Below are 480,340 nucleotides of genomic sequence, written 5' to 3'. Positions count from 1 at the left end.
GCTTCCCACTAGCTATCTAATTTACATTTGGTAGTATATTATGTCAATGCTGCTCTCTCACTTAGTCCCAGCTTCCCCTTCACGCCCTACCCCATGTCCTCAAGTCCATTCTCTACATCTGCATCTTTATTCTTGCCCTGTCACTTGGTTCATCAGTACCATTTCTTTTTAGATTCCATATATATGAATTAGCATACAGTATTTGTTTTTCTCTAAGTTACTTCACTCTGTATGACAGACTCTAGATCCATCCACCTTCTGCATCTGTTGAGAGTACCATGTGGTTTTTATCCTTCATTTTGTTAATGTGGTGTATCATATTGATTGATTTGCAGATATTGAACCATCCTTGCATCCCTAGGATAAATCCCACTTCATTGTGTTGTATGATCGGTTTTATATATTGTTGAATTTGGGTTGCTAATATTTTGTTGAGGATTTTTACATCTATATTCACCAGAGATATTGACCTACAATTTTCCTTCTTTCTTTCTTTTTCTTTTTTCTTTCTTTTTTTTTTTTTTTTGTAGTGTCTTTTTCTGGTTTTGGTATCCGGGTAACTGTGGCCTTGTGAAATGAGTTTGACAGTGTTTGCTCCTCTTCAATTTGGGGGGATAGTTTGGGAAGGAAAGGGATTAACTCTTCATTATATGTTTGGTAGAATTTCCCTGTGAAGCCATCTGGTCCTGGACTTTTGTTTCTGGTGAGTTTTTTGATTATTGATTCAATTTCACTACTAGTGATCAGTCTGTTCAGATTATTTCTTTCTGAATCAGTATTGGAAGAGTGTATGTTTCTAGGAATTTTTCTGTTTCTTCTAGGTTGTCCAATTTTCTGGCATATAACTGTTTGTAGTGTTCTCTTATGATTGTATCTATGTGATATCAGTTGTAATTTCTCCTCTTTCGTTTCTTATTTTGTTAGTTTGGGTCCTCTCTCTTTCTTAATGAGCCTGGATACGTGCTTATCAATTTTGCTTATCTTTTCAAAAAACCCCAGCTCCTGTTTTCATTGAGCTTTTCTATTGCTTCTTTGTCTCTGTTTTATTTATTTCTGCTCTGATTTTTTATTATTTCCTTTCTTCTGCTGACTTTAAGGTTTGTTCTTCTTTTTCTAATTCCTTTAGATGGTGGGTTAGGTCATTTATTTGAGATGTTTCTTTTTTCTTGAGGTAAGCCTGTATCACTCTAAACTTCCCTCTTAGAACTGCTTTGTACTGTGTCCCATAGATTTTGGGAAGTTGTGTTTTTATTTTCACTTGTCTCAGGTATTTTACGATTTTCTCTCTCTTTTTTTTTTAAGCTCTATCTTGGAGTATAATTGCGTTACACTGTTGTGCCAGTTTCTGCTGTACAACAAAGTGAATCAGCTGTATTTATACATATATCCCCATATCCCCTCCCTCCTGCCACTCCTTCCCACCCTCCCTATCTCACCCCTCTAAGTCATCACCCATTATCGAGTTGATCTCCCTGTGTAATGCAGCAGCTTCCCACTAGCTATCTACTTTACATATGGTAGTGTATATATGTCAGTGCTACTCTCTCACTTCGTCCCAGCTTCCCCTTTGCCCCACCCTCTCCATGTCCTCAAGTCCGTTCTCTGCATCTGCATCTTTATTCTTGCCCTGCCACTGGGTTCATAAGTACTATTTTTTAGATTCCATATATATGCATTAGCATACAGTATTTGTTTTTCTCTTTCTGGCTTACTTTGCTCTGTATAACAGACTCTAGGTCCATCCACCTCACTCCAAATAACTCAATTTCATTACCTTTTATGGCTGAGTAATATTCCACTGTATATATATGCCACATTTTCTTTATCTATTCATCTGTTGATGGGCATTTAGGTTGCTTCTGTGTCCTGGCTAGTGTAAATATATGATTTTCCCTTTGATTTCTTTGTTGACCCATTGGTATTTTTAGTAACATGTTGTTTAGTCTCCATGTGTCTATATTTCTTTCCATTTTTCTTCTGTAATTGATTCTGGTTTTATACCATTGTAGCAGAAAGGTGCTTGATATAATTTCTATCCTCTTAAATTTGTTCTGACATGTTTTGTGGCCTATCCTAGAGAACGTTCCATGTACACTTGAAAAAAAAGTGTATTCTGCTGCTTTTGGATAAATGTCCTGTACATATCTATTAAACCTAACTGGTCTAATGTGTCATTTAAGGCTACTGTTTTCTTATTGATTTTCTGTCTGGGTAATCTGTTCATCAGTGCAAGTGGATTGTTAAAGTCCCCTACTTTTATTGTGTTATTGTCAATTTCTCTCTTTATGTCTGTTAATATTTACTTTATATATTTAGGTGCTCCTATGCTAGGTTCACATATGTTTATGAATGTTATATCCTCTTTTTGTATTGATCCCTTTATCATTATATAATCCCTTTCTTTGTCTTTTGTTATAGATTTTGGTTCAAAGTCTACATTGTCTGATATGAGTGTTCTACTCTTCTTTCTTTCTGTTTCCATTTGCATAGAATACTTTTTTCCCACCATCCCCCCTTTCAGTCTTTTTGCATCTTTAGCTCTGAAGTGAGTCTCTTTTAGGCAGCATATAGATGGGATTTTTTTTAATCCAATCAGCCAACCTATGCCTTTTGATTGGAACATTTAGTCCATTGATATTTAAGTGATTATTTATAGGTATGTACTTACTGTTATTTTGTTACTTGTTTTCTGGTTGTTTTTAAAGTTCCTCTCTCTTCTTTTCTTCTTCTTTTAATCTTTTCCTCTCTGATTTTATGATTTCCATTAGCATTGTGATTGTGTTCCCTTTTCTCTAGCTTTTGTATATCTATCATAGGTTTTGGATTTGTGGTTACCATGAAGTTCATATATGTTGACCTATATCTACTTGTTTTAAACTGATAGTCATTTAAGTTCAAACACATTCTAAAAAATCTACATTTTTTTACTTCCCCTGCCACATGTATTTTTGATGTCATATTTTACATCTTCTTGCCTTTCCCTTATCTGCTTATTGTAATTATAGTTGATTTTACAATTTTTGTCTTTTAACCTTCATACTAGCTTATTTAAGTGGTTCATCTACAGCCTTTATGATGTATTTGCCTGCCAATGCAGGGGACACCTGTTCGAGCCCTGGTCATGGAGCTTCCCACATGCCGTGAAGCAGCTAAACCTGTGCGCCACAACTACTGAGCCTGTGCTCTAGAGCCCATGAGCCACAACTACTGAGCCCATGTGTCACAACTACTGAAGCCCACCCGCCTAGAGCCCATGCTTCACAACAAGAGAAGCCACCTCAATGAGAAGCCCGTGCACTGAAATGAAGACTAGCCCCTGCTCAATACAACTAGAGAAAGCCCGCGTGCAGCAATGAAGACCCAACACAGCCAATAAATAAATAAATGTATTTTTTTTTTAATGAGAAAAAGAAGCATTTGACAAGTGATGCTGAGAAGCCAATCCTGGAAAATGAAATGTGCAGATGGCCTGAGGCAGGACGGGGCTCACACTGCCGCGGTCTCGTGTGCGGCCTCACTTTCCTCACCCGTCTCTCCAGCAGCCGAATCTGCAGCCTAAACATCCTCTGCTGGGGCTTTGCTGCCTTCCCTGAGATAAGAAGAATAATGCCAAGGCTTTTACTCTCGAAAGGAACAATTACACTTTTCATTATTTCCCCAGTTTAGATGAGAATTTTAACTTGTCCCCTCTCATCTACCCCGCATCCTTGTGGAAAATCTCATCCTCCTCAGAAGACTCCTGGTCGTGTAACTTCTGTGCCATGTTTTTCTTGTGTGTGGTGTTGAGAGGTCTATACATATCCCTAAGCCAAAGTGGCCGCCTTCTCCAGTGAAAGCCCTCCTAGAACACAGAAAGGGAAATATTAACTCTGCATCCCCCTGCTTTCTCCGGCCACCGTACGTTACCCTCCTTAAAGTTACCTGACTCTCGCCTTCCCTTGAGCTTCTCTTTCACAGAAGAAAGGGAAAAAAGCCCCTTGGAGGAAAACACACACAGTTAGTGTTACATTTCCCACCTCTCTCACCTGTGTTACCTCTGGGCTTTTCAGGACTAAATGGGCGCCTGAGTCCAGGATCACAACGAGCAAAATCACCACAGACCTGGGAGCTTGAAAAGTATCCCCTGCGTGCTGGCCTCACAGACGTTCTCGGTGTCTGGCCCCCAGGGTCTCGGGGGACCTTTGCATGTGGCTTAGCGTGGAGGACAGGCAGGATGTTCAGCCCCACTCACCTTTTGTGGCCCTTGGGCAGTTGCCCTGTTTCTTCATCTCCCTGTGCTGCTGCTGCTGCTGCTACCCTGTGAGCATGAATCTGTTGTGAAAGAAAACATGACCGTGATTGTCCATTACAACTATTTCCACAGCCTCATTCACTCCTTTTTATTTTAAATCCTATCGACCCAGTGAGATGATAACTTCTGTAAGCACAGGAATTCTATCCTGTTTAGTAATCCTTTGACTCTCCCACAGTACCTTACTCCGGGTCTTGCATGCAGATGCCAATACATTTTATGGACTGTTTTAGATAACGTTCAACAGATAATTCCTAAGAAAAACTCTTAGAAGCAGGAAAAGAAAATAAAAGTATGTACCAGAAACCCAAGCTTTGTTTTAAAGTCAAGAACAAGAGTAGGACGCCTATCATTCCTGCTCTTACTCATCACTGTGGAGGAGGCCCTAATCAGTAGTATAAGAAAATTGAAGTATTGGAAAGGAAGAGACAAACAGATTTGCATATGAAATGATGGATCTGAAAAGACCAAAAGAATGAAGTGAAGTTTTATGGGAAGTAATATGAGAGTTCAGTAAGATGGCTGCATACAAAATCAAGAGATCAACATATAAGCCTCAACAGCTTTCCCGTATAACACAAATAAGTAACTAAAAAATAGAAGAACGATCCCATTTACTCTATGAATAAAAATGCATAAAGTGCCTAGGAAGCAACTTAACCTATGTTAAGCCCTATGTGATGACAACATTAAAACTTTTCTGTTTTAATGTGTAAGGCCTATGTGATGAAACATTCAAACCTTTCTGAAGGACATTAAGAAGAAATACATACATGGCATGAGACATCATCTTCCTAGAATGTTATAAAGAGGTCAGTTCTCCTCCAATTAACCTACAAATTCAATGCAATCCATTTATATCCAAGATAATTTTAAAACAAAACCTGGCCAGCTGACATTTGGTAGAGTATATATGCAAGCCCAGTTATGATACGGATGAGAGAGAAGACCAAAGAGCAGGACCTTTCCCCACCGGATACAAAATATGTTACAAAGCAACTGGAGTTAAGCAGTGCGATATTGGTACTGGTCCAGGAAAAGATAACTGCATCAGCAGAATAGAGTCCAGATAAAGACAGTAGTTTAGACCAGGGAAGAAGGAATGAACCATTCAGTGAAAGATTTGAAAACAACTGGATCTTCCTGTAGAGGGAGAGAGATCCCCTCTCTCAACCACACTAAAAATCAAATACAATGAATGCTAGACAGATTACAAAAGATCTTGAAGAAAATAACAGAGATTATGTTTATGTCATGAGGTGTCACCGGCCTGGCTGACAAAACCTGTGCCATGTGAGCCATGAGGAGAGGACGGGCAGCTATGGTGGCAGACTCAACACACCTCCTCTTCTTCTTCACAGCCCTTGCCCCCGTCTCCCCTGGACTGTGTGTCCTCTTCCTGTTGATTTTTGAAACTCGTAGGAGTTCCCTGGCGGTCCAGTGGCTAGAACTCAGCGTTTTCACTGCTGTGGCCCGGGTTCAGTCCCTGATCAGGGAACTAAGATCCCACAATCTGTGCAGTGTGGCCCCAAATCCCCTCATGAACAAAGCAACAAAACCCAAAAAATCTCTTTATAGTAAATAAATATTGGCTTTCATTGAATTTCAATGTTTCAAATCCTTCCAGTGTTTTTGTCTCTAAGGAGACAGAAGAGCAGAGTAGGGAGCACAGGCTTTGCAGTCAGGTGAAACTGGCTTCTGCTCTTGGTTTGGCCACTGGGGCCTTACATTGATCTCCTTCATCAATGAAAGAGGGAAAGTAACACCATCCTCACAGGACTGTGGGGATTAAATCAGACAATATATGCAAAATTCTTCATCTTACTCTTGACATGAATCAGCGCTACTTTGGTGTCACAGACAAGGTGGTCAATCTATCAAAGGTTCTGCTCCTGCCATCAGGGTCCGAAGGCTTTTCCCCACCATAATATTATAAAAATATTGTGTTTATTTTCTTCTAATACTTTTTTTTTTTGCTACTTTGGGTCTTCACTGATGTGAGCAGGCTTTCTCTAGTTGCAGTGAGCAGGGGCTACTCTTCGCTACTTTGTGCTGGCTTCTCATTGTGGAGGCTTCTCTCTGTGGAGCACAGGCTCTAGGCATATGAGCTTCAGTAGCTGCAGCACGTGGGCGCAGTAGTTGCGGAATGCGGGCCTTAGACCATTCAGGCTTCAGTTGTTGCGTTGTGTGGGCTCAGTAGTTGTGGCTCACAGGCTCTAGAGCGCAGGCTCAGTAGTTGTGGCACACGGGGTTACTTGCTCTGCGGCATGCGGAATCTTCCTGGCCCAGGGATCCAACCCGTGTCCCCTGCATTGGCAGGTGGATTCCTATCCACTGCGGCACCAGGGAAGTCCCTCTTTTAATACTTTTGTTTTTCCTACATCTGCATCTTTATTCCTGCCCTGCCACTGGGTTCACCAGTACCATTTTTTTTTTTTTTTTTTTTTTGGCACACGGGCTTAGCTGCTCCGCGGCATGTGGTATCCTCCCGGAGCTGGGATCGAACCCGTGACCTCTGCATTGGCAGGCGGATTCTTAACCACTGCGCCACCTAGGAAGCCCCACCAGTACCATTTTTTAAGATTCCATATATATGAGTTAGCATACGGTATTTATTTTTCTCTTTCTGGCTTACTTCACTCTGTATGACAGAGTCTAGGTCCATCCACCTCACTACAAATAACTCAGTCTCATTCCTTTTTATGGCTGAGTCGTATTCTATTGTATATATGTGCCACATCTTCTTTATCCATTCATCTTGTTGAAGGGCATTTATGTTGCTTCCATGTCCTGGGCTGTTGTAAATAGTGCTGCCATGAACCCTGTGGCACTCTTCTAATACTGTTATGTGGTCTTCTCTCACATTTATGGAAATATGTTAATTTAAGGTGAGAAATAGGGATCTGCTATTATTTCCCACCCCCCCACCCCCCAACGAGGTAGGCAGCTACTCTATTACCATTTGTTCGTTTTCTTCCACTCATTTGAATATTGAAACATGACATTTCAAAAGTCTTCACAACACATGGGTCTATTGCTGGACTCTCTATGCTACTTCAAATAAATATTTGGTTGCATTGTTCCTCACTGTGGAACTGACATAACGCCTCAAATCTCTTCCATTGAACTTCCATAGGAAAAACACTGCATGGCCCCTGTCCTCAAAAAGTTTATTGTGTATGTGGGGAGAGGAAGTCATGGTTAGGACTCCTCACTTTCACTGCTGAGAGTGCAGGTTCAATCCTTAGTTGGGGAACTGAGATCCCACAAGCCAAAAAACAAAAAAAACAAAAACAAAAACAAAACAAATGCAAGGTTAAACTACACAGAAGCTAAAAAGAATAAAAAGGGGACTTTATACAAATTCTAAAAAAGCAAAAGTCCATATGCCACCTGGAGATGTAGAGGGTAGTCTGGGCCATGGCCAATGACTAGGAAGCTGACCCCATGCTAGTCCCCCCAGCCTGGGGTAGCTGGATCCGTCCATCTCCTCAACTGGCACAGCCTGGCGACTGGGCCGGACTCTCCAGTTACGCTGCCTAAGGTGCCATCTCTACTCTCGGGCAATGTGAGGATGGGCACCGCCCGTGTTGGGCTCTCCTCACCTTTTCTGTGCTTTCACTGCTGACCAACCCTCCTGCAGACAGACACGATTCTCTTTAGCAGTTCATACATCATGTCAGGTTTTATTCAAGTCTGACAGGCTAGGGAGCCATTGGTCCTCACACACCTCTGCTCTGTCCATGCTGTGCTGACCCTGGTGTTTCTCTCTGGGGGAGCCACCTTTTAAAAACCTGTTTACCACCTGTGTGAGTTCTGAGGGGAAGGGACTGCTTTGCTATGGCCCCTAAGAAGTGGTGACAAACCTCACAGGACTAGGGTCAGGAGGGCTGGAGTATTCAGGGAAGGCTGTACGAGGAAAGACGAACTTGAGCTGGCTTTTGAGAGCTTCATAGGACTTCCACAGGCAAAGCAAAATAAAGGATTTTCGATGGGCAGAGGCACAGACAAACGTAGGAATGGGTATGGCGTAACTAGCATATAGTGGGGGGCTGCTTAGGTTGGAATGGAGGGCAGCCACGACAGTAGAAAAGGCAAATGAAGTAGGTTGGATTGGTAGGGCAGAATCAAGAATGACAGCTGTTGAAAATCACTCTTTTGATGCGGTTAGCAAGTGCCTGTTGGGAAAAGTAATAACTCATTACGTAACTGAACAGAAGGTAAGCAGGCTGGCTCCAGGGATAGGCTACCATAAATAGGACATACTTTAGGGAGCCTGCTGCTGGACGTTCCTTGCACTGTTGTAATGGAACCCAGCTACACAAGCCTAACACACCAGAGAAGAAAGCTGCTAAGTAAATGTAAGGAGTTGACAAGATCACACTTTTATCTTTTAACCATGTGCTTTCAGCCCTGCCAGGGGGACCGATAGCTCCCTGAGGGTGGAGATTATATATCTCTCATCACTTCAGCCAACAAGGAAAGAAAGCAATGGTAGAATGAGAGTGACTGGGGAGGACATCAAATCAACATAGCTTTTTGAGTTGAAGGAATTTTACTATCATGTCAACTCTGGCCTTCTTATCATTCAACTTGTCAAAATAGTCTAATGGCTTGTTATTAGGATCCAATTCCAGAAAGATCTCTCGGGAGAGGAGTTCCTTTAAAGATCCTGGGGGAGCTTCCCTGGTGGCCCAGTGAAGAAGAACCTGCCTGATACTGCAGGGGACACGGGTTCATTCCCTCGTTCCCTGCTCCAGGAAGATCCCACATGCTGCGGAGCAACTATGCACGTGCGACACAACTAATGAGCCGGTGCGCCTAGAGCCCAGGCTCTGCAACAAAAGAAGCCTGTGCAACGAGAAGCCTGCGCACCACAGTGAAGATGCAACGCAGATGCCCCACCCCCTGCAAGAAGAAAAATCCTGGGAATATACTTTTAAGTAAAACAACAAATTGTATCTCAATCCTAGTGACTGAAGAGAACGATCAAGTTAGAATCAGGTGGAAAGGCGGCTTTGATTTTCAGTTTGTGGGTTCTGAATATGAAATTTTTTTTTTTGTAACTTTCTGAAATGGTTTAGGAAAACTATTTACTGCTTCTACATACCCACAGAGATACAGAGGGAAAGAGAGAGGATATAAAGAACATGGACAAAATATTAAAAATTCGGGACTTCCTAGGTGGCGCAATGGTTAAGAATCCACCTGCCAATGCAGGAGACACGGGTTTGATGCCTACTCCAGGAAGATGCCACGTGCTATGGAGCAACTAAGCCCATGCCCCACAAGTATTGAGCCCATGTGCCACAACTGCTGAAGCCCACATGCCTAGAGCCTGTGCTCTGTAACAAGAGAAGCCACCACAATGAGCAGCCTGCGCACCACAATGAAGTGTAGTCCACACTCACCACAACTAGAGAAAGCCCGTGTGCAGCAACGAATGCATAACACAGCCAATAAATAGATAAATAAATAAATAAATGAAAAAATTGGTGAGTCTGGGCAAAGGATATGCAGGAATCTGAATCTGAATTAATTACTGTCCTTACCTCAATGAGACAGAAAATGATAATGAAAGTCATCACTACTCCAGTTACAGATATTGCCAAGATGAGTTTCTTGTTATAGCCGTATCCTGGAACTTCTTTTGTGAGCTAAAATAATAAATAACATTTTTTTAAAACAAGGAGATTGAAAAGATGAAAGCGAACTATCCTTAAATTACTATAAAACTCAATCCTTTCAGGCCAGAAGCTTCTAGAAGAACAAGCCAAATTTAATGGTATTACTCTTCTCATTAGCATTTTCTTCTACAATTTACTTATCTGTGTGTTATGTCCTCTTGTCGTCTACCCTAGGAGTAGTGGCACATTCTCTAAATGAGCCAAGTGGGAGATCACTGTCTAAGCCAGGTTCATGGCTGAGATAAGATACACACTAGGAGGCCCTGGGATTCCTGCTTGGGCACTTTAATGGCACGTCCTACACTGAGTACACGTGCAGCTCCCGTGTTTCAGGGCTCATCCTCACCTCAATGGGCTCCTGCTCCTTCTGTTCACCCTGGGCTCCTGCGCTCTCACTGATATAGTTCTCGGTTTTCCACGGGTCCGTATCCCATTCTGCCTTCGATGCCTTTAATTCTTGCTGCTCACTGAGGAGCTTCATCAGGAGGCCTGTTCTGGAGATGAGCTTGGCACAGGCCAGCTGCACGTGGGTCTCCGAGCAGTCCATTTTCAAAGTCCGGATAACATGAGAAATGAGCCTTCTCACGTCATTGCTGGGGATGAGGGACCATAGCTGCTGGTTTAGCTGAGCTTCAAATTGATCACCCAGGGATGTGAGTGCTGGGAAAGTGGAGCCTGGGGGCTTAGAGGATAATTCAGTGCCCACGCTGTGGTCCTCCCACTGTGCTTCGTTGGTGTGTTGAACAGTTGGGATAAAGTTGTCTGCAGCAACAGCAGAAGGTGCCGTGGGGACACTCCTATGGGCAGTGACTCCAGGGCCAGTTCCTCCTGGCAGAATAGAGTTTGTAATTTCTTCAAAGACATTTTGTGCAGTATTGCTTTCTGGAGTAGGATTTTCTGTAGAAGGGTCTGCAAGAGAAAATAATTCTGGAAAAGGATTTTCTTGAGAAGTCAGTTCTCCTGAAGATGAAAAAGCCTCTCTTGGAGGGGAATTTATGAGGCTCCTCACTGCAGAGAAAGGACGCCTCACAAGCATCATTCTACTGGGAGAACCTTTCTCTGTGAACTTTCCACGCAATTCGGCTTTGGGTCTTCTGTGGACCAGACCAGACCGAATTTTTTGGAAGATGTATTTTTTCCCGGAATGTGAGATTAATTCAGAAGCCGTCAGATTTATAACTCTAGCATATGCATCTTCTAAAACAGCAATAGTGGAGGGTAAGTCTTTTGATTTCTTTTTAACCTGAGATGGGGAGTTTGGAGGGATGGAGCCAGAAAGCCTACCCCTTGAATACTGTTTCAGGAAAGAAGAGACTGCTGCCTTATCTTCCTTTATGAATGCAGGCTCTGTGTTGAAGGAGTTTCCCACTAACTTCTGGGGCCTCTGCACCATGTGAAGCTGTTCCAGCTCTATTGGGGATGGCCTCGTGAGACTGGCAGTGTTCTCCACAAATGGCTGGGCATTCTGTTTCCTCCTGACGCTCTCATCTCCCACTGCTTTGAAGTGCCTTTTCTTTATGCCCCTTGGGCCCTTGAGGACGCTGTTCCCTCCCAGCAGCCTTTCCCCTACACTCTCAGTCTTTGCTAGACTGTTTTCCTGTGGTTCGGCAGTTTCCAATTTCTTTTGAAAGATTTGGTGCTTAAATTTGGGACCTAAAAGTTTGGAATGTATGAGCATGGCAGTTTTTTCTTTCTTTTTAATCTCATCAATTGGTTCTTGAATTTCTGCATCTAACAAATTTTCCTCAATTTATTTTTATAAGGTGAATTGTTGGGTATAGGGTTGATGGAAGGGTTCCTTATATTGTTTTCCAAACGGCCCAGGAGCATATCTGCATCTTGTACATTTGAAAAAAGAAGCTGAATGACTGGTAATAATGTTGATTTCACATCTCGTAGATTTCCCTCTGAGAAATAAGGCAGTATGTAATTTAGTGCACCGATAACATCACTTTCAGCATTCGAGTCCAGCTGCTCATTCATGAAGGTTGACAAGCTGACAGCACTTTGGTCTGAGGATGCCCTCTCTGGCTCAATAGTCAGCTCAGTGCTGTTGTTCTTCTTCCGGGCTTGTAACACCTTCATGAATGATCCTTCTGCATTCCCTAGAGATGCTTCTTCATCTGTCAAAAAAGAAGAGACTGGTTTTGATAATTGAAGACGGATGGGACAGCTTTTTGTCAGTCCACAGACATGTATCCCATCAAATAGATTAGGAATCAGTCAACATCTGAGGGCCACTTAGGAGAAAAGGAAACCCAAACTTAAGCCTATGATTGGCAACCACAAAAGGTGAAAAAAGTATCTTTTGAAGAAGTGGCTATCTACTGGGAAAATTCTGTAGCATGAAATATAGTAACTCTATTTAGGATTACTCCACTGGTTGCCAGAGGCCAAGTGCCCAGGACTCAAGAAAAGCCAAGTCTGGAAGACAAATATTCCCCTACTCAGCTGGATGCTCTGCAGATCTGCTGTGACTCTCTACGTTCACATATCCCATCCTGTCCTGCCTGAGATGCAGAGGAGTGCGAGGTTCCTCTCTCCACCTCTTCAGTGTGCTTGTGTTCCTGCTGCTTTCACAGATGACTGTGACAACAGCTGCTGCTAACAGGTCTTCATCATGACAAGCCCTTTTCCACCCACCCACTGAAGCCTTTGCTCAGTCCCTGCTTCTGTATATCCCAGCCCCCATAACAGAAGGCTCTATATAGAAAAATACACTATGTCCACCCTGGCTCTGTGCTAAAATTTGGGCAGGGACCTGAGATATAAGTTAAGAGATTTTCCAGATTCTATGCCAATGTGGAATGGTCAACAAATCGATGCAGTAAAACTTGAGATCCTAAAATGCAGAAGGGAAAAAGCAACTTCTGTCAGATGCCTACTTTGCTTTCATTTCATTTCACTACTAATATTGCCAGCTTTACTTGGGAACCATCCAAAGCTTCTGACTGTGTGAAGGTAATGTGTACCATCGTGTAGCTGGGCTTCTCATCCAAAAGGATTAAAAATATATTTGGTGGTGATGGTGAGGGTTAAAGAAGGAGGGAAGAGTCATGAGAAAGGAGGAGCATGGGCTTGCAGAGAGCCCCAAACTGGGGACAGGAGATCTGGGAACAAGGGTCATAGCACTTAACACCTCTGCTCTCATTGTTCCTCACCTGTAAAAGGAGATTAAAAATGCCTCTTCTGCCCACTTTGGGCGAGAAGGGAGTAATATAATAGGTAAAAAAAAAAGTTGTTTGGGGGAGTTCCCTGGTTGTCTAATGGTTAGGACCTGGCACTTTCACTGCTGTGGCCCGGGTTCAATCCCTGGTAGGGGAACTAACATCCTGCAAGCTGTGTAGTGTGGCCGCCCCAAAAAAACCTGTCTTGAAAAATCAGCGATATAATCTTTACATAAGTAGCAAAGTGTTATTACTTATGATGTGCTCTAGATCATTGAAAGAGAGCTGTATTCAAGGTATCTGGACATGCAAGCACATTTTGGAAGTCATCAAGTTAGTGCCAATAAATCTAATACATAGAAAAATAACTGAAAGCACCCGAGTGTTTTGTGGATAGAAAAGCTTGAGATTCAGAGCTAGTCGAGAGCTGGACCGTCTAAGCATAAATTCAAAGCTGGACAGCTCTCCCATCCATTAGGAGGGCTAGGTAGCTGCTTCTGCTTATGGAACCAGAATCTCTCAGGCTCCACATAGGACATAAAACAGCATCACTTACACTCTTTCATGAAACTGCAAAAACAAACCAAATAAACAAAAATATATTTACACCTCACTTATAAGACAAAGGGTACTCGAGATCTAATGTATATAAAATCAGTTTACAAACTGTGATGCACTATATATGCATAAGTTCTCATTGGCAGAGAGCACAGTTTATGATATGTGGCCATTAATGTTAATTCCTTTCCCCCTTCCATTCCTTTTTCTTGTTCCTGTATGTACACAAATCACTTACATTCTTAAACTAACAGTGTAACTGAGCTATTATTAGCTTAATAATGTAACCAAGAATACGATTTTTAGCAAGGAAGTAGTTCTCAGAATCTTAGGGAGCTGGAACTCTGAATTACTGAATAAAAATAATGTAATTCCATCATTAATTTTAAAATGTATCCTCATTTAGTAAAAATAAAATTTTAAAAATTAAATTAAATTAAAAATAGAAAATTTATTATCAGGCAATTGAGGCTCACCACAAGGTGTGGCATTTGTCAGGCATTCACCATCGCAACGCAGCTTGACTGTCTTACAGACAACTTCAATTGTATTTTTAAATTGGCAGAGGCAGCAGGCCATGCGGCTGGGTAAGATCCTATACATGGAAACACAGATAATTAAATTTGTGGTAAAGCAGTTACTTGAGTAGGTAGGAGAGGCAGGCCAAGGCCACCACAGACCAGTGCCAAAAGGAGTTCTTGGGGCATATGGACTGGAGAATTGGAGAGGGACTGGTTGTCCAATTGCTGCTCTTGACTATTGCAAAGAAATATAGAGGAGGAAAGAGGTGCCCAACAGAAGGATTAGGATGGCAGTAAGTATGGTATGCCTAGAAAAAAGGGAAAAGGGATTAGAATTGGGTGACATTGATCTGTAGTTTAATTCAGAAGTATCTCCTTCCATCCTGAAAGCCTCACTTTGGGTTGAGAGTACACAGGAAGAAGGCAGACTTCTAAGAAGAGTCTGAATGAGTCCCCACCTTCTGGAGTCCCTTTCTCAATTCCTATTTGTGAGTAGTAAATATATTAGAAAGTATTCTAGGAACAAAAAATCATTGTGTGGTTAAACGATAACAGAGATCACATTGGCCAAATCTGGACAACTGGAACATTCTAAAGAATAACATTATCATTACAATAAGGTATAATGCAATTAATTTAAAGAAGAGCACGAGTCCATAATGACACTCAAAAGGAGAAGAAGGGGAGCTCTTCTTTATAGAAGAATGTCAGCTAATAAATGCAGAAGGAATGACAGAATTAGGAAAGTGTCATTTTGCAACTACCAGTGTAATAATTGATTCAGAGAAGGATTACCACTGATGCCCAGCTGGGTGAAGTTGTTTGAAAGCAGGATCTTCACTGATCCCAAAGTATCACCCCACATATTATTTATCAATTACCAAGAGGAAAAATAACTTTACAATGGAGAGATATGGAAGATACCACCTGAACCAAGTGATCAAACTTAGCAGTGGGCCACCCGAAGTGTTGAAGTAGGAAGGACACATCGCCTATGTAGTATTCTTTCCCAAAATGTTTCCTTTGGATCTAATGAGGAAACATAAATTCAGATTGTGGGGCAATTTACAAGACAAGTGGCTTAGACTCTTCAAAAATGCCAATGTCATAAAAGACCAAAAAGAAGAAATAGTAGGGAAATATTGAGAGTAATGGAAACAGAGACATGACCTGCAATGCCTAATCTTTGATTGGACCCTGTATCAAAACCAAACAGACTTAAAGAATGTTATTGGCTTCGGCCAAGATGAAGTAACAAGCACCAGTTTAACCTCCCACCTGAAAGTGTGAAAACATGGCACAAAATATAGGAAACAAGTTTTCAAGAACCTGGACCTCAGGCAATAAAGTTCCGTGATCTCCAAGAGATGGGAAATAAAGTGATCCTTAAGACTGCCCTGGCTTACTTCTTTTACTTTTATTTATTTTTATTTACTTTGTATTTGGGGCTGCATTTAGGTCTTTGTTGCTGTGCGGGCTATTCTCTAGTTGTGGTGAGGACGGGCTACTCGTTGTTGCAGTGCGGGGCTTCTCATTATGGTGGCTTTTCTTGTTGTGGAACGTGGGTTCTAGGTGCACAGGATTCAGTAGTGGTGGAGCAGAGGTTCAGTTGCTCCACGGCAAGTAGGATCTTCCCTGATCAGGGCTCAAACCTGTGTCCCCTGCATTGGCAGGCAGATTCTTAACCACTGCGCCACCGGGGAAGTCCCAGCCTAGCTTCCTTCTTTAAGAGAGTTTCCAAGTCATGGTACAGGGGAAAGAAACCCAGGCAAAGGGTGATGGACTCCCTGACCGAGGAAATGGAGCTGAGAGTCTGGGAAAACAAAGGTGACTAGAGTCCACAAAGCAAAGTACTAGAGACAAAAGAAGTGCACAGACAAAGAACTCTCGAGATAGGCAGAGGGATCTCTTGAGTACTCAACAAAGTATTCGTCAGTGCAATCATGTGAGGAATTCCTTGATGCCAGGAGAAGAACCACATGAAAGGATTAATAATAAGAATAACTGGATATCACACCAGGTTGGGAATAGTATCTGTTCCTACAAGTCAGACTGGAAAACCTCATGATACTCAGAAAGGACTTGCCTCAGTAGCTGCAAATAATGAGCGCTACACTAAAGGCTACTTGGAGCCCTGCCCAACAAATCTTAAAAGCTAGACCTAAAAGAATAAAATTGTTTTGAATAACCTAATTTTGCCCAAAACAAAGTCCAAGCATTTTATAGGAATATAAAAATATACAGCACACAATCAACTAAAATTCACAATATCTGGGATCATATGAAAAATTACCAAGCACGCAAAGAAGCAGGAAAATATGACCCATGTTGAGGAGAAAAGGCAATCAATCAAAACTAACCCATAATCTCTACAGATGTTACATTTCACAGAAAAGAACATTTAAAAAGTTACTATCTATGAAAAACAGTTACTACAACTGTACTTCATATGTTAAAAAACCCAGACTAAAGAGACATGGAAGATGTAAAGCAGACCGAAATTGAGCTTCTAGAGATTAAAAACAATGTCTAAATGCAAAAGACACTGCATGAGGTTAATGGCAGATTAGACACTGCAGAAGACAGGGTTAGTGAACATTAAGGCATAGCAATAGGAAGTATCCAAAATGACACACAGAGAGTAATGAAACAAAACAACAACAAAAATGAATAGAGCATCAGTGAGTTGTGCAACAATTTCAGGTGGTCTAATATATGTGTACTTAGAGTCCATGAAGGAGAGGAGAAATACAAAAATTTGAAGAAATAATAGGCAAAAATTTCCCATATTGGTAAACAGTATAAACCCACAAAGTCAAGAAGATCAATGGACTTTAAGCATAAGAAACATGGACAAAACTACACCAAGGTACAAATAATAATCAAATTACTCAAAACCAGCAAGAAAGAAAAAACTTTAAAAGCAGACAGAGGAAAAATCTATACACTACATACAGAGGAACAAAGATAACAATGACAGCAGACTTCTTGTTGGAAACAATGTAAATGAGAACTCAGTGGAATAACATCTTTAAAGCAGTGAATTGAATTCTATCAAGCTAGAATTCTATACCCAGATCTTTCAAAACAAAAGCAAAATAAAGACTATCTCAGACATACAAAAGCTGAAAGAATTAATCACTAGTAGACTTCCACTCTAAGAAATGCTCAAAGAAGTATTTTTAAGCAGAAGGAAAAATAATAACATTGAAATATGGATCTACACAAAAGAATAAGAGCACTGGAATTGGGATTTCCCTGGTGGCACAGTCCTTAAGAATCCACCTGCCAATGCAGAGGACACGAGTTTGATCCATGGTCCAGGAAGATGTCACATGCTGTGGAGCAACTAAGCCCATGTGCCATAACTACTAAGCCTGCTCTCTAGTGCTTGCAGGGCACAACTAATGAGGCTGCATGCCACAACTACTGAAGCCTGTGCACCTAGAGCCTGTGCTGCACAACAAGAGAAACCACTGCAGTTAGAAACCTGCCCACTGCAATGAAGAGCATTCTCCACTGGCCACAACTAGAGAAAGCCCATGTGCAGCAATGAAGACCCACTGCAACAAATAAAAATAAAAAATAAACTAACTAAGTAAATAAAGTTTTTTAAAAAGAACCCTGGAATTGGTAATGACATAGGTAAATATATGTCTTTTCTTTATCTTCTTTTTTCTTTTGAGACTTGAACCCATTGTCTTTTCTTTTTTTTAAAGAGAACTTTATTATTTTTTGGCTGTATTGGGTCTTTGTTGGCAGTGCGAGGCCTTCTCAGTGTGGTGCCTTCTCTTGTTGCAGAGCACAGGCTCTAGGGCGTGGGCCTCAGTGTTTGCGGCCCACGGGCTCTAGAGCACAGACTCAGTAGTCGTGGCACATAGGCATAGTTCCTCCACGGCATGTGGGATCTTCCTGGAGCAGGGATGGAACCTGTGTGCCCTGCATTGGCAGCCAAATTCTTAACCACTGCATCACCAGGGAAGTCCCTATAAGTTTTTTCTTATTATTTAAATCTCTTTAAAAGATACTTCATCATTTAAACAAAAAATAATAATATAGTGTGCTGTTTATGACATAAGTAAAAGCAAAAGATATGACAAAAATAGCACAAAGTCCCGGAGGGGAGAAATGGAAGTACACTATTGTAAGGCTCCTATATTACTCAGAAACTGTATATCATTTGAGGATAGACTGTGATAAGTTAAAGATGGACACTATAAACCATAAAGCAGCCACTAAAATAACAAAATCTGAGTTATAACCAATTAGCAAAGGAAATAAAATAAAATAATAAAATGTACTCAATCCAAAAGCAGGAAGAAACGGGAAAAAAGGAATAAGGCATAGATGAGACAAATAGAAAACAAATGGCAAGACAGTAGATTTAAATGTAATCATATCAAAAATTGCATTCAATATAAATGGTCTAATCACCCTAATTAGAAGAGCTGTCACACTAGATAAAAAAGCAAAAGCCAAATATATATCTTCAATAGAAAAATAACAGGTTAAAAGGATAGAAAAAACTATTCTATGCTAACACTAATCAAAAGAAAGCTGGAGTGGATATATTAGTTTAAGACAAATCAATGTCAAAGCAAAGAATATTACCAAGGATAGCGAGTGTTATTTCATGATGATAGAAAGGTCAATTAATGAAGAAGACATAATCTAAAAAATTATCCACCTGATAATGCAGCTTCAAAATATATGAAGGAAAAGAGTGGCATGGAGAAACAAAAAAATCTACAGTTATTTTTAGGGAGTTCAATATTCCTCTCTCAACAACTGATAGAACAAGCAGGTAAAATATCAGTAAGGATGAGAAGACTTGAACAACACTATCAACCCACTTGACCTAATTGACATTTATAGAACACTCCACTCAAATCAGCAGTATACATATTTTGTATTAAGTGAACACATAACATTTACCAAAATAGATCATATTCTTGTCTATTCCCAGAATTTATTGGCTATAAAACAAGTCTCAATGAATTTAAAAGGATTTTAGTCATTCAGTATATGTCCCTGACCACAAAGGAATAAAATTAGAAATTAACAAATCCAAAAAATCTCCAAATATTTGGAAACCAAACAACACACTTCTAAGTAACTTTATGGTCAAAGAAGAAATCAAGATGGAAATCAGAAACTATTTTGAACTGATTGAAACTGAAAACATAATATGTCAACATGTGGGATGTTGCTAATGCCATCCTCAGCTTCCTCACCTTCCACCTTCAACAAGAAAAAGGAGAGCGAATTAATCACAGAGTAAGAGAAGAAAGAACACAATAAAGATCAAAGTAGAAATGAGAAAAATGGCAAAGAAAAAAATACTACAGATATTAAGAGGATAATAAGAGAATATTACAGAATTCCTTATACCAATAAATTCAAGATGAAATGGACAAATTCTTTGAAAGACATGCACTGCTGAAGTTTCCTCAAAAATAAAGATGTGACTTAAACAGCACTGTTAATGAAATTGGATGTGCAGTTTAAAACCTTCGGACAAAGAAAGCTTCAAGTCCATGTGGCTTAACTGATGAATTCTACCGGACATTTAAGGAATAAAATAATGCCAATTCTACACAACCTCTACCAGAAAGTTGAAGAGAAGAGAATACTTCCCAACTCACTTATAAGGCCAACTTTCACCATATCAAAATTAGATAATGACATTATAAGAACACAAAAGTATACACCAATATCTCTCATGAACACAGAGGCGAACATTCCTAACAAAATTTTAGCATATCAAATCCAATAATATATACAAAGATAATATATCATGACCAAGTGGGGTTTAGCTCAAGAACGTAAGGTTGGTTTAATATTTGAAAATCAATTTACCCAAGTTAATACACTAAACAAGAAAAATCACATAATCGTTGCAACAGATATAGGAAAAATATGACAAAATCTAACATCCATTCCTGATTAAAGCAAAAAACAGCCCTCAGTAGACTAGCAATGGAAGGAGACTTCCTCAACTTGATAAATGACTTCTACAAAAAACCCAACAACATATTTAATGGTGAAAGACAAAGCACTTTCTCTCCAAGACCAGGACAAAGGCAAGGATGACTACTCTCATTACTTCGATTTGATATTGCACTGAAGGTTCTAGCCACTGCAACAGGGCAACAAAAAGAAAAGAGATATTCAGAATGGAAAGGAAGAAGTAAAACTATCTTTATTTGCAGATAACATGATTATGTAGAAAACCTGACAGAATCTACAAAATTGCTATGGGAACTAATAAATGAGTTTATCAAGTCTGCAGGGTACAAGATCAACATACAAAAAGATTAATTTGTCTCAACAAACAATCAGAGATTAAAGTTTTAAAACACTACTTATAATAGCACCACACATATATAATACTTAGGGTAAATCTGACAAAAGATGTAAAAGACTTGCACGCTGGAAACTAGAAAATATTGCCGGGGGCAATTAAGGAAGACCTAGTTAAATGGAGACATATGATGTATTTATGGATCTGAAGATTCAATATTGTTAAGACATCAATTCTCCCCAAATTGATTTATAGACCAAAATTCCAGTAGGCTTTTCTACAGAAATTGAAAAGCTAATTCTAAAATTCATATGGAAATAAAATTTAGAATAACGAAAACAACTTTGAAAAAGAACAAACTTGAAGAACTAATACTACCTGATTTCAAGGCTTATGAAGCTACACTTTCAAGACACTGTGGTATTACTGTAAAGATAGACAAAAAGATTAAAGGAACACAATAGAAAGATCAGAAGTAGAGCAATGTGGACAACTAACTTTCAGGTTCAAAGGCATTTAAGTGTAGAAATGACAGTCTTTTCAACACATGATGGTGGAACAACTGAATATCCACAAGGGAAAAAAAAAATGAACTTCAATCCACACCATGTACAGAAATGAACTCAAGATCTAAATGTAAAGCCTAAAACTATAAAATTTCTAGAAGAAAACAGGAGAAAAATTTTATGACTTGGAGTTAGGCAAGATTTCTTAGATATAAGGCCAAATGCATAATCCATAAATGAAAAAAATAGATAAATTAGACATCATCAAAATAGAGAATTTCTGCCCTGCAAAAGACTCTCCTGAGACAAAGAAAAGATGAGTCACAGAATGGGAGAAAATACCAACTGACATACTGGATAAAGGACTAGTTTCAAGAATATATAAAGACCCCTCAAAACTCCAGAAAAATATAGACAAAAGATTTAAAGATATACAGATGGAAAATAAGCATATGAAAAAATCTCTGACATGATGAATCATCAGGGATGCGACAGTGAGATACCACCACACACCTATTAAACTGCCTAAAATCAAAAATACTGAGCATAGCAAGAACTGGCCAAAATGTGAAGAAAATGCATACACTCTCATATACTGCTGGTAGAGGTGTAAAATGATCAAACCACTGTGGAAAATAGGTTTCTTTAAAAGTTTCTTTAAAAACTTAAGCATAGGGCTTCCCAGTGCCACAGTGGTTAAGAATCCACCTGCCAATGCAGGGGACACAGGATACATCCCTGGGCCAGGAAGATCCCACATGCCACAGAGCAACTAAGCCCATGCACTACAACGACTGAGCCTGCACGCCACAACTATTGAAGCCCACGCACCTACAGCCTGGGCTGCACAACAAGAGAAGCCACCGCACTGAGAAGTCCTCGCACTGCAAAGACGAGTAACCCCCATTCAACGCAACTAGGGAAAGCCCATGCACAGGAACAAAGACCCAACACAACCAAAAAAATAAAGAACAAAACAAACAAACAAACAAAAAGACTTAAGCATACTCCTACCAATGATCCAGCCATTCTACTGGCAGGTATTTACCCAAGAGAAATGGAAGTATACATCCATACAAAGACTTGTACACAAACATTCATAGCAACTTTATCTATAACAGACAAAAACTGAAACAACTCAAATGTCCATCCATGGTGAATAGATAAATTGTGGTATAGTATCCCTATAATGGAATACTATTCAGCAAGAAAAAGAAATGAATATTGACATATAGAACAATAGGGATGAACCTTAAAATAATCATGCTGAGTTAGAAGCCAGTTAGAAAGAGTATTCACTGTATGATTCCATTTATATAGAATTCTAGAAAATGCCAACAGAAAGCAGATCAATGGTTGCATGGGGGTTGGGAAGGGCAAGGAACGATGGGAAAGAAGAATTCCAAAGAGATATCAAGAAACATTTTGAGGTGATGAACATTTTGACTTTGGTGATGCCTTCATGGTGTGTGTGTGTGTGTGTGTGTGTGTGTCTGTGTGTGTGTCAACACAGATTACTGTATGTCAATTACACCTCAAAGAGCTGTTAAAATAAATATTATATAATAGAGACAATTGGGGAAATCTTAATAGCAACTCTTTATGAGGTAATATTATTGTGTAGGAATTTAATTTCTTCACTACTGTGTTTTAACAGTAGTGTAGCTATATAGGGAAATACTTTTGAATACCCAGAGAGGAAGGCATCGAGCTGACAAGAGAGGGATCGAGATTGTGGCAGGTGCTGTGGGAGGCTGAGGAAGATGAGGCTAGAGCAGTGACCAACAGATTTGACAGTGTGGTGAAGACAGTCACTTGTCAGCTGACCTGACAAAGATGGTTGGAACAGGCTGCTAAATGCAGGGCCCTTTCCCCATACTAATCTCATGCAATCCCCTCAACTAGTCTTGCCATAACAGGAAGTTTCTATTAGCTTGCCATATTGGAGGGGGGATGGCACAATTTAAGGTGCTGTCGGTTGTGTAATAAATTGTCACAATAGGGCCCTACAAAAATAGATTTTTAAAATGTAAAAAAATGAAATTTGACCCTTCCCACACACCATGTATGAAAATTAACTCAAAATGAATCATAGGCCTAAATGTAACTATACAACTTCTGGAAGAAAACAGGAGAAAATCTTTGTGATTCTGGATTAGACAATGGGTCTCAGACACAGGTTTCTTAGATAAGACACAGAAAAGCACAAACCATATAAGAAAAATTGCTAAGGGACTTCCCTGGTGGTGCAGTGGTTAAGACTCTAACCTCCCAATGCAGGGGGCCCGGATTTGATCCCTGATCATGGAACTAGATCCCACATACATGCGACGACTAAGAATTCACAGGCCCCAACTAAGAAGCCCGTGACCCACAGCTAGGATTCCCCGAGCTGCGACTAAGGAGCCCACCTGCCACCACTAAGACCCAGTAAAACCAAATAAATAAATAAATATTAAAAAAAAAAGAAAAATTGCTAACTTAGAATTCATCAAAATTTTAAAACTTCTGGTCTTCGGAGACACATTAATACAATGAAGATAAGTTACAATCTGGGAGAAGAAATTTACTAAACACGTATCTTAAAGGACCTTTTCCATTGCTTTATATATAAAGCACACTTAAAACAAAATAAATAGCCAATTAAAAATGGAGTTCAATAGACACTTCACTTAAAAAGATATTTGCACATGAATAGACATTCAACATCATCAGCTATTAGAGAAAAGCAAGTGAAAACCACAATGAGATGCAACTACACACCTCCTAGAAAGGCTAAAATTTGTTTAAAAACAAATACAAGGATCAGAGGAAGATGTGGAGCAACTGCAACTCTCACAGACGGCTGGTGGGAAAGCAAAATGGCACAGCCACTTTAGAAAACACTGTAGCAGTTTCTAAAGAAGTTAAATATGCACTTAGCATGTGATGAAGCAACCCACCCTTAGGGATTTTACACCAAAGAAATGAAAACATGTTCACACACACGTGAGTGTTTTTAGAGGCTTTGTTCATAACAGCCAAAAAAACTAGAAAAACTCAAATGTTCATGAAATGATGAATGTGTAAACAACTTGTATATCCACACAACTAGACTACTACTCAGCAATAGAAAGGAATGAACTACTGATAGCTGCAACAACATAGATGACTCTCCAAAGAGACTGGCTACGTGAAAGGAGCCAAAAAGAAAAGGCTACATACCACATGATTTCATTAATAAGATATTCTGGAAAAGACAAAGCTACATGGACAGAAATCAGACTGGTGGTTGCCAGGGGCTGGTAGTGGGAGGAGGTTGGATTGACTGCAAAGGGACATGAGGGATCTTTGGGAGTGCACAAGTTTTCTATATCTCAGATGTGGTGGTGGCTACAGAACTATACGTTTGTCAAAACACATCAAACTGTATATTTAGAAACAGTGAATTTCATTCAATGAAAATTATATGAGGGTGAGTCAAAATTTATCCACACGCCTCTGGTTGTGTTAAAACTTCTCTAAATTCTACAGCCAGAGTACGGATAATTTTTGACTCACACTCGTACGTAAAGAAATCTGACTTAAGAAAATAATGAAAAAAAACCTATAAAAACAATTGAGTGAAAATAAATGTAAGAAAATCAACTTACAGTTTCTCCAATTCAAGGGTCATCATCAGGATGCTTTCAACTGTTGTAAGTGACACGTGTGTTCTTCCCATGTCTCTGAAGGAGAAGCCCAAACATGCAGTGATATAAACCCAAAGACAAAAATTCTAAACTCAAAAAGATACTTAACATGTGAATCCTTCAATTCTGGCTTCTTACTTGCCATAGCTGGTAATTCCAAACAGCTCTTAGGGAAGAAATTTAAGTTTGCATCATCATATTAATGACCTTGGTGCTGAACAGTACAATTGTTTTTTTATTATCCTAATTTTTTGTTTTCAATTGCATCTACCTCTTTTGATCACTCTTTTCTTGCTTTCTGGGATAAACAACAGTCCTGCATGCATCTACATGTTCCATATCTATATGTGCTCTTCAACACTGTTCGCTTCCTCTGCTGGCTGTCTTATGCATATATATTCCTTCTTAATCCTTTTCTTTGCCAATAACTCTTCTTTCAATAACCCAGTTAAAATTTAAATTACGGCTTTTTAGCCAAAATACTCAATCTTTGACGAAAGTAAAAAAGAACAGAAATTACCTCATGAGCCATGAAACTGCAATACTTACAAATATTTTAATGCCGGCAATTTAAAAAGGTAAGAATCTTCAACTGTTGTCAAAGGATTACGATTGAGAATTCTGGAAAATGGGATGGAATTAAAATTATTGGCATTTCAATTACTTCCATGAAAGCTTACATTCATATTTTTTTTGGTATGGAACTTGAAGGTAAAAACAAAAATCATTTTCTGTCTTTACCTATGAATCACCCTTAGAATCCGTAAAGCATCCTTGCTTTGGGAACTACCCAGGTCTCTAGATGATAAAGTGCAGAAGAGAAACAGAAAAAAACAATAGGAAAAAAGTGCATAGCAAAGAACAAATATGCCAAGGAACTTTTCAGGTCAAAAATCCTAGCAGTGACTGTGCTGCTAGGAAGCCCTTGCTCTGTAAGAAATACTATTTCTAGTGTCTTCTATAATTCAAGGTGTTTTTCTTTCATATCTAGACATTTTTTAAAATTTCATGGTTTAAACTACCCAGTTAAAGACAAAAAGAGGACCAATTCCTTCATTCTGGAGCCAAAGAAGAAGACATAAATCCAAGAGGAACTGGTGAAAGCCATACTCCCATCATGGAGTCCCATGTGTATCCTTGTATCAGAGCCTTTGTTCCTGTGTATGTAATCACCTGCTTACTTGTCAGTCTCCTAGGTTATCAGCATCTTGAGAGCAGGGACCACACTTCATTTTCATTGTTATCCCTGTGCCTGACATAGTGCCTATTCTTTACTAGGTATTTAATAAATGGTTGTTGAATAAATAAATAACATTTTGTTTATACATCAATAAATGAACAAATTCATTTTGGGGAACAAATTTTTATTCCAAAATGCTGCAATAGATTTTCTAATACAAATACGGGGGGAAAAAAAGAAGCAAAAGAAACAGGAAGAAAGAAAACAAAATCTGCCTTTAGGTTAATTCTACTCAAGAAATATTAGCACATTTTGGTAGAATATTATAAAGATAATTATCACAACTAATATCTTTTGGGTTGCCAGACATCTCTGATCAGCATTTCACATTTAATTTTCACAGTAACCTTATGTGATAGATATATTACCCCATTTAACAATTAAGGAAACTGAGGGACTGAGAAATATAACTTGTCCTAAGTCATCAAGCGAAGAAGCAGAGCTGGAATTTGAACTCAGTTCTGACTCTAAAGCCTGTGTTTAACCTGTATTAAAAAAAAGAGCAGGGGGGGGTTAAAATATCTGTTATTTTAACCTTAATTTTGAGAGCAATAAATACAGAAATACATTTTCAAACTTCATCTGCCCATCTGGGAGAGCCTCTATGAGAATTATATTTTCTCTTTTTATTTCTTTTCCTCAATCATCTCCCATGATAAATATTTAATTAGCCTATGCTCACTGAGACTTTAGAGATTTTTTTAAATGTTGCAGGCAAATAAGTAAAAATGATGGAGTAAGGACATCGGAAAATTCATCCCTCCCTAAAAGCAACAACGACAACAAAACTGGCAAAAATGGGTCAGAGTCAACTTTTTCTGAACTCGGGCAATTTAACCAATGGGCTTGCAGCAAACAGCAAGGGGAAATGAATGAATTTCTATAAGAACAATGAGATCTGTGTTGCTTTAATTTGTCCTTGACCTTTGCTCTCCATGCCAGTGGTAGCCTTGAAAAATAGCCCACATCCCTGGTACCAGAGGGGGCAGAATGGACTGGGAGGTCCTTCAAAGCCTCATTCCCAAAGAACTGCCATTGTTTTACATGTCTGGTGGTTCCCTGGAAGACCTCACTTGAAAGCCTTGCCTTTGACCTGACTGAGAGCTGCCTAGAGCGAAAAGCCTCTCCTCAGGTGGCAGTTTTGGAACACATTTTCAAGTAAATACTTTAACATGGCAGTTGCATGAGGCAATGGATGATACTTTGGGGCAAAAAACAGCCTAACCAAAACGCTTAAAAAGAAGAGCTGAGGAATGAGATGTCCACAGAGACTTTGAAATGTCCCCACATATTGCTGGGAAGCTGGAAGACCACAAGACAGATTCCTGGGAATCTATGGAAATAACTGCTAGCATTAATAAAGGAGTTCAGCAAGGTTGCAGGATAGAAGATCAATATGCAAAAACTAGCTGTATTTTTTATACACCAGCAATGAGTAATCCAAAAATGAAATTAAGAAAACAATTCCATGTGTAACAGCATCAAAGAAATAAAATGCTCAGGAAAACATTTAACCAAATAAGTGCAAGAGTCACACTGAAAATTACAAAGCTGTTGAAAGAATTGAAGAAGATCTAAATAAATGTAAAGACACGCTGTGTTCACGGATCGGAAGAGAATATTATTAAAATTTCACTACTTCCCATTGGCGTATGGTTTCAGTGCAATTCCTTTCAAAATCCCAGCTGACTTCTTTCCAGAAATTGCCAAGTGAATTCTAAAATTCATATGGCCGTTCAAGGAAACAGCATAACCAAAACAATGTTGGTAAAGAACAAAGTGGGAGGATTCACACATCCTGCTTTCAAAACTCAGTTCAGAGCTACTGCAGTCAGAGTGTGGTACTGGCATAAGAATAGACATGTAAATCGATGGAACAGAATTGACGGTACAGAAGTCAACCCTCACATTTATAGTCTATTGATTTTCAACAAGGGAGCCAAAACAACTCAATACGGAAACAACAGTCTTTTCAAATGATGCTGGGACAAGTGTACATCCACACACAAAATAAGCAAGCTGGACTCCTCCACATCACACCATATATGAAAATTAACTCCAAATGGATCAAATATCCAAATGTAAGAGCTAAAGCTGTAAAACTCTTAGAAGAAAACACAAGAATAAATCTTTATGACCTTGCATTAGGCAGCAGTTTCTTAGATATGATACCAAAGCACAACCAACCAAAGGAAACATAGATGAAATGGACTTTATAAAAATTAAAAATGCTTCTGCTTCAAAGGACACTATCAAGAAAGTGAAAAAACACATAGAATGGGAGAAAATATTTGCCACTCATATATCTGATAAAGGTCTAGTATTCAGAACATCCAGAAAATATAAAGAACTCTTACAACTCAATAAAAAGATAAGTAATTTTAAAATTGCTCCATAGAAGATATACAAATGGCCAATAAGCACATGAAAAGATGCCCAATGTCTTAAATCATTACGGAAGTACAAATCAAAGCCACAATGAGATACTATTGATACTTAATACTAACATGGCTATAATCAAACAGACAATAACAAATGCTGGCGAGTATATGGAGAAACTGGAAACCTCATACATTGCTGGTGGGAATAGTGCAGCCACTGCAAGAAACAGTCTGGCAGGTCCTTGAGAAAGTTCAGCTTACACTTATCCTGTGACCCAGTAATTCCACTCCTAGGTATACACCCAAGAAAGATTTTAAAAACTATGTCCAAACAAAAACTTATGAATGTTCAAAGCAGCATTCTTCATAACAGCCAAAAAGTGGAAACAACACAAATGTCTATTAACTGATGGATGGAAGAATAACCGTGGCATATCTACACAATGGAATATTATTCAGCCTTAAAAAGGAGTGAAGTACTGGTGTATGCTACAACATGGATGAACCTTGGAAATAACGCTACGTCACAGAAGCCAGATACACAAAAAAGCCACATGTTGCATATTTTGTTTGTATGAAGTGTGCAGGATTGGCAAATCTGTAGAAACAGAAAGCAAATTCGTAGTTGCCAGGGCCTGGGAGGAGGAAGAAATGGAGAGTGATAGCTCATGGGTGTAGTATCTCTTTTTGGAACTGATGAAACTGTCTGTCTATTGAATCGTTTACTTTAAAATGTCCCATTTCATATTATGTGGATTATATCTCAAGAAAAAGAAAGTATCTTGTAAAATACAGAACACCAGTTGGCTGCAGACCAAACATGTTGGCAGATGGAGAAAGCAGGAGTGAAGGCTCAGACTGCTCCGTGACCAAGGTCAGAGGCGGTCAGTGGTGAGGCTGGGAGCCATGCAGCTTGTTCTTGCCTTGGGAAGTCCCCTGTGCTTCTTACTGTAGCCCATTCTTCTAGATTTCCTTAGTACAATTAAACTTGTTTGATTTGTAACACTCAGTTAACAGCCAGTATGATAACGTTAGAAAGAATGTGAGTGTCACATGTCTGGTTAAGCACAGTTCCTCAAACTTTGAGGCTTTGAGAAAAAAAATTGGCATTAAATCCTGCCAGATCACCGGTGCGCTCCTGTGCAAGTAAATTCCTTCACCTCTGCATCTTCCTTTGCCCACTTTTCCCCAGTCATCAAGAATGACTATAAAGCAATATGAGTCAAAACAATTTAGCAGTGTGTTATCCTTCCTCCAAAATTATTGCAGTCCTCTAACCCTTCACTTTTCTTTAGAGGTCCACGGCCTTGGTCCCATAAGCTCAGTGTTTCTTCTCAACCAAGCAGCCCTTCTCTAACAGATTAATATCCTTGTGTTTATCCCTAATGAAATCAAACTATGGGGCCAAATTATCCTATTTCCTCCTGTCTTTAGTGCCATCTTTTATTCACTAAGTTTGTGCCTGGGCAACGGGGAGAATGAGTGAGAACGGAGTCAACAGCTCAATTTGGGGACCGTACAGCAACTGATTTCCCACAAACCACAGCACAGATGGCTTTAGATTCACAGTGGACACTGCACTAGAGCTTATTTCCATTTTGGTTCAACTTCCTCATTTTACAGACAGCAGGTATGCTGACTCCTAGTCCATTGCCTTTTTGATATTCATGAGCTTATCTTTACAGAAGTAAAACGTGGCAACAGTGTTTATCAGCCTCAAAAGACCATCTCAGAGTCAAAGTTTAAAAAATGTTCTAAATGGTTCTTAAAAATATATCTTATTTGAAGAAGAAAATTCAGACGTTTCTGCATAAGCCTTTTGCTGTAGAACAATGGGACAGATTAAAGGAAGCTCACAAAATAAGGGAACACTTCTTCCCGGCTATTTTTTTTTCTCCACATTCTTCTATACAGGTGCAGACAGACGGACTAATTTCCTTTTTATTAACTGAGGAGACACAGAAGAACTGAGGACTGAAGCATGTCATCACTGTCCTGAATGTACGGAAATCCTAAGAGCTTTAACTGAAAAAATGTCCAAAGCAGGCAGTGAAAATGAATTTAAAATAAGACAACTCTAAAATCTCTATGCTAGAATCCCAAGGCAGGGGGCAGGCAGTCAAAGAAATAAGCAGAGTGACCTAGACCCTGTTCCAACATGTGTGAAGTATTTTGGGATGGAGTAAGGCTCTTCCGTTATTCATCTACATAGGTCCATGAGAACACGACTCCCCATGAGAGGCTCTGCAATACAGGACGTCCAACTGCATCATGTAAACCCTTTCTCAGGAGGAAAAGCCGAAAGAATCTGAAATGGTGAATCTGTACCTTAAGCCAAGTTCTGAGAATAGCCTTGACGTAGAGTCCCTGGCAGTGAGGAACAGAGGAAGATGCAAGGGCTGTGGAATCAGGCAGACCTGGGTTTGAATTCTGGCTGTCACTGTCTGGTACAGTGACTTGAGCAATGAACATCTCTGAGTCTTACTTAGTACCATTTACCTCATAAGGCAATTTGAGGATGAAATGAAAAGAGTGTATGCAAAGCACCTAGCATAGGCTGGGCACAGAGTAGGTGCTCAGAAGTAATGATGTTGGGACTCCCCGGGTGGTGGAGGGGTTGAGAATCTGCCTGCCAATGCAGGGGAAACCAGTTTGATCTCTGGTCCCGGAATATCCCACATGATGCAGAGCAACTAAGCCCGTCCACGAGAACTACTGAGCCTGAACCTAGAGCTCGCAAGCCAGAACTACTAAGCCCATGTCCCACAACTAATGAAGCCCGTGCACCTAGAGCCCATGCACCACAACAAAGAATAGCCCCTGCCCACCACAACTAGAGAAAGCCCTCGCGCAGCAACAAAGACACAACACAGCCAATAAATACATAAATAAATAAATAAATAAATGTATGAAAAAAACCAAACAGAAGTAATGATGTCATATCTCCACTGGCCAGTGGCAGAAACTCTGGGGATGCCCAGAGGTCGCACGGCCAGGAGCTCCAGAGCCGTTAAATTCTCACAGGGAAAAAGCTCTCTGCTCTAAAGGGCCTATTCAAGTTAGAAGCCAACTTCAAGATACAATGCAGAGAAAGCCAAGTGGTCATTATTTAGCTCCTATTACAAGGAAATGAAGAGCTGCGGAGACAATTGCTTGCAAAGCTCGAAAGTGGTTCCGCCACTTATTAAGAGTGTGAATCTAGCAAGTTATCCAACGTCTCTGAGTTTCAGTTTCCTCATCCCCAAAATGGGGATAATAAGCACTGCTGGGAAAATAGAATTGTGAGGTCATATGTATTCAGCACTTACCACGTACCAAGCACTATGCTAAAAGCCTTAGGCACACTATCTTACCTGTGTAATAAGCACGAGTACTTAGTATAGTGCCTGGAACAAAATAGGCACCTAAGAAGTGTTACAGGGCACGGGAGAATTACCATGCTTCTGAGAAAAAGAAGATACCTTGTTATACAGGTGGGAAGAACAAGATGTAGTTGGAGAAGAAAAGTATAGTAGTTGCTAGGTGTGACAATCTCAACATTTGGAACTCTTACAAATAAAACAGCCACCTTAAATCACCCCAAAGGCCAGACCCAAGTTATTTTCATTTTTAATGTGTATGCCTTTCTGAATCTGAGAAGCTGCCAGGATGCCAGTACATACTAAACAGTGATGACAACACCCTGAACAGTGTAAACTTTTGTGTGCACACAGCTTCTAAAGGAAACCAATGCTAGCTGACTGGGGGAGCATTAGGGCGGCTCTGGGACCCCAGCTCAATTTGCCTTCACAGTGTGACCACACCTATCTCATTAATATTCTCAACCGAGGGGTAAATAATAGGGATAAGGCTTGGAGTTTCCTCTTAATCTCGCTCAGTGCTCATGTGCTTGGTACAATAGCGATGTACCACAGACAAGCCAGCATGTGAATGTACTCTGTCTGGATGAGTTATATTGCCTTCAGACACTGTAGAGTCCTTCAGTTTCTAAAACTCATGGAGTTTGTGTTGTTAGAACCAATGACGTGACTAAAAAAATGTTTAAAAATAAGCCATCCGTCTGGACCTGTGTAGGTGAATGAAGGAGAAGCACTTTAATCTCAGAAAAGAAAGTATACTTAACATTTAGGATTACCAACCACTGCTGGTTCTCCAAAATACATTTCATTCCTGATTTCATCTGAAAGAGATGTGATTATTACCACCATTCAAAGAGTGGTACTTTATTAATTAATAAGCTCTTGGCTCATCTGTGAGGTAGATTTCAGATTCAAACAGGACTGCCGCACTGCTAACTAGTTCCCCCGGTGTTTGTCAATAACCTAGAGGCTTCATTCAAGAAACCTACTGAGTTATAATCACCTGAAACCTGGCGAGGAATCAAGGTTTTGTGAGGCCTACACCTCATCTACTTTAGGAAATCCTATCTAATAAAGAAAGATATGCAAAGTTATGAATATGAAAATCGCTAGGACCCCCTCCCAGGACAGTGGAGGGGACCTATGCAAGTGAGGAGCCCTGAAGTGGAAGCTTCATTCAATTCATGATAAATCCATCTCAGCTGGGGCCCTTTTCCAAACTTATTTAAGCAGGGGAAAACTCTGCTTCAACTTATAAACATCCCAGTAATGTGTCCTTATAGGTAATAAAATGACAACGCGAGGGTGGCATCTTCCCTTGGCAGCTTGCCTTTGGAAGAGATGCGATAACGTTCATATCTCAGCATGGCAAATGTTTCCTGGAGCAAATTAGTTTGTCTATTAGAAAGACCTGACCCAAAACAAAGAAAGAGGTCTACCCCCAATACACACTTACTATATTGTGACAATCTTTTGAAAGTAACGGCGAGTGAGTTTTAGGAGTATAGTATTAATTTCTTTCCAACACCAGATAGCTCTGATTCCTGCGTTACCTTTTTCTGTCTTTTAAGATGAACACAGACCTTCCAAAGGGAGACGTTGCTGCCTCTTCCATTAGGAATCTCTTCTAACCCACCACCCATTTTCTACTTTGTTGTCGGTCTTGTTACCCTGCTGCACAGGTGCTAGAATGGCTCTCATATGTTTTCCTATCAACGTCCATCTTCCTCCTTCCAGTTTCTTGGGGACAAAGTCCCTGTCCTAGTCTTGTTTGTATCCCCAGCACTTAGTACAGTGCTGATACACAGTGGGCATGGCACTTGGTGAATGTTTTTGAATGAATTCATTAATTTTTATCAACTGTGATGCCTTTATTTATTTACTTATTTATTTCCCACTGTTTATTTTCCTGTGTTGCCTACATAACCATAGTGAAACTCCGATTCTTATAAGAGATGCCTGGTCTCATAAAATGTTCAGAAAAGGCGGTGAGTGTAAGACATTGTACTGACGCTACTGAAACCTCCTGGTGGAGGGACCTCAGGAGCCTGCTCTCTGGTGCGCTGGGTGCTCTCTCCCCAAGGTAGGCATCAGCAAACTAATGAGGGGAAGAAGGAGGCCGCCACAGATTGGCATCTGCAGGAACTGTTACTCCAGCTCCAGAGACACCCTCGGCACCTCCATTAACCTAAAATGAACTGTGTGACAGTGGGTTTCTGAACCACAAGGCAGGTAAGAGTCTTTTGCAAAGCCAGGTGGAGAGGAGGCTCTTTACCTCTTCTGGCCATTGAACATACCCACTATGATTTGCTTGTGTCACAGAGAAATCACAGAATTTTTCACCTGAAGGGGTATAAAACCCACATTTCTTATTGAAGACTAGTCAGGAAAGAACATATCTAGAATCAGGCTACAGCAGTGTATTTTCTTTATACTTTTCACACTACAGCTGAACACATACAACAACTTATTCCATACCTCAAAGCTTCCTATTGGCCACAGATGATTCACTTCAGAGGTACATGCTCTTTGAAAAATAATGTTCTGGGAGGCTGGGGAGAGTCCTGTGGTGGGTGTTCAGGAATTCTTTCTGCTTCACCATTTAAAAGAAGCTAATAATGATTGAGGAAGCAGCCACACCTTTTGCTCCCTGAAGAATTCTGTGCTAAACTTAGTTCTTTGCAGCTCTGTGTTGCATACACTTGAAGCAGTGTGGAACTCTGCACATGACCAGGAAATCAGTGTAAATTCAAACGTGGCATTTCACGGACCATTCGCGTATTGGAGCAGCAGCACTGGGATTCCGTGACAATGCTAATCTGAGTGTTTTCGCTTGGTGCTTTTGATTGCCTGTGCGAAAGGTCAGTACTACGGAAAGCAGAGCATTTCATACGTATGAGTTAGACAAGTCTTTTGCCCTCTTTGTACCTTCGTTTCCTCATTCGAAAAAAAACAAATGGATCTGAAGACATACTTTCCAGAATTCCTACTGGGCTTACACCCAGCTAACCAATAAGTGTATGATGTTCTCACACAGAATTTTTTACATGTATTCATCTTCTACTTTACTTACACCTTATGTAAAAACTGCATTCCATGCCAGGCCTGAAACGTTCCAAAGCTCAGTTCTGTGAGTAAATTGCAACCTAGATTTCTACAAAGAAAAGACAAGCAGCAGAAGAAGAAAAATATACATTCTTTCAGAACATTTATCCTTTGGTAATAATTCTAATTTCTATGTGAAGAAACATAACATCACTACTCCCTTCATACACTTAAAGAAATCTCACTGTGGAAGATATCATGATTTATACTTTCAGGATTATATATGTGGTGCATTAGATACAAAACAGTAAATACTGCGTGACACGATCTTTATTTCTCTAGAAAAGCAGCACTATTGACGTCTTGGGCTGGATAATTCTTTGTTGTGGGGGCTCTCCTGTACACTGTTGGATGTTTCCCAGCATCTCTGGCCTCTGTCCACTAGGTGGCAGCAGCATATAGAGGTCTGACAGGCAAAACCACCTCCAGACATTGCCAAATGTCACCTGCCTGCAAAATCACCCTGCTTGAGAACCATTGCTCTGTAATGATTCACTCTGATCTGTGTAATACTTCTCACACTAATCTTTGCTAGAGACAAAAAGGATTTGCTACATAATTTTAGTAGTAATTGTAATCATATTTCAAAATGAGTAATAAATTAATTTTATAAAAAATTAAGTTTTATAAAAATTCCAAATATAATGAAGTTACATTTGTTACTTACATAAACTGCAAAAAAGGTAGCGGTTCAAATGTACATCTTTCAATAGACTGTATTTTATTGCAGGATAAATCTCTAGGAAAAGGAAAAGGAAAAGGAAAATATTGCCTCAATTAGCTACTAGGTATCTAATTAGTAGCAATCACTAGTAGAGGTTAGAATGATAATAATAAATAAGTAGCTCTGGTCTAAACTCCAAATCTTGAGAAATGTTATTTGAACCTTCCAGAGCCCCTAACCCTGCCTTCACCTCTCTTAAGAGTCTCACCCTCATGACCTTCATAAATTAAATATACAGGTTTAGGTCTAGATAGACTTTGGAGGTAATCTTTCCTGAGAGCAGAACAATTGATTAGATTCCACCTTTTGTGGGCTCATCATAGACTAGGTTATGAACTCAAAGTTTTTATCTCCAAGTGTCATTGTAATTTCTAATATTAAAAGGAATATGCTTATATTTACACGCTTCCCATTTAATTCTGTTTTTCTAGGCCAATTCAATACCAGGAGAAAGAAAAGATATCTTTTCATACAACTTGAAAGGAAGTTACTCCTCTCATTAATATGCAATTTTAATTAATTCAATATTATACCTTCTATCACATTGACTTTTATTTGAAAATATTCACTCTTGACTATAGCTATCTTATTTCCATTGATTCCAGCTTAGTCTCTCATTTCACCTGGATGGGTGGAACTGTCTTCTGACTGCTGTTTCCATCTCCACTCTCTCCCTTTCTAAGCCACCCTCCACGCAATCTACCAATTAACTCTCCAAAGGTGATTCCAAACACCAGCATCACTTGTGAACTTACCGAGGACACAAATACTCAGCCCTACTCTGGACCGACTGAATCAGTAACTATGGGGGTGGAGCTTGTGTTTTAACAAGTCCTCCAAGTGACTGTTTCAGAGCACTGCTGTGGTAACATGGTGGCTTGGCATCTTAGCCTCGGCTTGGCCTGCAAAGCCCTAGATAATCTGGCTCTAATCTCCTGCTCTCCCTGCTTGTACTCTACAGGTTCTCAAAGTATTCTTCCTGTGTTTTGCCTTTCTCCCACCTTCCTTTTGCAAGCTTATTCTTCCTCAGATGTCTGTCTGATGATACCCAACGGCCCTTCCAGGTCCCATCTAAACAGCGTTGTGCTAGTAACATCTTCCCTGATCCAATTTGAAGTCTTTCTTTCCCTCTTCTGTGCCGCAACACCAACTTACAGCTCTCATTGCCCATATCCATTTCTTTTCTAAAATGTAGCTCCTTTTGTATCCCATTTATCCCATTTCCTCTGAGCATTAGCTCCTTGGAAGTATGGACTAGGTCTTGCTCATGCACATTGTCTATCATGGTTAAAGCCAATGCATGGACATAAAGCAAACTCAAATATTTATAAAATCAACAAATATCTGAGGAGGGAACAGAAGGAGGAAAATGTTTGAAAAGAAATGCAGTTTTATTACTTCATGGTTCCCTCTTCTGTGTCTCTACAGCACTTTGTCATTATGGTTTGAGCTTATGTGTTTCTTTTCCGTGTGGGATCATGAGTTGCTAAAAGGAATCCTGTCTTACCCATCTTTGTGTTCACAACACTAGGCATAGTACATATTAGCATATTCTTTTTAAGCTTTTTTATTGATTGGCATTGCTTTTTAAAGAATGAGAATACCCATGCTAACATGAAGTAATCAGCTTAAAAAGTATTTCATAGTAGAAGGAATGACGGGCCTAATCCACTGAGCAGTTATCTTGTTTTTCTCCAAACTGTGTTTGTAAGGTTTGCAGCCCAGATAGCAGAGAAGGAGGCTAATACAAAAGTGGTTGTGGGACGTCCTGGGTGGCACAGTGCTTAAGAACCTGCCTGCCAATGCAGGGCACACAGGTTTGATCCCTGGTCTGGGAAGACCCCACATGCCATGGAGCAACTAAGCCTGTGTGACACAACTACTAAGCCTGTACTCTAGGGGAAGTGGCTTCAGTAGTCGCAGCATGTGGGCTCAGTAGTTACAGCACATGTGCTGTAGAGCCCGCAAGACACAACTACGGAGCCCACATGCCGCAACTACTGAAGCCCACATGCCTATAGCAAGTGCTCTGCAACAACAGAAGCCACCGCAATGAAAAGCCCCCACTCACCACAACTAGAGAAAGCCCTAGAGCAGCAACGAAGACCCAATGCTGCCAGTAAATAAATAAATAAATAAATAAATAAATAAATAAATCTATCTAAACAAAAGTGGTTGCCCCTTAAGGCTTTGAAAGTTTGATAATTAAAATAACTATTTTTAAAAGGCGGCATGTGAGGCTCTTTATACTCACTTCCCTAAGCCTTTTAAATTTGCAAGAAGAATCTGTTTCCCTAGAGGATCATTACTTGGCTTGAAAAGGATTAATGACATACACAGCTTTGGATGCCATGAACAAAGGACAAAAACTGAGCTTTTATAGCAATGGACACAGTATCTACTTATCCCTAAAAAAACAGAACTACTATGCAAGCATTTCTTCCTTGATAAAGAAGCTGGAGAGCGAATTCCCTGGAGGCCCAGTGGACTCAGCACTTCTACTTCTGGGGGCCTAGGTCAAATTCCTGCTTGGGGGAACTAAGATCCTGAAAGCTGTGGAGCACAACCTAAAAAACCAAAACAAAACAAACGAAGAAACAAAAAAACAGGAACAAAAGAAGAGGCTGGAGAGATTTTTGTTAGGTACATTTCTGATATGCTTGTTTAGTGTCAACATTTCTAAATATACCACTTAACCATCATCTTAAACATTTTTAATATCGGTATAACGATTCCTGCATCACAATTCTTAACAATAGTCTGTTTATTTTAGTAACAATGTATTCTGGACAATACTGTTTATATAATTCATCTGCTTATTTCACATTGAAATATTAATTTAATTTCGATTAAATGATGAAAATTATGAGTTAATGGCATTCATATGAATGTTAGTGTTCTATATTTTTTTGTCCTGTAGGTGACAATTTGAGGTTAACTTTTTTTTTTTTTAATTGGCCGCACTGGGGCTTTGTTGCTACATGTGGGCTTTCTCTAGTTGTGGCGAGCGGGGGCTACTGTTCATTGTGGTGCGCAGGCTTCTCATTCAGGTGGCTTCTCTTGTTTTGGAGTACAGGCTCCAGGCACGCAGGCTTCAGTACTTGTGGCACACAGGCTCAGTAGTTGTGGCAATGGGCTGAGTAGATCCGTGGTATGTGAGATCTTCCTGGACCAGGGAACGAACCCATGACCCATGCATGGCAGGTGGATTCTTAACCATTGTGTCACTAGGGAAGTCCTGAGGTTAATTTTAATTCCTTTCATTTTACTCAGCAACTTTTTCAAACCTATTCTGTAAAGGGCAGATAGTAAATATTTTAGGTTTTGCTGGCCACATATAGTCTCTGTCACATACTTTTCTTTCTTTTTTTTTTTCTTTGACAGCCCTTTAAAAACCATTTTTAACTTATGTGCTGTATAGAAACAGACTGTGGGCCAGATTTCACTGTAGGTCATACACAAAATATAAACAGAGAGTATATGAACACATACAATAAGGTTCATAGGGGAGTCTATTATTGCTCAAACCTCATCACCACTTTTCCTCTACAAATAAAGGGTTTTTTTTTAATGTATATCTTGTCTACATGATTAAAAAATTGAAAAAGAATAGGAGGTATTTAATGCTAGAGATGGGCTGGGGTCCTACCCAGACTTACAGAATTGCAGGATTTTATTGCTGGAAGAAAATTGAAGAGATTATCTAACTTGAATCCCTTAAGTACTTTATAGATAATCCACTTTATAGATAAGAACTCATAAACAAATATGATTAATTAACTTACAAATACCGGAGGGATAGCAAGCCTTTAAAGGAGTCCTTATGTAATTCAGTCAAATGATTGTCACTGAGAATCCTGAAAAATGAAACGGTTATTTCTGGATCAAAATGCAAAAGAAGTACAACTATTTACTACATAGGACTAACTCCTATATGTGGAGGAAAGCTGGGTAATGGTGCCACCCAAACATCCTATTTCTTATTTAATTTAGGGATGGTGATTTCTGCTCTGTTTTCATTTAAACCTTTCTTTTCACATCCTCCTTTGTGTCCACCTCTTTCTATCTCTCTCTCTCTCTCACACACACACACAACCCCCGCATCCATTCTTCCACCAAGTCATATAGTTAATGCCTACTCTCTAGATCACCAAGTCTCTGTTAGAACCCAGCTCTGGGTTTTAACCCAGTGTTGCAGAGCTGTCCTTCCCTCCCATCTTTCCCCAAACCTTATCGGGAAGTCCCATACACAACTCTGTCAACGCTGCAAATGAAGCCATCTGATTCTTCCCCCATTAAAAAGTTTTCTATAAAGATACATAATGTAATTGTTCAGGTTAATAATTATAACACAAATCCCCATGTAACACCATTCATGTCAAGAAAGAATCCTGCCAACATCCCAGAAGGCCCCTGTGTACCCCTTTCCAATCACAACCCTCTCTGACTTCCTAGAGGGAACCACTATCCTGACTTTCATAAGAATTTCCTTGCTTTTTAAGTGTAGTTTTGTCTTTTCTGTATCAGCCATAAACAACACACTTTACTCTTGCTTCTTCTTCAACTTTATCTAAGTGGAATCCTACTACATGTATTATTTCCTACATTGCTTCTTTCATTCAACATTATTTTGTAAAATAATGTTATTTTTGCCTGTAGCATGCAGTGTTGCATGTCCAGCTATATGAGGCTTCTGGGTACGTGAAAGTGGCTAATGTGACAGAGTTGAATTTTTAATTTAATTCATTTCAATTATTTTAAAATTGAAATTTAAAAAACCAACAATGTAATTACGGCAAAATGTTTAAGTAGGTTTGCAACAATTTGTGTATGTGATACTACTTTTTCAACTATAAATTTTATGAAATCTAAATACACATCAAGTATTTGTGGTAAAATTTTGCAACTAAATTGTAATTACAAAGAATTAGCATGGAAAAAAATGTAGAGTCTCTCATTAACATTTTTTTAATTCTAACTTTTTTTCTCTACCTTTTTAAAAAATATTTATTTATTTATTTAGGCTGTGCTGGGTCTTTATTGTGGCATGAGAGATCTTTTTGCAGCAGCATGTGAGCTTCTTAGTTGTGACACGCAAACACTTTGTTGAAAAATGTAGAATATCTTACTAATAATGTATACAATGATTACATATTAAAATGATATTTTGGATATAAGGGTTAAGTAAAAGATATTTATTTTTTCTGTTTCTTTCTACTTTTATTTTAAAGTGGCTACCACAAAATTTAAGATTACCTGTGTGGTCTGCATTATGTTTCTGATGAAGTGTATGCCTTCTAACTCTATCTCTATACCACACTTTATTTATTCATTCAACTCTTGGTGCACACTGAGACTTTTCTAGTTTTTAGTTATTAAAAACAATACTGCTTTGAACATGCTTGTATTTGTATCCTGATACATATTTGCCTGAGTTTCTCTAGGATGTAACAGGGATACAAAATTGTTTTCCTAAGTTGTGCTATTTCAAGTTGGCAGACTGAAACATATCTAGTCTCCACCCATTCAACTTCCACCAAAATCTCCAGGAATGCTAGAAAAGATATAACGTAAAAATTACCACCTTAGCTCAATGCGTGGGAACAGCTCCACAGATGCTCCCCTACCAGAAATGTCCTGGAACTGCCTACAGGGTGAACGGTTGTAACCGTGTGGTAGGAGCAGCCTACAGCACACATCAACCCCACATCTTTCCTTGTAGATCCAGGCAGCAAAAGTGTCCTCCTCCAGGTAGCAGCAATTGGTGTCAGGAAGGAGGCAAGGTCCCAGGACCCTGGAAGAAAGCTTTGCACTCCCTGACTAGCCACCAGAAGGCACCTTCCACCTCTGCCTTATTCTCAGGGGAACCCATTGGGAGTAACAAGCCCCAGCAGCTCATTTCACTTCTCCCCTAAAGCTGGGAAACAAAAGCAGTAGAATCTCAACTACAAAGATGAACTGCACTCAGGAATGACCAAACAATGTGAGAAAGCCAACTCCATCAAGGACAGAAAACAAAAGCAAACATAAGAGCTTATAGCCACTCCCTCTTGCACCAGAGCACCAGAATTACAACTAAATGCTGACCAATCATCGACAGAAAGACACTGGAACTCACCAAAAAAGACACCCCACATCCAGAGACAAAGGAGAAGCTGCAATGAGACAGTAGGAGGGGGTGCAATCGCCTTGAAATCAAATCCCACAAATGCTGGATGGGTGTCCCACAAACTGGAGGACAGTTATACTGCACAAGCCCACCCACGAAAGTGAGGGTTCTGAGCCCCATGTCAGGCTTCCCCACATGGGAGTCCAGCAACAGGAGGAGGAATCCCCAGACAACCAGACTTTGAAAGCCAGTGGGATTTGGTTGCAGGACCTCCACAGGACTGGGGAAAACAGAGACTCCACTCTTGGAGGGCACACAAAGAAGTGTGCTCACCAGGACCCAGGGGGAAGGAGCCAGTGACCTCATAGGACACTGAACCAGACCTACCTGCTGGTGTTGGAGGGTTGCCTGCAGAGGTGGGGGGCAGCAGTGGCTCACTGAGGAGACAGGGGCACTGGCAGCAGGGATTCTGGGAAGTGCTCATTGGCATGAACTCTCACAGAGTCCAACATTAGCAACACCAAAGAGCCTGTAAGCTCCAGTGCTAAGTAGCCTCCGGCCAAGGAACCCACAAGGTGTGAACACAGCCCCACCCATTAGCAGACAAGCAGATTAAAGTTTTACTGAGCTCTGCCCACCAAATCAGATTAAAGTCTTACTGAGCTCTGCCCACCTAGCCCTATCCACCATCAGTCCCTCCCATCAGGAAGCACCCACGAGCCTCCTAGATAGCTTCCTTCAGAAGAGGGCAGACAGCAGTATCAAGCAGTATCAGCAGTATTTCATCTTGTGGAACTGAAAACCACAGCCACAGAAAGATAGAGAAAATGAAAAAGCAGAGGACTTTGTACCAGATGAAGGGACAGGATAAAAACCCAGGAAAACAACTAAATGAAGAGGAGATAGGCACCCTTACAGAAAAGGATTCAGAATAATGATGGTGAAGATGATTCAGGACTTTGAAAAAAGACTGGATGCAAAGATTGAAAAGTTTACCAAAGACCTAGAAGAATTAAAGAACAAACAAACAGACGTATGCAACACAATAACTGAAATGAAAAATACGCTAGAAGGAACCAACAGCAGATTAACTGAGGCAAAAGGGCAAATAAGTGACCTGGAAGACAGAATGGTGAAAATCACTGATGTGGAAAAGAATAAGGAAAAAGGAATGAGAAGTGCTGAAGACAGCCTAAGAGACCTCTGGGACAATGTTAAACACACCAACATTCGCATCGTAGGGGTCCCAGAAGGAGAAGAGAGAGAGAAAGCACCCGAGAAAATACTGGAAGAGATTATAGTTGAAAACTTCCCTAACATGGGAAAGGAAATAGCTACCCAAGTCCAGGAAGCGCAGAGTCCCAGGCAGGATAAACACAAGGAGAAACACGCCAAGACACATAGAAGTCAAACTGACAAACATTAAAGACAGAGAAATGTTATTAAAAGCAACAAGGGAAAAACGACAAATAACATACAAGGGAACTCCCATAAGGGTAACAGCTGATTTCTCAGCAGAAACTCTGTAAGTCAGAAGGGAGTGGCACAGTATATTTCAAGTGATAAAAGGGAAGAACCTGCAACCAAGAATACTCTACCCAGCAAGGATCTCATTCAGATTCGATGGAGAAATCAAAAGCTTTACAGACAAGCAACAGCTAAGAGAATTCAGCACCACCAAACCAGCCCTACAACAAATGCTAAAGGAACTTCTGTAAGTGGGAAACATAAGAGAAGAAAAGGACCTACAAAAACACAAACAAAACAATTAAGAAAATGGTAATAGGAACATACATCTCGATAATTACCTTCAATGGAAATGGACTAAATGCACCAACCAAAAGACACAGACTAGCTGAATGGATACAAAAACAGGATCCGTATATATGCTGTCTGCAAGAGACCCACTTCAGACCTAGGGACACATACAGATGGAAAGTGAGGGGATGGAAAACGATATTCCATGCAAATGAAAATCAAAAGAAAGCTGGAGTAGCAAGAGTCACATCAGAGAAAATAGACTTTAAAATAAAAAATGTTACAAGAGACAAGAAAGGACATTACATAAAGATCAAGGGATCCATCCAAGAATAGGAGATAACAATTATAAATATATATACACCTAATATAGGAGCACCTCAATACATAAGGCAAATGCTAACAACTCTGAAAGAGGAAATGCAAGGCAGAAATAGAGACACAGATGTAGAGAACAAACACATGGACACCAAGTGGGGAAAGCGGGAAGGTTTGAGGGGGGATGAATTGGGAGATTGGGATACCAAATTGTACACTCTAAATATATGCTTTTTATTGTCTGTTAACTGTACCTCAATAAAAGTTCTTTAAAAAAAAAGAGCTTATAGCCAATGAATCAGAGTTAACACAGCACAAGAGGACGTTAGCATAGCATAATTATTACCCTCAGACAGAGGGAAGCACATAGCATATCCATTAAAAAGAATCAACTCAAGAATATACGAATCAAAAGTGTTAGCAGTCATAAAAACTCAGTATATGAGCAGCAGAAATGACAGTTAAAGAGTAAATTAGAAAACTCAGAGATCCAGCCAATGACCTGTCCAGAGTGCAGAATGAAGGGCTCCGGGATGACTCACAGTCAAGCCTGACACCTGGGTCTGCCCGAGGACTGTAAGGCCTGCTCTCACAATAAAGACTAGGAGCATGCTGGGGGGAGGATGGGGTGCTATTTTGCACCTGTTTCTTATACCTAATGAGCAGGAAGGCACATAACCAGTATCCCAAGAGTGGCGTGACAGTTCAGTAGAGAGCCAGCACAGGAGAAACTCTGTAAGATGTCAAAGAATCCCCTTCCTTGCAGGTACTATTAACGGTGGTACATCCTTCAGGAGCCTTGGGGATCTGAGCACATGCTGTGTTGCCTTGTGAAACTATTTCCATTGAGTCCTGCATTTAAAACATTCTGCTCTTCACTCAGGGTCTCTTGCTCACATATTTATGTTAATTCCATCTCATAGCTTAATTCCATCTCATAAATTAACTCTTTACTAATAGCTTATGAGAATTAAAATATTACTACCTGAAAACTCTGCAACTCTCAGTTATTAAAGTGGTTCCTATTATAGAGAATACAATCACACACATTTTTAAAAAGATCACTAAAACAAAAACACAGACTTTACTTCCCACAAAGAACACTTGGAGCCCTGACAATGCTTCAAAGACCCTGACCTCCATTTGAAATTCACCACGTTAGAAGGAGCAGCAGTGATGGTCAGAATCCATGTTAGGCGGGATGGTCAATAGATGGTGCTAAGATGGATTGTCTTCTCACCTCTGTTAAGTGGTGGCTTCATATCTCCATGGAAATGATCCAAAAAGACAAAACCAATCAATGTGTCCAACGATGTTTACACTAACCCTTTTCATAACTTCAAAAGTTGGAAAAAACTCTCCCTCCCCATGTCATGTAACAAAATTGTATGTGTATACCATGAATGACACACAGAGGTCACAGGAAATGACGATATATGAAAAAACTCAAGAGAAAAGTGAAACTCATATATGCTAATTATAACTTTGAACGCTGACAAGGAGTCAATAAGGACGGCGAAGAGAAGGGGCTGATCCTCAACTCTTCATGGCACTGTGCTCTCTGACTGGCTGAGGCCCACATCACACTGGTTAGAGTCTGAATATCATGTGGGACAGGGAGTAAACAAAGACTACATGTTTTCAATTAATGCGGTTTCTTTCGGTGAAGTTGTCTGCATGACAGGACAGTAAAACAGTTTTAAATAACAATAACAAATTCAACCTAGAAGTAAAGTTGAAACTGAGAATGAGTCAGTCACAAAAAATTTCCAAAGAAAGAGCTTCAAATACGCAATAACTGAATAACTGAAATCAAATACACTGATGTATAGAACTCCAAATATTCATTATGACTAAAGCAAAAATTTTAAAACTATGGGGAATCAGAGTTAAAGCCAGATCTCAAACTTTCTCAACCATGAAAATATCAAAACCAGGCATGAAGTAACAGTTAAGAAACATCCATGTTTAACTTCTGACCAGGGTTCTGGTCTAAGGCAATCTTCTGAATTTCACATTCATTCTTGATTCTATATTATTGACAGTTATCCTTCCCTCCACCTCAGTAACTTCTAGGAAACTGAGAGGCCTCAGGGTTGGTCTGCTGGTTGGTTTGACTTAAGTATGTATATAATACAAACAGTAGGCCATTCTGGAATTGATTTCCTCTCCTTCCCCTACTTTCCTTCTCTCCAAAGTATTTATCAATACTTGAAATTATATCTATCTATTTATTATACTTACATACTTATTTTTATATATTTGTAAACCCCCTGAGAACTGGGATACTTAGGCTGGTTTATTCCTGGGCCTGTATCCCTAGCATGTAAAACAGTTGCTGGCATGTACTAGATACTCCAAAAATATCTATTGAATGAATTCAGAAAGTGACAGGTACTTTCATTTAACTATCAGATACTTTTATTTAAAACAAGTCAACCACTTAGCATCACTCATGAAGATAAGAATAGGAAAAGAAATGTCATTCTTCTCCCCTACATTTGTGACTCAATCTTCTGAGACAAGAATCCTTTGAGAATTTCATAAAAGCAATGGTTCTTGTCCCTAGAAAACTGCACTCTCTTGAACACATGCCAAAGTGCATGCAATTTCCATCTGTGGATGATCCTTTTAGGGCAGAAGTCTATGAACAGAGTGGACTGAATCCAGAGGGCAGAACTTGGATGAGAAACAAAATTACATCTCAATTTTCACAAATCTCTATCTAAAATCAGCATTTCCTTCCATTTTGAATGTGGGCAACACACCACACCAGATCAGCAGTATAGTTAATTTGGTCCCCAATGGAAATCACAGATCATCTGCTACCACGTATATGTTACAGATATCTCGAAACACCATTTATTCTCATCACTACCTTGGAGCTATGATATTTATAAGACCTACCACCATATCCTGTTATTTAATGTGTTAAGAGCATATTTATTAGTATATCACAAACTTTAAAAATATTCTGAAAACTATTTCAATATAATTAGTTTGCCTTGTTTTTCTATATATTTTAACTTATTATACATTTCAAAACAAGATCCCAAGAACATAAGCTTCTTCAGGTCAGCAGAGAGATGTACATGGGGGAGCAGGAGGGAAGGCTAAGAAATTCTGCCTTGGGGAATCATTGAACCCAAGTTAGGAACCTCTGCTTACAAGGTATAGACCTCAAACTGACTTAGAAATCTTCAAACCTTACCAGACTCATGTTATAGTGTATCACCTCCCAAACACATGCTTTTTAGAAAATTAATTTTTAATTTCAATTTATTTTTAAAAAATATGTAATATATATTCACATGGCTCAAAATTCCAAAAACATATAGCACACGATCCAAACTTTTTGTCTTACCTCTGTCCCTCAGTCTACCACCCCACCTCCACTCCCCAGAGGAAACTAAGTTATCTATTTCTTGTGCCAAATGACTTTCATTTTTCTTACAACTTTGGGAAATAAAATCTCCAACTTAGATGCTATCATGGGAAATATAAACTACATATAGTATTTAGGAAATCTGTAAATTAAAAAAATTGTCTGCTAGTATCATTTTTTTCCTCTAATATCCAATAAGATATCAGATAAGGGGGCACCTCTTTAAGAGCTGTCATAAACCCTATTCTTAGGTTGACTGTTATGTCTTTTATTATTAATTCAGAAGTCATGTATGACTTGTCTATTCAAGTTGAACTAATGATAGGACCACAAACTGTCATGAAAAATTACTTTGAATGTGTTTTTCCAAATTCACTTGTGTATCTAAACTGGCTTTTTCTACAAATGGATATAAAAAATAGTAACAGAAAAAAGGGCAAAGGACAAACAATTCAGGGATAAAATACAAATGTTCAGTAAACATATAAAATATTTAAATGCACAAGTAATCAGAAAAATTCAAATTCAGATGGGACCCTTTTTAGTCACCCACCAGATCAGCAAAAAAAAAAAAAAAAAAGAAAGAAAGAAAGAAAGAAAAAAAGGAGAGACTATCAGTGGTGAAAGGGTGTGGGGAAATGAAAGTCATCACAGAATGTTGACTGGCGCTTAAGCTGACTCAACCTTTTTGAGGGCAATGAAAATTTTATATCTGCAGAGTCTTCACACCAACCATCCCAGTTTTAGATAACGATTCTGCAGAAATATTTGACCAGGTTCACAAAGATGCAGGTACAAGGACAGTAACTGCATCGATGCAGTAACAAGAAAACTGGACATGATCTAAACATCCTTCAAGGGGGGCAGTATTAAACTGTGATACATTCACACTATGGAATACCATGCAGGAGTTTAAATGAATGGGGTAACCACCTATGTACCAGGAAGGAAAGACATCTACCAAGGTGAGTCAAAAATTATCTGCACTTTGGCTGTAGAAATTCTATCGCCAGAGAATGGATAATTTTTGACTCCCCCTCCTAAGACATAGCATGAAGTGAAAGTCAAGTTGCAGGAGATTATCATTTATGTAAAAAATAAAATAAAATCACATGGCAAACCTATGTTCTTACCTTAAATATGCATTTACTCAAATATATGGAAGAGTCTGCAAGGATATATACTAAACTCAAAGTCGCATGGGTGGGGGATTAGGGCACAAGGAGGGTTTTCACTATACCTGTTATTTCATTTTTACATATTGAGAATATAATGTGTTACGTGTATAATGGAAAAGGACGTTAAATTGGCTTTTACTGATTTTAAAGAAGGCCTGCCAAATTTAATTTTCTAAATAAACACAGAATTTCAATCAGTAGGTTGCTTTGGGATACAGAGGGGGAAATACCTTTTCTCACAGCTATTGACCTCAAAATTCTGGACCAAGAAGGGTCTTACAATGCAGTTAGCTCTTTGTATTCATATCTGGACAGAATATACTCACAGTGTCTCAGTCCAACGGTATGCCTTCCACACATTTTCATCAATGTGAGAAATAGAGTTTCCTTGGAAATTTCTGTGAAGAAACACAGTTCACACCCTTGAGTCGGCAGGAAAAGAATGAGGAGAATAAGTAAAAGAATCATGGCCACCTTGCGGGGAATATTCAAGTGCAGAAGAGACCAGTTTTCTCATTCCCACAGCTTCTCAGCTGCCCAGTGTGCACAATTAATAAAGACCTAACGTTAGGCCCCTGGCACAAACAATGCGGCCTCTCCTCAGAACCTGAACTTCCTCTCTGTCCAATTTCTTGGATACATAATGCCAGTTGCTTTGAATGTAAGTCTTTTTTTCCCCAAAATCACTTATGTGTCTAAAATGACTCCTACCAATCAATGAGAAAAATGGCAAACACTGATCAATATCAGCAGATAAATATAAAGAAATCCTATGCCAGGCAATAGCAAAGATTTGCTTAGTGGCCTCAGACTCACTCCACGTGTTGGAAGGATAAGGGCAGTTAGAACTTAGAAGGACTAATATGAAAACATCTCTTAGACATATTGCATAGAGAAAAGCACAAAGCACTGAGCAAGGAGTAAAACTATCACCTCATCAGGGGAACAAACGCAAAGGAAAGAGGTTGGAAGGAAGGACACCATCAAAATAGTAACAGGAGTTACCTTATTGGTGGTGGGAAGATGGGGTACAATTTGCACATCTCATCCTATATACTTCTGTGACTTTTTTTTTTTTTAAGAGAATGTACCTGAGAATTAGACATGTTCAAGAGAAGCTGTTAAAATGTCAGAGGTTCAGTTTCAACCACTCATTCAGTGGATGGCTTTGAATCTTTACCTTTAGCTTTGCCCTCTTCCCTCAGCAACAATGAAACTATTCAGTCTATATGCACATTATTCAGGGGGCTCAGAAAGAAATCAAAACAGATACCTCTCTGCCCATCGGCCTAAGGGACATTTCCACTCAAACAGAGCCTTCTGGGTGCTTTCTCCTCACCAGTAACAGATGCCTAAAACTGAACTCATCTCCCTCAAACTGACTCTCATTCCCCACTGCTGTATTTCCACTGTTACACCACCATCATTCTGCCCATCAACACATGTGATTTTCCTCTTTCCTGTATACCCAATCCTCCAACTCTAGTCAGTTACTACATCTTGTCAGTTCTTCCCCTGTAGTGCTCTCAGAATTTTTTTTCTACTCCCATCTCAACCATTCTAATTCAGCCCCTTCTCACTTTACTCCTAGATTTTGCTAGAGCATGTTATTTGGTCTCCCTGAATCAAGCTTTCCCCTCTACATCACTCTACATACGGAATCTAAAATCATCCTCTCGTTCTAATCATTTGTCTCTCTGGCTTGAAAACTTTCAGTGGCCCCCCATATCTTAGAGCATAACTTTCAAACCCCCATTGCGGAGAGCCAAGGTTTTTCATAATCATATCTTTCACTGCTGCCTAACCCAATTCTTTACAGCCAGACGGATCTACTGAATCCTGATCATCCCTGCACTCACACCTTTGCCTGCACTGTACTCCCTGTTTTTTCTCTAAAAAATCATACCCAATCTTCACGTCCCAGCTAAAGTTTTAGGCTATCCATGCAGATTTCTGTGACCCCCACACCTCAGTGATTACAGGTTCTGGTGAATTACAGCACCTATCTGTATCTCTTTTAATACTTTAGTATATATTACCTCCCTTTTAAGGCACATCCCCTTTCTTCCCACTTGGCATTGTCATGTTCTGGAGACAATGCTGGACTTCTGTGGCTCCAACAGTACTTGGCCCTGGGGTGGGCACAAAATGGGTGCTATAAATAGAAAGCTGGGGATGAATATGACTTCAAGATATAACTGAGAGATTCAACAAGAAGAATAGCTAACACTAACATATATGCTAGGCACGGATATAAGAGCTTTACCTGCATTAACGCACCTAAATCTCACGGCAATGCTATGAGATGATGACCGCCACAGTCCCCACTTTACAGATGAGGACATGGAGTCACAAAGCTAATCAACGACAGACCTGGGTTCAAACCCAGGCGGCCTGGCTCCGGAATCTCACTCTTAACCACTCTGTGGTATTACCACCAACGAGGTGGGGAGAGGCACATGTTGCTGTAAAGAGGATGCAGCAAAGATGGGAGAAGAGTCGATGTTAAGGAGTTAAATACTGGAGTAAAAAATGGAGAAGGCAAAAGAATAAGGGCAATGATAAGTAGAAACCTGGAGAAGAGGGAACAATAGCAAGAAGGAGAATGAAGATAAGCAACATTGACAAACAAAAGGTAGAAACGGAAAGTCAGCCAGCATGGGTTGGGAAGATCAGGAAGACCCAGGAAGACCTCGAAGAAAGGCTGCCATGTCAGGCAGGATGCAGAGAACAAATGAGAAAAGGGATTCTTACATGGTGGTGAAGATGCCCTTGTAGGTGTTGGGCTGTGGCTCAGGCACTCTGTGGAGCTTCTGCTTTGGGCTGAGACCCACACAGGACAGCATCTCATCTTTGCAGGTATAGAGCTCACATATGTTGATGTCCATGGTGGCATTCTGTTCTGCTTGCTTCTTTTGGGGGGTATAGTTTATACCAGGAAGACCTGTGGATACTGAAACCTGAGATGAAGGAAAAAGAACTGTCTCAGGTGGACTTGGTTGCTGAGAAATGGTACCTCCCAGGTCCACAGGTGGAACTGTGACTTGAGTCAGGGTTGGCTGTGCAAGCGTCACCTCAGGGTGTTTGGGAGGTGGGGCTGGAGTTTGCGGCAGGGCTGTAGAATATCCAGACTCCATAGCAGGCTCTGAAGTTATGGTAAGTCCCAGGTCCAAAGGTTTCACTGTGACCCTGGGTGATGTTGGAGGCTCAGCATGAGCCTGATCTGGTGCTGGAACCGGCACCTCGGGATGCGATGGAGACTGAGCTACAACTTCCTCTGGAGGCTGAGCTTGGGGCTGCTGCACGGTTGGAGAAGGTTCAGCCTCCATACTGGATTCTGGAGTTAACGTAGTTTCCAGGTCCAAAGGTTGAACTGTGACCTCAGTCAAGGTTGGATGTGGAAGCTGAACCTGCTCTGGACTTGGAATTGTCACTTCGGGATATGCTGCTGGAACTGCACTCTGCTGCAGGACTGTGGAATGTTCAGCCTCTGTGGTAGGCTGGACTGGCAATGGTTCCACCTCTGTAGGGGGCTCTGATGACTGAGCCTGAAGCTCCTGTTGTGTGGCAGAAGGTACCACCTCCTTAGGGGGCTCGGGAGGTATATTCGAGCCCCCCTGGGGAACCAGAGACTGAGCTGGGGCCTCCTGCTGCACTGGAGGATGTTGCACCTCTTCAGTGGGCTCTAGAGTTAAAACAACCGCCAGATCCAAGGGTTTACCTGTGATATTAGGCAACACTGGATGTTGAGCTTCACCAGGACTTAGAGGTGAGACTGTCACTTCATTAGGTAGTGAAGGTGGAGCTGCAACATCTGTAGAGGCCTCTGGAGGCTGAGTTGGGGGCTCCTGCTGGACTGGAGAAGGTTCAACATTTTCAGAGGCAGTTGGATGCTGATCTGAAACCTCTTGCTGGACTGACAAAGGTTTCACCTGCGCAGGGGACACTGTGAACTGGGCTGAGGCTTCTTGTTGGGATGGAGAACTTTCAACCTCATTAGTGAATGCTGGAGTTAAGGCAAGTGCAAGATCCACAGGTTTAACAGTGACAGTGGGCTGCTGCAGAAGCTGAGCTTGATCCTGACCTAGAGGAGGAACCGTTGTCACGTGATGCTCTGGGGAGAGAACTACAATCGCATTAGAGAGCTCTGGAGTCTGAGCTGTGGTCTCCTCTTGTGCTGAAAGTTTATTAGGTGTAACAGCATCTATAGATTGGGCTGGCAAAGGTTCAACCTCCTCAGGTGGCTGTGGAGGCAGTGTGGGGGCCTCGTGCTGGGCTGTAGACAGTTCTGCACTACTAAGGGGCACTGAGGGCTGAGCTGAAGGCTTGTGCTGAGTTGGAGAAGGTCTCACCTCTGGAGTGGGTTCTGCTGCTATGCTAAGCTCCACATCTGCAGGTTTAATGGTGATATTGGATATGTTTGAATGCTGAGCCTGATGGTGACTTGGAGGTGAAACGGTCATTTCATGAGGCTCTGGAGACTGATCTGGCTGTACCTGTTGAGTTGGAGAAGGTTCCACCTCCCCTGCAGAAGGCTCTGGAGGCTGAGCTGGTTGCTCCTGCAGCGTTGCAAAAGGTTCTGTCTCTGCTGGAAACTGAGCTGAGGCTTCCTCCTGAGTTGGAGAAGTTTCAGCTTCTCCAACAGACTCTGCAGGCTGAGCTGGGGTCTCATGCTGGGTTGGAAAGGGTTCAGCTTCCTCACTAAGCTCAGAAGGCTGAGTTGGTGGCTCCTGTTCACTTGGAGAAGGCTCAGCTTCTGCAAGAGGCTCTAGAGGCTGACCTGGGGTCTCCTGCTGGGTTGGAGAAGATTCTGTCTCCCCAGGATGCTCAGGAGGTGGAGCCAGGGCATCCTGCTGAGCTGTAGGAAATTCAGCTTCCGTAGTGGCCTCTGGAGTGATGGTCAGTTCCAAATCCAGAGGTTTAAGTGTGACACTGGGAACGTTTGAATGAGCATGATGCTGAATGCCAGGTAGGGATGCTCCCTCCTCACTCACTGGACTTTCAAGTACATACTTGGTAGGGTATCCTGGAGCTTGAGTTGGGGCCTCTTGATGGAGTAGGGAAGGTTCAAACTCCCGAGGGAGCTCTAGAGGCTGAGACAGAGGCTCCTGCTGGAGTGGAGGTGGTTCTACCTCTTCAGTGGGCTCTGCAGTTTCATCCTGGATCTCTGCCTGGGGTGAAAAAGATTCAACCTCCTCAGGGGTCTCTGGATGATGAAGCTGGGCCTCTTGCTGGGATACAGAAATTTCAGCCTCCTCAGGGGGCTCCGTAGGTTGCTCTGAGTTCCCCAGAAAATCCGTAGGCAGGCTCTCCTCAGGATAAATGGTATCCATACCGGAAGCTACATAATCACCCTGCAACTGCTGTTCTAGACCCTGAGTTTCATTTTCTATCTGGCCTGTAGTTCCAGCAACAACTTTAGCAAGCTGTCGAGGCTGAACGAGATCCTTCTTCAGGTTTGGGGCTGAAACAATAAACTTTGTTGGTTTTGAGCTCTTACTACCTAGAGGAGGAACAAGTATTTCAAATGATTGGTGACCTTCAGCCTGATCTAGACCTGTGGTTTTAGTCTTACTTTTGTGTTGAAAAGGCAGAACCAAGGCCTGATTCTGTTCCCAGTCCAGCACTGGAGCTGCTGCTGGGAGCTTTTGCTGCTGGGTTACCTTGTCACTCAGATCCTGACGTGGAACAGCAAACTGATCTGGCCCTGCGAGCAGCTCTGCAGCTGAATCCGGGTTTGGGTGTGGAACCAAAGTCTCAGTCAACTCGTGATGAGGCAGTGCCAGCATCTGCTCTGGAGAGGAGGACAAGTCATTAAAGCCCCCGGACTCTGCTGGGGGTGTAATCACATAGGGCGATTCGGGAGGGGGGTCTGAGGAGTGTGGAGACCAAGGTTCAGTCAGCCCCAGGGGGTTGGAGGTCCACTGGACAGGGTCCAGGGCCCACTGCAGAGGCTGAGCTGCCTGGGCCAGAAGCCACAATGGTTGCCACATGAAGACACGCCATGGGAACCAGAGGCGCAGTGGGGACATGCTATGCGGAGGCTCCCGGGCACAGCGACCCAGGCCAGCGGGGCACGGGCACTGCACTCTGAGCAGAAGCCAAAGCATTATGAGAGTCCCGAGACACACAGGCGCCCCTCTCCCGCCTCACGACCCACCCTTTATTTATGACACCTTTAGTTCCACCACCTTCACTAGGTTCCGGCGGAGATCCAATCTGAGCAACCAAAGGAAGCCTTTTTCCCAGAGTCACCAGGGTGCAAACCATCCTTCCTCTAGCAAAGGCAACAATTCCCTCCTGCTGGGTCATCTCCCCAACCCCCCTCACCAGCCCTGCACCATGAGGCAGGATTTGGGCAGCCCAGGGGTGGGGGGAGGGGTTGGGAAGGATGTGGAGCTTCCCAAGGAAGCCACAGGGCCTGGCATTCTGGGAAATTCAAAAGTGCGAGTCCAGTTCTGGCAATTTGAACGCTTCCTCCTCAAAGCTCCAGTCTGAGAGACATTCTTCCTCCCCTTGGCCACATCGCTGACAAGAAAAGTAGCTGACCCGCAAAATGAGCACCAGTTAGGGTGGCGGGAGGGCAACATACCTTACAGTTAGAGACTCTAAAATTTTGCCATTTCCTTGAAACTCTCAGTATCTATGTCGGATTATTAATTCACCACTCTATTATTAGCGGTTACCACTGAATCAGTGATGACTCCACCATTTCTGTAGGAGGGGTATGGAGCAGGTGAGCAATTCATCCTGGGAAAGAGAGTCAAAAACCAAGCAAATGGCCCTTTACATTAGCATGGACTCCCCCCATCCCACCTTGTCTCAACACAGCCATTAGTCGAGAAAACCTGACAGTGTCACTTTTCAGAAGTCTGCCCTGTGTGCACACATGGAGACGACACTGAGGATGTTAAAGTTAGCATGTTAAAAAATTTCGAGAAAATTACTAGCACCCAGTTGATTTTCTTGTCCTTTTAATAATCTATTTAAGTTTAGTCCTTTTTAACTGTCTGTCACAACCTCTAACATCTACACTCCAAGACACAAAGAGCTTCATCTTATTCCCAGTGTCTAGCACATAATGGTTTTTAAGTGGAATTGATTCCAACATGGGCCTCATGTAGGAACGGGTCTGTTGTTATAAGCAGGTTCTGAAACCTTTAGCGTCAATACTGAATCCTTTCTTCTCATGTTTCACAGGAAGCTGCATTTCTTAAAGCCCAAACATGGATACGTTTGAAGTTTCCTTGACTGATTTGATTTAAACTGAATTAAAATAAGCATTTTGCACAGGAAAGTTTTACGTTTTTCAGAATATAACCACCTTTTCTTTCTCTACTCTCTTCCCTTCAAAACAAACTTTGCAACATTCGGGTGAGTTACATAATCACAAATTTACTGCCAAATTAAGTTCTCAAGGGCATGAAAGACGTTTTTTGCTCCTTTTTCATGAAAATCCTACATGCAGTACATTAATGTTTTCTTTTACAAACTACATTGACAACTGAATCCCTAATTCGAGGCTTCCATATAATTGGATTACAGAAAGGTTCTTCTGCAAAATATTTCACACATGATATATATGAGATGCTAAGATCTGGGTAATACACCTTACTTGAAAGGCATTAATAGCTTTCAAACACTGTAGCATAGTTACTTAAGACCATAGTTCCTTTGTTCCAAAATCCCTGCAATTCTGTTTGAGGGGAGTTCTAAAAGGCCTGTACTTCTCTGTCCACAACTGTAGAAGTACACTAATGGCTCTCAATCTGCTCTCCGAGTTTCAAATAAGTCATCAGATACAAGGCTCAGGACTTCAGGAAAAGTCCTAGAAACTCCCTGCCTCAAAAGCACTTTCAGAGTTTCAAATGTTCCTAAGGATGATAGAGCTGAGTAGACATGCCAAAGTCTTCCAAATCCTGCTGGTTGTTTTGAATTATGGCTACACTGTACCCCTTGAGCTTTTATCTCCACACATTTGAATTAAATCCTGTAGTTCCTCTTCAGTTCTAGCATCTGTGTTCTCTTCACAGGGTGTATATGCCACAGCTATTTTACCGCTTTCCGAAATAAAGTTAACAAGGATCAATTCAGAAATGTTCTTGTTCTAAAACTTCCTGTATACAGTGGTAGCACCCAAGAACTAGACATTCTTTTGATTTCTAAAAGCCAAAAATAAGAGCATTTTCCTAGAAGTTCCCATATCTGACACTTCAGTTTTTAATCATAATTATTTGTGAAAAAATATATAAGGTGTACCAACTTTGTTTCAAAAACCTTTATGATCTTAGAAATAAGAACAAAGGAATAATGACATAGGAAGTAAAAGCTGTGGAAACAGAAATGTTCAGTCACAATATGATTAAACAGGAAGGCATTAGGTGGGGGACAAAGTGAGTTCAAACCTGGGATAGATACCACTGGACTATAATAGATACTTCATGTTAAAAGCAAGGCAAGTGTCTACTACTTGGGACCAAAATTCGATCAGATGCAATGAACAAAGCTTTGGAGAGAGACAGCATGCGCACTTGAACACTCTACTGGAGGAAACTGGCCCATGTACCCTTTGGACAATATAGCTTCCCTCAAGGCAAACTACAGCCACCAGGCTTTTTGGTCTAAGGAGGTTTGAGTGCATATAAGGAATAGCTTTGCGTACTAGGGACAGCCAAACAACCCAAACATTTAGTTTGGTTCTCAAAGGCTGTTACGTGGAGTTGACAGCTGATGGAGATTCTGCCTGATGACCAGGGAAGTCAAACTTCCCTGGAAGGACTGTCCAGGCTGGAAGGCTAAGACCAATCCAGGGTCAGCTCTTACAAGCAAGTAAGTCTCTGACACCTTAGCTAGGATTTCTCAGTCTCTCAGCCTGCAGGGCTGTGAAGCAGGGGAGCAATTCTATTCTGGGAGTCTGCTAATCATAAAGTGTCCTTTGGGCACAGCCTGTGACATTCTCACCACTGTATAACTCAATAGGGAACACAATCAATGCTATTCAATAGCATGACCAATTTCAAGGCTCACAAAAATGCAGCTGATTATTATGTGAGAATCATATTCACCCAATATATCACAAATGAAAACTGAAATTAAACTGATTCCAAAAACATAATCAAATATACCCTGCAACAAGAAAACAGGGACTTCCCTGGTGGCGCTTTGGTTAAGAATCTGCCTGCCAGATTTTTTTGGAAACACAAAAGACCCTGAATAGCCACAGCAGTCTTGAGAAGGAAATACAGAGCTGGAGGAATCAGGCTCCCTGACTTCAGACTACACTACAAGGCTACAGTGGTCAAGACAGTATGGTACTGACACAAAAACAGAAATATACATCAATGGAACAGAACAGAGAACCCAGAGAAAAGCCATGCACATATGGGCACGTCTCATTGACAAAGGAGGCAAGAATATACAATGGAGAAAAGACAGCCTCTTCAATAAGTTCTGCTGGGAAAATTGGACAGCTACATGTAAAAGAATGAAATTAGAACACTTCCTAACACTGTACACAAAAGTAAACTCAAAATGGACTAAAGATCTAAATGTAGGGCCAGACACTATATAACTTTTAGAGGAAAACACAGGCAGAACACTCTATGACATAAATCAAAACAAGATCCTTGTTGACCCACCACCTAGAATAATGGAAATAAAAACAAAAATAAACAAATGGGACCTAATGAAACTTAAAAGCTTTTGCACGGCAAAGGAAACCATAAACAAGACAAGAAGACAACCCTCAGGATAGGAGAAAATATTTGCCAATGAAGCAACTGACAAAGGATTATTCTCCAAAATATATAAGCAGCTCATTCAGCTCAATATGAAAAAAGCAAACACCCCAATCCACAAATGGGCGGAAGACCTAAATAGACATTTCTCCAAAGAAGACATGCAGATGGCTAACAAACACATGAAAAGATGCTCAACATCACTCATCATCAGAGAAATGCAAGTCAAAGCCACAAGGAGGTATCACCTCACAACAATCAGAATGGCCATCATCACAAAATCTGGAAACAACAAATGTTGGAGAGGGTGTGGAGAAAAGGGAACTCTCCTGCACTGTTGGTGGGAATGTAAGTTGGTACAGCCATTACGGGAAACAATTTGGAGGTTCCTTAAAAAACGACAAATAGAACTACCGTATGATCCAGTCATCCCACTCATGGGCATATACACAAAGAAAACCATAATCCCAAAAGAAACTTGTACCATAAAGTTTATTGCAGCACTATTTACAATAGCCAGGACATGGAAGCAACCGAAATGCCCATCAACAAATGAATGGATAAAGATGTGGCATATATATACAATGGAATATTACTCAGCTATAAAAAGGGATGAGATGGAGCTATATGTAATGAGGTGGATAGAACTACAGTCTGTCATACAGAGTGAAGTAAGTCAGAAAGAGAAAGACAAATATTGTATGCTAACTCACATGTACGGAATCTAAAAATGGTACTGGTGAACTCAGTGACAAGAACAAGGACGCAGATACAGAGAATGGACTAGAGAACTCAAGGTTTGGGAGGAGGCGGGGGGTGAAGGGGAAGCTGAGACGAAGCTAGAGAGTAGCACAGACATATATATACTACCAACTGTAAAATAGATAGTCAGTGGGAAGTTGTTGTATAACAAAGGGAATCCAACTCGAGGATGGAAGATGCCTTAGAGGACTGGGGCGGGGAGGGTGGGGGGGAATCGGGGGGGGGAGCCAAGGAAGGGAGGGAATACGGGGATATGTGTATAAAAACAGATGATTGAACTTGGTGTACCCCCCCCAAAATAATAAATAAATAAAAAAAATAAAAAAAATGAAAAATAGAACTACCACATGATCCAGTAATCCCACTACTGGGCATACGCCGTGAGAAAACCATAATCCAAAAAGATACATGTACCACAATGTTCACTGCAGCACTATTTACAATAGCCAGGACATGGAAGCAACCTAAATGCCCATCAACAGATGAATGGATAAAGAAGATGTGGCACACATATACAATGGACTATTACTCAGCCATAAAAAGGAACAAGATTGAGTTATTTGTAGTGAGGTGGATGGACCTAGAGTCTGTTGTACAGGGTGAGGTAAGTCAGAAAGAGAAAAACAAATACCTGCTAATGCATATATATGGAATCTAAAAAACGGTACTGATGAACCCAGTGGCAGAACAAGAATAAAGATGCAGATGTAGAGAACAGACTTGAGGATGCGGGGAAGCCGGGACCAAGTGAGAAGGTAGCATTGACATATACACACTACCAAATGTAAAACAGATAACTAGTGGGAGGCTGCAGCATACCACAGGGAGACAAACTCGATGACTGGTGATGACTTAGAGGGGTGGGATAGGGACGGTAGGAGGAGTCTTGGGAAGGAGGGGATATGGGGATATATCACTTTGGTGTACAGCAGAAACTGGCACAACAGTGTAAAGCAATTATACTCCAATAAAGAGGTAAAAAAAGAAAAACAAAAGGGGATCCGCCTGCCAATGTAGGGGACACGGGTTCTATACCCAGTCCAGGAAGATCTCACATGCCACGGAACAGCTAAGCCTGTGTGCCACAACTATTAAGCCTGCGCGCCTAGAGCCCGTGCTCTGCAGCAAGAGAAGCCACTAGAATGAAGAGTCACGTACCACAATGAAGAGTAGCCCCACTCACAGCAAGTAGAGAAAGCCCATGTGCATCAACGAAGACCCAATGCAGCCCATACATACATACATACATAAATAAAATGCACCTGTGATTCTTAGATCCTTATCTTAGCGATTAAGAGCAGGCACAACACAACAGGATGGTTGAATGGCTCTGCTGGAGGTATATCCCGGCAGGGCACATTTTTATTGCTCAGATCTATTCTGGAAGTTCCTGAAATGCTAGATTGGAGACGCAAGTCAACAACATGGCACACAGCTCACATTACTCACAGATTTCAAATGGACAAGCTGAAGCTATACTCCTACAGACCCTGCTCTCCTGTGCATAAAGGGCTGGACTCACACAGTGAGGCAGATTGTGTGGTAGTGCAGATGATCTGCCCTCATCACCCACTCAGGTAGATGGTGGAGCCTCCTCCACTCCATTTGCTAAAAGCCCTGCCTCTGACTTAAAGCCCTTAGCCCAAGTGCCATGAATTCTAGGAAAACATTCAGTACCACTTGGAAACCACTTTCTAGGGACCTACATTTGACTTTTTCCACTCAAGCCCTTCTACACGAGACATTGGATTGAACATTTATACAAGAGTTTATTTAAATCTTTAGACAATGATTTTGTTGGGATAACTGGAGACCACAAGACATCTGCATTTGAAGGACTATTTTAGCACAAAACAAATTATTAACCAAATCAAAACAAAACCCCTAATTTTCCCTCCTCCTAAGTTTCTTGGCAGACAATCAGTTCTAAGATTCTAAAGTTTAAGGTGCTGTCAGGTATTGCCTAAGATAAAGATCTATATTGCCAGGCAGAAAAACTCTGCCCAGGGCTTTAGTTGCTTAGCAAAGGTGATGATGTGCCGGAAAAGGGGAGTTTCAGAAAGGAAAAAAGAGAAATATCACCCCCTCACACCCCCACAGACAGATACTGGAACAGACCTTCCTCCAACGTATCCAAAGTTTCCTCAGCCATGCCAACTCCAGGACTCCTGCACTCACAGGGTGGCAACACCACCTCTAAAGCACAGGAGAACTTCAGGCTTTGCTTCCGAAGTGGTCCCACAGGATCTTCATCTTTCCTTTCTTCAAGGTCAGAAAGATCCTGAAGCTGTTAGGATTTTGAATTAAAGAAAAGACTTCAAAATATTCTGTTGTTACAAATAAAAACTACACTCAAGCAATCCCCAGTTGAGGTGTCCTATAGCTTCAAAATCCAGTGAGACCTGCAAATGAATGACCAGATATGGACAACTATTTTTTTAGTATATACCATAAAAATACTGGAGAAAATGATGGACACCCACCACCCAAGTCGTGGAGATTATCTCTAATTCTAGGTGGCAGGCCAATGCTCAGATACTTCCATGTGGAAGCCTCTCACATCTCTCCCCACAGCCCAGTTCTATTCTAGCTAAAGCCTGGGAGCTCAATGGTGAAAGGAGTCTCGTTAGCCACAGAAAATCTACAGAGTTTACCCTGATGATCCTTTTTGACCACCCACTGAAACCAAAGTAGTAATTGGCCAATTCTTGGCATCTGGAGCTGTTCAGGGCAAGGGCACTGTGTTGAACCACTTTATGTCTGGTGCTGAGACATGAACATTATGGTACATGTTTCTTTTTAGATTATGGTTTTCTCTGGGTATATGCCCAGGAGTGGGATTACTTGGTCATATGGCAGTTTCATTTTGAGTTTTTTAAGGAACTTCCAAACTGTTTTCCACAGTGGCTGTACCAGCTTACATTCCCACCAACAGTGCAGGAGAGTTCCCTTTTCTCCACACCCTCTCCAACATTTGTTGTTTCTAGATTTTTTGATGATGGCCATTCTGATCGGTGTGAGGTGATACCTCGTGGCTTTGACTTGCATTTCTCTAATGATTAGTGATGTTGAGCATCTTTTCATGTGCTTGTTAGCCATCTGCATGTCTCCTTTGGAGAAATGTCTATTTAGGTCTTCTGCCCATTTGTGGATTGGGTTATTTGCTTTTTTGGTATTACACTGCATGAGCTGCTTATATATTTTGGAGATTAATCCTTTGTCAGTTGCTTCGTTGGCAAGTATTTTCTCCCATTCTGAGGGTTGTCTTCTTGTCTTGTTTATGGTTTCTTTCGCTGTACAAAAGCTTTTAAATTTCATTAGGTCCCATCTGTTTATTCTTGATTTTATTTCCATGATTCTAGGAGGTGGGTCAAAAAGGACCTTGCTTTGATATATGTCATAAAGTGTTCTGCAGGGCCCCTGATTAATCGGAAGGTTTCCCTGACCTCTGGTGGTGAAAGTGATGATGAAAGCAACCAAGGAAGCCAGCGGAAGCCTATTACGGGGCCGTGGGTAAGCAAAGGCAGGAAACTGTCTTAGGCATCTCATCCCACAGCTTGTGCATGAGAATATGACCTGAAAAGGAGATAAGATGGACCTGCCACTGAAGTAGGACCTTAATCTGTAGCTCCCCGCCCCAAGTCGCTGACCCCAGTTAGAAGAGGGAATACACATACCTCTATAAAGTTTAATATAAACAACCAAAAGAATTAGAGGTTCCCCTGCATTAACAAGCTTCTTTTTTTTAATCTTCAAATTAATTTTTAGGGTGTATGGTGGCTGTACAATATTGTGTTAGCCTCCACTGCACAACAAAATAACTCAGCCATACACACACAGATATCCCCTCCCTTGTGGAATTCCCTCCATTAAGTTACCTAGTGCATTAGGTAGAGTTCCCTGTGCTATACAGCATGTGCCCATCGGTTGTCTATTTTATACACAGTATCAACAAGCTTCTTTGAGAGTGCCAATATTTCCAGTGTTAATTCTCTTAATAACTTACCCATTACTGTGAATATTTTACAATCAGTAGTTCTTTTTAAATGTCTATTTCCACTTTAAACAGGGTGCAGCATATAAATATATTCATAACAATTCAAATAATATAAAGTCAAAGCATTATTAATTTTTTATTGATTTGTGTGTGCATCTTCCTCTATCACTAGTTTATGAGCTCGTTAGGTGCTTGAAGGAACCATATCTTCTTCTTTCCTTGTTACCAGAAACAAGCATTGTTCTTGGCACTGATGGTCTGTTGACTCGGTTGATCAATGAATGAGTAAAGAAGAAAATGAAAAGACTTTCTCCAGTTGAAGCTGCCTGCTGGGAGGGAAAAATGAAGACTAATTTTTAAATGTTGAGTGTCACACGGGAGGCTAGGCCCTGTACAGTGAGTTATAATGGAGCTGTCCTGGATATTAGGAAGCTTCACGAGGGCTCTGAGTCCCTGGGTAGTAGAGACAGTTGACATCGAGGATATAACCTTGCCACAGTTGTTGCTGGCAAACATTTCCCTTTGGTGCTACTAAGAAAAACTGATACATTAGGCCTTTTCTTCATTTTAAGATGTCATTCTCTGTTCTGTATTTATAAAAAACACAGGGGAAAAAGATAAGAACTATGTATCCTTGCCAATGGATAAAAGAACACATAATTAAACAAGGTAACAATTTCAGGGGAGGGGTAGTAACCTAAGGCTCTGCATTAAACAAAGAAATCTAATACGAATGCCCTTTCCTCTCAACTATATAGTAACTTGTAGAACATTTCCTTCATTACTCTATCAAGGAGAGGCTTTATGCTGTGAAAATCTCAAAACCTAAGCTTACACAATGGTTTAATGTCCAATAGAAGAAAAACAACTCACTCCTCACTACTGATACCAAGTAACTGTTTCACAGTCTCTCCAGTACCATCTGTAATATCCGAGTGGTTATGTGAAATGGTTGCAGACTAGAAGCAGGCAGATCATAGTTTGCAAATTAAAGAATGTCTGACAGCAAATCACTTGAATCACAGGGAGTAGAGCCAGGACTGAAGAGTGTTAAACAGGTACAGAAGCAGGAGGTAAGTGTACCTGGAGTCACAGCGGAGGAGAGTTCTCTGATTCAATCAAGGTTAAATCAGGGAGTGAAGAAATACGGGTAAGACTAGGCAGCAAGGTCAGGACGCAGTAGCCAGACCAAGAAGCCAATCAGAGAAGACATACAATTATAAAGTGAAAGTCTGGGGAAATCTAAGCCTCACTTACTTATTCAGAGGAATCAAAAAGGTCCTTGAAAAAGGAATGGGGGGACTTCCTCGGTGGCACAGTGGTTAAGAATCTGCCTGCCAGTGCAGGCGTCATGGGTTGGATGCCCGGGCCCGGAAGAGCCCACATGCCGAGGAGCAACTAAGCCTGTGAGCCACAACTACTGAGCCTGTGCTCTAGAGTCCAGGAGCCACAAGTATTAAGCCCACGAGCCACAACTACTGAAGCCTGCGCACGTAGAGCACATGCTCTGCAACAAGAGAAGCCACCGCAAGGACACGCCCACACACCGCAATGGAGAGGAGCCCCCTGCTCACCGCAACTAGAGAAAGCCCATGCGCAGCAACAAAGACCCAATGCAGCCAATAAATAAATACATACATAAATAAATAAATAAATAAATAAATATTTAAAATATACAAAAATATTAAAAAAAAAAAAAAAAAGAAAGAAATACGGGTAAGACTAGGCAGCAAGGTCAGTAGGCAGTAGCCAGGCCAAGAAGCCAACCGGAGAAGACATACAATTACAACGTGAAAGGCTGGGGAAATCTAAGCCACACTCACGGATTCAGAGGAATCCAAAAGGTCCTTGAAAAAGGAATGGTGGCTGAGTGGAGGCACATAATGAAACGTCAATTCTGGGGCTCCGGGGAAGTAAAATGGGATGTCATGTTCATATGGAATAAGGTTTCTACAATGCATGAAAGAACATTTTAGCCATTTTCTGGGAAGTGAAAGGAGTTCTGAACAGGCAGTTTGAGAGCGATGAAGATAATGAAGACGCCTCCTCCATGTTGCAACTGACAAGAGTCTGTCAAGTGCACACATTTAAAGTCGATATAAAAGTAAATATAAGGAAGATTGTTGTGAAGATGTCTTAAATTAAGGGGCAGCATAAAATGACACAGGGTTTAACATCAGTTAAGTTTGGATTTGGCCTCTAGTCTCGACAGTTATTGTCATGAACCTTAAGTAAGTCAGCTAACCATCCTGACATCGAGTTTCTTCATCTTAAGGGAAAAAGAAAAAAGAAAAAAGAAAGAAAGAAGGAAAGAAAGAAATGGGGAACTGGGGTATCAGTGGAGCAGTGCATCTGAAAGCATTCTGTTGACCACGGTGCTGTATAAATGCTGCCCCTTTCTTTCCTTCCTTCCTTCTCTCTCTCTCTTTTTCTTGTGGGATCTTAGTTCCCCCACCAGGGATTAAACGCAGTCCCTCAGCAGTGAAAGCACAGAGTCCTAACTGCTGGACTGCCAGGGAATTCCAGATGGCCTATTATTTCTAAATTCAGCACTCATCCCAGTAGAGCGAGGAATTCCACATTTGGACCCACCTTCACTGGAGATGTCTGAAAAAGCTGCTTCTGGTCGCATGCCTTTTGGGCTTTGTGGGTATCCCTTGCCAAATAAAACTGGATGATGGCACAGAACCCAGGACCAGCCACTGCAGCATTTGGGAAGACTCGGACCGAATACAGGAGGCCAAACTGGGAGAAGGCTGTGAACAGAGGATGCTGTGGGGGGTCCCACGCTAAGTAAGTGCAGGAAATTTCCCGCCCAGGAAACCAAACTGCCCATTCCCTTATCCTCCTCCAGCCCTTTGCCATCGCGACTGTGGTGACCTGCAACTCCAAACCCTTCTCATTTCTTGAACACGTTTTCCTCTGAAATCCGAACCTGCGAGAAGCATTTGCATGCAATGTGCCGCCTGTTGGGAGCTCTCTCTCAAAAATGCGTGGGGACGAGTGGACGGCTCAGGTCGCCTCTAGAACTAAGATTCCTCTCAGCGGAGCCCAGAGCGGGTGAGGTGCTGAGGCAGGACCCGGGGCTCCCAGTAACTGGGGCGCGGGCCGGCTTTCTCCACCCCTCCCTCCACCCCGCCCGGCTCACTTGCAAGGCCTCGGCTGCGGGTCCAGAGCTCAGCTCCCACACCAGCGAGACTTTGTCACTCCTGGTGGGAACCGCAAAAGGTACCAGCTTCGCCATCTAACCGTCACCGCGCGTGCGCGCTCGTTTTTTTAAAACGGGAGCGTGAGCCGGCGGGGCCGCTCCCTGGGAGTGGGAGGGGGCCGGCGCCCGGGCCTCTCCTTCGCCCCTCCCACGCCGGGCACATCTTTGCCTCTAGTTCCCCTCCCGCAGCCCCATCGCCTGGAGGACTTGCAGTTTAATGCTTCTATTCAAGTGTATTTTGGGGGTAGAGTCCACAGGGTGAAGTTTACAGGATCACATGGTGCAGATATCTTTATAGCAGCTGGCTTCATCTTCAACCTCGCAGAGAAGACTAGAGTACTAAGTAGTTAGCTCTAGCCATCCACTGAACTTTAAAAGTTTAGATTTCCCAACTGGTGTGAGAAATGATCACCAAAGATGCCATCCTTCGACTTAAGAGTGTTTTCATGAGTCTTAAATATGCAAATAGACGTATAACTCGTTAAAGCCACAGTCTAGTATGACATCCTTAAAAAGCTGGTTCCTAGCCCATTTTCCTAAAGTACCCCCAAATCACCTAGCACATTTCTCCACCCCAACCACGATTTTCTCCACCTCAATATATCAGGCCCTTAGCCCTACCCATTACCTACTTCTGAGCTCTCTTACTTCAAAAATTGTTGACTTTGGAGGAATTGCTTGGATCCTGATACTCTTTCAAACCAACAAGTACAGATTTATTATCCGTTTCATGATCCATTGCGTTCACTGTATGCATCCATTTCTTCGCTGTATCCATTATTCCTGATGTCTCTGCTTCTCCGGCTAGATTCTGACCCCTCATGAACAATAGTTGCAGATTTATCATCCTTTTTCTGGTACCTAGCACACCCGTACTCTATTAGGCACTCAAATATACGTGGAATTAATCATGACTCAGTTCACACATTCTTTGTACAAGGAATCCTTTAATAATTCCCAAAATATGGAATCTTCTTTCACCATGGTCTTCCTGGTTTGCAAATGACCGTCAGGAACCAGGGGCCTAGGCCTGGATAGGAACAAGGAGGAAAATCATTTATTCCTGGGGCTCTGGTCAGTGTTATTTGTAAATGGGAAAGGAAGAAAATAACATGAAGCGGAAGCAAGGGGAAGAGGAAATGAAGAATTCCCAAGTGAGGAGGGAGTTCGGGAATGACCCTACCACAGGCCTGCTCCGTGTCTCATGCCAGGTGGCATCCTGTCATCCAGTAGGAGAGTGGCCGGCCCGCACAGTGCAACCTCCAGTTTACCCTGTGGAGGGAAAGAAGGTTGGTTCTTGCTTCCTACTTAGCAGCTGCTTCTTCACACACTGACCCAGCTCTTCATGAGGCTTCATTCCCAGCTCTCTAATCGTCCCCCTGTGGCCCCTCCGGTTCTTCCTTTCACTTTCCCTCATCCATAGTGTTTACCCACTTCCCCCATTCAGTATGCTTCCACATTTTCAAATCCTCTCCTCCTTCTGAAGGCGGAAAGCACTGTTTTACAAGGCTGAGTTACTTTAAAAATAAAAAAATAAAAATCCCAGGTGTAGCCACTGACTTTCCCTCCAGGCAGGGTCAGCCCTAACAGTCATCTGGGATCCTTCTTTTGCGTGGTGTTTTCCGAGTATACACGGCACTTAACGCCTTCCATCCTCAGTTTCTTGTAGAGGCAGCCATTTATATTATTATACATTCTGTTTGAAGCTCAGAAAAGTTAAATAACCATCCCAACATCCAGTGTCGGTAAGCTGACAGCTGGAGTGTCTGCCCAGCTGATGAGCAGCATGCTTTCTACGGAAAATGTAGCTGCCACTGATGGAGAGAGGGCCCCAGGGCAGCCATGTTTATGTTGCTTCATTGCTTCTATGCCTACAGCTGAATGAATGGTGCCGGGACACTGGGTCCAAGCTGAACCTATCAGATGCTCAGTCCCAGGCACTTGGACTGGGAATGAGCCTAGCCAGTCTCTGTGGTTGCCTAGGACTTTAGCCCAGAGGTTCAGGGCCGACGGTGAGTGGGTCTGTCTGGTGGACTATAGAGCAGAGAAAGCTGGTCTGCAGTGGGTGTAGTGAAGCCAGCACACTGAGGGAAGCAGAAACCTGCCAGGCAAAGTTTCCAGCCCTGCTTCCCTCCTCTTCCTGACCCAACTGCACCCCACGTGTGGGCTCAATAAGGCACCTTGTCTTCTCAGAATAAATTTCCCCCAGCTAGATCAAGTTGCTCTGTTACTGCAGCCCAAAGAGTTTTCTTTAATACAATGTCAGAGGAAGAGCCAGATCTCAGGTTTTCCAAGCCCTGCCCCATCCCACATTTTTCTACACTGTAGAAAAGCTCAGGTCCTGGCCTGCTGTCCCTTTCTCCATCACCACATCTTTCTTAAGGCCCCACCCACTAACTTAAGGCTCTGCCCACTATGTGCTCCTCACCAGTTCTTCATCCCCCCTGCTCCGGACACAATCTTTTTCGCATAGTTGATGACTGCGAGAAGACTGGGGCTCAGCAGTTCTGAAAAGGAGAAAGAGATTAGCCGTGAGAGCACACGGGACAGTCCCAAAGACTGGCTCTCCCTGCAAGGCACATGCCATCCAGAGGCTGAGTAATTCCAGACGAGGCAAGGCCTCCCTCTCTCAGGCCCATCTGGACATCCGTACAATGGCTGCTGGAGGTTGAGGGTGGCTGGGGGGTGGGGCGGGGTGGGGGGCAGGAGGGGCAGGAGGACTGAGATTTGGGCCTGTTTACTGCCATACTTCCTAGTGCTTGGTGGTTCACCCCAAGTGTGGAGGTTTCTAAGGAAAGGAAATGCCAAAACAGGCAGCACAGAGACCAAGGTAAAGTCCTGCCTAAGGATGGAGGCTCTTCAGATGAAGATGCCAGGGCCCTTAATCAGAGTCCAAAGGAGGAGATGGGGGACAGAGTCATGGACCTGTGGAGCCTCCTGGACTAGCCCTGAGCGGGGGACTTTGCACCAGGCCTTTGGTCAGACCTTTAGCCAAAGACAGCACTACTTGGTGGTGATAGCTGAGCTTTCAGGGCCACCAGTCTGGCATTCAGCACTAGGTCTGTGAGCCTCAGTTTGCTCATCTATAAAGTGGGAATCATACTAGTTTCTATCGCATGGCAAGTTGGATGAAATGAGCTACGTGTGCAAAGTACTGAATGTATAATATGCTCTCAATAAATGTTGGCTGCTGCACTGCTCCACTGCTACTGGCTGTGCAGAGCCTTTCTAGATCCTTCAAGCATACTGTAGAACCTCCTAAGGGCATTTAGGGACATGAGTCAAACCCTCTGCTGGGTAAAGGGATTCCCTGATTCCTTGCACCATCCCTCTGGGGGCATTTCCAGGCTGGGTGTGGGAAGGGAAGTCCCATGAGTAGAGTCTGGTTATCGCTCTCACCTCTCCCACCCTGGGGCCCTGGCCAGACCTTGACAGTCCACTTGGCAAATGTTTTCCATATGACTCTGGTAATCATTGCACCAGTAGTGGCTGTTGATCTGGAAGATGCCATAGTCAAAGCTGCCATCTGTATTTTCATTTACCCTTGTTATGTTGAAGGCACTTTCCACGAAAGCCAGGCACACCCCTTAGAACAGGGAGAAGAGGGGTTTTAAAGGGAACCAAGCTAAGGGAGAAGGCAGACAGAGGAATCAAAAGAAAAGAACATGAGGCTAGAAGGGGCTAGCTTGCCAGAAACACCCTTTAGCTTCTCCTCCTCTCCTCCTTCAGTCCATCTACCCATCCACCCATCAGTACAACCACCCATCCATCCATTGGTCCATCCATGCTTTCTGCACTTAATGATCACCTAGTGTATGCCAGAAACTGTGCAAACCCCAGTGAGGGACATTTAGCTTGGTCAAATGCAGATGCTGCCTTCAAAGCACCTATAGAATATGAATGAAAATATATATCTAAAAAACCCACAAAGGGGGACTTCCCTGGTGGTGCAGTGGTAAAGGATCCACCTGCCAATGCAGGGGGACACCAGGTTCGATCCCTGGTCCAGAAAGATCCCACATGCCCCAGAGCAACTAAGCCCATGAGTCACAACTACTGAGCCCACGTGCTGCAACCACTGAAGCCCACACGCCTAGAGCTGGTGCTCTGCAACAAGAGAAACCACTGCATTGAGAAGCACCTGCACCACAACATAGAGTAGCCCCTGCTCACTGCAACTAGAGAAATCTTGGGCATAGCAATGGAGACCCAACACAGCCAATAAATAAATAAATAAGTAAATACATAAATAAGTAAATAAATAAATAAATAAATAAATTTATTTTTTTAAAAACCCCACAAAGCAAGATGAAAGGAGAGAGTGTTGTAAGGCAGATGTGCACACATTCTGGGCAGAAGGGAGCTATCTCTACCATGGAGTAGGATGAAGCCTTTGTAGTGGCTGTTCCCTCCACCTGGAATGCTCTTCCCCCAGACGGTTGGGGGCCCAGGTCCTTTATTCCATTCAGCACTGCTCAATGTCACCTCCTCAGAGAGGCCTTCCTTGACTTCTCCCTCTGGAACAGTGTCACCCATCACTCCCCCTGCTTTATTCTTCTGCATAGAATTTATCACCACCAGGAAGCACTTCATATATTTGTGTGCTTATTTCCTTCTCTCTCTTTCCCTAGAACGTGAACATTATGAGGGAAGGGGCTCTGTTGATGTCTGTATCCCCAGCGCCTAAAATAGTTCCTGGGACATAATAAGTGCTCAGTTAAGAATCGTTGAACAACTAGGGAATGTTGGGAAAGGCTTCTTGCAGGGGGCTGCTTTTTGAACTTGACTTTGAGAAACAAATGAGAGAAAAAGAAAGATGGCCATGGGGGGCATGACGGCGAGAGCAGGAGCAAGGGGGTGGGAGTGTGAGGGAATAGCACTCACAGTCACTCAGGGAGTAGCCCTCAAACCCATCCAAGTCCTCCTGGTGCAGCACCTTGGCCAAGTCACAGCGGTTGATGAGGCTGGCTTGATGCACAGCAAGGAGGCAGCTGACCAAGGAGATGAGCTGCGGGTTCATCATCCTCGGAGGGGAGGAGGCACAGCAGAGGGCGAACAGGGCCTGCGGGTCCTAGGGTTTCACAGACGCCTGCTGGCCTTCTCCTGGGGAATCTGGAGAGAGCAGCCAAACATCCGCGCTTATTCACTGCCCCCCACCTGGCTGTTTCTCCTTCCTCTCATGTATTATTTTATAAATACTTTTTTTTGAGGGGGGGGTCTCTTGCTTTTATTTTTACCCTAGTCTAAAATTAACAATGCTGGGGCATGTCAAACAGACATGAGAGCCAGCTCAAAGGGGTACCCACTGACCAAATCTGGAACAGCATTTTTTGGCTAACAGCTTTATTGAGATATAATTCACAATATATAATTCACATACCATACACTTAATTCACTTAAAGTGTGCAATTCAATCATTTTTCACAGAAGTATGCAACTATCACCACAGTCAAGTTTAGAATATTTTCATCCACCCAAAAAGAAACCCCAAATCCATCAGCAGTCACTCCCCGTTCCACTTCCTTCCAGCCTCTGGCAACCAATAATCTACTTTCTATCTTTATAGGTTTGCCTGTTCTGAACATTTTATATAAATGAAGCCATATAATATCTGGTCTTTTGTGTTTGACTTCTTTCTCTTACAATGTCTTTAAGGTTCACCTATGTTGTAGCATGTACCAGTATTTCATGCCTTTTCACGGCTGAATAATATGCCATTGGATGGATATATCACAATTTGTTTATGTATTCATCAGTTTGTGGACATCTGAGTTGTTTCTACTTTTTGGCTATTATGAAAAATGCTGCTATGAACATCCATGTACAAGTTTGTGTGTGGACAAATGTTTCCACGCCTTTGGATATACACCAAAGGGCAGAATTGCCGGGTCACACGGTGACTTAAAGTTTAAACTTTTGAGGAATTGCTGGACTTCCAAAGTGGCTGTACCATTTCACATTGCCATCAGCAATGTATGAAGGTTCCAGTTTCTCCACATCCTCACCAACAGAGCTATTAACTGTCTTTTTGATCAAAGCCATCCTAAGGCTGTCAAGTGGTATCACATGGTAGTTTTGATTTGCATTTGCCTCACAGCTAATAACGTTGATCATCTTTTCACGTGCTCATTGGTCGTCTGTATAACTTTGGGAAAATGTCTTTTCAGACCATTTGCCCATTTTTTCAGCTAGGTTGCTTGTCTTTTCATTATTGAGTTGTACATGTTCTTTATATATTCTGGGTATTAGAACCTTATCAGATACATGATTTGCAAATATCTCCTCACATTCTATGGGTTGCACTTCCCTTTCTTGGTGGTGTTCTTTGAAACATTAAAGTTTTAAATTTTGATGAGGACTGCTTTTTTTCTTTCGTTGCATGCGCTTTTGGTATCATATCTGTGAAACCAATGCATACATGGTTTCCAGGGTAATCCGGAACAATCTGACCATCAAAATAAATGATGATAGTGACAGATTATAACCCATTGGATGAGACAGGAATCCATGAGCTCATAAGAGTAATAGACTAATAAATACATAATGGGGATGAGTGGGGAGCTCTTCCTGACAAGAAAATGCTGAGTGATAAACGTGGAGATAGTCACGCAGTTGGAAAATCACCATCCTGAAAGCATCATAGATTGGTCTGAGCAAGAAGGACTCATCAACAGATACTAAACCTGAGGGGGTGGGAAGCTTGGTGAAGAGCCGAGAGTGTTCATGGTCCTAAAGCATCTCCCCACAGATTGCATCTTCGTTGCATAAGAAAAACAGTAACAATACAGTGGAGAAACCAGACCGTATTTTGACCTTGTGATCAACATTCACAGCACCAGTGAGGGAAAGAGTGAGATCACGTGCCTCCAGATGTGATACTCGAGGACACACCTCACTCACGCAGCATTCCGGCCAGGGATGCAGAACCTGTAGCTAATCCTGAGGAAACGTCAGACAAAGCCAAACGGAGGGGAAAATCTATAAAATAACTGGCCCACATTCTTCAGAATGGTCAGTGCCATGAAGCAAAGAATGAGGCTGTTTCTATCACTAGGGGTGTGTGTGCGTGTGTATTTTTCCCCTTAAACTAGGGGTATGTTCCCGAGGGTCCCTCCATCCACGGGCTTTATGAGTCAGGCAGCTTCTTGGACAAGTGGCGACCCTGATGGCCTGTCTCCTCACAGATGTTTTATTCTGTCTCCTAAGACTCACTCCATTGCAGCCTGATCTTGCGACCATTCTTTTGCCTCTCTCTTCCACCCTACAGTTGTCAGATTTAGCAAATAAAATTACAGGATGCCCTGTCACATTAGAATCCAGACAAACAACAAATGATTTTTTTAGTGTAAGTGTGTCTCACGCAACCTCATTCTGCCCTGACTCAGTAGCGTCCTTCAGAGGCAGGTATCACTGAGGCTCGGAAAGCAGGGAGCTCCACCTCTGCCCATGGAGGCCCCTCTTGGGGTTCCCTGGGGAAGGCAGGGGTTTGGGCAGGTGCACTCCCACCGGTCCTCCCGAAGCTTACCTCTCTCCTCTCCCTCTCTGACCTCAGGTCCCAGCCGGCCCAGGGCTGTCGGTGAGAATCTGCGGAACAAAGCCGTTTGCGTAGGAGGCTCCTCTTCCTCAGGGACTATCGTTTGGCCCCGCCCAGCTCACCCCTCTCCATGTTCTAAAGCAGATGTGAGCGCGGAGCCACCCCACCTTCTGGCACCCCAGTTCTGTGACGTTATCACTCTCCTGGAAATACTCTGGTCTTAACCATGCACATTGGCTCAGTCTTGAGGCCAAACTTCAGGCAGAAATGGCAGATGGGCCTGGAGGGATTGGTGAGAACTGTGGGACGGGGTAGAGAGGGCTGGCTGTTCTGTCTGCCCACCTCCCTGCCCTTCTGGGAACAGCACCACCTTGGAGGAAACTCCTTCCCCCGTGGGGCTTTCGTGGGGCTGCCAGTCACAGGGCCCTGCCTTCCAGGTGACAGGGTGTGCCCATGCCCCAACCCGTATAGCTCACATTGAAATGAAGCAGAAGATCTCAGCTTCTCACAGGAAGACTTTGGCTGTGGGGCCAGAGGCCGACAGTTTAGAATCACGTGCATACAGCCCATCTGAGAGAATCAGCCTCCTGGAACAGGATGCAGAGTCCAGACAGGATCCCAGCCCCAGGGTCCACCCTCTCTGCAACCTAAACACATTCTTGCCCTTACTGCTACCCTGTGACTCAATAAATGCCCCTTCCTGTGTAAGCACATTCGAGTTGAGTTTCTGTCACTTACAACCAAAAGAGACCTGCCTAGTAGAGGAAGGATGGGGTTCACCAGCCATGGCATGGTGACCTGACAACCTGTCACCTCCCCACGAAGGCCACACATCTTAGTATCATTTGTCACCAAGGAAGTCTGAGAGACATTTCCACCAACTATAGCAAAAAGGAGGCAAGAGAAAGTTTTGTTACTGATGCTCGCTCCATCCTCTGAAACAGGGTGATAAGGTCTCACAGAAAGGAAGCAGGAAGAGCTTTCTAACTGGGCAGTGATGCCCCATACCCTTTGCCTGGGGACTTCCCTCCCTGGTGGGGCAGCAGCGCATTGCATCTTGGGATGTGAAGCCAGCAGGAGCTCGGGTGGAGGTTGAACCCTGAGAGGAGGCCATTCTCTGGGTACCACTTTACGAGGTACCATTTGTGGCCAAAAATATACAGATGTCTCGGATGACCCAAACAACCATGTCTGTGTAGAACTAGAGCCCTGGATGGGAGGAGAGGCTTCCATAGCCCAGGACCACATGCTGCACATTGGGCCAGGGAAGGGTCTCCCTGCGGCTAAAATCTTAGAGGGGGTGATGGCAGCACTCAAAGGGGTACCAGAGGGACCCCCCCCACCCCCAACTGTGACAGACATGAGCTCTGAATGGATTCCTACCCATTCAAGGAACTGGAAAACCCATCCTGGGACCCAAGAATAAATTCTGGATGTTGTAAGCTGGGGCAAGAAGACATGGAGGCCACAGACCATCTGTCTAAATAAACATTTACAAGTTATGAATCAAACTAAAACTAACAAGCTGTTAAATAAAATATTTTCTATCCTCATATTCTGACAAACATTCCTTCAAAAGGATAAAATTTTTAAATGTGTCTGAAGCTATGGTTTATCTATGACTGAAAGTTAGCAAAATGTCAAAGATGAATGAATTTATTTTTTATTCCACATGTCTAGAAGCTCTGTTAATGGGCTGAAAATGTTGGGATGGATAATAAACTTATACATAATTCATACAGGATTATAGCTAGTCCACGAAATTCATTTTTGTTATATTTCAATACAATCACTAATTATATTACTATTATCAAGATTTTTCAATATAGTTAAGAATTAAAAACATAATTATATTCAAAGTACACAATTTTAAGTATATTTTCATCAAAAATATAAATTTATGTGAAAATATATTTTTTTCTGTTTTCCAAAAGTTAGCTTTTTTAAAATACTGAAAGGTATCTAATAACTCAAAAGGCAAAATACAAATTAGAATGAATGAATATTAAATTTTTATATCAAAATTATTTACATACATCCAAACGCTTTATTTTATTTACGCTTTGAAAGCTTAGTTAAATCTTATTAAGCAACTTTTAATTTTAAAATTTAACTTAAATTTTATTAAATTATAAATTTAATTTAAAACTTAAGTAACTTTTACAATTAAATGTTAAAATCATAAGCATTCAATGTCCATCTTGTTGCCAATGTAAAGAATTAGTATCATGTTATGTCTGAAGCCTAGACATATATAAAAATTTAGGAGTAATGTGTAATGTGATTTATGCAATACTACAAAAATTTCCTCAGCTTTTTACGACTGAGGCAAATACTGTACTAATTCCTGTGTACTTCCAGAACCATGAGTAGAAACATGAAAAAAAGAACTTGTACACTCGGCACTACTAGAAAATGATATTTCATTGTGTTCAAATCTATTGCATTCAGGCTACCTGAGAGGAAAGCTTGGACAAGTTAATTAATTTGTCTTTTCTCTTTCCTAAATGTTTTTCTGCTCAAAGCCCCTCTGGGGTCTGAAATTGTACCTAGCAGGAGTCATTAAGCTTTCACCAAACCTTTAGATGCAGTTGCATTTTCCCCCACGAACACAGGCTAAGATGTAAAGAAGCATCTTCCTGGAGCCTAAACATTTTAGTCAAGAGCATGGCTGTTTAGGGTTGAGTCGTGCTGTGCCAGTGCTGAGGGCCAGGTCCGGAGTCACAGAGGCATCCTGTGGTTTAATTTCATTATCTTGTCTGCAGGTGCGCTAAAGCCCAGGCCTGGCTAGGGGCTCCACTGGTCATTTTTAAGGGCAATACTGGAAAAGTATGCTCTGGAAATAAATTGCTATAGAAAACGGAGGCAAATTTAAGGAAGGGTCTGCTATGAGTTTTCAATAAAATATGAGAAAACCCCCAAATGACGCTGCTGGCTGAAATGCAGGGTACAAGGAACTAAAATCCAGTGATAGAAATGAAACCTGTATTGAAGGCAGAAAGAGTAGAAGCCACACTGCAGAAGAGTCAGCCAGGGCTGTAGTCACACACTTGGGAAGTTCTCCAAATGCAGAGCAGAAAGACGTGTGGAAAACGACGAGATGAAAAGAGGATGGATGTGCATGACAAAGATGAGAGCCTTGAACTGGGACAAACACCAGAGCTGAAAAAGGTGAGTCTGCAGATCCGACAGGTAACCTGTGTTCCAGGAACAACGCGTGAAAAACAGTCACCACTGAGACATATTCAAACCATGTATTCATAAGGCTGAGTTTTTGACTTTCTTTTTAGGCTTGTACTTTGCCCCACAGAATATATACCTTCTCAAGTTACTTCAGGAATAGGGACAAAATTGATTATAAAGCTACAAATAATACTTCAAGTTGTCCCCAAAGGAGGAATTACTCTGGCTACAATTTCAAAAACCTCAATTTCTTATAACTTTAAAAGACACACACACACACACACACACACACACACACACACACACACACACATTTTCCCCCTCATTGGGTCAAAGGCAAATTAAAATCTGGAATAATAGGTTTCCAAAACAATGAAAATGACACTAATATATTAAGTGTCCGAAGTTTATTTAGAAGTAAGTTCATAGTCTTGGGCTTTCCTGGTGGTGCAGTGGTTAAGAGTCTGCCTGCCAATGCAGGGGGCACGGGTTCGATCCCTGGGCTGGGAAGATTGCACATGCCGGGGAGCAACTAAGCTCATGCCACAACTACTGAGCCTGTGCTCTAGAACCTGTGAGCCACAGCTATTGAGCCCAGGCACCAGAATGCCTGAGGCCCATGCGACTAGACCCCACGCTCCCCAACAATAGAAGCCACTGCAATGAGAAGCCTACGTACCGCAACGAAGAGTAGCCCCTGCTCTCCACAACTAGAGAAATCCTGCGGGCAGCAACAAAGGCCCAATGCAGCCAGTAAATAAGTTAATTAAAAAACAAAACAAAGCCAAAAACAAAAAAAACAAAAAACAACACACCCCACAGTGGGTAGATTATCCAAGAAGGTAAATATAAACGAAGGTTCTAAAGCCTTGATACCTCAAAAGCATTGCTAAACATTTTCTCCCATAAAATCATATTCTGCCCAGAGAGGGGCCCCTGGCAGGACTGAGAAGTACCATTGCCTGCTGCTGGCCCTGGGAGCATGGGGCAAGGAAGGAGACTTACATCTATGCTTAGGAAAGTGCAATGGAAGCTCCTAGATTGTGCTGTGAAATGCGAGAAGAGTCAAATACAAACACGCCTTTGAAAAATCAGATATGGACCCAAGCAGGTCCATAAGTCTTAGTAATTAATAGACTGGAGAAATTCCATTGTGGTCCAGTCCAAACACACCACTAACACAGTTCAAAAAGCAGCATGCCACCATGATGGTCAGCCTTTCGAGAAAGGAATCTTTCCACTGAGCTAAAATCTGCCTGTGTCCACTGTCTCTGCTCAGTCTCAGTCCCCACACACCATCCACACAGCATCATATCCCCCTGCGTGGGGTGGCCAACCACTGGCCTTTGGAGCCAAACCAAAGTTTCTGGCAAAGAACTGCATTCATGGAACTGCATGTATAGGTAAAGCAGGTGACTACATCACTATGCCTTTTACTGTAATCATGCCTGAACATCTACATAGAACTTACTTATTATTTTTATTCCCCCGCAGTTTCTCTTATATATTATAGTTAGGGCATTATGCTGATTTTTAAATTTACCTTCATTCTGAATGGATTAAATCAATAAAAAGGAATGAACTACTGGTGCACACAACAACATGGATAAATTTCAAAACAATTATGCTGAGTGAAAGAGGCCAGACCAAAAAACAAAACAAGAGTGTCTACTGTATGATTCCATTTATAGAAAACTCTAGAAAGTGCAAACTAATCTATCATGACAGAAAACAGATCAGTAGTTTTTGGGGGGGGTTGGGGAGTATAAAGGGGCACAAGGAAATTTTGGGGGGTGATGGTTCACTTTCTTGATGTGATGATGGCTTCGTGAGAATTTACATAAATCAAGAATTAGCAAATTGTGCACTCTAAATGTGTCATTTATTATATGTCAATACCTCAACGAAGTGCTTAAAATCTTTAAAAAGTATTATCATTACACAGCATATACTTTATGAAAAGGGAGTTATAGGTCTGTCATGGTTGAGAATCCCAGTATCAGGAAAATTCTGAAGTTGGGGAAAAGTTTCTCCCACATCTGGGTTCGAAAGCCAACTCTGTGCAATTTATCCAGTGGCCACTAGAGGCCAGCAGCGGCCCATGTACAGGAAGTGGGGGCTGCAAGGGCACCAACACTTAAAAGAATTCCCTCCTCTATGGCACTAGCCTGGGAGCTGGGGATGAATAGCCCCGATTTACACAGCAGTAGAGGTGGGATTTGGGTTGTGGTCTCTTTGGCTCCCAATTCCACTGTGTTGGTCCCTCAACATCCAGAGCTCTCCCTGCTGCTTTGATGCTCTTATGGACACATGGTAGGGGTGATACAGGCACTGAGTAAAGGCTCCAGGGCTGCACAGGTGAGGACAAAGCAAAAGGAGGCCAGAGGTAAACAGGTCCTCGCGGACCCACTGGGTCCACTTGCTTCATTTCATAGATGGAAAAACCGAGAGCTGGGAGGGGAAAGGACTGGACCAAGGCCACACACAGGGTGAGCTAGTGGCTGAGCTGGGGGTAGGACTCCCAGCACAGTCTCTTTCTCCCACACTCCCCAGCCTTAGTTAATGATAGGTCTTTGTTGCTGGGCACTTCTTTGTACTTTGTCCATTGTTACTCACTCATTATCTCGCTGTGTCTTTCTGAAAACAATAATTCTTTCATATCATTACATATTCAGTTGGTGTTCAAATTTCCAATTATGTCAAGAAAGCATGTTTTAGCAACTGGATTAAATCAAGATCCAAATAAGAGGCACTCAGTTGTGATTGGTTGATGTCTCTTAAATCACTTTTGATCCATAAGCTTCTCTCTCCTCTTTCACTTTTTCTTTGTAATTTCTTATTGAAGAAGGTGGGTCCTATACCCTGTAGATGGGCCACAGTCTGGGTTTTGATGATTGCAAGCCCATGATGTAGTTTAACATACTGCTCTGTCTTCTATAATTCCTGTAACTTGACAGTGGAGTCTGGAAGTTTGATCAGATTAAGATCAAAGCAGGTGTTGCGTTCTTTCATCAAAGGGACATAATGTCTTCCTTTTTGTGACATTAGCAGCTGTTGATGCCCAATGGCTGGACCCATTCATTCCCTGAGGTTAAACATGGTGCTATTCTAATTCTATCTTTCCTTCTTCACTTAGTAGCTGGATTATTTCGATAAGGAGAAACTTCCCTCCTCTACTATCAGTTACTCAGGCTATTATCTCGTGAATTCTGTGAGGATTCTGGGTCGGTACAAGCGATTACCCCTATTTCTATATGAGCACAGAGGTCAGAGGGGTAAAGGGAACTGTCACCAGGAGAACTGTCCAGCTGAGCCCCCATCAATCCATAGAATCATCGTAAATAATTAAAAGGAAATTGTCTTAAGGCCCTAAATTAGGCAGCAGCCTGTGGGTGGCAAACCTGGGCTGAAGGACTCCTGGGCCCTCTGCTCCCTTTGTAGGAGGACAGAGCTGCACAGAATCTTAAACATCATCCAGTTCAGCCTTGTCATGGTCAGATGGTGAAGCTGAGGACTGGAGAGGTGCAGTGACTCACACAGACTTGCACATGTAACCAAGGTCATGGACGTATCCTTAAAGGAAACCCCTGGAACTTCCTGTGGTCAGTTCCAGGGTCTTTGATGGCTGTGTCTGCCGTTCTCAGTCTACAGCCTGTGCTTGTACCCACTGCACCATCTCTCGACCTTGTCCTACTGTTGTGTCCCCAGCGCCCGATAGACACAGTTGAATGAATATGTGAATGTAGGTGCCATTGTTTTTACCTGTCCGGAACTGGCTGCTCGTGGACCTGCCCACTGCAGGTAGGTAGGGAAGGTACTGCAGGCATCGGTCCTGCTGCAGATGTCCAGAGAACGGCCAGCCTGTCAGGCACAGGGCAGGAGCCACGGGTAAGAAGATGAGAGGGAAGAGGGAAGCAGCAGGGCTCACTCCAGGAAAGCAACTGGAGCGGCAGGCTGTACTCCACCCTGGCAAGACACAAATGCAGCAACACACAATCCTGCAGAGAGCATGGATAGGGAGCACCAGTAGGTGGCAGGGTCCAGCCACTGAGATGGGGCGGGGACGTAACTCCAGTGCACAGGAGGAGCAAGGCAGGACCCTCAGCCTCAAAGTGGGCAGGTGACCAAAGCTGCAACTCAGGCCAAGAATCTAGTCAGAAGCCATGAGTATTAGTTAGGATTGAGCTGAGAGGAATGGAAAACCTCAACTGTCACTGACTCAAACAGGGTAGAAGTTCATTTCCTTCTCATGTGAAGACACCCCGAGGTAGTCAGTCTGCCACCAACAGGGTGCCCTATGGTGCAAAGGAGATGAAAGAGAGAGAGGACCCACGCTCCCCTGTCCTGTTGTTCTCCTATCTTCAATCATGACTTTGCTCCTTGGTCCAAAATGGCTGCTGAGACTCAGCCTTTCCTTGTCACATTCCAGGCAGCAAGAAAAAGTAGGGGAAGGAGAAGAGGAGGCTCCTTCTTTAGGGTACTTCCTAGAATTGTGCAGACTACTTCACTTACATTCTATTGGCCAGAACTGAGACACATAACTAGACCTAGTTGCAAATGACAATGAGAAATACAGTCTGAATTTCACACATTCATGGGCCCAGCCAAAAATCAGAGATCAGAGAACATGTGTCGAGTGACTCAAATTATGACAGAAGGCAGAAGTCAGCAGGGGACTCACAGCTTAGGCCAGGTGCTGGGCTATAGCCGTTTCCATCCCTGCTGCCCTACCCAAGGCTTGGGCAGAATGGGGTCCTGTGAGTCCAGCTGTGGGGAGGGAGGAGGTGTTGAGCCCAGCCACAGGGCCTGACTGTCCCTGAGTACCTGCTACTGCAGCAACAGTGGACCTTTTACAGCCGAGCATAGCATCAGCCCTGGAAGACGTGTCTGCTCATTGTCAAGGACAGGCACAGACTCAAAGGCCAACAGCTGCCTGATGATGTGAAAAGCATCCTCAAGATGACAAGTCCAGGGCCATAGACTGCCTTTTCCCAGGAAGTGGAGACACGGCTCAGGACAACTGCTTTTTTCTTTACTTAAAAAAATAATTTAAAAAATGTTTACTATAAAATAACACGCACATAGAAAAGTACACAAATCATAAGTGTACAGCTCAATGATTTTCACAAAAAATGAATACACCCACATACTCAGCACCCAGATCAAGAAGCAGAGGGACTTTCCTGGTGGTCCAGTGGTTAAGACTCTGCACTTCCACTGCAGGGCGCATGGGTTCAATCCTTGGTTGGGGAACTAAGATCCTGCATGCTGCACAGCGCAGCCAAAAAATAGGGAAAAAAAAGGAGAACGTTACCACAACTGCAGAAGGCAATTCCATAACTGCTTTTGTAAGAACAGTTCTCTAACTTGGCTGCACATTAGAATCCACTGGGATGAGAAAAGCGAACAGAGACACCTAGCAGGCAGGGTGGTACAGTGGAGAAAGCTGGAGGCCAGACACGCCTGCCAGTTATCAGCTGTGTGACCTGGACTGAGTCCCTTCACCTCTCTGAGCCTCACCTGTGAAATGGAAATAGGATCATCCCATGCGTGGCAGAGTTGAGGCTGAGAGACCGAGGGTGTAAGCCCAGGCACAGGTAGGGTCCATATACGGCAGCTACAATTGTCATTTTTATTAAAGGTGAGCAGCCCCCAGGAAGACCAAAAGCCCTTCTTTCGTTATGCAGATATGGACCCAGTCTGGGGATGGTGGGTACAGGCAACGTTGATAAGAGGGTCAACAGGTTGTGTTAATGGGAAGCCGGGGTCTTTCTAAGGAGCCCAGGAAAATTTCATGGGCAGCAGAGATTCAAAGCCAAGGCCGGTGAGAGGTGGCTGCCGGCTAGCACAGCTGCAACAGCACCAGGGACCGGCAGCTGTGGATGAACTTGGGCAAAACCAATCCTTCTCCTTCAGCAAGAGGAGCAAGGAGCTGACTGGCTACAGGCTCTGACTCTGAGATTTACTTATGGAGAAAGAAGCAACCATCGTCCAGCACATAATTTGTGCCAGACGCTGTACATTCATGCCTTTAATCCCGTGAGGTGGGCAAACTCATCCCAATTTAACCCTTGAGGAGCCTGAGGCTTAGAGGCAGCAGCACCTGCCAAACTCACAGAACCCACGTGTCACCAAGAGGCTGGGACCCGCCTTTCTGTTGGGCTGCAGTGGCAGCACCCCTACGGATGTGCTAGGTTTGCAACTGACCTGCAGACACCTTGTTTGATGAGATGCTTTTTTTCCTGAAACGAAAAGTAGGACTTTTTAAGCTGATGACTTTATCTTTTTTTGTACTAATTACAAGATATAATGTTCACTTTAGAACATATAGGAAATATAATCAAGAGAAAAATATCAGAGTATCTCATAGCCCCATGCTACAGAGATGAGCATATCAATGTTTCACACCTATCGTTCGTCTATGTGAGTCTGTGGGTGGGCGTGCACGTGTGTGTATGTGTGTGCAGGTAGAAATTTACAAAAAGAGGAGTCATATGGTATACTGTGTTAGATAATTTGCTTCTCTTCACTTAACAATACAATTGACCTTGAACCACACAGGATTCAACTGTGCGGGTCCACTTCTAGCAGATTTTTTTTCAATACAAGGCAGGTTCCATGTTCATAGATATGGAAACTTTAGCACCTGGGGATTTTGGTATCCACGGCAGGTCCTGGAACACAAATTCCCTTTGGATATTGAGGGATGACTGCATATAGTGATCGTATTTCTATGTCGTTGAATATTCTTCTACAACAGTGGCTCTCGTTAGAGCCCCCAGGAAAGCCGAACAAATATTCGTGTCTGGATTCCACCCCCAGGTTTAATTGGCCTGGGATGGGGTTGGTCTGTGGGACTTTTAGGTCTCCCCAGGTGACTCCAGTACGCAGCCAAGCTGGAGGGCCCCTGTGCCACAGCACCACTTCCCCATGGTGCCCTTGCATACTCCTTGCTGAAGGGATGTGCTGTAATTTGACTAACCCCCTTTTCTTGGACATTTAGTTTGGTTCCATTTTTTTCATCATTATAAACCAGGAATTAGCAAACTTTTCTGTAAAGGACCAAATAATATATGTTTTAGCCTTTATGGGCTGTAAGATGCTTATTTTACCCTGCCTCAGCTGTACAAAAGCAGCCACAGACAATGCATACATGAATGAGCATGGCTGGGTTCCAATAAAACTTTATTCACAAAAACAAGCGGTGGCCAGATTCAGCTCCTGGGCCATAGTTTGCTGTCTGCTGCTATAGGCAGTGCTGTAGTGAGTATCCTTGAAGCTAAAATGATCATTTTCTTGAAACAGCAGTTTTTACACTACTTTTAAAATAAGACCCTTTCCAAATAAAAGTTTAAATAGAATTCATATAAACAACAGGTAAGAGAGGCATCTTGATAGTTACATACATCTTATGAATTCAAATGTACATTTTCTTTTTAAAAAGTCAAGGGACTTCCCTGGTGGCACAGTGGTTAAGAATCTGCCTGCAAATGCGGGGGACATGGGTTCGATCCCTGGTCTGGGAAAATTTCACATGCCATGGAGCAACTAAGCCCATGGACACAACTAATGAGCCTGTGCTTTAGAGCCCACAAGCCACAACTACTGAACCTGTGTGCCCCAACTACTGAAGCCTGTGCACCTAGAGCCTGTGCTCCCCAACAAGAGAAGCCACCACACTGAAAAGCCACACCATAACAAAGAGTAGCCCCTGGTCGCCACAACTAGGGAAAGTCCAAGTGCAGCAACAAAGACCCAATGCAGTCAAAAATAAATTTTAAAAAATACTTAGGAAAAAACAAATCAGTTAGGGTTTGTAGACGATGGTTCTTTTTGTTTTTGTCTTTGATCAGCCTCAGCAACTGTGGCATTCAAATCAGGGTTTTTCAGAACCAACAAAATGTCTCTATGAAACCCTTGTGTTCCACAAGGGTCACAGTTTGAAAACTATTGCAATAAGATAAATTCCTGGAAAGGTAGGTGGTGGAGGGCTTGAACCATTTGAAAGTAGCTTATGTGTGCTGTCAAATGGCCCTGAAGAGAGAAGAAGACATGTTTCTAATATTCAAACAAGTGTGAACACCTTCCTGTGGTCCACATGGCCTTGATGGGTGAGTGCTTTGGACACTGGTCCCTTGTGTGGTGTGAACCATTTCCTTCCCTTGTCTCATCCCTTTCCATGACTTGTAGAAGGTTCTCCAAGGCCTCCCATTGCACGTGTTCACTACAGCTTCCAGAAACATCCGCAGTACGATCATTTTATTCTCTTTTTTTTTCAGTCTTCTTGAGATATGCTTGACACACAGCACTGTACAAGCGTAAGGTGTACGGCCTAAGGATGTGACTTGCATACAACATAAAATGGTTATCACAGTAAGTTTAGTGACCATCCATTATCTCATACAGATACAAAATAAAAGAAGAAAACAATATTTTTCCTTGTGATGAGAGCTCTTAGACTTTACCCCCTTAACAACTTTCATATATAACCTACAACAGTGTTAATTATATTTATTATGTTGTACATTACATCCTTAGTCCTTTATCTTCTAACTGGACGTTTGTCCCTTTTCACCACCTTCGTCCAATTCCTCCTTCCCCCACCCCGCCTTAGGTGACTTTATTCTTTTTTTTCTTTTCAAATATTTATTTATATACTTGGCTGCACCGGGTCTTAGTGGCGGCATGCAGGATCTTCATTGCCACGTGTGGGACCTTAGCTGCGGCATACGAACTCTTAGTTGTGGCACATGAGATCTAGTTCCCTGACCAGGGATCGAACCTGAGCCCCCTGCATTGGGAGCTCAGAGTCTTAGCCACTGGACCACCAGGGAAGTCCCTGGTGATTTTATTCTTGATTCAAGAACTTTGGCGAACAGGCTTATGGGATAGTATCAGGTGAATTAGATAGGACTCTTCCGTGTAAGTGACAAAAAGTCAGCTCAAGGGAGCTTAAGCTATAAAGAGGGCTTGTTACCAAACTATGGGTGAGTTCTGGGTTCCGACTGCTGGGACTTTCTCTCATACCCTTTAAGCAGTTGCTCCTCACCCCTTCTCCCCCAGCTCCTGGCAACCACTAATATGCATTATTGTTCCTGTAGATTTACCTCTTCTGGATATTTCATATAAATGAAATCATACAACATGTGACCTTCTGTGTCCAGCTTCTTGTACTTAGCCGAAAGCTGTTGAGGTTTATCCGGTTGTAGCACGTATCAGTCCTTCGTGCCTTTTTATGAATAGTATCCCCCTTGAATGGCTATACCACCTGTAGATGGACATTTGGCCGTTTCCACCTTTCAGCTATTATGAATAGTGCTGCTGTGAACACGCATGTACGTGTATTTGTATGTTTCCAGTTCTTCGGGGACATACACCTGCGAGTGGAATTGCTCATCATCACCTTTTGTCTGGTCAATAGCAGTAGCCTCCAAAGTGGTCTCCACGTGGTTGCAAAGGTGATCATTTTCCTTTTTCAAAAATATTATTTTTCTTCTTATAAGAGCTATTACATGTTCACTGACAATTTTTTTAAAAATACAGAGGAGAGCTGTTTTTTTTTAAATGCAGGGGAACGTAAACGCTTCCCCGCCGAGTTCCCCGCCCACTCTTTAGCCTTCTCTTTTGACACTCCCCCCCACTGCCGCCCTGGCCCTGGGTCCCTGCGGCTACAGGCCTGTGCTGCCCCAGGCTGCACAGCCACAGCAGACGCTGTTGCCTCTGTGGATTGCTCTTCCTGCCCTTCTCGTCTGAATTTTCCTATTTAATTTTTCTGACTCAGCTCTCCTTTCACTGCACCCCAGCACATCATAGAGACCTGTCTTAAGAGGCCAAGATCACTGTGCCCCAGACAGTGGGAAAGGGAGACACGTGGGATGCTGCGGGGTTCTTCTGCTTAACTCCAAAGCAGCACCAGTCCTAGTCCTCTCCTCTCTGCAGTCTCTGATATTCCCCACAGCATCTGAGCCAAACAGGGAACCACTGACTCCCCCCAGCCTTCTCATCCGGGGTTGGCATTTTGCTCCATTCCCGTTGTGGCGACTGGCAGTGAGGCTGGTGCCAAATGGGCAACCCAGAAGGATCTTTCTCTTCCTTTTTCCTTCCTCCAGGCTTGTTCTTTCGACTCGAGAAGCCAGATGCTTTGGGGTTTAATTACATGCTGCTGTTGGAAGCACAGAATGTCGGAGCTGGAAAGGAAGAAGCTTATTATAAATAATCACTGCCAGCATTTATTGAACACTTACTCTGTGCCAGGCCCTGGGCCAGGCCTGTTTCCAGGCATTACCTCATTTACCCTTCCCAACAATTCTAGGAGGCAGAAACCCTCATGGCCCCTGTTCTGCAGGGAAGGAAACAGGCTTCAGGGAGGTTACAGGGCATTTCCCTAACTGTGCTGAGTGGTACACAGTGGCAAAATACATTAGTTGGCGGTCAGGAAAAAGGAATCCAGTTGTTACACACTGCATCCCGCATGCCCCCTGGGAAATTCACAATGCACATCAACACACTAAAGGCCCTGAGAAATCTTGCAGTAAAGGAATCTGTGGAGGTCAGTCCACTCCTGGGCAGCCCTCACGGGACAGCTGATCCAGCAAGTGCAGTCTGGGGAATGAAGATAGTGACCACGCTGCTCATCTTTTAAATGGGGGAAGGGAGGCCGGGTAGTGCCTTAGGTGAAGACCAGGCACAGATCTTGGGCCCCCTGCTCTCTGCACATCCCCTCTCCCGCCCCCGCCACTTTCAGGAAACAGGGAGTGGAGGAAGGCAAACCATGACCCATCTGGCCCACGCCCTGTTTTCATAAATAAAGTTTCATTGAAGATGATCTGAGTCAACTCCCTTGATTTACAGATGAGCCAATCAAGGCCCAGAGAGTTTGACTTTGACTTGTCAAAGGTCACACAGCCAATTAGGGTCAGAGGCAGAAACAGATTCCAGATCTCCCAAATCTAGGTATTCTCTGAAACACAAATCAGACAGGTGACAGGAGGTGGCGTGTGAAGTTCCTGGTATCTGTGATACCTGCTCACAAGTTCTTCACTGCACGGCACTTACACAAATCCTGCCCGCTTTCTGGTATGGCACAGGCACCCCGTAGGCATTTCTCCTGGTGCTTTGGGCCAAGCCACCGTGGCGTGAACTGCTGGAGCTCCTCTGCTCTCCACCTTGTGTGGGTGAACAGAGCAGGAGCTAACCCTGAAGTCTCTAGAGAGGCAAAGGCTGAACAGGGCAATCCGTTTATTTAAACTCTGTACCAGATGCAGGAAATCTATTAACTTCCTGTCTGCCAATGTGAAACGTGAGATCATTTGGACAGGACCTGGGCAGAAGGCAACCTTTGCCCACTCCAGGAAGAGTTTGAAACCATTGAAATAAATTCCTTTCAAAGGCTCTTGGACCTCCCTGCAATGCACTCTTGTACAATGGTCGTATATTCATATTTTGTGTGTGTGTGTGCACAGTGAATACGCAAATACATTCTTACCTCTTCATTAAAATGGTTCATTCATAGAGCACTTTATTAACCATTTTCAAAATGTGAACAATTGAAAATACCTTCAGATTTAAACATTTCTGTTTGGATAGGTCCATCGGACAACTGATGCTAACTGGGGAGATTTTATTTATCTGCGAATCTAGGGGTGGCGGCGTCTTACTGACCCCGGATGGCCAAGGTATGCCAGACAGCTAAAGGTTCATCTAAAAACAGCTGCGGGGACAATGGTGGCCTCCGGGGTGGAGGTTCTTCCTGGGGCAGCCAGACTGCCCACATGGCCTTTCCAGAGCTGGGACATGCAGGCTTGTCACTGAGGTGGAGGGGAAAAATAGTCCTGTGTGGGTGGCAGCTGGGCCCAGAGGCACTGGCTTCCTCGTTCTAGGGCGCGAAGGCAGCCCAGTTGACAGGCACCTTCTCAGGCTCCTGAGGCCCCTCCCAACCCCTGGGGCCTGGTGGGGGGGGCTGGTCTTTCTCTAACAGCAAAGCACACTCCCCCACCCCACCCCACCCATGCGCAAACAATGTGCTGGAAGGAACCTGGGCTGGGTTAGGAGGCAGCTAAGGGCTGAAATTCTGGCTGTGCCCGTTACCAGCCCTGTGCCCTCAGGCAAGATTTTTCTCCTTTCTGAGCCTCCATTTTCTCATCTGTCAAATGGGGCTCACGACTTCTCTCAGTAAGGTTCGCTGTGAAGATTCAGTAACGATGGCAGCTACGTGTTCCACTCTGCAGCTGCACTCTTCTGGCCCTCACCCTTCCACCCGTTGCTCCCCTTGCAGCACATTCTCCAAGAGTGGCTTAGAGGCAAGCCGGCTGCCTGTCATGAGGACGCTCAAGCAGCCCTACGGGAAGGTCTACAGGGCCAGGAACTGAGGCTTCCAGACAACAGCTATGTTGGGGAGTCACATTAGAAGCTGATCCTCTACCCCCAGTGGAGCCTTTATGTGACTGTAGCCCTGGCCAACCCCTTGACGACAACCTCATGAGAGACCCCGAGCCAGAAGCACCCAGCTAAGCTGCTTCTGGTTTCCTGGCCCTCAGAAGCTATGTGAGATAATCAGTATTTGCTAAATTTGGGGGGGGTGGGGTGGGGTGGGAATTTGTGATGCAGAGATAAGCAATGTACTTTCAGGGTTATTATAGGAATTAAGAGTTAATGCAGACGGGGAGGGTGGGGGGGGAGTTGAGGGAGGGAGGGAATATGGGGATATGTGTATAAAAACAGATAATTGAACTTGGTGTACCCCCCCCTCAAAAAAAAAGAGTTAATGCAGGGAATTCCCTTTGAAGTCCAGTGGTTAGGGCTCCACACTTTCACTGCCGAGGGTATGGGTTCAATCCCTTGTTAGGGAACTAAAACCCTAAGCCTCACTGTGTGGCCAAAAAAAAAAAAAAAAAAAGAGAGAGAGAATGCAATCAAAAAGCAACCAGACTTACTGGGACCAGTGACTCCAGAAAGGGCAGAAGGGAAAAGCAGAAAGAGGGAGCACTGGAGAGGGAGCTCCTGGCTGAATCCAAGCCAGGCAGGTCCCCACTCCTGAACTCTGCGGAGGAGTCTGAGCGACTGAATATGTAGACAATGGCCAGACCATTGTCTATAAAATACAAAAATAGTGCTTTGACCCACTACCTATAGCAACAGCCTGGGAAGCCAAACCACAACCCCTGTAGCAACCAGGCCCAAACAGTCAGGCCTTGATCAATAACAAGCTTCCCTAATTTTGCCCCTGCTTTCAACATAGTGCAAGTTAGAGAAAGTTAAATATGCTCCCCTAACCAATCACATGGGATGCCCCTCCTCTAGTTAACCCACCTATGGCTTTTCTATGCCAGCAGCCTCCAATCAGAGCATACCTGAAGACTCCCATTTTTTTGCTACAAAGCTTTCCCACTCCTCTGCCTGCCTTTCTCTGACAAACTCAAGTAATGGTGGCTGACTCCCTTGCAGTAGAAAGCTCTGAATAAATAACCTTTGTTTGGACTTCCTAGGTAGCACAGTGGTTAAGAATCTGCCTGCCAAGGCAGGGGACACAGATCTGAGCCCTGCTCTGGGAAGATTCCACATGCCACGGAGCAACTAAGCCTGTGCGCCACAACTAGAGCCCGTGTGCCACAACTATTGAGCCCGTGTGCTGCAACTATTGAAGTCCACATGCCTAGAGCCTGTGCTCCACAAGAGAAGCCACTACAATGAGGAGCCTGTGCACCACAACGAAGAGCAGCCCCTGCTCACTGCAACTAGAGAAAGTCCACGTGCAGCAACGAAGACCCAACACAGCCAATAAATAAAATAATTTTTAAAAAAATAATAAATAAATAATATTTATATATATATATAAAAAAATAACCTTTGCTTGTTCACTTGGGTCATCTTTATTTATTTCTACAAGCCCAAGTTCTCTGTCTCCCTTCCTGCTCCCAGGTCACAAACAAAATCTTCCTCTCCTGCCAGGAATCCAGAGAAAGCTGCTCAGGGATGATGGGAGAGAGGGGGACAGTTATATTTAAGAGTATAGCTTTGGATATACTATATATACACAATGGAATATTAGCCAGCCATCAAAAAGAATGAAGTCATGACATTTGCAGCAACATGGATGGATGGATGGCCTTAGAGATTATCATACTAAGCAAAGTAAGTCAGAAAGAGAAAGACAAATACCATATGATATCACTTATATGTGGACTCTAAAGTATGATACAAACCAACATATCTCCAAAACAAAAAACAGACTCACAGATGTAGAGACCAGACTCGTGGTTGCCAAGGGACAGTGGGGTCGGGGACGGGGGGAGGGGAAAGGAGAGTAGGAGAGGGAAGCAATGGGAGTTTGGGATTAGCAGATGCAAACTATTATATGTAGGACGAATAACAAGGTCCTACTGTATAGCACAGGGATCTATATTCAACATTCTGTGACAAACCATAATGGAAAAGAATATGAAGAAGAATATATATGTGGATAACTGAATCACTTTGCAGTACAACACAAATTAACACAACACTGTAAATCAACTATATCTCAATAACATTTAAAAAAGAGTGTAGTTTTGGAATAGGACAGATCTGGGCTCAAATTCTGACTCTGATGCTTAACTAGCTGTGTGGTCTGAAGTAAGTCAGTTAACCACTCTGAGCCTCTGTTTCCTCATGCCGAGGGAACATCCACTGTAAGAATTCAGTGAGGTAACACATTTAAGGCGCTGAGCATATAATAGTGCTTCATAAAGAAAGGCCAGCCATCAGCCTTCTCACAGCCTCTTGCTGGAGTAGGAAGCCCCTGTGGCCCATCTTTATTCATACCCCCTCCTTTCTGTGCAGCAGAGAGCTTGACTGACCTCAGCTGGATGGACTCAAAGCCATGGGCTCCAAGTCCAGGGTGTATCAAAGGGCAGGGGTTGGTCTCAGGAGAAGGCTGGACAAAGGGCTTAAAAGCATTCTCTAAAGAAATCCAACTGGTCAAAAGCAGGGGACAAAGTGTCCAAGGCCAGATACCTGTTCTCATCCAGTTTTATCCTGGCTCTGAGGAGTGCTCAGGATAGGGTAATTCCTGCCCCGAAAAGTCTGAGTGCCCTTGTGCCAAGTGCTTTCCTAAGACTGAGGAGGTGAGCTGGGTCTTCCCCTGTTCTCTCCTGTGTGTGTCTGTGTGTGTGTTTGCTTGCTTACATGTTAGTTTCTACAGTTTTTAAAATAAATAATTTATTTATTTACTTATTGGCTGTGTTGGGTCTTCATTGCTGCACATGAGCTTTCTCTAGTTGCAGTGAGTAGGGGCTACTCTTCGTTGTGGTGCGCAGGCTTCTCATTGCGGTGGCTTCCCTTGTTGCGGAGCACGGACTCTAGGAGCATGGGTTTCTGTAGTTGTGACACATGGGCTCAACAGTTGTGGCTCGTGGGTTCTAGAGCACAGGCTCAGCAGTTGTGGCACACAGGCTTAGGTGCTCCACAGCATGTGGGATCTTCCTGGCCCAGGGATTGAAACCGTGTACTCTGCATTGACAGGCAGATTCTTAACCATTGTGCCACCAGGGAAGCCCTCTTCATCTTTAAAATGAGAAATTTAATAGCTTTCCAGGACACACACACACACACACACACAGGCAAAATAGTGTTCTGCTAATAGTGAGGGGATAGCTTTGAGATGCTCACGTGCTAGAAGCATCCTGAATCCTCCACCTCCAATCTGCCAAGCTCTTTCTTTCCACCCAGCTGTCTCTCCTTCCACCGCCACCACTGGAATCCAAGCCTCCGGCCGGCCATCTTTTGCCTGGATTATTGCAAAAAGTCCTAAATGCTTTCCTTTGGTTCAACAATCAAAGAATACAAGGGTTAGAAACCATCCCCTAGCCCCTAAATTCACCCAATGATTTTTAAAATATTGACAATAACCAGGTCTGGGGGCAATGCACTCTTTCTCCACAGGGCTAGAGTGGAAACTGCCCTACATTTCTGGAAGGCAGTTTGTTCAGATGTGACATACTGATTTTGCAGGTCCATTTTTCAAAACAGTATAGAAATAAAAAAAATTACAGTTGCTGTTCAAAAACTCGTTACAAGGTTCTTTGTGGTAATATTGTTTCTGATGAAAGAAAAGGAAGGAAGGAAAGAAAGGAAGGAAGGAGGGAAGGAAAAGAAAGAAAGGAGGGAAGGATGGGAGAAAAAAGAAAGAAAGAGAAAGAAAAGAAAGGAAGGAAGGAAGGAAGGAAGGAAGGAAGGAAGGAAGGAAGGAAGGAAGGAAGAAGGAAGGAAGGAAGGAAGGAAAGAAAGAGTCAAATATCCAAAAGTAGAGACTTTGGTTAAACAAACTGTAACAGTCTATACTTTGACTACAATATACAATTCCTTCAACAAAAATGACATTACAGAGCAGTAATTTTCAAAGTGCGTCTAGGAAGAGCAGAAAGAGCATTTGTTTGAAATGCACACGCTTACTGATTCAGAAACTCTGGGCTGGGCCCAGTAATCTGCGTTTTAACAAGCCCGCTGGACAATTCACAACCACTTTTGCAGATGAATATTTATCACTACAAAACGATAAACGGTTAAATAACAAAGGGTTACAAAACGGCATGTACAAAACAGCAGGTACAGTCTATGTGCAAAGGGTCTCAAAGGCTTGGGGTGGGTGCCTGAGAGGGAGACATTCTTCCCTTATCTGATCACTCTTAGTAATTCATTTTACTGTTTAACTGAGAGTGGCGAGCAGGCCTTTGCAAGATAGAGGAGAGTAAGCAATTACAAGTATGGAAGTTTCAACTTCCTCATCAAGAGATTTAGAGCCGACTTGAGGAAGAACTTAACTGCTAAGAGCACCAAATCCCAGAAGGGGCTCCTTGGCGACATTTTTCCCAGATGGAACAGACCAAGGCTGCCCCGAGGGTGTCCAGCTTCGCTGACCGAGGGCGGGCCTGACCTGATGTCCCGACCCCTTCCAGCCTTGGGACGCGGGGGGAGCTGCGAGCGCTGCAGGACTCCCGCCCCCGACGGACGCGGCAGGGCCCGGGGGTTTGGGTGGGGAAGGAAGGAGAGGCAGCGGGGCCGTTGCTAGGGGAAGGGCGGCGGGGCTGGCTAGGAACGCAGGCGGCGCCACCAGGCGTTGTTGGGCTCTGCGGCTCCAGCTCCCGCAAACCTGTTGCTCCCTTCTCCCGGCCCAGGTCCCAGCGCCGCCCTCATCCCACTCCCACCGAGCGGCCCCGCCCCCTCACGCTCCCGTTTTAAAGAAACGAGCGCGCACGCGCGGTGACGGTAAGATGGCGAAGAGGCTACCTTTTGCGGTTCCCACCGGGAGTGACAAAGTCTCGCTGGTGTGGGAGCTGAGCTCTGGACCCACGGCCGAGGCCTTGCAAGTGAGCCGGGCGGGGTGGAGGGAGGGGTGGAGAAAGCCGGCCCGCGCCCCAGTTACTGGGAGCCCCGGGTCCTGCCTCAGCACCTCACCCGCTCTGGGCTCCGCTGACAGGAATCTTAGTTCTAGAGGCGACCTGAGCCGTCCACTCGTCCCCACGCATTTTTGAGAGAGAGCTCCCAACAGGCGGCACACTGCCTCCGAATGCTTCTCGAAGGTTCGGATTTCAGAGGAAAACGTGTTCAAGAAATGAGAAGGGTTTGGAGTTGCAGGTCGCGATGGTGAAGGGCTGGGGGAGGATAAGGGAATGGGCAGTTTGGTTTCCTGGGCGGGAAATTTCCTGCACTTACTTAGCGTGGGACCCCCCTACAGCATTCTCCGTTCACAGCCTTCTCCCAGTTTGGCCTCCTGTATTCGGTCCGAGTCTTCCCAAACGCTGCAGTGGCCGGTCCTGGGTTCTATGCCATCAAACAGTTTCATTTGGCAAGGGATGCCCACAGAGCCCAAAAGGCATGTGACGAAAAGCAGCTTTTTCAGACATCTCCAGTGAAGGTGGGTCCAAATGTGGAATTCCTCGCTCTACTGGGATGAGTGCTGAATTTAGAAATAATAGGCCATGGGAGATATTGTGAAATATTTTTCATCTTACTACATATTTACTCCATATCTATGAGGATCCACCATAAAAATTTTATTATCAGAAACAGCTGGCTTTATGTGAGCATTTTTTTTTCATGTTAATATTAGTACAATTAAAAAACAAACACAGTGGTGGGGACAAGCAAAAGCTATGGCAGGCATAATTTCCATTATTTACATTTGAAGTGACAGAAACAATTTTGTTTTTTAAAAAATTAAAAGTAAAAATCTAAATGTTTATTTAGCTATATGCTGAAATAAACTATACTTGTGAGTTACAAATTTATGCGGCCAAAAGAGCAACCAGCTTTGTGCCTCCTACTATATAACCAGAGGCTATGATGATGATAACCTTCTTTTACATTTAGATAAACTCCTCTAAGGTAACAGCAGTTAAATAAACTTAGATTCTCTCCAAAATTGCCTTTAACAGGTTGGAGTTTTAAATGAATTTATTTCATCAATACCAAATCTGTATTTTACATGGAAAATACCTTTTTTGAAGGGGCTCCGTGGATGGCACATCAATTACAGAAGATGTATTAGTGTAGTTTTGTAAATAGGATGCATCTCCAGGACTTGGGGTTTCTAATGGCAAAATCCAAAACTGAGAAGAGGTTGAAATCAAGGTGTCAAAAAGTCATCAAGGCATATATAAAGCAGCACTATACTTAAATTAGAAGGTCTAAAAGGAAGAGAATGGCATATCAGTCTTGGGGGCACTGAGGATCTAAGGGGCAGATTAAAAAGAAACTGAATGTAGACTATTCCACCCACCATAACTAAATTAAAAAAAAAAATCAAACAAGAAACTAAATTGAGCAGCAACTACTGATCTCAGGAGATTTACCAGAAATAAAGAAGAATGGCTTTGTAAAAGCTAAGATTCAAATTATCAAATTACTTCAAATTCTTGGCATTTATGGGATTTAGACCCTATGATAGAGAAAATGTCTCCAGAGACCAATGAATACATCTGTGGATTCAATGAGTTTTGTAATCTCATGGTCATACTACACGGGTGAGTCAAAAATTATCTGCACTCTGGCTGTAGAATTTATAGAAGTTTTAATATAACTGGAGTGCGGATAATTTTTGACTCACCCTCATATTTCAGTAGCTCCCTGGCCCCAGGACCCAATTCACAGTCTGTTCTAGCATATGATTTTTTATTTTGATTCTTTTGGACATGCATCCTCTGGGCTGGGTTCCTGTATTTATACATACACATATTTCTGACAATTTTGACAAAATATTTCATATTGATAGGTGTCAATCCTTCCTTCCCATTTTGGAATACAGCACTTTAACAATAACCAGTGCTGTCACTCTGATTATATCACAAGCATTCCAACATTTTAAGAGGTTCACTGCTATTCATTGATGCACAGCCATAAACACGATATCTTTTAATGCATACACCAGCTGAATAACGCATGTTTGTTTTAAAATTTTCTCCAATATTTAATATGAAATTTTTTTATCACAGATGCTGTATTTCTATCCCGTCATTTCCTGAAAATGGAACAGGTTCATTGACTTATTAAATACCTCTATTTCCATAATGATTTAGACGTTGCTGTTCATATTAATTTATATTACTAATACAGGAATTACTATAGGATCATTTAATATTACAGCACATTTTAAGGTATCTTTTTAGTCTTACCTTGGGGTTAATGGGCTAAGAGCAGCTGGTCCTCCCAATAAACTTCGACCAGTTTTTGGTTTATTTTGAACCTGTTTAGATAATATGGAAGTTGCTGTTCCAAGAGGGGCAGTATCTGGTGAAATTACAGCTGAATCAATATAAGACACTGAAGAATCTGTATTCAATGAGTACTTTGCATTGGAAGATTCTAAATTCAGTCTGTTTAATTCCTGAAACAGAAAATTTCTACCATGTCATTTACAGTACATTATTTAGTTCAGACCACTGTTTTTCATTTTCACAATATTTTGAACATTAGTATATAATACACTCACAATTGTGTCCTGGGGTGTTTAAGAACTGTCTCAGGCTGTCTGTGAGATAAACTATGATTAGATACTAGTGTTGTGCAAGAGTTGGGCAGATAGCTGCTAAAGTTCTGTAAAGATGTTAATTTAAATGTTTGGTCAGGATCTGGCTTTTCACCTGTGAAGGGGGAAAAAAAAAGTTTGCCTCTGAGGAAATGAAGGTTAAATTTTTTTCAAGCATGTGTAAATCAGCCGAATTAAGGCCTTATCCAGAGTTTTAAAGTTCTTCTGTCTGTTTCAGTGAATCAAGATTTATCTCCCAAAAGCCCATTCATCAATTTACTGTAAAAGTAAAGATAAAAGTAAAGATACCCCTAAGATAAAGCTGTAAATTTAGGAAATAAACTGCAGTGACACTGACTTTAAATACAGTAAATCACAGGAAAATGCAGATTTCTGTGTTCATTTTAAAGCAGAAAGCAACCTGATCTCATTTTGCTCAAGGTAAGGAGTAAGGGTGGAGAGGTGAAACCCTGTAGAAATCATAGTAAAGTTTTAAGCACTTCCATATATATAGACACAACAATGTTTTAAAAATGATTCTTCGTGCATCCTAGTGCATATATACTGAGACACTCTCCCCCCATGTTATCCAGGTCTTATTTATAGAAGAGTTTCTGCTCTGGGCATTCTATTAATTTCTTTCCTACCCAGAATGCTATTTGGCTAGTGTTTTACTCACAATACAACTCATTCTAGAGGACATAAGAAAGGCCACATTATTCCTGAAACATATAATTCTACCTGATTTTTTGTTCTCAATTTTAAAAGCCCTTAGCTTTGAAAAATATTTTTCTTGTAGACAGATAATTTGTATCACTCTCCAAAAATTAAGCAGGGGGGAAAAAAAGAGGAAGAAGAAATGGGAGAACCCTCCCACAGCCACCTCTACAAACCTACCTATTTCACATAATGACTCAAAGGGGCACCAGAGGAAAGGATTTAAACTAAGCCTCTTTTGGTAACATTCTGATCCTTTGGCAAGCCAATCTGTCTTGCTGTAAAGACAAACAAATAGATTAGACAAGCTATAAAACCTAAAACATCTATTACAAAGAAACTTTTGATATAGAAAATTAGGTAAATCGGAAAGTACTCTTCTAGATTCTTCCTTAAATAATCAGTTCCTCCTTCTTACCATCCTCCAATCTCTATTACTTAGGGCAGTTCAAGTCAAAAGTCAGGTGAAAGCAAACAGAACATGAATTGAAAGGAATGTTAACAAAATGAACAAGCTATCATTGCCTTCTTAAATACTATAATTGCTTTTAATTTCCTGTTGGATATTAGAATTACTGAGGAGATATGGAAAATGCCCAAATATTGCAGTCTTATTCTTGATTTTAAATATAAATCTCAGTGGTAATTTTGAAAGTGACAAACACTTTAAATATGGCATATTTAAATGATCAGATTTTTTAACAAAATAGAGGTGGTAGCTCTTAATGAAAAGGAAAATTCATGTTTCTAAACTGGGTGTATAAAGGCTTACATTTAGAATGGAGACAACATTTTGGGACTCTATATACTTGAAACAATCTGGAAATTATTAGAACAGCATTGTTGCCTCCCCAGCTTTTAAATGGGAAGGAAGATGGGATTGAGGGTTAATGAAACTTGTTGGAACTTTCAGATTAAAAGATACTGTTCACCTGGTCTAAGGCTGAACTTCTTCATTATCTAATGGAAAAAAATTAAGATACAGCAATTTTTCCAAAACCCTAAGGTTTTAAAAAGGACCAGATGGCATCTAACCAAGATTTTCAAAACAGCCCTCAAATGAAACTATTAGTTAAAACATATACTCTGTTTATATGCTGTCAGTGTATCTCAGAGAACTGAAAAGAAGACCCCCTTGGGGAACTATATAGGCATGTGGGACCTCAGCTCCCCAACCAGAGGTTGAACCTGCACTCCCTGCATTGGAAGGTGAAGTCTTAGCCACTGGACCTCCAGGGAAGTCCCCTATTTATTTATCTTTCATGTGTGCTCTCCTGCAATTGATTATAAGCTTTCTGAAGACAGGAAATTAAATTGCTCATTTTTATATTACCTCTTTCCTGTTTTCAATAGCCTTGCCCCCTTGCTTTGCTTGTATCAATACAACATAAAATAGATACTTTTACTAATAATTTTTAAAGTTGCACTGTATGAATTACTGAAATGACCAGAAAAGTGGTGGACAAACTGATTAAGCATAAAATAATCTATTCAAGAAAAAATATTATGAAAATGTAAGAGGTGTTCATTTATGATGAAGATCTTCTCCAGTATTATGTAAATTATCTTTTCTTTTTACATTAGCAAAAGGTAAATTCTCTTAAACCTTTGATAAGTTGGCAAGGCTGATTTTTATAATAAGCCATGATCTGATTAATAGACCATAAAATACATGTAAAACAAAATGTCTGCTAAGAAGAGATTAGATACACACACACATACATGGATAAATACTGGTATGTATAATACTGGCTTAGCTAAAAAGTTCATTCGGGATGTTACGGAAATACCCAAACGAACTTATGGCCAACCCAATAATATAAAAGTTAACTGGGGAAGGAGCCAGATGTGGAGTTATAATAATCAAATCTGGGAGACAGATCTCTAATTATTCAATAGAGAGATAAAAAGGGGAAAAGACTTAATAAAATTAACCTGGCCCAACTTTAGATGGATTTTTTTAAAAACTAAAACTCCAAAAGAAGTTTCCCAAAGAATTGGGGTAAAAAAAACTACTTAAATAGCACTGGGAAGAACAGGTTAATCTAACAACCAAACTTAGTATCAGTTGTGTCCTAAAGATGCAAAGTGTCATAAGATATTGTAGACAAAAAGACCAACAAAGTGTCTATATCAAAATACCTGGAGATAAAAGATAACCCAACAAGCTGTAGCTGCAAATCTATAACAGGTAGCTTTCTAGATTACTGGGTGCAACTGTGGTCACAAGATAGGCATATGATGGCTGAAATGAAAAGCCAGTTTTTGGAGCAGGGATGTGTCCCATTGGATACTTAACCTTTTAATATTTATGATGAATAAAAATAACCCATCTTTATTTCTCTGAAGAAGGGGAAAAACCTTCCTTCTTCATGGTTAGGAATTGATATAATCACACCATCAAAAACTTTTAAACAACTAATCTTATTTTAAAAATAGTAAATACATATGTAGCATTTTTGTGATTTAACACCTTCCCTTACTTTGTTTCATTAAATAATGTTATATAAATGATATCATAGAGTATGTAAATTTTTGAAATTGGCCTTTTTCATTTGCCACAACGCCCTTGAAATTCATCCAAGTTATTATGTTTTACAATAGTTTGTTCCTCTTTATTGCTGAGTAGTAGTTCATTGTATGGAAGTAGTTTTTTTGTTTTTTTTTTTTCATTCACCCACCATATTTGAGTTGATTCTATTTTTGAGCTTTTACAAATAAAGTTGCTATGAACATTCATGTATGAGTATCATTTTACATTCTCATCAGCAATGTATGAGAAATCCCAATGCTCTGCATCCCCATCAGCACTTGGTATTGTCGATATTTTTAATTTTAGCCATTTTAATGGGCATGTAGTGGCTTCTAATGGTAGTTTTTATTTGCCTTTCCTTAATGGCTAATGATCTGCTATCTTTTCATGTGCTTATTTAGCATCCACATACCCCCTCTGGTGAAGTGCCCATTCAAGTATTTTGCCCCTTTTCTAATTCCTAAGTTTCTTATTATTGAGAAGTTAAAAGAAACAAAAAAGACTCTTGTATCAAGTCTTTCCTAGTTACTATCTTACCTCTCTTCTTAACTGGGAGGAACTGATCATTCCCACATTTAAACAGAATACTGCTCATGTTTTATCACAGCACTTAAATTGTGATGATAAAAACTTATAAACTTTTGTTTACTGCTTCTTTCCTCCTACACTTTATTATAAACCTTTGGGGGAGGGAGAAGAGGACTGTGAGTTATTTATCTTTACATTCCTATGCCAAGTATGATGTCTAGCCATAATAGGGGATGGATCTCAAAGTTTTTTGAATAAATGACAAGAATCATAGTTGCATGAACTAAATCCATTACTCCAAGTTCTTCTATTAAGATAAATGAAGATATTGGTATTATATCTTTCTTTACTCCTGTTCTCAAAAGAGTGGTGCCATCTGAAAATGAGCCCCAAATTTCAGCCAAATAATTTATTCTGTTCAAAAAGATATTTTCAAGGTTTTTTTTTTTTAAAAAACTACTATTCAGACTACCCTCAATATATCTTAAAACAGATGCTAACCTAATTCTTAGACAAGCAATCCTCAGTCATTTCTCCCACATGCAACAGATGACATTATCACGAGATGCCCTCCCATGGGCAGCCGAACAACTCCTGTTACTTAATTTCTCCCCAAATCAGAGTATTTCAAAATAAAAATCAGAACAATATTATCATAGTGATAACTCTGAATTCATTCTACTTGCTTTTTAAGACTTAATTTAAAATAAATATAAATAAAATTTAAGTAAATTTTAAGATTATTTGCAAAATCACTATTATTTCAACTACCATCACAAGAAATTTCTCAAATTGATCATGACATGCCAGATGGGAACTGCTATTCTTTATTACTGAAATGTGACTTCAAACCTCTTTCTAAGGAGCAGTGGTGATATTTAATATTATAGAAAAAACTTCACTCTGCTTCTTTTTCCTCAGTGGACCACATGAAGGTATTCTCTTCACCCAAAGTAAAAAAAAACAAAAAAAACCACCCACATGTGTACTCACTTGTTAGGCAGTGCTGCTGTAGCTATTTATCATTAAGGCAAAGTGGACAGTCATAGACGGGATCAACATCTCTACCATTTTACATGTGTAACGAGGTCATGAAACTACAAGACTGTGTACTACTCAACCAAATGCTATTTGATAAACACAGATCAACAGTTTTCTTTCTTTTTTTTTTTCGTCCAAGCACAAAGCATTCTAGTACTGGAAACAGATTTCTGGTAATCTGAATCATTCTTACTTACCAATATACATGTCCCAACAATGAAAGAGTAAAGCAAGCTGAATCACCAAACTCAGTAACAATATCATCATGGCTTTTCTGCTTATTAAACACTCCACCAGATAAGATCTGCTCCCCTTCTGCAAGTCTTTAAAAACACAAATTTATAGATTAAAGAAAAAGTCAATATAAAAAGCATTGTGTGTAAAGACATTTTTCATGACCAATGTACCTCTTACTATGGAGACAAAGTAAAAAGTTCATGGTACCTTTAGGATAGCAATAAACGTGTTTATAATCATTTGGAAGACTGGGAATTTAAGATCTTAAAATTTCAGTCTTACCTTTAAAAATAGAAACAGTTGCCTTTAGTGTATGTACAAATCTAGTCTGAGCAATATACACATTACTCATGTCTAAAGAAACGGACGACCATTATACTGGGGAAAAGTATGAAAGGTTCTTCATTAACAGATGTGGTGCTCCTTCTCAGCTCTATAATTCCTTGAAGTAGGAATTTGTAAGCAGGTTAAACAAGACTAACATTTTAATTAAAAATTGCATACTTCATGGCCTCAGTTATTTCTAGGTTTACAAATGAAACTTGAATAGTACTTCATCTCTTTTTATCAATTATGTTTTCTTGATATAGAAAATTACAAATGTTCCCCAAAGGGAAAAAAATTTGCCTGATTTCACTACATATTTTTAGCATATCAGAGTTTGTAATGGTTTGTGCTTCAAAATGTTTTTCCAAATTGAGGGACGTCCAAAAGGGGAGGGATATCTGTATAAGTATGGCTGATTCATGTTGTTGTGTGGTGGAGGCTAACACAACATTGTAAAGCAACCATACGCCAAAAATAATTAATAAAAAAATAAAGTTTTTTCCAAATCATCATGTGGAAAACTCTCAAGTAAGTTTACACAGTATACCCTAAACATAAAATGTAATATCCAAAGTTCTTTTACTATCAGTGGGACTTTTTAAAAACTATAAATATTTATAAATGGGATAAGAATGTCTAATGTAAGAACTGGCTTAAGAAGCTGGCAAATTAAATAAGTAGATTTTAAAGAACTTAACATCAGAATTTTTGGAGTAGAAATAATTCAATAACAAATGTCTCAGAAATTTTATGTATATTTTAGCTAGCTTTAATTTAAAAGTCATCAACTAGACACTGGACAAATAAAATATGTACCAGACGATGGAGACTTTATGAGGCTTATTTGTATTCTTTCACTGTAAACCTACAAGCTAAATACACAGGCTTTTACAATTGTTTAGTCACCTCTACCATTGTTCCATTTCTCACAGCGCAGAAAAAGCTTTGACAGAACATAGCTACCTAAATCTCTAGCTGCCTCCAGATTCAGAATATGGACATCTGACTTTGCTGAACTGTAATATGCAAAAGAAGTGTTCCTGAATCTGCCCTGTTGCTTCAAAGGAATAATGGTTCCCAAACAGAATGATTTTGAAAGGCCAATAATTACACACCTATCTGGACACCAGGGAGTATTAATCTCAGGTGAACTGGTAAGTTAGGTTTTCAGGCTTATTCTAACTGGGCTAGCAATGAAAGCAAAGGAAAAGAAACAACACTTAGGATCATTTTAGAAAATGGTAGGAATTAGTTATAACTTAGTTTTCTCCAGAGTTATATTCTATTATTTATACCATAATAATGAAATCTCTCCATAACAAAATAATAATGCCATAGGCAGCCGTGTAAACATTTCAAAAGTTACTGAAGTAGAATATCTCTACTATCAAAAGAGGGGAGAAAGGGAGTCAATCAGAGTTAATTCATCAAAAGAATTTTATCCAGAATTCTACAGTGTAAGTAGAACAAAATTAGATAAAAAAGATTTAGAAACTTACTTGCTGAGATCAACACATTTTGCAAGCAGGTATTTACATTGTGGTATAGTACAACTGTGTCCTTTCAAGAGTCTATATGCTTTATATGCCTTTCCTGAGCAGTAATAACAGGCTGCCAGTAAAAACAAGGCTTCTTCTGAGTATACTAAGAACACAAATGAAAAAAAAATTGACTATTATTCAGTATGTTAAATGGGAATCATCGTTCATCTAGCAATACGTAAACAAGTTGAGCAACAACAAAACAACCAGGCATGTTATTTAATACAAAAATCAATTTATTAATTCAAATTTGAATTAAGGAGAAGCACTTTTCTGATAGAAAAGTTAGTTCTCCAAGTCCTGATGACCTTCTTCCTACAAGGAATCAAGGAAATAATACAATGAAGATAACCATAGCATTCTCTGTAAATTCTTAAGAAAAGCAAACACATACACACAACTACCCTTAAACAGACTACCAGAAAAGCATCTTGTTTTTATGTAATATTTTTCTAATGGACTCTTTGAGAGGACAGAAGTCAAATTTCATGACAGGGGAACTCAGGGGATTTGAAGCAAGGGGGCAGATTCAGGAGAACACTTCTTTTGCATATTACAGTTTCCCTCTCATGAAATTGATAAACCTAATTATCAATCTGAAAGTTTCTACGTTAAAAAGACCAGATTGGAAAACAAAGAAACAAAAAAACCCCCACTTATATCGAACACCAAATATACACTAGGTTATATTCAAGATAATTTAAGATAAAGGAAAACATTTCTAACGTGTGAATACCCATACTATTTAAACATTCAAATGACAGACTTGACACTTGTCCAGTAACAAAGGTTAAACTGTTCTTTAACGGCAAGAGTTGAATTATTTATCAGCCTCTTTCCTTTACATTAGAAAATGCCTTAGGTAATGAAATGCGGCACTTTCCCCCTTATTTACTCTCTTCCAAACTGACCAGCACCTGACTTCTATCCTTACAACCTCTCAACCAATCCAGATGAGAGTCTGTTTTTTTCTTTTTGGCTGCACCCCCATGGCATGTGGGATCTTAGTTGCCCAACCAGGGATGGAACCTACGCCCCCTGCAGTAGAAGCACAGAGTCTTAACTGCTGGACCACTAGAGAATCCTCAGATGAGAGTCTATAGAGGGAACAATACAGGGGATAGTAGGAAAGAGGGAAAATTCCTAAGTTCTGTGCTTCTAAAAATAGGTTATGTAATAATATCAGGGGGCTGAGGGATCATCTAAGCCAGTGGTTCCCAAAGTGTGGTCCCTATCCCACTACCAGTATGACTTTGAAGCTTGTTAGAAATGGAAGTTCTTGGGCCCCATCTCAGCTCAGACCCACTAAAATCAGTAATTCTGGGAGTGGGGACCAACAATTTGTGTTATAATAAACCCTTCAGGTGATTTTGATGCATGCTAAACTTTGAGAATCACTGTTTTAAATCTGGTCCATCTTATGATTTTTCAAGAAACCCTAGTATAAAAAGCAGTGTACAATAAATGACACATAGTAAATGATAAGAAATTTTAGCATACATGTATTAGGATCTACAGCAGCATTTGTGATTCAGAAGCAAAAAAATGAATGAGGAGTTCTGCAGTGGGAACAAATTGTTTATTTCACTGAATTATAAGGGCTAACTCACATCAGTTAAAAAATGTGATTTCTTCTAGATTTTGCAAAGGCCTAGTTTCTTGTCATCTAATAAATTAAGCTTTTAAAAACTAGTTATTATACCAATAAAACAATGGCTCCCAAAAACTAGTTCAACTTTCAGCCATAAAAATGCTTTATCAAATGTTTGTTTACAAACACTTGATTATGTTTAAGGTCAATTTTTCACTGTAGTAAAATTCCCTAATACCATAAAGATACCAAATATTACATGTGTGATTTTGATGCAATTACTGTTTTGAAGTGTGATGGCTTAAAAACTATGAAGGTGAGTCAAAAATTATCCACACTCTGGCCGTAGAATTTAGTTTAGTTAACTTTTAGAAAAGACAAATACATCATTTTTCAACATAACCTCCTTGCTTTTCAATACACTTTGTCCATCTGTCAACAAGCTTTTGTATTCCCTCATTAAAAAATTATTTAGGCTGAACTGCGAGCCACGAATGTACCGCTGTCTTCACTCCTTCATCAGAAATGAATCTTCATCCTCGTAGGGCTGCTTTCAGGGGACCAAACAGGTGAAAGTCTGATGGAGCAAGATCAGGACTATAGGGAGAATGCTTTAACACCTCAAAATGAAGTTTTTACAGAGTGTCGACAGTGTGGGCAGAAGTGTAAGGACGTGCATTGTCATGCAAGATCACAACGCCCTTGGATAGCAGTCCCGAAGTTTAGGCTTCAGCTCTTCAATAAGCATCTCACTGTAACAAGCACTGTTGATTGTTGAACCTTTGAGCCATGGTTGATTTGCAAATGATTTGCCACATAATCCACTGTCACACATCTATTCGAAAGAATCATTTCACGTGTATGCTCAGTGTTGTCATCAGACATGGATGGGCATCTGGCTCCTTTTTTTTTTTTAACTTATTTATTTATTTTATTGACTGTGTTGGGTCTTTTTTGCTGTGTGCGGGCTTTCTTTTAGTTGCAGTGAGTGGGGGCTCCTCTTCGTTGTGGTGCGTGGGCTCCTCATTGCCGTGGCTTCTCTTGTTGAGGAGCACAGGCTCTAGGCACATGGGCTTCAGTAGTTGCAGCACATGGGCTCAATAGCTGTGGCTCACGGGCTCTAAAACGCAGGCTGAATAGTTGTGGCGCACAGGCTTAGTTGCTCCGTGGCACGTGGGATCTTCCTGGAGCAGGGATCGAATCCATGTCCCCTGCACTGGCAGACGGATTCTTAACCACTGTGCCACCTAGGAAGCCCATCTGGCTCCTTCTTGATGGCTAACAACCTTCTTTGAAATTCTCTATCCATTCATTCCCACACTTCTTTGTGACAAAACACTTTCTCCATACAGCGCAAAGTCTTTGATAAATAACAGCACGAGGTACATCCTCAGACCACAAAAAATGAATCACTGCATGCTGCTCTTCTTTTGTGCAAATCACAAAACTGCTCACACTGCAGTTGCAAATGAAACTGATGTAACACGTTCACACCTGCACAGCAGTAACTGGGGAGACAATAGCCTTGAATGGAAAGTGCTGATAAGACGGTGCGGGCAAAAGAAGTTTTAATATAACCGGAGTGTGGATAATTTTTGACTCACCCTCATACATGTTTAAATGAGACTATAGATTGGAGTTTTAAACAAACCTTAAGCTTAATGAAACTATAAGACAGTGAAGTAAATCCAGAACAACTTGAAGGGTTGTGAAACACATGGAGAGACATGAGTGGTTTTTGAGGCTTCCCAGAAACAACCTGACAGCCCCAAACATAGTGAACCAGTAGTCAGTGGCTATAATAAATCTCAAAAAGGCAGTGTTGACAAGTAGATTTCATCTGGAACAGTAACTCCCACTGACTGACAGTGGCTGCCTCAAGTGCTAAACTCAGGAAAATTCTAAGGCTGATCATGGCTTTGCTAGTAAGTGTGCAGAGATCAAAACAACAGGATCTGGAAATAGTTATAGATGTCTGCATGACATTTATTTGCCATCCTCTATGAAGAGCCTTAATTAAAACACCTGATTGGGAAATATGTGGTTTGTAATACGCAATCGGCCCTCTGTAACTGTGGGTTCCGCATCTGGCAGCTTCTTGAATCTGTAGATGCAGAACCCATGGGAGGTCCTGAGATGGCTACGTTTTATAATCAGGAATAAAGTAAACACTGAGTCCACCAAGTCACTCTTCAAGTAATACTGATAAATCAATCATGTACGAGTTAAATTTAAGGTACATCCATATGATTAAACACTCTATAGCTGTCAAAAACATAAACAAAAACAAACCTGACAAAGATTTCCAGAATGTATTGTTAGGTGAAAAAACAAACAAAAAGTTACAGAACAATACTGAAACTCCTCTTCTTACAAACAGGCTAGGCTTCAAATATAGGCTGTCATTTAATAATTAAGAGGAGCTTAAGCTTGCATCCTTCAGATACATTTCCATCAAATGGGAAGATGAATTAGTCCCTCAGTGCTTTTAACTGGACAGACACCTCTTCTTCACGTTGACTTACAATCTAAATGAGCAGCCTTTTCCCAAATGGACCAGTTTTGGTAAGACTTAAAAGTTTCTTGAGGTGTGTTCTCTATCTAGCCTTGATAAATTCTACAAATACCCCAGAGAACTCCTTAGAGGTTAGAGTACTCTGCTTGCTACCCTGTCAAAAACTCTGATGTTATAAGTATTCAAAGGGCATAAAACCTATGGAATCATCTATGATTTGTGATACCAATTTCATCTTTTTTTAAGATTTTTTTTTTTTTGATGTGGACCAATAAAGTCTTCATTGAATTCTGTTACAATATTCCATCTGGTTTTTTTTTTTCCTTTCTTTTTTTAAAAAAGTGTTTTGTTTTTTTGGCCTCAAGGCATGTGGGATCTTTGCTCCCTGAACAGGGATCAAACCCACACTCCCTACGTTGGAAGGTGAAGTCTTAACTACTGAACCACCAGGGAAGTCCCTACACATTCCATCTTGATTATCTTTTAAGTTCTCACATCACCTACAGACAGTACAGCACATGGATAAGTGTAATGGCTCTAGAGCCAAACTGCTTGAGTTCGGATTTCTGCAATACCACTCATTAGCTATGTGACTCAGGGCAAGGTAACTTCTCTGACCCTCAGTTGTTTCATCTGTAAAATAAGGACATAGTGATACCTGTCTCTACGTAGTTAGTTCTGTTAGAATTAAATGAGTTGATATATAAGTGCTTCAGATAATGCCTGACACAAAGTAAGAGCTCTATGTGTTATTATTAAATTATTACTGACCTCCTAAATTTACAATACCTGAATAGTCATCTGATATTAACGTGGGGTACACATCCATGACATTGAGCCACAAACTCAAGTAAATCCATTTTATCACTTTTTTTGCTGTTTCCAAATGCCTGGATGCTGTACTTTACATATCAGGTATGATTCGTTCCACCCTTTAGAGTCATTTCTGTTGTTGAACAGTTCATCTACATATACAACTTCAGTATTTTAATACTATTCTTAATTTTTATTTTCTCCATATTTGTTCACATCCTAAATTTCAGTACTAACTGGCTTTATACTTGTTGTATATGATGGGGGTTAATAATACTTTTAAATACTTTGAAAACATATTTGGAGTAAATACACCACAGATAAGAGGGCTGGAGGAAATTTTAAAAGGCTCCCTAGTGTTTGAGGGGGAAATGGCAATACATAAGGAGAAAGCAGACAGCCAGATCGTGCAGGGCTTAGCAAGCTGTGTAAAGATTTAGGGATAAGTTATTATAGCTATTATACACCTCTAAAGGGTTTTAAGAAGGAAAGTAAAGAGAATGGGTTGATTTGGGACGGGGAAGGGAAGCCACAGGAAAGAGTAAATATGGGAAAATCAGTTAGGAAGCTTTTCTACTAAGACACAGTGGTGTCTTAGAATAGGGTGGGAACAGTATGAATCCAGTTTTGCCTGAATTGCGTTTGATGTACGAGGGAGAGTCAAAAATTATCCACACTTTGGCTGTAGAATCTACATAAGTTTTAACATAACCGGGAGTGCGGATAATTTTTGACTCACCTGCGTATGTGGTATTTGTGTGAAACATCTAAGTTAATGCATTGAAATAGTTGAGTCTTGGATTAAAAAAGTTCGTTGGGAAGACCAGAGTCTTAATGCACTAACACATAATGAAAATGAAAACTGTGATGATTAAAAACATTAGCATGGGAGTTCCCTAGTGCTTAGGATTCTAGGCTTCCTCTGCTGTGGGTCCAGATTCAATCTCTGGTCAGGGAACTGAGATCCCGCAAGCTGCATGGCACAGCCAAAAAATAAACAAATAAACAACCAAATAAATAAATGAGAATATTAAAAAAAATAGCATCATCTTTTTCATTGGTAAGAATTTAACTATTGACAGTAAAAGAATAGGCCAATAGGCCAGATATCCTTTCTCTCCCCCATGTGACAAAGTGACTTGAATTTTTAGCAACAAGATAATATTTATCAAATTTTCCACAAGTAATGGCCTAAAAATGACACAATATGCCATATCTTTAGTAGTATTTGGACAATTTCCCTCAATGATGACCTTAACATAACTGTGTAAATAAATTTTTAAAAAAGTTGCCACTTGCAGTCACATAATTCTGTGAGTTTGGGCTGTCAATATCATGGCTAAGACAGAGCAGAGAATCAGATGCTGAACCTTTTACTCTGATTCAGTTCTCTTCAACTAAGCCCAATTTATGGAAATCACTATACTCAATGCAGTTTCTACATTTGTCCCGTTAATCATTAAGACAGGTAGAAACCTGGTGAACAATGGTCTTGGTGTCTTTATTTCTAAAATGTTAATAGCAATGAACTACTTCCCAAGTGTTAAGCACTATATCAGGCACAGATAGAAAGTGGATTAAATAGCTTTATGTGGATTAATGTGGAATCCTGCCGCAATTCTATGGGAAAACCCAATCAACTAAATTTGAAACCACTAATTTGGACCTCCTAGGTGGCGCAGTGGTTAAGAATCTGCCTGCCAATGCAGGGGACACGGGTTCGAGCCCTGCTCTGGGAAGATTCCACATGCCGTGGAGCAACTAAGCCCGTGCGCCACAACTATTGAATCCATGTGCCGCAACTATTGAAGCCCACGTGCCTAGAGCCTGTGCTCTACAACAAGAGAAGCCACTACAATGAGGAGCCCTAGAGCCCATGCTCTGCAACAAGACAAGCCACTACAATGAGGAGCCCGCACACCACAATGAAGAGTAGCCCCCGCTCCCATCAACTAGAGAAAGCCCGTGTGCAGCAACAAAGACCCAACGCAGCCAATAAATAAAAGAAATAAATAAAAAAAAAGAAAAAAGAAACCACTAATTTGCAATCTTTTGGAATCTAACTATAATAAACTAGAAACTGCCTACCCTTTAACAAACAAATTAAAAAAAAGAAAGAAGTATATGTCAGCAAAACATGGGGGCTGCCTAAGCATCAATGAAAATATATGTAAGTAGATTACCCACAACAAACTTTGCTTTCACATAATTGAGCAGAATAAGGCAATCTATTGTATCACCTTCTTTCCAAGCCTCTCCCTCTTCTAAACCTTTTCCTTTGGACCTAAGACTTCTGGTCCACAGATCTTCCCTCACTTTTCTCATTGAGCTCCTGTTCTCCCCTGAGGACCTGACAGCACTCTCAAAGGGATGCTAATTCCCTCCTATCGTAAGTAAGGTTGGTTTCTTCCTTGCTTCTCACAACTATTTCCAAGTATTATGCTTTGCCCTTTTGTGAAAACCCCTGCTCCTGAGATTCATACCTTCTCCTTATAACTCTCAAGTTACTAAATTTAAGACACACTGCTTCATTAATGAAAGAATTCTGCACTTCACTTCTGGTCTTCCTCTTGTATGTTACTGCCATACATCTCCCAATTCAACTTCACCTGGACTTCCAGTACCTCTCTAAATCGTTTTATTCATCAATCCCTTTCTGTTTTTACTTTCCTACGTAGTTTACATTTCCTCGTCCACATCTTGTCTGTATTTTTAATGTTCTTATCCCTTTTCCCTTTTTGACACACGTTCAGCAAACCCCTAATGTCTACCTTCTATGCCTGCAGTTGAGTTACTAAGCACTTGATTAGAGTAAAATCATATAACTGAGCAGAAAGGTTTCACTACTAGTTCATGCAGACAGACAAAAATAAAACTTACCTACAATCATAAAAAAAAATAAAATTTTTTGGTAATTCAATGGGAGGTTACTCAGAAGTAGGAAAATTGAGTTAAACACCGGAGTAAAAAGAAGGCAGCACTCTCTCTGGTTAAGAAGGCTATAAGATAGTAAGATATCAATACTTCCTAAATTAATTCATAGACTTACATGGTGACAGGTCAGCACTGATCAAAATAGCTGTGAAATTTCCAAGCAGTAATAAAATACACACACACAAAATGAAAGAATTAAAAAAGGGTAAAGGGCTTCCCTGGTAGCACAGTGGTCAAGAATCTGCCTGCCAAAGCAGGGGACACAGGTTCAATCCCTGGGCCGGGAAGATCCCACATGCTGCGGAGCAACTAAGCCCGTGTGCCACAACTACTGAGCCTACGCTCTAGAGCCTACACTCTGCAAGTACCGAAGCCCATGCGCCTAGAGCCTGTGCTCTGCAACAAGACAAGCCACCGAAACGAGAAGCCCACGTACCACTATGAATAGTAGCCCCTGCTCTCCGCATCTACAGAAAGCCTGTGTGTAGCAATGAAGACCAAATGCAGCCAAAAAATAAAAATAAATTTTAAAAAAAAGGGTAAAGACTTCTTACCAAAGACTTAAGGAAAAAAAAAAAAAATGATGGGAGGTAGGCCTTATTAGATATTAAAAGACAATATAAAGTGTTAATAATAAAACAGTATGATATTGAGTTAAAAATAGAAAATTATGTAATGAAACAGAGGAGAGGTTCTGGGGACAGAGCAAAACATTTTTTAAAAGTTTAATACAAAACCAAGTAAAATACCATATGGGAAGGAGAAAATTATTTAATAAATAACACTGACTAGATTAAGTAATAATACTATGATAAATTTTTTAAAACTTTTTTAAACTATTAAGAACTATATATTTATTACCTCACAATTTTCCAGTAAGCAAAAATACATTACAATGGTAAATCTGATACTGACAGGACTATGAAGGAAGTCTCACACCATTGGTGACACCTTGATTATCACACCTCTCTCTGCTGGGTTATCAACTGGGCAAAAAATAATTTGTTGTAGAATTGATCACACCTTCTGACTTGTAAATTCCATTTTAGAGGATATAACCCAAGGAAATGACTTAAAAGAAAAGCTGTACATAATAATCTATCTTAGCATCTTAGAAAGAGGATTATAATAATTAATGACAGAAACAAAACACACACTACCAGCTGATATTTACTGAGCATTCATTACCATGCCAGAAGGCTGTGCCAAGTGCTTTAAATATCTCATTCTTCCATTCTATGAGACAAATATTATTTTTATTTTATAGATGAGAAATTGGAAATACTCAGACATTAAGTAGCTTGCCCAAGGTATACTACTGCATGTTCAAGTGACAGGGTCAGGGTTTGTACTAAGGCTGTAGCCTCAAAATCCATGCTCTAAGACACAGAATATAGACTCTAATAAGAAACCCGGGAAAAAATACCTAAAGATTGGAACATTAAGTAAACCATAGCATAAAACCGAAAGCAACTCTACAAAGTTATTAAAAGTAGCATATAAGGAGCTACACAGGTACTGGGAAAAATTTTTATGAACTAGTGTCAATCATAAAGATAAAACAAAAGTGATACCCAGGGGACTTCCCTGGCAGCCAAGTGGTTAAGACTCTGTGCTTCCAATGCAGGGGGCGCAGGTTTGATCCCTGGTCAGGGAACTAAGATCCCATATGCCGCAGTGTGGCAGGCAGGAGAAAAAAAAAAAAAAAAAAAAAGTGATACCCAGAATCTTGCTACAGTTACAAAAAGTTATACAATTCCATATATTTCACTCTTTTACAGTTCTATAGAAATGAACAGATTACAAACCTTCCGCACAGTCGCTCTGCGAGGAAAACTGCATCTCTGTAAGCATAGTGGTTTAGTGCTTGCCATACAGCAGCCTGCAGGTGGAGGAAAAAGCACATAAATATACGGTCATAGAGAGTTTCAAGGTAACTCATAGCACAGAGCCTTGCATATGATACTCAAATCAACATGCCTAATTTAAGCAATAAAACCTCAATGCTCACAGTGCAAACTCTGTAACATATTAGATAAGGCTCTTCACAGTATGGCTCCTAACACATCTGAATTTACTCACTCAACTCTCCATGAACTTTTAGACCTCTGTGTCTTTGTAATTTCTTTTCCTTCACTGGAGAATATGAGCTCCTTCACCTACCTCCCCTTATAAATTGTTCATCCCTATAGACCTAGCTTAAATAATATCTACTTCACAAAGCTTTCTCAACTGGAGGGCTCTAATATTCATTCATTCAATAAATATTTACTGAGTGCCTACTATATGCCAGGCACTTTCTAGACTTTAGGACCAATAAATAACAAATAGTTTCTGTTCTCATGGAGTGCGCTTTAGTGTTATTCCTGTGTAGATCAGTGGCTATCAACTCTTTCTTGTGGTGCTCTACCTCAAATCTACTGAATCACAATCCCTGGAAGCTGGGATTGAGTTTAGATATCCTTATTTTTAAACCTTTTCACTGGTAAGCATTCAGGGTTCAGAACAATTCTTATACTTTCTAGGTAAGTAGTTCTCTTTCCTTTTATAGCATACTCTTTTGAAAAACTTATGAAAGCTATGGACCTCCTCCCCAGAAAAAAACACAGGGACATATATACAGAAAATCTGTATACAGTGTTAGGGGTTCACAAATATCAGTTCATTAAGAATCACTGGTCTAGCTGATGGGAGACAGTATTAGAGCCCAATACATAAAAGGTGTTCAGTAAATATTTATGGAATTCAATTTAGATACTCAAAAGAAAGGGGAAGAGACAAGTTATTGACCTAGAAAGGTGCTTTCTCTTGCATATTAGAGACTGTAGCGGTACGAGTACCTAAGGAGCACTGCTGTTTCCAGGACTAGGAGAGGTATTTCTTGTTTGAAACTCAAAAAGTCTTTCATCATACAAGGTCACAAATGTTGGGTAAGTAATACATGAAATAATGACTGTATTGGTAATTCAACTTGGGTACATTATGGATTTAAAAGATTTTAATAGGCTAGTTAGTAAACCTAACCATCATTTACAAAATTTTAAGAGAAGTACCTAGGGGTTATCCCCTCTTTTCTAGTCCCAGTCTGTAACAGAAGCTTCTTTCCTTTAAACTTTTAGTTCAAGTGGTCTTCCTGCCTATAGGCTATAATGTAATCCATCCTGTCCCAGAATTCCTCAAACAAAAACATCATCACTGCTAAACAGAAGACAACAGTGAGAGGCTTGGGTTCAAATTCATGTTCCAAGACTGACTAATTCTGTGTCTTAGGCAAGTAACAATGTCTCTTAAGTCTTAGTCTCTTCATTTAAAACATAAGACTCGAATAAAGTACACAATGGTTCCCAGCACATACCTAATAATTATTCAATAAATTTTAGCTGATGCCATCATCATTATCACTCTCATGTCTTCTTCCCTGATCAAAACTTTCTAATGATTTCTCTGGGACAGCCGCACAAAGGTTACATAATAAACCTCTACAGAATAAAGTACAAACTCCTTAGTAAACCATTCACATCCTTTGGGCTTTAATCATCCCTTTTCAGCTCTGTTTTTCACATCTCACCAAAGCTTCCTATGGTCTAAAACCATAAAAAGCCTCCATTGGTCCCTAAACATTAGCTGTATTTTCATATCTCAGTCTCCTTTGTCTTTAACTTCTACCTCCTGAAATTTGTCATCCTTTTTTCAAAATTCAGTTTACATGGTCTCTTCCTTTCACGAAGCCTTCACTGATCTATCCCATGAAATATTAATTACTCCATTCTATGAGGTCCTAAACAATTTTGTTTATACTTTTTTTTTTAATGTGAGCCTGTTTATTAGACTTGGTTATATTATTTGGTTAACTAGGTTGCAACTTCTTGCGGGCAAAAGCCAGATTCTATTTTTCTCTATAATTCCCTGGATATCCTACTTAGCTAGTTATTTCCCTAGTTATCCTAGATAACTGTCTTTAAACATAGTAAATGCTCAATAAATGTTTGTTGAATGAATGTTTTAAAACTCTGAATCTATTTTCCACTTACTGATGTACAAACTTTTAGTAACCCAATCCAGAGGTAAAATATAAGATATTTCTACTATAATTAAATTTACTAACATGATTAAAACATTAACGCTAGCAATATAAAGAAATAACATCTAGTTGTTTCTTCCTTGATACAATAAGCAAAACATTATAAAGGAACCAAGAATCTGGTAAGGAGACAAGGGTTGCTCTGACCCAGGGGTTGGAATACATCAGGTTTTGAGGCAATGAAATCTCTTAGTGGTGTGATCTATAAATACCTGGAAGATAACCAGATTTTTCTGGTTAATAGCAGTCTTAGAGCATACTACTTAGAGCATTTTCCTTATCATCTTATTCAATATGCCTACCACTTTTGAAACACATCATTCATCTATTTGGTAAATATTTATTGAGTGTCTACTTTGCTATACGACGCTGATTGCAGTAAAAAACAAATAACATAAAAAACTTAACCAATTTGAGAAATTCAAGTTCTTCAGGTGGGCTGCACAAAACCTTAACATTTTGAATTTTCAGGTCTCTATTGACAATGAGAAATTATGAATAAGTCGAGTGTTATTCTATAGGCACCTATCTGGGCACTGTCATTGTGTTCACTGTGCTTTTGTTTTCTTATCAAACAGTCAGGAAGCTGAACCTTTGAACAGAAATATGTGGTGTTAACAAGGAGTGAATATAAGAACAGGTTTTAAATATACTGAAGAATCACTGCTATCTAATCTACATTTCCTCTATACTACAACATACCAAAGAGATAGAAAGGTAATGCAATAAAGTCTGAGTGTTTTCCTCAGAGAATTTCAATATTTGCATAGAATAATAACTCAAAAAAAGTCATTCAGAAAACCACAGCTAAAGGGTATTCAAATCTAATCTGACTCAATTATTTCTTGAATGCTTAATATGATCCCCACACCTCAATCCAAGGCAGATAAAGATCCCTCTGACACTAATCTAGATGATCAAGTCAATTCTCTGAGCTTTAGCTTTAATCTGTAAAATAGGAATAAAAATACTTACCTCTGAGATAAGCCTAGTACAGTGCCTGGCTAAATTCTAAATCCCCAAAAGACCTGATCTGGCCTTCTGGTGTTCTACCAGACCATACATGACCTAGGGTTCTGGAACTATGCGTATAGGTATCTTTTAAAATGATACTCATTTAAATTAGGCAACTGCAGTAATAACGAGAAGAAAACACTCAATAAACATTTACTTTTGAAGGCAGACCATTCTGTCCCTGGATTACTTTCATAGTGTCTTACTTAGCCTCTCTGAATTCTTTTCTACCATATGATCCACTCTCTCCCTATGGGCTTTTCACAAGTTAGATCTGATCACATTACCCCTTTGCTTAAAATCCTTCAGTGGCTTCTCATTGTTCTTAACAATAAAAGCCAAAGCCACCAAACTAGGCAGTGTGGTATAGTCTATATGTACCCCTTTTGTTCGTCTTGTTTTCTCATGCTCGCACAACGACCTTCTTTCAGCTCCTCAAATCTGCCATGCTATCCTTCTGCCACAGGTCCTTTAAACATAGTTCATACTGCCTGGCACACTCCCTCCTTTCCTTGAAACTATGCAAATTCTAGTCATTCTTTGGACTTCTTTCCCAGGGAAGACTTCTTTAGGACACCCAAATGAGGTTAGGCATCCTTATACACTCTGATAACACCAAGTACCTTTCCTCTGCAGTAATTCTCACTGTTGTAATTTTACACATATTTAGGAGAGTATGTGAGTAACGTCTTCCTCACTATAATATAAACTCTAGAAAGGTAGGGACTACATATGTTTTTGCTCACTATATACTCCCAGCATTATTATGTACTTTTTAAGTAGCTGCTTAACTAATGTATGGTGAATGAATAAACACATGATTTTTGACTTCTGGCAGTCCTCTCACTGTTAGCATTTTATGTTAGTCTTAGCCTCAAGTTTTTCTGTATTATTATGTCTAACAGTTAAGGATCTCGGGAAATCTCGAAAGAAACTGTGATACATAGAATTATTATTGTGATGCAAATAATTATCACCTAATTACTCCTTTATAAAATATGGGGATTTCCTAAGACTCTACTGAAAGAACATGGTGAGTAGAAAGAATATACCCAGGATTTGATGTTGGAGACCTGTGTTCAAATTTGTGTAGCAGCACTTTCAGCCGTGTGACTTTGGGGAATTATTTAACTTTCCTCAGCCTCAATTTCCTCATTTGAAAAATGGAATTCTATTTTTGGACTTGTGTGGATTAAATGAAATGATACGTATATGGTGCTCCAAGTATACTGACTGGTACACATTAGGCACTTAAAACCTTTTGCTTTTCCAGCTCTTCATATAAACAAATTCAATACATATAATTTATAGCTTATATAACATCTCCCATCATATCTGCCACAATTGTTTATTTTGTAACATATGAGCCACAACTGACCCAATGGTTGATTCGCCAGCTACAGTAGTGATACTGATCACCAGGAAAGTTTGGCACATAAAGACTATGGCCAAGAAGTCCTAGAACTTTGAATTTCTTTCTGTCTTTCTAAAATGAAAGAAATCAAAGAAAAAATATCATATTCAAGAGTTTTATCCATTTCTGATTTAAAACCAAGTTTTGCTCAGAACAACATTATTCTTTTATTACCAATACTTAAGAAGGTCAGAAAGGGATAGTAAAGGCAGGCAACAAAAACTCCCATACATCCCAGAAGTAAAGCCTGCCACATATAGCTTCCATCACCACTCTGCTCAAGCATATGAGTGACGGTATGTATCTCTTCTGGGGGAATGGAGTGGGGAATGAACTATTCTCAAAAGCATTACAAATTAATAGCTGATGACAGGCAGGGCTAAGATCAGCCCTTGTCATTCATCTACTGCTCAAATGCTGGTGTAAACCTGCCCCCAAAAGAATATCACTCAGTGCATCACTTCAGGAGTTCTACAAATGAAAGCCAGATGGATGACATGCGGCTAAAGGTTATGAAGCCAAACAGAGCAACACCACCACTGATCCAAAAAAGGTTTAAAAGAGAAATGCCACTGATTAAATTAATGGGTCAGTCCTAGGCTACACTGATTTTTAAAAGATAATTAAATCAACACCATAGTAATTAATAGCAAAGTTCCTTACTTGGTTGCTCTTCTTAAATATGAAATGTGACCACACAGACTGTTTTGTGTTGTTCCTGTTTTTAGCAAAAAAGAAAATAGCTGCCTTCTTTTAGATGGTAAAAGAAATGGACAATATAAGAAGGTATGAAGAAAAAAAATCACTGTGGGATTTTTCTATCATACATTACAATCTAATTTCTGGAACTCTAATTTAGTTCAGCTCTACATCAGTCGTTCTCAGTCTGGGCAATTTTGCCCCCCAAAAGGACATGCAGTAATGCCTGCGGGGCATTTCTGGTTGTCACAAATGGAGGGGGCATCCAGTGGGTAGAGGCCAAGGATGCTGCAAAAGTCTACAATACACAGGACAGTGCCCCTACAACAAAAAATTAGCTTGCTCCAAACATCAACAGTGCCAAGGTTGAGAAACCCTGATGTATATTACCATTTAATTGCATTATTCTACTCGCCTGTATGTCTCCCTAAATCTTGTCTCGTCCCTCCTTCCCAACAGCACCAGATTAATTTTTACAAAGCAGTGCTTTCATTACATAATTTTCCTGTTCAAAAACCTATAATGGCTATTTATTACCAACAAATTAAATCTAAACTCCTCAGCCTGGATGTTAAGTCCCCTCTACTGATTCTACCTGGCTGGCAAAACCTTATCTTTTCCTTCTCTCAATTCCCATTCTAGCCAAGGTTATAATTTTATTGTTTTCTTGTTCCTAAACACCATTCTCAACTTTGGGCTTTTGCTCATGCCATTCCACGCCAAGAATATTCTCTCTTTCTACAAATTCAAACCCTTTCCACCTTCTAAAGCTTTAAGTTCTACTCCTTCAAGAAACCTTTCCCATTTTTCCAGTCTACAGGGATCTCTTTCCTAAGTTTATTGCTATCTGTACAATCAAATACATACTGACTTGTAACATTATCCAGCTGTTCCTGTTAAACATACTTATCTTCCCAACAAGACCAGACCCCTCAAAAGATCAGAGGTTATAATCCACATTTCTACTGGTTGGTTTCACAAATATCTCCCAACTCAATCTGTTCACAACAGAATTCTTAATTGTCCTCCTTCAAATCTGTCTCCCCTCAAAGAATTCTCCATTTATTAAATGGTACCCCCAAAATGAAATCCAAGTAGCTGTTCCCCACAATCAATCAATTTCCACGTCTCATTGGTTCTACCTCCAAAACATCTCCTGAATTTATCTACGTCTTTCCAAATCCACTGCTACCACTTCAAGTCAGGTTACCTTCATCCTAAGACTGTTTTTCCTCTTGCCTCCTTCCTCCCTGACCTTTCACATACAGTAGCCAGAGAGATCTTAAGATCTATATCAGATCATGTCAACACTTGGCTGAAAATCCTTCAATGATTCCCCATTACACTCAGAATGAAAACTGAGCTCCTTACAATGGCCTTCCACTACTATGCAACTGCAGCCACACTGGCCCGCTTTCAGTTCTTCTAATGCCAAGTTCTGCTATGTCTTAAGGACTTTGCATATGCTGTTTTCTCTGCTCGTAATGCTCTTCAAATTACTGTTTTCTTCTCAGACTTTGAACTCCGCTTCAGTGTTATTTGCTCAAAAGGAACTTCCCTAACATCCTTTTTAAAGGTTTTAGAATGTCTTTTATCTGTGCTTGGCACATAGCAGGTGCATAACATTCTTTCCAATTTGATTTTTTCATTGAGGCTGCTTCCAAACTTTGATGGTCCAATTGCAAATCTGACTTAGGTCAGGACACTCCTATTAGATTTCTCTCCTAATACCCTATTATATCGCCCTTCTTATCACAGTTTATAATTATTAATTTGTGATGATTTGTCTCATGCTTCCTTTCTCTATAAGCACAAAGGTTATATTAGGACACTAGTCCATAAGGAATTATTACATACTTGTGATGATTTCCCCCTCTACCTCCCTACCCCAAAGCTCATTCTCTCAGTTCAGGTATTATGTAGCACTGTCTTCAAGCTACTATATTGTACCTAATCTGTTTCCCAAAGGAAAATTTCATAAACGAACATGTTTCAGCTAACTTGAATATATAAATTTTTGAATGAAGATCAGTCAAATGCCTACTGATTTATCAATTTAGTTACATACATGTATATATTTTTTAAAGATTTATTTATTTATTTATTTATGGCTACATTGGGTCTTCCTTGCTGCCCATGGGCTTTCTCTAGCTGTGGCGAGCCAGGGCTACTCTTCGTTGCAGTGTGTGGGTTTCTCATTGCAGTGGCTTCTCTTGTTGAGGAGCACGGGCTCTAGGTGCACAGGCTTCAGTAGTTGAGGTGTGTGGGCTCAGTACTTGTGGTGCATGGGCTTAGTTGCTCCGCGTCATGTGGGATCTTCTTGACCCAGGAATCGAACCCATGCCCCCTGCATTGGCAGGTGGATTCTTAACTACTGAACCACCAGGGAAGCCTTACATACATATATTTTTTAAATCACAAATATATTTAGGAATCTCATTTTTTTCTAGTCTCATTGAATAGGACTATTTTATTAAAAAGCCTTTTTTTTGGGGGGGGGGGGGAATCATCTAACACGCCTTTCCTGAATACAGCACCTTCAATTCTAAGTTATTTGAGAATGCTACCCTTTGAATCCACTTTAGATGCTGTCCCTGTATATCTTATCCCAAGCCAAAAGTATTCATTCCTTCACTATCTCATGATCTCTAAAACAATATTATATGCGTAAAGCACCCATTTACTATACTACTTATTAAGGTGATTCTATAGGGCTTTTTTACAACTTCATCCAACACTTCTAAATATGATGTCCTACCTCCAGGATTAATTGATAAATCTATACAAAATGTCTTTTAAAAAAATAAATTTCATCAGATGAATTTTTATAAACATCCAAATTAGCACTGATTCAAGTCACTTAGGCTAGTGTGTCTTCCCCAAATAGTTATTTTTAAAATAAAATATTTGACAGAATTTCTGCCTCACAATAGGGGAGATTTTTGAAAAGACTCAAAGTAACACTTTTCTGTAAGAGAAAATTTCGAGGAAGCGCGTATGTTTAGGCTTACATGGTATATCAAACTGGGTATTCCATGTTAAAACTTTAAAAAAAGAAAAAGCAAAAAACTGTTGCTCATCTTTTCTCTCAATTTTTTCCTATACCTAGTAATACCTGGAACCCTGAGGCATCCCTAGAAAGGAAATGCCTTTCCAACTTTCATTCCTCTACAAATACATGCAATCACTTACCACAGTTTTTTTAAAAAAGTATCTTATTTTGTTGTTCTATTTTTATTTTCTTCCTAACTGCTTCTTCCCAGTTTCAGCACTCTTCCTGATCAGTTTGTCTTTATCATTGCAGCCAAACCAAAGTTGCTTGTTCCTCCTACTGCTCCAGATCCCTTCTTGAATGACTTCCTATACAAAAATTACAGCCAAAATCCTCACCTAGCTATATTCTAAAACTTCTTACCACTGTCCCCAAATCTAATAAACAAAGGTAGCTGGGGGGGAGAAAAACTTGACTCTTAAGACTTAAAAATACCTAAATGCATTTACTGCTAAGAGTACTTTAAGGAAAAAGAGGAGACTTGATGGGTACTATCAAGGAACTGGCTACATATTTCTTTCCTTCTCCATGCTTTTATGCAAGTTGAAATTATTAAATAGTGGTTATAGGCTAGCAATAAAACTAGTCTATCCTTTTAGAAAACATATCTATAAGGCAAATGTATCATTAATTATTAAGACAAAATAACAAAAATATGAAACAGAAATTAAACAACTTGAGTGATCTGCTTATTAATTTAAGAAGATAGAAACAGCAACTTCTAATTTTATGTTAGGCCTGGAAAAAAAAAAAATCTCAAAACCCGACTCTTTACTAGTAAGAGAAATTTGGATGGAAAGAAATAGCTTTGAAAGCACTAGTATAATATACAAACAGGTAAACTTCCTAAGATAGAATCCCACATTACATTAATTACAAAACTAATAGCTGCTATATGTAAAGAGCTGGAGAAGAAGCCAACTAGGAGAAATTGATATTTCATCCTGTGAAGAAAAATTAAGGAAAAATGGAAGGAGTGATGTATTAAAACATTTACTATTTGATATCACAGGTCTTTAAGGGCAATATGAAGCAATTTCTAAAATCAGCTTGCTTTATAACTTCAAAATAAAGTCCATGACTCAATGACAGCAGTTGATAGAGGTCAACTCTTCGAATTAAGTCAAAGTTCATATGGTAGGGTGAAAATCTCCCAGACCTGGTCCATCACCAAGGGACAAAAGATTCAGTTTCTTCAGATGGCAGGGGGGAAATGACTTGGCACTGCATCACACACTTAAAATCCAGTAGGGTTTCTCCCATGCCAACAGAGCACTGTGCGTCAAAGCATACCCTGGTGTGGTATAAATGGAACAACCATTATCTGCCTTTCATTTCCTGAACACCTTATAAACATACACAATAAAACACTTCTGATCCCCATCGCAGGTCATGGAAAAAACCCAATTTTGCCGTTTCCACCCCCCCTCCCCTTGCAGAGGTGCTTGCCTCCCAGCACTGGGCCTTGGGGTTCTCTTCGCATATCATTGTCCAGAGGGAAATTTACTGAGCGAGAAAAGCAACGTGGGCTATAAAGTCTGTTACCAAAATAGAAATTAGTATTAAAAACACCGATCCTACCCTCCCTCCACCCTCTCACAGAAAACAAAAACAAACCCAACACTCGTCCCGCAAACTTCTCCCACCATTAGGAAGACCGTACAAGCGCCGATCAAACGTGCCTCCCAATCATCCTTAAGCAAGAGAGCACCTGGGGCGAGTCTGCAGCCCCCGCATCCCTCACCCCGGCCGGGGCCCGGCCCCTGGGCTGACAGGAGGGACTCGCGGGACGCTGGGCCGGAGGGGAAAGGAGGTATTATCGCCGACCTCGCTCACACCAGGGGAAGAAGTAATGTAGGGCCAGAGGTAACACGGCTAAGGTTGCGGGCAAGGCCTCGGAACGGACGAGAAGACAGGCAGGAGCCGGCGTGAGGGGAGGCGGGAGAAGCAGCCGGGCCTAGGCCGCACCAGGCCGCGGAGTGGCCATACGCTGCTTCCCGACCGAGGCTGCGAGCCAAGACTCAGAGAAGAGGGTTACCATTACCTGGACGGGTTCCTGCAGCACCGTCATCCTGGAGGCTCAGGCCCACTTTTTGCAGTGCCTCAGGCCCCCCCCGTAGCGGCTCCGGCCCGGCCAGCCCCGGTTCATTTAAACTCACCAGCGACCGTTACCGGGGGATGGGGGAGGCCGAGCGATCGCCGAGTACCTCCGAGCGGGACACGGAAAAACCCGAAGTGGAGAGACCCGCGCGGGAGCTAGACGGAAAGGCCCGAAGGTTGACGGAAATACCCGAGGTGAATCGGCGGAGGAGGAGCCCATTGCCGGAAGTTGTCGAGGATTACCGGAGATTACCGAGCGTGATCCGGAACGTAAATTCTCCTTCTCGGCCTCGCCTTCACTCACGCACGCCACGCCCCATCGCCCTCCCTTGGTTGGGGCACGCCCAATCGGCAACCAATAGGCTGGGCGTGGCGTGCGGGTGTCCGCCGGGAGCGTTACGTGGCTGGGCTGCGGTCTCGATTCACCGCTCAACCTTGCTGGATTAATTGGTGCGCGGTAGATTAAGCATAGGGTTAAAGTGGAGAGTTTGGGGCTGACGTTAATCAAGAAGTATCTGTTCGTTTAGGTCGCTCATCCATTTCAGAACTACTTATTCATGGCTCAAGGGGAAATAGGAACTTGGAAAGATTGCCACCCTCCAAAGATTTAGTGTGACCCCTGTCCTCAAAGAGATTAAGGTCTATTTAACGGAAAAGTAATGTAACAAAGAATGCTGCATTATGTGGTGCCCATTATAAGTGATGTAAAAATTCAGAGGAGAGGAAGAGGAAATGAATTAGCATTAAGATGAGGAAAGTTTTAGACTTAAACTGGGTTCTGAAGGGTGTGTAGAATTAGAAGAAAAGAAAGGAGAAAGCGAAAGGAAGCAGATTGAGAGCAATCTAGTAAGAGTTAAGACATTAACTGGAAATGATTATTTAGGTGGCCAGAAATTTTTATTCTTGATAGGAGAGGCGTTGTGGTGTATTGGGAAACCCGGAGGATGGATTTGAATTTCATCTCTGGCAGTAATTTAGCTTTAGGTCCTTAGGCAAGTCGCAACCTCTCTGAACTTCTAGTTCCTTAGTCTGAAAAAAGAAACACGAAGAGAACTAAATGCATTAATGTACGTGACTGTGTCTAACACACATAGGAGGCTCTCGAAGTTCCTTCCTGCTCCGTGTCCCACCAAAATGTGTGAAGAGGGAACTATTAAAATTTTGGTTTTTGGTAGATGAGAAAAACAGTTTGCAATATTTTTTTAAGTGAAGTATAGTTGATTTACAATGCTGTGTTGGTTTCAGGTGTACACAAAGTGATTCAGGTATGTATATACTTCTGATTATTTTTCCACTATAGGTTATTACAAGGTACTGAATATAGTTCTGGGTGCTATACAGTAAATCCTTGTTGTTTATTTTGTGTATAGTAGCTTGTATCTATTAATCCCATGCACCTAATTTCTCCCTCTCTCCCCCCCTTTCCCCTTTGGTAACCATAAGGTTGAAGGAAACAGTTTTTGAAGGTTGATTTCCTCATCAGGACATCTCTAGGGTAGGTGTGGGACTCAATGGTATATTCCATTTGTGTGGAAATTTCCCTTTCTGGGTCTCACATTTTACGCAGATGAAATCAGTTTAGAATGGGTCACTCCTTTCCTTTGGGTGATGTTGGGGGGAGTGTTTTGTTTTAAACACCAGTTGACAGAGCTATAACCTTTACCACCAGCCATCGCTAGTCACTACTTGTGTAATTGTAGCTCCATAAAGGGTAGGTGCTAAGGTGGTTTTATGCTGCCCCATGCCCTGTTTTGTTAGCAGGATTATGCTGGTTGAATTACAGTGAAAATTGTGTTCTACACTGTCCAGTGTGGTAGTCACTAGCCAAAGTTTAGTTGAAATCAATTGAAATAAAAAATGAAGCTCTTCAGACGCCGTAGCCACATTCCAAGGACTCAGTAGACATGTATGGCTAGCAACTCCCATACTGGATAGCGCAGATACAGAGTATTACCCTCCTTGGCTTCTTTGGGGCTGGAAGATCCAAGATGGCTTCACTCACGTGTTTGGGGCCTTGGTGCTTGACTGTTGGCTGAGCCCCTCATTTCTCCTCCACATGACCTCTCATCAGTCAGTAGTCTAACCCCAACTTCTTGACTGGGCAGCTGGCAACCAAGAAGGCAAAAACAGAAGCTGTGAGAACCCTTAAGGTATAGGTCTGTAAGTCACACCCCATCACTTTCTGTTGGTCACATTAAGAGACAGGGCCAGCCTGGATTCAACAGGAGGAGATGGGAGTGGCAAAGTAACACTGCAAAAGGCATGTGCTGTGGGAGGGATTGACCATTTTTGGAAACACTCTACAAAGTATGTTATGAGAGAATCTGGCAGTGGGAATGGAAAAACAGGGGTGGGTGAGAGAGATTACTCTTAAAATGTGATGTTTTATTTATTTTTTTTAAATAAATTTATTTATTTTTTGCTGCGTTGGGTCTTCGTTGCTGCGCATGGGCTTTCTCTAGTTGCGGTGAGCAGGGGCCACTCTTTGTTGCTGTGCGAGGGCCTCTAGGCTTCAGTAGTTGTGGCACACGGGCTTAGTAGTTGTGGTCCACAGGCTTAGCTGCTCCATGGCATGTGGGATCTTCCCAGACCAGGGCTTGAACCCATGTGCCCTGCATTGGCAAGCAGATTCCCAACCACTGCACCATCAGGGAAGTCCCAAAATGTGATGCTTTAATTGAACACAGCACTCCAGATTTATTCAAATGAATCCAGAATGCAATAAGATTATTGCTTTTATTATCTGGATGGCTTCTATTAAATTGGACTAAAGTTGTATTTGCATAACAGTCACATGACTCTGCTCATGCTAAGTATTTGGTTATTTTACACACAGCGCTTTTTCACACAATATGCTGTCAGATCTTGTACCTACGCATTTGATTCTCGTAAATTTAAATGTAGGAACTCACAACACAGGATATATAAAGATGATATTTTTGTGTGTGAAAATGTGTATCTAGACTCAGCATTTAAAGAGTCTGTGATGCTTAGCACTCTGGCTCTTAAGCTTAGAATTTGCCGAAGGTACCCCCCCAACCCTTTTTTTTCTGAAAAAAAGCATCTCTTTTCTGACCGTTGTTCACTGAGCTAACACATCTGTTGAGGTTTTGTGCTCATTCACAGCAAGACCACATTGTTTGAAGTTGTGCTTTGATGGACTCTTTTAGAGCATTTTTACTTCCTTTTCTGTTCCTGTTTGACCTACTTAAACTCACCATCCAGCAACCACTTGGGCATCCTGCCGTCACCCACTATCCACATATATTTAGCTGGCCAGTGGAGTTAGGTTACAATAAGCATTATTCAAACATGATAAATTATCCTTTTCCCTAGCCTCCCTCTTGGTCGCTTTCATATTCAATCAGATTTGGAGGCCAGGGTTTAGGGAAGTATTCAAGAAGCTAGACATGGTATCATTGGCAAGGTACAGGCCCACTGATATAGCCCAGAGTAAGCTTACTTTTCTGAATTCCTTCAGCCCTCCTATCTGCACACTTCTTTTGTCCCTGGTGTACACTGCCTCTTCTCCTCTTTATGTTACCCGACTGTGAGGCTTCCCCCTGCCCCATCTTTGCTCCTCTCTCTTCATCAAATCATCCCCTTCCTTTGGCATCTCTGATCACACAGTCTCCAGGTTTTCCTCCTACTGCTCTGCTCTTTATCGGTTTCCTTTACAGAACTTCTGATATTAGAATGCTTCAGGGGTCAATTCTAGGCCTTCTCACCCTACACATTCTTCTTAGGCAAATTCATTCATTCTCATGGCCTCAGTTTTGTATCTAAAATTGTTCCAAAATCTATATCTCCAGCCAGACTCTTCTTAGAACTCCAGACCTAAGTGCCTAGCTGTCAACTGGATGTCTCTATCTGGATGTGTCACAAAAACTTTGTTCAGAATGGAACTCCTCATTTCTCATACTTGAAATATTACCTATCCCAGTTTCTCCATTGCCCAAATCTGAAACCACCCTCTTTCTTTAACCCTAACATCCAGTCCCAAAGCCCTACTAATTTTACCTCCTAAATATACCTTCATGTCTCTTCCTGCCTCAAGTCTCACCTACCTCCCAAAACAAATCATGTCAGGACGCCCCTCCCTAAGCCTCCCCACTGTTGACCTAAAACAAATAGGCTACCAGTTATTTCTTCAGCAAAAAATGGGTTTATTTGGGATCAGCAAAGAAGTTCAATTCTGTGTCTCCAACCATGGCAAATCACATGCAAGTCCCCAGCAAAAATAGAGAAGGAGAACTCTTTTATAGAGGGGAAAAGGAAGTTGGGAGGGCTATAGTAAACAAAAAGTCCATGGCTCTTCATTGGCTGAGCTCTTGCCAGGAAAGAAGAGGAAGTCTTTCTTCTTCCTGTTGGGCTCTGCTATTTTCTGAGGGCATGAGAGCTCCCTCTTCTGGTCTCCCAACTCTATTTTTTTTTTAAGCATTTTCTAATTTTTTTTAAATTAATTACTTTATTTTTATTGGCTGCATTGGGTTCGTTGCTGTGTGTGGGCTTTCTTTAACTGCAGAGAGCTGGGGCTAGTCTTCCTTGAGGTTCACGGCCTTCTTATTGCGGTGGCTTCTCTTGTTGCGGAGCGTGGGCTCTAGGTGCGTGGGCTTCAGTAGTTGTGGCGCATGGGCTTAGTTGCTCCCCAGCATGTGGGATTTTCCCAGATCAGGGATTGAACCCGTGTCCCCTGCACTGGCAGGCGGATTCTTAACCAATGCGCCACCAGGGAAGTCTCCCAACTCTTATTTTAATTGAAGTTTCTGTTTATTAACTTTTTACATGCCCCAAATTAGGATTTCCCATTGTTATCAGGATATAGTCCAAATCCTTTAACTAGTTTTACAAGGCCATCCGTGGTCTAATCTCTGTCTCCTCAATCAGCCTTATCTCACCCATCTCCCGCTTATAGTATATATTCCAGCGAAGGGGATCAGAAAACTCCACTTTGGTATGAGGATTATTTTGAGTTGAGAGCAATTAAGGCAGCAAACATAAATCTTTTTGCCCTCCCCCATCTGCCTGAAAGTGGGACACAAATTCCCCTTTGTGAAGGTGTTTCCTCTCCCCTCTCCTGTAAAAGGAGGAGGAAAACAACCATTATCACTAGAGACAGAGACTTGGCACTGAGTTGGGTTTGCACCAAAAAACCTTACTAAAATAACCTTTATCTTCCATTACTGTCCCCATATGTTTACCTTTCCACAATTTATCACCCCTAGAAGCCCAAACCCTGTTTCTTTGTCTTGTTACTTCTCCACAAATATATTGCCCTTTGCTAAGATGATAGGTAAGCCCCAAATTCTAACCACTTCTTTGAGTTACTTATCATTGCATGCTACAACTAAGAAGTCCACATGCCACCACTAAAGATCCCACATGCCGCAACTAAGACCTGGCACAGCCAAAATTAAAATAAATTAATTAATTAAAAAAATAAAATGTATCTGGATTATAGGGTAGTTACTGTTAAGCTATTTCTGGGGAAAAAAATTCTGTTAACCTGTCTTGTGTCAGTTTATTTTGTCAGAGCACCAGACCCTGAAAATAAGAGGGTAGAGGAAAAAGGCTTTTTCCCCCCCCCTACACCAGCTACATGGAACTTCTTGACCCAGTTTCTTGCCCCAGAGGCTTTGTATATACTGCTCTCTCTGTCCAAAACACCTAATTCCACTTTTCACCTGGATATCTCTGTCCATCTTCCAAATACACTTCTTTAGTTTTTTTCTGACCTGTTGGACTACAGGGAAAGGTTGGCTATCCCTGCTGTTCTTCAAGTGCTAACATACTTGTTGTTACTCTTATCACCCTTTACAGTGATTACTTGTTTAATTGTCCACATCCTATTTCGCCTATAAGCTCCATGAGGATAGAAGCCCTGTTTGCCTGTTCCAGGATGTATTCTCCATCCTTAGTATAGTATCTGGTACAGGCATACCTTGGAGATATTGTGAGTTCTATGTTAGACCATCACAGTAAAGCAAAGATCAAAACACAGCAAGTCAGATGAATTTTTTGTCTTCCCAGTGTATATAAAAGTTATGTTTTTAGTACACTGTACTCTATTAAGTGTGCAATAGTATTATGTCTAAAAAAGTGTACCTACCTTAGTTTAAAAATACTTCAGCAAGTAATAGTGGTAGCATCGAAGATCGCTGGTCACAGGTGGCCATAATAAGTATAATAATAATTAAAAAGTTTGAAATAATTGCTAGAATTACCAAATGTGACACAGAGACACAAAATGAGCAAATGCTCTTGGAAAAATGCTGCCAGTAGATTTGCTCCATTCAGTGTTGCTGCAAACCTTCAATGTGTAGAAAACACAACATCTGTGAAGTGTAACAAAGCAAAGTGTCATAAAACGAGGCATGCATGTACATGATGGGTGTTCATTCTTATTCGTTTAGTGAATGAATAGAATAAACTCATTCTAGTCCTATTATTATTTTTTGTTTATTGATTTGATGTTATGTACTGAATGTTTGTGACCCCCTTGCCCACCTGCAGTTCATATGTTGAAGCCCTAACACCCAGTGTGGTTGTATTTGCAGATGAGGCCTCTAAGGTTAATGAGATCATAACAGTGGGGCCCTGACACAATAGGATTAGTGTCCTTATAAGAAGAGACACCAGAGAACTCACTCTCTTTCTCTATCACCCTCCCCTGTGCATGCCCATGCACCATGGCAAGGTCATGTGAGGACATAGTGAAAAGGTAGCCCTCTACAAGCTAGGAAGAGTGCTCTTACCGGAAACCAGATTTGCTAGCATCTTGATTGTGTCCTTCTAGCCTCCAGACTGTGGGAAAATGAATTTCTGTTGTTTAAAAGCACCCAGTCTGTGGTATTTTGTTATAGCACCCTGAGCAGACTAATACAATTGGTTATTCTATTTATGTCTTTTCTCCCAAAATGAAGGCCAAGTCTTATATTTCTCTATATAGTTCTTTGAAAAGCATTACATATTTAGTAGATGCTTAAAAAATATTGACTGAGTGATTAAAATGGAAGCCTTACAAATATTACTTCTTCCTAAAATACTTTTCCCTTTCTCTTTAATTAGTTACATTCTACTCATCCTTTAGGTCTCGGCCTTAATATCACTTCCTCAGAATAGTCCATGTGATTCTTAATCTAAATTATTAGCTCCGTTCAATTTTTTTCTTTTTTTAAAAATTGAAGTATAGCTGATTTACAATGTTACATTCATTTCGGGTGTACAGCAAAGTGATTCAGGGATTCCTCTGGTGGTGCAGTGGTTAAGAATTCACCTGCCAATGCAGGGGACATGGGTTTGATCCCTAGCCCAGGAAGATCCCACATGCTGAGGAGCAGCTAAGCCTGTGCACCACAACTACTGAGCCTGCACTCTAGAGCCCGTGAGCCACAACTATTGAGCCTGTGTGCCACAACTACTGAAGCCCGTGTGCCTAGAGCCTGTGCTCTGCAACAAGAGAAGCCACTGCAATGAGAAGCCCGAGCACCGCAACGAAGTGTAGCCCCTGCTTGCCACAACTAGAGAAAGCCCACGCACAGCAACAAAGACCCAACACAGCCAATAAACAATTTAATTAATTTAAAAAACAAAAAAGTGATTCAGTTATGTATATATAGATTTTTTTTCCAGATTCCTTTCCATTATAGGTTATTACAAGATATTGGAGATAGTTCCCTATGCTATATAGTAGGTCCTTGTTGTTTATCTATTTTATATATAGTAGTGTGTATCTGTTAATCACATACTCTTAATTCATCCCTCCCCTCTCCTTTTACCTTTGGTAACCATAAGTTTGTATTCTATGCCTGTGAGTCTATTTCTGTTTTGTAAATAAATTATGTGTATTATTTTTTAGATTTTGCATATAAATGATGTGATATAATAATATTTGTGTCTCTGTCTGACTTACTTCACTTAGAATAATATTCTCTAGGTCCAGTCATGTTGCTGCAAGTGGTCATATTTCATTCTTTTTTATGGCTGAGTAATATTCCATTATATATATATAAAGATATATTATATTATATATACATATATACTATTATAATAATAGTATAATATACTATCATATTACTATAATATAATAGTAATAGTATATTAATATTCCACTGTATATACATATATATTTATCCATTCATCTGTTGATGGACACTTAGGTAGCTTCCCTGTCTTGGCTATTGTAAATAGTGCTGTTATGGACTTCCTTGGTGGTCCAGTGGTTAAGAGTCTGTGCTTCCAATGCAGCAGGAGTGGGTTCAATCCCTGGTCAGGGAACTAAGATCCCATATGACATGTGGCCAAAAAAAAAAAAATTGTTCTGTGATGAACACTGGGGTGCATGTATCTTTTCAAGTTAGCTCCATCCTATTGTTTTCTCTCACAGAGTTGTCATTGTTTCCCTTCAGAGTATGTATAGTAATTTTAAATATATTTGTTTACTGTAAGTTCCATGAAGGCAGGGACTCTGGCTCCTCATGATATTTCCACGACCTAGCACAGTGCCCTGAACAAATATGAACAGATATTAAAATAGTATAAATCTATAAACATTTGGAAATATCTGATGATTGAATGATGTGACCACTTAATTTATCTCTTATTGGTCATAACTTAATGCTTTTTAAGAAAAATATATTTATTTAGGCTGTGCCAGGTCTTAGATGTAGCAGGTGGGATCTTCCTTGTAGCAGGTGGGATCTTCCTTGCGGCATGCGGGATCTTTAGTTGGGGCATGCGGACTTCTTAGTTGCAGCATGCAGACTCTTAGTTGCAGCATGCATGCAGGATCTAATTCCCCCACCAGGGATCGAACTTGAGACCCCTGCCTTAGGAGTATGCAGTCTTACCCACTGGACCGCCAGGGAAGTCCCATAGCTTGATGCTTTTTTTGACTCCCCCTCGCTGGACCCAGAGTACATGCTGGCCTTGCACACATGTCCTTGAGGGATTTAAATCAAGGCAGTGTCTGATGTGTTGAAGCTAGTCAGAGGGTTCTTATTGGTTGAGATGAACTCTGAGATGTGCTACAGGGCCTAGGGCTAGGAGGGCTATGCAGACTCAAAGGGAAAGAGAGAAATTATAAGAAAATTAGCTTATCTGGAGTGGAGGCTGCATAAGCTTGGTTGAAATGGCGGTGTTGGTGACAGTTGATAAGCATTGGGTTCCAGGCTGATGACTTTAAGCTGATAAAATAGACCAAGGGAGCTGCTGGTGGTGACTGAGCTGGGAGTGACCTCATGAGAATGGAATTTGAGAAAGATTGTGCTAACAGCTGAGGATTATGTGAATTGGAGGAGAGAGTAGGGGCCGGGAATGCAGCAAAGAGGCTGCTAGGGCGTCTAGGCAACTCTAAATTTCCATTATCATAGGATCCTAGACGGTTGAATCTGAAAAAAAAGATGGAAAATGGAAATGGTTCCGAATTACTCATTTATAGTGAGAAATATTCTTATCCAATTCCTTCTCCTTAGGGCATTAAGATTCTAACAGGAAGGCAGCTTGGTGAGTACAGACTTCACACCAAAAGAGTGAATTAAATGATCTTAGTGGTTATTATCGACTTTCCTCAGAGGGGACGTGTATGTCTGATTGCTAGACAAAGATATCTATATCATTTAGAGAGAACACCAACCAAATAATAGATTCTTTGTTTCTCCTAGGTTCTCGGGAGACTTTCATTTTTCTCTAAATAAATTGCACCGCAGTGGATTAAACACAGCCTTGACTTATTCCAGTCTTGAATATAAGCCATAGTCGTTTTAAATAGACTTTGTTATTATTGTTTGTTTGTTTTTGTGTCACAAATATATGATTTGGGAGATAGGCGATAAGCTAGGTTTAAAACATACTGATTTTGAAATGCCTCAGCTGAGAAATGTCCAAAGGTCGGGTTGAAAAGGTGAAGCTCGAACAATTTAGGAAAGAAGCTGGGACTGGAGAGAGATCTTTCAGGTAGAACTAAATGCTTTCTTTTTGGGGTTATGTTATACCTTGTAAAAGCTTCGTGAGACTATTTATCATTATATTAAAACTGTGTTTATGTACCTGCATCCTCCACACCAGACAGTGAGTTCCTTGGGGCCGGGGATGGCCCCTTACACCTGCATACTGAGGGTGCTCGTTAAGTGTTAGTTGAGTGAGTGAATGGGAGTAATCTGGATAAAGGAGATCAAGGAGAGGAGGGTCAGTGACAGAACTTTGGTGTTGCAAGTACAGCTTAGAAGGCCTAGAGATATCTAAGAGCACAGATCTAGCCACAGACCAGTCACCGATGGAGTGCTAGGGAGGAAGTAAGAATTCAAGAAGTAAAAGGAGCAGCTGGTGGAAAGGGAAACTGAGAAAAGAGAATCCTCTTTAGCGTTGAAAGCACATCCCCAAATGCTGACAAGTGCCTGCTTGGAGTCTGAATGCTTCCTCCTTTCTGAGAGCCATCCATACTGTGGGTGCCAGCCCAGCTCCTTCATTGATACCTTCTTGATTCCGTGCTCCCTTGCGGGCCAGGCCTCTTCCGGAGGGGACCCCGGTCAGCGACTCCAGCTCCCACTGTTGCCTTAGAGAGGTGACCTGGATTCTTGTCCCCGGCCTGCCGTGACTCACAGTGTGACCTTGGGCAAGTCACCCCCTTTTCTCTGGGCCTCCAAAGTCCCTTGCAGCTGTCAGGATGTCTGGGAGAATGCAGTTTGGATGACTGTGTGAGGATTCCAACTTGCTCTCTGCTGCTTTTCATTTATAAATCGCTTTGCCAAACACCAGCTGTCCTGCACTCTGCTTTTGGGCCTCAGGCGGACTCTAACCCACCTGTCGATGGGCCCCTCCCAGCGTCCTCCTCCCACAGTTCAGTTCACAAATGCGTCACCAGGCGGCCCTGCCTTGATCTCAGCACGGAAATTAGCTTCAACCACTTAGGCCGACTGTTGAATGACGAGGCCAAGCATATGTTCCACCTGAACTAAAACAGCCGAGGAAACAAAGTTTGAGGAGATGATTTAAGTGCTCTGAGAGCCGCTGCTACCATGGTCCTTGAAGTTTTGATTTTAGACACCTTTCTACTCCTTTTCTGCCTTTACCTTGGGTGCTCTGGGCCTTAATGGTCTCTGAGACTTCAGCTAACTTATTGCTTTTCCCCTCCTTCCTTGATTTATAGCCTTCTTTCATCAATGGTTCATGCAAAGCCTCTCTTTTTAAATTGTTTATTTTTTCCCTTTTATCTCATTACCCTTCCCACCTAAACTTCACTCAACATTACAGTGTTAGACAACAATCAAATATTTTTAATGTGTATTTCTTTTGTTTGTATGTGTTTTTGAATAACAGGTAATGTTTCTAGTATGCATGTATTTTAAGATTTTTAATATATTTTATTCCGCCCAGTGCACCCAAAATGTTATTTCAAGATGTAACCAATAAAAAATTACTAATGAGATATATTACATTCTTTTTTTTTTGATCCTAAGTCTTCAAAATCCAGTGTATGTTTTACTCTCAATTTGCATACTCAGCTTTCAGCAGAAATATTTGATCTGTATTTAGAGTTCATAAAATTCACAGTTGAAAAGTAGATTCATGTACACAAGTTGTTCTGAACATACTGTAAAATTTTCCAATAACTGAGTCAAATACCAAAAAAATTGTTGTGTTTTAATACTTGCATCCAAATTGACAAAATTGCTTCATTTTAGAATCGATTGGACTTTGAAGCAAAAGCATATCAGTTTCAAAGCTATGTCCAAGTTCAGTAAATTTACCAACTCCTGTGTCAATCAGTATTATTAACATGAAACTCAAAGAGATATTGCCCAAATTGAAAAGCGACCCTAAGATTTATTAACACCAACAAAACACTTAAACTTTTCTTATCGTTTTTGCAGCCAGTTTACATAGCACTGTTGATTACAATTAAAATATCCTGTGTATTCAGCTGTAAAAAGGAACAGAATTGGGACATTTGTAGAGAGATGGATGGACCTAGAGATTGTCATACAGAGTGAAGAGAGTCAGAAAGAGAAAAACAAATATCGTACATTAACGCATATATGTGGAATATAGAAAAATGTTACAAATCAGCCGGTTTGCAAGGCAGAAATGGAGATGCAGATGGAGAGAACAAACATATGGACACCAAGTGGCGAAAGGGGAGGGGGGTTTGGGGTGGGATGAATTGGGAAATTGGGATTGCCATATAAACATTAGTAATAAGAAAAAAAATATCAAATTGTACACTTTAAATATATGCAGTTTACTGTATGTCAATTGTAACTCAATGAAAGTTCTTAAAGAAAAAAAAAGAATAAATCTTTAAAAAAAGAAAAAAGAAAATAAAATATCCTGTGTATTTATGTTAGAAAAATGTGTATTGATTTGCATTATAAGTTTCAATTTTAGCATAAATTTTCATACCTGTCTAGCTAAGTCGCAAATAAGCATTTTCTTTCCTTGGAGCTTCAATTTTAGCTTGTTCACATACGATATGATATCAGTGAGATTGTATGTATGTATTTTTTAATTTATAGAAACATTATCGTGGCTTATACCTCATTCAGTTTCTTACTTATCACTGTGTTTCTTCTGTGTATGCAACTAGTCCTTTGCTTCTCACTGCTACACGCTCTTTCATGGTACGTGGTGCATCTTTTTTTTCCTTTTTAACATAAATTTATTTATTTATGTATTTATTTATTGGCTGCATTGGGCCTTTGTTGCTGTGATTGGGCTTTCTCTAGTTGTGGCGAGTGGGGGCTACTCTTGGTTGTGGTGCATGGGCTTCTCATTGTGGTGGCTTCTTTTGTTGCAGAGCACAGGCTCTAGGTGCGTGGGCTTCAGTAGTTGTGGCACAAGGGCTCAGTAGTTGTGGTTCACAGGCTCTAGAGTGCAGGCTCAGTAGTTGTGGTGTACAGGCTTAGTTGCTCTGTGGCATGTGGGATCTTCCCAGACTGGGATCGAACCTGTGTCCCCTGCATTGGCAGGCAGATTCTTAACCACTGTGCCACCAGGGAAGTCCCTGCATGGTGCATCTTACCCAGGCATTCCCAGTGATGGAGACCCAGACTGCTTCCAACTCCTGCTGCCACAAATCATGCTGTCGTGAACATCCTGTTCATGTCCCTTATGAACTCATGTGATTGTCCTTCTAAACCACAAAGCCCTACTACTTCTATCCCCCATATTTCTTAGCTTTTCCATTTCTTTGCCTTTCTTTTTTTTCTTCTGGGAGATATTCTCTCTTTTGTCTTTCAACTCCCTAATATGTTTCCCAGCTGTGCCCATTCCACTACTTTTCCAACCTATTGTGTTATTAATTTTTTATGCCTAACATATTGCTTATTTTATTCAAGTTGTTTTTCTTATTTCAACTATTATACTTTTCTATATGTGATATTTCTGTTTGCTTCTTCTTTATGTTTTCTTGTTCTGGTGTCATATTGCTAATATTTTCCTTTATCTCTTTTAGCATGTTTATCAAGCTGCTTTTAAAAGCTTGGTATATCTGTTGTCATCTTTCTTCTTCCGGCACAATCTGTAACTGGGTGGATGTATCCATCTGAGTTAGTTGTGCTCCTCACCTGTCTTGTTATTTTGCCCATGGGCACGTAGGTTGCTCTGCTCAACAATGTGTACCAGTGCCATTTAGTTCAGGGGGTGAGGGTCAGAGGTGAATGAGCCCCAAGACTGAGAACCGCAGGCACCAAAGCTCCCAAGTCACTCAGACCCAATTTCACAAAATAACTCCTCATGTCAGGGCTTCACCCTTTGCCCCCCCATCCTCCAAGGGAGAAGAAACCTTAGGGGGAAGTACTGCTTAGATTGAAGTTCACCTGCTTTGAGAGTTTAGGGGATGAGGGGAAATAGCTGTCCAAAGTTCTGTTTTTTACCAGCTCCTCACAAGCACAGTTCATCTTCAGTGCCCTGATGTTACCCTTACCAGCACCTGGATCAGTGGTTTGAGTCACGATGGTGATGGTGCATCACTATTTGTTCTAGGACACTGACGGAACAAAAGAGAGATGAGAAACCCAGAGATCCTCTTCTTTTTTAAAAAATTAATTAATTAATTAATTAATTATTTTATTTATTGGCTATGTTGTGTCTTCGTTGCTATGTGCGGGCTTTCTGTAGTTGCAGAGAGCAAGGGCTACTCCTCGTTGAGATGCTCAGGCTTCTCATTGTAGTGGCTTCTCTTGTTATGGTTCACGGGCTCTAGGCACATGGGCTTTGGTAGTTGTGGAACATGGGCTCATTAGTTGTGACTCATGGGCTGTAGAGTGCAGGCTCAGTAGTTGTGGTGCATGGGCTTAGTTGCTCCATGGCATGTGGGATCTTCCTGCACCAGGGATCGAACCCGTGTCCCCTGCATTGGCAGGTGGATTCTTAACCACTGTGCTACTAGGGAAGCCCCCTTCTTCTTTTTTTATCATTCCACAGCCTTGCCTGGCCACCTCCTGCCATAAACCAAAGCCACCCCTCTACCACACACATACCGGTTCAAAACAGGGCCCCCTTCACCCAAGGGTATCTCACAGTTTTCTTCATTTCTTGGTGTTTTCTGTTTATAATTCTTTCACAGTTGACCTTGGGAGGGGGAGTAGCAGTCACACTGGTTCAATTAAGCTTAAGGATTTTGAGAACTTGCTTTGTGTTAGACACTGCTCTAAGCGTGTCACCTTATTAACTCATTTAACCCTCACAATCACCCTGGGAGGTTATATTAGCAGTCCCATTTTAGACATGGGAAAACTGAGATATAAAGAAGTTAACTAGCTTGCCTAATGGACAAATCAATCAGGCCTCTAACCCAGGACTCTAACTCCTTAGTGAGCCCTCTTAACCTCTGCCTTGCGGCAGAGCCCGATTTACCCAGTGCCCTCTATGGGGACAGATAAATGGCCAGGGCGTTGCTCCATGATGTATAGCTTATGAGACACTGGCCAGAAGAGGGGGGTGGTGACAAGAACCAGGCATTAACAGCCAGGCGTGCTGTCAGCAGCATTTGATCCCAGGCAGGGGACTCGAATTCTCAGGGCAGGACACAGGCCCTGTGTGGTTAGAGGTGAAGGGAGGAGGACACATGAGTGTGCGTAAGCCCAGCCCAAACAAGGGCTGATGTCAGTTCTATTCTGTGCGTTTGTCCAAATTTGACATGTGGTGTAAGTTGGTTGGTGTGAAATTCTGTTCTGCGTTTTTGCATCTATTGAGTGTGAGGTCCTTCCAGTGGCAGCACTTGAGTGGCTGGAGCAGCTCTAGCTGGGGACCACTCAAAGCTTCCCCAGAGGCAGTAGTTAGGCTGCCAGTACCTGCTCCCATGCTTGCTTCCTCACACGGCTGCCTCTTCTTTCCTTTGCTCTGATTGGTCAACATGTACTGGAGGGTAACACCCTGCCCTAGGCCCTGTGAAGGGTGCTCTGGGTGGGTGAAACTGGAAGGCGAAAGTCAGTGGCTGTGAAGCAGAATGAGGACCATAAGAAAGGGAAACCTCTGACTCCGGTTCCTGGGGCATCATGGGTTTTAGTAATAACAAGGCTAGTATCAGGTATCTTGCTTCTCGACACATGGCTCTTTCTGGGAAACCACAGCTCCCCCTCTAGTCACTTCTGAAGGGTCCGCTGCTTTTTTAGCTGGGGTTGCTTAAAGAGAATCAGAAACTGATTTGAGGAGCATCTCCTCCCCGACTGAGGTTTCAGGCAGGCAGCCTCCTCGTCTGAGTGTCACTGACAGGCAGGCTGCCTGGCCCCAGGGACCTGCTACATGCTTTCTGAGCCACAAATATTTCACACTGTGGGTACCCAGCCCCCCCCCCATTCCCTTCCACCTCTTTCTCCTTCCTGAACCCACACAAACTTACAATCACATTAGCTACTGCCACCTTACTCGTCCCTCCCTCCTGTGGGCCCCTCTCCTGGCGTTCCTTGCGGGAAGCCTGAAAAACCAGAGCACACCTCTAGCTTCCTCTGCCTACAAAAACAAAGTGAAATTGACAGCTATGATTATTTCCTATGTGCCAGAGATGGTTTGTGGTGGCTAACTAACATTATTTCATACAAATCTCACAACAACTTGAGAAAGAAATGTTTTCTGTTGAGGGTCTTGAGGGTCCTGGGCCCAAGATTTAGAAATGGCAACACCAGGATTCAGACGTGGGCTTGTCTGCCTCTAAAGTCCACACTCTTTTCTGTGTTTTCAGATCCCTCAGCCCCATTCTGCATTCCCATCTTTCTAACCTCAGAGCTCTGTTCCCAAGCAGTCTGGATATCTTACTTCATCTTAGAATTAAAAAAGAAAAAAAAGAAAAAAAAAGAGAGAAAAAGAAGAAAGGAAAAAAAAAGAGAAAAAGAAGAAAGGAAAAAAAAAGTATAGAGAGAGAGATAGAGGAGAAAGGAAAAAAAGAAAGAAAAGAAAGGAAAAGACAAACTTCCAGCTTCCTGTCTTTTGGGAATCATACTTCTTCCTAGAATGATTGGAATCACTTGTTTTTCTATTCAACATCTCATTCACTGGTCATTTTTAAACTTTTAAACCATGGAGCTACTTCTTAGGAAATGTCCGTGGGACCTCCAGTGTATAAAACATACAGGAGTGGTGCTGATTGAAGTGGCAGGGGTGGGGGAGCCCCAAGATCTGGCCTGTCTGCGTCCCTGACAGCCAGAAGCAAGTTAAGGAAGTCTTAGGTGTCTGTTGAACACTTTGAAAGCTCCTGATCATCTCTCACTGTAGAGATAAGGAAGCTGAGGCCCAGAGAGGGGCAGCGGCTGGCAGTCAGGATGAGTCGTGTCCGGCTCTTGCAGTTTCTGGCCTGCAGCTTTCTACAGTGTGGGTGTCTCTGCACTTAGTCCAGGAAGGGGATGCGGGTGGGGGTAGAGAAGGAGGAGAGGCTGAGCTTCCTCTTTCCTCCTTCCTCACCACCAACAACCTGAGCTCCCAGCCCCCTTGGGGAAGGAGGAGTCAGGGAGGGACAGCCGGGGAATACTGAAGCGTGCAAGCAGAGGCACGTGGGAGCAGGTGACAAGGAGTCAGAAGGGAGAGAGAAGGCAGAAGAGGGGAAGGGGGAGGGGAGAAGAGCCAAGGAGCTGCCGTGCCAGCCCAGGACCAGGACTGGCCTAGGATTTGGGTCCCGATCTTGCTCTAGGGTCCCTTTGGGCAAGACCTGGCTCCCTTTCCTGCCTCAGTTTCTTTGAAGGCTTCTCTGCTCGCCGGCGGTGAGAGCACATATAGGGGACAGGAGGGGCAGGGTGGTGCAGGAGCAGCACACACAGGGAGCCGCGAATGTCTCACAGTAGCTCCAAGGTCTCCTGGGCCTTAGATAGCTCACCTGTCAAACCAGATGGGATGAGACAATCTCAAAGGACCCTTTTGGCCCTGAAAGATGGGGAATCTGGAGACCGTGCTTAGGGAACCCAGAGAATGGGCAGATGTGGGCTCCAGGGCACTAGGCGTTATGTGGTCTAACAATCTTGTATTATGGGACAGGAAACTGAACCTAGAAAGACAGTGACCTTTCTGCTTCTCTCAGGTATTTCTCCTCATCTTCTGAATTGTAGAGCCGTAAGATTCAGCTCAAAGCAATTCTGTGCAGTGGATAAGCTTTTTGTTGTTGTTTTTCTGAACATTTTTTTTAACTTTGAACATTTTTTTTTTTACAAAAACAGTACATGCTCGTTTGTAAAAATTTCCATGAATACAGGAAGTGAAAAAAGTAAAACACTGCAAGTTGCCGTCACCTTCTCGTCCTTACCCTCTGAGTCCCCAGGGGTGTCTCCTGTTAGCAGTTTAGCGTGTGTTCATCCTAAGCTTTCTGATGAACCTGCAAACACACACGTGCCCTCCCCCTCTTCCTCCCTGGAATTATAGTGTCAATTATTCAAGCGTAGACTTTAGAATCAGACACACCTAGGTTCTTTTTTTAAAATAAATTTATTTATTTTATTTATGCTGCGTTGGATCCCCATTGCTGTGCATGGGCTTTCTCTAGTGGTGGCGAGCGGGGGCTACTCTTTGTTGCTGTGCGCAGGCTTCTCACTGCAGTGGCTTCTCTTGTTGCAGAGCACAGGCTCTAGGCCCACAGGCTTCAGTAGTTGTGGCGCTTGGGCTTAGTTGCTCCGTGGCATGTGGGATCTTCCTGGAGCAGGGATCAAACCAGTGTCCCCTGCGTTGGCAGGTGGATTCTTAACAACTGTGCCACCAGGGAAGTCCCCACACCTGGGTTCTAATCCCAACTTATAATTAATGAGCTGAGTGGCCTTGTTACTTGACCAATTTTAGTCTCAATCTCTTCATGTGTAAAATGGGAGTAATAATATCTACCTTATAGGATTGTAGTGAAGACTTAATGAAATTTTATTTGAATGGCACTTAACTACCAGTGCCTGAAACATAGTAAGAACTACACACACACACACACACACACACACACACATACACATACACACACACACCCCTCCAGGGGGCGCAGAATGAGTTAGAGGTATAGTATATAAAAACAAGACCCAAGTTTTCTGACCTCCAGTCTCATCGACTTTGATCCAACCTCTCTGCTTCTCACCCTGGCCCCCGGGGCATGTTACATGCTCAATATTTGTTGAAAGAATGATTGAAGTTGGGGGGGTGGACCTAGGGATTTGAGATGTGTGGAGTTCCCAGGGAGCCTGCTCTGGGAGATGGAGGCTTTTACCCTGTGGATTGGGAAGGTGTGGGGACAGTGTGGGTTGGCCAGACCCGCTGTTGCTTCAGGGCTCCAGGCTGGAGAGTTGAACCTCAGGGCAGAGCTGAGGCCCCAGAGTGGCTCTCAGCTTAAAGGATCTTGGCTTCAAAGGAATGTGCAGTGGGCTGCCTCTGCTCAGGAGGGGCTAAAAAAAAGCCTCGCCCTCCCCTGGGCTTTGTGTGAGGGTTATCACTGCTCAAGTCAGCTCATCTCTCTGGCTGGACTCTGGCATTTTTGAGAGGGTCTGTTTCCCTGGCCCCTCTGGGTGTCCACTGATTGGCAGGAAGGGGTCAGCCTGTCCCAGAGGTGGAGGCCACGAGGAGTGTGAGGTGCGGGGGGAGGGGGAGGGGGCTGGTGGCCCCAAACCTGGTGACAATGCACAGTTGTCAGCTGTACCCTGCTGGTGTTTCTTCCTTTTATAGTCAGCAGCAGTTGCTCTTGTGATCACCCAGCCCCTCTGTGGGGGCTGCTGGCCAGGATAAAAGGGGCAGGAGGCAGCCCAGTCTCCTGTCTCATCTCCCGGGCGCTGTATCTCTTGACTCTTCCTCTACGGAAGAGCCCAACAGGACAACATGCCTCCCAAGAAGCCTGAGCCTAAGAAGGAAGTGGCCAAGGCAGCCCCGGCCCCGGCCCCAGCCCCTGCCCCACCTCCTGATCCCCCCAAGGAACTGGCCTTTGACCCCAAGAGTGTAAAGGTGAGTGAGCCTTAGCCCCTGGGATGGGGGTGCGGATGGCGTTCAGGATCCTCTTTGCCCTGGAGCTCAGAGATCTGCTTCATGGAGGCTGGACTCCGGTGAGGGCGGCGGCATCCACGTCCCCGACCACAGTCCCACGGGGCGTGGAGCAAGTGTTGGGGCTGGTGAAGGCTATTTTGGATGGTAGGCTTTTCCCCCAAGAACAGGTTTCTCCTCTGTCTGAGGAAGCCCTGCTCTGTCATCCCAAATTTGCCCAGCAAAGTCGAAAATGGCAGGGAGGTACAACCAACCAACTTCCAAAGTTTTTTTAAGGCACTGTAGGGACCACCAGAGTGAAGTAAAAAAGACTGTGTGACATGGAGAAAAGGCACAGAGTGATAACTTCCAGTGTCACTTAGAGTAGATGATATACATAACGCGGGAGCACGCTCTCTGGGTGCTGGAGTCTGGCAAAGGCTTCACCTGCAAAGACCCTTGCCGTGGGTGGGTGGTATGGGCAGGGAGGCCCTAGAGAAGGTGAGAAGAGCCTGCTTCCCTCTCCTCTTCCCCACCCAGGTGGGGCCCTCCTTCTGTGCCCTTAGCCTGGGGTGCTATATGGAGTGTGCAGTGGCCTGGCCCATCCCAGGCCGAGACCCTCTCTCTAAGCTGGTGTGGGAGCTGGGCCAGCCTCCCTCTGCCACCCCAGCCCTATTCCCTCTCTGCCCCACCCTGCTCCCTTCACACTGAAAGGCTCCTCTCCTTGGAGCTGGTGTAGACCCTGCCTGCTAACTCAGTCATTTCAGGCCTCCCAGCTATCTGGCCCAGCTGCTTTTAAGGAGTGGAACTGAGAGGGGAGGGGCCAAGGAGGAGGGGGTCAGAGGCCTCTGGAGACCGAAGCGGTTTTAAGCCTTGGCCCCAGAATGTAAGCGGTCAAGTGGCTACTGCTATGAAGAGCTATTAATAACAGGCTGGGAGTGGTGGGCCCTTGGGGATATCAGCCGCAGGGTAGGGCTGGGGCTGGGGAGGAATCAGATCAAAACTAGAGCTCAGGACCTGGTTCTGCGACAAAGAGGCAGGGAAACTAGCCCCCAGAGCTCTCACTGGATGGCCCTCCCCGGCCCTTTCAGGATTCTTCCTAACACCCACAGTCCTGGGAGACCCTGCCACTGTGTCCAGAGCCCTGGTGTTGATCTGTGGTAATCCCTACACGGGGTGGAAGTTAAGCAGAACTGGCTTGGCCAAGAGGTGGAGGCAGTTGCCCCATCCCTGGGCTTGGCTATGGGACACTCTGGGGAAACTGAGGCACAGGGTAAGACCTTGAAAGTACCTGAAGATTTTCTAGGTCAAACATCACTCCCTCCATGGGCAAAGCCTGGCAAGAAAAGCTGACTATCTCCCTCTTCAGGAACCTGCATTTCTGATTTGTTCCGATAACTCATTGTTCCCGTGGGACAGCCTAGTCTAGACAAGAGCTGCCTAGTGGTATCAACCGAGTGCCTTCTCTTTGGCCTATCACTTCCCTCCATCCACCCCCCTTCCCCAGTTTCTCGCCTCTGGTTGCAGTTCTCTTTTCCATGTCTGGATCTTCCACTTCTGGGAGTTGTCGAAGTTCCTTTAAAGTGGAGAAAAAAATCAGGTCTGTTTCATGAGGCCCATTTTCCCTATTATTATACTGACCCAGTTCCTTTGCTCAGAAGCTTCTTTGCTCAAAGATAGAGCAAAAGTAAACAAGCCCAGTGTGTGTAGTTATGACTATATATTCTGATGTTATGTTTTTATCCTAATTTCTCTTACACGTTTAATCTTGGGGCTTAAAGCATTGCAAAGTAAGGCAGAACTGCATCATTCCCCAGAGGGTTTATTCAAAGCATCCTTTTCCCCCTTTAGGGGGTGTCTCTCACTTTCTGACCACCCCTCCGCTACACCTTTGTTCCTGGGCACGGCTAGTTCCTTTCCCAACATGATGTAACTCCTCTCCTGCTCTCCTGGCTCATTCCAGCCACCTCTAGGGTCCTCATTGACGGGGTCAGCCTCGGATGGGCACAGAGCAGCAGAATCAGGACTAGGAATGGCGGCACACGAAGAAGATGCTCCAGGGTTGGTTACCGCCACCAGTGGAGAGGGGATGTGAGGGGCTGGTGGTGGCGGTAGATAAGGACCATGAGGTAACAGGCAAGATCCTAAATTAAAATGATGGCTCTCGCCTGTTCGTTGTCATTCATCTTCAGAGCCTTCCACCTTCTGTACTCAGGTTTGAATTTGGGGGCGGCGGAAATCCAAAATTTACCCCTTCTGTCAACAAATGCTTTTTGAGTGCCTACTCTGTGCCAGGCATTTTCTGGCAAATTCCCTGCCCTGCCGAGACCCTGGCTTCAAGGAGCCACGTAGATGTAAAGGCATGACAGGAAAACAGGTAGGAAGCATCCAGGTCCCGCCCAAACTACACTCGCTGCCCCAGGGTGCCTGAGGGGGACTGTGCCGGAGGAGTGGTTGGGATGGAAGGAGTGAGGGAAGGCTTCGTTGAAGGTCAGCATCAAGTAGAAAGGGGAGAGACCGAAGGGGTGAACGGGAGGACTATTTATAGTCACTGGGATGAAATTTACATTCGACCCAAAGCAGTCATGACAGGGAGTTGTGTGGGTTCCAGAGTTACTCAGTTTCTCTTTCTCTTTCCCTCTCGCTTGGAGCCGTCCCTTCACAAGCGGTGCTGAGAGAGCTCCGGAGGCTGGGCATTTGACAGCCTGTCACTTGCGGCCCAGTTGTCAGGAGGCCAGTGTGTGACTCTCAGCCCGTAGTCTCCGTGCCTCCTCATCAGGGCCTGCGGGAGGTGACCCGGCTGCCGCGGAAGCCGCTTCCGCTTCCCTGGGAAGCCCTGCGCAGCCCCAGCCCTCATTCCCTGTGTTCCTCTCCACAGATAGACTTCAGCGCCGACCAGATCGAAGGTGAGCAGCACCCCCCCCCTGCCCCGCCCCATCCTCGCTGCTGCGCTGCCAGGCGGAGGGCCGGCGTCGCCGTGAGAGGGATCGCCACCAGCCCGGTGGTCTCGGTCACCGTGGCCGCCGTCCCCGCCCTCGCCGCCCTCGCCGCCGCCGTCAGCAGCAGCCGCCGCGCAAACCTGTGTCTGAGTTAGGCTACGCAAAGGCGTGACTGGCAAACAGTCACGCAAAAGAGCACGTGCAGGGCGCTCTCTGGCGGCCTGGTGGTTAGGATTCCAGGCTTTCCCTGCTGTGGCCCAGGTTCAGTCTCTGCCTGGTCGGGGAACCGAGATCCCACAAGCCACCCAGGGTGATCAACCCCTCCCCCCCGCAAAACAAACAAACCAACATCAAAATAGCAAGTATAGGTTTGCCCTTTGCTGACTTATTACTTAAGCACTTTACACGGATTAACTTATTCTCACCACAACTCTGTGAGGTAGGGACTGTCACCACCCCACTTTACAGGTGATAAAACTGAGGCACGGAGAGGTTTAGTGGCTTGCACAGTCTCACCCAGGCAGTTGGTGGAGGAGCCGGGATTCCAACTCGGGCAATCTGATTCCAGACGTGAGTTCTGAACAATCTGCCAGGCTGCCCAGAGCATAATAGATGCCCGGCAAAAATGCTTTTTTTTCTCCACCTCAAAATCTCCTATCCAAGATATTTAGAAGCCCTCATTTCTGTCCCTGTTATTGGAAAGCCCTCCTTAGGTCACCAGCTCCCTCCCCCCACATCCTGAAGTCTGCCCAGACGCTTAGTCCCTAACGGCAGCGGGACCAGCGGTGACTTGGGGGTTCCCTAGTCCACCTGTAATCTCCAGCAGCCCTTCTTCATCTTTGATGAAGACAGTTGGTTTTCTCAATTTGATATAATTATTATGAAGTGTAGCTTTAAGACAGTTCTTGAGATCTCCCACCCTCCAACATGATTGTTCCCCTCAGCCCTTCTGTAGGAGTCTGGTGCTTTGAGAATGAACGATTTCATCACGTGATACCTGCTTTACAACTGGGACTTACCCTCATTGCAACTTAGCCCTTTGTTTCCCTCACCAAATGCCTCCTGGACATAAAATCATAGGAACTGGAAGCGACATTGAGCGGTCACTTGCATCCAACCCCTTGATTTTATGCACAGACCATATTTAACAAATTAAACTAATCCATGTACATGGTAAAAAAAAAAATCATATACTACTGAAAAATAAAAAATGAAAATTAAAAACATATTCCCCTGCTTTCCTCTCGTGCTGATCCCCTCTCTCCCAAAAAATCATTGTTCATTGGTCTATGTAGCCATTATATACAAAAATATATAATGTTATACCAGTATGTATGTGTAAAGTTTACACAGATTGAGTCATGTGGTAAATATGGCCCTGAATCTCTTCTTTAATATATATTTGGGTTTAACAATATACAACATAGCATATGTTATTTAACAATATATTTAGCTATCTTTTTATAGTTAACACAAACAGTTTTACCTCATCCTTTTAAATAATTGTATAAATTCTCTCACATGGAGGTACCTTTTAATCCAATCAGGCCCACATTGATAGACCTTCAGGTTGTTTCCAGTTGGCAGAAATTGTCATGCTTTCCCAGGGGACTTTCCTAGCAAGGAGTCAAAGGATATGCGCATTTTACTTTTTATTTATTTTTTTGGCTGCGTTGGGTCTTTGCTGCTGCTCTCAGGCTTTCTCTAGTTGCGGTGAGCAGGGGCTACTCTTTGTTGCGCTGCCTTGCTTCTCATTGTGGTGGCTTCTCTTGTTGCAGAGCATGGGCTCTAGGCATGCAGGCTTCAGTAGTTGTGGCTCACAGGCTCTAGAGCGCAGGCCCAGTAGTTGTGGCACACGGGCTTAGTTGCTCCACGGCATGTGGGATCTTCCCAGACCAGGGATCAAACCTGTGTCCCCTGCATTGGCAGGCGGATTCTTAGCTACTGCACCACCAGGGAAGTCCCAAGATATGTGCGTTTTAAATTGTAATAGTTATTGCCAAGTTTCCCTCCAAAAAAAGTGATGCCAGTTACCCACAAATAGGGCATGAGAGCTGGCAGATGAATTATGCATTTTGAAACTAGTGAACTGAACTTGGTTCCATTTTTGCAATACCCTGTGGATACTCACTTTCCATCAATAGTTTGGAGTGCTGTGAAATTCTTCAAATAAAATTTAATGCATTTTAGTTAAATAGATACTCAGTGTATACACAAACAGTGGTACCCACGAGGACTAGGAAATCAACCAACGATCAAAAATTTTCATTTCCCAAATGGGAATCCTGGTCAAAGCCAGCTGAGACAGCTGTCTGCCTCTCTTCTCCATGAAGATTTTCAGGGCTAAGGCCTAACTCATGTTAGCCTTTCACACCTCTGACTTTGAAGGCAATGTTCCTTGGGTTGGATTAGAATGGTTTCTGCCTTTACTTTTACCCGTATCTCTGCATTTGCTCTTTGGTGAAACTGAAGATGGTTTTCTCCTGTTTTGCTGAAAAGAACATTACTTGGAGCCAGGAGACTTTGATATTAGCCCTAAATCTGCCACTATTGGCCATGAGACTTGGGGCAAGTCACTTCTTTAAACCTGAATTTTCTTCTCTGCAAAGTGAGGGTATTTGGTTCTTTTCAATTTAGAAATTCTGTGACACTACTCAGCATCTTCTAGATACCCTCTATCTATTTGAAATAGTTATCAAATCCCTTCCTAGCTTTATGATCTCCAGGTGATATGGCCCCAATTTCTTTCTTTCTTTTCTTTTTTTTTTTTATAAATTTATTTATTTATTTATTGGCTGTGTTGGGTCTTCATTGCTGCATGTGGGCTTTCTCTAGTTGTGGAGAGCAGGGGCTACTCTGTTGTGGTGCACAGGCTCCTCATTGCCGTCGCTTCTCTTGTTGCAGAGCATGGGCTCTAGGTGCGTGGGCTTCAGTAGTTGCAGCACATGGGCTCAATAGTTGTGGCGCATGGGCTTAGTTGTTCTGCGGTGGGATCTTCCTGGAGCAGGGATCGAACCTGTGTCCCCTGCATTGTCAGGCAGATTCTCAACCACTGCGCCACCTAGGAAGCCCTGGCCCCAATTTCTTTTATGCTTTTTTTTTCCTCATAGGAACCAGTTTCTTTTCCTTTTTTTAAAAAAGTATTTATTTATTTATTAGGCTGCATTGAATTTATTGGGTCTTTGTTGCTGCACGTGGAGCTTTCTCTAATTGTGGCAAGTGGGGGCTGCTCTTCATTGCTGTGTGTGGGCTTCTCATTGTGGTGGCTTCTCTTGTTGCGGAGCACTGGCTCTAGGTACAAGAGCTTCAGTAGTTGTGGCACACAGGCTCAGCAGTTGTGGCGCAGGAGCTTATTTGCTCAGAGGCATGTGGGATCTTCCCGGAACAGGGATCGAACCCATGACTCCTGCATTGGCAGGCTGATTCTTAACCACTGAGCCACCAGGGAAATCCCCGGTGCTATTCCTTCTGACAGAGGAGGAATGCGAGGTTCAGTGAGCTTATGTGACTTGACCAAGATCACACACTTAAGTGGTAAAATTGGAATTAAACTCAGTAAGAGATTACTAACAGCATTGTTAGAGAATTTACTCTAGATGTTTTACATCCATTACTGCATTTTATTTGAATGTAATTTAAGGACCCTGTGAAGTAGGTGCCATTTACAGAAGAGAAGATGTTTATAGAGGTTAAATATATATTTATTTGCTCAAGGTCACACACCTACTAAGCGATGGAAACAGAACTTGAACTCAATTGTTTAGTAATTTGAAAGACATACGGTTTTATATCTTTGAGATTCATACAAAGCCTAATGAAGAGTTGCAGGTAAATGTCTGGGGGAACCTGCTTTGATATGTGGAATGATTTGTAAATAATCCATATGCAGCCTCTAAGGAAATTAAGTATTTCTAAAGTGCTTAGAGAGGATTAAAAGCAGATTTATTCCTAAGTAGTTCACATGTTCTTCTCAGGTTTATATTGTTAATCTGCTTAATAAACCGTTTCTTTGCAGGTAGCATAAGGTAACTTCAATGCCTACCCAGTCCAAGTTATCCCCAGTAATTAGTTGGTTGAATCCAAGTTGCTGAGGAATTAAGGTTCTTTGCAAAGGGCCCAGGAGTGCCTTCATTCAGCCTTGCCCCTTGGACACCTGCCCTGGTACCTTCTTGGAGTCTGGCTCCAGAGCTAGGAAATGTAATAATAACCACTGTCACTTGATTCCCTTAACCACGTGCCAGACACCATGCTTGGAGTGCTTTGTACTCCTCCCAGCAGCCCACACAGTGGACACTGTATCCTCACTCTGAGCTAAGAAACGGAGGGTCCACGGAAGTTAGAGTTTGTGTGAGGCCACCTGCGGGTCAGTGGTAGAGCCGGGGTGGGCTGTTTCCAGCAGGTCACCTTGTCCAGCCTGGGAGCTCCCTTTCAGCTGGAGCAGGCAGTACTGATATTCGCTGACTTTTGAACGAGTCTGATCACTTTGCTAAGTGCCTCCACACACTGCTGCCTCCTTTGACACTCACAGTCACTGGGACGGGAGGGTGGGGTGGAGCCCTATTCCCTTGTGTGCGCAAGGAAACTGAGACCCAGCTCGGCTTATTCTGCGCCGCTTGGCAGAGCCAAGAGGAGAACCCAGGAATCCTGACTCCTGAGCCAGTGCTCTTCTCACTTCCCTGCCTTTTTCAACAGTTGGGCACCTTACCTGCAGAGGGAAGTGGGTGGATGGGAGGCATGGAGGCAGGAGACTTCAAATGATGTGACAGGTCATTGATGGAAGAGATCCCAGGCCCAGCGCTGAAACAGGTCGTGGCGGCTCCAGGATGCCTCTTTAGTTGTCAGAAGATGGGGTAGAGGTGGGATCCAGGGAGGGGCTGGGATGATGGCCGGAGGGAAATATTGAAATAGTTTATCAACCACACTGACCTGCTCTTTAGCTCGGGTGGAGGCTGATCAGCCCCCAGCCCCCGCCTTCACTTGGCCTGGAGGGATGCAGCCAGCTTTTTCTCTGCAGAGTTCAAAGAGGCCTTTTCGTTATTTGACCGGACCCCGACTGGAGAGCTGAAGATCACCTACGGGCAGTGCGGGGATGTGCTGCGGGCCCTGGGCCAGAACCCCACCAACGCCGAGGTGCTGCGCGTCCTGGGCAAGCCCAAGCCAGAAGGTCAGCATGGGCCTTGCCGTGGCTCCCTGCCACCCGGAGGCTCTCTCCCTTCAAGACCAACCTGCCCTCCCCAGGATACCCTCCTCCCATTGCTAGAATTACCTGGAGGTGCCTGGCACTTAGTTGATCCTCAAACGGTGTGACTTGATCTTATTCTTGTTTTCCCCATGAGGGCGAGAGCTCCTGGGGAGCAGAAGTGACATTCTTCCACTTCAGTGTCATCCTCTGACACCCAGGGTGCCAGGGACACAGGGCAGGGAGGCTTGGAGGGAACCTGATAACTGACCCCCCCCCCCCAGCATATCATGGTCAAGGTGTCACAGCACTGAGATGTCCTGTGACCGCTGTGAGTTGTATCATGAATAATTTGTTTCTAATAATGGTTAGAGCATCGAGGATTGCAAACAATTCATTTAATATAAATTAGAGCAGACTCAAGATTAGCTCTATAATGATACTTCTTTCACTTGTTTGCATTTGATGGGTTTTGGTGAATGAGAGTTTAGAAAGTGGTGCAAATGGTCCCATTTGTGAATGTCATCTGTCACTGTGGCAGTCAAGTTAACAGCTGCCCTAACACACGTGTCCTTCTGAGAGGATGGGGCTGGGCAGACCTGGGCGGGAGCCCCCGGCCAGGGTGGGCCGTCTCTGGAGGCTTCCTGGGCCCTGTGTTGGTCCCTCCCCTCTTCCTTGGTTCTGGACCCTTCCCCTCCTGCTTTTGCTGGTAAAGACACCAATGGGGGGGGGGGGGCGGGTGAAGGATGTGGGCCAGAAAGAGCCAGAGGACCAGGAGCCTGCCTGTGTCAGTAGGGCTTCTCAGAGGTCAAAAGATACCTGGGCACTTCCACTGTGGGAGATTCCTGGGTTATAAAAGAAAGCAAGGCCAATATTTGGGGTATTTAAAAATGGTTTACCTCTACTAAATTAAAGCTTTTAACACACGACAATGTGGGAGAAGGGTGCTAGTCACACATTTATAAAAATTATTGATTCTCAGTGGCTCCAGGCAGTGCGGTCTAGTGATGGGACCCAAATTTGGAGTTATGCAAAATCTTCTTTTTTGCAGTTTTGTCAGTTTACCCTTGTGGCTGTGAGTCGTCACATGTCAAGCGCCTAAGTTGTGAATGTGAGGCCTGGGCTGTGCGGCCCCTGGGGCTGCTCAGATCCTGCTGCTGCCACCTCAGCTCCCTGCCCCGCTGGCCGCTGGAGCTCAGAGGTCTGGGTGGAGCCCTGGTCCCTCTTCCCTCCTGCCCTAGTCCTTTCCCTGAGAAGAGTGCTCAGAGCCAGCTCCTGCCTGGCTCCGGGGGCTCTGTGCCCTCCAGGATCGCTGACTGGGTGCCCCACCCAGAAGCAGCGGCGGTTGAGCTCCGGGCGCTGCCAGGGACGGGCTAGCCTGGCAGAACCGGGTGAGACCCCTCCTGACCCTCTGCTCCCTTGAGCTCACGTCGAATTTCCTTTCCTTCCCTGTCCCTGCTGGAAGAGATGAATGCCAAAATGCTGGACTTCGAGACGTTCCTGCCCATCCTGCAGCACATCTCCCGCAACAAGGAGCAGGGCACCTACGAGGACTTCGTGGAGGGGCTGCGCGTGTTCGATAAGGAGAGCAATGGCACAGTCATGGGCGCGGAGCTTCGCCATGTTCTCGCCACCCTGGGTACACCAGCTGGGCAGAGGCGGAGCCCAAGGGGGAGGAACGGAGGCGTGGGAAGCGCCCAGGTGGCACATGCTGGGGAGACATGGGGGTCCCTGCGTCCTGAGGATCACACTCTGATCCAGACCCGTCTCCCTTTCCCGACTGGGTTTGCTCGGCAGGGTTGGAAGGAGAGGAGAGCAGGCTGGCAGGGCAGGGGTGAGGCCTGAGGGTCTCAGGTCTCAGGCATCCAGGTCTCCAGTCCTCGTCTTTGCCTCCGTCACTGGGGCCCGGGTCTGCTCACCCAATGATGGCTGTAGGCAGAGGGAGAGACTTCAGGGACTAGGAAGGGACTCAAGACCCTTGGCTCCACCCTCCAAAGCCTTTGGGGGAGGTTTGGTATGACCACTTCCTAGATCCAGGAAGTCTTGGGCCATCAGACTCAAGGGGGTGCTTGGGTTTGGCCTTTCCCTCCTTTGCCCATCTGTAATTAAGTGCCCACCGTCTCCCACCCCAGGAGAGAAGATGACTGAGGCTGAAGTGGAGCAGCTGTTAGCAGGGCAGGAGGATGCCAATGGCTGCATCAATTACGAAGGTATCAGCTCATGCCACACTTCCTGGGCACCCAGGGATGGGGAGGTGGGCACAGTTTGGGCTGGGCAGGGCTGCAGAGCAGAAAAGATGCAGAAGCTAGAGAACACGTGCACCCCATGGGCTTTGGTGAGCTCCCAGTGGATACTGTTCTTTTCCATCCTGGGAGTGAATATCATGGTGTAATGGAAGGGGCGTGAATTTTGGAGATAGCTCTGTGATATACCAGCTGTGTGACCTTGAGCAAGTCACTTACCTTCTCTGAGCCTTGGTTTTCTCATTCAAGCAGTGGGGTGATGTTGGCCCCTTTCCCAAAGTTGTGGGGATTGACAGAGATAATGTAGCTCATTTCATCTATGTCAAGTATCAGCACAGAGAGTGGACATAGAGCAGCGGTTACGTCTCTTCCTTTCTTCCAGTTTCTCCCCATCAACCCCAAACAGGAGAAAGAATCAAAATCTGGAGAAAGGGTAGTGGGAAGGTTTGAGGTCAGGCAATGTAGAGCAGGGAGAAGAGGTTTAAGGGGCTGAGAGGGGCCAAGTGCAGCGGCTGATTTCCATCTTCTTTCCCAGCCTTTGTCAAGCACATCATGTCTGGGTGAAGCAGACTCCTCCAGGGTGAGTGCAGCCTCGCCTGGGGCCCCATGGGGGCACTGCAGGTGGGGTGGAGAGCAGCCTGGCCCTGCCCAGCAGTCCCCTGCACTCCTAGTGCTCCTGTCACCTCCTGCCCTGCCCCCTGCCCTCCCTGGTCTTTGCACCTGATCCTGACCTTCATCAGTCACATCCTCCTGCCTCTTCTGGGGTCTCTTAAGGCAAGACCATTCCCGCAGGTGGGGCCTCCTGTACAGGCTCCTGCGGGTGAAGGGCCAGTTCCCGGTGGAAGAGAACATCCTGGGCCTGTGCTCTTGACCCTGTTCCTCTTCACTCCCTTCCCTGAGCAGCTCCCCCACCCCCACCCCCCAGCTTGATACCGTCCTGGCGGGGGTGGGGTCTGTGATCAGGGGCTGGGGTATGGAGGGTTAGGTAGAGACCATTCCATCTAGCGCTTTCTTTCAGGTGCCTGGCCCTTGGCCTCAGCCCAGGTGAGTTAACAAGAGGCCCAGGATGACTGAGCTGCAGCTGGAGTCCTGGACTTTCCAATGCACCACAGCCCCAAGGACCTCATGGGCCCACAGCCCTCCCCGTAAATAAACAGCTCCGGCAAGGCTGGGCCAGAGTTCCCTGATTCCAACCAGTCTCTGAGTTGTTTTTCAGAACGAATTAGTTAGCTGAGTTGGGTTTTTGTGAGTGCGTGTGATAATGTCACCTGGGGCCTCATGCATATTCTTCAGAGCAACAAGCAGTATCTGGGAGCTGGGGGAAAGGGCCAGAGCCCAGGGATCTAGAAACATGAGGGCCAGACCATGAGCAGAGAGCTCGGGAAGGGTCTGCAGTGTGAGGAGCTGTAATCAGGAGGAATTTCATTTCCTTCCAAGGCTCACTCTCCACCTTAGGTCCCATCCAGGTGACCAGCAGGAAGAGGGGTCCCCTGAGCTGGGCGATACCAGGGACTCCTCAAATGGTCCTTGCTTCTTCTCCTTCTTTTGTAAAGTACACATAATATAAAATTTTCCATCTTAACCATTTTGGGTCATGTGGTGTTAAGTATATTCACATTGTTGTGTAACCAACCTCCAGAACTTTTTCATCTTATGAAACTGAAACTACATCCATTAAACAATAAATCCCCATTTCCCCTTCTTCCCACTTCCTGGAAACCACCACTCTACTTGCTGTCTCTGTGCATTTGACTACTCTAGGTAGCTCATATAAGTGGAACCTTACGGTATTTGTCTTTTTGTGACTGGCTTATTCCACTTTGCATAGCGTCTTCAAGGTTCACATGTGTTGTAGCACGTGTCAGAATTCCCTTCCTTTTTAAGGAGGAATGGTATTCCACTGCATGTGTGCAGGTACCACATTTTGTTTATGGTCCTTGAATCCTTTTTTTTTTTTTTGGCTGCACCACAGGGCCTGTGGGATCCTAGTTCCCCAACCAGCGATTGAACCCATGTCCCCTGCATTGGAAGCTCGAAGTCTTAACCACTGGACCACCAGGGGAGTCCCAGTCCTTGTATTTTGATGTGGGCCCTTTCGGTGTCTCTTCCCTTGAGAACAAAGCCCCTGGTGCCTAATTCAGCCCTGCTTGTTCTGGGCATCTCACTGACTCCCTGCTGAAACCCAGGACTCCATACCCAGGACTCTGTGTCAGAGAAAGTGGCAGGGCTTCAGAGGGAGCACAGACCTCAGGCCGGGAGGGCAGGAGAGTTGAGGGAGGCAAGTGGGAAAAGGAGAGAGACAAGAAACCAGAGACTGGGAAGAAGGAGAAAGACCATGTAATGAAATTAAAGACACACACATGAGCAGAACATATATAGGAGGCCAGGGGTCCAGTCACACCTGGATGGGGTTTCTTACATCCCTGAGAACTCCCCAAGGTGGATTAGATGCTCCTTTCTGCTACCTGGTCAAGGCATCAGAACTTTGTGAAACATCTTCTATAAATCCATCCAAACCTGAGATTTCATGAGCCCAGATGGGAAGTTGTCATGGGAAGCTGAGACCCATGAACCCAAATTCAGCCTTCTCAGAATTTAAAGTCTGGCTGGGAAGATGAGACCAAGACCCATGTGTACCTTTTCTTCTTTGAGGAGGGGCCCCAGCTTTGGGAGAGAACTGTTGAATCGTAAAACCTGAGACCTTTCTGTAGTTGTCAGGGTGTGTGGCAGGGGAGTCACTGACACCAGTGGTTTTCAGACTTTGTTGTATCTCCATAGCCTTTTGCACAAACTAAATTCTGTGTAGAAGCCAATGCATGAATCTGAAGGGAGCAGAGGTTCTCTGGCTGAGGAGGTGAGGGCTGGATGCCAGGGCCTTGGAGCCTCTACCTGGGCTCCTTGGAGCACAACCAGAAGACCACTGATTGAGTCAGACCTGCTAATTGTAAAAGTAAGGGAATGGATTCTTAGAGGAAAACTGACTTACCCAAGGTCACAGTTAATGACTGATGAGCCCAGGTCCCTGGAATCCCACATTTTCCCATTTTCTGACACACACCAACCTGCCTTTGAAATTTTTTCCAAGTTAGGCTCTTGGGAGTCTTCTCTCTTGTTCGCTCCCTACCATGCTCTTAAAAACAATTTCTTTCTTTGGGCCACACCATGCCGCTTGCAGGATCTTAATTCCCTGACCAGGGATTGAACCCGGACCACAGCAGTGAAAGGCTGGGATCCTAGCCAATAGGCCAACAGGGAACTCCCCATTATTTCCCCTTTTTAAAAGTCACCCTCCCCAACTTGAAATGCCAGCATTACCCCGCAGTGTTGGGGCCTTGTTGGGTTTTTCTTCCTCCATCCCCTCCCCTCCCTCCTTCCCCTCCCTCCCTCCCTCCTCTCTCCCTCCTTCCCTTTCTTTTTCCATGAAGTACAGGGTGAGTCAAAAATTATCCGCACTCTGATTATATTAAAACTTCTGTTGGCCTTGCTGTCTTATCAGCGCTTTCCGTTCAAGGAAAGTGACTGTTTCCCCAGTCACTGCTGTGCAGGTGTGAACATCTTACACCAGTTCATTTGTAACTGTGGTGCGAGCCAAAATGGGTGCCCCACCTGTGATCTGCACAAAAGAAGAGCAGCGTGCAGTGATTCATTTTTTTTGTGGTCTGAAGGTATACGTGGTGTGGTTATTGATCGAAATCTTTGTGAGCAGTATGGAGAAAATGTCTATGAATGGATAGAGAAGTTCAAGGAAGGTCACACTAGTGTTAGCAGCCCTATGAGGACGAAGATTCACTTCTGATGAAGAAGTGAAGACAGCAGTGCATTCGTGGCTCGCAGCTCAGCCTAAAACATTTTTTAATGAAGGAATAGGAAAGCTTGTTGACAGATGGACAAAGTGTATAGAAAAGCAAGGAGATTATGCCAAAAAATGATGTATTTGTCTTTTCTAAAAGTTAATTAAAATAAATTCTACAGCCAGAGTGGGATAATTTTTGCCTCACCCCCATATTTATCACCCACTGTATACACTTAGGAGGGATTGGGATTAAGCTCCCAATGATTAAAAACTGAAAGTATTTTTCCCTGCCAGATTAGCTTACTGTCCAGTTAAGTGAAGACATAAGCAGCCAGGTACTAACTAGAGAGTGATCATCACGACAGCAGCAGGACAACTTCATCTCCGTAACACACGGTGTAAGTTCCAAGGGACCTGCAAGAAGAGGAAGCAGAAGGAAGTGAGGTATGACAGAGACAATTTTCCCTGATAGGTTTTAATGAGACCTTAAAGGCAAAGATGCCCCAAGGCTGGTGCTCAGACTCAGGAAGGCAAAGGGCACAAGCAGGGCTTACTGACTCCTTCGACAGACGCTTACTGAGTGCCTGCTGTGTGCATCACACTGACTTGGGCCTTTGAGGATACACTGACCAGATGGACATGGTCTCTGCCCTTGTGGAGCTCACAATCTAGTGGGAAGACAGACATTACATAGTCATAATCATGTGACAGGTAACAGCCAACGTTTATTGAACACAGTATCAGTTATGATTATATTTGGCTGTGGGTTATGGAGACCTAAAGACAGTGGCTTATAAGACATGAAAGTGCATTTTCCTCTCCCACCGAAGTCTGGAGGTTGGCAGTCCAGGGCTGGCATGGCAGCCTCTCTGCAGAAAGTTTTCAGGACCCAGGCTCCTTTTATCTCGTGACATTGCAGTGTGACCTCTACTCAGGGTCCATGATAGCTGCTCCGGCTCAGCCACCTCGTCTCCTGAGGGAATAGCTCTGGAAGCATTTCCTACTTTGTGAACCTCCTCAGGAACAGGCGTGGCTTACTAGGCTCCTTATGGTGTTGGGCTTATTCATTTGAAGACAGAAGAATTCCTGTCCTAGTCACCTTTTCCCTGCCCCCTCCTGCCCAGCCCATCAGTAAGTCTTAGCACCGCCCCATCTGGGAAGAGGTATGGGTAAAAGGTGAGCTATTTTCTTTGACTGGACTGACTTCCAATATTTCAAACCAGGACTCAGACCATGTCTTAGTCTGCTTGGGTTGCTTTGACAAAACACCCTAGACTGGGTGGCTTCAATAACATTTATTGCTCACAGTTCTGGAGGCTGGAAGTCTGAGATCAGGGTGCCAGCATGATTGGGTTCTGATGAGAGCTCTTTGTGGCTTCCAGATGGCTACCTTCCTGCTGTATCCTCCCAGAGAGAAAAAAGGGGAAAGAGAAAAAGACAGAGAGAGGGAGACTAATCCCATTATGAGGGCTCCACCCTCATGATTTTGCTAAAATGTAGTTACCAAAGTCTACCTCCAAGTACCATCACATTGAAGATTGGGGGCTAGGGCTTTAACATATGAATTTTGGGGGACACAATTGAGTCCCACAGCAGACAGTGTAATTTATAGGAATTGGACCATGCCCACGGTGGTCCCTCCCACCACCCTGTGGGGGGTGCTGACTGCGGACCTGAGAGGGTGGCACCTCAGGAGGTTGAATAAGGGTGAGAGGAGGAGGGGTAAGGGTGGGAGGAGGAGGGGTAAGGGTGTCCCAGCTCTTGAGTGGATTGAAGGAGGGCTCCAGCCTGGAGCTAGAAATAGCACTGTCCTGACAGGGTGATGGCAAGTGATGGGACATGGCACAGCTGCTTTTGTGGAGGGCAGGAGATAACTGAACGTGCCCATAGGCTGGGCTTCCTGCCTCCTGGAGATTGGTACAGTAAACATGGACCCTGGTGCAACTGTCTTCCCACCCTAAACCCTGCGGACAAATGTTGCGGAGAAAGTTTTCTGCTCCAGGTCAGAGAGGATGAGTAGTTTCCTTTAAAGTTCCCATTGTCAGAGGGGATGAGCTAAGACAGGAACAGGAAGCAGACTTACCCTCTCCCCACTGAGCTCCTTTCCTTTGCAGCATTTAGCAAAGTGCCATCAGGTGTTTGGCATCCTCTAAAAGCTCTTTGGTTACTAGGGCTTTTAAGGTAGAATGTGTGCTGGTGGAGACCATTGGTGGTGCAATATCTGCTTTATACCACTAGATGGCAAAATTGCAGCAGCCATGGTTCCAAAGGATGCACGGGAGTGAGAATAAGATGAAAACTGATTCCCAGCCTGGGTTGGAAGGAACCTTCAGAAGTCACTTGGTCCATCTCTATGCCTTCGGAAAAATGGAGGCTTTATTCACTTACAAAGACTCACAACTATTAGTGAGCTTACTTCAATACCCCCACAAGTGTTTTGCAGTGACGGGTCAGAGAGAGGACACTGTTCTGGACACGTAGAAACCTGGCATCTAGACCAGTTGTGCTCCTAAGTCACATACACACTCAGCTTCCGATCCAGAGGCTGCAAAATAAGGAAGTTGATTACATCATCTTTAATGTCCTTTCCAGCTCTCTGATACAGATCATTTAGAACTCAACCAACTACTTGCTATACTCAGATCTAATCTTTGTGTTTTATTTTCGCTCTGTGTATATGTGTTTAGAACCTTAAGTGGTAGAAAATATTCATTTAAAATAACTGTGGAATCAAAGACGACACAAACAGATGGAGGGACATACCATGTTCCTGGATTGGAAGAATCAACATAGTGAAAATGACTGTACTACCCAAAGCAATTTACAGATTCAATGCAATCCTGATCAAGTTACCAATGGCATTTTTCACAGAACTACAGCAAGAAATCTTACGATTTGTATGGAAACACAAAAGAATAGCCAAAGCAATAGCCAAAAGCAATCTTGAGAAGGAAAAATGGAGTTGGTGGAATCAGGCTTCCTGACTTCAAACTATACTACGAGGCCATAGTGATCAAGACAGTATGGTACTGGCACAAAAATAGAAAGGAAGATCAATGGAATAGAATAGAGAACTCAGAAGTAAGCCCAAACACATATGGGCACCTTATCTTTGACAAAGGAGGCACGAATATACAATGGAAAAAAGCCTCTTCAATAAGTGGTGCTGGGAAAATTGGATAGCTACATGTAAAAGAATAAAATTAGAACACTTCCTAACACCATACACAAAAATAAACTCAACATGGATTAAAGACCTACATGTAAGGCCAGACACTGTAAAACTCCTAGAGGAAAACATAGGCAGAACACTCTATGACATACATCAAAGCAAGATCCTTTTTGACCCACCTCCTAGAATCATGGAAATAAAATCAAGAATAAACAAATGAGACCTCATGAAACTTAGAAGCTTTTGCACAGCAAAAAAAAAAACCATAAACAAGACTAGAAGGCAACCCTCAGAATGGGAAAAAATAGTTGCTTATGAAACAACGGACAAAGGATTAACCTCCAAAATATACAAGCAGCTCATGCAGCTTAAGACCAAAACAAGCAAATAACCCAATCCACAAATGGGCGGAAGACCTAAATAGACATTTCTCCAAAGAAGACATACAGATGACCAACAGACACATGAAAAGATGCTCAACATCACTAATCATCAGAGAAATGCAAGTCAAAGTCACAATGAGGTATCACCTCACACCAATCAGAATGGCCATCATCACAAAATCTGGAAACAACAAATGTTGGAGAGGATGCAGATAAAAGGGAACTCTCCTGCACTGTTGGTGAGAATGTAAGTTGGTCCAGCCACTATGGAAAACAATTTGGAGGTTCCTTAAAAAACTACAAATAGAACTACCATATGACCCAGTAATCCCACTACTGGGCATATACCCAAAGAAAGCCATGGTCCAAAAAGAAACATGTACCATAATGTTTATTGCAGCACTATTTACAGTGGCCAGGACATGGAAGCAACCTAAATGCCCATCAACAAATGAATGGATAAAGAAGGTGTGGCATATATATACAATGGAATATTACTCAGCTATAAAAAGGAATGAGAGGGAGCTATATGTAATGAGGTGGATAGACCTAGAGTCTGTCATACAGAGTGAAGTAAGTCAGAAGAGAAAGACAAATAGTGTATGCTAACTCACATATATGGAATCTAAAAATGGTACTGATGAACTCAGTGACAAGGCAAGAACAAGGACGCAGATGCAGAGAATGGACTGGAGAACTCGAGGTTTGGGAGGAGGCAGGGGGTGAAGGGGAAGCTGAGACGAAGTGAGAGAGTAGCATAGACAAATATATACTACCAACTGTAAAATAGATAGCCAGTGGGAAGTTATTGTATAACAAAGGGAGTTCAACTCGAGGATGGATGATGACTTAGAGGACTGGGACGGGGAGGGTGGGGGTAGTCGAGGGAGGGAGGGAATACGGGGATATGTGTATAAAAACAGATGATTGAACTTGTTGTACCCGCAAACAAATAATAAATAAATAAGTAAAATGAGAAAAAAAATTAAATTAAATTAAATTAAAAAAAAAAGAAATAACTGTGGAGCGCACAATTGCAGGTGCTTTGGGAGATAAAAAGCAAAATCACTCATGGTCTTTCCACTCCATAAGTTTATACTCTACTGAAGTAAGATGACCTACAGGTGAAAAGTTAAACTATGTTATAAGACAAAATAGAAGAAAGGACACCAGGCAGCATATGTCTAAGGGTTGATGGAGATGTGTGTGTGGGATCTCAGTACTTAGATCTCAGGGAATGGTCAGGGAGGGCTTCATGGAAGAGGTGTGGCAAGCTTGGATGGGATATAAATAGACAAGAACCCAGAGGCCATGATTCCTGGCAGGAATCACAGGATGTCTTCTTCTTTGCCAACTATAGTCACAGTCCCCGCCTTTTAGGATATGCATAAAAAGAAATAAAGAGGGATAAAAGAAGAGTGAGAAAAATTACTGGAGAATGAGACAAGAGGCAAGAAGAAGGGAATAAAGACAGAGAGAGGGTGGAAGGGTGAGCAGGGATCACACTCTGGAGTGAGGGGCCACCAATTCAGCGGTAGAGAAACAAAGTTAAAAAATCTAAATGTAAGCTGGGAAAGTACTCATTCTTTTCTCCCCTAATCTTATAGAGCCACAGAATCACAGGCTTTCCGGGTTGGAAGAGACCTCTAATTCAAACCCTTCCATAAAAGCCTGGTGAAATGATTGTCCAGTGTTCACTTGAATACCTACCATGACATGAGTCTCACTACCTCACAAGATAGCCCACTTCGTTTGGAAACAACTCTCATTGATATTCTTCTTAGTAGGAATCTGACATTTTCATCCCTGAAATTTCCATCCACTGGTACCAGATTTGTGATCCAAAGTGAGCAAGGAAAGACCTAAAACCATTCCCTGTGACAGAAGTTGGCGTTTCCTCTTTTCTCAGCTCAGCACCTCCCAGCTGGTGCTTGTTCCACACTGAGATTCTTGAATGCATTTCACATGGCCAGTTGCCGTCTAACGTTCTATCTTGGGGCTCAGTTCCCTCTTAGCAGTGTAGTTTGCCACCTTAGAGTCTGGAAATAAATCTTCTTGACAGAAAAGATGGAACCGAGGTCAAATGAGGTTGGAGAATTCTGCTTATGTTACACATGTAGCACCGAGGACTGTGCCTTTCCTGTACTTCTTGCTCCCAACCTAAGTAGAGCAGATTTGTGTTAATTTTAACATTAAAAAATTTCACCTCACTTGGGACTCACACCTTCTTGGCCTTGTTCTCACATCCCCATGTTACACCTTTATGGTCATAATAAGCCCTCAGCTGCCCCTCCTTCCATTTATTCTGGATAAGAACCCTGGAGGATCCTCTTTCCTCAGCTCCACCAGCCTCTTCAGAGTCCCTTCCCCACCTGTTTCCTTACTGAGTTGTTTGCAGTTCACTTTTGAAGGCCATTCATTCATCTGGTGATAGGAACAGAGATTCTTTTTTTTTTTTAATTTGATTGTTTATTAAGTTAAAACATTATTTATACTTTTTTTCCCAAGTGAAACCTTGCGATTTTCCAGTAGTAAAATATGGACGCCTATATTACCCATATAGAGAATACTTTCTAGCAAGGTTAGGTCAAAAATTTTCTTATTGCTGTGATCAGTATTTTATGCCTCCTTCACAAAGTTCCTGGGATTATATGACTTGTACAGCGAAAGGATGGTCTCCAGAAGTACCATGCCTCAGTAAGTAAACCTCTTCAATTTTGTATGGAAGAGATTCTTTTTTCTAAAGCTGTTAATGTGATATATTTTTTCATTTTAGTGACATTTATTGTTTTCTTTCTAATTTTAAAAGCAATACGTGCTCATTGCAGACAACTAGAAATACATGAAAGCATAAAGTAAAAAATAACAGTCACCCATAATCCCCACCTGACAGAGAAACAACCATTAGCATTTCGATGCATTTCCTTCCAGTGTCTCCCTGGCTCTGGCTTTGTCTCTGTCTCTCTCTATATTTCCAGTGTCTGTCTCTCTGTCTGTGTATCTACGTATCTATCTATCATTGAAATGTAATTAATTTATAACACCAGGGTAAGGAACAGAGATTCTTAACCATAAAAGACCCTTGTGAACACATTTATGCTTTTTCCGAGAAGAGAATTTGTTCTTTTCATCATATGTTCAAAGGGGTCAGCAATCCAAAAAAGGCTAAGAACTATTTGAGAGCCTTTGTGGGATTCTGTTTATCTTTCCTCTGAATGTTCTGACATCGCATCTGCTGTGGCCAGCCTTCCTCCAGGCTACCACGAGCTCTAAAATAGCGCATCTCCCTCTCCCAGGACCCTCTTCACTTCCCCTTCTCCTCCAGCCATTCCTTGGGTCACACTTGGGTTTAGAGAGGCAGTTCCACCTTTTACTTTTACTCCCTCTGTGGCCCTGCTTTTAGCTGAATAAGTATTCCTACAACACCCCTGAGTCTTGCTCCAGACTCTGCTGAACCCACATGGGTGTACCCCCGCCCCACTGCTGGCTGGAGCCGTGGGCTCACAGACTTATCACATCCCTGTGGTCCCTTCAGCTCCTCTCTCCTTGTTCAGGCTCTGATGCCCTCTGCTGGGCATCCTCCCTCAGATGGGTGGGTTCCCTGTGGATGTGAATCTTCTTGACCATCAGCACTCACATGCCCACTCTTCTACCAGTTTTATGTTTCTTACAACAGAGTCCATTGTCGAACGGCGATGACTCCCATCTCACAGATTTTGGGTCATATCCAAGAGAGTATGTAGAGAGATTCTAAAAAGTCTTCATCATTTTGCATTTATATAAATCTCATAGGATGTTAGTTATTAGGGATCGATGTGTCATTTCATAACCAAGGGCCATGGATGGTATAAGGACAGGTTGTTGAGGGTGTCCTGAGTGTCTGTTTGTCTTTGTGGAGTGTGAGACTTTGGTCTGGGCATCTGAGGGCTTGAAACAGCACATCTGGCAGTGCTGGTCTCAGGGATTCCTTCTGCCTCCCGGCCCGAGCTTCAAAGGAAATTTAAGAAATGACTACGTTGGCCCTACCCTTTCTCCCATTCCATCCCACCCACACTTCAGCTCTCATTGCAGCCCTTCTGTGCCCTACATGTTAAGGAGAAGCCAGAGGTCAAAAATCTAGCGTTTAAAAGCTGGGTTACCAGTTGTAATGTGGAGAGAGCTCTTGTGTGCTCAGTTTCACAATCGTTTGCTTAATGCATTTTATTGCTGGTACTGCAAGTTTTTGTTTTGATTTAGAATTTAGTCTTTGTGATATTTTGCCAGTGTCTAGTTTCTTATAATGGCAGGTGGCATTTTTCCAGGACTTTGGGGTTTATAAAATTGAATAGGACCTGGTCCTTAAACACTCAGGACTGACAGGTTAAGTTAAGACATTTACTGTGTACAAATACAAAAATATCAAGTGGAAGGCAAAGCCTGTAAGATAGATACTAATAAAGAAGTGGAGGAATTTTAAAGGGAAAAGCAGGATTATTTCCAGTTAGAAGATCACAGAAGGCTCTTTGGAGGAGGAGGGCCGGGCACTGAAACTGTAGAGGATGGTGGTGATTTTGATACACGCTCATAGGAGAGAGCCGTAGTTAAGAGTGTAGTCTCAGGGTCAGCATAGGTCTACACACTTGAGCTGTGTAACCCTGGGCTAGGTTTTCAATCTCTCCAAGCCTCAATTTCCTAATCAATAAAGTGGGAATAATAGTAGTACTGATCACATTTGGTAATTACAAGAATCAAAGTAGTTAATCCATGGAAAGCACTTAAAACAGCATCTGTAACATAGTAAGGACTCAATTATTAACTCTGCAAGGGAGAAGGGTATTCTAGGCAGAGGGTACAGTTCTAGCAAAAGAAGGAAAATGAAAGAACTATTATTCTTTCAGGAAATCCCCAAATAATAGAAATACCCGGGAAACAAATGGAGAGAGAAATAAGGCTCATTATAATAGCAGCTTCCCATGCTGCAGAATTACTCTGTGCTAATGCTCTTCCAAGAGCTTTGTGTGCCAAGTCACCTTCTCTCTCTGGGCTTGGTTTCCTTTGGAAGTAAAGTAGTCAGGGATACTCTGGAAGTCCCTTTCTGCTCTAAGGAGTCTGATTTCTTTTTCTCCCCCCTCCTCAAAGCTTCTCTTTATTTGACTGTTGTGTATTATTCCAGGCACCAAATGTCCTGATGACAGGAATGCACAGGAAGTAGAAAGCCAAGAGCCCAGGTCCCTTGGCACAAACATGCTAGCAGGTTAAAAGAAAAAAAAAAAAAATCAAATCAGCATGTAACAAAATCAAGGCAGAAAAACCGAGGTGATTTGGAATAAGGAAGTGACCAAAGACAAGAGGTGAATGAGACACCCTTCCCAGGGGACAGGAGTCTAAAAACTGACATAAGAAAAAATGGGGAAGACTGCTTTGGGCTCCAGCTGGGAAGGTGGAATGAGGGGGTGTTTCCTGGTGACCCCAGCCTCTGGTCCTCTCTTTGTGGCATCTGGTGCATCTGATTGAGATGAATCTTGCGGGTTGCTGCTGGGAGAGATGGAGCAGGAAGAGCGTATTTGAGGGCAGAGAGCGGAGGCAGTGGGTCACTTGTGTGAGATGACTTGAAGTTAACGCAGACGTTACTAAATTTCTTTCTTTTGAGGAATTTGGACTGGTTAAGAGGAGTCTTGCACTATAATCATGCTTGTATTTTTTGTTTTTGTCTTCTAGCTTAATAAAAAATACGGTTGAAAAATTGCCACACAAATAGGGCAGGGACTTATGTTTTATAACCCATGTAACTAATTTCATGTACCTTTGACAACTCTACCATGTGCTTCTCCTCCATCCTCTGCAATGCTACATTTAGTTTTTGAGGAACTTTGAGAGTTCTGTCCTCCTACATCAAAGGGCCCCCATGGTCACCTGCCACAGTGTTCTAAATGTCCATGATTAATCACCAGGTTCTTGATTATTGAGGGTCTGGGCTCTGAAACCAGAATGCCAGGTTTGGAACTGAGGACTACAGTATACCAGTAAGTGAACTCGGGCGAAGGACTCTCCCTCTCAGTGTCCTCATCTGTAAAATGGGGATATAAACAACAACCATTTCATTAAGGGGTATTGTGAGGATTTTACAAGCTAATATCTATGAAGCACTTAGTACAGTGCCTGGCACATCATAAACCCTTGATAAATGTTAGCTATGAAGTTGCCACCACTCTGTCATCTTAGCTTAATGGATTTCCCAGTAGAATTCTGAGGCAGTAGGAAATAGAGGTTCATTCTGTGACCTGGACAAAGGAAAGCTCTAGAAAACAGGGCATTCATTAACTAGGATGGTCCCAGTCTGAAGGTTTTACCACATGCAAAATCCTCTGAACATTTAAAGGATGGCTCAAGTGTAGCCAGGGAAGGACCAAAACACGGGGTCAGGAAGACAAGTGAGTGGTGGCTGCAAGTAACTATTCAGGGATGGGGAACACAGCCCTCTGGGTGGTCACAGGTGACTGAGCTCCTGAGGGGAGGAGACTGGAGCCAGAGGGGAGAAGGGAAGGAGGAGGGGGAGGTGGAGAGGTCAAGATGCTCTCCTGCCAGGGGTTCTGGTTGGAGAGCACGAGGTGTGGGCGTTCCCCTTCCACTCCTTCCTTACACCTCAGGGCTTCCAAGTCTGGGCTGAGGATTGCAGGCCTCATTGGGTGGGAAGCAGCCAGGGCCTCAGGGAAGTGAGGCACGTTGCCTATCATGCTCCCAGCTCACAGTCACCCCGCTCTGTGTCATCTTTTCAGGGAAAAACTGAATCCCAGGCGCCCTCTGTTCAGCCTACACCCTGGTCTAATGCCAAGGTTTTTCCGATGTAGTTGTCATATCTCAGGAGTCAGCTGGTCATGGCTGGTAACTTCTTGTACTAGTTAAGACAGGAAGTGGTCAGGACCTGGAAATAGAGCAGCACTAGGGAGTGGGAGGGTAGGGAAAAGGCTTTTTTTGGAGAAAAAGCTCTGGGTGCCTTCTTGGGCCAGGTGGGCAGAATTCCCGGACTTGGCCTGGGCTGCAGGGACCCTAGGGAAACGTCTTTATGGAGTTCCAATTTTATCTCTTCCTTTATTCCAGTAGGAATTTCTCCCATGGACATAGCAGGGCCCATTTGAAACATCTGGAGGTGTCTGGCAACCTACATCCCCACTTACAGCAAGGGAGACCGTGGGTTGTAGAGTCAGATGGACCTATTTCTCAATCCCTGCCTTGCGACTTACTACCTGGGCACTCAAGTTAATCATTCCATTTCTCAGAGCCTCCATTTTTTCACTTCTAAAATTAGGATTCCCATGCCTACCTGGTGCTGAGTAAATAAAGTATGAAAAAATACTTAGCAGAGTATTTTGCACACAAAACATAAAATAAATGGCAGCTCATATAACAACAACAACAATAATAATAATTGTCCCTTCACCCCAACAGACCTCAGTTTCTACCTCTGTAAAATGAGTTATTATGAGGATTAAGGGAGATGATCAATATTTGTAAAGAAGGTGGTATATAAAAAGGATATTTACTTATTTATTTATTTATCAAGAGGATGCTCGTAAATTCTAGGCCTCTCCCTTGGAAGAAAATCACACTCTGGGGAAACGGACCCGGGCCAGCAGATCCTCCAACGAGGGGAAGCGGGGGTGGGGGAGGGAGGCCATCCTCCGGCTGGAGGAGGTCTGGGGAGATAACCCTCTCTGCTGGGTGGAACTAGGTTGAGGGATTGGGGAATGGATACAGGCAGGTTTGGGGGGCCCATTGACTGGGCCCTGTTTTTACAGAGAGGCTGGAGTGGTGGCAGGGGACTGTGGCTGTTGTTGACACTGGCTGCATCAGGGACCTCTCTGAGTACTTATTACATGCCGGTCGCTGTGCTAAAGGCTTACATTAATTCTTTCCATTGAATCCCGCTTTTACAGATGGGGAAACTGAGGCTTAGTGCAGTTAAGCAACATGCCCAGGGTCTTTGAGCTAATGAATAGTGGGGCTGGGATTCAAATCTTGGCCACTTTTGTGTAGGCAATCCTTACTTTACTCTGTCTCTTAGGAAGGCAAGGAGGGTCTGAGAAGTCTCAAATACATGTCTGGAGGGGGAGTTCCCTGGCAGTCCAGTGGTTAGGACTCTGTGCTTTCACTGCCACAGCTGGGGTTTAGTCCCTGGTTGGGGAATTAAAGTCCCACAAGCCATGTGGCAACTCCCCTTTCCCCTCAACCAAAAAAAAAAAAACAAAACCCAAACTAATCAACAAACAAAACATATCTGGAGCCCAGCTGCAAGCTTGGATTCACTGAAGCAGGGCCCCAAGGAGGGTGACTGGGAATTTAGAGATAGCAGTACGAGAATTTGGGACCAGAAGCCAAGCAGCAGCTCTGTCATTAGAACAAGGCATCACCCTGGCTTGGGGGTTGGATGGGGAGTATGTCTGGACTGGTCTGAGATGGGGTGTGAGCAGTCATGTCATGCTTTCTGTGGGCACAGAGCTTGAATCCAGGCTTGGCCAGGCAGTACTTTGTATGCTGAGCTGGGATGGACAGTCCGTGGGCTCTTACTTTTTCTTCTCAGCAGAGAAAGGTCTGGCTCACGTGAGGATGCACTCCCAGACAGGACTTGATTGTCTCAGCCCCAACTGGGCCCAAGCTCTAGGGGGACAGGGCCTGGTGCTCTTCACTACCGCATCCCCAGCATGTTGAGAAGCACCTGGCACACAGCAGGTGCCTAATATTTGCTTGTGAATGAATGTTAAATGCCAAGGCTGAGCTCATCCCTTCACAACCTTGATAAAAATCTAGGGGTCCTTTCTCAGACAGCTCCCAGAGCCCAGAAATTCCAAGCTATATCACTGTTAAGTCAGTGTGGACTCTGAAAAGCCCATTTCCTTTAAGCCAAAGGAACAGCTCTATGATCTCTCTCTCTCTCAATGGACAGAAGAACCTCTAACAAATGTGTAGGAGGAGAAGATTCTGAGCCAATATACTTACTCTACACTCAGTCTCCTTCACTAGAGGAATGAATTTGCATTGCTAGATTAACAATATCTCCACAAATAATAACAACAATAAGAACACATTCCTCTGTGCTGAAAAGATTCCAAAGGCTTTCACACCCCTGGTTTCTAGAACCTCATAAACGTGTGTGTGTGTGTGTGTGTGTGTGTGTTTGTGTGTGTTGGGAGCAGGTAGCGTGGATTGGGGTGAGGAAAAGCAGGAAACAGATAGTTATTTTTTACAAATAAGGAAAATGAGTATAGAGAAGATTTGGAGTTTTTTTTTTAAACAAGCTGATTTTTTTTTAACTTTTTGTTTTATATTGGAGTATAGTTGATTAACAATGTTGTGTTAGTTTCAGGTGTACAGCAAAGTGATTCAGTTATACATATACATGTATCTATTCTTTTTCAAGGAATTTTAGATAAAATATTTGAGAAACTGCTTTAGACATTGAATATAGCAAAGCAGAATTATAATCCTTGAAGGAAGGGAAGCACATGAAGTGAGCCCCACATCTGCCGAGCTTTCTTTTTTTTCTTTTGCATTTTATTTATTTATTTAAGACATTAAACTGTACATTTTATTTATTTATTTATTTTTAATTTTTTGGCCACTCTGGGTCTTCGTTGCTGCACACGAGCTTTCTCTAGTTGTAGCCAGTGGGGGCTACTCTTCATTGCAGTGCACAGGCTTCTCATTGCAGTGGCCTCTCTCATTGTGGAGCATGGGCTCCAGGCACAGGGGCTTCAGTAGTTGCAACATGTGGGCTCAGTAATTGCAGCACCCAGGCTCTAGGGCTCATAGGCTTCAGTAGTTGTGGCTGACAGGCTCCAGAGTGCAGTGCGCTCAGTAGCTGTGGTGCATGGGCTTAGTTGCTCCATGGCATGTGGGATCTTCCCGGACCACGGACCGCACTCGTGTCCCCTGCATTGGCAGGCCGATTCTTAACCACTGTGCCACCACGGAAGTCCCTGCCGAGCTTTCTGCCTAGGGGAACTTTCTGGATTGCAGTGCGAGAAGGTGGAGCCTAACAAGTGCATGATGGTCTCACTAAGGTGAAGAGCATAGATTAGAGTTCAGGGCTGCTGAGGAAGCTGTAATTCATGGGCAAGGCTTTTAGAGAGGAAGGAGCTGAAGACAGGTGCCCCCAGAAGTCTGCATGGGTAATCTCCATGGTCTTTGGATAAGGGATGAGCTGCACATGCACACGATGAGACTCTATAAGGCTTAGCAGAGAACAGCTGAGAGCTGACGAGAATACTAGAGGTTGCACATGGCTTAGAGATGTTGGAGTTTTAGCTCAGTCAGAATGAAAAGATCTCACTAGGGCTTCCTAGGTGGCACAGTGGTTAAGAATCTGCCTGCCAATGCAGGGGACATAGGTTCGATCCCTGCTCCAGGCAGATCCCACATGCCATGGAGCAACTAAGCCGGTGCACCACACACACACACACACACACACACACACACACACACACACACACACAAGATCTCACTACTTGGGTACTTAGAGGATACATAAAGTTCACAGCTTAGGAGTAAGGACAATGTTCTACAGTAAAACAAAAACAAAAACAAAACACCCTAAGACTAAGGATAGAATTTAAAACAACTAGCCCTGAGAAAGAATAAAACCAACTTGTCAAGGTAAGCTGCCAGTAACTTAATTGCCTAATAGAACAAAACTCAATACGCTTCAAGGCAAGACAACATAAACTCTGAAATGAATATTTTACAATGTTTACTATGTAATCTAATATTACTATACATATGAAGAAGCAGGAAATCAGGACTCACCATTAAAAAAAAAAGCAATAAAGAGATGTAGTTCCTGAGATGTGTCAGAATTAGCAGACTGAAATCTTAGGATAGTAGTTGTAAACATGTTTAAGGACTTAAAGGAAAATATAGACATAATTACAGTAGATATGGGAAACCTCTGCAGAGAAATTGAACCTATGAAAAAGAAGCAAAGGGAAATTCTAGAATGTAAAACACAATGTCTGAAAAATTTCCTGGCTAGACATAACAGCATATTAGAGACTGCAAAAGAAAGGGCTGGGAAACTTAAAGAGAGATTACTGTCTAACTGGAAAACAAACAAACAAACAAAAAAAGATTTTAAAAAACCTGGAGCCTCACTGGCCTGTGGGATAATTTATTTTAGATAATATCTAAAATATGTGCAATTGGAGTTTCAGTAGGGAGAGAGAGAATGGGCAGAAAAAATATTGGAAGAAATAATGGCTAAGGAGTTCCTATATTTGGTGAAAAATAAGCCACTTATATATTCAAGAGTCTCACCAACCTCAAGGAGGATAAATACGAAGAAAAGCATCTATTCATCTTACAGTCAATCTGCTAAAAAACCAACGATAAAGAGTAAGTTAGATTGGAAAAAGGTGGCGGAGGAGTAGGACATGGTGATCACCTTCCTCCACACAAATACATCAAAAACACATATACTTGGGGAGTGGCTCCTGGAGAACACCTCCCGAATGCCAGCAGGAGACCTCAGACCACCAAAAAGGCAAGAGAGTTTCAACAGAATCGGGTAGTGCAAAGGAAAGAAGGGAAAAAGAGAGACAAAGAATTCTGAGGAGACTGGCCCCTCTGGGAGGGAGCTGTGAGGGGGAAGGCTCCTACACACAGGGGAGCCCCCTCAGTGGCAGGGAAGGACAGGGGGAGCCTCGGAGCCCCCAGAAGAGAGAGCAACGGTGGGTCTGCTGAGGGCAGAGCGGAGAGATCCCTGCATGGAGTCAGGCAGCACTCCCCAGCCAGAGAAGCTAATCTGCTCCCCTGTGGTGGCGGTGGGGGCTGGGCGCTGAGGCTTGAGCTTCAGAGAACAGACCCCAGGGAGAGAGTGCGAGCTGGCTGCACGAGGAAAGCCAGGGGTGGGGGTGGGGGCAGGTGCGCCAGCAAGACAGGGAGTTTGGGGAAAATCCTAGGCCAGACAGAGAGGTAGGGGACTTTTGTTTCAGGGTGCTTGGGAGGAAATTCCCTCTCCCCAAACTCACAGGCTGTGAAGCGGCGTGACTCGCGGCTGCTGGATTGAAAAGCCTGTTGTCCCGCACCCCTGCCCAACCTGCATGCTGCTGGGTCCCAATCAATGCCTGCCCACCTGCCCGCCTGCCCCCCCTCCCCCACCCCTGCTGCGGCACCACCAGACCAGGGGCTGCTGTATTGAAAAGCCAGCTGCCCCACATCCCTGCCTGCCCCGTGTGCCACTGGGTCCCACCGAATGCCTGCTCACCTGCCTGTCACCCTGCTCCCCTGCCCCCACCACTGTGCCGCTGGCCTGCAGCCTGCCCACCCATGGCCACCAAGTGTCCTGTGTGTAAGGCAAGTTATTGGCCACACCCTCCTGGCAGCAGGGGAAGCCCACCAACACCAAGGGTCCCGCACTCAGGACCAGCTTTCCTGGGAGAACACACAGCACACCTCAGGCTCACACTGACCTCTGCTGCTGCAAGCAATCCCACAGATTTCAGTTAGACTGCCATATCACTCCCTACCCCTGACCTGAAGTTGCAAGTGAGCTCCAATCACCCTCTTTCACCCCTTCTTGCCTGGGTGGGGAACCAACTCCTGAGAGCAACCCACACCCAAAGTAGGGACCAAAACCAAAACTAATCCCCAAGGACTGCAGGACCAAAGAAGAGAAAGAAAAACAGCTGCAGGAGGAGCAGATTTAATGCCCACAATAGGCTTGAAAGAACCTGTGTCTATGGATCACCTGAACAGATGAGTGTTTCTACAATAGAGACTGTAGACATAGGGGACAACTGGGGACTGTGGGGACAAGTACACACAGGACTAATACCAGATCACAGTCTGAGCTCTCCACAGTCCTCTCCATAGCAGGGGCAGAGCCATACCTAGAAGTATTGGAGGACTTTTTGGTATGCTTATCTTGTTTCTGGTTTTAGGTATTTGTTACTTAAATTTTTACTGTATATATGTGTATGTGGATTTGCTTGTAATTGGTATGAGTACTCCTTTCTTTTCTTTGTTCTCTCATTTTCTCTTCTCATCAGTTTCTTTTTCTATTCTCTTTCTGCAAGTGCAAGTGTGCACATCTCCTTGTGTGATTCTGACTGATTAGAGTTGCTCTTACCACCGGTCTTGGGGATCTGTCTGTCCTTTCCTTTTATTCCCCTTTTTCATCCTTTTTTCCTTTGCTCTCCTTCTACCTCCTTTTCCTCCGTGCCATGCAGCTTCCAGGGTCTTGGTGCCCCAGCAGGGGGTCAAACCTGGACCTCTGAGACAGCAGAGCAGAGTCCGGGACATTGGACTACCAGAGAACTCCTGACCCCATGTTTATTAATTAGCAAGTGCTCCCCCAGAGTTCTCATTCTCAACACCAAGCTCCAAATCCAAAGGCCAGCAAGCTCCAGTGCTTGACACTTTAAGCCAAACAGAACAGAGATAAGAGGAATTTCTACTAGGCAGCATAGGGAAAGGAGACAGCAAATACAATAAATTAGTCAAAATGAGAAAACAAAGAAACACCTTGCAGGCAAAGGAGCAAAATAAGAATCCAAGAAAAAATAAATGAAGAAAAAATTGGAAAACTGCCTGAAAAAGAATTCAGAGTAATGATAGTAAAGATGATCCAAAATCTTGAAAACAAAATAGAGAAAATACAAGAAACATTTAATAAGGACCTAGAAGAACTAAAGAGAAAATAAACAGTAATGAACAACACAATAACTGAAATTAAAAATCCTCTAGATGGTATAAACAGCAGAATAACTGAGGCAGAAAAACGAGTAAGTGAGTTGGAAGATAGAAGGGGGGAAATAACTGCCAAAGAGCAGGAAAAAGAAAAAAGAATAAAAAGAATGGAAGACAGTCTCAGAGACCTCAGGGATAATACTAAGTGTACCAACATTCAAATCATAGGTGTCCCAGAAGAAGAAGAAAAAAAGAAAGGGTCTGAGAAAATATTTGAGGAGATTATGGTGGAAAACTTCCCCCACATGGGAAAGGAAATAGTAAACCAAGTCCAAGAAGTGCAGAGAGTCCCATACAGAATAAACCCAAGGAGAAACACACCGAGGCACATATTAATCAAACTAACGAAAATTAAACACAAAGAAAAAATATTAAAAGCAGCAAGAGAAAAGCAACAAATAACATATAAGGGAAAACCCATAAGGATAACAGCTGATCTCTCTGCAGAAACTCTGCAGGTCAGAAGGGAGTGGCAGGAGATAAAGTCTTGAAAGAGAAAAACCTACAGCCAAGAATACTCTACCCAGAAAGAATCTCATTCAGATTCGACGGAGAAATCAAAAGCTTTCCAGACAAGCAAAAGTTAAGAGAATTCAGCACCACCAAACCAGCCTTACAACAACTGCTAAAGGAACTCCTTTAGGCAGGAAACACAAGAGAAGGAAAAGACCTACAAAAACACAGCCAAAACAATTAAGAAAATGGTAATAGGAAGATACATGTCTATAATCACCTTAAATGTAAATGGATTAAATGCTCCAACCACAAGACACAGACTGGCTGAATGGATACAAAAACAAGACCCTAACACATGCTGTCTACAAGAAACCCACTTCAGACCTAGGGACGTATACAGACTGAAAGTAAGGGGATGGAAAAAGATTTTCCATGCAAATGGAAGTCAAAAGAAAGCTGGAGCAGCAATACTCATATCAGACAAAATAGACCTTAAAGTAAAAACTATTACAAGAGACAAGGAAGAACACTACATAATGATCAAGGGATTGATCCAAGAAGAACATATAACAATTGCAAATATCTATGCACCCAACATAGGAGCACCTCAATACATAAGGCAAATGCTAACAGCCATAAAAGGGGAAATCAATAGTAACACAATAATAGTAGGAGACTTTAACATCCCACTTTCACCAAAGGACAGATCATCCAAACAGAAAATAAATAAGGACACACAAGCTCTAAATGAGACATTAGACCATCTTGACTTAATTGATATTTATAGGACATTTCATCCAAAAACTACAGAATACACTTTCTTCTCAAGTGCAGAAGGAACATTCTCCAGGATTGATCACATCTTGGGGCATAAATCAAGCCTCAGGAAATTCAAGAAAATTGAAATTGTATCAAGCATCTTCTCTGACCACAACCCCATGAGACTAGATATCAATTACAGGAAAAAAACTGCAAAAAATACAAACACGTGGAAGCTAAACAATACCCTATTAAACAACCAAGAAGTTACTGCAGAAATCAAAGAGGAAATCTAAAAATACCTAGAAACAAATGACAAAACACAATGACCCAAAACCTATGGGACGCAGCAAAAGCAGTTTTAAGAGGGAAATTTATAGCGATACAATCCTACCTTAAGAAACAAGAAAAATATCGAACAAACAGCCTAACCTTACACCAAAAACAATTAGAGAAAGAAGAACAAAAAAAACCCAAAGTGAGAAGGAAAGAAATCATAAAGATCAGAGTAGAAATAAATGAAAAAGAAATGAAAGAAACAATAGCAAAGATAAATAAAACTAAAAGCTGGTTCTTTGAGAAAATAAATAAAATTGATAAACCATTAGCCAGACGCATCAGGAAAAAAGGGGAGAAGACGAAAACAACAGAATTAAAAATGCAAAAGGAGAAGTAACAACTGACACTGCAGAAATACAAAAGATGGTGAGAGACTACTACAAGCAACTATATGCCAATAAATTGGATAACCTGGAAGAAATGGATAAATTCTCAGAAAAGTACAATCTTCCAAGACTGAACCAGGAAGAAACAGAAAATATGAACAGACCAACCACAAGCACTGAAATTGAGAATGCAATTAAAAATCTCCCAACAAACAAAATCCCAGGGCCAGATGGCTTCACAGGAGAATTCTATCAAACATTTAGAGAAGAGCTAAGACCTATCCTTCTCAAACTTTTCCAAAATATAGCAGAAGGAGGAACACTCCCAAACTCATTCTACAAGGCCACCATCACCTTGATACCAAAACCAGGCAAAGATGTCATAAAAAAAGAAAATTACAGGCCAATATCGCTGATGAATATAGACACAAAAATCCTCAACAAAATACTAGCTAACAGAATCCACCAGCACATTCAAAAGATCATACACCATGATCAAGTGGGGTTTATCCCTGGAATGTAAGGATTCTTCAATATATGGAAGTCAATCAATGTGATACATCATATTAACAAATTTTAGGATAAAAACCATATGATCATCTCAATAGATGTAGAAAAAGCTCTTGACAAAGTTAAACATCCATTTACGATAAAGACTCTCCAGAAAGTGGGCATAGAAGGAAGTTACCTCAACATGATAAAAGCCATATTTGACAAACCAACAGCTAACATCGTTCTAAATGTTGAAAAACTGAAAGCATTCTCTCTAAGAACAGGAACAAGACAAGGGTGCCCACTCTCACCATTATTATTCAACATAGTTTTGGAAGTTTTAGCCACAGCAATCAGAGAGGAAAATGAAATAAAAGGAATCCAAATTGGAAAAGAAGTAAAATTGTCACTCTTTGCAGATGACATGATATTATTCATAGAAAACCCTAAAGATTCTACCAGAAAACTGTTAGCACTAATCAATGAATTTAGTAAAGTAGCAGGATACAAAATTAATGCACAGAAATCTCCTGCATTCCTATACACTAACAATGAAAGATCAGAAAGAGAAATTAAGGAAACAATCCCATTCACCATTGCAACAAAAAGAATAAAATACCTAGGAATAAACCAGCCTAAGGAGGCAAAACACCTGTATGCAGAAAACTATAAGACACTGATGAAAGAGATCAAAGATGATACAAACAGATGGAGGGACATACCATGTTCTTGGATTGGAAGAATCAACATTGTGAAAACGACTATCCTACCCAAAGCAATTTACAGATTCAATGCAATCCTGATCAAATTACCAATGGCAGTTTTCATAGAGCTAGTACAAGAAATTTTATGATTTGTATGGAAACGCAAAAGACCCCGAATAGCCAAAGCAATCTTGAGAAGGAAAGATGGGGTTCGTGGAACTAGGCTCCCTGACTTCAAACTATCCTACAAGTCTACAGTGATCAAGACAATATGGTACTGGCACAAAAACAGAAATATAGATCAATGGAACACAATAGAGAGCCCACAGATAAATCTACACACATATGGGCACCTTATCTTTGACAAAGGAGGCACGAATATACAATGGAAAAAAGACAGCCTCTTCAATAAGTGGTGCTGGGAAAATTGGACAGCAACATGTAAAAGAATGAAATTAGAACACTTCCTAACACCATACACAAAAACAAACTCAACATGGATTAAAGACCTAAATGTAAGGCCAGACACTATAAAACTCCTAGAGGAAAACATAGGCAGAACACTCTATGACATACATCAAAGCAAGATCCTTTTTGACCCACCTCCTAGAATCATGGAAATAAAATCAAGAATAAACAAATGGGACCTAATGAAACTTAAAAGCTTTTGCACAGCAAAAAAAAAACCATAAACAAGATATGAAGACAACTCTCAGAATGGGAGAAAATACTTGCCAAAGAAGCAACAGACAAAGGATTAATCTCCAAAATATATAAGCAGCTCATGCAGCTTAAAACCAAAAAAGCAAATAACCCAATCCACAAATGGGCGGAAGACCTAAATAGACATTTCTCCAAAGAAGATATGCAGATGGCCAACAGACACATGAAAAGGTGCTCATCATCACTAATCATCAGAGAAATGCAAGTCAAAGCCACAATGAGGTATCACCTCACACCGGGCAGAATGGCCATCATCAAAAAGTCTAGAAACAATAAATGCTGGAGAGGGTGCAGATAAAAGGGAACTCTCCTGCACTGTTGGTGGGAATGTAAGTTGGTATAGCCACTATGGAAAACAGTATGGAGATTCCTTAAAAAAAAACTAAAAATGGAACTACCATATGACCCAGCAATCCCACTCCTGAGCATATACCCTGAGAAAACCATAATCCAAAAAGAAACATGTACCATAATGTTCATTGCAGCACTATTTACAATAGCCAGGAAGTGGAAGCAACCTAAATGCCCATCAACAGATGAATGGATAAAGAAGATGTGGCACATATATACAATGGAATATTTCTCAGCCATAAAAAAGAAAGAAATTGAGTTATTTGTAATAAAGTAGATAGACCTAGAGTCTGTCATACAGAGGGAAGTAAGCCAGAAAGAGAAAAACAAATACCATATGCTGACTCATATATATGGAATCTAAAAAAAAATGGTACTGATGAACCCAGTGACAGGGCAAGAATAAAGATGCACATGTAGAGAACGGACTTGAGGACACAGGGTGGCGGGGGTGGGGGTGGGGCAAAGGGGAAGCTGGGACGAAGTGAGAGAGTAGCATTGACATATATACACTACTAAGTGTAAAACAGATAGCTCGTGGGAAGTTCCTGCATAACATAGGGAGATCAACTCCATGATGGTAATGCCTTAGAGGGCCAGGATAGGAAGGGTGGGAGGGAGTCGCAGGAGGGAGGGGATATGGGGATATATGTATAAATACAGCTGATTCACTTTGGTGTACCTCAAAAATTGGCACAACAGTGTAAAGCTATTATATTCCAATAAAGAGCTTTAAAAAAAAAAGAATAGGGAAGTGGGGAGGGTGGGACTTCATGAAGTACTGGATTCAATGATTATTTAAATACCAACATGACATACTTATAATAATTTAAAGCTATGTTCTGGAATATGTAAATATGGAAGTTAAAGTAAATTGTCAATGTAGTGATAAGCTAATTTTACTATAAATTCCAGTCTCATTATAATAATTCACTTTAAAGTATGAGGAATTATTGGTAAATAAATCTGTATACTATAAAAAAAAAGAGTAAACTTAAAAGCAGCTAGAGACAAGTCTGAGACAATTTGAGCAACAAAATAAATCATGATAGTATTGGATTATAACTCATAGAATAAAATAAATATCCATGAATTCATGCTGATATAAATAAATACCTGAATTTTTTTTTTCAATTGAGGCAGGACATGGGCAGGGCATGACCTTTATTTATTTATTTTATTATTATTATTTTTAAAATTTATTTATTTATTTATTGGCTGCATTGGGTCTTTGTTGTTGCACACAGGCTTTCTCTAGTTGCGGCAAGTATGGAGTACTCTTCATTGTGGTGTGCGGGCTTCTCATTGTGGTGGCTTCTCTTGTTGCAGAGCACCGGCTCTAGGTGTGTGGGTTTCAGTAGTTGCAGCACATGGCTCAATAGTTGTGGCTCACGGACTCTAGAGCACAGCCTCAATAGTTGTGGCGCACAGGCTTAGTTGCTCCGCAGCACGTGGGATCTTCCTGGAGCAGGGATCAAACCCATGACCCCTGCATTGGCAGGCAGATTCCCAACCACTGTGCCACCTAGGAAGTCCCAATAAATAACTGAATTTTAAAAATAAGAGAGAAGGGGGCAGGTCTTCCTTACTATGGAATACCAATTAATAGATGTAGGAGGAAAAATGGAAATGGAAAATCACTATTAATCAAACATCACACTAACTAATTACAATCAAGAACCATTGATGGATGCTAAAATTAGTGGGTGAAAGTATGAAGAGAAACAGGATATTTGCATACAATGGAAGAATTATATTCTCGTAAAGTATTTACTGGTTACAAAGAGCAAAAGAGTTATTTTATAGTGAAGAAAACTGGCAGATACCACCTTAACCATGTGAGCAAAGTTAACATTGTAAATAATAAGATGTATTGTACTCCCTTATATAATGTAATGACGAGGCACACGGTTTTTGTGATATTCTTGCTTAGTATGCCTCAATACAGCCATGAGAAAACATTAGACAAACCCAAACTGAGGGCCATACTACACCATAACTGGCCTAATAATTGACACAAAAGTGTCAAGGTGATGAAAAGAAAGACTGAGAAAATGTCATAGATTGAAGGAGACTAAGGAGACATGATGAATATACAATATGGGATCCTGGATTGGATCCTACACCGGAAAAAAAGACATTAGTGGAATATTGACAAAGTTCAAATATTGTGTCTAGATTAGTTAATAGTATGGTATTGATGTTAACGTCCTGTGTTCAATAATTACAGTATGGTAATACAAACTGTTCACAGTAGAAGAAACAGTGAAGAATAAAAGAGAACTCTAATATTTTGAAACTTTTCTGTAAGTGTAAATGATTAAAAAAAAAAGCTCAAGGGAAAAGACAAGGGAACAAGAGTGTAAATGGTGGGAATTCCCTGGCAGTCCAGTGGTTAGGACTCTGGGCTTTTACTGCAGAGGGCCCAGGTTTGACCCCTGGTTGGGGAACTAAGATCCCAAAAGCTGCATCTCATAGCCATAAATGAATGAATGAATGAATGAATGAATGAATGAGTGATGGCTGATTTCTCATAAGAAACAGTGGAGGCCAGATAACAATGGGAAAACATCTTTAAAGTACTGAAAGAAAAATAAAACCCTGTTAACCTAGAAATCTCTCTATATAAGAAATATCATTAAAAATGAGGATGAAACAAATGGAAGTTGAGCATATTTGTTGCCAGTGGACCTTCATTACAAGATTTGCTAAAGAAAGTTCTTCAGGCTGAAGGGGCTGGAAATTTGGATGGCATGTTTGCTGGGCCAGTGCCCACCCCCAAGTGGTTGGCACCAGCAGAGCTAGGCTGAGGAGACACCTAGGTGAATGGGAGACTGGTTATGTATATATGGGAATTAAACACATGAGTAAATATCGAGGCAGGATGTAACCAGGCTGTGTGACCTGGATTTTGCACAGGGCAATGGCAACAGTGTTGAAATGGCTTCTGACCTAGAGGCCTTCCAGCAGCTAGGAGTGATATATTGTACTCACGGTAGGAAGCCCAACTACCCTTCGTGGGCTGGCTCTTCCCCTGCCACCTTGCAAATTGCTAGTGACACTTCTGCTGATGTGTGCTATTCTTCTGGTGTAACCTAGTGTTTGGGAGGTCTGAAGAGGGAATGCCCACCTCTGCTGAGGGTGGGGCAGAAGGAAGGGGGGCATCAGACAAGATTACATGGAAGAAGTGACATCCGACATGTTTTGAAAGATAAGTGGAATTTTCCAAGTGGAAAAAGGAAGTAAGATCAGTCAGACAGAGAGGCATGGGAGTGTTTGGAAATGCTACATATTTTCTTGGGCTAGGATGGGCGATGAGGCTGGAGACCTGAGGCAGGGCCAGTTTTCAGGTATCTTGTGTATCTCAGGAGAGGGCTTAGGGAAGCCCTTTAGGGGAGTCCAAGAGCTGGAGAGATGTCCAAATCCTGCCTGATGCCTCAGGCCTTGTTTTTAATCCTCCTTAGACCTTCCCACTGAGGCAGCCCACACCAGCCCCTGCCATCGGTGGCCTCCTGCTGACAGCCCTAGCATTTTGTCCCTTAGAACCTCCTGAAGTTTCTAGTTTGGGGAGAACCCACATACCCACAGGTAGGATTCAGAGGAGGCAGGAGGCCTTTGAAGAGAATAAGATAAAGCTCCAAAGCCTGTGAGTTTGAGTGGAGGCAGTATATTGACTGCGTCTTGAAACATTTATCAGATTCTTACTCCCAGCAAGCAAGTATTTGTAGAGAAAGACCCTTTATGGACATCACGTGCTTACACAAGCTTGAGATGCGGTCCTGGATAAAAATTAGTGACTAATAAAGGACTAAGCCGGTGCCTGGCACAGAGTAGGCATTTAACAGTTTTGTCAATTAAATGAGTGAGCGTGTGAAAGACCAAAACTCAAGGTCTAGAGGTCACGTGCCCAAGAAATTCAGGGTTTCTCCGAGGAGAGGGGCCACAGGCTCCTGGCTTTTCTAAGCATACCAAGGGCTCGGCGCGACCCCTGGGTCAGGGGTGTCTGCGGAGGATGCGCCCTCGACGCCCCTCCGGTCCCAGTCTTGCCTTGCGCACCGCACCGGGCAGGCGATCCTCACCGGCTGAGCCGAAGCGGCAAGAGAGCAGCAGCTGTTTCCCACTTCCCCTGCTGCGGTGGAGGGTCCAGAAAAGGGCCCAAGGGGAGGAAGCGCATGTCCACGGCCCGCCCCGTTGCGTCCCACCCACCGCGTTCCCTCCCCTCTCCTCCCCTCCCCTCCCCTCCGGGCGCTGGAAAAGCGGCCGCGGGCGCCGCTGCTCGCTGTGGGACTGGAGGACGCGGCCGAGGCTGAGCGCGGCGCCGGGCGGACGAGATGCGAGCGCGGCGGCTCTGGGCCGCGGTGCTGGTGCTGGGGGCGCTGGCGGGCGTCGGTGTCGCAGGTGAGTGAGGGCGCCGGGCGGCGGGGACGCAGCTCTCCGGTGAGCCGCGCCGCGCATCCTGCCGCAGCCAAGTGTGCAGACTTGGAGAGGGACGGGCGGGTCCGGCGCGGCAGCGCTCCGAGTGCGCGGGGCCAGGCTGGGGCCATCGGAGCCCGGAGCCGGGGACTTTCGGGGCCCCGCTGTGGCAGGAGGGAGAGGCTACCTAGGGGCGATCCTCCGGGACACCGAAGCCCTTAGCCGGGCGAGGCGCCTGCTCCGGGAGGTCTCGACGTGCGCGGTGCGGTGGGCGCATCTCTGAGCCCCGAGTTCAACCCCGGCTGCGCGCATCTCAGGTGGTCCCGGGCCGTGCGAAGGCAGTCTGGCTCCGGTAGCCAAGGCGAGCTGCGGCTTCCCGGGGCTGTTTCCGCGCGTTGGTAGAGGGATGCCGTTGTAGCTTCTTGGATGAGAGAGTGTGCGCGCCCGGATTTGCCGGTTGCTCGACATTCCTCTTTCTCTTTGTGTACACTTTATCCCAAGTTTTTGTTTGTTTTTCACTTGGTGGCTCCTCGCGGGAACGGAGGAGGATGAGGGCTCTGCCTCCTATAGTGTCCCCGGGTGGCAGCGGTGCCTCTGCTTCCGGGACAAACCCAGCATCTGAAAAATCTCCACTTGTATTCGAGCAGCTACGCCAGCGGTCCCTGGAGCTGGCTTGCCTCCCTGGCTTTGTCTCTCCTGCTGCCGCACACACTATCAGCTGCCAAGGCAGTTGGCATTCGGCCTTATTGGTGCTGGGAGGGGCAGAGCACAGCCCAGCGGTGCTCCCCGTGGTCTTTCCGGAACCTGGGCGACCTTCCCAGAGAGAACTGTGGCTCCTGGTCCACTGGGCGTTCCACTGCAGAGGACGCACCAAGTGTATATATACCTGCTTTAGTGAAAAGAATGGTACTCACTGTAAGGCAGTTTAGATTCTGCAGAAGATATTTTTTAAAAAGTAAGATTTATCGCTAAGTCCATTTATTGCTGAATCCATCAAGAAATACTTGATGACTTCCTTCAAGTTTCGTGTATGTATAAGAGATTGTACAGGACAGGTCAACAGTATCTTTTTTTTTTAAACCTCACACTTTATTGAGGTATGATTGACATACAAAAATATATTTTACATTTAATATTTAATGTATATGACTTGAATTTGGAGATAAGTATACACTCATGAAACCATCACCACAGTTATGACCCATAACTTGATTAAGGAGTTACAGATAATATACAGGAGGCTAAGTTATTACTGCTGAAGCTTCCCATGTTATAGATGCTCAAACGGGTCTATTGATGTCTGTAGCCTGCAGTGAGCAGCCTGATGATGATGGCACAAAATTATGAATCTCCAGCATTCTGGTCTGGGAGAGGTTAGAGCCTTGTTTCAGATGCTGTCTGCTGTTGATGGGGTAATGGAGAAATCCAGATGCTACTCAGCTCTCTCCTACAGACATACCTGCTTCCGTGAACTTAAGACATTTTTTGCTTTCTTTTCACATCTACAGCTTCATGAATTTCAGAATGATTTCTCAGCCTAATCATTATATTTTCTTACAATTTTAGATGTGAGTAAGGTAACATAAGATAGAGCCTAGCATGGTGCCTGGATCAATTAGTGAAGATGAATAGTGTATTTGTTATTTTGGTGTCTCTTTCTCCACTCCTCACTTCTAGCATACCTTTTGCTGATCTGGTTTACACAGTTGTGATAACCCCTATAGGATTCCACTGCATTGACATACCTAAGTTTGCATGAAATATTCTGTTGGGGATCTGTTCACAGATTCATTGTTGTGATTGGAGCAATTCCAGAAGTGGTGATGGGTTGTGCTGAGCTAGCCCCAGACTCCCTCTGAGAGGCAGGGTAGAGTCGTATTTGAGAGCATGGGCTCTAGAGAAGACCTCCAGAGTAATAACCCCCCAGGAAAAGCAGTTTCAATTATATTTAAATCACCCACGCCAGTGTTGGGGGCTGGGTTGCAGGTAACATCAGATCCCTGGGAAGCCGATGATAGGATGAGAGTGGGAGAGCTGTGTTGGGACACACAGTATTGAAAGGACACAGACAGAACTGGGTGAGGGTGGCACAGAGAGGCCGTCCCAGAGTGGGAGAGTCTGGTATGGGGAGAAGGGAAGGCATTTGAGCGTAGACTTGAATTTTAGAATTTATGTGCAAAGGTGATCTTTTTAGCTTCACTCAAGAAATATTGGGTTTTGTGGCTTCCCCAAACATGGGTCTTTATTCTAACCTGAGACCTGCTGAGTAACAAGTTTTTTTTGCTATCACTGTCTAAATTGATTAGTTCTGAGCTGAGGTGCTGATTTCTCCTCCTGAATTATGTCCTGGAAACTCTCCCAACTGAAACCCTCTGCAGGAACCCTCAGAGCCTGGAGAGACATAGGAGGGAGGCTTGTTGGCTGGGGAAAGGGACACTTTTGGTTTAAAGCCAATCAGATATAGGTTTAATTCTTGATTTTGCCTCTTATTATCTGTCTTACCTTGGGCAAGTGACTTAACCTCTTGGGTCCTCAGTTTCCTCATCTGTAAAGTGGAGGAAATAATACTTCTATGATTGTGCCAATTAAATGAGATAAAAGCACAAAATAAGTTTTCAATAAATGGCAACTACTGCTGTCATTATTCTTCCTATCCATGGGATCTACAGTGTATTGGAGGTAAGACTGTTACTACTTCATACATGAATGCAATCATGATTCCCAGAATGAGACTCATGGGATCCCTCTTCCCACACCTATGTGACAGGGGCTTCTCCTTATTTCAACCCATTCTGCAGTGGTGGCTTGGCATACCTCAGCCACTTCGACCCAGCAAGAACTCACAGAAGAGCCCAAGGGGGAGAGAGGCCCATAAGTCTGCTTTATCCATGAGAAAACCTTAAGTCCTGTCCCTGGGAAAAGAGGAAAGTAAAATACATTCACAGCATTTGAGAAGAAGGACAGGTCTATTTTGTTCAACACTCTATGCCCTGGGACTTCCCTGGTGGTGAAGTGGTTAAGCACCTGTCTGCCAATGCAAGGGACACGGGTTTGATCCCTGGGCCAGGAAGATCCCACATACCATGGAGCAACTAAGCCCGGCCACCACAACTACTGAGCCCACAGGCTGCAACTACTGAAGTCCGAGTGCCTAGAGCCCGTGCTCCGCAACAAGAGAAGCCACTGCACAGAGAAGCACGCACACCGCAACGAAGAGAGACCCCCACTCAACACAACTGGGGAAAGCCTGCACGCAGCCATGAAGATCCAACACAGCCAAAAAATAAAAAATAAATAAATAATAAAAAAATAAAAAACACTCTATGCCCAGTGGCTGGTACATAGGCAGCAAAATACATACCTATTGAAAGCTATGAAAAGACATCTGCAGGAGATGTGCCTCGCCTTAAGATACCCGTATTTGAATATCTGCATTCATTTGTAGATGGTCCTCAAGTGCTCCACCTGGGCATTTTGGAGGATATTAGAATACAGTCAAGACCATGAGTTCTTTGGACATTTGGACCTCTACACTTTTGCACCATTTAGATCTCTACTCTGAGGGTACTGGAAATTCAAGGGATTCTCTGTGAAGTGTCTGCTTCCCCCCCACCTCCTGGGAGAATATACACAGGAGGGCAGCATTCTCCTTTATCGTCCTCAAAACTGTGAGTGTGAGTGGCAGAGATCTCCTGGGGACAGCATACGTGGGGCAAGGAGGCACCGGTGAGGAGGGGGAGTCTGGCTATGACTCTGGAATTTCTTTGTAGAAATTCCCCCTCTGCAACTCCCCACCCCACTCGGGATCTCTGGTTATCATTCCTTCCCAGCCCTAAGACTCCTTCTGCCCTTGTTGGCAGGAACAGACAGGAAGCATGCCCACAGGAACCGCAACTCGTGAATCAGCAGACAGATAATTAACTGGTGGAATGACTGAGCAGCTTCAGGGATCAACCAATTGTCTTGACCCAGCCCCACTCTGCTGCCCACAAAACTGGCCCGCTGCTTCACCCCATTGCCTCGTCTCTCTTCTCCTGACCCCTGACCCTTTCTGAGTGGGACAATCATTGTGGCTGATGGAGTTCAGGTCATGAGTAGAAATGATACTGCTTGTTCTCCCTGTGTGAACTGCTGGTGTTTATTTAAAAGGGAGACTCTGCAGCAAAAAATTTATAAAATCTTTCTCTCTACGCACACAGCATCGCCAGGAACACTCCTTTCTTTATAATTAGTTTAGGTATAATTTATGTACTGTAAAATTCATCCTTTTTAGGTGTACGGTTCTATGAAATTTGACAAATGGTCGCAGTCAAGTAACCATCAGCATAATCAAGATGCAGAATATTTCATCATCCTAAACAGTTCCCTTGAGCTCTTTTGTCAACAATTGCATTTCCCCACCTTTAGTTCCTGGCAACCACTGATCTGTTTCCTGTCCCTACAATTCCTTCCTTTTACAGAATGTCATATCAATGAAATCATACAGTGTGTAGCCTTTCAAGTCTGGCTTTTTTCACTTAGCATAATGAGTTTGAGACTTATCCATGTTGTTGCGTGTATCAGAATGCTAAGAGGTTATCCCAGCCTACTCCATCTTCCTCAGGTTCTGAGACAGTTACCCTGAAAGCAGGGGATAAACCCAGATCCAGCTTTCAATGTCTAAACTTTGAAATCGGATAGATGCATTTGGACCACATATAAGCCATTAGATTTCCCAAAAGCTAAGTAGTCATGTCTTTAGGATATTGGAGAGGATTTTGCAGCAACCAACACTTTTACTATTCTTGGTCCTAAAAGCACATGTGGTCGAATATGGTATGGCACAATCCTTGGAGCTAGAAGCTGAGTAAACTGGAACTATTTGACCTTTTAAAATTTTGGGCAGCATCTCTGAAAAAAGATAACCCACTCTATGTCTTCCTTATTGGTTTTCTTTCATGTTCCTACAAAAAGACGCCTCCTCCTCCCCGCCAGCATTTCTTAGTTCAGTCAATGAAGATATTCAAACATTCACAGGGAGAATGAGGAGGTATATATATGCTCATGATACGAAAGCCAAATATTGGAGACTAAAATGGCTGGTTCCCCTCTAATTCTGTTCACCCCTGATGTTCACTATTAATCATATGGTGTGTTCTATTCAGATTTTCCCCCCTTGCATGTGTAATAATTCTTGTGTGTGTGTGTTACTTTACCTAAACTTGTGTTATATTTTTTCAACTTACAAAAGCCACTTTTTTTTTTCATATAGAAAAAAAACCCTCAGGGTGAAAAGAACCATGGATATGGAATTGAGAAACCAATATTCGATTCATGGCTCTATAGGCTTTTCTGTCAATTTGCTGGGTGACTTTCAACAGGTCATCTTACCTCTGGGCCTCAGGCTCTTGGTGTCTCAGGGGCTGCAAAAGGGTGAAGATGTCGAAGGGAGAGACTGCGGTTTGCTCTTGCCCTTCCTCACCACTAACTGGAGAAGTTTTTCCTTTAATTAACAATATAGAGGTCCGTGTAAGGATTTCTTTAGGGGGAAGAAAAGGGAGGTCTGCAGTTAAAAACAAGCTTGAAAAACTTCTCACTGGAAGAAAGCTGCAGAAGTTTGGCAAAAGGCAAATCTATTTGCTGATGGGATTCTCGGATAGAGAGTACCCAGGTCTGTGAGGACTACTGATGATTTCAAACCCCTGCTTAAGCTACCGCGTGTGATAAACTCTTCCAGATTCAACCTGGGCGGGAGCCACCTGCAAGGGGCAGGTTTGACCAACTCCCCAGAGGGGGAGGGGAGTGTGGTGTCTCCATCTGGGACTCCTACAAGTTGAGAATAGACCACACTCTCTCCTGGGAGATTCCTGAAGGTTGTGGGAGTGGGCTGGACCAAGTTTCTTCTGGAGTTCCCCTTGAGCTTTGGGATTCCAAAAGGTTACCAGGTTTTGATGCTGAAGGTGCTTGTTTGTAGAGAGCCTGCCATGTAGCTCTAAGGAGCCTACATTTAAATGAATGCAAATGTAGAGACTGAGGCAGAACAGAGGACATTTAAAATTACCTTTAATTTGTTTTTTAGGGTATAAAACTAATTCAGCTTCTTGTGGGGAAGAAAAAAAAAGTCAAGGAGATCCCCTGGCCATCCAGTAGTTAGGACTCAGTGCTTTCACTGCAGTGGGCTGGGTTCAATCCCTGGTCAGGGAACTAAGATCCCACAAACTACATGGCACGGCACACCCCGCCCCCCCCCCCAAAAAAAAAGGCCAGCAGTACAGAAATAGAGTAATGTGGAAAGTGCAAGTCCCTTGTAGTCTTGTCCTTAAAGATAACCACAGTTGACCGTTACTCCAGAATTTTTTTCCTTTGTGTATGTTACTGTGTATAATGATTTATTATTAGCATTATTTCTCAAGCAGAATCATCCACAGTAGGGTCATTGTCTTCATAATATACCATGGGCATCTTCTTATATCAGTTTATGGCTTTCCATTGCTGTTTATCCCAAGAGCTGTAATTCTAGCCAGAAGGGATATTGTTATATGGCTATACCTGAATTTTCTTAACCAGTTCCCTGTTGGTAGACATTGGGATCACCCCCAATTATCTGCTACCACAGATAAAGCTGCAGGGGACATCCTTGTTCATTATTATGCACCTTTGTTCAAGTGTTTCTACAGGCTGAATTTCTTAAACTAAAGCTGTTAGGTCAAAGGACACGGATATTTTATTTAAGTAAATTAATTTGTTTTTTCTGGTTCCATGGGTATTTTATTTTATTTTTCACATCTTTATTGGATGTATAATTTCTTTACAATATTGTGTTGGTTTCTGCTGTACAACAAAGTGAATCAGCTATATGTATACATATATCCCCACATTGCCTCCCTCTTGAGCCTCCCTTCCCCCCTCCCTATTCCAGCCCTCTAGATCATCGCAAAGCTGATCTCCCTGTGCTATGCAGCAGCTTCCCACTAGCCATCCGTTTTACATTTGGTAGCATATATATGTCAATGCCACTCTCTCACTTCATCCCAGCTTTTGCCCCCGCCACAGCCCCATGTCCTCAAGTCCGTTCTCTACGTCTGAAAGGACACGAATATTTTAAATTTAAATTTTAATAGGTTTTCCAAATTGTCCTCCAAAACAGTGGGACTAATTTGCCTTCCTACCAAGACAGGTTGGCAGCAAGGGCTGGTGACAGCACTGCTGCCTGCTGTTTATATCCACAAGATATGAGCCAGAGGAGGAAAAATAGCAGAACTGGACAGGTGAATGCCAAGGAGGTCACCAAAAGGGTGCTGCTGGGCTGGGCCTCAAACAGAGCTTGGTACAGGCTTGCCTCTTTTCTATACTGAATGAGTCAGATGGGAGGTAGGGCTTGTGCTGATAAAATTTTCCAGAACTCAAGATGCAGCATTTGAATCAAATATTAGTTAGGCCATAAGGAAGACACGGACATGTGTGCAATATTTGAGGGGTCTTGGGTCCTGGGATGCTAGGCTTCCTAGAGTATTAGTCAGCTTGTTGATGCTTTCTGCTTTCTGTTGATGATTCTCCACATGGAGAATGACAGCTTGTTGATGCTTTCTGCTTGGAATATATGCCTTCAGGGCTGGTGGCATGTTGAAAATCATCTAATCTAATACCGTTTGTTTTACAAAGAAGCAAAAAGGGAGGTCCTGAGAGGTGAAGTGACTTTCCCAAGATCACACAACTAGTTTAGTGGCATTGGTGGGATCTAGCCCTGAGGGCTTCTGTCTCCTGGCCAGTGATTCTTCACTGTATCCGTAGAGACCAAGGGCCCTCTCTCATCTGAACCTGAGGCGGGTTGGGGTGTGGGGGGGTGGTGGTGATGGGCATTCCTAGTGCAGGAAGTGATTTGCACGAAGGTAAGGAGGTAGGAAGCCAACATTCACTGAGCGTCCTCTATCTATGGTTATTTCATATATGTTATCTCATTTAATCCTAACAACTCCTGAGGTAAGTGTCATGCCCATATTTGGGAGCACGGGGGAAAGGAAGCAGCTGTTGGGGGTCTCCAGGGCTTGGCTGATGTGGCTGGGTTACACCTGTTAGGTAGAAGGGATCAATGATAAGTTCTCGAATAGGGATGTGACAAAGACTCAGACAGTCACTGGACCTTAGAGAGAAAACCACAGAGATGAAGGGACGTGGCTGAGGTCACACAGCCAGTGGAGCGGTAAAAGTGGCTTTAGACCTGAGGTCTCCGGCCTGCTATCCGCATGCTTCCCCCACCACATCCACTGTTACACAATAATAATGTTCCTTGTTTTACTCCCCCTGCCCTCAGGGTGTTTTCCAGGGGCCGGGTGTTAATTTTAGATAATAAATACACAAAAGACAGGACTCTCTCCTTTTTATGCAGTGTTCAGCATAAAACACGGCTACCTAATTATCCCAGCTGGAGATGATAACCAGACATGATCTGGCTTCACCTACAGGCTGAAGGAGGGTCAGTGAAAGGGCATGGCCAGTGGTCAACACCTTTGAATTTTGTCCAAGGAGATCCACTTGTTCAAGGCAAAACCCTTCCTATCTTTCGGCCGTGCCCCCCATGCCATCGGATCAGCAAGTCCTCAGAGTAGAGAGTACACTTAGGGTCTCACCATGCCATGAACACCACTACCATGCAAATCCAAGCCCCTGCCATCTGCTGCCTGGATGATTGTAATGCTTCCTAACTGGTCTCTTTCTGGTCTTGCTCCCCTGCTGTCCGCCCTCCTTGCAGTGGCCAGGGTGACCTTTTTCTGCTCACAGTCTGCCAGTGGCTTCCCACCACATGGAGAATGACAGCCACACCGCCTACCATGGCTACCGCTTTCCGGGATTATAGTCCCTGACTGCGTTTCCAACCACCTCTCCACCTCTCTCCTCTTCCTGCTCTCTTCCTGCTGTTTCTTTAAGAGGCTGAGGTCCATCTAGTTGTTGTGGGTTCTTTCTGGAATACTTGTCCCCTAGGTCTTCTCATGACTCACTCCTTCATATCATTTTGAAATGTCACTCAGAGAGGCCTTTCTTGACCACTTTCTCTAAAGGAGACATCCTCCCCTCACTGATGCTTTGCGCTGCTTTATTTTCTTAATGCGTTTGCCACTGTTGGAAATTGTACTTTTTTGTTGTGTATATTTTTGGTTTTCTGTTGAGCATGTTTGATTTTCACTAGAATCTAAGCTCCACAAGCCTTGGGGGTTGTTTAGTTCATCAGTGTGTCTCCACTGCTTAACAGAGTGTTGGACACAGGTAGGTTCTCAAAGAATATTTGTTGAGTAAATGAGTGGATGAGTAAATGCCAACACTATTGATATATGTTAGTATAAAAGTATAAAAGTAAAGTAACCACTTTTCTGTAATCTGTAGGTGGATTAACCATTGCAAAATGTTCATTCTAGGCTGGCTTTTTTCAATCATGCAAAGTATTTCAGAGCAACGTTCCTTAAAATCATGTCATATATGCTAGGGAAATGCAAATCCATTTTGTATTATTAGCTTCTTAGGGCTGCTGTAACAGGGTGGATTAAAACAACAGAAATGTATTCTCTCGGGAGGCTAGAAATCTGAAAGCAGGGTGTCAGCAGGGCCATGCTCCCTCTGAGACGCTGCATGGACTCCTTCCTCGTATCTTCCTAGCTTCAGGTGGTAGCTGGCAACTCTTGGTGTTCCTTGTCTTCCAGCTGCACCACTCCAATCTCTGTCTCTGCTTCACATGGCGGCATTCTCTCTGTCTGTCTGTCTGCATGTGGTGTTTTCCTCTTATAAGGATGTCAGTCATATTGGATTAGCACCCACCCTAATGACCTCATCTTGATTACATCTGCAAAGACCCTATTTCCTAATAAGGTCATAGTCATAGGTACTGGGGATTAGGACTTCAACGTGTCTTTCTGGGGAACACAGTTTAACCCATAACACATTTTAATATTGGTTGAGGCAAAGTGTACACAAATGCCTTCTGATGTTAAGTACCATATTTAATTGGCTCTGATGCACTTTGAAAAAAAATTGAAAATCTCTGAAATCATGATGCCTCCTGTATGATAGTTTGGACTCCCTACTGCTTTAGGCGACGCTTACTAGAGCTTTCTACTCAGAGCACAGTGGTCTGTGTTACCTTGAACCCCACCTTCCTGTCTTCTTCCCCTTCCTTGGATTATTGAGCAGCTGTACATGTAAATGAAAGGACAAAAATAAAATAAACTTTCTTAACAACTTGCTCTAGAGAAACCACTTGTTGCATCCATAGTGCATGCAGTTAGCATATGTTTTGTTCTTGGATGACTCACTCAGCCAGGTGACTGCAGTGAAAGATCAGGTGGCGCCTGAGTCACCCAGTGTCCCTGTGGACCTACTTGGGAAGTCACCAGTCAAAGGTCAGTGACGGGGCTGGAGACCCAGCAGAAATCCTCCCTGCAGACAGTAAGAGAGATGTCCGTAGCATTTGCAGTGTGGATCGTCCTGCCTTCGCACTGGACACCTCTCCCTCTGATTGAGCCCTCTCCCTGTGTCCCGTGGCCTCACCAGGGTGGCCCGTTCCTGTGTTCTGACATCCTGTCTCATTGGACAGCATATCCTCAAAATAGCTCTCATTGACGCATTATAACTTCCACTGGTTCCAACTCCCTTCCTTGTTCCCCCTTTTTTCTCCATTTTTCCACCCTTTGTCTCTCTTCTGGTTCTGTGAATTGGGCTGAGGTGTCAAACCACAGCCTTCTACTTCGACTTTCCAGGCAGAATTCTTGGCTGGTCTTGTCTATGTTTTCTAATTGGCCTTCTCTTCTTGGCCATCCCTCCTAGATTGGAGTTTTGATCACCTGCCTTCAACTGCTTGGGACTCAGGATAAGAACAACAACAACAAAAGCTGCAGCCTTTATTGAGAACTTTCTGTCTTGCCAGCTGTTGTGCTCAGAGTGTGACCGGGATTGGTTCATTTGCAACTACCCTGGGAGGACCAGGGCCAGTCCACTTTGTTGCCTTGCTCTGGCTAAACTGTGGGAGGAAATGAGTGGTAGGGTTGTTAATTTGTTTCAATGACAAAGTTCTGATGAGGATCCCTGATTCTCCAGCAGGGCTGAGCCTGGGCCTCTGAGGCTGAGCAGGAACATAGGCCTTGTGAATGACTGGAAGCAGAGGCCCAAACTCCTTCCGCACGTTCAAGGGAGGGGTGACCTCGGAGCCTTGGCTCATTGAATCAGCACGGCCCAGGCGCAGAGACTTCTGATGAGTCATTCGCTCTCAGCCACTGCATTCCAGGGAACCTGCCCTTGGTCGCAGGTCTTGGTGGGGGGCATCCTGGGGAGGGGGGTGAGTGGCAATCATTGGTTCTCATGAAATCAACCTGTGATTCACTAAAAAGAGGAGATGAGGGCAACTGGGTAACCATGACTCCCCAGGCGTGACTTCCTAAAGAACAGGCCCCCAGCAGCTCATCACATCCTCTGGGGTCAGGGACCCCACGTTCACTCGGAGGGGGGCCTGCTCATGTTTATTTCACATCTGGCAAGGCTTTCTTTTGTGGCTAAGAGTCAAGGACTCATGGGGAAATGCTAATTTGAGAATGAATGGATGGCTAAATGGATAGACTGGGAAAAGCTTTCAAAAATGATTTGACAGTGCCCACACCTCCCACGTCCCTCTTCACTTTTCTAACTCTTCCCACAGTCTCGTGCTTTTCCTCTCCCTACTGAAATCCATGGCTCGTATGTCCAGAATTACTCCCCTGGATGCTGATTCTCATGGAAACTTCAAAAAGAGATGCCTAAAATAGTGCAGGTTATGCTTCTCTCTGAACTCTTCCAGTAAGGCAGTAAAGGCGGGCTGAGCTCAGATCTGTCTGAGAAAAGAACAATTGTGAGTTAAGAGATGTCCAGGCAGCCCTTGCAGGGAGAGGCCTCCTGGACGCATTGCTGGTTCTGAACATTCAGGCATTCTGGATCTGGCAGTTCTGGGAAGACTGGCTACTTTTCTTCCGTTAGAGAGAGTGCCTGGCTGACGGCTTCCCCAGCACAGAGGTGGCCTTGGTGCTTTAGTGCCAGGCCTGGAACCACTGCCGTAATATCCACCTTGCATTCCTTGTATCACACACTTAGGTTGGAGTCAGTCAGAGGCTGGAGCCCCAGAGGTTACTCATGGGCTTACAGTGGCATATGACTTACAGAATTTTAGGGTTAGGAAAAGGCTTTGAAGTTAGATAGACTCAAGGCTCTAAGGAAATGTGGGGCTTCCAGGAGCCGCTTCAAGGATTCCACATATAATCTAGTGTTTTGTGGTGAACAATGAAAATTTAAATTGTCCAAGGAACTCTTTCAACTCATTTGCGTGTTTTATATTGGAATTCTATGCATAATTTGGAGAAATGAACTCAGTTGCTTAAAAAAACAAGACAAAACTGATCTAGTCCAGTACCTCTCAATCTGCTCTAATATATACTTATCGGGCATCTCCTTTAAGTAAGGACTGAGGGTGGGCTGGGCAGGACCGGCCTCAAGGGGCTTAAAATCTATTGAGTGGCAGTGCTGTTAAGGTAGGTACATAAATAATTATAAGAAGTTGGGAATATTGGAGTTGAAGAAACTGAGGTTGAGAGGAATTAAATGACTCATCCAAGGCTATATTATTAGTGGGTGACTCAATTAGGACCAGAGTCTACTGACTGTATGTGTACCTTTTCTGTTAGGTCACTCTGCCCTGAGATGGATACTGTAAAAAGTATAATTCTCATACAACTATAAAATGAACATATGTCAAAGATTTCATTCAACTTAATGAGAGAACTGGTTCAAAAGAGAATTCAAGGAAGAGTTTTAGTTGGTCCGTCAAAGGAATGCTGAAATCAGTTACCTGGTTTCAAAATTGGTTAATGTTCTACAAGGCAATAAACCTTAACCTTGGGGGGTTACCTATTCTACTGGACAGAAGTCATTTGCATTGCTGTTGGATGAGAATGATATATATATTGTTCTCATCGAGAATTATTTCCATTGTTGTTGGTTTTCTACAGGTCGACCTCTACTCTTACAGAATTGTAAGATATCCTACTCAATAGACGTCAAGCAAAGATACACATCCCTGGAAAACCAGATGGGTCTACTAGTCAACCCCTTGCATTACCTTGCAAGGACACTCAGTACTCCCTTTGCCTATTTCCACATTTTGGACAATTTTTCTTAATAATATTGTGTGTGTGTGTGTGTGTGTGTGTGTACATGCACATTTTCTAGGTATTTTTCCCCCAAATGTTGAAAGGGAGTTCAGCCACACTGGTATAAAATGGACTGAGACACTCAGCTCTGTAAGAAGTTTCAGGGACACTGGGAAAATAGGCCCCAAAAGGGGATGATGTACCCCCAAGTATGTTTGCTGTCTTATGAATTGGGGGCAAGGGACCACTTCAGAAAACTGGATAAAGGAATTGTCGGGATAACTGGGTCATAGTAGGAATGGGTCTCCCTCGTTCTGCTCTTTGAGGTCATCCCTTGGGATCTGCGGGGGGTTGATTTTAGGCTCCCCCGACAACCAAAATCTGAGGATGCTCGAGTCCCTTATAAAAATAGAGTTTGCATAAAGCCTACACACATCCTCCTGTATTCTCTAAGTCATCTTTAGATTCCTTACAGTACAATGTGAATGCTAGGTAAATAGCTGTAAATCTAACATAAATGCTATGTAAATAGTTGCTGGCATGGGGCAAATTCAAGTTTTGCTTTTTGGAACTTTCTGGAATTTTTTTTCTGAATATTTTCAACCCGTGGTTGTTTGAATCTGTGGGTGTGGAACCCACGGATATAGAGGGCTGAGTGTACTGGAAAAGGCCTTTCTGGGGGCACTGGAGGAAGAGAAGGTTTACCACTGAGGCCAGGAAGGATAAGCTGGGGGAAGCAGGGAGAATGGGGGCTTCTGTCCAGGCAAATGTCTGGGGTTTGCTTCCTGCCTGGGCTTCTCAGGGCTCTTTTCATCCCTCTGGTTGTCTCTGCTCCTCCCTCCAGCCTTTTCTCTGTCCTTTGACAGTACGAAGACTGTTCACATTCGAGTGGCATTTTGAACCAGTGCTTCTCCTTTACCTCACTGAATTCTTTGCACAAATCCTGTGAGATAGATATTAGCACTTCATGGAGGTTAACTCAGTTGACCAAGGTTATGACACACCTAGTAAGAAGAGCATTCAGAATTCAAATACAAAGCCCTCCAACTCCAAAATTCCATGTTCTTCCAGCTAATATCAGTCAACTTTTCTAATATTTCTGCTGTTCTCCCTAAAAGCATTCTATATACTTGGATCCCAAGATACATGTATTGGGAAGCTTGAGAAAATTTCAGAAGATTTGCTTTCCCCTGGCAGGCCAGCAGGACACTGCCGTGGCAGTCACCCCCAACGCTCATATTTAGGCTGTGTGTTAGTGTAAGTGCTTCTGGGCTCTGAATTCCCTGTGTAGTGGCTGTGACTGTCACTAGAATAGTTGGAGGGAGGGCACATTGCCATGGCTCTGGGCCTCAGAGTTTCATTTGTACAATGAAGGTGTCAAAATCATTATTTATTTATTTAATTATCATTTTTTTGTGGAGGGGGCTTCGTTGCTACACTCGGGCTTTCTCTAGTTGCAGTGAGCGGGGGCTACTCCTCATTGTGGTGCACTGGCTTCTCGTTGCGGTGGCTTCTCTTGTTGCGGAGCATGGGCTCTAGGCACTCAAGCTTCATTAGTTGCAGCACGTGGGAGCAGTAGTTGTGGCACATAGGCTCTAGAACGCAGGCTCAGTAGTTGTGGCGCACAGGCTTAGTTGTTCCAAGGCATGTGGGATCTTCCTGGCCCAGGGATCGAACCCATGTTCCCTGCATTGGCAGGCAGATTCCTAACCACTACGCCACCAGGGAAGCCCCAAATCAGTTGTGAATTAAAGCCTTTCAGTCAGTTATGATCTGACACTTGCTCCATCACAGTGGCCTTGTCAATTGAGGGCTGTGGTACGTTTCTCCCCACCTTCCTCACTCTCATTCTCCCTTACCAAACAGCTTGTGTTTGGTAAATGTCTATGGGATGGTTAAGGTGTATTTGCGTGCACCTGTGAGCCGTAAACCTGGGCATTTGGGAAAGCTGGGAAAGGATGGGGGCAGGCCAGATTGCTTGACTTGCTTCATCAAGTCAAATCAGATGCTAATGCCTCTGTCTCTCTGTTGCAGGGCCCAACATCTGTGCCACACGAGGCGTGAGCTCCTGCCAGCAATGTCTGGCTGTGAGTCCCATGTGTGCCTGGTGCTCAGATGAGGTAAGGAGCCGATATCTGACTTTACTTCTTCCCCGGACTTAGCTGCTTTTGTGTAGGGACAGATCCGTAGGAATAGCTCCTTCTTCCTGAGTATACAAGTCCCTTGTCCCTTCTGAGCAAAACTAGGGAGAAGCCTTCCCATTGATGGATGTCAGAGGGAGCTGTCAGAGGCTCTTGCTGGGGATGCCATCCAGAGGGGGCCGCGTGGCCCCAGCCTCAGGCAGGTTGGTGAGGCCTGCTGCCCTCCCTGTAGCCGTTGCCACCCTTTACCACACTCTGCTTGTTTTTTGTTGGGGCGCAACACCCCAGGAAAGCAGGGCCTCAGGTCTCCAAAAGGGAGGCACCGGAGGGTTATAGGTACAGAGGGGATGCTGGCTTATGAGCCCTCCAGAATTTTTAAGAGGCAGATAAGAGAGGGGTCTTGCACGCGTGTTGGGGGCTGTTGTGTCAGAGGATCTTTTCTCTTCCCTTTTCCTGTCTGATGTTTGGACCCCCATGGCTTTACATCTCCCCCTTTCTTTCTCCTCTTCCTGTCCTTCCTTCCTTCTGTTGGGAAGGTCAGTGAAAGAAGGAGCGGGGCCAATTTGGTGAGGCTGAGAGGGTGACAGGAAAGGGTCAGCTGTGTCTAGGCAGAGGATTTGTTGTGTCTGGGGCCCTAGGGAATGAGTGTGTCTGGGGGATGGCTATGTTTGTGGCTGGGATGCGAATTTGGAGCTGGCAGGAGCTGGGGGCTGAGTGTGGCTGGAGAGGGTCCAGTGATTACAGAGTCTGAGGCTGAGTCATGGGCCTGGTCTCCGGCAGGTGGTTACCTGAACTCCTGGCCTGGCTGCCTGTCAGCCACCTGAGGCGCCCTCTCTGTCATGACAGCCTGTCACTGCCCTCTGCAGCTCTATGACCGCTCTAAACAGGCCCTTGTTCTCTCTGCTTCTCTTCCCAATCTGCTGAGTTTCCTAAAAAGGCAACCTCCCTGGCAGGCTGCTGGGGGTTGGGGCGCAGGGAGTGGGAGCTGACAGGCTGTGTTTATCTCTCAATGAGAAGACAGCCAGAACGGCAGAGGCCAGCCCAGCACACTGCTTTGGCCTCTGTGCAGCTCGGCACGAGAACTGCTTCCAGAGACAGCTGCCCAACATCTGGGCCACATTGACTTCATTTAGCAAATGAAACATTCCCTGGGGCTGAGAGTGTGGGGAGGGGGGAGTTGAGTGAGTCCTTCCCCTCCACCCCTGCAGGTTCTCCACCCCTCTGGGCTGAACTGGCTGCTCAAGTGTGATGTGGCCTCCTCCCTTCTCATCTGCCGTATCCTCCTTCCCTTGGTCACCATCATGATATTAATAAGCTCCTTTACAAGGAAGTTGGAATTCTGCAGCTAAATCCTTGAGGAAGGGAGAGCTGGATGGGGAGGGTGCCTCATTGGATAGGATGACCTGCAGCTGGTTGGAGCAGAGGTCCTAGTATCACTCAAAGGGTGCTCTCACCTCTTCCTTACCCCGTTTTCAACCCAAAGCAAGGCAAAATAGAGAAACTGTAGTTCCGAGGAGTCTGGGGAAAAAGAAAATGAATTCTTGGAATGTCTGTCATCTCTCTTGATCTGCATAGAGACAAGCCAGGTAACTGAGGTATGCTGAGGCCTGACAAGACAAAGCCCCTTAGGTCATGTGACCAGATTTTGGCGATAAATGTAGAATATTTATTGATGGCCATGTGAATTTTGTCCCATGGAGCAGACCAAAGTGGGAGGAGGGAAGAAGGAAGGTGGGAAAGATACAGGGTAGGATCAAAGCATAATGTAGGAGTAGCCTAGGGATGGGGGATGGAGTCAGAGGGAGGATGGATGTATCTAGGACCAAAGAAAACTAATGAGAGGAGGTAGATGGTCCAATAAGATATTTTTTTGGGAGGATGGAATTTAAACAGGAAAGTGTTTTTCTATTTGTTTAGTTTTGTTTTTTTGAGTGACAGATTTATTGCTACGGATTGAATCAGTGGAGACAAGAGCTAGGGAGTGGGAGGAAGACACAGGAAGTTGGTGAAGCATCCTCCTTGGCCTTCACTGAGTTCTCAGCACCCTGGGAAAGCGGGGAAGGCCAAAGGCTTAGGGAATGACTACAACTGTCTCTCTAGGAGGAGAGGAAGGATAGCAGAGGAGACCAGCGTGGGGTAACATTTGTCAGTCAGGGAGGAATGGGAGATGGGAATCCCAGACTGTAACTTGAACAGGACTGCTGTTTTTTTTCCTGAGGGCTTCCTCTGCACTGACCAAGTTTAACTGCTGAAAGTGTCTTGGCTATTGATTTTAAAAACCAAGAGTGAACCATCTAGGCCATTTTGCATGTGATTTGTTGAATAATTGACCCTGGAGAGCCCTCTGCTTCTGCCTCTCCTACCTTGGCTGTTACAGGCCGGTGTGGCAGTGCTTGGAAAAACAACTGGTTGGGCTCAGCTTTCCCTGGTCCTGGAGGACAGCAGCTCTGGGTGTGGATAGCAAGTCCTTGGCTGGGTAATAGGAAAACATAGCCAACGTGGATGAGTGCAGAGTTTTGGCCTCATCTGCACGGGGTGTGTTCTCGGGGGCTGGATACTGATACGGGTTGGGGTGGTGTACTGTCTCTGGACTGTGAATCTAGCAGAGAGGCGAGCCTCACACAGAGGCTCAACTTGTGGTCTTGGCCTCAGTGACATCATGTTGGGATCTAGAACCTTCCAGATTTGCCTGCTGGTAAGAATCACCCAGGGTGCTTGTTAAATATAAAGGCTTCCAGGATGGACCTTGAGCCTATTGCATCACAATGGGTTGTTAGGATATCAAGTTTGGCAAATACTGCTAACTGAAGGGGCTGATCATTGGGGTCATGATGGGTGGAGCTGGAGTTAAGGTTGCTAGAGAAAATACAGGACACCCCAGTTAAATCTGAATCCAACAACAAATACTTTTACTATAAGTGTGTCCCAGATATTTACCAAATTTGGCAACCCTAAGGTGGAGAGAAATACTAGGAATTCTTCTACAGTCCTGAGTGCACATCAGAAGGTGGACTTTGGTCACACTCAGCCTGACATCCATGGATGAAAGGAGAAGAATGGGTTTGGGTCTTGTAAAGAAGAAGACTCCATTAGTACCTTCTTCTAATTTTCTTCTCTGCATCTGTGTGTGTGTATGTGTGGCGGGGGAGGTTTAGGCCGCTATTTAATTCCTTTCTAGTCACTAATATAATTTCATTCTCACTTCTCTGCTGCTTTTTCTTTCTTCCAATTTTTTTTCTTAATCTGGAGGGCAAACTTTCATCTCGAGTATGTTGCCTCAATGTGTTATTGTAAAAAAAAAAAGTATAATATTAAAAGTGCTCCTCCCTCTATAAACAGTGGGGTGTGAATATCAATAACCATAAACTAAAATGCTTTCCTTTTCCTCTCCTTTCCATCCCCTCCACACCTCTCTCTCTGTATGTGCAAGTGATTTCTTGTCCTCACCAGATGTCAATCAAGAGAACAACGTTAATTTATTCGGATTGGAGGCATTTGTTAACCCTCTGGGGGAAACAAAGTACCAAGACATATTGTTCCTTGCCCTCCAAGAAAAGAGTATGAGATAATAGTAGTAGTTAGAACGGTAATAGTAGAAAAGGGTCATCTGTTTGAATTTATCTATTTATATCAGATCAAAAGGATTTGAGTATATTTGACTTATGTTGACATTGTTATATTTTGAAAGCATTTCCTGTTCACAGTTTTATTTTATCCCCTGACCAACCCTGTGAAATAAGTAGAATAATGACAGCTATTCATGCTGTACTTTCCCAGTTTCTAAAATGGGATTAATGGAGAATGGGGCTAATAGTGTGTCACTCTCCCAGGAGAGGGTGGGAATTCAGCTCACACAGCATGTGGGCTGGAGCCTCCCACCTCGTGCTCCAGCTCTTCCCCTGGGTCTTGGTTACTTTTGCCCTTTTTTGTGTAACATCTGGTTTCACTGGGAACTGGAACTTGAACACTCCTCCCCCGCTGCTTCCAGCTTTCTCTCAGAGTAACCTGGACACACTCCTTCTACCTTCTCAGCCTGGGTTATTAAGAAAGGGAATGCAGCCCAAGTGTGCTGAGGTCACTGCCTTGGTGTCCTTCTGGGACAGCAGCCTCTCAGGGAGAGCATGCCTGAGGAGCAGGCCTGTTATATTCCTGACCCCTGATGTCAGCGACCACAGAGGGAGGGAAGGAGACAGTTTTTGTTTCTTAGTGTTTAGATTTCTTAGGAAATTTATAACAGACCATAAGCACTGTCAGCAAGGCTTGGCACTTCAAACTTTCTTCTAATAAACACTGCCACGTTAGGAAATAGGGGTCAGGAAACCCCCTCCAAAACATTCTCTCCCTTCACTGATGCAGCTTGAAGATACACGATGGCCTTGCTGTTCTCATTGTTTCCTGGTCTCCCCCTTCCCTCTCTCCTCCAGCATCTGTCTTAGTCCTGGAAAGGATCAGGAACTCAGGGCATCTTGGTCCATCCAATGATCGCCTTTTTTGGAAGGCTTTCTCCCTGAGGCTTTGTGGGCAGCTGGAATCAGAGATGCAGTAGGGCGTTTCTGAGCAAGAAAGAGACTGCTTCCTGACGGAGAAGGGTTGGGAGAGATGGACAGAAGCAGTGAGAATTGGGGTACAAAACTGCTAAGTATTCGTGAGTTCTCCTCTCTGCCACTCTGTCCCCAACCACAGCTGGGTGAAGGGAGGGAATTTTCATCTCTCTGAGATTTGGGGGAGCTATGATGTCCTGTTGGGATCTTTTGAGCCAGGAAGGTTGAGTCTCATGCACCGTTTCCCAATGCTGATGCTGTTTCTCTGCCTCAGACTCACAAAGCTGAGAGAGGAAGAAGGAAGCTGCTGCCTTCTGGAAGCTCTTTCTGCATTTTGCCTGGGCCAGGGTGGTCCCCGTGCCATTTGTCTTAGTCCATTCAGGCTGCTGTAACAAAAATACCACAGACACGGTGGCTAAGCAGCACACATTTATTTCTTACAGTTCTGGAGGCTAGAAAGTCCAAGATCAAGGTACCAGCAAATTCAGTGTCATAGATGGCCCTCTCCTCACTGTGTCCTCACATGGTGCAAGGGGCCAGGGAGCTCTCTGGGGCCTTTTTTAATAAAGGCACAATTCTATTCATGAGGGCTCCACCCCATGACCTATCACCTCCCAAGGCCCCACCTCCTGATACCACCACCTTGGAGGTTAGGGGTTAACGTAGAAATTCTGGGGGAGGGGACACACATATTCAGTCTGCAGCACTGTTGGCGTTATTCAGGGTCCTATCCACGTGGAGAAGCCCTTCTGCCTATCAGAGAAGCGCTGAACAGGAGAAGGAGAGGGACTTTGAGCAGCAGGAGCCTGGGGTTTAGGCTACAGGGTCCGGATTTTTTTTTTTTTTAATATTTATTTATTTGGCTGCACCTGTCTTCGTTGTGGCACATGGGATATTTTAACTGTGACATGCGGGACCTAGTTCCCTGACCAGGGATCGAACCTGGGCCCCCTGCATTGGGAGCACAGAGCCTTAACTACTGGACCACCAGGGAAGTCCTGGAGTCCGGATTTTTTGAGAAAGGATGGCTCCTTGTGGCCCAGTCCCTCTCCTGGAAACATGGCTTCCAGTCACGTGAGGGGCTGAGGAGGCAGAACGTTATCTATCCTTCCCACACCTCCCGTATCCCCATTTTGCATCCTGGGGCATCCTTGGGTGTGGCTCTTCCTGGGACTATCTCTTGCACACTCCTGTCTTGATTCCCACTCTACACAGAATGTAATACAACTTATCATTTTATGAGGATAATTAGAGTCAGACAATCCAGTCAGCATCTCACTTCTGCCACTTCTTAGGTCTGTAGCTTTGGGCAAATTACTTAATTTCTCCAATCCTTTGATTTCTTACGTGTAAGATTGGGTTCCTCATTTGTGAAACCTCCAAGGCTCAGGCTCATAATTTGTAAAATAATACCAGTTCCGGCATTACAGAACTGTAATCAGGAGGGTTGCAGTAATCCATGTGAAATGCTTCTTCTGGTGCCTGACATGCAGTAAGTACTCCATAAATGTGAACACTAGTTGTTCTGGGATATTGGTGTGGGTTATTTAGCTGACTTCTGGAAGTGGTTGTGAGAGGGGGTGGGTAGGGATGTGGGGGATTGTGGGGTTGAAGGCCTAGATATTGTGAAATAGGTCCAAGGAGGGGTTTTCTAGCTTTGCAGGCAGCTCCCCCAGCCTGGCAAGAAGCCCTTGTGGGCTTGCGCCCCCACAGTGCTGGCTAAGTTTGCTGACTGTCAGAGCAGAAAGGGACTGAAAATGCCATGTCATCTAACCTCTTTTAACAGAGGTTAACAGATAAGGAAACTGAGGCTCAGTGGAGTGAAATGACATCTGAGGTCACAGGTTAGTTAGTGGCAGACCTAGGATTGAACCCATTTCCTGATTTCCAGTGTTCATTCCAATGCGGCATGTCCCCAGTTCAATACTCAGGTGGAAACACACACACTGAGCTCCAGAGGGCTGTGGGATGCACGCCAGGGTGTTTGGAAGGGCACTGAGTCTGCCCTTTGGCCAGTGTGAGGGAGGGAGACGAAAGTGATAGGACAGGCTCTGGTCAGTGGCCTGACATCATGGGATTTGCCTAAGCTTGTGAAGTTTATTCATAATTAATTTATCCAGGAACTATTTATAGAACATCTTACAACAATACCTAACATTTATTGAGCACTTACCCTATGACAGGCACTGTGCTATGTGTTTTACATGCACTGTCTTATATCATCCTGCAGAACACCCCTGTGAAAGTGGGGCTGCTATTATGTTCATGTTATGGATGAGGAAACAAGGCCTGGAGAGGTTAGGTGACTTGCCCTAGTAACCAGCTAGTAAGAGGCAACGCTGAGATGTAGTCTCAGCCAATCTGTGCTCTTAGCCCCTCCTCCCTGCTGCTTCCGCATATCCTCCCCTCATCACTTGATGGTCAGTCTTGGATTGTGTGATGGGGATAGAGGGGAAGGGAGACACACACAGTCCCTGATCTCATGGATCTCACACCCCAGCCAGTGTCATATCACAGTGGCTTCCAAACTGTTTCGACCCTGACCTACAGAAAGAAATACATTGTGTATCATTATTTATTGGGTATATATTATACCCTACTCCACAACATATAAACCTTTCCTGGGACTTCCCTGGTGATCAAGTGGGTAAGACTTTTCACTCCCAATGCAGGCAGCCCGGATTTGATCCCTGGTCAGGGAACTAGATACCACGTGCTGCAACTAAAGAAGCCCACATGCCGCAACTAAGACCTGGCGCAGCCAAAATAAATAAGTAAAATAAATAAAAAATAAACATTAAAAAAGAAGCATAAATAAAAAGATTTAAACCTAAAAACTTAAAAACAAACTTTCCCAAAACAATATTTACTTTTACTACTTATACACTTTGATGCTTTCTCTTCTACTATGTTGCATTTTGTTTAATAAATTGGTGGTTGAGACCTACTACATCGATTTTTGGGACCCACAGGTGGGTTGCATTTTACAGTCTGAAAAACACTGGTCCAACAGGCATCTTATTGTACTGCCCCTCTTCCTACCTACCAATCTGTGAACGGGGATTCACCTAACCTTTCGGATGCCTCAGTTTTCCCCTTCTGTACAACAGGCCTAGGGACTGTCTTAGGAAGGACCACACAGGCTCATTTGTGTTGGTTTAGCTCCAGAGTGCTGGGTAAGCCCTAGCCTGTTGGGAGGTGGCAGAGCCTGCAGGAAGCAGAGAGCCACCATCATTCTGATCATAGGGCTTCCTCTTGGGCTCCTGTCTTACAGGCTCTGCCTCTGGGCTCACCCCGCTGTAACCTGAAGGAGAATCTGCTGAAGGATAACTGCCCCTTGGATTTCATCGAGTTCCCCATCAGCGAGGCCACAATCCTGGAGGCCAGGCCCCTCAGTGACAAGGGCTCTGGAGACAGCTCCCAGGTCACTCAAGTCAGTCCCCAGAGGATTGCGCTCCGGCTACGGCCAGGTACGGATCCTGCAGAAGTAGCTCACGGTGGAATTGGGGTGGGAAGAGAAGGGTGTCGGGGGAAGTGTGGGCAGGAGAATGGAAGAAAATGAAAGGTTTGGGGACTTGAAGTCAGAAGATCTGAGTTTGAGTTTTGACTTTCCATATATTAGCTATTTGACCTTGGGCAAGTTACTTAACCCTTCTAATTTAGTAAGTACGCAAAAAATTTTTGTTTCTTCTTTCCCTCAGTGCCTGTTTTACCCAACATATAGCTTTCTATTGATGCTCGAGTGAGTATAAGATGAGAAAGCAATCTGTAAGCTCCTTTTCCATGTGAGATTGGGGCAGGGGTATGCATGGAGGCAGAGGAAGTAGAGGCAGGAGCCCTTGAGAGGGAGGAAGGATTAGGCTAAAAGAGGCTTTTTTGAAGCATTGATTTTGACTTTCCAAATAAATCAGGAATTTAAGAAAGTACCTTCTACATGTAAGGCGTGTGTTGGATTACTGTGGGATTCAGAGAAGGGTGGGACATAGTTCCTGCCTTTTACAGAGTCTGAAGTGTAGTAACTGCCAACACTTCTGACTTAGGGTGGTTAGACCTTTGGGACCCAGAGGATTAGACAGATGAAGATTTAGAGAGGGTGGAGACTTTTAGAATGGAAAAGAAGAGGTTAAAAATAGGAGGGTCAAGAGATTGGAAGAGGATAGAATTGCAAGGGGAGAGAAAAAGGGACCAGGGCTTTCAAGTTTGGTTTGATCAAAAAGTTACTTCAAGGGAAAAAAAAAATTTACTTCAAGGAATTCCCTGGCTGTCCAGTGGTTAAGACTTGGCGCTTTTCACTGCTGGGTCCTGGGTTCAATCCCTGGTCGGGGAATTAAGATCCTGCAAGACATGAGGCATGGCAAAAAAGTAAAGTACAGTACAGTACAGTACAGTAAAAAGTAAAGTAAAGTAAAAGTAAAGTAAAGTAGTAAAGTAAAGTAGTAAAGTAAAGTAGTAAAGTAAAGTAAAATAAAATATAAAACAGTTACTTCATCCCAATTGTGTCCAAATCTGCTTAAGTCTTAGATGGAGAAGAGGAGAGGAATTAAAATCCTTCTGCTTTGCAGATGATTCGAAGAATTTCTCCATCCAAGTTCGGCAGGTGGAGGATTACCCTGTGGACATCTACTACTTAATGGACCTGTCTTATTCCATGAAGGATGATCTGCGGAACATCCAGAACCTGGGTACCAAGCTGGCTTCTCAGATGCGTAAGCTCACCAGTAACCTGCGGATTGGCTTCGGGGCCTTTGTGGACAAGCCCGTTTCACCATACATGTACATCTCCCCACCAGAGGCGCTCAAAAACCCCTGCTATGAGTAAGTCTCTCCTCCAGAAGCCAAGGCAGCATCTCTCCCCATTGCCCCAGACAAGTCCAAGTCCTGCTTCCTATTTCTAGTCTAGGGTAGCTTTGTTGGCTGCCTTCTGGCCAAATCATATCTCCTCTCTACCAGGGTCTCCCTGTCTGGCAAGTGGGTCAAGCCATTGATCTGGAGTGTTGTATTGATAGAGTCCAAGGCTGTTTGGAGACCTAGAAAGGAAATTCATCTGCTTTTTGGTCTAGGCCACGAATACATAGTGGACAAGAGAGAATAGAAGGGAAATAGAGATCAAAAGTAGAGAGAATTTCATGGATAAGTAAATAGAGGCGTTATGATTTCAGAAGGGTTGATCCCAGCATTCTTGCCATCCTCATCATCCAGAATATGAGTCCTGCAGGGTTAAAATGCAAGGAATTAAGTCCTAGAGGAATAGGAAAGAGTGGAAATGATATTTTTTGAACCCTCTAATAGCATAAATTGACATGTCCCTCTGTTGAGACTTTGGCTTACAACTGAATGGCTTATTTATTTAATTGGTGGAGACTATGCAAATTCAGGGATTATAATTTAAAATGATGGTTACCGAGCCTGACAAGGTGTGAATTTATTTTTTAGATTTGAATGTTATATGATGTGCCCTTTTAACTTTCTGTCTGGGTTGAGAGTTTCCGCAGTAAAGATGTCAGCCATCAATTAAACGAATAAACCATTGGGCTGGGGACAGAAATGCTCCTGTTAGGCACAGATCTATCAATTTATTAATAGTTCAGGGACATGAAGTTATTGATGAACTTTTGCTTCGTTGTGGTGTTAATGTTACTTTAGAGAAGTGTTAAGTATAAGGTGAGAGCAACAGCAACTACAGCCTCACTCTGATTTAAGAGCTTTACCTGTGTTAACTTATTTAATAAGTTAACACAGTGACTCTTATGAGATATGTACTATCGTGTCCCCATTTTTTTTTTCCCCCATTTTTTTTTTATAGGCTAGGTATGGAGAAGCTTGCCTAGGGTCCCATGACTAGTAAGTCAAAGAGCTGGGATTTGAACCCAGGCAGTCTGGCTCCCCAGTTCACTTTCTTATCCCCTGAGCTAGCTGGGGGTTAGGTCAATGTGATGCCTAGGTAATTTGAAGGCTTTGGAGTCTAAACTGTCTGGGTAATGGTAGTTGTATAGACCTGGCCCGGGCATACCATATCTGTCCCCCTCGCTTTCCCTCTCACTCCGCATGCAGCCTTTTCCATCAGATCTCTGCTTAAATCATCTCCTTCCCTCCCCAGTATGAAGACCACCTGTTTGCCCATGTTTGGCTACAAACATGTGCTGACGCTAACTGACCAGGTGACCCGCTTCAATGAGGAGGTGAAGAAGCAGAGTGTGTCACGGAATCGAGATGCCCCGGAGGGTGGCTTTGATGCCATCATGCAGGCTACCGTCTGTGATGTGAGTTTGGAGGGCACGGAGTGCCAGGTGTGGTTGGCGCAGATCAAAATGGGGGAGGAAGTGGCTCAGCTGTGGGGATTTCTGCATGAAATATGAGGTAGGAACTAAGCAGAGCTTTGGACAGTTGCTCCTGATAGGGAGCCTCTGCTCGTATCTGCTCCCTGGCCAGAGCTGGTACTTTTTGAACCTCAGTGGTTCTAGATGTTTTCTGGGGAGAGGATCTGCTCACCTTCTCTGGAAGTGTATCAGAGCCAAGGCTGGGTTCACTTAACCTCAGCAAAGTGTGCAGATGTTCAGATGGGATTTCTTCTAGCTCAGCCCAGCTCTGCAGATGCAGGTGGGCTTCTAGATGGGCCATGTGATTATCATTGAAGAAGTTCTATTTGGAGTTGAAGCAGGTGTCTTTCAGCTGCTTGAACTAATGAGCTCTGAGACTTTTTCTAAGAGAACAGAAACCCTTGAGTTGGAAAGCTCCAGCTTGTGTTCCAAGGACTGGGACTGAGGCCCTTCTCCAAGACAACTTATCTGGCCCTTCAGATAGGGAGCTTCTTGGGTCTTTGTTTTGTACCAATGACATGACTAAAGTTACTGTCTCTATTTTGATTTTTTTTTAAACAGGAGAAGATTGGCTGGAGAAACGATGCCTCCCACTTGCTGGTGTTTACCACAGATGCCAAGACCCATATAGCACTGGATGGAAGGCTGGCAGGCATTGTCCAGCCCAATGATGGGCAGTGTCATGTGGGCAGTGACAACCATTACTCTGCCTCCACTACCATGGTGAGAGTCTTGGTACCACCTCTGGTTCCTATTCACTCTGGCCAGGACTGCCCTAACCCAGGCAGAGTCTTTGTGTGAATATGAAAATGGCAGCCCTTCCTCTGGGCAAGGTGCAGGGCTCTTTTCAGCCTGCCCTCACCTCTCCCATCTACTGGACACCCTCATCCAGGGTACAACCTGTACAACCATTAGAGATGGTCCTGACTGTGGTCAGTGTCACCACCACCTCTACTGCCTCCAGCACCAGCAGCGGCATCATGGCATCCAGAATGGACCCAGAGGACTTTTGCATGTCCAGCTGGAAAGCAGGCCATCCTGTCTACGGTGCATGGATTAGCCCCTTCTTGGGATGTCATGCTTACTTGTGGTTATTGGCAGAAGACAGAGGGAAAAGAGACAAAGATCATCAAAAGCTTGGAGAGCCTGTCCTGTGAGGAAAGGTTAAAAGGCTCAGCGTCGTTTAGCTGGAATGAAAGAAGGCTAAAGGATGGTTTAGCTAATACACGAGAAGACTTTTTTTAAAGTTATTTTTTATTGAGGTAACCTTGGTTTATAACGTTATGTAAGTTTCGTGTATACAACATTCTATTTCTACTTCTGTATACACTACAGCGTGCTCACCACCAAAAATTTAGTTTCCATCTGTCATCATACAGTTGATCCCCTTTACACACTTCACCCTCCGCCCACCCCTTCCCCTCTGGTAACCACTACTTTGTATGAGAAGACTTCTCGTAAGTTGGTTTCTATGCCCATAGAATGTTAAATAAGAGGAAAGGAGTTTACATTGAAGCAGGAGAAATTGCAGTAAAACATAAAGAAAATGTATAGACCTGCAGAATGCTGATACTCTGAATATCAAGGGGAAGGTGTGAACTCTTCTTCTTTTAAAGACAATATAGCAACTACCTCATCTAGGTGGCTTAAAGGTATACCTGTGTAAAGACAGGAACCTGAGCTGCACGATCTCATGAGCTCTCTGAAAGGTCTAGGATTCCAGGGACATGTTCATAATTCACCAGCACCCCCATTTTGGCTTGAGTTCTTTGGTGTCAGCCATATACAGGTTGAGCACTACCAGGCAGTGGGTGAGCCTGTAACAATTGACACCTAGTCTGTGGAGGGCCCTACCAGGGGTCAAGGGGGATGACGAGACTATATAAGGTCCTACCCTTAGGGAGATTTTGGTTTAGCTGAGGAGATATGGTACCAATAACATAAGATGCATGATTAATGCTAACTGGGTAGAATAGTCGATAAGGGCCTTAGGAAAAGAGGAAAAAGGGCTTTATTCAAAAGAAGAAAGCTCATCAAGAACTGGGATGGTCAAGGAAGGCCTCCTGGAGAAGGTGGGACCTGAGCTGGGTCCTAAGGAAAGAGGAGGATTACCAAAAAGAAGGCCACTCCAGGTGGGAGAAAGACAGTGGGCCAGCTCACTTCCAGTTAGTGGAAGGTGGAGAGAGGTGAATGATGATTGGAAAGGAAGGTTGAGACCACGAGGCGGAGGATTATGAGCACCAAGCCAAGGCATTTGTCAGTAGCTGCAAAACAGGAGGAAGCTTCGAAAAGACGAGGCCTGGCAGTACCTGGCCCTTGGAAGCTGCTCCTTAGTATCAATGCATTGAATTTGAGTAGGAAGACAGAGGTGCTTAGTTTTGACACTACCAGCCTGTACCTCTTCATCTATCCTTAGAGGTCACAGCTGGGTTTGTGTTTGCCTCACATTGTTATGGGGTGAAAAGGTTTAAATCCCATCACTGTCTGGGCCATGGCCCAAATCAGCCAAGTCCTAAGGCTTAGAATCCAGGGATGTGTGTGAATAAACTTCTGAACTAACCTCCACATCCTCCCTTTTTACAGGATTATCCCTCCTTGGGGCTGATGACTGAGAAGCTATCCACGAAAAACATCAATTTGATCTTTGCAGTGACTGAAACTGTAGTCAATCTCTACCAGGTGACTATGCCTTTGGGACTTCCTGGAGTGGGAGTGGGGCCTGTGATGGGTGGACTTGCCCACACCTGCTCTGGCCATGATCCCCAACCTGGAAAGTCCCAGGAGCTAATGGTTCGTCTTAGCGGTCTCTCTCCTCCAGCCTTGACCCTAGCAAGATGGGATGGGTGTGTTGATGTTTGCAGTGGTGGAGGGGAGTAATTCAGTGGGGAGAGGGGTGTGAGAGGTTCTCTGTAATTCTGCTCAGGGCTGAAAAAGTTGCTAGACCTATTCCTGGCAGTGATAAGTAAAATATCCCATCCCTCCCTCAATTTTCATTTCAAGACCCTCAATCTGATTTGGGGAGGGCTTTTGGAGAGCACCCGCTTCATCAGTCATCCCTGGACATCTTTGTCTTCCTTTCTAGAACTATAGTGAGCTCATCCCAGGGACAACAGTGGGTGTTCTGTCTACGGATTCTAGCAATGTCCTCCAGCTCATTGTTGATGCTTATGGGGTAAGTGTCTTACCTGGGAAATGGGCCTGCTAAGAGTCCACTTTACTTGGCGTTACCCGGGGGGCTCAGACTTGGGAGTCCTGGCTGCTAGTCCACCATGCAGCTTTCACTGCCTCCCTCTTGTTCTTCCAGAGGCCAGGAAATAAAAGGCAGCACTCACTAGGAGGAATGCAGCCATCTCATACGGAAGTGGCTCAGAAAGGAATGCCAAGGAGCCTTAGGAACAATGGGGGAAGAGCTTGGAGAAGGTGGAAGGGAAAAAGAGGATGGGGTTGGTGATGAGGAGGAGCAGGGGGTGGGTACAGAATGATGGAGATCTGGGCTCCAACGATAGGGAGAAGAGGGAGCTAAACCATGAGGAAAGTGAGGTCAATTAAAAATCAGGTAGAGAGTGCTGCTACCCAAGGCGACCAGTATCAGCACTCCCTTCATGCGTGTACATGCAGGAGGGTATAGCTGATTTAGATTTTACCCAGACTCACCTGGACACAAGTGGAGACAGGGAGAGAGCGGGTCTTGGGCAGGAAATATAGCAGGAAACAGGCTCCTGGGGATGCTCTGCGAGCTTGCAGGTGGACCTTGGCATCTGGCACTGCAGGTGAGTCCAGGACCATCTGGTAGGTTTTGCTTGGGATGTAATTGGCTCATACTCATTTCCTCTCAGCCCATTTTCTTTTCTTCTCTTGCCCTTTTCTGCTCAGAAAATCCGCTCTAAAGTAGAGCTGGAAGTGCGTGACCTCCCTGAGGAGTTGTCCTTATCCTTCAACGCCACCTGTCTCAACAACGAGGTCATCCCAGGCCTTAAGTCTTGTGTCGGACTCAAGATTGGAGACACGGTGAGGTGGGCTGGGCAGGGGCTGAAGCTACAACTCTGACCTTGGCCTGTGCCCTGGAGCTTCCATGGGCACCCACCGCTTCCTTCCCTGTACTTTCTTCCTAAACGTCCTTACAAGTTAGATGTAAGGGAGGTGCCAACCTTTTCCTCTGAGGCTTCTGTTGCCAAACCTTTTCTATCTAAGTAACTTCACCATCGGGATTTTTAAAAACTTGCATTTAGTTTACCGGTTTGATTAAGCACAGTTGATTGCAAATGAAAATATTTCTTACCTCCAGCCCCTAACCGGTCAACCGGTCTCCAACCTCCCCTAAGGCTATGCCTTTCTTTGCTTCCCAATGTAAAATGGCAGTGTCATCTATAAATATTTATTGACCACTGACTTTGTGCCAGGCATTGTTCTAGCTGCTGAAGATTTGGCAGCAAACAGAATAGGCAAAAATACTCACCCTCGAAACTAACACAACATTGTAAATCAATTATACCCCAATAAAAATTAAAAGAGAAATAAACACATACACCGCCCCCCCCGCACATACACCGCCCCCCCCCCCCGCACATACACACACACACACAAAATACCCACCCTCATGTAACTTCAGAATGCAAATGTTCATTTTGCCTCTCCATTCCTTCTATAGCTTTCCTTCCTTAGTGGTTGGTTTTTCTCTTCTTCTGCCTTAGGGGAGAGGGGTTGGTGAAAGGAATGGGAAGAAAAGAGGGGAGTATCTATAGCTGTTTCATCTGTATCTACATCATCTACGTCTATATATCTGTCTCCATCTACCCATCCCTCTGTCTGTCTATCTATATTCTAGGCACATGTGCACATACCCTATGTAGAAAATATTGTCCTGAAATGTATTTGATTACATAAGTGATAAAATGCTATATACAGATTGAACAGTAGACCCTGAGCCTGTGGCTGGCTGCTGTGTGGCATTGTGTGGTGCAAAACAGTGCTTCGTGTATCTTGATGACATTATGTAATCAGCTCTGCTAGCATAGTTGGCCACAGTAGAGCGTTTATAAGATCACAGGTTCTGTTCTGCTTGAGCTGGTTTAGTTTCATGTATGGAATTTTAGAAAAGCTATCTCGTGATTGTAAACCATGTCTACACCCAGTCAGATCTGTCACAATTGTACAGCTATCCCAAGGCTCTTGCTTTGGCTTTTGCAGACCATGGTTGTGGGAAGGCTGAGAAACTCCAGCTTGCCAGGGGACAGGACACCCAGTTTGGGTATTCCTGGGCAGGGCAGGAATAGCTTCTTTCCCTCCAGGGCTGGAGTGTCCGCAGGGTCCACTTGTGTCTGAATGCGATCTTACTTTCCATCCAGGTGAGCTTCAGCATTGAGGCCAAGGTGCGTGGCTGCCCCCAGGAGAAGGAGAAGTCCTTCACCATCAAGCCTGTGGGCTTCAAAGACAGCCTCACCGTCCAGGTCACCTTCGACTGTGACTGTGCCTGCCAGGCCCGGGCTGAGCCTCACAGCAGCCACTGCAACAACGGCAATGGGACCTTTGAGTGTGGGGTGTGCCGCTGCGGGCCTGGCTGGCTGGGGTCCCAGTGCGAGTGCTCGGAGGAGGACTACCGTCCCTCCCAGCAGGACGAGTGCAGCCCCCGGGAGGGCCAGCCTGTCTGCAGCCAGCGGGGCGAGTGTCTCTGTGGCCAGTGCGTCTGCCACAGCAGTGACTTTGGCAAGATCACGGGCAAGTACTGCGAGTGTGATGACTTCTCCTGTGTCCGCTACAAGGGGGAGATGTGCTCAGGTGAGTAGAACTGCACACCGCTCCTGTCCTGGTACCCACACGTGCTCACACATCTGCAGCCTCTGGAAACGAATGCAGGCCAGGGCTTGTGGTGCGCACAGGACGACCCGGGGGCAGAGTGAGTAGATGGTGTGCCACTCCAGTGGCAGGAAACAGAAATGAGGTTCCCTTTAATTCCTCTCGGCTCCCTCTGCCCTTGCTGGAGGAGCACAGGAAGGAAAATGAGAGTCTGCTTCCAGCGGGCTTCTCTCCTAGAAGAGCATGGGAAGGAGTAGGGAAACTTGAAAGCGAAGAAGATAGTTTTCTTTCTTTTCTCTCATCTGCCCTTCTGCTAGTATTGTAAGTAAGTCACTGGTCCTTAATCTTTTCTAGGATATGGACCAACCCCTTTTTAAGTTTAAAAAAAATCACTGACTGATGGTAATTAAATGTTTAGCATATGTAGGTTTGGAAACTACATGATATCAGAATATATAGTGAAGTTAGGAATATTTTACATAAATTAACTTTTCACCACAAAAGATGTGGAAAATAGCAGTGTATATGCAAGGTATTGGAGCACATTTAATGAGCCAATACACCTAGGGCAATGACTGGAAAATAGTGAGCTCTAATTAAATGTTGGTACTATTTTGTTATCACTATTGGTATACTATTACTTTGTGTACTCTAGATCGCTGCTGTCCAATATGGTGGTTATTTAAATTTAATCAAGTTTAATTAAAATTTGCATACTTTTAAATTTAAATCAAATCAAATAAAAAAGAAAAAATTTAGTTTCTCTGTCGCTCAGGAGCCACATGTGGCTAGTGGCTGCCCTGTTGGACAGCACAGATGTTTACTGGATAGCCCTGCCATAGGGAGTCCCAGCCTGCAGACTGGGAATGATGAATTTGAGTCCTTCTGCCTGCAGGATACTGACTTGTCCCTCTCATTACAAAATTCGGTCACATCTTGAGGCCCGCTGATGATAGCTGAGCTTGCAGCCACTGAGCTTGTAGCCCACCTCGCCTGGTTTCTCCTTGCCCCAAAGCCCACTCCTGGGTTACTCCCCCAGCTAGAAGAAGTTCAGCTCCTGTAGTCTTTATCTGCAGACACACTGACAGCACTCCCAGAGGCAGTTAGGCAGTCGGAGTTGTTCTTGGGCATTGGGGATGCATTTTTGCTGGGCTGTAATCTCTGTGGCTTAATCTCTCACAAGAGTGAGAGACAGATTGAAGATATTTGCAAATTGGTTGGGACTGGTTCCTGGGTATATTGTGTGACCGATCATGCAGAGATTATAATTGGCTTCTGGGGTGATCAAATCCATGACCTAGAGTGGCTTTACTTGCACTGGGGTTCTAACCAGCTGAGCTAATCCACCCAGATGTTCATGTTAACACCAGCCTTTAAAGGGGGTTGATGAGGATGTGTCATTCTAAAGCACGCCCAAGTGATATAAAAATGGCTCCTATTTATTACCTACACATCGCTTCCTTTACTCACGCCAACAAAATTTGAGAGAGAGATTGGAGAAAAACGGTATCAGAGAGATTAGGGGAAAGAGAGATCAGATATGCACAGACACAGACACCCACACACACACACACACACACACAGCAATGTGAATTAGGGGGTGAGGCAGGAATTTCAATTCCTTCTAATATTGAATCGTATTTACATCATATTCAAGGTACCGAAGGGAATGGTTAAGTTTGAAGTGGAGACCCACGACGAGAAGGTTGGGATTGAGGGGAAGAGGGTTACCCTAGGAGAGGCCTCCACGCAGCCTCCGGGGGCCCTAGGGGCAGAGGGAGGCCCACGGCTCGTCCCTGGCCTGATGGTTCCTGGTCTGATGGAGGCGTGTGGGAGGGATCTAGGCCAGCGTGTGTTTCCTTTGGCTGCCGGCCCCGCTGAAGCCACAAAACAAAGCTGCCAGGGTCAGCAGCCCAGGTTCCTGCCTCCCGGCAGCGCAAGGACAGCTCGTCCTCAGTGTGCTCCAGCCGACGGCACGAGGGAACCCAGGGCAGCTGCTGCAGCCTCTCAGAGGCCTCCCTCTCCCTTCCTGCCAGGGTGTTGCGTGCCCACCGGCCTCAGGTCCGGACCCTGTGGTACCATCATCCCGTTCTCCATTGGCAGGTCCTCAGGGACACATGCTCCTTGAGCACCTGCTCTGTGCCGGGCACTGGGTGCGTGTGGCTGAACAGGGGTCGTGCGTGATTCCTGACCTGGCCGGGCTTATAGCGCAGTGCGCCATTGTCCCTGCCCAGATCTGCTGGCCTGATCTGCTCTTTGCTCAAGCAGGGGCTCGTGAGGCGGGAGCGCTATGGCTGGGCCACGGTTCCAGCCCCTGGCCGTTCCTGTCCTCTCCTCCCCACCGGAAGCACGGTCTTCACGGTCGCACGGTATCAGCGCCCCTCACACATCAGGGTGTGCATCCTTGTCCTCGAGGGCCTTTCCATCCATGAACGTAGATTAATCAGGCACCAGCGTGGGCCAGGTTCTGTGCTGTGTGCTGTAGCGTTGTGGGATAAGGAGGCAGGAATAAAACAGTTTTGCTCTCCATGAACTCACTAAGGAGAATTCACAGCACGAGGCAGAACCTGCCAGATCCCGGAAGTGAGGTGTCCTCAGGGGGTGTTCGAGGAGTCCGCCAGAGAGAGACTCACTGTGGACGAGGAGGCCTGGGTGGCTTCATGGAGGAGGCGGGTAGTCAGAGGAAGGGCTGGCTCCTAAAGGAGGGCAGCAGACTGATGCGTCAGCCCAGAAGGTCAGGTCGTGTGGGGAGAGTGACTGCAGTCCCCCTGACCTGAAACACCTGCCCCCCCCGCCCCACCGCCCGCCTTCTTTCCTCCCTCCCTCCTCTTTCTTACACTTTCTCTTCGTTTCCCACCCTCCTCCCCTGACTTTCCTGTGAACCCCTGTTGCTGGAGGGGTGCCAGTCCTGTGACATTTCCACACTGCGGCTTCCTTTTAAGGGTTGACCCTACGGGGGGCCTTGCCGTCAGCCTGCTGGCGCTGCCCTGCCACTTCCACTCCCAAGGACCGTCTTCTCAAAGATCACTTTGTTTAGCCTCACAAAGGAAACACTATGGGACGAGGGTTTCCGAGGAGACTGAGGCCTTTGAGTGCTGCCAGGCCTCTGCGGTGTCGGCTTTTCGCTCTCCGGGAGCCATGGCCAAAAGCTGGGTGTAGTGGACACTGTGGGGTCCGCCTCTGCTGGCTGGCCCACCCATCCCCCCGCTGCTGGGAGGGCTGCTGATAATACTTCACACAGCTGCCCCTTCTCTGGAGGTATATATATATATTTTGGCTGCTCTGGGTCTTCATTGTGGTACGTTGGCTTCTTTCTAGTTGTGACGTGTGGGAGGTGTGCGGGCTTGGTTGCCCTGCAGCATATGGGATCTTAGTTCCCCAACCAGGGATTGAACCTGCATCCCCTGCACTGGAAGGCGGGTTCTTAACCACTGGACTGCCAGGGAAGTCCCTTCTCTGGAGACTTATATTCAGCTGACAGGAGCTGGATTGCCCTCAGACTTTGGCTAATGATGGATGGACGGGGGGTTAGGCAAGGCCAGTCCCTTTGCCTCAAGGTTACTGTGGTGCCAGTCCTGCTCCAGAGCCCACCGTGGGTCAGGCTGAGGGGAGTCTCGGGCTGAGACCACGTTCCTGCCAGCTTTTGGCTCCTGCCCTGCCCTGCTTCCCTCCTTTCTTTCTGCTTCCCCACTGAGTCACTGGAACAAGAATCCTCACCACAGGCTCTACTGCTAGGGAACCCAGCCTCAAAATGCAGTCTTTCTTCTTTCTCCACCCTTCCGCCAGCCCAGTGTGTCTACCCTCTAGATGTACTTGGCAGCTGGGGCAGATGAAGTCATGTTTCCCTTCCTTCTTGGGAAACAGACACACGCAGTGAAGGTGTGTCTGAGTCTTGAACACCAGTGTGGTTCCTAGAGGCTTATGCTGGTATCACTCATCCTTCAGTGGGTGATACCCATCCAGAGGGACCCACAGTGGCCAAGAGACATTAGTCAGACCCCCTGGGGTCGCTGGGGAGCAGGGGTGCCAGCTCATTGCTCTCTGAGCCTGGCTGTGTGCCGCCCTCTCCCCCACCACCGTGGGGCCCGTCTGCTCGCACAATGGCATGGTTTTCAGACCCGTTCAGGTGCCTTCCCCCTTGCTCCCCGACTCTCCTCTCATTCACAGTGAGATTTCTATTATTCATCCACTTCTTCCTGACTCAGAGTCTTGGAGGATGAGTCACCTTTCTGCAGGGTTTAGGAGCCAAGTTTTAAAGCCTTGGTAAATGAATATTAGGGGAATATAGTGTCGAGAGTTAATGCCTACATTTAAGCAGTCCAACTCCCCACCCTAGTCTCTCTCTCCCATCCCTACACCCATGCAGGAAAGTAAATAGGTCTTTCCTACTATGGCTGACGGCTCTTTACAGTACCATGATAATACAACCCAGGGCACATGTTGGTGAAGGTTTGTGTGAATTTCCAGGAATTTAACTAGGATGTAAGCTCCATAATAGAAGGGACCTTGCCTGTCTTGTTCACTGTTGAGTCTCCAGTGCTCAGGATGTGGTATGAGCTCGCTAAATATTTGTTGAATGAATGGATAAATAAACAAACATTAATTGCATGCCTACTCTGTTTCAGATGGAAAAATGAATATGATATGTGCTCCCCTATCAGGGAGCTCACAATCAGAAAGAGAAACAGATAAGCAAACAAATGGGTTGGACAGCAGGGTTGAAATAGAGGTATCTATATAAGTGCTGGGAGAGCACGTGGGCAGACAGTTGATTTGGCCTGGGGAGGTCAGAAAAAGTTACAGAGGGGAAGAAACCTTTGAATTGGGCTTTCAAGGGTGAGTAGGAGTTTGGTAGTGGTCACAGGATGAAAGGGCATCTAGGCAGAGGGAACAGCGTGCAAAGAAGCATGAGGCTATGAGGGCAGTGTAGAAGATGGTGACTAGCTCAGCGTGGGGGCGAAAGTGCGGCACTGTGAGGAGGGTGATGAAGGGTAAAGCTGGAATGCAGGTTGAGACGCTGTCCTGGGGTGGGAACCTCACCAGTGCTCTGCCCCCTGGGGCTGTGTGTTTTCAGGCCATGGCCAGTGCAGCTGTGGGGACTGCCTGTGTGACTCTGACTGGACCGGCTACTACTGCAACTGTACCACGCGCACGGACACCTGCATGTCCAGCAACGGGCTGCTGTGCAGTGGGCGGGGCAAATGCGAGTGCGGCAGCTGTGTCTGCATCCAGCCAGGCTCCTACGGGGACACCTGTGAGAAGTGTCCCACCTGCCCTGATGCCTGCACGTTTAAGAAGTGAGTGGGCAGGCAGAGAAGTGAGTTGGAGAGAGTTGGGTGTCTGGGATGGGGGAGAGGGTCCCCCAGATTGTGCAGGTTCTGTCTCTTACTCACCAAAGCTTTAGGGAGAGGAGTCTGTTCCAGAAAACGACTAGCTTTCCTCTTTGATAACTTGGGGGAAAGCTGGAGGTAGAATCAAGCGTGAAGGGGACAGAGTGGTACCAGCTGGGCTGCAGTTGGGGAAACCTCTCTTTTAGGCTGAATCCTGAATCGCTGAGTTGGGAGGAAGGCTACTCCTGGGGTAACTCCTGGGGAATGTTCCAGTGCTGGTGTTCTGATTCTCTGGGGGATATGGGGCTGGAGTTAGGAAGGATACTGTGTGAAACAGAAGAAATTCACCACTGCAAACGTCACTCATCTGGGGGTCAGAGGAAGCCCCTGTCAGCCCAAGACCATGGCACTGCTGTTTCTCCTACTACTTTAAGCAGGGCTGGATTCGTGGGCATGCAACCTGCATATTTGTACAGAACCCCATGTTTGGAAGGGCCCCACACTTCATTTAATGTTCTGCTGACATTGTTCTGACATTCCTGCTAATTTTTGAATGAGGGACCTGACATTTTCATTTTGCACTGGGCCCCCAAATTATGAGACTGGTTCTGATTTTAAGGTTCCCAGAAGTGGCATAGGGTTCAGCTTCCTGTCACAGTTTTGGATGGGATATAAAGAAGTTTAATGGAACTGGGGCGGGGAGGGTGGGGGGGACTCAAGGGGGAGGGAGTCAAGGAAGGGAGGGAATACGGGGATATGTGTATAAAAACAGATGATTGAACCTGGTGTACCCCCCCAAAAAAATAAATAAATAAATTAAAAAAAAAAAAAAAAAAAGAAGTTTAATGAAGTTACCTGAAGGCCTCTGCCTACCTGGCCTTACCTGTAGGTTAGGAGGGCACTCCCACCCCTGAACTTTAGACGTGACTATCTGTGCCCCCAGGATTGTCTTACAGATGTTTTTTTGTGTGTGTTTGTTTTCTGGGGTGGAACAGCTTTCCGGGTGTATGGCAGGCAGAGCCTGACTGAAAGACACTTAGGTTTGTCCCTTTCCTGACTTCATCCCTGTGTCCTCTCTCCTTTAGGGAGTGTGTGGAGTGTAAGAAGTTTAACCGGGGAGCCCTATACAAGGAAAATACCTGCAGCCGTTACTGTCGTGATGAGATTGAGCTTGTGAAGGAGCTTAGTAAGTTCAGCATGTCATACAGTTGTACACACTCACGTTCTAAATTTTTAATCCTGGAACCTATCCAAGTCTCATCTGTAAAATGAAGAGTAATTCCTACCTCAACAGCATGTTGTGCAGGCCTGATACTCAGTAGGCACTGAATAAAAGCTGGCTTCTCTGAGTGTCCTCCTGCATCTCTACTAATTTGTTCAGCAGTCCCTTCTCCTTGTGCTTCACAGAGCCCATGGGCTCAGCAAAATCCTGAAAGTAACTTTTAAAGTACGTGTAAAATCAGGGAACCCTAACTTTACCACCCCAGGGAAAGGAAGATGATGTGCCCCCATTTTACAGATGAAGAAACTGAGGCATAGAGTGAAGAAGTAGTAGTTGCCCATGATAGTTTTAGCTTAGTAGGCTAGCAATCATTTACTAAGTTTACCTAACTAAGAATGTTAAGCAATGCCCAGGCATACAGCTTTGCTGGTTTAGAGGGAAACCTTCACCCTCATGGACTTGTAGCCAAAATCATTAACCTGAAGCCTTTTTGACTCTCCAGAGCCCCTCCTGGAGTAAGACAGATAGAAATACAATGGGAAGCAAAACTTTTGTCTGCAATTATTCCGGTTTGTATTTCACCTTGACTTAAAAGGAAATGATCTTTGCTGCTGTCATATATGTGGCATGGTTATCTGGGCCAGCTAGGCATTGGGTAGCACTAGGAGATGGCAATCTCTCTGGAGATAGTGATCTCCCATGAAGGCAGGAAACACATTTTCAGCAAGAGCCACTGTAAGACACAGCTAGCCAGCCAGCTTCTGGGTGGGGGTGTTATGGGGAAGAGTCAGAACTCTGGACCCTTTGGCTAATATCAGAAGTGGGGCTAGAGTGAGGGTAGTGATTTTGGGACTGAGTTTGAAGAGGCAGTTTTTCCTCTGGAGGAGACCAGGCTTGCTATCATTCACTTAGATGGAAGAGGCTGCTGAGATAGGAGATATTTCTATCATCTAGAGCAGATGGGGATTCCAAGTTAGTTGATAAGTACCCCCACCCTCCACCATGATAACCATAAAAATAAATGCTTATTTGTATGGAATTTTATAACTCATATAAATTATGAAAGTATCTTTACATGCACATTATCTTTTTCTTCTCCCAACAACCTAGTAAAGTAGAACTTAGTACTTTTGTTATCTTCATTTTGAGGATAAGGAAATTGAATCTCAAGAAATTTAAATAGGGACTTCCCTGGTGGTCCAGTGGTTAAGACTTCACTTTCCAATGCAGGGAGTGCGGGTTCGATCCCTGGTCAGGGAGCTAAGATCCCACATGCCTCGTGGCCAAAAAGCCAAAACATAAAACAGAAGCAGTATTGTAATAAATTCAATAAAGACTTAAAAAAAATGGTCCACATAAAAAAAAAAAAAGTTAGTAACTGGCCCAAGCAAATCCGTGGTGCGTTAAGATTAGAACTAAATCCTGAAATCCCTACTCTTTCCACTGTCCTATAATACCACTGGTTTACTGAAGACTTATTGAGTTAAAGTCCGTAGGATGTGCTTTGAGACTCATGTCCTAGTCCTACTCCATCACTTATTTGCTGTGTGACCTTGGTACCTTTGCTTAATCTCATCATGTGTCAGTTTCATACCATCTGGTAAAGCTGGATGAAACTGACACATGTGCAGCTGATGGAGCATAACCCATAGTCTCACAGTCAGAATAACAGGTTTTAGAATTAGAAGGGATGAAGCCAACAAAACATGATGGGCGTCAGAGAAGAGGAGATGACTCTGGAGAGGAACACTGGATCATAAGCAGAAGTAGAAGAAATATAAGGGCTGAGTAAACAAACTATTGAGAATCATTGAGCAAGCAGAGCAAGGAAAGAGAGGGAAGGGAACACCCAGTGTGTGTTAGGTAGTTTACTTCATGCTGTTTGATTCTCAGCCATCCCTGTGAGTGAGGGCATCTTTTGTTCGATTAGAAAAAGAGAGAGAGATTTGATCAGGTCGAGTAACTTAGCCAAGGTCGCCCAGCTGGTAGGTGATAGAGCCAGGCTTTGGATCAGATTATGTAATACTGTTAAGTCATGTCCCTTCCAGAGGAAGGAATAAGAACCAAAAAGGGCCTGTGAGGGATAAAGTACATCAGCAAGGGTCATCTAGAGGCAATTGCCAGGCATGACAGCCATCTCAAATCTAGGCATCTTGCCTAATGTCAGGCATAGAGTTTCCTGTCACATGCTTTCCCAGAAGTCCCATGACTGGCTTTGGGGGTGGCTCCATCTTCCAGGAATTGACCTGTTTTTCATTCTCCCATCCTTCCCCCTCCCCCAGAGGACACTGGCAAGGATGCTGTGAATTGTACCTATAAGAATGAGGATGACTGTGTGGTCAGATTCCAGTACTATGAAGACTCCAGTGGAAAGTCCATCCTGTATGTGGTAGAAGAGCCAGGTGAGTGAACCCCGAGGGTCCCAACCTTGCCCCCCAGGGAGGGAGAACCACATTAGGCAGTTATTTCCACCCATCACTCCTCTTCAACAGAACAGCCAGGTTAAACCTGACCTTACGAGTGGTAAGTCAGGGCCTATCATCTGGGTGTGGGGGTATAGAAATACAAATATTAGCAAGAGAGTGATTGCTAATTGAGGAGATAGAAAACCAAGAAGGTGGGTAAGGAGAGGAAGAAGGGAGGAGTGGAGCTCATCAAGGAACAGAGTATATAGCGTGGCGTTTTTGAGGTGATAATGTTAAGAAGTAAGGAATTGAAATTTTAGCACCTTTCGGCACAAGGCATCTGTTCTACTGAAAGTTAAATGGTTGCCAAGAGCAACATGTTTGCTGTTTCAGAGGAAGGCCTAAGGTTGGTGGTACTGACCTTACCAGCTTTACCACAAGATGGGGTGAAGGGTTTGAGGTGCCAGCCTAAGGCTACCTCAAATGCTGAAAACTTACTGCTTGCTCTCAAGACCCTCTGGAAGCAGGGGAGCCCATCGTGTCATACACAGACCCACCTCAGGTTTGTCACCATCCAACACGGTAGATTCACTTGCTTCCTTTTATTGCCTTCATCTGCTTTCTTTCCCTTAAACAGTGGATTAAGACATGAATCATTACACAACATTTCTTTTTTTTTTTTTGGGGGGTACACCAGGTTCAATCAACTGTTTTTATACACATATCCCCATATTCCCTCCCTTCCTTGACGCCCCCCCCTCGATTCCCCCCCACCCTCCCTGCCCCAGTCCTCTAAGGCATCTACACAACATTTCTAAGTACTTATTATATAACAGGCAGTGGGCTAGGTGCTGGGGATACAGCAATAAGTAAGGCAGATATGGCACTCACAGGCCATGGGGGAGAGAGGCATGTAAATCAGTAAGGAAACTGTAGAGGGATAAGGGCTGTGGTATGGTGGGCGTGGGGGATGGGAGGGTTGGACAGGAACTTTCCGGAGTGAAGGAACCATCTCTGAAGGCAGAGGCTAAATCACTTGGTCGCTTGACAATCTTTATAGCTATAGGGATTTCTTCAAATCATTCTTTAGACCAGGGGCCAGCCAACTTTTCCTGTAAAGGGCGAAATGTTCACTATTTTAGGCTTTGTGGGCCAGATGGTCTCTGCTGTGACTGCTCAACTCTGACACAGTAGCAGGAAAGCAGCCATAGACTATATGCAAACGAAGGAAGCTGGCTGTGTTTGCAAAAACAGGTGGCCAGCTGCATGTGGCCCATGGGGCTGTCGTTTGCTGGCCCATGTTTTAGGGCAGTGGTTCTCAAACTTTTGTATGTCCGCTTTTTAAAAAATCCGGAGTCCTGAGGCCTGTCTTACTTCCACAGGCCTATGCCTCTGCGTTCTTTGTCAGTGCTCCTGGTAATTGTGATATATTCCCCAGTGTTGAATGCCTCTGCTTTAGACCTATCACTTCCCCTGGTGAGCCTCTCAGACCCCCTCCAGCCTCCATTCTGATGACTAGATTTGGTAACCTGTTTGATTCTCATAGCAGCTGTGCTTCCCTTTGATAAGATTTTTTTGTTTTTTCTTTTTTGTGGCTGCGCAGCGTGGCTTGTGGGATTTTAGTTCCCTGACCAGGGATTGAACCTGGGACCTCAGCAATGAGAGCATGAATTCCGAACCGCTGGACCGCCAGGGAATTTTAAAAGCTTTCATCACACTATTTTGTTTGTTTGTTTGTTTTTGTTTTTTTTCCTTTTTTTTGTTGTTTGCTTTTTAAAAAAATTTATTGGAGTATAGTTGATTTACAGTGTTGTGTTAGTTTCTGCTATATGGCAAAGTGAATCAGTTATATGTATACATATATCTACTCTTTTTTAGATTCTTTTCCCATATAGGTCATTACAGAGTATTGAGTAGAGTTCCCAGTGCTATATAGTAGGCCCTTATTAATTATCTATTTTATAGATAGTACTGCATCACACTATTAAATTTCTTCTTTAATCACCTGTCTCCCTCAGTCGATCATAAGTCCCACGAACACAGGAATGACATGTGTCTTATTTACTGTTATATCCCCATACTTGGCTCAGTCATTTACAGAGAAGATACTGAATACATGGTTTTTTTGTTTTCTAAATTTATTTATTTATTTTATTTTTTACTTATTGGCTGTATCGGGTCTTTATTGCTGCGCGTGGGCTTTCTGTAGTTGTGGAGAGTGGGAGGCCTGCTCTTCATTGCAGTGCGCGGGCTTCTTATTGCAGTGGCCTCTCTTGCTCCGGGGCATGGGCTTCAGGCACACGGGCTTCAGTAGTTGCGGTGCATGGCTCAGCAGCTGTGGCTCGCGGGCTTAGTTGCTCCGCAGCACGTAGGATCCTCCCAGACCAGGGCTCGAACCCGTGCCCCTCGCATTGGCAGGCGGATTCCTAACCAGTGCACCACCAGGGAAGCCCAGGACATGGTTTTTGAATGAATTAATAGGATTGATTATTCCTAAAGACAGGCAGACGTATATACCTCTTAGTATCTGTTGGGAGAATTTTGGCTGCTTGAAGAAGGGAGGGGTTGAAAGTGGGAAAAGGGCTACATCTGTGTCACCCAGGGTGTTGCTGTCCCTGTGGGTAGAGGAGAGCTTGGCGTCTCCATATGTGATATCATCAGCCTTTCCAGAGATCTTATCTTTTATAAGGGGGAAGGAAGGTAAAGAAAGGACATCACCTTAGTTTTATTTTGTGACTCAAGGGGATGCTGGTGTGGGGCAGTGGAGAGAGAAGAGTCTGGGTATATATTTCTGGGGGAGCAGATGTAGGTTAGTTTGGCCATGACTTCCTCACACTTTCCCACCCACCTGTGTTAACACATTAAATGGATTTTAACACACCCACCCTATCTGTATCTTTGCCCCTTCTCTTTGTTACTTACCAAAGTCTACTGCCTGCAGTTGTGGGGAACGAAGATGATGATAACTGGGATGGTACCACATAACTAGTTAACAGACTGGAGGGTAACTTTTTAGGCCTACTACCAGTAGGCCCTTCCTCCACATTAGGAAATGGGACCCCAGACCTACGTTTCCTAGCTTGGAAATGGAATTTCAAGTTTTGCCTTTCCTCTCACCCTCACCCTCCAATCATTTTCAGGGGCTCTGGCTTTGAGTAGAAGGTAGCATCTGGGGCCCTGAGTGTAGGAAGAGATTATTCTTATTCTCTTCCCTAACTCATGCCCTTGCAGACTGTTCTCTTTGAAGGGCTGAGCCACTGCAGGGCAATGAAGAGGGCACCACCAAAGAGTCTGACATTGGACAAGTGGTATTCAGACCTTAGGGAATGAGCTCCCCTGAGCTGGGCCCTTATCACTTCCAGATAGGGTTGCCTGATAAAATACAGCATGTCCCGTGCAATATGTGGTACATACTTAAAAAGTTATTCATTGTTTATCTGAAATTCAAATTTAACTGGACTTCCTATACTTTAAAAAAAACTCATTTAATTAATTAATTAATTAATTAATTTAATTTATTGGCTGTGTTGGGTCTTTGTTGCTCTTTGCGGGCTTTCTTTAGTTGTGGAGAGCAGGGGCTACTCTTTGTTGTGGTGTGCAGGCTTCTCATTGTGGTGGCTTCTCTTGTTGTGGAGCATGGGCTCTAGGCGTGTGGGCTTCAGTAGTTGCAGCATATGGGCTCAGTTGTTGTGGCTCACAGGTTCTAGAGTGCAGGCTCAGTCGTTGTGGTACATGGGCTTAGCTGCTCCGTGGCATATGGGATCTTCCCAGCCCAGGGATCGAACCCATGTCCCCTGCATTGGCAGGTGGATTCTTAACCCCTGTGCCACTAGGGACGTCCCTAGGCCTCCTGTACTTTTGTTTGTCATATCTGCTAACTCCACCCAGTCTTCCCTGGCTTTGGGTCATCACCCACCGTGGGTCATCATCACTGTGGCTGGAGGGCTCTCCAGAGACGACCTGATCTTGTGTCTGCTTCCAGGAAGCTGGCCATCCACCCCTTTCAGGACAGATGGTTCACAGATTTAATTTTTCCCCCAAAGGTATGGGATTCTACCTGTCCTGCCTGTACTGACATGTAGAATTGAAGAGATTCCACTTCTGGGTTTTGAGGGTCAACCCTACCTCGGTCTTCCAGAGAATTTATAACTGCTTTTCCCAGAAGAACTGGGGCTCTTCACTCCTGGGAACTCAGACACTGGAACCTCACAGCCTCTCTCCAAATGTTCCTTTAATTATAGACAGGTTGTAATTTGGTGGGATGGGAAATAGCCAGGTTGGGTTGCGGTGGTGGTTGTTTTTGGGTAGTGTGTGGTGAGCATAGTGGGTATGTTTAGAAAAGAAGGTGGGAGACAGTGTGGAAAGTACGTGTGACTCCTCTCCAGACCCATCGATACTCACACATACAAACACTTAATTACGTAACACCTGAGAAGGTGCTGGAGCGGGGTCACTCATCAGACGTCTGAGGTTTATGGGAAGCAGAGCTGTTCAGAGCATACTCAGCTTGGCCCTCAGAGGGGTGACATACCTCTGTTTATGTTGGTTGTTGACTGGGATTTAACAGGAAGTTGGCTCTCAACAGGGTTAGGATTTTAGATGACTAAATATTTTGGGAAGAAACCCAAAATATTGCCTTGGTTGGCAGAGCTCCTAGTCTCAAAGCATGCTGAAAAGGTCATTAGGTTCCCAGCCATCAGGGATGTAAATATCTGAACTGGGGTAACTAACTCAAATGCCTACAGGAGCTGGGTAAATAAATGAGGGAAAACAGCCAAGTATAACAGGGACACCAGTAATAATGGTAGCTGATATTTACTGAGCACTGACTCCGTGCGAGGCGCTATTTAACTTAATCATTCCTTTATTATTACTCACAGTAAATTTTTGAAGTCAGGGCTATTACTGTTGGAGATGGAGAAATGGGAAATAGACATCCTAGAAAGGTTAAATAATTGATCAAGCTCACATAGCAACGTTAGTGGTAAGCCAGGATTCACACCCAGGCAGTGTAGCTCCAGAGTCCACACTGGCACAGACTCAATGACAAGTCACACTTTGCCTCTTTTTAGTGGAGAAAAGGGAGAGTAGTGAGGAGTCCGGCAAACTAAAAACTGTGTCGCATCTAAAAGGGGCAGCTACTCCTCAGCCCTAGCCGTTTGCAATCCTATAACAATATAGGTTCAGTGTTTCTAGATCTTTTGACTTTTTTTTAAAGAGAAGAAGAAGAACCTGAAATTTTCCGGGGGTGGGGGGGAGGGGAATCTCATGATTAGTCAATGTTGCCCACAAAATCAAGTTTTTAATAAATGATTGTGTGAAGTCACATGGAGCAGGCTATATTCTGCCTGTGGGTGACAAGCTAAGGACCTCTGATTTAAACCACTCAGGACAATCTAAAGAGCGTACCCCCCTCCTTTTGAAATTTAATTGGCTTATTTTACAAGTCCTGTTTCTTTCAGAGAACTTTCTAGTACTTTGTTACTTTGTCAAGAAGATCTTATTTTTAGCCAATTCAGATGGTTTCTGGTCTATTTCCAACCACCCTGCTCTGTGCTCTCTCCTGACAGAGTGTCCCAAGGGCCCTGACATCCTGGTGGTCTTGCTCTCAGTGATGGGGGCCATTCTGCTTATCGGCCTTGCTACCCTGCTCATCTGGAAGCTCCTCATCACCATCCATGACCGGAAGGAATTTGCTAAATTTGAAGAAGAGCGAGCCAGAGCCAAATGGGACACAGTAAGAGGCTGGGCTGGGCTGGGCATTTTCTTAAGTAGTTTGTTCAAGAGTCTCAGGTGGAAGCAGTAGATGTTTATTTAGGGTGGCCGGCTTCAGCTAGCACCATAGTTTCCTAGTAAGCCTCTATTCTGGAAGCTGGGAGATGATCTAACTCTCCTGTTGGCCTTATGCTTCCAGCTGAGCATGGATAGGGCTCAGCTCTGCTCTGGACACTGCAAAGAGAGGAAAAGGAAACACTCTTCGAGTCTGGGAGACAGGACAAACTTGAGAATCTTACATTGAGGTCATATAGTAATACATTACATACTGATGAAAGCATTAAACACAAAGAGAAACAAATACTCATAACTAACATTTACTGAGGATTTACCATGTACCAGGAACTGTTCTAAATGCTTTTTATGTATTGACTTATTTCACCCCTATAACAGCCCCATGTGGTAGGTAACATTATTATTCCCATTTTATAGATAAAGAAACTGAGTATAGAGAAGTTAACCAGCTTCCCCAATTGTGAGAGGGAATTAGGTTATGATAAGAATTACTTTTTGGGTCAGCCTCTTAAAAGTGTGCTCCCTGCAGTTTATCCTGATTGAATTTAATCAAACAAGCATTTATTGAGAACCGTCTGTATACTTAAGTTTACTCTATTCTCCTTGGGCTCATGTTCCACATTTTAACTTTTTTCTGGACCTTCCAAACGACTGACTCCCCGAATATCCGAGGTTAGGCTGAACGTTTGTTCCCATTTGATGGTGACCTCTCAGGCCTTTATACTCAAGGGTCCCAAGAAACGGAGATGTTTCTGTTCGGATGATGTAGAAATCCTGACTCTCTGAGGCACAGGAGAATGTGCCACATTTCTTAAGCTACCACTAAGGACTACTAGACCTAATGGGATTTGTCACTTTTTGTTAGAAAATAACTTGGGAAACCTAGTGAGGGTCTTTTCCGTGATAACATGACAGTCTGTGGGCAGTGCATGAGGGATGAGTTGAAAACAGATTAAGAATTATTTGAGCAAAAGTGGTCCTCTGTGTTCTATCCACCACCCATTACATTTCTCTTCTCTGCCCATCCTGCAAAAGTGGTCCTCTGTGTTCTATCCACCACCCATTACATTTCTCTTCTCTGCCCATCCCAACCACCCATCACAGTCACAACAAAGAAAAAAGGGGAGAAGCGCACAAGAGAGAGTTCATAAGAGAGGGAAGATGTAGGAAATATTGGCTAAAAGCTATCTTGAAGTGTTTTGGGATCACCAAGAGTGATGGGCTGAATTTAACCCCTTAGGCATGGTGGCAGGATGGCATTCCACCTTCTCTCTCCTCTTATTTCCTATCCATTCCCTCCTTAAGAGCAAATGTGTGAGTATTACAAGCATCAAGCTGTCCATCGATGGAATATCCTAGAGAAGAGTGTCTTGGCTAAACGTCTCAGATGACATGTAAACCCTGAGGGTAGGGAAGAATTGAGGAATTTGCTGTAAGACACTTTTCTGTTCTCTCCGCAGGCCAACAACCCACTATATAAAGAGGCCACATCCACCTTCACCAACATCGCGTACCGGGGCACTTAATGACAAGCAGTCATCCTCAGATCACTGTCAGACTGTCCCAGGATTGTGGGTGTCTCTGCTGTCATGTTTACAGGGGGAAATACCCGTGGGGTGGAATTGGGAGCTTGGAGTGGGCAGGGTTGGAAGACTGAGGGTCTCTGTGCGTGTGTGCGTGTGAGTGTGCTGCATGTGGGGGAGTATGTAATTTAAAACTTGTGATGTGTCCCAGATAAGTGGAGCTCCTCAGCCTTTGTCCTCAGAACACCTCCTTCAGGGAGTCTTCCTGCTTAACCTGAGGGTGACCTACAGCTGAGCAGGTATTCTTCATTACCTCAGTGGGAAGCCAGCTATCCTTCTCAGGCTATTCTCTTGAAAAGGAGGGCAGGGGCAAGACCTCTCGTTCCAGAGAAAGGGACCTTGGTTTACCCTGTGTTTATGGTTCTTGCACCTGACTCTCAGCAGCTCTGGTAGGAACTGCGGGGCCTGGCGACCTTGCTGTGTCATCGGTGCCTCTGTCTCCTCTCCCTTCCCTCAGGCTGAAGGAGAAATCAGGGGAGAGCTGAACCATCAGAGCTGCCTGTCTTTGCCATCACCTCAATCCAGCATGGTTCTCTCCTAAGGGAAGTCCTTGCTACCTAGTCTTCGGTCTGTTGGGAGTGAGGATGGCAGGGCCACCCAGGGGTCACGCATGGCCCGGGGTTAAGGTGCCCGAGTTCCCCAGTTCGTAATCATGACCCCTCAGATTTGCCTCACTGGCAGCTCTACCCTAGAGGTTCGTGTAGAAGATGTGTTACCCTTAGATTAGCATCACCTCTTTACCTCCTGTTCCACCCTCTCACTGCCATAGACATTTGCTATGTACTGGGAATTTCTCTCACGACCAAAAGCTTTCCCTTCCAGGGAGAGTGCTGTGGGTAGAGCCAGAGGTCTGGCCTCACCCTTCAGGCCTTCTGTCCTATGTCCAAGGCACCTCCACACACCCAACCCTGGGCTTCTATGTGTTGCATCCACCCATGGGGCTGACTGCATTTATCTACCTCTTGGGTGTCTTGTGAAGGAATCATTCCCATGGGTCTCTGAGTCTGCTGGGCATAAGTGCCAGGGTGGAACGATGGGCCAGTTGTATCAGCGTGTGTGGCCCATTCTCCTATGGGCTGGGCAATCTCATTTTAACTCAGTCTTTAATCTGAGAGGCCACAAGTGCAATTGTGTTTTATTTTTCTCATTGGGGCACCTGAAACCATGATGAGGCTTGTTTAATCTAAAGGAGCATGTATATAAACACACTTGCATTATATTTGTAATTTTATTTGATGAGGAGGAAGAAAAGGATGAAAAGCCACATAGACTTGGGCTGGCTGTAGACACTCCCACTTGGCATCATTCATAACAAGTCACTGCCCAGTTGCTGGGTCTGTAAGGGCTCTCTCATCCTGGAAGCCTGTGGGGATGGACACATGGACATACTCCCTTTTCCGGGGAGGAGGAGGAAAATGGGCTGTTCTTTTCTTCTAGCAAGAGCAGTTGCTCCATGGGTGTTTACATTCGTTCAACATTAACCATGACCACCACTCCCCAAGAAAAAGGGAAGGGCCTAAAAACAGTGGTCTGATGATCAGAAAATGTAAGTCCTTGGCCTCAGTGTCGCAGCTAAGGAACTTTAACTTTAATTAAGGCAAGTCACTTTCTTCTCCCTGGGGCTCAGTTTTCTAGTTTGAAAAATGATGGGTTTGGACCAGCCAGTCTAGGAGGTCTCTTTCAGTATTAATATTCTATGATGCTGGGACCTACTGTGGCATCAAACAGGCAGTCAAGATTCTGTGGGATGTTGATACTGTTTGTTTTTTGGGAGACCTGGCTCTGGCAAGAGCAGAGGTCATCCCATATCACCTTTCTCAATGAAAAAGCCTCATTCTATCCTCTCTCAGAACCCCTTCTCCAGCTTTTGTTAGTAGTTACATCTCCTGTTGCAGCACTTAAGCTCCACTTAGTTATTATTTCTTTGTTCACTTTGCACACGGTTTCATCCACGTATTGGGAAAGAGGAAGCCATAAGAACTAGCTGAAATGTGTATTCTGTATTCACATATTAACACTGAGAATAAGCCTTGGGATTAGGAATGGGGCAGATGACTGAGCCCTGTCTCACTCTTGGATTATTCCTTCCTGTTGGGGATGGTATTCTTGTAGAGGGATTAATGAGGAGGGATGATTATGAATCCGAGAAGTTTAGACTCTAACTATAAGCTTTGGCTACTGAGAAAAGATGTCAATGGAGTACCAGTTGGTCATTTTCTTTAGATAGGATGGTTTATATGAAGATACTGTATCAAAGGAGGAGGAACATATATTCAAAGGATGAAAAAATCACTAGGAATCTTGTCTGAGCTTCTGAAATGAGGCTCAGAGGCTTTGAAGGTCAGTACTGTTTGTATGTGGGGAGAACCTGTAGCTGTGTTCACGAGATAGCAAATAGCTGTCAGTTTGGCATTATGCAGGGTGAACATCAAAATAGTATTTTAGCATCAGACAAAACAGCCCACAGAAGCTATTTGTGCCTAGCTCTTTTGGAGACATTTTACATTCAATCTCAGGGTCTGTGGACAATAATAGGAAACTCTGAACATTCCTGATAAGTTGTCACATAATAAGTCAGTTCTTTACCTCTCAGATATTCCTAGACCATCCACAATTTACAGATACTTCTCTTTGTTAAATATTCCCGGTTGAAATTACCTATGTGCCTTCCTGACTTCCTAACCACCTCCTCTGTTTAAGTTGTGCAACAGTGAATTAAATGTGCTTTCAAAAAAGAATTGGCCTAAGGCTGCCCAGTGCTTCCTGTGTTGTTATTTCTGTTTCCTTTGGGTGAATAGAGTAAGTGTCTTTGCCTCACAAATGATTATTTTAGAACAAGTGTGTTTCCAAATGTAACAGAATATTGAGGATGACAACTCTGGGAACTGAAGTTAGTTTCAGAACCTAGAGCTTTTCTTTACAGACTTTAATAACATTTTCAAAATGAGTAGGTTTTTACTGTTATGAGTCAGAGTTGGGTTTTTTTTTTTTAATTGGGGATTTTTTAGGAACTTGTATAACCACAACAGAATAGACTGTCCATTTAGTCTAGGTTTTGTTTGTAGGAAGCATAAATTAGTAAAATAAAGGCTTAATGGCAAATTATTTACAGGATCATTTAAATGCCCAACTTTTATTTGAGGCAGTGGGTCTCAAAGTGTGGGCCCTAGGACCAGAGGATCTCAGCCCCCCTGGTGATTCTGTTGCATGTTCAAGTTTGAGAACCACTCATTTAAGGAACCACATACCTACCCTTTCTGGCTTAGAAAGAAGTTTACAATAAGTCAGCTCAGCTACTAAAAGATTAAGAACCTACCTTGGCTGATAGATTAAGAAAACCAAATATCTACACACACAAAATGAAAATCTACTTTCAATCCATTTTCCAAGTTAAGTAGTCATAGGCTTGTTGGGTGTTCACTCACAGCCGCAGACTCCCACGAAAAACTGAAAGAAGTAATAGATCAGAATCACAGGGAAGAAAAAAACAGCTCAAAGGATATTTGGCAGGCATGGAAGAAAACCTTTTGTGTGTACCAAGCTGAAGCAAGAAAATACTCTTAAAGCCTTTATTCACAGGAGATAGGATCAAAATCTTAATTATTAACATTATCATCCAATAGGATGCCAGAATAAGACTTTAGAATTTGTAACTTCACTTTTTGCTATTTAAAATATATTAAGCACTGGCAGTGTGGCATTGAAGTACTTCACAGAACATTTCATCTTTGCCTTTGAGTCCTACAGTCCTTACATAATGTGCATTTTTTAAAACGCGGTACAGTTCATGACATCATAAAAAGATTATGTAAACCTAGACTGAGTCCTTTTATGGTGAAATTTTGTAAGATTCAGTGTTTTATTTACGTCATGGTAACTGATGACTAAATGTCTGGATGAAAATGGAGGACTTTATGTGAAAATGAAATGGAAAGCAATATGTCAAAGTGTATGTGTAATCCTTTAACTCTTGACCTCTGTAGTCTGAATTCTATGATAATAGACATCTAATGACCACTGGGACCAATTACAAGCAGATTGTCCTGGAATTACAATGCCCTCGTTTTTCACAATGATGTAAGGAAACAATAATATATGCTTTGCAAGTAAGCCATTTAATACTTGTTGAAAAATAATTTTTATTTGATTTTGTAATATATTTCTGGAAATACGTTTTCCTAATTTGTTTTAGTTTGACTAAAGCACACAAGGAGGCAATTTTGAATCTTTTGATCAGGGTTAACCAAATGGTTAAATAAAATTTTAAAAATCCACTTACCGTGGGTATCCAAGAATGGATTATATGTGAAAGGAAAATTATAGATCAGGAATATGACTGTGTTCTTTGCAGCTGCTAGTGTCATAGTGATGTCTCTCCAACCTCTTGCATAGAGGAAATATTTTTCATTAGCTGTATATTTTCTGATAGTACACCAAAGAATGCACACAAAATGTAAGTATCTAGAAAGCAACAGTTAGGAAACTTAAGAGCCTTTAGGCAAAACCTCCATTGTAAATTATTCTTTAGCAGTGTCCCTGAAAAGAACTTTGAAAAAGTTTCATAATTCACTGTGTTTTACGTAACACATTAGTTGGATTTTCTTGTGACTCATACACAATTGGCATGATTCTTTGGAGAGGTCAGAGTGATGCCTGTATAAATACCACTTGATGGCTGACGGAAATACTTTGTTAAGAAAAAGGAAAAATGTTGATTAGAGGTATGCCGGACTTTGCTTTTTCTGACCCTTATGATCACCCTTTGTGACAGAGATTGCTACTTGTGATCTCGTATCTGTTTTCACCTTCTCACATTGTATTAGAACTCCTAAATTTTAGTTGGATATATGGCTGCCTCAGAATAAATACTGTTTCCTAGCCTCTCTTGCAGCTAGGTGTGCGATGGCCATCTTGTTGACAGTGAGATGTTAATGAAAGGTGCACACAACTTCCAGTAAGTGCCACTTAAAGGAGGGAGTATGCCTTTCTTCTCCCCTTCCTTCTTCCTGCAGGCTGAAATGTAGAAATGATCGCTAGACTTTAAGCAGACATCATGGATCAAGATATGGGGATTACATTAGTTATCTACTGCTGCATAACAAATTACCACACAATATTAGCAGCTTAAAACAACAAACGTTATCTTGCAGTTTCTGTGTTCAGGAATTCAAGAATGGCTTAGCTGGGTGGTTCTGGCTCAGAGTCTCTTGAGAGGTTGTAGTCCAGCCATTGGCCAGGCTGCAGTCAACTGAAGGCTCAAAGGGGCTGGAGGATCCTCTTCCAAGATGGTTTATTCACATGGCTGCTGGCAGGAGGCATCAGTTCCATGCTGGCTATTGACAATAGGACATTTCCATAGGACTGCTTGAGTGTTCATATGCCATGTCATCTGGCTTCTCCACAAGAATAATCCAAGAGAGAGCAAGGAGCGAGCTGCAATGTCTTTTATTACTTTGTTTTTGTAAGTGTCACTTCATCACTTCTGCCATACTCTTTATTTTCAATAGCTCACTAAATCTAGCTCACATTCAAGGGGAGGGAACTAGATGCTACTTCTTGAAAAGAACATTGTGGTAGACAAAATCATTGCTTGTGACCACCCCCACCCCTGGCCAAAAATATTCATATCTTAATCCCCAGAACAAGTGAGTATGCTACCTTACTTGGAATAAAGAACTTTGTGGATATAATTATTTTGAGATAGGGAAATTATCATGGATTATCTGGGTAGGATTAATTTAATCACGAAGAGTCCTTATAAGAGGAAGGCAAGAGGATCAGAATGAGAATAGTAAATATAATCATGGAAGCAGGTCAGAGCGATATGGCCATAAGTCAAGGAAATGAACACAGCTTCTAGAAGCTGGCAAAGGTAAGGAATGGATTTTCCTCTAGAGCCTCTAGAAGCAATGCAGCCTTTGATTTTAGCCCTGTAAGACCCATTTAGGCCTTCTGACCTCCATAAATGTAGGGTAAAAAATCGCTGTTTAAACCATGATGTTTGTGGTAATTTGTTACAGTAGCAATGGAAAACTAATACAAGCATCAAGGTATTTGTGGACATATTTTAAAATCATCACAGTCCACCCTCTGGTCACAAATTATATATAGTCATCCCACATGCAAAATAAATCACCCCTCCCAAGCCCCCCAAGTCTTACCCTATTATAGCATTGTCGGAGGAGGTAATCAAGATGAGGCTGCTGGATGACTCTCAAGCTGGACCGGGCCAACTGGGGCTTCCTCACCCCCTCCCCTGTCCTTGAAATGCACATTTTGCCTACTGTTTGCCACTTTTCCAAGAATGTAGCCTTGAGACAGTAAGGTGTTCTTGAGATCGTCTGGATGTTATATGTGGCTGAAACTGGTTAAAGCCTCTATACAAACTTAAAATTTAAAAACAATTTTTAATTGAAGTATAGTTGATGTACAATATTATATGTTACAATACAGTGATTCACAATTTTTAAAGGTTATACTCCATTTATAGTTATTTTAAAATATTGGCTATATTCCCTGTGCTGTACTTGTAGCTTACTTTATACATAATAGTTTGTACTTCTTACTCCTCTATCCCTATACTGCCCCTCCCCAATTCCCAAAGCCTCTATATAAACTTTTAGGGTTCTGGCGGGTGGGTGCAGAGATCTACTTGTCTTGCAGCTGCCCAAGACAAGCCTCGTATGTAAGTTCCCTGCCACCTATCAATGTGGAGGGGTCTGCCTCTTTCTTTTTTTGGTCTTTCCCTGCCCTTCATGTAGGGGGGCTGGTTTCAGATTTCACCTGGGAAGCTTCCAAAGTTGCAAACTAACAAGCATCAGCTCAAAGTCCAGAGTCTTATCCTCTAAATAGATCCGGGGTAGAAAGGCTTCTTGGGTGAATTCATTACATACAGATACTGGAGTACATTGCCTCTCAATCTGAAGTCCTATGAAATAAAGCAAAAAGCTATAAGCTTCCTTCTTACAACAACCAATGTAAAATGGTGGGATAGATAGGATGACTGCTACAGACACTCTTGTTCCAACAGGCAGAAAACAGGAAGTGCACAGAAGTTCCTGGTCCATTGCAATTCTGAAATTCATTCAGGTACAGGTTTGCAGTTCCACCTTCAAGGCCTCAGAATAATTCTCCATGGCTCTAGGTTCTACCCTGCAAGCTCTTGGTTACACCCTCTAAGTCATCCTTTTTTCATGAAAGGTAGCCCGTGTTTGCACCTAAATAGTTTTCTCAGCCTGCTTCCTGCTCATAGAACATGAGGGTCCAAAGGCCTCTTTTCTTCCTGTAATCTCTCTGTCTCTTTCAACCCAAGCTGGTAGTGTTTCTGATAATACAGTGCTCTTTAAAAAATTGTGAATTTCCTGTGAATCTTATTGGGGTTCATTCCACTAGATAAAAGCCATATCCACAAGTATCTATGAGATAAATCTTTCTCTACCTTGAGTTTCTGCCGAAGGACAAAAGCCTTAAGCTTTTTAGAAGTCATATTGTTTAAATGAGAAGATCTGAGAAGCATAACCTTAAAATTTTTAGTCTTTAGTCTGATTGAAAGTCTACCCTGAGGTAACTCCATTAAATCACCCCTAGAATGGATGCCAGTGGAACAATACAGTAGAAGAAGCCTATGTCCCTGCAACTATGGTATACAATATTAGCCCTGGAGTGACTATCTCTGAACCTCTTGAATGTGAGAGAGAAATAAAATTCTGTCTTGCTTAGTCAACTATTATTTAGGAATTTTCTGTTACTGGCAAAAGAATCTAACCCTAATATATGCTTGGCGCTATTGGGGGGGGGGGGGTCTATGAAACTGACTAATAAATAGCTAACTAGCTCATCAATAGATTCAGTGCTAAAAATCTACGAGTGTTCAAGATTTTTAAAGCTTTCATAGTCTGTTGATCAGCATACAGACTGAAGCCATTACAGTCCTTACACATTTGAAATTGATGCTTTATGAATAGATGGAAAATGAGATGAGTCATTAATAGGGGTGACTGTAAACAAGGCTGGTGGAGGTGAGAAAGTAGGGAATAGAGAGTGGGGTGTTTACAAAAATAAAAGATATGTTCTTAGCACTCAGATTACATATAGACTATTTAGGGAGATAAACTGTATACGTTTTGAAAGTACTAAAGAATGCCTACAGAGCAGGGTTTAAGATACAAGTGAGCATAGCAGTATCACTGAAGGAATTAACTAGGGTAGCATATTGAGTACTACATATACATTTTGAAATTATCACAATCCTGGGAAAATTGAGGCTTAGATAGCATGGATAATTTGCTCCACAGCATACAACAACGAATTAGGATTTGAATTTAGATAGATCTTTCTCTAAAGCAGATGCTGTTTGCCACACATAATGGAGAGCTCACGCTGGATCAATCAATGAGAAGATTTTTACCTATATGTTTGTAAAGAAAAGATACTTTAAATCGTGAGCTATTTTCAAGGCACTCTTTGCTTGGCAGAGCATTTATAACTTTAGCTTAACAAACCTCATCGAATTGGATTTATTCAACGTTTTAGGGACTCCTGCGGAAAGCCGAACAATTGCTTTGTGTCTTTTCTTTCACCAATATCATTTTACCTGCAGGATGCACGACAAGAAAAACTGACTTTCAGGAAAAAACAGAGTATCTCTTCCAAAAGCAGCGTTAGTCCTCTGAAGGGCAGCCTGGTATAAATTTCAGTAAGGTTGTGGGATAAACGGCTTCGAGCCACTGTCCATCACAACCTAGTGGAAGCGAAGCACGACGGCATGTTTTAGAAGAAAGGGAGAGCGGGAGGTATTCAAAGGGTGGATAGAAAGAAACATTGAAATGGGATCAGATGGGGTGGGACAGCGCACCAGAGAATGAACAGAGCTGCCAGAAGAGCAGAGAGCGTGTAGGATGGAGGGAGAAATCGAAGGCTGAGGTGCAGGAAGGAAAGCTCGGAGATGAGCCCCGCCACTCGTGTCCAGGCCGCCGAGCCCCGGCCAAGTGAGGTCACAGGCCCTTATGAGGTGGGGCAGACGGGTGCGGCCGCAGCGCTGTCCAGTCGGCACGGAGGCGGCGGCGACCTCAGCCGCTCCCCGGAGCCCCTGCAAGGTGGCGACGGCGGGAGCGGTGGCAGCAGAGGAAGCCTGGGCCCCTCGACCGCCCAAGCGCTACCGGCTCAGTAGGCGGAGCATCGCCGGCGGTCAGGTGACCCGGGGGCGGGGCCTTGCTGCGCGGGAACCCGGGAAGGGGGCGGAGCGAGAGCGCTGTGCGGAGCTAGTGGCGGAGGGGCTGAGGGGCGTGCGTGCGGACGCTCAGACACCTGAGGGGGCGAGGGACAGGTTGCGGAGCCGTAGGGGGCCGATGGTGGCACCTTCAGGGGAAGGTAGGCCTGCTGAGGCGATGGGAAGGAACGGCCCCCAAGGCTGAGGGAGAGAAGACTGCCAAGCGGTGTGACGGACGAAGTAGGGCAGTTCCGGAGGTGAGTGAAGGTTCCAGAAAGGGCAGTGAGGTGACGAGGCGGACAGTCAGGGCGCAGAGCGAAGGATGAGTGGGCCGGAGCCGACGGTTCCTCAGAAATGGCGGTGGTTCTAGAAGGGTGGCTGTCCCTTTGCGGGGGGATCTTCCTTCCTCCTTCGCATACAGTTAGACCTCTGTTGGAGCACTTGTTTCCGTCTTGCGGGTGATTTTCTTGTCTGCTCGTCTACTTGCTTTCTTCCCAGAGAAGTGGTGAGCTTCACCAGGGCGGGGCCCGTTGGACTCCTCCACAGCGCGGAGTTTTGCCTGACGTGGATGTTCACTTAATATTTGTTAGACCAAAGCGGGGATTGGGGGGGTGATACGTTTCATGTTAGTGGCAGTAGATGCAGTGACGTGGTTATACGATTGCAGTTAATGGACGTGTGCCGTCAACAAAACAGGAGGAGTGAGCCGGTGAGTGGGCGGCTTGTGAGGGTGTGAAAGGAAAGCGTGGAAGGTACTTTGTGAGGGGTTGTCACCCTTAGAAACAGCTATTCTGTGGAGGTGGTGATAATTCACCAAGTGAGAAGGTACAGCTGTGGAAGCACAATGTAAACCTTAAGGCACCACACAAAATTAAGTCTTATTTTGGACTTTTGGAGTCAGAACCTCTTGGTTTTCTGCCTTAACTCTGCCTCTCGATTTACGAGGAAGCAATGGAATTTTGCCGAACTACCCCTGAATTCAGGAGTCAGAGGCCTGAATTTTGCTACTGTGTATTTTCGTGTGTACTTTGTGTGGGCAAATCACAATCTCTCTGTGCATCAGTTTCCTCATGTGTAATAAACAATTAAGCGGTTAGACCGGGAAGGTTCCTGAGATCATTCTAGCTCTGTTTTGAATTTTGTGATTCATGTAACATTAAACAAGGAATTCCCGCCCTCCCCCCAGCCCTTCACATATATCTTTTAAATTACAAAATTTTGAAAATTCGATACTCTGCCAAGGACTGGAAAACCCTTTGGTAGTAACACAACAGCTTGATCTACATAGGGAATGAATCAATCATGATATTAAAAAAATACCTTTGATGTATCAGAGGGTTTTGAATTTTCTCACTTCTTTTTGGTAGTTTTGGATGAGTCAGATGATGACAACCAAGATGCAGAGGAAAATGAGAAAGGATGGTGTGTGTGTGGGAGTGTGGTTGGCAGAATACAGGATATGGCTGGTGGTGGCTCTCTTGTCTCTACTCTCCTAGTACCACTGGGACTAGAGCCAGAAGAGATGCCCTTCTTGCTTCTCATAGCTGATTCTAGACTTTTCTTCCTCCCATTCTCAGAACTTTCAGTTTTGCACCTCACAGCAGATTATACCACCAGCTACTAGATCTTGTTGCAGTCGAATTTCAGCTCCAGGCTTTCTACCACTGTGGCAATACGTCTGTCATAATTCTTGTGCTTTTTAGTATTCACATAGATGATCCTTTCAATATCTGGTGGCTCAGTTCTTGCCCTCCTCTCCTACAATAATTTCACCTTTCCTCAGTCACTTGCTCCTTCCTAGCTTCTGTCTGGTATTACTAATAATGCAACTCCATTATCTCAATATGCCTCACTCTCCAGCCATCACATTCCTACCTTTATTTAAAAAAACTTTTAAAAATGTCCCCCATTCTCTCTTGTCCTTACTTCCCATCTACCTACTCAGTTTGTTTCTTTGTCAGTAATTAAAACCACTGCCTTACATTTCCCCCTAGTTCCCTTATCACCTTTTCAGTTCACTTTGCTTTCTTGGCTAAACCATAACTCTAGATTAAAACTAGATCTCTGCCTATTGAGTTTCAGCTTTTTTCAGTGAACACAGTTGGAAAAAAACACACAACCATGATTAACGTTTACTTTAAATTCATGATCACTTACCTAAAGGGACCCTTCGAGTTGTCCAGCAATCATTTCAGATTCCCCTGGGCTCTTAATTTTTTTTTAATTTATATTACCATTTATTAGTTTTGCCCATTTCTTTAAATTTAAAAAAATTATTTTTTTATTTACTGAAGTATAGTTGATTATATGACAATATTAGTTTCAGGTGTACAACATAGCGATTCAATATTTTTATGGGTTATACTCCATTTAAAGTTACTGTGAAATAATGGCTATATTTCCCTGTGCTGCACAATATGTCCTTGTTGCTTATTTGTTTTATACATAGTTGTTTGTTTCTTAATCTCATAACCCTATTTTACCCCTCCCCCCTTCCCTCTCTCTACTGGTAACCAGGAGTTTGTTCTCTGTTTCTGTTTTGTTACATACATTTGTTTGCTTTTTAGATTGCATATATAGGTAATAATATAAAGTATTTGTCTTTCTCTGTCTGACCTATTTCACTAAGGATAATACCCTCTAGGTTCATCCACGTTGTTGCAAATGTCAGAATTTCATTCTTTTTTATGAGTAATATATCATATCTATATCTAAATATATATATATCTCACATAATTTTTATTAATCTTTATCCATTTGTCTTTTGATGGGCACCTAGGTTGCTTCCATGCCTTGGCTATTGTAAACAGTGCTACTGTGAGCATTGGGGTGTATGTATCTTTTTGAATTAGTGTTTTCATCTTCTTAGGATACATACCCAGTAGTGGAATTGCTGGATCCTGTTCTGTTTTCAGTTTTTTTTTTAGGAACCTCCATACTGTTTTCCATAGTGGCTGCACCGACTTATAGTCCCACCAACAGTGTACTAGGGTTCCCTTCTCTCCACATCCTCACCAAAATTTGTTATTTGTAGACTTTTTGATGATAGCCATTCTGACAGGTGTAAGGTGATTGGGCTGTTACTTCTTCCACTCTCCTAGATGACTGTTTTATAACAATGCCTCTCTCCTCAAACCTCCAGATCCTCCTCAAACCTCCAGATCCTCCTCAAACATCCTCATTCTCTGTTGATTGCTTTCTGTTTCACTAAGAAGACTACAGCAGAGATGATTTCCAGAGACTACAGCAATCAGAGATGATTTCTACACGTAATTATGCCCAGTTACTCTGCCATGTCTCCTATTACTGTGAATATGTTTTTAGCTAAGGCCAAACCTTCCCCTTCTGCCCTAAATCCCATTTCCTTTCTCCTACTTGAGAATATTGTTCCAGTAATTCTCCCCTCCAATATGATCAATTTTTGCTCCTCCACTAGATTATTTCTTTCAGCACGTGAACATGCCTTTATTTTTCCCCATCTTAAAACCTCATAACTGCTCTTACCCCTCAGCTACTACCTCATTTCTCTTTCCCTTTTTTAGAATAATTCCTTGAGTAATCTCTTCTGGCTGTCTCCAATTTCTGCCCCCCATTCTCTCTTAAACTCACTGCAAGGACATTATTTCCCTATCATAACACCCAAATGGCCCCTCTTAGGGTAGTTGCAAAATCTAGTGAGTCATTCAGTACTCATCTTACTTGACCCAATAGTAACATTTGTCACAGCTGGTTACTCATTCTTCTTTTGGACTACTTTTTCATTTGGCTTTCAGGAACCTAGACTCACCTGATTTTCTTCCTCATAGCATCCAGAGTGATTCTTTCAGAAAGGACTTTAGATCATGTCACTTCTCTGCTCAAAACTCTCCAATGGCTTCCTGTCTCCTCAGAGTGTCGACCAAAGTTCTTACTACAATCTAGGAGCCCTTCGTGATCTGCTTCCCTTCTCATTTCTTTTCCCTTTGCTTTCTCTGTTTCAGGTTCGTGGGTCTTCCTACCATTCCTTGAATATTCAAACTCCTTCTTGCTTTAGAGCCTTTGTATTTGCTTTTTTCTTTGGCTGAAATGCACTTCCCTGAGATATTATTGTCTCCCCACTTTAATTCCTTCAAGTCTGTAGTCTCAAGTCTCCCTCTCAGTAAGGTCTTCCTTGGCTACCCTATCTGTTCCTTGCATCTCTCCCTCAACACCATACTTAATATTCCTCTCACTGCTTTACTTTTTTCCCCTTAGTACTTGTCACAGATAACACACTATATATTTTACTTATCTATTTTATTGTCTCCCTGGCTAGAATGTAAGCTCCCCGAGGGCAGGATTTTTTTTTTTTTTTCTGGTTTGTTCACTGCTATATCCCCAGAGCCTGGAAGAAAGCCTTGCACATAGTAAGTGTGCAATATATATGTATTGAATTCATGAATGGAGGGATGAATGGATTGGAGAGAAGGGATATGACTATATTCCTTGATTTACACTTGCAAGTTCACATATGTGTCATAGGATTGAAAGAGTTGAGAAACAACTCTGTTGTCAGAGTTATGGGGAAGAGACTTCCTGTGCTATTTTTTCTCTTAGCTTGGAGAGAGGTATATGGTATACGATTTATCCAGCAGATTTAGACCTGCCAACTTTTCGATAATCTGATCAATAATTATAAGACAGTTCTTCCTTTCAAAGTTTATTTAAATGTGCTTACTCTGCTTAATTAAGTACTTTGATGACCTAAGAACTCTTGGTGAGTAAGTTCAGTAGGGACAGAATTCCTTCCATCCTTCCTTCCGTCCGTCCGTTCTTCCTTCCTTCTCTCGCTCTTTCCTCCCTCTTCCCTCCCCTTCTTGCCACTCTTCTTCCCTCCCTTCTTTCCTCCCACCCTTTTTTCTTTCCTTCTTTTACAATATGTATATAGCACTGTGCTTTGTTCTGTGAGAAATAATTCAAAGAATGATGAGATAGAAATTTAGAAATTTCTATTCCTTAGAAATTTAGACTTTAATTGGTGTAGGAGCTATACATGTGATAATTAAATAAAAATACAAGGCAAATGATTAATGCCAGTTGAATAATGAAGCCAATAAGAATAATGAAGACAGGAAGTGCTATGCCAAGAAATTTAGAGGTGAAGGCTGAACTGGTTAGATAAGCTTTAGAAGAGGTTACATAGAGTGTGTTGCTGGGGAAACCTGTATAGCCTTCTAATGTCCTCTGAGATGGGTATTTTTAATGTGGTTTCACTTTATTTTTAACATGTTTTGAATTCCAGGAATGTTGAACATACAACAGTATTACAATAACATTCAACAGTAATTACAATAACATACTACAGAAATAAATTATTTTAAAGTACCATCTACTAGACAGAATATTAATAATTGAAGTTAAACTTCACAGTATTAAAAAGACACTAATAATTGCAACTAAGAATGTAGTGTGACTAGCAATATAATAAACCACTCATCAGATGTGACTCAGATACGAGTAAAAGATATTGTGAAAAATTTGGGAAATTCTAAATTTCTAAAGTTCGTTATCACATTTACATAGTGTGGAACTGGCTAAAACATTTTTTGCTTGCAATAGTATTTTTTTTTTAAAGCTCTTTATTGGAATATAATTGCTTTACACTGATGTGCCAGTTTTTGAGGTACACCAAAGAGAATCAGCTGTATTTATACATTTATCCCCATATCCTCTCCCTCCTGCAACCCCCTTCCACCCTCCCTATCCTGGATAAAGAAGATGTGGCACATATATACAATGGAATATTACTCAGCCATAAAAAAAATGAAATTGAGTTATTTGTAATGAGGTGGACAGACCTAAAGTCTGTCATACAGGGCGAAGTAAGCCAGAAAGAGAATAGTATTGTTTTGAGAGGCAGTGTTGTGTGGTGCTGAAGACCATGGGCTCTTGAGTTAGGCTGCCTGAATTCAAAATCTGACTGCACTATTTGTTGGCTGTGGAATCTTGGGCAATTTTATCTAAGTTTTTATTTTCCTCATCTGTAAAATAGTGATGATGATAATTCCTTGAAAAGTAGTTGTGAGGAATAAATGAAATAATGCAGGTCAGAGTTTTTATCATAATGTCTAATACACAGTGAGTATTTAATAACATTATCAGTTACTGGCTATGTTAGTGGTTCTGCTTAACTGGGTTTATCTGAATGAATAAATACAACTGAACTTTCTGCTTTTCACGCCATTTGAGTTTGGATTCCTTTACTCCCCCTTATACCACAAAAGGTAAAGTTAAGGGACTGGATGATCTCCTGTGATTTATGATATATTAACTGCCTTTTCTAGCTTTTGTATATGTATCTGAATTGGGAAATGTCTATCAGGTATTGCGCTATAAGTGAGTGTTACATTGAAAGAATAACTTCAGGTAGTTAAATATAATTACTTATGTCTTCTAAACAGGAATATGATTTTTTATTTTTCTTTTTTTTGGTCAGGAAATCATTTTGTGCTACTCTTCATTCACACTTGTTCATCAAGTTCTTTGAGTCCTCAAGGGCAGAATTTACCTCTAAACAGAAAGATGGAAACTAAAGTACATTTATTTTGCCAGGTATTTTTCAAAACAGTTTTTAAAGATTCCTTCCTTTCCTTTCTTAAAAATTAGTTTACTTTACCTCACATTTCATAATCAGTAAGCAGATTCATAGCAACATAGTCATATGATCTTGCTTAATAACTGAGGTGACTTTTGAACTCTTTTAGTGGAAGGGACAAGGACAATTTTTCAGGAGACCAAAGAATTTAAATCTACTTGAAAGGTTGTAGACAGTGTAATGAATAACATGGCAGTCTAACCAAAAGGTAATTCAAAATATACCAAGTTTCTTTAGCCTTCTTATCTGTGATTCAGGGGATATTCTTATCTATTGGTCAGTATTGTGTCAATAAAATTGGACTTCAGTATAATCCTTTTTCAAAAGGATTATTGTAAGGGAGGGAAGACACTTTTGAAATAGGAGAAGAGGGGACTATTGAAATAGGGAGAACACTGTGACCATAAGATCTGCAGGCATCTCCAAGGGTTAGGCAAAAAAGGGTTTATTTTCTTTTTCTTTTTTTAATTTAATTTTATTATTATTTAAAAAAATTTATTTTATATTGAAGTACAGTTGATTAACAATGTTGTGTTAGTTTCAGGTGTACAGCAAAGTGAGGTTAAAAGGGTTTTCTTTTATAGAGAGGAGTAAACAAGGCTAGGAAGAACTGGATATGGGGAAATGGGATGACAGAGTGGCATGATCAGATGAATAGATTAGAGAATATTTTACTGAGAAGCTAGCCTATTCTCTGGAGGGGTTGCATGCTGATTGGCTCAGGCTGAGGGTGGGCCAAAGTTCAGGGGCTTGGAGGAAGGAGAGAAGCTTAACCAAAGCTTGGTTAATAAGCATTTTGTCCTAATTCATTGGTGAGGGTAAAACTCCACCATTAGTTCAGCTAATCCCTTATGAGGCAAAGAGAGGAAATTTTGAAGGTATTTGGCTTTGTCATAGGTAAACAAGAGGGTTCTGTGGTGAGTCTTATCTAAATCATTTGAGGAAGGGTGGTTCTTTGCAGTTAGCCATTATCCAGAACACAAAAGAGTGAGGGAATTCTTCTAAATTTCACTGTTTTTCAGGAGCACAAGGCTCAGGTAAAATTTAACATTGTCAGTTGAGAGTCTTAATCTTTTAAATTTATTCTTTTAGTGGATCTGGTGCCACCAAATAAGACATATACCTATACTGTAACCCAAAAAATGATTTCAGGGTCTTCTTGCTAAGTAGCTTCTGTACTCATATATGTGTGTGTGTGTGTGTATATGTGTGTATATATATATACATATTAACCTGTTCCATCTTGTTATACATAATACTTTATTAATTGTACCCTTATAAACTGATTTTGAAGATGAACTCTTAAATATTAAAAAAATTAACAGTATTAAAATATCATACCAGTTTATTTCCTGAAACTATATAGTTCGTATTTTTACAGATGGTTCACCTTTAAATGTAGGTGAACCTTTTCTGTGTTGTTAAAGTTTTCCTTTTCTGTGTTGTTAAAGTTTCTACTTACTGTTTGCTTCTGTTCATCTGGCTTTTGATAACAGGTTTTTGTGCCCATGTGTCTTTTTTGACCCCCTTCTTTTTTTTTAATGGTTTCGATTTGGGGTCATTTTTCTTAACCTCTCTACTAATCCTTTCATCATCAATAAACATCTCATCAGGGCAGCAAATTAGATTGCCTTTTGGAAACAAGCTTTTAAAGGTGTGCCAGAGTCACTGAAATAGTTCTCTTAATTTCCATCTCATATGGAAATGGAGGTTCTCTCTAAAGTTTAATGGCAATCTGCATTATAAATTGCCTGTGTAATCTGTTCAGGGATTAAAAACTAATGTACCTTTGATCAACTAGATGCAATCCAAACTGCAAACTTCCATATTTCAAGAAAGAGAATATTTCAAACTTGATTCCTCTTTTTCTAAACATGTTAATTGCTTTTGGGGTCTAGTTTTGTTTTTTGGCTTTTTTGTTGGGGGGGGTGTCTTTTTAGAAGGAATATAGCTTTTTAAAAATAGACTTTATGTTTTAAGAGCAATTTTAGATTCACAGCAAAATCGATTGGATAGTACAGAGAGTTCCTATATACCCCATGCCCCACAGCCTCCTCCACTATCAATACCCTTCATCACTCTGCTGTGTTTATTATAATTGATGAACCTGTATTGACACATCATTATCACCCAAAGTCCATAGTTTATATTAGAGTTGACTCTTGATGTTGTACATTCTGTGGGTTTGGACAAATGTGTGATGACATGTAGCCACTGTTAAAATGTTATATAGAATAGTTTCACTGCCCTAAAATCCTCTGTGCTCTCCCTATTCATTTTTTCTCACCACCCCGCCCCCTCCCCCACTAGCAACCACTGATCTTTTTATTGTCTCCATAGTTTTGCCTTTTCCAGAATGTCATATAGTTGGAATCATACAGTATGTAGCTTTTACAAATTGGCTGCTTTCACTGAGAAGTATGCATTTAAGTTTCCTCCATGTATTTTCATGGCTTGATAGCTCATTTCTTTTTAGCACTGAATAGTATTCCATGGTCTGAATGTATCACAGTTTATTTATCCCTTGATGTACTGAAGAACCTCTTGGTTTTTTATGTTTTGGCAATTATGAATAAAGTTATAAATGTCTGTGTTCAGGTTTTTATGTGGATATATGTTTTCAACTCCTTTGGGTAAATATGGAGAAGTGCGATTGCTGTATTGTATGGTAAGAGTATGTTTAGTTTTGTAAGAGACTGTCAAATTGTCTTTCAAAATAGCTATACTGTTTTACTTTCCTCCCAGCAATGAATAAGAGCTCCTCTTGCTTCACATTCTTGTCAGCATTTGGTGTTGTCTGTGTCTTGGATTTTGGCCATTCTGATAGATGTGTAGTGGTATCTTGATGTTTTAATGTGTAATTCTCTAATGACATGATGTTAAACATTTTTTTCATGTGCTTGTTTGCTATCTGTGTATCTTCTTTGGTGAGGTGTCTGTTAAGATCTTTTGTCCATTTTTTAATTGGGTTGTTCTTTTTCTTTTTGTTGAGCCTTAAGGGTTCTTTGTATAGTTTTTAATACACAAAATAAAAATACTTTGAATATAGTCCCTTATCAGATATGTCTTTTGCAAATATTTTCTCCCAGTCTATGAGTTGTCTTCTCATCTGCTTGACAGTGTCTTTGACAAAGCGAAAGTTTTTAATTAATGAAGTTAAATGATGCCTTAAGAATTAGATTTAAGTGTTAGATACATTCATGAATGCTGTGCATTTGTAGGTGCATAATGCACTAAGGAAAGTTGGAGTCACTTAGAATATATACCTAATCCAGACTAATGCATTAACTAACTCTTTTCAACAAATTTTTTTTTGGTAGCACCTTTTTAGAGAGAATATTGATCTAAAATGAATCCTTTGACCCAGAATGTCATATTTAACTTGTGTGCAAAGAGAACATAACTGACTGTGGCTTTTGATTGCTTCCCCGGGGAAGAAAATACTGATTTATCAGATGATGGCTATAATTCTTTTGCAACTGACTTGCCATCAAGAAATATTGACAGCAAGAAATACATCAAGTTTTCTAAAACAACAGAGAAGAGAATTTCACCTGAAGTTAGGGGTTTGAGTCCAGAACACACAAAAAAGTAAGTTAAACTGTGAACTTACTTAATTGAATTATGCTTTTGCCAGTTTAAGAGAACCAAAAATGTGACTCATGTGTTTTCATAATGTACTGAGTATAGAGGATCATGCATATTGGTGGCCATTCTTTTAGGAGCATGGTTTTAATTCCTAGATAGCCATTCTCATATTTTTCTCACTTCTCTCACAGCCATGTAGAAGCCTATAAGCTATCAAAGGCTTCCAGTTATAAGAGAGTCATCATCCATATGTCTGTTTGTCCTTTTTTTTTTTTTTGACAAATAAAATGATTATTTATTTAAATGTACAAGGTGGTGATTTGGTGTATGTATTCATTGTGAAATGGTTACCACCATCGATGTAACACGTTTACATCATCATCATCATCATCATTATTATTATTATTTTGGTGAGAACACAAGTTCTACTCAGCAAATTTCAGTTATGCAATACAGGATTATTAACTATAGTCACTTTGTGACTTAGTTTTTTTTTTAAATCGCATGTAAGTGATATCCTATAGTATTTGTCTTTCTCTGTTTGACTTATTTGACTTTGCAAAATTGCATAGTGAGGGAACTCTCCTGCACTGCTGGTGGGAATGTAAGTTGGTATAGCCACTATGGAAAACAATTTGGAGGTTCCTTAAAAAACTACAAATAGAACTACCCTATGATCCAGTAATCCCACTCATGGGCATATACCCAAAGAAAACCATAATCCCAAAAGAAACTTGTACCATCATGTTTATTGCAGTACTATTTACAATAGCCAGGACATGGAAGCAACCTAAATGCCCATCAACAAATGAATGGATAAAGAAGATGTGGCACAGATATACAATGGAATATTACTCAGCTATAAAAAGGGATGAGATGGAGCTATATGTAATGAGGTGGATAGACCTACAGTCTGTCATACAGAGTGAAGTAAGTTAGAAAGAGAAAGACAAATATTGTATGCTAACTCACATGTACGGAATCTAAAAATGGTACTGATGAACTCAGTGACAAGAACAAGGACGCAGATGCAGAGAATGGACTGGAGAACTCGAGGTTTGGGAGGGGGCGGGGGGTGAAGGGGAAGCTGAGATAAAGCGAGAGAGTAGCACAGACATATAAATGTACTGCCAACTGTAAAATAGATAGTCAGTGGGAAGTTGTATAACAAAAAGGGAGTCCAACTCAAGGATGGAAGATGCCTTAGAGGACTGGGGCAGGGAGGGTGGGGGGGACTCGGGGGGGGGAGTCAAGGAAGGGAGGGAATACGGGGATATGTGTATAAAAACAGTTGATTGAACTTGGTGTACCCCCCCCAAAAAAAAAATTGCATAGTGCCATCAAGGTCAATCCACGTTATTCCCTTCTTTCTCATGCTAAATAGTATTGTATTCCATTGTATACATTTACTACATCTTCTTTAACTATTCATCTGTTGACAGACACATATAGTTTCCACATCTTGGCTATTATGAATAATGCTGCAATGAGCATAGGGATGCAAATATCTCTTTGAGATCCTGTTTTCATTTCCTTTGGATATATACCCAGAAGTGGAATTCCTGGGTGTATATGTAGTTCTCTTTTTAATTATTTTGAGGAACCTCTCCATACTGTTTTCTATGGTGACTGTACCAACTTATATTCCTACCAACAGTGAACAAGAGTTTTCATTTCTCCACATTTTTGCCAGCGCTTGTTATATCCTGTCTTCTTGATGATAGCTGTTCTAACAGGCATGACATGATATCTCACAGTGGTTTTGATTTTGATTTCCCTGATGACGGGTGATGTTGAGCACCTTTTCATGTACTTTTAGGTCATTGGTATGTCTTTGGAGAAATGTCTATTCAGGTCCTTTACCCATTTTTAATTGGGTTAGTTCTTTATTTGCTGTTGGGTTGTATGAGCTGCTTGTATATTTTGAACATGAACTCATCAGACATATGGTTTGCCAATATTTTCTCTCATTCCCTAGGTTACCTTTTCATGTTGCTAATAGTTTTCTTTGCTGAGGAGAAACTTTTTAGTTTGATATAGTCCCACTTGTTTATTTTTGCTTCTTTTGCCTTTGATTCTGGTGTCAATTAAAAAATCATTGCTGGGCTACCCTGGTGGTGCAGTGGTTCAGAATCCACCTGCCAATGTAGGGGACGTGGGTTTGAGCCCTGGGCTGGAAAGATCCCACATGCCATGGAGCAACTGAGCCCGTGTGCCACAACTACTGAGCCTGTGCTCTAGAGCCCATGAGCCACAACTGCTGAGCCCATGTGCCCTACTGAAGCCTGTGCGCCTAGAGCCTGTGCTCCGCAACAAGAGAAGCCACCGCACTGAGAAGCGCATGCACCACAACAGAGAATAGCCCCCGCTTACTGCAAGTAGAGAAAGCCTGTGTGCAGCAACAAAGACCCAACACAGCCAATAAATAAATAAATAAATAAATACATTTATTAAAAAAAAAATCATTGCTAAGACTGATATCAAAGATACTTGTTTTCTTCTAGGCGTTTTACGGTTTCTTTATCAAGATTATTTTAGATCTTTGAGGTGTTTTGTGGTTCCATACAAATTTTAGGATTGTTTTATTTCTGTGAAAAATGCCATTGGAATTTGGATGGGGATTGCATCAAATCCATAGTTCACTTTAGGTATTATGGACATTTTAACAATATTAATACTTCCAAACCATGAACATAGAATATCTTGCCATTTATTTGTGCCTTCTTCAATATCTTTCTCCATGTTTTAGAGTTTTCAGTGTACAGATCTTTCACTTCCTTGTTTAAATTTATTCCTAAGTATTTTATTCCTTTTGATGATATTGTAAATGGGATTGTTTTCTTAATTTCTCTTTCTGATAGTTTATTGTTAGTGAATAGAAATGCAACTGATTTTTTGTGTATTGATTTTGTATTTTGCAACTTTACTGAATGTGTTTATTATAACAGTTTTTTGGTAGAGTCTTTAAGGTTTTCTGTATATAAGATCACACCATCTGGAAACAGACAATTTAACTTTCTTTTCTCATTTGAATGTCTTTTTTTTTCCCTTGCCTAATTGCTCTGGCTAGGACTTCCAGTAATATGTTGAATAAAAGTGGTGAGAGTGGGCACCCTTATCTTGTTTCTGATCTTAGAGCAAAAGCTTTCAACTTTTCACTATTTATTTTGATGTTAGCTCTTGGCTTGTCATATATGACCTTTATTATCTTGAGGTACCTTCCTTCTATACCCACTTTGTTGAGAGTTTTTATCATGAGTGAATGTTGAATTTTGTCAAATTCCTTTTCAGCATCCATCAAGATAATAATGTAATTTTTATCCTTCATTTTATTAATGTGGTTGTGTCAGGAAAAACCTAAGTTCTCTGCCTGTTTTTCTCCTTTACTCTCATACTACTACCATGCTCATACTTCTGACACCAGATGTGTGGGTTTTCCCCACACCAAGAAATTCTGTGACACCAGCTACAATTTAACTCTATTCTGACACTATCTACCTGGAGATAGTGCCAGATCCCACAGGTTAAGGGTTCAGATCTATGAGACTGCCCAAACACCCAATTCATCTTCCAGTCTCAAGTGGTAGGTCCTCAGGTTACTTCTGTCTGACTTGGCTACAAATCAGAGGTTCCTGTTACTCCTCCTCAGATTTGATTAATTTCTAGAATGGCTCACAGAGCTCAGGGAAACACTCAAAGTTACCAGTTTATTAAAAAACATGATAGGAAAAAGACAAGGGTGCCCACTCTCACCATTATCATTCAACATAGTTGTGGAAGTTTTAGCCACAGCAATCAGAGAAGAAAAAGAAATAAAAGGAATCCAAATTGGAAAAGAAGAAGTCAAATTGTCACTCTTTGCAGATGACATGATATTATACATAGAAAACCCTGAAGACTCTACCAGAAAACTGCTAGCACTGATTGATGAATTTAGTAAAGTAGCGGGATACAAAATTAATGCGCAGAAATCTCTTGCATTCCTATACACTAAAAACAAAAGAGCAGAAAGAGAAATTAAGGAAACTCTCCCATTTACCACTGCAACAAAAAGAATAAAATACCTAGGAATAAACCTGCCTAAGGAGGCAAAAGACCTGTATGCAGAAAACTGTAAGATACTGATGAAAGAAATTAAAGATGATACAAACAGATGGAGGGACATACCACGTTCTTGGGTTGGAAGAACCAACATTGTGAAAATGACTATCCTACCCAAAGCAATTTACAGATTCAGTGCAATCCCTATCAAATTACCAATGGCATTTTTCACAGAACTAGAATAAGAAATCTTATGATTTGTGTGGAAACGCAGAAGACCCCGAATAGCCAAAACAATGTTGAGAAGGAAAGACGGAGTTGGTGGAATTAGGCTTGCTGACTTCAAACTATACTACGAGGCCATAGTGATCAAGACAGTATGGTACTGGCACAAAAATAGAAAGGAAGATCAATGGAACAGAATAGAGAACCCAGAGGTAAACCCACACACATATGGGTACCTTATCTTTGATAAAGGAGGTAAGAATATACAATGGAAAAAAGACAGCTTCGTCAATAAGTGGTGCTGGGAAAATTGGACAGCAACATGTAAAAGAATGGAATTAGAACACTTCTTAACACCATACACAAAAATAAACTCAACATAGATTAAAGACCTACATGTAAGGCCAGACACTATAAAACTCCTAGAGGAAAACACAGGCAGAACACTCTATGACATACATCAAAGCAAGATCCTTTTTGACCCACCTCCTAGAATCATGGAAATAAAATCAAGAATAAACAAATGGGACCTAATGAAACTTAAAAGCTTTTGTACAGCAAAAGAAACCATAAACAAGACGACAACCCCCAGAATGGGAGAAAATACTTGCCAACAAAGCAACGGACAAAGGATTAATCTCCAAAATATACAAGCAGCTCATGCAGCTTAAAACCAAAAAAGCAAATAACCCAATCCACAAATGGGCGGAAGACCTAAATAGACATTTCTCCAGAGAAGACATGCAGATGGCCAACAAACACATGAAAAGATGCTCAACATCACTAATCATTAGAGAAATGCAAGTCAAAGCCACAATGAGGTATCACCTCACACCAATCAGAATGGCCATCATCAAAAAATCTAGAAACGATAAATATTGGAGAGGGTGTGGAGAAAAGGGAACTCTCCTACACTGTTGATGGGAATGTAAGTTGGTATAGCCACTATGGAAAACAGTTCGGAAATTCCTTAAAAAACTAAAAATGGAACTACCATATGACCCAGTAATCCCACTCCTGGGCATATACCCAGAGAAAACCATAATCCAAAAAGAAACATGTACCATAATGTTCATTGCAGCACTGTTTACAATAGCCAGGAAGTGGAAGCAACCTAAATGCCCATCAACAGATGAATGGATAAAGAAGATGTGGCACAGATATACAATGGAATATTACTCAGCCATAAAAAGGAATGAGATGGAGCTATATGTAATGAGGTGGATAGACCTAGAGTCTGTCATACAGAGTGAAGTAAGCCAGAAAGAGAAAAACAAATACTGTATGCTGACTCATATATACGGAATCTTAAAAAAAAAAAAAAAGGTACTGATGAACTCAGTGACAGGGCAAGAATAAGGATGCAGATGCAGAGAATGCACTGGAGGAGACGGAATTGGGGGGGTGGTGCGAAGGGGAAGCTGGGATGAAGTGAGAGAGTAGCATAGACATATTTCCACTACCAACTGTAAAATAGATAGCTAATGGGAAGTTGCTGTATAACAAAGGGAGATCAACTCGATGATGGGGGATGCCTTAGAGGGCCAGGACAGGGAGGGTGAGAGGGAGACATGGGAGGGAGGGCATATGGGGATATATGTATAAATACAGCTGATTCACTTTGGTGTACCTCAAAAGCTGGTACAAAAGTGTAAGGCAATTATATTCCAATAAAGAGCTAAAAAAAAAAAAAAAAAAGCCAGTGACAGATCCACTATGCCAAAGTTGGACTCTCTGATATAAAAACATGTTCTCTATTTTTTATAAAAAAACAAAACAAAACAAAAGATGTTAGAAGATATAAAAGAACAGGCAGATGAAGAGATACATTGGGAGAGGTCTGGGAGGCTCTCAGATGCAGGAGCTTCTGTCCTCTTGGAGTTGTTGCATCACCATCAACAACAATATGTTCAACAACCTAGAAGCTCTCCAGAGAGGGTAAAGGGGCTGGAAATGGAGTTAATAATTAATCATGCCTGCATGGGGAAGCCTCTATAAAAAATCCCAGTCTCATGGGGTTCAGAGATCTGTCAGGTTGGTGAATACATCTACATACCAGGAGGGTAATGCACCCTAACTCCACGGGGACATAATTTCTTGCACCTGGGATCCTCCAAGACCTCACCTTATATATCTTTTCATCTGGCTGTGCATCTGTATCACTTTTCACAACTTTTAATACACTGGTAAGCATAAGTAATTGTTCTGAGTTCTGTGAGTCACTCTAGCAAAATAAACCCAAGGAGGCGCTTGTGGGAACCTCTGATTTATAGCCAATTGGTCAGAAGCACAGATGACAAACTGTGCTTGCAGCTGACATCTGAGGTGGGGTGGGGCAGTCTTCTGGAACTGAGCCCTTACACTGTGGAATCTGAAAGTATCTCCAGGTAGATAGTGTCAGAATTGAGTTAAATTGTAGGATGTCCAGCTGCTGTTGCAGAGAATTGCTTGATGGGGGCAAACTCCAGACGTATCTGGTGTCATATGTGAGTGTGGTTGTAGTATGAGAGTAAACGAGAAACAGAAGGAAGACTGGGTTTTTCCCTGCATAGTTGTGTATCACATTTATTGGTTACCTATGTTGAACCATCCTTGCATCCTGGGAATAAATTCCACTTGATCATGGTATATGATCCTTTTAATGTACCGTTGAGTTTGGTTTGCTAATATTTTTGAGAGTTTTTGCATCTGTGTTTATCAGGAATATTAGCCTGATGTTCTTGTCTTGTGGTGTCCTTGTCTGGCTTTGGTATTGGTAATGCTGTCCTCATAAAATGAATTTAGAAGTGTTCCCTCCTCTCCAGTTTTTGAGAAGAGTTTGAGAAGGATTGGCATTAATTCTTCTTTAAATCTTTAGTAGAATGCACCAGTGAGGCTATCTGATTCTGGACTTTGTTGAAAGGTTTTTTGATTACTGATGAAATCTCCTTACTATTAATTGGTCTGTTCAGATTTTGTACTTCTTTGTGATGCAGTCTTGGTAGGCTGTATGTTTTTAGGAATTTATCCATTTCTTCTAAGTTATCTAATTTGTTGGTATATGATTATTCATAATAGTTTCTTATGATATTTAGTATTTCTCTGTTATCAGTTGTAGTGTCTCCTCTTTCATTTGTAATTTTACTTATTTGAGTTATCAGCCCCCACCCCATTTTGTTTTTAATGTCACAGTTTACATCTTTTTGTATTGTGTACCTATTAACAAATTGTTGTTGTTATAGTTATTATTAATACTTTTGTCTTTTAACCTTTATATTAGAGTTTTATGTGATTTACCTACCACCATTACAATATTAGAGTATTTACCGGTAAAGGTAAATATAGACTCAATCTAGTCATTTTTTTTATGTATCACCTAAGCAGTCCTTGCATAGCAGGTTACTTTAAAAGGAAGGGACCATTTCTGCTAAAGAGCTTTTAGTTTTACATACAAGGAAAAATGAGGTGTTACTTCTAAAGTGCTAAGTTATAGCCCAGTTGATGTGGATTCTGGGTAGGAACAAATCTGTGGGGTATTGCCATAGTGATCCTCAATTTGTGTGTTAGAATCACCTGGGTATCTTTAAAAAATTCCAAATATCAGCTCAGTCCCCAAAATAATTAAATCACAATTTTGTGGGATGGGACACAGGAATCAGCATTTTTTGAAGCTCTCAAGGGATTCCAGTGTGCAGACAAGTTTGGGATCTAGTTTACTTCAGAATCAGTCCTAGTCTACAGGATCCCAGAGCACAAAATAATTTCAGGTTTATCCTTGAAATTTAGGTCTACCCTGGGTTACTTGAAGCAAAGTATGAAATTTCCAAGAGATCTTCTTTTTCAAATTTATTTCAGACTTATTGTAATTGTATTGGTCTCATTGTATAGTTTATGGAATGTTTGTGTTAGAAAAGTTCTTGACAGTCCAATAAGAGGAGGAGGCAAAAGAAGCATAAAAAGAGAAAAGCAAGAAATAAGAAAGCAGGATAATTGTTAAAAAGCAGTTCAGAGTCTACCCCAGACTTTAAAGTACCATTTCTTATTAAAAGGCACCATTTCTTTGGAGAAATACTGATTGCAGCTCTGGGAAAGGAAGTGTACAGATGAGCCTAGAGCATCTTGTCTTGAGACTGCTACTAGGGATACATCAAGAGCCCACTTGAATAGGCTCTGACCCCTTCCCACCCCACATGAGAAAATTAGGGTATCAATAAAGATAATAATTGCAGGGAAAGAAAATGAATTTAATATATTTAAATCAATGTGTTCAAAATGATATAAAAATTATTTTCACTGTTGAAGCTTACAAGTGAGCCAAGTCATTGTTATGAAAAGTGATAAATAAAGGAAAAGAATGAAGCAATTATCCTGCCTTTCTATATGAACTGAATCAAAGGACAAGCAAATAGTACATAAGAAGAAGTTTCTCTTTATGGAAATATTCTAATTAATGAGTGAAGAAGGAATGATAGATTTAGAATATAACCATCCTGCAGATCCTTATGATTTACTAGATGTAGTTATTATGTATTAGTAGCTCCTAATATCACAAATAGAGAGCCACTTGGACATTATATGCCTCCTGATGGGAAAACACCACCACCTATATGGTTTTGAACTGCCCCCCCGCCACGCCCCAAAAGTAGAATGTTAATCTGATCAAGTCTTTAGACTCCTGCAAACTTGGTGATACAATCAGCAAAATCTAGACAGTAAAACTGTAGGACAACCGGTAATAATGACGATAGTGTTGATGATGGTGATGATGGTGATGATAAAAAGACGTGGAGGAAGAACCTATAGGAGAAAAGAGATCTAAAAGACATATCAACCAACTGTAATGTGGAGACCTTATTGAATCCTGATGTAAAGTGTTAAAAAAATTTGACATTTATGAGGGAGTTGGAAATTTGAACACAGGTTGTGTGTTTGATGATATTAAGAAATTATTGTTTTTTTTGGTGTCATAACTGTTTTTTAAAAGGAAAAAACACTTGTAGAAATGCATGTTAAAATCCTTGCACATGAAATAATATGATACTGGAATTTGCTTTAAAGTAATAGGAATGAGAGCAGGGATAAGAATATAGATAAGATTGTCCATTATTGAAGCTGGGTGATGGGTCATTACTGAAACATGGGGAGATCATCACATTATTCTGTCCAATTTTGTCTGTGTTTGAAAATTTCCATAAATAAAAGACAAAAAGAAGAAGAATCAAGAAAAAAGACAATTCAGGAATTATTCCAGTTTTCTGTACGATTTAGGTATGAATCATCAATGTTCCTATTTGGAGAAGAAAAATCCTCTGATTTTTCAGGAGGAAAAAAAGGAGAAAGAAGAGTTTACAAGTACAATTGCATACCAAAAGGACTGAGGTAAATAAAGATCTGGGGATATTTTTGCTTACAAGTGTTGTCTTTAGCTCTCTTTCCATTTAATTTTAGTCCAAGTATTGAAATGTCACAATCTTAAATATTTCTTCTTCTTCTTCCCCTTTCCCCTGCTCCTCCTGCACCTTCTCCTCTTCCTTCTCCTCCTCCTTAAAAAAAAAAGGAAAGAACATGGAACCCTTTCAGAAGAATATGAATTTTTTTCCCTTCTTTCTCCATTAGACCAGTATTTTTATTATTATGCTCTCTGTTAACATTTCTGCTGTTTTAACAATGACTCTAGGCATTCCTTGGCTTTTGGCAGCATAACTTCAGTCTTGGCCTCCATCTTGCTCTTCATGTGACCTTCTGCCCTGTGTCTATAGTTCAAGCTTCCCTACACTTTTCTCTTATAAACATATTATTGCATATCTCATCTTGAGATCTTTAACTTGATTACATCTGCAAAGACCATTTCACCAAATAAGGTCACATTCATAGGTTCCAGGGATTAGGATATGGACATCTCTTTTGGTGGGGTTATACAACCTACTACATTCACTATGTGATATACTTAATTATATATTCCTTTGTTTTGATATCTGAGAATACATGTCTTTCTTCAATTCTGGAAAATTCTAATCCATTATCTTTTAGAGTATTTCCCCTCTCTCAATCTCTTTATTATGTCCTTCTGAATCTTCTATTAGATGTATGTTAGACCTTATCATTCTGTTTTCAATGTTCTTTAACATTGCTTCATATTTTTCACCTTTTTCTCTCTATTTTGTTCTGGGTAATTTCTTTCGTCTACTTTCTAGTTTACTTTTTCTTTTTCCAGCTGAATATAGTCTTCTATAAACTGTAATTTTCAATAGATAGTTTAACCTATCTATTGAAATTTAATTTCAGTGTTTATATATTTTACTCCTTGAAGTTTTATTTAGTTCTTAAAATCTGCCTTGTGTCATGTTATTTGCTCATGTCCCATAGTTATTTCAAGATTGATACCTGATAAATCTAATATATGAAGTCCTTGGGGGATCTAAATCTTCTGTTTGTGGTTTTGGCTGATTCTCACTTATAAACTCATATTAACTGATGTCCTTGGGTGCCTTATACTTTTTATTCATTCTTTCATATATTATTGATCTAAATCTGTAGGAATCTCATGAGGAGTCTGGGTTTAGAGAGTCCTCTTCCAAGAGAATTTGAATTTGCTTCTGCCATGCACTTCAGAGGTGTTATAAATATGGGATCACTTTAATGAATTTTTGGTTTCAATTTTTGGGCCCATATATTTAGTGTAGATTTGAATTCTAAACTCATGTGTGGGTAGAGCTAAGGCTATAACTAATCAAGAGGAGTACTCTTTCTTTTCTCTCTCTTTCTTTTTTTCCAACCTGAGCTGAGACAAAGACAGATTTTACTCTACATACTCCTTCTGTTGAGGGGTACAATTTTTTTCCAGCCTACTCTTGCTGAGAACATTGCTTTTTAATTTTGGCTCTGTGTGGGATCTCAGTACCAATTCCTGTTAATCTTGTATGGCTTAAGAGTTCTATCTACATGCTGCATGGTCTTTAAAAGTCAAGGCTCTAGGTTCCATAGAGCCATGTAAAACTGAAGACATCTGTAATTCAGTTCTCATTTTCTAAAGTGATACTTGTCTATCTAGCTGCTTGCCAGTTTTGAGTCATGTTTATACATGCAATGTTAATCTTTTATCAATGTTTATGATAATTTTATTAATCACAAGAATAAAGCAAAATTACCTGTATTATTTAAATAACTGTGTTGATTCTCCACATTATTTTACTCATATAGTGCAAATCTATATATGTAGCCTAGAGTTTGATAGTCTTGTCTTCACCATACCATAGATTTGCTCTCCTTTGTAAAATACATTACTATAAATTGACACAGTATTAATTAGGAGGTAAGTTGCATACTTAAGAAAAATGTGGCTTTATTAGAGAATATGGTGTAGTTTATTTAAAATTGTAGTGTATATAAACTGTTATTTAATTATAAAAGCAATTTTACATTAGAAGCATAGCTAAGTGAGGAGCCTAGATATGATTAACTATCTTTTAAGGGGTTTATTGTCCAAGAATGCTGGTTTACGAATGTGATCTGAGGCACGAACATTCTTGTATTTGGCTCTAGATTGCATCTTCGTCTGTGAAGGAGAAGATGACCAGAAAAGAAAGCTCTTTCTGCAAGTTGCCAAGTCAGTACAACGTTCACAAGACATTATCACCCCTTGGTACATCTTCCTCAATTATTCGGTATTTAAACCATTGTATTCTCTTCTTTAAATGTTGGATTCAGATTTAGGATTTTCCTTCAAGATTCATCTATCTCGTCTACAGAAAGTACGCCAAATAGTTTGTGCTAACTAAGAGACTCTGCTTTTAGGAAGGATGGTGTGGCGCTAAGAGCACAGCATGTGGAATTGAAAGACTTAGAGTTGAGTCCTGATCGACGTCACATCCTGGCTTAGGCTCTTGTACAATTCACTTTATATTTCTGGGCCTCAGTTTCCACATCTATATAAGAATCTTATACTAGATGGACCTTGAAATTTCTTCCAACTTTAGCATTCTATGATATCAGTTATTTTCATGTTATGTAATCATATTAATCATATTTTAAAGATGTTTTTATTAGCAGGTTAAGGGATCTGAGATTGTTTGGCTGTTTAAAGATATTCTTGTTTATCTTATTGTAATAACTTTCTGTAAAATTTATTGTAAGTTGAATTAGGAGTAGGAAAAATCTGACCATAGCCAAAGGATAGTGGGTCATGGGCACTACTTACTGACTAAGGTAAATCTGCTCCATAGAGAGATACCTAAAAGAAACAAGGTGGGAATTCTAGGGTGAAGAGTACGTAATTGATTATCACTTGGACAGTTCTTTAAGAAAGGTTCTCATGGAGTATGAGAGACTGGAGAATCTCAGGCTAAACTTTAATGGCAAAATATTACATATGAGAAAGTGACGTAAATGTTTTGTGGATTTTTTGTTTTTACTTTTGCTTTCCTGCTTTCTAATGTGGCCGTTTCTTTGACAGGAAAGATGAAAGGCTTTCTAACCTTTATGAGACGTTATATGATGAAACACCTGAAGGACACTTTTACTCACAAGAATTAAGTGGTAATAATAGGTTCCAGAATTTCTTGAATAAATTTCCTGATTGTGTGCTTTTTAGGAATTGTTTCCGTAGTTAATGTCTCTGTTTATTGCTGATGAGTTATCAAGCTAATATTACATAATATGGCAAATGCATGCTGTAAGTAAGCATAAGTAATTTAATTCATAAATATCTTTGGTTGCATTGGTAAGATAGACAAAGTATATATGTTTATTCTAGTTCAAATTTTGGGGGGAAAAATCTGGATATTACATATGATGACTAAACTAGTAAGTTCTGATTTTATTGGAATCTAGTCCTTGGTACCTTAATGTTAAGGCTCATAGTACCCATCACTTCTTCACACTGAGCTCTCACATATCTTGGGGCTCTCTTATATATATATATATATATATATATATATATATATATATATATATTTTTATTTATTTATTTATTTATTTTCCTCCTTTATATTTACAGAGTCATTCAGCATATTTTTCCTATTTTAACTCTGGTTATTGTATTAGGCACCTCTCCCACTCCCCCAGTTTTATTGAGATATAATTGACATACAGCACTGTATAAGTTCAAGGTGTACAGTGTAATGACTTGACTTACATATGTTGTGAAGTGATTAACACAAAAAGTTTAGTTAACATCCATCATCTAATATAGATACAAATTTTTTTTCCCTTGTGATGAGAACTCTTAGGATTGGCTCTCTAAACAACTTTAAAATATACCATACAGTAGTATTAACTTTAGTCATCATATTGTACCTCCACAGTACTTATTTATTTTATAATGGGAAGTTCGTACCTTTTGACCACCTCCATATAATTTACCCACTCCCCACTCCCCAGCTCTGGTAGCCACAAATCTGACCTCTTTTTTTATGAGTTATGTTTGTTTTTTTTAGATTTCATGTATAAGTGAGATCATACAGTATTGTCTTTCTCAGTCTGGCTTATTTCACCAGCATAATGCCCTCAAGGTTCACCCATGTTGTCATGAAAGACACAATTTTCTCCTTTTTTAATGACTGAATAATATTCTATTGTATATAATTATACACTCTGCTTTTTCTTTATCTGTTCATCCTTAGATGGACACTTAAGTTATTTCCATGTCTTGGCTATTGTAAATAAAACTTCTCTGAACATGGGGGTGCAGATATCTCATTGATGTACTGTTTTCATTTCCTTCAGATTTATACCTGGAAGTGAAATTGCTGGATTATATGGTAGTTCTGTTTTTAATTTTTTTGAGGGACCTCTCCATACTGTTTTCTGTAGTAACTGCACCAATTTACATTCTCACCAACAGCGTACAAGGGTTCCCTTTTCTCCACATTCTTGACACTTGTTATCTCTTGTCTTCTTGATGATAGCCATTCTAACAGGTGTGAGGTGATACCTCATTGTCGTTTCGATTTGCATTTCCCTAATGGTGAGTGATATTGAGCAGCTTTTCATTCATATGTCTTCTTTGGAAAAATGTCTATTGAGGTCTTTTGTGCATTTTTTAAACTGGATTTTTTTTTCGCTATTGATTTGTATTTCTTTATATATTTTGGATATTAATCCCTTATCAGGTTAATGATTTGCAAATTTTTTCTCATTCCATAGTTTGTCTTTTCATTTCGTTGATTGTTTCTTTTGCTCTGCAGAAATATTTTAGTTTGATGTACTCCCGCTGTTTATTTTTCTGTTTTGTTGCTTATGTTTTAGGTGTCATATAGAAAAAAATCATTGCCAAGACCCACATCAAGGATCTTTTTTCCTGTTTTCTTCTAGAAGTTTTATGGTTTCTGGTCTTACATTTAAGCCTTTAATCCATTTTGAGTTAGTTTTTGTGAGTGGTGTGAAGTAGGGGGTCTAATTTCCTCCTATTACCTGTGAATATCCAATTTTCCCAGCAACATTTATTGAAGAGACTGTCTTTTTTCCATGATTATTCTTGATTTCCTTTCCAAATATTTATTGACTGTATATATATGGGTTTATTTCTGGTCTCTCAATTCTGTTCCACTAGTCTGTATGTGTGTTGTTATTGCCAGTAGCATACTGTTCTCATTACTGTATCTTTGTAATATAGTTTGAAAATAAGGAATGCCATGCCTCAAGTTTGTTGTTCTGTCTTAGGATTTCTTTGGCTATTTGGAGTCTTCCATGGTTACATACGGGTTAAAATTTTTTTTCTATTTCTGTGAAAAATGTCATTAGAATTTTGACAGGGATTGCATTGAGTCTATAGATGGCTTTAGGTAGTGTGGACCTTTTAACAATATTAATTCTTCTAACATATGGACATGGGATACTTTGTGTCTTCTTTGATTTTTTTTAATCCATGTTTTGTAGTTTTCAGTGTAGAGGTCTTTCAACTCCTTGGCTAAATTTATTCCTAAGTACATTATTATTTTGATGCTATTGTAAGTGAGGGTGCTTTCTTCATTTCTTTTCTAGATAATTTGTTGTATTGTATAGAAATGTTACTGACTTTTATATGTTAGTTTTGTATCCTGATACTTTATAGAATTGATTGATTAGATCTAACAGTTTTTTGATGAAGTCTTTAGAATTTTAAAATCATATCATCTGCAAAGAGACAATTTTTTTAAATAAATTTATTTATTTATTTATTTTATTGGTTGTGTTGAATCTTTTTTTTTGCTGTGCACAGGCTTTCTTTTAGTTGCGGTGAGTGGGGGCTACTCTTTGTTGTGGTGCGCGGGCTCCTTATTGTAGTGGCTTCTCTTGTTGTGGAGCACAGGCTCTAGGCGCGTGGGCGTGGGCTTCAGTAGTTGCAGCACATGGGCTCAATAGTTGTGACTCATGGGCTCTAAAGCGCAGGCTCAGTAGTTGTGGTGCATGGGCTTAGTTGCTCCGCGGCATGTGGGATCTTCCTGAAGCAGGGATCGAACCTGTGTCCGCTGCATTGGCAGGCGGATTCTTAACCACTGCGCCACCTAGGACGCCCTGTTATTTTTATACTTTTTAATGATGGCCATTCTGCCTGGTGTGAGGTAATACCTCATTGTAGTTTTGATTTGCTTTTCTCTAGCAATTAGCAATGTTGAGCATCTTTTCACGTGCTTATTGGCCACCTGTATGTCTTCTCTGGGGAAGTGCCTATTTTTTATAGGCATTTTTATATCTTCTTTCCATTTTTTGATTGGGTTGTTTGTTTTTTTGTTATTGAGCTGTATGAGCTGTTTGTATATTTTGGAAATTAAGCCCTTGTTGGTCGCATCTTTGCAAATATTTTCTCCCAGTCCATAGGTTGTCTTTTTGTTTTGTTTATGGTTTCCTTTGCTGTGCAAAAGCTTATAAGGTTGATTAGGTCCCATTTGTTTATTTTTGCTTGTATTTCTATTGCCTTGGGATACTGACCTAAGAAAACATTGCTATGATTTATGTCAGTGAATGTTTTGCCTATGTTCTCAAAAAGACAATTTAAAATCTTTCCTTCCAAATCTGATGCCTTTCTGCAGGACAGATTTCCTGGGTATAGAATTCTTGCTTAACAGTTTTTTTTTTCTTATATATTTTGAATATGTCATCACATTCTCTCCCTGTCTAAAAAGTTTCTGTTGAAAAATCTGCCTATGGTTTTATGGGATTCTCTTATTTCTTTTCTCTTGTTGCTTTCAAAATTTTTTCTTTGTTTTTGATTTTTGACAATTTAATTATAAAGTATCTTGGTGTAGCCTTATTTGGGTTCAACCTATTTTGGAATCTTTTAGTCCTCATGGATCTGAATGTCCATTTCTTTCTCCAGGTTTGGGATGTTTTCAGCCATTATTGCTTTAAATATACTTTCTGCTCCTTTCTCTTTCTCTTCTTTTTCTGGAATTCCTGTAATGCAGATATCATTCCTTTTGATTGTTTCCTATAAGTTCCATAGGCTTTCTTTACTCTTTTTTCCTCTTTTTTAAAAAATTTCTCTGCCTGGATTATTTTATTTTATTTTTATTTATTAAAAAATACGTATATATATTTATTTATTCTGCACTAGTTCTCAGTTGTGGCATGTGGGATCTTCATTGCAGCATGTTTAGTTGCAGCATGTGGGCTTCTTACTTGCAACATGCATGTGGGATCTAGTTCCCAGACCAGTGATCAAACCCAGGCCCCTGCATTGGGAGCATGAAGTCTTACCCACTGGGCCATCAGGGAAGTCCCCTCTGCCTGGATAATTTTAAATGTCCTTTCTTCTAGGTCATTGATTCTTTCTTCTGCATGGTTGAGTCTGCTTTTGAAGCTCTCTATCGAATTTTCTAGTTCAGTCATTGTATTTTTCAGTTCTAGGATTTCTGTTTTTGTTTGTTTGTTTGTTTTGTTTTTTATGTTTTCTGTTTCTTTGTCGAACTTCTCATTTTGTTCATGCATTGTTTTTAAAATTTTGTTAAGCTGTTTGTGTGTTCTTGCAGCTCACTAAACTTCTTTAAGAGGATTATTCTGAATTCTTTGACTGACACTTAACAGATCTCCATTTCTTTAGGATCAGTTATTGAAACTATTAGTTTCCTTAATAGATCTCCATTTCTTAGGGTCAGTTATTGAAACTATTAGTTTCCTTTGGTGGTGTTATATTTACCTCATTTTTCATTATCCTTTATGTTAGTATCTGTGCATTTGAGTAAGTGGCCTTTTACTGGTTTGCTTTGGCAGAGACAGTTTTTCACTAGTCAGCTTGGTTTCTGTTTCTGGTTGTGTTAACTGGTAATGTCCTTGGGAAGGTGGGTCTTCCTATCCGGGTCTATTTTGGGGCTAGGCCACTGCCTATGCTCTAAGATTGGAGAGGAGATGCCACTGGTTGAGAACAGTTGACTAGGACTGCTGGCTTTGTTCCCTATCTAAGTGAGGCTGTAGAGTAGGTTTTGTGGTTGCCTGGGTTCTGTGGTCAGTCTTCCTAGACAGTCAGGACTAGGTACTATACTCAGCAGTAGGCAGGGCTTATGAATTAACTTCCCAGCTTTGCAGGGCAGTAGAACTGGTCCCAAGGCATGCACTGTTCATTGTTTGGGGATCTGAATCAGGCTAGACTGTGCACTGAATTTCTTGTCCAGATGCCCCAATTTTGCCCTGCAGACAGGGAAAGCCCTGGGCTGTGCTATCTGTTCAAATGCAAAAAGGGCTGTAGGATGGACTGTGCAGCACCCCATGTACTCTGGTTAAGTCCGCTGGTTGGGCAAGCTGAAGACTGTGTTCAGCAGTGGGTGGGACTATGAATTAGTTTCCCTGCATAGGCAGGGCACTGTATAGGCCCTAAGGCATGCAAGGTTTGTTTGGGCATCAAATTAGGCAGAACTATGCAGCAAGTTTCCTAGCCTGATGATCTACCATCCTAACTCTGCAGAGAGGTAGGGCCACTGGCTGGGTTCTCCATCCAAGTGCCATTGTAATTGGAGTTGCAAGATGGGGTATACAGATTCTCGGGAGTTCTGGTTAGGTTTCTTGGTCAAATTGGACTGGAGGCTTCATTCAACTTTAGGTGAGGCTGTAAATTACCTTCCCTGCCTGGCTGGGGCTACAGAACAGGCCCCAGAGCTGTCAGAGGTGTTTGTTTGGGAATCAAATCAAACAGACCTCTGTGCTAAGCTCCCTGGACAGACAGGGCCACCATCTTGGCTCTGCAGATGCAGAGCTACTGGTTGGGTCTTTTGCTCAAGTGTCAGTGTAATAGGGGCTGCAGGGTGGGCTACTGAGATTTGCAGGAGCTCTGGTTAGGTTTCCTAGTTAATAGGATTGGAGGCTATATTCAGCAGAGCAGGCCCCAAGGCTGGCAAGACTCTTGTTTGGGGAGCTAAGCAGGCAGATCTGTGCACCCTGCACAGATGGCATTGCTAGCTTGTTTCTGCAAAGAGGCGAACCCACTGGCTGGGCTATCTGCTCAAGTACTGCTGGGCTAAGCCATTTCCCAGGTGTTCAGGCCAGGCTTCCTGGTCAGATATGGACAGAAGCTACACTCAGCAGTGGGCGTGGCTATGGATTACTTCCTTTCCCTGGGTAGAACAGGAGAACCAGCTCCAAGGCTGGAAAGGCTTTCTGTTTGTGGTTGTGATTCAAGCTGACCTGTGCCCCAAGTTCCCTGGTGAAGTGGGGCACTGACTTTTCTCTGTGGATGATTAGCTCTGCCTACCAGACTCTCCATTTGAGGATTGATGGACTATATATCTTCCCAGGTGTTTTGGCCAGACGTTCTGGTCAGGCAGAACCAGGAGCTACACTCATCATTGAGTGGGGCTGTGAATTTGCTCCATTGCCTAGACGGAGCATTAGAGCTGGCCCTAAGCAGTTTCCCAGCTATTCTGGTCAGCCTTTCTGGACAGGCAGGGCCACATATCAGGTGTCTTTAGTGTCCAAGTGGATGACTCATTTAATACTCTAGACGCACCCTTTTTAAAACCAATTATTTTACATCCATTTCTCTCACCAAACTTGATGTCCACAATTTGAACATTGTTATAATGTAGAAATCTCTTTAATGTCTTGTTCTGTTGTTCACAATCTCTTATACTTGCAGTTCTTTTTATTTACAATTTTATTTCATTGACCTTCTCATTTGGTGCCCCTGTGAGTATATGATTTCCAACCTCAGCTGCCCTTAACACCAGTTGGCATTCCCTTTATGTTTTGATCAGATCCCTCTCCTATTTCTTTTTGTGCCTATTTCAAACCTTTATTACTCTCCTCAAATCCTCAATCCTATCATCTAGTCCTTCAACTCTTAAGAGATGACATTTGTTTTTCATAGAGTTAATAAAGGCTGTTTAGCAGAATCTTCCTGAACTCCTTGCCTATAAACAACATCCACATCCTTTCCTATTGTCTCATTGGAAATGATTCCCTTTCACAAGACTAATTCCTGCACTTCTCTTTTCTTCAGTTTGATTTTCTTCTGCTTCCTCAGGGACTATGCTTTGTCAGCTTTATCCTCTTTCAGAGAAGCTTCTTGAAAGACCTGTTTTTCATTAATTATTTTATTTATTTACTTTCTACTTCACTGAAATCTGGTTTTCACCCCCAATACTCTATTAAAACTCCTATTATTAGCAGAAGACCTAAACAGACATTTCTCCAAAGAAGACATACAAATGGCCAACAAACACATGAAAGGATGCTCAACATCACTAATCATTAGAGAAACGCAAGTCACAGCCACAGTGAGGTATCACCTCACACCGAACAGAATGGCCATCATCAAAACATCTAGAAACAACAAATGTTGGAGAGGCTGTGGAGAAAAGGGAACTCTCCTGCACTGTTGGTGGGAATGTACGTTGGTCTAGCCACTATGGAAAACAGTTTGGAGGTTCCTTAAAAAAACTACAAATGGAACTACTATATGATCCAGTAATCCCACTACTGGGCGTATACCCAGAGAAAACCATAATCCAAAAAGAAACATGTAGCACTATGTTCATTGCAGTACTATTTACAATAACCAGGATGTGGAAGCAACCTAAATGCCCATCAACAGATGAATGGATAAAGAAGATGTGGCACATATATACAATGGAATGTTACTCAGCCATAAAAAGGAATGAAATGGAGCTACATGTAATGAGGTGGATAGACCTAGAGTCACACAGAGCGAAGTAAGCCAGAAAGAGAAAAACAAATATTGTGTGCTAACTCATATATACGGAATCTAAAAAAAAAAAAAAAAAAAAAAAAAGGTACTGATGAACCCAGTGACAGGGCAAGAATAAGGATGCAGAGTCAGAGAATGGACTGGATCACATGGGGTTGGGGGGGCGGGGTGCGAAAGGGAAGCTGGGATGAAGTGAGAGAATAGCACTACCAACTGTAAAATAGATAGCTAGTGGGAAGTTGCTGTATAACAAAGGGAGATCAACTAGATGATGGGGGATGTCTTAGAGGGCCAGGACAGGGAGGGTGGGAGGGAGACGCGGGAGGGAGGGGATATGGGGATATATGTATAAATACAGTTGATTCACTTTGGTGTACCTCAAAAGCTGGTACAAGAGTGTAAAGCAATTATATTCCAATAAAGAGCTTAAAAAAAAAAACCCTCCTATTATTAGAGTCATTATTATCAATTTTTTAAGTCTTTCTCTGGTATTAATCACTATCATCTATTGCCTCTTTTTCTGAAAACGAGATGAATTAAATCCAAAATTTAGTTCAACAGACATTTTTTGAGAATCTGTTCTGAATTAGATGCTGGAACTTGAAGAATGAAAAATCTTGCCCTCTATGAACTGTTTAGTGAGGGATATTGACATGCGAACAGTTGAAATACCAAGAGCTCTGATTGAGATACATACAAGTGATAAGGAAGCAAAAAGTTGTGGAAGCCTTTGCTTATGTGAACCTTGCATGAGTTTTCTGACAGTTTCTGAGAGTTCTTTAGAAACTTGTAGACTTAGAGGTCAGCAGCTCCAGACATACCTACAAAAATAACAAAACTGACGTTAAAGCAGAGAATTGGAACAAAAAAATTTGCTCCTCTTTCTTCTTTTAGTGATTGTCCCCCCCCCCCGCCCCCACCCCAGCTTGGGAGAGAGTGGGGGGAATATGGATAATTATTCCCTTGAATTAATTGTTTTTTTTAATGTGTGTTCAGCACTTCAGAAAGCCTGTAAAATTTTTAGTAGAATTCGAGGTGGTGAGGTTTATGTGAATGATCTGCCAGTGACCCATCACATCTTGAAGATCTCTATCAGTGACTCAGAAATGCGAAAGGCACTGAAGACTATTGATATCAATGGTAAGTTTTTATGTTTCCATTATTAGTTTAAGAGTCTACAATCATGGACATAAGATATGTTGGTCAGATTAATTACAAATTATAGAAAAGCTAAGTTTTAAAATGTTATAAAAACATTTTTGCACATTTACAATAATGATATCAAAAAATTGGGCCTCAGGTACACATAACTGGATTGATTGATTACCAGATTGGATTATGACATGCTCTCATCAACATTTGGTATTTTTAGAGTTTTAATTTTTTTGCTGCTTGCCTTAGTATGAAATGGCATGGGAAAGGGAAAATTTCTAAAGGCAAAAAAATTTTGAGATTAATGTGTTTGATGTATTTAACTATATTAAAATTAAGAATGTTTATTTATCAAAAGACACCTGAAAGTAAAAAAACAAGTTACAAACTTGAGCTATTTGCACTTCACACAATTGACAAAGGATTAGTTTTCAGAATATATAAAAAATTCATACAAATCATTAACAAATAATGGAATAGAAAACTGGGCAAGACGTATGGACAAGTATTTCACATAAAATATAACACATATAGCCAATAATTATAGAGAAATATGTTCAATATCACTAGTGTCCAATGAAATGCAAATGAAAACCCTAATAATTACATTTTAAGTACCTAGAAAAAAGATATTTTTTGCAGGCAGTGTTTGATACTTTAATCAAAGAAGTAAATAATAGAGAACACATTACATTTGGAGATCATTCCAACCTTGTTGAAAAGAGGAGACAAATTTAGAATAAAAATGATATTAATAAGTTGAAGGAAGTCAGAAATTGAATCAAGTAAATTTAGTACACAAAAGGTTGAAAGTATTAAGCTGCTGAAATATATGATGTGGATTTATCATTATAAAAAAAAAAAAAACCTTGTAGAATGGCCAAAAAGCACATGAAAAGATGTTCAATATCACTGATTATCAGAGAAATGCAAATCAAAATTGCAATGAGGTATCACTTCATATCGGTCAGAATAGCCATCATCAAAAAGTCCACAAACAATAGGGGCTTCCTAGGTGGTCTAGTGGGTAAGACTGCATGCTCTCAATGCGGGGGGCCTGGGTCGATCCCTGGTTGGGAAACTAGATCCTGCATGCATGCTGCAACTAAGAGTTCACATACCACAACTAAAAAGTCCGTGTGCTGCAACTAAAAAAAGATCTCGCATGCCGCAGCAAAGAACCTGCGTGCCACAACTAAGACCCGGTGCAGCCAAAAAAAAAAAAAAAAAAAAAGTCCACAAATAATAAATGCTAGAGAGAGTGTGGAGAAAAGGGAACCCTCCTATACTGTTGGTGGGAACGTAAATTGGTACAACCACTATGGACAACGTGGAGGTTCCTTTGAAAACTAAAAATAGAATTACCATATGATCCAGCAATCTCACTCCTGAGCATATATCCAGAGAAAATCATAATCTGAAAAGAAATGTGCACTCCAGTGTTCATTGCAGCACTATTTACAAAAGCCAAGACATAGAAGCAACCTAAATGTCCATTGACAGAGGAGTGGATAAAGATGTAGTGTATGTGTATACACACACACTGGAATATTACTCACCCATAAAAAAGAATGAAATAATGCCATTTGCAGCAACATGGATGGACCTAGAGATTATCATACTAAGTGAAGTAAGTCAAACAGAGAAAGATGAATATCATATGATATCACTCATATGTGGAATCTAATTTTAAAAAATGATGCAAATGAACTTACTTACAAAACAAAAACAGACTTACAGATATTGAAAAAAAATCTATGGTTACCAAAGGGGAAATGTGATGGTAGAGGGGAGGGATAAATCAGGAACTTGGGATGAACATATACACACTACTATATGTAAGATAGATAACCAATAAGGACATACTGTATAGCACAGGGAATTCTACTCAATATTCTGTGATAACCTATAAAAGAAAAGAATCTAAAAAAGAATGAATATATGTATATGTATAACTGAATCACTTTTCTGTACACCTGAAACTAACACAACTTTGTAAATCAACTGTACTCCAGTAAACTTAAAATATAAAAAAAAACGTGTAGATGGAAAATTCTAGAAGTCAAAATGGACCACCAATAAAATATAACTAAATCTAGTAGTAACTGACAAGTTGCACTAGTGTGCATACATTCATCTGTCCCTTTATCAAAGTCACCTCTACATTTTTGAGCATCTCTGATATGACAGATTTATGAGGGTTAAAAATAAATTAATATATATAAACCTAACTTTTAGAAAGCTTAAGAAGCAACTCTGTTTTTTCCTGCCTTTTGTTTATCTATGTAAGTTTCTAGACAAATGATTTTTTGTAGGTTTATATCAAAGTAATTCTCCAAAGTGGAAGTAACTTCCCTGAAAGCACAGAAAAATATGAAGGTGAAAGTCAAAATCATGTGTAATTCCACTACCCAGAGCCAAACTTTGGTATTTATATATACATATATAATATATACATATATATTATATACTTTTTCTAGGACTTTTCCCATACATACACATATAAGTGTGTGTATATGTGTGTGTATGTGTTTATAACTGTGGTGTATACACATGCATGAACACATGATTTAAAAAAAATTATGAATTCGTATGGATACAGTTTTGTTACCTTTTTCTATTAATGTTATATGATAGTCAACTCTTTGTGTAAATAAATATAGATACACACTGCCTTTTTAAATGGCTGTGAGTTATTCTATGGAACAGATTAAAAAACAAATTAAAAAACAAATTGGTGGGACTTCCCTGGTGGCGCAGTGGTTGAGTATCTGCCTGCCAATGCAGGGAATACAGGTTTGATCCCTGGTGTGGGAAGAACCTACATGCCGCGGAGCAACTAAGCCCGTGTGCCACAGCTACTGAGCCTGCACTCTAGAGCCCATGAGCCACAGCCACTGAGCCCATGTGCCACAACTGCTGAAGCCTGCATGCCTAGAGCCTGTGCTCTCCAACAAGAAAAGTCACCACAATGAGAAAAAGCCTGCGCACCACAACGAAGAGTAGTCCAGCTTGTCGCAACTAGGGAAAGCCTGTGTGCAGCAACAAAGACCCAATGCAGCCTAAATAAATAAATAAATAAGCAAAACAAATTAAAAAAAAGCATGTAACAAATAACCTGTGTAAATATAGGTTACTTCTAATATTTTTGCTATTATAAACAGTGTTCTCGCTCTCTTTTTGTCTCTCATCAGACAAAGATAACTAAAGTTGAAATTGCGAGGTCAAAAAGTGGGAACTTTTTAAGGCTTTTCATACTGTTATTTGAAAATCAAAGCAATAACTCTTTAGAATTTTATATATTCAAGACTTCAGATATTGTTTCTTCTCATCACTTGGATTTACTGTTGAGCAAAGTGAAGAATGGAAAGGGGAAGGGTCTACTCCAAAGCCATACAACCAATTTTAGATGACATATGTTAGTTTAACCTTTTATTCATTAATTGTTACATTGAAAATAATGTATCCTTACATTGAACATCTTGATAATAAATGTAAGTACAAGAAAAAGTATAATAACTGAACATAGAACATGTCCTATAGAGAAGGTTTTTTAAAATTTAGTCTTTTAAGGTTACAGAAGTTCATAAATTACAAATTGAAAATTATCTATTCACCCCAGTCTTTCTCTATAATCCCCAGTGGTAAACACTGTTAATAATTTGTTGGGTATCCTTCATGGCCTTTGGTTTTACATATATATAAAATACATTGGGTTGGCCAAAAAGTTCAATCGGGTTCTTCTGTAAGATCTCACGGAAAACCCAAATAAACTTTTTGGCCAACCCAAATACACACACACACACACAATATGTGTATTTTAAATTGGTCTCATATTGGTTACTGGTGAAGTTGCCTTTAAAATTTTTGCTATTGCAATAGTGCTACAAAGAACATCCTTGCACGTCAATTCTTGCACATTTGTGTAAATATTTCTATAAGATAGTTTTTTAGAAATGAAAAGGCTGGGTCAAAGAATATGCACATATCCATAGGAAAATGGTTTATGTTAAATGCTATTTTTTTTCAGCTTTATTGAGATATAATTGACAAATAAAAATTGTATATATTTATGGTTACAACTTGATTTGATATATGTATATATTGTGAACTGATTACCACAATCAAGGTGAATAACACATGCATCACCTCATATCTTCCCCGCCCCTTTTTTGCGGTGAGAACACTTAAGATCCACTCTTAGCAAATTTCAAGTATACAACACATTAATTATAGTCACCATGTTGTACATTAGATTACTAGAATTTGTTCATCTTATATCTGAAGTTTGTATGCTTTGACCAGCATCTCCCCATTTCCTCCAACCGCTAGCCCTTGACAACCATCACTCTACTCTCTGCTTTTATCAGTTCAACTTTTTTAGATTCTACATATAAGTGAGATCATACAGTGTATGTCTTTTCTGTGTCTGACTTATTTCACTTAGTGTATTGTCCTTCAGATTCATCCAAGTTGTTGCAAATGGCAGAATTTCCCTTTTTTTTTAATGACTGAATAATGTTCCATTGTGTATGTATGTTTATGTGTGTGTGTGTCTGTGTGTGTGTGTGTATTTTATCCCATTTTCTTTATTAGTTCATCCATCAACAGGCACTTAGGTTGTTTCCATATCTTGGCTATTGTGACTAATTCTGCAGTGAACATGGTAATGCAAATATCTCTTTAAGATCATGCTTTTATTTCCTTTTTTATACCCAGAAGTGGGATTGCTAGATGATACCATAGTTCTCTTTTTATTTTTTTGAGGAACCTCTATACTGTTTTCTATAATGGATGTACCAATGGATTTTAAAATTATTTGCATATTTTATAACATTATTGAGGTAAAATTGACGTACAAGCTGCATGGATTTAAAGTGTACAATTTGATAAATTTTGACATGTATACACTTATGAAGCCGCAATACCTCTCATACCCCTTTGTAAGTCCTACTCCCTCTCCACAGCCTCCATCACCACTCCCCAAGCAAATACTAATCTTCTCTGTCATGTAGATTAGTTTGGATTTTATAGGGGTCATGCAGTAAGTCCTCCTTTTTTTGATCTGCTTTCTTTCACTCAGCTAATTATATTGAGATTCACCCATGCTTTTGTGTGTATCAAAAGTTCATTCCTTTTTATTGCTGAATAATATTCCATTATATGACTATACCATAATTTGTTTATCCATTCACTAATTGATGGACATTTGGATAGTTTCCAGTTTTTGGCTATTACAAGTAAAGCTGATGTAAAGATTCATTTGTATGTGTTTGTGTGGTCATATGCTTTCATTTGTCTTGGGTAAATAAATACACAGTGGTAGAATAATTGGGTCATATGGTAGGTATATATTTAATTTTTTAGCAACCTATTAAACTGTGTTTGCAAAGCAGGTGAACCATTTTATATCGCCATAAGCAATATATGAGAGTTCCAGTTGCTCCTCATTCTTGCCAATCCTGAAACTGGTCAGCCTTTAAAAATTGTAGTCATTCTAATAGAGGTATGGTGTTATCTCACATTGTGATTTTAATTTGCATTTCTGGAAGGATCAAATTTTGTTAAACATTTTTATGTGCTTATTTGCTATCTGCTTATCTCCTTCCCGTGAAAAATTTGTGTTCTTATTATTGTATTTTGAAAGTTACTTATATATTCTGAATACAAGTCTTTTATCGGACATGTGATTAGCAGATATTTTCTTCTAGTATATGGCTTGTCTTTTCATTCTTTTAAAACTGTTTTTTGAAGAGCGTAAGTTAATACTTTTTTTTTTTAATATGGAATGCTTCACAAATTTGTGTGTCATCCTTGCACAAGGGCCATGCTAATCTTCTCTGTATCATTCCAGTTTTCAGTATATATGCTGCTGAAGCAAATACATAAGTTTATACTTTTGATGAAATCTAGTCTACAATTTTTTTATTCATGGATTGTACTCGATCTTTTATCTAAAGGAGTTTTGCCTAACCCAGTGTCACATAAAAGTCAGAAAACAAGTCAAAGTCGTTCACTGAAATTTGTGCAGACATTTCATTGTTTTTTAAAAAAATTAATTTAATTAATTAATTTATTTAGGCTGTGTTATGTCTTTGTTGCTGTGTGTGGGCTTTCTCTATTTGCTGGGAGCAGGGGCTACTCTTCATTGTGGTGCTCAGGCTCCTCATTGTGGTGGCTTCTCTTTTGGAGCATGGGCTCTAGGTGCGTGGGCTTCACTAGTTGCCTAGCGCGGGCTCAGTAGTTGTGGCTTGCACATTTCATTGTTTTTGAAGGAAAGGAGAAACCACTTTCAAGTTGTCACACTGAAAAATAATTTTTGAGGCAGACAACTTAACAAACCTCCCAATATTAGAGAAAGTGCTTCTGTTGTTTGGAAATGAGAACAACCAAGCCTTGTCAATTTCTCTGCAGGTAGAAGCCTGTAGACCACTGGAAGCACTGAAGTGTTCTAAAGGTTGTCTTCTCAGATGACAATAAATTGAAATGTGAATTTATAACAATTTTCTTCTGGACATAGATAACATTGATGTAAATCCTTTCAAAGTCGACCTCATTTACTTAAATACAGAGGAAAATGACTTTGTAGATATTTAACTCGAATTTTGAAAAATTCACATTCCTTAGCATAGATCTATACTTGTCTAGAAAATGAGATTTAAGAACCCTGATTCTGTGGTTTGGTACAATTTGTAAGTCTGAATTTTCAGCTCTAGCTGCTATCAGAGATGGCCTGTGAAATATCATTCAAAAACCCACTACATAATTTCAACTTATTTAAGCCAGACAAAAATTCTTACTGAAATTTTCATTTCTACAATTCAGATACTATTCTTTTAAGAAATAGCCATTTATTTTTGCATGAAAATTGAGGTGATTTTTGGGCGAGGATTACTTTAATATTGTGCAATATTGTATACAGTTGTTCTAATGCACTGTTTGTGTGTTTGTGTGTGTCATGAGAGAGAGAGGGAAAGACAGAGAGAGAGAAAGGTGGAATGGTGTGAGGCAAAGCTTTCATTAGAATCTCAGCAAGATTCATAATCTACCCCCAAACTACAGGTATAGAGGGTTTTTCTAGAACATGATGAAATCAGTCCTATCCTTTTAAGATAAAACCACTGTGTATGTAAAATTGGGACGTTGCATGTATTTTTTTTTGCACCTAATTACAAATATAAAAATTAAAGCATTGAACAAAGAGAAGTGCAGTATCTCCAGTTCTAGTCTATATATCATTCTTATTATTGCTGCAGCACTATTTACTACATAATTATGATATGTAAATATTTTCTGGTAAGTTTTCTTTTTACATTCTATGTTTAATGTTAATGTTGACTGCTCTTGTGTATAGACTATGGTATTCTAATATCAGTTAATTCTAGTCACATTTTTAGTTTGCACTTTTATCTTATATTCTTAATGAGTTTGCTGATAAATTTGCTAATGGAGTTTTTTTTCTTTCTGTTTCTGAATCATTATTATAGTCAATGGAATGCTGGATTTTTCAGATTACCTTAAGGCTGTGAATAAAGTTTGTTATTTGGTCTCTCAGGATCCAGGTAAAAAGATGTTTCTTTAAAGTGATAAATGGAATGATTTTGATAGTAATTGATTTTAGGGTGGGGTGGTTACATGAATTTATGCTTTTTCAGATCTCTTAACTTCCTTTTTGCCCCAGTAGTCCAGGTTGAGGAAAATTAGACATGAATTATTCTATAAAAAGCACTAAAAAACCTGGATCACTGCCATGGTATCTTAATTTTCTATCTCCAATCTCCACTTTTTTCCTGTACATAACTGCTAGACCAATTTTCTTAAAGCAAAATTTTTGGTATGTCATTATCTCAAAAATTTAGCTGCTCTTCTTAGCCCAAACTCTTATGCTTGACATCCTCACTTCTTCATAATTTTGCTTGCTGCTCCTCCTTTCTCCATAAATCTTTCCCAGGCAAGAACCCCATGCTCCACTGAATCATAAATCTCCATATATGCCAATTTCATTCTTACTTCCGTACCTTTGTTCATGTTTTTTTTTCTTCTTTGTTGAAGACTCACATATGATTTCTTCTCTACCCTAACAGTACTTTTTTCACTGTCTAGAATCCGCTTGAATTTCTGCCTAAAAAATTTCAGATACTGAAGGATCTCCTAGTAACTTTTAGTTTACACTACATATAAATTGTAAAGAAAGTGGTTGGAAGGACTATTCATGTTAATGATAGAAATAGTGCTTCCAAAAGTCTGAGATCTCTAGTGTTCGTGATCTAATATTAGCAGTTCCTTGGTTTTTGCATTAGGCAAGATCAAGTTCCTATGTTCAGTCCTTGGGATTACATGTATTTATTGTCAACCAAACTGTATTTTCTTAGAATCAAGGATATATGAATGTGATAGTCAATATTCCTGAATAAGCAAATAAGAGGCAAGAAAAACTCTTTAATGTTTATTTATTTATTAATGTAATAAATGTTATTAAATGCCTATCATATGCAGCAATGAACAATATAGATATGATGCTTGGTTTGCTTTTCCTCTTTTAATTCCTTATACCTACTTGGCATTTTGATTAACTCCTATGACACTGGGATTTTCCTTTATCTACTTGGTTTTTGACTTACAGCTTTTTCCTGACTAGATTTATATGTGCTTGGACTCCTAAGTACTGCCTATTTGTTGAACTGCCGTTTAGAATAGTGTATTTTCTTTCTCATATTCCTTGTTTTTTTAGGTCCTGGTTTCCTATTTTGACCTTATTTCTGTTTATGGCCATATGTTCTAAGACCAATCAGAAAGTCCCAGGTTTCTTTTTTTTTCCTTTTAAAGCAACACACATAATTCTTGAATGTGTTATTTTTATAAGACATCAAAGCAATATTTAAGTGTATAAAGATGAGAAAGACACTCTTTAATTCTTCCTAGATTTTTATAGCTTAATGTCGACCTTAGAATCCCTTTTAAATGCAGTTGTGAATATATATATATATATGTTTTATAAAATGAAATAAGTTATCAGTTTTTAGACAGAGAACCTAGATCTCACAGAGGCTAGTGAAAAGACCAAGCATACAGTTAGGAATCAAGAGACCCTCCAAAAAAGGGAAAAACAGAGGTATCTTCTACTTAAAGAGAAAAGGATGATGCTATATTCATTACTTTCTACTATGATTTTTTAAAAGTAAATAATATGTCTTGGAAAGTTTTCCATGTCAGTAGATACAGGTCAGCCTTTCTAATAGCTACATGGTATCTGAAAAATGTAGATATACTATAATTTAATCCCATATTGTTGAATATTTAATTGGTTTTAATTATCTTACTAAGCAATTCCACAATGATTGTGACTTTCATATTCTTATATATACTTGATGTTATTTTATATTTATATGTGTGCATGTGTCTTTATCATACATTTGTAAGGCAAAATGAGTTATAAATTATTAGGCAGAGTAGAAACAGTGTGTGCATTGGGACATGCCTTCCACACATAGTCAGATAGTTTTTTTCAACTCTGCCTTAGCCTTCACTTCCTTCTTATGTATATCCTCAAAGTAAGACAGTGGTGAGAGTTTAGGACCTTCTCAAGTCTTTCCTGAGCATCTGTACAGCCTGGCCCTTTGTGTGTGGCTATCTAGATTCCCAGGAATATGTTGGAGATTTTCAAAGCCCCCTATGGAAATTTCATTTCCCAGATTTTCCTTTTAAGCTTGTTTGTTAGCCTATTGTTTGCCCTGTTATCCACCACCTCTGGCAATTATAATGTTAAACAAATGTCTCTGATTGTTTTTGATGAATTCTCCCAGGGAAAAGGCTGTTTGCACTGGGTAAGCTCTGAGTCAGGTCATATAAGAACAGCTTTGCAAGCAGGGTCTTCCAGGGAACCACCAGACAGCTCTAATAATAACAGTTCTCAGAGAATGGGGCTTTGAAGGAATTCCAGCCTCATTCTTCTCCATTGGATTTCAGGCTATGGTTTTCATTGTGATTTAGGCTCTTGGTTTTCAAGGGTCCTGGAAGCTCCTGGGATAGGGAGGGTGGGAATATGGCAAGTTAAAATGCCACAAAGCTCAGTGTTTTTAAGGAGATTCAGCCATTTTTCTTGAAAAAACATTGCTTGTAAGCCTTTGGTTGATTTCCAGAGTTTTGAAAAAAGTTGATTTTGACAATTTTTGCCAGTGTTCTCATTGTTTTATAGAGGAGAGGATTCTCAGAGGTCCTTCCTCTGCTACTTTTGCTCACTTGATTAATAACTACTAGTTGAATGAATAAATAGTGGCCAGTTCTTCCTCCTTATCTAAGGACTTGTGGATCATTGTGGTTACTATATCCTGAGTTCCAAGAAAATTGAGTCTGACTATAAAGTAATTTGCATTCTGAAATTAATTATTTGAATTGTGTTTCCTTATCAAAGTAAATTAAGGGATACAGTGGTCTGAGGAACACTTAAATATAGCATTTGGACACAGATATATTTTTAGATTTTAAGGAAGACTTCTTTTGGGGGAAAATTCTCTTCATTATTATGAATATTTTCTTTTAATCATGTTCTTCCCAGTTCATTTTTGATAAGAAGGACAGTTAGCATAAGAATATGAAGTTTCTATGGATAAATAGGAAATCTTTTTTTTAAGCTCTTTATTGGAATATAATTGCTTTACACTCTTGTACCAGCTTGTGAGGTATACCAAAGTGAATCAGCTGTATTTATACACATATCCCCATATCCCCTCCCTCCCATGACTCCCCCTCCCCACCTTGTCCCGGCCCTCTAAGTCATCACCCATCATCGAGGTGATCTCCCTTTGCTATACAGAAACTTCCCACTAGCTATCTATTTTACAATTGGTAGTATATATATGTCTGTGTTACTCTCTCACTTCGTCCCAGCTTCCCCTTCGCACCCCGCCCCCTCCAACCCCATGTCCTGCAGTCCATTCTCTGCATCTGCATCCTTATTCTTGTCCTGGCACTGGGTTCATCAGTACCATTAGGAGATCTCTTAATAGTGGTTAAACCATTGCCAAATTCTTTGTGGTATATTAAAAATCTGAAGAGAAATTTTGTACCTATACCATTCTTTTCTTTTATAGTATCTTTCCTAAGTTACATTTTAAAGTAATTAATAACTTATCCAAAGTTTGGATTAAGCTGCCTTGCTATTGTAGATTATACAACTGGTGAGAAATTGTTATAGATAAAAGTTTTAACTAAGAGGTGAGTATAGTATAATGATTAAGAGCAAACATTCTGGAATTGATTAGAATTCTGGCTTTTCCATTTGCTAGCTGTGTAATCAAAAGGAACTTTCTAGTAGATAATTTGAGCAGAGTGATCACTAGAAGTGAAATAGAATCTGTAGTTAAAAAACAAAAAAACACTCCTCACAAACAAAAGTCTAGGACCAGATGGCTTCACAGCAGAATTATACTAAACATACAAAGAAGAACTTATACATTTCTTCTCAAACTCTTCCAAAAGATTGAAGAGGAGGGAACATTCCCAAAGATATTCTATGAAGCCACCATTACCCTGATATCAAAACCAAAGATACCACTAAAAAGGAAAATTACAGGCCAATATGTTTGATGAATATAGATACAAAAATTCTCAACAAAATATTAGCAAACTGAATCCAACAACACATAAAAAAGATCATACACCAAGACCAAGTGGATTCATCCTAAGTTCATGAGGATGGTTCAACATACGCAGATCAATCAATGTAATAAACCACATTAACAAAATAGAAGTCAAAAATCACATGATCATCTCAATAGATGCAGAAAAAGCATCTGACAAAATTCAACATCCATTCATAATAAAAACGCTTACCAAAGTGGATACATGGGGAACATATCTTAACATAATAAAAGCTATTTGTGGCAAACCTATAGCCAATATAATACTCAACGGCGAAATGCTGAAAGCCTTCCTACTAAAATCTAGAACAAGACAGGCTGCCGGCTCTCACCACTTCTATTCAGCATAATGTTGGAAGTCCTAGCCACAGCAATTGACAAGAAAAAGAAATAAAAGGTATCCAAATTGGAAGGGAAGAGGTAAAATTGTCACTATATGCAGATAACATGATACTATGTATAGAAAACCCTAAGGACTGTACACAAAAGCTACTAGATCTAATAAATGAATTCAACAAAGTAGAAGGATACAAGATTAACATTCAAAAATCAGTTGCATTTCTCTATACTAACAATGAAATGTCAGGAAAGTAATGTAAAAAAACAGTACCTTTTAAAATTGCATTAAAAAAATTCCTAGAAATAACCTGACCCAAGAGGTGAAAGGCATATGCTGAGAACTATAAAACATTAATAAAGGAAATTAAAGAGGATTCAAAGAAATGGAAAGATATCCTATGCTCTTGGATTGGAAGAATTAACATAGTTAAAATGGCAATACTACTGAAAGCAATCTACAGTTTTAATGCTATATCAAATTACCCATGACCTTTTTCACAGAACTAGAACAAATAATCCAAAAATTTATATGGAACTACAAAAGACCCAGAATTGCCAAAGCAATCCTGAGGGGGATAAAAAAGTCAGGAGGCATAACTCTCCCAGACTTCAGACAATACTACAAAGCTACAGTAGTCAAAGCAGTGTGGTATTGTTACAAAAAAACAGACATACGGATCAATGGAACAGAATAGAGAGCCCAGAAATAAATCCACACACCTACAGTCAATTAATCTTCGACAAAGGAGGCAAGAATATAAAATGGGAAAAAGACAGTCTCTTCAGCAGGTAGTGCTGGGAAAGTTGGACAGCTGCATGTAAATCAATGAAATTAGAACACACCCTCACACTGTGCACAAAAATAAACTCAAAATGGCTTAAAGACTTAAACATAAGATATGACACCACAAAACTCCTAGAAGAGACTATAGGCAAAACATTCTCTGACATAAATCCTGCCAATATTGTCTTTGGTCAGTCTCACTAGGCAATAGAAATAAAAACAAAAATGAACAAATGGGGCCTAAACCAGCTTACAAGCTTTTGCACAGCAAAAGGAAATGATGACCTATGGAATGGGAGAAAATATTTGCAAGTGATGTGACTGACAGGGACTTAATCTCCAAAATATACAGGTAGCTCATACAACTCAACAACAGGAGGGCAAACAACTTAGTCAAGGAATGGGCAGAAGACCTTAATAGACATTTCTCCCAAGAAGACATACAGATGGCCAGTAGGAGCATGAAAAGATGCTCAACATCGCTAATTATTAGAGAAATGCAGATCAAAACTACAATGAGGTGCCACCTCACACCAGTCGTAATGACCGTGATTAAAAAATCTACAAATAACAAATGCTGGAGAGGGTGTGGAGAAAAGGGAACTCTCCTGTACTTTCGGTGGGAATGTAAGTTGGTGTATCCACTATAGAAAACAGTATGGAGATTGCTCAGAAAACTAAAAATAAAATTACCACATGATCCAGCCATCCAACTCCTGGGCATACACCCAGACAAAACTATATTTCAGAAAGATATACAAACTCCTATGTTCATAGTAGCTCTATTCACAATAGCCAAAACATGGAACCAACTTAAATGTCCACCCACAGATGAATGGATAAAGAAGATATGCTACATATATACAATAGAATACTACTCAGGCATAAAAAAGAACAAAATAATGCCATCTGCAGCAATATGAATGCAACTATAGATTGTAATACTAAGTGAAGTAAGTCAGAAAGAGAAAGACAAATACCGTATGATATCACTTATATGTGGGATATAAAATATGGCACAAATGAACCTATCTACAAAACAGAAACAGACTCACAGACATAGAGATCAGACTTGTGGTTTCCAAGGGGTAGGGTAGGAAGGAGAGGGTTAGACTGGGAGTTTGGGATTGGTAGATGCAAACTACTACATTTAGAATGGGTGAACAACAAGGTCCTACTGTATAGCACAGGGAACTGTACCCAATCTCCTGAGATAAACCATAATGGAAAAGAATATAAGTAAAAAGAATGTATAAATGTGTATAACTGAGTCACTTTGCTGTATAGCAGAGATTGGCACAACATTGTAAATCAACTATACTTCAATTTAAAAAATTTAAAAAGGGACTTTCTAAGCCTTAATTTCCTTATCTGTATTGTAGGGATGATAATTTTTATTTTATAGGCCAATTGTGATAATGGAATTATATAGCCCATAACTTATAGCACAGTGCCTGGCACATAAACAGCACTCAGTAAAAACCAGCTATTGTTGATAATATTATTTTAGTAGTATAATAGCAAAAATTACATTTTATACTAGGAATATGTCCAGAATTGGGCAAATGCCTAGTTGCAGGTAAATTTTTAGAAAACCCTGAATTTATTTTCCCCTGGTCAAAGTCAGCTCCTCCAAGAAAAGCTATTGATTTTCATGGTTCAATAATTTCTTTGTTTATTGTATTTTTGCGGCATTTCAGAATGCCTTGAAGATTTTCTGTAGGATAAAAGGTGGTTGAGTTTCAACTTCTAAACTGGATGATATTTTGGATAGCATGGATATCCTTGTAATCCCTGAAACTTTTCAGGAAGTGATAAAGCATGCTAGTATTGACAGTGAGTTATTTGAATTGATATGTATATATATCTTTCTTGACTCCCAGTTTTTCTGATTTATCCTTTAGTTCTTTTCCTTCTTGATTCTTGCCTTTTGCCATTGACTTTGCTTACGGGTGTCTGTGGTAAAAGATAATCTAGAAAAATTAAGTGAGAAATTTCTAAAATTTTTATCTTTTGGTATGTTTGGTAAAACTATAAGAGAAAAAATGGATTTTTTTTCTTTTCAACCATATCTCTCTTTTCCAATGGTCATTTCTTGTCTTTGTGGAGAGGTAGTTTCTGTAGTGTTAAGAGCATTGGCTCCACAAGTTAGAAGACCTAAATTTCTTAAATTTTCAACTTTATTTTGTAGCTTTGATAACAAAATCTTCCTATGCTATTCAGTTATACTCTCTTTAAACAGTGTAATGTATTTAGCAGATGTTTTGCATTATATGTTTATGTGTCACCAGGGGATGTCCTAAAATAATGGATTGATTAGTAATTGATTAATTGATTTATCCATTTACTTAGTGAGTCAGGTAGTCATTCATTATTTACTGTGCCTGTAACTATGGTAGGTGATACACAGATGAATAAAACATATTTATTGTTCTCAAGGAGCTCAAGTTCTTGTGTGAAGAGAGTCAAACTGAAAATTATGATGTTATTTAGCAAGTACTATTACAGAGTTTATATAGGCTGCTAATGCATACTGGAAGCACTTAGGGAAAGATTATTAGAGGAGGTGATGTCTGAGCTAAATCTTGAATGATCAGTAGGAGTTAGTTGGTTAAAGATGGTGGTAGAGGGGGAAAGAGTTTAGACTGAGGGAAGTTTGTATAAATATGGCAGGAAAGTAATCAGACATGGCATCTTTTCCAGTGGGCTTCTGCTGGTTTTTGTCATTTGGTAGTGGGCCTTTGGTTGCTGAAGTGTGGTCCAGAGATAGAGCCAGGCTGTACGCAGTTTTACTTAATCTTTTATGGTGGGCTGGAGGTGATAGACAGGAGTGGAGAGATGTACTGGAGCATGAAGATGTCTATAAATAGGGATTTTAAAGACTAATCTCAAGCCATATTATTAAAGAGCCTTTAGGACAGGCTCTACCAGGAGCAACAGAAATCTTACTTGAAACCACTGTAGTGCCTTAATTTTTGGAATTCTGGTCTGGGCTTCCAGGTCTCCCACTTTATTTGGGGAGGTAGATCAGACAAAAATGAATTTAATAGGATTATTGTAGGACTTAGATGTAAAAATTTATCACTGTTTGGCACCTAGAACAGGCTCAAGAAATGTGAAGCAGAAATCTAAGAATATCCTTGACAGCTGTTTTCTGTGTTCTTCTCATGAAATCATTATTGAAGTACTATTATTTTAGACTCAAATATCTCTTCAATCTTTCTGTTTTCCAGTGTTACTACCTTAATCTAAATTACCATAATCTTTACTTAGGACAGTTGGAAGTCTACCAATATTCTAACAAGTCTACCCATATCCAGTCTTATTCCCCTTTACACTGTAGCCAGAATGATCTTTTCAAAACAAACATCTGGTCATGTTACACTCATTGCATAAAATCTAATAATACCTCTCGTGATAAAGAACTCTTTAATGTATAAAGCCTTGCAAAGTCTGGCCTTTATCCAGATCTTCAGCTTTATCTCAGACCATATTCTCCCTTACTCTCTGTGCCTCCTTAGAGTTTTAACTATATACCATTCTCCTCCTGCCATAGCCATTACACATGTTCTTTTCTTTTCCTGGAACATTCCTCTCCTCCTAGTTATTCCTACTGATACTTTAAATCTAAACTAAACTCTGTTCTTCAGGGATGTTTCCCTGACCTCTCTGACTAGGGCATATTTTCATATTGTACACTTTAACAGCATTAATCACAATTGCAATTTGTATTTTTAACTGTTTGATTAAGGTTTGTATCTCAATTAAGAGTAAGCACCAGGAGGGTAGATAACATGTCTACTTTTGCTCAGTATTATATCCTCAGTATGTAGCACAGTGCATATGGCATGTATTAGCTGCTGAAACTTGTTGAAAGAATTAATAATTCTTACCTGTTACTCCACCTTCATTTTGTCGTATTAATGAAGTCATGCTTCAGTGAGTACTGAATTATTAATTCACAATTCCAGATATTGTTCAAAGCCCATAATAGCTGGCCCTCTGTTCCTAATTCCACATATTTATGTGGTGTTTTAATTTCAGAATAGGATGGCAGTTGTATTTGTGTTTAAAAGGAAATACAGTAACTAAACTTATTCTTTCTATTACAGGTAACCAGATGGTGGATATTGGGGATATTATATTTACTTTGAATGAATTACAGCAACAGTATGAGGATGTTTGTAAGTGATCTCTTATTGCTATAGCAAGTTTTGTTTATAAATAAATTCTCTTTAGTAAGTACTAATTTATGGGTTTTATCATATGGGTTTTGAAAGCCTTCTCTTAACCCTTTACTTTTTTAAATCAGAGAGATAAAATTTAATATAATACTCTGAATATACCTAATTAATATTGATTATTTAATATGACTATCTCATAACTTTTCTGCTTTTATCTTTCCCTTAATATTTTGCAACATAGTCAAATTTAAACAAGATAGTAACACTATAAAAAGATAATATTTAATTTGCAACTTGCAGGTCGTTCTGACATCCTGACATTGACATTTTAAAAAATTTTAGTATGTTTTTCTCTATCATTCATTATTTAGTTTAATTTTTCTTCATTAAGTGCATTGTTTTTGATCTTTTTCCTATTGCATATCATGTCACTCCTTACTCTTTCTCTCATTTGTCCAAATATCTTTTGGTCACGATTCTCTATGTACATAATTTTAAGAATTATATAGTTCTATAAAGCTTGCCACAAAAAAGCAGTCTCTTGCCTTATCGTCCACTCAGCTTTTCCAGAGGCAAACATTTCAAATGTTTTAGCTGATTACTTGATATTTATCTTCATGACTGTAAATAACATGTTTATATCGCTATTTGTTGATTTCTAAAATTTAGGTAGACAAAGTAAACTTCCTACTATGAAAAATAAGAATTTGGCTACTTCCTTGTCCACACCACATCCACCTACTCTTCCTGTGCCTATCCCTCCTCCCATTATATTTATATGGTAGTTTGATTACTTTTTAATTCAGTATTTGTATTAATATGTTTATGCAAACACTATTCATAAAGTGAGCCATATAGTAAGTATCTTGTGGTTACTTTCTTTTTTCTGTGCAATTTTTCTCTCTTTGAATTAATATCTTTTTTTATTTATTTGCTTGTTTTTTTTAAAAAAAGTGTATTTATTGCTGATTCAACCCCAAACTTCGCAAAAGTCTGAATATCCTCTCCATAAGTTTGGATGCACCAGGTATTCTATCAGCTTAATCTTCTTGAAGAAATATTCATTAGAGTATTCTGATATTCTTTAACAACTTTTTTTTTTTTTTTTTTTTTCTTGGCACACGGGCTTAGTTGCTCCGCGGCATGTGGGATCTTCCTGGAGCTGGGATTGAACCCGTGACCTCTGCATTGGCAGGCGAATTCTTAACCACTGCGCCACCTAGGAAGCCCCTGATATTCTTTAATATGGATTTGTTGCCCTCTGCATCTTGTGTGCAGCTGTCATCTTGGTATCTCTCTTCATTAACATTCTGGAGATTTTTCACTTCTCTCCCCTGTATCAGATTCTGTACTTAGTTTAACTGACAGTTTAGGTATAGAATTCTAGATTGGAAAGAATTTTCCTCAGAATTTTTCTGTTTTCTAATTTTCAATGTTGTTGTTGAAGTACAAAATTCTTTTGATTCCTGACCTTTTGTATGTAACTGATTTTTTCTCTTTGCAGTCTTATAGGATAATTTCTTTATCTCTCGTGTTCTGAAATTTCATGATGATGTACCTTGAAATAGGTTTCTTTGCAACAGTTGTGCTGGGTACGGTATACTGTGATTCTGGAAAATTTAAACAGTTTGTTGATGACTTCCTTTTCTCTATTTTTCTCTTCTCTCTGGAACTCTTATTAATTGAATACTTGACATCCTGAATAGGTTCTCCTTTTTTTTTTTTTTAACCTTTTTCTCTTGCCTTTTCGGGAGATTTACGTAACTTTGTCTTCCAACCCTTGTATTTAGGTTTTCATTTGTACTTTTTAAATTTCCAAGAACCCACCCCTCTTCTGAATGTATTTTATTATAACATGACCTCTTCTTGTTTCATGGACCTTCCTATTGTTCCATGGACATAATATCCTCTCTTGTGCTAAGTGTAATATTTTTAAAATTTTTCTTTTTCGTTCATATTGTTTCCTCCAAGGTGTTTTTCTCTTATATGGTTTTCATTTTAGAGGTGTTTTCCAAATGCCTGGTGATATTTGGTTGTCTGCCTCTGAGATAATGAACTAAAAAGCTGTTTGGAAGCTCTGAGACTGAGAGTGGAGCTAGTTGACTATGGACTGAACACTGTAGAGTAGTGATTCTTAACCACAGGTGATTTGGGGATTTTTTTCCCTCCTCTCCTCTCTCCCCCATGAACATTTGGCAACATCTGGAGATGTTTTTTGGTCATTACAACTTGTGTTACTAGCATTAAATGATTAGAGGCCAGGGATGCTTCTGTTGACTGGAAAAAAAATACACAAACTAAAAGTTGAGGATTGTGTTTTATTTGGGGCATTACTGAGGACTTAAGCCTGGAATATAGCCTCTCAGATAGCTCTGAGGGACTGTTCCAAAGAGGTAACAGAGGAACCAGGATATATAGGAGTTTTTGCAAAAAACCCCCCAAGTAATCGAATATCAAAAGATTACTGCAAATTAAAAAAAAAACAAACAGACTTCTCAAGTTAATGAATTTAGTGCTTTTCTATGTATGGGAAGGTGCAAGAGTCTGGGCTTGATGAAATTATTCCTTTGATATACATCTTAACTATCTAGGGCCAGTATCCTATTTTCCTCTGTCTTGAATCCCCTCAGAGTGTACCGTGTGGGTGGCTGCAGCGGCTGATGGCTTGATGGTCTCAACATCCTTTGTTTACTGATATGGCAGGTGACATTCTTTGTCCATACTTCTAGATATCCTACAGTGCGTGGGACAGACCCCCTCAATAAGGAATTATCTGTCCCCAAATGCCAATACTGCTGAGGTTAAGACACCCTGCTGTAGAGTGAACTGGCTGAGTTGTTTGCCTGGAAGACCCTTGATACCACCATGTTTAGGGTTTTTTCCTGTTTCAAGATGGTCAGGGTATTCAAAGAAGAAACTTCTAATATCCTTTTTGGAGGCTATAATCTTGCTTGCCAGAGATTCAGGTGTTTAATGAGACAGAAGAACTGGAGTTCTCTTTATTCAGTGGTAATTATCATGTAACCCTCCCTCTTCATATTCCAAATAATACCTTTACCCTCTATTGTGTTTTTTTTTTAAGCTCTTTATTGGAATGTAATTGCTTTACATTCTTGTACCAGCTTTTGAGGTACACCAAAGTGAATCAGCTGTATTTATACATATATCCCCATATCTGCTCCCTCCCACAACTCCTTCTCACCCTCCCTGTCCTGGCCCTCTAAAGCGTCACCCATCATCGAGTCGATCTCCCTTTGTTATACAGCAACTTCCCACGAGCTATCTATTTTACAGTTAGTAGTGTATCTGTGTCTATGCTACTCTCTCACTTCATTCCAGCTTCCCCTTTGCCCCCCACAGCCCACCCCACCGCAGCTGCATGTCCTCAAGTCCATTCTCTACATCTGCATCTCCACTCTTGCCCTCTCACTGGGTTCATCTGTACGATTTCTTCAGATTCCATACATATGACTTAGCATATGGTATTTGTTTTTCTCTTTCTGGCTTACTTCACTCTGTATGACAGTCTCTAGGTCTATCCGCCTCATTACATATAGTTCCATTTCATTCCTTTTTATGGCTGAGTAATATTCCATTGTATATCTGTGCCACATCTTCTTTATCCATTCACCTGTTGATGGGCATTTAGGTTGCTTCCACTTCCTGGCTATTGTAAATAGTGCTGCAATGAACATTATGGTACATGTTTCTTTTTGGATTATGGTTTTCTCTGGGTATATGCCCAGTAGTGGGATTACTGGGTCATACGGTAGTTCTATTTTCAGTTTTTTTTTAAGGAATCTCCATACTGTTTTCCATAGTGGCTGTACCAGCTTACATTCCCACCAACAGTTCAGGAGAGTTCCCTTTTCGCCACACCCTCTCCAACATTTGTTGTTTCTAGATTTTGTGATGATGGCCATTCTGCCCTGTGTGAGGTGATACCTCATTGTGGCTTTGACCTGCATTTCTCTAATGATGAGTGATGATGAGCATCTTTTCATGTGTTTGTTAGCCATCTGCATGTCTTCTTTGGAGAAATGTCTGTTTAGGTCTTCCACCCATTTGTGGATTGGGTTATTTTCTTTTTTGGTATTAAGCTGCATGAGCTGCTTGTATAGTTTGGAGATTAATTCTTTGTCCGTTGCTTTGTTGGCAAGTATTTTCTGCCATTCTGAGGGTTGTCTTCCTGTCTTGTTTATGGTTTCTTTTGCTGTGCAAAAGCTTTTAAGTTTCATTAGGTCCCATGTGTTTATTTTTGATTTTATTTCCATGATTCTAGGAGGTGGGTCAAAAAGGATCTTGCTTTGATGTATGTCATAGAGTGTTCTGCCTATGTTTTCCTCTAGGAGTTTTATAGTGTCTGGCCTTACGTGTAGGTCTTTAATCCATGTTGAGTTTATTTTTGTGTATGGTGTTAGGAAGTGTTCTAATTTCATTCTTTTACATGTAGCTGTCCAATTTTCCCAGCACCATTTATTGAAGGGGCTGTCTTTTTTCCATTGTGTATTCTTGCCTGCTTTGTCAAAGATAAGGTACCCATATGTGTGTGGGTTTACCTCTGAGTTCTCTATTCTATTCCATTGATCTTCCTTTCTATTTTTGTGCCAGTACCATACTGTCTTGATCACTATGGCCTTGTAGTATAGTTTGAAGTCAGGAAGCCTGATTCCACCAACTCCATCTCTCCTTCTCAAGATTGCTTTGGCTATTCGGGGTCTTTTGCGTTTCCATACAAATCGTAAGATTTTTTGTTCTAGTTCTGTGAAAAATGCTGTTGGTAATTTGATAGGGATTGCGTTAATCTATAAATTGCTTTGGGTAGTACAGTCATTTTCACAATATAGATTCTTCCAATCCAAGAACATGGTATGTCCCTCCATCTGTTTGTGTCGTCTTTGATTTCTTTCATCAGTATCTTATAGTTTTCTGCATACAGATCTTTTGCCTCCTTAGACAGGTTTATTCCTAGGTATTTTATTCTTTTTGTTGCAGTGGTAAATGGGAGAGTTTCCTTAATTTCTCTTTCTGCTCTTTTGTTGTTAGTGTATAGGAATGCAAGAGATTTCTGCGCATTAATTTTTTTTTATTTTATTTTTTTGGGGGGTACACCAAGTTCAATCATCTGTTTTTATACACATATCCCTGTATTCCCTCCCTCCCTTGACTCCCCCCCCACCCTCCCTCGAGTCCCCCCCACCCTCCCCATCCCAGTCCTCTAAGGCATCTTCCATCCTCAAGTTGAACTCCCTTTGTTATACAACAACTTCCCACTGGCTATCTATTTTACAGTTGGTAGTATATATATGTCTGTGCTACTCTCTCGCTTCATCTCAGCTTCCCCTTCACCCCCCGCCCCCTCCCAAACCTCGAGTTCTCCAGTCCATTCTCTGCACCTGCGTCCTTGTTCTTGTCACTGAGTTCATCAGTACCATTTTTAGATTCCGTATATGTGAGTTAGCATACAATATTTGTCTTTCTCTTTCTGACTTACTTCACTCTCTATGACAGACTGTAGGTCTATCCACCTCATTACATATAGCTCCATCTCATCCCTTTTTATAGCTGAGTAATATTCCATTGTATATATATGCCACACCTTCTTTATCCATTCATTTGCTGATGGGCATTTAGGTTGCTTCCATGTCCTGGCTATTGTAAACAGTGCTGCAATAAACATGATGGTACATGTTTCTTTTGGGGTTATGGTTTTCTTTGGGTATGTGCCCAGGAGTGGGATTACTGGATCATATGGTAGTTCTATTTGTAGTTTTTGAAGGAACCTCCAAATTGTTTTCCATAGTGGCTGTACCAACTTACATTCCCACCAACAGTGCAGGAGAGTTCCCTTTTATCTGCACCCTCTCCAACATTTGTTGTTTACAGATTTTGTGATGATGGCCATTCTGATCGGTGTGAGGTGATACCTCATTGTGACTTTGACTTGCATTTCTCTGATGATGAGTGATGTTGAGCATCTTTTCATATGTTTGTTGGCCATCTGTATGTCTTCTTTGGAGAAATGTCTATTTAGGTCTTCTGCCCATTTGTGGATTGGGTTATTTGCTGTTTTGGTCTTAAGCTGCATGAGCTGCTTGTATATTTTGGAGGTTAATCCTTTTTCCATTGTTTGGTAGGCAACTATTTTTTCCCATTCTGAGGGTTGCCTTTTAGTCTTGTTTATGGTTTCTTTCACTGTGCAAAAGCTTTTAAGTTTCATGAGGTCCCATTTGTTTATTCTTGATTTTATTTCCATGATTCTAGGAGGCGGGTCAAAAAGGATCTTGCTTTGATGTATGTCATAGAGTGTTCTGCCTATGTTTTCCTCTAGGAGTTTTATAGTGTCTGGCCTTACATGTAGGTCTTTAACCCATTTGGAGTTTACTTTTGTGTATGGTGTTAGGAAGTGTTCTAATTTCATTCTTTTACATGTTGCTGTCCAATTTTCCCAGCACCACTTATTGAAGAGGCTGTCTTTTTTCCATTGTATATTCGTGCCTCCTTTGTCAAAGATAAGGTGCCCATATATGTTTGGGCTAACCTCTGAGTTCTCTATTCTATTCCATTGGTCTTCCTTTCTATTTTTGTGCCAGTACCATACTGTCTTGATCACTATGGCCTCGTAGTATAGTTTGAAGTCAGGAAGCCTGATTCCACCAACTCCATTTTTCCTTCTCAAGATTGCTTTGGCTATTCGGGGTCTTTTGCGTTTCCATACAAATCGTAAGATTTCTTGCTCTAGTTCTGTGAAAAATGCCATTGGTAATTTGATTGGGATTGCATTGAATCTGTAAATTGCTTTGGGTAGTACAGTCATTTTCACTATGTTGATTCTTCCCATCCAGGAACATGGTATGTCCCTCCATCTGTTTGTGTCGTCTTTGATTTCTTTCATCAGTATCTTACAGTTTTCTGCATACAGGTCTTTTGCCTCCTTAGGCAGGTTTATTCCTAGGTATTTTATTCTTTTTGTTGCAGTGGTAAATGGGAGAGTTTCCTTCATTTCTCTTTCTGCTCTTCTGTTGTTAGTGTATAGGAATGCAAGAGATTTCTGTGCATTAATTTTGTATCCTGCTACTTTACTAAATTCATCAATGAGTGCTAGCAGTTGTCTGGTAGAGTCTTTAGGGTTTTCTATGTATAATATCATGTCATCAGCAAAGAGTGACAATTTGACTTCTTCTTTTCCAATTTGTATTCTTTTTATTTCTTTTTCTTCTCTGAATGCTGTGGTAAAACTTCCAAAACTATGTTGAATAACAGTGGTGAGAGTGGACACCCTTGTCTTGTTCCTGTTCTTAGAGGGAATTCTTTCAGTTTTTCCCCATTTAGAATGATGTTGGCTGTTGGTTTCTCATATATGGCTTTTATTATGTTGAGGTAATTTCCTTCTATGCCCATTTTCTGGGGAGTTTTTATCATAAATGGATGTTGAATTTTGTCAAAAGCTTTTTCTGCATCTATTGAGATGATCATATGGTTTTTATCCTTCAATTTGTTAATATGATGTATCACTTTGATTGATTTGCATATATTGAAGAATCCTTGCATTCCAGGGATAAACCCCACTTGATCATGGTGTATGATCTTTTGAATGTGCTGGTGGATTCTGTTAGCTAGTATTTTGTTGAGGATTTTTGCGTCTATATTGATCAGTGATATTGGCCTGTAATTTCCTTTTTTTGTGTGACACCTTTGCTTGGTTTTGGTATTAGGGTCATGGTGGCCTCGTAGAATGAGTTTGGGAGTGTTCCTCCTTCGGCTATATTTTGGAAGAGTTTGAGGATAGGTCTTAGCTCTTCTTGAAATGCTTGATAGAATTCTCCTGTGAATCCATCTGGCCCTGGGCTTTTGTGTGTTGGGAGATTTTTAATCACAGTCTCAATTTCCATACTTGTGATTGTTCTGCTCATATTTTCTGTTTCTTCCTGGTTTATTCTTGGAGGATTGTACTTTTCTAAGAATGTATCCATTTCTTCCAGGTTATCCAGTTTATTGGCATATAGTTGCTTGTAGTAGTCTCTCACGATCTTTTGTATTTCTGTGGTGTCAGTTGTTACTTCTCCTTTTTCATTTCTAATTCTGTTGGTTTGCATCTTCTCCCTTTTTTTCCTGATAAGTTTGGCTAATGGTTTATCAATTTTGTTTATCTTCTCAAAGAACCAGCTTTTAGTTTTATTGATCATTGCTCTTGTTTCCTTTGTTTTTTTTTTTTTTCATTTATTTCTGCTCTGATCTTTATGATTTCTTTCCTTCTCACTTTGGGTTTTTTTTTGTTCTTCTTTCTCTAATTGTTTTAGATGTAAGGTTAGGTTGTTTATTCAATATTTTTCTTATTTCTTGAGTTAGGAGTGTATTGTTATAAACTTCCCTCATAGAACTGCTTTTGCTGCATCCCATAGGTTTTGGGTTGTTGTGTTTTCATTGTCAGTTGTTTCTGGGTATTTTTTGATTTCCTCATTGATTTCTTCAGTGATTTCTTTGTTGTTTAATAGCACATTATTTAGTCTCCATGTGTTTGTATCTTTTACAGTTTTTTTCCTGTAATTGATATCTAGTCTCATGGCATTGTGGTCAGAGAAAATGCTTGACATGATTTCAGTTTTTTAAAATTTGCCGAGGCTTGATTTGTGACCCAAGGTGTGATCTATCCTGGAGAATGTTCCGTGTGCACTTGAGAAGAAAGTGTGTTCTGTAGTTTTTGGATGGAATGTCCTATAAATATCAATTAAGTTGAGATGGTCTAATGTGTCATTTAGAACTTGTGTGTTATTTATTTTCTGTTTGGATGATCTATCCATTAATGTCAGTGGGGTGTTCAAGTCTCCCACTATTATTGTGTTACTGTCGTTTTCCCCTTTTATAGCTGTTAGCATTTGCCTTATGTATTGAGGTGCTCCTATGTTGGGTGCATAGATATTTACAATTGTTACATGTTCTTCTTGAATGGATCGCTTGATCATTATGCAGTGTCCTTCCTTGTCTCTTGTAATAGTCTTTACTTTAAAGTCTAATTTGTCTGATATGAGTATTGCTACTCCAGCTTTCTTTTGACTTCCATTTGCATGGAATATCTTTTTCCATCCCATCACTTTCAGTCTATGTGTGTCCCTTGGTCTGAAGTGGGTTTCTTGTAGACAGCATATAGAAGGGTCTTGTTTTTGTATCCATTCAGCCAGTCTGTGTCTTTTGGTTGAAGCATTTAATCCATTTACACTTAAGGTGATTATTGACATGTGTGTTCCAATTACCATTTTCTTAATTGTTTTGGGTTTGTTTTTATAGGTCTTTTCCTTCTCTTGTATTTCCTGCTTAGAAAAATTCCTTTAGCAATTGTTTGGCTGCAGTTGTAAGGTTGGTTTGGTGGTGCTGAGTTCTCTTAACTTTTGCTTGTCTGTAAAGTTTTTAATTTCTCTGTTGAATCTGAATCTTGCTGGGTAGAGTATTCTTGGCTGTAGGTTTCTCTCTTTCAGGACTTTCAGTATATCCTGCCACTCCCTTCTGGCCTGCAGAGTTTCTGCAGAGAGATCAGCTGTTATCCTTATGGGTTTTCCCTTATATGTTATTTGTTGCATTTCTTTTGCTGCTTTTAATATTTTTTCTTTGTGTTGAATTGTCATTAGTTTGATTAATATGTGCCTTGGCGTATTTCTCCTTGGGTTTATTCTGTATGGGACTCTCTGTGCTTCTTGGACTTGGTTAATTATTTCCTTTCCCATGTTGGGAAAGTTTTCCACTCTAACCTCTTGAAATATTTTCTCAGACCCTTTCTTGTTTTCTTCTTCTTCTGGGATGCCTATAATGCGAATGTTGCTGTGCTTAATGTTATCCCTGAGGTCTCTGAGACTGTCTTCTAATCTTTTTATTCTTTTTTCTTTTTCCTGCTCTGTGGCAGTTATTTCCCCCATTCTATCTTCCAACTCACTTATTCGTTCTTCTGTCTCAGTCATTCTGCTGGTTATACCATCTAGAATATTTTTAGTTTCAGTAATTTTGTTATCCATTGCTGTTTGTTTTTCTGAGTTCTTATGAACTGTTTCTTGTACTTTCTCTATTTTGTTATTGATATTTTGTATCATTTTTACTATCATTACTCTGAATTCTTTTTCATGCATTTGTCCTATTTCCTCCTCATTTATTTGGTCTTGTGGGTTTTTTTCCTGCTCCTTTGCCTGCATGGTGTTTCTTTGTTTCCTCATGGTAGTCCAAAGTTCTGGGGTTGCTTGTCCCAGCGATAGAGGTGTTTATAGAAGACTGTCCAAGCCCCAGACTAATGTCCGATTGTTGGGTTAAACAAATACTAAGTCTAGGAAACACATACATGTATAAGACACACAATTATTGAATCTATTAGGACATAAGGCTCTGGAAAGACCTGACAGAAGAACCCCAGTATGCTATCAGATATTCAAAGAGAAACCCAACAGAAATTGAAAACCAAAACCGAACAAAACAGAAACAAAAGCAAGAACAAACAAAGAAATAACACCTTAGCCATACAAACGCTAATCCAGGGAGATATTGTAAGCTAGGATCAAATATCAAAAAGAGCTAGAGTACCACCAGACAGAATGGAGATTCTCAGAATGAAATTAGACAATTGTACTAAGAACTACGATAAAGACAAAAACCTAATATTAAGTACCAAGGCGGTGTGTCATCTGGAGAATAGAGCAAGGAGTCTGAGCAGATCAATAGTGTTGCTTATAAGTACGTTAAGATAAAATAAACTAAAAATGGATGGAAGACAGGAACAGAAGAGCGTAGTGTGACTGGAAATATGCAAAGAAAAAGAAAGGAATAGAAATGTATAAAAGATAGAGATGAAAGGCAGGTAGGAGAGATATATAGTCTGTACTACCAAAAACTTAGCTAGAAATAGAAGTATATAAAAAGGAAAAAAAATAAAAATAGAATAAAAAATAGAATTAAAAAAATGTTATAAAACTTGTAAATCCCTTAGGACTAAGATTGTAATTAATAAAGGAAACAAAGAAACAAAAAAGCCAGAACTGATCCCAGAATAGACTGGTTAAATAGAATTGATACTAATATTTGTGTTTCCTTAGAGTATCAGCTGTAAGTGTCCTTCTGCTTGCCTTGGGTTTTTTGTATTCTTCTGTGACCAGCAGAGCTTCCTTTATTGTTCGTCTGTAAGCGTTGGTGTGTGGGGAGGGAGAGGGTACACTGGTGGCTCCTTCCCCTGGGAGTCAGTGAGCCGTGGCACACTGTTGTTTCAGTCGGGCTTGGAGGTGTCTGTTGCAGAGGGACGCCAGTGGCTCAGGTGTAAATAGAATATCTTGGAGTTAGGCCTCTCTCCGGGCTTCTTTGTTCTCAGCAGCCTCCCTGCTGCCAGCATTCCAAGGGGTTTTAAGCTAGCCCCGCCCGAGGGCCTGAGGGTCCCTGTTATCCCTGAGTGCCTTAGGTGGCCCACAGGGGTCCCTGCACTGCCCAGTGCAGGCACCGAAAGAGAGAGAGAGAGGCTATGCCCGCAGCTCCTCCCTGCCTCCCGTGAGCCTGCAGCATCCAGCTGCCATCATGACCAGGCAGCTCTCAGGGGCAGGCACTCCTCGCCACAGACCTCTTCCCTCCTGTCCTCTCGGTCCGTCACCTTACTGGCAACAATTTCTCTCACCCTGAACCAGCTCTCTGGTTCCCACGCTCCCACTCCCGGACCCTCTGTTCAGCTGTGAATCGACGTTTCAGTCCAGGAACACTGAGCTGTGGTGCCGACCCTCCATGTGTTTCTCACTCCCTCCCATCTGCTACAGCGCAGCAGCTTCCCCTTCTTTGAGTCATCGTAGATGCCTCCCTACCAGTTATGTCGGGATCCTTGTGGTTCTTTCTGGTGTCCAAGGTCGTCTGCTGGTGTTCAGTTGGTTCTCTGTGGGAATTATTGCATCTTTTGGTGAATTCCCAATGCATCTGTGGAGAGGGATGCATTCCACATCCCTCTACTTTGCCGCCATCTTTTCTCCCCCCCGAACCTTGCTTTTTAAAGTTTTTGAAGGATGATCTCAGAGCAGTTTTTAATCTAATTTAGCTCTACTACTAAAGGCAGAATTCTTTAGATGAGTCTGCTAGACTTCCATATATTATGAGATCTTTCTGTTTGGGCTGCTGAGATCACAAATTATTCTCAATTCTCAGTGAGATACAGGAATTTTTCTACCTACCATTTTCTGGTAATTCTTTCCTTGTTCTTGGGTCATATCCTCTCATATCTGTGCAGATCAATACTCAGCCAAAGATTCAAGTGGACCCCTCTACTGATCTCCAGAGCTCAGCAGTTCTCTCTGCTCTCATATTCTAGCCTCCTTGGCCTTCCTAATCTCTTACCTCTACTCATTCAGACCAGCGGGCTTGGTTCAGGTGTGAACTTTCCTGTGATGTAGAATGGAAACTCTGTCTAGACAGTAAGCTGGTGCAGTGGTAGGGCTCAGCTTATTTGTTACCTGTCTTTAAAGGATTACTGTCCTGTGCTGCCTATTGTCCAATGTCTGAAAACATTCTTTTTCACATATCTTGTCCAGTGTTTTAGTTGCTTAAGGTTGGAGGGTAGAGTTAGTTCCTGTTGCAGTGTCTTGGCCCAGAGTAGAAATGTCAAAGATTTTATTTTTTTACTCTATTTCTCTTTGATAGATAACACTTGGAGATCAATGTCATCATCTTTAAGGATTTCTAGACTTTTTTTTTTTTTTTTTTTGGCACATGGGCTAAGTTGCTCCGTGGCATGTGGGATCTTCCTGGAGCAGGGATCGAACCTGTGTCTCCTGCTTTGGCAGGTGGATTCTTAACCACTGCGCCACCTAGGAAGCCTCAGATTTCTAGACTTTTTATACATAAAACTAATACAATGTTATATGTCAATTAAGAAAGATTAATATAAAAAATTTCCAGACCTTTAAAATCTAAATATTTTCCTTCAGTTGTTCATTGTAATACAGACTAAGCTAAAAAACTTTTCTTTTTATCTTAATGAAATGTCCTCATAGTCAAGATTGTATTGCTACTCTGCTGGAAGTCTCTTGTTTTCTTTGATTTTATAGGAGCTTGACGATCTCATGGAGTGGTTTTGAGGATCAAGCATTATAACACTTGAAATACTTTAAAATATGTTATGCAAATGTAAGGTACTATTCTGAGCCATGAGATGAATTTTGTAAATGAACAAAATTTCATTTTGTATGACATTGTATTAATATGTTTCTAAAAATGTTATTTTATATATGAAGTTATTTTCCCCGCACAAGTGCTGAGAATCTTTAGCAGAGTAATTATTTTATTCTCTTATTTTTGGAGAGTATCATTTTATTTATAAAGTATTCTAACTTTATAAACAAAAAAATTCCTTTTATAACTTCTTCATAGTTCTGCACCCTCATAACTAAGGGTTTTGTATCTGAATTAGCTTATGTCTATTATCTTTCTAAACTGGGAAGGAGTAGGGAATGGGAACCATGCACTTCAGTAGGCTATCACTTTAGATTTAGTGTTACTATGAATAGCTTTGGATGGAAGTATTTAACTATATTAAACCAGAAGATTATATTTAACCTAGTTAATAATTAATCTTTCAGTCATCAGCACTATTAGTTTTTTCAAATTACTAACTTCATCTTATGTATTTAAGCAACTGGTAATTTCTTTTTTTTTTTTTTATTTTCTTATTTTATTTTATTTTATTTTATTTTATTTTATTTTATTTTATTTTATTTTATTTTATTTTTTGGGGGTACACCAAGTTCAATCATCTGTTTTTATACACATATCCCCATATTCCCTTCCCTCCCTCGACTCCCCCCCACCCTCCCTCGAGTCCCCCCACCCTCCCCGTCCCAGACCTCTAAGGCATCTTCCATCCTCGAGTTGAACAGCTTTAATGAGGACTTAGGTATTATTTTTTAAAAAGCATTACAAATTGTACAGGTGAATGAAATAATGGAATATGTTTTTCTTGGTTAGCAATTATGGAAGGAACAACCTTGGATGAAGCTACTTCAAGAAAGTTATCAAATGTATCAGGATACTATCCACAATATAGGAAGAAAAGCATTTTATCTTCCAGGCTACCTGAATCATCATTATCTCAAAAGTTAAATACAAAGAGCCTCCAAAGTCATAAAATTATGAAGGAGAGTGATGACCTTGAATTTAAAAGATCAGAAAATATTTTGCAGTTAGGAAAATTCCAGGATGATGTTGATAGCAGTGATGTAGAATTCCAGGAACCATGTTCAAAGGATGGCATAAACTTTAAGAGAAGTTCAGAGAAGGTTGAAATTCATGACTCAGAGTCTAAACCATAAAACTTGAAGAGTGTTACAAGCCTGAAAAAGTCCCTGGATAAAAGTGATATTTTAAGTATCCCAAAACTTCAGAAGCCAGCTGCGAGAAGGCATTCCAGCCTTCTAAAACATATTCCATCTAAGGAAAAACAGCAATTAATTCTCTGGGTCAGTATCATATATATAAGTCAACATCTAGGTCCTTGAGTCATTACAGAAATGAGCTGAATTAAGCAGTTATTAGATAGTTGTAGGCATTTCAATTGTCAATACTCTGGGTAACCACCACTTCTGGTATATAGGCCAATGGATACAATATTGTGGTTTTGATGGTAGTTCCTTTCCAGATGCTCCATTTTGGCAGGGCCTAACTTTGGCTGAGAAGCTTATTCAGTGATTAATTGGAGTCACTCAAGTTCCCTAGAAAGTAGAGAGCCTATTTTCCTTTGGAAATGCTTTTTTTTTTTTTGGTCATTTACTTAACCAAGTATGTATGAAGCCTATGTGAAATTTTTTCTCAGAGTTTCATAATTTAAATTTATGATATCCACAGTACTTCAGGTATTCTCTCTTATGAATGTGGGAATATCAAGAGAAAATAGTACTTACACATCTCAGATCCCTCAAAGATAAGCAGTGCCTTCTCCACCAGTATATGTTTTCCCCTTTTGTGCTACTAATATCATAGAAGTACTGTGTAGGGAACCCAGTAAAACACTCCTTCCTGTAGGCCTCAGCTGGTTACTTGTTATATTTATTTTCTTTAAAGAAACTTATTGGCCTTTAAAAAAATTGTATTTAGTACTGAATGTAATTGTTAGAATAAATGCTTTGTGAATAATTAGTGATTCTTATACACTAATGCATACTTTAAATAACTCAGAAAAATTAAGAAAAAAGAGTGTGATCTAGTAAGGAGGCATAAAGATGTTTATTGATTCCTTTACCGATGCACTGCTTTTACTCTGTACCTCATTTCTGAGTTTTTTTACTTCCGTAGGAATTCCTGGTTAAAGGAATAATAGAGTAATAGGCTGTGGAAGAAAGTGGTTATCTACCTTACTGGTGTCACTAAAATCAAATGATGTCACCGTGACTGTCACTTGATTTACATTTAAAAAACATTTTTAACTTTTCATTATGAAATAATTTTAAATTCATAAAAATTACACAAAAATACAATAAAAACTTTTCTACATACTCTTCATCTAGTGTTCCCAGGTGTTAAGATCTTGTATAACCACAGTACTATTATCTAAACCGGGAAATTAACACTGATACAACAATATTTACTAATCTAAGGACCTTATTCAAAATTTGTCAGTTTTTCCATTAATGTCCTTCTTCTGATCCAGGATCACCTATTACATTCAGTTGCCATGTGTCCTTAGTCTCCTTCAATCTGGGATTGTTTTTCACTCTTTCATGATCTTGACACTTTGGAAGAGTATTGACTAGTTGTTTTGTATAATGTCCCTCATTTTGGGTTTCCTTATAATTCTTCATGAATAAGTTCAGGGTGTGAATTTTGGCCAGAATACAACAGGGAGATATTTTGCCCATCTCAGTACACCATATTAGGAGGTTCATGATAGCCATGTGTGTCTGCTAGGATTTTATAATTTTGAAGGTTGTGAACTGAAAACATGGTAGGGTAAAGTGATAGGAAGGGAAAGAACTCAATTTTTGTTTGAAATCTTGGAATTTAAACAAAACACATTGGTGTTTTGATCTCATTCGTTATGTTTTAATCAGAACCAAGCTTCATTGGCTGGGCCACTAGAGCAGGCTGTTCCTCCAAACAAGTAGTTTATAAATGTATATAGAATTTCAAGATGGTTTTGTATTTGAGCTATAAGAGAAAGTATAATGTAAGATACAAGAGAAACATGGAGAGAAAAGCAGTCCTTCTATAAGGTGATATTAAGTGAATAAAACTTGATTTCTGATTTCTTTAGCTGCCATTTTTGCTTAAGACACATAAATTATGTTGCTGAATAGTCCTCCACATTTTGATTATTTAGGAAATGTCTGTGAAGCTATCAATAAACTCTGAGAAAATTACATTGATGCAGAACTTCAGTCCATTTTGCCTTCAATAGGAATTAATTTATCAGATAAAGAGTTCAAGAAGATTGTGACAGACACTGCTAGAAATGGTGAGAGACTGATAATACCAAACTTTTGAAAATATTAGATACTTTTATGTGATAGTATTAAATGTTGAAGTAAGTTCTGTCAACTGGGAATGGAATGGGCCTTTCTAAAGAAGATTCAGAAAGAACAGATATAAAAATTGGAAGCAGTCATATATAAAATAGATAACTAATAAGGACCTGCTGTATAGCACAGGGAACTCTACTTAATACTCTGTAATGACCTATATGGGAAAAGAATCTAAAAAAGAGTGGATATATGTATAACTGATTTACTTTGCTGTACAGCAGAAACTAATACAACATTGTTAATCAACTATACTCCAATAAATTTTTTTTTAAATTGGGAGTAGTAAAAAACAATTCCTGGGAAGTTTGACCTAATGGGTTAGTTTGGAGGGGTTAGGTCTTTCATATCTCAGAATAGTTTCTGTAAGTTTCTTCATCACTATTCCTAGCTGTGCCTTCTAGTGTGGGACAGGTACTGGGGAAAGCTTATCTAGTTGTAGAAGAGAGGTTCAGTTTGCAAGACAAAAATACCCAAGAGGTTCAGAAATCTCTAAGTAAATAGCCTAGGAGTCCAAGGAGAAATAATTGGAGATTCTAAACTGTAGAGGGAGTACTGCAGCTGGGAATTTAGGGTTAGTGATACTTAATCGAGGCAGGCAGTTAGCATCTATAAATTAAATAGCATATCCCACTCTCCAGCCTAAGTTTAGGGCAGAGTTTAAGTTTCTAAGAAAGATTTTTTTTATTAGAAAAGTTGTTTTATCATTAAGTAAGAATTGTCCACAGCAAAAGTTCAGTAGAGGAGAGGGCAGAGGCAACATTGTGGGAAAAGACTGACAGAAATAACATTAGAAGTGAATTATTAGAACCTGAGCAAAATTTCTTAGTTAAGGCAAATAGGAAAGAAAATTTCTTAGTTAAGGCAAATAGGAAAGATTTGATTTTTTAAAAATCTAAGGAATAGAGATCAGAGTAATGGTTACCAGAGAGGTAAGAGTTGGGTGTAGAACAAAATGGGTAAAGGGGATCAATTGTATGGTGATAGATGGAAACTAAATTTTTGGTAGTGAGCACACTGTAGTGTATACAGAATTATATGTTTCATGTTGTACACATGAAGCATATAATGTTATAGACCAGTGTTACCTCAATACAAAATAGATTTTAAAAAATCTAAAGAGTAAGTGCTACTAAAATTATTCATCCCTTTCTTCTGCTTATCAGGATGAGTATGATCACTGTGGAGGGTTTGTATCTAAAAATAGGTAGTTACTTGGACCAGGTGGATACTAGGGGTAGGGATGGGGGGATACCTGGGTCTGTCAGGGCTGGTTAGCATTGTTAAGGTGTCTTAGTGGATAGCATATTGATTGACTGGGTTTTCATGATGATGTGAAATAGACTCCTTTACTTTCTCATGGTGCATCTATATGGGCACCTTTCCTTTTTCCTGTATCTATCAAGCACTGAGTACCTAACCCAGTCCTTTGCACTTTGTAATAAACATTGAAGAAGCAGGGACTGTGTCTTACTTATTTTTGTATGCTTGGTGCCTAGCATAGTTCTTGGCACTAATATACTCTCAGTAATTATTGAAAGGAAATGAACTGACCTAACTTTGACTCATCTAGGGAGACAAGATATGAAGAAGAAATAGAATGATGATTAAGTGAAGGATAAGTATTTTTTCATAGATGTATTAAAATATGAATTGACCTTTTATACAAAACTATAATAGAATGTGTAATCTAAACTTTTTATTTTACAGAAAATGGAATGGTGAAGTTAGATGACTTCATGAGTGCTCTCTCCAAAGAGCATTATCTTCCTGGATATGATGGTAGGTAGGAAATTTATTTTAAAATCATTTGGAGGAAAGAGCAGTTAAAATCATTTGGAGGAAAGAGCACTTCTCTTGAGGAGAATTGGGTTCAACTGAACTGAGTTTGCTTTTTGTATAGGTATTTAATAGTTCTGAAACCCTTTAGCAAGCCATTTGCCAGTTTTTTAAAAACTTGATATATCAGGGTAATAGCAGCTAACTTACTTCGCAGAGTTGTTATGTGGATTTTATGAACTGTAGAGTGCTATATAAATGTACAGTAATAGTAATGATAATGAGGAGGTCAAATAGGTAATTAGCTCCATTATTAGCAATTGATGGGTGATTTCATTTTTAATTTTTTATAAGGAACTTGTTTAAATGAAATACTTGTTTGGTTTATCTTTGTTTTAAAACATTTTAAAAAACAGTTCTATTGAGGTAAAATTTACATACATAAAATCACCCATGCACTGATTTATAAATTTATAGAGTCATACCACAATCTAGTTTTTCTTACTTGGAATATTTTTATTTTTTATACAAATAATTAAATATTTTTTTTCTGCGAGATTAAGAAGAAATGAAAGTTTCATGAAGGCTTGATGTTTTATTTCCTTCTGTTTATTCATATACTTAAAAAAAGATTTCTCATATAAGAAAAAAATTAATACAAAGGAAGAGACTTTCTTTTATATCTAGATGAAGAATCTCATGTTAAAAGCTACATTAGCATTTGTCATTTCTGATGAATGTAGTGTTAAAGTCTGAATTTTTTGCAGATACTGTTAGTAAATCAATTTCTTGAATGCTTTACCTTGCAATCATTGATTCACCAACTCAGTCATTCTTTCATTGCTATTTTGTGAAGTAGTAAGTGTCTTGGTCACAGCTGACTCTTCCTCTTTTTTTCCCATTTTACTATTTTAAAATTTTATTTTAAGTTGCGGGAACTAACACATATCATGGAATTTACCATCTTAACCATTTCTAAGTGTACAGTTCAGTAATGTTTGTGTTAAATGCGTTCACATTGTTGTGCAACCAATCTCCAGAACTTTTTCATCTTGCAAAACTGAAACTCTATACCAGTTAAATAAAAATTATCCATCCTTGCCCTTCCAACTCTGGCAACTATCATTCTACGTTCTGTTTCTGTGAATTTGTCCACTTGAGATACCTTAGCAGAATCATACAGTATTTGTCTTTTTGTGACTGGCTTATGTCACTTATCATAATGCCCTCAAGAGCTGTGCTATAGCATGTATCAGAATTTTCTTCCTTTTTCATGCTAAGTAATATTCCATTGTATGTGTATACCACATTTTGCTTATTCATTCATCCATCAGTGGACACGTGTTGCTTCCACCTCTTGGTTATTGTGAATAGTGCTGTTATGGAAATGGGCATGCAAATATCTCTTTAAGCTCCTACTTTGAATTCTTTTAGATAGGTACGCAGAAGTAGACACAATCCAGTTTGTAACATTTCTGTCACTCCTAAGAATTCTCTCATGCCCATTTGCAATTAATCTCCACCCCCATCTGTAGACAACCACTAATTTACTCACAGTATCTGCTTTCTGTCTCTATGAATTTGCCTTTTTTTTGACATTTAATATAAATGAAATCATAGAACATGTCTTTTATACTTGACTTCCTTAACTTTGCATCATGTTTTTAAGGTTAATTCATGTTATAGTATGTATCAATAGTTCATTCCTTTGTATTGATATATAAACCCACATTACAGTTTATGGATATACTGTGTTTTATTGATGGTTGACCAGTTGATGGACATTTCATTTTTTTCAATTTGTGACTGTTATGAATAATGCTGAAATTAATATTTGCATACATGTCTTTCTGTAGAAGAATTGTTATCTGTATGGTAAATTTATGTTCAGGTTTTTAACAAATTGCCAAACTGTTTTCCAGTGGCTATAACATTTTCATTTTCAGCAGCAATGTATGAAGATTCTAGTTTCTTCACATCCTTGTCAACACTTTATTTTTTAAAATTATAACCATTATAATAAGCGTGTAGTGGTATCTCATTGTGCTTTTAATTTTGCATTTCCCTAAAGACTAATCATGTTGAGTATTTTTGTATATGCTTGCTAGCCATTCAGATGTCTTTGGTGAAATATGTATTCAAATCTTTTGCCCATTTTTAGAATTCCATTTTGATTTATCTATAGTATTTTAGAGTGTATCTCTTTTGATAGCATTTTGGTGGTTGCTCCAGGTATTATATTATATATATTATCACAGTCTACTGGTGTCATCATTTTACCAGTTCAAATGAAGTACAGAAATCTTATCTACTTTTATGTCCCCTTACCCTCCCCTATGTGTGATATAATTGTCTTAAGTATTTCCTTTACATATCTTTTAAAACATATCAGACAGTATTATAATTTTTGCTTCAACCATCAAAGGTAATTTAAAAACTCAAGAGGAGTTTACCCATATTTTGGCTTTCTGTTTTCTTTCTTCCTTCCTGGTATTCCAGAGTTCTTTGTTTTATCCTTTCCTTTCTGTTTAAAGAACTTCCTTTTAGCCATTCATAGATTTCCTGTCAACAAAATTCTCTTTGTTTTCTTCCATCTGAGAACATCTTGATTTCCCCTTCATTCCTGAAGAAAATTTTTTCTAAGTATAGGATTTGAGGTTGACAGTTCTTTTCTTTCAGCAGTTGAAAAACATGGTGCCACTTCTTTCTGGTGACCAAAGTTTCTAAGGGAAATCTTGTCACTCGAATTGTTTTTTTCCCCTATAGGTAAGGTTTCATTTTTCTTTGACTGCTTTCAAGATTTTTTCTCTGTATTTAGTTTTCAAAAGTTTAATTCCGATGTGTCTTGACGTGGATTTCTTTGCCTTTATTCTGTTTGAGGTTCACTTATTTTCTTGGATCTGTAGGTTAACATCTGTTGCTAAAAATTTGAGAATTGTTTAGCCATTATTTCTTTGAGTACCTTTTTAAACATGCTTTCTCTCTCTCTCTTCTTCTTCTGAGACTCTGATTACACAGTGTTAGATATTTCTTTATACTGCTACAGATCCTTGAGATTCTTTCTTTTTTTTTCAGTCTGTTTTCTTTGTGTTGTTCATTGGGTGAGTTCTGTTGCTGTCTTTCTGTTCATTAATTCTTTCTTCTCTCTCCTCCATTCAGCTGTTGACCCACTGAGCTTTTTATTTCAGTTATTGTAATTTTTAGTTATAAATGTTCCATATGCTTTGAAATGGGCTACATTTGCCTAGAGTAGGGAATTGATTGTCACAACTTTCATAAAGAAAGTCTAAACCACTTTCTGTTAGCTGGAGCTGCTGATATTGAAAGAATAGATGTGACTGGATCTAACTAAGTCTTCTGCTTCTGCTAGTGGTAGGGAGATTCCTGTCCAGATTATGTTGATACTTGGAGGAAGAAGGAATATACCACTCTTTAAGTGTTATGCTTAGTCAAGAGAGTTTTGCAGTGAAGCTGACCTTTGTTCTTAAGTGTATACACTTTAGATGTACCTATATCAAATAAGCATTGTTTGAGTTGAAGCAACAGAGCCCCATGACAGACTGAACCAGAATCTCAAATGTACAGCACTTTACATTCAGATTTGAGAAGTTTCCCTATTTATATCTTTAAATAGATTTTCTGTCCCTTCCTCATTCTCTCCTCCTTCTGGGATTCCCATAATGTGTATATTGGTCCACTTAATGATGTTCCATACATCTCTTAAGTTTCTTCACTCTTTTTCATTCTTTTTTCTTTTTTGCTCTTCTGACTGAATTCTTTCTTCTGACTGAATTCTTTCTTCTGACTGAATTCTTTCCAGTGACCTGTATTCCAGTTCATTGATCCATTCTTCTACTTGATCTAGCCTGCTGTTTAGGACCTCTAGTGAAATTTTCAGTTTTTGTGTCCTTCACCTTTATGATTTCTGTTTGGCACTTTTAAACATTTTCTGTCTCTGTGTTGAAATTCTTACTTTGTTCTTGCATTGTTCTCTTGATTTTGATGAGCATCTTTATGAGAGTTATCTATCTTTTTCATCAGAGTTATGAGGTTCTCTGTGTTGGTGTCTATGCATTACACAAAGCAAACACCTCTCTCAGTCTTCATAGACTGTCCTTATCCAGGGGAATACCCCTACCAATCAGCCCAGCCAGATATTCTTCAGACCTCTGTCAACTCTTTCCTTCCCCAGGCTCTATAACTGGTGAGACAGATGCTGGTTCTTTGGGAGGCCCTGAAGAAGTTGGGGTGCTGGATGCATGAATCAATTCTTTTCCTATTCCAGGGAAGCTGAGAATTGGCATTTTATATCTCCTCACTCTGTGCCAGGCAGAGGAGAGGATCATAGGCATTGACTGACTTACGTCGCTGACTCTGTTCTATCCCAGACTACTAGTCTATGCTAGACCTATCAGAGCCCCAAGATTGGCAAGACAGAAGGCTGTCTTCTGGGGAGGCCCTTTGGAAGAGTTAGACTGCTGGATGTGTGAACCAAGCTCTATCTTCCCCTAAGTGAAGCTGGGAGCTATGGGGTATCTTTCAGATCATATGGTACTGCAATGGGGGCAGGGTCTCCAGCAAAAGGGTGTCCCAAATCTCCCTACCAGCTTCAGTGAGTCTGGTTTTGCATTCTTCTGGGATGTAAATCCTTTCAGTTAGTTTCTCATTTCTCACAAAAGGAAATTATCCATGAATTTTTGCTGAATGAGTGTGTGTGAGGGGAGAAGGAGGGCTTCCTACTCAACTGTCTTGCTGATGTCACTCCTCAGTTGTTAACTCTTAAGCGAGAATTACTTTCAGCTGAAATTTTAGGTGTCTAAAGATAGGAACATGGTGTCTTGTTCTATGTATTTACACATAAGAATCATCCTTTTAAGAGTTGTTTTAAGAATCATCTAGTTCAGAGATCATTTTGACCATTATTTCTTTGTTTTGCAGTCCACAATGATTGCCAGTGATTGCTTGAAGCAGGTTAACTACTGATAATGACTTTAGTGCTCTCCACAGCCCAGCTCCTCACTTTACCTATTCTAATCTACTAGAGAAAACTTATTTGAGTTTAATTTGTTCCAGGGTTCACACACACACATCTGTCAACTTCCTTAATCCATATATTTGTAAGTAATTTCTTTTAAGAAAGTTTTCATTGCAATAAAAATTTATCAGTTTAAATTTAATGGAGGGAATACTGCCCAAATTTGTGAAGCATACATTCTAAAGTATTATAAAAAGACATGTAGCATAGCTGTTTCCAAGTAATAATTTGTATTTACAGAAGATAAACTAAGATAAATTTACTAATGACTGAGCCATGTATTGCTACAAAATCTTATTCCAATTTATCATTTGAGATTGAAGGTCTTCTACTTCTGTTTCTGCTACGAAGAAACAGACTACTAGGGAATTTTAAATTGTTAGAGAATTAACTGGGGGCAATTATGTAATATTTTTGATCCTATGTATTTTTAGTTGTGGTATTGTCAGTGTGACTAAATTGGCACTTCCTTAAATACAGATGCTGTAGGAGTGTGGAATAATATATTTCATACTCTGATTTTATAACATTAATTTTCATATTATTAAAGATTCTGGTAATGCTCTTCATATATCACATTTCTGAAGTTTTTAATATTTTGTTAGTGTGCTAGAACTAAAATTCATCTTACTATTGGTCTTTTCTCTTTGACTTATATTTAATACTTGTTAGCATACTGCTTTATTTTCAGCATTGACTGATGTCATCAAAGCTATTGATAAAATTAAAGACGAAAATATTGATTATGGGAATCTGAATACTTGTCTTCAAAATTTTGGAGTTTACCTTTCTAAGCCAGAATTTCAGAAGATCACAGAGTTGACTGAAGCTGGTGGTAAGTGACATTTTTTTCAGGAAAACTGGGTTGATACATCTGAAAAGAGGATCAGTTTGCTATTCTTTTCCTCAGAATGATGACTTTATAATTTTTATTAGAAAAAAAGTCCATTAAAATTAAGCCAATACAGAAAATTACAAAAATACTCAAAAGTACAGCAAGGCACTCAAAATCTCTTTGTCCAGAAATAAGCAATCTTAGTCTTTTCAGACATTTTTTTCCTAGGCAAAAATGCAAACAGAAAGTAGGGTTTGTTTTTGCTCTCTGATCAACAGAAGTCAGGACAAAGGGTTTTTAGTGGGGCAAAGAAGGACTGTTTATTATGTCAAAGCCCACTATTCACAATAAAGGTACCAATTTTTTTGGTGCTTGTAGAATATAGCAGCAACTTTCTTAAAGAGAAAGGATGAGAGATAGAAGGGTGGGTGAGGTTATAGATGAAATAATAATGGCTGTGAGTTGATATTATTTGCAGCTAGGGAGAGTACATGAGCACTCATTGCCATATACTTTCTATTTTGTATACTTTACAATTTTTTATAATAAAAAGTAGGTGTTTGTGTGTGTGTGTGCGCACGTGTGTGTGGTGTTGAAGGAGACTAACTTTCTTGGATATCAAGGCTTGTTATAAAGCTACAGTAATTTAAACAGTGTGAGAATGGCACAGGGCTAGAGAAATTGACCAATAGGACAAGATAAGGAACTTCCAAATCTATCTACACACATATATGGAAACATATATAATGAGGTGGTACGTCACAGAGGGGGGAAGAGAAGCACCATTTAATAAATGGTGCTGGAATAATTAACTATTCAAATGGAAGAAAATGGAATTGGATCCCTATCTATATACCATATTCAGTAATAGTTTCCAGATGTGAACAGTAAAAGTTTTAGGGGAAAAAAAAAAGAAAAATGTTCTGACGTAGAGTTAGGAAGGAGTTTTTAAAAAATACAAAATCACTAAGCAGAAGAGAAAAGATTGATAAATTTGGCTACATTAAAATTAAGAACTTCTCTTTACTAAAAGATAATACGAGAACAAGCCACAAACTGAGTACACATTATTTGCAAGACTTATAACAGCAAAGAATTATTGTAGAGAATGTATAGGGAACCCTTATAAATTAACAACCCTATAGAAAAATGGCTAAATTTCAAGAACAGTGATTTCCAGGTGAAGAAACACAAATTGCTGATAATCATATAAAAAGATTCTCAACATCATTAGTAATCAGGGAAATACAAAATTTAGGTCACAGTGAGATAACTTTTTATATCCACTAAATTGGCAAAAATTAAGATGTCTGTTTAAGTGTTGGTAAAAATGGTGAAAGTGGTAAAACAACTTTGAAAAACATTATGTAGTATTTCATAAGGTTTTCATATCCCTGTGGCTTAGAAAAATCCACTTTTAGCTATAAATTCAAGAAAATCTCTTGCACTGATGTACAAGGAGACATGTTCAAGAATGTTCATGGATGGACTTGGAGACTGTCATACAGAGTGAAGTGAGTCAGAAAGAGAAAAACAAATACCGTATATTAACACATATATGTGGACCATAGAAAAATGGTACAAATCAACCGGTTTGCAAGCTGGAAATAGAGACACAGATGTAGAGAACAAACATATGGACACCAAGTGGGGAAAGCGGGGAGGGTTGGTGGGGAATGAATTGGAAGATTGGGATACCAAATTGTACGCTCTAAATATATGCAGTTTATTGTATGTTAACTGTATCTCAATAAAAGTTCTAAAAAAAAAACTGTTCATGGCACAGGTTTGATTTGTTGATATGATCTAATTACTTATTTTATGGTGCTGATTATAGTGGTTGGTGGCTATTCCTTCATTTGTTTATCCATCCTTTGAGCAAGCTATCAGGAACCAGGTGTTAGATGTTGCTGTAATTTATTATTTCCATAAGTTTACATTTTCACACTGGGTTTTCTTTAAGTGGCATAAACCATATAAAACTGTAATTAGAATAAACATTTGTTTCAAGAATTGTTTAAAAATATCCAGCTCCATGTATATATAAACCTTTCCTGTGAAAAGGTTATGGGGGAAGGCAAGAGAGAAATACAAATGTTCCTGTTTGATGTGATGAAGGGTCTCATTCCTTCTTTCAAAAGAATTCCCTGGAGCTCACAAAATGCAATTTGTAAAAAGCATTGAGAAAGCATTAAATAACAGAAAGAATGAAACAGTATGTTCATACTTTCACACTCAAGACTTTCTAATTTAGAATCAAGCACTTGGACTTCTGATGAAAGAGCTGTCTATGCCAGAAGAATCCAGTGTGTCAACTGTAGTCCAACAAATCAATAAATGGAATTGCCATTTCAAAAAAAAAAAAAAGAAGAAGAAAGAAGAAAAGAAACAACATGATCAGTGACAGAATGTATAAATTGTATATACCTTTGGTGTATAATGGAATACTAATGATGTATACACATCAGTGAAAATGAACATAGCAATATAGCATATAGGTGATTGTAAGATATATAATATTGAATGAAAAAAGCAAGTCTAAGATTGCTATAGCATAACAAAACCTCGAAAACAAAATTAAGTAATAATTTGTTTACCTAGTTACAAATTGTATGTAAAAGAGCAAAAGAGTGGTAAATTTTAAAAATTCGGTAATATTTTCTTTATGGCGGAAGCAGGAAAATGGAATGGGAAAAGCACAGAAGCAATGGTATTAACAATCTTCTTCAACTGGGTGGTGGCTTCCCAGTGGTTTGGTGTATAATCATGCTTCATAACTCATGTATGTTGCAAATATTTAGGAAGTTATATGTTCCTGTTAGGGAATGTAAATCTTAATTAACTCTGTAATTCCCCCAGAATTTTTCAAGGTCTCATTTTTTTTGTCTCTAAAAATTTGGCTAAGAGTACAAAGTAATTTGGTGCTCTTTGAAGTAAACTGCTCAAAGATATTTAATATTGGGAATAGGAAGTGTACTGTGCGGTATTCTTTACAGTGCATTAGAATTTTTTTCTCAGTGGAATAAGCAAAGGACTAGGGTTATCCAAAGCTCATCATATTTATAGAAAACCTTTACATCTGGCCTTAGAAAATTCTTTGAACTGTTTTATCCATTCTAACATTGGGATATTATGAAGAATTATACATAATCAAAGAAAGCCATTTTCTAGGTATAAAATGACTATTAAAATGTTTAATGGTTTCAATAGTATATTAAAGATATTAATGTGAATGTTAGCCTGATATAGAAGAAACCAAGAATCAAGAGAGCTCACTTCTAATTCCTGATATTGTATTTCCTATTGTGAACTTGGAAAAAAAAGTCATATCATGCATAAGTGTTTTTTTTTAACATGTAAAATAACATACTAATTCTTTACCTATATATCTTACTGAGTTTTTGCAAGGCCAAGACAAGATAATATCAGTTTAAAATGTACACATGTGTAAAGGATTTTGATAAATTTTCTTGGCGTTTTCAGGGTTTAGCTTTTGCCTGTAAATTGAATTGCGTTTCCCCCTTATACCCATATATGTTTAGTGGTTAGTATTAGCTGATGGATGTAATTATCTCCCTGAATATATAACTTTTTTTACATAGTTCAGATTTGTCATAATAATTTAATATTTGAAGATACTGAAGAAAATGTGTTCCTTTCCCTTTAGAAACAAAAAGAGTGAATTTTAAAGAATTCGTTGATACTGTGATGAGCAACATGGAACACTTCTCTGAAAAATTATGTAAGAACATCGTTTTTTGTGCTTTTTGTGGACTAAATAGTTTGACAGATTTTAGGAGAGTATAACATACTAAAAGAGCTAGCCATCCTAAAGATCATCAGGCAAATAAATGCCTGGCTTACTGCTATGTTTGACCTTAATCTTCTCCATTACTCATTCCTAAATCTAGAAGAACTTCCACATGCAAATGAATTGAAAGCTATCATAATCTTACTATTCAACCTCACGCTTTATTATAGAGAGCTAGAACCACTCTATATGAAATTCATATTTTGGGCAGGTTTAAAATGTTTTCTAACTTTGGAAAAGTGATGCCATCTAGTGACCACAGCTGAGTACTATAATGCAGAATTTCTGGTTTCAGCTGTTCATAGTTTTTTTATCATCTTTCTTCCAGTTTATTCAATAACATTTATTGAGCTATTACTATTACCAGATTATATGTTAAGCTGTGAAATTAGTACTTTAAAAATTTGGGCTAAAAATAGGATTGTGTTATTTAGTGCTGCATATTAGGTAATAGTGCACTTTAAGTAATAGCTACTTTATATATCAATTTAATTTGTTTCCTATACAAGGAAACACAATTGTTTAATTGGATGAAAAGATTATTTTCATTGTCAGGCACTTTTCCTAGGAATTTCAATTTCATGGAGATAAAAAATTTTATTAGCACACATTGTATAATATCTTATTCATATATGTAGTTATATTTCCTTTTTCATTCTTTTTCTTCAAGTACTTTTTTAAAAATAAATTTATTTATTTATTGGCTGCACTGGCTCTTTGTTGCTGTGCACGAGCTTTCTCTAGTTGTGGCAAGCGGGGGCTACTCTTCGTTTCGGTGTGCAGACTTCTCGTTGCGGTGGCTTCTTTTGTTGCGGAGCATGGACTCTAGGTGTGTAGGCTTCAGTAGTTGTGGCACACGGGCTCAGCAGTTGTGGCACACCGGCTTAGTTGCTCCATGGCATGTGGGATCTTCCCAGACCAGGGATCGAACCCATGTCCCCTACATTGGCAGGTGGATTCTTAACCACTGCACCACCAGGGAAGCCCACATCTATCTTTTGAAATTAGTGTTTTTGGTTTTTCCAAATGTATAACCAGGAGTGAAATTGCTGGACATATGGTAGTTCTATTTTTAGCTTTTTGAGGTACCTTCTTTCTGTTTTCCTCAGTGGCTGCAACAAATTACATCCCCACCAACAGTGTACCGGGGTTCCCATTTCTCTACGTCCTTGCCGATATTTGTTATTTGTGGACTTTTTGATGATAGCCATTCTGACAGATGTGAGGTGATATCTCATTGTGCTTTTAAAAAATTAGTTAATTAATTGATCTTTATTTATTGGCTGTGTTGGGTCTTCTTTTCTGCATGCAGGCTTTCTGTAGTTGCAGAGACAAGGGGCTACTCTTGTTGCAGTTTGTGGGCTTCTCATTGCAGTGGCTTCTCTTGTTGCAGAGCACAGGCTCTAGGCACATGGGCTTCAGTAGTTGTGGCACGTGGGCTCAGTAGTTGTGTCTCGCAAGCTCTAGAGCACAGGCTTAGTAGTTGTGGCACACGGGCTTAGTTACTCTGTGGCATGTGGGATCTTCCCGGATCAGGGATCTAACCCGTGTCCCCTGCATTGGCAGGTGAATTCTTAACCACTGTGCTGCCAGGGAAGCCCTCTCATTATGCTTTTGATTTGCATTTCTCTAATAATTAGTGATACTGAGCTTCTTTTCATGTGCCTTTTAGCCATCTGTATGTCTTCTTTGGAAAAACCTCTATTCGGGGCTTGGGCTCATTTTTTGATTGGGTTGTTTTAAACTGGTAGTCATTTAAGTTCGAACACATTCTAAAAGGTCTACATTTTTTACTCACCTCCTCCACATTTTGCGTTTTTTATGTCATATTTTGCATCTTCATGTTTATCCGTCAACTGTTTATTGTACTTATAGTTGTGGTTACATTTTTTTTCTAGATTGTATTCTTCTGTGTCGCTTAGTCTGCTATTCATTCATTCCAGGGTTTGTTTGCTTGTTTTTAATTTCAACTATTGAATTCTTCATTTCTGATTAGGTCTTTTTTATATTTTCTAGTTCCTTGTTAAAATTTTCACTGTGTTCATTTATTCTTTTCTCTAATTCAGTTAACATTTTTATTACCAATGCTTTGAATTTTCATTATTAATTTTTTTCAGGGGTTTTCTTTTGCTCTTTCAATAGAGAGCAATTCCTCTGCCTTTTCATTTTGCTTAACTTTCTCTGCCCTGTTTATGTAAAACAGTTACCTACTGTGGTCTTGAAGGAGTTGTCTTATGTGGGGGCATCCCTATACAGACAGGGTGTGCACAGTACCTTCAGTGGGAGAGCTGTATTTGACATGGACATAGGTCGCATCTTTTCTCAGAGTGTGTTGGCAGCTATCACCTGGTAGGGGGTGGGGCTGGAGATGGCAGGGATAGAGTGAGGTGTGAGGGAGGACTTCCCCTCTGCTCAGTGGCCATCTCTGTCCTATCAGGGCGGAGTTTGATCCTAAGTTGCTGAAGTAGAAGCCCTGAGGGTTGGGTCCAACCTGGCTCTGTCTTCTTTAAGTGTGTGCTTTCCCTTCTTCCTGCTCTGGGACCCTTGCCTGAAAGGGGAGGAGAGCTGAAGCAAATGGGGTCCATGCAGGCTCTTGGCTTGTACTGGCCGCAGACAGAGGTCTGAGCTGTCTCCAACACGCTACTTGTGCAGGTGCCAGCAGTTGTTTCCGTCACTCCGCTCAGTGCAAGTCTCTTGTCCCTCACATCCGATCACTGCCCCCAGCCTCCACTGCTCCCACCCTGTTGTGGAGCCACATCCCAGGGTAGGAGGGGTGAGCTGTGGTGGAGTGGCCACCCTCAAAGAACTGGACTGCTTCTGATGTGTTGTTTGAGTAAGGACCAGCAAATATTATATTTATTGATCGTCTTAATTTAGCATTAGAATATGTTTTATGTTTGAGGTTGAAGGGGAATCTGGCTATCCCCAGTCTACCATATTGCCAGTTCTCTATTTAAAAGCACTCTTTCAGGTTTTTGACCTTGCCATTCCATACTTTTACAGCTTTTTACAAAAAGTTAAATCTCATCTTGCTAAATCCAATGGTCAATTTTCTGTCTTCATCTTGTTTACCTCTACCAGGTTTTAATATGTTTCTTCTTGAAAATTTCTCTTTTCCTGTTTTCTGTGACACTGTAGTCTCCTAATTTCCCTCTCATCTTATTGGCTCTAACTTTTTAAAAAATTGAGATATAATTGACATTGTGTAAGTTTAAGGTGGGCACTGTGTTGATTTGATACACGTATACATTGGAGTATGATTACCACCATAGTGTTAGCTAACACCTCCATCACATCATATAAATATTATTTCTTTTTTGTGGTAAGAATATTTAAGATTTAATCTCTTAGCAACTTTCAAGTGTATAATACAGTATTGTTAACTATTGTCACAATGTTGTGCATTAGATCCCTAGGGTTTATTAATCTTCTAATTGCAAGTTAGTATCCTTCGACTAACATCTCCCCAGTTCTCCCACTCCCCAACCCCTGGTAACCACCATTCTATCCTCTGTTTCTATGAGTTCTGCTTTTTTATATTCCACATATAAATGAGATCTTACAGTATTTGTCTTTCTCTGTCTGACGTACCTCACTTAAAATAATACCCTCAAGGTCGCAAATGGCAGAATTTCCTTCTTTCTTGTAGCTGAATAATATCCCATTGTATTTACGTCCCTTCCTTTTTGGTCTTGTTTGCTGGCTGCTTCTTTTCTGGCTGACTTTTAAATATTAGTGTGATTCCAGATTCCATTTTGAGTCCCATGCTCTAAGGCTTTTCCTGAGTGATCTTATTGCTTTAAAATAATATCTGTATCCTTTTGACTCCCTATTTATCTCAAGGTTAATGTATATGAAAAAGAATTCTTGTTCTCCAACAAACCTATTCTTTCCCTAGTCTTTCCTATCTCAGCTATTGATACCACTCTCCACACAGTTGCTCAGGTCTCAAACCTATAAGTTCTTCATGGCCCTAGTCCCCTTGGACTGTCATTGAATTCATCATTAAATACTCTCAGCTTCATGCTCAAAATGTATCATAATTTGTCCACTTCTCATTATTGAAGCCACTATCATTTTTTGGTGAACTACTACAATAAATTCCTAACTGCCTGATCTTCAAGAAAGTTCATTGTCTACATAGCAATAGAGTGATCTTTTATACTTTTGTAATATGATAATTTCACTCCCCATTAAAACTTTACAAAGGTTTTCTATTGGAATTTTAATAAAAAAAAATTTCCTTCCATGTTCTGCAGTTATATATTAAAGAGGAAGTAGTTATCCAGGGAAGAATTTTATGGGGAGATATAGAGCAAAAGCTATTTAATTCATGGTTTTATCAATTGGACATGTTTGTGAATTCAGGCTTTTTTAAATCTATAGTTCAATAAAAGTTATTCTTTATAATGATTATTTAGGGTTATGAGCACTATACATTCTTAAAATATTTTCGAATCGTCAAAGATACACTTCGTTTTGTGTTATTTTATTGCACTTTAATATTAAAAAATTGGCAATTAATTTATACTGTTTGTTATTCTTCTTAACCATAAAAATTTCAATTCCTAACTATTCCAGATAACAGTTTACTGTATTATCTTCTCAAAAAGAATGTGTTGTAAAACTTGTGTTTTATGTGCCCTTGTAGTACTGCCTGATACTATTGAAAACCTCCAGAATCTTAGCAAAGAGAAGATGAGTGCTCCTGACCTATGGAATACTCTGTCTAGTTTGAATGGTAATTTAAAAAAAGACGAATTCCAAGCTGCACTGAAATTAGCAATAGCTGATGGTGAGTATTCCAAATACTAAAATTAAATACATGGTTTTATCTTCTATCAATCTTTATTTGTCTTTGTATCTTGTATTTGATTGATATGTCAGTATGTACATTTAGGAAATGTAAAGAAAGCTCAAATTGTTTGGCTGTCCTATAGAAAAATATTAATATCTAGGGACTTTCCTGGTGGCACAGTGGTTAAGAATCCACCTGCCAATGAAGGGGACACAGGTTCGAGCCCTGGTCTGGAAAGAGCCCACATGCAGAGCAGCTAAGCCCATGAGCCACAACTATTGAGCCTGTGTGCCAGAGCTTCTGAAGCCTGTGCACCTAAAGCCTGTGCTCCACAAGAGGAGAAGCCACTGCAATGAGAAGCCTGCAAACTACAACAAAGAGGAGCCCCCACTCCCCATAAGTAGACAAAGCCTGCGCGCAGCAACAAAGACCCAATACAGCCAAAAATAAATAAATAAATAAATAAATTTATTTTTAAAAAATCGATATCTAATATATTGTTACTCTACATTGATCAAATATGCATTGACGGTAACCGGATGAGGCCAATACTGAACCCAGGTTTGGCTCCTTACTGCTTGAGAGGCCAATACTCGAGACAATTGTTGGTGGAAAAGGAAAAGTTGCTTTATTCAGGAGGCCAGCAACCTGGGAAGATGGTGGACCAATGTCCTAGGACCATCTCCAAGTTGCTGGTTAGGAGACAAAGGTTTTAAAGGCAGTGTGAGGGAGGGGGCTGCAGGGTGTGTGAACAGCTTGTGCAGGATTCTCTGGATTGGTTGGTATCAAGGTAAAGTTTCAGGCATCACCAATCCTCTGGCTTTAACTAGTCTGGGGTCTGTGTGCTTGCAGTCAGCAGTTTTCATCTGATGGGGGTCTGCTTTCTGTAAAAACAACTTAGGAATGCGTGTTAGACCTTTATCTATATCTTTCAGGGAATTGGGAGTTCAGTGACTCTGCTATATGGCTGGTTTGTAGTCTAAATTATTACCAGTTTCCTGTCCCAACAGCTAGCTATTCTTTGTTTTTACATCTCCACTTTTCATAATCATTAACTCTTCAGCCAGCCTTTTGAGACCCAGGGGAGGCCTGGGAGACTAAAGCTTTTCTACATGTAAGAGGCAGATGGAGGACATGGGGGGTGGGGGATGGTCTGTCCTGGGAAGGCAGAAGACCCCATAGGGCCCTGCTTGGATACATGATTACTTTCAAGTTGTATAACATGTTACTGGAAAATGGTATATCCCAGTGAATACAGAGGGTGTTGTTAGGAAATGTTTTATATTCCAGTTTTATATTAACACTACTTGGGATAGTCATACTGTTTTGTTGGAATAGGCTTTTATTTAATTTGCTAGGAAAACACACCTGCTGGTGGCTACCACCTCTACTTAGCAAGTAAAAAAAGGTTCAAACAAAACAAAAAAATAAAGTTCATGAAAGTACTGTAAAACAAAGACCATAGATTAAAATTTTAAAAATAAATACTCCATTATTTACTGCTGATATTCTGCATGTAGGAGAGAGAGAGTCCACAGCTACATGTGATCATTTCTACTCTCTCATATTCTTAGTACCTTGAAGTTACAAATGTTTTTATACTCTTTTGTGTGGAATATTTATGAAGGACTAGCCTAGTAACTGAGTATGCTGTCTGGGATCTTTGTCAAAGAACTGTCTTTCTCTGTGAGTATTATTACCCTCTTTTACCAATTAAGCTGTTTCATTGAGGCTAGTAATTTTGGTAAGTATGTTGATTGTTTTCCTTAGTGGGGTATTTGAGGTGAGAAGGGTTGATGAAAACAGAAGGTTATTAATTACCTGGTAATTGGGATGTTTCCCCCTCCTCTTTTCTTCTGTGGCAATGCTTCAGGTTCTTTTGATACAGTGAATGATGTTGTAGGCAACATGTACCAGAGAAAGTATTATATAGCATTTATTTTAATCAGATCAATAAAATAATATTTTATGAATTAAAAAAATAACTCAGCTATCAATAAAATTTCTTATTCTGATAATAAAACCCCATATATTGTATCCTATTCATTATTATATACTTGTGAAGCAGAAATACAGTGTGTAAAATGTAGATTATTTTACCATCTAAATCCAAATATATACATGATATTGAAAACTATATATGTACCCCACCTATCATACTATTTCTTCTTTTAACAGTAAGCCTCTATACAAAGTTATTTAGTTCTTATTTTAATGTAGTGGTTTGCAAAGTTTTAAAATTTGTTATTTTTGGTTTTTTGTTTATATTTGGTGCTGTTAAAGCAGTAGAATCCTTTTGTTCCAAAGGAAATCTTGTAGACTACCCCAGTGTATAAAACGTAAAGTTGAGTTCCTCTGACCAAAGTGGGTTAAATGACCAAGTGAACTGCTAAAGCATCTCTCAACATAGCCTTAGAAATATGAGAAAGAACTTAAAAATTACTGTCCTGAGATAATCTTTTGACCAGGGTGTGTTAAAAAGAAAGAAAAAACAGATTTAGCTTCCCTCTAACTAGTGAATTACTTCTTGGCTATTGGTGGTATTCCATATTGACTCCTTAATATTTTAAAGTATATTTAAAATTTAAAAATTAATTTTATGATGGTTACAAAAAGGCATTGAAAAATAGAAAAGGTATGTATCATTTGGCAAATTCAGAAATGCTTCCCAGATATCAAGTTATATAGCTTTTGAGTCGCTCCTGTTTCTGCTGAAAGACCTAAATGAAGAGAGCTGGAGTTGAGCCAAAATATGTCAAGATGGTGTGGAAAATAGTTAAAGGGAATGTGAGAGACTGAATCCATAGGCTAGGAATTATATGGAGAAAATCATTATAGGCGTGGCCAGCCATTTAAGACCTCAGATGTTCTCTTCTCTGCTGGTTTCTCCAGCTTTACTCGTTTTAGATTTTTAAACTTTAATTGATATGTATATGTTCTATTCCTCCTAATTCTGACCTCTGATGGAGTTGAAATTAGCTTAAGGACTTTGTTTTCTTTCGGGCTTCATAACCTGACTCAGAACTTGTCTTCATGATATTGCTACTTTTGTGCAATATCTGTTCAAGTTAGATCTCAATATTTATTTCAGGCTTTAACTTTGAAACCTGGCACCAGTTGCGATTTACCTTGTTTTGGTGGTTTAGCAAAGAATGAGCCCCAAATTCCAAAATCTCTATCCACCCACATGTCTTTTCATAGGATGTATTTGAAAGGTGCCCAAGGAATCTTTTCTAAAACTGGTAGTTGCTTTTCTGTTTCAGCATATATGAAACCTTTAGGATCAAATGGAATTATAGGTCACAGAGATTTGTGTCCCTTGGGAAACAGGCCAAAATTTAGACACAGATTTTGTTAGATCACCTCCTAGTGTTATCAGCACCTGGTGACCTCAGATGGCTCCCTGTTTTTTTGTTTGTTTTTGTGTATTTTTTGTTTTCTTTCTTTCTTTCTTTCTTTCTTTTAGAATTCTAAGTAACTGAACTTAGTTGTATTTGAATATATGTACTGGATTCAGAGGGAGCTCCACTTAGGTGAAATGAGTTGCATTGCCTACTACTTACTTTAAGCTGGTCTTTAGCTGCTATAAATTGAAGACATTTAATTGAGAAGGTCTTTTTGTAACTTGCTCTTAGAAAATTTGATTATTTTGCCTTGGTGGTTGATGTGAAGCTGGTAGGAAATTATTGAGTGACAGAGTATAAAAGAATCATGTGAAATGGGATACACAAACTCTTCTTATTCTTTTTCTACCCTTTCTCCCCACATCAGAGAGATATCTGACATATTTAAGGCAAAGCTCTTGTAGTTAGAGAGATATGGGGCCCTACTAAAAGACAGAAGCAGGAAAAATGGAATAAAGACACATGCTCTTACTATAGAGTACAGTTCCTAAAAATTCAAGTGTAAATTTAAAAGCCAAGGAAGATAGAAAATAAGACATTATTAATTATAGCTATATGTGTGTATATATATGTATTTCCAATTTTATTGAGTAATACTTGACAAATATAATTGTATATAAAGTGTACAATATTATGATTGAAAGACATAGTGGAATGATTACCAAGATCAAGATAATTAACACATTTACATCATCACCTCACATAGTTAATTTTGTGTGTGTGTGAGTGGTGAGCATGCTTAAGATCTACTATCAGCAACTTTCAAGTATAAATTGCCATATTGCCATATTTTTAACTATGATCACTGTGCTGTACATTAGATTCTCTGAATTTACTATTCTTTTTCTTTTTCTTTTGAACTTATTATTCTTATACTGAAAGGTTGTGCCCTTTGACCTACATTTCCCTATTTCCCCTCCCCCACCCCCATCTATTCTATGATTCTATGAAATTGGCTTTTTTGTTTTTTTTTTTAGATCCCACATATAAGTGATACCCTACAGTATTTGTCTTTCTCTGTCTGGCTTATGTCACATAATGAAATGCTTAATGCCCTGCAGGCTTATCCATGTTGTCACAAATGGCAGAATTTCCTTCTTTTTTATGGCTAAATAATATCCCATCATGTATATATAACGTTAAAAAGTGAGATTGTTGGATCATATGGTAATTCTATTTTTAATTTTTTGAGGAACCACCATACTTTAAAAATAATGACTACCAATTTGCATTCCCATCAACAGTGTATAAGGGTTCCCTTTCCTCTGTATCCTCACCAACATTTGTTATCTCTTTTTGATAATAAGCACCCTAACAGATGTGAGATGATATCTCATTGTGGTTTTGATTTGCATTTCCCTGATGACTAGTGATGTTAAACACCTTTTCATATACCTGTTGATCATTGTAGCTATATATTTAAACCCTAGGCAGGCTCTTACCTGCTGGTGATGCACTTTGCTGACTATGCTGTATTCTAGTCTATGATCATAAACTATAGTAATTCTAAATCCTTGGATTAATTTTCCTTGTTCACAAAGTTGCCTCTGTCTCCCGTGTTTGTCACTTTGGTTTTGTAATCTAGTACCTATGTGTAAACATAAGAAATGGGTGTAAACATCAGTCAGAGATTATAGCTATAGAACCATCTGACATTGGAAAAAGTTTTTAGTCTGGTACAGTACTTTTATCTTCAAACATTTGAAAGGCTAAACTTAAACTGAGATTTGCCTCTTATTTCTAGGGCTATGGATTGCATAGTTTCTCTTGACTAATGCAAATGAAAATCTCAGCCTGACTTCTGTAACATGAAGATTTATTCATTCCACAAAATTAATCTTTTGGTCACTCAACAGTATGCAAAGGAAGTATAATTCTTATGAGTACATCAAATAATTCACATTTTCAAAAATTTCTTTATTGGATCCAACTTTTTCTTCATTGAGGCGATTTATTTTAAATGTTTTTCTTGCATAAGGGGACAAAGTACACATTGAAGAATTTGCAAAAGTGGTAAAGGATATGCATGATGCCTCCAGGTTAGAGGGTAAGTATTAAATTACTTGAGACTGTTAAATTTACTTTTATTGAAGGGATGCCTTTTTGTTTTATTTTTTACCTTTTCTGGTTCTGCTAATTTCTGGTTAACATGTTGGCATTGATCTGTTTATAGGTAAGCAACACTTGGTTTTGATTAAAAGTTGGCAGCTTTCATAATGAAAGAAACAAGGCTCTTTCTAGAAAGGAGTCTTTTTTTTTTCAAGTTTAGTGTTTTATTTTTTTAATTTTTATTTATTTAATTTTTATTATTTTTTTTGAGGTACACCAAGTTCAATCATCTGTATTTATACACATATTCCTGTATTCCCTCCCTCCCTCGACTCCCCCCAACCCTCCCCGTCCCAGTCCTCTAAGGCATCATACATCCTTGAGTTGAACTCCCTTTGTTATAGAGCAACTTCCCACTGGCTATCTATTTTACAGTTGGTAGTATATATATGTCTATGCTACTCTCTCACTTCGAAAGGAGTCTGTTTAAAGCTGTTTTTAATCCCTTTTTTGTTTCTAGTTTCTGGGGCTGTATGTAAAGTCAGCTACTGGCTTTAAAATTTTTCCAGATATGAATATTCTGTATATCATTTTAAGCCTCAGACTTGGACTCCAGCCTGTGTATAGGCTTCTATATTATATAATTTCTTGTAAATCTTTTGCTTCTTTGATAGACATCCCACATGTTCCTTTCTTTAGTTTTTGTTAAATACCAGCGAGACCATGTGCAGTTTGGTGGCACAGGTTTTCTATTATTTGACTTCCATTTTTGTTTAAAAGTTAAAAACGTAGGACTTAAACCAATGAAGATAGTACTTGTGGAGTTTGTGTACTTTCTTGTTTGGAAAATATCTTTAAAACAATGTCACTGGTAATTTATTTGAGTAACCATTCAAATGACTATTTGGTCAGTGAGCACTCTCAGGAAAAGAATGACAACACAGACAAATGTTAGGGAAACAAAATGCAGAGTCATTTCTATGTGCAAAGAAGGAGACAAATACTTTACAGATTTTCAATACTCAGTCTGCCCAGGCATATGAAATTCCTACTATAAGAGGTTCTCTTTTAGGTTAAGAAATGTGTTTAATATTTTGTTGTTTATATATAAAAATATTTTACCTGGGTCATAACATAATTAACATCAACATAGTGTGGTAGTTAATTAGATTAGATAAACTATAGGAAACTGCACAGAAGTAGAAAAGAGCATGGGCTATGGAATATGATAGAGATGGGTTTGTGGTTCTTTGACTTATTAGTTTGCTGCTCACTCTAGGCCATTCTGATTTCTTCATCTTTAAAACAAGGACACTAATAACATCGTGTTTCTCATAGAGTTGTTGGGATCAACTCCAAAAACACATGTAAAGCATATAACCTAGTTATTAGGTACATATTTTCTGCTGAGCAAATGGTCGTTAATTTTGAAATCAGAGGCAGAGCTCAGAAAGACTTGTATTTAGGACAAGTAACTTTTTATGTGAAGGAAGAAAAAAATGAAATTAAGCCACTGAGAAAGGAGAACAAATAGATATAAGTTAGGTACCTGAATATGGGGGATGGTCACAGCGATTAGGGGGATGGCATTGGAATCTGCCAGTCAGTGCAACATAAGGCCAGTAATTACAGGGAAGAGTAAAGAAGGGCTACCTGAGAAGAAAAGAGTTAACATAGCAGGCCTGAGGATGTTCAGAATGCTCCCTCCATTACTAACTGATCAGGCTAGTTCACTGTGCCTAGACCATCTGCTGGAGAACTTGGAGGGGCCTGGAGAAGAGGCATAGTGTGCAAAGTTCTGTGCTTCCTTTCAACAAATATGGTCAGTGTCTGATCTTATAGTTTAAGGTATTAGAGGTAGGGCAGGCAGTGCTAGGTAATGATGAAGATTAAGGATAGCCATTGGTGTGGATTACTTTGGAAAAGAAGTGAAGGCTTGTTAAAGTTAAGAGGTCAAGGTGCTCTGAGGTTAGGATCATCCTTAATATCACTGTATGATAATGGGATATGGGATTGAGGGAGGATTATGATCAACGTGCCAAAATCCTTAGAGAATGTGGAGGAGTGATCAGAGTGTAATAGAGGATGGTGTCAGCAGGGTGGCATAGTTGAATATTAGGCTTGAGCCTCAAAGGGGAGAGAGAAAGTTTGATTGAAGTTGGAACTAAAATAGGCTGACAACAGCAGCAGAAAACTAGGAGGATGTTGCTCTGCTTCCTGGTCCTATGATATGTGGAGCATGGGAGGATGAATAGACTCTACTCAAAATGGCTGTGCAAGGAAACAGTATTTTAAAGGAAACCAAGTTTTAGTTAAGACAAAGATGCAGAGCTGATACAGGTTTTCAGGTGCTGGCAAAGCTCAGATTGCCATTTGCAGTTGCCTCCCAATGATGATGGGGGACAGGAAGTGAGGCAGAATCTAAGGCAATAAAAAGCTGTGATTGGGCTTCCTAGGTGGCGCAGTGGTTATGAATCCACCTGCCAATGCAGGGGACACAGGTTTGATCCCTGCTCCAGGAAGATCCCACATGCCACGGAGCAACTAAGCCCATGTGCCAAACAAACAAACAAACAAAAAAGCTGTGATTATTGTTTGTAGCTAGTTCCTGTTGGCTTTAATAATAACAATAATAATTTTATTACTATTAATAGTATGACATTTATTAAGCCCTTAGTATATGTCTAACACTGTTTTAAGTGTTTTTCAGTACATTATCATATTTAATCTCCACATCAACCTCGTGAAGTAGGTATTATTGTAATCTCATTTTGTATATAAGGCAACTGAGCTTTATAGAGGGTTAAGTAATAAAAATTTGCTCAAGGTCACACAGTTCCAGGTCACAAATCCCAGAGCCAGCGTTTGAATGCAGGTCTATCTAACTAAAAGGGCTGGACATGAAGCAAAATTCCAGATGCTAGGGTACAATTGAGTCTTTGTAGAATTGAAAAGAAAAGGTGAATAAGTCCTTGTGATACTTGTGTTTCATATTTTACATTTCTCATGATTCTGAAATTTATTTCACCTCAATAAATGAAGTTAATTTTGCTTGCTACCATTAGAGCTCCATGGTAAAATAACTACTATGTGTAATTGCAGTGAAAAATTCAGCTATTTGAATCATTTCGGTTGTGTTAATTTTATATTAGCACCAGAGAAACATGATAGACGAAGAACTCTTTGCACATTGTACTGCTGGACATAGAATTTCCCAAGGGCTGGATTCTTCGCTAAAATTTCTTATTCCTCAATTCAGGATGTGATAATAAACCATGGCCTGCCACTGACAAAAGCCTTTAGTGATGGCTACTGCTTTTAAAATCAGAGATTAGATCAATTACTCTAAATAACTTCTTTCTGTTTCTAGAGTTACGGAAGATTGTCTTAGCTGTTGATTTGCCTGAAGGTGACGTGATACCTAGGAAGGACTTGGAAGGCTTTCTAAGAGATATCGGGATTAACTCACCTAGAGAAGAGGTAGAGAAAATCCTTCAGTCAGATTTTGTTTCTGGTAAGCGTTTAAATATTTCTATCAGGTTTTTTGTTTGTCTCATTTTGTTTTTGATAGGAGTTCTTATAAAGAAAGTGTGCAAGGTCTTTGCTCAAGTAAATGCAGTTCCTTTGTTGAGCAAATATCTATAGGTATTTGCTTGTTACTTTAAACATTATCTTTGAAAAGGAATCTTTCCTCTTTTGCAGTTATGAGAATAATTTTAATATGCAGGTTGAAATTTTATGGAGAGTGGGCATATTGAAATCCTCTCTCCTCAGATGTATCTTAATGTAGTGACTGAAAAATAGTTTGGGAATTCAGGCCCTGTAAGTAGAAATCCTAGCTTTGTCACTGGGCAGAGTGAAGTTATTTGACTTCAAAAATTTCTTGGTATTTAAGGTTTTTTTTTTTGCAGGTAGGGCCAGAACTAGTATCTACAATCTTGTACGGTTATTGCAAGGCATATTGGATGAAAATGAATCCAAAGTATCTTGTAAATAAAGTTTTCAAGCATATGTAAAAGTTGTATGCCGATTTTGATACTACATTTTTAATATTTCCTTGTCCACAAATTCTTGTGTGTGAGCTCTCTCCTTTTTCCTTCCAGAAGACAATTTGGTGAATGTTAAAGACTGTATGAAGGCTTTGAGAGACACCCAGAAATTTTCCAATTTTATTCGTAAGATCTTTATGATAAAACTGTTAAAAAGCAACAACTCAGGACTAATTCAGAGGTCATCAAATCAAACACTATATTGGGTGCTTAATCTTCTTTGTAGTATCTGTGACAAATGTTTGTTTCATCTATATTTGAGCACTTCCAATTATGGTAAACTTTACTATTTTTTTTTTTCATTTAAGAATTGTGCATTTGTAATGGCAAAGATTGGGAAAAAATAAGGTTGTGGCTTTTTCCAATAGTCAAAATAAGAAAATTGTATTATATACTAATGGCAATATTTAAAATGTTATAAAAATTTTAATGACCAGAAATGTAAGAAATACAAAGTATAGTACAGCTACTGTGGAGAACAGTATGGAGGTTCCTTAAAAAACTAAAAATAGAGATACCACATTATCCAGTAATCCCACTCCTGGGCATATACCCAGAGAAAACCATAATTTGAAAAGATACATGCATCCCTATGTTCATTGCAGCACTATTTACAATAGCCAGGACATGGATGCAACCTAAATGTCCATCAACAGAAGAATGGGTAAAGAAGATGTGGTACATATATATATAAAAGAATATTACTCAGCCATAAAAAAAGAATGAAATAATGCCATTTGCAGCAACATGGATGGACCTAGAGATTGTCATACTGACTGAAGTCAGACACAGAAAGACAAATATCATATGATATTGCTTATATGTGGAATCTAAAAAAAAATACAAATGAACTTATTTACAAAACAGAAATAGAGTCACAGATGTAGAAAACAAACTTGTGGTTACCGGGGGAGAAAGGAGAGGAGGGACAAATTGGTAGACTGGAATTGATATACACACACTACTATATATAAAATAGGTAACTAATAAGGACCTACTGTATAGTACAAGGAACTCTACTCAATATTCTGTAACTACCTACATGGGAAAAGAATCTAAAATAGAGTGAATATATGTATATGTATAACTGATTCACTTTGCTGTACACTTGAAACTAACACAACATTGTGAATCAACTATACTCCAACATAAAATTTAAAAAAAGAAAAAAAAAAGAAATACAAAATATAGCCTCTTGTAATGTCACCCTCTGGAAAACCCCTGTTAATATTTGGTAAACATTCTTTTAGGCTTTTTTCCTTTACATCAGTGAATATTTGTGTATTCCAAGTTATTATTTAAAAATTAGATTACTATGTCCATAACTTGCTTAAAAAAATTAACAGTGTGTCTTAGATATTGTTTCATGTTTCACTACACTGTATAAGCTACCTGATTTTTTTTCTTCCAGTTTTATAGAGGTATATTTGACACATAGCACTGTGTAAATTTAAGGTGTATAGCATAGTGATTTAATTTACATACATCATTAAGTGATTATCACAGTAAGTTTAGTGAACATCCATCATTTCATATAGACACAAAATTAAAGAAATTTTTTTCTTGTGATGAGAACTGTTAGGATTTATTCTCTTAACTTTCGTATATAACATACTGCAGTGTTAATTATATTTCTCATGATGCACATCACATCTCTAGGACTTATTTATCTTGTAATTGGAAGTTTGTGCCTTTTAACCACCTTCATCTCATTCCTCCTCCTCTACTCTCCACCTCTGGTAAGCACAAATCTGATATCTTTTTCTATAGTTTGTTTTTAAAGTATAATTGACATACAACACAATGTTCCTGTTACACAACATAGTGATTTGATATTTCTTAACATTTCAAACTGATCACCACAATGAGTCTAATTACCATATGTCACCATGCAAAGATACCACATAGTTATTGACTATGTTTCACACACTGCACATTTCATACCCATGACTCATTTCTTTGTTAACTGCAAGTTTGTACCTCTTAATCTGCCTCACCTATTTCCTCCTTCTCCCCACCCCGTTCCCCTCTGGCAAACACTTGTTTGTTCTCTGTATCTAAAAATCTGTTTCTGTTTTGTTATTTTTAAAAAAAAATTTTTTTTTAATTAATTAATTTATTTATTGGCTGCATTGTGTCTTCATTGCAGCGCACAGGCTTTCTCTTTGCAGTGAGTGGGGGCTACTCTTCGTTGTGTTGTGCAGGCTTCTCGTTGCAGTGGCTTCTCTTGTTGCAGAGCATGGACTCTAGGTGCACGGGCTTCAGTAGTTGTGATGTGGGCTCAGTAGTTGTGGCTCACGGGCTCTAGAGCACAGGCTCAGTAGTTGTGGTGCACGGGCTTAGTTGCTCCGTGGCATGGGGGATCTTCTGGGTTTTGAGGGATCAAACCTGTGTCCCCTGCATTGACAGGCAGATTGTTAACCACTGCGCCACCAGGAAGTCCTCTATGTATATTTTTAAAGACAAAAGACGATCTTCTAAAACTTTAATGGTTTCATGAAGGACTTTCTGTTGCTCTCTCAGCTGCTGATTTTTGATGAAGAATTCTTGTAGTCTTTGTGCATCTAAAATTCGTTCCTTTTTCACTTTGGTTACTTTACTTGCAAACCTTGTACTTCTTTATTATGATACTTCTTTAGTTTTGTCCAAAGATCCTTAAAGTCATTAGATACATCTGCAGAACTAGGGCTTCCACAACTGCTTCCAGAGACGTTCATCATGCTTAATATGCTCCACACTTGTAGTGCCTAATGTTTTTCTGACCTTTTCTGTTATATTATATACGTCTGAAGTTGTCTTTGGCCAGTTTAAATATTGTTTGCAAGATTCCCTTGAGATTCTCAAAAGCCCTAGCAGAAAGGCGAGCATGCTCTGGGGCTGGGAAGAGACAGCCCTTTGCTTTTCTCTTTGTTCCCTCACTAATCTGCCAAACCGCCAGCAGCCAAGCCACCCCATTGGGGCAGCCTGTGCTTTGTTGGGCTGTGGGAGGGCCTAAGGGCCTGTTTCGTTATTTTTGTTCATTTCTTTTTTGTTTGTATTCCACGTATAAGTAAAATCATACAGTTTTGTATTTCTCTGTATGACAGTTCATTTAGCATGGTATCCTCTAGGTCCATCCATGTTGCAGCAAATTGCAAGATTTTATTCATTTTTATGGCTGAGTAATATTCCATTGTATATGTACACCACATCTACTTTATTCATTCATCTGTTGATGGGCACTTAGGTTGCTTCTGTATCTTGACTATTGTAAATAATGCTGCAATGAACATTGTGATGCACATATCTTTTCTAATTAATATTTTTGTTTTCTTTGGATATATGCCCAGGGGTGGAATTGCTGGGTCATATGTAGTTCTATTTTTAGTTTTTTGAGAAATCTTCATACTGTTTTTCATAGTGGCTGCACCAGATTACATTACCACCAACAGTGCAAAAGATCTCCCTTTTCTCCGCATCCTTGCCAAAACTTGTTATTTGTTGTCTTTTTGATAATAGCCATTCTGACAGGTATGAAGTGATATCCCATTGTGGCTTTGATTTGCATTTCCCTGATGATTAGTGATGTTGAGCATATTTTCATGTGCCTGTTGGCCAACTGTATGTCTTCCATAGAAAAATATGTATTCAGATGCCCTGCCCATTCTTTAATATGTTTGCTTATTTTTTGACTGAATTGTATGAGTTCCTGTGTATTTTGTATATTTACCCCTTATCGGATGTATTATTTGCAGACATCATCTCCCATTTAATAGGTGGCCTTTTCATTTTGTTGATAGTTTCCTTCACTGTGCAGAAGCTTTTTAATTTGATTTAGTCCTGTTTGCTTATTTTTGTTTTCGTTTCCCTTGCCTAAGCAGACATGTCCAAAAAGATATTACAAAGACTATTGTCAAACAGCATCCTGCCTATGTTTTATTCTAGAAGTTTTATAGTTTCAGGTCTTACATTTAAGTATTTAATTCATTTCGAATTTATTTTTTTGCATGGTGTGAGAGAGGAGTCCAGTTTGATTCTTTTGCATGTAGCTTTCCAGATTTCCCCAACACCATTTATTGAAGAGGCTGTATTTTCCCCATTGTATTTTCTCACTCCTTTGTCATAGGTTAATTGCCCATATTAGTGTGGGTTCATTTTTGGACTCTCTGTTCTGTTTCACTGATCTATGTGTCTGTTTTTGTGCCAGTACCATACTGTTTTGATTGCTGTAGCTTTGTAGCAGTTGAAATCAGGAAGTGTGGTACCTCCAGTTTTGTTCTTTCTGAAGATTATTTTGGCTATTTGGGTGTATTTTACATTTCCGTACAGATCTTGGAATTATTTGTTCTAGTTCTGTGAAAAATACCATTGGTATTTTTTTAAATTAATTAATTAATTAATTTAATTTATTTTATTGGCTGCGTTGGGTCTTCGTTGCTGCACACGGGCTTTCTCTAGTTGCTGCGAGCAGGGGCTACTCTTCATTGTGGTGCGCAGGCTTCTCACTGTAGTGGTTTCTCTTGTTGTGGAGCACGGACTCTAGGCACATGGGCTTCAGTAGTTGCGGCACATGGGATCAGTAGTTGTGGCTCACGGGCTCTAGAGCACAGGCTCAATAGTTGTGGTGCACGGGCTTATTTGCTCCATGGCATGTGGAATCTTCCCAGGGCAGGGCTCGAACCCGTTTCCCCTACATTGGCAGGCAGATTCTTTACCACTGTGCCACCTAGGAAGTCCACCATTGGTATTTTGATAGGAATTGTATTGAATCTGTCTTTGTTTGGTTTTGTTATCAGGGTGATGGTGGCTGTGTAGAATGAGTTTGGTAGAGTTCCTCTGCAATTTTTTGGAATAGTGACAGGTGTTAATGCTTCTCTAAATATTTGATAGAATTCACCTGTGAAGCCATCTGGTCCTGGACTTTTGTTTGTTGGGAGTTTTAAAAATTACTGATTCAGTTTATTACTGGTAATCAGTCTATTCATATTTTCCATTTCTTCCTTATTCAGTCTTGGGATATTATAGATCTCTAGAAATGTATACATTTCTTCTAGGTTGTCCATTTTATTGGCATATAATTGTTCATAGTAAACTCATGATCCTTTGTATCTCTGTGGTATCAGTTGTAACTTCTTTTTCATTTCTGATTTTATTGATTTGGGTCCTCTCTCTTTTTTTTTTCTTGGTGAGTTTGGCTAAAAGTCTATCAACTTTATCTTCTCAAAGAACCAGTTCTTTGTTTATTGATGTTTTTAATTTTTTGTTTTAGTATCTATTTCATTTATTTCTGCTCTGATCTTTATGATTTCTTTCTTTCTACTAACTTTGGGTTTTGTTTGTTCTTTTTCTAGTTCTTTTAGATGTAAGGTTAGGTTGTATATTTGAGATTTTTCATGTTTCCAGAGGTAGGCTTATATCACTATAAAGTTTGATCTTAGAATGGTTTTTGCTGAGTCCCATAGATTTTGGATCATTTTGTTTTCATTCATTTATCTCTAGGTATTTTCTGACTTCCTCTTTGATTTCTTCACAGATCTGTTGGTTTTTTAGTAGAATGTTGTTTAGTCTCCATGTGTTTGTGTTTTTTCAATTTTTTTTCTGTAATTGATTTCTGGTTTTATACCATTGTAGTCAGAAAAGGTGCTTCATATAATTTCTGTCCTCTTAAATTTGCTGAGACTTGTTTTGTGGCCTAGTGTGTGATCTATCCTGAAGAGCATTCCATGTGTATCTGAAAAGAATGTGTATTCTGCTGCTTTTAGATGAATGCCTTATAGATCTCTATTAAGTCCAAAGGGTCTAATGTCTCATTTAAGGCCATTGTTTTCTTTTTTTTTTTTCATTTCTTAAAAAACTTTATTTTAAATTAATTTTCATTTAGAGAAAAGTTGTGAAAATAGTACAGAGAATTCACATATACCCTCCATCCAGCTTCCCCTTATGTTAATGATTTATATAACTGTAATTCATTTGTCTAAACCTGGAAATAAGGCCATTGTTTTCTTATTGATTTTCTGTCTGAATGATCTGTTCATTGATGTAAGTGGATGTTAAAGTCCTCTACTATTATTGTTACTGTCAGTCTCTCCCTTTGTGTCTGTGAATATTTGCTTTATGTATTTAGATATATAAAGCAACACGTATTTGTTCTATCATCTTGGCTTGATCCTTGGATCATTATGTAATGTCTTTCTTTGTAGCTTGTTTTAGTCTTTGTTTTAAAGTGTATTTTGTCTGATAAGTATTGCTAACCTGGCTTTCTTTTTATTTCCATTTGCATGGAATATCTTTTTTCATCCTCTCGTCTTCATTCTGTGTGTCTTTATATCTGAAATGTCTTTTGTAGATGGTGTATATATGGGTCTTGTTTTTGTTTCCATTCAGCCACTCTATGTCTTTTTAAAAAAAAAAAATTTATTTATTTATTTGCTGCATTGAGTCTTCATTGCTGCACACAGGCTTTCTCTAGTTGCAGTGAGCAGGGGCTACTCTTCATTGTGGTGTGTGGTATCCTCATTGCAGTGGCTTCTCTTGTTGTGGAGCATGGGCTCTAGGTGCACAGGCTTCACTAGTTTTGGCACATGGGCTCAATAGTTGTGGCTCATGGGCTCTGGAGCACAGGCTCAATAGTAGTGGCACACGGGCTTAGTTGTTCCGTGGCATGTGGGATCTTCCTGGAGCAGGGATTGAACCTGTGTCCCCTGCATTGGCAGGTGGATTCTTAACCACTGTGCCACCTAGGAAGTCCCCTACTCTGTGTCTTTTGACTGGAGCATTTAGTCCATTCACATTTAAAGTAATTATTAATAGGTAAGTACTTATTGTTGTTTTTTAAATTGTTTTGAAGCTGTTTTTGTAAGGTTGTTTTGTTCCTTTCTTCTTTTGTTCTCTTGTGATTTGATGACTATCTTTATTGTTTTATTTCGATTTCTTTTTTTTTTTTTGTCTGTGTGTATCTATTATAGATTTTTGGTTTGTGGTTACCATGAGATTTGTGTATAGCAATCTCTCTCTCTATATATATATATCAATATATATGATTATTTCAAGTTGCTGATTTCTTAAGTTCAGATGCATTTTAACAACCCTGTATCCCACCCCCTCAATGGTTTTTGACATCATATTTTACAGCTTTTCATATTGTGTGTCCCTTAACTACTTATTATGGGTAGAGATGGTTTTATTACTTTTCCCTTTAACCTTCCTACTAACTTTGTATGTGGTTGATTTACTACCTTTACTGTATATTTGCCTTTACCAATGAACTTTTTCCTTTCATAATTTTCAGTTTCTAGCTGTGGCCTTTTCTTTTTTTGCTTAGAGAAGTCCCTTTAACTTTTCTTGTAAAGCTGGTTTGGTTGTGCTGAACTCTTTTAACTTTTGCTTGTCTGTAAAACTTGATATTTCTGTCAAATATGAATGAAATCTTTGCCAGGTGGGGTATTCTTGGTTGTAGGTTTTTCTCTTTCATCATTTTAAATCAGGCCATTCTCTTCTGGCCTGCAGAGTTTCTGCTGAAAAGTCAGCTGATTGCTTTATGGGAGTTCCCTTGTACATAAATTGTTGCTTTTCCATTCCTGCTTTAAATAGTCTCTTTTTATCTTTAATTTGTCATTTTAATTGCAGTGTGTCTTGTTCTGATCCTCTTTGGGTTGATACTGTTTGGGACTCTCTGTATTTCCTGTATCTGGATGTCTGCTTACTTTCTCAGGTTAGGGAAGTTTTCACCTGTTATGTCTCCCAATATGTTCTCCACCCCCCTCTCTTTCCACCTTCTGGGACCCCTATGGCAATGTTAGTACACTTGATGTTGTGTCAGAGGTCTCTTAAACTATCCTTTTTTTTTTAATTCTTTTTTCTTTTTTCTGTTTTGTTTCAGTGATTTCCACTGTACTGTCTTTCAGCTTACTGATCTGTTCCTCTGTATTATCTAACCTACTGTTGATTCCTCCTGGTGTATTTTTCATTTCATTTATTCTATTCTTTATCTCTGTTTGGTTCTTCTTTATATTTTCTAACTCTTTGTTAAAAACTTCTAACTTCTCACTCTGTTCATCCAGTCTTCTCCTGAGTTCTTTGAACATCTTAATGATCATTACCTTGAATTCTTTTTCAGGTAAATTGTGCATCTCCAGTTCACTTTGTCCTTCATCTGTGATTTTATCTTTTTCCTGTGTTTGGAACATATTCTTCTGTTGCCTCATTTTGCCTAATTTGCTGTTTTTATTTCTGTGTATTTGTTAGGTTGATTATGTATCTTGACCTTGGAAAAGAGTAGCCTTTTGTAGGAGATAACCTGTGCATCAAAGCAATTCCCTCCCATCTGGTCACCAGACCCACATGTGGCAAATGTCTTATTTATCTGTCTCACTCATTCCACCTTTTGTCTCTGGACAGCTACAGAACTAGGCAATTATTCCACATATTTGGTGGAAATCTTTATAATTCTGTTTATGAACCATTTTAACATTTGGGCTCTTTCTTCTGTCAGTAGCCCTCTAGAGGTGTGAGAACTCTTAGGTTTTCTTTCTTTCCCATTAAATCATCTTTTCTCTGGTCTCAAATTTCCCATCAACTCTTCTTGACATGATATGTTTTTGAAACTTCTTACCAGTGACTAATGACTATATCATAGAACAAAGTAATCTATAAAATTATACTTTTACATAAATTAGCTAAATTTAAAGTAATTTATTGTCAATTTATTTTTTTTATTTGGCTGCATTGGGTCTTTGTTGCTGTGCATGGGCATTCTCTAGTTCTGGCGAGTGGGGGCTACTCTTCATTGCAGTGTCTGGGCATCTCGTGGTGGCTTCTCTTGTTATGGAGCGTAGGCTCTAGGCACGTGGGCTTTAGTAGTTGTGGCACATGGGCCCTAGAGCATGTGGGCTTCAGTATTTGTGGCGCATGGGCTCAGTATTTGTAGCACATGGGCTCTAGGGCACATGGGTTTCAGTAGTTGTGGCCCACAGGCTCTAAAGTAGTTGTGGCATGTGGGCTTATTTGCTTCACAGCATGTAGAATCTTCGTGGACCAGGGATCAAACCCGTGTCCCCTGCATTAGCAGGCAGATTCTTAACCACTGTGCCACCAGGGAAGTCCTATTGTTAGTTTCTTTTAATGAATCTTGAGAGATGCTTTTTTAGAAATGTAGTTTAGAAGTGTGAAGTTTTCTTTTTAAAATTAAAGGAGGTCACTCATGGATTTTCTAGTTCAAATGTTTGATGTTACTGTGCTAAACATAGACTATGATGACTCTAAATTGAGTGAAGTTGGCTGAGAAGAGCTAGGGTGTAGGAAAGGAAAGTTGGAAAGGGAAAGATTGGGATTTGAGAGCAATTATGAAGAATGAAGGGTAGTTTTTTACCAAAATAATGAGCTCATAGCAGAATAACTACACAGACATGTAACAAAATAATGTTAAGAACAAAGATAAAGGGCTATAGAAAACTGTAGGAGTGGAGAATGGACTGCTGTATTTACTTAAATGGCCACAAATATAGCTAGAGGCTGCCATTTTGGACAATGCAAATCTAGAAGAGTCCATCAGTTTTATTTTTATGTTCCCTAAATTTAGATCCATGGTCCAAATTACATGTTGTATGTATATTCTCTGTGTTTTTAGCATTGAATGAGACCATCAGTACCTTGGACTGCATGAAAGAAAGTAATCACTCTGATAAGAACAAATATTCAAACACTGATAACATTTATTTCACTGATGATAATATTCAAGAAATACTGGATGATTCGTTTGTTGAAGGTGAGTTGGTTGAGCAGATAATCAGCAGCTTGTAATTAAAATTTCTGCTAAAATTTTATCCAAGAGTTTCAAACTATTTTACCAAATACTTAATTCTTAAATGACACCAAAAACTTATTGGAACACTGTTACTACAGACTAGATACAGGGGGTATACCCTGTATTATATATCCACAGAGATTTAGTTATTATACTATCAAATGTCTGGATGATATCCCGGGCTGGATTGTAAAATTGGTATCAAAGTATTTACATATGTTTTTACATAGCTTTGAAATAATGTTTCCTTCTATAGTAATGTCATTCCAGAGTTAACCCTTTTCCTTTTATTAGTTTTATAAAGGTCTTAAGAGTTTTCTAGCTTTATTTTTTTAAGTGAAAGTCCCTTTGAGAAGTCCAAGTTTCTTGTTTCAAGTTTTCAGTAGCGCCCTCTTACCTTGGCATACCTAATAATTCCATTTTCTGGGAGTTTATCCTAAGAAAATAACCAGGAAAGTGTGCAAAGATTTAGCATTAAAGATGACATTGTTTAATATGGAGAAGCAGCATGTGTGCAGAAGCATTTTTTAGCCCTAAATTTTGATTCCTTCATCAAATGGAATAAATGCTAAAGTCATTTAAAAAAAAGGCCCTTTGAGACATCCAAGTTATTGTTGAATGAGTAAATTAAAATGTTTGTCTCTGTAACAGTCTACGTAAGTATTGATCTGATGTTTGCTCTGTTGACAAAGAATTTACCTGATCCATTTATACTCTCATCTGGGATGTCCACAGGTGAATTTTACCCACATTTATTTATTTATTTATTTATATTTATTTATTTATTTATTTATTTATGAACTTTTATTGAGATACAGTTAACGTACAATAAACTGCATATATTTCGAGTGTACAATTTGGTATCCCAATCTCCCAATTCATTGCCCCTCAACCCTCTACCCACATTTAGAAAGCCATTTTTCTAACTAAATTTAGCTCCAGCTAAAAAGTAAAATCAAATTTGCCTCCTGGGGAACAATTGGCAATGTCTGAAGGCAGTTTTGGTTGTCAAAACCGATGGAGGAGGACCACTGGCATTTAGTGAGTAGAGGCAAGGCATGCTGCTAAACATCCTGCAGTTTACAGGACAGTACTCCCACCCCCAATGATTTTATGGCCCTAGAAGTTAATTGTGCTGAGTTTGAGAAATGCTAGAGTTTTATTCTAAAGTTATCTTAAAAAATTGCCCAAACCTACTGTTTTGAAAGTACTTCTTAATAGATTAGTTACTTTGTTCATTCTGCTTAGAACAGATTTTAAAAATGAAGACAAATATATTTTACCTTTATTCTAACCTCCCTTTGTTTCAAGGTAATACCTGGACTAATTGTGAATTATTCTAAACTTCTTTAGCTACAGTATGGTCCATCCCTGCAAATGGGCAGAATTTATTTCTATTACTTGTACCTCAAATAGATCTCTGTACCAATTTGTGTTTCTGTAGGAAGTATGTAGGATGAATGGGTATAACTGCAAACTGTTCTTGGGCAAAGCTCCAGGATTAGATGGATAATAGATAGATAGGCAAGCAGAGACTGAGAAGGACAACTCAGACTAATAATTAAACATTTTATTGAATATATGGGCCTGAGGATTAATCTGCCTTCTTAGGGAAAAACGAAGCATCCAAACCGTGCCAATTTAAGGAGCTGGTGGAAGATGACAAATCCATGAAAGAGCCTAAGAAGTAAGGGAAACATGAATAGATAATAATATTCTGGAAACCAGGGGAAGATTTTGTGAGAAGAAGGAAATGGTCATCAATGATAAATGTTACTTAGAGATGAAGTATTTAATTTATCCATTGGTTTCCTTTCAAACTGGGTAAGATCAGTATGCCATGCCTTATTATGTGATATCTCTCTCTCTAAATTTGCAGGCTTTAGGAAAGATGCTTTGTCTTCAAATCTGAAATTACCAAAGACAGATTGTGAGAACTTTATATATTTGAGAAAACATTTCCTATAAAAGAGTTACTTTTTTAGAATGATTGCCAAGTGCCAATGGATTGCTAGTCCATTTTGCCCATTCCAGCCAGAGTGATGTTTTTTTCCTAAATAGTAATCTAATCATGTTACCTCCCCCATTTATAACTCTTTAAACATTTCCCACTGTTGTTAGGGTAAAGATAAAAATGCTGCACACCCTACTTTCTAGCATGATTGTGGAGCATTACTTACGTTCTGTACTTCAGCTGTATTGGTTTTCTTTCAGTTCCTTAGATGCTCTCTTTTCCTCCCACCACAAAGCCTTTGCATGTCATAGTCCCTGGAATATTCTTCTCTGACCTTCTTTGCCTAGTTAATTTTACTTATCTTTCAGATGATGTCTGGTTCTTCAGGGAAGCCTATCACTCCCTGTAGTTTAGGTCAGTTTCCTTTGTTATGTGCTCTTATTAAACCATATCCCTTTCATAGCACTTATTTCATATTGTAAATATGCAGTCATGTTTTTGATTATTTGATTAATGTCTCTTTCTTCCACTTGTCCATTAGGCTAAGGAACCTGTCTTCACTTTGCTCACTGTTGTTTCTCCAGATCCTTTAGCAATCCTGAGTTTCAGCAGGCTCTTAGTAATAGCTAATACTAATAGTTAATACTTATATAGTATTTAATGTGCTAGGCATTGTTCCAAATTTTAGGTTATTAACTCATACGATTATAAATATTTATGTAACTATTTATGAAATGAATGTCTGAATAAATGTCTTATCTCTTTAGCATCATCTCTCATCCATTCTGCATTTGTATATATTCTGTAGCCATACTAATTATTATAATTTAAATTGGCTCTATTTGCTTTCACTTCCATGTCTCTACATGTGATGTTTCCTTCTTTTATGTTTCCTGTCAGACAATCTCACATTTTTCCCCCCAATTCAGCTCAAATGTTACCTCCCACCCCATAAGACTTCCCAGAGTTCACCACTCATTATATCTAGGTTAGGTATACCCTCTCAGTGCTTGCATATTATCTTGTGCATATTTTTCTCATAGTACCAACTATATAATATATTATAATTTTGTCTACATGACATGATAGATTCAGTTCCTGTCTTCAAGGAATTTACAGAAAACTCTTCGATGAGAAGGCTGAAATTTTAATTGTTGGTCTTAGTAGTTATAAAGTTATTATTAGTAGAGTGAATATAGATCTAAAATGATATTATAATATTCTTTTCAGTGACCTCCATGAGGTTTAGATCTGCTGGTGTAATGCAACACTTTTCAGCCTATGGAAACATATACAACAAATTCGTTTTAAAGTTGAGGGAGAAATGGAGTGGGAAATGATAATGATGAAAAATTAAAAGGCCCAATAATAATTATGGTTTTTTTTCAAGGGTAATTCTTTATTTTCAGGTCAAGAATATGTAAGTGATGCACGTTTATTGTTTTTTCTCATTGATCCTTCATATTTTTCTCATTTTATTTAAAAAAAAATTTTAAGAACTTTTATTGAGATATAATTGACATACAAAAACTCTCACCCTCCCCAGCCCACCCCTGTAAGTCATCACCCATCATCAAGTTGATCTCTCTGTTTTATGCAGCAGCTTCCCACTAGCTATCTATTTTACATTTGGTAGTGTACATATGTCAGTGCTACTCTCTCACTTTGTCCCAGCTTACCCTTCGCTCCCCCATCCTGTGTCCTCAAGTCTGTTCTCTACATCTGCATCTTTATTCTTGCCCTGTCACTGGGTTCATCAGTACCATTTTTTTAGATTCCATATATATGAGTTAGATTACAGTTTTGTTTTTCTCTTTCTGGCTTACTTCGCTCTGTATGACAGTCCCTAGGTCTATCTACCTCATTACGTATAGTTCAATTTCATTCCTTTTTATGGCTAAATAATATTCCATTGTATATATGTGCCACATCTTCTTTATCCATTTATCAGTTGATGGGCATTTAGGTTGCTTCCATGTCCTGGCTATTGTAGATAATGCTGCAATGAACATTGTGGTACATGTTACTTTTTGGATTAGGGTTTTCTCTAGGTATATGCTCAGGAGTGGCATTGCTGGGTCATATGATAGTTCCATTTTTAGTTTTTTAAGGAACCTCCATGCTGTTTTCCATAGTGGCTGTACCAATTTACATTCCCACCAACAGTGCGGGAGGGTTCCCTTTTCTCCTCACCCTCTCCAGCATTTATTGTTTCTAGATTTTTTGATGATGGCCATTCTGCCCAGTGTAAGGTGATACCTCATTGTGACTTTGACTTGCATTTCTCTAATGATTAGTGATGTTGAGCATCTTTTCATGTGTTTGTTGGCCATCTACATGTCTTCTTTGGAGAAATGTCTATTTAGGTCTTCTGCCCATTTGTGGGTTGGGTTATTTGTTTTTTTAGTCTTAAACTGCATGAGCTGCTTGTATATTTTGGAGATTAATCCTTTGTCCGTTGCTTTGTTGGCAAATATTTTCTCCCATTCTGAGGGTTGTCTTCTTGTCTTGTTTATGGTTTCTTTTGCTGTGCAAAAGCTTTTAAGTTTCATGAGGTCCCATTTGTTTATTCTTGATATTATTTCCATGATTCTAGGAGGTGGGTCAAAAAGGATCTTGCTTCAATATATTTCATTGAGTGTTCTGCCTATGTTTTCCTCTAGGAGTTTTATAGTGTCTGGCCTTACATGTAGGTCTTTAATCCATGTTGAGTTTATTTTTGTGTATGGTGTGAAGAAGTGTTCTAATTTCATTCTTTTACATGTTGCTGTCCAATTTTCCCAGCACCACTTATTGAAGAGGCTGTCTTTTTTCCATTGTATATTCTTACCTCCTTTGTCAAAGATAAGATGCCTATATGTGTGTGGATTTATCTCTGGGCTCTCTATTCTGTTCCATTAATCTATATTTCTATTTTTGTGCCAGTACCATACTGTCTTGATCACTGCAGTCTTGTAGTATAGTTTGAAGTCAAGAAGCCTGATTCTTCCAGCTCTGTCTTTCCTTCTCGAGATTGCTTTGGCTATTTGGGGTCTTTTGCATTTCCACACAAATTGTAAAATTTCTTGTTCCAGTTCTGTGAAAAATGCTATTGTTAGTTTGATAGGGGTTGCATTGAATCTGTAAATTGCTTTGGGTAGTATAGTCATTTTCACAATGTTGATTCTTCCAATCCAAGAATGTGGTATGTCCCTCCATCTGTTTGTATCATCTTTGATTTCTTTCATCAGTGTCTGGAAGCTTTCCCCCGTCACAGCCTCCTCCCAGAGGGACACATCTCCTCGGGATTCCTTTATCTCTTTTCTTCCCTTTTTTCTTTCGCTCTACCCAGTTAAGTGGGAATTTTCTTGCCTTTCTGGAGGTCCAAGGTCCCTGCCAGCATTCGGAAGGTGTCCCCTAGGAGCTGTTCCACAAGTAGATGTATTCTTGCTGTATTTATGGGGAGGAAGGTGATCTCCACGTCTTACTCCTCTGCCATCTTTTTTTGGTCTCTCAGCATACTATTTTCAAGGTCCATCTGTATTATAGCATGAATCAGTACTTCATTCCTTTTTTATGATGGAATAATATTCTATTCTATGGATATGCCACATTTTGTTTTGACATTTATCAGTTCATAGACATTTGAGTTATCTCCATTTTTCAGCTTTTATGAGTAGTGCTGTTATGAATATTTGTGTACATTTTGAGTGCAAGTTTTTGTGTGGACATATATTTTCATTTTTATTGGATATATATCTAGGAATGGAATTTCTGGATCATACAGAAACTTTATGTTTAACTTTTTGAGGAACTTACCAAACGTTTTCGAAAGTAGCTGCACTATTTTACATTCCTACTAGCAATGCATAGTTTCTTTAATCTTTGCCAACACTTCTGAGTGTCTGTCTTTTAAATTATAACCATGATAATGGGTATAAAGTATCTCACTGGGGTTTCAATTTGCATTTGCCTGATGGCTAATGATGTTGAGCATTTTTTTTAATGGGCCTATTGGATATATGTATATCTTCTTTAGAGACATGTATCCTTTGCTTATTTTTAAATTGGGTTATTTGCCAAGTTGTAAGAATCCTTATATATTCTGGATACTACATCTTTATCGAATATATGATATGCAAATCTTTTCTCCCATTTTATGTGTTGTCTTTTTTCTTTTTTGATGGTGTCCTTCAAAGCATGAAAGTTTAAAAATTGGGTGAAGTCCAATTTATGTTTTCTTTTGTCGCTTCTTCTTTTGGTATCATATCTAAAGATAATTTAAGATCATAAAGATTTACAGTAATGTTTTTTCTAAGAGTTTTATAGTTTTAGCTGTTTTAATTTCAATCTTTGAAATCCATGTTGAGTCCATTTTTTGTATGTGTTGTAAAGTGGTGGGAGTCCATTTTAATTCTTTTGCATGTAGATAGCCAGTTCATTTCTTGAGAAGATGATTCTTTCACCACTGAATAGTTTTGACACAAAAAATCAGTTGATCAAACCCCAGGAGTCTCACAGTCAGCCAACCTAGGACCCAATCTTGCCCATCAGTGGGCTGGAAGCCTCTGCACAAAACACGGCCTTGCAGCCAACCAGGCCGAGGAGTGGATCAGCAAACTGGAAGACAGAGTAGTGGAAATCACCCAATCTGAACAGGAAAAAGAAAAGAGGTTTTTTAAAAGAGAACATTTTAAGAGACCTGTGGGACAACATCAAGCATACTAAAATTTACATTATAGGGGTTCTAGAAGGAGGCAAGAGAGAGAAAGAGGCACATAACTTATTTGGAGATATAATAGCTGAAAACTTCCCTGACCTTGGAAAGGAAATAGACATCCACATCCAGGAACCACAGAGATTACCAAAGAAAATGAACCCAGAGAAGTCCACACCAAGACATATTATGATTAAAATGGCAAAAATTAAAGAAAGAATTTTAAAAGCAGCAAAAGAGAAGCAACTAGATACATACAAAGGAACTCTTATAAAATTTTCAGCTGCCTTTTCAGCAGAAAATTTGCAGGCCAGAAGGGAGTGGTACAATATACTCAAAGTGATGAAAGGAAAAACCTGCAAATGATTACACACCAATAAAATGGACAACTGAGAAGAAATGGATACATTCCTAGAAATGTAAAATCTCCCAAGACTTATCAGATAGAAATATAAAATATTAACAGACCAATTACCTTTAATGAAATTGAATCAGTAATTTAAAAAGAACCCAACAAACAAAAATCTAGGACCAGACAGCTTCACAGGTGAATTCCATGAAACAATTTCTTGCATAAGTCTAAAAAATTGAAAAGGAAGGAACTTCTGAACTCATTCTATGAGGACAGCATCACTCTGATACCAAAACCAAAGACACCACAAAGAAAGAAAATTACAGGACAATATAACTGATGAACATAGACTGAAAACAACCTCAACAAAATATTAGCAAACCCAGCTCAAGAATACGTTCACAGGATAACACACCATGATCAAGTGGGATTTAGTCCAAGGATGCAAGGATGTTTCAGTATTAGCAAATCAATCAGTGCAATACATCACATTAACAAATTGAAGAATAAAAATCATATGATCATCTTAATAGATTCAGAAGATGCTTTTGACAAATCAAACATCTACTTATGATAAAAACGCTTAACAAATTGTGTATAGAGGATCATATCTCAACATAATATGACAAACTCACAGCCAGCAGCATACTCAATCAGAAAAAAGGCATGGATGTCCAGTGTCACCACTTTTATTCAACATAGTCTTGAAAGTCCTAGCCATGGCAATCAGACAAGAAAAAGAAATAAGGAATCCAGGTTAGAAAGGAGGAAGTAAAACTGTAACTGTTTGCAGATGATGTGATACTATATATAGAAAAGCCTAAATATGCCACCAAAAAAACTATTAGAACTAATAAATGAATTCAGTAATGTTCCAGGATGCAAAATTAATATACTGAAATCTGTTGCATTTCTATACACTAATAATGAACTATCAGAAAAATTAAGATAATTTTGTTTACTATTACATCAAAAAGAATAAAGTATCTAGGAATAAATCTAACCATGGACTTAAAAGACCTGTACTTGGAAAATTATAAGACATTGATGAAACACATTGAAGATGACACAAACAAATGAAAAGATATTTCATACTCTTGGATTGGAAGAATTAATATTGTTAAAACACCCATAATATTCAAGGCCCTCTGCAGATTCAGTGCAATCCCTATCAAAATGCCACTGGCATTTTTTACAGAACTAGAACAAATAATTCTGTTATTTGAGTGGAAACACAAAATACCATAGCCAAAGCAATCTTGAGAAAAAAGAACAAACCTGAACATATCATGTGCTTTTATTTCAAACTATACTACAAAGCTACAGTAATAAAAACACTATGATACACAAAAACAGACATATAGATCAATGGAACAGAATAGAGAGTTCATAAAGAATTCACACTCTAGGGGCTTCCTAGGTGGTGCAGTGGTTAAGAATCCGCCTGCCAATGCAGAGGTCATGGGTTCGATCCCAGCTCCAGGAAGATCCCACATGCCACGGAGAAACTAAGCCCGTGTGCCAAAAAAAAAAAAAAAAAAAAGAATTCACACTTACATGGGCAATTAATCTACGATAGATGAGCAAGATGTACAATTGGGAAAAGATAGCCTCTTTAATGAATGGTACTGGGGAAACCAGACAGCTATATGCAAATGAGTCAAACTTTCTTGCACCATATACAAAAATAAACTCAAAAATGGATTAAAGACTTAAATGTAAGATCTAAAACCATAAAACTCTTAGAATAAAACATAGACAGTATGCTCTTTGATGTTGGTCTTAGCAGGGTTTTTTTTGTTTTTGTTTTTTGATCTATCTTCTCAGGCAAGGGCAGAAAAGCAAAAGTAAACAAATGGGACTTCATCAAACTAAAAAGCTTTTTGCAAAGTGAAGGAAACTACCAAAAAAAAAAAGGAAAGAAAGAAAAGAAAAGAAAAGGCAGTCTACCAAATGGGAGAAGATATTTGCAAATGGTATATCTGATAAGGGATCAATATTCAAAGTATACAGGAAAATTCATACAGCTCAACATCAAAAAACAAACAACCCGATTAAAAAATGAGCAGAAGACCTGAATAGACATTTTTCCAGAGAAGGCATACAGATGGCCAATAGGCACATTAAAAAAATGCTCAACATCACTAATCATCAGGGAAAAGCAAATCAAAACTACAATGAGATATCACCTCACACTTGTCAGAATGGCTGTTATCAAAAAGACAAGAAATAACACATGTTGGTGAAGATGTAGACAAAAGGGAACTCTTGTACACAATTGGTGGGGATGTAAATTGCTGCAGTCACTATGGAAAACAGCATGGAGAGTCCTCAAAAAATTAAAAGTAGAACTATCATAAGTTCCAGCAGTTCCAATCCTGGGTATTTTTTCTTTTGAAGCAAACAAAAACACGAATTCAAAAAGATATGAGGGTGAGTCAAAAATTATCTGCACTATGGCTGTAGAATTTAATTAACTTTTAGAAAAGACAAATACATCATTTTTCGACATAATCTCCATGCTTTTCAATACACTGTGTCCATCTGTCAACAAGCTTTCGTATTCCCTCATTAAAAATGTTTTAGGCTGAGCTGCAAGCTACGAATACACCGTCTTCACTTCTTCATCAGAAGTGAATCTTTGTCCTCATAGGGCTGCTTTCAGGGGATCAAACAGGTGAAAGTCTAATGGAGCAAGATCAGGACTATAGAGAGGATTCTTTAACACCTCAAAACGATGTTTTTGCAGAGTGTCGACAGTGTGGGCAGAAGTGTGCAGATGTGCATTGTCGTGCAAGATCACAGTGTTCTTGGATAGCAGTCCTCTGCGTTTAATCCGAAGTTTAGTCTTCAGCTCTTCAATAAGCATCTCATTGTAATGAGCACTGTTGATTGTTGAACGTTTTCCTGATAATGTTCCAATACTGGCCCTTGAGAATCCCAGAAAACTATAAGCATCAATTTTCCAGCTGATGGTTGACTTTTGAACTTTTTCTTGGTCGGCGATTGAGGAAGTTTCCATTCCATATTCTGCAGTTTGCTCTAAGGTTTGTAGTGATGAATCCATGTCTTGTCACCAGTAATGATTCTTTTTAAGAAACTTTCACCTTCCTTAGAGTATCAGTCCAAATTTTGTTTGCAGATATCTAAATGCTTCTGTTTATGCTCTTCCGTAAGTTGTTTCGGTACCCATCTTGCAGGAATTGTTTGAAACCTAAGTCTGTCATGGATTACTTCTGCTTAACTTAACCCAAACTCAAAAATGTAGGTAGTTTTACTTTGATAGTGCTAGAAAATTACTAGATTATGTATTATCCCTGATATTGTTAAGTAAGTATATCTGACTTCTGATCTCTGACTTCTTTGCATATAGTTTGTTTCTTTTTATTGATGAGTAGTATTCCATTTTATGAATATACTACAATTTATCCATTTGCCAGTTATGGACTATTGAGTTGTTTCTGATTTTTGGTGATTATGAACCAAGCTGCTATATCTTTTGTACAGGTTTTTGTGTGGATGTATGTTTTTATTTCTTTAAGTTAAATCTCTAGGAGTGAGATTGCTGAGATATATGGTATATTTAAATTGATAGAAACTGCTAAATATCAATTTATGACCGATAACATCCATTTATGATAAAAACACAACAAAGAGGGAAATACCTCAGCAAAATAAAGTCCATAAATGAGGAGCCCACAGCCAACATCATACTCAGTGGTGAAAAACTGAAAGTTTTTCCTCTAAGATCAGGAACAAGACAAAGATGCCTACTCTTGCCACTTTTATTCAACATGGTATTGGAAGTCCTAGACACATCAGTTAGGCAAGAAAAAGAAATAAAATGCATCCAAATTGGAAAGGAAGAAGTAAAACTGTCACTATTTGCATACAACATGATATTATATGTAGAAAATCCTAAAGACCCCACTAAAAAATTTGTGGAACTATAAATGAATTCAGTAAAGTTGCAGAATACAAAATCAACACAGAAAAATCAGTTGCATTTCTATTCACTAATAACTATCAGAAAGAGAAATTAAGAAAATAATCTTATTACAATTGCATCAAAAAAAAAAAAAATACCCCAGGATACATTGAACCAAAGAGGTAAAAGATCTATACACTGAGAACTATAGGACATTGAAGAAAGAAATTGAAGAAGACACAAACAAATTGAAAGATATTTTTTGCTCATGGATTGGAGGAATTAATATTGTTAATACTACCAGAGCAATCTATAGATTTATTTCATCTAATATGTCATATTTATTGGCATAAAGTTGTTCATAATATCCCATTGTTATCCTTTTGATATCTGTACTGTGAGGTTCTCTTTTTCATTCCTGATGTTTGTAATTTTTCTTTTCTTTTTTGTTCTTAACCAGCCTTGGTAGGAATTCATCAACATCATTAGTCATTTTACTGAAGAGTTTATTATGTTAATTTCTCTCTTTTTTTTCTTCTTTCATTGGTTCATATTCTTATTTTTACCCTTACTTGGTCTTTATTTTGGGGGGGTTAGTTTACTCTTTTTGTGCTAGCTTATTAAGATAGAGGCTGAGGTCACTGACTTTATACCTTGCCAACATTTAAAGCTACAAATTTCCCTCTGAGCACTTCTTTCATTGCATCTCTCAAATTGCATCTCTCAAATTGTATATGTTGTGCTTTGGTTACCACTTAGCTGAAATACTTTCTAATTTATCTTATGATATCTTCTTTGAACTATGGATTATTTTAAAATGTGCTATTTAATCTCTAAGTATTTGCACATTTTGTAGATATCTTATTTTTATTGATTTCTAATTTAATACATGTTGGTCAGAGAATATATTTTGCACAACTCAAATTTTTTATATTGATTAAGATTTGTTTTAAAACCCAGCATATGATCTGTCTAGGTGAATATTCTGTATGCAGTTAAAAGAACATATATTCTGTAGTTGTTGACTAGTAGTCTATAGATATCAATTAAGTTATATTGTTTGCTAGTTTGGTTGAATTTTCTAATATTTACTGATGTTATTCTACTTGTTCTAGTAATTACTAGGTGCAGGGTGTTCAGATCTTCAATTCTGATTGTGGGTCCATCTATTCTGCCTTTTAATTCTGTCAGCTTTTGCTTTATTTATTTGGAATGCTCTTGTTAGATGTGTACACATTTGGTATTGTTGCAAAATTTATGGATATGATCTTACGGAATGTACTTTTTCTGTTGCTCTTTTTTGTCTTATTTTTCTTGCTCTTCTCTTCATTTCCTCCAATTTCCTTCCTTACGTTCATACTTTGTATGTGTGTATTTCTTGTCAGCTATTTTAATATTTTAGGAACAGAGCAGGACTTAAATAAATACACATACTGCTTTTTCTTGTAAGTATAGTTTTATATATTGGGAGATTTTTCTTTCAAATATAAAGGAGAAAAATGAAAATTCCTCTTAATTGAAGATTACTGTCTCTTTCCAGGAGATAAAGATCAATTTTATAACAACATTCACAAAAATGAACTTACAACCATTTCTGATCTTCAGAAAAATTTAAATGCTATAGGAATGTATCTAACAGATGATAAAATAAAGACAACTTTGGATAACACTAATCCTAGTGGTGAGTTATTGTTTCACTTTAAACCAACAAAGTTTGAGTATTTCAGAAGAAGCTTTACTGTTAATGCCCAAGGAGATGCATCCCTATGTATCTTTTAAAAGAAAAATAAAAAATGTTTTTTCTTATCTTTTAATTGATGCATTTATTTTGAGTAATTGATTTTCAAAGTAATATGTCTGGCAGCTATTATTTTAGATCACATGTTACAAGATGATTAACAGTCCTCCACTTTATTTTTGTGCTTATAATTCTGGTTTTATAACATCAAATGGTCTTTTTAAGAAACTATCTACATTCTTTTTTTCTTTCTTTTTTTAAAGAAAGATGAAGTGGTGAATTTTAAGGATTTCATCAGAGAGTTGGCCAACCCTGATGAATTTACTGAGTGCCAAAGTAAGTATGAAATTTGAAATGAATTTGAACAGAAACTCATGTTTCTGGATTGGTATATGTGTAGATATTTGTGTATAAATTATATATATACTCTACCAAGCCTCTCTTTTCATTTTCTTATTTAAACATAGTAGATGTATATATTTTTAAAACTAGGCTTTCAAATTTATGAACATTTATTTTTCATAATATTCTTGAATTACTCTAAAAATTTGTCATCTCTGTATTTATTCTTTTTCAGGTATTTTCATGTATATTCTTTCTCTTTTCTTTATCAATCTTGTCAAAGATTTATCTCTCATTATCAAAAATAATCAGATTTTGGTTTCTTTAATCACCTCTAGTGATTTCTGCCCTCTTCTGTTCTTATCTGTATTTATTTCTTCATATTTATTTGCATTTACTCTCTAGCTCACTGTCATAAACTTTAGCTAAATGCTTACCTTTTTTCAGTCTGTTTTGAAATTTCAACACAATTCTATCACAGAGACACTAAAACAAGCCTTGGACCATGGACATTGAGACTGAGAATTGTAGTCCTAAGACTGAGGCTTTATTTTATTTTATTTATTTTATTTTATTTTATTTTATTTTATTTTATTTTATTTTTGGCCATGCCACATGGCTTGTGGGATCTTAGTTTCCCAAGCAGGGATTGAACCCAGGCTTCCTCAGTGAAAGCACTGAGTGCTAACAGCTGCACTGCCAGGGAATCCCCAAGACTGAGGCTTTAAAATGAGTATTAAAATAAGTGGATTTTCTCTAATTTAATCTGTAATTTGAATACAATTCCAATCAATATCTCAGAACGATTTTTGTGAGAACCTTGACAAAATAATTCTGAAATTTTTTGTAGAAGATTACAGGTCTATGAATAGCTAAGACCTTGCTTTGGCAGATATTAGTACATATTATAATACTATCATAATAAAGTGTTATAATAGTCCAATGCATCATAATACAGATATCCAGCAGACTCCTATTTATAAAAACTTGACATATGATAGAGATGACATCATTAGTCAGTGGGAAAAATATGTGTTACTTAGTATGTGATTTGGGAAAACTGGCTCATTATATGGAGGAAAATGAAGTTGAATTGCTACTTCATACCATATCCAAAAATAATCTTCAAATGAATTAATCTGAAAAGTAAAACATTAAAGCTGATGGAGAAAATATTGTGCCTTGTGGTTGTGAATAATTTCTTAAAAATAATATTCCCAAAAGCATGACCATAGAGAAAAAAAGTATTTGATTATATCATAATTATGCATTTATGGTGAATGAAGGACTCTAAAAAATTACCTGATATGTAACAGACTAGAAGACAATAATTACAACTTTGAAGACTAACAAAAGATTAATATCTTGACTATATAAGAAATTCTGCAACTCAATAGTAGAAAGAAAAATAATCATTGGAAAATAAGGATGTAAGAAGTCAGTATACAGAAGGAGAAACGCAAGTGGCTAAATATGTATATGAAGAGAGGTGAGAATACTCAAGAATTGCTGAGGGGTAGGTAAAATAGTGTGTAGTGAGTCATCCTGCATAGCAATCTAGCAGTATTTGTCAAATTAAGTATGGATATTTCTTTGGACCCAATAATCCTGTCTTAGGTAAATAGCCTAGAGAAGTTTCTTGTAGAGACATGTAGAAGAATGCTCATTGCAACATTGTTTATGGGAGGAAAAGAAATGAAAGTAACCTAGGTGTCCATCACTAGGTGAATGGTTAAATAAAATATGCTGTATGCATACAGCGAATCATAAACAATAAACTAAATTTACATTTGCACCATAGAGAGACCTCAGTACTATTCAATTCAGTGAAGAGAGAGAAGAAATACAATAAATTTGTAGCATAAAATACTTTATGTAAGTTAGATTTATGCTAATGCCCATAAGACAACACTGTGTATATACATATATGTTTTTTTCAGGTGAACACATAATTCTAAAGAGAAAAATGAGAGCTAGATTGAAAAAGATTGAGATTGAAGTGCCAATATTAACAAGCTTGATTTAAGAAACAGACATAGTACTTTATATCCTAAAAGCACATTCTCTTCAAATGCCTATGGAACATTCATGAAAATTGATGATGTATTTAAGCCACAAAGAAAATATATGTATTCATATATTGGTCACTAAATTGTTAGAACTCTTTCGGAAAGTGTATGGATATTCTTCTTTATTTGGATAAAACTAATAGAAACAAGTAATCTTGTCCATGTTTTTAAAATAAGATGTTCATTTATTGGAGTGTAATGGTCACAGTAATAAATATGATGGAGACCTGCTCTTCCACTTCTCCAACCTTGGATTTCAGAGAGGGTATTTCTTATAGACAGAGCTCCACCAACAAGTGTGATGTTTCCTCTGGGTTTTTCTTAAATACCATTCACCAGTCTAAGGAAATTGCCTTCTATTCCTTGTTTGCTAAAAGGATTGAATTTATATTTGTTTGTTTATTTGGTTTATCTTGGATTTCCCAAACAACTTTTATGTATCTCTTAAGGTAGGTCATATGAGTTTTCTCTTTTGATCTATTAGTGTGGTGAATTACATGAGTTGATTTTTATAATATTAAATGAAACCTGAATTTTTGGATAAACCCATTTTGGTCTTGATATTTTATTCCCTTTATTTTTCTAATGAAATAGAAAAATTTATTTTTATAATACTTAGTTTACAATTTATTCATCTTTGTTTATGAGTGAGGCTAACCTGTAGTTTTCTTTTCTTATACTAGCATTGTCAGGCTTCAATGTCAAATTGTACTTGTAATTTGAAAAGTATTCTTTCTTTTTCTGAATCCTAAAATAGTTTGGATAACATTGGAATTGTACATTCCTTTCATGTCGAGTGGTATTCACAAAAGAAGCCATTTGAGCCTTGATAGTTCTTTTTGTGTAGGTTTTTGATTACTAATTCATCTTCTTTCATGTCATATGATTATTAGTTTTTCTTTTATTTTTGAAGTCAGTTTTGGTAAATTTTTTCCCTAGGAGTTTGTCCTTTTCATATGAAAAATTTATTGCTATAATGCTACTAAATTCTTAGTATTTTTGTAATATTTACATGTATAGTAATGCTCCCATTTCATTCCTCATATTTTAAAAAAAAATTTTATTATAGTTGCTTTACAATGCTGTGTTCATTTCTCCTATACAGCAAAGTGAATCAGCTATATGTATACATATATCCCCTCTTTTTTAGATTTTCTTCCCATTTAGGTCAGTAGTGTTCCCTGTGCTATACAGGTTCTCATTAGTTATCTATTTTATAAATTATAGTGTACACATGTCAGTCCCAATCTGCCAGTTTATTCCACCCCTCCTTCCCTCCTTGGTAACCATAAGTTTGTTCCCTACATCTGTGACTCTATTTCTACTTTGCAAATAAGTCCATCTCTACCATTTTTCTAGATTCCACATATGAGTGATATTATATGATATTTTTTAAAATAAATTTATTTATTTACTTATTGGCTGAGTTGGGTCTTCGTTGTGGCACATGGGCTTTCTCTATTTGTGGAGATCAGGGGCTACTCTTCATTGTGGCATGTGGGCTTCTCATTGCGGTGGCTTCTCTTGTGGAGCATGGGCTCTAGGTGCATGGGCTTCAGTAGTTGCGGCACATGGGTTCAATAGTTGTGGCTTGTGGGCTGTAGAGCACAGGCTCAGTAGTTGTGGCACACAGGCTTAGTTGCTTCATGGCATGTGGAATCTTCCTGGACCAGGGCTCGAACCCGTGTCCCCTGCATTGGCAGGCAGATTCTTAACCACTGCACCACCAGGGAAGTCCCTGATATTTGTTTTTCTCTTTTTGACTTACTTCACTTTATATGACAATCTCTAGGTCCATCCATGTCTCTGCAAATGACACTATTTCATTCCTTTTCATGGCTAAGTAATATTCCATTGTATATATGCACCACATCTTCTTTATCTATTCATCTGTTGATGGGCATTTAGGTTGCTTCCATGTCCTGACTACTGTAAATAGTGCTGCACTGAACATTGAGGTGCATGTATCTTTTTGAATTATGGTTTTCTCCAGGTATATGCCCAGGAGTGGGATTGCTGGGTCATGTGGTAGTTCTATTTTTAGTTTTTTTGAGGAACCTTCATATTGTTCTCCATAGTAAATTGGCTGTACCAATATACATTCCCACCAACAATGTAGGAGGGTTCCCTTTCCTCCACATCTTCTCCAGCATTTATTGTTTGTAGATTTTTTGATGATGGCTGTTCTGACTGGTGTGAAGTGATACCTCATTGTAGTTTTGATTGGCATTTCTCTAATAATTAGTGATGTTGAGCATCTTTTCATGTGTTTGTTGGCCATCTGTATGTCTTCTTTGGAGAAATGTCTATTTAGGTCTTCCCTCCATTTTTTGATGTTGAGCTGCATGAGCTGTTTGTATATTTTGGAAATTAATCCTTTGTTGGTTGCTTCATTTGCAAATATTTTCTGCCATTGTGAGAGCTATCTTTTTGTTTTGTTTATGGTTTCCTTTGCTGTGCAAAAGCTTTTAAGTTTCATTAGGTCCTATTTGTTTATTTTTGTTTTAATTTTCATTACTCTAGGAAATGGATCAAAAAAGATCTTGCTGCGATTTATGTCGAGGAGTGTTCTGCCTATGTTATCCTCTAAAAGTTTTATAGTGTCTGGTCTTACATTTAGATCTTTGATCCATTCTGAGTTTATTTTTGTGTATGGTGTTAGGGAGTGTTCTAATTTCATTCTTTTACATGTAGCTGTCCAATTTTCCCAGCACCACTTATTGAAGAGGCTGTCTTTTCTCTATTGTATATTCTTGCCTCCTTTGTCATAGATTAGGTGACCATAGGTGCTTAGGTTTATCTCTGGGCTCTCTATCCTGTTTCGTTGATCTATATTTCTGATTTTGTGCTGGTATCGTACTGTCTTGATTACTGTAGCAGTGTAGTATAATCTGAAGTCAGGGACATATCGGTTATTTTTTTTTCCTTTTTTAGATCATTTATGCTAGTGGTTTGTTAATTTAAATAACTCAACTAATTTTTGGCTTTCTCTTCTTTCTCATGAAACAGAAATTTTTTCCAAGGAAATTAAAAAACATGTTTTCTCTTCCTTTACTGTCTTTGCTGTGTAAAGCATCTCTGTAGGGAGTGGCCCTATGCATTCTGTCATACTCTTTAGGTATTTATTCTTAAATGAAAATTACCATGTATGTGTTTTTGTATTATATAACCTGTGTATAGTTCTTTAAATTATGGATCACATAGTGGGTTGTGATATAAATTTAGTTAGTCCTGAGTAGAGTTTAAAAATTAAGTGGAATAATGTGAAATTTCTTGGAAGATGTCAGAGTATACCACAGGGTAAGTATTATTTCATAAAACTTTTATTTCTGTGTCTGAGTGTTCACAATCTAAATGTATTTATTACTGTGAATTATGGTCACAGAAATTTGAAAGCTGAATGTAATAATACTAAAACAACACCAAATCCCTGCCTTAATAAGTTTAAAATTTACTTTATTAAATGCTGCTTTATTTCTTAACTTTTCAGAAAGAAAAATGATCTTAAAAGATGTAATTGATATTTTCACTAATTCACCTAAACCGTCAACACCATTCAAGAGTAAATATAGTAAAAGAATGAAAATTAAAAACGAGTTTTTAAAGTCATCATGGTATTCTACATTTTATAAAATATACTTTGTTTTGCCATGTATTTTCAATAGTTTGTTTTCTCTGCTTTATTCAAGGTATTGTAATTTGCTTTGTTATTCCTTACAGTATTCAATCTATGCTTTGACTATAGTAAATTATTTAGAATTACCCAAAATCTACTTTCTTTTTTTGTGATTTTATTTAAATTTTTTAAAATTTATTTTTTATTGAGTAAATGTTAGTCTATAGCATTATATGTTTCATGTGCATAACATTATATTTCTACCTCTGTATACCCTACATGTTCAGCACCAAAATTTTATTTTTCATCTGTCATCGTGCAATTAATCCCCTTTACCCATTTTGCCCTCCTCCCTGCCCCTTCCCCTGTGATGACCACTACTCTGTCCTCTGTATCTATGTGCTTGTTTTTATTTGGTTTATTTATTTATTTGTCTATTTATTTTGTATTCCACATATGAGTGATGTCATATGGTATTTGTCTATCTCCATCTAACCTATTTCACTTAGCATACTACCCTCAAGGTCCATCCACATTATTGCAAATGGCAAGATTTCAGTCTTTTTTATGGCTTAGTACTATTCCATTGTATATATATATATATTTTTATTTTTAAAATAATTTTATTGAAATTTGTGTGAGTTTATTTCTGTTTTGTAAATAAGTTTATTTGTATTGTTTTTTAGATTCCACATGTAAGTGATATCATGTGATATTTGTCTTTCTCTTTCTGACTTACTTCACTTACTATGATAATCTCTAGGTCCATCCATGTTGCTGCAAAATGGCATTATTTTATTTTTTTTTACGGCTGAGTATTATTCCATTGTGTGTGTGTGTGTGTGTATGTGTGTGTATGCTGTGATGAACATGGGGGTGCATATGTCTTTTTGAATTAGTGTTTTCATAATCTATGGATAAATACTCAGAAGTGGGACAGCTAGGTCACAGGGTAGTTCTATTTTCTGGAGGAATCTTCATACAGTTTTCTATAGTGGCTGCACCACCAACATTTCTACACATGCTCACCAACAGTTTTTATTTCTTGCCTTTTTGATAATGGCTATTCTAATAGGAGTGAGGTGATATCTCTGGTTTTGATTTGCATTTCCCTAATAATTAGTGATGTTGAACATTTTTTCGTGTGCCTGTTGCCTATTTGTATATCTTCTTTGGAAAAATGTCTATTCAGCTCCTCTCCTATTTTTTAAATCATTTTTTTTGTTATTATTGTTGGGTTTTATGAGTTCTTTATATATTTTGGATACTAACCCCTTATCACATGTAGCATGTGCAAATATCTTCTCCCATCTGGTAGCTTGTCTTTTTGTTTTATTGATGGTTTCCTTTGCTGTGCAGAACCTTTTTAGTTTGATGTAGTCCATTTATTTATTTTTGCTTTTGTTTTTCTTGCCTAAGGAGACGTATCCAGAAAGATATTACTAAGACATGTCAAGAATGAACTGCCTATCCTTTCTTGTAGGAGTGTTATGGTTTCAGGATTTACATTCAAATCTTTAATTCATTTTGAGTTGGTTTGTCTATAGTGTGAGACAGTGGTCCAACTTCTTTTTCTTTTCTTTTATTACATGCAGATGTCCAGTTTTTCCAACACCATTTATTGAAGAGACTATCCTTTCTCCAGTGTATGTTCTTGCTTGTTTGTTCTTCTCTGTTTGTGACAAGTGTTACAAGGTCACTGTGTAGAATTGGACTCCATGGTTTGGAAATTCTGAATTTTTCTATGTTGGTTTTATAATTTGTTTATTATTTCTAAAAGTTTTTTGGTGGAGCCGTTAGGGTTTTGTATATATAAAATCATGCCATCCTCAGATAGTGACTGTTTTACTTCTTCCTTTCCAATATGGATGCTTTTTATTTAGTTATTTTTTTCATGCCTAATTGCTGTGGCTAAGACTTCCAATACTGTGTTGAATGAGAGTGGCATCATTATCTTATTCCTGATTTTAGAGGAATAGCTTTTAGTGTTTAACCATTGAGTATGATATTAGCTGTGAATTTCTCATATATGGCCTTCATTATGTTGAGGTACATTCCTTCTGTGCCCACTTGACTAAGAGTTTTCATCATAAATGACTGTTGAATCTTGTCAAATGCTTTTTCTGTGTCTATTGAGATGATCATATAGTTTTTATCCTTTATTTTCTTAGGATAGTGTATCATGTTGATTGATTTGCAGACATTGAACCATCTTTGCATCCCTGGAATAAATCCCACTCAGTCAAGGTGAGTGATCCTTTTAAAGTATTGTTGTATTCATTTTGCTAATGTTTTGTTGAGGATTTTTGCATCTACATTTCTCAGACATATTAGACTGTAATTTTCTTTTTTTGTGTGGTGTCTTTGTCTGGTTTTGGTATCAGGGTAATGTTGGTGTTGGAAAATGAGCTGGGAAGTGTTCCCTCCTCTTCAAATTTTTGGAATAGTTTGAGAAAGATAGGTTTTAAATCTTCTTTGAATGTTTGGTAGAATTTACCTGTGAACCCATCTGGTCCTAAACTTTTGTTTTGGGGGAGCTTTTTGATTACTGTTTAATCTCTGTACTAGTGATAAGTATATTCATATTTTCTGTTTCTTCATGATTCAGTCTTGGAAAGTTGTGTGGTTCTAAGAATTTGTTCATTTCTTCTAAGTTGTCCAATTTGTTGGCATACAGATGTTCATAATCTCTTATAATCTTTTGTATTTCTGTGGCATTTGTTATTTTTCCTCTTGTGTTTCTGATTTTATCTATTACAGTCACTCACTTTTTTTCTTAGTGAGTCTAGCTAAAAGTTTGCCAGTTTTGTTTATCCTTTTGAGGAACCAGCTCTTAGTTTCATTTATCTATTCTATTGTCTTTTTAGTCTCTATTTCACTTATTTCTGCTCTAATCTATATTATTTCCTTTCTTCTACTGACTTTGGGCTTTAGTTTGGGTTCTTTTTCTAGTTCCTTAAGATGCGAGTTTAGATTATTTGAGATTTTTCTTGTTTCTTGAGTAGGCCTCTATTTCTATAAACTTCCCTCTGTGTGCCACTTTTTCTGCATCCCACAGATTTTGGTATGTTGTATTTTCATTTTCATTTGTCTTCAGGTAATTTTTAATTTCTCCTTTGATTTCTTTTTTTAAAATTTCTTATTGGAGTATAATTGATTTACAATGTTGTGTTAGTTTCAGGTGTATAGTGAAGTGAATCAGTTATACATATACATGTATCCACTCTTTTTTAGATTCTTTTCCCATCTGGACCATTACAGAGTATTGAGTAGAGCTCCCTGTGCTATATAGTAGGTCCTTGTCAGTTAGCTATTTTATATATAATAGTGTATATATGTCAATCTCAATCTCCCAATTTATTCCTATGCCCCTCTGCCCCCAGTAACCATAAATTAGCTTTCTACATCAATGTCCTTTGATTTCTTTATTGACCCAATAATTGTTCAGTAGCATGTTGTTCTGTCTTCATGTATTTGTGATTTTTCTGGCTTTCTTTTGTAGTTGATTTCTAGTTGCATACCATTGTGATAAAAACAAAGATGCTTAATATGATTTCAGTATTCTTAATTATTGAGATTTAGTTTGTGTCCCAACATATGGTTTATCCTTGAGAAAGTTCTGTGTGCATTTGGGAAGAATATATATTCTGATGCATTTTGATAGGCTGTTCTATACAAATCTGTCAAATCCATCTGGCCTAATGTTTCATATAAGGCCACTGTTTCCTTGTTGATTTTCTGTCTGGATGATCTAGCCCTTGATGTAATTGGGGTGTTACAGTCCTCTACTATTATTGTGTTGCTGTCAATTTCTTCCCATAGGTGTGTTAATAATTGTTTTATACATTTCAGTGCTTTTATATTAGGTGCATATACATTAATAACTTTATGTCTTCTTAGTGTTGTCCGCTTTATCATCATATACTGTCCATTTTTGTCTCCTGTTACCTTTTTTGGCTCGAAGTCTATTTTGTGTGTTATGAACATGGCTACACCTGCTTTCTTTTGGCTGCCATTTGCCTAGAGTATCACTTCTGTCCTTTCACTTTGGGCCTATGTTTGTCTTTAGAGCTGAGGCAAGTCTCCTGGAGGTAGCATATAGTTGGGTTTAGTTTTTCAGTTCATCCAGCTACTCCGTCTTTTGATTGGTGAACTCAGTCTATTTACATTTAGGGTGATTATTGATAGGTGAGGACATAGTACTGCCATTTTATCGTTTGTTTTCTAGTTGTTCTACAACTCCATTCTTTCTTTTGCCTTGTGTTTCTGTCTGCCATTTCAGTTTGGTGTTCTTCTATAATGCTTTTCTCAGTTTTCTCTTTTATATGTTTCATGTCTCTGCTCTAGATGAAGTTTGTATAAAATGTCTAATAGATAAAAATAGTCCTTTTTCTGCTGATAGCATCTTATCTTCATTTACTTAAACAGATTCCATTTTTTATCTTCCCTTTTGTGTTTTTTTAAATCTCCAATCACCTTTTTTTTATGTTGCAAGTTTGTTACCAAATTGAAGTAGCTATAGTTATTTTTTAGGTGTTTTCCCCCTTTAACCTTTATGCTATAATAAAGTATTTAAAAATTTATTCTGATAAAGAGTTGCAATTTTATGATTCTATCTGTCTATTTATCACCTTACTCAACATTTTTTGTGCTTTTGCCTTTTTGTTTCTGATAGAAAGCTCCTTTCAACATTTCTTGTAATACCTTAGTGTTAGTACCTTAGGTTTAGTGTTGATGAACTGCCTCAGCTTTTGTTTGTTAGAGAGTCTACATTTCTCCTTCATATCTGAATGATAACTTTGGTAGATTGAATATTCTTGGCTGACAGTTTTCATCTTTCAGTATTATGAGAGTGTCATTCCATTCTCTCCTGGCCTGTAGAATTTCTGCTGAGAAATCTACTCAGCCTAATGGCAGTCCCTTGGTAGGTTACCATCCTTTTTTCCTTGGCTGTCTTTAATATTCTTTGTCATTGACTTTTGACAATATTATTATAATATGTCTTAGAGATGGTCTTTCTGCATTGAGATGATTAGGTGTTCCCTTAGCTTCATAGACTTGTGTTTCCTATTCCTTTCTCAGGTTTGGGAAGTGCTCAGCTATTTATTTAAATAAACTCTGTATTCCCTTCTCCCTTTCTTCTGCTTCTGGGATACCCATTACACTAATGTTGCTCTTCCTAAAAGAGTTCGATAGCTCTCATAGAATTTCCTTATTTTTAACAATATCTTATTTCTCTTTCCTCTTCTATTTTGTATCATTTCTATATTTCTGTCTTTGAGCTCACTCTCTCCCATGTGGTCATCTCTATTACCAATGCTTTCTAATGCATTCTTTATCTCATTTATTGAGTTATTGAGCTCTAGGATTTCTTCAGTTCTTGTTTTAGAGTTAACCTCCTTGGTAAAATATTCCATCTGTTCATTAATTTTATTCCTGAGTTCATTGAACTGCCTTTCTCAGTTTTCTTGTAGTTTGTCGAATTTCTTCATGGCAGCTATTTTGAATTCTCTATCAATTAGATCACAATATTCAGTGACTTTAAGTTTGGTTTCTAGAGAACTGTCATTTTCTTTTAGTGGTACAGTTATTGTGGTTCTTGATGGTACTTGATGAGTTGTACCACCCCCCGCCCCCGCCCATTACTCTGAAACAATTTTCGCTCATCTCTATTAATTTCTACATGCTTATTTTCATTGACTATCATGAAATATGTAAAAGAAAGTACAAAAAAGGATCTAGTGCATGTAAAACTAGTAGGTAGACTGTTAATAAAGAAAGGCTTTCTAATGCTAGGGAGAAAGTATGACTAAGTGCTTTTCAGCCCACAGCAGATTTGTATTTTTCAAAGTTTTCCTTTCCCCAGCTACCCTAGCTACTACCTAACTGTTCTTGAAGTGCCTTGCAGTCTATGAAAGAATGGAGCATGTAGTAGGAACCCCTTTGAGGGAACATAGTTATTGAATAAAAGTGGGCTTTCACAAAAATTTTACAAAAACAACTTTTGCCTAGCTAGTGATGTTAAATTTTGTTTATTACTTAATTGGCTTCTAAAACCAAAGCCCATCGATATGTTTTAAAAGCCTTTTAATTCAGAATTCCTTCTGTAATACATCTAGCTGTCTACAAGCTTGGATGATAAGTCTTTACCCCAACTTCATCACCTGTTCTCTATTCATCATGTATTTACAGATTTATTTAAAGAGATTACAACTCTTGAAAAGATCAGAAAAGATAAGATGCCTATAAATGAACTGAGCTCCCAACTCTTGAGTGCTGGAATTCAATTAAGCAACAAGACATTCCAGGAGATTCTGAGTGAAGCATCTGTTGATGGTGAGTCTTTCTGAAAGAGCAATCTGTGTCTAGCTTTTTGAAGCTCTAATTTTTCTGTGTACGTGGGATGTCTGTTGTGTATGTGTGTATTTTAGATAAGCCAGTTCTTAGAAATATAATGAGAACATAGGCATATTGAAAGCTAATTAAAATTATTTTTTTTTCTGGAAATATTTTTAAGAGGCACTCTCTGTTTATCTAGCATCAAATTTATAAAAGGTATACATCAACATTTAATTATTTACTATAATTAGATTTTCCCCTTTCCCTTGACAGAGATTATGGGTAAAAGTATTTTAAATTAGTTGGTTTTTATCCAGCTACTTTTCAGAAACCACAAAATTTGCTCATCCCCCTCTCCCTGTCATGGTTATTTAATGATTATTAGCATTGACACTTTAACATTTCATAATCCTTGTACTTTACTTTTAAGAAACTGGTGAAGTAAGTCTCAAACAAATTTTGGAAACTTTGAACACAAGTAAGCCAGCTTCTGAGTTTAAAGGTGGGTCAATAAATATTTCCTTTTAGATATTTGTCATAGTTTGCATTGTATTTTGTCATTATTATTATTTTTTAGATGGTGTTGTGAGATATAAATGTTATACAAATGAACTGTGAATTTTTGTAACTAAAGTGCACAATTTGGTAAGTTTTGACGTACGCGCACATTTATGAAACTATCATCACAATCAATCAATCAATAAAGAACACATCCCTCCACCCCCAAATTTCCTTATGTCCCTTTGTAATCTCTCCTGCCTTTCCATATCCTTCTTCTCATCCCCAGGCGACCACTGATATGCTTTCTGTCAGTAGAGATTTGCTAGCATTACCTGGAACTTTATATAAGTGGATGTACTCTTTTTTGCTGGATTCTTTCACTCAGAGTAATTATTTTGAGATTCATTCATGTTGTAGCATGTATCAGTAGTTCATTCTCGTTTATGATTGAATAGTATTCCATTTTATAGACATACCACAGTTTATTTACTTACCTGCTGATGCACATTAGGTTGTTTCCAATTTCGGGCTGTTACAAATAAAGCTTTTATGAACATTTGTGTAAGTCATTGTATGGATATATGCTTTAATTTCTCTTGGGTGATTACCAATGATTGGCTGGATCATTTAATAGGTGTATGTTTAACTTTTTAAGAAACTGCCAATTTCCAAAGTGGTTACATCATTTTACATTCCCACCAGCAATGTAAGAGAGTTACAGTTCTTTCAAATTCTTGCCAATACTGGGTACAGTTAGTCTTTTAAATTTTAACCATTCTAACAAGTGTGTAGTGGTATCCCATTGTAGGTTTTTTTTTTAATGTTAAAAATTTTATTTATTTTCTTATTTGGCTGCATTTGGTTTTCATTGCTGCATGCAGGCTTTCTCTAGTTGTGGTGAGCAAGGGCTACTCTTCCTTGTGGTCCATGGGCTTCTCATTGCAGTGGCTTCTCATGTTGCAGAGCACGGGCTTTAAGTGCACAGGCTTCAGTAGTTGCAGCACATGGGCTCAGTAGCTGTGGTTCGCAGGCTCTAGAGCACAGGCTTAGTAGTTGTGGCAGATAGGCTTAGCTGCTCTACGGCATGTGGGATTTTCCCTGACCAGGATCGAACTCATGTCCCCTGCATTGGCAGGCGGATTCTTAGCCACTGTGCCACGAGGGAAGTCCCTCATTGTGGTTTTAATTTGTATTTCCTTAATGACTAATGATGCTGAGCATCTTCTCATGTGCTTATTTGCCATCTGTATATCTTCTTTGGTAAAGTATCTGTTCAGATCTTTTGCCCACTTTTTAAGTTGGATTGTTTTTCTTATTTCTTTAAATATTCTGGATACAACTCCTATATCAGATGTGTACTTAGCAAATATTTTCTTTGAGTCTTTTGCTTGTCTCTTTATTTTCTTCATTTTCTTTACAGTGTCCTTGGACATTAATTTTAATTTTGATGAAGTCTAATTAATCAATTTTTTTCTCTTATGTATTGTGCTTTTGGTGTTATGTGTATGAACTCCTTGCCTTACCAGAGGTTACAAAGGCTTTTTGGTATGTTTTATTCTAAAAATTTATGGGTTCTGATTTTACATTTTAGGCATATGATCCACTTTTAGTTAAACTTTGTATATGGAGTAAAGTTTGGATCAAAGTTCTTTTTTTTCCCCCTTGCGTATGGATATCCATTTGTTCCAGCACCATTGTTGAAAAGACTATGCTTTCTCCATTGATTTGTCTTTGTACTTTTATAGAAAATCATATATATATATATATAGAGTTGACCATTGAACAACACAGCTTTGAACTGCTTGGGTCTACTTATACATGGATTGTTTTGAATAAACATGTACTGTGGTAGTATGCAATCCGAAGTTGGTTGAATCTGCAGATGTGGAACCATGGACATGGAAGGCCAACAGTAGAGTTATATGTGGATTTTTGACTGTACAGAGGCCAATGCCCCAAACCCCACATTGTTCAAGGGTCAAATGTGTGTGTGTGTGTGTGTGTGTGTGTGTATGTATTTTTTCCTGGATTCTGCATTCTGTGTTATTGATCTTTTGTCTGTGTTTACACTAATAACAACATTGTCTAATTACTGTAACTTTATAATAAACATTGAAATCCATTAGGTAGTATCAGTTCTCCAACTTTGCTTTACTTTTCAAAAGTTGTTTCAGCTATTCTGGGTCTTTTACATTGCCATATGAATTTTAGAACAAGTTTATAAATTTCTACAAAAAAAGCCTACTGGAATTTACTGGAGAAATTAGGGGGCTCATGAATTAAGATTTGTTGGAAAATTCCTTATCTAATATGTTAATCCTGCAACTTTTTTGGTGTATCTGTACTTTGCCTCTTATATTCTCTTAGATAAACTAAGGATTTTGATCCAAAGAGTAATCTTGAATGTATGATGATTTGTATAACCCATTGACAAAGCAGTTAGGGACATGGGACTAATCCTGAGGGTCCTGTATAGAGGGGAAAACTCCTAGAGGTTTAGATAAGACCCGGAGGAATGCAGAGTGCTTCAGCTTGAAAGAACCTCTAGCATTTTCATTTTCTTCATAGAAATCTATAATCTATTTCCTATAATCTTGAAACTCTTCAGTCCACATTTCATCTACAGGTTTTGTGGCATTTGATCTTTGTGAATAAATATATTTTAGGTTAAAAATAAAGGCCATTTCTACATTTAGGCACAATGTATTTCTGAAAACTTTACTACTCCCACAGTTTTAGGGGTACTTTTAATAAGAGAGTAAAAGTTATGAGGACTAAGCAAAAAATGGAGCAGCAAAATATGTAAATAGAAGAAAATTCATGGCTAATAACATTATGCTCTGAAGTTTGGGTAGTTTCTTAGAGATAAGCCCTGAGATCTCTCTCACTGACGCAAAATTAAACATTTCCCTACAAGATGCAATAAGGACTACATTTAAACTTAAAGAAACTGTTTTATTCAGTTAAATTAAAAAAATCAGTCAACTTTTTTTTTGTATTGAGACAAAAATAACTGATTTCTCAAGAAAATGCTTAGAATAAAGGATTTGTTTGGCTTATTAATTTTGGAATCATAAAGTTAATAGAGATACATGTTTGGACAATAGTGTGGAATTTTAGGTACATCATTGTTCATAAGTTTCCAAAGGGTATTAAGTGACTTATAGAATCTTCATTTGCTTTCAGATATACACACTGCCCTCAATACTGTCAGCTTGATGAACTGCAACAGAATTCAAGCTAATGACTTGAAAGATGCTTTTGATGAACTCAGTGTTTCTGTAAAGCCTGAAGAACATCAGATGTTAGAGAAACACTTGACGCTGACGGTATGTATAACAATTATAAGTTGGTTTTCTGAATAAAGTGATAAATTTTTCGACTCCCCTTCCATATCTTCTACTCATCACTCCCCATCAACTTTCTCTTTATTATCCTGATGGAAAAAAAAATTCTAATAGAGCAAATCTACTGAGATCATGAATTTATCTTGATTAAAAAAATCTTTGCATATGATTAGTAAGATTTTTTAAAGCTTTTTAGCCCCATCAAATATCGTGTGTTGATTCCATCAGGGTATATTTGTTAGCTTATATATTTTTAGCACCTACAGTGCTATAGAAATCAGGAAATGTTAAAAAAAATCAGGAAATGTAAAGTAAATCTCTGAGAAGGTTGTGCAGAATGAAGTGAAACTGCTTTTGACCAGGGAAAGATTAGAAGAGAACTTTATCCACTCTGTGTGAAATATTTATGGCATAAGTTTGATTAATTTGAATCCTAAGAGCTTTCAGAGAAATCAATATATATTATTTTCAAATTTTGCAAATTATTATGTGTTTTTAAGATTAACTTGAAATCAATTTCTATAAGTATTTTCTTTTTTACATTATTTAAATGAGCTTTTGACATTGCTTCATCAATCATATTGGCTGGGGCTCCTGTATGGCCCCACTTCTGGGGCCCATTGTCATCTGTGTGAACAGCATTCCTTGGTGCTGTACAGTTAATGTCCTGCATGACTATGTGTGGCAGACCTGATCTTGAGTGCCTGTTATATGTAAGGTGTCATGTAATATGTAATCAAATAAATATAAAATATTCATATTTAGGAAGCTTTTGGTCTAGGTTCGTAAGGCAAGATATAAACAACAAAAGGTATATTATAATATAGGAGATAAAAGTTCACTGAATGTGCAGTGTTACATGGCAGAACTTGAATAATTATCAGGGAAACAGTGATGTGATACTGTAATTTATAATAAGAAATATGTATTTAGTCTCTGTACCCATTTCTGGCACAGAGCTCCTAAAACTCTCATAAATTCCTAAGTGATAAGAGTACTAGGAGCATCTTTTGTTGTAATGAGGCAACTCTGGGTGGGCTTCTGGATGTATGCTGGATGGGGGCTGGTTACCATAAAGACCAAGCCAAGATTAGAAGCATATAATTTTCAGCCCCCCACCCCCCCCCCCCCAAGATGGAATAGGGGCTGGAAAATGAGTGAATGATTGATCATGCCTATGTGAGGAGTCTTGCTTGAGACCTTCCCAGATATCATCTTATATATCTCTTCATCTGGCTGTTCATCTGTATACTTTATCATACCCTTTAATAAACTGGCACATATAACTAAGTGTTGCCCTGAGTTCTGTGAGGTGATCTAGTGGGAGGAGGTCATAGGAACACCCAGTTTGTAGCCAAGTTGGACAGAAGTTGTGGGTAACCTGTGGTCCTCCTACTTGCAATTGGCATCTGAAGTGGGGGTGCATGTGTCTTATGAGACTGAGCTCTTAACCTATGGGATCTGATGCTATCTCCAATAGGTAGTGACACAAAGGAGAAACACATAAAGACTGAATTTTTCTCATACAGGTGATACTGTGTTGTATGAGAGTTCAGAGGAAAGCTATTTCATTCATTCAATGAAAGTTTATTGAGCACCTATTGCTTGCTAAGCACTAAATATAAAGGTAAAAACGTTTACAGTATATAGAGATGACTAACAATGAGAACATCAATTAAACACCGTGATACTGTACTATACCAGTTAAATACTATGATATAGGTAAACATTCATTGAGTGTTAGGGAAAACAATAGGTACCTAGCCCACACAGGGTTGGATAGGGTAGTCAGAAGATTCTTCCCAGAACAGATGACATTGGAATTGAGTTTTGAAATATTAGTAGGAAGTAGCCAAGAATTGGGAGTGCAAGGAAGTAGACTGGAAGGAGTTAGGAGGGAATGCTCAGAAATCAAAGGAACTCTAAGTAGTCTAGTAGGACTTACACCAGTGGATCTGAGACTGATTTATATCAGTATTACTTAGGGAATTCATTAAAAACCCAGATGCTTTGATCTCACTCTAGATCTCTTGCTTCAGAGATCTGCATCAGAGCCAAGGTGTATGTATGTGTGTCTGTTTTTCAACGAGCCTTATAGTTCATGTTGAAATCATGAATCAGAGTTTGACCATTGACTTGGCGGTGATAGTAGAGAGAAAGAGAGAGGGAGAGAGAGAGGTGAAGTCAAGAGCAGATCAAGAAGGGTTTTGTTTTTGTTTTTGTTTTCTGAGCAAAAGAGTTAGAACTTTATCCTGAAGGCTCTAGGGAGTCATTGAAGAATTCAACATTGAAAAGCGACACGATTAATTTTGTACTTTGTAATAGGCATTCTGATAGTGGTGGTAAGAAAGGACTAAAGGTTGTGACAACATGGATGGACCTAGAGAGTATCATGCTAAGTGAAAGAAGTCAGACAGAGAAAAACAAATCCCGTATGAGTTTACTTATAAATCTAATAAACAAAACAAAGGAACAAACATAAAACCTAAACCAAGTCACAGATACAGAGGGCGCACAGATAATTGCCAAAGGGGTGTAGGGTGAGGGGATGAGAGAAATAGGTGAGAGAAATTAAGAAATGAAAACAGTAATAATGTAATATCTTTGTATGATGACAGATGGTAACTATACTTATCATGGTGATCATCTTGTAAGGTAAAGAAATATCAAATCATGTTGTACATCAGGAACTAACATAGTGTTGTAGATCAATTATACTTAAAAAAAAAAACCCACAAACAAACAAACTTATAGAAAAAGAAATCAGATTTGTGGTTACCAGAGGCAGGGGGTTCGGGGGAGAGGGAATTTGGATGAAAGTGGTCAAAAGGTACAATATTCTGGTTATAAAATAAATAAGTACTAAGGACGTACATACAACATAATAAATATAATTAACACTGCCGTATGTTGTGCACGGAAGTTGTTAAAAGAGTAAATCCTAAGAGTCCTCATCACAAGGAAAAACGTTTTTTCTTCTTCTTTAATTTTGTATATATATAAGATGATGGATGTTCACTAAACTTAGTAATCATTTTACAATATATGTAAATCAAATCATTTTGCTGTACATCTTAAACTTACACAATGCTGTATGTCAATTATATCTCGAAAAAACTGGAAGAAAAAAAGGACTAAAGGAGGGTAAGGTTGAAAATAGGGAGACATTTTAAAAGGTATACAGTTATCCAGGTTAAAAATCATGCGTGTTGAACTAAGGCATTGATTGGCTCTAGGGATGGAAAGAAGGGAACAAATATGAGATCTAGGAGACAGAACTTCATTGTTGTGTAAGTTAAGGAAGGGCGAGGGAGATGAATTAAGGATGAATAACAGATTTCTGGCTTGGGAGACTTACTTCATGGTGATGCCTTCTAATAAGATAGGAGGAGGATCAGGTTTTAGTGCAAAGATGAGGATATATTGTGTTTGAGATGCTTGTGGACATAAAATTGAAGATGTGCAGTAGACAGTGTAGGCTAGAAATAGAAACTTGCAAGTCATCAGCATAGAGTTTGTAGTTACAAGAAAATTCAGGAAAAATAGAGTATAATAAAATGAGGGCCAAGGATAGAGTACTGGGGCGTGCTAACATTTAAGTAATGGCAAAGAAAGAGTAGTTCATAAAGGACATTAAGAAGAAGTAACCAGAATGGTAGGAGAGAAACCGAGAGAAAGCTGTAACCACAAAACAACGAGAAATAGTTTGAAGAGGGAAAGTGTTAAATAAGACAAAAAATTTAAAAGTGCTCATTGGTTTGGCAGTAGTTAACTGGTGAACGTGGTAAAAGCAGTTTCAGGGGTGGTGAAAGCGGTGTGTGAGGTGTGAATGAGGATATGATAAACTATGAATAAAAACATTTCTTTCCAGAAATTAGGTTGTGAAGGAACGGAAAGGAAAGGGCAGTAGCTAGAGGGGAATATAGGCTCAAGGGAAGGCTTTCTTGAAAATGACTTATATGGTTTTGACATGAATAAGATTTGGATACATACAGAATGGATAGCTATCTGGAAGAAAGTTTACAGAGGTAAAAAATTATAAGATTCTTTAAGGGAACCAGTGTAACTCATTGTGGAAGTCCTTTGCGTTTCTTGAATTTATCAATTTATCTTTGTACTGTTTTTGTCTTTACAGAAAAGGGACATGTTTCCCTGAAGACTGCCCTTTTAGCATTGAAAAGCAATAAGTGTTTTAAAGATTTTAGAGGTGAGAATAATTAGGAAGTTTTATACACATTTAGAACATTGGTAATATTTGCCATAATTGTTGAAAAGTGATGGGCCACTTACATAAAAACATAACTAACATACTACAGGATTAAATGAGTCGTATACATTTAGTATTTTAGGAGTTCAGATGAAGGTGATCTTTTTATGTTCACTGAAGTCCAGTTTTTAACATTACTTAAAGTTCATAATTGAAGCAAATAATACGCCTTCTAACAAGAATGCCAAAAATATGTGACCTTAAAAATGCTTTAGTTAATAAATTTGTTTTTGGATAAGTAACATATTCATACAGATCATAAATTAAAAAGTATAAAAAGAGCAGGAGGAGATCAAGATGGTGGAGTAGGAGGATGCTGACTGAGCTCACCTCCCCCCACAAGCACGTCAAAAATACATTTGCATGTGGAGTAAATCTCACTGAAAAATTGAAGACTGGCAGAAATACTCTTATACAACCGAGACTGTGAAGAAAGATCCCCATGGAGTTGGGTAGGAAGGGAAGTGAAGTGATCAGGTCAGGACCTGTGCCCCTAGCAGGGAGCACAGAGGAGGAGACGGATTACAAGGGCTCAGAGATACTCCTTGGGGAGTAAACAGTTCAAACCACATATTGGGCAGCCCAGCCCTGGCGTCTGACATTGGGAAGATAAGTCCCCCTAGCTGGTTTGAAAACCAGTGGGACTAACAGGAGGGCTGTAAGAAACCTAAACTTAACTTGTGAAAAGCATGCAAGTGCTTGCTTACTCCCAGGAACAAGGCAGAGGAAGCAGATTGAAAGTGCCTGGGACTCTGGCTGGTTTCCTGTGACTACCCCAGTGCAAACCCTGGCCGATACTAAGCACCTGCTCTGGCCCCTCTGGCTCTGGTGCAGCTCCACACTAGGGAGAAGGCTGCCATTGCTAAGGAGAGTGCACAGTGGGGGAAGGAGCCAGCACAGCATCCAAATGGGGTGAAGGTGGCCATTACTGGTGTTCTCAGCAGCAGATTGGGAGGGGTCTGGAGCTCTGACTGGTATTTGAGTTCACTCTGGCCCCTCTTGCTACAGTGCTGCTTCCCTCTGGGGCAAAGATACCATTCCTGGGAGGGGAGAGAGCACACATTTGGAGGGAACAGAACCAGTTTGAACCCAACCCTTAGGGCTTCTGCTCTAGCACCTTTGGACTCATCCTGCCCCCAATAGGGTGGTGACAGCTACTGAGTATAGAAGAAGCTCTGGCTCAACGTGGCTCTGGCTCCAGCCCCTCTATTTCCAGTGCCACCTCCCACCAAGGTGATAGCTGCTAGCACACCCTTGGGGAAGACATGATCCTTGTTCATATTTTTTAGGTCTTCCACCAAAGCCACACATAGACTGCATGGGGGCACTCTCATACAAGACACCCCTTTAAGCCTGGAACAGGTGACATTCACTTAAATTCATAGAGACAGAGAAAGTTAAGCAAAAATGAGAGGACAGAGGAATTTCTTTCAAAGAAAAGAACAAGAACCACCCCCCACTGAAAAAACAACAAGGAAACAGACAAAAAAATTTCCCAGATAAAGTGTTCAAAGCATTAGTAATAAGAATGCTATCTGGGAGAAGAATCAAGATGGTGGAATAGGAGGACGTGTGCTCACTCCCTCTTGCAAGAGCACTGGAATTACAACTAACTGCTCAACAACCATTGACAGAAAGACACTGGAACTCACCAAAAAAAACCACCCCACATCCAGAGACAAAGGAGAAGCCGCAATGAGACGGTAGGAGGGGCGCAATCACGTTAAAATCAAATCCCATAAATGCTGGGTGGGTGACTCACAAGCTGGAGAACAGTTATATCACAGAAGTCCTGAGGATTCTGAGCCCCACGTCAGGATTCCTAACCTGGCGGTCCAGCAACGGGAGGAGGAATCCCCAGAGAATCAGACTTTGAAAGCCAGCGGGATTTGATTGCAGGACCTCCACAGGACTGGGGGAAATGGAGACTCCACTCTTGGAGGGCACACAAAAAAGCGTGCTCACCAGGACCCAGGGGGAAGGAGCAGTGACCCCATAGGAGACTGAAGCAGACCTACCTGCTGGTGTTGGAGGGTTGCCTTCAGAGGTGGGGGGCAGCTGTGGCTCACCGAGGAGACAGGGACACTGGCAGCAGGGGTTCTGAGAAGTGCTTATTGGCGTGAGCCCTTCCAGAGTGCACCATTAGCTCCACCAAAGAGCCTGTAAGCTCCAGTGCTAGGTCACCTCAGGCCAAACGACCACCAGCATGGGAACACAGCCGCACCCATTGGCAGACAAGCAGATTAAAGTGTCACTGAGCTCCACCCACCAAATTGGATTAAAGTTTTACTGAGCTCCACCCACCCAGCCCAACCCACCATCAGTCCCTCCCATCAAGAAGCACCCACAAGCCTCCTAGACAGCTTCCTCCACAAGAGGGCAGACAGCAGAATCAAGCAGTATCAGCAGTATTTCATCTTGTGGAACTGAAAATCACAGCCACAGAAAGACACAGAAAATGAAAAGGCAGAAGACTTTGTACCAGATGAAGGGACAAGATAAAACCCCAGAAAAACAACTAAATGAAGAGGCGATAGGCACTCTTCTGGAAAAAGAATTTAGAATAATGATGGTGAAGATGATCCAGGACTTTGAAAAAAGATTGGATGCAAAGATCGAAAAGTTGCAAGAAAAGTTTACCAAAGACCTAGAAGAATTAAAGAACAAACAAACAGAGATATGCAACACAATATGTGAAATGAAAAATACACTAGAAGGAACCAATAGCACATTAACTGAGGCAGAAGGACGAATAAGTGACCTGGAAGACAGAATGGTGATAATCACTGATGCAGAAAAGAATAAAGAAAAAAGAATGAAAAGAACTGAAGACAGCCTAAGAGACCTCTGGGACAATGTTAAACGCACCAACATTTGCATTATAGGGGTCCCAGAAGGAGAAGAGAGAGAGAAAGGACCCGAGAAAATACTGGAAGAGATTATAGTTGAAAACTTCCCTAACATGGGAAAGGAAATAGCTACCCAAGTGCAGGAAGCGCAGAGAGTCCCAGGCAGGATAAACCCAAGGAGAAACACTCCAAGACATATAGTAGTCAAGCTGACAAAAATTAAAGACAGAGAAAGGTTATTAAAAGCAACAAGGGAAAAACGACAAATAACATACAAGGGAACTCCCATAAGGGTAACAGCTGATTTCTCAGCAGAAACTCTGCAAATCAGAAGGGAGTGGCACAATATATTTCAAGTGATGAAAGGGAAGAACCTACAACCAAGAATACTCTGCGCAGCAAGGATCTCATTCAGATTCAACAGAGAAATCAAAAGCTTTACAGACAAGCAACAGCTCAGAGAATTCAGCACCACCAAACCAGCCTTACAACAAATGCTAAAGGAACTTCTCTAAGCAGGAAACATAAGAGAAGAAAAGGACCTACAGAAACAACAACAAAACAATTAAGAAAATGGTAATAGGAACATACATATTGATAATCACCTTGAATGTAAATGGACTAAATGCACCAACCAAAAGACACAGACTGGCTGAACGGATACAAAAACAAGATGCATATATATGCTGTCTACAAGAGAGCCACTTCAGACCTAGGGACACATACAGACGGAAAGTGAGGGGATGGAAAAAGATATTCCATGCCAATGGAAATCAAAAGAAAGCTGGAGTAGCGATACTCACATCAGAGAAAATAGACTTTAAAATAAAAAATGTTATAAGAGACAAGAAAGGATACTACATAAAGACTGAGGGATCAATCCAAGAAGAAGAGATAACAATTATAAATATATATGCACCCAATATAGGAGCACCTCAATACATAAGGCAAATGCTAACAACTGTGAAAGAGGAAATCGACAGTAACACAATCATAGTGGGGGACTTTAACACCCCACTTACACCAATGGACAGATCATCCAGGCAGAAAATTAATAAGGAAACACAAGCTTTAAATGACACAATAAACCAGGTGGATTTAATAGATATCTATAGGACATTACATCCAAAAACAGAAGATTACACATTCTTCTCAAGTGCACATGGAACATTCTCCAGGATAGATCACATTTTGGGTCACAAATCAAGCCTTGGTAAATTCAAGAAAATTGAAATTGTATCAAGCATCTTTTCTGACCACAATGCTATGAGATTAGAAATCAATTACAGGAAAAAAACTGTAAAAAACACAAACACATGGAGGCTAAACAATACGCTACTAAATAACCAACAGATCACTGAAGAAATCAAAGAGGAAATCAAAAAATACCTAGAGACAAATGACAATGAAAACATAACGATCCAAAACCTATGGGATGCAGCAAAGGCAGTTCTAAGAGGGAAGTTTATAGCGATACAATCCTACCTCAAGAAACAAGAAACATCCCAAATAAACAATCTAACCTTACACCTAAAGAAACTAGAGAAAGAAGAGCAAGCAAAACCCAAAGTTAGTAGACGGAGAGAAATCATAAAGATCAGAGCAGAAATAAATGAAAGAGACAAAGAAAACAATAGCAAACATCAATAAAACTAAAAGCTGGTTCTTTGAGAAGATAAATAAAATTGATAAACCTCTAGCAAGACTCATCAAGAAAAAGAGGGAGAGGACTTAAATCAATAAAATTAGAAATGAAACAGGAGAAGTTACAACTGACACCGCAGAAATAAAAAGCACCATAAGAGATTACTACAAGCAACTATATGCCAATAAAATGGACAACCTGGATGAAATGGACAGATTCTTAGAAAAGTATAACCTTCCAAGACTGAATCAGGAAGACATAGAAAATATGAACAGACCAATCACAAGTAATAAAATTGAAACTGTGATTAAAAATCTCCCAACAAACAAAAGTCCAGGACCAGATGGATTCACAGGTGAATTTTATCAATCATTTAGAGAAGTGCTAACACCCATCCTTCTCAAACTCTTCCAAAGAATTGCAGAGGAAGGAACAATCCCAAACTCATTTTATGAAGCCACCCATCACCCTGATACCAAAACCAGACAAAGATACTACAAAAAAAGAAAACTACAGACCAATATCACTGATGAATTTGGATGCAAAAATTCTCAACAAAATACTAGCCAACAGAATCCAACAACACATTAAAAGGATCATACACCACGATCAAGTGGGGTTTATCCCTGGAATGCAAGGATTCTTCAATGTACGCAAATCAGTCAATGTGATACACCAAATTAACACACTGAAGGATAAAAACCACATGATCATCTCAACAGATGCAGAAAAAGCTTTTGACAAAATTCAACACCCATTTATGATAAAAACTCTCCAGAAGGTGGGCATAGAGGGAACCTACCTCAACATAATAAAGGCCATATGTGACAAACCCACAGCAAACATCATTCTCAATGGGGAAAAACTGCAAGCATTCCCTCTAAGATCAGGAACAAGGCAAGGATGTCCACTCTCGCCACTACTATTCAACGTAGTTTTGGAAGTCCTTGCCACAGCAATCAGAGCAGAAAAAGAAATAAAAGGAATCCAAATTGGAAAAGAAGAAGTCAAACTGTCACTGTTTGCAGATGACATGATACTATACATAGAAAATCCTAAAGATGCCACCAGAAAACTACTCAAGCTAATCAATGAATTTAGTAAAGTTGCAGGATACAAAATTAACACACAGAAATCTCTTGCATTTCTATACACCAACAATGAAAGATCAGAAAGAGAAATTAAGGAAACAATCCCATTCACCATTGCAACAAAAAGAATAAAATACCTAGGAATAAACCTAACCAAGGAGGTAAAAGACCTGTACTCAGAAAACTATAAGACACTAATGAAAGAAATCAAAGAAGACACAAACAGATGGAGGGACATACCATGTTCTTGGATTGGAAGAATCAACATTATGAAAATGACTATATTACCGAAAGCAATTTACAGATTCAATGCAATCCCGATCAAATTACCAATGGCATTTTTCACAGAACTAGAACAAGAAATTTTATGATTTGTATGGAAACGCAAAAGACCCCGAGTAGCCAAAGCAATCTTGAGAAGGAAAGACAGAGTTGGTGGAATCAGGCTTCCTGACTTCAGGCTATACTACAAGGCTACAGTGATCAAGACAGTATGGTACTGGCACAAAAACAGAAGTATAAATCAATGGAACAGGATAGAAAGCCCAGAGATAAACTATGGTCAACTAATCTATGACAAAGGAGGCAAGGATATACAATGGAGAAAAGGCAGCCTCTTCAATAAGTGGTGCTGGGAAAACTGGACAGCTATGTGGAAAAGAATGAAATTAGAACACTTCCTAACACCATACACAAAAATAAACTCCAAATGGATAAAAGACCTAAATGTAAGGCCAGACACTATAAAACTCCTAGAGAAAAACATAGGAAGAACACTCTTCGACGTAAATCACAGCAAGATCTTTTTTGATCCACCCCCTAGAATAATGGAAATAAAAACAAAAATAAATAAGTGGGACCTAATGAAACTTCAGAGCTTCTGCACAGCAAAGGAAACTATAAGCAAGATGAAAAGACAACCCTCAGAATGGGAAAAATATTTGCAAATGAATCAATAGACAAAGGATTAACCTCCAAAATAAATAAACAGTTCATCCAGCTCAATATCAAAAAAATAAACAACCCAATCAAAAAATGGGCACAAGACCCAAATAGGCATTTCTCCAAAGAAGACATACGGATGGCCAAGAGGCACAGAAAAGGTGCTCAACATCACTCATTATTAGAGAAATGCAAATCAAAATGACAATGAGGTATCACCTCACACCGGTGAGAATGGGCATCATCAGAAAATCGACAAACAGTAAATGCTGGAGAGGGTGTGGAGAAAAAGGAAGGCTCTTGCATTGCTGGTGGGAATGTAAATTGATACAGCCACTATGGAAAACAGTATGGAGGTTCCTTGCAAAACTAAAAATAGAACTACCATATGAACCAGCAATCCCACTACTGGGCATATACCCAGAGAACACCATAATTCAAAAAGACACATGCACTCCAATGTTCACTGCAGCACTATTTACAATAGCCAGGACATGGAAGCAACCTAAATGTCTATCAACAGATGAATGGATAAAGAAGGTGTGGTACATACATACAATGGAATATTACTCATCTGTGCAAAACAATGAAACTGGGACATTTGTAGAGACATGGATGGACCTAGAGACTGTCATACAGAGTGAAGTGAGTCAGAAGGAGAAAACAAATATTGTATATTAACACATATACGTGAAGTATAGAAAAATGGTACAAATCAACCGGTTTGCAAGGCAGAAATAGAGACACAGATGTAGAGAACAAACGTATGGACACCAAGTGGGGAAAGCGGGGACGGTTGGGGGGGGAGCGAATTGGGAGGTTGGGATATCAAATTGTACACTCTAAATATATGCAGTTTATTGTAAAAAATAAAAAAATAAAAAGTTAAAAAAAAGAATGCTATCTGAACTGTGAAGAGAATAATGAACACAGTGGGAATTTTAACAAGGAACTGGAAATTTAAAAAAGAATCAGAGCTGAAGAATATAATACTAGAAATTAAATTAAAAAATCACTAGAAGGAATTAACAGCAGACCAGGTGATACAGAAGATTGCATAAGTGACCTGGAAAATAGAATAATAGAAATCACCAATTCAGAACAGCAAAAAGAAAAACAAATTGAAGAATCAGAACAGTTTAAGGGTCTTCTAGGACAATATCAAGCATACTAACATTCACATTATAGGGGTCCCAGAAGAAGAAGAAGAGAGAGAGAAAGGGGTAGAAAATGTATCTGATGAAATTATGGCTGAAAATTTCCTGAACCTGAAGAATGAAATAGATATCCAGGTATAGGAAAAATAGAGGGTCCCAGACAAGAGGAACTCAAAGAGACCCACATCAAGACAATATCAAAGAGAGAATTCTAAAGGCAGCAAGAGAAAGACAAAGAGTCACTAACAGGGAACTCCCATCAGGATATCAGCTGATTTTTCTGCAGAAACTGTGCAAGGCAGAGGGAGTGGCATGATATATTTAAAGTGCTGAAAGGGAAAAACCTACAAACTGGATTGCTCTACCCAGCAAGATTATCATTCAGAATTGAAGGAAAGATAAAGAACTTCTCAGACAAGCAAAAACTAAGAGTTCATTAATATTAAACTGACCCTAAAAGAAATGTTAAAGGGTTGTCTCTAAGTGGAAAAGAAAAGGCTACAACAAAAGTAACAATTTATAGGAAAGGAGAAATCTCACTAGTAAAGGCAAATATGTAGTAAAGGCTGTGGATCAACCACTTAAATAAGTTAGCAGAAAGATTAAAAGACAAAAACTGTAAAATCAACTATAAATACAATAAACAATAAAGGGATAAACATGAAGATGTAAAATATGACATCTAAGAGAAAGCATGGGGAGAGGAGTAAAAAAAACGTAGATCTTTTAGGACGTGTTTGAACTTAAATGATTATCGGTTTAAAACAAATAGATATAGTTGTAGGTCATCGTATATATGAAGCCCATGGTAACTACAAATCAAACACCTACAACAGATACACAAAAACAGTCCACTAGTGGGTAGGTATGCCCTTGGCACTAATAGGCTAGATTGAGTACTCCAAAATGGGGCTTGCTAGCACCAGGGTCCTCATGGTTAACGAGCACCCCAAAATGGCTGCTGCCAGCATCTGTGTCCTCAGGGGGAGTCCCAGTTGTCTCTCTGGGAGGCTCTCCAAGATCAGTAAGTGGGTCTTATCCCAGCTGCTTTTCAATTACTGCCTCTGAGCTGGGACTCAGAGTGTATGAAGTTTTGCTTGTGCCCTTTAAAAGTGGAGTCCCAGTTGCCTATAGCTCCCTGGCTTTTTTGTACAGAAGCCATGCTGGCCCTTCAAAACCAGGCATTCTGATAATGAAAAAGAAATAGACCACAGAGATAGGGGAGTAAGAAGTACAAACTATTAGGTATGAAATGAGCTACATGAGGAAACAAACTTACAGTTACCAGGGAGTAAGGGGGTGGGAAATAAATTGGGAGATTGGGCTTGACATATACATACTACTATATTTAAAATAGATAACTAATAAGGACCTACTGTATAGCACAGGGAACTCTACTTAATACTCTATAATGGCCTATATGGGAAAAGAATCTAAAAAAGAGTGGATATATGTATATGTATAACTGATTCCCTTTGCTGAACACCTGAAACTAACACAACATTGTAAATCAACTATACTCCAATTAAATAAAATAAGCTACATGATGTATTATTCAACATGGGGAATATAGCCAATATATATATTATAATAACCATAAATGGAGTATAACCTTTAAAAATTGTGAGTCACTGCATTCTATACCTGTAACTTATATAACATAGCAACTATACTTCAATAATAATTTTTTTAAAAAACAGGCATTCTGGAGGCTTGTCTTCCCAATGCAGGATCCCTGGGCTGGGGAGCCTTCTCTGGGGCTCTGGCCTCTGGCTCCTTGGGGAGAACCTCTGCAATTGTGATTATCCTACTGTTTGTGGGTCCCCTACCTGGCGATAAGGGTCTTGACTATAGCCCCTCTTTGCCTCTCCTGCCCATATTGTTGTGGTTCCTTCTTTCTGTCTTTAGTTGTGGCAAATCTTTTCTACTAGTCTTCAGGTCATTCTCATAGATAGTTGCTCTGTAAATAGTTGTAATTTTGGTGTGCCCTTGGGAGGAATCTCAGAGTGTTCCTACTCTGCTATCTTGGCCACACACACCCCTCGAAGATAAACCAATTATTAATGAGATGTTACCATATATATTCTCAGCCCTAAGTAAAAGAGAGTCATTATGAGTTTTAATGAAGGAATGGGAAAGAGGCAGACTGAGGGGGCTGTAACTGGGAAGCAGCAAAGAGCACACAGGACATATAAGGCAAGGATGGGGGAGCACGGGAAGCAGAAATGGACATACAGAGCTTAATTCCCACTATGGTTGCCTTACAATTGATCTTCTATTTTATATGTATGAAATGAGAGTTAAATACATACATCAAGAGAGTATTTAAAATGAGTGTTATATGATCTGTAAAGAAAAAATGCTAGGTGTTTATACTAATTTCTTGAAATATGGTTTAAGTTAATTATTAGAATTTGTATCTAAACTGAAAATATTTTCTCTTGATAGAAGTTAATAAACTTGCAAAGGCCTTAGACAAAGTCACCAATGAAAAAATTTATATTGATGATGTACAACCTATACTGAAAGGCCTGGGGATTTATTTTCCAGAAGAAGAATTAAAAGAGGTGCTTTCATCAGTTTCTGTTGATAGTAAGTATTTTCTTTTCTAAGATATTTATTACATATAAAACTTGTGTCTATTTTCACTCATAAATCCACAGAACTGAGTGGTAAGGAATCAAATATGAGTTCAACAACATTAAATTTTCCCTACAGGCTTGGGTGAGATTTTGTTCTGAATTATCTTCACATTGAGTTATCCTAGAGAAGTATAATCTTCCTCTCTTCTTCCCCTTTTTTTGCCTCCTGAGGTTGGGGTCATGGGTTCTTATTGGTTAGGAGCTGTGCAGTTGTCTTGTGCCCAGGAAACAAAGGCCAAGCCTTAGTATGGTGATACATACTACCAATGTGGTTTCCTCACAATCCTCAAAGGGCTACACTGGTGTTTTTGGAGTTCTGCCTGTAGAATGTCTAGCTTACACACACAGTCTTGTGGTGTTCTTTTTCTTCTTAAATTCCAAGTATATGACTGATAGAAAGCCAAAGATTATAGAGTTCTTTATTAATGTATCTTTGCGCATAAGTATATGTAGTTTTCTTTAAATATTATGTCTCAATGGTTTATGGTACTTAGCTTCTAGTGGATAAATTATCTTCCATGAAGACACTTATAGTAGGATTTGTAATGCTGAAAAACTAAGGGAATATGGTATTAGAGAGGAAACACCAAAACAGTGGTCCTAATTGGTTAAGGTATCTATAAAATCCATAAAATGCTCATTGGCTCTGTAGCAAAACAGACGAGTCATCATAATCATGTTCCTTTTCATAGTTAGCCTAAGATGTGTTTAACAGAGAGTCAGAAAAACATAGGGCTAACTTTGGTTTTGAAGTTTTAGTAGGCACGCATGTTTTCGTACTTCATTCTTTTGTATCTTTGGACCAAAAACCTTTCATTTCTTTATGTTTCATTTTCAGACGAGGGAAAAGTGGACTTAAAAGGTTGCCTGACTAGGTTGTCGCAAACGCCATATTGTACAAAAGCTTCAAGTGAGTGATAATTTTTTGACAATAATTTTGAGTGGATTGTTTAGTTTTGATTATGTGCATTTGTGCAGTTTTCTAATGCTGCAAAGCATGTCATATATATAAAAAATGCACTTTGAATGAAGAATCAATAGGGGATTCTAATCCTAACCTTTTCTTGAATTATATTTTCTGGAGTTATAGTATGTTCTTCCATCACTCAAAAGGGGTAAATATACAAAATCTATCTGGATGATTCATCCTAGTATCCAAGTTTGTGATCCAAGATGGCTGCCATTAGTTGGCAATGTCTTGGCCATTTTACTGAAATTCTGTGGGAATAAGGTCAGTATTCCTTCCTCTTTTTCTAACCTATTATCCACTTATTAAAGTGAGATTTTATCATGAGAATATTAGCTATTAAAACATAGAGGAACATGTTGAAACATATAGGCCCCCTCCGTGGTATTTTTGGTTGTAACCTGATTTTAATGTATTCAGTTAACTGCCATCTCAACTGCTAGAGCTGTCTGTGGAACTTCTGCGTCTCCTTGCAATTTAGACTAAATAAGCCTAGGTTAAATTCAAAACAATTTTGGATTCTCTGAGTCTCCTTGCAATAGCATATGTTTTTGAGATCAATTGAAATGGCTTAGTTTTCTCTAGACTCTTTCCAAAATTGAAATGACTAAATTCAAAAGGCCTAAATTAAGTGGCTACAAAATGAAATTATTTTCCAGGGCCTAAGTGTTTAGGGTGTGGCCAAAATGGTACATTTTTTCAATTGACAAAAGATTTTGTCCTTAATCTTTGTTTTTCTAAGTGGGACCTTGTAAAACTCTCCTAGATATATGGTTTATAAACAATTTTCTTATAGGGTTAATGTTTGTGATATGATAGTGTTTATCATAATACAGTAAAATTTTTTTCTTACTTGAATGAATAATTTATGCATGATACTTTCAAAAATAAACGTTAACTTTTTTTGTATTGCTATAACAGTGCTAATCTTTCCATTGTTAGGACATTTTTGGTGTATGTGTTGGTACATACGGGTATCGCTGATTGAAAAAAATTGAGACTAGTCATGTCAAGTTATGACCAGTTATCCAGTTTTTTGGCAGGAGAATTACTTTAATGATTAGCTACCATAGCTTTAATGGAATTCCCATCTTCAGATATGATGGAGATAAGTATAAGCATATGTTCTGAGATTTTTTTAAATCATTCTTAAATCTCAAAAATTTAAATATCTACAAGTGTCTTGGTTAGCATGCTGGCTAAATGTTTTGCTTAAGAAATCAGGTACCTTGCACTTCAGACTTGGCTTCACTTTTTTTTTTAATTATTTTTTTAAAATGCACTTTACTTTTCATGTTTACAGAAAAGTGAAGAAGATAGTATTGAGTTTCCATTTACCCTGCACCCAGTTTTCCCTCTTATTAACAGTATAGTACTTTTGCTACAATTAATGAACCAATACTGATCTGTTATAATTAACTAAAATCTATGTTTTGTTCCGATTTCCTTGTTTTTTTACCTAATTTTTTCTGTTGTTCAAAGATCCCATCCAGGGCACCACATTACCCTTAGTCGTTACGTCTCCTTAAGCATCTCTCTCTCTCTTTCTTTCTTTTTTTTTTTTTTGTTTTAAATGATTTAGTTTCAACTTGACATTTAAAAACTTTTTTTTTTTACAGTTTTACTGAGGAATAATTGACATATATCACTGTATAAGTTTAAGGTGTACAGAATTAAGGTCTATTTTACATACATTGTGAAATGATTACCACAGTGGGTTTAGTTAACATCTATCATCTCATGTAGATACGATAAAAAGAAAAGGAAAAAGCAATTTAAAATCTTATAAATGTAACAAGAGATAAAGATTTAATACCTCTACTTCTCCTTCTTCATCCTCTCCCTGACATTTTATCATACTTTTAATTATATCAATAACCACTATTTGCATCATTAAAGCAATGTAAATATTGTTCAGTGCAGAACCTATTAGAATACTATGATCACATGTCCCTATTTTTTTTTTATTATTTTTTTGGGGGTACACCAGGTTCAATCATCTGTTTTTATACACATATCCCCGCATTCCCTCCCCTCCCCGACTCCCCCCACCTGGAGTCCCCCCCACCCTCCCCGCCCCAGTCCTCTAAGGCATCTTCCATCCTTGAGCTGGACTCCCTTTGTTATACAATGTGGGAAGACATTCTGGAACCTTTTTGAAACATTGAAAATGTTGAAGTATGTGGGCCGAGCGATGGGATTCAGAATGTCCTGCTTGAGCAGTGGAGGAGCTGAGGGTGCGGGGCATGGAGACTAATATCACCCTGTTTGGTCCTGAGGGATGGCTGGTTAGCCAAAGACGGGTAAGATTCCTCAGAGGAGGAACATCCTAAGACAGGCACAGCCGCAGAGGGGCCAACAGGGGTGGTGCATAGAGCCTTCCTTATATCACCCTGTTTGGCCCTGGAGGATGACTGGTTAGCCAGAGACGGGTAAGATTCCTCAAGGGAGGAACAACCTAAGACAGGCACAGTCGCAGAGGGGCCAACAGGGGTGGGGCACAGACCCCCAATATCTGAGAGAGGTCTCCTGCCCCCAGGGCTGTTTTGCTCTCCACCCCCAGCTCAAATCCACACCTGCTCAACTCGGACCCAGGAAGTAAACAAAGATAATTGCCTCAGTCATGTGAGGCCCTTGATTGTTTATGAGTGTAACCTGAGAATGTTAGCAATAAAAGCAACCTGGGATGAGTCAGCAGGGCTCTTGATCCGAGAGGTCTTGAGCCCCCCGGTCCCACTTTTCTCTTCAGTCTGTGTCTGTGTCTTCTTCAAGCTTGCAGCACCCGTCACTCACCTCAAGTCGCTGAGCTGGTCTCGGCAAGTGGCGCCCAACGTGGGGCTCGAAAGGCTTGAGTGACGAAGGTTCACGGAAAGTGAAATTGATAAAAGTAAAGAATTGGGAAGTGCCGTGAAGCCCCCAAGAGGAGAGTAAGAGGCCTCTGAGAAAATCCTGCCAGTAAGTAAATCTCTTGGGTAGTTTGTGTTCGGGGTAAAATATGGGAAATAAAGAAAGTTCAGATTAATATCGACCAGATGTATGCCTGTTACGGCAGCTCCTAAGGGCAGGTGGAGTAAAAAGCAAGTGAAGGTCTTGTAAAAAGCAAGTGAAGGTCGATTGTTAGAAATTCTGTAAATAATTGAGAATATTGTACATAGTTTCCTTCTTTAGGCTAACACTGGGTTTATGTACTTGGGGATAAGGTTGGGAGCAAACTTAAAAAATTGCATTCTAAAGGGACTCCCGTACCAGGTTCTGTTCGGTCAAATGTGGTCTCTGATTAAGTCAGTATTAGAGCCTCTATTAGAGCCTCTATGGGCTCCTGAAGGCTCAAATGATAGCTTTGATGAAGAAGCCCGTCCGTCAGAGGACTGATGGGCATATGCGGTGCCAAACAAAACTGAAAAACAAAAGGGAATACAAATGGCTGAGGGATTAAGACCCTCGGCTCCCTCACTTGTGGAGGAGGGCAAACTTCCTATACTGCCCCCTCCTCCACCCTCTTTAATGCCGCCTGGGGGAGCTTATGCCTTTCCTGTGTCTATAGGACACTCAGTTTTATCACCCTTACAGAAGGGCATTTTGCAGGCTAGACAAGAGGGAGATCTGGAAGCTATGCAAATGGCATTTCCAGTGACTGTTCATGAAAGGGTGGCACCTGGAGTGGATCCTAATAATCCCAATGGAATTTATGAGGCAATACATGAGCCGATACCCTTCAAAATATTGAAAGAATTAAAACAAGCAGTACAAAATTATGGAGTAAATTCTCCATTCACCATAGGTATCATACAGGGAGTAGCCGAAGGCTCTCGTTTGATTCCAGCTGATTGGGCAACGTTGGCTCGTGCAGTACTAGCCCCGGGAGAATTTTTACAATTCAAAACCTGGTGGTGTGATCATGCTGAAACTATGGCAAACCACAATCGAGCAAGGCAGATTCCTATCTCCTTGGATCAATTGATAGGTAGTGGAAATTGGGGCAGAGTTCAAGATCAGATTCTGATGGAAGATCAGGCCATAGAACAGGTGAGACATTGTTGCTTAAGAGCCTGGGAGAAAATAGAAGCTAAAGGGCAAGCTCCTGTCTCTTTTCAAAAGATCATGCAGGGGGCAAAAGAGCCCTATACTGAATTTATTGCCAGATTACAGGAGACTATCAAGCGGCAGATCACTAATGCTGAGGCTGCTGATACTATTTTGCAATTATTGGCTTTTGAAAATGCGAATACAGATTGTAAGAAGGCCATTGGACCTATGAAAGGAAAGGGAACATTAAATGATTATATTAGAGTGTGCCAGGGAGTGGGAACTGAGAGCTTTAAAGCAACAATGATGGCACAAGCTATGGCTGGACTGAAAATAAATAACAAATTTCCAGGGAAATGCTTTAACTGTGGTAAACAAGGACATACAAAGAAACAATGTAGGAAGAGAGTGGATAGAAGGGCTGTTAATTTTCAAGATAATGTAATCAAAGGGCAAAAACAGCCTGGACTTTGTCCAAGATGTGGAAAAGGATTTCACTGGTCAAGCCAGTGTAAATCTAACTTCCATAAGGATGGAACCCCCTTGTCGGGAAACTATCAACGGGGCTCACTCCTAGCCCCGCAACCAAAGGGAGCCTATCAGATCTAGAAACAGACAGAAGTGGCCCAATACTCCGCAGTGCCATGGAATTATCACCAGCCACAGCAGGCAGCGCAGCCTTAGACCTTCCTTGTGCAGAATCTATTATTATACTGCCTGCAGAAACTCCAACATTGGTCAGAACAGGAATTACTGGACCTTTGCCAAAAGAAACCGTTGGCTTAATACTAGGAAGGTCTGGTTTAACATCAAAAGGAATTAGAATTCATACTGGAGTAATTGATAATGATTATGCTGGAGAAATTAAAGTGATGATATCAACTTCGGTTCCATGGAAAGCCCATCCAGGTGATAGAATAGCACAGTTGCTTATTCTGCCATATTATAAGATTGGCAATACTACAAAAGTAAGGAGAATGAAAGGCTTTGGAAGCACAGGAGAGGCCGGAGTTTTCCTCTCTGAAAAAATTTTAGAAACACGCCCGATGTGCTCAGTAACTATAAATGGAGAAGCTTTTAGAGGATTAATAGACACAGGTGCTGATGTTTCAATTATAAGCAGTAATCATTGGCCTTTTCGCTGGCCTACTTGTCCTGCAGACATTACAGTGGTAGGTTTAGGTAGAGCTCATGGCTTGCAGCAAAGTGCTAAAATATTGCCTTGTATTGGCCCAGACGGGCAGCCAGCCCACTTACAACCCTATATAGCAGACCTTCCCATTAATTTATGGGGAAGGGATTTATTGCAACAATGGAAGGCTGAAATCCACATCCCAACGTTAGATACTTATAGTATGCAAAGTCAAGAAATGCTGGTAAATCAAGGATATCAGCCAGGGTTAGGTTTTGGTAAATATCATGAAGGGAAACTATTTCCCATTCCAGCTGAAGGTAATGTAAATAGAGAAGGTCTTGGATATCAGTCTTTTCACTAGTGGCCACTGTTCGTAAAAGCTTACTGCTTCCCCCAGCACCAATCCCATTGACCTGGAAAACCGATACACCTGTATGGGTTGAGCAGTGGCCTTTAACCATAGAAAAGTTAGAAGCTCTAACAGAATTAGTGACTGAACAGTTAGAAAAAGGGCATATTGAAGAATCTTTTAGCCCATGGAACTCTCCAGTATTTCCAATAAAGAAAAAAACTGGTAAATGGCGTTTATTAACAGATCTCAGAGCAGTCAATGCAGTTATACAACCAATGGGGGCCTTACAACCAGGCCTCCCATCACCTAATATGATCCCTGCTAATTGGCCTTTAATAGTTATTGATCTGAAAGACTGCTTTTTCACCATTCCATTACATCCCAAAGATAAAGAAAAATTTGCTTTTTCTGTGCCTGCACTAAATAATAAAGAACCTCGAAAAAGGTTTCAATGGAAGGTGTTACCTCAAGGCATGTTGAATGGTCCTACTATTTGCCAGAATTTTGTTGCTAAAGCCCTTGAACCAGTACGACTAGAATTTCCTAATTGTTATCTTATCCATTACATGGATGATATCTTGTATGCTGCTCCTAATCAAGATTTACTTACTTCTGCGTATATTAGCATGCAGCTTTGCCTTGATAGAGCAGGACTTAAAATAGCTCCGGAAAAGGTACAAATGCATAGCCCATATCAATATTTGGGCACAATAGTTGATAGAACAACTATTAGACCACAAAAGGTGGAACTGAGGTCAGATCAAATCCAAACTCTTAATGATTTGCAAAAACTCCTAGGAGATATTAATTGGCTTCGCCCATGCATAGGGATCCCCACCTATGCATTGTCTAACCTATTTGCTTTGTTAAAAGGAGATTCAAAATTAAATAGTCCCAGAACTTTAACATCAGCTGCTTTAGAGGAACTAAAACTTGTAGAAAATAAAATTCATTCTTCTCAATTACAGAGAGTAACTGTTAATCAGCCATTGCAATTAATTATATTACCTTCTCCTCATTCACCTACGGGGATATTAATGCAAAATGAAGGAATTGTGGAATGGTTGTTTTTAGCAAATACTGTGGTAAAATCCTTGTCACCTTATTTAGAATTATTAACTCAGTTGATTCTGAAGGGAAGAACTCGAAGTAAGCATTTAATTGGAACTGACCCTTCACATATAATTATTAATTTAACTACTAAAGAAATTCAGGCTTGTTTCCAAAATTGTGTAAGTTGGCAGATTGCCTTTGCTGATTATATTGGGAAAATTGATAATCACTATCCGAAAAATCCCATTTTGCAGTTTCTTAAGAGAACTCAATGGATTCTACCTCGAATAACAAAATCTGATCCTATACCAGATGCTTCTATAATTTTTACTGATGGCTCTAGTAAGGGCCGAGCGGGATATACGGGATTTAAAACACGACAAATCCCTGTCCCTCACTTTTCAGCTCAGCAAGCAGAATTATATGCAGTCATCTGTGCTTTGCAAGACATACCTCAGGCCGTTAATATTTTATCTGATTCTGCCTATGTGGTTCAAGCCACTAATATGATAGAAACTGCTACTATCAAGCAGTCTATTCCACAGCCTCTTTATGATCTTTTTCTATTACTTCAACGAGTTGTCCATTCTAGAAACGCTCCTTTTTATATTACCCATATTCGGGCCCATACTACTTTGCCTGGGCCTCTGGCAACAGGTAACAGAGCTGCTGATAGACTTGTTGCACCCGTATTGGATGAAGCTCAACATTTCCACCAATTAACTCATGTAAATGCTAAAGGCTTAAAAATGAAGTTTGATATCACATGGAATCAAGCCAAAGATATATTAAGAACGTGTCCATCATGCCAAATTATTAATAATCCTCAGCAATCTGAACCTGGTGTAAACCCACGGGGCTTGCGCCCTAATTCTTTATGGCAAATGGATGTTACTCACATCTCATCCTTTGGTAAGCTCTCCTATGTGCATGTAACCATTGATACATTTTCTCAATTTATATGGGCTACTGCCCAGTCTGGTGAAACTGCAAAGCATGTGCAAAAGCATTTATATGCATGCTTCGCAGTCACGGGGTTGCCACAAGCCATTAAAACAGATAATGGCCCTGCTTATATTAGTAAAGCATTTCAACAATTTCTTGATATGTGGTCTATATCACATTCTACAGGACTTCCTTACAACCCCCAGGGACAAGCAATAGTTGAAAGAGCAAACCAACTACTTAAAAACATGCTCCAAAAACAAAAAGGGGGAATCACCCAAGGGCAACAAACAATTTTAAATAAAGCCTTATTTACTATTAATTTTTTGAATGTATCTGCACAGGCTACAGATACAGCAGCTGAGAGGCATTTTCGAGCCTCGTCTAAGAATGTGACTCATTTTAATGATGCACAGCCGCTGATATGGTGGCAGGACCCATTGACTAATATCTGGTCATCAGGAAGGTTAATCACATGGGGAAGAGGGTTTGCTTGTGTGTCACCAGGACAAGGCCTGGAACCTGTGTGGATTCCATCTCGGAGAATTAAGCCATATCATGAGCGTTCCAAAGAAACGCCATCTTGAATGGGATATAGAATCTCCGGAGATGAACTTTGTACATTTGTTTTCAGGTTTGAGCTTTGGAGACTAAGTTTACTAATTATGCCATCCCTGATAGACCTTTGTGTAAAATAAAATGGATATGGGCTGACAGACAAGATCAGATTCTTTGGGATGTTTGCTGTGGGACGGAGGGTGTGATACTACTTAATGGTTCCTATGGAACAGTATGAAACTGGTCCCCTAAGGGGTATGCAGTCTCTAATGGTTTACACCAAAAAAACTCCTCCTGCAATCCCTATAAAAGGTTGTGATGGCATATACCAATATTGCCATGCACTCGCCCTATCCCATCTTATGGCTTAGGATTGGATTAATGCCTCCTTGGCCTCAAATAGAGAATGGCAGAGCTCAAACAGAAATATGGAAACTTCCTTTAAGTTTAAGAACATTACAAATCTGGAATGGCCATGATGCCAGTGACACATCGGCTGGGATATGGAGCGGATGGTCTCACACTGGACATACAACAATTACAAACTAAAATAACTGGCATGCAATATGATTTTTGCAGTCTCTACACCAAATTTGCTACTTTACAAAGTATAGCTGATGGATTAAAAGCATTGCATCCATTGGATTGGATAAAAGGCATGAATAGCAGTCTCCTAAGCATTTTGATACTTTTTGTTGTCTTTTAATTATCCTATGTTTAAGTTCTCAGGTGCACAGGAGGAACGCTCCAAGGATTGACTGAAAAAGAAATAACTGGAATAGGCTTATCTTCTCCTACAGGCTTATCTTCTCCTACGAAAACAAAAAGGGGGAGATGTGGGAAGACATTCTGGAACCTTTTTGAAACATTGAAAATGTTGAAGTATGTGGGCCGAGCGATGGAATTCAGAATGTCCTGCTTGAGCAGTGGAGGAGCTGAGGGTGCGGGGCGTGGAGACTAATATCACCCTGTTTGGTCCTGAGGGATGGCTGGTTAGCCAAAGACGGGTAAGATTCCTCAGAGGAGGAACAACCTAAGACAGGCACAGCCGCAGAGGGGCCAACAGGGGTGGTGCATAGAGCCTTCCTTATATCACCCTGTTTGGCCCTGGAGGATGACTGGTTAGCCAGAGACGGGTAAGATTCCTCAAGGGAGGAACAACCTAAGACAGGCACAGTCGCAGAGGGGCCAACAGGGGTGGGGCACAGACCCCCAATATCTGAGAGAGGTCTCCTGCCCCCAGGGCTGTTTTGCTCTCCACCCCCAGCTCAAATCCACACCTGCTCAACTCGGACCCAGGAAGTAAACAAAGATAATTGCCTCAGTCATGTGAGGCCCTTGATTGTTTATGAGTGTAACCTGAGAATGTTAGCCCACGTACTCAATAAAAGCAACCTGGGATGAGTCAGCAGGGCTCTTGATCCGAGAGGTCTTGAGCCCCCCGGTCCCACTTTTCTCTTCAGTCTGTGTCTGTGTCTTCTTCAAGCTTGCGGCACCCGTCACTCACCTCAAGTCGCCGAGCTGGTCTCGGCAATACAACAACTTCCCACTGACTATCTATTTTACAGTTGGTAGTATATATATGTCTGTGCTACTCTCTCGCTTCGTCTCAGTTTCCCCTTCACCCCCTGCCCCCTCCCATACCTCGAGTTCTCCAGTCCATTCTCTGTATCTGCGTCCTTGTTCTTGTCACTGAGTTCATCATTACCATTTTTAGATTCCGTATATGTTAGTTAGCATACAATATTTGTTCTTCTCTTTCTGACTTACTTCACTCTGTATGACAGATTGTAGTTCTATCCACCTCATTACATATACTCCATCTCATCCCTTTTTATAGCTGAGTAATATTCCATTGTGTATATATGCCACATCTTCTGTATCCACTCATTTGTTGATGGGCATTTAGGTTGCTTCCATGTCCTGGCTATTGTAAATAGTGCTGCAATAAACATGATGGTACAAGTTTCTTTTGGGATTATGGTTTTCTTTGGGTATATGCCCAGGAGTGGGATGACTGGATCATATGGAAGTTCTATTTGTAGTTTTTGAAGGAACCTCCAAATTGTTTTCCATAGTGGCTGTACCAACTTACATTCCCACCAACAGTGCAGGAGAGTTCCCTTTCCTATTTTTTTTTTATTGAAGTATAATTGACCTACAACACTATGTTAGTTCCTGGTGCACAACATAGTGATTCTATACTTATATGCGTTACAAAATGGTCACCACAATAAGTCTAGTTACTGTCACCACACAAAGTTATTACAATGTTATTGTCTATATTCCCCACTCTGTACATTTTATCCCTATGACTCATTTATTTTGTTTTTTTTTTAAGCTCTCTATTGGAATATAATTGCTTTACACTGTTGTGCCAGTTTTTTTTTCTGTACACCAAAGTGAATCAGCTGTATTTATGCATGTATCCCCATATGCCCTCCCTCCCGCGACTCCCTTCCACCCTCCCTATCCCAGCCTTCTAAGTCATCCTCCATCATCGAGTTGATCTCCCTATATTATGGGGCAACTTCCCACTAGTTACCTACTTTACATTTGGTAGTGTATATATGTCAGTGCTACTCTCTTACTTCATCCCAGCTTCCCCTTCGCCCCACCCCGCCCACCCTGTGTCCTCAAGCCCAATTTCTACATCTCCATCTTTATTCTTGCCCTGTCACTGGGTTCATCAGTATCATTTTTTTTAGATTCCATATATATGAGTTAGCATGCGGTATTTGTTTTTCTCTTTCTGGCTTACTTCACTCTGTATGACAGTCTCTAGGTCCATCCACCTCACTACCAATAACTCAATTTCATTCCTTTTTATGGTTGAGTAATATTCCATTGTATATATGTGCCACATCTTCTTTATCCATTCATCTGTTGATGGGCATTTAGGTTGCTTTCATGTCCTGGCTATTGTAAATAGTGCTGCAGTGAACATTGTGGTACATGTTTCTTTTTGGATCATGGTTTTCTCTGAGTATATGCCCAGTAGTGGGATTACTGGGTCATATGGTAGTTCCATTTTTATTTTTTTAAGGATCCTCCATACTGTTTCCCATAGTGGCTGTACCAGCTTCCATTCCCACCAACAGTGCAGGAGGGTTCCCTTTTCTCCATACCCTCTCCAGCATTTATTGTTTCTAGATTTTTTGATGATGGCCATTCTGACCGGTGTGAGGTGATACCTCATGGCTTTGGCTTGCATTTCTCTAATGATTAGTGATGATGAGCATCTTTTCATGTTTTTGTTGGCCATCTGCATGTCTTCTTTGGAGAAATTCTGTTTAGGTCTTCTGCCCATTTGTGGGTTGGGTTATTTGCTTTTTTGGTTTTACGCTGCATGAGCTGCTTGTATGTTTTGGAGATTAATCCTTTGTCCGTTGCTTCACTGGCAAATATTTTCTCCCATTCTGAGGGTTGTCTTCTTGTCTTATTTATGGTTTCTTTCGCTGTGCAAAAGCTTTTAAGTTTCATGAGGTCCCATTTGTTTATTCTTGATATTATTTCCATGATTCTAGGAGGTGGGTCAAAAAGGATCTTGCTTTGATGGATGTCATAGAGTGTTCTGCCCATATTTTCCTCTAGGAGTTTTATAGTGTCTGGCCTTACATGTAGGTCTTTTATCTATTTGGAGTTTATTTTTGTGTATGGTGTTAGGAAGTGTTCTAATTTCATTCTTTTATATGTAGCTGTCCAATTTCCACAGCACCACGGCTTCACTTTTAGTAACTACGTGTATTGAGACAAAATAGCTTCTCTAAGGCTGTTCATCTGTTAAGAAAGGGAAATATTGGTACTGACCTCACAAAAATTTTGTGGGATTAAATGAGATGGCATGTGTAAAGCACTGAGCATACTGCCTAGCAAGCTCAGACTGATAAGTGCCAATAATTGACAGTAGAGTGGGGAGGTAGTAGCAGCAATAGTAATAGTAGTAGTAGTGGTAGTAGCAGTGGCAGCAGTAGTAGTAATCATTATTATTCAGTACCTACTATTGATATTTGAGTGTTTTAAAAAACTTTAAACATTGTATATATTTTTTGTATATAGAAATAGAAGGACCCTTGAAAGCTCTGGCCTCCATTAGGAAAAACATGGCCAATCCAGATGACCTTCGCTCCATGATGAAAAATATAGGATTTCCATTACCCCAAGATGTGATTCAAAGTGCACTGAACAATGTTGCTATCATGGGTGAGTGTTTAATATGCTTCTAGGATCCTTTATTTTAGCTAACATGCATCTGTTTGAATTTTTCAAGAGTTGTTAAATGGTTTATGTGCTTCATGGATTTATCCAAGGCTTTTTTATACCTACTACTCAGTTAGGTTCAAGTTATTTGGCATCCTACTGAGAAGGGATCTATAGAGGTTGAGTGTGTGTGTCTGAATGATTGCATGAATCTGCCTTTCTGACTGAATATGTATATTCAGTCTGATTGCATATAGGCATGTATATAACTACATTTCAAGGTCAAATCCATAAATTGTTTTCCAGTATAGCAATTATACTATGAGTGCCTACCTCTTTTCTCTGATCATTTACCTTTCCCATGTTCCCTGATGTGTCTGTTTCTTTCAGAGGATGGGACAGTGAATTTAGAATAGTTTATGGGCAATTTGGTCAATTCAGGATTTTCACCTCCACGTGAAAGTGAGTAAGAATTTCCCAAGAATGGAGAGCTTTTGGGAAAACGCCAGATAGACTTTTGAGATGGTCTTAAGCTGCTTTAACATTGGCAGAATTTTGTAATGTCATTGTTCCACATATGTCAGATGTGTAGCACAACGGAAAAACACTTTGAGCTTTAGAGAGAACTGATTACCTCTGCTGCCTAGTCTGAGCACCAGTCTTGACTGCAATTGTCTTTCACTAAGGATCATATGAAGACAGAAATTATATTAATTAAATATTACTGAACCGATACTTGGAATTAGGCTGTTTGCAAATTACTCTATTTTTTCTAAAGTGTAATTGCATGACATATTAACATATGATAAATAGTGGGTTTCTGATACTAATTTATAACTCTTCACTGAGAAACTGATGAAAACCCTTGTTACTATTAGGAGAATTTTTGTTCAGGTTTGAATTTCTTTTATTTTGTTATTTTAACTTTGTTTTCCTTGGGTATTTCTTTGAATGGGCTCCCCTTTTTTTCAGTCTCTCATTGTACACTAACTCAAAGTTTAATTTTAGTACAATGTTTTTCAAATATAATGTTGAAAATCCTTTTCTTCATTTGGTTTGCATAGTATATCTGTAATATCAGGCCTCTGTGTTTTCTGATGAGCTGTTTTTTTTTGCCCTATGGTACTGAAAAGGAAAGAACGTTTTATATTTTGCATATTTAGGTGGGAAGAATAATTCTAACTTCAAGCCAAAACCATATCCACTTCCAAATCACTTCATATTGTACATTTTAAAATGTCCTATGATTGCAGAAGCTCAAGGTTTACTTCTTTGATCATTTCCACCTACTTTTGGATAGGTACACATTATAGCTTTGACAAACTAAAAATATTTATAGAGAAATATTTTGTAGAAGTGCCTTCTTTGGGGCAACTTCCTAATAAAATACCTCATGTGATTTTGAGAACTTACATTAAAAACAATCATATCAAATAATAATGTAATAGCTTTGTGTAGTGACAAGTGGTAACTAGACTTATCATGGCGTTCATTTTATAATATATAGAAATATTGAATCACTATCTTATATACCAGAAACTAACATAGTGTTGCAGGTCAGTTATACTTCAAAAACAAATAAGCAAGCAAGCAAACAAACAAACTCGTAAAAAAGATCAGATCTGTGGTGGCCAAAGGCAGGAGGTGGGAAGAGGGGAAAGTGGAGGAAAGTGGTCAAAGGGTACAAACTTCCAGTTGTAAGATAAGTTAGTACTAGGGATGTTATGTACAATACAGTTAATGCAATTAATACTGCTATATGTTATATATAAAAATTAAGAAAATAAATCCTAAGAGTTCTCATCCCAAGGAAAATAATTGTTTCTTTTTCTTTCATTTCATTTACATGTGGTGATGGATGTTCATTAAACTTATTTTGGTAATCATTTCATGATGTATATAAGTCAAATCGTTATGCTATGTACCTTAAACTTATACAGTGCTGTATGTCGATTATATCTCAAAACCAAGAGAGAGAAAACATATTAAAATTGTCACTGTATCTTCTGAAGAGATTGTCCATTATGCTATTTGGTGAAAAATGTCTCTTGAAATTTAGTATCAGAAGAAACTTTCTCTCTCCCAAAGACCAGTGTTTTCCTTTGTGTAGGTAATAACCTGAATTCCCTTTTACACCTTAACTACCAGCAAGTTCAGACTTAAATTTAATACTTAATAACTGTAACTATATTGGTTTTGTTTGTTATTTATTATCGTCCTCTCATTTTTAAATTTTTATTTCTAATTTAAATACATTTATTTTTCATTGAAAAATTCTTCAAATTTTTTTGGGAAGTGATTGGGTAAATTTATGAAGCAGCATATCAAAAACTGCTGTCTGTGAATGCTGGCCCTGGATATTTATTGGTATGTCATAAAAGTGAGGTCAGTGGCTAAATTTGGAAAACACTGAAGTAGAAAACAAACAAATTTCTCTGATGCTAGACTATTAAAGACTATATATATTTAAGAATTTGATATATTTGATTCATAGCAGAATCAATCTACTAGAATATCACAGAACTCTATTTTTTGTTTTATTTTGATAATTTTAGAAATGATAAATTATGAAATATTTCAAACAGAGAAAAATATAGAAAATAATAGATTTAACAAATTTTAATAGTTTCCTATATTTGCCTTGGACATTTAGTTTTTTGTTTTTTAAAGGAATAGTAATATTAAGTTACAGTTGAATCTCCTATCACCATTTTCGATCCTACTATCTTTACTAACACACTCATTTCTCAAGGGTAGCCTCAAGTTGGTACAGAATCCTTTTTATCACACGTATTATTTTCTCCTGTGTTCTTCAGAAGACAATTTGGAAATGTCCTTTTGAAGAATAAAATGGAACAATTGTTTGCTGCTAATATGATAAAATAGAATCTATTTATGTTCCCTGTGACTAAATTCTCTTATCAGTCCTGGTGTTTTGGTAGATTCTTTAGGATTTTCTATGTAAACAACTATGTACTCTGCAAATACATACAGTTTTACTACTTTCTTCCCATTCTCCATGCCTTTTATTTCTTTTTCTTGTCCTTGCCTTATTTTATTGGCTTGTTCCTCCAATATAATGTTGAACAGAAGTGCTGAGAATGGGCAGCTTGCCTTATTCTGATCTTAGGGGTAAAACATTCAGTCTTTCACCATTAAGTATGTTAGCTGTAGTTTTTTTTTTTTTTTTTAAGGCCCTGTTTGAAGAAATTTTACTCTTTCCAGTTAACTGACAGTTTTTTTTTTAATCATAAATGATTGTTAATTTTGTAAAATTCCTTTTCTATCTTCTAAGATGATAGTTTTGTTTTTGTCCTTTATTCTGTTAATATGGTGAATTACAGTGACTGTTAAATGTTTGTAAATTGTATTTAAAAAATACAAATCTCTTTTTTTTTTACAGTGTTATGAAAGCAGAATTTTCAACCTTAAATAGAAGAAAATTTTATGCATAGCAACATGGTGCATTATTGTTTGTTAAAGAAACAATGACATATCCTTTAACTTGCAAACAAAACCAAAAAATAATCCGTAATGTTGAAAATTATGGAAAAACCCAACCATTAGCAATTTTTCTACTATTTTTATATGATTATAAAGTGTGAAAAAAAAGTTATCTCGCCCTCCCCTTTTTGGTGATGTGATTGATTAAACATGAGACAGGCACTAAGTTAATTAAGGAGGGTGATGGGGAAGTGATGGGAACCACAGGTAGGACCAGACAATGTTCCACAGGCAAGGGAGCTCAAAAGAAGAAGAGCCTGATTGATACTTACAGGCAACTAGATGGGGGGTGGAGGTGGAGGAAACATGACCAAATGACTCAGTCAGTGAAAACAGAATTAATTATACAGGGGAGATGGCCAGGATAGGTAGGAAAAACATTCTGAGTGGAAGGACTGTGTGTGTGGGTGTGTGTGTGGTGTAGAAGAGCAGAGAGGACACAAAGGGGCAGGATGGGGACCTGAGCAGCCGCAGTCAGGTTACTGCAGTTAAGAAGTCAAAGCAGGGATGACCAAATGCAGAGGAAACCCGAGTAGGTCTCCAAGATCTTAGTGGCAAAAGGAAGCCATTCTGTGGATAGAGAACAGATGGCACTTATAGCCAAGTGCTCTGGCGCATGTGCTGCAGTACAGAAAACCAAGGGGGACCCATCCAGGAGGGCAAGAGCTGAGCCAAGGGGAAGGGATGATCATCTAATATTGATAACACCAGTGATTCAATGGTGTAGAGCAGGTACCAAGACCAGGCCAGCAGAATCTTATCCTAAACTTCTGCCTGACAACTGGAGGAAGTGCTCAGGTGTATGACAAGAAAAATGGAAACCAAAACCAAAAAGAAACAAAATCAAGAGAAAAAAAATACAAAGTAGGCTATAGCTTCCTTACATTTACCAGAATATAGTTCCTGACCATATGGAGCCTACAATCTAGTGAGTGTTAGTTGTATAAATTTTGCAGGGTACAAATTTCTCCAGTCAAAATCTCAAGTGTACAAAAATTTGACTGCTTTTACTTTTCTGTTTCTTAACTTAGAGAAATTAGGGACATTAGAGGTTTTGCACACATGAGTTTGTGTTCCAAGTGGTAGAAAACGTAATCTTAACTGCTGGGTTAAATTCTGTTCATATCAACATTTTTATAAGTTAAATAAAGATTTTTCTCCTTTTTCCTTCTCCAGAGGGTAGTGTCTATGTTCTGGAAGGCTTATGTGGGTGTCGGTAGGGAAAGAGAACTGCGTGGTTCTCTGGTATCTTTATGATAATATGTCTGCTCTGATTCTCATTTACTGCTATACATTCATATACTGGTGTTCATTTGAATGACCTGCATTTTCATCTGTCATTTTATCTTGTAATCTGCCCTGGCACTTGTCGCTCTTCACCTCAGCTTGACTGTCAGGCTGCTTTGGGGCTTTTGACTCTTCTCCCACCAACCTCTGCTCCTTTCACTGTGTCACAGGAAATGTTCTGCTATTCTTTCATGCCGTACTGGTGATGTGGAAACTTTGGAGGCTGTCTCAGACTTTCCCTCTTAGATATCAATGCTCCCATTTCTTCTCTACTTTCCTCTGGCTGTGTTTTCTCAGGAAAGTCTGTGTGTCTTGCTGCCTTCCAGGGCTCCCAATGAACTATCAGGCATAGGCTTTATTTTTCTTGGTTGGTTTACACAATTGGAAGGGACAGCTCACTAAAATGGATGCTTAAAAGTCTACCTTTATATTCAATATCCTGTGATAAACCATGATGGAAAAGAATATAAAAAAGAAAGTATATATATATATATATATATATATATATATATATATATATAAATAACTGAATCACTTTGCTGTACAGCAGAAATTAACACAACATTGTAAATCAACTATACTTCAAATTTAAATAGTCTATTTTTGTTAGATAACAGGGAAAAAAAAGATGTCTTACCCCTATCTCCTTATATGGGCAGAATGAATATGTCTTATCTCCATCATCTCCTAAAAAGGAACTCATTTTCAGTTCTGAAAGATAGTATGAATACTGATTTTTTTTTGTCTATTGTTTGTTTCAAAGTGCTTTATTTTGCAATTGATTATGTCTTAGAAACAAGAATCTTCATTTATTCTTTTTTTTAATTGAAATATAGTTGATTAAGAATGTTGTGTTCATTTCTGGTGTACAGCAAAGTGATTTAGTTATACATATAGATACACATTCTTTTTCATATTCTTTTCCATTATGGTTTATTACTGGAAATTGAATATAGTTTCCTCTGCTACACAGTAGGACCTTGTTGTTTATCTGTTTTATACATAGTAGCTTGTATCTGCTAATCCCAAACTTCTGATTTACCCCTTCCCCACCCCCTTTCCCCTTTGGTAACCATAAGTTTGTTTTCTATGTCTGTGAGTCTGTTTCTGTTTTGTAAATAAGTTCATTTGTATCCTATTTTAGATTTCACATATAAGTGATATCATATAGTATCTGTCTTTCTCTTTCTGACTTACTTCACTAAGTATGATAATCTCTAGGTCCATCTGTGCTGCTGCAAATGGCATTATTTCATTCTTTTTTTTATCGCTGAGTAGTATTCCACGTATATATGTACCACATCTTTTTTTAATATATCTTTATTGGAGTATAATTGCTTTACAATGTTGTGTTAGTTTCCGCTGTACAGCAAACTGAATGAGCTATACATATACTTATATCCCCATATCCCCTCCCTCTTGAGCCTGCCTCCCACCCTCCCTATTCCACTCCTCTAGATTGTCACAAATCACTGAGCTGATCTCCCTGTGCTATGCAGCCGCTTCCCACTAGCTATCTATTTTACATTTGGTAGTGTACATATGTCAGTGCTACTCTCTCCCTATGTCCCAGCCTGCCCTTCCCCCTCTGTGTCCTCACATCCCTTCTGCATGTCTGCATCTTTATTCCTGCCCTGCTACTAGGTTCATCAGTACCATTTTTCTAGATCCCATATATATGTGTTAGCATGCAGTATTTATTTTTCTCTTTCTGACTTACTTCACTCTGGGTCCATCCACCTCACTACAAAAAACTCAATTTCATTCCTTTTTATGGCTGAGTAATAGTCCATTGTATATATGTACCACATCTTCTTTAACCATTCATCTGTTGATGGACATTTAGATTGCCTCCATGTCTTGGCTATTGTAAATAGTGCTGCTATGAATATTGGAGTGCATGTATTTCTTTGAATTAGAGTTTTCTCCAGATATATGCTGAGCAGTGAGATTGTTGGATGATATGGTAGCTCTACTTTTAGTTTTTTAAGGAACCTCCATGCTGTTTTCCATAGTGGCTGCACCAATTTACATTCCCATCAACAGTGTAGGAGGGTTCCCTTATCTGCACACCTTCTCCAGCATTTGTGATTTGTAGACTTTTTAATGATGGCCATTCTGATTGGTGTGGTGTGAATACCTCATTGTTTTAATTTTCTTTTCTCTAATAATTAACGATAATGAGCATCTCTTCTTGTGCTTATTGGCCATCTGTATTTCTTCTTTGGAGAAATGTCTATTTAGGTCTTCTGCCCATTTTTTGATTGGGTCATTTTTTTTTTTATTAAGTTGTATGCACTTAATTTTGGAAATTAAGCCTTTGTCAATTGTATCATTTGCAAATATTTTCTCCCATTCTGTAGGGTGTCTTTTCATTTTGTTTATGGTTTCCTTTGTTGTGAAAAAGCTTGTAAGTTTGATTAGGTCCCATTTGTTTATCTTTGCTTTTATTTCTATTGCCTTGGGATATTGACCTCAGAAAACATGGGTGTGATTTATGTCAGAGAATGTTTTGCCCATGTTATCTTCTAGGAGTTTTATGGTGTCGTGTGTTATATTTAAGTCTCTAGGCCATTTTGAGTTTATTTTTGTGTATGGTGTGAGGGAGTACCCTGACTTCATTGATTTACATGCAGCTGTCCAGCTTTCCCAACATCACATGCTTGAAGAGACTATCTTTTCTCCATTGTATATTCTTGCCTCCTTTGTCAAAGATTAATTGACCATAGGTGTGTGGGTTTATATGTCTGTTTTTGTGCCAGTACCATGTTATTTTGATTACTATAGCTTTGTAGTGTTGTCTGAGGTCTGGGAGGGTTATGCCTCCAGCTTTGTTCTTTTTCCTCAGGATTGCTTTAGCAACTCTGGGTGTTTTATGGTTCCATATAAATTTTAGGATTAATCTAATTCTGTGAAAAATGTCATGGGTAATTTGATAGAGATCACAATTAAAGCTGTATATTGTTTTGGGTAGTATGGCCATTTTAACAATATTAACAAAATTTCTATGTTTATGTTAAAAATTTTATAAAATTTACTCTGGTATCATTTACCTTTGTGACCTAACTTGTTTCTTATTTTACAACTGATAAAAAAGTGAACAAGAAAAATGGAATAAAAGATAGGTCATCTATTGGTGAGTGAAAAGTTTGTTAACTAAGTAATTAAATCATTTAACAAATATTTACTGAATAACTAGCAGTGCTACATACTATGTTATGTACTAGAGATATGGATAGGTAAAATGAGCTTTTTAAACTTATAGTAGTTTCTGTAGCAACATTCTTTTTGTATATTTTGTAACACATGAGCTTCACACTTGATATTTTCCTTATTCCCATAATGTTCTTATTTCCTAAGGAGAGAAAATTGATGTCAGTAATGTGGATGCTATTCTGAAAAACATGGATGTAAAACCTACAGAAGAAGAACAACAGAATCTACTAGAACACGTTTCAGCTACTTGTGAGGCTTTAAAACATCTCACTATGATCATTTTTGTTCAAGTTATTAATTTGGAGACTTTTCTGTGCAAGTTTCTGATACTATACTAATTTAAATTATCTAGACTAAATCTTTTTAAAAATTTTTTCATACCATTACAAAAGTCCTGATTTTTATTATTTGGTAGGCTGAGAGATAGTAGACTTCATAGACATTAGAAACTGATTCACTATGCTGCCAGATAATTCTTTCTGAAGCACAGCTTTTAATGTGCTACCCTACTATTCAAAAACCTCCAATTACTACACACAGCCTACACACACACACGCATATATGTATATATTTTAGAACTTTATTTATTTATTACTTTTTGGCTTTGTTGGATCTTCCTTGCTGTGTGCGGGCTTCTCTTTAGTTGCAGTGAGCAGGGGCTACTCTTCGTTGTGGGGCATGGTCTTCTCTTGTTGTGGAGCGCGGGCTCCAGGCACACGGGCTTCAGTAGTTGCAGCATGTGGGCTCAGTAGTTGTGGCTCGTGGGCTCTAGAGTGCAGGCTCAGTAGTTGTTCTGCGGCATGTGGGATATTCCTGGACCAGGGATCAGACCCATATCCCCTGCGTTGGCAGGCAGATTCTTAACCACTGCGCCACCAGGGAAGTCTCAAGCCTATATTTTTGACCCAACTTTTGCACTTTAAAAAGTAACCTATAATTTACATACAATAAAACTACAGATTAAGGTTACAATATAATGAGTTTTGGCAAATATACTTCCATAAATCACACTGCAGTCAGAATATAGCTGGTATTCCCTGGTAATTCCATCATGCTTCTTACCACTCGTCCCTTCCAAGAGGCAAACCATATTACTGTCACACTTTTAGCATCTTTGATTACTTTTGCCTGTTATAGGATGTAATGTAAGTGGAATCTTACAGTATAATACTATGTAATGTATGTAATCTTAATAAACAGCTTCTTTTCTCAACATGTTTTTAAGACTCATCCATGGGTTTGAAAGTATCAGTAGTTACTTCCTTTCATTGTATGAATTTAACAACACTGTTTTATCCTTTCTCCTGATATGAAATATTGGGTTGTTCTAGTTTTGGGCAATTATAAATAAAATCATTACAAAATTCAAACCTGTAGGTTCTTACAGGTGAACGTGAATTTTAATTTCTTTTGGAAAATACTTAGAAGTAGGATTTCTGGCATTTATGGTAAGTACATGTTTAACTTGATAAAATAAAACTGCCACTGCTTTTCCAGAGTGGCTGTACCATCACTGAAATAAGCATTTCAGTTGTTCTTCAGCTTTGATAGCCTTGGTAATGTCAGTTTCTTTTTTCCTAGCCATCATAATATGTGTGTAGCAGTATTTCATTGTGGCTTTAATTTGCATTTTCCTATTGACAGATGATGTTGAGCAACAAATTCTTATTTGCTATCTGCTTATTATCTTTTCTGAAGTGTCTGCTCAAATATTTTTGCCCGCTTTTTGATTGTTTTTTTTTTCCTGATTATTGACTTTTGAAAATCTTTTATATATTTTAGATACAAGTCCGGTATATATTTTGAAAACATTTCTTCCAATTCCACTACTTATCCCTTTTCTTACCAGTGTCTTTGAAGAATTTATAATTTTTTACGGATAGTGATTTTTTGTGTGGTATCTAAGAAATCTTTACCTAACCTCAGGATACAAAGATTTTCTCCTGTATTTTCTTCTAGAACAATGTTGTCCTGTAATGCAGATATAAGACAATCTTTATATAGTATAATGTAATCTTCATATGTAATTTTAAATGTTCTAGTAGCCACATTAATAAAATGTAGAAGTTGACTTCCCTGGTGGCACAGTTGTTAAGAATCTGCCTGCCAATGCAGGGGTTCGAGCCCTGGTCCAGGAATGTCCCACATGCCGCAGAGCAGCTAAGCCCAATAGCCACAACTACTGAGCCCACATGCCACAACTACTGAAGCCCGCATGCCTAGAGCCCGTGCTCCACAATAAGAGAAGCCACCACAAAAGAGTAGCCCCCACTTGCCATGACTAGAGAAAGAAGCCCGAATGCAGCAGTGGAGACCCAACACAGCAAATAAATTAATTAATTTTTTAAAAGATGTAAAATTAATATTAGAGTAGATTATATTTAACTCAAATAATCTGAAAATTATTATTTAAACTTCTAGTCAATATACAAACTTATTAATGAAATATTTTGCTTTCCATTTTCATACTAAGACTGAAATCTGTTGGATATTTTACTCTTATGTCATACCTCAATGCAGACAACATACATTTCAGGAGTTCAGTAGCCACATGTGACTAATAGCTAGCATAAAGGACAGCACAAGCACCGTTCTAGAAGTTTTATGGTTTTAGATTTTACATTTAAGTCTTCAATCATTTTGGATTAACTTTTTATAGAATGAGGTTCTTTTTTTTTTTACACGTGAACATTCAGTTGATCCAGCACCATTTGTTGAAAGGACTATTCTTTATTCATTGAATTGACTTTGACCCTTTGTTGAAAATAAGTTGGCTATATGTGTGTGGCTCCATTTCTGGATGATCTATTCAGTTCCATTGATTTTTGTGTCTATCCTTTACTATATCTCTATATTAGAGCTTGAAATTAGGAACTGTCATTCTCATGTCTATTCTTTTTTTGTGCAAGATTGTCTTGGGTATTCTAGTTTATTGTTTTTTGCTTTTCCATATAAATTTTAGAATTAGCTTCAATTTCCACAAAAATTCTTGCTAGTATTTTACTGGGATTGCATTTAATCTATCAATCAGTTTGGGAAAATTGACAACCTAACAGTATTGAGTCTTCCAATCTATGATAAGGTGTCTCTCTCCATTTATTTAAGTCTGACTCCTCTCATGGGAGTTTCATAGTTTTTAGTATTTAGTACACCCATCTTGCACATATTTTCTTTGATTTATATCTGAATATTTCATGGTTGTTGGTACTATTATAAATGTACCAACAATTCAAAATATTTACAATTTTCAATTTCCAGTTATTCATTGCTAGTACATCAAAATATCATGGATTTTCCCCAACTTTACTGAGATATTATTGACATCTAACATCACATAAGTTTAAGGTATACAACATGATGATTTTGTATACATAAATATTGTGAAATGATTATCACAATAAAGTCAGTTAACACATCTACCACCTCACATAATTCCTGTCCCCCCCCCGCCCCCGGTGTATTTTTGTGGTGAGAACATTTAAGATCTACTCTCTTAGTGTGATTCTGCCAGCTTTGGAGGAGCATGGAGGGACTCAAGGAGGTGATGTAAGTGAAGGTGAAAACCTGTGGGCTGAAAGCCAGTTAAATCTGTAGGGAATCTGTGGATGGCTTTTGTAGCCCTTGGTTTCTTCAGTGGCAGAAGCTGCTGGGTTTGTCTGCAGAGCAGGTCACTGGGAACCATGGTCACTCCTGCTGTGTGGTTGCTATTGGTAGCCCCAGTTTTTCCTCCTTGTTCCTAGCCCTCTCTATGCGTCTTAGCTTTGTCTCAGCTTTGACATTCTCTGGGTGGGGTGAAATGGAAACAAGATGTTTGTGCAGTGTTCCAAAAGGCTGGGAAAACCTGGTTGCTCACTCTACTTTTCCTTTCCTGGTGAGGAGAATTCTTTCTAGCTGGGAAGCTCCCTCTTGGCACTGAGCAAATACAGCTTGGGAGATGGAATGATGCAGGCAAAATAAAGCTATCTTCCTTCCTTTTTTGTGTGATTATTCTCAGGGGTTTTTTGTTCCACTACGTTGCTGAAGTTTCTTCAGTGGATTCCATAGTTCTCCCAGAGTTGTTTTTGTTTGGGGGAGACATCGTTTATCTTTGTTGGAAGACAGAGGCTGGGCTCTCCTATCCCACTATCTTGGTGACATCAGCTAAGTAAATAAAGTGGTTTAGCATAGTATTCAATGACCTCTTTGTCGTGGCTCCAACATCAATTTCCTATGTGTAACGAATCTGGAAAAATACTGTCAATTGGTTTGGGGATTATTGTTCTAAACTCAGCTATGTGTTCCAGTAAGTGTATACCCTTTAAAAATGATAAAATATTATAGATAGGTATTATTTTACATTAAAAATTATTAAAATTCTTTAATTCACAGAACAAAACTTAAAAATCCTAGTTAGCTAAGATTAATCCAAAAGGAACTTAAGAAACCTTCTTATTGTCCTGGCAAATAATCAGAAATTGAATGACTTATTTGCATCAGTTATGTTATATAGAGACTGAGAGCATATTACTAAAGATTTTTAACATTGCTTCATAATCTCTTGGTCTAATAATTATAGTTCCAAAAATTATATGTGTGTGCATGTATACTGCATTTATATATCCCTTCACTGTACAATTGAGATTTTTGTTTGCTTTCTTTCCACACCTGGCACATCTATGGAAGCCAGTGGGTAACAGGTCATGCTGCCATGACTTGTTAACTGTTTGCTAATTAAAATAATAACATCCTAACTTAACATTTTTATAGACATTACCATATGTGAAGAGCAAAAACATTGACTACAGAGTTTTTTCTCTCCATGTATATAAGAATATTTGCCTTCTCTTTATGAAAAGCTATTATCTGGACCATTATGATAAGCTCCTAAGACATATATTACATCTAGAGTTAAGATCAGAAAACTAACAAATTAGATTTTATATTTAAGAGGTGTTATAATCATCCGTGTTATATCAAAAACTTTAAAATAGAAAAAAAATATGGTATGGCTGTCTCTTTGTATTAGAAGAAAAGGTATAGATTCTGGTTCTATTAATTTTAAAATGATAAAACTAATGGCTATCATTTATTAAGCACATATAGTATTCCAGGCATAGGTCTAAGCACTTACTCTGTCTTTTAAAATGCTTACTCAAAGCCTATGAGATAGGTAGTATTATATTTTGTTCTAGAAGTGAGGAAATAGACACAGTGGGTGAGAAAATTCTAGAGGAACTTCTGAAAATTACCAAATATGAATTGCTTTTTAAGTATCCACGCTTATATATGTGAATTGATCTCATAGCTGTTGAAGATATGGATGTGAAAACATTGATAGGGGCTGTAAAGATGCTTAAAGGTGAGCAAAAAGATACCATGCAAAGATTGATAAAAACAGTAATGCTGTTTTCCATTATCTTCTCTATTTTTATTTTTCCTTGTATTTTATTAATTTGTTTTTTTAATTAAATTTGGGTTTTTTTAACCATTAAAATTGCTTAAAATTAAAAGGCATCTGAAGCTAAAAATAAAATGAAACAGTCCCTTATTCTATCTTTCCCCACCTCCAATCTTACTCCCCTTGAGAAAACCACTTTTAAATGCTCTTGGTTTTAGCTCTTTAATAATCACTGCCATGTCTTTAAGTAAATACCTATAATGCTATATGCTGATTTATCTCTAGTAGTAACTTTCAATCCTTTTGATATCCACTCACAAAAATTCTTAAAAATTATTGAGGATCCCAAAGAGCTTTTGTATATGTGCATTTTATCTGTTCATATTTACCATATTAGAACTGAGAAAATTTTAAAACATTTACTTAAGAATTTATTTTAAAATCTATTACATGTTTAAAAAAAGTCATACTTTTAATAAAATTTTTTTAAATAGTGAGAAAAAGCATTGTTTTACATTTTTGTCAATTACTTTAATGTCTGGTTGGATTCTCATATCTGTTTCTGTGTTCAATCTGTTGTTAGGTTTTTTTGGTTGACATATATGATGAAAATCTGGCCTCACACAGTATATATTTGTAAAAGAAGAGAATTTTTAGATAATTGTAGATATTCCTTTTTAGATAATTGTAGATATTCCTTGAGAGTACACCAAAATTTAACTAGTGATAGTTTCCAAATGGTTAATTGTAGTATAGAATTTGAAAGCCCATTAGTGAACTTCATACTTTATAGCATTAAAATCTCTTTATTTTGCTTATCAAATGGATTTTTATCCTTATCAAATGGATTTTAAAAATAATTCTTTGGTTATTTGGAAAATATTGGATGATTGAGTTTTGTATTCATGGTATCCATGAAAATAGTAGCTAGTTCAGGGACTTCCCTGGCTGCCCAGTGGTTAGGACTCTGTACTTCCAATACAGCGGGTGCAGGTTCAATCCTTGGTCGGGTAACTAAGATCCCACATGCCACATGGCATGGCCAAATAGTTAAAAAACAAAAATGTAGCTAATTCAGCTCACAGCTAACTCCATCACAGTGTGCTTTTCCTCAAGAAAGCTCTTTTAGTTTAGTATGTAGCAGAAGTACTTTCTGTACTTCAGTTTCATCGTGGAGAGTATTTTTAAAGATATACTTAAGACAATCTTTTTAAAAATATTTATTTATTTATTTATTTATTTATTTATTTTTGGCTGCATTGGGTGTTGTTTTTGTTGCTGCACGCGGGCTTCTCCCAAGTTGTGGCGAGCAGAGACTACTCTTTGTTGCGGCGCACAGGCTTCTCATTGCAGTGGCTTCTCTTATTGCAGAGCACAGGCTCTAGGCACGCAGGCTTCAGTAGTTGTGGCACATGGGCTCAGTAGTTGTGGCCCTCGGGCTCTAGGGCACAGGTTCAGTAGCTGTGGTGCACAGGCTTAGTTGCTCTGCAGCATGTGGGATATTCCTGGACCATAGCTGGAACCCATGTCCCCTGCTTTGGCAGGCAGATTCTTAACCACTGTGCCACCAGGGAAGTCCCTAAGACATTCTTAAGTAAAACTGCCTATTATCATTATTATTATTTACTGCACATGCATGGCAGCGAAGAATATAATGACTACTATACTGTTTGGTGCCTCTGCCTTGATTTGTGATGAGATGCCATCAGTTTTACCTACTATTGCTTTTGCACCTTCAGTGCAAATGTCAACACAATAAAAAAGGCAAATAATATCTTGTTATTATTACAAAAATAGTTTTGATTTTGCAGACCCCCTGAAAGGATCTTGGGGACTCCTAGGGACTAGAATAACACTTTGAGATCTGCTGATCTCGATATTAGCTATTGACTCCCTGCTTTTGATGATGAAGATTTAGCTCCTAACACAACCTCCACTTCCTTTCATTTCTCAAACTGTCATACTTAAGAGATTAGTTTTACTTCTGTTGAATGAGTTGGTAACTTTAAATAATAAGCACTGACCTCTATTTCTTATGCTATACTCTTTTGACAGTATCTCTTGACTCTCTATCACAGAATCTAAGAATATTAGCACCTTTAATCCTCCTCCTCCTCTAAATTCTCCAGCAATTTTTTAGTTTTACTCTTTTATTGTCAAGGTTAATAACATCTGCATTCTATTCTGGTTCATAACCACAATTGTATCTTCTATACTTTGGCTAAAGATTTATTCTAAAAGTTGAACACTAATGAATATTGTTATAACTCTATAGCTATTATAAACATATATGTATGTAGTTCTATATATATATGTATATATATACTTTTTAAAATTTCTGAGACTGTTTGCAGGCTGACATTATATTTACTTCTGCCAGGGTCATGACATTTGTCCTGCCCAAAGGAGAATGTTTCTAGGGTTAAGATCAAATACATCCTTTTTTTTTTAATTCATTACTAATACCTCAAAATTATATCACATTTAAATTTTGTTCATATGTAGACTATTGCTTTTTTCTCCCTCAAATTTCTACTGACCTTTTTTTTTCTTTTTTTCTTGTAAAACGAAGAAACAATTGCTTCTTTGCCACATTGCTAACATTTTTCAGCTTCTTACTTATCCCATCTATTGCATGAACTGCATTCCATTATAGATTGTCTATAATGAGTTTGTCTGGAAATAGAATTTTAGGTTCAAAATAATTTTCCTTCAGAATTTTTACAACCTTGATCCATTACTAATGAGAATTCAATGTAATTGATGAGAAGTTTGATAACAAGCTGAGGATTGTTCTTTTGTGATTGTTATTTCTTTTCTATTTAAAGTTGAGAACTTTTCCTTATCTTGGAGTTCTGAAATTTCACAATGATGTGTCTAATTGTGGGTCTTTTTCATTCATTTTACTTAGAACTCTGTGGACTGTTTCAGATGAAAGGTGCTTGTGTCTCTCTGAAGACTTTTTTTTTTTAAGTTTGGTGATATTTTTAGTTTCTAAGAGTACCTCCTTTTTATTGATTTCTCACCCTCCTTTGGATAGTCTAGACTTGGTTACCTGTACTCTGTTTTATTTATTGTATTTATTTGTTTACTTTTTTATTCCATATCTTCCCAAAGTAGCATATGAAATACTTGATAGGGACGTTTTCTCTTTTGTTCACTGCTGTATCCCTAGCACATAGTCTAGTGTCTCTTACATAATAGGACATAACAAATGTTTAATGAATGAAAAGATGAATGAACATACTTTAATTTGTTCTCTGACTTTCATAAACTTTTCTTCTACTTATTTCCACTTATTTTTTTCCACTTATTCTTTTTGTTGTTATTAGTTTATTTCCCTCTCTCTTTATTTTACTCTGTTTAATTGGGTCTTGGAAAGAAGAGAAGAAAAACATATCTTCATTGCCAGGCTTTGGAGTATTTATGAGAACATTTTTCATGGGAAGCAAAATTCCTGCATTTCGGGTAAAAAAAAAAAAAACTTTAGGAGAGAAAAGATGGCGGCGAAGTAGAGAGACGTGGAGTGCATCCCTTTCCACAGATGCATTGGGAATGCACAGAAGGATGCAGTAATTCCCACAGAGAACCAGCTGAACAGCAGCAGATGGCCTCGGACACCAGAAAGGACTGCGGGGAGCCCGACATAGCCGGTAGGGAGGCATCTATGACGGCTCAAAGAGGGTGAAGCAGCGGAGCTGTGGCAGACGGGAGGGAGTGAGAAATATACCGAGGGTCCACAGCGCAGCTCAGCGTTCCCAGACCGAGATGCCGATCTGCGGCTGAACGGAGGGTCCGGGAGTGGGAGCGTGGGAACCGGAGAGCTGGTTCAGGGTGAGAAACATTGTTGCCGGTAGGGTGACGGACCGAGAGGACAGGAGGGAGGAGGTCTGCGGAGAGGAGTGCCCGTGCCTGAGAGCTGCCCGGCCATGATGGCAGCTGGAGGCTGCAGGCTCACGGGGCGGGGGGGGCCGCCTGCATAGCCTCTCTCTCTCTCTTTCGGCGCCTCTGCAACAGGCAGTGGAGAGACACCCGTGGGCCACCTAAGCTGCTCAGGGATAACAAGCACCCTCAGGCGCTCGGGCGGGGCTAGATTAAAACCCTTTGCAACGCCAGCAGCAGGGAGGCTGCCGGGAGAAAAAAACAACAACAACAACAACAACAAAAAACCCGAGAGAGGCCCAACTCTAAGGCTTTCTGTTTACGCCTGAGCCACCAGCGTCCCTCTGCAACAGGCACCTCCAAGCCCGACTGAAACAACAGTGCGCCACTGCTCACTCACTCCCAGGAGAAGGAACCACTATTGTACCCTCTCCCTCCCCACACACCGATGCTTACAGACGAACAATAAAGGAACCTCTGCTGGTCACAGAATAATGCAAAAAAACCCAAGGCAAGGAGAAGGACACTTACAGCTGAGACGCTAAGGAAACAGAAATAGTAGTGTCAATACCTATTGAACTGTTCCTTTCTGGGATCAGTTCTGGATTTTTTTTTTTTCTTTTTCTTTTCCTCTCTCTTTTTTTTTTTTTTTTTTTCTTTATTAAATACGATCTTAGCCCTAAGGGATCTACAAGTTTTATAACATAATTTTTCAATGATCTTTTTTTTTTTTTTTTTTTTGCCTTTTTATATACTTCTATATCTAACTAAGTTTTTGGTAGTACGGACAAAATATCTCTCATACTTTCCTTTCATCCCTATCTTTTATACATTTCTATTCCTTTCTTTTTATTTGCATATTTCCAACCACATTACGCTCTTCTGTTCCCCTCTCTTCCAGCCTTTTTAAGTTTATTTTATGTTAACATACTTATAAGCAACACTATCGGTCTGCTCAGACTCCTTGCTCTATTCTCCAGATGACGCACTGCCGTGGTAGTTAATATTAGGCTTTTGTCTTTATCTTAGTTCTTATTACAGTTGTCTAATTATATTCTGAGAATCTCCATTCTCTCTGGTGGTACTCTGGCTCTTTTCTATATTTGATTCTAGCTTAAAAAATCTCCCTGGATTAATGTTTGTATGTGTAAGGTGTTATTTGTTTGTTTGTTCGCTTTTGCTTTTGTCTCTCATTTGTTCTGTTTCAATTGTCAATTTCTGTTGGGTTTCTCTTTGAATATCTGATAGCACACTGGGGTTCTGTCAGGTCTTTCTAGAGCCTTATGTCCTAACGGATTCAGTAATTGTGTGTCTTATACATGTATGTGTTTCCTAGACTTAATATTCGTTTAATCCAATACTTGGACATTAGTCTGAGGCTTGCACAGTCTTCTATAAACACCTCTATCGCCAGGACAAGCAACCCCAAAAGTTTGGACAACCATGAGGAAACAAAGAAACACCATGCAGGCAAAGGAGCAGGAAAAAAAACCCCCAAGACCAAATAAATGAGGAGGAAATAGGAAAAATGCATGAAAAAGAATTCAGAGTAATGATAGTAAAAATGATACAAAATCTCAATAACAAAATAGAGAAAGTACAAGAAACAGTTCATAAGAACTCAGAAAAACAAACAGCAATGGATAACAAAATAACTGAAATTAAAAATACTCTAGTTGCTATAACCAGCAGAATGACTGAGGCAGAAGAACAAATAAGTGGCTTGGAAGATAGAATGGGGGAAATAAACGCCACAGAGCAGGAAAAAGAAAAAAGAATAAAAAGATTAGAAGACAGTCTCAGAGACCTCAGTGATAACATTAAGCATAGCAACATTCGAATTATACGCATCCCAGAAGAAGAAGAAAACAAGAAAGGGTCTGAGAAAATATTTGAAGAGGTTAGAGTGGAAAACTTCCCCAACATGGGAAAGGAAATAATTCACCAAGTCCAAGAAGCACAGAGAGTCCCACACAGAATAAACCCAAGGAGAAGTACACCAAGGCACATATTAATCAAACTAATGACAATTCAACACAAAGAAAAAATATTAAAAGCAGCAAGAGAAACGCAGCAAATAACATATAAAGGAAAACCCATAAGGATAACAGCTGACCTTTCTACAGAAACTCTGCAGGCCAGAAGGGAATGGCAGGATATACTGAAAGTCCTGAAAGAGAAAAACCTACAGCCAAGAATACTCTACCCAGCAAGAATCTCATTCAGATTTGAGGGAGAAATCAAAAGCTTTCCAGACAAGCAAAAGTGAAGAGAATTCAGCACCACCAAACCAGCCTTACAACAACTGCTAAAGGAACTTCTCTAAGTAGGAAACACAAGAAAAGGAAAACACCTACAAATACAAACCCAAAACAATTAAGAAAATGGTAATTGGAACACACATGTCAATAATCACTTTAAATGTGAATGGATTAAGTGCTCCAAGCAAAAGACACAGACTGGCTGAATGGATACAAAAACAAGACCCTTCTATATGCAGCCTACAAGAAACCCACTTCAGACCAAGGGATACATATAGACTGAAAGTAAAGGGATGGGAAAAGATATTCCATGCAAATGGAAATCAAAAGAAAGCTGGAGTAGCAATACTCATATCAGACAAATTAGACTTTAAAGTAAAGACTATTACAAGAGACAAGGAAGGACACTACATAATGATCAAGGGATCCATTCAAGAAGAACATATCACAATGGTAAATATCTATGCCCCCAATATAGGAGCACCTCAATACATAAGGCAAATGCTAACAGCCATAAAAGGGGACTTCGACAGTAACACAATAATAGTGGGAGACTTGAACACCCCACTTACATCAATGGACAGATCATCCAAACAGAAAATAAATAAGGACACACAAGCTTTAAATGACACTTTAGACCATCTCGACTTAAGTGATATTTATAGGACATTCCATCCAAAAACGACAGAATACACTTTCTTCTCAAGTGCACACGGAACATTTTCCACGATAGATCACATCTTGGGTCACAAATCAAACCTCGGCAAATTCAAGAAAATTGAAATCATATCAAGCATCTTCTCAGATCACAATGCCATGAGACTAGATATCAATTACAGGAAGAAAACTGCAAAAAATACAAACACATGGAGGCTAAACAATTCACTCCTAAACAACCAAGAAATCACTAAAGAAATCAAAGAGGAAATCAAAAAATATCTAGAAACAAATGACAACGAAAACACAACAACCCAAAACCTATGGGACGCAGCAAAAGCAGTTCTAAGAGGGAAGTTTATAGCAATACAGTCCTACCTTAAGAAACAAGAAAATGATCGAATAAACAACTTAACCTTACACCTCAAACAACTAGAGAAAGAAGAACAAAGAAACCCCAAAGTGAGCAGAAGGAAAGAAATCATAAAGATCAGATCAGAAATAAATGAAAAAGAAAGGAAGGAAGCCATAGCAAAAATAAATAAAACTAAAAGCTGGTTTTTGAGAATATTAACAAAATTGATAAACCATTAGCCAGACTCATCAAGAAAAAAAGGGAGAAGATGCAAATCAACAGAATTAGAAATGAAAAGGGAGAAGTAACAACGGACATCTCAGAAATACAAAACATCATGAGAGACTACTACAAGCAACTATATGCCAATCAATTGGATAACCTGGAGGAAATGGATACATTCTCAGAAAAGTACAATCTTCCAAGACTGAACCAGGAAGAAATAGAAACCATGAACAGACCAATCACAAGTACGGAAATTGAGGCTGTGATTAAAAATCTCCCAACACACAAAAGCCCATGACCAGATGGGTTCACGGGCGAATTCTGTCAAACATTTCGAGAAGAGTTAACACCTATCCTTCTCAAACTCTTCCAAAATATTGCAGAAGGAGCAACACTCCGAAACTCATTCTACGAGGCCACCATCACCCTGATACCAAAACCAGGCAAAGACGTCACAAAAAAAGAAAACTACAGACCAATATCACTGATGAATATAGATGCAAAAATCCTCAACAAAATGCTAGCTAACAGACTCCAACAGCACATTAAAAAAATCATACACCATGATCAAGTGGGGTTTATCCCTGGGATGCAAGGATTCTTCAATATACACAAATCAATCAACGTGATACATCATATCAACAAATTGAAGGATAAAAACCATATGATCATTTCAATAGATGCAGAAAAAGCTTTTGACAAAATTCAGCATCCATTTATGATAAAAGCTCTCCAGAAAATGGGCATAGAAGGAAATTACCTCAACATAATAAAAGCCATATATGATAAACCAAAAGCCAACATCGTTCTCAATGGAGAAAAACTGGAAGAATTCCCTCTAAGAACAGGAACAAGACAAGGGTGTCCACTCTCACCACTGTTATTCAACATAGTTTTGGAAGTTTTAGCCACAGCAATCAGAGAAGAAAAAGAAATAAAAGGAATCCAAATTGGAAAAGAAGTCAAATTGTCACTCTTTGCAGATGACATGATATTATATATAGAAAACCCTAAAGACTCTACCAGACAACTGCTAGTACTAATTGATGAGTTTCGTAAAGTAGCAGGATACAAAATTAATGCACAGAAATCTCTTGCATTCCTATACACTAACAATGGAAGAGCAGAAAGAGAAATGAAGGAAACTCTCCCATTCACCATTGCAACAAAAAGAATAAAATACCTAGGAATAAACCTGCCTAAGGAGGCAAAAGATCTGTATGCAGAAAACTTTAAGACACTAATGAAAGAAATGAAAGACGACACAAACAGATGGAGGGATATATCATGTTCCTGGATTGGAAGAATCAACATTGTGAAAATGTCTGTACTACCCAAAGCAATTTACAGATTCAGTGCAATCCCGATCAAATTACCAAAGGCATTTTTCACAGAACTAGAACAAGAAATCTTACGATTTGTATGGAAACACAAAAGACCCCGAATAGCCAAAGCAATCTTGAGAAGGAAAAATGGAGTTGGTGGAATCAGGCTTCCTGACTTCAAACTATACTACAAGGCCATAGTGATCAAGACAGTATGGTACTGGCACAAAAACAGAAAGGAAGATCAATGGAATAGAATAGAGAACTCAGAAGTAAGCCCAAACACATATGGGCACCTTATCTTTGACAAAGGAGGCACGAATATACAATGGAAAAAAGACAGCCTCTTCAATAAGTGGTGCTGGGAAAATTGGACAGCTACATGTAAAAGAATGAAAGTAGAACACTTCCTAACACCATACACAAAAATGAACTCCAAATGGATTAAAGACGTAAATGTAAGGCCAGACACTATAAAACTCCTAGAGGAAAACATAGGCAGAACACTCTATGACATCCATCAAAGCAAGATCCTTTTTGACCCACCTCCTAGAATCATGGAAATAAAATCAAGAATCAACACATGGGACCTCATGAAACTTAAAAGCTTTTGCACAGTGAAAGAAACCATAAACAAGACTAAAAGGCAACCCTCAGAATGGGAAAAAATAATTGCCTATGAAACATTGGACAAAGGATTAACCTCCAGAATATACAAGCAGCTCATGAAGCTTAATACCAAAAAAGCAAATAACCCAATCCACAAATGGGCGGAAGACCTAAATAGACATTTCTCCAAAGAAGACATACAGATGGCCAACACACACGTGAAAAGATGCTCAACATCACTAATCATCAGAGAAATGCAAGTCAAAGCCACAATGAGGTATCACCTCACACCGATCAGAATGGCCATCATCACAAAATCTGGAAACAACAAATGTTGGAGAGGGTGTGGAGAAAAGGGAACTCTCCTGCACTGTTGGTGGGAATGTAAGTTGGTACAGCCACTATGGAAAACAATTTGTAAGTTCCTTAAAAAACTACAAATAGAACTACCCTATGATCCAGTAATCCCGCTACTGGGCATATACCCAAAGAAAACCATAATCCCAAAAGAAACTTGTACCATCATGTTTATTGCAGCACTATTTACAATAGCCAGGACATGGAAGCAACCTAAATGCCCATCAACAAATGAATGGATACAGAAGATGTGGCATATATATACAATGGAATATTACTCAGCTTTTATAAAAAGGGATGAGATGGAGCTATATGTAATGAGGTGGATAGAACTACAATCTGTCATACAGAGTGAAGTAAGTCAGAAAGAGAAGGACAAATATTGTATGCTAACTCACATATACAGAATCTAAAAATGGTACTGATGAACTCAGTGACAAGAACAAGGACACAGATACAGAGAATGGACTGGAGAACTCGAGGTATGGGAGGGGCCAGGGGGTGAAGGGGAAACTGAGATGAAGCGAGAGAGTAGCATAGACATATATATACTACCAACTGTAAAATAGTCAGTGGGAAGTTATTGTATAACAAAGGGAGTCCAACTCGAGGATGGAAGATGCCTTAGAGGACTGGGGCGGGGAGGGTGGGGGGGACTCGAGGTGGGGGGAGTCGGGGAGGGGAGGGAATACGGGGATATGTGTATAAAAACAGATTATTGAGCCTGGTGTACCCCAAAAAAAATTAAAAAAAAAAAGAAGGAAAAAAAATACTTTAAAAAATTTTGAAATCTTTTCTACTATTGGGTGAGTATAATCAATTGTACTAATTTAAGAATTAAGCCTCAAATCAAGCCACTGCTTTCAAGTCATATTTGTATGGCCCGATCGTCTATGTTACCGTATAATATCCAACAATTTTTACTGTGTCCTTAGATATTTATCATGAGCTACTGAAGCATCACTTCTGTTTTAACTCTCTGTATTCTACTGAACAACTCTCTCAGTAAAGTGTGATATTTCATACTTAAAATCTTTAGAAAATCTCAATTTCATGTTATTCATTTTCCATGTCTTCAAAGAAAAAATCAAGGTCTATAACCTGGATGATTTCCAGGTTGGAAACAACCCTAATGTCCCTCAACCCAAGTAGGGATAAACAAAGTGTGGTATATTTATACAATGAAATGCTACTCAACAAATGAACAATTTACTGATACAGAACATCCTGGATGAGCCCCCAAAACACTATTCTAAATGAAAGAAGCCATTCAGAAAATAATACCTATTGTGTGATGATATTTTTATGAACAAGTAAATCTGATATCAGAAAGCAACCCGAGGATTGTTTGGGTTTATGTTTTAGGGGGATTGACTGCAAAAAGAATTTATATTTTACAGGGACCGACTTCATAAAAAGGAACTTTTGGAGGGGTTAAAGAAATGTTTTATGTCATAATTCTAGTGGTGCTTATGTGAGTTGTGTACATTTCTCAAACTGAACACTTAAAACAGTGGCTTATTGTATGGAAATTATGGTCAGCAAAGTTGATTTAAAAAGAAAGAAATTGAAGTATAAGCTATACAGTTTTTAAAGTGATTTCTCTTAGGAGTGGGAAGAACAGAATTAATAGGACTAGGATGGAGGATACAGGTAAAAAATGTATCTTATTTTGTATATTGGATTTTGTATTCTTCTAAATATTTTACACAATTATATATCAATTCTAGAAAGAGTAATTCCTAAAAATTGAAAATGAATGAACCTAACTTTATATTGATTTGGTGGCATAACCACATAGAGTGGAAATATTGCAAACAAGTTTATGAAAAATAGGAATTTGACTCTGCCTCCCTGAGTAGGAAACTAACAGACAAAAAGATCTGCAAATAATAATAACAGTAACAACAGCAACCCTTAAAATATTTTCAACAATCATTATTATATTAGTTTTTGTAGCTTCATTCTGAGACTATTCTTTGGGGTGAAGTATATGAGTCATTATGTTAGTGTTACTGAGAACTAGGACTTTTGGCATAGGTGAAAGGAAATGCTCATTTAAGATAAATGAGAGTTACTTAAAACACCCTATAATTCTGAATTTGAATCGGACATATCACTATGTGTTCATAATGTATTTTATTTTTAAAATATGTATTTGCTAGTTATGTCCACTGAAGAGGCCCGGAAATGGTCACTAACCTACTATCAACAAGCACTCCTGTGTTGTTCTAACAATCAGTTCTTTGACACTAACTGGTTGTCCTATAATTCAATTCAGTTTTGACAGTAGCTACCTAGAGTTAGTATTGACTCACAGGTTAACGGGCTCAGTCCTACAGGACTTTGCTCACTTCAGATGCCAGCCATAAGTTCAGTGCCACACGTACTTCTGACCAACCAACTATAAATTTGTGGCTTCCCACATCCACCCCACAGGTTTGAAAATTCACTAGAATGACTCACAGAACTCAGGAAAGCACTATACTTACAATCGTCTGTTTATTATAAAGGATACAAATGAACAGTCAGATAAAGAGATACACGAAGTGCAAGGAAATATAAGACACAGAAGGGACCTATAGATTAAAAGGGACCTAAGAGTTGTAACAACATTTGCAATTAAAGACAATAGCTGTATAAAAAATTTGAGATAAGGGAAATATGAACACAAACTAGATATTTGATAATATGAGGAATGTTTAAAATTTTTAGCATGATAATGGTTTAATAGTCATATTTTTTAAACTGTCCTTATATTTACAAATGATGTGATATGATGTCTGAGATTTGCTTCTAAATAATCAGGTAGTACCTGGTAGTCTCAGGTAGTACAGGAGTAGATGGGAGGTATAGAAAGAATACGAGTGGACTTGAGATTAGCAGCAAGTCATCATATTACTAACTTAAATGAAAAATGTCCTAATTGTTCCACTTTGATTTCATTTGGAAAGGCTATTGTGCAAAATTCTAAAACAAATTTTAACCTTCAAAATTTATTTATGCAGTGTTGGAACCTTTCACAGTGTTTATAAATTATTATTTGTCTTTTATTATAGCTGAGGGAAAAATAAATCAGAGGAGACTGACAAATACAATGGAAGCTCTTAAAGCTAAGATAGAAAGGCAGTAAAACGGATCCTTTTGCTTTGATTCTTACACTGTTTCCTAGTAATTAGGTTGTTAATCCTGCCACCCTCTATGTATTAATTATTTTTATTATTTATTTTAGGTTTATCAGTTAATATACCATGATAAACTATTTTGTATCTTGGGGAAAAGTTCCAATTTTGATAGGTGAGGAAGAAATCAAGCTCTGGGTCTAAGCAGCAAAAAGTGAAGTAGAGAACTGAGGACTATCAGAAATGGAGACTATCCAGATAGTCTGGACAAAAAAAATAAATCTTATTTATTGATCTAAAGTTTTATATTAGGTTGTTTGCATTAAGTGCTATAATTCATTTAGTTAGTCAACATTTGCTGAGTTCTTTAGGTGCAGAAGATACAGAGGTGAAGCAGACAATGTTCCTGCTTTCATGGTGCTCTCATTTTCTCAGTAGGTAAGGGAGAAATTAATAAATCAAAAAATTAAATAATTTTAGAAAGCAATAAGTGCTATAAAAGAAAAAGATAGTAATAGGATCAAGAGTGGCAGGGCTACATTAGATAAGTTAGGAAATGCCTAATAGAGGAAGGGGACATTTGAGCTGAGATTTGGGCTCAGCCTCCTTTTAGAATTTTGCGTTGAGTAGGCTTTTTTTTTTTTTTAAGTATGGAACACTTCACAAATTTGCGTGTCATCCTTGCTCAGGGGCCATGCTAATCTTCTCTGTATCGTTCCAATTTTAGTATACGTGCTGCTGAAGCCAGCACGAGTAGGCTTTTTTTCAACATAAGCCTAATGAAATAAATTCTAATTCCAATTCTAATAATAAAACCTCATTGCCACTTGGATAGATTTTGAACATAGTAATGATAATACATAGACATTGTTTTCATGTTGTACAGTCATAACATCTTTTTCATAGTTCTTTCTCTTTCCTAAGAGGGAAATGATGTGAATAATCTTGACATAAAGAAATTGAAGAATCGTCATACAATTGGCCAGCTGATTTTGGCCATCATAGATACCACTGGTTTTTTTCCAAAGGGGATTTGGGATTGTGGGTTTATGATTTCACATTCCTAAAACTCTAGTTTTTTAGTTTCCTGAAGACAATTGATATATGTGTTATGAGAACTCAGTCCTAAAGCAAGCAATTTCTAGGTCTATACCTGTTTGATAAAATATGTTAAGAAAAGCATTAGCTAGATATAACTATTTTGAAAGAGGAAACTGTTTTGTGATTTAGTTTTTAGTAGTGTATATTTTTACTAGCAAACCATTCATTCGTGGGTTTTGCCATCAAGACTGAACAATATTTAATGGTATTGTGGAATTGGTGACAGGCCTAAAGTGTGAATACAGAAAAGACAGAAATGAGTCTAAGAGGAACAGAAGGAGAAAGTAGGAAAGTATTCAGAAAGAGAAAAAAAAAACTTAAATAGGTTTTATATATAGCAGGATCAAATTTAACACAGTACAAATATCAGTGTGCAATAAGTGAGAGTGGTGTTCTTTATTTTTTCTAACTGACTTCATTCCTCTCTTAATCCTCATCCTATTCTGGCCGTGAGTGGGGTAGGAGATGGTAGAAGGTGAGAGGGCAGACTTAAATTAGCCAATTAAAAGTAATCTAATTTATTCTGGTTTAAAGTAAAAAGTCTCTTTTTGGTTGACCTAGTTTATTTTAGAAAATCCTCAGTTTTTCAAGCCCTTTCCCCACTTCCCCTCATAAAGGCATCCCACTATAAGGGAAATCTTGGATGTCCTCCTGGTGGTAGAGTAGGGCAGCAGATCTTGTGTTGTCATCTGGGTTCTTGATAGCCTCTTTAACAATGTTTCATATTTCATGAGTCCTGAACATCCTGGTGACCTCTCCTGCTGAAGTCTACTGCTTGAGAAACTTGTGGTCTGTTTTCTTAGCAAAGTCAAGGTTCTATGGTCCTTCACTAACTTGGCTAAGCTTTAGCACTCACTGGTGATGAGGTCCTTTGAGTCTCAGTCGAGTATTCTATTAGTCCCCAGACTGTGCTATCTATCCCATAGCCTCTGCTAGGGATTATCTTTCCCTTTGACTTGGAGACTCATTCACCTCTATCTCTGACATACTTTACACATTACTCACTAGGAGTACATGGAATAACTGAATATCTTCTATATCATGCAAAAACCCAAAGGGGCAAAGGGGTATTTCCAGCCCTCTCTTTGCCTACGCATACCATGCCACAATATCTATTCTGGTGACATTGGCATTGCTGTCTGAGCACCCTGTAAGATGGTAACATCACAGAGTTCCAAATGGGAAGCAAGATACAAAGTTCTCCTGTTTTTTTTCTTCCTTCATTTTATAATATCCTCACTCCCATCCCATTAACATATCTTCTATTTTACCTCTTTTCAAGGTTTGACTTAGAGAGGAGTGTTGGAGTAGACTTAGACAGGGAGGGGGCAGCAGGCAGCAAGAACACTTAAACCTTCTTTCTCTACAAAGAGAGGGAGGAAAGCAGGGAAGGGAAAGAGGAAGGGAAGGAGGGAAAAAAGAAAGAAAGAAAAGAAAGGTATATCTTTATCTCTATTTCTCCTCCCAGTTGCATTTTCTTAAGCCATAGAGCAGACTTTTCCTGTCCTCTTCTTATCAAACAGGGTGTGAAAAGGAAGAGGAAAGGAGCTTCCCTATGTCATCCTTTGGTCTTTCAACCGACTAGTTTACATTAATACTTAATGTCAGATCTTCAAGTTTGCTTTGTAAAAGTGGCTTTTGAAAATTAAAAATACTTTCTTCTTCCCCCCCCCCGAGTGATATAAATTCTGTGACTGAATAGGGAAAGTTTTCATAGAAGAAAGGAAATACGAAGAAGAAAGATGCATTAGTACAATTTAAAATCTTACACCTGTACAATATATTTCAGCATGACAGGACATTGCTAACAATTGCTTCAGAGGTGAAAAGATTTTGGCCCAACTCGCATATTTTTAGGGAGATGAATATTCCTAATCTACAAGGCAAATCAGAAAAGTGCTTCTTTATGAAACTTAAACTGTCTCATGAATTCCATTTCTCTTTCTCTGTTAGTTGAATTTTCCTTGATCTTTAGCTAATAGGAATGGTGCATCATAGTGAAATCTTGGCTGGTTTGAAACTTTTCAGAGGTAAGATGGATGATAAATTAACAACTCTCGAATTATCTCCTAATATCTTATTTCCTAATCATTTGATAAGGAATTCTGCTACTCTCCAACATAATGGATCCAATATAATTTAAATTATGTTGGTAGACGTTTTCTATTTTTGGTTTATTTATATTGGTCATATTGATATGAATTTTAATATACTTTCCTAAAGAAGAGACAGAATATATTATTTGAGGTTAGTTGTGAAATGCAGAACAAGAGAATAATCATTCAGTGATTTTGGTTAACATAGGCAATGAATCTAGTTAGAGTTAAAAAAGGAAACCAATCCTACTTTGGCTCAGAGGTAGTAATTAAAATGTATCAAGCACCTTCCATATGCCTGACAGAGTTCCAAGTCTTTTCATATATGTTACTTTATATTCATAGAAACTCCATGGGACAGATAGGATCATCTTCATTTCACATAACAGAAAACTGGGGCTCAAAGAAGTTGTGTTATTTACCTACATTCCAGTAGGTAATAAATAGTAGAGAACAATATTCAAACCCATGTATTCTTACTTCAACCATGGTAATTTTCCCATTTCACTAGAACTGCCTATTTCTATCATAAAAATAATACATTGGGAAATGTATAATAATACATAAGAATAATACACTGTTCCTTTTAGAAATTTATGGTGTGTACGTTTATTCCTCCAGAAAGGTTTAATGACATGAGCTTAATTCTAACAGTATTGAATCTCTGTATAAACTTAGGTTCCAGGGATCTTGAATATTCCTTCCCCCCCCCCCCCGCAAAATCTATAATGCATAGGCAAAATAAATGAAGAATTTTAGCATTAGTAAGAATTTTCATATTTATTTCTCTTTCCTAAGGAGAGATGGTAAATATCAGAGATCTGGACAACATACTAGGAAACATGGGCATTTAACTCACTAAAGAAGAACTTGGAGAGCTGAGAAGAAACCTTCCAGGTAATGGTGATTCATTGTAGATATGAAGAGTCCTTCAGGAAAGCTTGGTCTTGAGGGTTTTGTATGACTATTTCTGAAACCAGATTAATTTTGTGATGATAAAAACCTTGTAAAATTTCAGACAGAATTCAATTCTAGAGAACAAATCCTGTCTTCATTTTCTAAATCTGTGTAAAATACAAAGCACTTGTCTAGATTAATTCCAAGATCATCTTTCACATCTGTGAATATTCACGAAGCAAAATTAAAAGGTGGAAAAGGAGATGAATGGAACACTCTAACTATATATCCTCTCCACATTTCCCATTCATTTCTATATTCTGACTTAGCCCCTTAACACTGCTGAAACGCCTCTAAGGACACCAGTAACTTACTGTTTGCCATTACATTAGACATTACTCATTCTGTTTTTCTTGGAGCTTTCTACTGTCTTTGATGTTGATGATAATTCTGACCTTCTTGAGATTTATGTTCCCTTGGCTTCTGTGTGGTTCCCTCCACCTGAGTCTTCCCATTTCTCTCTGATTTTCATTTTACATACTCTCTCTGGGTAATCTCATCACTATCCATGGTTTTACCTATCACCTACATGCTTATGACTTCCAAATCTTTTTTTTTTAATTTGGAGTATGATTGCTTTGCAATGTTGTGTTAGCCTCCACTGCATACCAAAATGAATCAGCCATAGTCACACAGATATCCCCACCCTTTTTGACTTCCCTCCCATTTAGGTTACCACAGTGCATTAGGTAGAGTTCCCTGTGCTATACAGTATGTTGTTTCTATACAGACTCTCTTCTGAGCTTCAAACTGGTATGTCCAAATGCCTGTTAAACATTTTCACTTGGATATTGCACAGAAGGCATTTTTTTCTCGACTTATTTAAAATTGAATTCACTATTTTTTGCCCAGTCTTTTAGTCCTGTATTCTCTCTCATTTGTGCTATCACTATTGCTGTCTAGTCACCTAAGCTAGGTATATGGGATTCATTTTTTTATTCCCCCTTTTCCTATCTATCCCTTAATCTTGCATCTTAACTCTATCCATATAAACCTAAATTTCAAAATTGCCATACATAGATGGATAGATGGATGAATATGTGACAAACCAAGTATAGTAAAATGTTAATAGTAGAATCTAGATGGTGGACATTCATTGCACAATTCTTTCAACTTTGCTGTATGTTTACAAATTTTCATAACAAAATACTGAAAAAAATCCATATTTAATTTTATCAGCATCTCTCTGTTCCTGCTGCCTCAGCCATATTTTAGGTCCTTTCTTTCCTGACTTCACGTACTACAATGGCTTCCACAAAACAGCCATCAGAGTGATCCATATAAAATGCAAATATGATGACATCATACCTCAGTTTAAAATCATTTAATGGCTTTCAGTCATGTACTAGGAAATTTCTTAAATTCCTTCATGTGGCAAATTCCTTCATGATCTGGATGCTGCTTATCTATTTAGTCTAGTAGTTTACCCTCAGTAACGTTGAACTTTCATTCCAGACAAACATATATCATGCTTTTCGTCACATTTTTGCTTTGTTTATGCTCTCCCCACTATTCAGAGGGCCTCTCCTTCCCCCTTTTCTAATTCCTTATTGCTTATTAGACTTCAGAGCCACCTTTTCCAGAAATCTTTCCCTTAATTACCCAGAATGTACTAAGTACCTCTTCCCTGTGTTTTCACAATAATTGTACATATATTTTGCTACAAGTTTAATTATATGTTTCTATTTACTTGCTATCCTGTATTATATGTTTATATTTATTTGCTATCCTGTAACTTTAATGTGAGTTTTAGAAAAAGGGTATATTATTTACCTTTAGGAAAGGGCTTATTATTCCTCTTTCTATATCCAGTACCTAGCAGAATGCCTGACAGATAAATAGACATTCCATAAATGTTGAATGAGAGATGAACAAATAATTGAATAAATGAATGAATAAGTGAGTGATTACTAAAGAAAACAAGTAACTACTTTTGGTCAGGTCACTAATATTTACTTCTAGTATATTGTTACCATTTAACAGCAGCGATTCTGAGTGACATGGAAGATCAGAGTATGTTAGGAATAGACTGGAGATAAAAATATGAACTTTTTTTGACGAGCAATCCATGCTTGTGATTCATGGCATTACCAGAATTTAGACTCTTCAGAGGATTAAGGGTGGTATTTTCTGTCATATTTATAAAGAGTATATTAGCCCAGGAAGAGCACATTTTACTCTGCGAACCTTACGGTCTAAGGGTCAAGGTCCAGCTTACTAAAATAGAATCAGTTTCTGAAAACTAAGAATTATGCAGTTAAAGTGAGCCCAAAGGATGATGTGGGATAACAAAATTTAGCTAGCTTCAGGATTATTACTTACAAATCTTTTTTATGAATTTGCTTTCTACCTCAATTATGCCTTATTTAATAGCTCAAGGGAAGACTGATCTGAAAATGTTGATGGATACAGTACAAGTTATTACAGGTTAGTGAGATGTTACTATAAATTTAAGATCCTAATTCTTTACACTAAACTCTATTTTTTCTTTGACAAGTATTTTACTGAAGTATGACATGTATAATTACTATATTATGTAACCATGTGTCCAGCTTAAGAATTATTGCAAAATGAACTTATCCATTTAACTGTCACATGAATCAAGAAATAAGCATTATTAATAATCCAGAAGACCCCATATACCACTTCCTAGCGACTTCCTTCATACTTTCTAGAGGTTATTACATCCTTTATTCTAGGACCACAGGTAGTTTTATCTGTTTTTGAATTTTATGTAGATGGAACCATGTGATTTGTATTCCACTGTATTTATTTCACTAATTTCTTTCATTCAACATTATTTGTTTCCTTTTAGTAACAATTTTATTGAGATATAATTGACATACAATAAACTGCATTTATTTAAAGTGTACAATTTGATTTTTTTTTCTCATTAGTCATCTATTTTATACATATTAATGTATATACGGCAATCCCAATCTACCAATTCATTCCACCCAAACCCCCTACCTCCCGCTTTCCCCCCTTGGTGTCCATATATTTGTTCTCTACATCTGTGTCTCTATTTCTGCCTTGCAAACTGGTTGATTTGTACCATTTTTCTAGATTCCACATATAGGCATTAATATATGATATTTGTTTTTCTTTTTCTGATACTTCACTTTGTATGACAGTCTCTATGTCCATCCATGTCTCTACAAATGACCCAATTTTGTTCTGTTTTATGGCTGAATAATATTCCCTTGTATATATGTACCACATCTCTATCCATTCTTCTGTTGATAGACATTTAGTTTGCTTCCATGTCCTGGCTATTGTAAATAGTGCTGCAATGAACATTGGGGTGCATGTGTCTTTTTGAATTATGATTTTCTCTGGGTATGTGCCCAGTAGTGGGATTGCTGGACCATATGGTAATTCTATTTTTACTTTTTTAAGGAACCTCCACACTGTTCTCTATAGTGGCTGTATCAATTTATATTCCTACCAACAGTGCAAGAGGATGTCCTTTTCTCCATACCCTCTCCAGCATTTATTGTTTGTAGATTTTCTGATGATGCTATTCTAAGCAGTGTGAGGTGATACCTCATAGTAGTTTTGATTTGCATTTCTCTAATAATTAGTGATGTTGAGCAGCTTTTCATGTGCCTCTTGGCCATCTGTATGTCTTCTTTGCAGAAATGACATTTAGGTTCTCTGCCTATTTTTTGATTGGGTTGTTTGTTTGCATGAACTGTTTATGTATTTTGGAGATTAATCCTTTGTTGATTTGTATGCAAATATTTTCTCCCATTCTGAGGGTTCTCTTTTCGTCTTGTTTATAGTTTCCTTTGCTGTGCAAAAGCTTTTAAGTTTCATTAGGTCCCACTTGTTTATTTTTTATTTTATTTCCTTTACTCTAGGAGGTGGGTCAAAAAGGATCTTGCTGCGATTTATGTCAAAGAGTGTTCTGCCTATGTTTTCCTGTAGTGTCTGGCCTTACATTTAGGTTTTTAATCCATTCTGAGTTTTGTACTGTCTGGCCTTACATTTAGGTCTTTAATCCATTCTGAGTTTATTTTTGTGTATGGTGTTGGGAAGTGTTCTAATTTCATTCTTTTACATGTAGCTGTCCAATCTTCCCAGCACCACTTATTGAAGAGGCTGTCTTTTCTCCATTGTATATCCTTGCCTCCTTTGTCATAGAGTAGTTGCCCATAGGTGCGTGGGTTTATCTCTGGGCTTTCTATCCTGTTCTATTGATGTATATTTCTGTTTTTGTACCAGTACACGTATTGGTACTGTGTTAATTTTGTATCCTGCAGCTTTACCAAATTCATTGATTAGCTCTAGTAGTTTTCTGGTGGCATCTTTAGGATTTTCTATGTATAGTATCATGTCACCTGCGAACAGTGACAGTTTTACTTCTTTTCCAATTTGGATTCCTTTTATTTCTTTTTCTGCTCTGATTGCTGTGGCAAGGACTTGCAAACTATGTTAAATAGTAGTGGTGAGAGTGGACATCCTTGTCTTGCTCCTGATCTTAGAGGGAATGCTGGCAGTTTTTCCCCATTGAGAATGATGTTTGCTGTGGGTTTGTTGTATATGGCTTTTATTATGTTGAGGTAGGTTCCCTCTATGCCCACTCTCTGGAGAGTTTTTATCATAAATGGGCAATGAATTTTGTCAAAAGCTTTTTGTGCATCTATTGAGATGATCATAAGGTTTTTATTCTTCAGTTTGTTAATATGCTGTATCACATTAACTGATTTGCATATATTGAAGGATCCTTGCATCCCTGGGATAAATCCCACTTGATTATTGTGTATGATCCTTTTTAAAGTGTTGTTGGATTCTGTTTGCTAGTATTTTGTTGAGGATTTTTGCATCTATATTCACCAGTGATATTGATCTATAATTTTCCTTTTTTGTAGTATCTTTGTCTGGTTTTGGTATCAGGGTGATGGTGGCCTCGTAGAATGAGTTTGGAAGTGCTCCTTCCTCTGTAAATTTTTGGAAGAGTTTGAGAAGGACGGGTGTTAGCTTTTCTCTAAAGGTTTGATAAAATTCACTTGTGAAGCCATCTGGTCCTGAACTTTTGTTTGTTGGAAGATTTTTAATCACAGTTTCAATTTCATTACTTGTGATTGGTGTTCATATTTTCTGTTTCTTCCTGGTTCAGTCTTGGAAGGTTATACCTTTCTGAGAATTTGTCCATTTCCTCCAAGTTGTCCATTTTATTGGCATATATTTGCTTGTAGTTGTCTCTTATGATGCTTTGTATTTCTGTGGTGTCTGTTGTAACTTCTCCTGATTCATTTGTAATTTTATTGATTTGAATCCTCTCCCTCTTTTTCTTGATGAGTCTTGCTAAAGGTTTATCAATTTTATTTATCTTCTCAAAGAACCAGCTTTTAGTTTTATTGATCATTGCTATTGTTTTATTTGTTTCTATTTCATTTATTTCTGCTCTGATCTTTTGATTTCTTTCCTTCTGCTAACTTGGGTTTTCTTTGTTTTTCTTTCTCTAGTTCTTTTAGGTGTAAGGTTAGATTGTTTATTTGGGATGTTTCTTGTTTCTTGAGGTAGAATTGTATTGCTATAAACTTCCCTCTTAGAACTGCTTTTGCTGCATCCCATAAGTTTTGGATCGTTGTGTTTTTGTTGTCATTTGTCTCTAGGTATTTTTGATTTCCTCTTTGATTTCTTCAGTGATCTCTTGGTTATTTAGTAGTGTATAATTTAGCCTCCATGTGTTTGTCTTTTTTACTGTTTCTTTTCCTGTAATTGATTTCTAATCTCATAGCATTGTGGTTGGAAAAGATGCTTGATATGGTCTCAATTTTCTTAAATTTACCAAGGCTTGGACTTCCTAGGTGGCACAGTGGTTAAGAATCTGCCTGCCAGAGAAAAAAGATGGCGGCGAAGTAGAGGGATGTGGAATGCATCCCTCTCCACAGATGCATTGGGAATGCACTGAAGGACACAATAATTCCCACAGAGAACCAGCTGAACACCAGCAGATGACCTCGGACACCAGAAAGGACTGCAAGGAGCCCGACATAACTGGTAGAGCGGCATCTACGACATCTCAAAGAGGGTGAAGCAGCGGAGCTGTGGCAGACAGGAGGGAGTGAGAAACACACGCAGGGTCCACACCGCAGCTCAGCGTTCCCAGACCGAGACGTCGATTCACAGCTGAACAGAAGGTCCGGGAGCAGGACTGTGGGAACCGGAGAGCTGGGTCAGGGTGAGAAACATTGTTGCCAGTAAGGTGACGGACCAAGAGGACAGGAGGGAAGAGGTCCGCAGCAAGCAGTGTCTGCCCCTGAGAGCTGCCCGGCTGTGATGGCAGCTGGATGCTGCAGGCTCATGGGCGGGGGGGGGAGCCACGGGCATAGCCTCTCTCTCTCTTTCGGCATTGGCAGCAGGCAGTGGAGAGACGCCCTGTGGGCCACCTAAGGTGCTCAGGGATAACAAGGACCCTTAGGCCCTCGGGTGGGGCTAGCTTAAAACCCCTTGGAACGCCGGCAGCAGGGAGGCTGCAGAGGAAAAAAAAAAAAAACCCGAGAGAGGCCCAACTCTGAGACTTTCTGTTTATACCTGAGCCACCAGTGCCCCTCTGCAACAGGCACCTCCAAGACCGACTGAAACAACAGTGCGCCACTCCTTGCTCACTCCCAGGGGAAGGAGCCACTAGGGTAACCTCTCCCTCCCCACATACCGACGCTTACAGACGAACAATAAAGGAAGCTCTGCTGGTCACAGAAGAATACAAAAAACCCCAAGGCAGCTAGAAGGACACTTACAGCTGATACTCTAAGGAAACAGAAATATTAGTATCAATTCTATTGAACTGGTCCATTCTGGGATCAGTTCTGGTTTTTTTTTTTTCCTCTACTAATTATGATCTTAGTCCTAAGGGATCTACAAGTTTTATAACATAATTTTTAATGCTATTTTCTATTCTATTTTTATTTTTTTTCCTTTTTATGTACTTCTATTTCTAGCTAAGTTTTTGGTAGTATGGACAATATATCTCTCATACTTTCCTTTCATCCCTATCTTTTATACATTTCTATTCCTTTCTATTTCCACATTTCCAATCACACTACGCTCTTCAGTTCCCCTTTCTTCCATCCATTTTTAGTTTATTTTATCTTAACATACTTAACAGCAACACTATTGATCTGCTCAGACTCCTTGCTCTATTCTCCAGATGATGCACAGCCTTGGTATTTAATATTAGGTTTTTGTCGTTATCTTAGTTCTTAGTACAATTGTCTAATTTCATTCTGAGGATCTCCATTCTGTCTGGTGGTACTCTGGCTCTTTTCTATATTTGATTCTAGCTTACAAAATCTCCCTGCATTAGTGTTTGTATGTGTAAGGTGTTATTTGTTTGTTTGCTTGCTTTTGCTTTTGTCTCTGATTTGTTCTGTTTCAACTGTCAATTTCTGTTGGGTTTCTTTTTGAATATCTGATAGCATACTGGGGTTCTGTCAGGTCTTTCCAAAGCCTTATGTCCTAATGGATTCAGTAATTGTGTGTCTTATACATGTATGTGTTTCCTATACTTAGTATTTGTTTAACCCAACACTCAGACATTAGTCTGAGGCTTGGACAGTCTTCTATAAACACCTCTATCGCCAGGACAAGCAACCCCAAAAGTTTGGACAACCATGAGGAAACAAAGAAACACCATGCAGGCAAAGAAGGAGCAGGAAAAAAAACCCCCAAGACCAAATAAATGAGGAGGAAATAGGAAAAATGCATGAAAAAGAATTCAGAGTAATGATAGTAAAAATGATACAAAATCTCAATAACAAAATAGAGAAAGTACAAGAAACAGTTCATAAGAACTCAGAAAAACAAACAGCAATGGATAACAAAATAACTGAAATTAAAAATACTCTAGATGCTATAACCAGCAGAATGACTGAGGCAGAAGAAAGAATAAGTGACTTGGAAGAGAGAGTGGGGAAAATAAGTGCCACAGAGCAGGAAAAAGAAAAAAGAATAAAAAGATTAGAAGACAGTCTCAGAGACCTCAGTGATAACATTAAGCATAGCAACATTCGAATTATACGCATCCCAGAAGAAGAAGAAAACAAGAAAGGGTCTGAGAAAATATTTGAAGAGGTTAGAGTGGAAAACTTCCCCAACATGGGAAAGGAAATAATTCACCAAGTCCAAGAAGCACAGAGAGTCCCACACAGAATAAACCCAAGGAGAAGTACACCAAGGCACATATTAATCAAACTAATGACAATTCAACACAAAGAAAAAATATTAAAAGCAGCAAGAGAAACACAGCAAATAACATATAAAGGAAAACCCATAAGGATAACAGCTGACCTTTCTACAGAAACTCTGCAGGCCAGAAGGGAATGGCAGGATATACTGAAAGTCCTGAAAGAGAAAAACCTACAGCCAAGAATACTCTACCCAGCAAGAATCTCATTCAGATTTGAGGGAGAAATCAAAAGCTTTCCAGACAAGCAAAAGTGAAGAGAATTCAGCACCACCAAACCAGCCTTACAACAACTGCTAAAGGAACTTCTCTAAGTAGGAAACACAAGAAAAGGAAAACACCTACAAATACAAACCCAAAACAATTAAGAAAATGGTAATTGGAACACACATGTCAATAATCACTTTAAATGTGAATGGATTAAGTGCTCCAAGCAAAAGACACAGACTGGCTGAATGGATACAAAAACAAGACCCTTCTATATGCTGCCTACAAGAAACCCACTTCAGACCAAGGGATACATATAGACTGAAAGTAAAGGGATGGGAAAAGATATTCCATGCAAATGGAAGTCAAAAGAAAGCTGGAGTAGCAATACTCATATCAGACAAATTAGACTTTAAATAAAGACTATTACAAGAGACAAGGAAGGACACTACATAATGATCAAGGGATCCATCCAAGAAGAACATATCACAATAGTAAATATCTATGCCCCCAACATAGGAGCACCTCAGTACATAAGGCAAATGCTAACAGCCATAAAAGGGGACTTTGACAGTAACACAATAATAGTGGGAGACTTGAACACCCCACTTACATCAATGGACAGATCATCCAAACAGAAAATAAATAGAGACACACAAGCTTTAACTGACACATGAGACCATCTCGACTTAAGTGATATTTATAAGACATTCCATCCAAAAACGACAGAATACACTTTCTTCTCAAGTGCACACGGAACATTTTCCAGGATAGATCACATTTTGGGTCACAAATCAAACCTCGGCAACTTCAAGAAAATTGAAATCACATCAAGCATCTTCTCAGACCAGAACACCATGAGACTAGATATCAATTACAGGAAAAAAACTGCAAAAAATACAAACACATGGAGGCTAAACAATTCACTGTTAAACAACCAAAGAAATCAAAGAGGATATCAAAAAATATCTAGAAACAAATGAAAATGAAAACACAACAACCCCAAACCTATGGGATGCAGCAAAAGCAGTTCTAACACGGAAGTTTACAGCAATACAGCCCTACCTTAAGAAACAAGAAAATGATCAAATAAACAACCTAATCTTACACCTAAAACAATTAGAAAAAGAAGAACAAAGAAACCCCAAAGTGAGCAGAAGGAAAGAAATCATAAAGATCAGAGCAGAAATAAATGAAAAAGAAAGGAAGGAAGCCATAGCAAAAATAAATAAAACTAAAGGCTGGTTCTTTGAGAAGATTAACAAAATTGATAAACCATTAGCCAGACTCATCAAGAAAAAAAGGAAGAAGATGCAAATCAACAGAATTAGAAATGAAAAGGGAGAAGTAACAACAGACACCTCAGAAATACAAAACATCATGAGAGACTACTACAAGCAACTATATGCCAATAAATTGGACAACCTGGAAGAAATGGATACATTCTTAGGAAAATACCATCTTCCAAGAGTGAACCAGGAAGAAATAGAAACTATGAAGAGACCAATCACAAGTACGGAAATTGAGGCAGTGATTAAAAATCTCCCAACACACAAAAGCTAAGGGCCACGTGGATTCACTGGCAAATTCTATCAAACATTTAGAGAAGAGCTAATACCTATCCTTCTCAAACTCTTCCAAAATATTGCAGAAGGAGCAACACTCCCAAACTCATTCTACGAGGCCACCATCACCCTGATACCAAAACCAGGCAAAGACATCACAAGAAAAGAAAATTACTGACCAGTATACCTGATGAATATAGATGCAAAAATCCTCAACAAAATACTAGCTAACAGAATCCAACAGCATGTTAAAAAAATCATATACCATGATCAAGTGGGGTTTATCCCTGGGATGCAAGGATTCTTCAATATACGCAAATCAATCAATGTGACACATCATATCAACAAATTGAAGGATGAAAACCATATGATCATCTCAATAGATGCAGAAAAAGCTTTTGACAAAATTCAGCATCCATTTATGATAAAAGCTCTCCAGAAAATGGGCATAGAAGGAAATTACCTCAACATAATAAAAGCCATATATGATAAACCAACAGCCAACATCATTCTCAATGGGGAAAAACTGAAAGAATTCCCTCTAAGAACAGGAACAAGACAAGGGGGTCCACTCTCACCATTATTATTCAACATAGTTTTGGAAGTTTTAGCCACAGCAATCAGAGAAGAAAAAGAAATAAAAGGAATCCAAATTGGAAAAGAAGAAGTAAAATTGTCACTCTTTGCAGATGACATGATATTATACATAGAAAACCCTAAAGACTCTACCAGACAACTGCTAGCACTCATTGATGAGTTTCGTAAAGTAGCAGGATACAAAATTAATGCACAGAAATCTCTTGCATTCCTATACACTAACAATGGAAGAGCAGAAAGAGAAATGAAGGAAACTCTCCCATTCACCATTGCAACAAAAAGAATAAAATACCTAGGAATAAACCTGCCTAAGGAGGCAAAAGATCTGTGTGCAGAAAACTTTAAGACACTGATGAAAGAAATCAAAGACGACACAAACAGATGGAGGGACATACCACGTTCCTGGATTGGAAGAATCAATATTGTGAAAATGACTGTTCTACCCAAAGCAATTTACAGATTCAGTGCAATCCCGATCAAATTACCAAAGGCATTTTTCACAGAACTAGAACAAGAAATCTTACGATTTGTATGGAAACACAAAAGACCCCGAATAGCCAAAGCAATCTTGAGAAGGAAAAATGGAGTTGGTGGAATCAGGCTTCCTGACTTCAAACTATACTACAAGGCCACAGTGATCAAGACAGTATGGTACTGGCACAAAAATAGAAAGGAAGATCAATGGAATAGAATAGAGAACTCAGAAGTAAGCCCAAACACATATGGGCACCTATTCTTTGACAAAGGAGGCACGAATATACAATGGAAAAAAGACAGCCTCTTCAATAAGTGGTGCTGGGAAAATTGGACAGCTACATGTAAAAGAATGAAAGTAGAACACTTCCTAACACCATACACAAAAATGAACTCCAAATGGATTAAAGACGTAAATGTAAGGCCAGACACTATAAAACTCCTAGAGGAAATCATAGGCAGAACACTCTATGACATCCATCAAAGCAAGATCCTCTTTGACCCATCTCCTAGAATCATGGAAATAAAATCAAGAATCAACACATGGGATCTCATGAAACTTAAAAGCTTTTGCACAGCAAAAGAAACCATAAACAAGACTAGAAGGCAACCCTCAGAATGGGAGAAAATACTTGCCAACAAAGCAACGGACAAAGGATTAATCTCCAAAATATACAAGCAGCTCATGCAGCTTGAGACCAAAAAAGCAAATAACCCAATCCACAAATGGGCGGAAGACCTGAATAGACATTTCTCCAGAGAAAACATACAGATGGCCAACAAACACATGAAAAGATGTTCAACATCACTAATCATCAGAGAAATGCAAGTCAAAGCCACAATGAGGTATCACCTCACACCGATCAGAATGGCCATCATCACAAAATCTGGAAACAACAAATGTTGGAGAGGGTGTGGAGAAAAGGGAACTCTCCTGCACTGTTGGTGGGAATGTGGGTTGGTGCAGCCACCATGGAAAACAATTTGGAGGTTCCTTAAAAAACTATGAATAGAACTACCATATGATCCAGTAATCCCACTACTGGGTGTATACCCAGAAAAAACCATAATCCCAAAAGAAACATGTACCATCATGTTTATTGCAGCACTATTTACAATAGCCAGGACATGGAAGCAACCTAAATGCCCATCAACAAATGAATGGATACAGAAGATGTGGCATATATACACAATGGAATATTACTCAGCTATAAAAAGGGATGAGATGGAGCTATATGTAATGAGGTGGATAGACCTACAGTCTGTCATACAGAGTGAAGTCAGTCAGAAAGAGAAAGACAAATATTTTTTTTTTTGGAAAATATAAAAAAGATTTTTAATACACCCAAATGGAACTTCTTTTTCTTTTCTTTTTTTTTTTTTTTTTGAGTCCCCCCCATCCTCCCCATCCCAGACCTCTAAAGCATCTTCCATCCTTGAGTTGAATTTCCTTTGTTATACAGCAACTTCCCACTGGCTATCTATTTTACAGTTGGTAGTATATTTATGTCTGTGCTACTTACTCTCTCACTTCTTCTCAGCTTCCCCTTCACCCCCCGCCCCCTCCCAAACCTCGAGTTCTCCAGTCCATTCTCTGCATCTGCGTCCTTATTCTTGTCACTGAGTTCATCAGTACCATTTTTAGATTCTGTATATGTGAGTTAGCATACAATATTTGTCTTTCTCTTTCTGACTTACTTCACTCTCTATGACAGACTGTAGGTCTATCCACCTCATTACATATAGCTCCATCTCATCCCTTTTTATAGCTGAGTAATATTCCATTGTATATATATGCCACATCTTCTGTATCCATTCATTTGTTGATGGGCATTTAGGTTGCTTCCATGTCCTGGCTATTGTAAAGAGTGCTGCAATAAACATTATGGTACAAGTTTCTTTTGGGATTATGGTTTTCTTTGGGTATATGCCCAGTAGGGGGATTACTGGATCATAAGATAGTTCTATTTGTAGTTTTTTAAGGAACCTCCAAATTGTTTTCCTTAGTGGCTGCACCAACCCACATTCCCACCAACAGTGCAGGAGAGTTCCCTTTTCTCCACACCCTCTCCAACATTTGTTGTTTCCAGATTTTGTGATGATGGCCATTCTGATCAGTGTGAGGTGATACCTCATTGTGTCTCTGACCTGCATTTCTCTGATGATTAGTGATGTTGAGCATCTTTTCACGTGTGTGTTGGCCATCTGTATGTCCTCTCTGGAGAAATGTCTATTTAGGTCTTCCGCCCATTTGTGGATTGGGTTATTTGCTTTTTTGGTCTCAAGCTGCATGAGCTGCTTGTATATTTTTGAGATTAATCCTTTTTCCATTGTTTTGTAGGCAACTATTTTTTCCCATTCTGAGGGTTGCCTTTTAGTCTTGTTTATGGTTTCTTTTGCTGTGCAAAAGCTTTTAAGTTTCATGAGATCCCATGTGTTGATTCTTGATTTTATTTCCATGATTCTAGGAGATGGGTCAAAGAGGATCTTGCTTTGATGGATGTCATAGAGTGTTCTGCCTATGATTTCCTCTAGGAGTTTTATAGTGTCTGGCCTTACATGTAGGTCTTTATTCTATTTGGAGTTTATTTTTGTGTATGGTGTTAGGAAGTGTTCTAATTTCATTCTTTTACATGTAGCTGTCCAATTTTCCCAGCACCACTTATTGAAGAGGCTGTCTTTTTTCCATTGTATATTCGTGCCTCCTTTGTCAAAGAATAGGTGCCCATATGTGTTTGGGCTTACTTCTGAGTTCTCTATTCTATTCCATTGATCTTCCTTTCTATTTTTGTGCCAGTACCATACTGTCTTGATCACTGTGGCCTTGTAGTATAGTTTGAAGTCAGGAAGCCTGATTCCACCAACTCCATTTTTCCTTCTCAAGATTGCTTTGGCTATTCGGGGTCTTTTGTGTTTCCATACAAATCGTAAGATTTCTTGTTCTAGTTCTGTGAAAAATGCCTTTGGTAATTTGATCGGGATTGCACTGAATTTGTAAATTGCTTTGGGTAGAACAGCCATTTTCACAATATTGATTCTTCCAATCCAGGAACGTGGTATGTCCCTCCATCTGTTTGTGTCGTCTTTGATTTCTTTCATCAGTGTCTTAAAGTTTTCTGCATACAGATCTTTTGCCTCCTTAGGCAGGTTTATTCCTAAGTATTTGTTCTTTTTGTTGCAGTGGTAAATGGGAGAGTTTCCTTCATTTCTCTTTCTGCTCTTCCATTGTTAGTGTATAGGAATGCAAGAGATTTCTGTGCATTAATTTTGTATCCTGCTACTTTACGAAACTCATCAATGAGTGCTAGCAGTTGTCTGGTAGAGTCTTTAGGGTTTTCTATGTATAATATCATGTCATCTGCAAAGAGTGACAATTTTACTTCTTCTTTTCCAATTTGGATTCCTTTTATTTCTTTTTCTTCTCTGATTGCTGTGGCTAAAACTTCCAAAACTATGTTGAATAATAGTGGTGAGAGTGGACCCCCTTGTCTTGTTCCTGTTCTTAGAGGGAATTCTTTCAGTTTTTCCCCATTGAGAATGATGTTGGCTGTTGGTTTATCATATATGGCTTTTATTATGTTGAGGTAATTTCCTTCTATGCCCATTTTCTGGAGAGCTTTTATCATAAATGGATATTGAACTTTGTGAAAAGCTTTTTCTGCATCTATTGAGATGATCATATGGTTTTTATCCTTCAGCTTGTTAATATGATGTATCATGTTGATTGATTTGCGTATATTGAAGAATCCTTGCATTCCAGGGATAAACCCCACTTGATCATGGTATATGATTTTTTTAACGTGCTGTTGGATTCTGTTAGCTAGTATTTTGTTGAGGATTTTTGCATCTATATTCATTAGTGATACTGGTTTGTAATTTTCTTTTTTTGTGACATCTTTGCCTGGTTTTGGTATCAGGGTGATGGTGGCCTCGTAGAATGAGTTTGGGAGTGTTGCTCCTTCTGCAATATTTTGGAAGAGTTTGAGAAGGATACGTATTAGCTCTTCTCTAAATGTTTGATAGAATTCACCCCTGAATCCATGTGGCCCTGAGCTTTTGTGTGTTGGGAGATTTTTAATCACAGTCTCGATTTCCATACTTGTGATTGGTCTGTTCATATGTTCTATATCTTCCTGATTGAGTTTTGGAAGATTGTACTTTTCTAAGAGTGTATCCATTTCCTCCAGGTTATCCAATTTATTGGCATATAGTTGCTTGTAGTAGTCTCTCATGATGTTTTGTATTTCTGAGGTGTCTGTTGTTACTTCTTCTTTTTCATTTCTAATTCTGTTGATTTGCATCTTCTCCCTTTTTTTCCTGATGAGTCTGGCTAGTGGTTTATCAATTTTGTTAATCTTCTCAAAGAACCAGCCTTTAGTTTTATTGATCTTTGCTATTGTTTCCTTCATTTCTTTTTCATTTATTTCTGATCTGATCTTTGTGATTTCTTTCCTTCTGCTCACTTTGGGGTTTCTTTGTTCTTCTTTTTCTAATTGTTTTAGGTGTAAGATTAGGTTGTTTATTTGATAATTTTCTTGTTTCTTTAAGATAGGACTGTATTGCTATAAACTTCTGTTTTAGAACTGCTTTTGCTGCATCCCATAGGTTTGGGGTTGTTGTGTTTTCATTTTCATTTGTTTCTAGATATTTTTTTATTTCCTCTTTGATTTCTTTAGTGATTTCTTGGTTTTTTTTTTAATTAATTAATTAATTATTTTTGGAAGGTACACCAAGTTCAAACATCTGTTTTTATACACATATCCCCAGATTCCCTCCCTCCCTAACTGCCCCCCCACCCTCCCTCTTGGTTGTTTAATAGTGAATTGTTTAGCCTCCATGTGTTTGTATTTTTTGCAGTTTTCTTCCTGTAATTGATATCTAGTGTCATGGCGTTGTTGTCTGAGAAGATGCTGATATGATTTCAATTTTCTTGAAGTTGCCAAGGTTTGATTTGTGACCCAAAATGTGATCTGTCCTGGAAAATGTTCTGTGTACACTTGAGAAGAAAGTGTATTCTGTCGTTTTTAGATGGAATGTCCTATAAATGTCAAGTCGAGATGGTCTCATGTGTTAGTTAAAGCTTGTGTGTCTTTATTTATTTTCTGTTTGGATGATATGTCCATTGATGTAAGTGGGATGTTCTAGTCTCCCACTATTATTGTGTTACTGTCGAAGTCCCCTTTTATGGCTGTTAGCATTTGCCTTATGTATTGAGGTGCTCCTATTTTCGGCCCTAGATATTTACCATTGTGATATATTCTTCTTGGATGGATCCCTTGATCATTATGTAGTGTCCTTCCTTGTCTCTTGTAATAGTCTTCACTTTAAAGTCTAACTTGTCTGATATGAGTATTGCTACTCCAGCTTTCTTTTGACTTCCATTTGCATGGAATATCTTTTCCCATCCCTTTACTTTCAGCCTATATGCATCCCTTGGTTTGAAGTGGGTTTCTTGTAGACAGCATATAGAAGGGTCTTGTTTTTGTATCCATTCAGCCAGTCTGTGTCTCTTGGTTGGAGCATTTAATCCATTTACATTTAAGGTGATTATTGACATGTGTGTTCCAATTACCATTTTCTTAATTGTTTTGGGTTTGTATTTGTAGGTGTTTTCCTTTTCTTGTGTTTCCTACTTAGAGAAGTTCCTTTAGCAGTTGTTGTAAGGCTGGTTTGGTGGTGCTGAATTCTCTTAACTTTTGCTTGTCTGGAAAGCTTTTGATTTCTCCCTCAAATCTGAATGAGATTCTTGCTGGGTAGAGTATTCTTGGCTGTAGGTTTTTCTCTTTCAGGACTTTCAGTATATCCTGCCATTCCCTTCTGGCCTGCAGAGTTTCTGTAGAAAGGTCAGCTGTTATCCTTATGGGTTTTCCTTTATATGTTATTTGCTGTGTTTCTCTTGCTGCTTTTAATATTTTTTCTTTGTGTTGAATTGTCATTAGTTTGATTAATATGTGCCTTGGTGTATTTCTCCTTGGGTTTATTCTGTATGGGACTCTCTGTGCTTCTTGGACTTGGTGAATTATTTCCTTTCCCATGTTGGGGAAGTTTTCCACTCTAACCTCTTCAAATATTTTCTCAGACCCTTTCTTGTTTTCTTCTTCTGGGATGCCTATAATTCGAATGTTGCTATGCTTAATGTTATCACTGAGGTCTCTGAGACTGTCTTCTAATCTTTTTATTCTTTTTTCTTTTTCCTGCTCTGTGGCAGTTATTTCCCCAATTCTATCTTCCAACTCACTTATTCATTCTTCTGCCTCCGTTATTCTGCTGGTTATACCATCTAGAATATTTTTAGTTTCAGTAATTTTGTTATCCATTGCTATTTGTTTTTCTGAGTTCTTATGAACTGTTTCTTGTACTTTCTCTATTTTGTTATTGAGATTTTGTATCATTTTTACTATCATTACTCTGAATTCTTTTTCATGCATTTTTCCTATTTCCTCCTCATTTATTTGGTCTTGTGGGTTTTTTTCCTGCTCCTTTGCCTGCATGGTGTTTCTTTGTTTCTTCATGGTAGTCCAAAGTTCTGGGGTTGCTTGTCCCGGTGATAGAGGTGTTTATAGAAGACTGTCCAAGCCCCAGACTAATGTCCAAGTGTTGGGTTAAACAAATACTAAGTCTAGGGAACATATACATATAGAAGACATACAATTACTGAATCCATTAGGACATAAGACTCTGGAAAGACCTGACAGAAGAACCCCAGTATGCTATCAGATAATCAAAGAGAAACCCAACAGAAATTGAAAACCAAAACCGAACAAAACAGAAACAAAAGCAAAAACAAACAAAGAAATAACACCTTAGCCATGCAAACGCTAATCCAGGGAGATATTGTAAGCTAGGATCAAATATCAAAAAGAGCTAGAGTACCACCAGACAGAATGGAGATCCTCAGAATGAAATTAGACAATTGTACTAAGAGCTAAGATAAAGACAAAAACCTAATATTAAATACCAAGGTGGTGTGTCATCTGGAGAATAGAGCAAGGAGTCTGAGCAGATCAATAGTGTTGCTTTTAAGTATGTTAAGATAAAATAAACTAAAAATGGATGGGAGACAGGGGAACAGAAGAGTGTAGTGTGATTGGAAATATGCAAAGAAAAAGAAAGGAATAGAAATGTATAAAAGATAGAGATGAAAGGAAGGTAGGAGAGATATATAGTCTGTACTACCAAAAACTTAGCTAGAAATAGAAGTATATAAAAAGGAAAAAAAATAAAAATAGAATAGAAAATAGCATTAAAAATTATGTTATAAAACTTGTAGATCCCTTAGGACTAAGATCGTAATTGATAAAGGAAAAAAAAAAAGAAAAAGAAAAAAAAAAAAAACAACTGATCCCAGAATGGACCATTTCGATAGAATTGATAGTAATATTTCTGTTTCCTTAGAGTATCAGCTGTAGGTGTCCTTCTACTCACCTTGGGTTTTTTGCATTCTTCTGTGACCAGCAGAGCTTCCTTTATTGTTCGTCTGTAAGCGTTGGTGTGTGGGGAGGGAGAGGTTACCCTAGTGGTTCCTTCCCTGGGAGTGAGTGAGCAGTGGCACACTGTTGTTTCAGTCGGTCTCAGAGGTGCCTGTTGCAGAGGGATGCTGGTGGCTCAGGTGTAAACAGAATGTGTCAGAGTTGGGCCTCTCTCTGGGCTTCTTTATTCTCGGCAGCCTCCCTGCTGCCGGCGTTCCAAGGGGTTTTAAGCTAGCCCTGCCCAAGGGCCTGAGGGTCCTTGTTATCCCTGAGCACCTTAGGTGGCCCACAGGGCTCCCTCCACTGCCCGCTGCAGGTGCTGAAAGAAAGAGAGAGGCTATGCCCGCGGCTCCTTCCCCCTCCCTGTGAGCCTGCAGCATTCAGCTGCCATCATGGCCAGGCAGCTCTCAGGGGCAGGCACTCCTCGCCACGGACCTCTTCCCTCCTGTCCTCTCGGTCCATCACCCTGAACCAGCTCTCTGGTTCCCACGCTTCCACTCCTGGACCCTCTGTTCAGCTGTGAATCGACATCTCAGTCTGGGAATGCTGAGCTGTGGTGCACACCCACCGTGTGTTTCTCACTCCCTCCCGTCTGCCACAGCTCAGCTGCTTCACCCTCTTTGAGCCATCATAGATGCCTCCCTGCCAATTATGTCGGGATCCTTGTGGTCCTTTCTGGTGTCTGAGGTCGTCTGCTGGTGTTCAGTTGGTTCTCTGTGGGAATTATTGCGTCTTTTGGTGCATTCCCAATGAATCTGTGAAGAGGGATGCATTCCACATCCCTCTACTTTTCTGCCATCTTTTCTCCCCCTGTATATACATTTTCCTTATCCACTCATCAGTTGATGGGCATTTGGGTTCTTTTTACCTGTTGGTTATAATAAACATTTCCAAGCAAACACAAAAGAGGAAAGAATAATATAATTGTTCTTTCTCACATGTTCCTGTCACCTAGATTTAACAAGTATGAGGATTTTATTATACTTGTTTCTTCTTTGTTTTTATTTTTCTGACTGAAATAGTTCAAAGCAAGTTCCAAAATCACTTTGTCTTGACATACTTCCATATGCATCTCTTAAAAATATGGACCATTTTTCCCTGGCTAGGGGTGGAGCCTCTGGGGTGGAGCAGGATGCTGGACCGAGATAGAATTTCCTAGCCCCAGAGAATATTTATCAGTGTGAGCTCTCCTGGAGTTTTCCATCTCGACACTGAGACCTGGCTCCACTCAGTTGCCTGCATGCTCCAGTGCTGGATGCCCCATGACAAACAACCAGCAAGACAGGGACGCAGCCCCACTCATCAGCAGACAGGCTGCATAAAAAGTCATACTAAGCTCACAGACACCCCAAAACATACTCCCTAATGTGGCCCTGCCCATCAAAGGGACAAGACTTAGCTCCACCTACCAGAGTGCAGGCACTAGTCCCTCCCAGCAGGAAGCCTACACAAGCCCCTAGACCAATCTCACCCACTAGGGGGCAGACACCAGATGCAAGAGGAACCATGACCCTGCAGCCTGTGGAAAGGAGACCACTGACACAGTAAGTTAGACAAAATGAGATGACAGAGGAATATGTTGCAGACAAAGGAGCAAGGTAACAACCCACAAGACCAAATAAATGAAGAGGAAATAGGCAATCTACCTAAAAAAGAATTCAGAGTAATGATAGTAAAGATGATCTAAGATCTCAGAAATAGAATGGAGGCACGAATCCAGAAGATACAAGAAATGTTTAACAAGGACCTAGAAGAAGTAAAGAACAAACAAACAGTGATGAACAACACAATTACTGAAGTGAAAATGGACCAGAAGGAATCAATAGCCCTTAGTTGCTCCCTGGCATGTGGGGTCTTCCGGGCCCAGGCATCGAACCCCTGACCCCTGCCTTGGCAGGCAGATCCTTAACCACTGCGCCACCAAGGAAGTCCCCCCATTCCTTTTTCAAGGAACTTTTCGATTCCTCTGAACAAGTAAGTGAGGCTTAGATTTCCCCAAACTTTCACTTTATAATTGTATGTCTTCTCTGATTGGCTTCTTGGTCTGGCTACTGCATCCTGACCTTGCTGCCTAGTCTTACCCGTATTTCTTCGCTCCCTGATTTAACCTTGATTGAATCAGAGAACTCTCCTCAGCTGTGACTCCAGGTACACTTACCTCCCGCTTCTGTACCTGTTTAACACTCTTCAGTCCTGGCTCTACTCCCTGTGATTCAAGTGATTTGCTGTCAGATATTCTTTAATTTGCAAACTATGATCTGCCTGCTTCTAGTCTGCAACCATTTCACATAACCACTCAGATATTACAAACGGTACTGGAAAGACTATGAAACAGTTCCTTGGTATCAGTGGTGAGGAGTGAGTTGTTTTTCTTCTATTGGACATTAAACCATTGTGTAAGCTTACGTTTTGAGATTTTCACAGCATAAAGCCTATCCCTGATAGAGTGATGAAGGAAATGTTCTACAAGTTACTATATAGTTGAAAGGGCATTCATATTAGATTTCTTGGTTTAATGCAGAGCCATGGGTTAATACCCATCCCTTGAAATTGTTACCTTGTTTAATTATGTGTTCTTTTATCCATTGGCAAGGATACATAGTTCTTATCTTTTTCCCCTATGTTTTTTATAAATACAGAACAGAGAATAACATCTTAAAATGAAGAAAAGGCCAAATGTATCAGTTTTTCTTAGTAGCACCTAAGGGAAATGTTTGCCAGCAAGAACTGTGGCAAGATTATATCCTAGATGTCAACTGTCTCTACTACCCAGGGGCTCAGAGCCCTTCTGAAGCCTCCTAATGTCTAGGATAGCTCCATTATAACTCACCGTACAGGGCCTAGCCTCCCATGTGACACTCAGCGTTTAAAGATTAGTCTTCATTTCTCCTTCCCAGCAAGCAGCTTCAGTTGGAGGAAGTCATTTCATTTTCTTATTTACTCATTCATTGATCAACCCAGTCAACAGACCATCAGTGCCAAGAACAATGCTTGTTTCTGGTAACAAGGAAAGAAGAAGATATGGTTCCTTTAAGCACCTAAGGAGCTCATAAACTAGTGATAGAGGAAGATGCACACACAAATCAATAAAGAATTAATAATGCTTTGACTTTATATTATTTGAATTTTTATGCATATATTTATTTACTGCACCCTGTTTAAAGTGGAAATAGACATTTAAAATAGAACTACTGATTGTAAAAAATTCACAGTAATGGGTAAGTTATTAAGAGAGTTAACATTGGAAGTATTGGTACTCTCAAAGAAGCTTGTTGATACTGTGTATAAAATAGACAACTGATGAGCACACACTGTAGAGCACAGGGAACTCTACCTAACGCACTTGGTAACTTAATGGAGGGAAGTCCACAAGGGAGGGGATATCTGTATGTGTATGGCTGAGTCATTTTGTTGTGCAGTGGAGGCTAACACAATATTGTAAAGCCACCATACTCCCTAAAAATTAATTTGAAAATTAAAAACAAAATTAAAAACAAAGAAGCTTGTTAATGCAGAGGAACCTCTAATTCTTTTCGTTGCTTATATTAAGCTTTATAGAGGTATGTATAGTCCCTCTTCTAACCGGGATCAGTGACTTGGAGCAGGGAGCTACAGATTAAGGTCCTACTTCAGTGGCAGGTCCATCTTATCTCCTCTTCAGGTCATATTCTCACGCACGAGCTGTGGGATGAGATGTCTAAGACAGTTTCCTGCCTTTGCTTACCCACAGCCCCATAATGGGCTTCCGCTGGCTTCCTTGGTTGCTTTCATCATCACTTTCAGCACCAGAGGTCAGGGAAACCTTCCGATTAATCAGGGACCCTGCAGAACACTTTATGACATATATCAAAGCAAGGTCCTTTTTGACCCACCTCCTAGAATCATGGAAATAAAATCAAGAATAAACAGATGGGACCTAATGAAATTTAAAAGCTTTTGTACAGCAAAAGAAACCATAAACAAGACAAGAAGACAACCCTCAGAATGGGAGAAAATACTTGCCAACGAAGCAACTGACAAAGGCTTAATCTCCAAAATATACAAGCAGCTCATGCAGCGTAAAACCAAAAAAGCAAATAACCCAATCCCCAAAGGGGCGGAAGACCTAAATAGACATTTCTCCAAAGAAGACATGCAGATGGCTAACAAACACATGAATGGATGCTCAGCATCACTAATCATTAGGGGAATGCAAGTCAAAGCCACAATGAGGTATCACCTCACACCGGTCAGAATAGCCATCATCACAAAATCTAGAAACACCAAATGTTGGAGAGGGTGTGGAGAAAAGGGAACTCTCCTGCACTGTTGGTGGGAATGTAAGCTGGTAGAGCCACTGTGGAAAACAGGTTGGAGGTTCCTTAAACAACTAAAAATGAAACTACCATGTGACCCAGTAATCCCACTCCTGGGCATATACCCAGAGAAAACCATAATCCCAAAAGAAACTTGTACCATAATGTTCATTGCAGCACTATTTACAGTAGGCAAGACATGGAAGCAACCTAAATGCCCATCAACAGATGAATGGATAAAGAAGATGTGGCACATATATACAATGGAATATTACTCAGCCTTAAAAAGGAATGAGATGGAGCTATATGTAATGAGGTGGCTAGACCTAGAGACTGTCATGCAGAGCAAAGTAAGCCAGAAAGAGAAAAACAAATATCATATGCTAACTCATATATATGGAATCTGAAGAAATGGTACTGATGAACCCAGTGACAGGGCAAGAGTGGAGATCAATGTAGAGAATGGACTTGAGGACACGGGGCTGGGGTGGGGGGTGGGGGGGGCGAAGGGGAAGCTGGAATGAAGTGAGAGTAGCATAGACATAGATACATTAGCAAATGTAAGATAGATAGCTAGTGTGAAGTTGCTGTATAACAAAGGGAGATGAACTCCATGATGGGTGATGCCTTAGAGGGCCAGGACAGGAAGGGTGAGAGGGAGTCACGAGTGGGAGGGGATCTGGGGATATACGTATAAATACAGCTGATTCACTTTGGTGTACCTGAAAAACTGGTACAAGAGTGTAAAGCAGTTATATTCCAATAAAAAGCTTAAAAAAATAATTGGGCCCTGAAAAGAGTCCAGAAAAGTACTGACTTAAACATAATAAATAACATTTATTTAGAGCTCACTATGAACTCGTTGCTTAGAATGTCCTATAGAATCTTCACAATCACTCTATGAACTTGGTATTGATAAATCTCAAATGTATCCAAAATAAGCCTGTATGTCAGGTTGTGATATTTTTACCTCTCTTTTATCTTTAGGTTCGTCTTGGCACCAGACATAAGGTGGTTCAACACAATGCCCTTGCCCTGAACAGCTCCAGATGCCAAGAATTGGCATTTTACTACTTTGGTTTCAGTGGGTGGTCAAAGAGGATCATCAAGGTAAACTCTGTAGATTTTCTTTGACTAACGAGACACCTTTCACCATTGAGCTCCCAGGCTTTAGCGAGAATAGAACTGGGCTATGGGGAGAGATGTGAGAGGCTTCCACATGGAAGTATCTGAGCATAGGCCTGCCACCTAGAATTAGAGATAATCTCAATGACTTGGGTGGTGGGTGTCCATCATTTTCTCCGGTATTTGTATGGTATGTACTAAAAAATAGTTGTCCATATCTAGTCATTCATTTGCAGGTCTCACTGGATTTTGAAGCTATAGGACACATCAACTGGGATTGCTGGAGTTTAGTTTTTATTTGTAACAACAGAATATTTTGGAGTCTTTTCTTTAATTCAAAATCCTAACAGCTTCAGGATCTTTCTGACCTTGAAGAAAGGGAAGATGAAGATTCTGTGGCACCACTTCAGAAGCAAAGCCTGAAGTTCTTCTGTGCTTTAGAGGTGGTGTTGCCATCCTACAAGTGCAGGAGTCCTGGAGTTGGCGTGGCTGAGGAACCTTTGGATAAGTTGGAGGAAGGTCTGTTTTCCAGTATGTTTCTGTGGGGTGTGAGGGGGTGAGATTTCTCTTTTTTCCTTTCTTTCCGAAACTCCCCTTTTCAGGTACATCATCACCTTTGCTAAGCAACTAAAGCCCTGGGCAGAGTTTTTCTGCCTGGCAATATAGATCTTTATCTTAGGCAATACCTGACAGCACCTTAAACTTTAGAATCTTAGAACTGATTGTCTGCCAAGAAACTTAGGAGGAGGGGAAATTAGGGGTTTTATTTTGATTTGGTTAATAATTTGTTTTGTGCTAAAATAGTCCTTCAAATGCAGATGTCTTGTGACCTTCAGTTATCCCAACAAAATCATTGTCTAAAGATTTACATAACTCTTGTATAAATGTTCAATCTGGTATCTCATGTAGAAGGGCTTGAGTGGAAAAAGTCAAATGTGGATCCCTAGAAAGGGGTTTCCGAGTGGTACTGAGTTTTTTTCCTAGAATCCATGGCACTCGGGCTAAGGGTTTTAAGTCAAAGGCAGGGCTTTTAGCAAATGGAGTGGAGGAGACTCCTCCGTCCACCTGAGTGGGTGATGAGGGCAGATCATCTGCACTACCACACAATCTACCTCACTGTGTGAGTCCAGCCCTTTATGCACAGGAGAGCAGGGTCTGTAGGAGTATAGCTTCAGCTTGTCCATTTGAAATCTGTGAGTAATGTGAGCTGTGTGCCATATTCTTGGCTTGCATCTCCAATCTAGTATTTCAGGAACTTCCAGAATAGATCTGAGCAATAAAAATGTGCTCTGCCAGGATATACCTCCAGCAGAGCCATTCAACCATCCTGTTGTGTTGTGCCTGCTCTTAATTGCGAAGATAAGGATCTAAGAATCACAGGTACATTTTATTTATTTACTTATTGGCTGCATTGGGTCTTCGTTGGTGCACATGGGCTTTCTCTACTTGCTGCGAGTGGGGCTACTCTTCATTGTGGTGCGTGGCTCTTCGTATTAGTGGCTTCTCTTGCTGCGGAGCACGGGCTGTAGGCGTGTGGCCTTAATAGTTGTGGCACACAAGCTTAGCTGTTCCACAATATGTGGGATCTTTCTGGACTGGGTATAGAACCCATGTCCCCTACATTGGCAGGTGGATCCCCTTTGGTTTTTCGTTTTTTACCTCTTTATTGGAGTATAATTGCTTTACACAGTTGTGCCAGTTCCTGCTGTACACCAAAGTGATACCTCCCCATATCCCCTCCTTCCCAAGACTCCTCCTACGGTCCCTATCCCACCCCTCTAAGTCATCACCAGTCATCGAGTTTGTCTCCCTGTGGTATGCTGCAGCCTCCCACTAGTTATCTGTTTTACAGTTGGTAGTGTATATATGTCAGTGCTACCTTCTCACTTGGTCCCGGCTTCCCGGCGTCCTCAAGTCTGTCCTCTACATCTGCATCTTTATTCTTGTTCTGCCATTTGGTTCATCAGTACCATTTTTTAGATTCCATATATATGCATTAGCAGGTATTTGTTTTTCTCTTTCTGACTTACTTCACTCTGTTTGACAGACTCTAGGTCCATCCACCTCACTGCAAATAACTCAATCTCATTCCTTTTTATGGCTGAGTAATATTGCATTGTATATATGTGCCACATCTTCTTTATCCACTCATCTGTTGATGGGCATTTAGGTTGCTTCCATGTCCTGGCTATTGTAAATAGTGCTGCAGTGAACATTGTGGTACACGTATCTTTTTGGATTATGGTTTTCTCACGGCATATGCCCAGTAGTGGGATTACTGGATCATATGGTAGTTCTATTTTTCGTTTTTTAAGGAACCTCCATACCACCTTCCATAGCAGCTGCACCCATCTACATTCCCACCAACAAGTGCAGGAGGGTTCCCTTTTCTCGGCACCTTCCCCAGCATTTACTGTTTCTAGATTTTCTGATGATGGCCATTCTCACCAGTGTGAGGTGATACCTCAGTGTGGCTTTGACTTGCATTTCTCTAATGATTAGTGATGTTGAGCATCTTTTCATGTGTTTGTTAGCCACCTGCATGTCTTCTTTGGAGAAATGTCTATTTAGGTCTTCCGCCCATTTTTGGATTGGGTTGTTTGGTTTATTGATATTGAGCTGAAAGTGCTGCTTATATATTTTGGAGATTAATCCTTTGTCAGTTGCTTCGTTCGCAAATATTTTCTCCTACCCTGAGGGTTGTCTTCTTGTCTTGTTTATGGTTTCCTTTGCTGTGCAAAAGCTTTTAAGTTTCATTAGGTCCAATTTGTTTATTCTTGATTTTATTTCCATTATTCTAGGAGGTGGGTCAACAAGGATCTTGTTTTGATTTATGCCATAGAGTGTTCTGCCTGTGTTTTCCTCTAAAAGTTATATAGTGTCTGGCCCTACATTTAGATCTTTAATCCATTTTGAGTTTACTTTTGTGTACGGTGTTAGGAAGTGTTCTAAGTTCATTCTTTTACATGTAGCTGTCCAATTTTCCCAGCAGAACTTATTGAAGAGGCTGTCTTTTCTCCATTGTATATTCTTGCCTCCTTTGTCAACGAGAAGGTGCCCATGTGTGCGTGGCTTTTCTCTGGTTTCTCTGTTCTGTTCCATTGATGTATATTTCTGTTTTTGTGTCAGTACCATACTGTCTTGACCACTGTAGCCTTGTAGTGTAGTCTGAAGTCAGGGAGCCTGATTCCTCCAGCTCTGTATTTCCTTCTCAAGACTGCTGTGGCTATTCAGGGTCTTTTGTGTTTCCAAAAAAATCTGGCAGGCAGATTCTTAACCAAAGCACCACCAGGGAAGTCCCTGTTTTCTTGTTGCAGTGTATATTTGATTATGTTTTTGGAATCAGTTTAATTTCAGTTTTCATTTGTGATATATTGGGTGAATATGATTCTCACATAATAATCAGCTGCATTTTTGTGAGCCTTGAAATTGGTCATGCTATTGAATAGCATTGATTGTGTTCCCTATTGAGTTATACAGTAGTGAGAATGTCACAGGCTGTGCCCAAAGGACACTTTATGATTAGCAGACTCCCAGAATAGAATTGCTCCCCTGCTTCACAGCCCTGCAGCCTGAGAGACTGAGAAATCCTAGCTAAGGTGTCAGAGACTTACTTGCTTGTAAGAGTTGACCCTGGATTGGTCTTAGCCTTCCAGCCTGGACAGTCCTTCCAGGGAAGTTTGACTTCCCTGGTCACCAGGCAGAATCTCCATCAGCTGTCAACTCGGTGTAACAGCCTTTGAGAACCAAACTAAATGTCTGGGTTGTTTGGCTGTCGCTAGTATGCGAAGCTATTCCTCATATGCACTCAAACCTCCTTAGACCAAAAAGCCTGGTGGCTGTAGTTTGCCTTGAGGGAAGCTATATTGTCCAAAGGGTACATGGGCCAGTTTCCTCCAGTAGAGTGTTCAAGTGCGCATGCTGTCTCTCTCCAAAGCTTTGTTCATTGCATCTGATCGAATTTTGGTCCCAAGTAGTGGACACTTGCCTTGCTTTTAATATGAAGTATCTATTATAGTCCAGTGGTATCTATCCCAGGTTTGAACTCACTTTGTCCCCCACCTAATGCCTTCCTATTTAATCATATTGTGACTGAACGTTTCTGTTTCCACAGCTTTTACTTCCTATGTCGTTATTCCTTAGTTCTTATTTCTAAGATCATAAAGGTTTTTGAAGCAAAGTTGGTACACCTTATATAGTTTTTCACAAAAAATTATGATTAAAAACTGAAGTGTCAGATACAGGAACTTCTAGGAAAATGCTCTTATTTTTGGCTTTTAGAAATCAAAAGAATGTCTAGTTCTTGGGTGCTACCACTGTATACAGGAAGTTTTAGAACAAGAACATTTCTGAATTGATCCTTGTTAACTTTATTTCGGAAAGTGGTAAAATAGCTGTGGCATATACACCCTGTGAAGAGAACGCAGATGCTAGAACTGAAGAGGAACTACAGGATTTAATTCAAATGTGTGGAGATAAAAGCTCAAGGGGTACAGTGTAGCCATAATTCAAAACAACCAGCAGGATTTGGAAGACTTTGGCATGTCTACTCAGCTCTATCATCCTTAGGAACATATGAAACTCTGAAAGTGCTTTTGAGGCAGGGAGTTTCTAGGACTTTTCCTGAAGTCCTGAGCCTTGTATCTGATGACTTATTTGAAACTCGGAGAGCAGATTGAGAGCCATTAGTGTACTTCTACAGTTGTGCACACAGAAGCACAGGCCTTTTAGAACTCCCCTCAAACAGAATTGCAGGGATTTTGGAACAAAGGAACTATGGTCTTAAGTAACTATGCTACAGTGTTTGAAAGCTATTAATGCCTTTCAAGTAAGGTGTATTACCCAGATCTTAGCATCTCAAATATATCATGTGTGAAATATTTTGCAGAAGAACCTTTCTGTAATCCAATTATATGGAAGCCTCGAATTAGGGATTCAGTTGTCAATGTAGTTTGTAAAAGAAAACATTAATGTACTGCATGTAGGATTTTCATGAAAAAGGAGCAAAAAATGTCTTTCATGCCCTTGAGAACTTAATTTGGCAGTAGATTTGTGATTATGTAACTCACCCGAATGTTGCAAAGTTTGTTTTGAAGGGAAGAGAGTAGAGAAAGAAAAGGTGGTTATATTCTGAAAAACGTAAAACTTTCCTGTGCAAAATACTTATTTTAATTCAGTTTAAATCAAATCAGTCAAGGAAACTTCAAACGTATCCATGTTTGGGCTTTAAGAAATCCAGCTTCCTGTGAAACACGAGAGGAAAGGATTCAGTATTGATGCTAAAGGTTTCAGAAACCTGATTATAACAACAGACCTGTTCCTACATGAGGCCCATGTTGGAATCAATTCCACTTAAAAACCATTATGTGCTAGACACTGGGAATAAGATGAAGCTCTTTGTGTCTTGGAGTGTAGATGTTAGAGGTTGTGACAGACAGTTAAAAAGGACTAAACTTAAATACATTATTGAAAGGACTGAAGAAAATCAGCTGGGTGCTAGTAATTTTCTCGAAATTTTTTAACATGCTAACTTTAACATCCTCAGTGTCGTCTCCATGTGTGCACACAGGGCAGACGTCTGAAAAGTGACACTGTCAGGTTTTCTCGATTAATGGCTGTGTTGAGAGAAGGTGGAATGGGGGGAGTCCATGCTAATGTAAAGGGCCATTCACTTGGTTTTTGACTCTCTTTCCCAGGATGAATTGCTCACCTGCTCCATACCCCTCCTACAGAAATGGTGGAGTCATCACTGATTCAGTGGTAACCGCTAATAATAGAGTGGTGAATTAATAATCCGACGTAGACACTGAGAGTTTCGAGGAAATGGCAACATTTTAGAGTCACTAACTGTAAGGTATGTTGCCCTCCTGCCACCCTAACTGGTGCTCACTTTGCGAGTCAGCTACTCTTCTTGTCAGCGATGTGGCCAAGGGGAGGAAGAATGTCTCTCAGACTGGAGCTTTGAGGAGGAAGCGTTCAAATTGCCAGAACTGGACTAGCACTTTTGAATTTCCCAGAATGCCAGGCCCTGTGGCTTCCTTGGGAAGCTCCACATCGTTCCCAAGCCCTCCCCCAACCCCTGGGCTGCCCAAATCCTGCCTCATGGTGCAGGGCTTGTGAGGGGGGACTGGGGAGAGGCCCCAGCAGGAGGGAATTGTTGCCTTTGCTAGAGGAAGGATGGTTTGCACCCTGGTGACTCTGGGAAAAAGGCTTCCTTTGGTTGCTCAGATTGGATCTCCGCCGGAACCTAGTGAAGGTGGTGGAACTAAAGGTGTCATAAATAAAAGGTGGGTCGTGAGGTGGGAGAGGGGCGACCGTGTGTCTCGGGACTCTCATAATGCTTTGGTTTCTGCTCAGAGTGCAGCGCCTGTGCCCCACTGGCCTGGGTCGCTGTGCCCGGGAGCCTCCGCATAGCATGTCCCCACTGCGCCTCTGGTTCCCACAGCTTGTCTTCATGTGGCAACCATTGTGGCTTCTGGCCCAGGCAGCTCAGCCTCTGCAGTGGGCCCTGGACCCTGTCCAGTGGACCTCCAACCCCCCAGGGCTGACGGAGCCTTGGTCTTCACACTCCTCAGACCTCCCTCCCGAATCGCCCCATGAGATTACACCCTCTGCAGAGTCGGGGGGCTTTAATTACTTGTCCTCCTCTCCATGCAGATGCTGGCGCTGCCTCATCATGAGTTGACTGAGACTTTGGTTCCACACCCAAACCCGGATTCAGCTGCAGAGCTGCTCTCAGGGCCAGATCAGTTTGCTGTTCCACATCAGGATCTGAGTGACAAGCTAACCCAGCAGCAAAAGCTCCCAGCAGCGGCTCCAGTGCTGGACTGGGAACAGAATCAGGGCTTGGTTCTGACTTTTCGACACAAAAGTAAGACTAAAACCACAGGTCTAGATCAGGCTGAAGGTCACCAATCATTTGAAATACTTGTTCCTCCTCTAGGTAGTAAGAGCTCAAAACCAACGAAGTTTATTGTTTCACCCCCAAACCTGAAGAAGGATCTCGTTCAGCATCGACAGCTTGTTAAAGTTGTTGCTGGAACTACAGGCCAGTTAGAAAATGAAACTCAGGGTCTAGAACAACAGTTGCAGGATGATTATGTAGCTTCCGGTATGGATACCATTTATCCTGAGGAGAGCCTGCCTACAGATTTTCTGGGGAACTCAGAGCAACCTCCGGAGCCCCCTGAGGAGGCTGAAATTTCTGCATCCCAGCAAGAGGCCCAACTTCATCATCCAGAGACCCCTGAGGAGGTTGAATCTTTTTCACTCCAGGCAGAGGTCCAGGATGAAACTGCAGAGCCCACTGAAGAGGTAGAACCACCTCCACTCCAGCAGGAGCCTCTGTCTCAGCCTCTAGAACTCCCTCGGGAGTTTGAACCTTCCCTACTCCATCAAGAGGCCCCAACTCAAGCTCCAGGATACCCTACCGAGTATGTACTTGAAAGTCCAGTGAGTGATGAGGTAGCATCCCTACCTGGCATTCAGCATCACGCTCATTCAAACGTTCCCAGTGTCACACTTAAACCTCTGGATTTGGAACTGACCATCATTCCAGAGGCCACTACGGAAGCTGATTTTCCTACATCTCAGCAGGAGGCCCTTGCTCTGCCTCCTGAGCCTCCTGAGGAGACAGAATCTTCTCCAACCCAGCAGGAGACCCCAGGTCAGCCTCTAGAGCCTCTTGCGGAAGCTGAGCCTTCTCCAAGTGAACAGGAGCCACCAACTCAGCCTTCTGAGCTTAGTGAGGAAGCTGAACCCTTTCCAACCCAGCATGAGACCCCAGCTCAGCCTGCAGAGTCTATTGGAGAAGCTGAAACTTCTCCAACTCAGGAGGAAGCCTCAGCTCAGTTTCCAGCAGAGACAGAACCTTTTGCAACGCTGCAGGAGCAACCACCTCAGGCTCCAGAGCCTTCTGCAGGGGAGGTGGAACCTTCTCCAACTCAACAGGTACAGCCAGCTCAGCCTCCAGAGCCTCATGAAATGACCGTATCACCCCCAAGTTACCATCAGGCTCAGCATTCAAACGTATCCACTATCACCATCAAACCTGCAGATGTGGAGCTTAGCATAGCAGCAGAACCCACTCCAGAGGTGGGACCTTCTCCAACTCAGCACAAGCTTTCAGCTCAGCCCTCAGTGCCCCTTAGTAGTGCAGAATTTTCTACAGCCCAGCACAAGGCCCCCATGCTGCCTCCACAGCCACCTGAGGAGGTTGAACCTTTGCCAGCCCAAGCTGTAGAAGCTGTTACACATAATAAACCTTCAGCACAAGAGGAGACCCCAGCTCAGACTCCAGAGCTCTCTAATGAGATTGTAGTTCTCTCTCCAGAGCATCATATAACAACGGTTTCTCCTCTAGGTCAGGATCAAGCTCAGCTTCTACAGCGGCCCACTGTCACCGTTAAACCTGTGGATCTTGCACTTGCTGTAACTCCAGCATTCACTGATGAGGTTGAAACTTCTCCATCCCAACAAGAAGCCTCAGCCCAGTTCACAGTGTCCCCTGAGCAGGTAAAACCTTTGTCAGTCCAGCAAGAGGTTTCAGATCAGCCTCCAACCGCCTCTGAAAGTGTTGAACCTTCTCCAGTCCAGCAGGAGCCCCCAACTCAGCCTCCAGAGGCCTCTACAGATGTTGCAGCTCCACCTTCACTACCTAATGAAGTGACAGTCTCACCTCTAAGTCCTGGTAATGCTCAACATCCAGTGTTGCCTAATATCACAGGTAAACCCTTGGATCTGGCAGTTGTTTTAACTCTAGAGCCCACTGAAGAGGTGGAACATCCTCCAAGTGCAGCAGGAAGCTCCAGCTCAATCTCTGGTTCCCCAGGGGGCCTCGAATATACCTCCTGAGCCCCCTAAGGAGGTGGTACCTTCTGCCACACAACAGGAGCTTCAGGCTCAGGCATCAGAGCCCCCTACAGAGGTGGAACCATTGCCAGTCCAGCCTACCACAGAGGCTGAACATTCCACAGTCCTGCAGCAGAGTGCAGTTCCAGCAGCATCCCCCGAAGTGACACTTCCAAGTCCAGAGCAGGTTCAGCTTCCACATCCAGCCTTGACTGAGGTCACAGTTCAACCTTTGGACCTGGAAATTACGTTAACTCCGGAATCCAGTACGGAGGCTGAACCTTCTCCAACCACGCGGCAGTCCCAAGCTCAGCCTCCAGAGGAAGCTGTAGCTCAGTCTCCATCGCATCCCGAGGTGCCGGTTCCAGCACCAGATCAGGCTCATGCTAAGTCTCCAACAACACCCAGGGTCACAGTGAAACCTTTGGACCTGGAACCTTACATAACTCCAGAGCCTTCCATGGAGTCTGGATATTCTACAGCCCTGCTGCAAACTCCAGCCCCACCTCCCAAACACCCTGAGGTGACTCTTGCACAGCCAACCCTGATTCAAGTCACAGTCACCCCTGTGGACCTGGGAGGTACCATTTCTCAGCAACCAAGTCCATCTGAGACAGTTCTTTTTCCTTCGACTCAGGATTCGGTATCCACAGGTCTTCCTGGTGTAAACTATACCCTCAAAAAGAAGCAACCAGAACAGAATGCCACCACAGACATCAACATGTGTGAGCTCTGTACCTGCAAAGATGAGACGCTGTCCTGTGTGGGTCTCAGCGCAAAGCAGAAGCTCCACAGAGTGCCTGAGCCACAGCCCAACACCTACAAGGGCATCTTCACCATCATGGAAGAATCCCTTTCCTCATTTGTTCTCTGCATCCTGCCTGACATGGCAGCCTTTCTTCGAGGTCTTCCTGGGTCTTCCTCATCTCCCCAACCCATGTTGGCTGACTTTCCGTTTCTACCTTTTGTTTGTCAATGTTGCTTATCTTCATTCTCCTTCTTGCTATTGTTCCCTCTTCTCCAGGTTTCTACTTATCATTGCCCTTATTCTTTTTCCTTCTCCATTTTTTACTCCAGTATTTAACTCCTTAACATCGACTCTTCTCCCATCTTTGCTGCATCCTCTTTACAGCAACATGTGCCTCTCCCCACCTCGTTGGTGGTAATACCACAGAGTGGTTAAGAGTGAGATTCTGGAGCCAGGCCGCCTGGGTTTGAACCCAGGTCTGTCGTTGATTAGCTTTGTGACTCCATGTCCTCATCTGTAAAGTGGGGACTGTGGCGGTCATCATCTCATAGCATTGTCGTGAGATTTACACGTGTTAATACAGGTAAAGCTCTTATATCAGTGCCTAGCATATATTTTAGTGTTAGCTATTCTTCGTATTGAATCTCTCAGTTATATCTCGAAGTCATATTCGTCCCCTAGCTTTTTATTTATAGCACCCATTCTGTGCCCACCCCAGGGCCAAGTACTGTTGGAGCCACAGAAGTCCAGCATTGTCTCCAGAACATGACAATGCCAAGTGGGAAGAAAGGGGATGTGCCTTAAAAGAGAGGTAATATATAATAAAGTATTAAAAGAGATACAGATAGGTGCTGTAATTCACTAGAACCTGTAATCACTGAGGTGTAGGGGTCACAGAAATCTGCATGGATAGACTAAAACTTCAGCTGGGACGTGAAGGTTGGCTATGAGTTTTTGGAGAAAAAAGAGGGAGTACAGTGTAGGCAAAGGTGTGAGTGTAGGGATGATCAGGATTCAGTAGATCTGTGTGGCTGTAAAGAATTGGGTTAGGCAGCAGTGAAAGATATGATTATGAAAAACCTTGGCTCTCCGCAATGGGGGTTTGAAAGTTATGCCCTAAGATATGGGGGGCCACTGAAAGTTTTCAAGCCGGAGAGACAAATGATTAGAACGAGAGGATGATTTTAGATTCCGTATGTAGAGTGATCTAGAGGGGAAAGCTTGATTCAGGGAGACCAAATAACATGCTCTAGCAAAATCTAGGAGTAAAGTGAGAAGGGGCTGAATTAGAATGGTTGAGATGGGAGTAGAAAAAAAATTCTGAGAGCACTACAGAGGAAGAACTGACAGGATGTAGTAACTGACTAGAGTTGGAGGATTCGGTATACAGGAAAGAGGAAAATTACATGTGTTGATGGGCAGAATGATGGTGGTGTAACAGTGGAAATACAGCAGTGGGGAAGGAGAGTCAGTTTGAGGGAGATGAGTTCAGTTTTAAGCATCTATTACTGGTGAGCAGAAAGCAACCAGAAGGCTCTGTTTGAGTAGAAATGTCCCTTAGGCCGTTGGGCAGAGAGGTATCTGTTTTGACTTCTTTCTGAGCCCCCTGAAGAATGTGCATATAGACTGAATAGTTTCATTGTTGCTGAGGGAAGAGGGCAAAGCTAAAGGTAAAGATTCAAAGCCATCCACTGAATGAGTGGTTGAAACTGAACCTCTGACATTTTAACAGCTTCTCTTGAACATGTCTAATTCTCACGTACATTCTCTTTAAAAAAAAAAAAAAGTCACAGAAGTACATAGGATGAGATGTGCAAATTCCACCCCATCCTCCCACCACCAATAAGGTAACTCCTGTTACTATTTTGATGGTGTCCTTCCTTCCAACCCCTTTCCTTTGCATTTGTTCCCCTGATGAGGTGATAATTTTACTCCTTGCTCAGTGCTTTGTGCTTTTCCCTATGCAATATGTCTAAGAGATGTTTTCATATTAGTCCTTCTAAGTTCTGACTGCCCTTATCCTTCCAACACGTGGAGTGAGTTTGAGGACACTAACCAAACCTTTGGTATTGCCTGGCATAGGATTTCTTTATATTTATCTGCTGATATTGATCAGTGTTTGCCATTTTTCTCATTGATTGGTAGGAGTCATTTTAGACACATAAGTGATTTTGGGGAAAAAAAGACTTACATTCAAAGCAACTGGCATTATGTATCCAAGAAACTGGACAGAGAGGAAGTTCAGGTTCTGAGGAGAGGCCGCGTTGTTTGTGCCAGTGGCCTCACGTTATGTCTTTATTAATTGTGCACACTGGGCAGCTGAGAAGCTGTGGGAATGAGAAAACTGGTCTCTTCTGCATTTGAATATTCCCCACAAGGTGGCCATGATTCTTTTACTTATTCTCTTCATTCTTTTCCTGCCGATTCAAGGATATGAACTGTGTTTCTTCACAGAAATTTCCAAGGAAACTCTATTTCTCACATTGATGAAAATGTATGGAAGGCATACCGCTGGACTGAGACACTGTGAGTATATTCTGTCCAGATATGAATACAAAGAGCTAACTGCGTTGTAAGATCCTTCTTGGTCCAGAATTTTGAGGTCAATAGCTGTGAGAAAAGGTATTTCCCCCTCTGTATCCCAAAGCCACCTACTGATTGAAATTCTGTGTTTATTTAGAAAATTAAATTTGGCAGGCCTTCTTTAAAATCAGTAAAAGCCAATTTAACGTCCTTTTCCATTATACACGTAATACATTATATTCTTAATATGTAAAAATGAAATAACAGGTATAGTGAAAACCCTCCTTGTGCCCTAATCCCCCACCCATGCTACTTTGAGTTTAGTGTATATCCTTGCAGACTCTTCCATATATTTGAGTAAATGCATATTTAAGGTAAGAACATAGGTTTGCCATGTGATTTTATTTTATTTTTTACATAAATGATAATCTCCTGCAACTTGACTTTCACTTAATGCTATGTCTTAGGAGGGTGAGTCAAAAATTATCCATTCTCTGGCGATAGAATTTCTACAGCCAGAGTGCAGATAATTTTTGACCCACCTTGGTAGATTTCTTTCCTTCCCGGTACATAGGTGGTTACCCCATTCATTTAAACTCCTGCATGGTATTCCATAGTGTGAATGTATCACAGTTTAATACTGCCCCCCTTGAAGGATGTTTAGATCATGTCCAGTTTTCTTGTTACTGCATCGATGCAGTTACTGTCCTTGTACCTTGTACCTGGTCAAATATTTCTGCAGAATCGTTATCTAGAGCTGGGATTGTTGGTGTGAAGACTCTGTAGATATAAAATTTTCATTGCCCTCAAGAAAGTTGAGTCAGCTTAAGTGCCTGTCAACATTCTGTGATGACTTTCATTTCCCCACACCCTTTCACCACTGATAGTCTCTCCTTTTTTTCTTTCTTTCTTTCTTTCTTTTTTTTTATTGCTGATCTGATGGGTGACTAAAAAGGGTCCCATCTGAATTTGAATTTTTCTGATTACTTGTGAATTTAAATATTTTGTATGTTTACTGAACATTTCTATCTTATCCCTGAATTGTCTGTCCTTTGCCCTTTTTTCTGTTACTATTTTTTATATCCATTTGTAGAAAAAGTCAGTTTAGATACACAAGTGAATTTGGAAAAACACGTTCAAAGTAATTTTTCATGACAGTTTGTGGTCATATCATTAGTTCAACTTGAATAGACAAGTCATACATGACTTCTGAATTAATAATAAAAGACATAACAGTCAACCTAAGAATAGGGTTTATGACAGCTCTTAAAGAGGTGCCCACTTAGTCTGATATCTTATTGGATATTAGAGGAAAAAAATGATACTAGCAGACAATTTTTTTAATTTACAGATTTCCTAAATACTATCTGTAGTTTATATTTCCCATGATAGCATCTAAGTTGGAGATTTTATTTCCCAAAGTTGTAAGAAAAATGAAAGTCATTTGGCACAAGAAATAGATAACTTAGTTTCCTCTGGGGAGTGGAGGTGGGGTGGTAGACTGAGGGACAGAGGTAAGACAAAAAGTTTGGATCGTGTGCTATATATTTTTGGAATTTTGAGCCATGTGAATATATATTACATATTTTTTAAAAATAAATTGAAATTAAAAATTAATTTTTTAAAAAGCATGTGTTTGGGAGGTGATACACTATAACATGAGTCTGGTAAGGTTTGAAGATTTCTAAGTCAGTTTGAGGTTTATACCTTGTAAGCAGAGGTTCCTAACTTGGGTTCAATGATTCCCCAAGGCAGAATTTCTTAGCCTTCCCTCCTACTCACCCATGTACATCTCTCTGGTGATCTGAAGAAGCTTATGTTCTTGGGATCTTGTTTTGAAATGTATAATAAGTTAAAATATATAGATAAACAAAGCAAACTAATTATATTGAAATAGTTTTCAGAATATTTTTAAAGTTTGTGATATACTAATAAATATGCTCTTAACACATTAAATAACAGGATATGGTTGGTAGGTCTTATAAATATTATAGCTCCAAGGTAGTGATGAGAATAAATGGTGTTTCGAGATATCTGTAACATATACGTGGTAGCAGATGATCTGTGATTTCCACTGGGGACCAAATTAACTATACTGCTGATCTGGTGTGATGTGTTGCCTACATTCAAAATGGAAGGAAATGCTGATTTTAGATAGAGATTTGTGAAAATTGAGATGTAATTTTGTTTCTCATCCAAGTTCTGCCCTCTGGATTCAGTCCACTCTGTTCATAGACTTCTGCCCTAAAAGGATCATCCACAGATGGAAATTGCATGCACACTTTTGCATGTGTTCAAGAGAGTGCAGTTTTCTAGGGACAAGAACCATTGCTTTTATGAAATTCTCAAAGGATTCTTGTCTCAGAAGATTGAGTCACAAATGTAGGGGAGAAGAATGACATTTCTTTTCCTGTACTTATCTTCATGAGTGATGCTAAGTGGTTGACTTGCTTTAAATAAAAGTATCTGATAGTTAAATAAAAGTACCTGTCACTTTCTGAATTCATTGAATAGATATTTTTGGAGTATCTAGTACATGCCAGCAACTGTTTTACATGCTAGGGATACAGGCCCAAGAATAAACCAGCCTAAGTATCCCAGTTCTCAGGGGGTTTACAAATATATAAAAATAAGTATATAAGTATAATAAATAGATAGATATAATTTCAAGTATTGATGAATACTTTGGAGAGAAAGAAAGTAGAGGAAGGAGAGGAAATCAATTCCAGAATGGCCTACTGTTTGTATTATATACATACTTAAGTCAAACCAACCAGCAGACCAACCCTGAGGCCTCTCAGTTTCCTAGAAGTTTCTGAGGTGGAGGGAAGGATAACTGTCAATAATATAGAATCAAGAATGAATGTGAAATTCAGAAGATTGCCTTAGACCAGAACGCTGGTCAGAAGTTAAACATGGATGTTTCTTAACTGTTACTTCATGCCTGGTTTTGATATTTTCATGGTTGAGAAAGTTTGAGATCTGGCTTTAACTCTGATTCCCCATAGTTTTAAAATTTTTGCTTTAGTCATAATGAATATTTGGAGTTCTATACATCAGTGTATTTGATTTCAGTTATTCAGTTATTGCGTATTTGAAGCTCCTTCTTTGGAAATTTTTTGTGACTGACTCATTCTCAGTTTCAACTTTACTTCTAGGTTGAATTTGTTATTGTTATTTAAAACTGTTTTACTGTCCTGTCATGCAGACAACTTCACCGAAAGAAACCGCATTAATTGAAAACACGTAGTCTTTGTTTACTCCCTGTCCCACATGATATTCAGACTCTAACCAGTGTGATGTGGGCCTCAGCCAGTCAGAGAGCACAGTGCCATGAGGAGTTGAGGATCAGCCCCTTCTCTTCGCCGTCCTTATTGACTCCTTGTCAGCGTTCAAAGTTATAATTAGCATATATGAGTTTCACTTTTCTCTTGAGTTTTTTCATATATCGTCATTTCCTGTGACCTCTGTGTGTCATTCATGGTATACACATACAATTTTGTTACATGACATGGGGAGGGAGAGTTTTTTCCAACTTTTGAAGTTATGAAAAGGGTTAGTGTAAACATCGTTGGACACATTGATTGGTTTTGTCTTTTTGGATCATTTCCATGGAGATATGAAGCCACCACTTAACAGAGGTGAGAAGACAATCCATCTTAGCACCAGCTGTTGACCATCCCGCCTAACATGGATTCTGACCATCACTGCTGCTCCTTCTAACGTGGTGAATTTCAAATGGAGGTCAGGGTCTTTGAAGCATTGTCAGGGCTCCAAGTGTTCTTTGTGGGAAGTAAAGTCTTTTGTGTTTTTGTTTTAGTGATCTTTTAAACATGTGTGTGATTGTATTCTCTATAATAGGAACCACTTTAATAACTGAGAGTTGCAGAGTTTTCAGGTAGTATATTAATTCTCATAAGCTATTAGTAAAGAATTAATGAGATGGAATTAAGCTATGAGATGCAAGTGATATAAATATGTGAGCAAGAGACCCTGAGTGAAGAGCAGAATGTTTTAAATGCAGGACTCAATGGAAATAGTTTCACAAGGCAACACAGCATGTGCTCAGATCCCCAAGGCTCCTGAAGGATGTACCACTGTTAATATTACCTGCAAGGAAGGGGATTCTTTGACATCTTACAGAGTTTCTCCTGTACTAGCTCTCTACCGAACCGTCACTCCAGTCTTGGGATACTGGTTATGTGCCTTCCTGTTTATTAGGTATAAGAAACAGGTACAGAATAGCACCCCCTCCTCCCCGAAGCATGTTACTAGTCTTTATTGTGAGACCAGCAGAAGCAATGGCATTACATTCCTCAGGCAGATCCAGGTGTCAGGCTTGACTGTGAGTCATCCCTGTGCCTTCATTCTGCACTCTGGACAGGTCATTGGCTGGATCTCTCAGTTTTCTAATTTATTCTTTAACTGTCATTTCTGCTGCTCATATACTGAGTTTTTATTACTGCTAGCACTTGTAATTTGTATATTCTTGAGTTGATTCTTTTTCATGGATATACTATGTTCTTCCCTCTGTCTGAGGATAATAATTATGCTATGCTAAGGTCCTCTTGTGCTGTGTTAACTCTCATTCATTGGCATTGGCTATAAGCTCTTATGTTTGCTTTTGTTTTCTGTCCTTAATGGAATTGGCTTTCTCACATTGTTTGGTCATTTCTGAGTGCAGTTCATCCTTGCAGTTGAGATTCTACTGCTTTTGTTTCCCAGCTTTAGAGGAGAAGTGAAATGAGCTGCTAGGGCTTGTTACTCCCAATGGGTTCCCCTGAGAATAAGGCAGAGGTGGAAGGTGCCTTCTGGTGGCTAGTCAGGGAGTGCATACCTTTCTTCCAGGGTCCTGGGACCTTGCCTCCTTCCTGACACCAATTGCTCCTATCTGGAGGAAGACACCTTTGCTGCCTGGATCCAGGTGGAAAGATGTGGGGTTGACGTATGCTGTAGGCTGCTGTTACAACTGATCAGCCTGTAGGTAGCTCTAGGACGTTTCTGGTAGGGGAGCATTTGTGGAGCTGTGTCCACGCATTGAGCTAAGGTTATAATTTTTAAGTTAAATCTTTTCTAGCATTCCTGGGGATTTTGGTGGAAGTTGAAGGGGTGGAGACTTGACATGTTTCAATCTGCCAACTTGAAGTAGCACAACTTAGGAAAACAATTTTGTATCCCTATTACATCCTAGAGAAACTCAGGCAAACATGTATCTGGATACAAATACAAGCATGTTCAAAGCAGTATTGTTTTTAATAACTAAAAACTAGAAAAGTCTCAGTATGCACCAAGAGTTGAATGAAATAATAAAGTGTGGTGTAGTCATAGACTTAGAAGTCATACACTTCATCATAATGCAAACCACACAGGTAATCTTACATTTTGTGGTAGCCACTTAAAAATAAAAGTAAAAAGAAACAGATAAAATAAATATCTTTTACTTAACCCTTATATCCAAAATATCATTTTAACATGTAATCATTATATACATTATTAATAAGATATTCTACATTTTTTCTATGAAGTGTTTGCAGGCCGCAACCAAGAAGTTGGCGTGCCACAACAGAAAGTTCCCACATACCGCAACTAAGACCTGGCACAGCCAAAATACATACATACATACATACTTACATACATGCATACATACATATTTTTTAAAACTTTAGGGAAAAAAACCTAGAGTTAACAAAAAGTTAATACGAGTCCCTACATTTTTTTTCCATGCTGACTCTATGAAATCACAATTTAGTTGCAAAATTGTATCACAAATACTTGATGTGTATTTAGATTTTATAAAATTTACAGTTGAAAAAGTAGTATCACATACACAAATTGTTGTAAATATACTTAGTTTCCAGTAATTACATTGAGTATCTGTTTTTTAAATTTAAATTTTGAAATAATTGAAATGAATTAAATTAAAAATTCAGTCTTTAGTCACATTAGCCACTTTCACATACTCAGAAGCCTCATATAGCTGGACATGCAACACTACATGCTACAGGCAAAAATAACATTATTTTACAAAATAATGTTGAATGAAAGAAGCAATATAGGAAATAATGCACATAGTAGGATTCCACTTACATGAAGAAGAAGCAAGGGTAAAGTGTGTTGTTTATGGCTGATACAGAAAAGACAAAACTACATTTAAAAAGCAAGGAAATTCTTATGAAAGTCAGGATAGTGGTTCCCTCTAGAAAGTCAGAGAGGGTTGTGATTGGAAAGGTGCACACAGGCGGCTTCTGGGATGCTGGCAGGATTCTTTCTTGACATGAATGGTGTTACCTGGGGATTTATTTTATAATTATTAACCTGAACAATTACATTATGTATCTTTTATAGACATTTTAGCTTTCGAAAACTTCTTAATGGGGAAAAAATCAGATGGCTTCATTTGCAGCCCTGATAGAGTTGTGTATGGGACTTCCCAGTAAGTTTTGGGGAAAGATGGGAGGGAAGGGCAGCTCTGCAACACTGGGTTAAAACCCAGAGCTGGGTTCTAACAGAGACTTCATGACCTAGAGAGTAGGCATTAACTATATAATTTGGTGGAAGAATGGATGGGGTGTGTGTGTGTGTGTGAGAGAGAGAGAGAGAGAGGTAGAGAGAGGTGGACACAAAGGAGGACGTGAGAAGAAAGGTTTAAATGAAAATAGAGCAGAAATCACCATCCCTAAATTAAGTAAGAATTAGGATGTTTAGGTGGCACCATTACCCAGCTTTCTTCCACATATAGGAGTTAGTCCTATGTAGTAAATAGTTGTACTTCTTTTGCATTTTGATCCAGAAATTACCTTTTCATTTTTCAGGATTCTCAGTGACAATCATTTAACTGAATTACATAAGGACTCCTCTGAAGGCTTGCTATCCCTCCAGTATTTGTAAGTTAATTAGTTTATCGTATTTATTTATGAGTTCTTATCTATAAGTAGATTATCTATAAAGTAATTAAGGGGGTTCAAGTTAGATAATCTCTTCAAGTTTTTTCAAGAGCAGTAAAATTCTACAATTCTGTAAGTCTGTGTAGGACCCCAGCCCATCTCTAGCATTAAATACCTCCTATTCCTGAGATGGAGCTATATGTAATGAGGTGGGTAGACCTAGAGTCTGTCATACAGAGTGAAGTAAGTCAGAAAGAGAAAGACAAATATTGTATGCTAACTCATATATACGGAATCTAAAAATGGTACTGATGAACTCAGTGACAAGACAAGAACAAGGACTCAGATGCAGAGAATGGACTGGAGAACTCGAGGTTTGGGGGGGCGGGGAGGCGAAGGGGAAGCTGAGACAAAGTGAGAGAGTAGCATAGACATTTATATACTACCAACTGTAAAACAGATAGCCAGTGGGCAGTTGCTGTATAACAAAGGGAGTTCAATTTGATGATGGATGATGCCTTAGAGGACTGGGATGGGGAGGGTGGGGGGGAGCTGAGGGAGGGAGGGAATATGGGAATATGTGTATAAATACAGATGATTGAACTTGGTGTACCTCAAAAAAATAATAAATAAATACCTCCTATTCCTTTTTTTTTTTTTTTTTTTTTGTGCACGGACTTAGTTGCTCCGCAGCACGTGAGATCTTCCTGGAGCAGGGATTGAACCCGTGTCCTCTGCATTGGCAGGCAGATTCTTAACCACTGCACCTCCTAGGAAGCCCCTCCTATTCCTTTTTAATTTTTAAATTATGTAGACAAGATATTGATAGAAAAACCCCCTTTAGTTGTAGGGGAAAAGTGGTGATGAGGCTTGAACAGTTATAGACTCCCATATGAACCTTATTATATGTGTTCCTATACTCCTCGTTTATATTTCGTTTATGACCTACGATCAAATCTGGCCCACGGTCCATTTCTATACAGGCTATACATAATAAAATGATATTTTAAGGGCAGTAAATGAAAAAAAAGGGAAACAAAGAAAAATATGCGACAGAGATTGTGTGTGGCCTGCAAAAGCTAAAATATTTACTACCTGGCCTTTACAGAAAAGGTTTGAAAAAGTTGCTTAGTAAAATGAGAGGAGTTAAAATTAACCTCAGGACTTCCCTGGTGGCACAGTGGTTAAGAATCCGCCTGCCAATGCACGAGTCATGGGTTCGATCCCTGGTCCAGGAAGATCCGACATGTCACGGATCAACTCAGCCCACGTGCCACAACTACTGAGCCTGCGCTCTAGAGCTTTCAGCCCACAAGTACTGAAGCCCATGAGCCTGGAGCCCAGGCTCCACAACAAGGGAAGCCTCTGCAATGAGAACCCCTTGCACCACAATGAAGAGTAACCCCCACTTGTCATAACTAGAGAAAGCCTGCACGCAGCAACTCAATGCAGCCAATAAGTGAGTTAAAAAAAAAAAGTTAATCTCAGGTTGTAACCTACAGGACAAGAAAATATAGAACACTTACATTAATATGAATGCCATTAACTCATAATTTTGATAATTTAATACAAGTTAAATTAATATTTAAATATTAAATATTTAAGCAGATGAATTATGTAAACAGTATTGTCCAGAACACATTAGGTTACAAAAAAAAAACAGACTGTTATTAAGGATTGTAGTGCAGAATCATTATATCAATATTAAAAATATGTAAGATGATGATTAACTGGTATATTTAGAAATGTTTACACTAAATAAGCATATCAGAAATGCACCTAACAAATATCTCTCCAGCCTCTATTTTTTTCTGTTTTTTTGTTTGTTTGCTTGTTTGTTTTGTTTTGTTCTTTGGGCTGCACCGCCCTGCTTGCAGGATCTTAGTTTCCCGACCATGGATTGAACCCAGGCCCTCGGAGTCCACTGGGCTGCCAAGGAATTCCATCTCCAGCTCCTTTATCAAAGAGGAAATGCTTGCATAGTATTTCTGTTTATTTAGGGGTAAGTAGATACTGTGTTCTTTGCTATAAAAGCTCAATTTTTGTCTTTTGTTCATGGCATCCAAAGCTGTGTATGTCATTAATCCTTATTAAGCCAAGTAATGATTCTGTTTAGCAATCAGATTCTTCTTGCAAATACAAAAGGCTTAGGGAAGTGAGTATAAGGAGCCTGACATGCCACTGAAAATAGTTATTTTAATTATCAAACTTTCAAAGCCTTAAGGGGCAACCACTTTTGTTTAGATTTATTATTTATTTATTTATTTATTTATTGGCTACATTGGGTCTTCATTGCTACTTGCAGGCTTTCTCTAGCTGTGGCAAGCAGGGGCTTTTCATTTCAGTGTGCAGGCTTCTCATTGAGGTGGCTTCTCTTGTTGCAGAGCACTTGCTCTAGGTGCGTGGGCTTCATTAGTTGCGGCACATGGGCTCAGTAATTGTGGTGCATGGAGTCTAGGTCGCATGCACCATAACTACTGAGCCCGCATGCTGCAACTACTGAAGCCAGTGGATTAGGCCTGTCATTACTTCTACTATGAAATACTTTATAAGCTAATTATTTCATGTTAGCATAGGTATTCTCATTCTTTAAAAAAAAAAGCCAATCAATAAAAAAGCTTAAAAAGAATATGCTAATAAGCACTATGCCTAGTGTTGTGAACACAAAGATGGGTAAGACAGGATTCCTTTTAGCAACTCACGATCCCACAGGGAAAAGAAACACATAAGCTCAAACCATAATGATATAGAGCTGTAGAGACACAGAAGAGGGAACCATGAAGTAATAAAACTCTGTTTCTTTTAGAACAGTCATTTTCCTCCTTCTGTTCCCTCCTCAGATATTTGTTGATTTTATAAATATTTGAGTTTGCTTTATGTCCAAGCGTTGGCTTTAACCATGGTAGACAATGTGCATGAGCAAGACCTAGTCCATCCTTTAAGGAGTTTATGCTCAGAGGAGATGGGATAAATGGGATGCAAAAATAGCTATATTTAAAAAAGCAAATGGATATGGGCAATGACAGCTGTAGGTTGGTGTTGGAGCACAGAAGAGGGGAAGAAAAAGACTTCAAATTGGATCAGGGAAGATGTTACTAGAGCAGTGGTGTTTAAACAAGACCTTGAAGGGCCGTTGGGTATCATCAGACAGACATCTTGGGAAGAATACGCTTGCAAAAGGAAAGTGGGAGAAAGGCAAAACACAGGAAAAAATACTTTGAGAACCTGTAGAGTACAAGCAGGGAGAGTAGGAGATTAGAGGCAGATTATCTAGGCCTTTGGAGGCCAAGCTGAGGCTAAGATGCCAAGCCACCATGTTACCACAGCAGTGCTCTGAAACAGTCACTTGGAGGACTTGTTAAAACATAAGCTCCACCCCCATAGTTACTGATTCAATCGGTCCAGAGTAGGGCTGAGTATTTGTGTCCTCTGTAAGTTCACAAGTGATGCTGGTGTTTGGAACCACCTTTGGAGAGTTAATTGGTAGATTGCGTGGAGGGTGGCTTAGAAAGGGAGAGAGTGGAGGTGGAAACAGCAGTCAGAAGACAGTTCCACCCATCCAGGTGAAATGAGAGACTAAGCTGGAATCAATGGAAATAAGATAGCTATAGTCAAGAGTGGATATTTTCAAATAAAAGTCAATGTGATAGAAGGTATAATATTGAATTAATTAAAATTGCATATTAATGAGAGGAGTAACTTCCTTTCAAGTTGAATGAAAGGATATCTTTTCTTTCTTCTGGTATTGAATTGGCCTAGAAAAACAGAATTAAATGGGAAGCGTGTAAATATAAGCATATTCCTTTTAATATTAGAAATTACAATGACACTTGGAGATAAAAACTTTGAGTTTATAACCTAGTCTATGATGAGACCACAAAAGGTGGAATCTAATCAACTCTTCTGCTCTCAGGAAAGATTACCTCCAAAGTCTATCTAGACCTAAACTTGTATATTTAATTTATGAAGATCATGAGGGTGAGACTCTTAAGAGAGGTGAAGGCAGGGTTAGGGGCTCTGGAAGGTTCAAATAACATTTCTCAAGATTTGGAGTTTAGACCAGAGCTACTTATTTATTATTATCATTCTAACCTCTACTAGTGATTGCTACTAATTAGATACCTAGTAGCTAATTGAGGCAATATTTTCCTTTTCCTTTTCCTAGAGATTTATCCTGCAATAAAATACAGTCTATTGAAAGACGTACATTTGAACCACTACCTTTTTTGCAGTTTATGTAAGTAACAAATATAACTTCATTATATTTGGAATTTTTATAAAACTTAATTTTTTATAAAATTAATTTATTACTCATTTTGAAATATGATTACAATTACTACTAACATTATGTAGGAAATCCTTTTTGTCTCTAGCAAAGATTAGTGTGAGAAGTATTACACAGATCAGAGTGAATCGTTACAGAGCAGTGGTTCTCAAGCAGGGTGATTTTGCAGGCAGGTGACATTTGGCAATGTCTGGAGGTGGTTTTGCCTGTCAGACCTCTATATGCTGCTGCCACCTAGTGGACAGAGGCCAGCGATGCTGCTAAACATCCAACAGTGTACAGGAGAGCCCCCCACAACAAAGAATTATCCAGCCCAAGACGTCAATAGTGCTGCTTTTCTAGAGAAATAAAGATCACGTCACACAAGTATTTATTGAGCACTTACTATTTTCTGTCTAATGTATGACATATATAGTCATGAAAGTATAAATCATGATATCTTCCACAGCGAGATTTCTTTAAGCATATGGAAGGAGTAGTGCTGTTATGTTTCATCATATATAAATTAGAATTATTGCCAAAGGATAAATGTTCTGAAAGAACATATATTTGTCTTCTTTTGCTTGTGTCTTTTTTTTTTTTTTCTAGAACTCTAGGTTGCAATTTACTCACAGACCTGAGCTTTGGAACGTTTCAGGCCTGGCATGGAATGCAGTTTTTACATAAGTTGTAAGTGAAATAGAAGATGAATACATGTAAAAAAAATTATATGTGAAAACATCATACAGTTATTGGTTGGCTGGGTGTAAGCCCAGTATGAATTCTGGAAAGTATGTCTTGAGATCCATTTTTGTTTTTCAAATGAGGAAACTAAGGTACAAAGAGGACAAGAGACTTTTCTAACTCATGTACTTCAAATGCTCTGCTTTCCATAGTACTGACCTTTGGCGTGGGCAATTGAAGGCACCAAGTGAAAACACTCAAATTAGCATTGTCATGGAATCCCAGTGCTGCTGCTCCAATATGCGAATGGTCCGTGAAATGCTACGTTTGAATTTACACTGATTTCCTGGTCAAGTGCAGAGTTCCACACTGCTTCAAGTGTATGCAACACAGAGCTGCAAAGAACTAAGTTTAGCACAGAATTCTTCAGGGAGCAAAAGGTGTGGGTGCTTCCTCAACCATTATTCGCTTCTTTTAAATGGTGAAGCAGAAAGAATTCGTGAACACCCACCACAGGGCTCTCCCCAGTCTCCCAGAACATTACTTTTCAAAAAGCATGTACCTCTGAAGTGAATTATCTGTGGCCAATAAGAACTTTTGAGGTATGGAAAAAGTTGTTTGTGTTCAGCTGTAGTGTGAAAAGTATAAAGAAAATACATTGTTGTAGCCTGATTCTATACGCAGTACTTTCTTTCCTGACTAGTCTTCAATAAGAAATGTGGGTTTTAGACCCCTTCAGCTGAAAAATTCTGTGATTTCTCTGTGACACAAGCAAATCATAGTGGGTATGTTCAATGGCCTGAAGAGGATTTTAGAGATTCAAGGTAAAGAGCCTCCTCTCCACCTGGCTTTGGAAAAGACTCTCTTACCTGTGTTGACTTAAAAAAAATGCACAACGTGAGAGTGTCGAGTGTAATTTTATTTGGGGCAAAATGAGGACTGGGATGCAAAAGAAGAGCCTGGAGACAGCATCCCAGATAGCTCTGAGAAACTGTTCCAGTGAGGTAGGGGGGAAGCTCAGTATATATGTGGTTTTGGTGAAAGAAAAACACGCAATCAAGCACATAGTGTTTACAGAAGTCACTGCTAGTCTTGTGCCGGTTACAGCTAGTCACAAGGAGCAGTCGTCACCATGAAGGATTTTAGTGTTTTTCTAGATATGAGGAGATACAAGAATTGGGCCCGTAAAGTTGGCTCCTGAAAATATCTAACTATCTAAAGAGCTGTCCTGGCCGTTTTCACAGAGCACAGAGGGCCTCATTTCAGCTCTCCACTCTGAACACCTTTCAGGGAGCTGTTGGCAGTCAGAAGCTACAGCAGCACATGATTGAATCTTTGTAGAGATAGATGGGAAATGCCAATGGCGAGTGCCAATTGTAGTTGACAGCTCTCTTGTGGTTCAGAAATCCGATGTCACACCGTTCACTTCAGGTTAATGAAGGTGCTGAGGGCGTGTCTGGAGCTCAGGTAAACAGTTCCCGCAGAGGCCAATCTGTGGCGGCCTCCTTCTTCCCCTCATTAGCAACCAGCAGTGGTTGGTAATCCTCAGTGTGAAGTATACTTTTTTTCCTGACTTTTAAGTGCTTCTCCTTCATTCACCTACACAGGTCCAGACTGATGGCTTATTTTTGTAAATTCTTTTCGTCACTTCATCAGTTCTAACAATACAAGTTCCATGACTTTAGAAAACTAAAGGAATCTACAGTGTCCAAAGAGTACAGAGTACATTCACATGCTGGCTTGTCTGTGGTACATCGATATTGTACCAAGCACATGAGCACTGAGCGAGATTAAGAGGAAACTCCAAGCCTTATCCCTATTATTTACCCCTCGGTTGAAAATATCAATGAGATAGGTGTGGCCACACTGTGAAGGCAAATTGAGCTGGGGTCCCAGAGCCGCCCTAATGCTCCCCCAGTCAGCTAGCATTGGTTTCTAGAAGCTGTGTACACACAAAAGTTTACACTGTTCAGGGTGTTGTCATCACTGTTTGGTAAGTACTGGCATCCTGGCAGCTTCTCAGATTCAGAAAGGCATATACATTAAAAATGAAAATAACTCGGGTCTGTCCTTTGGGGTGATTTAAGGTGGCTGTTTTATTTGTAACAGTTCCAAATGTTGAGATTGTCACACCTAGCAACTACTATACTTTTCTTCTCCAACTACATCTTGTTCTTCCCACCTGTATAACAAGATATCTTCTTTTTCTCAGAAGCATGGTAATTCTCCCGTGCCCTGTAACGTTTCTTTAATACCTACACTTCTTAGGTGCCTATTATGTTCCAGGCACTATACTAAGTACTCGTGCTTATTACACAGGTAAGATAGTGTGCATAAGGCTTTTAGCATAGTGCTTGGTACGTGGTAAGTGCTGAATACATATGACCTCACAGTTCTATTTTCCCAGCAGTGCTTATTATCCCCACTTTGGGGATGAGGAAACTGAAACTCAGAGACGTTGGATAACTTGCTAGATTCACACTGTTGATAAGTGGCAGAACCACTTCTGAGCTTTGCAAGCAATTGTCTCCGCAGCTCTTCATTTCCTTGTAATAGGAGCTAAATAATGACCATTTGGCTTTTTCTGCATTGTGTGTTGAAGTTGGCTTCTAACTTGAATAGGCCCTTTAGAGCAGAGAGCTTTTTCCCTGTGAGACTTTAACGGCTCTGGAGCTCCTGGCCATGCGACCTCTGGGCATCCCCAGAGTTTCTGCCACTGGCCAGTGGAGATATGACATCATTACTTCTGTTTGGTTTTTTTCATAAGTTTATTTATTTATGTATTTATTGGCTGTGTTGTGTCTTTGTTGCTGCGCGAGGGCTTTCTCTAGTTGTGGTGGGCAGGGGCTATTCTTTGTTGTGGTGCATGGGCTCTAGGTGCACGGGCTTCATTAGTTGTGGGACATGGGCTTAGTAGTTCTGGCTTGCGAGCTCTAGGTGCAGGCTCAGTAGTTCTCGTGGACGGGCTTAGTTGCTCTGCATCATGTGGGATATTCCGGGACCAGGGATCAAACTGGTTTCCCCTGCATTGGCAGGCAGATTCTCAACCACTGCACCACATGGGGAGTCCCAACATCATTACTTCTGAGCACCTACTCTGAGCCCAGCCTATGCTAGGTGCTTTGCATACACTCTTTTCATTTCATCCTCAAATTGCCTTACGAGGTAAATGGTACTAAGTAAGTCTCAGAGATGTTCATTACTCAAGTCACTGTACCAGACAGTGACAGCCAGAATTCAAACCCAGGTCTGCCTGATTCCACAGCCCTTGCATCTTCCTCTGTTCCTCACTGCCAGGGACTCTACTTCAAGGCTATTCTCAGAATTTGGCTTAAGATACAGATTCAGAATTTCAGATTCTTTTTTTTTTTTTAACTTTAACATTTTATTTACCCCAGTGTACCAAAATATTATAGTCTCACCGATATACAAAACTGAGATATTTCACATTCTTTGTACCTCTTCAAAATCTGATGTGTATTTTATACTGATACCTCATCTCAATTTGGACTAGCCACATTTTGGGGGCTAAATACCCACATGAACCTAATGATAAGGAAAGACACTGGCCCGCATGTTTCCATTGCCTGGCACATGTGCTAGGAGACAAACACTGTGAATGACTGCCTCTCTGCAAATTCTATCATTACAGAATTGGATATACTACTACCAGAACTTGTACGTTAACAAACAGTAAACAATGAAAGAACAGTCCCATGGCTGATACTAGATAAATGGCATTGAAAATGGCTGCCATGGAGCACAACTAGCAGCAAGTAGACAGTCTTCTTTTTCTTTGTAGCACAACAATTAGTAATTTTGTATTTTCGTACTTAAATTGTGTATGTGCATCTGTTTCTCCTGACGTTCTGTGAGGGAAGGAATTATTTCTACCTTGTTTGCCATTATACTCCTGGACCTTGGTAGAATGTGTTACACATAGTAGATCATCAAATACCTGTTAAATGAATGAATACGACCTTGCATTGATTATCAGGCTGAATCAGCTTGTCATTTCATTCTTCTATATTT

At 40.1% G+C, this 480,340-nt stretch overlaps 7 protein-coding genes, 1 long non-coding RNA gene, 2 other non-coding genes and 1 pseudogene across 12 annotated transcripts; 4 read left to right on the top strand and 7 right to left on the bottom strand.

Moving 5' to 3' along the window:
• Positions 1 to 3,486: 3,486 nt before the first annotated feature.
• Positions 3,487 to 54,268, bottom strand: LOC130839612 (leucine-rich repeat-containing protein 37A-like). The gene is given in 19 exon segments (XM_057713846.1): positions 3,487 to 3,589; positions 3,699 to 3,841; positions 3,922 to 3,976; positions 4,232 to 4,311; positions 9,844 to 9,948; positions 10,325 to 10,608; positions 11,931 to 12,101; positions 14,180 to 14,298; positions 24,667 to 24,741; positions 25,255 to 25,326; positions 34,759 to 34,839; positions 35,458 to 35,529; positions 39,300 to 39,371; positions 48,589 to 48,660; positions 51,017 to 51,159; positions 51,223 to 51,433; positions 51,542 to 51,879; positions 53,926 to 54,134; positions 54,226 to 54,268. Coding segments are annotated over 19 exon segments (2,448 nt in total).
• Positions 54,269 to 54,689: 421 nt separating this feature from the next.
• Positions 54,690 to 66,002, bottom strand: LOC130839611 (RAD52 motif-containing protein 1-like). Its single transcript, XM_057713845.1, has 7 exons — positions 65,907 to 66,002; positions 65,351 to 65,530; positions 63,842 to 63,867; positions 61,416 to 61,527; positions 60,876 to 61,048; positions 56,239 to 56,322; positions 54,690 to 54,806 (listed from the first exon to the last, which is right to left on the bottom strand). The coding sequence occupies exons 1-7, from the start codon at positions 66,000 to 66,002 to the stop codon at positions 54,701 to 54,703; spliced, it is 777 nt and encodes a 258-aa protein (XP_057569828.1). The 3' UTR covers positions 54,690 to 54,700.
• Positions 66,003 to 66,881: 879 nt separating this feature from the next.
• On the bottom strand, positions 66,882 to 82,634 carry LOC130839610 (lysozyme-like protein 6). The gene is made up of 7 exons (XM_057713844.1): positions 81,508 to 82,634; positions 80,446 to 80,649; positions 70,851 to 71,078; positions 69,366 to 69,552; positions 68,395 to 68,473; positions 67,150 to 67,238; positions 66,882 to 66,996 (listed from the first exon to the last, which is right to left on the bottom strand). Exons 3-7 carry the CDS (start codon positions 70,987 to 70,989, stop codon positions 66,882 to 66,884), a joined length of 609 nt encoding a protein of 202 aa, XP_057569827.1. The 5' UTR covers positions 70,990 to 71,078; positions 80,446 to 80,649; positions 81,508 to 82,634.
• Positions 82,635 to 93,471: 10,837 nt separating this feature from the next.
• On the top strand, positions 93,472 to 464,530 carry LOC130839970 (RAD52 motif-containing protein 1-like). 2 transcript variants are annotated; one of them, XM_057714884.1, is made up of 7 exons: positions 93,472 to 94,025; positions 94,394 to 94,573; positions 452,218 to 452,340; positions 452,706 to 452,878; positions 456,739 to 456,822; positions 457,790 to 457,792; positions 458,258 to 458,354. In XM_057714884.1, exons 1-7 carry the CDS (start codon positions 93,930 to 93,932, stop codon positions 458,352 to 458,354), a joined length of 756 nt encoding a protein of 251 aa, XP_057570867.1. In that variant the 5' UTR covers positions 93,472 to 93,929. The 2 variants fall into 2 exon arrangements, with proteins under 2 accessions (XP_057570867.1, XP_057570868.1); XM_057714885.1 differs by lacking the exons at positions 456,739 to 456,822; positions 457,790 to 457,792; positions 458,258 to 458,354 and adding an exon at positions 464,408 to 464,530 and having other exon boundaries at positions 452,706 to 452,874.
• Positions 95,161 to 123,943, bottom strand: LOC130839969 (cell division cycle protein 27 homolog; annotated as a pseudogene).
• LOC130839972 (uncharacterized) lies at positions 124,710 to 129,977 on the bottom strand. Its single transcript, XR_009049941.1, has 3 exons — positions 129,929 to 129,977; positions 125,822 to 125,924; positions 124,710 to 124,848 (listed from the first exon to the last, which is right to left on the bottom strand). It is a non-coding gene; the product is annotated as an uncharacterized LOC130839972 (long non-coding RNA).
• MYL4 (myosin light chain 4) lies at positions 143,021 to 154,794 on the top strand. Its single transcript, XM_057714886.1, has 7 exons — positions 143,021 to 143,205; positions 146,099 to 146,126; positions 151,174 to 151,323; positions 152,804 to 152,977; positions 153,471 to 153,548; positions 154,117 to 154,161; positions 154,600 to 154,794. Exons 1-6 carry the CDS (start codon positions 143,083 to 143,085, stop codon positions 154,143 to 154,145), a joined length of 582 nt encoding a protein of 193 aa, XP_057570869.1. The 5' UTR covers positions 143,021 to 143,082; the 3' UTR covers positions 154,146 to 154,161; positions 154,600 to 154,794.
• On the top strand, positions 183,094 to 234,187 carry ITGB3 (integrin subunit beta 3). Of its 2 annotated transcripts, XM_057714882.1 has the most exons (15): positions 183,094 to 183,196; positions 198,382 to 198,467; positions 206,304 to 206,499; positions 207,592 to 207,844; positions 209,127 to 209,289; positions 209,908 to 210,069; positions 211,930 to 212,025; positions 212,429 to 212,518; positions 213,220 to 213,359; positions 214,697 to 215,121; positions 220,214 to 220,436; positions 221,555 to 221,655; positions 223,974 to 224,093; positions 229,667 to 229,833; positions 231,347 to 234,185. In XM_057714882.1, exons 1-15 carry the CDS (start codon positions 183,130 to 183,132, stop codon positions 231,410 to 231,412), a joined length of 2,355 nt encoding a protein of 784 aa, XP_057570865.1. In that variant the 5' UTR covers positions 183,094 to 183,129; the 3' UTR covers positions 231,413 to 234,185. The 2 variants fall into 2 exon arrangements, with proteins under 2 accessions (XP_057570865.1, XP_057570866.1); XM_057714883.1 differs by lacking the exons at positions 220,214 to 220,436; positions 221,555 to 221,655 and having other exon boundaries at positions 231,347 to 234,187.
• Positions 247,218 to 409,699, top strand: LOC130840237 (EF-hand calcium-binding domain-containing protein 13-like). Its single transcript, XM_057715538.1, is given in 32 exon segments — positions 247,218 to 247,247; positions 248,014 to 248,020; positions 250,728 to 250,881; positions 260,392 to 260,453; positions 260,456 to 260,541; positions 262,687 to 262,787; positions 263,576 to 263,658; positions 272,234 to 272,376; positions 286,843 to 286,987; positions 289,264 to 289,335; positions 303,301 to 303,795; positions 305,648 to 305,782; positions 307,557 to 307,628; positions 313,352 to 313,495; positions 317,163 to 317,237; positions 321,958 to 322,101; positions 323,363 to 323,365; positions 327,487 to 327,555; positions 330,928 to 331,071; positions 331,661 to 331,732; positions 341,211 to 341,348; positions 353,858 to 353,998; positions 366,275 to 366,418; positions 366,852 to 366,923; positions 370,109 to 370,251; positions 375,371 to 375,510; positions 383,141 to 383,244; positions 384,669 to 384,812; positions 385,701 to 385,772; positions 397,958 to 398,101; positions 406,250 to 406,354; positions 409,617 to 409,699. Coding segments are annotated over 32 exon segments (3,666 nt in total).
• LOC130841067 (U6 spliceosomal RNA) lies at positions 278,167 to 278,270 on the bottom strand. Its single transcript, XR_009050111.1, has one exon. It is a non-coding gene; the product is annotated as a U6 spliceosomal RNA (small nuclear RNA).
• On the bottom strand, positions 424,920 to 425,026 carry LOC130841160 (U6 spliceosomal RNA). The gene has a single exon (XR_009050196.1). It is a non-coding gene; the product is annotated as a U6 spliceosomal RNA (small nuclear RNA).
• Positions 464,531 to 480,340: the final 15,810 nt, after the last annotated feature.

The sequence above is a fragment of the Hippopotamus amphibius genome, chromosome 17 (genome assembly GCF_030028045.1).
Source record: "Hippopotamus amphibius kiboko isolate mHipAmp2 chromosome 17, mHipAmp2.hap2, whole genome shotgun sequence".
NCBI classification, from domain to species: domain Eukaryota; kingdom Metazoa; phylum Chordata; class Mammalia; order Artiodactyla; family Hippopotamidae; genus Hippopotamus; species Hippopotamus amphibius.
The sequence above is the reverse complement of the archived record's forward strand: the minus strand, read 5'-3'. Positions and strand labels throughout refer to the sequence as shown.

Bases quoted from the DNA above. Each gene is read 5' to 3' on its own strand.
- LOC130839611 (XM_057713845.1), bottom strand. From the start codon at position 66,002: ATGGCGAAGCTGGTACCTTTTGCGGTTCCCACCAGGAGTGACAAAGTC. The intron at 61,049-61,415 runs GTAAACTCTGTA...AAATCCTAACAG, and splicing joins GGTCAAAAAGGATCATCAGG to CTTCAGGATCTTTCTGACCT. The intron at 56,323-60,875 runs GTTCCAGTATCT...TATTTCGGAAAG, and splicing joins GATACGTTGGAGGAAGGTCT to CGGTAAAATAGCTGTGGCAT.
- LOC130839610 (XM_057713844.1), bottom strand. From the start codon at position 70,989: ATGATGAACCCGCAGCTCATCTCCTTGGTCAGCTGCCTCCTTGCTGTG. The intron at 68,474-69,365 runs GTGAGAGCGATA...TCTCCTTTTCAG, and splicing joins AGGGCCCCAGGGTGGGAGAG to AACTGCTGAGCCCCAGTCTT. The intron at 66,997-67,149 runs GTAGGGTCATTC...GTTCCTATCCAG, and splicing joins AGACACGGAGCAGGCCTGTG to GCCTAGGCCCCTGGTTCCTG.
- LOC130839970 (XM_057714884.1), top strand. From the start codon at position 93,930: ATGGCGAAGAGGCTACCTTTTGCGGTTCCCACCGGGAGTGACAAAGTC. The intron at 94,026-94,393 runs GTGAGCCGGGCG...ACCCCCCTACAG, and splicing joins CCACGGCCGAGGCCTTGCAA to CATTCTCCGTTCACAGCCTT. The intron at 452,879-456,738 runs GTTTTCCAGTAT...TATTTCGGAAAG, and splicing joins GATAAGTTGGAGGAAGGTCT to TGGTAAAATAGCTGTGGCAT.
- MYL4 (XM_057714886.1), top strand. From the start codon at position 143,083: ATGCCTCCCAAGAAGCCTGAGCCTAAGAAGGAAGTGGCCAAGGCAGCC. The intron at 146,127-151,173 runs GTGAGCAGCACC...TTTTCTCTGCAG, and splicing joins CAGCGCCGACCAGATCGAAG to AGTTCAAAGAGGCCTTTTCG. The intron at 152,978-153,470 runs GTACACCAGCTG...CTCCCACCCCAG, and splicing joins CCATGTTCTCGCCACCCTGG to GAGAGAAGATGACTGAGGCT.
- ITGB3 (XM_057714882.1), top strand. From the start codon at position 183,130: ATGCGAGCGCGGCGGCTCTGGGCCGCGGTGCTGGTGCTGGGGGCGCTG. The intron at 207,845-209,126 runs GTAAGTCTCTCC...TTCCCTCCCCAG, and splicing joins CTCAAAAACCCCTGCTATGA to TATGAAGACCACCTGTTTGC. The intron at 212,026-212,428 runs GTGACTATGCCT...CTTCCTTTCTAG, and splicing joins CTGTAGTCAATCTCTACCAG to AACTATAGTGAGCTCATCCC.